General features: G+C 45.0%; 9 protein-coding genes across 38 annotated transcripts; 3 read left to right on the top strand and 6 right to left on the bottom strand.

Moving 5' to 3' along the window:
* Positions 1 to 7,045: 7,045 nt before the first annotated feature.
* Positions 7,046 to 98,787, bottom strand: ARHGEF25 (Rho guanine nucleotide exchange factor 25). Of its 8 annotated transcripts, none has more exons than XM_061614678.1 (18): positions 77,854 to 78,022; positions 77,144 to 77,298; positions 72,109 to 72,253; positions 34,105 to 34,415; positions 29,856 to 29,933; positions 26,828 to 26,955; positions 26,003 to 26,069; positions 21,442 to 21,545; positions 20,965 to 21,034; positions 19,627 to 19,716; positions 17,719 to 17,811; positions 16,041 to 16,091; positions 15,471 to 15,548; positions 14,677 to 14,871; positions 13,753 to 13,933; positions 10,839 to 11,059; positions 8,521 to 8,625; positions 7,050 to 7,748 (listed from the first exon to the last, which is right to left on the bottom strand). In XM_061614678.1, exons 1-18 carry the CDS (start codon positions 78,005 to 78,007, stop codon positions 7,638 to 7,640), a joined length of 2,337 nt encoding a protein of 778 aa, XP_061470662.1. In that variant the 5' UTR covers positions 78,008 to 78,022; the 3' UTR covers positions 7,050 to 7,637. The 8 variants fall into 8 exon arrangements, with proteins under 8 accessions (XP_061470665.1, XP_061470662.1, XP_061470664.1 ...); XM_061614680.1 differs by having other exon boundaries at positions 7,052 to 7,748; positions 77,971 to 78,022; XM_061614679.1 differs by having other exon boundaries at positions 7,659 to 7,748; positions 10,834 to 11,059.
* An 11,562-nt stretch (positions 98,788 to 110,349) lies between these two features.
* On the bottom strand, positions 110,350 to 136,578 carry DTX3 (deltex E3 ubiquitin ligase 3). 11 transcript variants are annotated; one of them, XM_061614669.1, is made up of 6 exons: positions 136,413 to 136,578; positions 127,398 to 127,472; positions 124,257 to 124,990; positions 119,324 to 119,541; positions 118,793 to 118,851; positions 110,397 to 112,830 (listed from the first exon to the last, which is right to left on the bottom strand). In XM_061614669.1, the coding sequence occupies exons 2-6, from the start codon at positions 127,408 to 127,410 to the stop codon at positions 112,646 to 112,648; spliced, it is 1,209 nt and encodes a 402-aa protein (XP_061470653.1). In that variant the 5' UTR covers positions 127,411 to 127,472; positions 136,413 to 136,578; the 3' UTR covers positions 110,397 to 112,645. The 11 variants fall into 11 exon arrangements, with proteins under 11 accessions (XP_061470650.1, XP_061470653.1, XP_061470654.1 ...); XM_061614670.1 differs by lacking the exon at positions 136,413 to 136,578 and adding an exon at positions 131,108 to 131,126; XM_061614671.1 differs by lacking the exon at positions 136,413 to 136,578 and adding an exon at positions 130,614 to 130,632.
* Positions 136,579 to 138,607: 2,029 nt separating this feature from the next.
* On the bottom strand, positions 138,608 to 177,955 carry PIP4K2C (phosphatidylinositol-5-phosphate 4-kinase type 2 gamma). 2 transcript variants are annotated; one of them, XM_061614664.1, is made up of 11 exons: positions 177,691 to 177,955; positions 173,143 to 173,226; positions 167,332 to 167,429; positions 165,160 to 165,256; positions 163,122 to 163,265; positions 161,015 to 161,161; positions 150,759 to 150,797; positions 149,533 to 149,646; positions 143,463 to 143,718; positions 141,248 to 141,351; positions 138,608 to 140,610 (listed from the first exon to the last, which is right to left on the bottom strand). In XM_061614664.1, exons 1-11 carry the CDS (start codon positions 177,817 to 177,819, stop codon positions 140,530 to 140,532), a joined length of 1,293 nt encoding a protein of 430 aa, XP_061470648.1. In that variant the 5' UTR covers positions 177,820 to 177,955; the 3' UTR covers positions 138,608 to 140,529. The 2 variants fall into 2 exon arrangements, with proteins under 2 accessions (XP_061470648.1, XP_061470649.1); XM_061614665.1 differs by lacking the exon at positions 173,143 to 173,226 and having other exon boundaries at positions 177,691 to 177,952.
* A 4,547-nt stretch (positions 177,956 to 182,502) lies between these two features.
* KIF5A (kinesin family member 5A) lies at positions 182,503 to 252,558 on the bottom strand. 5 transcript variants are annotated; one of them, XM_061614662.1, is made up of 29 exons: positions 252,164 to 252,558; positions 221,389 to 221,476; positions 221,187 to 221,260; positions 220,544 to 220,648; positions 219,521 to 219,569; positions 219,243 to 219,298; positions 218,428 to 218,515; positions 216,965 to 217,089; positions 215,737 to 215,841; positions 212,332 to 212,480; positions 211,036 to 211,184; positions 209,031 to 209,206; positions 208,751 to 208,831; positions 208,033 to 208,239; positions 206,807 to 206,953; positions 203,796 to 203,984; positions 202,744 to 202,861; positions 201,724 to 201,782; positions 201,052 to 201,161; positions 199,918 to 200,019; positions 198,020 to 198,080; positions 197,845 to 197,916; positions 196,689 to 196,793; positions 188,733 to 188,949; positions 187,748 to 187,901; positions 186,624 to 186,706; positions 185,498 to 185,525; positions 185,175 to 185,300; positions 183,827 to 183,902 (listed from the first exon to the last, which is right to left on the bottom strand). In XM_061614662.1, exons 1-28 carry the CDS (start codon positions 252,290 to 252,292, stop codon positions 185,222 to 185,224), a joined length of 3,105 nt encoding a protein of 1,034 aa, XP_061470646.1. In that variant the 5' UTR covers positions 252,293 to 252,558; the 3' UTR covers positions 183,827 to 183,902; positions 185,175 to 185,221. The 5 variants fall into 5 exon arrangements, with proteins under 5 accessions (XP_061470643.1, XP_061470645.1, XP_061470644.1 ...); XM_061614663.1 differs by having other exon boundaries at positions 208,763 to 208,831; XM_061614659.1 differs by lacking the exon at positions 185,498 to 185,525 and having other exon boundaries at positions 182,503 to 183,902.
* Positions 252,559 to 261,790: 9,232 nt separating this feature from the next.
* On the top strand, positions 261,791 to 325,907 carry DCTN2 (dynactin subunit 2). Its single transcript, XM_061614657.1, has 14 exons — positions 261,791 to 261,915; positions 266,900 to 266,968; positions 311,095 to 311,191; positions 314,209 to 314,270; positions 316,669 to 316,767; positions 317,038 to 317,198; positions 318,503 to 318,656; positions 320,824 to 320,889; positions 321,654 to 321,692; positions 322,473 to 322,550; positions 322,654 to 322,725; positions 323,771 to 323,873; positions 324,044 to 324,135; positions 325,379 to 325,907. The coding sequence occupies exons 1-14, from the start codon at positions 261,880 to 261,882 to the stop codon at positions 325,463 to 325,465; spliced, it is 1,215 nt and encodes a 404-aa protein (XP_061470641.1). The 5' UTR covers positions 261,791 to 261,879; the 3' UTR covers positions 325,466 to 325,907.
* Positions 325,908 to 328,327: 2,420 nt separating this feature from the next.
* MBD6 (methyl-CpG binding domain protein 6) lies at positions 328,328 to 363,077 on the bottom strand. The gene is made up of 13 exons (XM_061614656.1): positions 362,746 to 363,077; positions 356,842 to 356,989; positions 355,485 to 355,621; positions 355,287 to 355,389; positions 349,887 to 350,052; positions 347,452 to 348,708; positions 341,237 to 341,781; positions 337,623 to 337,764; positions 336,283 to 336,464; positions 334,690 to 335,178; positions 333,396 to 333,445; positions 333,184 to 333,259; positions 328,328 to 329,894 (listed from the first exon to the last, which is right to left on the bottom strand). The coding sequence occupies exons 3-13, from the start codon at positions 355,595 to 355,597 to the stop codon at positions 329,820 to 329,822; spliced, it is 3,198 nt and encodes a 1,065-aa protein (XP_061470640.1). The 5' UTR covers positions 355,598 to 355,621; positions 356,842 to 356,989; positions 362,746 to 363,077; the 3' UTR covers positions 328,328 to 329,819.
* Positions 363,078 to 369,136: 6,059 nt separating this feature from the next.
* DDIT3 (DNA damage inducible transcript 3) lies at positions 369,137 to 393,990 on the top strand. Of its 3 annotated transcripts, none has more exons than XM_061614654.1 (4): positions 369,137 to 369,383; positions 372,080 to 372,127; positions 375,761 to 375,926; positions 378,163 to 393,990. In XM_061614654.1, exons 3-4 carry the CDS (start codon positions 375,786 to 375,788, stop codon positions 378,592 to 378,594), a joined length of 573 nt encoding a protein of 190 aa, XP_061470638.1. In that variant the 5' UTR covers positions 369,137 to 369,383; positions 372,080 to 372,127; positions 375,761 to 375,785; the 3' UTR covers positions 378,595 to 393,990. The 3 variants fall into 3 exon arrangements, with proteins under 3 accessions (XP_061470638.1, XP_061470639.1, XP_061470637.1); XM_061614655.1 differs by lacking the exon at positions 369,137 to 369,383 and adding an exon at positions 369,482 to 369,636 and having other exon boundaries at positions 378,166 to 393,990; XM_061614653.1 differs by lacking the exon at positions 369,137 to 369,383 and adding an exon at positions 369,483 to 369,636.
* MARS1 (methionyl-tRNA synthetase 1) lies at positions 379,033 to 409,689 on the bottom strand. Of its 4 annotated transcripts, none has more exons than XM_061614651.1 (22): positions 409,507 to 409,689; positions 406,114 to 406,204; positions 402,113 to 402,212; positions 401,079 to 401,213; positions 399,667 to 399,742; positions 398,502 to 398,674; positions 397,329 to 397,441; positions 396,602 to 396,718; positions 395,593 to 395,796; positions 393,574 to 393,775; positions 391,030 to 391,104; positions 390,700 to 390,870; positions 389,677 to 389,772; positions 389,141 to 389,258; positions 388,409 to 388,622; positions 387,798 to 387,929; positions 386,970 to 387,074; positions 386,464 to 386,647; positions 383,843 to 383,914; positions 382,143 to 382,169; positions 380,445 to 380,513; positions 379,033 to 379,364 (listed from the first exon to the last, which is right to left on the bottom strand). In XM_061614651.1, the coding sequence occupies exons 1-22, from the start codon at positions 409,553 to 409,555 to the stop codon at positions 379,236 to 379,238; spliced, it is 2,652 nt and encodes an 883-aa protein (XP_061470635.1). In that variant the 5' UTR covers positions 409,556 to 409,689; the 3' UTR covers positions 379,033 to 379,235. The 4 variants fall into 4 exon arrangements, with proteins under 4 accessions (XP_061470635.1, XP_061470636.1, XP_061470632.1 ...); XM_061614652.1 differs by lacking the exon at positions 409,507 to 409,689 and adding an exon at positions 408,510 to 409,154; XM_061614648.1 differs by lacking the exon at positions 409,507 to 409,689 and adding an exon at positions 407,737 to 408,045.
* A 4,465-nt stretch (positions 409,690 to 414,154) lies between these two features.
* Positions 414,155 to 472,610, top strand: ARHGAP9 (Rho GTPase activating protein 9). 3 transcript variants are annotated; one of them, XM_061614646.1, is made up of 18 exons: positions 414,155 to 414,239; positions 423,202 to 423,628; positions 425,343 to 425,587; positions 436,619 to 436,855; positions 439,782 to 439,949; positions 440,974 to 441,087; positions 442,366 to 442,427; positions 443,499 to 443,580; positions 447,220 to 447,315; positions 448,163 to 448,261; positions 449,796 to 449,922; positions 450,087 to 450,197; positions 459,541 to 459,639; positions 459,793 to 459,870; positions 461,318 to 461,371; positions 465,848 to 465,982; positions 467,947 to 468,052; positions 470,718 to 472,610. In XM_061614646.1, the coding sequence occupies exons 2-18, from the start codon at positions 423,271 to 423,273 to the stop codon at positions 470,902 to 470,904; spliced, it is 2,358 nt and encodes a 785-aa protein (XP_061470630.1). In that variant the 5' UTR covers positions 414,155 to 414,239; positions 423,202 to 423,270; the 3' UTR covers positions 470,905 to 472,610. The 3 variants fall into 3 exon arrangements, with proteins under 3 accessions (XP_061470630.1, XP_061470629.1, XP_061470631.1); XM_061614645.1 differs by lacking the exon at positions 414,155 to 414,239 and adding an exon at positions 415,807 to 415,959; XM_061614647.1 differs by lacking the exons at positions 414,155 to 414,239; positions 423,202 to 423,628; positions 425,343 to 425,587 and adding an exon at positions 426,861 to 426,946.
* The last annotated feature ends 330 nt before the right edge of the window (positions 472,611 to 472,940 follow it).

The raw sequence follows: 472,940 nt of genomic DNA, 5'->3' as shown, positions 1-472,940 counted from the left end.
GGCTTAGATTTGTTTTTACATAGGAAGCTGCCTTATAGCGAGTTATACCACTGGTCATCTAGCCCAGTGTTGTCAACGCTGACCGGTAATGGCTTTCTAGGATTTCACACAGAAGTCTGAACCTGGGATTGATCCTGGACCTTTTGCATGCAAAAAATAAAAATAAAATAAAAGTGCTCTGTCACTGAACTACAGCCCTGTCCCATAATATACAGGGAGTATTCACAGAGTATTCCACACACATGCAGTCTAAAGTGGTACACACCAGAACTCTGGTTTGTCTTCTCATTCTGCCATACGCATAGATCCTGCTGGAGACAGTAGAGTAGAAATGGTGGGACAATCAGCCAGAAGAGGGACAATGTGAGAACTCACCCCAGACCTCTTCAGCAAGGTCCAAAAGTCTGCACAAGAAAATCATGAAGTGGTGTTCTGGAACAAATTCTTGAGGGAGCCCAGGGAATGCACGAGTGCCACACCTGCAGCATGGGGATCACAAGTGGCCCAAGGCAGCAGACATTTGTGGCATTCTGGGTCAAGCAGGAACGTCTGTAGGTCTTGGTATGCTGTAAAGCAGAGGTAGCCAACATGACACCCTCCAGATATTGTTGGACTACAACTCCCATCATTCCTGCCAACTGGCCATGTTGGCTGGGGCTGATGGAAGTTGGAGTCCAATAACATCTGGATGGTACTATGTTGACTACCTCTGCTGTAGAGAGGCTTGCAGTCCTAACTTGTGCTGTTCCTCAGTAGACTGGCTCTACTGCTCCAAGGCCTGGAGCATAGAGTTAGGTTTCATGTCTGGTCTTGCATATTTGAGTGGCAGTATCTCATGCTTGTTTGGATCTGACTTTCTGAAATTGTTAGTCCTCGTAGAATTAGGAGTATGCTGCAGCCTGGTGCTTCATCTTCATGGTACATTTCAGGAGCAGGTTGCACAAGAAAAACTACTGATCTTCTTGGAGCTTTGGATAACACAAGCCTAAGCCTAGGGTCAACAGACACACACTCAGCCAAAACACCTACTTTTCCATATAAATCTATGTATACAGCAACATTTATGGGAAAATATGCAAAGACAAGGATAGAAGAAAGGAAGATATATACACACTCACCCGACAAGAGTCTTCCATCTGCTCCTATTGCTCTGAGGATGAATGCGCCCTACCTATTTCTATTTTGATACTGAAACCTGGGGCCACGAGCATCTCTCTCTTACTGCCATGGGAACCAGCATATCACCTTTGTTTGCATGGCTACCAGAGGTGACATCACCTGTGGGACTATGACACCAACTGGCATGATTGTGTTAATGGGAAGGGTGGGGCCCCAGCTGCACTGCAGCCAGGATGGACAGACACATACATAACTCAACACTCATAACCTCAGCAGTTGCCCTGCTGTAACTTGTACGTGAGCAAATAATTAAAACAGTTCCACCAAATGTATCCATATCTTTTCATCTGTGCTATGGTGTGGGAGGGGCCACCTCACAAAGAGTGTTGCATCCAGAAATGTGCATTCTTGCTTGTAGAGTGCCCAGTCTAAACTGCCTCGTAAGGTGAGACCACTTCAATATTTGCAAAAGTTCCTATGTCTACAGTCTTGCTTGCATTGGAGGCTCTGGGGCTCAGCTGGTCTAGAGGCCCTTCCACCCTGATGCGTGAAGGCTAGCTCTAGCTAACCACTACGTAATGTGAGAAGAGCCCTGCTCGGTCAGGTCAAAAGTCCATGTAGTTTAGCATCCTGTTTTTCACAGAGGCCAACTAGATGCCTCCAGCCCACAAGCAGGATTTCTCTGCTGTTACATCACCACCACCCCAAAACTAGGATTCATTGGCATACTGCCTCTGAACAGGGAGGTTCCGTTTGCCAGTACTGAAGAGAAAAAGCACTCTGCACGTGCTTAAAGTAGCACTTCATTACAATTCCATCCTACGTTCGAGGGCTAAGCCTGGGCTCAAATTAAGTCTATACGAGAGGCCTGCACAACTTGTGGCCTACAAGTATTGTAGCCAGCTGGGTGCTTGACAATCTTGCCCCCATCCACTTTTTGAAGCCACCCATCCATCCTGCTTTGCAGTCCTAGGCAAGCAGCCAAAGGGCATCGAGTCACTAGTGAACAACCCTACTTGCCAGGTTGGCCACATTCAATAGATGAGAAAGCCCAACAACCACTGCATGCTTGTCTGCTTCAATGGCCTTGGTGGGTAATTCATGGCAGATAGTTTGAGTTCAGCTTGGTGGGCAAAAAGTTGTACAGCTGTCTAGAAATGCAGAGAGGCTAGAAGAGGCAGACAGGGCATAAGATGGATGAGATCTGTAGTGTGTTTTGGACATCAACAACCCTTACCCATAGTCTGGGGAGGGGTTGCCCTTACTACCCCAACATCATGTCCTAGCATGCATCTATTATTCCCTACAGTTCCAGGCACAAGAGAGGAATCAGAAACTTGAATTATGAAACAAGCGAGTTCCAAAGTAGACACGAGACAATCACATGTATGTTAAAATGCATGTTTCACATGTAAAGCAAGGGTGTGGGTAGGCCTGGCCCTACGTTAGGCAATGTAACGTGTCCGCCTGAGGCAGCTGATTGTGAATGTCATAAAAGGGTAGCAAATGATCCGTTATTTAATGTAACGATTATATTTTAACTCCCAGGGAGATGGGCTTGTGGGATTTTTCTGCCTCAGATGCTAAGATAACTTGGGCAGCCTTGGTAGTAAAACACTTTTAGGTTCAGGAAAGAGGGCCAGGGCAGCATTTGCTGCTTCACCTCAGACAACCAAACGTTTTTTTGAGCCAGACCCAGGTCAGGGTACGTGTGTCTGCACTTCACACAAAAAGGAAGCATGCGGGGGAGGGAAATGCAATCTTCCCCTCCCCCACTGTCTTTCCCTGCTTTTAAGCTGCTTCCCCTCCTCAGGGCAGGTGGGAAATTCATGAAAGCTCACAGAGCCCATGGAAGCAAGGTGGGGGAGGGGCGTGCTTCGCTTGCTTCCCCCGCATGCGCCTTCTGGTGTAACAAAGACATCTCCCCACTCTCTCACAATGTACGTGACCAGGGCAAGCTGCAAGCACATGTTTCACATGCACACGATTGCCCCACCTGTCTAGTTTGCTCGAGGCAAAATACAGAAGGTAAGAGAATACTGAAAGCTCAAGAGTGACTTCTTCTTTTTTTGTTCCTAGAGCAAAGGAAGAAGGAAACAGGACCCCAACGTTAATTCTTAAATGCAGGCGATCGCTGCGTTACAGAAAGAGGCAACATAAAGCTCCTCATTGTCATGAACACGTGTAGGTGGAGAAGTTTGCAGCCAGTATGCCATCTTCTGTGACATCTGATAAGGGCCGCTACCTCTTTAGATTGCAGTGTGGATGCCATTTTTAAGTACTCCTGTTTTAAAAAACAAAACTCTCTGGTTCAGTAAACAAGCCCATCAGGGCTGGTGGTTGTTATGCTAGTTCTTCCTCTCTGAAGTGCTACTGCGCACAGGCAGTACTTTACATGGGGGAGAATTCAAAAATATGTTGACTGAAACAGTACACTCCAGAACTAGCAGCTTACCCAGTCATGTAGTGGCAAATTCAGAAGTGCAGGGTCCATCCTGTTGGATGTTGTATCCGGCGCAAGCAGATGCCCAGGATGCAGAACAGTATAGTGACAGGCTAGATGCCAGTTGAAGCAATGAGCCAGACAAGTAATAAGTTTTAAGAGTCACTTTACTGACAATAGAATATATCACAAGCTCTCTCTCTGTACAAACTCCTCGACCCCCACACCGACTGGCCAGATCTGCTAAGTCTTATAGATAAGGCCAGCTGGTTGCCTTGGATACTTGTCCTTGAGATCTGCACGGACTCTGTGCTTCTTGGCCTTGTAACTCTGCTGTGGAAAAATACATTCAGGCACTCTTTCTTTGCCAACACATCCCTTCATAATAGTCACAGCCATGCCCCCTTCTAAAATTATACAACCTTCTCAGGTTATAGAATAATCTGTCCAGGCCTGAATACAGCTTTAGAAGTCTCTTCTCACTCAGTGGCCAGCACACTCCCCTTTCATGCTGATTGGCTCGTAGGACACTGGAGACATAAGGACAGTGCTGGGACTTGGCTCCCAAAAATCTAAGGGGTTTAAGACCCTGGACAACTACACCCCTGAGCTTACCCGCTCAGCCTGTGTATTGTGTAAATCAGCCCTGACCACATCTGAAGAGAAACTCTCAACATAGCATATTCTTGAGTGCTTCCTCATGTGGCACCTTTTGACCTTCTTATATGTGTGTATCAATGCCAATGTTGGGCCTGCAGAACAGAAGCAGAAAAGCCAAACAGCCATTCTATCCAAGGAAGGTTTGACTTCCTGATTGCAGGAAACCAGGGCAAAACCTGCTTAATTGAAAATGGCCTTTTGTGTGTTTCTCATAGACTTCACAGGCAGGTCTGTAACACCATCAGGATCAACACTGGAGCAGATTTTCTATTGTTAAAATAGGCTGTGCTGGCTTTGATGTGTAAAAGAGCCAAGATTCATTCATTTGCATCTCAACAGTTTTGACTCTGTTATAAAGAGGCGGATGACAGAAGAAGCCACTGTTTTCTGACCCTTTCCTCTGTCAGGTAAAGCCAAATCCTACTAACAGAAAATAGCACTGTGGGATTGCCTTGAGCTTTTTTCTTGATCTCTGTACTGATATTATTGGGAAATAACAGAGAAGTCCTTGAGCAGAGCCAGGCCAAGACATTTTGCTGCCTGAAGTAAAACAGCAACTGGTGCCCACAAGTCAAGGTGCATAGTATCACAGGCTGTTCAAGATATTTTAGCACCTAAAGCAGAAAATCCCACAAGCGCCTCTCCTTGGGATCAAAAATACAATAATAATAAACTAAGAAATAACAAAATGCACTGACCTTTCATGACCCAAAATCAGGTGCCAGCGAGGGGCAAAAATGGACTGGGAATCAAGGCAGGAGCCTGATTTTGAATGCTGAATATATTAATAGGCAGGGCTGTGTGTCTTTTGTATGCCTCCCTATCTTCCATACAAACGGCATATGATCTGGCACACAATTTGTCATCCTGTGAACTGTTTTTAAAGTGTCTAGTCCTTGTGGTTTCAAAATGTAACTTGAGCTTGTGGGCAGCTAAAGTTGAAGTAACCAAAGGGAAGCTTTTGGCTTAGACAGAGCTTCCATCCCAAGATATGGTACTACACTCTTGGACAACTCTAGTGGGAAAAGCGTTGCTTGGGTGTGTACAAGCACCAGATATGGTGCCCAGTTATCTCCACTATGGAGCATTTGTGTATGCCCAAGGACAGACATGCAGACTTTGTCTTCACTAATACACATGTATATATAAAGACACAAACAGAGTACTTGCTAATGTTTTTCCTTCCCAACACATTTGCTCAGGATTGTGCATGTTTGCACAATCACTGTCCAAATATGCATCCATCTCTTGCATTCAGTGAATTATCTACTGTAGGCACAAGTCTAATAAAGTGATAAAAATAATGCCAGTGCTGCACACAGGCAGCCACATACCTATACCCACACATCACACAATGCAGATTTATATTTTCAGAATTTGGGCCAAAGAGTATCAATGGCAAAATCCAAGTCATCAGTTGTGAACAGCAGATACATATTTAAAGTAGCTAGGTTACTCCACAGTAAACCTGAAGCAGCAATTGGGAAAGGGTGCGCTCTGCTTCTGTGTTTAATGCTGGAGAAGGCAGCTGTTTAAAATGCACATGCAACATTCACACCCTGGCAGTGCCACATGTGTATCTTGTCACTTAAACGCAGGCGCTTTTTGTAACTGAGTTCAAAAGTAAACTTTGAACTGAATTCAACTTAGGCGATCCCATTTTTAAAAAGGGGGGAGCTGTGGAAGAACTCTCTAAAATTGCTAATAAAGATGGTCGCTTCTCTCACACACAAAGCCATATGGGAGCCACTTCCATCAATGCCATGTGTGCGTACATGAGTGTGTGTGTGTGAGAGAGAGAAAATATACCACAGCCACATAGGTGGAGTCAATTACACAGTCAGGAATAACCTATGTGGTACCCTCCAGATGCTGTTGGACTGCAACTCTCATCAACCTCAAACACTGGTCATGCTGGCTGGGGCTGATAGAAGTTTGAATCCAACAGCATCTGGAAGACATCACACTAGCTACCTTGATGTAGGTCATTCACACTGGATCAGCACCCTCTCTCCCTGCAGGATGCATGCCTATCAGATTGGAAAAACCCTCTGCAAGTAGCTGCACTCATGCAACTGTGGTGTAAGTACATCGCAGCAACATAAAAGTAGCACCAATAGAGAAGTGGCTCCCAGACAGCTCAGCATATGCAGAGGGAAGTGTAAAGTCTTTATTAAATGTTGCACACATTGGGGATGGAGGAGGGAGCAAAGCAAACAACGTGTCAGAGGCTAATGGCTATGTATGTACAGCCTGTTTAAAACTTACAACCCTTTTGTTTTTAAAGCCTCAGTGCCTGGAGGGGGAGGAGTTCTGAGAAGATGTTTCAAAACACATTACTAACACAAACGAACAGCCCAATAAAGTATTAGGAGGCATTAACTTTTGCCTTATATAAACCAGAAGTGGAGTTTTAACTTGGAGAAAAGGAGAGGATTTATCACATAGTGCACAACTTCAAGCTACTCATGGAAGAAACTGAATGAAGATTGAGTGGTGTAAATACAACCTCACAGACACCTGTGCAGCCCACAGACCTTGGATGATGAGAAAGTGGATAGAGAAAAGTTCTTCTCCCTCTCTCATAATACTAGAACTCGTGGACATTCAAAGAAGCTGAATGTTGGAAGATTCAGGACAGACAAAAGGAAGTACTTCTTTACTCCGCGCATAGTTAAACTATGGAATTTGCTCCCACAAGATGCAGTAATGGCCACCAGCTTGGACGGCTTTAAAAGAAGATTAGACAAATTCATGGAGGACAGGGCTATCAATGGCTACTAGCCATGATGGCTGTGCTCTGCCACCCTAGTCAGAGGCAGCATGCTTCTGAAAACCAGTTGCCGGAAGCCTCGGGAGGGGAGAGTGTTCTTGCACTCGGGTCCTGCTTGCGGGCTTCCCCCAGGCACCTGGTTGGCCACTGTGAGAACAGGATGCTGGACTAGATGGGCCACTGGCCTGATCCAGCAGGCTCTTCTTATGTTCTTATGTTGTTATGATGATGCAGGGCCCTGGAACAATTTGCCTTTTTTGTTTTAACTAAAATCTTTATTACAACAAACAAAATAAAATTCTCATTTCACACAATCCAACTGCCCTCCTCCAAGAGCCCTGACCTGAAGCCCCTAGAGCCCCACAGCATGCATATACAGGGGTCTGGAGAAAAGGGGGGGCCTCCAGCAGTGTTCTCTGGTCCCAAAGTGGGGGTGCTGAACTCCTTTATAGGATGGGGGACATCTGGGCAAACAGCAGAACCAGAGGACAACAAGAGTTTCCACCACGATGCTGTTGCTGCTGTCTCTCTCTTTCCCTCAGAGACACCCGAAGGAGAGAGGACAGAGGAGGAGGACAGGGCCATAATATCTCCCCAGTCAAAGTCCCTGGGCCTGACAGGGGCTTTCCCACAGTCCAAGAGTCACAGCTCATCCTCATCAAGTTTGGCAAGTTGGGCACAGCCTTGAGGGAAACTGATTTCCGGGACTTCAGGATCAGGAAGCAGTGGCCTGGCATCTTCATCACTCAGGGCCTGTCAGGGACAGAGACAAAGTCAGAACTCTGGAAACGTTCCTGAGACATCTTTTCCAGCACTATCACCCCATAGCACACTACCACTGCATTGGTAAATAACCCAAGAGATGAGGACATGCTCTACATACAACTATGATTTTCAAACTGTGTTCTAGGGAACACTGGGGTTCCTTTGGAAGATTGCCTTTTAATATATTTTTAAAGCTTTTTTAAAAATGTTTTTAAAGCTTTTTTAAAAATGTTTTTAAATATGTTTTGTTTTAATATGCTTTTAATGGTTGTTGTGTGTTAATGTATTTTAAAGTCTGTTTTTATGACGTTTTAAAGAGTTTTCCGTGCTTTTGTTTGCCGCCCTGGGCTCCTACTGGGAGGAAGAGTGGGATATAAACCAAGTAAATAAATAAGATTGTCAATGGTTTCTCAATTAGAAGGCTAGTTTTAGCAGAAGGTTTGACTTCTGTAACCAGTGCCAGATTCTGCATTTCTTCCATGCTTCTGTGGAATGGCAGCATACTCACAGTTCTGGTGAAGACCTGTAAAAGGTAGCATTTGAACAAGCATTGTGGCCTCATGCATGTGTGTGTGTGTAAAAATGTCAGGTCCAATAAAAGTTAAACTGCCCTCATGGGAAGACAGAGGAGAGGGAGAAAAGCAAAGCATTGGCCTTAGTGGGCAAGGCAACAGGACCTGAATCATGAAAATGTCAAGGATAAGTTTTGAGCCCTTACTTGGATTAAAAGGACCATGCCCGCTGTTCTACTAAAACTCACCATGTGCAGGGGCTCCTGCTCGGGGGAACTGGACAGCTGCATCTCAAAGCCATCAGAAGGTATGTGAACTGGTCCAGGCCCTGGAGAGCTTTGGCTGCGAGATGGCTGTGGACAAAGAGCGGACTGGGTTTAATTTCGGGACAGATACCCGAAGCACAGAAACTAAGCTTAGCAACTTGGGGAAGGGTGCTCTCAATTTGACATTGTAGTATTATGAGAAAGGGCACATAGCTTTTCCTGAAGTTTGCCATGCAAACTTCATAGCTTCACAAGTCCCACACCTTCTCTGGTCCCATAATCAATGTAGTCATCAGTCTGACCTGGCACAATTCTTTCTCTCTCTCCACTGCCTCCAATCCTCCAACTCATACCTGAGAACAGAAACTGCCACTCTTGTCTTCACCGCTGTTCTTCTAGAACAGCGTTCGCTAACTTGGGCTCCTGCTCTTTCCCTCATGCTTATTTATTATAGTTTTAGCTATGCATGTTTTTTAAAAAAAAAAAAATCATAAGAAAAAATACAAATTAAAATTTTAGCCAAGAGAAACAACTACAACTGAGTTACTATTTATCAAAAGAATGAACCCAATTACTATCATAAAAATATGGAGGGAAATTGAAAGATGCAATCAATCTAATAACAACAAAAATTATTATAAAATTGACTGTGATCAATAAACACAAAATAAATAATATTTCATTGTAAGGGATGAGTCTGGGTTATCTATATAAGTAACAAACCTGCTCTGAATGTACACCACCTTTCCGACCCCCTCTTATTGGCGTTGCTGTCCCTTGAAAGCAATAAAAATCCTAGTGGCAGCTCACATGGAGATAGCAAACCATTGGAAGGGCAACACACACATCCAGACAGGATGGGTTGACAAGGTGTGGAATGTAGCCCTTTCACAGAAAAATTGACACAACACAGGAGAGTAGTTACAGGGACTTCTATCTTTTTGATGAAATATGGTTTCCCTTTAGTTATTTAGCGGTCAGGGAAACATCTTCAGCTACTCATAACTCTCTATGGCTGGATTATATGCACAAATCTTGAGCGATGTGATCTGTAAGTGTTCTTTTTATTCTTGATTGTACCTTGACTTTGTTTAAACCAGACAAGTTGATTGTTAATGTTTGTTATACTTACCTCAAAATAAAAGACTTAAAAAAAACCTTTGAGAACCTAGGCTCTAGACACCATTTCCCCACCCCTTACTAGTGGCAACAGAAAGTGTCTAGACTTGTGCCTAAGATCACTTAACACAGATTAAATGCTCCCTAACATCCTTTAAGCACTCACAATTGTATATTTCCAATTGCAGCAGCTGATCAGTGGGTATCTTTCTCACTTGTTTAGCACATGCTTCTGCATGGAGCTGAGGATTCTAATCCAGTACCGGTTACTGTACTACACAGCAAAGCAGTAGTAGGCACTCTGGAGTAATCAGTGCGGGGTCCAAGGAGCAATCCTCTATACACGGGATGAGGTTGGTGTCTTCAAGCTCAATAGACTACATGATTTTTGTCCAAACAAAAAAAGGCCTAATATTTTTACATTTCTGTTTATTATTAAAGATATCTATACTGACCTTGGACACAAATATTTCCAGCACAATTTACAGATTAAAATGAAATGGAAATGGAGTGCCTTCAAGTCGATTCCGATTTATGGCGACCCTATGAACAGGGTTTTCATGGTAAGCGGTATTCAGAGGTGGTTTACCATTGCCTTCGTCTGAGGCTGAGATGCAGTGACTGGCCCAAGGTCACCCAGGGAGCTTCATGGCTGTGTGGGGATTCGAACCCTGGTCTCCCAGGTCACACTCCAACACCTTAACCACTACGCCACAGTGGCTCTCATATAGATTAAAATACTAAGTAAAATTTGAGTTCCAATTTCTCAATTTTTGTTGAGCAGCTCTACATGTATTTACAAACGTAGGCTAAATACCTACATTTTTTGGAGCATCTCCTCTTGGGGCATTTAAAAAAATTCCTTACCTAATACTGATAGCAATAGTGCAAAAATATAATTTCTTTTGTATTTGTGGCAGCATGTGTATAACAGAATTTCAAGTCAGCACACACACAATGGTGACAAATAATTGTTTTCATATTTTGCTGTCTGCTCTTGCAAACTATGCATGTGTTAGGAGTTTAAACAAATGAAAGTACTGAACAGAATGTTAAGTTTCCCCTGCCAGCGTTTAGCCCTTTTCACCCCAAAAGTGGAATTGGATGTTTGGCTGTGTCAGCCCAGCCTCACAAAGCAGTTATTTCAATTGGGGTCTTCAGACATGACCTTCCTACCTCACCTCAACGTAGGGCTGATGCTCAGGCTGGGCTGGGCCAGGAAGATAAAGGGACGGCAGGGAGGCATTGTGAGGCTGGAGGCTGGATCCCTTGTTCTGGTCCATGGAGACTGAGGAGCTGGGCCGGGAGGGTCCACCAGGCAGTGAGTGATGGGAGACTCCAGTCCGGCCTAGGCTGTGGGTTTTGCTCTCCCGACGCTGGTACTCTATCGGTGATTGCAACGCTGGGGAGAAAACAGAAAGGTGCAGTGAAGCACAGGGTCACACACTGCAACACAGAACAGCTTAAATTCCATTAGAGAAACTTAAGTGAGTCTACAGCAAGAAAAAGACTCCTCAGGGCAAGGGTTGGGTATCGCTGGGCCATAGGCCAGATGCAGACATTCCCCCAAGGCCCCATCTGCGCTCAGCACATTGTACTTCCAGCAAGTTCCAATGCATCCGTTAGGTGCCACTGTCTCAAGGCACCTCAAATACCTTGAAGCAGTGGATCCTGAAAGAGCACCCTTCCCCTGCCCCTCACCCTTCCATCACAAAACAAACTTGCATGTTCACTTTAAGGGATATTTGGGGAAATATCCCATGTACCTGTTTACCATGATGTAACTTCCTAATGGGTGGGATTAGTTACCTGGCTTCCTCCTCCTTTGTCCTGGAGATTTTTGAATAATCTCCATTGCAGATCTTTTTACCTCTGGGAGAGGCCGCATGGCAGATGCTCTCTTCTGAGAGCATCACTACTAAAGACTAAGATGGACTGAGACTTCTATTTTTCTTTCATCTAAGCTAGAGCCTATGTTTCTGAACATATGAAAGGTCGTGAGTAAACATTCTTTATCTTTTACCTAAGAAGGTTGTGTGTGTTGTTATTTGTGCCTAGGGAAGGTGGGACTGGTTTATATCACTCTGCTGCTTGCATTTTTATATCTCTGCTAAGAAATAGGACCACGAAACTTAGTTCCTATTTCACCTTATATTTTTAAAATACCAAACAAAAGTATGGTGCATTGGGAGCCATGGCTTCAAAGTGCTCAAGATGCCTTGAGATAGCAACTCTTGGTGGGAGCCCTGGAAGATGCTGGACAGGGACAGGAGGAAGCACAAAATGCTAAGGAGAAGCGGGCACAGGCTGGATTAGAGGGCACTGCAGCTCTTAATATCATTACCATCACACATACACACAGATATTCTCTTTTTCTTAATATCATCACCATCCCACAGTCTTCTTTCTCTCTGGAGTCCCAGCTGGGATGGTGATTATCTTTAAGAGAGAGAGAAAAGAAAGAGTAGGGGATGGCTCTCTCCCTGCCCATTGCTGGCATGTGCCCCGCAACACATTTTTCCTGAAGGAATGTGGCCCACAATGGAATAAAGGTTGCCTAGACACAATCCATGCATTCAATTAAGAGTCATTTAGAACTCATTTACACATTTTGTAGAATGACATAGTAGAATTCTAGACTATCCGACTTCAAACTGAAAGGTGGGAATCCTATTTTTGAACACTCCCTCATGTCAGGGAAAAAATATACTTTGCAGCAAACTAGCACATCAGGGATAAAGATTCAGAACGTAGCACTTTCCCTAACCTGCACTCAAGCTTTTTATTTGGGAAAGCAATAAAAAATGTGCCTCCCTGCCCACCTGCAGCCTGAAGAAGTACAGTCCACCTCAGTTCTGACACTCTTCTATGTAATGGATAGAAGGTGCCCTATCTTGGGACTCCAGATATTCCACCCTTCAAAAGTTGTGTGTTGACTCAATCCAGAAAGGCCAAAGCACCACTTGTGCTTGAACTGAAATCTATGGCTAATTGAGACATGAGTGTATATCACGGTTTACTGCTTAGGACTGCAAATATGGTGGGAGAGAGGAGATGACATTTCTGAATGCTCCCCTATATTAACAAAACAAAAACCTTCCTAACAAGTAGAAAGGAATGAGCTGAGACAGAACTGTTTTCCTTGATATGCCAGCTCTATACGTATAGAAATTAGATTTTTTTCAATCAAGAGGAGTGTTCAGTCTGAAGTGGTACATTCCATTCTAATACATCATGCTTTTAAATGCACTGACCAAGTCAAAATTATGAGCCTTCAAGAGATAAGACATTTCACTACAAGTACACATGTATGAATCATTTCTGATTGTCTGGACATAGATTCAGGGGACTCCTCCAGAAAACCTATTTATTCAGCATTCAGCCTGATTTTGTGGGAGTGATTCAATTGCATACCAGAACTATAGGTCTGCACACTTAAAAGTGGATTTAAGTGCTGTGTCATCCTAGCACAACAAATCCACTAAAACAACAACAACAACCCGCCAACAGACTTTTTATGTTTTTGAAAGTGACAGGGAAATGCATTTAAAGGTTTGGGATGAGCAAACACCCCACAAGCAACTCAAGATGAATAAGGATAAATGCTCATTGTCATATAACCATCCCACAAACAATTCACAACGAATGCTCAATAAAGACCGGATATAATCTAACCTGCACATAAACTTTGTGCAAGCAAATGGGGATGAATGAAGGGCCCTGAATTATTCCTGCTGATAGATTAAACAAACAAATAAATACAAGGTCGTTTCTTTCACTATAGAAAGAAGCAGACCATATTTAAATCCAGTAAAAGACAATACAATTTGTTTACAAATGTTTATGCCTCTGATTCAAATTACTCTTTGAAATTTGCCTGTTGATCTTTTTTTCTCAACTCTGAGCCAAATAAAGTTTTCCATGCTTCTACAAAACATTGTGGGAATATTCTAGTTTTGATTGTCAAAAATGAAGGAAGGAATACTGAGGTATTACTCCTTGAAGAAGATTGGATGTAGTTTAAGGGGCAGTGCGTTCCCTGAGAGATAGCTCCAGTGAGACAGAGTCAAGAACTGACCATCTTCAACCTCCTACCATTGAGGAAGTCACGTTGTGTCTCCAAGATGAGGCTGATGTCAGCCACCCAGGCCTGGGCAATTTCTGACGTTGCTGCCTGCAGTACGTAACGGATGGTGCCCCGTTCTGCGCCTCGGGAGATCAGTGCAAATTTGCAGGGATCATTGTCCACACAGGGCTCCAGGCCCAAACAGCTTACCTAGCATAAAGATGGATAGTGAACAGGGAAGGAGAACAAAAGCTGAGTTTGCCCAGTGAAAGGTAATACACAGGGTCCTTTCTCAGGCAATGATGCTTGTTCAAAAGCAAGGGGAAAAAAAGAATTATCAATAAAATGGACACACAGGAATGGCCAGGACAGTCAAGCAAAAGGAGGAGGAGCATCCAACATCCATCCATCCAACATCCATCCATCCAACATCCATCCATCCAACATCCATCCATCCATAAATAAAGGGATTTCAGTGTTTCTGCACATTCATGAAGTCCCACACATTGCGTAGTTCTTTGGATATCACCAAGGCTATGTAAATTCTGTGCCTTAACATCAACATTCTGCACCAAGCCATCCTATATTCTTGTGCAAAGAAAAGCTACATTCTGCAACCTGTACAAAGAATGCAAAGCAAGCTAATTTCCATATTTTGTACTACCCCTGAGATTACACCAAGCATTGTCTTCACACTTGGAAGCCTATCTTCACAGCCTCAAGGATAAAAAAGTATATAATTTTAAGTCATATCAAATGTTATACACATACATGCATACACTGAGACTCTCAGGATGTTGAATTTAACAGACAATATTATAATATGTAGATACACAGTGCAACTGCAGAAATATGGGATACACAGCCTTGGGCATGGGAAGTATAAAATTCCCTACAAGGGGACTCCAGGTATGGAGATTCCCCTAGATTCTCTACCGTTAGCCCTGTAATACCTTGATGCTGCTCTTGAAGGCATAAGTTGGAGCGGCATATGGACCACGCCGCCGCTCCAGGGTCTCACTTAGGATGACAATCTGCTCAAAGAGAAAGACTCGGCGCTCACGACCCCGGGCCAGGATCCCACCTGCCTGCTCCGTCACCCAGAAGGTGTCCTGCTGCAACAGCTTTCCCTGTGCTGTCAGTTTCCCCTGGAGAAGAGAGGCCAACTCCTAGTTATTCAGCTGTGAAGAAGGAACAAAACTGCCCTGTTCTTAGAGCAGAACATTTACAATTACCACATGCAGATGAGAGACTGCTCATTTGAATGCTGATCCATGTCAAACACTCTCCATCTGTGGAAAGCTAACCGGTCAAGAAGAAGGCTAAGATAGAACCCTTCTTCTTAACATGGTAGATTTTTATGTGCGGAGAGTTTTTTGTTTTTTAATATGGGGCAGCATTCAAATATGCACTTACATTTCAAATGGTACAGTCCAAGAAGCTCTGTGCCATGTGATCTTTCAGAAGATATAGTTCACCTCTTAATTCTGCCCACTACATCCCCTATTCCCACTCCCCTGTTCCTATATTTTAGGCTCACAATTCCCAGGCTAACATACATGGAAGTGAAGAACCCTCATAAATAGCCAAATAAGACTCCCTTCCTTGAATAGCTCACAGGCATTCCCAACAATGCAAAAAACAAGAGGCCTTCTATGCTAGAGTTGATTGGAAAATCAGGGCAAAGAGCCTAGCCCACAAGGGATCAGCAGAATCCCTAACCCAGTCATCGAGTCCCAAAGCCTACCTCAAAACCCTGAAGACGCCCCACATTCATCATGTCATTGCAGCGCTTAGGAACAAAACACATCACCTCCACAGCTCTCTGAAAGACAAAGTGTGGGAAGGAGTTGGGAGAAGGTGGTGGACTGAACAGAGTAGTATAATGGCTGGCTGGATGTGCATGTGAGAGCACCCATAGTGAATAGCGCCAGCATTATCAAATCCAGGAGGTGCAGATGACATTAAACAACACTGGACAACCTGTGCATCATGCAGACTGATGGGATTTCAGGCCACAGCTTCAGACTGAGCAATGTTGTCCTATGTAGATACTGTTACTCCGAGAATTGAGATATGGGTTCAAGTCCCCTCTCATTTATGAGCTCACACCTAGGAAAGTTATATAGCCTCTTGTCCCTCTCTCAAGGTATAACCAGAGGACCAATTCAAAATATGCCCACACCATATTGTAGCTGTTGTGGGATAGTTCAGCAAATCATGATTCTAAAGCAACACTGTCATATCCATTTCGTACATAAGTATGGGATGGAGGAACAACAGCTACAAGACAGGTTCCCATGCCTTCCACTCCTACCTCCAGCTGTTCCGTGTCCTTGCCAGCTTTGCCATAGTACTTCAGGAAATCCTGAGAGGGAAAAGAGGAAATGACAATTGCACTCTGAAGTGGGGAGAAGAGAGGCATTAGCTACTGCTTGATGAGTGGGCCAGATTTGATTGAAGCCATAAACCCTGAGTAGTGCTTGGGACCTATTTACAAAATCAAGTTTGTGCTATTGTTAAGATCCTAAAATTGCCACTCCTGTCAACACAAACAAGGAATTTCAGGAATTTCAGCTCCATACACTTTTTGCCCTTAGTTCTAAAGATAACTACTCTACTATTGTTCATACATGATCACTTATCCTGGGAAAAACAGAGACCTGTGTCAAGAGCTCCTGATCTTGCCAGGGATATTGCAACTCCCTTTCAATTTAGTTCACCCTTGGGTCAGCCACTCTTTAAGCATGCATATCATTGCTCTGCTACAAGAATTGGGTCACAACCATTTTCATTTTTGCTTAAGCAAAGTGCCAAAATTCACATACAGAAAATCCATCTTTTGATCTCCCAATTTTTTAAAAAAGGAAATGCAGCTCTCTCTGTATGTTTGTGGTGTGTGTGTGTGTGTGTAATGAGGCCGGTTTGACTGCAGCAATGATATTGGGGGAGAGGGTGTTTAACTCTTTCCCTACAAAAATCCTCCCTTGTGGATAATTTGACAAAGGAAATGTTAAAGTTTCTTAATAACTGTGGATGGTCCCTTGAAAGGCCAAATCACTGCATGGGTGGGGGAGGTCTCAGGCCAGTGCCTGGGAGATGAATGGGGGAAAAGCAGTTCATAGCTGGAACAAGAGAGTGCGTAGCTGCAAAATTTGCTCTCTGGGAATAATGTCTGTTTCAAGGAATGCATTTGCCTTCATTGATGCTCTGCTTATATGTGTGTAAACAAAACAAATGTTATGAAGACTCTAAGGATGGAATCTAATGCTGCATAAACAGACTTCTGCTCACACATCAGGATTTCACCTTCTTCTCTTCCCCTGCTGCAGCCCTAAATCTGCTCCAGAAGGTCCTCCAACCCTCCAGAACAGATTTGGGAGGACATGAGGGGGCTGCAGGGAGGGAGGATGGAAAGGTGAAATCCTGTTGTGCAAGGAGAAGTCTTGCACTTTTGATACAATCCTAAGTATCCAGAGCTGTTTTCATCCAAAGAGAACTAAATCCAGTGCTGTCCCTCAAACCTCTCATCACTCAGGGGACTAAGTAACAATAATTCCTACTTAATTCCTAAGTATCTTAATTCTTAAAATACTTAATTCCTAAGTATCTGCAACAGAACCGTAGCAGTCAAGTGAGTCCATGTGATAGCAAGCACTTATTTGCTTGCCATGTAATGTTTGAAGCTGCCCTAACAATGGTTCCAGCTCTAGAGGCAGATGCAATCATTATCCATTAGGGGGCGATAGAGGGCCACCAGACAGAGCATCCACTCTTTTTAGGACATTTGGATGGTTTGCAGGATTTCCCCCTTTAAACAAACACCCTCTCCACTTGTCCCCACTGCTATACTTTAATACAGATATGAAACCTAGCAGAAGATATATTGTCTGCAGTCTCTTCTTGCTGTGCAAGGTCAGGAACTTGCTGTCCCCATCCTCTACCCCAATGTGCCTTAAGTTTGGAAAGCAACAGTCCACCTCCCACATCAGCACCTTGAGCAGCAGCTGGTATTTCATGATCCGCTGTACAGGTTTGATGAGCAAGTCGTTGAGCTGCAAGCGGTGCCCCAGTTCCTGCTTCAGTTCCTGGAAAGGAAAGAAAGATGCAGATCAGACTCTGTAAAACTGTGTAGGAGGTCAACCATCCTGCCTATTTAATTCCCTCCTGCTCCATTGGGACACATCCAAATCTCCCTGTTCCTTCCAAAGCATCCCATTCATTTTCCTGGGAAGCTCCTGAATACCTTCCCCCTTATCCTGTGCATCTTCAAGAGTCTCAACAGCAGAGGAGAGCGAGTGTAGCTGTAAACCAAGGGGGTCCCCATTTCAAATCTTACCTCTGTCATGAAGTCACTAGATGGCCTTAAGCAAGCCACTCACTTCTGACCTCAGCACAAACATATTCACCCACACACACCCCTGCATGCCACAGGTTTCGTCCCTGGCATCTCCTTCAAAAGGTTCTGTGGTAGTAGGTCTGAGAAAGACCTCTGTCTGAATCCTTCAGTAGACAGTCAGAGTAGCCAATATTGGACCAGTGATCTGACAGAGGAAGGCAACTTTGTATACTTACACATCTTCAGCAGCGTGGGCAGGGTGCAGTGAAGAGTTGCACACACACCATGCATTTAAAGCAGTGGTTCCCAACCTTTATGAGCATGGGACCCCCTTTATAAGCTGAAAAAAATTCATGACCCCCTCCCCCCAGGGAGGCAGGCTGGTTGCCAGGAAGGAAGGGGAAAAGCAGCCTTTCTTTGCAGCCTTGCTTCTTTTTGCTTCACACAAAGCCCTCTCCTCTCATTCTAAGTAAGGGCGCTGTCAGTAGCGGCAGTGCAAGGAGACAGGAATCAGTGATAGTCATCCCCTCTTCTTCCTGGTAGCTCCACCCTCAGCCTCCTTTGGCATCCGCCATGTATTTTATAGGCAGATGCCTGCCCTTAGTGAGCCTGAAAGAAGCTCTGGCGCTTCAGCAAAAGGCCTCCCCTCTCGTGTGGAGCAAGGGGGAGGTGTCATCTGCAGCGGCAGCAGAAAGCAGACAGTGTCGAGGGAGTGAAGACTTCTTTAAAAAATAATAATAAATAATTCATTTCTTTACTGTTCATGGCCCCCTCTGGATTACTTCGTGGCCCCCCTGGGGGGTCCCGGCCCCCAGGTTGGGAACCACTGATTTAAAGCATTCTCCCCACCCTGAATCCTGGAAGCTATAGGTTACACCTCACAGAGCTATACTTCTCAGCACCTTTAACAAACTACAGTTCACAGAATTGTTGTTTTTTTGTGGGGGGAGGGGAATGTGCTTTAAATGTATGCTGTCTATGCAGCCATCTCAGTGAAAAGAAACCACAGGGATATGTATTCCACCAGCCTTGTGAAAGACATTCCTTCCTCATTTAGCACAAGGGCAGATATTTCTAAGGAGAAGGGCAATCTTGTAGCCATTGCTCAGGCAAACAGCTGCTCCTTGTGCCAGCTCACAGAGTGAATACACGTGAATCTGTCGGGTGCATGTCTTTTAAACTGACACCAACAGCAGCTCTCACCTCAACAAAAACTATGCACAGGTAGCAGATGCCAGGAACCAAACCCCTGGGATTCATATATACCTATCCACATTTAGGCAGGTCTGTGGTGGCCATGCAAAAACAGACTGAGCAGATAGGTGGCCACTGCTGAATGCAAATGGATTCACCACAAGATGGGAGCTGGAAGGTGAGTCAGACTAAAGAGGCTGCCAGCTACCCTAGAGATCATCTGAACTGGCTGAGAAAGGGACACAAAAGTGTAAGATGGAGACAGATGGATCCCAGCAGAAGAGAGAGTCAGACAAGACAAGCCATGTAGCAGAAGTTGCAGGGGTGGGTGGGAGAGAATAAAACTGTGGCAAATCACATAGCCCCTTACCTCAAAGTAAGTGTCAATAAACTCGGACACAATATGCTCAGATTTGGGTTTGTTCTGACAGTAAACAACATACATGTGCAAACGGCGCTCCTGGAACACAAGAGGGAAAAATTCAGCAAAAACACTCAGGAAAAAATCTAGCACATAGTAAGGCACAATGGCTTGACTATAGGGGGGCAGGTACGTCAAAAAAACACATTCAGATCCCTTCTCAGCCATACAGGTCACTGAGGCGACTTTATACAAGTCACTAGCTTTGACGAGGGCTTCATCTCACAACAAGATGTTTTATATAGATACCCAAATACAAAAGGTTCACATTTTATGGCAGCTGTGAATGCTGAATGTATGTTAAAATCCCAATTTTTCTGGATAAATCCAGAAGTGGGGAAGAGGGAAACCCATTCCTCATCATTGTCTTCACATATTTTGCAAAAAAAATATTGTAATTTTCACAATTACAACTTTCAGTTGTGTTGGTCTGATGCAGCAAAACCAACAAAGAATCTTGTGGCACCTTAACAGACTAGCAAATGTAGGATGGCATCAGCTTTTAAAGACTAGAATCTACTTCAACTCAGTTTCACAAAGTAGAGCCAGAAGGCCAAGGAAATGCAAGAAATGGCAATGGATGTTCCGTTCTATTTCTAGGCAGAGCACTAAAGTATATATAAAAAAACCAGGGTGGGAATGGCTAACATGGCATCTTCCCTGGAATTTGACACTATTCACCATGTAGCCTTTAAAAATAATAGTATGAGGCTATCTGTTCTCACATAGCAATTCTCCTACATTTCAAGACTGTTTTTTAAACATTATTTTTCTTTACATAGTATGCATTCTTCCCCTTCATCACATTCAGGGACATTTAATTAAGTTTTCCCTTCAAAGTGAAATTGACTAGGCTAAAAGCTACTTGTCCCTGGCCTAGTAAATTGCACAATTCCATTGACTTGTTCTGGACTAATTAAGCAATCATCTAAATGACAATTAGGTAAACAGCTTTCCCTCTGCAATAAGCCTCCCCTTCATTACTTCTGTAGTTATTAAGCTACATTTTTTTTGAATCTGGGCTAATGTCATATGCAGTATAGGTAAAGTGGGAATTCACCTGCATTACTCTGCAGAAATGATTGCCTGCAAACAATTCTCCTAGCAAAACCATTATGTTCAAAGACATCATGCATCTGGCTATGGAATTCTTGGGATGAACAACAGGGGATAGGTATCACCATCAAATCCTCCATCTAGTATATAGCTAACCACTATCCATTTATCCACACATTATGTCCAGCTTGGCAGCTTGTCTGCTCTTATTTAGCAATGGCAGGGACTCACGTGCTTTATGAACAGTTCAGCCAGCAGATCAGGGTTCTCCAGGCACCTCTCCAGCTGCCTGAGTAAATAACTGGGGTCAGGTATGAGAGGGAAGAGGGATGGTGTGAGATTTACAGGGCATCTTATCTTACTCTCCCCCCCCCTTCTCTTGCATTGCATCTCATGGACACTACCTCAAATGTTTCCCAAGGATGGCTCAAACACACCCCAGGACTGGACAATTCTTCCAGGACTGGACAATGAGGGAGAGGGGAGCAGTCACCCACCAATTCATCATGATGATGGCCTACTGCTGCTCTCCCACATCTTGTCAATTTCATGTGTGCCACATCCACTTTGGCCAGACAATCCAAGAGGTGGCATTAACAACCCGAGCAAAAGGCTTCCTTAGCCACATCACATTTGGGCCATGTTGTAAGGTTTCCACAGCCACTGCATGCCTTGCACCCAGGAATGGGTGCTCACTCACTCACTCACTCTTTGTGCCAGTCATAGATCTGGTGGATGTTCCCAAAGATTATCTTGTCCTTGCCCTTCATTCCCTCCGGGATGCCACGGACATTCATGGTCGCCAAATAGCCCTGCAGAAGTTAGAAGAGTAGGCTAGAGAAGCCAGCCTGCTTCCTCTTTTAAGACCACAGAACTGGGTAGGTAGAGTTAAAGGAATACTGGGTGTCTGGGCTGAGTCACTGCCCAGAAGAGGAATGCAGAATATGGATAGGAATTAGGGCTGGTGGGCTGGTGATTGCACGTGTAAGGAAGTGCACATGCACATTACCCATGGCAAAGGTTTACCAACCGTGTTCTGGGAAACCCTGGAGTCCTTCAGAAGCTTATCAGGGATTTCTCAAGGAGTAATGGAATAGAACTGTAACTGCAATGGAAGATAAGCTTCCTCAAAAAACAGCTTCCCTACCACGCACTGCACAAGACCTTTTTGGTGCAGGGCTGTATTCAGTTTGCATGGAATATTGATGAGGCAGCACTCTGCATGAACTGAAAGCATATCCTAGAAGACACCTTTCCCAATTCTCTGCAACACCATAAGGTGTTCCTCCACAGAAAAGGTGGTGTGGAAATAATTTCATGAAGACAGAACAGTTGAAAAACCACTGCCTTGCAGAGGTGAAGAGAGAGCTGCTGAATTATAATAAAATCTCAATTCTACATTCAAGATGCATTATACAAATCCAATTTAAAGTTTTATCCTGAACCCCAGTATCTCAAGCCCTTAGCCTTGGATTATCAGTAAGATTATGCTCTCATATGGCCAAGTCCTAGTTCAAGGGCCCTTCCCTGAATTTTCAGCATCTTTTTTTCTTTAAAGTAAATCTCTAGCTCTTTTACTTGGGGAGATATATGGGAAAGGGGTGCAGGCAGAATTCTACCCAGTTGCTCAGAAAAAGCAAATCTGTTCCTGCTAGTTCCGGCCAAGGTTTGCAGACACAAAACAAACAAAAAACACTGGGATGATTGACAAGCAAGGGAAGAAGTGACATCCTGCTACCTTTTCCTCCATCTCCTCGTATTGACCAACAGGCAGGCAGTATTTCTTTTCAGCTAAAGCAATAATTTTGCTCCACTTGACCACAGCTGCATTTATTTCCTAAGCTGGCAGGCTGGATACTGGTTTTCCTGATGTGAGAATAAATTGCTGAGCACTGGGCACTCATTTTTCTAGCTTGTGGACATTATGGTGGGCGTTTGGCACTTATTTTTGCAATTGAATGAAAATAAAATTGAATTTTAATCTAAATCAATGTACTAGACTACTTTTATTTAAGGGTGGGTTTTCTCCCCATTTCACACTGACTTACATGCTCCCGGCCCTTTCAAAACCCAGCACCTACAACGTTTTTGGCTACAGGATGGAAAAAAGTTTTTACATAGTATGAGATGTCTTGACCAGGAGTAATACAGCAGCAAGAATGCCTGATGGCCTGATATGGGCTGAGACGTATGCTCAAAATGGAAAAATAAAGTTGACATAACAAGTCATATTCAATATGTAATAATAGAAGCTCAAATAAAATATGTACCACAGGTGAGCAAAAAAGCATAAACAATCTCAACAGCAAGCTGACACAGTTAGACAGCAGAGCCAAGCAGACTATAAAACGCAAAATGATTTTCATTAAAAGTCTTGCCCAAGTGAAAAAGGAGTGCAAAAAATGGCAAGCCAATTGTAGATGCACAATGCAGCAAAAGACAAAAAGGAACATCAAGGGCAAATTGCTGAAGATATTAATACATGTTTCTTTAAAGGTGTCAGAAGCAAGAGAGGCAGCGGGACCTTTACATGACAAAGATGTAAAAGGAGACCTTTTGGGAAGACAGGGAAATTGCAGAGAAACAGAAGGAATGGGTTGCTTCGGTCTTCAAAACATGCTGGAAGGGTACTCAAAGTTGAATCGCTCTGTCTTAGAACAGACTGGAAAAAAATTAAAAGGAACAAGGCTTTGGGGCCAGGTGGCATTCACCCAATAGTTCTTAAAAAACAGATGAGGAACTGCTGAACTATTATATTAGCCTCCTTACCAGAGGACTTGGAAGGCAGTCACTATCTTATGAGTCTTTTAAAAAGGAACTGGGGAGGAAGGGAAGATCCAGGAAATTGCAGATCTGTCTCAGGCTTGTTGTTGTTATGTGCCTGCTTTCCTTCTTTCTTTAACCATTTTAAGAGTTTCTTCAGTCATCCATTGAGGTCTTTCTCTCTTTTTAACTAGAGGTATTGTCTTTTTGCATTCTTCCCTGATAATGTCTCTGACTTCCATAGTTCGTCTGGTTCTCTGTCAACTAAGTTTAAAGCCTCAAACCTGTTCCTTATTTGAGCATTATTAAGACTAGAATGGTTATATACAGAGGGTTGTATTCAGCACTGCCATTCCACTCAAGGAACAAACTTTCGCTTGCATAGTGGAACTTCTCCCTCCCTTTCTCTCCCTTGCAGCCCTCTGCACACCCTCAAAATCTGCTCCAGGGGACTGGGCAACCCTTTGAAGCAGATTTGGGGGGCACAAAGGAAAAGAGAGGAAGGAGAAGTTTTGTTGTGCAAGCGTTGGATACAGCCCAGAAGAACAAGCCTTGCTAAGGAAGGTGGTGTTTCTCCCTTTAACCCTCAGAGCATTCTCAGCCACCTCTAACATCAGAGGTCAGTGCTTGGAGCCACCCTTGGTCCCTGCTCTTGGACCTCAAGAGCCTCAGCTCATCATAAGGCAGGCCTAAAGACAGTCTCTCTCCTCCCATTCCCTGTTACCGGCACAGTCACTGTCTCACTTTTGTAAAGAGGCGTTCTGCCTCACCGACCTTTTGGAATTCTATGAGAGCACCAGCAAACATGTCTCTGTGTGTGGGCCAGTGGACATTTGTATCCTTGGCTTCTCAAGAAGTGTTTTGGCAAAGAGCTTCACCAGGCTTCTAAGGAAATTTAGCAGTCAGTGGATAAGAGGGTGGGCCCTCCTAAGGATTGGTAACTGGTTAAAAGACAATCAACGGAGGAATAAATGAACAGTTTTCATAATGAAGCAAACAGCAGAGCCTCTCAAGGATCTGTATAAGAACCAGTGCTGTTGTCTTCTTCTAAACTTATCTGCAATCAGGGGTAAACAATGAATGGCCAAGTGGCCAAATTATTTGGGATAGTGAAATCTAAAGCAATTCTGAAAAACTCCCAAAAAATCTCAGCAACAGATGAAGTTTAACTTAAGCTTAACATAAGACCTTAAGCAGACAGAGAAACAATGTCTAAAGTGATTGAAGCCATCCAAGAAAGAAATCATAGAGTGAGTAGAACGCTGACTTCAGCTCAGTAAGTAGAGGTAATGAAAAAGCTAGTTCAATATTAGAGCTTACAAATGTACAATAAAATGTTGCACTGTAGAGTGCTCCTGCTGAGGGTTCCAGCCAGCCAACTATGCCCTCTTCCAAAATATTCCACTTCCCCACCAGTCTGCCATTTTCCCTCAACAGCCAATCAACATTCAGTGTCCACAGAGCATCTCATTGGGCTGTTTTTGACAAATCCCCCCTTGGTTTTTACCCCGCTAAAGTTCCCAACCTGTTGCTAACTGTCTCTTAGCTACATAAAGAGCTTGGCTCATGAGTTCTAATATTTTTAACTTCTTTTAAGTAGCATTAAGCACATATAGATAAGAACATAGGAACAGCCCTGCTGGATCAAACCAAAGGCCCATCTAACCCAACATTCTGTTCTCCCAGTGGCCAACCAGATGCGTCCGAGAAGCCTGCAAGCAGGACATGAGCGCAACAGCAGTATAGGTATGGAATATGGCTAGGAGCTATGAGAAAGAAGCAGGAACCTATGTAAAGCAAGGATGTTCCTTCACTTGAAAACCAGCACTTTTTGCAGCCAGAACTGCCTGTGTATTGTCAATAACTGTGAGGACTAAAGACTTATTTTCCCTTTTTTTGAGGAGGAGGAAACCTTAGATACTTAGAGGAGTCCAAATGCTTTTTTAGATTAAACTCTACTTAACATTTCATGTATGTGGAATTATTGAAGACGGACAGACCTGGTCAATTATACTGTCAGGCTGAATTCATTAGGGTAGCAGTATATGAAATAGGGAGGTTTCTGTTGCCCAAAGGCAGTGATTTTGGATCCCAGAAGGAACATGGTGGAGCAGGCATGGAAGTACAATGTGTACCCAAAGTGGCTGGGGCTCTTATTTCATCCAGACAGAGTAGGGCACAGTACTATTAATATAACAGCGTAAGGAACAGACTACTGGTGGGAAATGGCAGGTGCCAATTGCCCAGGACCCATGGATAATTGGAAAGTCAACTGAGCTGAATCCTGGGACCAAGCATGATAATTAATCCACCTTCCTTTCCTACTTTCCTCCCGGTTCCTAGGAGGAGTGGGGAGGGCAGATGAAGAAACAGAGAAGTGAGTAGCAGGCAGGGTGCTCTCACTGGAAGACAGGCAGGTTCTTGCCCAGGGTCCCACAAAACCTGGAAGGGGCCCTGCTGGTGGATGGGGTGCAATCGGTGCCTAAAATGGAGGGGATGTTGGCACCTCCACAATCTGGCCCAGGTCCTCCACGTACATCTTCTCAGTCTCAATCAACTCCCTGAGAACAAACCTGCAGACAAGAGGAAGCAGCAGTGTCTGAGGGGAAGGAACCTCACCGTGTGACCCCTACTTCCCAACCCGCATCCCCTGCTTCCCTCTGTATCCCTCCCATCTCCCTGTTCAACACACACACACTGCTAGATACAACAAAGCCTCCTCAACACCAGCTCTTGCAGGACCACAGGAAGGCCCCCGTCTGCAGGCCACGTTACATGTTACAGATAGAGCAGGTATACCACTAGGACACAATGTGCAGTCATGGTTTGCCCCAGGTGTGGACAAACTTTGATTCTCCAGATGTTGCTGAACTACAACTCACATCAGCCCCAGCAAGTGTGGCCAATGGCCAGGGATGACGCAAGCTGTAATTCATCAACATCTGGAAGACAAAAGGTTCCCCATATGTGGTTTACCCCATAACTCTGAAGACATTTTTATGCATGAACGCAGCAGACTGCCTGAGGCCAGTGGCCCCTCCACACACACAGAAGGTACACAGTGAAAAAACAAATGAGGCCTACAACCGCCTACCCGTTATGGGGTACATGTTGAGCACACCTGGCATCCATACCTCCAAACTGCTAAACTGTAACATGTGAAAAGCCCCTGAGGGGTTTTTTTGGCACTCACCAGATCCGTGTGTCTGCCCTCCCTAACTGCCCCAGGCTCCTCTTCAGCAGCAGAGGCTGAGATTCTCCCTGCCCCTCCCACCCCTGCCATTGCCTCTCATCAAGCCTGCAAGCTGGCACACCAAGGGAAATCACTTACATACTCTTTTCTAAGGCACTGCGCCTCTCCTCCTCTTCCTGTTCCTCAGAGGCTGGGGGTGGCACAGGAGGTTCCAAAAGGGGCTCGGGGCTTTGGGGGTCTCTAGGGATCAGAAAGGAGTCAGGGCCCTGCCATGAGATAAATAAAAAAATAAACTATTACACCTTACAACTAAGAACACTCCACAGTGGGTGGTAATGGGGAAAAAGGGACACTAGGGACCCATGAGACTCATCTGATTATCTGGGTTGGGGGGTAGCATGGCCTCTCACAACATGAGAGGCTCAGGCAGACCAAGGGAGGGAACACATGTTGATCACACAGATCCTGGAAATCTTCCCCAATTTGGAGCAGACATACACCTTTTGACATGGTCGCCTGATTAAGTGCCTTAAATAGAACTGAAAGCTAATTCTGGAGGAAAACATTTCAAATAAACTGAAAGTCAAATGACAGGTAATTAAATGTATTTTTCTAGTAATTTTGTTTTATATTAAATGTTCATTACAATTTAATTAAAAGGATTTCTTTAAAAAATACATTTCCTACAGAAATTGTTTTTGAAACATGAATTCCACAGACACGTAGCCATACATATTACATCTGAAGAATAAAGAAACAAACTGTTCAAATTCACTGATGGAACTGTGAAGGAATCAAGCAATATCTTCTTTATACTCCTCATATCAATTCCACAAATGTATAAACATATGCCACTTGATTACATAGTTGCTTGATAATGTCCTCTTTTCTGATTCATATAAAAGAGTCAATTTCATTAATTCCACCACATTCCACAATTATTGTTGTTGTTTTCAAAAATCAATTTCTGTTGGAAGCGCCAGCATTTTCCATCTTTTCGCTTTCTCTATTTTTGCTGCCTTTAAGACAATCTGGTGCTTTTGCACCATGCTGCCTTCCTCTCCCAATATGCAACAGCAACTCAGCCAAAGGGAGGCCAGATGAGTACTGCAGCCCCACCGCACTATCTGCTTATCGTCATTTCAACATCTTCCTCAAACACCACATCTTAAAATCTTGCTAATGAAATTTTACCGCAATAATGTATTAACAGCCCAATCCTATGCCGAAATAAGTACCTATAACTCTCTTTGTAATCAGTGGGCTTCATATGAGCACATCAAGGTACCTTAAATGGGGTCAGGTTACTGGCCCATCTGCCCTAGCACTATATACTCTGAATGGCCGTACCTCTCTAGGAAGAGGTCTTTCACAGCAGTTGCTACCTGAAATCACGTGATGCAACAGGAAGCTATAGCCTCTGCCAACTTTGCATGAGATTCAGGTGTAAACATTTAATCATCAAATTCAGTATGCTACAGACTATTTCTCTGAGCCTTACTAAACCTAACCACAGCATCTACTTGTATGTGTTGTTATATATATGCATGCCCATGGGTGCACGCCCGCACACACACACACACACACTTAACAGCACTTCAGACAAGTTCCTTTTGTATGCTGGATGTTAGATATTGTCCTCCAAGATGAGGCCATGTGGTGTTAAAGTGACATCTCTATATATCTACAGGGTTTTCTTGGCTAAGATAATTTTATTCATTTATTAAATTTCTAGCCTGCCCTTCACTAAATATCGATCCCAGGACAATGACTCATGGTACTTTATGGAAGGATGCACTCTACTAGTCAAAGCAGATGTATGGAAAAGACTCAAATTTGACGCCTCTGCATACCTCTATGTACTTGTTATAATTTTTTAAACTGAATGTTACATCTTCATTTTTACAGAAAAAATAAGCAATAACAGTTGTTCTTTTTTAAAAAAATCAATCCCAGAGGTGGGTTACATCATACCATAAAATGGCATCTCTTTATAATAATGGACAAACCAGAGAGGCTACAGCTATCTGAATTGAAGTGCTTTGCAACTGGTTGTTCCAATTTATTTTGTCAAGGCTGCAATGTTACAGTTCCTAAAATATGTGCCTAGGTCATTCGTAGGTTTTTTTTACCCTCATGCTGAATATGACATCCAGGGTGTTTGCACTCAGTGCTGTAAAATTACATTATAGGACATGTGGGCAACATTTGGGTGCTTCCAAACTTTTTTAAATTGTGGAATCAGGGTTGCTTGTGCACACATGTTTTTCCACAGCATTCACACATCCTCAGCATCAAAATGCCCCCTGTACTTTTTTACATTTAAGATTTCTTCTTAATGTGGAAAATCTGATTAAGTAAAAATAACCCATTATCTACATTTGCTGCTGGTGTGGACGCCAGTTAGCACATTTGTGGATGACTAGTTGTGTGTGTGATGGTGATGCTTTGCTGGGTGGTCTTGATCACCATACCTCCTATTTACATTTGCTCCTTGCCTGAACACAACCTAGCCATTTTGTTCTAGTGGCCCAAATAACACAAGTGCGGCTATTACTGCATGCTGAAGGCATATCCAAAACAATTTCTACACAGTACATGTGAGGAACTACCTTGCCCGCTGGGCACAATGCCACCAGCAGCTGTCCACCCATGCCAAAGCCCAGGCCTTTCAGGGTGGCCAGTTCTGCATTGCCCCCTCAAGGTTTTACATCACCAAAGAAAGAGGACACCAAATTTGCATACAATGTGCATATGTAATTTTTTTAATATAGGCACAAATTTAGAAAGAATTACTATAATTCAAGCAGAAATACAATGCATCTCACTATAGCAGGGACGACACCAAGCGACCTGTGTGCCTTGCTCAGTCTGCTGACTAGGTGCTGCAACACAGCTGATGGGCAATTCAACGTCCCTCCTGCTCTCCCTTCTTGAGATTCCATACCTTTAAACCAGACTTGGACCCTCAAATAGAGTATACCTTCAAACAATCAAATGACAGCCCTTTAAAATAGTCCTCTGTAAAGTAGGACATGTGCCCCCCCAGGCCTTTCTGGAGTGCCAGACAGCCACCTTGTCCCATGGAGCAGAGAGGGATTGTTGCCCCACTTCTCACTCATCTGGTGCAAGGCACGTCTGCTCCCACCTTCATCCTATGGCTCACCTGTGTGCGTCTTCCTGAGCCGTTCCCTTCTCGCAGGCTGGAGAGCAGGGAAAGGTCTGGGAGATGAGTGTTGCTATCCTGTAATACATGGGAAGGATGTTAGACAAAGGTTGCAGCACAGCCTAGCTTTCAGGAGGCAACACAGAACTCTTCCCCACCCACTCCCATCCAAATTGTCAATCCTCCTACAGAAAGGACAGCACCACCACCACTTAGCACCAGTTATTCCAAATTCCTGCCATTCTCAGTTACTTCCTGGCATTTGCCAGTCCATACTACTTCTAGATCCAACTGGAGTGGCCTCTTAGAATATTTTCCATTAAATGTTAATCTCAACCACCTTTTTGTTTGTTTTTAAAGCCAGTGCACAAGGATCCTAATTCTGTGTTTTCCTTGTAAAGCTAATAAAAAGGGGTGGGTAGATCTGCTGGAGAGGAGTGAATGGGAGAGAGATGCTTTTCCACACTCACCAATTAGTCCCTGAAATTCCCATCCCTGACCAGTTTTAATTTATTTTTCCCCAGCTGGGCTTGGAAGCCAGAAGTAAGCCTGGCTGAGGGGTAAATGTCCTGGGGGAGGCATGGGAGGGGTTAAACTCCCCCTCATGTAGTTTGACCCTAATACTGCTAACTTTTAAGAATAATTAGGACTATGTTTCTTCTGCCTCCTCCAGGCCCCTCTAAAAACTTTCCAACTAGGATACTCAAATCCTTCAGTCAGAATTAATTATGTAAATCAAGTGCAATTGCTTCATTATGCACCTTCTACTGTTTCCATTATTTGGGTTTTCAAGAATATTAATTTGTTTTTAAGCAAAAAGGCACAGTGGGGTGATAACAAGCAAACAGAACAGACACCAATCAGTCAAACTTATACAATTTTTGCAAAAAAAAGAAAAACGGACTAGAGTGGTTTGGGTTTGGGTATGTGTGTTCTGATAAAATAAAACCTTTTCTACCTTGTCATTGCTCAAAAAGGAAGCTAATACAATCAGTGATTATAAAAAACTTTTAAAAACCTACAAAAAATTATCAGCAGAGATTTTAAGTCACCAAAAAGGACCCAATAAAACAAAGAACGATCACAATTAAAACTCTTAGCAGAAGGCCTACAAGCAGAAGGTTTTTAGAATGTGAAGAAAGGCCAAAATAAAGGAGCCAGGCGGGCTTCCCTTAGCAGGGAGTTTCCAAAGCTTAATGCAGCTACTGAAAAGGCACTCCTTGCTTCCAATCAGATGTTTTTAGGGACACATAAGAGGACCTCTATTTAAAATCTTAATAAGCTGGCAGACTCATAGGCTTGGAGAAGGCAATCCTTTAGATTATCTTTCAATCCTTTTCCAGTTTGGGACCTGAATATCATCAGGCAGCACTTTGAGTCGGGTTCAGAAACAATTTGTGTTTTCCTTTTTCTTTTCTTTTTCATCTGGTGTCAGACTGTGTAAGATGAAACCCACATTGTTTATCACAGCATAGAGATGAACAGTTTACTATATGAGGGAGGGGAAGATAGACTGATTTTTAAATCCACAAATAGCAAAAGATCTCACAGGCACTATGGACTTCTGGCTCTCCCTCCTACCCCCCACTCCCCCATTCATTAGCTTCTATGGGCAAAACTTATAGCATAGTAGCTTCACTATTCCAAGCTCCACACATAAGTCCCACTGATTCCCCTACAACTATTAGGTACTTATGTAGTTGCCAACAGGATACAAAACAGACAGTTGCCCCTGTCTGGAGCATTTGTGATGCTGGATGTCCAGGAAAGCAGAGATGGGTGGTAGCAAGTGGTGCCACTATAGAAACAGTTCAGCAAAACTAGACTTTTTTCAACTACATTCATAACATTTTCAGTATGTGGTCTAGAATCTTTTGGTTTCAGGACACCTAGATCTGCATTTAAATGTCCTGAGATCCATGGGATTCCAGCAGCTTTGGAGGCTTTGCTGACATTGTAAACCTTGCCATAATGTCATTCATTTCATTGGCGATCACTCGTGGCCAAGTAAGATTGTCTTCCAAGATAAGGTCTTTAACAGTGGGTCCGTAAGTGACTGTGAAGCCCAATTCTGGATCCGCACAGGCTCCCACAGTGAGGACATAGGCTTCCAGATGGAAGATGGTCACGATGAGGATTTGTTTGACGTGCCTTCCGCTTAGCTCGTTTGTCCCATTCACCCTGTATTTGTGCTTCTTCAAAGTCCACAGCACCTTTGATAATAGCCGACCTCCATTTAGGACCTTCATGGGCTAAGACTTCCCAGTTGTCGATGTTCATGTTACATTGCTTTAGATGCACTTTAAGAACATCTTTAAACCTCTTTTACTGTCCACCAATGTTCCGTTTTCCATCCTTAAGTTGGGAATAAAGTAGTTGCTTTGGAAGACGGTGATTAGGCATTCGAACAACATGGCCGGTCCAGCAAAGTCGATGTTGAAGGATCATTGTTTCAACACTGGTAGTCTCTGCTTCTTCCAAACACTAGCATTAGTCCATCTGTCTTCCCAAGTAATTTGCAGAATTTTCCAGAGGCAGCATTGGTGGAATCTTTCAAGAAGTTGGGAGTGGAGTTTATGAACGGTCCATGTTTCACAGGCATACAGTAAGGTCGGTAGTACAATGGCTTTGTAAATAAGCATTTTGGTCTCCCTGAGAATATCCAAATCCTCAAACACTCTATGCTTCATTCAGGAGAATGAGGCACTCGCAGAGCTCAGACAATGTTGAGTTTCAGCATCGATGTCAGCTTTTACAGAGAGATGGCTGCTGAGATAGGGGAAGTGATCAACGTTCTCCAACGTCACACCATTAAGAACTTCAATATGCTGATGATAATGTAGTCTCTGCACATTCAAAGAAAGATCTTCAAACTATCCTAAATATCTTTGCAGAAGCATATGGAAAGCTTGGGCTCCTACTTAATATTAAAAAAACCAAAGTGCTTCATCAACAGGTGCGAACTAGTCCCTCTGTAGCACCATCAATCCAATTGCTATAATGTACAGCAGGGGTAGTCAATGTTGTGCCCTTTACATTGCCCATGCAATTGGGGGCTGATAGGAGCTGTAGTCCAAAATATCTGGAGGGCGCCATGTTGTCTACCCTTGATGTAAACATCAGAGGCCTACACAGGGGGCCCCTCTACGCCCATAGATGTTCAAACTACAGGAATGCCCATGGCCTACAGAGACCTAAAATGGTTCTGCTAGGCCCACACTGTCAAACAAACTTTCCAGAACATCCCTTCACATCCTCAGTCTGGTTCCATATAAAAAAAGAAACTCAATGGCCTCTCTAGTGGTGAACACGTAAAGATTGGGTGTACAGAGGAGAATTAGGCTGTGAACACACTAGTCACCAGATCAAAGCATTTCCATTAGCCACACCTGGAGGAAGAACAGTTGATCTGCCGATCAACTGTGAAATCTTTTTGAAGCTGAATTTTGAAAAAACACACTCAAGCCAATCCCACCAGGTTTTATAGTAAAAAGGGGCAGGGTTTGACTAGCATCATGTGCCCCCATTTTCGGAAGAAAGAGGTGGAGACCCACTGGAATTGGTTGAACAGTGAATGTGTTTCTACCCTTAGTAACCAGTAGAGATTCAGGTAGGGGAAGCTAGGATAGCTCTGGTGCTTCAGCAATTGCCTGTTGGGATGAGAAAGGAGAAACACACCCTCCTTCCCAAACCAACAAAAAAAATCTTGGAGGTATATTTTCCCAATTTTCTTGGGGACATAAGGAAAAGCCACAATGAGAGGATGCTGGATGGAGCAAATATCTGCCCTATTACATGTTCCTTGGAACAATTTGATGGGTGAGCATTGCCAATGAGTTTGGATTGCATTCAGGGTTTCACTAATGGTCACATTTGGTCCTTGCAAATCCCCCACCCCACCCACCGGAAATTGGTGCTGGTGGCCTTCTCTTACAGCATACGGCTCGGCTTGGCTCATTAGTCCAACTAATCTCTATCAATTTGCTCTGTGACAGCTTTCATCAACATGGTGCCCTCCAGATGTTTTGGACTACAACTCCCACCAATCCTAGCCAGCACGGCTATGATGGAAGCTGCCCTATAGGTATAATTGTGTACTGTGTTAGCTCCCTGCTTCTGGCATGTTGTTGTCTAGATTGCATAGGATGATTTATTGGCAGGGTGGTGGTGGTTAGCTAGTCCTGCCTTGTTGCAGGGGGATGAATAAGAAAGCCTTTAACTCTGCAGGTTTGCATTTCTCTGCTCTTACCATGCCAATTGAATCCTGGGGTACAGCAAAGGGCCGCTCTGCTTGCCCCAGCTGGCCCAAGTCGATGCTCTTGCGATCTTCCTGGCGCCCATGTCGCCGAGTCCGTCCCTCTGGTTTCCTGAGTGGGCGTTCGCCCCGAGGTAGCCCACCGGCACTTAGTTTACGCACAGGGTTGGTCAGCCACTTCTTGAGGGTGCTGACCGAGTGGCGGGAGGCGGGGGAGCTGGGAGCCGAGCTGCTGGATGCCTGCGGCTGGATTGAAGCCACTGAGGCAGAGATGCTGCCATCGCTGCCTGCAACGGAGTAAGGATCTGCAGGGAGAGGACAAGCACAATCAACGACTACACGGATTGGTTTTGTGCGGTACTCAAAGCATACACAAATCCAGAGGCACAGAGGCAATGCTGACTTTCTAAAGGAAAAGGAGGGTGGTCTCAAGGCTGCCCAGAGGAAGCAACTCCCTTTGGTCCGGAACCCTTTCCCCCTAATTTCTGAAAAGGTTACTCAGGCATAGGGATGGGGGAGAAATTCAATTCAGTTTGCATTTAATGGTGAGCCTATCAAATTCACATTCTGCAAAACAATAGAACAATCGCAACAAAATTCACTTATCCAAGTTTTGCCATGCAGTTCTCCAACCAACCAGTGTTTACAAAAATGCATATATTAGGGGAAGTGTGCGTAAAAACGAATGTATTCATGAAAATAACATACAAATATGCATTCTATTAGGGGAAACTGCTTGCAAAAATATATATACATACAAAAATGTGTTTATTAGGAGACATTTGCAATAAAATACTGAAACCCGCAAATTGCTGCAGAAATGTGGAGAACTCCGTTAAGACTGGAAAAATGAGAAACTGGGAGAATCGACATGGACAGATCCTTCCAGGTGCATGGCCAAAGGCAGGAATGGGGAACCCTTTTCAGCTGGCGGGCTGCATTTCCACATGGACAACCTTCCAAGGGCGGTACGTCAGTGATGGGAGGAACCGGAAAAGCAAAAACTGAGCAGAGCAACAGATGTAATCTTATCTTTGTACAGTAGGCTACATCCCAGGAGCCAGGCACAAACCAGAGATTTCTACAGACCCACACCCATCTCTCCATCCAGGCAAGAAAGAAGCAGTATTGCAGTTCAAAGGCACATTCCAGCTAGGCAAAAGTAACTGAAGAGGCCATGGAGAAGGGCCCGTGGCGAGGGCGGCCTGGGAGAGTCTGGAGGCAGAGAGGCCTGAAGGGCTGCATTCAACCCCTAAGCCAGAGCTTCTCCATTCTTGCTTGAAGGCATTAGAAAGATAAGTGATAAGAGCACATTCTTTGCATGCAAGTCCCAGATTCAGTCCCTTGGATTTCTAGTAAAAAAAAGGGTGGGGATTTCAGATGGCAAGCCCGGAGAAGACTTCTTGCCTGAGACCTTTGCCTTATTTCTTTATTACTTTTAGATCCTGCCTGGTGATATGTCCTGCCTGGAATTCCCAGGCAACTTCCATCAAGGCACTGATCAGACCCAGCCCCGCTTAGCAAAGTGGCTGCATAGTGTGCCTCTTCAGATCATAACCCTGACCTGAGTGACACCTGCTGTTCATTTCCAAACTGGCTCTGGAGCTAAGACCTCTGTCCAATCAAGGTGAGCACTGGACATGAGTGTGGAAGTGAACAGAACACAAGTACATCACCTGTGATGGCTCCCATTCACTGGCAAAATGAATTTCTCCTCTTTGTAGTAGAGATACATATACGTATTGGTATGTACAATATGGTTAAAGAAGCCATGATAAGTAGGTGAGTGGGTGGCTTGTACTTCTCTCAGTTCACCACTACCACTGGGCAACATCCCATGTGGCTCCTTCAGCAGTTACTCACCTCATTCAGAGCCATTATTCAGAAGCCATCACCTTGCCACCCCCATGATGTAACTGAACATCACTAAACTCCATTGTGTGGTTATGGGCCATGCCCTCGAGGTCCTTATGCATGTGATGCCCAGTCTACCTGCGAGATGTGCAAAGTGTGGTGCATCAGCTCTGCATCTAACTGCATTGGAAACAGAGTTTGGACAACATCAATGCAGTTTGGAAGTGGTCAGATGTTTTATTAGCATTACTCCAGCATAATTAAGCTGAAAATTTCGGGGTTAAGTGGATTTAAGAGCTGTGATAAAACATAATGAATGTCCTAAATAAATCTGACTTGGGAAAAGCTGCCATATGAGAAAATTCTGTTGCAAGCTGGACACACAACAAAGGCATCCAGTTCTGTGACAAAAGATCCATGCAGTTCACATCTCATGATACCTATTTACTATTTACCATCATATGTACACTCCACTCTTCTTCCAAAGGATTCAGGACTGCTTCACACTTGTATGGACATCGCTTGTTTTCTTGTATGTGTGAATGGGACCATTACAGATATAGCATCACAGGTTAAACTTTCATTTCACTTGACATCACCTCAGAATGCAAGGCTTTTCAGTGGAGTCAGTTCCCACATTCAGCTACCAGTCATCAAGTGAAAGGAAATCTAATGTTACACACAGATATGACCCCGGATTTATATCACTGATGACTGACAGTTGAATTGTTTTATTACCTTTTTATCCCAATCTTCCTTCAAGGAATTCGGAGTGATGTATACATTTCTCTTACTCCCATTTTATCCTGTCAACCACCCTCTTAAGATAGGTCAGGCTGAGAGACAACGTCACTCACTGAGCTAAATGGCCAAGTAGATATTTGAACCTGGATCTCCTTGGTTCTACTCCAACCATCTACCACTACATCATGCTCAATGTGTGAACTGACTCTCTCAAAAGTTCGATCAGAGGTGTTATGTGGCACAGAGTGGTAAGCGGTGATAACACAGCCGAAGCTCTGCTCACGGCCGGAGTTTGATTCCAACGGAAGGAGGAAGTCGAATCTCCAGTAAAAGGGGTCGAGGTCCGCTCAGCCTTCCATCCATCCGTGGTCGGTAAAATGAGTACCCGGCATACGCTGGGGGGTAAAGAAAGGCCGGGGGAGCAACTGGCAATCCCACCCCATATATACGGTCTGCCTAGTAAACGTCACAAGACGTCACCCTAAGAGTCGGAAACGACTCGCACTACAAGTACGAGGACACCTTTACCTTTTTATGATCACTCATTCACACATGCTAATCAATCACTTGATGTTGCAGTCATGAAATGATCAACATGAATATGTGAACTAACCCTCTTATCATATGTAACAGTGGCTCAGGGTTGGTTTCTTGTCAGCACCTCATCTAGGTAACTTAAGAGGGCCAGACCTGCTTGACTTCAACTAAGGAAGCTTGCCATTGATCTTCTTCAACCCATTCTCTGTTTGGCCTTGTGAAGCAGCCCAGAAAGCCTGGAAAGATGGTTATGAACGCATGGAAGTGGGCACGTGCAGAAAGATGTCCAAATAAGTGATGTTGGTCTAGTACAGGTAGCAGGCAATAGGGAGGAAAGGGCAGCCCATGTTCCCAGAAAGGAACACTACACAAACAGCCTAGCAAGCAGCCAGCAGGAGGCAATAATGCAATGCAGTGGCATGGCACCTCCTCCTGAAATAACTTTGCCTGCATCAGAAACCCAGGATGTGTCAAGCCAATGCCACAGGCACCTGACCCCACCTTGGAAACCAACGTGACAGTGTGAGGGGTGTTGCTATGGCAACTGGCCAGTGCTGCACATGTCTTTGGCCTAGTTGGGACCAAGGCTTAGAAACAACCAATTTGCACCTGCAAAGTGTAGCAAACAAGGTCTTCTCTACCGCTGCAGATTCATTTTCCCAAAGTCTTAGGTCTACTTTCCACTCAGGTGGTAAATATGCATCTGGGGTATAATACTGCTTCAGACTGCAGATGACAGCTTATATTGTTTGAATGCTCTTCCATATAAAAAGTCCCACCACACAGAAACCTAGCCTCCCACCCTCCCCAGCATCTTACATTTTGATGTGGAGAGAATTCTTTGGTATAGAATGCTTTTTCATACATGATGCGTGTCTCCCTGAAGCGGGGCAGCCCAGAAACAGGCCAACTACTTGAGTGAGAATGAGACTCGGTTTTTCCTGTTTATTATAAATAAACAACCTCTAGTTCTGGTGGCTTTGAAGAAAAGATAAAAAAGATGACCTGACATGAGACCCAAGAGTGCATGCAGTCTAGAATGACTTCTGGATAAAGTGAGGATACCAACTGGGTTTAACTACTTCTCTCCCCAAATCACAGATAAACTTAATTCCTATCTCATGTTGGTGCGCAGCACATATAGTATTTCGGAGGAAGTGAATGTTTACCTTCAACCAAAACAAAACCCCAAACTCTAAGTATGTAAGGTTCAAGCTACATGCTACACATAGGCCCAGTTTGCACAGAACACTAAGCCAATTCATGCTTCATGCAAATGTGTGAGTGAGCAGGGTCCAGGAGAGTTAATGGCTGCTTTGGTCCTCCTCTGGTCCTGCTGCGGTGCTGTGAGCCAACACATGGTTTGGCTTAGCATGTTGTCCAAACCCAGGGTTGTAGTTTATTTTGCTCCAGAACAAACCACAAGCTGTAGCCAAGGTTTGTTCTATGGCCACTTATGGGTTGTCTGAAAGAGGCAAACCACAAGCCCATGTTCAGATGACACTCTAAGCCAAACCATGGTTTAGCTAACAGCAGCACAGCAGGAGGAGGACCAGAGGAAAAAAGTGGCCACACTCTCCTCTCTGGGAGCCCACACACACTAAACCATGGATTGGGTTAGCATTACATGAGAACCAGGTCAAAATGTGCAGTGTGCAGCTACACCTGTGTTTTTCTTTATTTAATTACGGAGAGGGGGGCTGACTGGGACAACAGCTCCCTAACTGTTGTTCCTGAGCCCCTTGGCTGTATGGTTGTTGTTGTTGGGGTTTTGGAGGACAGAGCTGAGGGTGCTAAACAACCTGTCCTGCACATAATTTACTAATCTCCTGCCTTCAGGTGCAGTGGCGGACAGTATCCCATTGCCAGAATTGAAGAAAGATTCCACTGCCAGTACAGTTCACAAGGTTTTGTTCATGTCTTTTGTTTTGTTTACAGCTAGCACCTTGAGGCCATTAACTTGGGGCCTCTACATTATAGTGGCTGTAATTTAGGTCTGCACAGGGCTCCATCAAGCCAAATGCAGCCCTCCAGAGGCTCAATACACAGAATGAGCCAGAGATATTCTGGAGCCTGAGGCAGAAGATCCAAATAGCATTCTGCAGTATGATCAAAATAAATAAGACACTAATTCATCAGCAATTAGCTGGTCTTTCATGGTAGCCCACCTCAGCTGATCTGCCTTATCTTGTCTAATGCTAACTCAAACCCTGCGCAGGAGGGAAAAAAGGGTCCTGGATTTTCAGAGCTTGGAAAAGTTACTTTTTTGAACTACAACTCCCATCAGCCCAATCCAGTGGCCATGCTGGCTGGGGCTGATGGGAGTTGTAGTTCAAAAAAGTAACTTTTCCAAGCTCTGCTAGTACTACAAAAACAAAAACAGAGAAGCTGCCACATACCTGGCAGGCCACACTATGTGGTTAGTGGGGTGTGCTCATGGGTCACAACTATCTATGCAATCCTGCTATAATTACACCATCCCTCCCATCTATTTTTGCTTGCCTCTCGTGGATTTACTAAGAACTGGCCTTGCAATCCCAGAAATATCACAATATCACTCTGAAATACAGCAAATAAGGAGTAAATGCCACGTTCATACAAGCTGCAGGCCACAAAGAGAGGCCCATTCTTAGATGGGCACTAATCAAACTAATATCATTCCGCTCCCCCCACTCCTGTCCCGGTCTATGCATGATGGGGCAACAGTCTAATATTGGCGGAGGAGGAATGTGCACGGCACGTTCCTTGGCAGGGTCTGTGTAGCTCCGGCTGCGCCTTCCACCATCTGTTTTTCAGGAGTTCAATGTGCTGGTGGGCAGAGCCACGTGGGGGGAAGGAGAGGCTCAGAACTCAGAGGGAGAGGATTTTTTTTTTTTTACACATTTTTTCCTCTATTCATCACCAATTTATTTTTCAGGACTTCCTGAAGAAATGGTTTTCAGACTGTACGACCAGCCAACGAGCAAAACTTCAGCACTCTATTTTCAGTCGGTATTAAAAACTGTATCAAGGGAGTGAGATGAGAAGGGTTTAATCCAAGCCCAGAGCTGACTATGGCAAGGCTCCAGAGCCTGTTTTTCAGTGTCAACACTCAGTCCTAGAACATGTGAAACAAAAATAAAAGAACAACAACAACAACAACAACCCTAAGCATGTGGAGAGGGCCTTTTTTATCTCCTGTTTCCCTGCTCCATGAAAAGCCATGCCTGGGACTGGACAGCAGGACCTTCTTATTCATTGGGTGTGATTTCTGAGCAGGATGGAGCCTCTGCCTTGTATAATTTCTGGACCTGAGAACTCCTCCATGAATTTGGGACAAATTCATGGGTGGATTAAGCTATCAGTGGCTACTAGCAACAATGAACTACCTCTGCCAGCGTGCTGGGGGAGCAACAGCAGGAGAGGTTTATTGTGCTCATGTGCTACTTGCTTGTGGGTTTCCCAGATGCATCTGGTTGGTCTCTGTGGGAACAGGATACAGGACCCACAAAAGCTATTTGCCACATTTTATGGAGAAAAGCATCTATGCCTTTAGAGAGAATTAGACAAATTCGTGGAGGAGAAAGCTATCAGTCACGGTAGCTGTGGACTACCTCTAGTGTGAAAGGTAATATGTCTCTGAGTACCAATTGCTGGGGGATCAGAAACAAGGAGAGTGTTATTGTACTCATATTCTGCTTGCAGGCTTCCCATGACCATTTGGCTGGCCACTGTGAGAATAGAGTGCTGGACATAAGGGCAAATGGGGTGCTGCCCCACTAAACTCAGTCTGCCTTTTTATTTACAGCTAGTCAGGGTGTGGCTCCACCTGTCATTGGCTCTGGCTCACAGCACCTATTGGTCTCCCTGCCTTCCACCCCACCAGTCCCAGTGGGCACTAGCCACCACTAGCCTCAGCCATCCAAATATGATTTTCCCCCCCTTATAAATGCATTTCCATGATGGGAACTGCCTGACCTGCAGGGGTTAATGGCACCATGGAGGTGGGAAATTCCAAGGGGAAATGCAGCCCCTTTCCATAGAGCTCTTCCCTACAACAGTAAAGCAAGAGCATAAGGTGATGGTAATAGGAGGTTGTATCACTGCTCTCTGGATACACGCTATGGCACATCCATTTTGCTCTATGGGATTATAATATTCAAGAAAAAGAGATAGCAAACTAAGAGACATCTGGCAATATGAATGTAGGTGTCCAGCCAACTCTTAGATCATCAATCCCAGATTGCTGCAAACATTGTGAGTAACATCCAAAAAATACGAGGTTGTTATCTTAAATCTCTCGACTTCAAAGCCACAAATGTCAACTTCTTTTTATGGTATTTGCCTTTGGGCAACTGCAGCATTAACGGCAGGCAGAGTCATATTTTCAAAACCATACCCTCTCCCCCCTCCCCGAGCATGAAGGTTAGTGATTTAATTTAGGGCTCAGTTCACTGGTTTTGCTTTGAAAGCTCATCAAAATGCATAGGAGGCTGCACAAGAGCAAACAGAAGGACTGCCATGTGAATTGTGGCCTTACTTTTCAATAACAAAATTAAGATTCTAATTATTTTATCTATAGCTCTCCCTATATTCCCCATCCGTCTCCTTCCTACCATCTCTTGTAGGTGTTCTTTAGGGGTGCATACTCAAAAACAGATGATGCAGATTGGTACCTTCTTAAAACACTTTAATCTCCTTGCCATCATGTTTCCACTCAGATCATGAAAGAAACTTATTTAATTCTGCACACTGAAGTATCTTCTTGCCCTGATCCAAAGCTACACAACGGTTAGGGTGGGAGAGAGGGCAGTCTTGCTGCAAGGCTTCTGCTGCCCACCAAGGTAGGGGAGGAATTATCTGCAGTCTTCCCCTCTACTTTCTTTTGTTTCTGTCAATGAACATGGGAAAGAGATGTGCGCACCCAAGATCTAACAAGACAGGGGGAGAAAGGGGTTCACAAAATGGGATTGGAGGATTGCTACTGGGGTGTACGTGGGTAGGATACCTTGCTGGCTTCACAGGGTTTTTTCTCTCCACGTCTCAAAATGCTGTACAAGAACTCTGGCTGAACAGCAACAATGAGAAATCCTCAGTCTCTAAGGCTGCAATCTTATTCACACCTACTTGAGGGGAAGTCCCATTAGGAAGATCAGTTATGCATCGCCAAAAAAATTTGCATCACCCTCTCAAAAAAAAAAAAAAGGATAAAAGAGGGCAATTTGCATCTGTAGAGATACAAATTTACAAATAAATATAATTTAAATAGAAATATAATCTCCATAGTGAGGAACACACCAGGTGACTTATGAGCCTTTCTCAGTCCGCTGACCAGGTGCTGCAACACTCCTGATGGGTCACTTCAAGGCTTCTGACCTCTCTCTTAATGGTTTCTTATCTTTAAACCCAACTTTGGCTGTGCAGCCCTCAGAGAACACTGTCAAATAGAAGGCTGTCCTGTGACAACCGCAAAATAATAGACTGTTCTCTGTAAAGTAGGATACGTGGCCACCATAAGTCCCATTGAACCCAAGGGAGCCTTACTTCTGAGTAGACATGTAGATAAATGATGTAAATAAACAAAAATGGTTAAAATAACCTGAGCACAGGGACAGAGGAGGTAGGTTGCCAGCTCAGAAGCATCCCAAACCCTGAGAGTTCAGGGCAGGCCCGAGTGATGTCATTAAGCATGATACATTAAACATCAACCATAGCGGTTAGAGTGTTGGACTACGACCTGGGAGACTAGGGTTTGAATCCCCACACAGCCATGAAGCTCACTGGATAACCTTGGACCAGTCACTACCTCTCAGCCTCAGAGGAAGGCAGTGGTAAATCACGTCTGAATATCACTTACCATGAAAACCCTAGCCATAGGGTCGCCATAAGTCGGAATCGACTTTAAGGCAGTCCACTTCCAATTTTCATAGTTGCTTGGAGCATACAGTTCAAACAAAAACATTTCTCTGGTTGGAAATTAAGATAGCAATCTTAGCTAAAAGATGGAGCCTGGGTAGGGAACATTTAATCTTGCTTCTGGCAAGAAGGGCTTAAGTGCCCTCAAGCCAGGCTAGTCACCAGAAGGCCACTGTAGGAAGAAAGGAGCCTAGTGTTGTGGAGATATTAGATGGGAGCACTTAGGAATAAAGATGGATGCCCCTGAAGGCTGCAGTTTTAAACACGCTTGCTAAGGGACTAAACCCCATAGTACTCAACAGGACTTACTTCTGAGTAGATATAGTTTGGACTGTGCTGTTGGTAAAGCTTCACTAGGGATCCTCTGCAAAGATATCCATATCCAAGTAGGGTTGGCAACCCCCTGCCTAGAATGCCCTGCCCCTATCTTTTAACATGGCTGTTCCAAACTTCTTTATAGATTTGACCCTTCACTTCAGAAAGTTTGAGAAATAAGTAAGAGTAAGAAGATTCTCTACCCTTTTCTGTCTACCCTGTGGGCTGCTATAAATTCACTTTGACAGCCAACACAATTCCAGTGAGTAATAACTGACAGAAAGAAAACACACATGGTTTGGTCTACCTTCACAGGCAGTAGACTGGGAACAACAATTGCAGCCACGCTTCCAAATATGTGGATTCTCTTTCACCACGATTAGGTAAGAAACAAACCATCATGAAACCAACAAGGTGCATCATCAGTGGGTTTAAGGGGGTTGAGCTGAGTGCATGGAACCACTGTTGTTGCTTCTATGGATATAAGGGAGTGAGGTTAAAGATAAATGAAATGCAAATAGAAAAAGAAAAACAAGACAGTGATGACTTCCTAAATGCAATACTATACCAACCACAACAAGATTCCTATGAGTAAGACAGAAAACTCATCATCCCACTACCAGTCATGATTCCTAACCAAAAACCAAAACTAAAAAAATCCTGGCAGCCAGTCAGCCAAGGTCACAGAAATTCCTATGCAGCACAACCTGACCCAGGGGCTGCAGTTCATGCAGAATCCTGCAGCACGATTGCTGACATGAGTGAGACCCTATCAGCACATAATACCTCTGCTCTGAAATCTCCACTGGTTGCTGATTTGCTACCAGACCAAGTTCAAGGTGTGCTTTCTGTGTTACGGGTGCCACAAAGTACTTGTTCTGCTCTTGTAAGAAATCAGTCCTTTAGTGTGGCAGCACCTACATTTTGGAACTCCCTGCCCATTGACATTAGGCAGAAGCCATTGTACTATTTTCAGCACCTGCTAAAAACATTTTTGTTTAAGCAAGTCTACCCAGGCATGTAGAAGCTGTTACATTTGTTATCTGTTTTTAACTCATTGTTGGTTTTATTAATTTGAATGTTTTTAAATATCTGTCTTTTAACCGTTTTTGCCAATAATTTTATTGTTTTAATTCCTTCTGTAAACTGCTTTGAGAATTTTTACAATAAAGCGGTATATAAATGTTGTAAATAAAATACATAAATAAATTTTGGAGTCACTGTGGCCCTTAGGTCTCTTCCCACTTTTAGGAACAAAGGAATCTGCCTTATACTGACTCAAGTCATTTGGTACCATCTAGCTCAGTACTGATGACATGGACTAGCATTGGCTCTCCAAGATTCCAGGCAATAGTCTTTTCCAGAAAATTGAATTTTGGACCTTTGCATGCAAAGCATATGCCCTACTACTGAGCTACAGCCCTTCCCCTGTTTAAAAAATATATATTAAAATTGTTCTTTTCAATTCACTAATGAATGCACATCATACCTAGGGCAGATCCACACCATTCATTTAAAACACATTCAACACACATTTGAAGCATATGAATCCCATCACAGAATTATGGGAACTATAGTTTGTAAAGGGTGGTGAGAATTATAACTGTGAGGGGGAAACTACACTTCCCAGGATTCTTTAGGAGAAGTCATGCATTTTAAATGCGAGTTGGATGTGCTTTAAATGTATCATGTGGATCTACTTAATAAACTTTGCCTGCATGTAAATTGTTTTAATTAATTTTTCAAAATGAAAATGAGCTATAAAGTGTACTGGGTGACCACGGGCTACTCACCATCTCTCTGCCTATCTGCCCGTTAGGATGAAAAGAAGAAGGGAAGCATGACCACCTCAAGGAAGAAGGGCACACTTAAAATGTAGAAGAAATAATAATCTACAACCATAGCGTGAAATCAAATACTATACTTATTGGGACACAATATTAAGAAATATTTATATAAGCATGACTGTCAAATATATTTATTATTTACACAACCTGTAAAGATATTTATAGTGCAATCCTACATTTGTTTACTCAGAAGCAAGTCCCAATGTATTCAGTGGGGCTTACTCAAACAGGGGACCATGAAGAGAACTGCAACCTCAAATGACAGGGAACTTCATTCACCCAACCCAAAATTCAGAATGATGCCACTTTAAGCTATTTTGCAATGGGTTATTCTTGTTTTTATGGTTACTGGATTTTAAAGGGATTTATTTCTTATTGAGAGCTGCCTTGATTTCCAATCACCAACCCTACCTCACAAGGTTGTTGGAAAGACTCCCTATACACACACACACACTTCAGATGTAAAAATACATACACCCCATATAAATAGTTTATTTTCAAACCAGTTGGTCACTGCACAACATTTTTTAAAAAGTATTAGTTTCCTATATATTAAAAACTGTGATACCTAAGTAAGCCCTGCCTAATTGCTTTAAAAAATAGGATTGGACAGGAAGAGAAAGATTTACAACACAAACACAATTCTTTGCTATGTTTACTCAAAAGTTCCATTAATTTATAACATATTCCTAACCATGTCTACTCAAAAGTAAGTCCAATTGAATTCAATGGGGTTTACTCTGGGCATGTGGGATTAGCATTGCAGCTTTACTCCCAGAAAAACGAGTATTGGATTAAAGCTTCATATTGGGAAGGTTTTCAAACCACTGCCCTCTTGAACCACCCAGGAAAATTTAAACTAGTTTGACTCCTGCACACAAGAGAGAGAGAAACTTAAAGCTATATACTTACTCAATTTATGAGATTTTCAGATAAGCAGGGGGAAAAAACATTGTCTTATGTTGCAGTGGGGTCTAGGCACTTCCTGGAGGTCAACAAATCACATTCCTGACTTCACTTATAAGCTACAAACCTGAAAGGACTGGGTTAGAGCAGCCTGCTATGAGCTGGTTTAACATAAATTGCAGGGGGGGGCTGACATTTTGGTGTGTATCTTGTGAACCAGACCACCTAAAAACTTGTTTTAAAAAATTAAAGCTGAGACTCCGGAGATTAAGGTGACTCACCCAGAGTCCTGGTGAGGACCCCCAAAATCCAGAGTCTTCGGGTAAAAACCAGACACCTGGAAACCCTAAGGGGAGGTAAGGTGAACCCTACTTCAAATGTGTAACCTCTTACCATTATCTTGCCGTGAGGGAAGGGGAGAAAACCATAACTGCAGCTTCTTCAAGTCAAACAGTTGCTTGCCTTTTCGGTTTAAATGTATTTTTTTATTATTGATGCTCCTCATTGTAATAATTTTATGTACACTGTTTTGAGGTCAGCCTGAAAAGCAACCTGCTTCAGACAGAAGACTGGACTACCAATAAAATGATAACGTTTTTGTATTTACCATTGAGAGGGCCATGATTTGGATTTTCTGCCTCAGGAACTTGGATCATCTTTGAAAGAAGTGATATCATTTCTCACGGGCAACTATCAATCTATTTGCATGCCCAGAAGCTCCCATTTCTATCCAACTGACCCCATAAAAAATCCCACAGATCTCTGCCTTTCTTCCCAAAGGAAGCCCAAGACGGCTCATGTCATAAAAAAAAGAACCATAAAAGTCAAATTTCAATTAAAATTAGAGTTGCATCAGTTAAAACCTCCTGTACTAGGCCTCACTCCAAACTACAATCCAAAGGCCTTGCAATACAGCCAGAAAAAGACACCAACGTGTTTATTGCCTCAGTAGTGAAAAGCAGCTCAGGTATGGCAAGGAGATAACCAGACTCTTCTCCACCACTTCTAGGTTCTTATAACATACTGGATGGAGCAACAGGAAGTGAGGAAAGGTGGGGCTCTGACCAATCACAAGGCTGCATGCTAGAGGCAGGATAGCAGGAGGATGAAAGGGAATTCTGAGTCTGAAAATTCACGCCACAGAAAGCAACAAAGAGATTAACGCTCCTACAGCCAGCAAGACCATACCTTCACTTTCTCCAATAGGTATGTTTTTATTTTAACAAAGAGAAGGGAAAATCTTGTATTATTGCAGTGAAGGGTGTGTGTGGTAAGACATATGCAGGAACAGCGTAAGACAGTGGTTCCCAAGTTTCCCCCCCCCCCTGGACCACTTGAAAATTGCTGAGGGTTTAGGGATGACCAAATAATAATTTTTGTTCTGCCTGTTGTAGCAGTTGTAATGCACTGTGCTAGATGCTGAATGGTTGGCTTAAAAATAGTATTTTGATTGCTTCTTTTATATTTTGTTTGTTTTCTATAGAATTCAAATTGTGTTCTGTCTTCACAGACATGCCGCGGATCACCTGAATGAAGCTTATGGAGTGCTAGTGGTATGTGGAATACAGCTTGGGAACCTAAGGGGTGGCCTCTTGAGAAAGAGAGCCAGATAGAAAGCTTCCATAGACTGTGGGTGCTTTCTGTACCAGGGAGGGGGTAATATTATAAACAGGGCATTCAGTTGCTGCAAACAGGTAGCTAGTAACAGGGTTTTTTTTTTTTTAACTTACTGGAATTTCCACAGAAAGTGTCAATTGGATTAAATGGGGGTAATTGTTGTTATGTGCCTTCAAGTCAATTACAACTTGTGGCAACCCTATGAATCAGCGACCTCCAGTAGCACCTGTCATGGACCACCCTGTTCAAATCTTGTAAGTTCAGGTCTGTGGCTTCCTTTATGGAATCAATCCATCTCTTGTTTGGCCTTCCTCTTTTTCTACTTCCTTCTGTTTTCCCCAGCATTATTGTCTCTTCTAGCAAATCATGTCTTTGCATTGTGTGTCCAAAGTATGATAACCTCAGTTTCATCATTTTAGCTTCTAATGATAGTTCTGGTTTAATTTGCTCTAACACCCAATTATTTGTCTTTTTCGTGGTCCATGGTATGTGCAAAGCTCTCCTCCAACACCACATTTCAAATTAGTTGATTTTTCTCTTATAGGCTAGCATTTGATGCTAATGACATTTGCCACATTCATACCATACATTTATTCCACTTTAAACAGTCATGGCTTTCCCCAGAGAATATTGGGAAGTGTAGTTTGTGAAGGGTGCTGAGAGCTGTTAAGAGACTCCTATTTTCCACACAGTGCTAACATTTTCAGAGTGGTTTAACAGTCAGTCCCTCTTCCCAAAGAAGTCTGAGAATTGTAGACCTGTGAGGGGAATGGGGGTCTCCTAACAACTCTCAGCACCCTTCACAAACTACAGCTCTCGGGATGGGGGGGGAGAAGCCATGACTGTTTACACTGGAATAATAGTGGATGGTGTGAATGTGGTTCATGTGTGGATGCTACAAAACAAACCTTGCATGCAGGAGCAGCACCAGCCCCACAATAAAGACCCATCTAGAAGCACCCTGAGTCAGACCACTGACCCATCTAGCCCAATATGGTCTGACAAGCCACTACCAGTCAGTGTAGCAATACTAGGCTAGATGGGCAAGTGGTCTGACTCACCTTCCTGTGTTCCTGAGAGGAAAGGGATCAGGCTTGTAACTCCATGGGGTGCATCCAAACTGAGCACACTTGCTTTAGTTTGTGTTACTTTTGTCCCTCAGAACAGATTTACATAAAAAACCTATATTGGTTGTATAATGTTTTAAGTGGCATGGCTTTATCCCAAAGAATACTGAAAATTGTAGTTTAGTGATGCTACTGAGAATTCACTGATAGTTTGCTAGCCCCACTCACAGATTTACACTTCTCAGGGGAGGAAGAATTACTATTAAATCTGTCTAATTAAGTCTGTGGTGTAAGTACCAGTATCAGTTTTTTCACATTTCATACACCTGGTCTCCATTCATGCTCAAGTTGTTAATTTTTTTCTTAATAAACTCTGTGCATCTGCACATGCACATCCCCGTGCACATCCCAATAAAAGCAGTGTATTTTGCTGAAAAGATAAAGATGGGGGAGCAGGAAATGTTTGAGATGGGATCATGAATTAGGCAAATTTTTATTACGATGGAGACAGGTTTCATTTCTGCAGAAATAAATTAGCAGAGAAAATTAGCAAGGTTTCTAGATGAATGGGTGCAGGGCTGGCACCAGGGGTCATCACAGTCAAGCATTTACCAAGACTTGCACTTCAGCAGAGGCCCCCTGCTAACCCCTGGAGCCTCTTGTCCCTGCTGCTGTTCCTTGTGGTCACTGCTTGTTTCCCTGTCTTATCTGATCAAGCAAACAGTGACAGCAGTGAGAAGGAGCAGCAGACTTGGCTTCTCCCACCCTCCCCTCTCCAGGTGGTTTTGTGGACTGCTGGAGAGGAGGAAAACTAGTGAATAGGGAGTGGAAACAATTGCAAGGAGGTGGTGGGCCCGCTCTGGGAAGGGGGCTTCAGAAGAGCATCTTGCCAAAGCACCCTCCACCACCACCCAAAAACCTGGAGGTGGTACAAATGGGTCTTTTTTAAAATAGAAGAGCACACTGATAACAGAGGAGGGAGGAAAAATTACAAGGGGAGGGAGAACGATGTGACAATTCTGCCCAGTTCAATTGTGCAAAAACTTTTGTGTAAACAACAACAGGAAGTGGTATTCAAACAGTGACAGATCACAGGATATGGTGTGGATTACGCCTGCATTTCACTTTTTGTTTTTGTTAGAGATCATGCAAAAAACCCTGCTGTTTTGGACACACCTTCAGGAAGTGAAATACAAACTGTTCTATCGGTATAACATTTGTACAGCAATAGAACCAGTTGGCAAGCAGGCTCACCGCATTTAGTTCCAACATAACTATCTTTTTAATCTCTAAGGCTGAGATCAAGGGGAAGGGAAAGGGATGGGGGCTTCTGTAAATTTGCAGCAGAAGCCAGCTGTGGATGGTACTGATTGACCAGCATCTATAACAGCCTTTCCCATCCAGTGTGCCTCCGGATGTTGTTGGACCACAACTCCCATCAGCCTCAGCCAGCATTGCCAATGGTCAGGAAAGATGGGAGTTGTGGTCCAACAACATCTGGAGGCACACTGGTTGGGAAAGGCTGATCTATAAAATCACAAAACATCCCTGTTCCCAATACTGGAGAGTGAAGGTGGTTACAGTGTTTTAAACCCATTTTTTAAAATCTCAATTTAAATATTATAAAAATATTCTGTTTAAAAATTAAAGATGAACATATAAATTGAGGGGGGAGAGGTAAGAGGTAGGTGGCTGAATGTGTGACGTTTATTCTTCAGATTGCAAAGCCAGGAGGAAGCTGGGTTTGCCTCACAGCTGAAGGACTCATGTCTGTCTTCACTCTGTATGCCAAATTTCACTATAAAATGATCAGCCGTCTCTTTATCAGAATATCCCAATCTACTGCGCTACCTAGACCAGACAACCCACCCACAGATTTAGGAAGGAAGTTACTACTATCTAAGCAAGGATTTTAAAAAAAATCCTTTTAGCTCTGCCTCATCACAAAACAGTGTGTCATTTTAAATCTGCATACATTTAAAGGGATTATCCTGTGTAATGAGCTGCAGCCCTTTCTTTTTCTCATCAGAGAGGGATGACAACTCAGCACGGAATACATATCCTCGGATGCTATGGGATTCCGTAGGATGTCTTCAACTGGTGGGGTCTGTGACTGCCCAATACTGTTGCAACAGTGGTGCCACAACCATCAGCCGCAGACAAAGAGGGGAAAGAGAGAGCGAGAAAATAAGACGACAGGAGGGGAGAGATGGAAATAGAAAGCAAAGATTTAGGGCTGTATCCAACGTAGCACTAAGTAAATATCCCATCAGCAGATTATTGCACGATGGGACTTCCTCTCCTCCCCTGTGCACCCCCTAAATCTGTTCTAGGGGGTTCCTCTAACCCTCTGGAGCAGATTTGGAAAGGGCACAAGGCATGCATGGAGGGGGAAGTCCCATTGCGCAATAATCAGCTGATGGGATATTTACACTAGTGGTAACCCTTAGAATTTTAGAAAGGGCAGAGTGGAATTAAAAAGACTAAAAAGAATTCAGGAGACACCATGTACAACTGGAAATGTTGAAAGTCACTGCCATAGAGTAGCAGACAAAAACAGTGTCATCCAGTGGGTAGGGCACTGGAAGCAGAGTAAAGACATGGGCTCAAATCCATGCTCAGTCACAGGCCAGCTAAGTAGCCTTTGGCAAAGACAACATCTCTCACTATCTAAAACCTTATTCCCATCTGGGAATAATTGCAACTCACTTTGTAAGTATGTCAAAAGGACAAAACAGATGAAGACTGCAAAATTATTTGCACCTGAAAAGCACTGTGTACTTTTAGTAATAGTTAATAGTAACAACAGCATGGCCACCACAATGGATGTAACAATAGTTTCAAGCCTTTTACTATCATAGCAAGGAATAAGGAGTATTGCAGTTTAATACTTCAGAGTATTACAACTAACAATGCAAAAGCATCAGCTTCAGTGTCACACAGAGTATTCCTGCCTCTACAAAATATTACAGAATGCACATACCGAAGCTTTTAAGACATGGTGTGTACAAGACGCAATCCTCTGATTGCTCCATAAAACCTCACCAGTGTGTCCATACTGCCACACAATTCCATGGAAACTCAGAGAACAGACATCTGTCTTTAAACAGATACAGCCCAATATCATGATTAAGAGGGCTAAAAAGGCAATAATCATTGTGTTTCTCAGCAACAAACAAGCAAGAGTAAGAGCACCTACTCAGGACTGCATAATGTCAGTTACTTACTCTAACATCCTTTAATCACCCTATCATACTTACCATTAGGATTGTTAGAGTGGTAAAGAGCTAGGTTCCCCAAATCCATCCTTTCACGGAAGTAGGCTTCTAATCTGAGTTAGGGCTGTTATAACTAAAGAGCGAGACAGATATTCTGGAGAAGAAGGACCTGCAACAAAATGTTGCAGTATGGAATGCTACTGTTCAGGGTACCAGACAGCTAGTCATATCTTCCTGAATACTCCATTCCATTCCTCTTACCTGTCGTTTTCGATTTTTTTCCACTCCAAAAGTCAACTAGCATTCCATCCACTGAGCCTGCTCAGCTCACATTGGGCTGTTTTCTGGATTCTCTCCCCTTAAGATTTTTTTTCTAAATATTTAGAAACCTTGGGGGGTTTCCCAAGTTTGTAGATGGTGTTGTTTTTGCTAGATAAGGATCCACATTCAGAGAATTAATTTGCTTTTAGTGTAACAGTGGTAGGGAACCTATGGCCCTCCAGATATTGTTGAACTCCAGTTCCCATCAGCCCCAACCAGTATGGGCAATAGTTAGGGATGATGGGGGGGGACACGTACAGGTTACCCACTCATGATCTGGGCTTAATTCACACAATTGTTCTGCTTGCATGCAGTCAACTGCTTTTCTGGGTGTGGGTGTGGGTATGAGACAGAGAGAGAGAGAGAGAGATCTGCAAGAATGAAACCAAATTGCTAGCAAAAATTGTATCTGAATTGTTTGCCACAAGCAGAAGATGCAGGGTTGTTGTTTTTCCCCCAATGCCACTATTCAACGCTTTTTGAAGGTTTGAGGCAGTGTCTGCATGTTGCAGCTTCTTATCATTAGGGGTGTGGTGGTCCAAGGTCTCAGACCCTTTACTTTTTTGGAAGCAGGGTCCCTATGTCTGCAGCATACTACAAGCCAATCAGCATGAAAAGGGAGTGTGTTGAACACTGAGAAGAGTCTTCTAACATGCTTCCTTGTCCTTTCCTGCTTATTGGAGCCAATCAGAGTGAAAGGAGGTCAGTCAGCCACAGAGAAGAGTCTTCTCACTCCCCTTTTATGCTGACTCTCTCCTAGAGATGTCTGTTATGGGAGAAGTTGCATGTGGGAAGAACTGAGGAGTGTGGAGATGACAAGTGAGTGAGGGGGTGTGGCTGCAAGGGGACGCGGCATGACAATCATGAAGGGACCCCACACTTCTGAATTTGTCACTACACTACTGCTTATCATGTTCAGAAAACCCATTCACCATAAGCACAACTGGATCCAGGCAAGAAAACAAGCAGCTATCCACTGGCAGAATGGCTGTGTGAATCATCCCTTCAGGTCTTTTGGAGGGCCACATCATCTCCTGCACAGAAGACCCATCTGGGTGGGAAACAGAATGATACTCGCATGTAGAGTGCCACAAGTTACAATCTGCTGTGCATGATGAATTTCAAATAAATGTGCACAGAGTATACATATACTGGGAGGATATTTTATTATTTTATTGATTATTCCTGCCTTTCTTCCAAGGAGATCAAGGCAATGTACATGGTTCTCTCTCCTTAATTTTGGGAGCTTCCAAACAACCTGTTTATTGAGCATTCATTAGACAACATTGGCTATTGAATGGGCATTCCATTCTGATTTGTTTGTGGGGAGGTTAGATAATATGTCAAAGCAAGTGCATTTCCCCCTCACTTTCCTTCTTGCAAAAAAGCTTGATTTTGGAAGGAAGCAGATTTATTGTGTAAGAACTCCCAATCAACTATAATTGTGCATCCTGAATTTGCTGGTATGTGACTGAATTCCACCCAAAAATAGTGACAGTCTGCAAATGCCCTTTATTTAAGACAATTCCAGGGGAGAGCAACAGGCCCAGCCCGCTCACTGAAATGGTGTGACTCTGATCCTTCTTTCTTTTCCACACTGCAGGTGCCACAAAAGAGGTAAGACTTCCCTTTCCATTTGGTGCCCCCCTAATACATTGTTTGTAGTGCTGAATTCTCTCTGCTTCATGGTTAGGCCAGCTCTGTATAAGAGGCCTAAATCACTCCAGAGGTTCTCTTTCACAGTATAGTTGCCATTTACACAGAAGACAAATGAAAGGCATCTAAAAATGTGAACAAGCACCTTGGCCAATGTAGGTTTTGCATTCACATTATAAACCCCTGAGGGAAGCAAGAGCCACTTTAAGCCTCGTGTGCAGGGTGGAAAATGCCCAATGAGTAGGCTTCAATTTAACAAACACATGCAGAGGACACTCTGAAACATCCACTCAAAACTTCATCAGACTTCTTGGGTGGGGGGTGGGATATGCAGTCATGTGCATAAACCATGATCAGCAGAAAAGCAAGACACACTTAACTCAAACACAGCTGACATAATTCAGGGAGCTGTAAATCAGGGCTGGGTCTGAGATGGATCCTCAGAATTTATTATTGCATTTTTATGCCTGCCTCTTCCTCCTCCAAGTCAAATCTGTTTTGCCGCCAGACTTGACTTCTCCTCCTCTTCCCCAGCTTCAACACTGGTTTATAGTTCTTTCAATCAGCAGATGCTGCATCGGCATCAATGTAAGGGAATGTTGAGCTCAGGGAAACATGAACCATAATTCTCACTGTGCAGGTTATTGGCTGGTCCATACCACCACCACCACCTGGCAAGCCTCATGTGACCTCATCTGCCAGGTACAGAGTCATCCCTGGGCATCTGGGAAATAAACAGGGCTAGCTACATGTGGCCTGTGATGTTCCTATATTAATGTATATATGGTAAGTGGTGGTTGTTTAGAAGATATATGGTAAGTAGTGAAAGAGGAGGGGGAGTGAATGGGCAGTAGAATGCTACATGATTGGCTGAGTGTTTAAAATGGCTGAACGTATAAAAGGAAGAGTGAGAGTGGAATCGGGGGGGGGGAGAAGAGAACTGAGTGGGTTGCTTGGTGGGGTTGAGAGAGTTGTTTGACAGGAGAGAGTGGAGAAGGAGGGAGGTGGAGTTCGGATTAGTATTGAGTAAAACCATATGCTTATGTGCTTTAAGAAGAAATCTTGTTAATCTTGTTAGCTTTGTTATCTTTAATAAATACTTAGTTTAGTTTACCAAAGGCCTGATCCTTGACTGGGGTTTCACAGACCAGAAGGGAGGGTAAGGTAATGACCAAGGCTGAAGGGGAACTGTAACAAATGGTGGCAGCGGTGAAGAGAATAACAATACCAGTATTCAGAGTCTCTGGGAATACTAGTATTAGGACGTGACTGGTGGTTGCCTAGCAGGGGGATCTGTTGAGATCTGTGCTAGAGCGGGGAGAGAAACCATAAGAGAGAGCGGTCCGGACTGGTGGAGTCCCTGGTGGTGCCTAGAGACAAGCAGTAACCACGAGCAGGTAGGAACCTGACAGGGAGAGCCAGGGAAGGACGCCTCACATGACCCATTGGAGAAAGACTGATAGGATTGTCACATGATTTTAATGAAATCTAGCAGGCAAAGCTGTTCCTGCTACTTACTTATTATAATCTCAGCATTTATATTGTGCTTTCGAGTTTTCAAAACCATGCAACAACTCTTATTGCAGATTGGAGGCCTGTGGCTGAGAGAGCGTGGCTTGCCTATGGTAACCAAACTTGCTCATGACAGCAGCGAGATCTAAACTCGGGAACACAACCCACACAGCTGCTATTTAGAAGTGGGGGGGGGACTAGAGATTTTAAATGCAGCCACACATGTAACATCATGTCTAGTCTGGCCCCTTGCCACTAGCCTAAGTTGGCCAGCTTGATGCCAAGAAAAGCCCCACTTGCCCAGGTCCCAAAAAAGGGTGTTCCACAGATCTCAACCCCTATCATGTTGTTAAAGACCAGGAGTGACCCACACTGAATCACATGGTTGAGAATATAGTGCGGGTTCCTCCCTCTCCTACTAGGGCATTCTTTCTCTAGATAAGCTATCTGGAGAGGGAACAGCTTCAGGCACTCTCTACTTCAAATGGCTATAAAGAATCTGCTTTAGCAAAGACCTATTTGTTTCTCTACAGAGCCAAATATTAGACCAGCATTTCACATTACATTCAAGATGCACACAAGGAAGCAACTTATTGGAGTTTTAGAATTGGTGTATGCACCTGACAAATCTGGCTGGTGAATGCCAGAACAGATGAGATGGATCTTGGTCTCATCCAGCAAGGACATTCTCATGTATCACAAACTATCTGAAAGGGTGGTGGGCAGACACATATCTGAGTCACACCAGAGCTTGGAAAAGTTACTTTTTTGAACTACAACTCCCATCAGCCCTAGGCAACATGGCCACTGGATTAGGCTGATGGGAGCTGTAGTTCAAAAAAGTAACTTTTCCAAGCTCTGGCATCCTAGGGTTATTTACAAGTTTTAAAACCCTACTCACCTGTGTCCTTCTCCAGACACCCCTTCAGAATATAGGAAAGGAAAAAGCAATGCAAGAACTAACACCTTACCCCTACCCATCAGCTATCTTTCCATTCTACCAAAGAGCTCAGTACAACTCAAAAGCTTGCATAATCCTCTAACAAACAGTCGCAGAGCATCTGCTTTGTGTGCAGAAGATCCCTTGTTCTATCCCTGCCATTTCCAGGTAAGGCTGTGACTGTCCCCTATCTGAAACCCTGGAGATCTGTTGCCAGCCAATATAGACAATGCTGAGCTAGATGGGCCAGTGGTCTGACATGGTATAAGGCAGCATCCTACATTCCTATGTTGCTGCAGTGAAACGCATCTATCAGCCCATTTCGTTTCTTAGGATTGATGCTGTGCAAAAGCTCTGCTTGCAACAGCTACTTTCTTTCTAAAACACATGGGGGTTCCATGTTCACTGAGGCAATCCAAATGGCGGGTTCTACTCGTGGCAAGTTAATCAGACAAGCCCTTTCCCACAATCAGCAAGATGGCCCAAAGTGTGATAGGAAGCAAATGGCTGCTGTAGAACAAATGGGGTCATGTGCATCAATACTTACATAGATGCTTATGCTGGATTGTTCCATTGTACTATGAAATAAAAACAACAGCTTCCTAAATTATTTACTGTTTACTGCAATAGTTTTGGAAGGATGGGCTGTGGGAGTAATAAGCAGAGCTACTTCCATTTCCAACCAGATTGCTAAGAGCATCCAAGTCCACTCCTGTCTGGGACAGGATTTGTAGAGGCTTCTGGAGCCAGACTGACATCAGTTTGCAGGAGGGTACGCACTGGAGCACAAAGAAGGGACACAGCAAGGTTAGTCTAACATGGGAGACAGCCTGCAGGTAGTATTAAAAGCAGCTAGCCTGCCCAGTTCTGTACACCTGACAAATAGGTTCAAGGGAGAGGAGAAATACAAATGCCTGCAATGAGAGTACTTGGCTGCCCATATGTTCAAGATCACTTAATGAACCTGAGCAGTGTCATATGCGCAAGATCACTTAGGTGGCTTCCAGACAACTTGTTTATTGAACATTCATTCCGATTTGTTTGCAGGGAGGTTACATGAAGTTGCATCAAAGCAAGAATTATCCCAAACTTTCCCGTCACTTTCCTTATCACAAAGAGGCCGATCTTTTGGGGAAGTAGGTTTGCTGTGCAAGGCTTCCTAATCATCTATAATTGTGCAACCTATGATTGAATCCCACCTGAAAATAACAGCAGCTTGGCAGCACCCTTAATAAATTAGTTAACATGTTATCACCTTGCAGCCACCTTGTGTCACTCACCATCAAGGTGGTTAAAAGACTGGTGAAAGGGATAGTGGATATCCTCCCAAATTTGCATAGCGTGCTTATGGGCAAAGCAAGGATTCTAATTCACATTTATGATTGCAGGTATGGAATTTAGGGGGCGCTAGAGTGCACAGGAGTGATCTTGGCTATAAAGTGTGTGGTGCTCCTGGCAGTGCTTCCCAGCTGTTCCTAGCTAGTAAGTGGACACCCCATTCCACACCTTTGCCCAGCTGGCATTTGAATCCTGCTCAGATCTTCTGCTCCTCAGAAGCAAAAATGCACAGGGGTTTTGTGCCACCCACTGATACTACAATTCTGCTCTCCTTCCCCAGAGAGAAGTAGAACCAAGTGGTACCGGCTGAAAAGAGCAAGCAAAATTACTAAGGGGCTGGAGCAACTCCCTTATGAGGGAAGGTAATAAGATTTGGTGCTTTTTAGTTTAGGGGGGGAAAGGTTAGGAAGGAGAGACATGAGAGTGAGGTATAAAATTGTGCATGGTAAAAGCAGGTACAGAGAAGTTTCTCTCCCTCTCCAATGAAGCTGAATGTTGGGAGATTCAGGACAGACAAAAGGGAGTACTTCCTCACACAGCACATAGTTAACACTATGGAATTGGCTAACACCAACGTGGATAGCTTTAAAAGGGGATTACACAACTTCCTGGAGGATAAGTACTATCAGTGACTACTAGTCATGATGGCTAAATGACCTCCAGTATCGGAGGCACTATGCCTCTGAATACCACTTGCTAGGGATCACGAGTGGGAGGGTGCTGCTGAGATCAAGTTCTGCTTTTGGGCTTCCCACGGGTGTCTGGTTGGCGAGTGTGAGAACAGAATGCTGGACTAGATGGGTCTCCAGTCTGATCCAGCAGGGCTCTTTGTGTGTCTTGACTGAGAATCCACTCTACCACACACCCCACAGCTTAGACCACTCTGTTTGGGTGCCGAAGTTGGCAAAAAGGCAGTATGTAAATGAAAATCAATAAATGTTGTTCTCCTCCTTCCTCTATTTAGAGTTGAGACAGGATGCACAACCATGGGCACATGCACACACATACACACCGTCCCCAGAATGGAATTTCTAAAATGAAAAATGCCAGACCACAAGTCTGCGAAAAGCCATATATTGTCTGACCTGGACCTTCTATTCCAAATACAGCCAGCTCGAATGACTTGGCGTGGAGGGAAAGACTGTCTGTACAAGCTGAAAGCCACTGCCTTCTTCATGGGGCTTGTTCTCTGCCAGGGTCGAAACCAGTTCCCAAATCTACGCCCTGGTGATACCTGGCTTGGCTCATGCCCTGAAACCTTCTCACACTAGGCCTCATGGCTTTTTCCACCCGCTTTGTAACATTCACCACAGGAAATGTCTCCATGCCTTGCTTGCTGAGGCAAGGGGTGAGGGAGCAGGGAAGTGGGGAGGGGGGAGAGAGAGAGGAGGGGGCAGTGTATAGTAAGTGCCCCCCCCACGATCTGGGAGCAGCTCCAGTGCTATATGAACTGGGGGAGTTGTTGGTAACCGGAGCAGCCAGTTGCAGCATGAATGGTGAGTCACGGAGGCCTGGGCCTTAGCCAGCATTTATTCCAGGGTCAGATTCTCAAGGAATATCCTGTGGTGTGGAGCAGGCAAGAGGAGTTGGTCTTTCCCTGCTACTCAGCCTCATTTTTTCTTGATATTTAATTTCTAAAATAAGGGGTGCTGGGTCTCAGGCTTGGCTGGAACCCACACTCTTTGTGTTGCTCCTGATCCTACAACATGTTGGAATTGGTTACAATTACTCAAGTCATGAGGGAAGGCACTCTGCACATGCTTAAAGGCACTCTTTCTCAAACCTGCATTTCTTACACAGAGCTCCTCTCCCTAGTCACAAAATGGAAGGTCTACATGGGGGGGAAAGGCAGCCTAGATTAAGCTTCCCCTCTTCCGCAATGGAAGCTTAGTTTGCCTCTTGTTTGATCAGTTACCATGGTGAGGGGGCTTGGGAACGTGGAGGCAATGGACACTTCAGCACTTCCAGCTGAGTGTGGGAAAGGTGCATCGATAACCACCTTTGATCTCTGAAACAGGGAGAGGGAACGAATACCAGCTTCTATTCCCCCCCCAATTTCTGCTTCACCACAAGTCCCGTCTGCTCTCCCAGAGATGGGAACAGAAGCCAGGCAGCCTCTGTTCCAGTTTCACTAGGGACCACTGCCATCATCACCACACTGTGTATAAGACCGGAGCGGTCTGGTTCCAGTCCCATCAAATCAGAGAAACCAGCCAGCAAGGCAATTTGGGGGGTCCTCAGAGTCCTAGTCATAATGGAGCAGAGAACATGAAAAAGAAAAGCCACAGTAGATCTAGGAATGAATAGGATGATGCATACTCAGTTTAGATAATGCAGGGATATTCAGAGTCCCAGTGCAACTTACAGGTGTCAGGTGCACTATAACAGCATGCCTAAGATTCTCTTTCAAAAAAAAAAAAAACGCTCTCTGGAAGTAGTTACTTTTTAAAATAATGTGTATACTACCAATTTAAATCAGTTGCCATGCTTAACTGTCATGGGTTCTAATCAATGGACTCTAGGAACTGTAGTTCTATGAAATCAGAACATTCCATTAGAGAATTTGGACATTTTAAAAACAAATTACAGTTCCCCAATTCTTTGGGGGAAGCCCAAATCAGTTTCAAACAAGTTTAAACCTGCAGTGTAAATGTACCCTTAGCAGACTTTTCTAACTACTTCTAAACCACAAACCGTCCTACAAATAAACTCACTAAGCGGCTATCTCTTAGAACCTCAACATAATGGGTTTAAGGTGCCCTTGCCCAAGACGCCCTTGGTGCCAAAACTAGTCTGTCTCCCCCAACATATTTTTAACTTGGGAGTGATCCACCTTGAGTCAACCAGGAAGAACAACCAGACTCTACTTGAGAGCCATTGTGGTGTAGTGGTTAGAATGTCAGACTAGGACCTGGGAGATGAGGTTCAAATCCCTGCTTAGCCATGAAGCTTGCTGGGTGACCTTGGGCCAGTCACTGCCTCTCAGCCTAACCTACATCACAGAGTTGTGGTAAGGGAAAAAAATAAGGAGGGGAAGAACCATGTACACCACCTTGAGCTCCTTGGAGGAAAAGTGGGATACAAATGTAAAAAAATAAATAATAAATATTCTGAAGATTTCCTGCAAACCTTGAGGGGTGCTGGCATCCCCTTGGCAGTAAGTGGCAACCCCAGAGCTCTTCTATTCAACGATTCGTTCCAGTTGTAGGACCGAGAATCAGCAGGCATCAACTTATTTCAATGGAGGGGAAAGGGACAGGGCAGTCCCAGCCCAGAGTGAGGAACAAAGTCACCCTGGATAGAATCAGGCTGAAGGTAAACCAGGTAAAGTCCAAAAGAAAAGCACAGCCAGTTTTTTTATGGAATGGGTAGACACCTGGGCAGAAGAAGCGAGAGCCAAGTATGGGATCAAGAACCCATGTAGGCATACATTTCCAACAATCTACATTTACATGTGGGTAAGAAGCACTCATCTGTATTTTCTGCTCGACACAAATTAGCCCAATGTTCAAACTGTGTTCCGGAGAACATGGGTTTCTTGGAAGCTCATTATGGGATTGTCAATGAGACATACTTCATAGGAACATAGGAAGCTGCTTTCTACAGTGTCAAACCACTGGTCCACCTAGTTCACTGACTTACTGTCAGTGGCTCTCCAGGATTTCAGACAGAGACCTCTCCCAGACCTACCTGGATATGCCAGGGATTGTATGGTATGCAAAGCAGGTGCTCCGCCACTGAGCTATAGCCCTTCTCAGCTATGGCCCTTCCAGCTTCCCTGATAGACAGTTTGCCTGCTACTACCAGGCTTCCCTTGCAATGTGAACAACCACAGGTGGAGTGTCAGGTATGCTGTAGGGTACCCTCTCATCCAAAGGGGCCACACAGTGAGGTCTTATAGGCCTGCACACTGCCCTGCATAACACCGCCTGTGCATCTTCCCACCAGATGCCCCAGAATTCTCTGCAGCATCCTGGGGTTCCACATGGCAGGGTCACAGGGGTTCCACGGCAGAGGAGAGTCAATGAGGAAAGAGTTCCCTGAAGATTGGAAGTCCAAAGACCACAGGCATAGCTAGTTACCTACATGAAGAAGTTGTTATTTGTTTATATAGTGCCACCAGTATACATAGTATTTTCTTGAGTGATATTTTCTTAATTCACACATGAGAACCTGAGGAACTTAACAATCTTAATTTCAGGGGAGAGGGAGGCAAGAAGGGAGAGCCATAGATAATAAGAAATGAAGATAAGCAAAGGCAGCTATACATAACCTAGGCTTTGATTTAGTTGGGTATAGCAACCAGGTGTGTAAGCCAGAAAAAGTGGGTTTTGAGATGAGATTTGAGGGGGGAAAGAAAAAACAGAGAGAGGTAGTCCCATGTAGCTTATCTGGGAGGGAGTTCTAGACATAAGGGTCCGCAAGAGAGCTACACATAAGACAAAATATTGCTTATCCTCCACCCCCACTCACAAGATCATCTTTAGCCGTTAAGAGTTCCAGGGGACATGGATCCTGGCTCTATACCACCTCCACTCCCAACCATACCACTATGGCTGCTCAGTTCACAACTCTTATTTTCCCATCACCACTCCTAGTGCCTTTCAGCCCTGACCTAGACACCCGGGCAAAGAAAACCAGCTGGAAACTGAGGCAGTGGCAAACAGTGGGATAGTCACAGCAAGAAACAGCCAGCTCCTGAGGCATCCCATACCCCCCCTCCCCACAAGTGCTGCTCAGAACCCCTGGAAGGCTGGCCTGGCAACTCCAGATATCAAGCGCTTTATGATCTCTGTCACTGGTGTTTTTAAACAGGCCCATGCAGAGTGTGCTATACACACCCTCTCTCTCTCAAGCCTGTGCACAGAGCATGACATAACAACAGAGTAGGGTTACCCAGCACACAGCTACATATATTCACAGCCTGCTAAACATGCACTCACAGGCCCACAGGAGAAACACACACACTTATAGTGAGAAACAGCCACACACACATTCAAAGCTTCCTCTCGTTCTACACAGCCTCCCACACGTAATCTCTTTCTCTCTCTCCCACACACATACACACAGGCACATACATCCTTCTTGTACACAGAGCCTCCCACTAACATGCCTGAATGCAGAGACTGATCTACGTGTGGAGAGATGCACATATAACTCTTAAAGAGACGCAAGAAGAGTTCCAATTCACAAACGCATCTGCAAGACTAAATACAGTGTTTTGAAGATGCACCCATAATCACACTGAAGCTCTAATGCACTTGAGCAGGGATGCTTTCTTCTGCATGATGTATGCATAGTCATATATGCTAAAAATACATATTCCTATAAAAAACAAACAGTCACAACCCACTGAACTCCCAAATACCCTTTGCCTTCTGTCTCTCCTCTGCCTGCCCCCTCCAATTTAGCAGCTAAGATACTGGACCACCCAGTCTCCAAATGAGCCTGCAGTTTTTACAGAAACTTTTCTCAACAGCTCCCCAACACCACCATCTCACTCCATCCTCCTGTTAGTGCCCATCTACTCTGGCCACAAGGGAGTGGCATCTCTAAGACAAGCTTGGCATGCCTTCCCCCGCCCCCATCATTCTGTTGTGCCATTCCTCCCATGGAAGCAACCTTCCTGGAAGCCAAAGGTGGAAGAAATCAGGAGAGTTGCAGATCCCATCCCAAACAGCCATAACCACAAGAAGAAAGTCATGTCCGTTCCTCAGAACCTTGGCACCTGATGCCAGCCATGGGAAGCAAAGGCCCTTCAGTGCCAGAAGGCAGCAGGTGGCCCCAATGCAAGAAAAAGATGCCCAAGTAAAGGGGACATTTGTGCCCAAACAGGCAGCAATCGGCAACAATGACCAGGTGAGGCTGTGGACCAGAGAAGAGGACAACGCCCATGCCATGCTGTGAGGTGGTGGTGCCCACTTCAAGCAATGATACTGGGGATTTGGCAAATGGCATGGGCAGAGGAGCAGCGTGCACTGCAGATGAGGGGCAGAATAAGGGCCCTCCCCATGCAAGGGAGGGAGGGAGGGGAGGGAATCAGTGCTGATGCCGGGAAGGGAACACCACTCACCTCGTGCCCGGGAGGGGCAGCAGCTGCACTTGGCCAGGACTTTGCGGAACAAGTGGTGGCAGGCACAGCCCTGCTGGCTCCCACCCCTCATGGTGCCGCCCGGCCGCGCTGGGCTCCGTCACCCACTGTGCCAGCCATCGAGCAGGGGGACAGCGCGGGCCGGGCAGGGAAAGGGGCCCGCGGGAGGGGGGCGACTCCCGCCACCGCAGCCGTTTGCTCAGTGACAGAACAACAGGGCTGGGCTAGCGCTGCCCATGGGGAGGAGGAGCCTCTGCAGCTGCCCCCCCTCCCCATCTCTCCCTCCCTCCCTCTCTCTCCCTTCATCCATCTCCAGAGCTTCCCGGAGCCAGACCCCCCCTTCACTCCCCGTTCCTGCTGAGCCATTGCAGCCAGCTCTGCAGCAGTGGAGCCTGCAGCCCGCATGGGTGAGGGGGTGGGCAGATCTCCATGTCTCCCTCCAACCTGGGGGCGAGCAAAGGGTAAGGAGGGGGTGTGCAGAGATGGACAAAAAGAAATATTCATTGGACACAGTAGTCAAAAGCTGGGAGTGAGGATGCCAGGATTGGGGGGGGTTAGGGGGAACATAAGGAACACATAAGGGGGGTCCTGTGGGCACTGCACATATAAAAAGGGGTGAATATTCAGAAAGCGCAAAGTTAGGGAGCTCAGAGTAGCAGCTGATGGAATGCCTAGGAATGAGTGAGCAACTCCTGTCTTCAGGCTGCTAGGGTTCAATGCCATCCCCTTGGGTTTACACACACACACACACACACACACACACAAAGAACGAGAGAGAGAGAGAGAGAGAGAGAGAGAGAGAGAGAGAGAGAGAGAGAGAGAATATCAGTGTTCCAGAAATAGGGTGGAAGAAAACCAGTACGTATCTTCTACCACCCACCCTGTATAGCAAAGATGAGGGACCTTCATCATCCATCCCATATTGAGATTGCCTCCCATAGCTGTTTCCTGCTCCCACTGTGTGTATGTGAGCTTAAGACTGCTTCAAACTGTTATACATTTTCCACACAGAAAGCAATTCCATATAGGACAAAAAAACACCCACTACAACCATGAAATCCATATAGAAATAGTCACATGACAATGGCACACATCTATTTTTGTTGTGTGTAGAAATCAGGAGCTCCGTTTATGAGCTCCAGCTGCAAGGCAGTGAAATAGATACCTGTGGGGATTGGCCAAGTTAGGGATAATGGTTAAGACTATCAAACTAGGACTGGAAAGCCCTATCTACAAATTCTTACTCAGCCTTGAAGTTCACTGGGTGACCTTGAGCCACTCACTAACTTAAACTACCTCACAGGATTGTTGTATGATTAAAATGTATGTGTGTGGTGGACACTGTGTATGCCACCATGTACTCTAGTTTGGAACAAAAGTAGGATATAAATATAAAAAAGAAGTCACATTGACATCATAATTTGAAGCACATTTAACACACATTTAAGCGTATGGCTTCCCCCACGGAATCCATAGAACTGTAATTTGGTAAGGGTGCTGGGAACTGTAGTTCTACAAGTGGTAAACTACAATTCCCAGGAAGTCATGCATGTTAAATGTACTTCAAATGTATGGTGTAGATGCAAGGAAATTGACACACAAGTGCTTTGTGAGTTTGTGAAATGTTGGTTACATTTTAATCAGCCCCACTACTGCACTACTACTATCTGTTAATTTTTCTCTCCTTTATATGAAGACAGAGATTCCCTAACTCATTCATTTTTTGTTCCATGTTTTGGTGGGGTGGACTCATTCACTACCAAATGGAAACAGCCATCCCAACAACATGTGTGTGGAATGGAACTCTGGTTCCTTTACAGCAGGGGTGGGAACATCTGTGGCCCTCCAGATGTTACTGGACTCCACCTCCCATCAGCCCCAGCCAGCTTGGCCAACAATCAACGACGATGGGAGCTGTAGGCCAGTAACATCTGGAGGGCCACAAGTTTCCCATCCCTGCCTTAGGGCCTTCAGCTGAAGCATATAGCCCTTAGAGATGAGAGAAGGAGTTAATTCCAGCTGCCAAACACAAAGACATCACCAGCATACATCTTGCCCTAACAGCCTAGCTACAGTGAAGACACTTCCCTACCTAGGTGCATTGGGGTGTGTGTGGAGATGAGGCAAGGGAAAGGACCAGCCTCACTGGAGCCAGAATACCATTGCAAGAGGAAAACAGGTAAAAGCTTGACTGGAGGAAGGAGGTGGAAGGAGTAGAGAAAAGAAGCACAGAAGAGTAGTAGCAGCTGGAGGGAGAGTAGTGGGTGTGTGGACTCTAGGACTGTTGCCTCCTCACTAGAGATGGAGCAAGAAAAAGAATGGCCATTTTTCATGTGCACATGTTAATACTATTTTCTTCTTAAAATGCCCATTCGCTAGAATTGGTGTCTGGGGAGAACACAATGGCTCGATCAGTTTGCTGCAATGTCAGGCTGTGCATGCAGGGGACCATCAGCTGTACTAAGGACACCAAAGGGAGAAGATAAGGGTCTGAGGTCAGGTACCACATATGACACACCACACTTATATATTCCATGGTTCATTAATTGTGAAGTACCACCACCCACTCATACTATGCTCACCATCACTCAAGTGTATCAGACCATCTCTGCTTTGCACTTAGGTAACTATCCCACTTTCCACTTCACAAACACCCTCCTAAGGGGACTGAAGAACCCCCCCCCCGATAATGGGACCACTAGATAGAAGGTTCCAATCCTCATGCATAGTTGAGAAAAGCTTTGCTACCAATTGGATGGCTTTAAAAGAGGATTAGGCAACTTCAAACAAGAGAAGGCTATCAATGGCTACTAGCCACGAGGCTCTATCTCCAGTATCAAGAAGCATCATGCCTCTGAATATCAGTTGCTGGGAATCACAAGTGGAGAGAGCACTGTTGCACTCAGGTCCTGCTTCGTTGTGGGCTTCCCATAGCGGCATCTGTTTGGCCAATGTGAGAACTGTGTCAGACTAGATGGGCCTTTGGCCTGATCCAGCAGAGCTATTATATTCTTACTCAGGCCAACTTATAGTCAATTAAAGCTGCTGGCCAGTCACTGCCTCTCAGCCTCAGAGGGAGGCAATGGTAAACCCCCTCTGAATACCACTTAATGAAAACCCTGTTCATAGGGTCGCCATAAGTCGGGATCGACTTGAAGGCAGCCCATTTCCATTTTTCCTGGGTGAGAAATAGAGTCACTCATTGACTACTGGCCAAGCTCTGGATGGAATAAAGCACTTCCCTTGAGACCTGGACAATATAGGCCCTATCAGAGGTGGAGGTCACCAGTCATATTCCAGATCCAGGTTGACTGGGGGCGGGCTGGCTCCATACAACCAGTAAGCAAATTCAGAAGTGCCAGGTCCCTGCATGATAGTCACAGCCATCTGGTGAGAATGAATACTCTCCCTCTGCCCTGTTGGAAGGCAAGTTCAACAAAGTCCCATACAGTCAAAGAATTTGCCCCTGTGGCGAAGGAGAAATTGAATCCAATGTGCACGTTTTATTGAGATGCCCTTTTTATCGTGATTTAAGGCAACAGCTAATTTCCCCTATTTTAATTTCCTTCCCAGGTAGACCGGAATCCTTTTATGTTGATTATTTATTGGGAGATTACTCCCCACAAGTTACATATAAAGTCGCCAAATACATTGCGGCTTCTATTTCGTGTAGAAAAGTACAGGTCAAATCCTTGTTAAAATCTTGATTGGTTGTACTAATTTCAAATTGTAATACATTTTATCTGTTTTTTTTTTGTATTTTTTTTTTGTATCTGGTCTATGACTGAAATAAATTGATTGATTGATTGAGTCACAGCCATCCCTCCCCCTCTTTTTGCTTCTGGGTTGAGAAAGAGAACCTTGTTAATGCCATCTCCCACAACAACTGGAGCCGATCAGCATGAAAGGGGAGAGTGTTAGCTATTGAAAAGAGTCTTGTCAGTCGCTGACTCATCTCCTTTCACTCTGATTGGTTCCAATCAGCAGGAAAGGACAAGGAAGCATGTTAGGAGACTTTTCTCAGTGGCTAACACACTCCCCTTTCGTGCTGATTGGCCCGTAGCACACTGCAGACATAGGTACCCTGCTGGGACCCTGCTCCGCAAAAAGTAAGGGGTATAAGACTCCCTGAAACCCGGGACAACTACACCCCTGCATACAACAATAAATGGGTTACACCTACACATAAAGGTAGCCACTGTGGTGTCCTCCAGATTCTGTTGGACTCCAACTCCCATCGTCCCTGACCATTGTCATGCTGGCTGGGGCTGATAGTAGTTGCAGCCCAACAACAACATCTGGAGAGCACAACTTTAGCTACCACATGGGCTGCAATAACTTCTTCCCACCACCACCCCAGATTTGAAGAGAAACTCTTAATAATGGCAAGACTTGGTGTTTGCTGGAGAACTGAGGAAAGCAAAACACTCCTGATCCCAAGCAAATGGAATGGGCAGGGTGCCTGCCTCCACTTTGACCCACTTTGGGCAAAGTCTGTAGCTCAGTGGGTAGAGTACATGCTTTGCCTAAAAACAGTTCCATGTTCAGTCCCCTGCATCTTCAGGCAGGCCTGGGAGAGACCCCCGTCTGAAACCCTGGAAAGCTGCCGCCAGTCTGTGCAGACAACACTGAGCTAGATGAGCCCATAGTCTATGACTCAGTACAAGACAGCTACCTGTATGAATAGAGCATCCTTGGTGTAAATCAGGTCTCGAGTATTCCTAACTTGTTTCACCCCTGCCTGCCTGTTGTTCCTGAGAGTTATTAGCTATTCTTCGAGCAAATATTCCACAGTCAATTGAAGCTTTTGTTCCATCCTTTCTTGTACTGACTATCGCAGCACTCTCTGTGCTTGGTCTTCCTGCCCTTTCCGTCAAACCTCTCTCCTCTGTTTTGAATTATTCCACTTGCCTAATTTATTCTGCTTGTTGCTATGATCAGGTTACTCTTCCCTACATTTGGCTCCCTTTTTCTATTTGCATTCTGTCCATCTGGTGTTGACCTTCATTCCCTTGTCCCCACTTGCCTAGGTATCTTGACCTCCTCCCATCTCTCTTTTCATGCCCCTTCTCATCATAAACCCAAAACCCATTCCCTGACTGCATCCTTTCTCCTTTGCTCCTTGTCACTATTGGAACATCCCCCTCTATCCCCCCTCTCTATCCCCCCTCCCTCCCTCCCTCCCTCTCTCTCTCTCTCTCCTTCTCTCCCTCCCTCTCTCTCTCCCATATATATATATATATATATATATCTGTCTGGCTCCTTCTACTGTACAAAATCTGTTTTTTAAAAAACCTGTTTCTTTCCTTCATCTTCCTCTGATCTCACCCTTTCCTCAGCATCCCCTTACGCATCTTGTCTTACCTGGAATGTAAGCCTGAGGGCACAGCCTGCTGTGTCTTTAAATTTTGTTTTATGTGTGCCGCTTAGTTTCTATAGGTCCTCTAGAAATAACAACAGTAACAACTTATTACGGTAATGGCTCTAACATGCAAGCTGCTTTAGATTGCTTATCCCGTTCATCCATGCTATAGCCATACAATGTGGTTCACTCAGCCCTTCCATTCTAGATATGACACCATTCACACAAGGAGCAATTGGCTTTATGATGTTTTGAAAGAGTAACTAGCAGACATGAAACCCCAGTCTGGATCAGAACCCTGCCGAGGGATAAATAGATTTTAACTCTTTGCCCCCCACTGCAGTCCTGATCCAGAATCAGCTCCCACCCCTGTGATTTGCCCTAAACAAAGAAAGAAAGAAGCTTCCATGCAAATTCTAATTGCATGAATTGTGTTGGATCTAGTTTGGGTCAAAGGCTAAAAGGCAGAAGCTTGCCGCTCATGCATCTGTGGTTCACAGAGTATTAGAATGAATTCTGATTTTGTCTAATACACATCTTAAGACCCTTGCCTTGATCAACAAGTGGATTGGCCAACAGAACAATTCAGAGCTAAATACACGGGAGGGAGGGAGGGAGGGAGGGAGGGAGGGAGGGACCACCTCTCTCTCACACACTAAACTAGGGATGGGAGAACATGTGGCCTTCCAGAAGTTGTTGGACTCCAGCTTCCACCAGCCCCATCCAGCATGGTCAATGTTCAGGGATGATGACAGTTACAATCCAACAACATCTGGATGGCCACAAGCTCCCCATCCCTGTCTAAAAGATCAAGCAAGGTACATTAGGAACTTGGTACTACTTCTGGTATTTGGGTGAACATTTCAGCATTCAAAAGATTGGCAAGTGCATGGATAATAGTTTGGAAGCACTGAGTGGGTTTCCTCTCTCCCTCTCCCTCCCCCCCCCTCTCTCTCTCACACACACACAGGTTCCATCTTCCTTCCTATTTTGTGACCACAGGAGAGGAACAGAGTTTCTCAGTGCGCTTCAGATGGGCCAAAGGTCACCTTGTGGACCTGTACTCTCTCATGGACCTGTCCTACTCCATGAAGGATGACCTGGAGAATATCAAGCGACTGGGAAGTGACCTGCTAGCTGCCCTATGTGATGTTGCCACCTCAGTGAAAATTGGTAAGTGGGCCTGGAAGCAAGACTGTTGTGATGGGTGGGGTACACTTGCAGGGCAGGAATCAGTGCAAAACAGCAACAACCAACCCTCCCCCTAAATAAGTGTATTCTAATATGTTTATTAAACTAAATGTATGTAATTTTTGTTTAAAAAAAACCTAGAGCTAGTTGCCCGTCATTCTCAGTGTCTTTGAATTCATTTATCAGATCACTAGAAAGCAGGAGTGGGTAACTGTTTGTATGCAATGGCCCTACAGCAGGGATGGGAAGCCTGTGGCCCTCCTGTATGGCTAATGTTGCTGGACTGCATCATCCCTGCCCATCTGGAGGGCCACAGGTTCCCCACCTGTGTACTGGAGACTTACCCACTCCTCAGGAAGCACCACTCACTTGCGCTCCATTCTGTCCATTGCTAACAATCCCTCAGCATCCCCATTTCCTCTTCCCAGTTCCACATTGCCAGTTGTTCCTTTCCACAGTCTAAAGTGGCAGACGGCATGTAACGCACACAAAAACTCCCCTGATATACCAGTAAGTCTCAAGAAAGACTTCAGGAAAATAAAGCGGCAATAATACAATGGTATGCATGATGTACAATGAGCCTCTTGCCAATATGAAGGTGGTTGCTAACATTTACAGGAACACCTGCATTTTCAGACCACACAGCACAGCAAACGGAGGTTGCAAGACAACCAGGTTAGTTTTCAGGACAACCAGCTGTGGCCAACTTCTATTATTTATTTATTTGTCATAAACAAATAAAGCCAGTGTGGTGTTGTGGTTAGAGTGCTGGACTAGGACCTGGGAGACCAGGGTTTGAATCCCCGCTTAGCCATGAAGCTCCCTGGGTGACCTTGGGCCAGTCACTCCCTCACCCTAACCTATCTCGCAGGGTTGTTGTGGTGATTAAATGAGGAGGGGAGGGAATCATGTACACCACCTTGAGCTCCTTGGAGAAAAGGTGGGATATAAATGCAATAAATAATAAATAAATAAGTAGTTCTGTTAGGGCTGATCACATGTTACAAGCTGGCAAAGTGTATTTACACCACAGCGTGGAAACCACGTGCAAAGCAACTTTTAGACTCGTGTTTTGACTGTTGCAGGTGTATTCTGCAACATGTCATTGACGGAATAATAGTCCATGAGTGGCAGATTTATACTGGACCATCCACACATAGTTCTGCTTGATTAGTTGTCCTGCAATGCTTCCCCAATGTTAAAACATTACTGCCATCTGGAGGGGCACTCCTGTGCTATAGCACAACAAAAGTGGGACAAAAAGAACCAAAACAGAACATCTGTGGTATTAAAAGTAACAAGATTTCAGCAGGAAGTTATGGGAGATGCACCTATTGGAAATGAAGCTACATGTCTGCACAAAACGTTTGCAGGTGCAAACAGCATTGAAAGTGGGCTCGCATATAACCACCCTGATACCATCAACACCACAAATCATCATGAATGCACGATAAAAAGGATGTCTGGAGGGCTCCTTGGAGCATGACCAGAGGAAAAAATAGTAAGGCTTCTTCTCCCCTTTGCAACCGCCCTGGAAAGACCAGGCAGCAAGCTTAACATGGTGGAACCAGCCAAGATGCTGCTCACCTTCTTCTGTGGCTTGGGCCTCTGGGGCTCCATGCTGGGCTTCCACATGATGCTGTTCACTGTTGTCCTGGAAGGATCTCTCAACATTGCTGCTAGCCTGGGGTTGCATCTCAGCTCCCTCCTCCTGGGAACACAGGTCTGGCAGCTACAATTAAGCATGAGAAAAACAGATCCAGGTTTTTAGGATACGATGAAGGCAGCTTGTTTGGTAGGAGCAAGATCAGCCTAGTACATAGATGACAAGCTGGAGAACAGCCATTAATGGGCATATTTTAGATGCAGGCAATTAGCATCATTTGCAGATCGTTTTCATTAGCGGCAAGGATGCCAAAACTACAGTTGGCAGACATATTGCACTTATCACATCATATTCTTATTCAAGTAGTTGTTTCCCTCAAATGAAAAAAAATCTAAGAGCCTCGGGGATGAGGAGGGGAGAAACTTGCACAGACTTAGAAATGACAGGTAAAAAACAGAATGAAGTTGCACTTCTTTTTTACTGGCCACGCCATTTTGTGCCAACTCATTTTCACGACCTCATCTCCACCATATATTTAAAGCAATATTATACCACTTTAAGCAGTCATGGCTTGCCCCAAAGAATCCTGGGAATTGGCATTTGTTATGGGTGCTGCGATTTGTTCAGAAGCTCCCTATTCCCCTCATAAAGCTACAGTTCCCAGAGTTGTTTAACAATCAACCACTCTTCCCAAGGAATTCTGGGAACTGTAGCTCTGTGAGGGGAATAGGGGGTCTCCTAACATCTCTCAACACCCCTAACAAACTACAGTTCCCAGAATGCTTTGAGGTAAGCCATGGCTGTTTAAAGTGGTACAATCCTGCTTCAAATGTATAGTGCAGATGGGGCCCAAGTGTCTTTAACTGTGAGGACTAGACTCTTACATTTAAGGAAATCAGAACAGATAAGGAATCTGAGATTCTCGGAGCTTCTCAAAAATGCAGGGGGTGTCCATTTCATATTCTGCATAATAAGGATAAATGTAGCCCTGGGCACAGGAATTGGTGGACTAGTTGGGATGAGAAGGAAAAAGGGACTGATAAAAAGGTCCCATTCCAGAGAGATTAGAATGAAATCTCCTTTCTCGCATAATGGAATAGCTGTGGGTATTAACCTGAAAGTTAAATGGAACATCCATGTTTTGAGAAAATATACTTCTGAGTATGAAGTTTTGATGATAAACAACTGGGGAACACTTCTATCTTCAAATCTTGCTTTTGGGCTTCCTAGAGGCATCCATCTAGCCATTTTAGGAAACAGAACGCTGAAGTAGAACCAAAGAACAGCCCTAACAGACCACACCAAAGGCCCATACTGCCCAGCATTCTGATCCCACAGTGGCCAATCCATGGGAAGCCCACAAGGTGGACATGAGGACAATAACACTGTCCCACTAATGATCCCAAGCAACAGGTATTATGAGGCAAATTTCCTCTGAAACCTGGAGATAATATGTAGCCATCATGACTAGTAGCCATGAATAGCCTCATCTTCCATGACTAAATGGACTTCTGGCGTGATTGGGTAGTCTGTCATCAGAGATCTGTGACTTGCTTTATAATGCTCTTCAGAATGAGAGGGGAAAGTCAGAGCCCCAGAGCAGATTTTTGACTATGACTCTGGAAGGTGGTGTGTGGATGTTGGGAATCCCACAACAGATACCAGAGCTCTTTGCAAGTAGATCACAGAGGAGCAGAAACAAGGGGACAAAAGAAGAAATGTATTTTGGCCAAAGCACATCTATTTTTATTTATTATAAGTTTTGTCATACCACTTTTCAATCATTATTCCCAGGGGTGATTTACAAAAAAGAATAAAACAATTGAAGTGTAAATTTAAAAGAATAAAATGAGCTAAAAGCTACAGAAAGCAGCATAAACAGCGAGCAGAATTAAAACAATCTAAAAAAGCTCAGAGAAAAAGAAAGCTGAAAGGGCAATAAAGAAGGCACTAGTGCACTTCTCTGAAGAAATCATTTCACTACTGAGGTGCCATCACTAAGAAGCCCCGTCTGGTAGTCACTTGCTTCACCTCAAATGAGTAGAGAAACTTCAGTCAGAAGATACTTAGGTGGAGTGAGAGGAAAAGTATTATGGGAAAATGTAGGTCCTGGCTGGACTCTCCCCACAACAAACACCTCATTCCAACTCAGCATAAGAGCCCTGCTGGATCAGACCAATGTTCATCTACTCTAGGAGTAGTCAATGTGGTGGTACCCTCCAGACGTTGTTGGACTCCAACTCCCATCAGCCCCAGACAATATGGCCAATGGACAGGGATGATGGGTAGTCCAACAGCACCTGGAAGAAGGCACCAAGTCTTCATTCAGGTCCAGCCAGTGCGGCCAGTGGGAGTTGTAGTCCAACGACATCTGGAAGGCCATAGGTTCCCCATCCCTGATCTATAGCTAACATCCATCAACAGATGTATCATCTATGAATTTAAAGTCATCTAAGCCAGCCACCTTCATATCAGTGGCAGCAAGTTCTGACAAGTTAATTGTGCATTGTGAGAAGAAATAGTTTCTTTTGTCTGCCCTGTAATCTACTTCTAGCCACCTGACATCAAAGCACCCTCTTCCACTGTTGTGGCCCCTTTCTCAGAATTCAGCATCATCCCTTGGAAACACCTCCAAATTAGGACAGGGCTCCTGTGCCATTTAGAGGTGTAGAGAAGGTATGCCAGCAGGTACAGCTTCTCTCAGCTCTGCAGCACTGGGACATGGCAAGCTAGCTTACTTGCACACCTCTTAAGGTTATGGATGCTCTGTCTCTGACCACCCTATTTCATATAACCAGGGCTGACCCTACCATTAGGCAGAGTGATGTGACTGCCATGCTGGAGGGGTAGCAGGATTGCCACATTTGAGTAAGCCTATACTAATCGATCACGCCTTCAGAGAAGCACGCATTCCACCCCAAGCTGCATGCTGAAGGTTCGCTGTCCTATATAGCAACACAGTGTGCTGGAAGATGCCTATCTGCAGCATCCTATCTGGCTTGCAAACAGCCCCCCACATGGCTACATTAACTGAGTAAAAATCTCCTACAGGTGACTACAGGGAAAGTTGGATTCTTTTCTCTTTCTGGCCAGCAAAATGCTATATATTACTGGCACAGATGTCTTTCATGGCGACAACTTCTGGGGGATGGGGGGTGGCAAAATTCATCTGGTACAGCAGGCATTAACAAAAGAACACCTGAAAGACTCAAGATTGATTACACCATCAGCTTTTTCAGCCTGGAACCATGGGGGAGGGAGAGCTTATGCCACAATGTCTGGGCAAATTGACTAACAAGGATTTCTGTGAGCTAGTAACATACAGACTTAAAATGCAGTTAGCCTGAACAGCCCAAGAGGGCCCTTCAGTAACACAGTGGGTGATGATGATACCAAAAGTGTCTTTGATCAGGGGTCCACAACTCTTGGTTTAGCTTATTTGCCAGCTTTACTTTGTAATCGGCAGGGGTATATTGGTCTGGGGTCTTGGAAGGTCTTAGACCCCCTTACTTTTTTGTAAGCAGGGTCCCTATGTTTACAGCATCCTACAAGCCAATCAGCATGAAAGGGGAGTGTATTAGCTGCTGAGAAGAGTCTTCTAACATGCTTCCTTGTCCTTTCCTGCTGATCAGAACCAATGAGAACGAAAGGAGGTGAGTCAGCCACAGAGAAGACTCTTCCTGGTAGCTAACACTCTCCCCTTTTGCGTGGATTGGCTCCTAGGGAAGTCTGTCGTTGTGGAAGAAGGCATTAACAAGGATCTCATTCTCAAACCCACAGCAAAAAATGGGGTGTGGCTGTGACTATCATGAAAGGACCCTGCATTTCTGAATTTGCCACTACACTACTGGTAATCGGTGCCCCCTCCTCTCCCCTCCTCTCCTGTCCCCCCTCCCCAAATCTTCTGGTACATAGAGATGGGCTCTTTCTCTCCTCAGCACTGGAGTACATGGGGGAGGTAAGAACAGGAGGGATCTACCGCCTGGAAGAGAGCCCTGCAATTTCTTATTTTTCCAGTCTTCATCCCAAATGAGAACCCCATGGTGAGGGTCTGTGGAATGCAGGGCATCCAGCTCACCCTTGGCTAACCAGAGAGCACAGTTTTTAGATGACAGCCTTGGGGGCTTCTCTCTTGTGCTATTCATGTGCCATGGGTGGATGTCATTAATGTGAGTCAGAATATGAAAGAGCCAATTTTAAAGTGAGCATACATCCTAAAAAACGAAGGAACAATGTCTAAATGACAGGCATGTAGTTTTTTTTAAAGCCTTACTGATAAAAATGGAGCAAGATCCCCATGGGGGGGGGAGTGGAAACTATCTCCCTTCCCATGCAGCACAGGAGAAGCTCTCTAGCCTGTATAACACCAAGGGAATGCTACAGACAAACTGAAGCTGGGTACACACCATACATTTATTGCACATGGCTTCCCCAGAGAATCTTGGGGACTGTAGTTTACCCCTCACAGAGCCACAATTCCCAGCACCTCTAACAAACTACAGTTCCCAGGATTCTTTTTTTGGGGGGGATGTACTTTAAATATGCTTTAAATCTATGGTGTGTATTCCAGCTTCATTTCAAAAAGACCCTACAACAACCTGTTGCACTGTACAAAATCCACAAAGGCCATATAATGCTGTCCAGTAACTTACCAGCCTTGTCCAATGCAGCACATTTAGCTCTGCAAAGACTGGAGATTTCCAGACAGAATACCAATAACAAAAACTCAACCTCCAAGCTTTACTTTTCCACTAGAGCCCCACCCTTCAGCAATCAGCACTGCTCTCTCACAACCCCCCACAAGCTCACTTCTCCATCCTGGACCAGTGATATCAGCACAGGGGGTGGGGAAGAGAGAGGAACAGCCCCACCTTGGAGCAAAAGATCAAAACAGAAATCCCCAGACAGCACATTGCCACATCACTGAATCCAGTCTCACAGGACCAGTAAAAATAAATAAATAAATAAATAAACCAACACCTTAACAAGAGAGTTGGGGATCATAGGAAAACTCACCCCAAGGGCTGCGGATCTCAGCTTAGTCTGAAGCAAGGAAAACATCCCAATAGCAGCAGAGAAGGCAGAAAAACTCCAGAGGTGTCTGGGGGATAGGGAGGACCCTAGCCAGGCATGACTGAGACAGACACCTTTGATCTGGGGCCAACACAGACCTTCAAAATAAACAAACAAACTAAAGGTCTATCTACATGGCAAGGCACCCTTACAGTTAAGCCTCAGCAACCCCAACCCACAGATTAGTACAGAATATTCATCTGAAGCCATTGGTGTGCTAAGTGCTGTACAAAATCCAGAAGCAACATCATTTCTGTCCAGGATGTTCCAGTCAATACATAGTTACTGTGCGTCTCTTCTACACAGGACCACTGGGGATGGCAAGGGTCCTGATGACAGACACATATGCTTTGCTGGGAAACTGTCTGCAATCCTCCCCCCCTTCCTCAAATTCTCAGTCAACAACATAGGCATCACATAATTATTCCCTGCATGGGAGCGTAACAACCCCTTTTGGATGCTGCACTCCTTCCCAGCAGACCACAACCAGCAACAGAACGGGCCCACAAATGCCCCTCAAGGGTGCACCAATACCACCACCCTGATCTCTCCCCAAAATTCTCCACTCTGCTTAAACGCTGCAGTCAGGTCCACCTCTTTCCTAGCAATGTGTTCTTGCCCCATTGCCTTGGCAAAGTCCTCTTTCCCCTTACCCACTGTTGGCTGGGCAGGGCCAGCGATGTCAGGATATCCCCCATAGCCCCCAGCATCTGGTCGGTGCGCCCCCCTGCCCGTTGTGGGGTTTTCATGATGCAGTGGGTCCTGCTCACCTTCTCCCACCGCCCTTGGCTTCAGAGCCGGAGGCATGGGGGGGGCTGGGAGGAGACTGGGCACCCTGCCTGTGTGTTGGGTGCTGGGACAGCCAAGTAAAGACTAATTCCCAGCCAGCCAGCTCCAGCTACCATAACTTCCCTGCTACAAGCTGCTGCTTTCTAGCCTCACCCCTCCCTGCCTGGATTCTAAGCCCTTTATCTCTTTAACATCGCTCTTATTTACACTGGACAATCCAGCCTCTTAGATAGCAATGGATTAGGGAGAGGGAGGGGCAGGGAGGACACAAAGCCCGAGTATGTAACCATGACTGGAAGCTCAGCCTATATATGGGAAAAAGCAGATAGCACCCATTCTAAAGGAAGGAGCAGCTACAGCATGGACAAACCAGCTAGCTCCAAAGAACAGCAGGACTCACAGGGGTTAACACTGAGACTAGCTTAAATGAACCATTGAGGTGGGGGACCAGAACTGATGGTAAAACCAGATGTTCAATGATTTGGCTGAGGTTGCAGGAAGATCAATGCACTCTGATTCTGACAGTGTCACAGTCCTGCTGCTTCTCAGCCTTGTCATTGGATAAAAGAGACATGGGTCCCAGAGAATCGACCTCTAGAGGGCACCATGTAGCCAGTTGCCATATGCAGCTGAGTGATCACTTTTTTATAGCAGTGCTGGGGAACCTGAGGCCCTCCAGAGATTGATCATTGGCCGTGGTGGCAGAGGCTGCTGTGAGTCGGAGTCAAACAATGTCTGGAGGGAGACAGGTTCCAGAAAGAATAGTGAGCCGTTGCGTTCTGCCATTACTTTCCTCCACTGCGAAACAGCACTGCCTTTTGGCCCCAGACAGCCATTTTAATTATTCCCTGCCCAATCAACAGAGGAGTAATTTAGCAGCTGCCTAACAAATTGCTGAATACACTAACTCAACTAGATAACAGGAGTCTAGACTGCTGTCGCATGGCAACCACTCAGTGCTTCCTCTTCCCATTCTTCTTGAACAAGCCAATCAGACAGCTTCGTGGTTGCCTCCCAAAGAAGAAGAGAACATGGGGCACATTGTTGAGTTAAACGCAGATGTGGTGCAACCTCTGGGGAATGGAAAAGATCTGTGCTTCCCCACCCCCTTCCAGAATACCACTTTATCCTATCTATGCATGACATCATCCGTTGGGACAATCTAGCTGGTCCTGCTACGTTCAGGGGGCATTATTGCATCATCAGCATAGCAACAGACAAGATTAGGCCACTTTATTCTCTGTCGCTCCTTTTAATCTATGGTCCTCTGCATATTTGCTCAGGAGTAATGGGACATATTCCAAGTAAGTATGCACAGAAATTCAGCCCAATGTTACATTCAGAGAGAAGGAAGATTAAGGCACATGACTGCCCCCCCACCCCCTCCATGCTGATCCCTATCATTATTATATGGAAGTCGCGGTGCATTGTTCACTGCTATCCTTTATGGTATTTATACAAGGGCAATGATTGCCTCTTGTGGCGTCTTTGCAGTTTTTGGGAGGTCACCCCACCTTTGTCCCTGTCTGTTAAGGGCCTCCTCATCACCTTGCAAGATCACCCAAAGCTTTCTAGCAAGTCTTTAAACTAAGGGGTAGCTTCAACAATCTCTCAGACTCTTTGCATGAACATTGCAATTATGGTACCACTGTAGCCACCCCTGCTTGTTTCTTGTGTTGCCCACTGTAGTCCAGCAAATACGGTAGTGGGAGCTCCCCCCCCCCCCCAGGATGTTCATTTCCTGCAGTTTTTCATTCCCACTTTCCAGAGAGACAAAACACATTTCTGGAGCCAAAATGCTGAACGTGAGCCATGAGTGAGAGGGAGAGAGCCTGGAGCCATCGGAGCAGCCAGTACCCCTCTCCCCCCACCCTGCCTGCCACGCAACCACTAACCCCACCCCAGCAAGCCATGCAACGCTCACTGCACACAGCTTCCCTCCCCTGCATAGCTTCAGTCCCACCCAAAGGCTTCCATTCCTATCTGTAGCCCCTGAAGCCCTGGAGTCCCTTGTGCTAAATACACAGAGTCTGCTCCCCTCCTCCTGGAAGTAGCACTAAAGAGCCCCTCTCCCTTCAGTAACCTGCTCTTAGCCCTGTAACAACAGCATTTGGTGACAACAGCAACAGCAGCATCCTAGGATTAGCCCTCCACCAACGCTACTTCACAGGATCATCAAACTTGTGATGACGGCTTGAAGTTGTAGGCTCCCTGCCACTATATGTGGGGTTTATTATTGTCGGATTGTATTTATTTTCCGCTCTTACCCTAAGGCAGGGCTGGGGAATCTGCAGACCTCCAGAAGTTGCTGGACTACACATTGCTGACCATTGCCAGGATGGCGACCCCTGACTTATGGTCTGACAGCTGTATCCTATGGAAGGGGAGGCAAGGAGACAGGAGTGCTAGGAAGAATTGTAGAGACAGAATGACTAAAAAGTGGTTGAAAAGCTCTAGATAAGCCTTCACCAATCTAATATCCTTCTCTAGACTGCTCGACATCCTGACAGGAGCATCCTGCCAGTTGTGGTTTCTCTGGTCAGTGCAGCAATGCTAGGGAGGCAATAAGGGCCAAAAAGCAGCTGAGCTGGGGTGTGTGTCTGCTGAATTTTAAATACTGTTTTGCATTAACCATCTAATTTTCAGGTTGCAACTTCTGGTTCAATGGTCATTACAGCAACAGGATTTAACTTGAGTCAGGACTCACCAAGTCTGTTTCTAATGCCAGAGGTCAGCCCTGTGATCTGCACACAAATGAGATAGCAAGATTGCCCCTGAGCATATGTCAAATGCCCCTCCCTGATCATGGAGTATACAGCCAGCCAGCACATCTGGCAAAGGCTTTCATGGGAGAGGGCATGATCTCCAAGCAGGTTTGGGTCCTGCATCTCTCTGTTTTAAAAAGTAAACACTGTCCGCCAGTAAACCAGTGGTAACAACAACACAAAAACCACTGGAGATCCACAGCTCTATTAGACTGCAATTGTACGTTTGAACATAGAACGCTGTTTTATACAAAGTCAGACCATTTGTCTGTCTAGCTCAATATAGTCCTCACTGACTGGCAGCAGCTCTGCAAGGTTTCAGATGGGGGCATACATTCCTAGCTGTACCTGGAGATGCCAGGGCTGAACCTGGGACCTCCTGCATACAAAGCAGATGGTCTACCACTTACGTACGACCCTTCCCCTCTACACATTTACCTGGGAGTAAGACCCATTGAATGCGATGGGGGCTTACTTTTAGGTAAACATGTACAGGATTGCAGTGTTATGCTAAGCATGCTGCAGAATCCATTTTAGAACTGCAGCCTTTGTAAGGAAACTACAAAGACCCTGCTTCTTACAGAAGGAATCCTTTAAAATTCTTCATAGCTGAGACATGGCAGAAGCTCAAGCAATGGGTCATGTTCCAGTTGTGAGGAAATTAAAAATGTGGGTAGCGTGCCATGCATAAGGAACAGATATCTATACAGTGTCAGATTACAGGCAAAGGACTGCTGAGACAAGATCACTGCCTCTGAACAAGAGTCTGAATGAGTTGCAGGCAAAAGTGTGGGATATACACCGGATATACAGCTCCCTTGTGTCTTTTCAGCCCCACTGCAGGTCCTGTTTCTCAACAGACAACTGCCCCATTTTCTTCCTTCTAAAGCAAGGTGCACTACATCACCACACAGAACCACCTTGCACCTTCATTCTGAACACACAACCCTAAAGATTGAGAATGCCCTCTAAGCTAGCAATGGGCTGGCTTCAGTCTTACAGGGCATTTTAAATTAACAAAGTAGAAGTGCACAATCAGGATCTCTTTAACAGTTAAGGAATAAGTAACCTATATTAAAGGGATCCTGAATAGGCACTAAAGCCTTGAAAAATCAGGTCAGGGTCTGCACAGTTCAGCATTACTAGGAACATAAGATGCCTTATAGTCAGACCATTGGGTCACCTAGTTCAATAATGTCTACACACTCACTGGCAGTGGCTCTCTAGGGTTTCAGGCAGAGAGTCTTTCCCAGTCCTGCCTGAAGATGCTGGGGATTCAGTCTGGGACCTTTTGCATGCAAAACTTTGCTACAGCCCTTCCCCTTGACAGAGCTGCTTTGTCATAGCATAAACACAACAATTTTGACTGGAGAAAATTATTGTGGATCTCAAAGGGGGTGGTCCCCCAGCCACAGAGATTATAATATGGGGGTATAACAAAGCTTACTTTGGGGATCAGAGACATACAAGTTTAGTCCTTTTTTAAGTTTTCTGACTGACCTGTGTTTCGGTCTTTCATGCAAACAAAGACTGTAAACCGCCCAGAGAGCTTCAGCTATGGGGTGGTATATAAATGCAATAAATAAATAAATAAATGAGAACTAGTAACCAACTTCAGTATCATGAATCTTTCCCCAGTCTTGTCTGGAGATGCCAGGGATTGAACCTGGGATTTTTTGCGTGCAAAGTATGTGCTCAACCACTGAGCTGTGGCCCTTCCCATTCCTTTTCAAGATCTCAAATAATCAGCATGGACTAGATGGTCACCTGGAAACTGGTCAGTGGGCCACCAGTAGACTGCAGTCTACCTTCCACCCACCTTTGCTCTAGGTAAGATGTGTTCTCTTTTGCCCATACATGAGACCCCAGCCTCAAGGCCCATGAAACTCTAAGCCCAAAACGATGGCATGGTTTGCTCTTTTCATTTTGGAACCTAATCATGAATCAATAAAAATTAGAACGTCTTTGAACATGCGCAGAGTGCTTTTCCTTGGCACTGAGTAACCACTGCTAGCACTTCCAAGTCAGAGAATGGAGAAAGCTTTCATGATTGCAATTAACCCTCCAGTTTTTGTGCTTTTGTGTGGTAGAACCCTCAACCCCATATCTCCCCAAACCAGAAAAAGATTATGAATCCTGAAACATTCTGAACAAATTATTATTATTATTATTTATATTTATTGCCTGCCCTTCACTAATAGGTGCCAGGGCAAGTTGTTGTTATATGTCTTCAAGTCGATTATGACTTATGGCGACCCTATGAATCAGTAACCTCCAAGAGCATCTGTCATAAACCACCCTGTTCAGATCTTGTAAGTTCCAGTCTGTAGCTTCCTTTATGGAATCAATCCATCTCTTGTTTGGCCTTCCTCTTTTTCTACTCCCTTCTCTTTTTCCCAGCATTATTGTCTTTTCTAGTGTCTTCTCATGATGTGTCCAAAGTATGATAATCTCAGTTTCATCATTTTAGCTTCTAGTGATAGTTCTGGTTTAATTTGTTCTAACACCTAATTATTTGTCTTTTTCGCAGTCCATGGTATGCGCAAAGCTCTCCTCCAACATCACATTTCAAATGAGTTGATTTTTCTCTTATATGCTTTTTTCACTGTCCAACTTTCACATCCATACATAGAAATCGGGAATGCCATGGTCTGAATGATCCTGACTTTAGCGTTCAGTGATACATCTTTGCATTTGAGGACCTTCAAAACATATTTCAATCACAAGAATAGGGTGGGTTCTGAAAACATACATCTCAGGAGCTGAAGGCCAGGGTAAAAGGGTGTGTCTTTAGCATTCGCCAAAAACTATATAGCGAATGTGCTAGATGCACCTCTGTAAGGAGGGAGTTCCACAACTTAGGGAATGCCACAGAGAAAGCTCTACTGGGCCACCCTCTCCTGAACTTCCGAGGGTGGCAGAACTACCAAGTACCAACTACCCTCTGCTCATCTTAACACCTGAGAGGGTCTGTAGGGAAGAAGACAATCTCTGAGATCTTTGGGGCCTAAGTTGCTTAGGGCTTTAAACACAAATGTGAGCAGCTTGAATTGGGCCTGGAAATGAACTGGCAACCAATGCAACTGTTTTAGAACTGGGGTTATACAAGTTTTGAAAGGAACCCCAGCTGGTAAACTGGCTGCTGCATTTTGGACCAGTTGAAGTTTCCAAGTCGTCTTCAAGAGCAGCCCCACATAAAGCACACTGCAATAATCCAGTCTGGAAGTTACCAGAGCATGGAGTACTCTGGCCAAGTCATCTCTGTTCAAAAGGGGCTGTAGCTTGCAAACCAGGTGTAGCTAGAATCAGGCACTCCTAGCCACCAAAGCCATCTGAGCCTGCAGTAACAATGCTGGATCAAGGAATACCCCCAAACTAAAACTTGCTCCTTCCAGGGGAGTGCAACCCCATCCAGAACAGGCTGTCTCCCCATCTCCTGGACTCGAGAACTTGGAACACATTAACACTTCTGTCTTTTCAGGATTCATCTTCAGTCTGTTGGTCTCATCCAGCTCATCACTGCCTCCAGACATCTGTCTAGCACCTTAACTGCCTCTCCTGATTCAGATGGCACAGAGGGGTAGAGCTGAGTGTCTCCCGCATATTGGTGACACTTCACTCCAAACCTCCTGATGATCATTCCCAGCAGCTTCATATAGATGTTCAATAGCAAGGGGGACAAAATAGAACCTTGTGGGACACCAAAGGAAAGCTCTCATGGTGTTGAAGAGAAGCCTCCCACAAGTAAGAACATAAGAACATAAGAAGAGCCTGCTGGATCAGGCCAGTGGCCCATCTAGTCCAGCATCCTGTTCTCACAGTGGCCAACCAGGTGCCTGGGGGAAGCCCGCTAGCAGGACCCGAGTGCAAGAACACTCTCCCCTCCTGAGGCTTCCGGCAACTGGTTTTCAGAAGCATGCTGCCTCTGACTAGGGTGGCACAACACAGCCATCACAGCTAGTAGCCATTGATAGCCCTGTCCTCCATGAATTTGTCTAATCTTCTTTTAAAGCCATCCAAGCTGTTGGCCATTATTGCATCTTGTGGGAGCAAATTCCATAGTTTAACTATGCGCTGAGTAAAGAAGTACTTCCTTTTGTCTGTCCTGAATCTTCCAACATTCAGCTTCTTTGAATGTCCACGAGTTCTAGTATTATGAGAGAGGGAGAAGAACTTTTCTCTATCCACTTTCTCAATGCCATGCATAATTTTATACACTTCTATCATGTCTCCTCTGACCCGCCTTTTCTCTAAACTAAAAAGCCCCAAATGCTGCAACCTTTCCTCGTAAGGGAGTCGCTCCATCCCCTTGATCATTCTGGTTGCCCTCTTCTGAACCTTTTCCAACTCTAGAATATCCTTTTTGAGATAAGGCGACCAGAACTGTACACAGTATTCCAAATGTGGCCGCACCATAGATTTATACAACGGCATTATGATATCGGCTGTTTTATTTTCAATACCTTTCCTAATTATCGCTAGCATGGAATTTGCCTTTTTCACAGCTGCCGCACACTGGGTCGACATTTTCATCGTGCTGTCCACTACAACCCCGAGGTCTCTCTCCTGGTCGGTCACCGCCAGTTCAGACCCCATGAGCGTATATGTGAAATTAAGATTTTTTGCTCCAATATGCATAATTTTACACTTGTTTATATTGAATTGCATTTGCCATTTTTCTGCCCATTCACTCAGTTTGGAGAGGTCTTTTTGGAGCTCTTCGCAATCCCTTTTTGTTTTAACAACCCTGAACAATTTAGTGTCATCAGCAAACTTGGCCACTTCACTGCTCACTCCTAATTCTAGGTCGTTAGTGAACAAGTTGAAAAGTACAGGTCCCAATACCGATCCTTGAGGGACTCCACTTTCTACAGCCCTCCATTGGGAGAACTGTCCGTTTATTCCTACTCTCTGCTTTCTGCTTTTTAACCAATTCCTTATCCACAAGAGGACCTCTCCTCTTATTCCATGACTGCTAAGCTTCCTCAGAAGCCTTTGGTGAGGTACCTTGTCAAACGCTTTTTGAAAGTCTAAGTACACTATGTCCACTGGATCACCTCTATCTATATGCTTGTTGACACTCTCAAAGAATTCTAATAGGTTACTGAGACAGGACTTTCCCTTGCAGAAGCCATGCTGGCTCTGCTTCAGCAAGGCTTGTTCTTCTATGTGCTTAGTTAATCTAGCTTTAATAATACTTTCTACCAGTTTTCCAGGGACAGAAGTTAAGCTAACTGGCCTGTAATTTCCGGGATCCCCTCTGGATCCCTTTTTGAAGATTGGCGTTACATTTGCCACTTTCCAGTCCTCAGGCACGGAGGAGGACCCAAGGGACAAGTTACATATTTTAGTTAGCAGATCAGCAATTTCACCTTTGAGTTCTTTGAGAACTCTCGGGTGGATGCCATCCGGGCCGGTGATTTGTCAGTTTTTATATTGTCCATTAAGCTTAGAACTTCCTCTCTCGTTACCACTATTTGTCTCAGTTCCTCAGAATCCCTTCCTGCAAATGTTAGTTCAGGTTCAGGGATCTGCCCTATATCTTCCACTGTGAAGACAGATGCAAAGAATTCATTTAGCTTCTCTGCAATCTCCTTATCGTTCTTTAGTACACCTTTGACTCCCTTATCATCCAAGGGTCCAATCGTCTCCCTAGATGGTCTCCTGCTTTGAATGTATTTATAGAATTTTTTGTTGTTGGTTTTTATGTTCTTAGCAATGTGCTCCTCAAATTCTTTTTTAGCATCCCTTATTGTCTTCTTGCATTTCTTTTGCCAGAGTTTGTGTTCTTTTTTATTTTCTTCATTCGGACAAGACTTCCATTTTCTGAAGGAAGACTTTTTGCCTCTAAGAGCTTCCTTGACTTTGCTCGTTAACCATGCTGGCATCTTCTTGGCCCTGGCGGTACCTTTTCTGATCTGCGGTATGCACTCCAGTTGAGCTTCTAATATAGTGTTTTTAAACAACTTCCAAGCATTTTCGAGTGATGTGACCCTCTGGACTTTGTTTTTCAGCTTTCTTTTTACCAATCCCCTCATTTTTGTGAAGTTTCCTCTTTTGAAGTCAAATGTGACCGTGTTGGATTTTCTTGGCAATTGGCCAGTTACATGTATGTTTAATTTAATAGCACTGTGGTCACTGCTCCCAATCGGTTCAACAACACATCTCGCACCAGGTCCCGGTCCCCACTGAGGATTAAGTCCAGGGTTGCTGTCCCTCTGGTCGGTTCCATGACCAACTGGTCTAGGGAATAGTCATTTAGAATATCTAGAAACTTTGCTTCTTTGTCATGACTGGAACACATATGCAGCCAGTCTATGTCCGGGTAGTTGAAGTCACCCATTACTACCACATTTCCTAGTTTGGATGCTTCCTCAATTTCATATCTCATCTCAAGGTCTCCCTGAGCATTTTGATCAGGGGGACGATAGATCGTTCCCAGTATTAAGTCCCTCCTGGGGCATGGTATCACCACCCACAACGATTCTGTGGAGGAGTCTGCCTCTTTTGGGGTTTCGAGCTTGCTGGATTCAATGCCTTCTTTCACGTATAGAGCGACTCCGCCACCAATACGTCCTTCCCTGTCCTTCCGATATAGTTTATATCCAGGGATAACCGTATCCCACTGGTTTTCTCCATTCCACCAGGTCTCCGTTATGCTCACTATATCAATGCTCTCCTCTAAGACCAAGCACTCCAGTTCTCCCATCTTGGTTCGGAGGCTCCTAGCATTAGCGTACAGGCACTTGTAAGCAGTGTCTCTCTTCAAGTGTCTTTGGCACTTGTGGTTAGGCCTGTGGTAATTTTGCTCTTCTGAATTTATATCCTGTGCCCCTGCTCTCACAATGCCTACTTCTAGGCCTACCCCTTTTAAAATTTCATCATTTCTTTGGTTTTTATCCCAGGGGGGAGGTTTATTCCGAACCGGACCTTTCTCAGCTCCTGGATACATCCCTGGAGGTAGGAGCAGACCACTGAAGTACAGTCCCCCAACTTCCCTGAGGCTCTCTAGTAGGATGCCATGGTCACTGGTATCAAAAGCCACTGAGAGGTCCAGAACAAGCAGGGTTGCCCTCCCCTCATCTCTCTCTCTCAACAAATGTCATTGATAGGGTTGCCAGGCTCAGGGCCTGAGACTGATCCTGTGTCTTTAGAAGAGAAAGTCAGCCAAATGCTGACTTTTAAAGATACAGAAGACCTCTTGGTTGCCAGGCCCAGCCTCCAAGACAGCCTTTCCCAACCAGTGTGCCTCCAGATGTTGTTGGACCACAACTCCCATCAGCCTCAGCCAGCATTACCAATGGTCAGGAAAGATGGGAATTGTGGTCCAACAACATCTGAAGGCACACTGGTTGGGAAAGGCTGCTCCAAGAGGTCTTCTGTATCTTTAAAAATTGTGCAGGGGGAAGGGAGAATTCCACCTTGTGGTTTTTCCCATTACACTGTTGCAAGAACACCTGCACTTGGCTGACCTTCTCTTCTCCTAAAAATACAGGATCAGTCTCAGGCCCTGAACCTGGCAACCCTAAATCCAATACACGCTTACCTGTGAGTAAGTCCCATTGAACCCAGTGGAGCTACTTCTGAGTAGATATGTATTGGATTGCAGCCTTACTTGTTAGAGAGAGCGAGAGAGAGCTGCCTACAGGGCCCTGTCCACTCAAAGCCCTGGTACTTTCAGATAGGTCGAGGGCTGGGTTACTCAGAATGACACAGCTGCACACTGCACGTGCTTGAGAGCACCCTCATTTCTTTATTATCAATCTACATATCCCGGAGCTGAGTTAGAAGAGAGAAGGTTCAAAATACCTTCCTTGAAGGTAGCTTTCTCTAACTCAAAGTAAACCCTGGCCAGCTCAAACCTAAGCAGAATCTCTAAACCTCGCCCCGCTTCGCTTGCGAATCTTGCCGGGATGGCTGGAGGCGGCCATACCCTTGGAGCGGCATATTCTGAATTTAAAAGGATCGCCTTCACTGCGGCCTGGTACAAGCGGGAGTCTCTGCAGCGGTTCCTGCGAACGGGACTCCCCAAGCTGTTTGTTATCTTTGCGCAGCCTCTGTCCTGGGTCCGTAGTCTAGGTGGGAGGCCATCCCAGATCCCGGCCTGTTTGTTCCCTGCGGGCTCTGGCGGTGGCTACGGCCAAATTCAGTCGCGTCACTCTCCTCCCCCGCGCGCCGCTTGTTGCAAAGAACCAGGCGCTGTGGTTGCTGCAGAAGGAGGCGGAAGGCTGGAAAGCGAAATCCGATAGCTGAGGGAAACTAGCCAAGCCAGCTCCGCCGCCGAGTCAGTGTGCGTCTCCAGACGGGACGAGGCTGCGGCGGCGTTGAGCTGAGCTCACGGACGTCTTAAATTCAAACCCCAAACCAGGAATGAGTGGCATGAAAGCTGTGTTTATTCCTGCCGACGGAGCAAGCGGACGTCAACAACGGACTAAAGGAGGCTTCTGTTCTAAATGCTCAAACTGAGGCACATCATGTCAGCTTTGCAACAAACCCGTAAAGATAGAGCGGATGAGGCTGGGAGGGAGAGTCAAACCAAGGGCTTTCTCTTAGCCACTCCAGTACACGTCTGCTCAGAAATTAGCTCCATTGGGTTCAATGGGACTTACTCCCAGGGAAGTGTGTGTTGGATTGCAGCCTATGTTACCTTAGCATTAGCTCACGCGTGTGACCTGGTTCGCACATCACATTAAGTCAAACCATGACTTAGCATGAACAAGCAGGCTCTCCGAGAGATAGCAGCAGCACCACTCTCTCTTTGGCTGCTGTCTTCTTCAGATTAAGCTCACACTAAAAAGCAGGGCAAAATTACATACTCCCCACCCCTGGAGCTCCCTGCTCTCACCAGAGTGCATTCCACAATTATTGCTCCCACTCACAATGCCCATAGACAACAACAAGAGGTTTTCACCACTTCAATGCTAGAGCTGTGAAGCTTGGGGGTAGGATAGGGTAGGGGTTGGAAAAGAAAATATTAGGCCTGAAATGAGAAAATGTGAAATACTGGAGGGAAATGTGGAGGGGGAACTCTTATGAAATATTTATTTCAATGTGATGAGTGAAATAGTTTTACAAGCAGATGATTTCCAAGAATATTGTTCTAGCCAATGCATTCTATTTAGTAATGAGAACTTGGCAACTGCATTTGTCTTTTAAATAATCCAAGCTTGCTCTGGGTGCTAAAAGAGTACTTTTAAAATATTGCAGAAAACCGAACATCTTCAGGTTTTGCCAAACCTGCCAAGCATCTGCTCCTGTAACATAGCAAAGTTCTCTATATCAGGGGTTCCCAAACTGTGGTACATACACCATAAGTGGTCTGTGAGCTTCATTCAGGTGGTCCATGGTATATCTGTTAAAAATCATAAGCATCTAGCACAGCACATTACAACAGGCAGAAAATTCATTAAGTGGTCTGCTGTGACCTTCACCAGTATTCAAGTGGTCCATGGGGGGAAGAGTTTGGGAACCCCTACTATGGGGTACAACTCCCATCATACTTGACCATTGGTCATGCTGGCTGGGGCTGATGGGAGTTGGAGTTTAACAGCATCTGGAGGGTACTAAGTTGGCTATCTCTGCTTGTAGAACACAGTCTCTTTGACTCTTTGCTGCCTTCCACAGCCTCAGATTCCTCTGTTGCCTTCCCCAAGTGAAAGAAATCAATGAATGTTGTTAAAATGTGCACACACAGTTCAAGGAACAAACTATACTACACCAGGGAAAGAGGCTCATTTCTATTTATGCAGACATTTCGTGAAAGCTCATAGTCAATGTTTAGAATAAGAAATCATGTGTCTTTGAATGTCCCCTTAGTTCCTGTTGCAACTACACCAAACTAAGTGTAATTAAACGCATATTACCCCCCCTTCCCTGTGTCTATTTTAGATTATGAGCCCCTTGGAGTAAGGACTTATCATACCTGTTATTTGTAAAGCACCATGTACAAAGATGGCTATAAATAAATAAATCCTCTTTTGTATGCTGGCTTCTGTTAGACAAATATAATCTTGAATTATGCTAGCATATTGTGCTCATATTTGGATAAGCACTTGAAGTCTTGTTTTATTGCTGTTTTTATATTTGCTTTTTATTTCTATTTTTATTACGTAAGTCATTCTGAGACGCTTCTATGTAAAAAAGCGACATATATAATAAATAAATAATAATAGTATTGCCAAGGATATAGTGTTTATTGGGACGGGACTGGAGATATAATCCTGTCTATGGTTACCATGACGCATGCAGCGTGACCTGAAGTCATGTTTACTCAGAAAGAAGTCCCACTGATTTCCTGGGACTTACTCGGCGGTGGCTGGTGCCTCCGTGTCAGTGGGGAGGTGGAATCCACTCTCGGTTTAGTCCAAACTTTCAAGGAACTGTGCCAGGCGCTCCTTGAAAGTTCAGATTAAAACCTGGAGCGGATTCCACTGGCATGGAACCACCAGCTGCCACTGCTCTTACTCCCTGGTAAGGGTGCAAGGGGTTGCATCCTCACTCTGTACAATGATATTGAAAACTGAAGAGTACAGTGTTACTGTGAAGTTTAACTGACTATCCAAGTTCATTGCTGATAGTTAGGTTTTATTTTCTAAGCTTTATCTCTATAATTTGAGGTGCTTCTTCTGCAAGGTTATGGCTGAGGTCTACAATACTGCTTCTAATTCCAGACAATAAACCCTTCCTTTTGCTTATTTGTTCATGGTTTCTGTTTCAACTTCTGCTTATTTTATTTTCGCAGTTGACAAAAAACTAACATATATTTGGGTGCAGCAGCTTTCAGCTCCTTCTAGGTAACACTGGGTATATTTGTAAGCAATAATATTAAAACAAATAAATTTATAGCTGTCACAAACATACCATAATCAGAGCTTGGAAGATTACTTTCAAAAAGTAATAAATTACAGTTACAATTACATGGCCCAAAAAAGTAGTAATTACCGTTGCAATTACAATTGCTCTGAAAGTAACTGATTACTTTGCTTTTCCTCGAAAGTAATCACTACAATTACATTTCAGTTACTTTTAAAAAAACTCCTACAAGGTGCTGGCCTTGGCTGCTGCACATCTACGTAGCCTAAAACAACATTAAAAATAAACAAACACATACAGAGGTAGTAGAATAATTATTTGTATTCATAAGATAGCAATGGTGGTCTCTCTGCTGGTAAGGGAGGTGGGGAGGGAGGCAGAGGCCACTACTCAGATCTTTGTACATCAAACCAAGTGCAACCCCCCCACTCAGCCAGCCAGCATAATCTCTGTCTCTTAACCACCTCCCAGACCCTGCCCTGCCACCAACTAAGGGACACTCACCCAAGCAAACATTTTCCCCTGAGATGCAAAAAAGTTAAAATACTGCAAATTTGACAGTAGCCACAGAGGGTGCTGGAGACCACTTTGTGTGCCATATGCAAACACAGTATTCTCTCTCTCTCTCTCTCTCTCTCTCTCACACACACACACACACACAGACACACACACACACACACACACACGTTGTCATCTTTCATCTCCACAGTTCTTTATCTCCATTCTGCTGCTGCCTCCTTCTCCTCCTTTATCCTCCGGATCCTTTTTCCCTCCACTCCATTCTTCACCACCACTATCTGTTTTTTTAAATAATTGTTTTCTCCACTCCACCCCGTCTCACTCTCTGCCTCCTCCCTCGTCACCTCCTACCCATCCACAGAGCATGAGGAAAGAGCGACACTGCACAGAAGCTCAGTTTGAGGCACATGATTTTCATCCACAAATCAGAGGAGCAGAAGACTTCCCCTGCTCCCCCCCAAGTAATGCCCAAACGTAATTCTGGAAACGTTACAATTACTCTACAAAAGTAGTAAAATTACTCCTAGTTCTATTACAATCAAAATGTAAAGGAATTACCCACTCGTTACTCAAAAAAGTAATGAATTACAAGTAATTCGTTACTTGTAACTAGTTACTTCCAAGCTCTGACCATAATACACTGTTACAAGGGCAGCACTCCTGTGCACACTTACTTGGGAGCAAGTCCTACTGAATTCTGTTCAGAGGGACCACAACTCAGTGGCAGAGCACATCCTTTGAATGCAGGTGGTCCCAAGATCAGTCCCCAGCATCTTCACTTTAAGAAATAAAAGAAAAAGGGATAGGAATAGCAGGTGATAGGAAAGACTGCCAGATACCTTGGAGAGCCTCTGCCTGTTCAGACTAGGCAATACTGGGTGAGATGGACAAATGCTGACCTGGTATATGGCAGTGTCCTATGTGTTTACTTCTGAGTAAATTAACATAGGATTCTTGAGTAGTAAAGTACATTTGGATTTGATACAAATGTAAAGTATATTTCAATTCCCTCAAGTCTCCTGTTCTTAAATTAAAAAAAGCATAGCTATACTGTGCAATTTGCTCCCAGAAGAGGCAGTGATGGACACCAACTTGGATGGCTTTAAAGAAGGATTAGGCAAATTCATGGAGGAAAAGGCTATCAGTGGCTACTAGCCATGATGGCCATGCTCAGCTCCTACGTTTGGAGGTAATTTGCTTCCAAATACCAGTTGCTGGAAATCACAAGAAGGGAGAGTGCTCTTGCGCTCAGGTCCTGCTTGTGGGCTTCCCTTTGGGGCATCTGGTTGGCCACTGTGAGAACAGGATGCTGGACTGGATGGGCCATTGGCCTGATCCAGCAGGGTTCATCTTACGTTCATTGGATCCCCTCCATTGCTTCAAAATGCCCATTTGTTTTAGAACTCTCCTCGCGGCAGACCTGGACCTTCAGTGTGCTGCTAATCATAACATAAACAGCTGGCATCTCAGTGTGGTGCATTGCTCCAGACAAAATGGCTGACCCACATTTGCCATATCAAAGTATAAAATTTTCCCTCATAATTCGTAACTTCTCATGTCCTGCTGTCTCTCTCACCTCTTGTCTCTTCAGATTTGAAGTGAGCTTTGGGCCTTCCACCTCCAACTTTGTGATAATGGATTTGATGTTCAGTGGGAAAACAAAAAAACTCCTTTCGGTTTCTACATCTGAATGTCCTCAGGTAGCCTGGTAAAATGAAACAGACCAGGGTAGGAATCTGTGGCAGTCCAATTTACTTCTAACTTTGTTCTCTCTCTCTCCCCACCCCACCCCTTGTTCATTCAGCTCTTGACCGATCATAAGGAAGTGAGACTATCCAGGCAGGCAGCTGTGAGTTACAGCGAGCCAGGCAGTAGCAAGAGCAGGTGCTTCTCTGAACAGCTGCCTGGACGCTCCTCAAAAAGACAAGGATCCATCCCTGGCTTTCCAGAGAAAAGTGTGAGGGATGAGACGCCAAATCCAGCTTTCTGAAGAGGCTACAAAATATACAAAATCTTTACTGGAAAAGAAAAGAAAAACCTAAGAGAGGGAGTTCATCTGCTCCATCTCGAGTGCTGCAAGTTCTCTGTTATGCATTAATTTCCCTGGATCTCAGCTTATCAGCACCAATGGAGACAGGAATAGTTACTGTAGGTATAAGTATGTATGAATGAAATGCTGAAGATTGACCAGGGAGACCCATTCAAATCCCTCTTTGGCCAGGAAGCTCACTGTGTGGCCTTGAGCAACTGACCCTCTCTAGGCCTAATCTACCCCATGTGGTTATTTTGAGTATAACATTAGATACACCCATTCCCCCGCCCCCTTCCTGTTAGACTGCCTTTGCGCACACATGCCATAGTGGTCACTCCTGCCACCTTGCTATTCCCACTGAGGAAGATAGGCCCAATTGAAATGTAACAGCAAGTATATTGGGAATTTTTTTAAAAAATCATTCTCTCCATGCAAGGGGCTCTCCACACATTCTGCATCAGGCATGAATCTGTGGCACCTAAATATGCCACATCATCACCCCAGGGATCCAGGGTCTGGGAGGATATGAGGATAGCCTACTAAAGTTGGGTGCACAGGAAACCTAATTTATACCTAAGGGTGAGAATGTGAAACCCCATGTAAGTAATGCTTATTGCATACTCAGTTCCCTGCTTAAACCAGGCAAGCTTGCTAAGGGCAGAGAGCTGTTTAGTTTTGCCCCTTCATGAGACCACAGCTACTTGATTGGTATTTTTAAGTAACAGGAATGCTTGGCTTCCTTCACTCACCAGGGGAGTAGAACCTTTTTATTGTTCTGTCAAGGGTCTCATATTCTGGGGTAATTGTACATTGGGGTGCATGCTAGTAGTAAGTGGAGCTGAAAGTGGCAGGGCACCCCCTCTCTGTGCCACCCCATTCTCTTTCTTTCTAACCCCCCTTTCCCACTCCTCTCTGCTTACCCCATTCCCCAGCCTCTTCCCAGCCTTCCACATGAAGTTAGGATGAGGGATGCATAAAATTAGGCCAAGGACTACACAAGTAGCCCATCCCTGCATTAGGGGCTCAGAAAGGCAGTTCAGCCAAGGCCTCACCAACTGCTAGTCTCCCCTCAGATAACAGGGAAAGTGACAGTATCTTTCAAGATGTTGGATGGGAGGGAAAGAATCAGACATTCCTGGGGTTTGCTGCAAGGAGTTTGCTGCAACCTAGGATTTCATTCTGAAACATAAAAAGTAAAGGTAGCTGTGTTGGTCCCCAAGTGTGTGTGTGTGGGAGAACACCTCCTCCAAAATCCACAGCTGGGCAATAAAGGAAGACCCATAGCTCAAGTGGTAGAGCATCTGCTTTGTATACAGAAAGTCCCAGATTCAGTTCACGGCATCTGCAGGTGGAGCTGGGAAAGATCCCCATCTGAGTCCTGGAGTGTCACTGCCAGTCAGTGTAGGCAATGCTAAACTAGATGGACCAAAGGTTTGGTGCCGTATAAGGCAGCTTCCTATGTTCCTGCGATCAGCCATAATGTCACCAAATAGTGGCAAGTATTCAAATTCTGAAATTATGCATCTCTCTGAGAGAGGATTGGACAAGGATGCTCTAGTCTTGTGTAGTATGGCCACCATAATACATATCTGGATAGTGCAGAAATAGGATGCAGGCACTTGGGTATGAAAAAGCAAGTAGTTGCTTTTATATAGAGTCAATATTCCATCTACTACACTAATTAACTTAGGCAACAAGTACTTTATTATTTATGTATTTTTTGGCTGGTAACCTTGATACTGTTTTATTTCTTGTTTTACGTTTTTCTATATCTTTCTGTATGTTTCTTTAAATTTTAATAAAATTTTTTTTTTTTTTTAAGTTCATCTACTACCCCGACATTTTCTACTCTGACTGGCAATAGCTTTGTGGAAGAGGTCTTGGGTAAGGAGACTTGAGCCATAAACAGGATGCTTTAGTAATATAGCCCGGGCATGGGGAACGTTTGGCCCTCCGGATGTTGCTGAACTACAACTCCCATCAGCCCCAGCCAGCATGGCCAATGGCCAGGGATGATGGGAGTTGTCATTCAGCCACATCTGGAGGACCAAAGGTTCCCCCACATCTGATATAGCCCAAAATGACAAGGCTGACTCATCCACCTCAGGGTGCAAGGTTATGTGGTCCCCAGTTCCCCCCCACAATCTTTCTCTGTGACTATAACCCTGTGTGCCTACTTCGAGTTAAGCTCCACCGCATTCAGTGGAACTTCCTTCCAAACAAAAACCAACACAGAATTGGTTTACAAATCGGAGAAGAACTGACAAACTTGCCCAGGATACTGTTCTGAACACTGGCTAATAATGTGCCTCTGGAAACCAGAAGCAGGGCATTACAGTGGTGACTTCCCCCAGTTTTGGCCCCAGCACCCCAGTGCAGTGGTACACTACTTCAGAAGACGGAGTCTTTACTGAGACCAAGAATCTTGTCAAATCCAGCATGCTGTTTTTTGGCCTCACTCTCAAAGTAGGCTTCATTGATTCCTCAGCAGCTCAACTCCAATTATAGAGAAGTTTTACAGGCACAGCCAGATTAACCATTGTTTAAGTCAGTGCTCTAGGGAGTAAGGCCCAGATAATTCCCTGGAGACCCCCACTGTGAGAACTGCAGTTGTCTTCTTGCCTGCTCCAGGTATTGCTTCAAGGGCATTGCTCTTGCTCAGAAACCCATCTAATAGTCTCTCATCATAACATAGGAAAGTAGCAACCCTGTTCTAAAGCAGTCAAGAGCAGTGGTATCCTTTCCAGGATAAGAAAAATGTTTCCTATACTGAAGAAGATTCTTTTAGCAGTAGGTCAAGCTAGAATGTACAGAGGAGAGAATCTGTGTCCATGTCTGCCTGAATTGTGAGAATGTAGTACATTTTAACTGTTTCCCAAGAAGCTCCTGTTTAATCATAGCCCCTTCCCATGTCTCTCAGTCTAACTCTGTTGCTGGAAAGATCTTGACCCATGCACATAGCTTATGAGGACTGTGCCAGAGTTTTGGAGCCAACCTGGGTTGTGCTCCAGAAGAAAAATTGCCAAATATGGGGAAAGCACAAGGATCAACACCCCCCCCTCCAAAGGAGAGGGACTCAGCTGAGACTGAGCCAGCTGCAGTCTGGGGCAGCGCGGGGGGGGAGGGTTGGAGATGGAAAGGGAACTGGAACATTCCTCTTTCCAAGAAGCCCCCAATCAGGCACCCCCCTCAACACAGCAACAAAGTGGTCTGGATGCTCGTTTACATGCCCATCCTATACTGCCTTTCCAAAATGCCGTTCCAGATCAGCATTGCCCATGAGCCCCTGGCACAAAGGGAGCAGGTATAAAAATAGATGCATCCGAAGGTTAAAAATAGCCAGCCTGACTAGGCACACAGTTTGCAAAGCAATGGCAAGACACTAGAGGTGGTGGGCTGTCTGTGTGGGTGTGAGCGCAGTGGGAGACATTAGGGGTTTGCACAGATCAAGGCCTGCAGGCATCAGAAAATAGCTCTGGGGTAAGGATGATGACTAGAGTGTTTCTGCCTTCAGTGACAGCTGCTGACTTTGGGAGTCCACAGTGCTACAAAACCATTAAAAAACGGATGGGCAGCCAGGCGCCCAGCCCAGTTTTTTCTTCACACGGAAAGGATTTGTTCTCATTTTTCACCATGTGTTACAATTTCCCAATCTGTGCGACTTCAGCAAAGCTTACTGCTGTACCCCCCCCATGTTACTTCGTCCACACTTTTAGTTGTCAGGTGGGGGGAAGAGCCAGTACCCCTGTTTTGTCCTTGGGCCCCAACCACCCTGCAAGTCCTGTACACATGCACCAGTGCTGGAGATTGTTTGACTTCATGGCTCCACCTGCTGGTAGAAAAGAACCACAGCAGGTCTACAGAGAACACTCTCTTTACCTTGATTCCGGTTGGCCTCAGGCTGTGAGCATACTAGTCGCCTACAGCAAAGCGTTACCGTTGACCTCACCTGGATGGGCAACAGGTTGATCTGTCAATCAGTTGCAAAATCTGTTTGAAGCTGATGATCCCACCAGGTTTTACAGTAAAAGGGGGCGAGGTATGGCTAGTGTCGTGTGCCTCGTTTTCAGAAAAGAGAGGTGGAGACAAACTGGAACCAGCAGAATAGTAAGTCTTTCTCTACCCTCAGCGAGACTAGAGCAATAAAGGCAGAGTCCACAAATGTTGCCTTCATAGGTGAAAAATTAAGGGCCCTTCAGACTGGTGTTCTTTTGTGGGTATATTCTGCAACATGACATTGATGCAATAATCGTATATTAGTGGTGGATCTATTTTGGATTGTCTACACATCATTCTGCTGCATTAGTTTTTCTGCAATGCTTCCCCAGTGTTATTGCCATCTGGAGGGCATTCTTGCACTATAGCACAACAAAAGTGGGACATCCTTCACCCCAAATATTTGTGGTATAGAAAGCTGAAGGATGTCACTAGGAAGTTACAGGACATGCACTGATTGAAAACAAGCCTGTATCTCCATCCCAAAACTTTTGCAGACACAAATGGCATTGAACGTGAGATCGCATATCCAACCTCACACTATCATGTCAGGGGTCTGTTGACATCCGCTCCAGGAAATGGAGTTAGACTCTTCAGATGCCCACTGTGAATGGTTTGTAAGGCACTTTGAGGATAAAGTTGCTCACCTCCATAGCCATCTTGATGCCCCATCTATATCTTTGTAGTACCCGGTGAAGTGTCCAGTTCAACATCTGCTGCAACTTCTTGGGATCGGTTTCAGTTGATGCAGCCTAATGGCGTGGACAAGGTGCTTGCGACAATGCAGTCAGCAATATGTCCTCTCAACCCTTGCCCTTCTTGGCTTATTAAAGCTTGCCGAGGGGGTTTGACCGAGTGGATTCAGGGTGTGGTCAAAGTGTCATTGTGGGAAGGAGTGGTTCCAGCCATCCTGAAATAAGTGATGATCCAACCGCTCCTGAAAAAGCCCACCCTGGACCCAATGGGTTGTGACAACTACTCCCCTTTTAGGGGAGGTGATTGAGAGGGTTGTGGTGCAGCAATTTATTTATTTATTTATTTATTGCATTTGTATACCGCACCACAGCCGAAGCTCTCTGGGTGGTTTACAACAATTAAAAACATTAAAAACAAATATACAAATTTAAAAACACATTTTTTAAAAAAGCAATTTAAAACACATGCTAAAATGCCTGGGAGAAGAGGAAAGTCTTGACTTGCAAGTACTCTTGGATGAAACAAATTATCTTGACCCATTCCAGTCTGGGTTCAGGCCTGGTTATGGGACTGAATTGAGCTTGGTTGCCATAATGGATTACCTTTATCAGGAGAAGGACGGGGGGAGTGCGGCCCTGTTGTTCTTACTTGATCCCTCAGCGGCTTTTGATACCGTTGACCATGGTATCCTTCTGAGCCAACTTTGTGAGATGGGTATTAGAGGCACTGTTTTACAGTGGTTCCAACCCTATCTGCAGGGTTATTTTCAGAGAATAGCATTAGGCAATTGTCTTTTGGCCCCCTGGCAGTTGTGCTGTGGGGTGCCGCAGGGTACTGAAGTGGAAAACTCCACCTCTGGGGGTCGTTGGTATTAGCATGTAGATGAGATGGATGGGGACAGATGCTGTGACAAGACAGGATAGATAAGAGATAAGAGATGAGTACATGCATTTTTGCATCCCTATGATGGAGAATTACCTGACGAATCACGCAGGCAGGTGGAAGTGGGAAACAGGTAAAGCCCCTTACTGGCTACCTTGGGACACGTGACTATACCTTGTACAGTCCTATAAAAACTTGTGATGTAGGGAAAGAAGGCAGTCTTCCGCCATAGCACACGCTAGCAGGGACTCCTTAATAAACAGCTGTAAGCTTCAGACTGCCTCTGTGTCTTTCCTGGACAAGAACTCCATTGGGGAGAAATTCCACTACAGTACCATCTTGTCCCCTATGCTGTTTAACATCTATATGAAGCCCTTGGGAGTGGTCATCAGGAGATTTAGGGCAAGGTGTCAGCAGTACGCTGATGATGCCCAGCTCTATTTCTCGGTAACATCTGAATTGGGAGAGGCCGTGCAAGCACTGGACTCGGTGGTGGGCTGGATGAGGGCCAATAAACTGAGTCTGAATCCTAACAAGACGGAGGTGCTGTGGGTTGGTGGTTCCCAAGTTTGGATAATTGGTCAGTTGCCTGCTTTGGATGGGGTCGTACTCCCTCTGAAAGAGCAGGTTCATAGTCTGGGGGTGCTCCTGGATTCATCTTTGTTGCTAGAGGCCCAGATGACCTCAGTGGCTGAGAGTGCCTTTTACCAGCTTCAGCTGGTAAGACAGGTCTGGTTGTTTCTGGACCAGGATAGCCTGACCACTGTTGTCCATGCACTGAAAACCTCCTGGCTGGATTACTGTAATTCACTCTATGTGGGGCTGCCCTTGAGGTTGGTCCGGAAGCTGCAGCTGGTGCAAAATGTGGTGGAGCGACTGCTCTCAGGGTATTACCAACATGTCACACCCACACCTACTGAAGACCTTCCTCTTTCAACCAGCCTTTTAAGTAGAGACTTTATCTCAGTATGCATCTGTGTCAGAATTACATTTTAAGATGCTTTTAAAGCTTTTTTTTAAAAATATGTTTTTAAAGATGTTGGTTTTAACATGTTTTTTAAAATGATTTAATATATTTTAAAGTCTGTTTTTGTGATATTTTGCAGTGTTTTAGTGCTTTTGTTTGCTGCACTGGGCTCCTACTGGGAGGAAGGGCAGGATATAAATTTAATAAATAAAAAAACACATGAATAAATAAATAATAAAATCTAATACCATCATGAACGCAAATCATCATGAATGCACAATAAAAAAGGTTGTCTGGAGGGGCCCTTAGAGAAGTGGGCAACCATTTAAAGCGACCAGATAAACTGAGGGGGGGAAATCAACACTGACATCATAAACACAACATCTTATCATGTCCTGCTTTATCTTTGTAAAGCATTGCCTGGAGCCTACATTGCATGTATCACCCACTTTTTAGTGAGTACCAAAAGGTGGACCAGAAGCCAGCTCATTCCCTCCTCCCTCCCCTAAACACACACAAAGAGAGGATCCCTTTTGGATGGATGGCATTTCCCCAGGCAATCCACATGGTTTTCCAATGCAGTGATGGGAAAAGTGCCATGGAGCCAAGACTTCAGGATCTCTGTTCTGCTGTGAAAGGGATGAGTAAGATTTTATAAGCTTTTTGAAGTTCCACCCCTCCGGTTTGTTCCTGTTTGATTTTTAAACCTTATTCTCAAGATCAGGATGGCAAGGAGGAACAAAACAGCTGGGCTTGGGCACAAACTTGCTTGTTCCAAGAGAGCCTGAGGGCTTCTCCTGACAGTCTGTTTATTGATTTGCTGGCAGGTGCTTTATATGTCTTCCCATGAATAATTCATTCATCCAAAAATTTCAGTGGATTTCCCCATCATTTTCCTAACTACAACATCCTTTTAAAAAAGTGGATTTGTTGTGCTTAGGACAACAGAGTGCTGTATTCTACTTTAATTGTGCAAACTATACATACTGATTTGCGCCTGAATCCCTCTTGCAAAATAGTGACAGTCTGGAGGCCATAGTCACTTGCACTTGTAAAGGAAAACAAGAGCCCAATCTATAATGGTTTGGAAGAGCCCAGAAATGGAGCCACTACCCCTTTGTCCATGCTCAGTAAGGAGAAAGAGTGTTTTTGTACATACCCTTAACACAAAAAAGAGACTTATCCTAATATCAACACTGATTCACTAATAAACAAAGCTATTACATTTAGTTTTAACAACTTCTTTCTCCCATTTTTGTGCAGAGAATTAAATACTGCAACTATCTCGTGTTCTCTTACATATTCTTTTATATATGCAGTTCTTTTACATAAGTTTTTGTTTTGCAAATCGCTTTGCGATGCCTGATAGGAAGCTATTCATAAAGAAGATAAATGGCAAGGGAGTTCTACACATGTCACTTTTTAAAAAAAGGGTATTTACATCAAATCCCAGAAGTAGCAACATAGTTTCTGAAACACAGGAGTCCTTGGGAGGGTCAATAATAAAGTACATCCCAATCCTATCCACAGCCACAAAGAAGTAAGCCCCAATGAACTCAGTGCTGCTTATGCTTAAGTAAAAATGCATCAGATTGTGAACTAAATCTGCTTTAATGCTGAAGCCACACAGGGGATGTGGCAGCAGCACTTGCTATAATTTCAGTTAAGAACAAAAGAACACAGGAAGATAGGAAGCATCCTGCTGGATCAGGCCAGTGGTCTATCTAGTCCAGCATCTAAGTCACACAGTGGCCAACCAGATGCCCATGGGAAAGCCACGTGATCACAAGAGCACTCTCCCTCCAGTGATTTCCAGCAACTGGTATTCAGATGCATACTGCCTCCAACCACGGAGGCAAAGCATAGCCATCATGGCTAGTAGCTATTAATTCTTGGAATGAATACCATAGTTGAACTATGCGCTGTTTGAAGCAGTACCTTCTTTTGTCTATCCTGAATCTTCCAGCGTTCAGCTTCATTGGATGTCCACGAGTTCTAGTGTTATGAGAGAGGAAGAAAAACTTTTCCCACTTTCTCCATTCCATGCATAGTTTTACACACTTCTATCAGTTTCAGAAGTTCAGGGTAACCAATGCAACAGTTCCAAGAAACAACAAATAAAAGGTATTATTTCTTCATGCAAGATATAATTCACTTAGTCGATTCATTGCCTCAGGATATGGTGATGGCCCTGCATTCACGGACATTTGGTCTAGCCAGGCTATAAAGCACAATAGCCAAAATGGAACCTCCGTGAGCAGACTTTGACTACTAATCTCTGTCTTGCACTGCTTGTGAGGTTCCCTGGGGAACCTGGGTTGCACACTGCTGGAGGTAGCTCAGTAGACAGGCCTTGGTCTGAAATCTGCTGAGGCAATTTTTGAATTCTTCATTTCCCCACACATGCAAGAACACATTTCTTATTTGAGACAGATGAACCATAAGCGGGGCCAACCCACCCATGGAGGCAAGCTAGAAAACTGCCTAGGTGACAAAATTCCAAGGGCACTTGTTAAAGGCCAGGAGAGAGCATAACTTCCTGGTTCCTGTACTTTTACAGGAAGTGCACAGAGCTGCTTTAAATGTGATACCAGATGTCCCACCCCCACATCTCTCAGCTGTGTTTAAGTCAGATCAGTGCATCTGAAGTTTGGGTTTAATTTTGACCCATCTTGGACAAAACAATACCAGATAAGGTAGAATACAAGCCCTGCTAGATTACAACAAAGCTGCATTTTGTCTAGCATTGTCTTTGTAATGGCAGTAGGCAATGGCCGTAGGCTATGGCCTTCGTCTGTTGCTTTCCTCCAGCATCTACTAAGCTGACCTCTTTCCAAACACGGAGGTTCCATTTAGAGATCATGGCTAATATATCTGTTGAAACAACTCTCCTCCATGAATCTTATTCCTTTTTCTTAACAAGTCATTTAGCTAGTGGCTGTCTCCATACTTCATGGTACTAGTTTATGTAGGTAATACATTATGTACAGAACTGATTGCTATAGACTGTCTTGAATGTAAAGGAGCGCTACCTGTTGACTCTCCTGGACCCATTGTCAAGCAAATTCATTAGGGCTAACAAAAATGTGAGCATTGTGATGGAGAGGGACGAGGGGAGGGATATATATGTCTATATATATATGTCTTTACCCTGGCCTTCAACACTTGAGATGTATATTTTTAGGACCCATCCTGTTTTCTGTGATGTTGTTCAGGTTGTTTTTTACTATTTGTATTTTAAAATTGTTGTAGCCCGCCCTGGGACCTTTGGGTGAAGGGCAGGTAATGAATTCTAATAACATTAATGTTAATAATATAAGCTGGTAGTAACTTTATCAACCTTTTTCATCTCACCCCAATTAAAAAGACAATATAGAAACACTTCCAAACAATTTAGCCAGGACCCACAAGTGGGTTGTGTTCATGCCTTGATCTTTAGACGGGTCATGCCAATGGCAACACAGCCACCATTTTCTTTGGGTTCATGTTTACCTTCTTTTCTCTTTCTAACAGAACAAAAGAAAAAAATCAGAGGGCAGAGGGAGAGAAAGGCACTTGGATCTCTAATATAAGGATGGGGAATCCAGATGTTGCTGGACTACAAGTCCCATAATCTCCAACCATTGGCCATGCTGGCTGGGGCTGATGGGAACTACGAGTCCATCATTAATATGGAGCACTACAGGTTTCCCATCCATGCTCTAATTGTTATATAATAGGGGCAATTGGAGGGGAGCTTTTTTTTCTCACCCCCTGCACACCAAGGCACATCTATTGAAATTCCGTGTTCTGCGCACCTGTAAAAGCACATGTCTATTTAGCATTTGCCTTGTAATGGTTTGCTCTCACACAGGCATAGGGAACTTGTGGCCCTCTAGATGTTGTTGGATTCCAACTCCCATCAGGTCCAGCCAGCATGGCCAGTGTTTAAGGATGATGGGACTTGTAGTCCAACAATATCTGGAGGGGCATAGGTTTCCCCTACCCCTGCTCTAAAAGGAGAAAAAGAAATAAAAAATTCAGGAGGTCTCCATTGTATCAGGCCCTCCAGATGTTGTTGGGCTGCATTCCATTCATCCCTGACAGTCAGCCATGCTACCTGGGGCTAATGGGATGTGGAGACTATTATCATCTGGAGGGCAAAGGTTCCACACCCCTGCCCTAGAGAAAAGGAGAAAGTGGGACACGTGCCTTCAGAAGAGAGGCAGGAAGAGGCTTGCTCAGTTGCAGTTACTGCTGTTATGGGATTTCCTTCTGAAGGGAGCCCACCTGGCCCAGTCGCTCCCTTGTGGGCTGCCTTTCAGTGGGCAATGAAAACACTTCAGGGAAGCGTTCGTGTACAGATGCCATACTGTCTTTATTATGACACTGTTAGCTTTTTTTAAAGAAGTACTTTCCCATTTGCTTTTAAGCAACTTTATTGTTGAATTGTTTTATTATTTTCTGCTGTTTTTATTTGTAAGTCATTGGTTACCTCCAGTATGAGAACCTCTTAATGGACTGTAGCCTTGTCCTTTCCAGTGTTCATGACATTAAAAAATAAGGAAAGAAAAAGGGAACCCTGCCTCCTCAAGAGATGCCTCAGATCGACTCCTTCCTGGTTCTTGGATGCACTGACTAGTCACTAGAGGGGGGGGGGAACACCTGTGGTCCTTCTCCTGGCTGAGGCTGAGTTGGAATCCAACACCACCTGAAAAGAAACAGTTTCCCCATCCCTGCACTAGGGGAGAGAGCCAGTGTAGCATAGTGGTTAGTGTGTTGGACTATGACCTGGGAGACCAGGGTTTGAATCCCCACACAGCCATGAAGCTCACTGGATGACCTTGGGCCAGTCACTCCCTCTCAGCCTCAGAGGAAGGCAATGGTAGAACCACCTCTGAATACCGCTTACCATGAAAACCCGGTTCATAGGGTTGCCATAAGTCGGAATCAACTTGAAGGCAGTCCATTTCCATTTTTCACTAGAGGAAGGCTTGGCCTACTACCTACTTTACCGACCCCCCCAGCTTTCTTTGTGAGGCTAACCCGCTTGTTGCTAGGCACCTGTTGTTAACCTCTACTCTTTTGTTATATCACTCAACAAAATTGCTGCTTACATCACATGTCCAGACCAAGATGGTGAGAGGCTTGGGACCAAAGCCTATGGAGGACAGGCTGAAGGCGCTAGGGATGTGTAGCCTGGAGAAGAGAGGATATGACAGCCATATCGGAATGGATGGAGCAAATTTGTTTTCTCTCATTCTGAAGGTAGGACAGGAATGAATGGGTTCAAATTACAAGAAAGGGGAATCTTGAACATTACAAAGAACTTTCTGACAAGATATTTCTCAGTGGATCAGATGGCCTCAAAAGAAAGTGGGCTCTACTTCATTACAGGTCTATAAGGAAAGGCTGGGGAGGGGCTTGGGCCACATGATGCTTGAAGTCTCTTCCCACTTTACGATTAGCAAGCTGCTGGATTTTTGTGGTTTAGATTAGATTTATTTTCTGTGTCTGTGTGTATATATGTATGTATGTATGTATAAACCAGAGAATCAAGCACTTCCTGGAAATAGCTTTATTAATGGCTGCTCGCTATCTCTAACACTAAAGAATGGACCCTCCATGTAGAGGTGTATGCATGGGGGGAGAGAGAATGGGATGCCCATGTTTTTGTCCTGCCCAATTCTCTCTCTCCCCCCCACCACAAAAAATGAGTTTGACCTTCCCCAGCCCTGATAGACAGAGTTAGTATGAGGCAAAAACAAAGAACAGGAGACTGGCCTTTTCTGTCATGCCTTGTCTGCGAGTTCTGCAGGACTACCTGGCTACCCACTCTCTGCTGTATGCCCCTTGCTGACTGGTGAATGTTTGGGAATTGCTGTGCAAAGCTCTGTGCTTTAACAGGTGTCAGTCACCTGTTGTCATTATGGCATCAAATGATTGACTGGTCACCATAGCTGGCCTAAGGGAATGGGGTGGAGAGGGGAGATTATCTGGCCGCTGGATCAGAACGTTTCCCCACTCCTAACCTAGTGCAATAGGTTAAGGCTGCAATCCTGGGCACATTTACCTGGGCATAAGCTCCACTGAGTAAACAGATATAGGGTTGCACTGCAGGTAGTTCATTGATCCAGCCCCATATAGCAATATAGCACAGGTACCCTGAGCTGTATGGAATTAGAGAAGTCATCCTGAACCTGATAAACATAATGAAGACCTGCTCAAAGCAGAGCAACAGATGCAGTTAAGACAGCTCACTGCTCAACAACCTGACCTGAGCTTGGGCTATTCACCAAGACAGAAACCCTTCAGCATGGTGGCTGTCTCATCTCCTGTCCCTACGGCTCCAGTTTTCATATGTTTATTCATTTACATAAACCCATCTGTGAATGCAACGCATCAGACAAGATTAACTGGATGTATCCCACACAAAATAAGACACAAATCACATCCCTAACCTTGAAAAGGTGGTGGCAATCCAGGTTCAGGCATGTTTGGAGGAGACTGAATATCTGGATCCATTTCAGTCTGGGTTTAGGTTCAGTCATGCCACTGAAACTGCCTTGGTCACCTTGTCGATGAAATTTGTTGAGAGAGAGAGGGAGAGGACAACCCTGCTTGTTCTTCTTTCAGCAGGTTTGATACTATTCCTCGTGGTATCCTTCTGGAGTGGCTCAGGGAGGTGCAGGTTGGGGGACTGTACTTCGGCGGTCGGCTCCTACCTCCAGGGATGTTTCCAGAAACTAGTTACAGGACACTTCTGTTCAACACCATGAAAGCTTTCCTGTGGTGTCCCACAAGGTTCTATTTTGTCCCCCTTGCTATTGAACATCTATATGAAGCTGCAATAAATAATATTGTATTTAGATTTTGTAACCTGCCCCTGGCACCTACTGGTGAAGGGCAGGCAAATAATAATAATACGTAGGGCTTAGCACAGAAATAGTATCTCCTAAATTCTTGAGCCAAATGCATGTGCATTTTGAATCATCAGAACTCCCATTTTGACATTCATCTTCTGTACTGCTTACACATGGCAACTGCAAAAAAGAGAACTGCAAAAAAAGGGGGGGGAATAAAACTACTGCTGTCCTTCTTTGCTTTTTGCATGGTGCGAGAACCAATATAAAAGCAGTTATCCCATAAGCTTGCCTTCCCCAATCTGGTGCCCTCCAGATGTTTTCTACAACAACTCTTGTCAGCCCTAGCCAGCATGGCTGAGGCTGATAGTAGCCCAAAACATCTGGATTTGGGAAGGCTGCCATAAGACTTTATGCAGAAAAGGGGATGGGGAAACCTGTGGCCCTTCAGATGTTGCTGGATTCCAACTTCAGCATTTGCCATGCTGGCTACTGCTGTTGGGATTTGTGGTTCCTCCTCATCTGGAAGGCCACAGTTCCCCCTTCCCTGTACGGAGCATGTTAAATATGACTTTTGAGGGTGTGTGGAATTCCACACTGCATGGCCACCACTAGGCTGCCAGTTCAGGATGTTTGTCTCATAAGGCTAATGGAGGATGGCCACATTTAAAAGGGAGATGTTGTTGGGCAGCAGGGGACAGGTGTTTGTAACTCTTCTTCTTAGGTCTGCCAAGTCCCCAGCCTTTCCCCGCAAGCCACGTACTGAACAACACCCAGCCGCTGAGACACACCTTCCTCCCACCCATTCTTTTCCACACTGACAATACCGCAGCCTCACAGATTCTGGTCTTTGCCAAAGTAGTTCCAAACAGATCTGCACCCCAAACTACTTCTGCTCAACAATGCTCGTGCGTCGTGCATTTTACATTGTTAGCCTAAGAGCAGTTATGTAACGTTTGTAAATTGTATTGTTTTACTGATATATTTTATATTGTATTTTTATATTTGTGGGGGGGGGTTGTAAGCCGTCTTGAGGGCCTTCGGCCAGAAGGCGTTGGTATAAATAAATAAATAATAAAGTTGCACCCCACACCCTGCCCCTTTAATAAGCCAGGAGCAAAAGCACTTGACCCGATACAGCACCTTTGCAGGCATAGTCACTTTGTATCACTCCCAGCAACCCTGGTCTTCCATCCTGCCCTTTTGTGCCTTGACCCCCATGAATGGGAAATCTCAGCTTTATGTACCCCTTGTTGTGTTCTCGGCCTCAGCAAGCACCCACTAGCCCCAGCCATAGGAGGAGGAGGGTAGTAGTTAACACTCTACTCCAGAGGCACCTGCACCATGTCCTTCAACCATCTTAAGAGGACACAACAGTACGCTTACAGCAATTTAACACACCGAAATAGCATATTTAGCAGCAAATCAGCAATGGACTGGGAGCGCAGAAAATTATGTTGAAATGTGTATCAAGACCTAGAAATTAGTTTTTTGTTTTTTTGTTTTTAGGGCAATAAGCAGATAGTCGCAGGGATCCAAACTGTACCAATCATATTCCATGTGCAATAAAAGAAACAGTGTTACACCTCCTATCCAAACAGCCAGGTCTTTTAGTTTATGTTCTAGTTTTTTAAATGGGATATCAACATTTTTTAAAAAAATGCTTCTATTTTTTCCTGCTCCCTCCTTGCATAAGACATGTAGTCCAATCCTAAATCTCCCTATTTTCAATGAGGCTTTAAGTCAGGGATGGGAAATTTGTGGCCCTCTCAATGATGATGGACCCCATCTCCCACCAGCCCCAGCCAGCATTGCCAGTGAACAGGGATGCTAGGAGTCAAGCATTCCTCATCATCTGGAGGGCCACAGGTTCCCCATCCCTGCTTTAAGGGTTCACAGGATTGCCATGTTAAGACACTTTCCCCCCCTTCAAGATCTGAGAATGCTTAAGTTATCAGAGACTGAAGGAAAAATAAAATATGGGGCAAAAAATCTGTTTTAGAAATTCTTGAAAATGACATTTCCCTGTGACATCCCCCTTTCCACAATTCTGTGGCTCAGACCCTCTCTTACTCTGGACACCCAAATCTTCCATTATGTGCCTGTATGTCATCTTCTAGACACCTCTTATTGTGCAAATGAATAAACCAGAGGCATATTAAGTAACACAAATTAAAAAATTAAGTGCTCTCTCGGCCCAAGCAGCTTAGATAAAAGGGATCTGTGGGACACGCAGGAAACTGTAGACACTTTGAAATCCTACCTCAAAACTGCAGTCAGCTAAAACATAACGGCTTGTATATAGCCACTCACCTCATCATCTATGGAAAGAACCAGCTCCAGCTGACCAAGCCAGGAACCTTTTGCAAATTGGGAGAAAACCATTTCTCCTCTTTTGTGAAAAAGCTGTTGCTATACCAGGAATACGAGGGAGACATGATAGGGCAACGGCCACTCCCATTAGCTGAGCCTGGGACTAGTTTGGCTCCTCCCCTCCTAGAACTGTCTTCCTCAGTGACCATTTCAACAAAGATGTGGAATTATGTAAGAATTGGCCCCTGAATTTGCTCATTTTTCTCTTCCCTCTCCATCCTTTTTCCTGTCATGGCTATCAGATTGTATATGACACTATTTTAAATTGTAAATCAGTTTGAATGTGCTGGCTCAAGGGCAGTAATGAAAGGCAGTAACAAAATAAAATAATAAAAGGCAGTGTAGGTAGGCAGGGTAAGAAGTGCTGTGGGCTCTTGTGGACTTATTTGCAAGGCTAATCAGGGGGAAAAAATCACCAGAGGTGCTCCCATGTTACCCACTATCAAAATAAAATAACAACAACAACAACACAAGCATACCTGCCACACATATTTTCTAAAAAGACCAAGATAACAAGGTCATATTTTCAGTTAACTCTTTTTAAAACAGCAGAGAAAGCCCTGTCTGACCTGTGCATCTGAGGGGAGCTCTCATCAGTATGAAACAAACCCAGTCTTAGAATTCATCTCTGCCAAAGGCAACAGGCTTACAGAGTTAGCCGAGAGATATTCCCTCCCCTCCCCTGAACACTCAACAAAGGTAGGTACCAGAGTCCAGAGCGTACAGGTCAGCCAACATGTCAGGCCTGGCTAAGTCCCAAATGACACAAGTTGTCCCAAACAGGGCTTGATTGGAATAATTACACAATAGCTGATTTGCCAGTACAGAAGGGGTGTGTGTGTATATATACACACAAACACTGTGCGTGGTCCATGGGGTTGACAACCATCCTCTCCAGAGAGGGCAGATTGGGTACGTTGCCTATGCCCAGAGTCAAGAAGCCCGTCTTCCAAGTCGACATGAAAGGACGTTCCCAACACTTTCAGAAAGTTCCACCAAGTTGGGATTAATGCCGATCCTGGAGATTAGCAACATGAGAGTGGATGGATGGGGTGTCAGATGTCAGGGCTGCTCAGTGACCAGCAAGGAGTTGCAGAGAACAGAGTAAGAGGCTGCGTTCAAAAGGTCCCAACACAGTCATATGCTTCTCCCTCTCCCTTTTCTCCTCACCCCCATTCAATCACCGTTACCCAAACAAATCCATGCAACTGTTCCATTTTATGCTTTCCACTCACTTTAAGCCAAACCTCGGGGGCTATGTATTCTGCACCCAAATGATACAAATTCTACAATTGTACTTTGCTTAATTTTATTCCATTTCTAATATTCCCCAGTTCCCAAAATGTTTAAAATTCTGCAAAAAGGGTCGAGGGAGCTAGCTGGCAAGAAAAGTGGAATGAAGATGCAGAGGGGCCTGATTTTGGCATCCTCATGGGAAGATCATGACACACCCACACACCCGCTTGCCCATAATGAGAACATGAGATCCAGTGTGGTCTGGTGGATATAAAAATGGTCTCATACCTGGGAGACCTGGGTTCAAAATCTGACCTCTGCCAGACACTCTGAGTAAGCCACCAATTCTTCTCAGACACAGACAGGCACACATTATGCTCCCTGCCTGCTTTCCCTTACTAAACTATTCTCCATTCACACTCATGTCCGTGGGCTTGCCTTCCACAAACTCTGGCAGTTTCCCTCTTATCTGTTCCCAGACCTACCAAGGACCAACTTCATAGAAGCAGGGATGGGGAAGTCTAATTTTAATATCAAAAGGGACATCCAGGTGAGGAGTGCAGAACAAAACTCACTCTATCCTGACCTGTGGCTTACCTCCATAATGTCCCTCTTCCAGCCTGGCTCTGATTACCAGAAGCAACCTTGGCTGAAAGCAAAGTGTCTGAAACACTTTTGGTGAAAAACAAAAATAAAACACACCCAAGACAACAATAAAAAAAAACAGACCCACACCATCCTCCAGAGATCTGAATGGTCCAAACACAGGAACAAAGTGCAATATGATGGCCCCCTTCACTGCATCTGTTTTGGCCCAAGGAATGAAACTACTATTATGCAGGACGAGATGGTACAATTCTGGACTGTCACTACAGACTGCAGGCACTGGTGGTGGTGCTTATTTTTGAATGTTCTCCCATGTAAGACAAACAAACCTTCCTGCATTAAAATTAGGCAGGCAACTTCGTCGTACTGTTTTAGATGCCTGCTAAAAAGCAGCAAGCCTATCTGAACATATAATTTAGTTATGTATACTTTTTTTTTTTAATTTCTGCTGATTTTATCTGTATATTATTGAGAATTATTTTATACTGTTTTATGCACACCGCTTAGGAGAATTTTTTTTATTAAGCCATTTATAAATTCTCCTAAACAAGTAAATGTAGTGGTCTAGCACATTGGGGGAGAGGTTCAGTTTAGTTCTCTTCCTGACATGCTTGTTACTGCATGCAGGGAGGTGGGTTTTGGGGGCTTTTTTTTTGTTTTAAAACCCACACACATAGTGTTATCATTTAAAACTGTAACACCCTCCCCACAAGCCGTTTTGAAGTGGTACAGTCCAGGACACTACTAACCCATTCTGTGCAATGTGCAGATTGGCTTCAACTTTCTAACCCAACCAATTCAAATACATGTTTCTAACACACACACACACACACTTCCACATGCCTCTGTTCTGCACTCCTTCAAGCAAGCAGTTCCATTTGAAAGGTCATCTCAGTGAGGATGCCCAGGGCTTTGCATCCTTGATCAAGATCACATTGTGAGACAGTTTACTCTGAGAGATGAGGAAGCTCCCTCCACAGTTGCTGGACCCGGCAGAAACAACACACCATTCCTGGTCACATAGTAGCAGGGAGCAAGATCAGTCATTGGTGATGCCCTTGGCTCGCAGTTCCTCTTGCACCCGAGCCAGGTATGTAGGATCAGGGTAGCCAAACCTGGGAGGAAATAGAGACAAAATGTCATGAACTTATTCTAGGCCCTGACAGTTTAGCTGCATATTGGGTTTTACCACTAGGGCCAGTGGTTTTCCAGAGGTGTTCCTGGGAACCCTGGGATTTCTTGGAAGCTTATCAGGGATTCCTCAGTGAGAAGACTAGTAATAGCAGATCAAGCTTTCCTGAATGACAGCTTGCCTGCCCAGCAACCATTGTTCCTGCTCCCATGCACAATGAGCAGGGGAACTTTAGGTGTGTTGGAAGCTGTGCTCTCAGTTTTCACACATAGAATGTGAAGTTCAATAGGCCTGGATAAAAGACTTGTGTGAATTAAGGGCACATCCTAGTAAAAGACAATGGAGAAAACTTGTGTATGTTGAGTTGAGCTCCTCAAAGGAAAGGCAGAATGTGAATGATGTGGTGGTGGTATTATTATAATTTTACTGTGAAATGTAAAGTCACAGCAGTCAGACGGGTGTGTGCAATTGTGGACAATTTGTTATTCAAAAAGAATCCTCCCAAATGAAAAGGAGGGGGTGGGGAAAATAAATGTTAGGAGTTACATAATTGAAAACAAATGAGGAGACTTAAGTTTACAGTGCCCTGAACATGAACGTCTTGATGGAAGGCCTTGCAGAGCTGTTATAGAGTATCCATAGTAGCTCATTCTTAGCTAATAAGGGAGAACAAATTTTGGAGTAAATAAGATTGGAAGACCTTACGTATACTGCCCTGAATTTCTTGAAAGGAGGACAGTACAGCCACCTAAAGTGGTGCACTCCAGATGTTGTTGGACTCCCAACTTCCATCATCCCCGATCTCAGGCTATGTTGCTTGGGGTTGATGGTGTTATGGAAATATGTATATATGCAGAGATCCGAGCTACGTGGGTGCCTGTGTGTGTATTTACCTAAGTAGGAGGCTTTTACCCTGCATTTAGATCACTGAGACTTAAGACTTAGTAAAATAAGAAAAGCTGCTTCATTTATAGAAATACATAATAGATAGGAAAGGCATACCTACTTTGAACTAAGTTGGAGGCGCAATGCCCAGACGTGGGTACTGCCCTCATGGCTCAGGAGAGAGAGCAAAGACAAAGATATCTCCTCTCTCCTTGGACAGTCAAAGAAAAAAACAAAGGAAGGAGTGGCAGGTCAGCTTCCCTGAGCATATCAGTTTACAACAGAAGGTAGAGAAGAGCACAGGTAAAGGTAAGCAAGCCTAGCCAGCTAGAGGACCCTAATTCTAGCTTCCTTCTGGAATACAAACAAAAGAACCCAAACAGGAGTTGCTCTTGCCCCACTTCCAACACCCCTTCTCAGCGAGTGTTTGGTTCAGCCCATGAGGTTCATCTTGTCTTGCAGCCTGCAGTATCTGACTTTGTCCAATGCCTTCGTCAGAGTGTCTGCAGTCATGTCTTCCACTGGACAATACTCCATCTTGAGTAGTTCTCTGCAGTAGATATCTCTAACGAAACGGTGCTTCACGTCTATGTGCTTGGTTCATGAACTCACCACTTTGACTCCATGAGTCTGATGCACCCTTGGTTGTCTTCATGCATCACAACAGGCCCGGGTATAGAGATGCTTAAATCTTTGAACAGTTCAAGTAGCCATGTCAACTGTCTGCTTGCTTCAGAAGCTGACATATACTGGAAGACCGTGCTACAGTCTCTTGTTTCTTACTTGCCCAGCTGATCACAGAATTTCCATAGTATAAGATGTTTCCACTGGTGAATTTTCAATCTGTAGTGTCTTCAGCACAATCAGCATCTGCATATCCCACTAGTTTGGGATCTTGGGTAGCTGCTAACTTCAGTTTCATGGTTGCAGTGCCCTTCAGATACCTCGCCACTCTCTTGATTGCTTCCCAGTTCTTCTTGGTTGGTGAGCTGGTTTTTCTGCACAGGTATCCCACTTCTAAGACCACATCTGGCCTGGTAACAGTGCTGATATACAGAAGTTTCCCGATGGCTTGTCTTGTATCTCTCAGTTTCCTTCAGCAACTGACTTTTTCTGGAATATCCTCTTGCAGCCTACAGCTTTTCTTCCTTGAGGAAGCTTGGTCAGTGTCCAAGTTTTATTCTTGTGTAGAGCTTCCAGCTCTTCCTTGGCTGGCTGCCTCCACCTCTCAAGCTTCAGCTTTGGGTAAGGCTTCGACCTCTTTCCAGGTATCTGGCTCTGGAAGTTCATCTCTCACGAGGTAAGCAAGTCTTTCTTGTGGTACACAATTGTTGGTGCGTTCAGAGCATCTGGGCGCTGGTGCTTCAGTTGCCCCTTCGGGCTCTGATGCCTTTTCTGGTTCAAATGCCTCATCTTCCTCTGCTGATGTATTACTTTGATACCTTCTGTTGTGGAAGAATAGCTCAGTTTCCTCTCCCATTTTGCTGTCATCTGGTGTGGTGCTCCTTCTGGTTGGTGTGCACACTTTCCTTCATCAAAGTGGACAGCTCTGTATACTTCAACTTCACCAGTTTTGGGATCTATGACTCGGTATCCCTTCTGTGTTGAAGAATATCCAATGAATATTATTTCCTTGGCAGTGTTGTCAAATTTTGACCTCTTTTGTTTTGGGATGTGCACAAAGGCCTTGCAGCTGAATACACGAAGGTGAGACACACTTGGTGTCCTATCATGCCATAGCTGAAAAGGTGTCTTGTTGGTTACAGCTGCTGGAAGTCGGTTCTGCAGATAGTTGGCAGTAACCGCTGCTTCCCCCCAGTATTTCTGTGGTAACTGTGCATCTTTCAACAAGGAACGAATCATCCAAGAGTCATGTATTCTGTGACCCCATTTTGTTCCAGAGTATAAGCAACTGTAGTCTGGTGCTCTATGCCTTCCTCATGTAGAAAGTCTTGCATAACCCTGGACGCAAATTCTCTTCCATTGACAGATCTTACGATTTGTGGCTTTCTGCCAAATTTATTGGATACAATTTTGACATAGTCTTTCAATTTTTGATGTACTTTTGTCTTTCAGTAGATACACTGTAGTATAGCACAAGTAATCATCTATGAAAGTGAGCATGTATAAGTTTCCACCCTGTGATGGCGTTTTAATGGGTCCACAAAGGTCAGTGTGAATTAATTCTAGTTTTTCTTTCACTTTTCTTAGGAAATTTTGGTTTCACACTCTTTGTCTTTATACAGCATTCACATCTTTCTGTGAATTTACATTGTCCAATTTTAATGTCTCTAGCCAAATTTTCCTTCTCTAGAGCATTGATTCTGGCTAAGCTGGCATGTCCCATTCTTCAGTGCCAAACATGTAAACATCCAGAATCACAGGTTTCTTTGGCTGTATTTGCATGCATAGTTTCAAAATATTCCATATGCAAAAAGCCATTTTTCAATTTTGCAGTACAACATATTTCTCTTTCATCTAAAACTTGGCAAATTTTGTCATGTAGATAAAGTTGACCTCTAAGCTCCATTATTTTAGAGGCACTTATTAGAACAAACAGTTTTTCAGTTCAAGCTCTCTGGCGCCCTCTGGCGTTTTGCAAAGTATCTCCACCATCCCTATTCCTTGAGAACAGAAGACATCTCCTGAAGCATCATTACATTTTGTGTATGGGGTCTAAAATTCTTAAACAAATTTTTAATATTTATTAAATGTGTGGTACAGCCTGTGTCAATTTAAAATGTGGTTTTATAATCATCATTCTTTTCATCAGATACATGGTAACTGGAATGCTTCACTTTAGGGAGTAGAAAAAGTGGAAGACTGAACTAGAGATGGATCGATTCCATAAAAGAAGCCACAGCCTTGAACTTGCAAGATCTGAACAGGGTGGTTCATGACAGATGCTGTTGGAGGTTGCTAATTCATAGGGTCGCCATAAGTCATAATTGACTTGAACGCACATAACAAAGTCTGCCCATGTGTTTTTCTTTCAGCTTGCTTTTGTGTAAAATCAACTCTTTGTCCTGTCTCTCTTCTAAGACAATCTCTTTGAAGGTGATTTGCATTTGAAGCAACTCTTCCTTTGTTTATCTGTGTCCTGCTGTGGCTTCAGGGCATGACTCATCTCTCTATCCTGCCTTGGGTTGCTGTTTCTGCCCACAGGAAAATTTGCTTTTTCAGACAGAGCTTGTTCATGTCTGTCTGTTCTAGTATGCAAGCAGTTATATAATGACGTTGATTTAGAGAGGCCAGGAAGATGACCTTTTAAAAATCTTCATTGAACAATTCGCATCTTTCTAATTCTCGGAGCAGACTTGTAAATCTGTCCAGATGTTGATTCAGATCTAGACTGTTTCAGCATGTACAGTGACTTACAGAGAAACATTACATGATTTTTAGATTTTCTCCGATACACTTCTTCAAGCTTTTTCTATATTTCCTTTACATTCCTACATCCCATGCAAACATTTAGTGCCTCATCTGATAAGAGCCTTCACTTTGACATGCTTACACTTCCAGGATACAGTGGCTGCTTCATCCACTGTTGAGGGTTCAGGATCAGTCAGGACTGCATGCAGATTCTCCCCTTCCAAAAGTGCGGGTTATTCAAAAACTCCAAATCGCATAATTGTCCTTCTCCAGCCTTGGTTAAGTGTTAATTCTTCAGCCATGGTTTCCTATCTTTTCTTCTGCTTTACTTTCTCTAACCTAAAGTCTCCTTTTGATCTCTTTGTAAATTGCACACAGTACTTAGCCGTTTTAGCTTTCAGGCACAACTTGCAGTCCAATTTAGCTTACTGGGCGGCCATAACCCTTTGTTATGGAAATATATGTGCGGAGACCCTCAGCGGTCTGAGCTACGTTCGTGCCTGTGTGTGTATTTACCTAAATAGCAGGCTTTTACCCTGCGTTTAGATCACTGAGACTTGACTTAGTAAAATAAGAAAAGCTGCTTTATTTATAGAAATACATAGTAGATAGGAAAGGCATACCTAGTTCTAACCAGAGCTTGGAAAAGTTACTTTTTTTGAACTACAACTCCCATCAGCCCAAACCAGTGGCCATGCTGGCTGGGGCTGATGGGAGTTGTAGTTTAAAAAAAGTAACTTTTCCAAGCTCTGGTTCTAACTAACTAAGTTGGAGGTGCAATGCCCAGACTTGGGTATTGCTCTCATGGCTCAGGAGAGAGAGCAAAGACACAGATGTCTCCTCTCTCCTCAGACAGTTGAAGAAAAAGACAAGGGAAGGAGGGTTGGATAAGCTTCCCTGAGCATATCAGTTTACAACGGAAGGAAGTTAGGTAGAGAACAGCACAGGTAAAGGTGGGCAAGCCTAGCCACCTGGAGGGCCCTAACTCTATTTTCCTTCTGGAATACAAACAAAAGAACCCAAACAGGAGTTGCTCTTGCCCCACTTCCAACAGATGGGAGTTGGAATCTGACACACATCTGGAGGGCACCACCACATTTGCTATCCCCTGACCTAGAACATGACCCCAGAATCCTCTGCAATGCGTGTAGATTCCTCACTAGATAAGCCAATGGAGAAAATCTTCCCTGAAAGTTTTTCCTTCAAAAAAGGACACTGGCCAATGTGGCACCCTCCAGGTGTTGGTGGACTACAACTCCCATCATTCCTGACCACTGACCATACTCTCTAGGTCTGATGGGAGAGGGCAGCAGTAACACCTGGAAGGCAACACTTTGGTTACACCTACACTACAGGGAAACCTTGAGTGAATAGGAAGATTTCAGATGTTCGCTGGTCTAACAAAAAGGAAGCCCCAGCTCAAGCGAAGCCCCCCCCAAACAGTCTTAGCTAACCACACTCTTCTGCATCCTCAGGGGTAGCTTATACATTTACAAGAATCAAGTGTGAGAGCCAGAGTGGTGTAGTGATTAAACTCTAACCATTAAAAGGGCTGGCCTACAATTGAGAAGATCAATGTTCAAGTCCCCACTCAGCCATGAAGCCTATCAGGTTAATGTTATTATTTAGATGTTTGTTGAATTTATATTCCACCATCAGGCCAGTCACTATCTCTCACCATAACCTACCCCACAGGGTTGTTGTGAAGATCAAATGGAGGAGCGGAGAATCATGTATGCCACTCTCTCTGAGGAGCAAGGATGGGATAAAAATTTGATATGTATATACATACAACAGTTAAACATATCCTGACCTGTATCAATTCAGGCTGCACATGGGAAGCTGGAGGAGGGGAGGAACTTCCTGCACATAGCGAATTAGCATGTCAGTGGCAAGGATTCATCCTATCATGCAACTTTCCCTCCATGCAACTTCCCCTCCATATTATATATATATCACACACACACACTCTCAATGGTCTCAAGTAGTACAATTCAGGAACAACCCAGATAAATGTTTCTGGAGCCTGAAAGAGAGCTTGCTTACTGCTTCCCCTGGACTTTGTAGTATGTCTTAATGCCCATGCTTGCGGTTCTTATAGGATGTGCCCCAAGCAGCCTCTAAATCATTCACCTACCCTTAGTGACCCTGGTTCAAACCCCACCATGCTTATCTCTCCTCTCCCACCCTGATACCCCAACCCCATGGCAGGTTCTTACAGCTGCGGCCCGCCAGTGCAGCTGGTTTTGTGGTGGATGTCATTCCAGGTGATAACATTGGCTCGGCCAGTGGTCATGGAGGTGCCGATGGTGAAGGTGAGGCGTTGGTCAAAGGCCTTGCGGAACAACGCCAGTACCTTGTTGCCTTCGGGGCAGTCAGGTAGGTAGGCCACGCGGGTGGTGCCTGGGTATCGAACACCAGGATTGGGATGCTCCACCTGCAAAAGAGGATCCAGGAAAGGAAAGGAAAATCCATCATGAACCTAAGAAGGGAGGTGGAGCGGAAGACACGAAGGGCTGTGAAGACAAGGATCAGTGCAAAGTAAAATGTTTCCCCCAAGGCCTGGGCCTGCGGGCTACAGCTTAGATCATCCTGCTTCTACCAAGGCCTCTCAGTCCTCTGGGATTTTCAAGAATCCTGAAGGCAGGAAGAAGAAAAATGGCACACACAAGCTATCATTCTGGATTTTCTCCAGGGGGGTGGGGGGGAGAGAGAAAAACTAGGGAGATCTGAAACATCAGCTATTGCTTGCTTTCAAAACTAAATGTCCCTCTCTTCTACAATATAGCGTTCCAGGCACATGTAATTAAGATCAAGGCAGCTGAACAAACAAACCACCCACTATGAGCGCTTGTGTGATACAGCAAGACTCAGGCTCAAACCATCCCCCTTAAACATACGCTCACTTAGATGAGACTCTGGCACAGTCACAATCTTGCAGGCTCCCCTCTACCCTGTGCTTGTGAGGATACAAGAGGAGCAGGTCCCACGTACGTTCCCTATCCTAATCCCTTCCAAGGAAGGGTGGAATACAAACGTAATGAACAACTACAACTTGGCTGGCAAACAAAAGCATTGTTTCGCATGTGTACACATTTTCGTTCTGCATACTCATCTGAATAGATTAAGACAATGTAGGGAGAAACTCTCTACCTTGAACCCACTCTATAAGAAAATGACTCTATAGTGGCATCATCAGGGCAGGAGGCCAGGGGCCCACTCAGCATAACAAGCAGGAGGGCCCACAAATGCAGCAGGGCTAGCTTACCTCTTGAAGCAAATGAATAAGCACACATTGCCATCTAAAGGGCCCCCACTGTTTAGATGGCACAGCCATTAAGTCCAGAGTCTAAAATCACCGGCCCACCGCTGGGACGTTTATTACAGTACATTATCCTGTATCAAGTTAGATTAGCATTTTTATTTTAATACACAACACATTATGACAAAGCTGCCACCTACAAATTGGGAATCAGAAGACAACCATTGTGAAGGGCAAAGAAAAGATAAAATTGAAACTGTTTACAGGCATGTCCTTGGGCACACCCACAAAATTCCACCCCCTGTCCCTTTGTTTAAGTCAACACAGGGTGCAGAATATAGTACTATCTGAATCTCAGAGCTTCATCCTTTTTCTTGTCTGGTGCCTTTCCCCCCTTAGAACACATTTACCATGGGACGTGCAGACCCTCCCCCTCACTTGGCTTGCTGAAGGCCCATCTGTTCACACCAGGTTTCCCACCCGCTCTTCCTTCTCTCTCCCACCCACCCCCATCGTGCCTTTCTCTTTTTCTCCTTAGAATGCAACCCAGAAGACAAAAGAGCTACACCAAATCACAGAAGCAAACCACAGGAGACCATCCAGCAATGGAACTTATTTTTTTTACCTAATGCTTTTCCACCTGCTGCTCTTTCCCAAATATATAGCCCCCCCCCCCCAAATACACACCCCTTTCATAAGAGACAGGCTATCTTCCCTATCCTAGTTTCTAGTTTCCTTATCAAAATGAATGGGAAAATATCCTTGGGTAAAGAGCAGTATTTCTAAATGCATTGGGAAAACATCACACACTAACCTCATTTTAATGGCAGTTTTCTCGTTAGAATGCAAGTCTGGGTCCATCTCATGAGCATGATCCAGTCAAACTTCAGCATTTTTGCCATCCCCTGATTTTGGGGGTTGGGGATAATGAGAGGAGTTTCTTAGCAAATATAGGAAGCCGCCTTATACAGAGTCAGATTATTGGTCCATCTAGCTCAGTACTATCCGCACTGACTGGTAGTGGCTCTCTAGGATTTCAGGCAGGAGACATTCCCAGCCTTACCTGGAGATGCAAGGGATTGAACTTGGGATCTTCTGCGTGCAAAGCAGATGCTCTTCCCTATGCATAAGACTGTGTTGTACCCATCTGCCACTGAAGTCAAGGAGATAAGTGTTTAATTGTGATTTGCCTTAAAATTAGCCTCTGAGATCTAGGCACAGTATAACAACACGGGGCATCATCCAATTAAAAGTCAAAGTAATATAAAATACTGGGGAGAGGCCACAGCTGAATGGCAGAGTGCATGGTTCGGCATGAAGAAGGTTCCAGGTTCATTATGTGGCTTCTCTACTGAAAAGGAACATGATGGAAAAGAGCCCTCTCTGCCTAGGACCCTAGAGAACTGCTGCCACTCAAAGTAGACAATACTGAGCTCGATGGACAAATATTCTGACCTAGTGTAAGGCAGCTTCCCGTGCTTCCTACGATTAATTGCTGTCTTTTAAACATTAACTCTAACTTTGTTATGAATTGTCAACCTTAAATGAAAACTATAAATAAATATTGTCTTGGATCTCAGCCCCCACTTGTGCAAGTGCAGACATGCCATACAGTGGTGGTTGACAATATCCCCTACTCTCTCTGGAGGCTCTTGACTCTCCAGAGCTACTTTTCAGAGAGTGAGAGTAGGGCAGCATGCATACTTCTTTTCTCTTTCCCCTTTTATTCTCACAACTACCCTGTGAGGTAAGTTAGGCTGAGAGAGAGCCCCAAGGATGCTCAGTGAGCTTCACAGCTGAAGGATTTGAACCTGGGTCTCTGTAGTCAAAATCAGACGCTTTAATCACTACCCCACACTGGCTCTCTTATTTTTCAAGATGACTATTTCAGGCTTCTCTCTTTCTGATTTGTCAGTTTAAGGTATCAAGAGGGGAAGAAGAGCCAAAGGGTTTTATCCCTCTTCTCATACATTTCAAATCTTGTCTTGCCAACACATTTGCCTCTCTCCCATCATATGTAATCTGTGATCACCTGGCCAAATCAGCTTGATTGACCGGAGAGAGGTCCCAGGAGAGCTATGGCAGCACCCTTCAAACTTGCACTTTTTTAATTCCTGAAGGATAATGAATACACCATGGTCCCAACCCATTCTCATCTAACCAGCCTCCCTTCAGGAAGAAGATCCCATTCACCTTCAACCCGCATGTAACCCACTCCAGCGTTTTCCTCATAACTGAGCCCCACCTCCCAATATAGCAACAGTGGGGAACCTGCAACCCTTCAAATGCTGTTCAGCTCCCAGTTCCCATCAGTCTCAGCCAACACTCAGGCATGGTGGGAGTTATAACCCAACAACATTTGGTGGGCCTGAGGTTCTTCATGCCTGTGATATAGAAACCGAACAAAGTTTTCCCCTCCAAAGTCTCATTTCATGGCTCCTCCCAAATCCTCATGTTCTCCCTACACCCTGAATTTCCCTGTCACTCCAGCTCCCAGAACTTGTCAGCTAAGACCAAAGCCATCAGAAAGTGGGGAAGGGGCAACACAAAAACTCCTGAATCCTGTGGAACAGCTCTATTTGTGTGTTAGTAGCTCGTACAATTCCCTCTGCGTAAGGGGGAGGGCAGGGCTGTGCTTGCTAGCCATGCCCCCTCTGCCGTGTCCCTGGCACCATCTGCACTATACATTTAACACAGTATTATACCACATTAAACAGTCATGGCTTCCCCTCCAAAGAATCCTGGGATCTGTAGTTTGTTAAGGGTGCTGAGAGTTGTCAGGACACCCTTATACCCCCTCACAGAGGAGCAATTCCAGAGTACCCTGGGGAAAAGGTTGTTAAACCACTTAAGGACCTGTGAGAGGAAATAAGGCTCTCCTAACAATTCTCAGCACCCTTAACAAACTACAGATCCGATTCTTTGGGGAAGCCGTGACTGTTTAAAGTGGGATAATACTACTTTAAATGTATAGTGCAGATGGGGCCCCTGTCATAATCCATGCATCGGTCAGGAATGTCTGAAGCAAGGAGCCTTCTCTATATGCCCCTGCGTGATTTAGAACTCTGTGCAATCAGGGTTCTAAACCACGCAGGTGGCCTACACACGCAGGCTTCCCCTTCAGAGAATAGCAGGGAGGCTTGGCTGGCAGCTGGCACAATGGTGGACGAGAGAGGCAGCAAGTTCAACCCTGCTCTCCCCCTCACACAATGATAGCAGTGTGAGGGAGAAGGCGACTGGAGGAGGCTTTTGTCACATTCCAAAGTGACTAATCCTTTGCAAGTTTACTCAGAAGACAATCCCACTGAATTCAACAGGGTTAACTCCCATATGACTATGCACAGGATTGCAGCCAAAAAACATTAAGGGGGGGGCAGGCAGGGAGCACAGATAGAAGCAGGGCCAACTGTCATCAAGTTCTTTACACAAAGTAGGGCTGCAAACAATTTTTTTGTGGGGGTGAAACTGGATTCCTTCAAGGAGCTGGAAGGCAACCAGGGGCAGGTTTAGATCCCCAGCCCTATGGTGTTCCCAAGTAACCTCTTTTAATAACAACAACAACGTTGTTTTAATGTCTCCCATGCATGTAAACAGTTAAAATTCATTCTTATGGAGAAATATGTATAAATCACTGTAAGGGGGGGGCAGGTAGCACTGTGGTGGGAATAAAACATGCTCCCCACCTTGACACAAGGTTCTCTCTACTGCATGTGCCATAATAGGCATATAATGTGTCTCTGTGCAGAGAATGCAGACACACATTGCTGTCCACTGACCCCATATCCCCTGACACTTCCCTGCCTGTCATGACGATAGCCATGTTGAGAGCTTCTTATAAATTCCTGTGAAGACAGAATACACAAAACCACAGAGAGATCAACCCTACTTACTCCTTGTATGCCGGGTGGGAAGATATACTGGATGATGATGGTGCCATATTTCTCATAACTAGGGAGAAGCAGACTTGAGTCCTTGGAGACCAGCATGCGCCCATTCTCTGGTTGGTTGCCCACCAGTTGCCCATAGAAGCGCCCACACATAGGGCAGGCTTTCTTGACCTGCAAGGCCCGAGTGATGCAGTCCTCGCAGAAGGAGTGCTTGCACTTCTCCAGAGTCTTAATGTTCTGGATCTCCCCCAAACAGATGGGGCACTGACTGTCCTGTTCCTCCTCCCCTCCCCTCGAGCAGCTAGCCACCCCTCCACTGCCACCGACCACTCTTGGCCCGGAGGTCTGCTGCCCTCTGGATATCAAGGCAGCTCCTCGGCGGTGAAGCTCCACAGCCCCATGCTCCCTATTCTTCTCCATTAAGGCCATGCAGCCCATCAGCTCGCTCTGGCGCTGGGCCTTCTTCAGCTCCTTCTCAGTCTCCTTAAGCAAGGCCTTCAGGGCTTTGCGGGCCAGGTAGAGGGCATTGCTGGGCCCGTGGGCAGGCATGGTGATCTGCAGCACGTAGATCTCTGAGGTCTCGCCATCAATCAAGATGCTGACCTTATTTTCCTCCTTTAGTTTGACCAGCTTGGCTGGACTTTCCTTGGTCAAGAAGTCCCAGACGTACTTATTTACTGTGAGCCTATTTTTGGTGGTGCCTCCGCAAGCAGCCATCCTGGATAAAACAAACGATACTGAAGAGAGAAAGAGAGAGATACAAGACAAGTTGTCAAATCTGCATGAAATGGCTATGGGCAGGATTAAAAACATATTATTGTTGTTGTTTATTTCTACCCTGCCTTTTAGCCAAAAGGCCCTCAAGGCAGCTTACAAAAAGCACAAATATACCCAGATGCAGACTGACACTCACACTCCGTCATCTCATCATCAGTGCAAAGCTGGTTAGGACTTGAAGGCTTCATTATTGGCCTGTTTTGAAAAAGGGGTTTTTTGTTTTGCCAGGCATACTAGAAACCCCATTAGCAGACCTCCAGATAGTCAAAATCCCTTACACTTTGCTCAGATTCAATACATCCGGAGTACATAATCCCATGTTAATACAATCCTGTGGCAAACACCCAAAACATCTGAATAGTCAGAAGCCTGGCTAGGAAAAAAAAATATCCCAGGATTTTAACATCCCAGTTTAACTATTGTGAAGTGGTGGGGAGGGTGGGCAACTTGATGCCCTCTAGATCAGTGGTTCCCAAACCTTTTTCCCCAAGGACCACTTGAAAATTGCTAGTGGTGTTGGTGGACCATTTAATGATTTTCTACTTGTTTTAGCCATTTTAATGCACTGTGCTAGGTGCTGTATGATTTTTAATTGTCTTTTTATTGCTCCTTTTTTTTCTTATATTGCATTTTATTGTATTGCAATTTGCATTGCATAGTTTCAGTCACACTATGAGCCATCTGGCTTCACTTTGCCTGACTGACAGCAGCTCTCTAGAGTCTCAAGAAGAGGTCTCTGCTAATATATTGTGTTTTAAGTGGAGATGCCCAGAGTGGGGGATTGAACAAGATACCCTTCTGCATGCAAAGCAACTGCTCTACCACTGTGCTATGGCTCCTCCCTGAATGACATAGTCATGCATGGAGCATTTCCACCTTGCCCCAGAGGCCAGCCCTTTCCACACTGCAACCTCCTTTTAGCAAATCAGCAGGAAGGCACCTGAATGTTTCAAACATCATCAACTGCAAAACAGAAAGTATTATTTTTCCCTTGACGTTTTAGGACCAAAAAAAAGTGATTAAAGACTCTGCAAGGTTCTGAAATAAGAGACATCCATTACGATCTCACATATATCAAGTTCCGCAATAGACAACAAACCTTTAAAAAATAAATCTGCACCCAGCCGTTCTGTACTCCTAAAGTTCCCCAAGGGACAGTTGGCACATTACCAGGTAATCAGAACCCACCAGCAACCCACAGGGAAAAAAATTACTGAAAAAGCAGAATTCAAAGCCTTTGGAGAGGTACAGTCTAAGAGAAGAATCCTGATAGATTTGTAGATGGAAGTCTAAGTGGACAGAGTGGGTAGGATACACACAGCCCTAAATAATCCATGCTTATTACAGCCCCAAGCATACCTATTCAGCAATCAATCCCAAAGAGTTCAGCAAAATTTATTACAGTGTTTTCCAAACTTCTGATAGTTGGGAGACACTTTTTTTTTGTACATTAGCATTGGAGGTACACCTGAAAAGTTTGTTTTTCAAGTGGTTAAATTGCTGCTGAAAACAGTTGCTGAGATATGCAGAAGAGCAGATTGCCCTCTATCAAGAGGTAAAAAAGGTCAGGTGCCATGCCACGCAGAAGTGCCCAGTTACCGCTCCAAGGCTTAGAGGAGAAACCAGCAGTCTTGCTGTTGCCTTGTGTCATGCAGCAGCATAGTGGTAAATTCTGAAGCACAGGCATTCTTCATCACAACCCTCATGGCCACATCACTTCTAAGACTATACAACAACAAAATTTTTTGACCAATGCAGACATTGTGACTTCAAAACCAAGGCAGTTTTCCCCCCTCAAGCTACCCCACCCTACTTTGCTTTACATTCAGCCCAATGAAGAATCCCAAAAGAATCAAAAACTTGCTTGCAATTTAGTGACAATTTGATCGGTCATAATGAAAGGATTTTTGAATTTCTCAAAATAAAACTGGAATTTTGGCCCTTACTAGCCACGCATGGAAATGTAGCTTACCTTTTCTTCTGCTTGGTCTACTTGGTGAGTTTCTCTTAGAGAAAAACTTCCTTATTAGCATGCAACACCCCAGCCAGCAGCTGCTCACTCATCATCATCATCCCCCGTGACATAAGTGGCAGCGTTTAGTCCCTACTCCACTACACCACAACTACCCAGAAAGGAACGGGAAGGTGGGGGATGGTTTTGCATTAAGGCCTCCGCCAGAAGATGATCCCCGATGACAATGGCAGGATAAAGGGACTTTAAAAGCTGATTTCCATATCCATGGAAATTGAGAATTCACGTCCTTGAAGCACAAAAACACTCAAGAGCACGGGGGGTGGGGGAGTGGGAAGGGAGCGAGAGGGAGCGCTCCTCTCCGGAGAACGCGCAACGCGATCGCAGTACTTTACCTGGTGAGCCCATGGGAGAGACTGAGCGCGAGGATCTGCCGGATGTGGGAGTTCAGCTGAGCTGCGAATCAGAAACTGCAAACCGGAAAGAAGGGGCGGGTTAGGTCGCAGCAGTGCCAAGAGGGAAACCGCGTTGTATTTATAGATGCTGCGGATGAGCTTCTTGCGCCCGAGTGCCATCCAGAAGCACCGGTCCTCAGTTTCTGTCTGACCTCAAGCCGTGGAGCCTGTGTTGCGCTTCCTGGATGCTGAGCGGAGACAACCACCTTCGCCTCCTCTCACACATCCCCTTAACTTTTTTTAGTTCAATCATAAGTATGTTTACTTAAATCCTGTTGAGTTCAATAAGTCTCACTCTCTAGGAAATATGTTTACGAACGCGGATTCAGTTTTTCCTCGCATTCCCAGGCATTTTTCTTCTTCTTTTTGGATACAATCCTATGTACACTTACTTCTGAGTAGTCATCCACAGGAGTATGCTGGGAAAGAAGGGGGCGGATTAGGACAGAGAAGCATCTACTTCTGTATGCTTATATCACAATCCTGCCTTTGTCTATGCAGAAGTAAGGCCTACTGAATTCATTGGGGTATACTCCCAGGTAACTATATATAGGATTGCAGCTTTAGTGATTTTTAAAATTCGGCCTAATAAATTATTATTCTGCTGACCCTTTTGGGATGAATAAGTTTTTTGCCCCTGAACCTGTCTTCAGAGCTTGGGTCCATATCTAGAATTTTTAGAACAGTTTTATTCTTATTTCACCGCATAATTTACATTCTGACTTCCTTATGATATTAAAGGAACTAATGACATTTTAAAATACAAATAGCTTTACAATAAGTAATAAAAGTGCCTAAAAATGCATACAAAGTACTTTTCCTTACCACCACATAGTAGTCACAGCTCACCCTTATACACTTAAAAGGACAAAGCTTAACCCTATTTAGTGGTAATAATCATCTATAGCTCAGAGGGTGGTTTTTAATGCTGGGGTTTACCTGTGAGCCCCCTCTGAAGTAATACAATAACTGGATAATTGGTTGCGGAAGGGGAGTGTTTGCTTTGCTATAGCTCTGGTCTTATCACAAACAAACAAACCAGTTCATAAATATTATAAAAAGAAATAAACTAAATCAGTACATGCCCACATACATTAGCGTAATCAAGAAATGCTGCCCACACTCATTAAGGATGGAGGTGTCAACACAACTGTTAGCTGGGATATGAGCAGTTACACAGGGGCACACTGGAGCTGACTCTTACCAAGTCAAACCACTGGTCCATCTAGTCCCAGAAGGACTGTCTACTCTGACTGGCAGCCACTCTCCAAGGTATCAAGCAGGGCCTGCTCTTTGCCAGTTCTGCTACCAAAGACTCTTAAAATGTAAAACATTTTACATTTAACAGGTAACCAATAGGTTAGTGAATATAATGTTAAGACACCCCCCCTCCATTTCTCCAGTACTGCCCCATTCTGCTGCAATATTAGATGCTTCTTCCAGCATGCACAGTAGCATTAGTCGTAAGACAGCTAAGCTAAATGCACCATTCGGATGGAAATATCACATCTGTTCATAGGTCACTCTGCCAGCAACTGCTCACTCTATAATACAGGGGTGGGAAACCATTTTCAGATTGAGGACCACATTCCCTTCTAGACAACTGTCTGGGGTAGGGTTGCCAGGTTCAGGGCCTGAGACTGATCCTGTATCTTTAGAGGAGAAGAGAAAGTCAGCCAAGTGCAGGTGTTCTTGCAACACGGTGATGGGAAAAACCACAAGGTGGAATTCTCCCTTCCCCCTGCACAACTTTTAGAGATACTCTTGGAGGCTGGGCCTGGCAACCAGGAGGTCTTCTGTATCTTTAAAAGCTGTGCAGGGGGAAGGGAGAATTCCACCTTGTGGTTTTTCCCATTATAGTTTTGCAAGAACACCTGCACTTGGCTGACTTTCTCTTCTCCTAAAGATACAGGATCGGTCTCAGGCCCTGAACCTGGCAACCCTAGTCTGGAGGCCTCATACCAGTGGTGGTATAGCTAGAGGCAAAAATAGGTAGAGCAATTAATGTAAATTTTACCTTTGCACAGGATGTTTTACACATAGTCACACACACCCCTCTCTAGCTTCCACCCAGGCAAGCAAGAAGCATTATCTGAGTTCAAGGACACATTCCAGCCAGGGAAAAACACTCAAGGACGATGCAAAGCAGGGCTGGTGAGGGGTGTCGCCTGGGGAGAGTACCAAGGGCCAGAGAGAGGCGTGGGGGGGTGAGGTTCCCCATCCCTGCTACAACACAAAGAGTCCTGCAAATTCCCCTCTAAGGTAGAGCTAAACCAAGAGGCAATGACTGATTCCAACACAGGTTCATCCAACACATTTATGGCTGAATGGGAATTTGAACCCGTCTCTCCTGTACAAATCCAACACTTCAGCTACACACATTGGCTCTCATTAACAAAGCCCAGCACACACCCAGTGAGCACTTTGTATCATGCTAGCTCTACCTTTACACAGGGCTTAATTTAGTCACTGAAACATATAATGCTGTAAGAATGCCTCTGCCCATGTCTAGATTGCCTTTTGTTCAACATAGGCAAGATACAAATGCCTCACATACCAGGGACTGAAGCTTCCAGTTCAAGAGGCAAAGTTTTCAAGCTTCACACAAGATGAAAACTCCTTACAAAGGCATTATAGGTTATGGAGATAAGTCCCACATGTAGTTTCTCACATCTGCTGATATATCTATTTGACTAGGTGTACGTGCAGTGGGAAACAGCCTCCAGTCATGGCATCCTACCACATTTACACTATAAGAAAATGAGTCACAAATTATTCACATTTCCTATTAAGAAGACAGCGTGGTGCAGTGGGGAAGAGTGTCCGGCTTGGAGGTGCTCCCTGAACTCTCACAGTATAGCCTTGGACAAGTCACTCCTCCCTAACTAGGTTATCACATAGGTTTGTTGTTGGGGATCTAAAGTGCCAATGAAAAAAAAGTTACATTTCTTTTCCTTCTAATTTCAATTATCTGAGGAAACTTGTCATTCTGTAAAGTCAATCCAACCAGACAGAAGAGAGGACAGGACTCCGTCTCGGGGTCCTCTTGGGGAAACCTTTTCAGCCCAAGGGCCGCATTTCTTCTGGGCAACCTCATGGGGGCCACATGTCAGTGGCAGGCAGGTCCAGGAGTGGAGTGATGAGGCCCAATTTTACCTTTCTGTTTAACAGGTTTGTTTTTACGCTCACACACCCCTCTATCCTCCATATATCCATGCAAGCAAGGATCATTATCAGAGTTCAAGAATACATTCCAGGCAGACAAAAACACTTAAGAAGGGTGTGAAGGAAGGCCAATGAAGGCAGGGTCCTGAAGAGAGAAGGTATGGCTGGGAAGGGAGTGTGGCCTGGGGAAAGTCCTCAAGGCCACAGAGAGAGGCCTAGGGGGCTGCATTTGTTCCCCAGGACCTGAGGGTCCCATCTCTGCTCTACTCCTTTCCTTTTTTTTAGTTTTCTATTATAAACAGCTTAGAGATATTTTATATACCTTCCAGCATCTAAATAATAATACGCAGATGAATACTAATAGTTACTACTACTACTACTACTACTACTCCATCAGCGCCTTGATTAAGCCTTTTTAGCTTGCAGGCCGCAATATTTCTGCAGAATTTTGCTCCTGACCATGATGTCACAGAGGCCCTCCCCACCTTCAACTTCCTCAAAATCACCAAGGCAGGAAAGGCCAAATTCCACACTTCTTGCTTTTGTTCCTTAAAATGGAGCTGGGGGAAGAATTCATACTGGTAGTGAAATCACAGCCAATTTCTCTAAACATTCTCTATGCTTGTCGGTCTTTGAGGCTGTAATCCACCTTACTTCCAAGTAGACATGTATAGGATTGCAATGTTAATTTAAAAACACACTACACAATACCCTATATATTTACAGGTGCCTTAGTAAGGGCAACGGAAGTTCAGGCGTTCTGCCCTCACTCCATGGGTGGCCATAGCTGGTGGGGGAGGGCAATTTCCCCTCTACATGAATAATAATCCCCAGATGCCCAACTTTCTTTCTTTTTCTGAGTATGTTTTTAGCATTTGTGGAATGTGAAATGTGATGCAAAATATGCAGGCACTATTCGAAGGTAGTCTACTCTCTCCCACCTTTCTGTGTTTTTAGCAAACACATGAAGTTATAGCCAATGACTGACATTTAGGGAAGCAGATCTAGCCAATTAGACAAAGAGAATGCTAGAGTGAAACACCCATTAGCTAGACTCTTGGTTTGTTTTTTAAGGCTTTTCTGCTGATCATCCTGGTGGAGAAGTGATTGGGGAGTAGCATGTCAACTCAAAAATAAAAGGTAGCAGCAAAAACAAGGTCATGATCTTTCTAATTTGGGTCTTATTTCATACCAAAAATGCTAATTTGTTCTGAGTTTACCATCATTATTATACCCATATTGCAGAGGGCAAAACTGTGAAAGTATACATGTGTGTATGGGAGGGAGGTGGAGGAGGAAAGGTAGCATATCACTACCCTAAAGTGTAGTCCAGTGTTGTTAACCTGGTGTTTTGGGAAATGCCGTGGGGAGGGGGCTGTGAAGTTGATTGTAGCAGCAGTGCAATTAACTGAGGGCTTGAGGAAGTGAAGGGAGCCAAGAGTAAACTGAGGGTTTCAGTGGCGAATGAAAAGATGCTGTCTGCATGCCAGGTCTGGATGCTGTCTGGATGGACTGCCAGTCTACCCACTGAGAACCAACAGAGGGACAGACCTGGAACACACACGTTTCTCAGAAGCCAGGTCTACCCAGGCCTCATCACTACTGAGACACCAGATCTACCAGAAATGGTAGACCTTTTCTCTGATACTAGTTATACATGCATATTTATCTGGAGCAGTTACTTTACCACCAGTACCACAAACAATTCTGCAGATGCCCATGCCTCACTCCCACCGAGTTTCAGACCACATGCGATGATAATTCCTGCCAAACACCTATATTTTTAGCTAGTGTTGTGTAGTGGTTAGAGTGTCGGACTAGGACCTTGGGAGACCAGGGTTCGAATCCCCACTCAGCCATGAAACTCAATGGGTGTCCTTGGATCAGTCACTGTCTCTCAGCCTCACCTAACTCACAGGGTTGTTGTGGGGTTTAAATGACGAGGGGGAGAACCATGTTGGGCTCCATACAGAAAAAGTGGGATATAAATGCAATAAATAAATAAATAGTTCTGCATAATGATGAACTAGACCAGCCTTCCCCAACCTGATGCCCTCCAGATGGTTTGGACTCCCAGCTGCCATCAGCCCTAGCCAGCATACTGCATCATGAGGGATGATGGGAGATGTAGTACAAAACACCTGACACCAGATTGGGGAAGGCTGGACTAGAGATATAAAATATGAAAGAGGCCTAAGGAATAGATGTCCATGTCAAAAAGGTACATAGCCCTTTGCTTTCAAACAGAACAAATTGAGAATGGGAACGGGGGTGCAAAAAAGGGTGACTGGTCCATGCTTACATTATTACTACAAACATTAGGAGGTACAAAAGGGCTCTTAAATGACATTTTTTTGCAATTTAATTATCTTTCTCCAAGAGTAGGCTTTTATTAAATGATCTTGCCTACATCTTCTGAAATGCACAGGTGCTGCTTTGGTGCTGGAAAACAAGTTATGTCCCACAGGGAGCTGGATATTTCCCCCCCTATGGCAGGTCTCCTGCAGTCTAGCCCATGGGGAAAAATTAATTCAACAGCAAGGATGTGGAACCCGTGACCTTCCAGGTAGTTGCTGGACTATCCATCCCATTATATCTGATCACTGGTCATGCTGATGGGGGTTGGACTCCAACCACTGTTCTAGGGGGAGGAGGTCCTCTCCTAGTAGCATCCTTTCAGCATAAGGATCCTTCAACAGAGCTTACGGTTCCAACATCCTTGTCTCCTACCTATGTTTCAGAGCAGGCAGCGCCATCATGTTGACAAATAACCAACCTCAAAAGGCAGATCGCTTGTATATGGGCTTGGGGCAGCTCACATGCGTGCGCACGTACAAACCAGCAAGAAGGAGCCAAAGCATTACAGGAACAGATGAAGCTGCCTTATACTAAATCACACCATTGGGTCCATCTACCTCAGTATTATCCACATTGACTGGCAGAGGCTCTCCAGGGTTTCAGGCAGGGGTCTCTCCCAGCCCTACCTGGAGATGCCAGGAATGGAACCTGTGACCCTTTGCATGCAAAGCAGATGCTCTACCAGTGAGTTATGGCCCCTCCCTCACATAAGGCATCAACAGTGCATTCCGTTCCTGGCTGTGGGCAATGCAGGGTCTTTGTGGCACCTACATCAGCACTTCTATGCTCAGAACCAATCCCAAGGGTGATGGGGGTCATATCGCTGCATAGACTTCCTGGGAGGCATGTAGAATACCATGTGCGCATGTGGGTGTCTATGTCTGTGTCAAAAGCTTCCTTGCCTGGAAGAGAGTTTTACTTTACCATTTCCAAAGCCAGTTGTGCATGAACAGAACTTGGTTCATGGAAAAAGCCATCGGATTACCTATTTTGTGAACCCTTGAACAAACATGGCAACAACTGCCTATGTAATAAGCACAAATCATCTGGATCTTTGTTCCGTTTTGGAAGTAGGTCAAAATCTCACTTGCAGAGTTGCCTACCTAATCACGGTGGATGCTTTTAAGGATTTAATGTTGTAACCCACTCTTGGATCCCTTTGCAGGCATGAAGAGCAGGCTAGAAATGTTTTAAATAAATAGTAAGTCAAGTTTTATGGAGAAGGGCTGCAGCTCAGTGGTAAAGAGTACATGCTTTGTATGTTAAAGGTTTCAGCTTCAATCCCTGGTGTGTCCAGGTACAGCTGGGAAACACTCCTGAAACCCCAGAAAGCTGTTGCCAGTCAATGTTGACAATATTGAGCTGGATGGTACAAGGCAACTTCCTAACTACTGAGATCACAGGCACCGCATAACTTCCTTGTCCTGGAAGGCCCTTATTCTTGATGGAGATTCTGGCTGGATCATATGGGTGGGATGGGGAGCATATACACAAGAGCTTCTACTTCTGGGGGAAACCAAACCAAACACAACAAACCTGTAGGAGATTATACAAAAATCAAGCAGACCGATGAGGTCACTCATGTTTGGGAAGGATCCTGAAGAAAGAAACCCAGGTCATGATGCAGCCCTCAATCTTCCTATTTCAACTTACTCTGCACCAACCAATCACACAGTTTTTCCATCACAGCAGGTCAGGCGTCATACAGGAAACACTACAAACACAATCCTAGCTGTAGTTAATTACTGGACCTATAGGAGGGGGGGAAATAACACCCTACAGTTTGGGAATATATGCCTTGAAGGATCAGAGAGGGCCAGTTGGAGTGGGGTGGTGGTCTTCCATGCCTGTTTTCTGATACCATCAACATGGAGCCTGAGGCTCTTGCCCTACATGAGCAGCTACACTGCAGGTAGCATTTAATACTATGCATCAGCAAACATGGAACAGCCAGTGAGGGTGGTCCAATGGCAAAGGGCCTAATCTTGGAGATGCAATTTATACTTTTATTACTGGAGAGAACAGGGAATTTTTAGCAGGTACAGTTTTTCTCACCCCTTTGTCATGACGACAAGTTGTGCTTGTTAAAAAGACCCTCTTTTTTCACATAACTGTTATTAAGTGTACAGAAGCCCTGTGCCCTATTGCGTCTGGACACTTTTATCTATATGACCTTGGGCAAGGCAAGGCCTTTAAATTTCAATGGGTCTCACCTGGACAATAAAGATAAGAGGACCCAGCCCATTACCATTGTGATAGAGGAAAAAGGAAAACAAAGGTGGCAAGGGGGGGGTGGAAGCAAAAAAAATACTGTGGTGGGGGAAAATCATCATTCAGGACTACACCTTCTGATATACCCACCAGCCAGGTTGTGTGTAGGTGAGACATTTTTATATTAATCAATTCTGTTTTGCTTTTGTTTTAATTTGGGTGATAGCTGCCAGTCTCACCAGACCAGTTCACCTATTCACCAGGGGTTGTTTATCAAAGATGACACTGAATAGCCTTCACTCCCTTGAAGTAATAGGGATAAAAATGGAACAAAGGGGAAAGGGGGGGGAGTTAAGGTGAAAGACAATAGCTTGGAAAATAATGCTTCATTGAGAGCTTTCAGACCTCCATTCTTCTTCCACATAAGCTCAATCTGAGTTCATAGCAGTAGCTTCATCATCCTCTTCCCTAGCCCAAAAGCATCCACCACCACCACCAACCTGTTTTTCAAAACCCCTTCTCATCATCCTCAAGTCAAAAGACCTTAAATAAGGCTCACAACAGTGAATGGCGAAATACATATTTTTCCTACCTTCCGATGATGAGAAAAAGATGGGCAGTTAAGTTTCATCCTTGACCTAATTATACCTCAGATCATCAGCACCTCGCCTTACTGGGGGGGGGGGGAGGGAAAGAAAAAGACTTTTTCTCTGCCCGCCCTCGTTATTCTGGGAGGTTTGACAGGTAGATGAACAAGCAAGTCGGTGGGTACATCGTTACATAAAGCTTCCCCCCGTCTATTGTGTCCCCAAAAACGGAGAGATCCCATTTACTAACATTCCCCACCTATATGTATACAAGCAATCATCCCGTCCCCCACCCCTCAAACACACATACAATCCTTTAGGCAACACCCTGCTGCAAAGCCAGCTGACAAGACACAATGAAGACATTACCGCAGCTGCTTTGACTAGTGGCTGCCTGAATATGCAGATAAGGTCCGATCAATGCGCCACATTATTACTGTTATTATTTTTAAAAAAGCCAGAGCTCTCCAGACAGCCAAGCCAGACAGTGCTGGAGCAAAAGCACCGCATCCCTTGTCTCGATCACGCACAGCGCTACGATATGCAATACCCACCCACGCTTCCACTCCCTATAAAAAACAACGATCTTACAATCAGGTGTCCCCCCCCCGGTTCCTTCGACAATGGCACCCACCATAGCGGGACATCTGAGGCTGGCAGGAACCCTCCATTCATCGAAGCTGCAAAAGAAAGGGCGGGAGGAGGAGGAAGAGACGGTGATGGTGAAGAGAGAGCGGGACCGGGGACAGTGCTGATGAGGCGGCCTTTGGCGTGCCCGAGGTGGCGGCGCGAAAAAGTGTGCAGATGCTGATGGGTTGCTGTTGCCGCCGCTGCGCTCATTACCCTCACCCTCCCCGCCAAGCAGCCATCGCCGGGCGCGTCACGTGCCGCCGCTTGTTGCTGGAATGATGGTCATAGCCATAGCAACAACTCGACGTGATTGCAAAAGAGCGAGCCCTGCCTGCGCGCACGGATTATGGTGGGCGACCGCGCGGGGAAGAAAAGGAGAAACAGCTTCGGGTTTCTCTAGTCGCTGGCAGGAGGAGGAGGAACAGGAGGAGGCGGCGCTGCCCCCCCCCTTTCCTAGGGCCTGACCTGGCTCTCCGGCTGCTATTAGCGGCAGGGGCATAGGAGAGGTCAAAGTCTATCAAGACCATCGGTCAAGCTAGGACACAAACCGATCCCCAGAAGCGACTGCTAGCAGGACCCGCGTCCAGGTCAACTGTACAAAGGCGAGCGTGAATTAGCTATCGCCTCCCCTCCTTGTAACGTCTCTCTCCCCCGCCTGACTCTATTTGTCATTAGAGAGGGAGGGGGCTGTTTTAATCATAATAATTACGGCTGCAAACCCCTACGTCCTTTGAGAATAAATCTTACTGAACGCAGAAGGAAACATAAGCTGTCAGAGTTTATGTAAGGATGGCGAATCTCACTTCTCTATATTGCAAGTTCGATAAAGCTTGTGGCAATCTTGCACATATATACTGAACTCATTCAGAATTCGTCTTGCTCATGTTTGCTCAGAAGTAAACCGTACTGTGCTCAATGCAGCTTAACACAAAATGCCCCTAAAACTGCAGTCTGAGAATGTTCAGATCTTTCCTTTGGTATTCTCCATAATCTGAAAAAACGCTTCATAAAATAGGTTCCTATTATCCCTATATTGTAGTTGGACAAGAGAGACATGGTCCTATTGTAGTGGCTTACCTAAGGCCAGCTGGCAAGTATGGCCAGGACAAAATTTGAATCCAGGAACTTCTTGGCTCACGCCCTGAGCTACTACACCAATTCTGCTAACAGGCCTAATTTTCTGAATGGCTAAAGACTGGCTGCAATGAATAGTAAGGAAGCCGTAGTAAAGGGTATTTAAGCATCCTGTTTTAATTGATTTAGGCACACCAAAATCTACACAGTCACTTCTAAATGTTCCATGGAAGTGTGGCTCTTGGAAAAACAAGTTTTGGAGATGTTGCTGAGACAGCATTTTAATCTAGTAATAGGAAAGCATGGACCAACATTGCTGGTCAGTCTTTAAATCTATTACACTCAAAAAGTGTTAAGGCAGGAAAGGTGTTCTTTCTATCAAACACGGGATGCGAGCTGATTTTAATCTTCATTAGCGACAGTAGTACAGAAGGAAGAGATGGTAACCTATATGGATTCATGAACACAATGTTTATGTATGACCCTGGGAGTGAACAGGACATAATGGTACTCCATTTGGAAATGAAGGGAAACTGGTAAGAAGGGTGCAAGAGTGTCCGTTAGCTCGGACAGATAGGCGACTAACAAATAAAATTTTATTATTTTATTTAAATCAATTTTTGTAGTGTAGTGTAGTGGTTAAGGTGTTGGACTACAACCTGGGAGACCAGGGTTTGAATCCCCACACAGCCATGAAACTCGCTGGGTGACCTTGGGCCAATCACTGCCTCTCAGCCTCAGAGGAAGGCAGTGGTAAACCCCCTCTGAATACCACTTACCAAGAAAACCCTATTCATAGGGTCACCATAAGTGGGAATCAACTTGAAGGCAGTCCATTTCCATTTCACCTGTTATGGTTAATCTGGACATACAGTAATGCTCTTAGTATCTAGAACCATCACCCTGCCCAGTCCAGGCATGCAAAGCATCAAGTGGTGCAGCTTGTGTAAAACCCCACCGGCATTTTCTCCTTGCTGCAGGGATACTATTTTTAGTCCAGAGTAGCAAAGGAGCAAAGAGAGCCTTGTTCTTTTACTTGAAACACCAGGGTCCTCCTCCTGTACTGATGGAGTAGGAGAAACCAACAGCAGTTTGGATAGAGCTGGATGTTTTGTATGCAGACAGTTTCTGGTTCAATAATTTATTTCTATTGATACAAGAGTGAACTGGAAATACACAACATCTTATACAATAAGAAACACAGAGAAGGGACTGAAAGTAGTACAGTCCCAGGGCAAAAGCATGTTTCCATGGCACAAGCTTTATTGCATCGAGAGGAATGGCATCGAGTCCCAGCAGAACCACTACAGGGGCAGAGGAGAAAGGACTGGTAGAACAGCATGGAACTACCCCTGGGTTCCAGGCCTAAGGCAGCAGATGGGGTGGCTGTGCAGAGCCTGCCCTAACCCTCTCTCCTTACCAGAACGGCTACCATGGCATGCCAGGTCAGTTTACCAGGCCAGTAAGAGAAACTGGCTGATGATCCTTGCCTGTGATCCTCAATATGCTCAGCGAATGGAGATCTCCAAGGAGCCCAACTCTGCTGAGCTAACAAACACACTATTGCAGAGGGATGTTCTCTGTAATACACCTGACAGCTACTCCATCCTCAGAGAGCCCTCCACACAGCTACTGACATACAGGCAAACATCCCACAACATATCCGTTATAGATATATGTGTGCACATACGTGTATTACACACACAAAGGAAACATTATAGCCCCTTCACTGGAGTCTGCACACGCACACACCCAGAGCTGCTGAAAACACCCAGTCCTCGACATGGCATTCCCACGTCTTCCTGTCCCCCACAGCTGAGCTAGAACAGGCAGTGGATGGGGCTTTCATTTTGACATTTCTCACAGGCTTTGAACTAGACAAGCTCTCCTTGGGTGGAGCTGGGCAGCCAAGATGTACTACAGACTGCATCGTGGAGAGACAAGTGCGACTAGTGAGTAGAGCTACTCAACACAATTTGGTGCATGCTGGAGCAAGAGGAACACTTGGATACATTACACAGGGACAGAATAATCCTGTCTCTATCCTGCCCCCTCCCCGCCCACACACCCATCTCCCTTTGCCAAAGAAGGCACAGCAAGCCCCTCCCAATGTCAAATCTCAGATCCCTGTTGGCAGCTCCAGAGTAGCTCCCAATCCCTGAATCAGTTACCATCGTCTATTGGAGGGATGCAAGCGGGGGGCAAATCACAGGGCTGCTGAAAACAGCCCACCGTGGAAGAGGCGATTACCATAAGCAGAACTTTGGCAATAAGGTTAGAAGAGGCTGCAGAGCCCAGGGAGAACTGGGGTGGAGTGCTAGGCTCTTAGGATGCTCTTTTGAATGGCAGCTCTCTACTATTGACAATTGTGCTAGAAGGGACCAACACCACTCACAAGGGGTGGGCCACAGTACAACCTTCCAGCAAGGGGTGGAGAAAAGAGGTAAAGAACCAGCAGAATGTCTTTAAAATAAATAGGCACTACCACTGGATATCATGGGGTAAGTTAATATATACGATCAGTCACCCTCTGGTTGCATAAATGGTGAAGATTCCACTCAACCCCCTTCTTCCAAGGCACATGACTAAATTCTTATTGCATATTATTCTGTCTCAGAATAAAAAACCATTTAAACCTATGTGCGAGTTTAGATCCTGACCTAGCCAGAGTCACCATCTAGCTCGTGTGTCATTGGTACAGTATGTAGGATAGAAGATATCAACACTGGGATGAATATATTCGAAGCCAGCCTTCTTTCTCCTGCTCAGGCTGCCTCCAAGAAACAGCAATCAATCAGCTTCTTTGGTACTCTGGATCCCTGCTCATGCCAACAGAAGGTCAAAGATAAGGCACTTGATTCAGTAGCCATCCCCCAGACCAGCCACAATGGGGCCCTAGTCAACCCAGCTGTCCTGCTGACCCAAACACAGCAGGGGGGAAATTTCCCTCTTACTGAGAGTTGGGGGTGGGGGGAGAACTACGGGTGGGTGAGGGTGGGGAAGCCTCTGATCTTAAGCTTCAGCCAAGATGACGTACTGTACAACTGCTAAGCAAATACATTTGTGACAAAATCCAGGAAGCGCTTGGCATATTGTTCTGGATGCACCGTGGAGATCTCTGCACCAGCCTGAAATAGAAGAGACTGTGTCAACAACCACCACAAATTGTTCCCCATCTTCCTAGACATGATAGGAAAAGTAACAATTCGTGGACCATAGATATTGGAGGGGATATGGACAGAGTGCACCTGATCCTTGGTCTGCAAATCACCTCGATCAAGCATTTCTCATACATGTTGTGCTTTCCAATGCAAGTGTGTCTGATTCAAGGGGAGGGACCTCTCTGGCATCATACGACCTCTCTGTCCCTTGCCTTGCATTGTATATACTCCCCTTTATTCTCTAGAAAATGCCTCTGTGACTACAGAAAACAAAAAGGACTAACCCAATGGTGCAATAAAAATGGCTTCTGAAAAAGTCAGTCAGAGGGTATGACAATTTTATTGCACCTTTGGGCTTCTCCACCCCCCCTCCAGTTGATGCTATATCTCCACCCCACCCTTTTTGGTCTCTAGGCTTGGTTACAGTCCTCATAATGAATGCTATAAAATTCACGAGAAGTCCTGAAAATCCTTATGGAGGTGATGCCCTGAAGGAGATACCACTTTGATTTAGTAAGGGAAGACAGAAGCTAGCTGTGGGCCCTCTAATGAGAAACAGGGTCCATGCTTAGGGTCATTATGAAGAAAGGTGCAGGCCACTCACCCCATGCTTGACTGTCTTAGCCGCATGGGCAGCCTTCTTCCTGGTATCATACTGTGTGAGAATGTCAATCAGGCCCATGAAATAAACCTCCTTCTGGGGGCTATCTGGAAAAATGAAGAGAGCAAGTTAAGGACATTGGCAATACTACCTTCTGCATGCCCACCCACCCCAATCCTAGGCAGGCTATTCATATTGGGTCTCAACAGGGCAAAGCTTGTATTACAGAATCTTAGGGATGGAACAAAACATCAGCATGTCCTACTCGATAGCCTCCGGAGGCATAAACCACATGATCAAGGATATATGGGACCTTGAGTAGGAATTAATAAGATGCACCAAACCAAGGCACCCTATAAACTGGAAAAGGCAAAAATAACGAAGAAACTAGGAGGAAAGACAAAAAAAAAACCCCATAAGTAACATTAACTGATCTAAATTTGGGAAGAATTGTTTCTTGCCCTGAGTATGGGAAACATGCCATATTTGCATTATTATTTATTATTATTTTTATATTCCACCTTTCCTCCAAGGAGCTCAAGATTATGTATATGGCTCTTAACCTCCCTGCTTTATCTTCACTACAATCCTGTGCGATAGGTAGACTGAGAGACTGTGACTGGCCCAAGGTCACCCAGAGAATGGTGTGACTGAGCGGAGGTTTGAACCCTGATCTCCCAGGTCCTAGTTCAATACTCTAACCACTACACCACACTGGCTCTCATGCAAGGCAAACATGCACATTTATACCTAATGCAGCCTGCATTTTAGAGATGAACCCACCAGCAGCAGCATCCAGAAAATATTACACAGGCAGGAAGTAAACTTCAGAATCCTGGCTATCAAATCTAACTCCTCTTGTAGAAGCAGATATCCACCTCTGACTGAGCTCTAGCCAGGGCCGCGCGCATCACCCTCTCCCCAACAATCCACAATTGGAAGCAAATTCAGCAATCAAAATTAAGCAAGTTGAGCAGATGCACATATCTGCTTGTTTTGTGTAATTTAGTCAACGTTTAGATTTAAGAAAGACTCAAAGTAGAAAGGAGGGATGCCTTGAAGGTAAACAAGTCTGATTCAGAGGGCCAGATAATACTAGCAATAGCGCATCAGGGGAGCAGCTTGAGGATCTAGCTTGTAGTAGCTGGAGTCTGCTGCTAAGCTCTTGTGTGACGCTCTTCAGGGTCACAACAGGATCCACATACAGCTCTACTATGAAGGGCAAAAATGGAACCTCATTCACTGAAGACTTGTTTAAATCTGTTTGACATCTCAGATTCCACGAGACGTTAGCTGACATACCTTTTGTATGCAGCCTCAAGGGTTACGGCCTTATAAAAAAAATAAAATTACTTGGAACCCTCAGCCTGCTGAATTCTGTGCCAAAGGCTAGCTAACATACTTGCACTGCAATCTTGCTGATGCAAACACACACAGTAATCTAGCCAAGTCCTGCCACTGGTTTGAGTCCCCCCCCCCCAGTTAACTCCACAGCATCCATGGTAGAACTCTCTGTCAATGTTTGCATGTCATGGTCAAGCATGGACTGCGAAAAAGACAAATAATTGGGTGTTAGAACAAATTAAAGCAGAACTGTCACTAGAAGCTAAAATGATGAAACTGAGGTTATCATACTTTGGACACATCATGAGAAAACATGATTCACTAGAAAAGACAATAATGCTGGGAAAAACAAAAGGGAGTAGAAAAAGAGGAAGACCAAACAAGAGATGGATTGATTCCATAAAGGAAGCTACAGACTGGAACTTACAAGAACTGAGCAGGGTGGTTTATAACAGATGCTATTGGAGGTTGTTGATTCATAGGGTCGCCATAAGTCATAATAGACCTGAACGCACGTAACAACAACAAATGAATTGGAGACTGGTTTGTTTCACGGAAACAGTGATTGGGAAGCAAAGAACAAACCTTGGCTTCACATTGTGGTTTGTTTGGAATGAAACAAGCCATCATCCCCAGTTCAGACACAACACTAAGCCAGGGATTGTGGTTTACTACTCCTGCTAGGGGAGGAGCAAAGGGGAAGCCCTCTTTGTGTTAATGGCAATGTGTAAACATAGCATGTAACAGACAACAAGATGGAGTGCTGGTCTTAGATGAAATATGCAATCAAAGGGACGAAATGAGAGGACTGACTATTGTGTCTTGACTAAAGACAAAGTTCTCTTGTGGAAAGTTCCCTCTTTTCCTTACTTACTTTCAGCACTCTTGATGGCATAGACGTCAATGTAAGGGTCAAAGTCACCAGGTCCCAGAGGCTTGTGGGAGTTGAGATAGCTGCCAATGCCCTCAGGAGAAGTTCCATAAGAACCTACTGATGCCACACCCCCAGGTTCACCCTCTCCATCCTCCTCTTCCTCTTTCACATCCTCGTCTTCTTCCTGCTCTGCTCGCTGCACATCATGGATACCCAATAGCAGGCTGTAGTCCATAATCTTTAGTTGCACTAGGAACTGAGCATATGGACAGTTGTCAGTTAGCTAAGAAGTTAACAATGGGCTTGCTTCCTAGTTATTACAAGTGGAACTGCTCCAAAAAACGATTAGATTGTAGTCAATGCTGTCCCTGCATCAGCAAAACAGACTTTCATTTATGCAAGTTGCAACATTGGATTTCACTCATAGTAAGATATTCTGACAGTTCTAATTTAGTCTCCTCATCTCTCTATACCCCTTTGCACAAACAGCACATGCCCTTCTGACTCTAGACCTTTTGCACTAAACTTTACTTTAGCATTCCATGACTTCACAGCAACTCAGCTAATGTTTGCAGGAGGGAGGACTTATTTCAATAAACCAGCAGCTCTGACCATTAGTCTCCTATGAGATCGTAGCAGCTCCACCAAGAGCCAGGAAGGGCTCCAAGACTTGTTTGTATATAGCCAATCTTCATCAGGATGTGTGTGTGTATATATATATGTATGTGAACTCCCAAATTTGGAAATGGGGTTTGGCATTTATACAGAGTTTTTTATTTATAATAAGAGAGTAATTAAACACCAACAAGAATGCCTCAAAACCATGTCTCCTACTTCCGGATACATGAGAGCAACCAACTACTTTACTCATCATGCTAACTGATATTAGTACTGTTTTAGTAGGCTGGTCCTACTAAGCCCTGATGCATTTCAGTTTGTCCTGAAAATAAACTTGGGAGGTGAGTCAAGTAGTGTTAGTGACTTCCTCATGTGCTTCATGGCTAAGAAGGAATCTGAATCTGGATTGAGCCACATCCAAACCCAACACACTGCCCTTCTCCTGCCCAGCATCATAGTGAAGTCCTATACTGTCTAGCCACATTCATGCATTCCATTTATTAGTCACCCAATAGCAAAGTTCTATAGGTGACATATGTTAAAACAAATTAAAGTCACAGTTCCAATAGAACTCAAATCAACAAAACAGCACTGCAAAAGCAACCACCCCTATCAAAACAGGCAAACACCATATCTACTGTCATCACATAATACAAGCCACAAAATAATATTTCCAGAGCTAAAACAATGGACCTTTAGTGTGGCAGCACCTACCCTGTGGAATTCCCTCCCTTTGAATATTAGGCAGGCACCATCTTTGCTATCTTTTCGGCGCCTTTTGAAGACTTTCCTCTTTCAACAAGCCTTTTAAGTTGAGAGCTATCCCAGTCTGTGTCAGAATTGCTTAATATTTTTTTAATAATGTTTTTAACCCTTTCTAAAAAGTTTTTTAAAAGTGTTTTTAACGCTGTTTTGTCTTAATGTATTTTAAGATTTGTTTTATGATGTTTTAAAGTGTTTTTAGTGCCTTTTTTGCCGCCCTGGGCTCCTACTGGGAGGAAGGGCGGGATACAAATTAAATAAATAAATAAGTAATTTAAAAACCCAACCGTGCTTGATCTAGCATAATGCGGAGATCAAAGATATTAAAATAAATTGAAAGTAGAGCCTGACACTGATTTTATGCCTTCTATGTTAAATTTTACCTTTGTATTCCCTTTAGTACCACTCCCTATATATGTGTGTATATTTGTGTGTGTATATATATATATTGTATTTTATGTATTTTAATTGTATTTTATGTATTTTAATTTATTTTAATGTTTTGTGATTTTACTGTTTACAATTTTATTATGTACGTGTTTGATTTTATTTTTGTAAGCCGCCCTGAGTGCCCTATTATAGGGTAAAAGGGCAGGATAGAAATATTTTAAAATAAATAAAATTATTTTTAAAGGTCTGAGGGAGTATAGAAGTCTTTGCCTGGCATCTAAGAGATGTGAAAGAATGTACCAGGCAAGTGTCTCTGGACAGGCCATTCCACCAACAGAGAGGCCACCACTGAAAAGTCTCAGTCTGTCTCAGTCTCTCTCTCTCTCAAAGGCTTTAGCACAGCTTTCCCTCTGATGAGCGCATTTACTATGTTGGAGGATAATTTTTCATTTTAAAAAAAGGCACCTTCAAAAATATGTCACCTGTCCAAGGTGGTACAATCCAGAATTTCAGTCTCTCATTCAACACAATGTATAGAAGAGCATTTTAAAAAAGGAACACAGTTATCCTCCTTGACCTGAATTTTCTTATTACTTTGAAATGTATTAGGCTAAACACCCCCCCTTTTTTTAAGAGATAACCTCCAAAATACAAATTAACAAGAGCCAGAGATGTCTAGTTTTGAGGCCCCTCACCAAGCAGTGTACAGATTTCATGTGGACTGACTAACCAATTTACACACAATAAAAGGATTCTCTCTCTCTTTCTCCCCCGCCCCCAGCCAAGGGAGGCATTCCTAGGGCTAACTAAGGATTACATTATCTACTGCGTGGAAATCCAGCTACTGATTGTGAGGGCAAAACCAGAGGGCATTATTTACTCTGGATGCATCAGGAATAATAAAGGTAGTATTCCCATCTTTACAAGGGAGAGCAATTTTAATCCCAACGTGGCATGTGTTTGGGGGGTGGAGCGGGGAGGGAAGAGAACGACCCCTCTCTTGGCAGCCTGTTCCCATGATTAATTGCCTTGGCTGTTCAAAGCTATGTACCTCCTTTCTAACTGGAATGCATCCAGCTTTTAACTCCCAGACCTCGCTCCTTGTTCTGCCACTGCTTGACTGAAGCACCATTAGTAATCAGTATTTTCTTCATCATGCTGCAAAATCTGGCAAATCCAACTCAACCTCTATAGCATCCAAAACTGGGTACTTGTACAACAGTAGTTGTAAAAGTCACGCAAAGATGACACAATCAACATCAAGAGCAAAGAGGCAGCCACAAACCATCCCAAGCCCAAACAAATGGGGCTTATATACCTGGCTATCTTTGCTTCAGGATACACATGCTTGCATAAACATGTGCTTCAGTTTTGCAAATGCTTAAGATACATTCTCACTATGAGAGAAGTTAAAGCATGGAAGGAGAAGGGACTCTTCCCTAGCGTATTTACTTGTACTAAATAAGCAACAACAACATTTCTATAGTGCTTGAGAATGTTCAGAACACTTCATGTAAGTTATCTCAGCAATCCTTACAGCACCATAAGTTGGTCAGCACTATCCACAGATCTCAGGTATGGGGCTCAGACATGCCGCTAAGTCCACAGCTGAGATTTTGATCCACAGACTTCTTGACTACTAGTTCACACCCTTAACCAGAATGCTACAGCAGCTCTTGTTGTACAGGGGCTAGAGTGTTCAAAGTTCAAATCTTTCCTCAGCCACAAAGCTCACTGGCTGACCTTGAGCCAGTCACTATCATCTCAGCCTAACCTACCTCACAAGACTATTGTGAGGATAAAATAGAGAGGGAAAGCATTATATGCTACCCTTGGAGGAAAATGAAATGAAGTAAAATAATGCTCCTTGAATCTTTGCGCGTGTGAATATTAATAGAAGATGGCTCAGTATTTCCTCTTCCCTTCACTACATCTTTGAAAGAAAGTTATTTATTAACCAACATCATAAATATATTTAGTATTTATGCTGCACGTTTCAAGCATACAAAGGGTTGTAGAATTTTTACGCAGGGTAGACCCATTGTAATTAGTGACCATGACTAACTTAGATCCATTAATTTCTGTGGGCTTCCACTACATAAAAGTTAGTTGCATACAACCCATAAGGTTTAGCCTATGTCAGCAATCTTTATAACAACACAAAAGCAAGGTTGAGAAGCAGTGTTGTGTAGTGTTGGACTAGGACCAGGGAGATCAGGGTTCAAATCCTCACTCAGCCATGAAGTGCACTGGCTGACACCATCTCTCAGCTTAACTAACCTCACAGGAGGATAAAGGGGCAGGAGTACAGGGGGGGGGGAGAGAAAACAGGAGAACTGTGTGCACTAGTTTGAGCTCCTTGGACAAATGGCAGGATGCAAGTAAAACAAAAATTAATAAGATAAAAGGAAGTTATTATTAATACTATTATATTTTATATGGGAAGCTGAGGCCAACATATCACCTGGTATGCTTACAGCTGAGGTAAGATTTGAACGGGAGGCTCACACAGCCTCTTCTCAGGGAAGCAGAGAATTCTGGGATAAGCAACCTTGTGCTGCCTTGTGGCAATTGCTATGTATTTGAGAACCCAAAAGAGTACAGAAGTAAGGTATTCCTTCTTCTAACCAATAATACTTATAGAATAATCCAAGGCTGTCCCCCACCCCCTTTGTTCATGGGAATGCAGGCCAAGCAGATGCTTCTGCAGAGACAAAACTAGTAGAAGATCATATACGAGCCAAGGAAAAATTCAGTATTCCTAGGGGGTGCCCCCAGGAGATTCCAATTGCTGCCCTCAAAAAAGTGTCACGTTCTGGAAATCAGGAAACACTGTTTTCTATCATTTTGCTGATTTGGGTCAGCAACAATGTTGAGATTTGCACACGAACGAACGAACAAAATGTTAGGAAGAGGCTCAGCTGATGAAAGGAAAAGGACCATGTGCCATGTTAGACTTTAAAGCACCTGCAGCCACCCCCCTCCCCCACCCTCACATGCTATTAACAATCATTAAGGCTAATAGGGTGAAATCTTGCACTGCAGAAGCATTTTCAATTCTGCAGACTCAGTCCCCAAGGAAATACAATAGCTAAAGAGATAGTGGCTAGGAGCATTTCTTTTTTAGCCTTCAAAGCTAACCTCCTCTCATTACAGCAAAAAATGGGTTGGGGTGGGTGAGGAAGATCTACAATCCACAAAATATGAGTCTCTGGGCTCAGCCAGGTGTTTGAATCTCAGTTTTTTTAAATAAAAATTTAAACCCTTCAAACCTATGTAGGGGAAAAAGGTTTGGCAGCCAGGATTGCAGCCTTGACCGGAAGCTGGGGAAAAAAGCAAAATACAGGTGCATATGGACTACCTAAACTAGGTTTGGTATGGGGTTTTCTCCCATGGAGTGAGTCCAGCTTCCCTGACCCATCCCCCTCCCCAAACTTGCCCTGCAAACAAACTTACTTGCCACCAAATTTAATTCTGATTTAAGCTTCAGGCTTCAAGTGAGCCATCCATGTACCTTTTTTCTACTGTTGAAAGTCGTATTTGTATATTTATGCTGTACTCCTGAACACATCCTAATAGTAATACAGTCATTATGGGAGTTTCTTTAAAGAAACCTCCATCATGTCACCTCCAAATAGTTGGAAGATTCAGATGCTGGTGGGCAAAGTCTTCTCAAAATTCTTGAGAACTTGGTGCTCTGAATCCCCCCGAGACAAGAGTGGCACCTATCAATCATCACCTTTGGAAACAATGCCTTGTGGGCTCAGCAGATAGGGTTTACACCTGCATTTTGAGGGCCTGTGGGAAAAGCTATACACAAAACCTATCTGGGGTGCTCTGTACAAAGTGAGAAGGGTAACACTACTGGGGCAGTGGGCTCGTTGCTGGTCTTGTGGGGTAAAATCTTGACAAAATGCCTAGTCCTGCCATCTTCTGGAGCCAGCCCCCACAACCTCTGAAAAGCAGATCCCATTTCAAGTGGTCAAAATCTGACAACAGTTCAGGGGTGATTGGGGCGGGAGTGGGCGGTGGGGAACCTCCAGCCTGCGTGCCTAAATCAGGCCCATCAGCCATCCCCATTTGGTCTGTGAGGTTGTTTTACACACCCACCTGCCCTACACTGGATGTCATACATGATTGGTGACGGCTGCAAACAGCACCTGTTGCACTTTGCAAGGCTGTGTAGCTCCTGCAAAAGCCTTTGTTCTGTCAATAAATCCTTTTTTGTGTCCACTGCTCATTCCCTACTGCTACTGTCTTGCTGTGCCGTATCCGGCTTAGGCCCGCAGAACCACAGTACCTCCACATCTCGCTTTAATTTCTCCATGAAGTCTCTCTTGGCCTCTTCGCTGACGTACACTTTCTGGTTCATGTTTAGAAAGTCAATGTCCTTCAGGGTTGGCAGCTCCTTGCCCTAGAAAAGAACGGAAAACATATCTTGTATGAAAAGGAGGCATGTGAGAGCCAAGTCAAAGGCTTGCTGAATCCACACTCGGATGGCAGGGCCAGAGGCAAGCAAATAAGGAGTGGTGAGAAAGTCCCAAACCCCAACCTGGATCTCACGTGGATGGTTCCTGTATCTATTTTTAATTTGGTTTTTATACTCTCACAAGCCACTTGCAGAGCATAGGTATGGTGTATGATCTAAGTATTTTAAATAAGTTAATGAAAAGAAACTAACTCCCAGTCTGCAATAAGATCCCTTTCAAGAGCAGTAAAGGCAAAAGGATTCTCAGAAAGCCGAACTCTCTGCCCACAACCACATTCTTTTCCTGGGCTCCCAACAGAAACACATCACCCAGACGGCCTGACTATGGTGTGAAGTGCCTACCCCTTACTTGCTCCCACAGGAAGCTGCCCTAGGCCACATCAGACCATTGCTTCATCAAGCCCAGCACTGTTTTCTCTGACCGGCAACAGCTCTCCAGGGTCTTTTTCCATCACCAGCTACTGGAACCTGATTTACTGACTGACGTACATGTTGATCATCCACGCTTTCATAAAAATATGCCAAGGTGGTGTGCAACATATAGCAATAAAATCAGCATAAAGCGTTCATAAAATCATTACTAAATGTAAGTGGTTAAAAGGAGAACATTCATATGGCATATTTAAACTAGCGATATCAGGAATTGAACTTAGGACCTTCTGCAAGCACAGCATATGCTCCATGACTGAACTGTGGCCTCTCCCCTCTGGGTCTCCATTTTTGACACCCCTATAGTTTAGCATCAATGTAATTCTGCAAAACTAGAATGACACTCTGTTCATATTTGAAGCCTCCATCATCTCTGCCTCTTCCCAGGCCTATTGCTGAGCCAACATCTGGTTTATTCTGTTGCCACAAATACCAGAAGTGCAGTATAAAGGCATAGATGTCTTTGCCTTTTCTTAAAGAAAAAAAACCCTACTCTTAGACCATGGATATCTTAGGGTTTAAGCCATCAAGCCAAAAATCACTCCATATCACATCAAACCAGAGGAGAAAACACCACCTTTCCCTAGGCAGCCATAATCTCCAATTACCTTCTCTTTATCACTAGCTTCACGGGATACCAGGGAGCCCTAAAAGAAGCAGAAATACAAACATTAGGAAGCATGGTTCTAAGTTCATAAACTCAAACAGATGTCACTTTCACGGCAAGCATCAAACCAATCTGTTCACGTAAACCATCAGTAAAATTTGTTGGAAACCAAATATTATCATGATTGGAGCAGAGGGGAAAGGGGTGCATAAGCCCATAAGCTGACAAATATCTCAACTTGAAAGTGGTCCCTATAAAAGTACCATTCAGCTAAATATACGTCTCTGATTTCCTATGCTGCAACATTCCATTCTTCATATTATATAAATTTTTAAAAACCCTGATTTTAATATTTCTGTATTGTTGCCTGTGATGTTCCTGCTTATAGTGTAAATATGGTAAGTGCTGTTTATATAGAAAACATATGGTAAGTGGAGTGAAAGAGGAGGGGGGAGTACATGAGCAGTAGAATGCTGGATGATTGGCTGAGCGTTTGAATGGCTGGGAGTATAAATGGAAGAATGACAGTTGAATCTGGGTGGATGTTAGTAGGGTGGAGAAGAAGGTGTTTGGTGGTGGATGTTGGGAGTGTGGAGAAAGAGGGAGTTGGAGTTCTGATTAATAATAAGTCAAGTACAAAACAGGACTAGATGAAACCATACGCTTGCGAAACATTCTAAAACTAATCTTGTTATTTCTGATATTTAATAAATACTTATTTGGTTTACCAAAGGCCTGATCCTTGGCTGGGGGATATACATACCAGAAGGGAGGGCAAGGTAATTACCAAGGTTGAACAGAAACAGTATCTAACGGTGGCAGCGGTGAAGGGAGGAATAATAACAATTCAAGTATCCAGAGCAACCCAGAGTTGTATGCGTTATCTATAAAGATACAAGGGGGTTGGGAACAGCATAAGCACGCAGTCACAAAAGTAACCAGCTAGAGAGAGACTCAGGCAAAGTCTCTGGGAGTATTGGTTATAGGGCGTGACTGGTGGTGCTGCCTAGCAGGGGGATCTAGTGAGATCTGTGCTAGAGCGGAGTGAGAAACCATATAAAGGACGGTCCGGACTGGTGGTATCCCTGGTGGTGCCTAGTGAAAGGCAGTAGCCACAAGCAGGTGGGAACCTGACAGGGAGAACAAGGGAAGGACGTCACATGTGGTGGTAGCGGTGGGATTCGAACCCTAGAGTCCCTAAAAGTGGTGTGGCTAAAAGAAATAACAAATAAAGATTACTTGTGAGAGTGACTGGCAAAGAGTGTGTGGCAAAGTGCGAGTGAACTCCTAAAAACATGGCTGAATATATAAAGATGAAAAGAGAGGAGCTGGTGGAGAAGTGCATAACATTCAATTTACCTCACGAGGGTAAAGGGGTAGATGAGTAGCATTGATAGCATTCGCATCTGTTCAACAAAAACAACCTGTCAGAGAAGAGAACCCAGAAGGGTACTCAAGCAATCCCGCTTATATAGAGTATTTGAGAGAGAAGTTAAAGTTGGAAACTGAGAGATTGAGGATGGAAGGTGCAGAGAAGGAAAAACAGCGGGAGATGGAAATTGAGAGAATGAGAATGGATACTGAAAGGATGAGAATGGGGTTTGAGGAGAGGGAGAAGCAATGAGCATTGGATGCTGAGATACAGGTGGAAAAGTTAAAATTTGAAAGAGAGAAGTTTCATTTTGATGAAACAAGAAAGGACAGAAATGAAACCAAAATAAAGGTTACACCAAAAGATTTTGCGGTGTTTGAACCTGGACAAAACCCACAGATTTACCTCAACACCTTCGAAAAGGCAGCTCAGATGTGGGGGCTACCGGAGGATAAATATATGCAATATTTATCAAATCTGATCAAAGGGGAATTGGCAGAGGTATACCAATATTTCCCCTCAGACAGGCCCGTCACATATGCCGAGTTTAAAGAGGCAGTGTACAAAAGATTCAGACTGGGACCTGACTACTTTAGGAAGTTATTTCGAAACTGTCAGATCCAAGCAGGCAGGACTTTTGTTGAACTGGGAGCAAAATTGATGGACATATTTGGAAAGTGGATGGGAAGTGCCAAAGCTCAGTCAGTGGAAGAGGTGAAAAGCCTCATGATACTGCATCAATTATACCATCAGTTACCACCAGAAATAAGGCTCCTTGTCAAAGACCGTTCCCCTACATCTGTTCAAAAGGCTGCAGAGTTGGCAGATCGCTTTGCCTCCAATAGAACTGGCTGGGTGGGGAAAACATCAAGAGAGTTTAAACCCAGACCATATAATGGTGGCAGAAAGGATGTGGTACCACAGCGAGTGAGTCCTCCAATAAAGTCTGAAGGCCACAGGACACCCCAGAGCGGATCTGTGTACCCTAAAATGGAGGAGAAATTATGTTATAAATGTGGTACACCGGGGCACCTACGTTTTCAATGTGAGGTTGCCAACCCCATTGGTAATCCTGCTCAGGGAAGGGCAGTGAAAACAGAACCAAGGGAGTTAGAAACGAAGAAGGTTCAGTTCTGCCAGATAAACTGGACAGAGGTAAAAAACTTTGATTCGAGTCTGAGGGAAGAAGTGAGTGTGCAAGGGGCAAATTATTGGGCATTGCTTGATACTGGTGCTGCTCAGACGTTACTGAGGCCAGATTTGATAAAATCTGACGAAATATTACCTCAGGAAACTGTGACAATCCAAGGAGTGAGGGGTGAACCAGAAAGCATACCCATGGCCCTGATAAAATTAAAGTGGAGAGGAAAGGAGGAAATGTGTAAAGTAGGTATTAATGCCCAACAACAAGAACCAGTGATACTGGGAAGAGATGTTATGGGGGCACAAGGAAAAATATATGTGGTGACCAGACAACAACTTGGCAAAGCAACAGAAACCATGTTAACAGAGGCCGAAGAAAACAGGGTGGAACCTGTTATCGAGCCTAAGGTCGCCATAGCAGCCCCTGGCAGGCCTGCTAAAAGAGACAAACTATTGAATGGTCTCTAGTGAAGAGGCAGAGCAGTTCAGGGAAGAGCTGGATAAGGATGCAGGTTTGAAGCAAATGAAGGACCAAGCCCTTACACAAAAGATTCCCTTTACTGACAATCTGAGGAATCAAACTGTGTGTGAGAATGGGATTTTATATAGACTGTGGATGCCTGCTGAGAGAGAGAATGAATGTGAACCAGTGAAACAATTGATGGTACCTAGCAAATACAGAGCCAGATTGCTAGAGGTAGCCCATGATGTCCCATGTGCAGGGCATCTTGGAATAAAGAAGACCAAGAAAAGATTGGCTGCACACTATTATTGGCCAAATATTTCTAAAGACGTAAAACGATATTGTTTATCTTGTGACATATGCCAAAAGGTGGGGAAAAGTGGAGTAAAGACAAAAGCACCATTGAAGCCCCTTCCTATAATAGGACAACCCTTTTATAGAGTGGGAATAGATTTGGTGGGCCCTTTTTCCAAACCCACAAGGCATGGCAAGAAATATCTATTGGTGGTGGTGGATTTTGCCACCAGATACCCAGACGCTGAAGCACTAAGATCCGTGGAAGCCCCTGTAGTGGCAGAGGCTTTATTAAAAATCTTTATGAGACTGGGTTTCCCTCATGAAGTGTTGACGGATCAAGGCAGTGTATTCATGGGAGAAGTGATGCAATGTATGTGGAAGTGTTGTGGTCTAAAATATTTAAAGACAACTACTTACCATCCAGCAACTAATGGGTTAACTGAAAGATTCAATGGGGTTCTGAAGGGCATGATAAGAAGTTATGTTCAAGATCACCCACAAGACTGGGATGAACGTTTGGGGTGCTTCTTATTTGCATACAGAGAAGTCCCTCAGGAGTCAACAGGCTTCTCACCCTTTGAACTGATGTTTGCTAGAAAAGTGAGGGGACCTTTGGAACTGTTAAAAAATTCATGGGAAGGGACCCTGGGAGAGTACAAAACATCTGTAGTCGATTTTGTATTAGACTTCTGCAACAAATTAGCATCAATGATGGAAGTTGTGCAAAAGAATTTAAGTCAAGCTCAGCAGAAGCAAAGTTACTGGTATGATAGAACAGACAGAGAACGTGTGTATGATGTGGGAGATATGGTTATGGCATTCATACCCAGGAAACATGATAAATTACAGGCCAACTGGGAGGGACCATATACCATAAGGGAAAAGCTTGACACAGTGACGTATGTGATAACCACAGACCAATTAAAAAAACATAAAGAGGTTCATGTAAATATGTTGAAACCTTATCACACCAGGGATGCAAAGGTGTTGCAAGTTACCTTATTCCCTGAGGGAAGTGGGCCTGAACTTCCAGATTTGGTACAGGAAAGCAAAGCAAAAGGAGGGGTAGATCAATTGGAATGGTCGGAGGAGGTGAAGGAAGAAGTCAAGAAAGAGATTCTAAGAGTTTAAAAAAATTATGGGGATCTCTTCAGCAATAAACCTGGCCGAACCAGTATAGCCAGACATTCAATTGATACTGGAAATCATGCCCCAATCAGATCTGTTCCGTACCGTGTGAATGGGAAAGTTTTGAATGAAATTAGAAAGGAGGTTGAAGACATGTTGGAACTAGGAGTGATCAGGGAATCCATCAGTCCCTGGGCCTCAAGTATTGTACTGGTTCCGAAAAAAGATGGAACCACAAGGTTTTGTATTGATTATCGTTTAATCAATAAAATTACTGTCCCAGATGCGTATCCTATGCCTAGGGTGGGCGCAATGTTAGAGCTATTGGGAGCAGCAACCATTATCTCTACCATAGATCTGTGTAAAGGATTTTGGCAGATGGAATTAGACGAGCAATCCAGAGCCAAAACTGCCTTCAGTACACCAGATGGGTTATATGAGTTTGTGATTTTACCCATGGGACTAAGGAACTCACCAAGTTCTTTTCAGAGACTAATTAATACTGTGTTGCGAGGCATGTCAGATTTTGCAGTGGCCTATATAGATGATGTGGCCATTTTCCGTAAATTTGTAAAAGATTTTGGGGAAATCGCAACCCCCTTGCATGAGCTAACAAGGAAAAAGTTTGCTGAGTGTGTGGTGTGGTATGAATGTCAAAAGGCTTGAATCTGGGTGGATGTTGGGAGTGTGGAGAAAGAGGGAGTTGGAGTTCTGATTAATAATAAGTCAAGTACAAAACAGGAATGGTTTCATTGCAACACAGTATTAATTATGGAGCAAAGTTGAGGCAATACAATCGTGGCCCATCCCCTTAACTAAGAAACAAGTTAGGGCATTTTTAGGTTTCCTTGTTAGCTCATGCAAGGGGGTTGCGATTTCCCCAAAATCTTTTACAAATTTACGGTAAAAACCAGCCACACCTAAAAATGCCCTAACTTGTTTCTGAGTTAAGGGGATGGGCCACGATTGTATTGCCTCAACTTTGCTCCATAAGGGGGTAGAAATCCAAATAGGGATCCAGTTATCTCAAAGAGTGCCTTGCCCAGTATCAACCATCCTGGACCCTACAATCAGCAGGTGAGGCCTTGCTGGTGATGCTGCCACCAGGGGTTACCCAGCTGGCGATGACCCAAGACAAGGCCTTTTCAGTGGTGGCTCCCCATTTGTGGAATGCCTTCCCCAGTGAGGTGCATCTGTCTCTGTCACTATTAACTTTTAGGAGGAATCTGAAAACATTCCTGTTTACCCAGGCATTTGATGGTTGAAGGGGACTGTTCCTGGCAACCCAGAGATCACTGGATTAATATTTTTAATTGTTTTCAGAATGATTTTCTTGTTGTTGATGTTAAATTGTTTCATTGATATGTTTGGTGCCCTGGGCTCCTTTGGGAGGAAGGACCGGATATAAATTCCTTTTTTAATAATAACAACAACAATAACAGTAGTTGTAGTAACAGTAAAAACAGTCTTTTTATACATTATGAAGTTGTGTTGTCATGATCAGATAAAAGATAACAATTTTGTCAAAATTGTTTCTATCAGCAAGCCTAACAGGGATTCCAGCCATAATTCTGTTCCTAGGGGCCATTACAACGGGCAGGGTAAGGCCAATATTCTAATTTACACCATCTGCAGACCAGAAAGGCACTGGTCCAGAGGCAAGAAATGTCTGCTTCTCCTCCATCCAGACAGGCTGAGGGCACAATCTGAAATCAAAATGCTGCAATGTAAACATCGGTGATGGCACTCTGCATAACCCTTTTTACTGTGCAAATTAATTACAGACTTTATTCATTTCAACCATCTAAGGCAAGCAATTATATTCCCTCCCACTTCACAGGAGGGGGACAGGAGGCTGAAAAAGCGTGAGTTGCTAAGGCTAGCCACAGCATTCTTGACGTAGCCAAAATATGAACCCAGGTCTCACCCATTAAGTTCAAAAAGCTTTGCTTGGTCAGTATTATTTATTATTTATTTATTCGATTTATTAGTCGCCCATCTGGCTGGTTACCCAGTACCCAGTAGGCACTTGTCTGTTTGTTAAGACTTTAGATGTCAGGATGGAAACCTTTCTCAGCATTTTTAAAATGCAAGAATTATACCACAGTTTTATTGGCTTACATCAGTTCTGTGCCTTCACGCATTGTAAGAAAACACAAAACATTCTTGATGCAGCAATGCCTAAGTGTGGAGGGAGCCTGTCAACACCAGCTCAGAGGCCCCCAAGCCCATCTGCTCTTGGCCCCCTTGCTTCTTCTGTTCTCTCACTCCAGCCTTCTGCCAAGATGCTCCCCAAAGCCTCCCCTTCCTTCTCTGTCATCAATGTCTTTGTTCAATCCCACTTGCAGAGCCTTTCTTGGATCATACCGTCCCACTTTTTCTGTGCTGTCATTCACCAGCTTAGCCTACCTTGTTATCATTACTTCTATTTCCAGTGTTCAGGCTGAGAGTGCCATTGCATTATTATTGTTGTTATTACAAATGAGAAAAAGAAAAATGGGGGGGGGAGAAGTGAAGGAAAAAGAAAGCCCATCAGCTCACATTAAGGATGCGAGTGCCATTGCTGATGTAGCCAGAATGGCACCACCCACACACAAGATGGAGGTCTCAGCAGGAGGCCTAGGGGAATCCCAAGGCTTGCAGAAGGACCAAACAGATTTTTAGAAAACACATCTAAGGAGAAAACAACAACCCCAAAACGACACAATGAGGACTGAGCATGTTCAATGGCCACAGATTGCTGACCAATTGCTTGGGGGGGGGGTTAAACAGAAAACCATGCAGGGGAGGGGAAATGGCAGCACTTAGCTCTTTCCTGACCCTCAAGAGGTGCTGAGTAACAGTATAGCCTTGAAATGCAGCCTCTTGCCCCCATAGAAGACATCCTATCTCTAAAGCATCACAGGAAGATGCCTGTGCACCTCTCTTGAAAAGGTTATCATAACAGAAGTGAAAATTTCTTCACACATTTCCATAGGATCACTTTGATGCCCATATCTCAAACAGGGATTGACAACATCTGGAAAGCCTTGCAGGGTTTTTGTCAGAGGAACCCAAGTTCTACTTAATAAAAAGGAGAGAGACTCTAGTCCTCATGACTGCAGATGTAATTTAAAAAAATGTGACAGGAAAAGTGCTCAAGGATAAGAAACAAGCAGTCAGTGCAAAGCAGCCCAAAACTCTTGTATTCAACTCAACCGCATAGCATGTTCTTTCTTTCCCTGCCGTCCCCCTCCCAGATGGCTTGAACGAGTTTTTATATTTAACGGTAATAACTTCAGAGTAAGTAATATGAATATCACCATCAGTCAGGTCAATTAACATATCGAAGTAACACTAACTGCATCCCTTTATAATTCGCCCATCAGCTATGATCCTAGTTAACTCCATTATAAAAGATCTATATAACCTTGCTGCAGGAAAATTTGCTCTGGGTCAGATTTAATGATGTATGACCAGGCTGAAGGCAGAGCGGAGCGGGCATGATCTGTCTCATTTTCCTAGCTTAGTTTTCTGGGACATACACATACAGTAGTACTGACCTTGCATTGGATACAGGTCATGTACTGAATTAATTCCCTGAGGAAAGAGGGGGGACCACTTCATGGCAATATCGAAAGAGGGAGGGGACATTTAATCAGCAGTGGAAGCTACATGTTGCCTAAGAGAGAATAAAGCACAGGCCTATCAGAGAAGGTCTCTACCACAACCTTCAACTCAGTTTAACTGCTCGGCAATGTTTCTGCAGGGCAAGTACTCAAGGAGGGCTTTGGCAAGAGAGTGCAGTGACTGTTCAGCAGCCTCCAGAATGCCAAGGAAGGAGGAGTTGCGTGCCATCTTCAAATCAGAAGAGGATGCCCTTCTTTGGATATACAACTCAGCCAAATACATTTTAATTGGCTTACTGGCTGGAAGAAGACCAAAAGGGAACTTTCTGCCCAGCATAGACCCAAAGAGGCATCTCTGAACTTAGAAGCGACACATAACCTAAGGGGAAAACGATGGGCTCCTGGCCTTGGAGACAGCTATTTTTTTTAACAGAAAGGGCCATCAGTGCACATGGTACTTTGGAGACCAACATAAGCAAAAGACAGTCCTTTGCTCCAAGGAGTTTATTATCTAAATTTAGACACCATTGTTGGGTTTGGAGGAAGGGAAAAGGCAGCATATGGAACAAATCCATATGCAAATCCAGTTACTCACACACAGGTTTCGTTTCAGGTGGGAAGGAGAACTAAGGGGTGAAGCCAAAGGATTTATAGAAGAGGAGAGTTTGGAACTGGGGTTTGAAGGATGAGAGAGGGAAGTTCTGGGCTTAAGGGGCAGCAAGGTATTGTGGGCAAGTAGGAAAGCCTCAGGTAGCTCAAGATGGGAGAGCTGGAGGAACAAGCTCTTCATTCATTCATTTTTTTTTTATCATACTGCTTTTTACTCTACCTGTTTCTCCACAACCTCTGTAGTTATCCACGGTCATTGGAGTATAGCCCAGAAGAACCACAGCCTCTCTCTGCATTTGCATCAACAGCTGCTGAAACAGTGACCCCTCCAAGTGAAGATGTTTCACTTCCCGGAGGCAGAGCTAGTCACCCAGATGAAGCTGCAGTTCTATGTAAGACTCAGTCTGGGTTGGCTGGTCACTGAAGCAACATTCAAGCCTGCGCATGCATTTAAGCTTCAAATGCAGCTTTTCAGGATGCTACCCAGTTTACTTGACTTTGCCTTACTAAAACTTGACCTCTGCTTTGCTTCAACTTTGCCTTACCAGAATTGTATCTGAATGTATTTGCTTTATTTGCCTGGCACAGAACAGCACCTCAAGCTTAATAAGCAGATATATGATCACCAGAACAGGGCCAATGCCTCATGTCTTTTAAGCAGATGCCTTTCCCATTCCTGCTTCCAGAGATAATTCAGAGATGGATAAACTGAATCAGGGAGCTCATACGTGCAAATCATGTGCTTTGCCACTGAACAATGCCCCCTGTAGTATCAGTTATACAGCAGGTGTGAATGGTGCTTGGTTACTCATTTATGAAACAGAGAAGCACTTTGTGAGTTACAGTAATTATCAGTACCCAATCTTTTTATAAACAGTCCTACACATTATTTTTGTCTTTACAACTGTTCTGTGACAATTATGCCCATTTTACAGATGAAGAACACAGAGACAGAATTCCTTGCAGACAAGGCTTCTCAGGAGAAAACCCAGGTGTTGCGACTCATCATCACTGTTTGCAGCTTTCTGCCGGATTCCTCTTTCTCTTATATCCCCTGCCCTGGCTCTGTACTCTCATGGAAGAGTGAGGATGATCTGAAAATAGGCACTGACAGGGATGACTTAGGACACATGAGTGTCAGAAAACCAGACCAGAACTTTATAGCGTTTTTTAAACAAGAACAGGACACAGGAAATTGCTGACTCTATCAAGATATAACTACATCCAGTGCCACCTAGTGACTAAACTGTATAATGACACCATTACTTAAGCATCTTCTGAACGCTAGTCATGCCAAAGGGACAGGACTGCAAACTTTTGAACCCAAAAGTAAACATGGGCAAAGTAAGAAAATTTAATAGGAACTCTGTGACATAATCCCATGACAACTTTGTCTTCTGGTGTAAAAATCCAGCACTCTAGCTAGACTGGTCTGTCCGATATATTGGCATTTTACACACAGCACAACATTAAGAGCCAGACATTAAGTACTGCACCCTCCACAACAAGCGGGCCAAGATAACAAGCAGCTGGGAATTTCCAGAGCAAATACAACCTACATACATGGACAAGTTGGGAGCAAGAGATGAACAAAGGGTGCACAGACTTAGCACACACTTTCCACCTGTCCTCATTACCTTCAGATCGTACTTCCTGTGCACGGTGAGCCTGTGGCTGAACATGTTCCTCATGACCAGCATGTAGCTCTCCTCACTATCCACGCTGAGCCGGTACATACCCAGGAACTGGGGCAGGAGGGTGCTCCCATGACACTTCACAATGTACTGGAAGAAGACAAAAATAGGTTCAAGTTTTGCCGCATCTCAGTGACTCCAGAACAGAGAAAGCCAAAGGCTTGAACAGGATTGATGCATAGTAGTGGGGTAACTAAAGCAGGAAAGTGGTGGCGGATCTGGAAATGGAATCCTGAAGTCTATCTGTTGGGAGTCCCAGTTCCCAGACCACAACTCTCCTGCCTTTTGGTAGATGAGAGGGTGCTGAAGGCAGGACCTGTTAAGTATTCCATGAGATTGTCAAATGGTACCTTTGAAATATATGGAAATGAATATCTGTATAGGCACTCAAGCGGAATGGGGCTAGTTGGGGCTTTCATTGGTCCAGGTGCGAGAGACTTTGGTACCCTACTCAGCTAGCTATCCCTTGCCACTAGTCCCTGTTATCCAGACCTTTGGATTCCACTGTTCCTTCATTCACCTGCATCTTCTCTCTTGATTACAAAATGGGTGTCTTTCTTGAGCAGCAAGTATACCTAACCCTGGTTAAAAAGACAATCTAGGATCTACCACAATGGCTCAAGAAAGACTAACATTCACCCAACCATCCACATAGTGGAAGGCAACAAATCTCCAGTCACTATTTGTTTGTTTTTACTGGTCACCATCTATAATTAATATCTGGCTTTGCTAATACAAGCATTGCCATGTTTTCCTTTACTTCTCCACTCTGCCTTATGAGGACTGCCTTATGTGACGACTAGTGCTGGAGACAGATCCAAATAACTGCTGACATTTATATATATATTTTAAAAAGAATAGCCATTCTTATTTCAAACACAAATAATGCAGCCTGAAATTTATTTTGCACCCAGCATGGTCTAACCTAATTAAAGTTGGTGTAAGACCCCCTACGTTTCATTCTATGGCAATTATGAAGTGCAAACTAGGGCTTTTCATCATGGCCAGCAATATCCTCCCACTGCCTTTTTTTTTTTTTGGCTTAACATGTAACCTGAAGAAAAGCAGTGGTGGACTCAAAAGCTTGCTCACTACTTTGTGAATTTTAGTTGGCTCTAATAAAAATATTCTCCCAGTGTTGCTATTTGGATTTTCCCCCCCCCCATCGACCAACATGTCTGCCTACATTGTTTGCTTCAAAATCAATCTCGATAGACATGTCTGAGTGTATTTCTGCTACCTACTATCACATGGCCCAAGTGAAGAATTTGATAGCCTGAAGACCAGAGCTTGGAAAAGTTACTTTTTTGAACTACAACTCCCATCAGCCCAATCCAGTGGCCATGCTGGCTGGGGCTGATGGAAGTTGTAGTTCAAAAAAGTAACTTTTCCAAGCTCTGCAAGACAGGGCCTATGCTATGCTTTGAACTTTTGTACAGTGCCGAGATCCGTAAGGTGCTTTCCTTGAAGATTGGCTTTCACTGTTTTTCTGCTGAAAAACAAGTTGCCTGCTCCTAAGGCTGTGAAGAGGAGCTTGAAAACATGCAGCAGTGCCTGCTCAGATTTCAGCAGCGGGTGAGGAACTGAGGACGTCTCCCAGTGGGCAGGAGGAAGGAGTCACATAGAACACTGAAGACCTTTTCATGGCTAGCAGAAATTGAACTGTGCAAACTTGCTTAAATTAAGCCCAACTCTTCAGGGCACAATGATTTGATATTTACTTTTTGTTTGTTTATGTGTTTTTGTTTTTTATGCAGAGGCTTGGCTCCTAAGGTAAGTTAATTTAAAGGAAGTTCACAGAAAGATAATTTCTTCTCCTCTCCTCCCGCTGTACGGTCACCTGCACTCTGAGAAGCCTCTCTGGAGGATCACGGAGTCCTACTGAACAATTGCGGGATGGGGCACAGGTGGCTGCATTGGAGAAGGAGGAGATGGCAGGCTTTTCTTCCATGAAATTCCTTCAGTAAACTTACTTTAGGATCCAGGTCAGAATAAACATCACATACCTATAATCCCACAGAAAAAAAGCATGTTTGAGAACTTGCCTTACCTGGTGGTAGTGGGACAGAAGGCTATGCACATCAGCCACATCTTCACTGGAGATCTCCTTTATCACCAACGTTCTGTCATAGGACAGGAGGAAGCGCCCCGCACCCTCAGTTTCATAGGTCGGTGGACAACGTGTCAGAGAAACCTGAAGAAGTCAGAGAATGAAGCAATGATGACAGAACTCTGTGCCTACGGCCCAAACATGGCTGATGTGTGTTTTTGATTAAACCCATGCCTAACAGAGGGCGGGCAAGAAGAGAATGAGGGGATTTAGTGAAATAAAAGTCTTCCCTGGCTACAGATCAGCAGACAGTTGACTCCTGTAAGCAGCTGAGCAAAATTTCTGAGCTCTAGATCCTCCCTCAAAAGGTCACTTCCTTGTGGTGGTACTCCTTTGGCTGTCACCTTAAAGGTAGCAGTTCCTTTATAAAGGCTCTTAGGGCAATGGGGTGGTGCAGGAAACGCTGAAGCCATGATAGAACTCCTCCTGTTTGTTTCAGCCTCTAATACAGGGTGCCCTCCATATGTTTTTGGACTGCAATTCCCATCATAACTGACCATCGGCTGTACTAGCTGGGACTGTTGAGAATTGTAGTCCAAAATATCTCAAAGGCACCAAAATGGCTACTCCTTGCTCCAGTGTGAGAAACCAGACCAAGAGGTAGAATATACTTTACCGTGGTCCCATGGAAAGCAGCCCAACCCTGCTTAGTTAGAATCCTGAGAATTCCCTCCCTCCGGCTCTCCTTAAAGAAAAGGTAACCCAGAGGAATTCGAAGCACAGAGGGAGATTGCCAGCCAAGTCCTGTTCACAGGGTTTGAGGGACCTGTAGGGTGGGCTTCTCCCTTCTATTGCTATCTCTCATATGCTAATCTTTTCCTCTTCTTTCCCTCCCAAATACTACAAAAGATAAGCCACTCGAGGACAATAAAAGGAAAAGATCCGATAAGTACTTATTCCCTTTAAGTATGACTGAAGCTTCTAGGAGATATCAAGATGGAAGCATTTACCATATTTTTGTGTAGATGTACCAATGCCATCTAGACATAAATGGCCTCATGCCATGACATGCCATTTTTTGGCATTAAATGAAGCACCCCGGAGGTTATACCTTAATTAAAAAATCTAGTTTTATTTCGGTGACTTAGAGAAAGCAAGGAGCTTCACAAACACTGATTTGTTGCAATCCTTACAACACCTTGTACATGTTAGGTCAGCACTGCTACCTTCATACTGCAGATGGGAATGGGGATGAAACAGAGTCGCTTGGAAAGGCCAGCTAGTGAGAAGTTCATGTCAGATGTAAGGTTCAAAGTGGGGACATTGCAATTAATAGCTCTTTCTCTTAACCCTTCCAACTACCGTTGGGTGCGAAGTACCAGACTGGCTATTTGCAACAGCTGTCCTAACTACTGTGGTGCCTAGGCAAGCACATTCAGGAGCAAAGATAATAATATATTGCTGCTGGCAATAGTCCACTGGCTTTATCCTACCTCTGATGCCTCTAGTGATCTTATATGTAGCCCAGTAACTTTACATAGCAACCTTACTTGAGCATGTCTAGTTGAGCAATTTATAAATCCCCCCATTACTTCACACTAGAAGTATACTCTGTAATTTATTAACTGAATTCTAAACCTGCTTTCAAACCAGCATTCTCAGTGTTTTAAAAACAAATGACTGAAGTTGTTCATGATTTTAAATTTAAAGCTAGCAAATACAGATTTAAAACTATAAAACCTGAATAAACCCAGTTACAAAACACCTGTCCATTAGCCTTCGACAGCAAAGGCCATTTCTCTAAAAGCAGGGAGAGAAAAGACCTGGAGGGCATTTCCAGGAAAGAAATTCCACAGCGAGGGTGCCACGATCGAGAAGGCCTTCAAAGTTGTACTTTATCCTCTGAAGTTCATTCAGTATATGAGACCAGCAAGGGGATGGGAGAGGATGGAGGAATACTACATGCCTACTTCTGTTGAGTCGCTAAAGTTTTATGCAAGCTTGTAGGATTTTGAAAAGTAAGAGGAGGTCTGCGCACCTGATAATCCTGGTCATCGATGTTGAAACGTTCACGGAGATTGCGGAAGACCTGTGGGCAGTATTCCTTGAATTTGAAATGGCTGGGCAGGTTTTCTCTGCAAGAGTAGAGCAACAAAGTTAGCTGCTACTCCAAAGCTTGGACTGCACATGTAGCAGAGTGAGATGGAAAAGTGGATTGGACTGTACCACTTTAGACTTCAGGGTGGGATAAATCACATTTTGGAATGCTCCTCTGTTAAAAAAAAAATCTCCCTGTAAGTTTCAGGAAGAATCTAGCACATTGGTGAATTCCCTGTTGTGCTAGTTTCTACTTGCAGGGCAGAGTTTTGTTTTTACACATAAAGCACCATTACAGAGTTTGATTCTTGCACCCTGAAGCAGTACAGTCCATCCCATTACCTTAGGACTCTGCTACATTTATAGTGCAGGCCTGATTGCTCTTCTGCTGCTGTGGAAGGAACAGGTTCTCTGTCGGAAGCACCAAATTATAACTCATACATAACCAAGTCCTTTCCATTTCCTTATCAGAAAGCAAGTTTTTCTGACAAGTGAGCAAAGGCTTTAGCAAGTAAGAGCTACCAAGTCAATCTGGGCATTATCTGAGTAATCTGTGACCCGTGACCCATAATTCCCTCCCTATTAGTCTCCTCTATCACATTGGTGTAATCCTCCATCATTATGCCAATGGTCACATTACCAGACAGGCAGAACAATCTTCCTTTAACACCAAGCATTAGATATCAGGCACAGGAAGGGAAGGAGAATGGGGAATGGAAAAAAGGAAGATTTTTTTTGTCTAGCTTTGCACACGCTGGCAGATTTTTATGTACTTTTACACGGAGAAAGATTCAAAACATGCAATTGCTGAGTTTTCTGAAGTGACACAACTAAGTGGGCAACTTATGGCTTATGCACCCCATGCAGCTCCCAGCACCTACTGAAGATGCCCAATCCTTCCATCCCATCAGAGGTCCGTCCTTCCTCATTCTTTCTTCCTTATTTTTCCTAGCTTTTAAAGGTGTTCCCCACTCCCTTTCTTTGTTGATTTGGAACAGTTAGAAAGGGCACTATTTTATCTGATAAAAATATAAGGATCTTTTAAACAATCTTTTTCCTAATCACATGGTTTGGGGAAAAGGTTTTCCCCTGGCTTCTGCTGTGTGTGTAGCATGCTAAAGTCAGAAAAGAATTACTTTCACTTGCTTTCCAGAGCAGCAACTGTATTGGTTTGTTGAATGCAACCAAGCATTTGAGGCTTACTACTCTTCCCAGAAGTAGAGCTGCATGGGATTGGGAACCCTAAGCCATGGTGAAAACTGGAGCAGGGCAGCCTTCATTTTGTGGATTAGTTAACCCAGAACACCTTTGTTTATGGCTCTGCCCATTGCTGACACGCAGTCCCCAACAGATCACCCTGAAGCAATGAGGGCCTCAACATAAAAAAAGCTTGCCCTTCCCTGTGGTACAGTAATAGAACTGCTGGATCGTGGAGAATTAGACCATGTGACTCCCAGAGCTGTGGAGTCGGTACGCCAGACCTTCGACTCCGACTCCTCTATTTTTCTACTGTCCAACTGACTCCTTCATAAATGGTAAATGTATATTAACTAGTAATAACAAATTTACTGTAGTAAAATGGTAGCACAAGGCATTTCATCATCACCACGTGAATCCAGAGCTTGGAAAAGTTAATTTTTTGAACTACAACTCCCATCAGCCCTAGGGATTGGGCTCGTGGAAGTTCAAAAAAGCAACTTTTCCAAGCTCTGGATTCACGTGGTGGTGATGAAATGCTTTGCGCTACCATTTTACTACAGTAAATTTGTTATTACTAGCTAATATACATTTGCCATTTATGAAGGAGTCGGAGTCAGTACATTTCTACCGACTCCACCCAATATTGCTCCCGACTCTGACTCCACCTCCACAGCCCTGGTGATTCCTCCCCCGCTCAGGACAACATGTAGACTACACTCTTAAAATCAAATTGTTACTAATAGTTGTCTTTAAGCTGAAAAGATGGGGTATGATGAGAGTTCAACAACTTCTGGAGGGCACCACTTTTGTCTTCTGCCTGAGATACTGGTGGGGAAGCACTAATCAGTGCAAAAGTTAGACTAAGACGACCATGAGCCTTATGTTCTTATACATATACACCCCTTTTCCTCACCTGTTGAAGAGATGATTGTTCACCTTTATTTTGGAATTGGCTTTGAAGTCATCAGGAAGCAGCATCACTGGCTGAGGAACTTGACTCAGTTCATTTATCTAAAGAGTGAAAGCAAAGGTAAAGCCATTGGCTTCTCTAAGACGAGGCAGGACAAGTCAGTCCATCGCAGAGCCACCAAGGTCTGGTGGGCAAAGCCTTGAGAAGAGAGTCAGGATGAGAGGAGATGACACGTAGCCCAATGACATATAATTCCAACTTGGGCAATTCATGAGATTAGGAGAGGCAATGAAGCTATGCTGTTAGTCTTCCCAAGGGTATCAGCAGGGTGGGCCTTTGGGAAAGGGCAATGGCTCAGTGGTAGAGCATCTGCTTCACATGTATAAGGTCTCAGGTTCCAATTTCTGGCACCTCCAGGTAGGGTTGGGAAATGATCCTGCTCTGAAATCCTGGACAGCTGCGGTGAGCCATCATAGCAATACTGACCTGGATGGACCAGTGGCCTGACTTGGTATAAGGCCGCTTCCACTGCTTCTAGAGTAGTGCTTCTAGAAATAACAAGCAATAGCATATCCTAAAAGAGTCCCATGCTCAGTTTCAAAGCTGCATCAAGACAGCCTATGAAAATGTATTGATATATACATATTTACAAGAACAGACCTCCAGAAGGCTTGGAGGGTCAACACATAAATCCAGCAGTTTAGACAGTATTAGCCTATGAAGTCTAAGCTAGAGGCACATAACTGGGAACTGCCAGCCAAGACGGGCTTCTGATAAAGACAACCAAAGAGGAAGGTTATACCAGAGGATTAAGAGCTCCAAGGAAAAAGTTGTTTTAGTCCAGGGGTCCAAAATTTGGGGGCATGTAGAATTCTGAGAAAGTGCTGACAATGTCAGTCACAAAATAGATTGCCACAGGGCACGGAAAGGAAAAAATGTGAAGGTTGGATGAAAAAATGTATCCTCTTGTATTCACATTATTTTTACACAGGATTCCCCCCAAGCCATATCAAATCAAAGTCTCCTGTAAAAATCACAGATCCAGCACTTGTCTCTGCCACTATGGCACAAACACAGATCCTTGGCATGAATCCACATGCCACAGTAGCACTAGCAAGCACTGGATATGTGGTTTTTTATGGTGCCATCCACAGAAACCAATATTAGCTTTAATTTGGTGGTGGCCTGGGGGGCATGCCTTGTAAAAAATCATAAGGATCCATGCCTTGGATCCACGTTTTTGTGCCATGGTGGTACTGCCCCCCCCATATTGCTACTTCCCTTTTACACACCTTCTACCTTTATGTTCCTCATAAGCACATCCATCACAGCTCACTATCTCCTTCCTTCTGAACAAAATTTAGAAGGGACGGGAGGGTGTACAAACGAAGGGGAAGCGGTTGTTTTAAATGAAGGATGGGGAAAAGGATCCGGACTGCAGGCCAGATCCTTTTCATTCCCAAACCCTGTAGCCTATGTTTGACAGGCAGGCAAGCCACCCGCCTGACAACCATCTGACATCACAATGTCATCAGGTGACCAATTTTTGCATAGCACCATCCACATCAATTGCTTTAAACTTTGTGCAGGTGACAGAGCATGAGGAACTGCTCTGAGCAGGGAGAGCAGAAAAAAGCCTCCAGATATCTAATTTGTGTTGCAGCAGGGTCAAGTCCTCTCACAAACACCACATTGGGGACCCTAATTTTAGTAAAACAGCCACATATCTGCTCTCAAATTCCAGCAGCATCAGAACTTTTATGCTTTTGACCAGGGCTCAACTACGACAGTGAACTCATTTGGGGGCTGTGCTCAGTTGTACCATCTAAAAGTTTCTTACACTCGGGAACATCTTGCTTATGGAGAAAGGCTTAAAAATCCGAAGGGAGGTACAGAATTTGGGGGTGGGGGAGGGAGTATGAATGATGCAGTGAGACAGAAAGGCTGTTCTTTTTCAACTGGCTGAAATTAGTCTTGTTCTCAGTGAAGTCCTAGACCTGTGTCTGGCAATATCACTTCAGATAGCAGGTGGAGGCTCACATAATTGGATATTCCTCCAATCCCTGCACACAGAAGACTAGCATATTAGAGAGCAGGCTAGCTTGAAACCATTCGCCAACATGAATGCGAATCCAAAGGAGGTCTCTCAGCAGTCTTTGCTTACAAGGGAGGCATAAGCTAGAGACCCTGTTCAGAAAAGGGGGCCACTAGCCTGCATGCAGACCTGGAAAAAAAATCACACCAGCTGACTTTGGAGTATATTTGGACCCCAATGAGATTTCCAATGGAAGGATGGGGTCACTTTGTGCACCAGAGACCTTTTGTTGTTGTTCACCACAAGTGTGCCTGACACTATCAAAGCACCTTGAGCCAAAAAACACTTATTCAGAGGAGGTAGAATTTTTCTGGCTCCTTCTACATGCATGTTGAGTACACTAGGTATATGGGGGGTGCCGTGGGGTTTCTTTGCTTGTTTCTGTGCAGAAGGAAGACGGTACACGGTAACTGGCTGAAATCTGGGGATGTTGTAAGGGTGACAGTTTGTGGCAATGTCTTAGAAGAACAGCCATGTAGGTCTACTAATGTGTAAATTACACAATAAAAGGCATAAATTTGCCCCCAGGGCTTCTAAGGTATATTTGGCCACAGTGATTGTTTGTTTCCAAAAGGAAAACACTAAGTGGTAATTGGCTGAAATTTGGGGAATGTTGTACATGTTAAAATGTGCGACAATGCCCTAGAATGACCTCCCTGTAGGTTTACTTATGTGTGAATTGCACAATGAAAAGTGCACCTGGGGTCCAAAAGTATCCCACAAGTCTGCATGAATGCTAGCACAGATGTAGTCAAGGCCTATCTGTGGTTATTAGGTACCATAACTAAACATGGAAACTCATGATCAGAGAAAATGGGTGTCTCACTTTCAGGTGCTGGGGACAAACATCAGAGAAAGGTATGGAAGCAGAGAGGTATGAAGTACTGAGGCGGGAGGGAAGGGATGAGCTCTGGCAAAATCTTTCACTCACATTCATCAATAAAACACAGAATGCATTTCCAGGTCTCAGGATACTTCCCCTCCCCCCAGTGTGCTTCTCCTGTGAGATTTCCCAGGGGCATCTAGCTAGCCACTGCAGAAGGTAGAATACTAGGCTAAGATGACCTTTTGGCTGACCCAGTAAGTTCTTAAGGCTCTATTGGAAGCAGCAGCCAGCTGCAAATCCAGAGCTTGGAAAAGTTACTTTTTTGAACTACAACTCCCCTCAGCCCAATCCAGTGGCCATGCTGGCTGGGGCTGATGGGAGTTGTAGTTCAAAAAAGTAACTTTTCCAAGCTCTGTGCAAATCCATAAATAACCCACGATAACTAGCAACACAGGGGCTATGGCCCAACTGGTTCGTCCTTGTTCATGTAGATATGACTTATCCTAGGATCAAATCTCTGAGATAATAGCTCTGAGTTAATCCCCTCTGAAACGTGATTGTGTGAACAAGTCCAAAGCAGAACTATCAAAATGGAGCTTTGCTGTGGCTTCCTTATTGGGGAGAGCAAACCTTCCGCTAGACATATTTTTTAAACATCCTCCACCAGTTTGCAATCCAGGAAAAACATGGAATAAAAACCAACAGCCTGGCTGCCACAAGAGATCCGGATAGGATCTGTACTTATACAAAACACAAAGAGGATTGAAGGTGACTAGTCAACATGCATGTTTGGGCCTGGCTTTTCTGCAAGTGAATGATCACTGGCAAAGTTTAGGGGTCAGAAAAAAGTGGGGGGGGGCGGCCCACAACATGGTATTCCACATAGCCATGATGAATTTCAGAATGGTCTGGCCTCTTCTGCTCTGCACAGCCCGTATCTGTACTGCCACAGCCCTTTCTCCTGCAGAGAAAGTAAACCAGCCCAATGCTGAGGTAAGTGTGAGCTAACAGCAGCCAGCATGATCTGGTTGGGGGGGGGGAGAAATGTGAAAGCATTTGTGTATTAATAGACAATTGTGTGTTATTCGATGAAGTGCTCAGTTCTGCAACATGTATACATTACGCAAATTAAACAAACTTGCTCTCTCTTACTTTGCATAATTTAAGCTGCAAAAAACAATAGTTAAGAACAGAATGTTCTGTCTTTGCCAGGGAGAAAAAGAAAGGCAAAGATCTGTTGGAAGACATGGGAGTCCTGCACCCAGTCATAGGAAGAATTGTTCAGCTACGTCTCTCTGGCTTCTGAAATTTCCACGGATATTATCTACAGACTTTCAAGAATATAATTGCAAACATTAGGGCTAAGAACTTACCTTCTAAAAAAAATTAAAATGCTAGGTCTTCAGGAAGCTGAATCTCGGGCTCAAAACCACATTCTGTGGGCTTCTGGTGTGCCCCAGAATCACAGCATGCATACAGGCCTACTTATAAGCAAGTTAGGATTGTAATACATGTCATATTCATGACTGTGTAGAGAGAAAAGAGTAATAGGTATTCTATACTGACTGATGCTGAATATGGTACAATGATCTTGCATACATAACACCAAGAACAGGGAACTCATGCTCCTCTAGATGCTGTTGTTGGGGTCCAGTTCCCATCAGCTCCAGGCAGCATGGCCAACAGTCAGAGATGATGGGAGTTGAGTCCATCTGGAGGACTGCTAGTTCCCTATCCTATTACACTGTTATTAATTTATTCCACGTTTACATCACTCTCCCCACAAAGAGTTCGTCATAGTTTACATACAGTTCCCACATAGTCTCCCATCAAAGCAGCATAGAGAGCCAAGACCAGCTTAGCTGCAAAACAGGAGAACTGCATCAGGCACCTTTGGATTTTTCCCTAACAGAATACCCCAGTTCCTGTCAAGAGGATCAATGGGTTTTAGTAGCTTTTCCATAGTTCAGACTTCTTGGAAAGATCAACATTACTGTTTGAGCCTACAGGGATGATCCAGTCTGTCATATCTCCTTTGCAGTAAAAAATCTGCATGACTCAATATGCTGCAGAGAAAACAGTAACCAGAGCAAATTGACCTGGCAAATAATTTGCAGAGAGATGTGGTTGCAAGCTTTCTTGGCTGATATTCCAGAGATCAGTAGTCTTCTGGCATGGGATAATTTGACCTATCACTGGTAGACACGGTGACCTGGTTCAGCCATCACATTAAACCATGGTTTAAAATAAACAATGGGCTGTACTCAACTAAATCATTAGGCCTGTAGAATGACTTCCACAAGTACAATGGAACTTCCCCTCCTTCTCCATTCCCCATACATCTTCTACACCACCCCCAAATCTGCTCCAGAGGGCTAGAGGAAAACCCAGAGCAGATGGGGGGGGGTGCAAGGGGAAGGAGAAATTCCACTGTGCTCACGAAAGTCATTCCATGCATGCAGTGATTCAGTTTGAGACCAGAGATGGTGAATTGAGGCCAAGAGACAATGCCTTGTCAATGCTAGAGAACTCAGTGTGATCCAAGGATAAAGTCTGCTCCAGCTCCCTTTCTCTAACACAAAGAAAAATCACCACTGCTTGGTAAAGCTGTTAAGAGGGAGAAAGAGAGAGAGATAAGGACCGTACAGTGCTATGCATATTAAAAGCGCTCCATACATAATTATCAAGTCTCTTTGGTATCATTCCCAGCACAGAAAAAGGGTCAGAACAGAGTCGATGCTGCTAAATGAGTCAATACAGCTTGCTGTTTAATAAGCCAGTACTAAAATGGGAGCTATCTACCACCAACATTAATAGCCATACAGAGGAAGACTGCACACACGGGGTTAAGAGGTTAAAATGATCTGGGAACACCAAAGCCAGGATATATTACCAGAAAGTTTCCATCCAGGCCAAGTGAAAGGACCCAAGACAAGCAAGGCAGTCTTAGCTTCATCAATTCTATTTTATCCAGTTTCTTGGGAGAGAGAGAGAGAGAAAAACACGAGCCACACACCACATTATTTTTAGGCACAAAAGCAAGCATAGCAATCACACTTTGGAAACACTGAAGGGCAAAACGGAAGGAATCAAACTGGCTTTTCGTACATCAAGAGACTTCCGCCTGCAGCAATCAAGACTGTTTGCAAGGCAGAAGGGCAGGCTACGAGGCCCACGTACCAGCCGCCTCCTTCCTTCTGGAATCTGAATTATCCTGGTGCTGTGCCACGGAGCTCATATGCTCCCCCAGCCCCCAACACTTGGGGGTTGTAAAACTGCTGGAATCATAGGGAAAGGGTCAGTCAAGCTTAGAGAGGGCATAGAAAGGAATGTGGTTGGCCTGCTTAAGATCTGTGCACACATCCAGCAAAGAGATGCAATTACTGTTCTACAGAAAACACACGTTATGCATCCAGGTGTAGGCTAATTCTCTTCCTAGCTGAGGCCTGAGAGGCCAACCTTCTTTCAGAGCTTAAAAACGAAGCCAGGCTCATCACAGAGGACACAGCAGGGAGCACTTCAGGGACTGCAGCTTCTGCCCAGATGCTTTAATAAATTTATCAGAGCACTGCATTCTTAATGCTTTTGCAGTGCCCCAAATAAGGCCATTGCTGTCCTTCTGAACAATGGAAAGGAGTATATATCAACAAGCAGTCCACGGTGTCAAGGGCATTCATGGCCCAGTTCTGTTGGTCATACCATAGGTCAGCCTTTCGCAACCTTTGGATCCCCAGATGTTGCTGGACTACAACTCCCATCAGCCCCAGCCAGCATGGCCAATGGTCAGGAATTATGGGAACTGTAGTCCAGCAACATCTAGGGACCCAAAGGTTGTGAAAGGCTGCCATAGGAGCATTCTGACTGAGAAATCCAAAGCCAAGACCACCAAGAATCTATACCAAGAGCTCTTGGCTCAAAACCCCATGTTCTATGAAGGGCAAAACCTAAACATCCTCTCCTTACAGAGAAAAAAGATTCAATTTTGACCAAGCCACACTTATACACTTCAAGTTAGTCTTATACCTTTCCCATTACCTCAGGGGGGGGGAGAATCTACGCACAGGTTCATGGGGGACTTCATAAAGGACAGGAAACACACTCCATGGGATTACACGAAATATGTCTCCCAATGGGACCAAACCAAGACTAAAAAGTGTCATAAAGAAAATAAAAATGATGCATGCTGGAGAGCAAGATTCCATCATCCATCCTGAATCTTAGACTCTATGAAGTCATCTGAGAAGTATTCCTGTAACACTAATATAATGGCACGGCACTCTGGAATGCCTTCCCTGTTGACATCAAGAAGCTCACCACACTTCAACCATTTTGGAAACTTGTGTTGTGCTTCAGGCGACTTTTAGACAGGCAGTGTCACAAAACTGTGGAAATCTTTTACTGCTGATTTTATGATGTTATATAACATACAGCAGTATGTTGTATAGAACGTGTTATTTGAGTTGTCCTTTTGGGACTTTTAGGGAGGCTGTTTTGTTCTGTTACAGCTGATGTACTCTTAATATGTAAGCTGCCTTGAAGGAATTTTTATTGAGAAAGGCAGCATATAGAAGTTCTAAAATAAAAAATAAAATAAATTTTAAAACACGTCAAAGTGACAAAAAAGGACAACAGAAAAATCAGTAACAGCATAATCCTGTTTTCCCAAAAGCAACTCCCACTGTGTTGAGTGGAGCTTATTCCCAACTACATGTGCGTCCTAAGACATCTTTGCCATTCCAGCTACCAGCTACAGATAACCTTTGCCAGGAGCTTCTGATGCAGGAGAGAGAAGTCAACTAGCCAATCATAATCTTCAGCCAGTCTGAGCCCTGTAATGCAGCCTGTTCAGATGAGAGGGCTTATATAATCTCTAGTGGTTGATCCCAGCAATAGGTTTTATGGGGTTGAGACAGACACACCAGTCATTACTGAAGGGGATTGGTATAATATTGGTACCCACTGGAGAGCCATCAGAAAGGTTGAAGCAACTGATCCACCAATAGCTACAGATCACCCACAGGATAAGGTGGTTTGCAGGAGAGAAGCATTGCTTTTATCTTACAAATCAATAAATGCCACCATTTGGGGGTTGACATGCAACACCCAATAATGGATGTGGGCTATTTCTTCGCTTAGTATTGAAAAATAGCATATGGCCAATAACACCCTTTACCCTGAGCAAGGATTGGACATGAGCACAAGACTGACAATCCTCCAGCAGCAAATCCCATAGAATACTGGTAGTGGGTCAACAGCAAAAAACAACATAAACAGGCAAGAATTGGGGGTGTAAAGAGGATTTCCTGAGACAACAGTTTAGCTATTACATAGTTATTCGTCCCCAATTGAGACACTTGTCCACGCCTCTTGCTTCCCAGTCTAATGGAAGGTAGAAAGTAAATGTTAAGTGAATAGGTGGCTAACCCTAGAATTGGATTCAGTGATGATCATGGACAATGATGGAACTGTAAAGGCAATCTTCAGGTACCCTTCAGTACAATACCTAATAATGACAGCAAAGACTTATGCAGGTCCCAGGGAGAGAAGCATATCTGCTCAGTATCTGGTAATAATGGGGGGAGATGCCAACCTACCATCCCATTGAATGAGTCTGATAGATGAGAGCATCGTTTGGTAAGAGATTAAAATGAAGAAGTGCTGAAGGGTAGCCAATCTGGTGCCCTCCAAATATTGTAGACTACAACTCCCATAAACCCCAACTAGCACAACCAACAGTCAAGGACAATGGGAGCTGCAGTCCACAATATCTGGAAGGTACTATCCTGTCTATCCCTCTCCAGACCCAAATCAAGTGAAGAGGATAGGCATTTTCAGAATGAAAGGCAGCATTTGGAAAAGAAATACACTTGAAAATCTTTATTCATTTTTGTAAACTGGTGAGAATTCTTCAATGCAAAATTCCAAGATTATGATCTCAAATGGAGAGAAAGATTGTTTGATGTCAGATTCACACTGACAGGTATGCAAGACACAATCTGCAGATAGGTGACTCAAAGAGCCATCTCATGCATGTTTACTTAGAAGTAAGACCTACTATGTTCAATAGGACATACTCCCTGGTTAAGTGTGTTTAGGATTGCAGCCTGACTCCTTTCCAAACCTCCACCTTTTCCTGTGACTATGTGGTATACTGGAGATTACCCTTCTGTCCCAGAACCCCAATATACTAGTCCCAGGTACAAGGGAAATATCACTGATTATTGGGTGAGCATGGACTGGTATCAGTTCCAGATGCAGTTACCACCTGTAAGCCTGCTACTTGTCACTACACCCTTCTAACTAAAGAATTGTTCTTCTCTTCTCCCACCGAATGGCTAAAATAGTCAGAGCACCTCTCTCTCCTTCATGTATGGATGCTGGATGGGGCCTATTCATGGACACAACAGAAGAAACACAAGTATTCCAATTGCTACAGCCTTATGACATATAAGGAAACAATCTCATCCCAACTGTGGCAAACTTAGGGGATAACTGTGGATTCATAATTGGAATTCTCGATTAGCTGCCCTAGTATCAAATGGACAATCCAGAATTGGAAGCAAGGGACAAGATATGAGAGAGCAAGGGACAAGGAGTGAGACAGAGTGTGTGTACACATACATATACACAGACATTTCCCCCCAATATTCACATATATACAACATTTGATAATGATTGCTTCAGCCTAGCCCCAAATACTAATCCCCACAGAGCAGGAAGATATCATTTGACATTACTATCAAGATACAACCAATTTACTTATTGTTGCTATTTACTTTTAGAATATTTCATTTTCAAATAACTATTACGGTTCCTTAGCATGCATTCAAAAAAGATTGCAACACCTACATTAATATAAAGTCAATATAAACAGCAATAATAAAAGTATAACCAAGTAGAAAATATTATTAGCCAAGGTGTGCACAGCACAAGGTGAACAATTCCTAGCCCCAGGTATTTGGGTGGAGGGTCAAATAAGAGGGACAGAAACTATAAGCTATTACGTCTCAAATAGTAGATGATGAAGTGATTTATAACAAGGGAGGGAGAAAGATAGAAACAAAGAAAGGTTGTGGGAAAGAAGAGGTTTGATACCAACGAGATTGTGTGTATAAACATCAGGATAACACTTAGTGCATCTGATGAAGCAGATTCGGAGCCATACAAGCATATACCATAGTAAAGTTTGTCAGTCTTTAAGGAGGGGTTACAGTCTTTAAGGAGTTGTGTTTGCTACAAGAGACACGTCCACCCCTCTGGCAATTATTACTATTCCGAGCGGGATTGGGTGTGAGGGGTGTGTGCGTGTGTGCTTTGTGAATGGATTCAAAATAAGGACAAGACTTCCGCCCATCCACCCAGCCCATGTATCCGCCACGAGGGAGACCCTACCAACCCACTCTCCCCCATATATTATCAAGGGTGAGATCGAGAAGGTTACCTGATGGTTAATCCCCCAACCCAACACACCCAGCAGAGGGTCGGCCGATCGCAGCACCTTCACACGCTGCGGCACAAAGTGTTTCTTCTTGGTCTTCGTGCGCGTTCCCGGCCCCACCGAGGCTGCCATCCTCGGTACCACCGTGAACCCTGCCTGCTCTGCCCTGCCTTGCCCGCCGGTCTCTCAGTCTTGCCGCCGGCAACGGAAGCAAGGATCAGCTGACCCTGTTGGCATGTGACCTAAAGAAAGGGTGGGAGACTATGACATAGAGGACAAGGTAAAGTGACGCACGGATACGCAGAGAGAGACTGCACTTCCGGCAACAATTGAAAGCCGCCATTGTGTGCCTAATAATGGGAGCTGAGCGACGTCCGTTCTAGCTGTTTGCGAATCACCATGGTGAAAAACTACTCTATGCTGTGCACGGGAAGTTAGAGGGGCAATTTTAGACCGGAAGTGCTAATAGGGACTGAGATAGTATGATGTTCTAAGTTTCCTCCTTCCACTCTATCTCTATGGGGAAGCTAAGAATCACGCTGCATAGGCGGGCGAAGAAGCCGAAAGGAAGGACCAGAGGGGGAAATAGTTTTAAGAAGGCACGTCAAAATATGAGGATGCCGGTTCGCTGAGCCCTTGATAAATGATTAAGTAGCGGCTTTCGGAGAACGGCTGCGTAGTTTATTTTTTTGCTGCAGTAGTAATTGCCACGAGTTACGAGGGTGTTTGCCAGACACGTGTCCTTAAAGGCTGTGTGGACGCTGGTGCGGAAAACTCCGATGTACCCCCGGCAAAGAGAAATGCCGCATAATGTTCGGAGCTGTTTCAAAGCGGCCACATTGTTTCCCTTGACGGGATCTACTCCATCTTATAACAACTACACAGGAGCTACAAATTCAGCAGCGTCTCCCCCCCCCTCCCCGCATCTCCGTGTTGGAGAATGCTGTAGCAACAGCATCGGTTGAACGTCTGCTTCCCATGCAGCTGTTAAAAACACAATGCAATGGGTGGGGAGAAAGTGTGCTTAGCTGGTGAGTACTTGTGAGGATTTCTGCTTCTCAGGTGGTAACTAGTCTTTATAGCGGCTTGGTGCAGATTTTAGCAATTGGTAATTTTTATTTTATCAGGATTTTCTGCGCATCAATCTGCTGTTAAAGGCATACTAGGCTATGTTTTGTCGTTCCTTCCTGGCTAGGTGGCAATAGTACGAGTTGCCATTGTGATGTCCCTGTATTTTAATATCTGTAAATATGGTAAGTGCAGGTTTATTAAGTGATATATGGTAAGTGACTGAGTGAGAGGGGGGAGTACATGGGCTGGAATGCTGGAGAATGCTGTATGATGATAGGCTGAGCGTTTGAGTGGCGGAAAGTATAAATGAGAGGATGACAGTTGGTTCAGGGTTCTGTTTTGTGGGGCAGTTGTTGGCGATTGGTTGTGGAGTGTGGATTGGAGTTGGTTGTGGGTTGGATTATATTTGGCTGGTATTTAGGCAGAATATATATGACTGGAAACATAAAGAGTGACACTATATGAAACCATACACTTGTTGAACATCCCTAAAGTAATCTTGTTATTTCCTGGTGTTATCAAATAAATACTTTTATTGGTTTACCAAAAGCCTGATCCTTGGCTGGGGATTTACAGACCAGAAGGGAGGGCAGGGTAATTACCAAGGCTGGAGGGAAACAGTATCAATGGTGGCAGCGGTGAAGGAAGAAATTGTAACATCGTCAAGTATCCAGAGCAACCCAGGATTGTATGCTTTATAGACAAAGATACAAGGGGTTTGTGGACAGCAAGGGCACCCAGACACAAAGTAACAAGCCATAGGGAGACTAAGACGAAGTCTCTAGCAGTATTATTTACAGGGAGTGACTGGTGGTGCTGCCTAGCAGTGGGATCTTGTGAGATCTGTGCTAGGGTGAGCTAAAGAAAAAAAAGTGTGATTCTGACTGCTGGTAGCCATGGGTGGGAGTATCACAGGTGGTGCCAGTGGGAGGAACATTACAGCCATCTTAAAATTTAGTATGTTATGTCCTGTGATTAGTAAAATACCCATGCATCAATCATTGCAGTAGTTTATATGGAAGCAAAGTATTGGGACTAAAGTTTGGCACCTGAAATACTCCCATGTGTGGAAGTACATTTTAGTGAAAGCAGTGGATTTAGAACAGGGATATAGCTGCACTTGCATTAATGCCAGTGTTAGGTTTATTTGTATCAGAGCAAAAGGGTGAGTGGTATGATACCAACACCCCAATCCTCAAAAGAAAGATTGATCTCTTTTTTTAAAAAAGAAATGAAATGTATTAGAGGCAGGAAGATTGCACTCTCATCTGGAATCTGTTTCCTGAAGTGACTGCTTCACATTGTTGAATGGTTAGGTGTTTACAAATCCTGCCCACAGTTATTTGCTTTTGCAAAATAACTCTATAAAAGTTATTGCTCACAGAATTTTTAAATAGCTCATCTGCTAATGCATTCTCATGTTTGTTGTTTGTGGCAATTTGACTGATCTTGTTGCCCAGTTCAAACTGCAAATTGGAGTGTCAACTCAAAATAAAAATTACTCAAAGGAATGTGTGCCCAAGTGCTACTTGAAATGGAAGCCAGAGCACCTACTTAACAATTTAATAATAATACTTAGTGTTTACAGAGCAAGTGTTTAAAGTGCATCACTTACATTTTTATATTAACACTGTAAGGTAGGTCAGTATTATTGTCTGCCTTTTGCAGACTGAGGCTAAATGACAGTGGCTTGTAAGGCCACAGTGAGTTCATAATTGAGGTGAGATTTTTACTGGAGACTTCCTGGGGCACACGCTTGGCTTCTACATGTCATCCAACCTTGTTTACTCGATATAGGAACATAAATTTGGTGTTTCGAGTGAAAAGTTTAAGGGGGATACAACCTTCCTTCTGATGTAGTATATCGTACGAGGCTTCCTTATGCCACTATCTGTATAGCCCAGTATTGCTCACTCTGACTAGCAGCAGCTTAGGTAGGGTGTCTTTTACATATCCTACTATGTGACCCATCTAAGTGGATATGGGATCTTCTGCATGCAACACTTTATGGCCCCCGTCAATGTCTAGACATCACTAGGAAAACGTTACTGCAACTTCAATGGGGCACTGACGTTCCTGAAACAAAACCTACAAATGGATCCTTTGTCACCAAGCATAAGGTGCAGACTATGACTACTCACAACTGTGACATTATTTGATGTAATAATGCAGGAAACAACTGGTGCATACATCTTCTGCATGTCAGGTGCCATCAAGATCTTGCACAACTATGAAAGGTGAGAGTTTGTCCTTGAAAAAGCAGATCACCAAATCCTATGCCTGTTGGGTAATAAGTACCTTCAAATAAAACTATGGTACAGACATGGAGTGGGGGAGAAGTATATTTTGTTGCCCAATCCAGTTTGCATTTAGCATTGACACTGATTATCAGCAGGACTTCCACAGGTATGGAGCACATGAATTTGTTCTTGGAGGAGACATCATATACAAAGCCTAAAGAGAGATGTAACATTAAAGAGTGGACTTCTATCACACATACCATTTGAAAGCAATTTTCCGTATGAGTACAACTGTGGGCAACAGTGTTTTAACTGGTAGGATTGCCAAGAATCAGATAAAATTGTTTTTTGGGACAAATAGGCCCCAGACCACCATTTGGCCATTTGTTCTCTAAATCAGAACAGTGGGTGATATTCAGTTAAGTCATAATTAGAATAGACTTATTGGGCTTTATCTAATGCTGCACAAGCACAGTTCTACTTTTGCAATGGGACTTTTCCTTCCTTTCTTCCCCTGTACACCCAAAAACGTGCTCCAGGTAGTCTCCCAACCGTTGAGTAGATTTTGGGGCTGCAGGGGGGAGGAGAGGAAGTGAAAGAGTGTTGCACAAGCAGAACGGCAGTGTTGGATTCAACCCATTGAAATGAATTTTAGCATGTGTCCTATATTGTTTAAAAAATTTAAATTGTTTTAAATTGTTTTTTAAAAGATGTATTTTAAATTGTATTTGTTTTTAGTTGTTGTAAACTGGCCAGAGAGCTTCGGCTATGGGGCGGTATACAAGTTTAATAAATAAATAATAAATAAATAAATTAGTACCATATTTGCAAACATGGGGTGTTCTATAAGATGTCCACTATCAGCAATGTAAATCCCTTCAGCCATTATATTTTATTTCTTTACATTTATATCTCACCTTTCTCCCATCATGAAATCCAAGGTGGCACACATGTGGTTCTCAGGAGGTCACCCACCCAGGCCATGACCAGACCCAGATTTCCTTAAATGCAGCTTAGGTTCCAGTCTTGCATGTCTTCAGACCATACAATGGAACAGTATCATTTGTAACCTAGATGTGCAAATTGCCCATTACCAACAATGCAAATTTTCTAAATGCGTATGTTCTTCAGGGCCATGTTTCTCATTCTTTGAGTAGCTGAAAATTTGTTCTGTCCGTCATGCATGTTGAAGGGTTCTGTGAAGTTCAAAAGTCTGAATATTCATGCAGCAACCTAAGTTGGTCCAGCCAAATATGGCATTTTACCTACCGTACATCTTCAGTCTTTGAATATCAACAATGCAGTCATACCATTTACTGAATTGATATTTTTAGTCTCTCAGAAGGACACACCTCAAATAATTTCTTGTTCCTCTTGCAGTTTTCCATTTAAACTATACTTTTACCTGATATACAATGAGACAGAGTTCAAAATGTTTTTAACATATTTGTTCATTTATTTTTTTAAATAAACTTCTGAATATTCTGACATGCAACATTTGGTGTGGTTTGAGCAGACAGGAATAAAATGACAGGGTGTCAGCAGCTCCAACAAGGAGGCCAAACAAGGCTACTGCCATTAAGGATTTTGACAGCAAGCAGACCTGTAAATCCCCCCCCCCCAAATAAGAGCTGTCATCTCTCCTCCTTATCCCACATCCCTGTCTACTCTTACGTGACTCAAAAGTGGTGATATGAAGATGTGCAGTGGACTCACTGTTCCCCTTAGGGACATAAATAGAAACACAGACTAAAGGCCACTGACCCAGCTATCAAGAGACACAAAAAAGGAGCAACCAAAAATGTGCTGATAGCAGCCTCGTTTTGTCCCACTTTGCAGAATCGTTAGACCCTAGCCTGCCTTTTTGAATGTACAGTGTTTGTAGTTGAACAGGACATGTTAGAGAACCAACAACCAAATCCCTTCTGTCTGCTCTGCAAACTGTATTCCTCTCCCCCCCAAAAAAAAACAACTCTGCTTCTCCCTTTATAGAATGAAATGGAGCCCCTGTGTTCTTTATGCCCAATTGCAGGTCTAGCAGGAGCTACCCATCTCCACCACCTTATTCTTATGCTTCCTCCTTTGTTCCTGTTGATGAAACATCAGCTTATCACCCCTCTCTGTTAGCAAGAGATCAGCTCATTAACAAAGGATAGGCAGCATTCCTAATGCTGTTGTGCCTACTGAAGGAGATGAGCTGCACAGCTTTGAAAGCAAGGAGTAAGTAGCTCTCTTCTGCAGAAAACAGTAGCTGTTCCTGAATAGAAGTACCTCAATGATCCCCAGTCTATCGTCAAGTCCATCAATCGAGGCTCAAGCACCATGGTGGACTCTAAAAGGTGAAGCTGGTTGCCCCTGTTTTATGCTTTTTCAGGAACATCCAGTAGGGTGTTGAACCAGGACATTATTTTATTTTTTTGCAGAGTCAGCTAACACCTCAGGCAGTTATTTCACCCCACCTAGCTAATAACCTGCAGATGCTCAACTTCCATAGGGCACAGTAAGACCTGGTTGACATCAGGGTTCTGCATTACCAGGCTAGGATCAATAAAGTCTGAGGGAGATGATTTTTGCCCTTTCTCGTAGGCAAGAACCTGTTCCCACAGAAAGATACTTCTACATTGGGATTCTTCAGTGGCAGCCAGTCCCTTAAGGCAACTGAGGCAGGAAAAAAGGAGGAGCCCCAGGCTCCCGGACTAAGGAGCAGGGGACCAATGAAAGTAGTGAGTATATCATTGTCTAGTTAAGTAAGTAGAACAGAGAAACAGTGAGAGTGAAGCAGCAGCTGGATATATATACAGGACGCGGAGAGAGCAGGATACACAAACAGGGCCCATTTGTAGCTGAGATCATGGAAAGCCAGGCTGCAGCATGCAGAGTTGAGGCTTCCGTCCCAATTAGAAACTAAAAGAGAAGAGAAGAAGAAGAAGGAAGGAAGGAAGAGTAGGTAGGGATGGTCTCAAGAAACCAGGCTCCTGTTCTCCAGCTGCAGATAGAGGAACAGAAGAAGCTGCTTCAACGGATGGATACGAACCCACCAGTACACTACGTTCAAGATCAAAGGCCCTCCTCCGGGTGCCTACTCCGAGGGAAGCTCGGAGAATGGCAACAAGGGAGAGGGCCTTCTCAGTGGTGGCCCCCAAATTATGGAATGATTTTTCTGACAAGGTGCGCCTGGCGCCAACACTTATCTTTTTGGCACCAGGTCAAGACTTTCCTCTTCTCCCAGGCATGTTAGCATGTGTTTTATATTGTTTTAAATTTTTAAATTGTGTTTTAAATTGTTTTTTAAAAGATGTATCTTAAATCGTATTTGTTTTTAGTTACTGTAAACCGCCCAGAGAGCTTCGGCTATGTGGCGGTATACAAGTATAATAAATAAATAAACTGACAAGACCACTGATTCCCCAGCTTTGTTCCCCATGGACCATTTGAAAACTGCTGTGGCTCTTGGAGAGCCGCTTAATGATTTTTCTGCCAGTTGCAGCAATTGTACTGCATTGTGCTAAATGCCATGTGGTTTTTAATTGTATTTTTATGGCTTCGTTTATTTCTTACATGTTGCATTTTATTGTATTACAGTTTGCATTCCATAGAATTCAAATTGTAATACAATAGATGCGAATTAAAATCAATATGAATAGTTAATGTGGTGGATGTGCAGTGTCCTGTCTTCAACCACAAATCCACAGACATGCCACGGACCACCTGAATGAAGCTTGCAGGCCACAAGCTTGGGACCACCTGCACTAGACTATTTGTCCATTTTGCTGAGTATTGTCTACTCTGACTGGCAGCAGTTCTGCAGAGCCTCAGGCAGAGAAGACTCCTACCTGAGCCTTTTCAGGAGAACATAAAGGAGAGGGCAAATATATATCCCTATTGGATCACTGAGGTGCTTTGGAGGTGTCACTGTTAGTGGTAGCCCATGCCTCAGACACACAGCTCAAAACCACCTTGTTTATGATCCTATGCAGCTTTGATAGGTATGTGTTCCCTGAAACTTGTGGTGACTTTTTGGAAAAAGAAAGGAAAAGTCTCGTAAATCTTGGGAGAAAGAAATAGCACCGCTGGAGGGAGTTGAAATATAGGCCTGTGAGACTTCTGGGAAGACATGTTGTTAGAGTCCCACCAAAGATGGTTTAGTTGTGGTGGAGAGCAGAGGAGAGGCTGTACCTGATGGTGTGCTGAGGCCCCCTGGACAATTCGTGGCGCTGTTGCTATTAGCTGGCTGCAGTCTCCTGGTGAAGGGGGAAGAGCTTGGCTTGTTCATCGGCCTCAACCCCACAGGGCAAGTCACTTCTACAGGAGAAGGGAAGTTAAATGTATGACAATTCAGACCTCCCCCACCTCCTGTGCTTAATGTGTTTCCCTACCTCTGCAAACACAAAGTGATGGCCCTTTTTAAAAAATCCAGCCACCCTCAGAGGCCGAGGGAACTATTTTATTCAATGTATAGGAAACCTCTCTCTGTAAAGGCCCTCCCTGAAGCTTCTCACCTGTTATCATTGATGTCTGTGGCATTTCCTGTGCAACAGTCCGAGTGAATAACACAGAAAGATAAAAACAGCAGTATTAGGGGTCGGAGAGAACCCCATTCCCAAGAAGATAAGCAGTCTCAACAATATACCCCACTTAGGTACCAGCACACTGCCCACAGTATGAGTATCATCACAGAAGAAGGGTGGGGAAGCTGTGGCCCTCCAGATGTTGTTGGACTCTCAACTGCCATCAGCCCCAGCCGGCATGGCCAATGGTCAGGGATTATGGGAGTTGTAGTCCAGCAACATCTGGAAGGCCACAGGTTCCCCAGCCCTGCCACACAGCCTTATTCTGATGTGCCTTCCACCATATACCTGAGATTGCAGCGATGCAGGCTGTTCCTCAGTCTTTTCCTTTGTTTGGTTCCCATCTCTCCCACTCTTGGCTTTCTTGTGAGATGGAGGCATACCACTCTCCCCAATTTCTTAAACTAGGGGTGGAGAACCTCTGGCCTACAAGCCAAAGTTGGCCCGCCAGAGGTGCCAGTTTGGCACGTGAGGCAGTTTTCCCCAAACCACACCAACTTGCTCCATGCCTAATGTGATGTGTGGATACTGACGTGACTACAAAGGAACAATTCCAGGAGCTTAAAGTAAGCTCATTTTTCCTTTGATGGAGCAAGGTGCACTCCCACTGCCCATCAGCTGATGGGCTGTGAGGGTGTGTCTTGCTCTAGGAGGGGGGTAGTGGTTTCCATTAAAACCAATGCTAAAAACAGTTTTTTTTTCTTGATTTTAATGGAAACTTCATGGAAAGCTTTCAAATAGTCCTGCACTGTTCTTTGACAGTCTGAAAACTGGAGATTCAAAGAGCAGTGTGGACCTGTTTGAAAGTCCTGTTGCAAACAGCCCCGTGCTGCTCTTTACAACCTGAAAACCTGTCTTAAAATGAGAGATAAACATGAGCTAAAATGAAACATCACACTTATTAGGAAGAGGAAAAAAGGCCCCTTAATTCTTGGTTTGGTGGGCACCAGAAAGGACCTATGTAACCATGAGATGCGACTGCAGGCAAATCTAAGGACATGAGGTGAGTACATGCATCTTCCTGAGGCACCCTTCTCCCTCTTCATTGCTCCCTTACCGTTATCCACATTGAGCTTCTGATAGGAGGTCAGAGGGGCACTGGAGGAGCTGCTTCCGTTGCTGGAAGAGGCATTGGTAAAGCTGGGTGGGTGGAAAGGAGAGAAAGTGATATATGAGGGCTAAATGGAAATCTGTTGGGCTCCTGGGTGTGCTTAAGAGGTCTACATAGACTCAGATATCCCAGTTCTGGCCCACTTTGTTCAAATCTGGAACCTACAGCTGGGTGGGGTGGAGAGAGAGGACTACCTGTACTGGCCACTAGAACTGGTTACAAGACTCCAAAGCCAAGTGCTTCATAATGGGCTTAGGGAGAAAAGACTTGGCTCCCACAGGTGTGTGTGCCCTTATTGCACTGTGAGATCTTGAAGGATTTGAGTAGTGAATATAATGAGACCATATGTCCTACGGGTGATTAACTGCTAGATTCCTGTAGGTAGTATGTACTCTGGAAGTGGGCGAAGGTGGGGGACATTCAAACACACACATCTCATAAAATCTTCAGTGAAGGTAAGACTCCATTTCATGATTCTCCTTCCTGAATCATACACCCCTAACTTTTTTTTATCTTGAAGTCAATGCACCCAGTTTATTTTCTCTCCAGTGGATTTGTGCATGTTGCAATAATCTTTTGAATAGTTCATATTTCCAGATCATGATTTCTTAGGATTTTTAAAGATTTCTTAAGCATATTTTTTAAAACAAAGCAAGTTGGACTGGTATAAGCCAAGTCACTATCCTTTGATGCATCTGCTACTGAAATCCACTGCATAAGCCACACTTGAAGTTGATTTAAAATGACCCTCACACTTATTAATATTCTTTTAAAGCTCCAGAGTCTGGATCCAGAGAAAGCAGCACTGCTTGGTCTAACCTTGGCATGCAGCTACTAGCGGTGAGATGGAAAGGAGAGTCCCCCTCAGAATTCTGTATAGAATTAAGGAAGGGATAGTACATTTGGGGGACAAAAAAGTTTTGCCTTTCCCTTAAAAAAATGACCTGGGAATAGAACTAAGCAGGCCTAGAAAGTAAACCTTGCTTTAAGTCATAGGGTGGGATTTTGATGAGCCAGAAATAGTTTGCATGTTACCCTTCAGAATGTAAGCATAGGCAAAGGATACTCACTAGCTGTCAGGCACAGTGCTGCCAGGATTCTGCAGGTAGACATTCTGATAGTTCTGGAAGAGGCTGTTGGTGTAGCTGATGCATTCAGGGTTGCGGACACCGTAAGGGTTGGTGGGGGATGAAGCTGGGTAGTGCCCTGGCCGAACTGGCTTGGCTGCAAAGGGACACAAACAACTCAAACATACTCATTCATTTCTTCAAGTTAATGAGGCCTCCACGTAGCTTAGCCAAGGGCTCTTCTGGCAGCCAGCAACTACCTACCAGTAGATGGACTACCTACCAGTCTCTACAGCACCATCAACATATGCGGCATTTTACAGAGTTTCATAGACAGAACATCTGAGGACAGGGTGATGGTGGAGGAGAGGTTTCTAACACTTGTGCTCTCCCTGAGTCATCAGAGCCAGAAGTTGTGAGAGACAACAGGAGCAACTCCCTGGCCTGTGAGGGACTTAGCCTCTGATTGCTTTGGCAGCCATTTTCAAGCCAGGAGACTCAACTGGAACATCAGGGAAGTAGGGGGAAACTTTACATTCCATTGCCACGCTCTTGTAACAATTATCTGTTTTGCTGTATTTTAAATATATTGTGAGCTACCTCAAAAACTTTATTTAGTAGGTTGGGAATAAATACTCTGATTAAATAAAAAACTTTTTTTAAATGACATTGGTTTCTTAAAAAAATGCGGAGAACACAGCCTTGTATATAAATGGTCACTTATACCAATACAAAAAGAGGTTACTTCCAAACTCGCACAGACAGAAAGGACATCTGAGCATACTTACACCTTAGAGATTCATACATATGACTACATGCGCACACAACATGGGCTGCAACTCCAAACATACGCATTAGGGAATCGTCCCCACTGAACATAGTGGGACTTAACATCTGAGTGAGCATGAATAGGATTGCATTGATAGTCTCCATGCTACCAGTAATATCCACATCCAATCCCCCCGCCCCCAACTTGCTGCTTGCTCACCAATTTGCGCAGAGTGGTTGCGCTTCATGCTGTTCTTGTAGCGCACTGCCTCCTTGATGCGGTCTACCTCCTGCTGGTAGCGACGCTTGTCTTTCATAGCACCCTCCTTAGCCTCCTTCAGTGCACCCTCCAGGGCCTTAACTCTCTCAGCCGTAGCCCGAAGACGTTTCTCCAGTTTAGGAAGCTCACAACGCAAATCTGCATTGTCACGAACCAGCTGAGCCCCATGTTCACAGGACAGGGAGAGAAGAGAAACAGGGAGTATGGATAAAGAGGATGAGGTTGACGGGACTCTGCCTGAAGACCCAGAACACTTGTCCTTACCCTCACTCTGCTGCTTTTCTACTCTGCTCATCCTCCAGGTTTATGGCATTCAGTTCTCTTTCCAGAAAATTTCTGCCCCTATCATGGAAGACTCACACCAGAGACAGACCCACTTTTTCTTAAAGGGAAAAAGTTTCTGTCCTCTCACACCATATTTGTCCTGCAAGAATGTCAGAACGTGCCCCTAACCTTTGAGTAGGCATCAGTAGCTCCGAACAACCTGGATTCTTACTCTTGTCCAGCTTCTAAACACCCAGTTAGTGAATCCACATCTGCGTGATACTGCTTGTGACTACCAGTCTGAAGAGACAGCAAAGCTTTTATAGTTGCATAGAAGAACATTTTTACTAAACGTAGTTTCTGCCATCATAGCAGAGCTATGGTAACATGGTGAAAAAAACCAAGATTGTTCCTGTTGTGTATCTATTAAAACAGAGGTGGCTGACCTGTGTGGCCCTCCAGATGTTGTTGGACTCCAACTCCCATCAGTTCCCACCACAGGGCCAGTGGTGAGGGATGATGGCAGTTCAACAACATGAGCCACAGGTTTGCCACCCCTGAATTAAAAGGGACATGGAAGAATCTATGGCCCTCCAGATATTGTTGGACTCCAGCTCCTATAATCTCTGGCCATTGACGCTGCTAGCTAGGGCAGATGGGAGTTGGAGTCTAACAACATCTGGAGGGCCACAGGTATCTCATCCCTGATTAAAGGCATAGGAAAGTATATTTAGCCTAGATGCTGCTGGCAATCTCCTGTCTATTCTAAGTGGCATCCATCCCTTGCCTTGCACCATGCTAGGGGTGGGGGTGGGAGAATACCAGGGGATGAAGGGTGAGAACCTCTGTTCTCCAGGTTATACAATTCTCTAGTTCTCATCAAACGCAAACTAATCTACATGCAGGTGGTGAGCAGCATGCAAGGGCAACAGCACAATGGCACAAGGTGAATAAGCAACATAGGGGACAGTCACCAGCATGATAAAAATTAGCAGGGGAGCCACTGGGCAGCGCAGCCCCCAAGGGAGAGGGAGAAAATGTTTGAGATTATAACATTTGGCTCCCACATCCAGATACTGACATCCGGTTTGGAGAGGGGAGGAGTGTCACCTGATACATACAGTGGACTTAGGGCTTTTGAATCATGCCTCACCAGATAACTAGGGCCTTGATCTGTGAGAATACCCAGAGTCCAAGGCTAGCTATTTCCAATCTTTACAACACCCACCTAGTCCTGGAGTGGAGGAGATAATCACTGTTGGGAATTCAGCTAGGAGCAGCTCACTTTTATTTAACAATTTCTTTCCCTTGTGGCAGCTGCTGCTGGACAGGCAGAAACTGGGCAGAGTTGCCATAGCAGCAGAATTGCCAGATGCAGTTAAGAAGCCACACGCATGAAATTGCCGAAAATGGGGTCTTGGTGTCAGCCATGCAGGCCACAGTGACTGGGGTTGCCATGGTAGCAGAGCGTGACCTCGTACCAGATGATGCCACAGTCATCAACATGAATAGGGATGCCATGGCAGTGGAATGGTGAGGAGGAGGAAACAGACACCTGACTCCACTTCCCCCCCCCAAATATACATGTGCTCCCAATTTGGTCACCAAGTACAAACATTTCCTGCCCAGTCCAACAGGCAAGGGAATATGGGGGGAGGCCGTACGGTACCTTGGAGACCCAGCGATCCAACTAGGGTGCAGCAGTAAGGGGAAAAGGGGGACACAGACAGTGACTGAGCACACCAACAGAGTCCCCAGCCAAACCCTGCTCTGAAGATCCAGAGATGGATACGTTACACACCCCAGCAACTTAGTGTCCCTATGGCTGACTGTATGAGGACAGTGCCCTTCCTTCCTTCCTTCCAAGAGCTGAAAGCAAGGAAACTCTCCTCTTTGGGGCTGAGCTGTGGGGTAGGACATACATACCCCACACCTGCTAAGTAGAGAGAATTCTAGGGAGAAAGGGATAACAGCAGGGATAATGAAAGGACATGAAAGGATGGACACACAAGCAATCCCAGGGAAGTCTGGGCTGGGAAGCAAGACAGGAAATGGATACAGCAAATGTTGACATTGCATCCATTCTGAGCTTCATTGTTCCCCTATCCCCATACAGTCCCTTCCAGCTTTGCCACCTTGCATGGACTGGGCCAACCGATTCCACCAATCAAGACACAATTCTCCAATGGGAGAGGTAACTGCAAAAGACCCATTCACCTCAAACACCTCTCAGCCCCTCCTGATCAATACCCACTTCCTCTTCTCCCTGCCAGCATTTGATTCAGTATCTGGAGCCTGTTGGCTCCTTCCCACCCAGCTGCCAGAAAACCCTCCTGACTGCATATGCAAACTTAATTTGGCATTCTCATCCAAAGCTGCCAAGATCTCAGAGCAGGGGGAAAAAACAGAAGGAGTCATGCACTGGGGTGATACTGTGCCTGGAAACAGACCTAGAAAGGTGTTCAGCCAGGCTGGGAGGGATGAGTGGCCAAGCTAGATAGTGAGCGGCACCATATGGGAGCTGTCTTGCATATCATGCAGTGTAAGGCAGGGATTCCCCATTGGGAACAAAGTTGGGATTTACCATTGAGCAAAACTAAGCAAGGAGCAGGTGGTATTTAATTTCTTCCCTGGTGGGAGGTCACAGCTCTTCGGCAGAACCCATGCTTTGCATGCAGAAGGTCCCAGGTTCAATTCCTGGCATCTTCACATAAGAGGATCTGGTAATGAGAAAGATCCTTCTTCGCCTGAGACCCTAGATAGCAGCCAACTATCAGAGTAAACCACTGTTCTTTAACCTTGGGTCCTCAGATGTTGTTGGACTACAACTCCCATCATCCTTGGCCATTGGCCAAGCTGGCTGGGGATGATGGAAGTTGTCATCTGACAACATCTGGGTACCCAAGGTTGAAGAACAGTGGAGTATATAGTACTAGGCTAGATGGACTCGCTAGGAAGGTTCAGATGACCTGCCCCATGCACTGAAAACACATGAGGGGCATACTAGAGCCATGTGGACTAGCCCTGCTCCCTCAACATGCACAGCAGCACACATGCATTCAGCCAGGATGTGAAGGGGCTCTCCGTGTATACTGACGTATGTCGGCAAAGCTCCTCCATGCGAGGAAGAACCCGGCCCAATCAATACATGGAGAGATTCATCTGAACCTCCCTACGACAAGGCAGCTTCATACATTCAAGTTCATGCTTCATATTCCTTAGCTTCCCTGTCTGAAGCCAAGCAACGAATTCTAGTGTCGTGTGCCCCGCAACCTTTCACAGATGAAAACAGGAACACTCTTGAGTACTCGTGACACCCTGGTTCTCACTGCAAAGATCACCTGCCTGAGTCCTCTTTTCTGCTTCTGGTTGACCACTGCGAGAAGATGCTGGACTAGATAGACCATTGGCCTGATTCAGCAGGGCTCTTCTTGTGTTCTTATGCTATTACAGATGGCTGGATAAGGTTCTTCTCACCCTGCTTGTCATTCACTTCTCAAGAGCCTGTCCTACATTGGCTTTTGAAGCAAGTTGTGCCAATAAATCAAATTTAACTTAAAAAAAACCCCACACAATGTGCAATAGAATATCCATCTCACAGTACAGGCCGTTTTGGGGAGGGAATAGAAGGGAGGCTACTCGTTGGGCATTTTGAGTCCTATGTGCATGCATTTTCACATGCCCATGTGCAGCCATAATGCATGCAGTCCCCACTCGGACTGAGGGGTGGGCAGACTTCAGGCTTGTTTTTTACTTGAACTGTGAGATCCACCAACCAGACCCTGATGCAAAACAATAGTTCAGAGAGGCTAATGTACTCTTAGAATTAAGGAACATGGTGCCTCTGAATGCTCAGCCCAGGAATTTGTTTTCAATACCAGAACTGAGCTCACATGTCCTTTCACCCAAAATGCCATTCCTGGTTTCCCTCCAACCATTCTTTTTCAGCAACCCGGTTTTGGTGGGCAGAAGCTTTTTAGTTACTTCTTTTGAACGATTCAGTGTCAGGAACCCTCACCAATCTGTGCAATTCATCCAGAGATCTGCCAGAAGATTGTGATCTGCCTTTTGTTCTAGAGACCAAGAATAGCATCTGGCATCAAGAAGTTTTTAAAAAGGCATCCACAAAAGCCCTGGTCAGGCATTTTACTCATGGAATGCGTGAGAGGGGAGCGGTGTGCTGTGCCAAACAGTCAGGTCCCCAACATCACACATGCCGATTAACCCCTTCCTCTGCCATCTGTGTGTAGAGCATCAATGCCTGCAGGGCAGGGGGGAGCCATTGTGTATACTGCTGTACATGTGAAGGACCCACCCTGAAGACATTTGCATTGTAAACACTGAGGCCACAGGAGGGGTAACTGCAATGCACAACATCAGGGGAATGGCTGCTCGGCACAGCACCATCCCCCACTTATGCACTGGATGAACTTGTGAGTAAAATGCCTGAATAGGTCTAAACTCTCTTCAAAACATACCATGGGACACACACCAGAAAACAGGGAAATGGGGACAGTTGGATAAAAAGGGATTGTATCCATCAATGCACAAGTAGAACTGCTTCTACTCATTCAATGAAACTTCCCCTCCCTCTGCTCCCTCCCCCACAAGCTCCCTACACCTCCCCACCAAATCTGCTCTAGGGATTCCCCAACCCTATGGACCAGATTTGGGGGGGTTGCACAGTGGAAGGAAGCTCTGTTGCATGAGCAGAAGTCATTTTGCTCGTATAGTGGCTTCATTTGATTCAACCCATGGCGTCCTTGATCTGTACTTACATTTTCAAGCTATTACTCTGGCCCGTGGTATCCTATCAATTACTATTTTTCCACCACATTTCTCTGTAGTCTCTCTGTATAAAGACTGATAGATACCACTACGTCACCCACAAAGCAGCCAGCCAAACACCTTGAAGCACTCCAGGTTTTACCCATTTATTCTAGGGACTGTCAAAAAGTTAGGATATTGACATATCTTAGAAAACAGGGCCATCTGTTACATAGACACCAATGTTAAGAAACTTCCCATTTCCTAGGTGGATAAACAAGAGCTTTAATTAAAGCAATCTGGGGATTTGCAGGAGGCTTGTTTGTTTTAAAGAAAAAAGGCCAACTTCTAAAAGGGAGTCTGATGCAGAGGCAGGTGGCCTGGCTCACATTAGGAAAGGAGTCACAATTAGTGATATTGCCACCTGGTTGCTACTGATCCCATGGTAACTAGGAGACAAATGGAAAACCCTGAGATGCTTCCAGACTGTTGCTGTTTTCAGGTGAAATTCAATCACATACTGAGAAATTCAGGTTGCGCTGACTTGGTGCTTTTGTGCAATATACCCACTTTCCCTAAAAAACAGACATTTTGTGAGAAGGAAAGTGATGGGGAAATGCACTGGAAAGTATGGGATAACACTTGATGCAATGTCATATAACCTCACCGCAAACAAATCAGAATTTATGCTCAATAAATAGCCAATGATGTCTAGCCTCTCCACAAACTTTGTGCAAACAAATCAGAGTGAATGCTCAATAAACAGGTCATCTGGAAGTGACTCTATTTCCCCACACACACACACACACACACACCAAAACCGATTATTGCCATGATCATCTTTGGGAGGTAAAGGGGGTGGGATGACATGTGGATTTGGCTCAGAATCCACTTTTGCAACAGATCAGCACTGAGTTAGTGTTTAGTGTATCAGACTGCACAGTTTCCCCCTATTTCCCCTGCTATCAGCAGGCTCTCCTGGGCCAAGCATGAAATTTGGACTCATTCCCCCTATAGGCTTGACCCCATGCTTATTACTCTGAAGCCTTGGAGGAAGAATGGAATAAAAATGTAACAAGCCATGAAAGGTATGACAGGTGAGAAGAACCAAGACCACAAACACATGCATGCAACCAGGTCAGACCTTCACCTGGTTCTGAGCCCATTCCCCCCCATTCCCCTCCTCATAGGTACACAGAAAGTTGCCTTACACCGAGTCGGACCACGGGTCCATCTTGCTGAGGATTGTCTGCACTGTCTGGAGAGATTCTCAAGGATTTCTGGCAAGGGAGGCTGATCCATAAGGGCAAATGGGGTGCTGCCCCACCAAACTTCTAGGAACATAGGACGCTGCCTTATACCAAGTCAGACTATTGGTCCATCTAGTCTGGTATGTCTACATTGACTGGCAGCTGTTTTCCAGGGTTTCAGGCAGGAAACTCAGTCTGCCTTCTTCCTTACAACCGATCAGTGAATAGCTCTGCCTGTCCCTGGCTGTGCTGTTGGTCTCCCTGCTTTCTGCCCCACTAGTCCCAATGGGCACCAGCCACCGCTGGTTTCAGTCAGGGGTCTTTTCCCAGCCCTAACTGGAAATTGCTGTCCTGGGCTCCTACTGGAAGGGCGGGATATAAATTAAATAATAAATAAATGGTAGGAATGGAAAAATCTAGGACCTTCTCCATGCAAAATACTTACTCTGCCACTGGACTGAAGCCATTCCCCTACTAAGCTGCCTAAGGATTTTCTCTGTTGATGCTGTGTTACTAAACCAGGAGTTGCCCACCAGTGGGCACATCTGAAGTTTTTTTAGTGAATGATGTGGGCACCACCTCCTGTGTTCACTTCTCCCCCTCCCCAGACAGAAAGGTAGAAAGTGCATATACACATACTTCACTTTTCCAAAGGTCTGGGTATAAGACAAACTCCAGAGAATTAATTTGAGACTTGAAAAGCATAGAGCTGAAAAAGGAAGTGGGAAAGAGTGCCATCCTCCCAACTTCCTCCTTCAGTTCTATGTACCTTTAAAGGGAGAAAGGGGTAACCACTCTCACCCACCCCATGACCAAGGGGGTAGTGGCTGGACTGCTCATGTCACTCGTACACTTCATGGGTGCCACAATAAAACCACAAGGACACCATTATGCCCACAGAGGACATGTTGGCAATGCCCATATTACACCAACCAACACTTGTCGGCATAGTAAGATGGGCAGAACATTGCAGGTGGGCAGAAAATGGCAGACAGGTCAGCACAAACTAGGAGTTTGTGACTATTTTAGGAGCAGCACAGGATTAAACTCTGGCTGTTGCATTGGCAGGAGTGGCTCCAGTTTTATGGAAGGGGAAGAGAATCTAAGCCTATAGCCCTCCAGGTGTTAATGGACTACCAACTCCCATTATCCCTGACCATTAGCCATGCTGGTTGGGGCTGATGGCAGTTGGGAGTCCAACAACACCTAGAGGGGCCACAGGTTCCCTACCTCTGATCAAAGCAAACATGAAACTAAATGGTGGAAGCAAAGATTGATTCAGGAAGGGGATGGCCACAGGGGCAATATATCCAGCAAGGATGTGGATGTGAGCCACCTTGGCAAACTACATGGCATGCCCATGCAGTGTTTCATGCCACGCTGGTCTTTTGGGGGAGGGGTGGAATTGGGAGAACATCCAGGCAGTGTTTCCAGCAAAGAAGAGGATGTCATGAACCAACATTCAAAGCTGCTCAATAGACGGAGACAATGCAAAATGAGGAAGAGGCAGCGGGGGGGAGGCTTTCCACTAAGAGGACTGAGTGTAGAGAGTGCTCATATAGTCCCCATCCGCCGCCCCTCATAGTGATTCTCTGGGTCCCATCCACCCACTCACCTGCTTGTGAACTTTTGTAAGCTGCTCCAGGTTGTTCTCAAGAAAGGAAATCTTCTGCTTCTGGGAATGAGCCCCCCCGCTATCCTCGGGTTCCAGCTCCGCGCTCTGGAAGGGAAGTATAGGGTGAGCTTGCCAAACCCAACATCCTAATTTGATTGGTCAGCACCAAAATAGGGCTGCTTCTGAGGCTTCCTTGGTTGACCTGCTCCAGAATAATAATGAGGATATTAATAATAATGAGGCTAGTACAGGAATAAGGATGGGGCTGGGGCATATTGGGGTACCTTGGAATGGGAGGTGCTGCTGGCCAAGGAGGGAGGCTAGTAGTGGGTCAGAGCATTTGGAGTGACTTGTGGGTTGGCTAGTAAGAACTAGGTGCTCAGAGGGACCAGTCTCAGCCCTGATTTGAGCATTAAGTCAAAGGGGCATATATGGCTGAAGTCTCAGCCTGTACTAAGCTTTGTGGGACTGCATTTCCTTTAGCACTGAGGGGCCACACAACTGACCCACACAAGTCTTGAGCGAAAGGCAAGGGGCTTCCTCAGGATGAGGCCTACAGGCAGGTATGAAGGTCCAAAGCTGTCTCATTGGGTTGTAGCCAACTAATTTTTTCCTCAGAGCAGACCCATTGAAAATAATGGACAGGACATTAATTTCTGTGGGTCTTCTCTGAGTAAAACGTAGTTGGATGGAACCTTTTAAAAACGAAGCACTGGCCTGTTTTATAGCCGGCAATGGAGCCGAGAATTTTAGAAGCAAGTAGGTGATTGGAGGGTAGAGATGTGAAGTTGGAAGTCCTTGGATCAAATGTTGCCTCTGCAATGAATTCACTTGGTAGCCATAGTCAAGCCACTGTCTTCCAGGCTTAGCCCCCCCCCCCAATCTGCAACACGGGGCTAATATGGCTAACCTGCTTTAAAAGAGCTGATGTAAGGTTTCCTGAGTGTATGTGAAGGGTTATCAATACTCTGAAGTGTTGGTGGGGAGTCTGCGGCCCTACAGACATTAACAGACAACAACTCCCATCATCTCTGACCATTGGCCATGCTGGCAGGGGCTGATGGGAGTTGGAGTCCAGCAACAACATCTAGAGGGCCACAGGTTCTGGACCCCTGACCTAAAGCTCCATATCAATGCTCAAAGAACAACTACATACTTTCTTAACTCGAGTCGTGACGTCTTGAACGAACAGCTTGCGAAGGTTGTGGAGGGTCTGGAGTTCACGGGCCTGGAGGGTAGGAAAAGAAAGGCAAGGGTTGACATGAGATGAAATTGGGGCTTCAGCCTGGCTCCCCTCCCTCCCTCCCTCCCTATCACCTTCAGGTACTTACAACAGTCTCCTCCAGCCCTTTGAGATCCTGCTTGGACTGCTCGTGTCGCTCGTACAGAAATCTGTGAAGCAGAAAGAAGATGATGGTCAAGGGGACTATGTGGGGTGAGGGGTCATTTCATGGCAGAAAGGGTCTGGTTGCACTCCCTGAACTGGCAGCGCAAGGAAATGCTATGTCACACATGTCGAGCGCTTGACCCCCACATCTTGCAAGGGAGAGAGGCAGTCATAAACCTCAGTGATAAAGCACAGCTGCTTGTTTGGGGCCTGACCTCCTTGATCCAGGGTGGCCAACCTTTTGGGGCCTGTGGGCACATTTGCAGACCAGAGAAACTGCTGTGGGCACCACACACCCGCTGCAACTCTCCCCTTCCCTGCTGTGAACCTGTCCTGAAATCATCCCCATGCTGCAATTATGCTTGAAAAAAAGACTTCTATTGGCTAAAGAAGGCTTCTTTCAAGTCTAATATCAGCAGGGGGAGGGGACTATGTGGGCACCAGTGAAGGCATCTGCAGACACATGTGCACCCCCGACCCATACCTTAATCCAATATGTATTAGAAGGCCTTAAGATGGGGAGGGAAGGACATGGCTCTAATCTGGCGGGGGGGGGTTGGTGATGGAGGAAAAGTGAAGAACTGAGCAGGAAGATGCTTACCCCTCTGCTCAAGACATGAGCAGATGGCTATAACTCTCTCAAGAGAGGGGATTTGAGTGCCACTTCTCTAGCAAGAGCTCTGGAATGTTCCAGAACTGTTCAGGACAGGCGCAGAACCTGTATGTGGGGCTGCACGGAGGCCACAAAGGAGAAGATGGCACATTCTGTGCTTGTTTCTAATGAGAGATGATTGAAGACAAGGAAGGGAAGATTCGTGGAACAGTCTGGGAATGTGGGATCTTGGGTACTTACACCAACTCCTAAAAATTGAGATTGCTTCTCCGTACTGCTTGGGGGAAGAGAAAGGTCAGCTGGACAATTCTCACCATTTCTCCTGCACATTTTGCAACCCCTTTGTGATTGGTTCAGTGGTGGGACAGGAAAGGTGCACAGTATTGTGGGTGAGGAATGAGAAGAGCACTCCGACATTTAGTACATCTGAAAGCAATTTCTCTGCTTTGTGCTGATATCCTTTTTACCAAGAAAATGCCTGTCAATTTCGCCTCCATTTCTATTCTTCGCTTTAAAGTGACATAGCCGTGCATCTCGATAGAGGACCATTCCACACACAAGGCAGCACTCCTGGGTTTGCTACCAACTGTACATGCAAACGGGATTTGCAGACAATTCTGGCTCTGTGTTGAGTGTTCCTGTATAATAGACACATTTTTCCAAACATGTAGTTTGTCTCAGTCACACACTACCCTTTTAGGCATAAGCCATGGGAAAGCAGCCTTCATAGTAGTATGTCTCAGCAGAAAGAACCTAGGAAGCTGCCTTATACCAGGTCAGACTGGCTAGGCTAGTAGTGTCTACTCTGACTGGCAGCAGCTCTCCAGGGTCAGCTCTCTAGGGTCTCAGGCAGAGGATCTTTCCCATCACTTGCTCCTTTTTAAAGTGAAAATGCCAGGATTGAACTCGGATGCTTCTGCATCCAAAGCACATGCTCTGTGACTGAACTGTGGTCCCTCCCTCCTCCAAATACAGTTGGCCAACATCTGCCTCTTCCAACATGGCGCCCTCCAGATGCGTTGGACTATAGTTCCTATCAGCCTCAAGCAATCTGACTGTACTGGCTGGGCCTGATGAGAATTGTAGTGCAAAACATCTTGGAGGGCACTACGTTGGGGAAGGCTGTTCTCAGACCCTGACTCCTGCCTCACTTGTTATTATTCCACAGCTGGGATGTTGAGAGGCAGCTGAAAGTGGCTGGGGGGGGGAAGGGAAAGATGGTATCTCACGTCAGCTCTTGCAGCTTTTGTGCTTTCTCCTGTTCCTCGCTCTTGAGCTTCTCATAATCGGCACGGAGCTTCTCCAGTTCAAGCTCCAGCTTCTGGTTCAAGCTGGTCAGGGATAGAATAGGGAGAGAATCAGAGATGCTAACACAGGGACGACAAACATGGCAACTGGCTACCGTGCTTCCTCAAAAGCCTTACAACAGCTCAACACAGGAAGCAAATGTTCAGTGCTTGAGGCAGGGAGATGGAAGAGCCATGGCCTCTAGTCCTTGGGAGCCCCCATACTGGGACAATCCATACAAGGTGCACTACAGTGTATCTTTTTAAAACTACTGATTTTATTTTGAAAAATGCAAGGCTTGTTCTTAATATCTGATTTTACTGGCAATTTTAATGTTTGACGTTTTTATGATTAAGCAGTATATAAATTACTGTATGTTAAATAAGATGTTGATTGATACCACCACAGATTAAGCCTTTTCATTGCTACCAGCCTTGGACGCAGTTCCCCTCACCTAGCCCTGATGTAACCTGATCTTTCACTACATTAAACCATCCTGGTTCCTCCAAGGAACTCTGGATAGTGGTTCTCAGTTTCCTTGACAGAACCCCAATTCCCAGAAGGGGGAACCACCAAAATTAAAATTCGTTTAGGTTTGTAGTGTACATGTACCCAAAACTGTGGGAGTACAAGCTCTGAACTCACAGTCTAGAACTCCTGATTGGATGTACACCACCCAAACATCACCAATCAGCTACCTTTATATATTACACAAGGGGCATGGACTTCCAGCCCACATAATTGCAGCAGCTTTGAGCCCAAGGTCCATTGCCATCAGCCCAGGCATGGCTCTTGCATCACTTCTAATTCTGTCTTTGCTCCTGATTTCCGCTCCACATAAACTCCATGCTGTTGCTAGCTTTTCTCCTCTTCTTCTCCCAAGAGCCTTGACCCTCCAAGCCTTGCTTCAACTCCAGCCCACAACAGCATCCCACCACTGGATTGAGTCAGGTCCTGCCAGTATGCTGAGCCTCCCAACCCCTGCGCAGCCCATCCCATCACAAGACTCATCCACCCACATGGTGAATCACACCCCACCCATGGAAGCAACATGGCCCATCCTCGGGATGACTCACTCCTTGAGCTCATCGATGATCTTCTGCTTCTGGTTGATCTCATCACGCAGCCGTGCCAGCTGCTTGTGGTGGGCCTCACGGTGACTCTCCAGTTGCACTTCCAGGGCCTTCTGCACAATAGGGACGAAGCAGTTCAGAAATGCAGAAGGCAACCCCAGAATCAGGGCAGTGCACATCTTGGGTCTTCTCCACCAGTACATAGGAAGCTGCCTTATAGTGAGTCAGACCCTTGGTCCATCTAGCTCAATATTGTCTACACTGACCAGCAGTGGCTCTCCATGGCTTCAGGCAGCAGTCTCTCCCAGTTCTACCTTGAGATGCCAGAGATTGAACCTGGGACCTTCTGCATGCAAAGCTGATGCTCTACCACTGAGCTATGGCCCTATGTAGCTGCCACCCTTGCCTTGTGAGGTCAAGGTCAAAGTTGAGGGATCTGGAGTGTGGCCTCTGATGATGTTCGAAGCACACAGTGTGTGGGGAGGGGAAATGTATGGAAGAAAGGGATGCACACATCGAGGCCTCCCACTCCTTCTCTTCCCCACCCCACTCCCAAATACCCTTTCTGCTGAGACCCGCCAAGGGGCAAACGCATTACTGAAAAGGGAGATACTATCTTCCTCTAAGGGAGAGTTCATTTGACAAGGAAAAACAGGCTATTGCTCTGATACTAACTTTGACTTCATCTGTATCCTGGATCAAGTCCTGCTCCTTGGCCACTTCATGAACAGTCTCTGTGGGAGAGCAGAAGAAAGAAAAATAATCCTTGGGGTGGGGCCAGAGTTAGACCAGTAAGGCTGAAGGTCAATGTTAGTTCAATTAGTAGATATTTGATCCTGGATCTGTGAGGCCTAGGTTGAAGCCTCACTTCCTCCTTTGTATGGTGGCCAGTTATGCACTGCCAAAAAAGAGGATTTGCTTCACCAAAAAAAGAAGACAAGAGGACAGGACATCAATTTGCATAAAATTTGCATCTGGTAATTCATAGATGCAAATTTAGAAATAATCACTATAATTTAAAGAAAAATGCAAAGCATCTCACCATAGTGAGGAAGACACCAGTCTGCTGACCAGGGGCTGCAGCACTGCTGATGGGCAACTTCAAGGCCCCTCCTGCTCTCCCTTCTTAGGATTCCTTCAAACCAGACTTGGGCTGGACAGCCCTCAGATAAGGGACACCTTCAAAGAGAGGACTGTCCCATGACAACCCTTCAAAATAGAGGGCTATCTTCTGTAAAGCAGGGCACATGGCCACACAATCCCTTGGACTTTTATCATGTGACCGCTTGAGCGAGTGAGTCATTGCCACAGCTTAAACCCTCAACCTCCATGAAGCCATGAGCTGAAGTATGTATTTTTTTAAAAAAAAACTAATAAATGAGCTCACTGGTAAAATGGAAATTGGAGTGACTGCCTCGCAAGGTTTTGTGAGGGCAAACAATGTAGATGACAAAGCATTCTGAAAATGAAAAAAGCACTCAAATATGATGACAGTTACTTGTCAGCAAACAAGATTGTAGACCCCCAGCCTAATCAGAGGTTTGAGTATTCTCTTGTAAAAAGCAACCACACTCTGCAGCTGTCTCTCTCTCTCTCACACATGCAAACAGACCAATTTCCGGCATTCAGGTTGAAATTGTTCACATGTTGTGCATCAAACATAAACCATAGCATAGCCCAGCCTTTGGCACCCACCTTGGGCCTGCAGTTTAGCCAGCTCTTCACTAAGAGCGTCATAGGATTCCTCCAAGTTCCGTTTCTTCAGCTCCACACTCTGCATGTACTCGGTGAGCGAGCGGATCTTTGCCTCATGCTGGGGGATTGGAGGAAAAGAGCAAGCAAGTAAGAGATCCCTTTTCCAAAGACACATTTACCCGGTTTGACCTTGAGCCGCCCTCACGCACCATGGGCTTCTACTCATGGTCCAGACAGCAAACAGATATTCTCATACACATGCATTTATCAGGGAGCCAGGATTGGTATACGGCTCCCATCGAGGGTGCACCCCACAACAAAGTTTGGTGGGAAGCTGTGCAATGCACAAAAATGGCCCTCAGAATCCTTGCAGTGGGGAGACAGGCCTGCCAGCCTCCCTGAAGATGAGTTGTGTGGAATGCAGACAAATTGAGAGGCAAGCTGATGGGTCCAGCCCTGCTGGAATTCCTTCTCTGCACTGGAAAGGGTCTCTAAGACCACGGCAGCTGCTAGAAACAGGTAGTAATGTCACAGTCATCTGAGGAGATGGGATGGAGCTACCACCTATCTTAAAAATGATCTCTTCCCTGCCTCAGGTTGGAGGAAAGAGGAAGCCTGTTAAGTCAGACCTCTTACTGATCAGATTTACTTTCCTTGTATACCTCCTAGCCCTGGCTTACTAGGGCAGGAATGAGGAACCTGTGGCCCTCCAGATGTTACTGAACTACAACTCCCATTATCCATGACCATTAGTCATGATGGGAGTTGGAGTCTAACAACATCTGGAGGGCCACAGGTGCCTCATGTCTGCTCTAGAGAGTGAGAATGATGTGCTACACTAGCTGTCCTCACCTTCTCCAGATCGAAGCAAAGCCCAGACTGTCTCTCTGGATCAAGATAGGGGCAATTAGCCCCTATGCCCCTCATGTTTTTATTTGTTTATTAGTATAGGGAATCACTTAGGTCCGCCATCTTTCTACCCCGTAGTCCATTCTCAAAGCCACCCTTCTCTGTGGCTACTGTTCTTCCATCCCTGCTCCCATGGGTCTGACCTGAGAGATGAGGAGCTGGCAGGAAGACAGTTCTCGCCCGGTCACCTCCATCTTGCGGTGACACTCAACTTGCAGCCCCTCCAGCTGCCGGCAACGCTTCACAACCGACTTCACTTCCGATTTGATCTTGCTAATGTAGAGTCGGGCAACGGTGAATTCCTCCTCAATGGCACCACTAATCTCAACTGGCTAGGAAAGAAAGAAAAATGGGGTATGGGCATACTGGATTCTTCCAGACAATCTGCTTGTTGAGCATTCATGCTGATTCATTTTCAGAAAGTTTGTGCGGCAATTGTTATCCCACACTTTCCAGTGCATTTTACTATCACTTTCCTTACCCTTACCACAAAAAGTCTTTTTTTTTTAGTGTGTGTTACCCGAGAGTGCCAAATCCACTTTAATTGCACACCCTATATTTGCTGGCATAGGTCTGAATCCCACCTGCAACATAGCAATAGTCTGGAAGCAGCCACTGTGTAGAACACGCAGATCAACCACATGACATTTGCAAGTAGAACCATTCACACATTGGATGCTTCCACACAAGCTATTTAGTCAGGAATTTCCACCTTTCATTGACTCACTTTTTACAGAGGTTGTCTTCAGATTAAAGCATTCTGTCACCCTGGTGCAACGAATCTTTTTTTAAAATGGACTTTTTGTAGTCATGCAGTCAGGAATATGACGACGAAATGGATTAAAAATTATGGATAAATGATATATTACATCAGATCCTTTGGCCTTATGTTACTAAACTACAACTCCCATCATCCCTATCCATTAGCCATGCTCGCTGGGGCTGATGGGAGTTGTAGTTCATCAACATTAGGAAGGCCAAAGATTCCCCATTCCTGGATTACAGAAAGATATATAACCAATGCCCAGGCAAATCAGGATGAAATCAGAATGAAAGCTTATTGTTTGTTTATTATTTGATTTATATCCCGCCCTTCCTCCCAGCAGGAGCCCAGGGCGGCAGGTTATTGTTGTATAACATCCCCACAAACATATCAGAACAATTGCTCAATAAAGACTGGACATTGTCTAACTTCCACCTCAGCTTTGTGCAAGCAAATCAGGATGAATGCTCAATAAACTGGTCATCTGAAAGCCCAGAGAATCGAGATGATATGGTTGCCAGGGGTTTGCTTAAGTAGATTTTCCAGCTGCACAAATTCCCCATCAGACACCTCACACACACACACACAACCCCCCCCCAGCAAGCCAAAATAAGACAAAGCATGCTTTGCTTCTTGCTTACACCTTATATCACTGGCACTTTCTCCATAGGAGTTAGCAATTCTTATATACTTATACAGCAACAATTCATTTATGAATATACTTTAGTTCACTAACAGGACAATCCAATGGCTCTTGCACCAGTGTAAATCCCAACTCAGTGATACTTACACCAGTGCAAAGGCCATTGGATCACCCTAAAAGTTATCTATTCCTGCTGCCTCATCAAACTTGTCCTGCCAAAATTGGTACCTCTCAAACACTTTCTCCTGTTTTCACCAAAGTTGCCTGATAAACACAACTCAGCTGGTGGCAGTAAAACTAGTCCATTTTACACTGCAATCAATAGAGCCTGCAGTACAGATTTTCAGTACAGTAGGGCCCCGCTTTTCGGCATTCCGCTAATATGGCAGTTTTCAATTAGAGTAAGGCCCCACTCATTTGGCACTTGTTCCATTTTTATGGTATTTTGGGGGCATTAGGCGCCATTTTATTGACGGAGTTCCGCTTTTCAGCAGGTTTCACTTTTAGGTGGGGGTCTGGAACGTAACCCACCATATGAGTGGGGCCCTACTGTACTGACTTCTGTTAGTTCACAGAAGAAACAGGGCAACTCCTGACATCATAAGATATTATTGTTTGGGTATTTGTGGGTTCAGGGTTGAAGGGTACACATATGGGTTAAAAAAAACCAACCACAACAAAGCAGGATAACAACTCCGCCCACTCCATTCTCGACTAAGAACATTTCTGTACAGTCAGACACAGACTTTGGCTTGTGCTTGTCATAGCCAGCAAGAAGCTCCAAAAACTGTCTCCAGCAGCTTCTGTTACAGTTCCCTTCAGCCCTTGAAGGTCTTCTTTGTCAGCCTTTCAGCTGTGAAATATGTTCCCCAGTGAAGTCCGCCTGGCACCTTCATTGACATCTTTTTGGCACCAGGTAAAGATGTACCTTTTCTCCCAGGCATTTGATAGATTGAGACGTTTTGTTTTAATATGCTGCCAAACCTTCCTGTGACAGTGTGGGGGTGCTATTGCTATTGATTTGTTGTTGTTTATTGTTATGTTTTTATACTGTGGTTTTTTTGTTTTTGTTTTTACATTGTTTTAGTCACTTGGGGACCTTCAGGTATAAAGCAACTAATAAATCTAAATAATAATAATAATAATAATAATAATAAATAGTCCTGGTTCTGCTAAGTTCTTACAGCAATGAGTCACTGTTTGTTCTGTCAGTTTAGAAAAATATCACAGAACAGGCCCCAAGCTTTTCTTCAGGGCCTGCAGGCAGGGCCAGTTCTAAAGGGCAGCCAGGTGGGGCACTGGCCCAAGGGCCCCTGGAGCTACAGGGGCCCCTCCACTTGCCGGACAGGAGCTTCTGAGCCACCCGCCATCCCCCCGTTCACCTACCTTTCTCTCCGCTGTTTTTTGCGGTTTGCGTGCTACACGTGCACATTGCTGCCATCAACCAAGATGGCAGCAGAGGCTTCAGCCCCTTAGGGAAAACTTGGCCACCATCTTGATTGATAGTAAACCTGTGTTTTCCAAGTTGTCCAGCCTTTTTCAGCCCTGAAAAAAGATTGTCAACTCAAGTTAACTTTTGTGTTGCCATTTTCTGTGGTAGAAGCAAAACTGGGAAGGGCTGGACTTAGCATGGCTGGTGTTACCAATGCAGGAGCTGGGAATCTCTTGCAGATGTATAGTATATACCAATTTAGTAGCTATGCATCAGACGTTGCCTTTTCTTTTCAAGTATTCCCCCTCTTTCTTACCAGCTTGATCTCACCATTGCCCACGATGACACTGAACTCGCTCAGATCCTTCATAAGGCCATTGAGTACCTCAGCAATGCGTTTGCGCTGATGTGCACTGAACTCCTGCAGCCGCTGCAACTCTGATTCCAAGGACAGCATAGTGGCCTGCCAGGCAAGAGGACGGTTCAGCCAACACAAAAAAGACATCTTCTGACTTGCAAAGACAGAATTCTAAATTTTGGCTGGATAAAGAGTTAGACCACAACTCCCATCTGCCCTAGCCAGCACAGTCTGATAGGAAGGTTGGGGCTGATGTGAGTTGTAGTCCACAATATTTGGAGGGCACCAGGCTGGGTTAGAGCTTCCTTCCCAACTCCGTTATTTAGAGAGGATTAGATTCTGCAGGCACAAGTCTCAGAGGGAAACAAATGCTGTATCACAATGTTAGTACAATCCATCCCTTTAGGTCAACATTTTCTACTGAATTCTTAATTCATATTTCCAGGGCTAAGCCTCAGCATGCAGAAACAGGCTCTTTGGTTGTACTTGGCTCAAAGTAATGCCCACATACAAGAGACCTGAAAATAGGATCTAAACTCTGAACTGGAGGGCCACAGCAATCATTAGGCTCGGAGTGAGCGGGAGCTTTCTCTGCTCTAGAGCAGCCTGACAGACAGACTGTTGCGAGTTAAATTTTGCTCACAAGCAGCAGGACTGTGTACTCCACACTAAAAACAAAACAAAACATTCTGCAAAAAAAACCCCCTGAATTCTTCAACCTGTATAATTGATGCAAATTAATCCCCAGTTTCTCATACTCTGAATAATTTATTCTATTTTTTTCTTTTTTACTATTTTGCATCATTTATGCTAGCAGTATTAGCTATGGTGAGGAGTAAGGAGCTACATGGAGTATTGAAGCTCTGCCCCAACCCTAACCCTTCTGACTCCAAAGATTTCAGCCAGCGTTAGTCAGATGCTTTCAAGCAAATCTTTGCAGCTGTAAGGGTTAGAAACTTGCTCCTGAAAAAGAAAATAAAAGAAAGAGGCTTACATCCTCAGGAAGCTGAATTCTGCACACAATACCATACTGTGCAATTTTTCTGTGGTTCTGCAGAATTGCGACACGTATACAGCCTTGCTCTTATGGACGATGCTAAGATTCAGTCTGTTCCTGACTCAGACTACCAATTGATCTGAAGACTTACTAATCCCAAAGAATGACCTGGCATCCCAGCACTTACCACCTTCTGGGACAGCTCATCCACCAACAGCTGATTCTGTTGGTTTCTCTCTTCCACCTCCTGGGATTTCTGGTCATAGTTGACCGCCAGCTCCTCCAGAGCTTGCAGCACCTCCTTCACCTCCTCCTTGGCCGAGTCATTCTCCGACTGCAGGTGGCTTAGCTCCCGTTGCACCTTTTCATTATCCCCACGAGTTGACATTAGCAGCTGGTGGGGAAGAGGCAGAGAAGGGGGCAGGTAAGGACCCAAGCAGGCCAGATGTCAAGAGTGGTCAAGCAAGAAGCAGGAAGGATGAACAGGAGGCCCAACTAGTGATGATGTGGAAAGAGCCAGCAGTCAGAATGGTGTTAAGCAGAGGTGTGCTGAGAGAGAGACTGTATATAAGCAAACCAGAAATATGTAGTGGTTAGAGTGTTGGACTAGGACCTAGGAGACCAGGGGTCAAATCCCCACTCAGTCATGAGGCTCACTGAGTAACCTTGGACCAGTCACCATCTCTCAGCCTAACCTACCTCACGGGGTTGTTATGAGGATAAAAAGGGAGGGGGTTCCATAAAGCTTCTTGGAGAAAAAGTTGGATATGAACTTAATATGTAATAAATAGAATAAATAAAAAGTAATAAATAGAAAGAACGTGGCAAGAGAGAGAGAGACACAGCACACAAGCAGTATGCGTGTACATGTGAACATGTAAACAAATTCTCATAAGCTCACATACAGCACTGCTCACCTCCTCTTGATCCAGCATCTGCTGCTTGAGCTTTTCCATCAATTGGCTCTGCTGGTTGATTTCATCATCCTGGATGGAAAGGAAACACTTCAGTGTGAGTAGCCACTTTGTGCCCTGCTGCTGAGGCGAGGCATCAGGCACAGAACGAACAGAGGAAAGGACTGGACTGGGATGAGGATAGGACTGTAAGCATCAGAGCATCCCGGGGGGAGGGGCAGATAGGAGGGTGAAGCTCAGCACAAGGAGGGAGGAAGAGGAGGTCCCAGACCTTGTCATCAAGCTGCTTGTAGAGTTTGCGGATCTCCTCCTCGTACTTGTACCGTTCCTCATCCGAGATCCGGATGACGATGGAGGAGTTGTTATCATTAATGGGTGTTTCATCACAAGTATCGGGCACCACTTTCTCCTCATCACTCAGCTGCTCAGTTTCTGGGACATTCTCGCCTGGAAGTGTTTTTTAAAACAGCAGGAGAGAGAGAGGATCAGCTTGGCCTCCTTTGCACACCCACCCCACTGCAATCCTCAGGCTGAGTCGCTGTTACCCTCTTCAAAGGTGCCCTGTTGCCTTTCCGGTGACACTGATCCATGTACTGACCACATGGCAAATCACACTACCTTTCCCTTGGGGCTGTTCCAGAGGGATCGGTTTTTAGAAAATGTGTTCACTTTTTCAGCGCTACCTATTTGAGCAGTTTGAGCCCATATCGCTACACATCACTGAGAGGGACCAGTGCCAACTAGTGCCAGGCTTCACATGGCTGTGCAGCTGGGGATGATGGCAGTTGTATTATAAAACATCTGGAAGGAACCAGATTGGGGAAGGCTGGATAATGTAACCCACATGCAGCTGGCTTTCACAGTAAACACAAGTTATCCTTGGTGGTAGTGGTGATGGTGGTGCGAGCAGAATTTACTGCCACTTACTTGTGCAGGGCATGTGTGAGGTTGTGGTTCTGTGGGCACACTGGTAAGAGTGCAGGATTGGCTCTGGTAGTGTGCTTGCCCACACAGCCCTGATTGTGCCACTGCCCTGCCACACTCCCACACCATCCAAATATGCAGCAGCAACACCACTGTCAGGAGCGTAGGTCTGTGGGACCAAAGCACCACGTAGATAGCTTCTGCTCTAAGAATGATTTGCTCTTTTCTGCACTTGGCACTTTCGAGGAATTGGCTGGAGAGTTCTTGTTTTTTTTTTAATGAATATCTTAAATGCCCAGGAAGCTTGATTTATGTTAGCACAAGCAATATCAATTGACAGGTGTTTTAATGATTGGTTATCACCTATTCTGTAGTGAATTGAAAATGTTATAATGTTAGTATGTCCAAATGAATTGTTTATTTGGATTGTCATATTAGGTTATGAAATGAACTGATATTAGGCTATTTATTGTACTGATGGATTGATATGTATTATTGCTGTTATGTTGTGACACTTTGGGAACACTTATGTGAAAAAGCAGCATGCAAATTGAAAATAATAATAATAATAATAATAATAATAATAATAATAATAATAATAATAATAAACAACTCCATTCATCCCTAACTATTGGCAATACTACTGGGGATGGTAGGGTTTGTAGTCCAACAACTGGGGACCTAAGGTTGAGGAAGGCTGCATTAGAATATCTAGCCAGGAACATAAAAGGCTACCATCTGGGACTTTCCCTTGGATTCTATCCTTCTTGGATTCCTTAGGCATATTTGCCCTTGTTGTAATCCATGTCAGTTGTAACATTGAACCTGAGGGGTCTGCACTGCAACCTACACCTACCCAGCATCTGCCTGGCATTGTCTACACTCAGACCTAGATTTATCAGTATCAGTACCATATTATTCCTGGTGACATTGCATTGGTTTAAGAGGGGACATTTCCCCATTCAGTTCTGCATGGCAAAAATTGGATATGACTGTCCCCAGATGCAGGCACAGTCAGAATTCTTGCCATAAGGCCAGTAGGTTTCCCCACATCACCACCACTATTTTGGTCTGCGCAATGGCTGCTATAATGAAAAATGGGAGGATGTACAATTCTCATTGAATAACTTTTTTTAAAACCAGAGGGAGTGAGGGAGTTTCCCAAACTGGAAATTTTAGTCAAGGACAAACCCACTTGTCCCGGAGGACACCTCCTACTCCAGCTGCATGTGGCAGATACAGATGTGTCCACTGCACATCCCTCCTCCTCTTGGAAAAAGATCAAACAGGAGTAGATTGAACCACAATCCAAACACGGCCTCTCTTCCCTGCTGACCACATGGCTAACTCACCATTGCGCCAGCGCCCGAGCTCAGCCTCCAGCTTGGCAATTGTCTCCTTCAGGACCTTGTTCTTCTCCTTCTCCTTCTCAAACTTCTTCTTCCATTGCTCAGCTGTCAATTCCAGATTCACTGATGCTGTATTCTTGATTGTCTTGGCCCTGCGGTGGGAGAGAATTAAGTGAAGGATCCTTTACACAGAGTACTTGGTGCTGCCTTGGACTGAAGACCTCAATCCCACATCAGTGGACATGTATGACCATTTCAGTCTATTCATTATTTCTTGCCTATTAGCTGTCACCTTTCTGGAGCTGAAACAGAGTGAAACCAGGTCCTAGGAACATGGACAGCGGCTTTTTATAGAGTTAGACCATCTACCTCAATATTTTCTAAACTGACTGGCAGCAGCTCACCAGGGTTGCAGGCATGAGTCTTTCCCCAGTCCTACCTGGAGATGCCAGGACCTTCTGCATGCTTTGCCACTGAGCTGCAGCCCTTTCTCTAAATACACCCTCGGTTACAATTATGTGCTGATAGCAGAATCAACTAGTACAGCAGATCCTGTAGTAACTGAAGCCTTTTGGCTGAATAAAGGAAGACAGGTTGTAAGGGGGAAAGTATTCAAGGTGGTCTTGCGTATTTGTCCACAAAACATATTTTATGCTAAAACAACATCTTGTGGCACCTTACAGATATACAGATTTATTATGGCATAAGCTTTTGTTGACTGGAGTCCACTTCATGCTATTATTTTAACTATTCTTTTCACCACTGGTTTTAAAAGACTTGCATTTGGAACCCACAGTTGTCTTAATGGGCAGTACCAAATAGAATGTGAACATCAAAGCTAAGGTTGCCCAGCCCTTCTCCTTTGGTTCCAGGTTATTCGTGGTCCTATCTATCCCAGAAACATATATTGGTTTTATACCAGTTTAACTGTCATGGCTTCCCCTCAAAGAATTCTGGGAATTACATTTTGATCACTGTCCCGAGAATTCCATTAGAGATGCCAAATGCCCCTCACAGAGTTACAACTCTCAGTGTGACCTGTGGAGAAGGAATTAATGTTAAATCAGTTTCTATCTGTAGTGTACATATGTACCATCATGTTTTGCCATGTAAGAAACTCTCTCTCTCTCCCCCTCCCATACCTTTGCCTGAAGGTACTCCCCTTATTAATTTGTTTTACCAGTTCTTTAACTTTCCTCTTGTGCAAGCACTGCAACAGAACAGAGCAGATGTGGGGAACTGTTGGCCCTCCAGATGTTGCTGAACTACATCTCCCATAGTCCCTAGCAGGGTGGTTACCTCTGTCCAAACATGAGTGTAGATTTGGTTTCAGCATCGTTGTAGCTAGAAGGTGAGCAGCAGATGAACATTGTTGTGCGACAGTTTCCACCGAGGGAGTCCTGCAGGATGCGGGTCATCTTGCTGTCCCGGTAGGGCACATAGCTCTTCTGCATAAGGCAATATGAGGCAGGCATATTTGACTCATTTGATTCATACACTGGCAAATCTGACTACCAGAAATGCAAATACACTGTGCAGTTCCTGCTTGGAAAGGAAAATGAAAACGCTTTTTATCCAAGTCACCTCAGACTCTATCTTCCAAGTGGAGGGGCAGAAGCCTACACCAGCGGGGAGAAAATGATTAACAAGTAGCAGCACGTTCTAGATCAGATGTGGGGAACCTTTGGCTCTCCAAATGTTGTTGAACTACAGCTCCCATCAGCCTCAGCAAGTATGGCCAATGGCCAGGGATAATGGGAGTTGTAGTTCAGCAACTTCTGGAGGGCCAAAGGTTCCCCACATCTGATCTAGAGTGTGGCAGACAACTTGTTATACAATACTACTCACATCAGATGCTTTCACCACACCCTCAGCCAGAGAGCCAAATCACTATGGTGTAGTGGTTGGAGAATGTCATATAAAGGCCAGGATCAAATCCCTTCTCAGCCATAAAGCTCACTGGGTGATCTTAGGCCAGTCACTCTCTTCATGCCTAACTAACCTCACAGGATTGTTGTGAGGATAAAATGGGGGCAGGAAGAACCATATAAGCCACCTTGAACTTTTTAGAGGAAAGGCAGAATATAAATGTAATAAATAAATTTTACATTTTTGCCAGAGGCATTAATGACTCTGCAAATCATCTTTGCAAACATGGAGATGCTGCACTGGCAATTGGTGGATATGTTACAACATGTCCTATGATGTTTCTTAGTCTTAGCAATGTTATGAATTAGTAGATCCTAAAAGCAACGAATCTGGGTTTCTTTTATGAATCTATTTTTTTTCTGCATTGTAGTTATATGCATATAAGGGAAAACAACATGTACTATCTTTCCAAACAGCATAACAATAAATAACATTCCATCCACTCAAAAATACATTGTTAATCTATTATAGTCATTGACCAATAATATCTGTCCCACATTCTCTCTCTCTCCACTAATAGTGATCTCTGTTCTCAAAGTGCCAGTCCTTATAGGCAAAATGGCACCATCCATACACAAGAGGGAGGGATAAACAGGTTTAGGAGAACCTCAAGGTTTGCAGGCATTAAAAAAAAAAACCTAAGGTGGGGGAGAACTCCCCCCCCACTCAATGAGTGTGCTCAGTGGCCATAGGATTCTCACTGACTGTTAGGAGTGGAGTGGAAAAATGGGTGGGAGGGGGAATGGCATGGACTATTCTGATGGAGGACAATGGCTGACTGGAACAATGAACAGGAGCACTCCATACTACAACGTTTTGTTGCAGGTCTTACTGTAGAATTTTCATTTCCTAAATCTTGCCCTTGTCACGAGTCCAGCAAGAAGATCATCTCCTCTCGGAATCTTGTGTAATCAGTTAGTTTTCACATTCTTGTTGTTTACTACTTAGTATATGCTCTCTTGCAATATCATAGCATAAATATTTTTGATGCTGAGAGACAATTGAAGATAACATGCTCTTGTGTATTAGTATACTTTTGTTTCCAATTACCTTAGGATAATAATACTGAGAACTAAAGACGAGAATGCCTTGCTGCTTCTGAATCTTAACGTGCTTGCTGTGTTATCTGTAGAACATTGACTACTAAATTCAGGCTTCATACAGATGCTTGTGACTTAATTGATTGATTTACTAGCTTATATACACCTCTCTGACAGAGCTCCAAACCCAAGCCTGCAGCAGGGTTTATTGAGGTGAGGCAGGGTCTGGAGGCTGGGCTGTACTTAAGGAGACAATCCACTGTTATTTCACTGTGCCTGAATACAACACATTTGCCTGGAAGAATTCTATCTGTTCAAACATTACATGTAATTTTATTCTGTTTGAAAGGGCTATCAATCACAAGACATAATTAAAATTTTCCATATGCATCAGTACAATACAATTCCTCGTGCTAGGTCTTTCTAATATAAGTTTAATATACATAAAATGACTAGCATTCATAAAAGAACGTATAAAACAATTATGTGTAAAACATAAAATGTCTTTGTGCTGAACATATCCCAAACGCATTTCAACCTATACTGTACAGGGCTTCTTCAGTGGGAACTGTAGACTTTTATCAGCTAAATGCTGTGGTGCTCCTTTGATCCTATAAACAGTAAGTGTGACCTACAGAACAAATGTAGCCAACTATAGCTCAACATTATACATATAAAAAGTATAAAAGGTACTGCTACATTTGTTCTCTACTTTATAATTGATAGCCATTCAAACAGAATAAACTTACATGTAGTGTTTGAATAGATAAGGGCTAGATTTTTTTGTTTTGGGACTCTCAGAGCTCTAGTAACAGGCTGCATAATATACATGTCTCTTGCAGATTGCAGGTCACTCAGTGGATGTATGCAGCAGAGGGGCAGAGGGGCTTACCTGATCTGCCGTTATCCACATTGCTACAATGTATTGAGAGGGAGAGGGGGAGACGAGATCAGCACACTGCAAACACAGCAGTGTAGCCAATCCAGCCCTCCCACCAGGCCCGGATTAAGCTGAGGAGGGCCCCTAGGCTGATTCTGAGTCGCACGCCGTCCCATCCCATCCCATCCCATCCCCCCCGCTTCAACTACCTTTCTCCTTTTTTTGCAGCTGCACGCACTGCATGCACAGGTTTGCCATCAATCAAGATGGTGGCCGAGGTTTCCCTAAGGGGCTGAAGCCTCTGCCACCATCTTGGTTGATGGCAGCAATGCGCGCGTGTATCACGCATGCGTGCCATCAACCAAGCTGGCGGCAGAGGCTTCAGCCCCTTAGAGAAACCTCAGCCACCATCTTGATTGATGGCAAACCGCAAAAAACAGTGGAGAAAAAGGTAAGTGAAGCGGGGGGATGGTGGGTGGTTCGGAAGCTCTTTTCCCATGATCTGTGGCTCCTGTCCTGCTTCCGCGGATCGCGGGCCCCCAAGAGCTCCGGGCCCTTAGGCTTCAGCCTACTAAACCTAATGGATAATCTGACCCTGCCTCCCACTGGTATGTTTGCACCACCCTGACCTCACTACCACCTCCCCCCCATCTCTCCCAGTGCCACAATGACATGAGTAATTAGAGGTCAGATAAGCACTGCTGCCCTGCCCCACCAATTGCTGCTGGCTGTATGTTGCTCTACTTTATTCTACTGAAGGCTAGGTTGAACTTTCTCAGACACAGCAGATTCACATATCTGGTGTTTACGCCTTCATCACGCAAAGCTATTTTCTCCCAAGGAGGTGATGCTCACCGTGCCCTCAGCTAGAGCTGAGATGACATTGCCGAGTGCTGACAGGGACTTGTTGATATTCTTGGCCTCATCCAGAACAGCTCCCTCAGCTCCTGTCTTGCTGACCTGCCAGGAGAAGGGGGAGCTTGATTACAATGGCGAACATAATCCTGGAGGCAATAAGGGCTGAATCCCAAAAGGGGCCACGAGATTTCTTCTCCCAGTGGACAAACTGCCTTAGGTGTAGGGGGAAAACAAGACAGAGATACCCAGAAGGCCAAAAAGAACAGCGACCAACACGTCTACAAATGGAAAACAGCTGCCCCCCCAAACATCAGGGACCTAAACAAATCCCAGAGCGTCTCAAACTCCTTATCGGTTGGCAAAAAAACCCACAAAAAAACAAAACAAAACAACAGTTGTCTCAGGGTAAAAATTCCAGGACCTTCAGGCCTGGATTTGCCCATGCAGCTCTCACAAGGGCTGGTTGCATAGACAAATCCAGGCCTGGAGAGGCCTGACGGTCTCTAAAGTTAGCAGCCTTAGCAAGAAGCAGAACACATTCTTCTACAGACCAGGCAAAGGCAGAAGGGCAGGCTTCTAGTCTCATGCCCCCACTGGAGGAATCCTCTTCAGAGGAGGACCTGGAGCTCCTCAAGGCAAACATTTTGGAAAAGCAGACCATGTCAATAGAAAGTGAGGCACAGCAGGGGATTCTAGGGCCTTCAAGGGTCATGCCCCCACCTCCTCCTCAAGACAGAAGGATTAGAGGAGGAGGCTGACCAGCAGCTACTGAGTCCAGGGGAGCGTAGGTACCTAAAGGTGCAGGCTCAGTCAGCTGCCAGACACCGGGGTGCCTGCCTGAGGAACAAGGACTCCTAAGGTGTAAGGAGCTACTCTTAAGATACTCCGCAACAGTAGACGAACTCTACTGAGCTGTAAACTCAGGGTTAAAACCCTTCAGTTTCTGGCATAGAGTGCTGGAACAATATTCTTCCACTAGCATCTTGGCTTGAGGGGTCTTGTGGCCTAGCTGTTTAGCAAACCCCCTGTGTTTTGCCTGGACAAGTAGGATAGGTTAGCATGTTATTGCAGTGAGCCCTAGTTAGGAACTGCTGGAATATGTGTGGATTTCCAACACTGGACAGTTTCACTTTTTGTTAATGTGAGAAATCAGACCTTGCCTGCCTCCATAACTGGGACAGGGACTCCCAGCCCCTTCATCCTCCCCTCCTTAAGCTCCCAGCACCTTCTCACTGCCAGCCAGATCCACCAGGTAAAGCTTCCCACTCAGTTTCTGCTCCGTCTCCATGTTCTCCTGCTTAATGTTGATGAGGAAGATGCTATGGCTGCGGGAACTGTGCTCATTCATGTCTGCAGGGGTAAAATAGAGAGATAACATAGGAGGGGGGCAAGAACCAAGCCTGGGAAATTCTGGGGAGGGATCTCCTGCACTAAAAGAAATAGTGCCTATCTAGGCCAGGAGACAGACAATATGACTGACGAGAATTCTAGATTGTATGATAGAACTGTTAGTACCTAATGATTTGTACACAACTTCATTTTCTTTTTGACACTGCGTTTTTCACTATGGTCTCTGAACAGACAGGTTTCAAAACACTACCACCACCACCCCTGTAGAGCTCTTTGATCAGAGACAAGAGAGGAGTGAACGTAAGAAGGAGTCCTGGTGGATCAGACCAAACGCCCATCTCGTTCAGGAGCATGTTCTCACAATGGTCAATGGAATGCCCATGGGAAGCCCGCAAGCAGGACCCGAGTGCAACAACGTTCTCCCCACTTGTGATTCCCAACAACTGGCTTTCAGAGACATGCTTGCCTCTGACAGGGAATGAGCATGTGCACAGTACAAGCAACAATAGTCCTATTGCATTAAGTTCAACCCTGTGGGGTGGGAAGGAAGGGGGATTTTTTGTGGCCTGGGAACCACCAAAAATGCAATAAAAGTTTTTCTCAAATATTTCTTGCTTCTCAAAGGGGGAAAAAGTTATTTTACCTAGAAAAATAGAATGCGAGGAAGGCTATGTTAGAACTCTTCTCTTAGTTGTCTAGTTTTCTATGAAAAAGGAAGGGTTTATTTGATATTTGGGGGAGCATTCAGCCATGCAAACCAGCAACTATAGAATAGCGCAGGAAGAGAGTTATCACCTCGTCTACTGTTTGTATACATATAGGACACCCATGTTTTGCGACTTAGACATGGTTGATAGCAAGCAGCTGCAGCACCACACTTTGTCTCTAGGGGGCAGCAAGACTGCTGTCTATGACTTTGCAGATGAATTCGAGACTCATTGAACATGTTAAGAATTGGCTGTGACTCACAGAAGCCAGAACACACCTTCCCAAAGCACTGATGTTACACAGGGGCCCTTGTACCCGTCAGATCTCATCCACGTGTTCCCTGCCCATCACAGTCTTCGACACTGGCCCTCTTTATCTCAAATCCCATGGGTGGAATCTCCATCCCTTGCACCACTGAAAGATTTGATAAGCCTCCCATTTTTGCTGCTTGCCTGGGCCTTCAGAAAAAGGGTGGGGCTGGCACACACCTAGCAAACCACAGCATATGGCCAGTTGGCTGTGTTTGTCCCAGTACGTCAGAAGTTGTACTGGGCTAGTACAGAACTCCCCTTCCACCCTAGACTATCATCATCCCTTTTGCCCATTCATTTGCCTGTCCTCAGAACTCACTGGTGACAGCCACATGACGGTTGGATTTCCCTTCATCGATGACATCCAGGATTTCTTCAGGGCTGGAGACGAAGCGCTCAGTGCAACCCTGAGGGGGGAGAAAAAAAATGGGTTTTTTTTTACATCATAGTATATGGTGGGGTTGACCTCATCTTTCCTGTTAAGTTCATGCTGCTACCACCACCCTGCCCCACAAAGCTCAGACTCCCATCTGGGCAACTTCCCCTGACTCCTCATCACAGGCAGATGCCCTAGGATAGCCTTCCCTAACCCTGGGGTCCTCCAGATTTTTTTTATGACTACAAGTCCCATCAGACCCATCCAGCATAGCTAATAGCAATGGATTATGGAAGTTGGGATTCCATCGCTATCTGGAAAGCACCAGCTGGGGCAGGATGCCCTAGGATGTACACCAGGGATGACATTTAGGGAGGGTATTGCAAGGACACACTGGTTTAGGTCATAGTAATTATACAGAAATATCTGCACTTCTGGGTTTTTATGAGATATTTTTGAAAATGACCAGCACAATAACTGCTTTTAAAATTGTGTGTGTGTGAGTGTGTGTGTGTGTGTGTGTGTGTGAGAGAGAGAGATTTAAACTCTCTTTGTTCCCAATTTTAACATAGATATATCCAAGAGTAGGCCTTTGAATCTTGCTTAAATCTTACCTCCTTATCCAAAGCTTGAAATTCAGATAGACCACTGGCCAGACCTCATGCTACTCTCTCTCTCTTTCTCTCTCCCTGTCTTTCCCCCTCCCATTCTGGCCAGAAGTCTCCCCTGTGCTCCCACACTTTCCCAAGGAATCCTACCTTCACAAACGGCACACGGTTCTTATCCTCATGAACCGAAAGATTGGTCTTGGTCACTGTCGGCAAGGAATGAGAGGAGATAATTCAAAGAGTGCCCAGTTAATCCAGGGAGACACATTTCAATTCAGTTCCCCACTAACACCACCCCTGACAGAATCCAACCCCTCATGTCACTATTTCTCATTAACCCCCTTCTCCTTTACACCTGGCTTGCAATACTCTAGACTGCAACTCATTTCACGTACCATTGTCACTTGACATCCCTGGGGATCACTCACCATCTAGCAGATCACGGATTTTGTCCAAGTAGATTTCAAAGTAGGAAACCTGCAGGGCAGGGAGAGGGGGGGGAGGAGAGGAAGTAAATAGTTCAGTGGGGTTCCTCAGTTTCCCCTGAGCCAGTTTCCCCTTGTGGACACATACATTTCTAAGAACCACAGTCCTCAAACTGAGAGTAAGCAGTACAACTCAGTCCAATCGTTGCATGAGAAAATAGAGGGACAGCCTCAGACCTATTAATGGGGACTGCCCATTTTCTTCATTCCCTGCCTTTTATAGCATTACATAAATGCTTAGTAGTAAGAGGGTGCAAAAACTTTATAGCATCTTCAGACACAACAGTGCCTGTGGGACTCAGACCTTGGAGTCCTCTGGGTCAGGGTGAAGGGAGTGGAGGTTAACATTTTTGCTGGTTGAAGAAGGGAATTGCAGGCAGTTTGAGCTAGGACACCATAAGACCCAAATCCTCCCAGTCTTGGGAATCAAGGGATGCCACAGAACCACTTCCATGCCACCATGGGAACACAGGAAGTTGCCTTATACCAGGTCAGTCTTTTTTCCCATCTAGCCCAGTGTTCTCTGCTCTGACTGGCAGTGGCTACTTTCATGGTCTTGGGCTGATAATCTTTCCCATTACCTGCTATCTGAGCTTTTTTTTTTAACTGGAAATGCCAGGTCTTGAACCTGGGACCTTCTGCAGTCAAAGCATGCGCTCTTCGACTGAGCGACAGTCTCTGTGAAGCGCCTAGATCCTCTTCACTCCCTTTGTCTGGGTAGCTAATTCTCAAGAAAGGCTATCAAGCTATCCCTCTGCATTGACTGACTGCCAACTACCTGGGGTGCTTGCCAGCTCTTGGACCAGACAGCATCCAACTCCCTGATGAGGATGTCTCTTCCTAGCCATCTCGTTTGAGCTTCCTACCTACTTCACCACCATTTACAAGCATCATTCATTTGTTCCTAGTACCTGGGCCATTGTTGCCCATATCCCTGTTCCCAGCACCATTCCATATGCCTCTAACCTTAATGTGGAATTCCAGGTTCTCATCCATGGAGTAGATGTGGTTGAAGATGTCCTGGGCAATGCGTGGGATGATACCCATGAGCTGGGGGTCATGCAGCTTACCCTGGAGGAAAAGAAGTGTCAGCAGTGAGCCTAAGAAGGACCCCTTAAATGTTTCCCAGCTAAGATTTCGTTTTTGGGAAGAAACACTCCCATCTCCAGGTGCAACAACCAGGCCTTGGCCTAGAAAGGATCGGATCCTGGCAAGGAGGTAAGGCTCCCCTACCTCCAGATGTTGTTTCTGGACTACAACTCCTTTGATTCCATGCTGGCTGGGATTGATGGGATTTGAAGTCCAATACCATTTGAAAAGCCACAGGTTCCCCATCCCTACTCTACCAGGATCCCCCCACCCCATTCCACTTTTGCTTCCCAAATGTTATGATAGGACCATCTTGATAGTGGCTTCTCCACTGTGACCCAGTTTTCCTCACCCCTTATATCAGGGCTGGAGAACCTGCAGCCCTCCAGATGTTTTTGGACTACAACTCTCATGAGCCCTGACTATGCTGTCCTGACTGGGTCTGATGGGAGATGGAGTCCAACAACATTTGGAGGCCCACAGGTTCCCCAGCCTTGTCTTATATTATATACCCCCTCACCTCCATGGTGTGAGTCTTCCCCGATGATGTCTGCCCATAGGCAAAGATGGTGCCATTGTACCCAGCCAGCACATCTGCAAGAGCAAAGCAGGTGAGTGAGAAAAGAGGGCTCATCTATTTCCACAGAGGGCTTACTGCCTCACCCTCCCGCCCCTTTATACAACCCAGTTGTACTTTACATTTTACCAATAGCCAGACTGACCTTTGACAATCTGCATGGCACAGGCATGATACACCTGCTCCTGGGTAGTATTAGGTGGGAAGACACGATCAAAGGCATAAGGCTTGCCCTGGGAAGGAGGAACAAGAAAAGAGAGGTCAAGAGCTAGGTAGGAACAATCAGAGGTTTATGTAATTGCCTACTACAATTATCCCACACAGTACCAAACTCATTTTCCACATCTTCCGTTCCCAGAACCAACCAACCAACCCAACAACAACCCAATCCTATGCATTCTTACTTGGAGACTCCAGTGGGCCTTACTCCCAAGTGAATCTGCACAGAACTGAAGCCAAAAGGGTGTAACGATCCCCTACCTTAATCTCCCACTGCATCCTATTTTTGCTTCCTAAATGTCACAACAAGGTCTTTTCGTCAGTGGCACCCAGACTGTGGAACTCTCTGCCCCATGAGAGCTGGCAGGTTTCATCTTTAAGCGCATTTACACATCATCTTTACATGAACCTGTTTCAATGTGCCTTTTATGATAATGTCAATTAAGATTAATTATGGCTGTTTATTATGACGATGCTCAGCTGATTTGTCGTTCTATGATTTACTGTTTTATGATTATATTGCTTGTTAAGACATCCATATGGGATGGAAAGTATAGGGGATCAATAATCACATACATACAAACATCTCACCCCTTATATACCCAATTGATTACTGCACTTTGTTGAGGGCCTCCTGCAGATAGCATCTTATCAGGAGGTCTGTTCCATACAACATAGGACTCATGTCTTTAGTGTTGTGAAACCTACTCTTTGGAATTCCCTCCCCTTAAATGTTAGACAGGTGCTGTCTCTGTTGTCTTTTTGCTGCATACTGAAAACCTTCCTCTTTTAACAAGCCTTTTAAGTAGAGATCTTTCTAGTTTGCATCTGTATTGGAATTGCTTTTGGATGTTTTCATTGTTTTATTGCTTGTGTGCTGCCCTGGGCTCCTATGGGAGAAAGGGTGGGATATACATTTAATCAATCAGTCAATCAATCAATTAATATTTTTCCCACTTCTCCTGGATGGTTCTCACTTTTGGGTTTTCCAAAGCAGAACACCCCAGTTGCCCTCTGGGAGATCTATTTGCTTCACAGAGTGTGGGTCTCATTAGTGGATTAGAAAATCCCCCATTCCCCCGGCCCTTGGAGAACTACCACTGCTTTGTTCTATCGTTATCCCAGATGCTATGCTAGACTACTAGGTCTTGCAAAAGGCAAGCAGTATTATGTGCTTTAAGGATATGCTTCCATTTTTTTCCAATAATGTTTTATTTCATTTTCAGTACATTATAAAACATTATAAAACATCACACATGACAAACAAAAAAGAGCATTGGTCATATTGTAATAAGTCAATATATAAGAGCATGCTTCAGTTTTTGTATTGCCCACACAATCTTTTATGTGCAAGCTCATCTTTCCCAGATGAAGGTTAAAGCCTAGTGAAATCATGCAAAGATGTCTCAGGGTTATCGAACTGCCAGACAGGGGTCGTTCAATCTAGACTCTATGGTTCTGTCAACTGGCAAGGTCTTAGTATAAAATGGTCCTCTGGGCCTGCAGCTCTTCCCAGAAAGGGTTGAGAAATCCAGCAGAGACAGCACCACACTATGAGTCATGTGTCAAGCAGCCCACATGGGACGTACTGGCTGAGTTTCTGCATTTGCTGCACAGACTGCACTGCGAACAGGGAGCTGTCCAACTGCTGGATTCATTTAGTGATTCGGTGGCTGAGCCTCTTCGCTGTGCCTCTGATCTCTCTGTCTGCTGTAACTCTGTAAAGCCGTCCCCAAATGCCGAAAAGCTGACCATTAAAATCAGTCATGATGCAGTGTAAACAACACAGCTCCTCCACACTGTGTAGGTTCCAGCACAGCCACAGCAGCAGCAGTTTTACTAGCCCTTGGGTAACCACCATGGGGCGCTCAGTCCACTTCAGCCTGCTGACCTGCAGCAGGATGAACTGCACCAGAAGTGTTCCTATCTGGCAATTCCTTAACAGTCTCATGCCTTCCACTGTAATGACTTCCAGGGGAGTAGCCATGTTACTCTTTTACATCAAAAACAGCAGAGTCTTGTTGCACCTTAAAGACTTTATTATGGCATAAGCTTTCATGGATTAGTCCACTCCATCAGATGCATGAAGAGTTGTCCTAAGCTACAGGTGCATATATATTTACAGGGTTGGGTGGGGCATTATCACTGTTAAGTGTGTGATTATCACTGTCTGTACTTTTCTGCATTTCATCTCCCTCTAATTTATTTTTTACAGTCTCTTCCACTCCGTGTGTGTGTGTATGTACACACACCTACAACTCAGGATACCACTTCATGTATTTGATTGATGAAGTGGATTGTGGTCCATGAAAGCTTGTGATATAATAAATGGGTTAGTCATTAAGATGGCACATGACTCTTTGCAGTTTAAACTCTTGAGTGCTTGAACTGGAACCTGACCAGAATAATTAGGAAACTGAATGATAGCTGCCCATATTTTTTATGGTTTGGCTTCCTGTTTGTTGCCAGTTCATTGGACACTTATTTTTTCTGTCCAGGCAGATGTTTTCCCATCAGCATAGATGTACTTGTGGACAAAATGATCCTCTGAGCAGTCTGTGAAGAGGCTCCGAGGAGCACCTCTGGTAAAACAGCTTTTTGCTGTCACTTTCCCTTTAAGGCAGTCCCAATCTGCCTCTCAAGGCGCCAAGACTGCTGCTACTCAGCCAGTACAGGCAGACGCAGGGTGGGGCAGGGAGAAGCTACTACCACCTTGAAGCTCAGGAGCATAGATAACCCAGAGGAAACAATTGTAGGCAGGTGGAAAGTAGCCTCTTAGAAATGGAGAGGGGTGACCAGAGACTAACTCTCTTGGCTCCGCTACAGTTCCTTCTCCCATTTGAGGATAGCAAAGGCAGCCCTGAGAGAAGACTTCTCCAGGTTCCCCACATCCTGTTAGTCTAGGATTTGGGAGGACCTGGCCATTGGGGGTGGCCACAGGGTATCTTAAGAAGGGGTCAGCAGCAGAGCCCCTGGACCTGTCACTCCCCAAATACTGAAACTTTGGGAAAGGGGCTATGGGGTTGCCTTGGGATGCATTGAATGGAAAGCTGTGACTATACTGATTGGGAAGCGCAGGCGGAGTTGTGGGCCTGATCCCATATCTAACGAAAAACCTCAAGATATTGTGAGTAGCTGTACTTTACTTGTCTGGTCCTCATTGGGGTTTGATTTTGAACTTATTTCCCCATGCAGACCATAGACCTTGAAGCATTTAATGTGCCCCTTCCACAGGATGGGCCCACATACAGTCCACCCCTTGAGCACAAACCCATGAAAACACACCATCTCCTGCATATTTAGTATTATAGTTTCTAGTGTTCTCCTGCACCTGCCTTTGTTTCCTCATTACATTTTGTGGACTCAGGACCTTTGGTTAATTAAACCTTTGCCGTCCTATTTCTGGAGAAAATGTTCTTTAAATAAATATGAGAAAAGAGATTGTTGGGGAGTGGTCGAGGAATGGGAAGTGATGCTCTTGTGATTTTTCTTTGATGCACCATACCATCATCTTGAGATAGCCCTGTATTGTAGCTTGAAACCAAGAGAACTGCCAAGCTAGAGACAAGGCTGGATAACAATCTGTCCCCCTCCAACAGACTAGTCTGAGAAAGGCTCTTCATTATTTACAGCCTGAGAAGAGAGTTGCAAGTTTCATTTCAACATCCTTGTTAAGGCAATAAGGACAGGGAGAAGGAGAAAAAACAGATACTCTAACATGCAGTGCATGAATACTCTCCCCTATTTTAGTTTCCCTCAGGTGAAAATATTCCTACCCACCCACCCATAAAGATTGATGTTTCTTCTCCATTAGGGCCTAGGGCCAACACCACAAGCAGACTTACTTGGAAGTAAGCTTGCTTGAAGCCAACAGGACTTGAGACCAGTTCACACAACCTAGTTGTTGACACTGAGAATATAGACTGTGTGGATTATTTTCGTCATGCAAACGGTGGCCCCATCTGCACTAAACATTTATCCCACTAATATTCTACTTTAAACAGTCATAGCTCCCCCCAAAGAATCCTGGGAAGTGTAGTTTGTGAAGGGTGATGAGAGTTGTTAAGAGACATCTATCCTCCTCCCCAGAGCTTGGAAAAGTTACTTTTTTGAACTACAACTCCGATCAGCCCAATCCAGTGGCCATGTTGTCTGGGGCTGATGGGAGTTGTAGTTCAAAAAAGTAACTTTTCCAAGCTCTGCTCCTCCCTAAGCTACAGTTCCCAATGTTCCCTGGAAAGAGGAATTGACTGTTAAACTACTCTGGGAATTGCAGCTCCTTCAGTGCTCCTGCACAGTGGAGGCTGGTCCATTGGAGCAAAGGGGGCACTGCCCCACCAAACTCAGTCTACCCTCAGCCAGCCCTCACCTGCCTGTCTTCCTGGTTAACAATGAATCTGTTGTAACCTTTATTAGCCCAAGAACAAAAATAAGCCTCACTGGGGTTGGGGTTGGGGTAGGGAATGGCTGGGAAGCTATGCAGGAGGAGGGCAGAATTGGTGGGCACAGGAAGGATTAAGCACCACCAACACCCATCAATTCTCCCTTACAAATACCTCACCCAACTTTTGTGCTCTCTTAGCAAACAGGCTTGCTGAAGTAACCCATTTTCCTAGGCAACATTCAGGTTTGTTCTCAATGTTTGCAAAAGTAACTGTCCTTAAATTGAAGAAGTAAATGGCTGAGTTTCCTCAACTGTATTTAAAGGCCCTTGCTATAATCTGGCACAAGTTTTGTTGATGCTTAGCTCAATTTCAGTAGGCTAAAGTAGTGCTGGATTGCAGTCCACATCAGGATTATAGCCTAATGAAGCAGGCAAACTCTGTACTGGATTGTAGTCCCTGTCTATATTCCTGCTACACTGAAAGTGCCACTCAAAATAAAGTTTAACTAGTGTTAATTAAAACCCTCATTTACCAGTACTCAAAATCAGGGAGACTTCTGGCTCCTAAAGTACAAGTTAGCCACCCCTGCCCTGAAGATACAACAGAATAATTATTATTGTTGTTGTTCTTGTTGTTGTTAAAAATTTACATCCCGCCCTTCCTGCCGAAAGGATGAATTAATGAATGAAGCCATGTAATAGTAGAACAGTTTGTGTTCCATATTAGTTACATATTTTATATGCTTAAACAAATCAAAATGGCAATGGGGGGAGTGGTATAAGAGGTTTGTAGCCTGCATGGCAAAGTGGGCAAATATGTTGTTGTTGTTATGTGCCTTTAAGTTGATCACGACTTATGGCGACCCTATGAATCAGTGACCTCCAAGAGCATCTGTCATGAACCACCCTGTTCAGATCTTGTAAGCAGGTCTCTGACTTCCTTTATGGAATCAATCAATTTGTTGTTTGGCTTTTCTCTTTTTCTACTTCCTTCTGTTTTTCCCAGCATTATTGTCTTTTCTAGTGTACTTTGAAGCAGGCAATCAAATCATAGCAGTGCTACTGCTATAGTCCAAACTGTGGTTTCTTGTTGCTGATGTTTTAATTTAAATTTAAAACAATTGATTTTCTTTTCAGGAATAATAGCTTGGAATGGTGATTATAACCATTTTGCATTGCTTTTTCTGTATTTGGTTTTCAGTCTGTGTTGTGAATGTCTGTGAGTTTTCTAAATAAATCATATATAAATGAATAGATAATAGTAGAGCATTTGTGCTGCTGAAGCAAAATGTATAGGCTGCGAACAGCACACTGCAATGAGCCTGGACAGTTTTAACTGTTATGAGTGAACTTACCACATGACAGCTGATGGGCAATTTGGGGCTTAACAAAACAGAATAATGTTCCTTAATAGTTGGACGTATCTCTCTAGCCTTTTGGAATGCCTCAGCCTCTAGCTAGTGGGAGAGCCAGAGAAAGAATTAAATTTAGCTAATATGGAGAACTGTGTGTTTAGCTATACCGGAAGATGCTTTGGAAACCACAGGAAGCATCCACACTTGCTCTCTTAGGAATCTGAACCAGAATTACAATTTCTACTGCATGCTTTTAGGAGTTTCCCTTTGCTTCCAATGTACATCCTGATACTTTGGGCAGTAGAATTCACCTTCCCTCCTAAAACACACACCAGATTCTATAACAAAACATGCTAAGTTCTGTGAGTGAAAATGGAAAGAATCCATGCATATTATTTTGCACAATTTCTTTCTGCATCGACATAGCAATAGGGAGGGATAAGAAGGTGTTCTGTCTAGTCCTTGCTCTGGCTTCTGAGATTTCAACAAGGCATCACCCACACATTTTCAAATCTATCTATCTATCTTCACAGCCATAACAGCTTGACTAGAAGATGCTGGAGAGGAGGGGAGTATGCTGAGATGATCAGAATACTGCATTCTGCACCCAGTATTGAATTCTGCATTAGTGTGTTGAATCCTTGAAGTATGGGATACACACAGCCTTGACTTATAACAATTTATTTATCTTTTTTTTAAAAAAATCCTGGATTGCCATGGAGATATCACAGTAACCTGTATTATGACACACAATGAAATGATTAAGGTTTGAACTTGCTTTTTAGAAATATGCTCCCATACTACTCTCTTGTCTGAGAGAGACAACCCTGCCACCATCAGGGCAGAGCCCAGATGCTATGTTTCTCTAAAGTACTAAAACTAGCATTTGGGAACTAGCAATGCACACAGCTGAGACAATGCTTAGAGAACAACAACAACAAAAAAGTTATGTCCTTATTCATATTAAATAGACATACTTTAGAACAGGGCTGGGGAATCTGTGGCCTTCCAAATGTTGACCAAAACTCTCATCACCCTTGGCCACTGGCCATGCTGGTTGGGGATGATGGGAGCTGGAGTCCAGCAACATCAGGAGGACCACAGGTTGCCCATCCCTGCTTTAATATAAAAAAACCCTGTGAGTTAGGACCCAAAATGCTCTGTTCAGTTCAGAAGTGTTCATCAGTTCAGAAGCAGGCCACTGGATGGTGGGTTGCTGATCCTTACTAGGAGGGACAGAGGTGAGGAGGTGGGCACAGTGTGAATGCACTAGCAGGAGCTCCAGGTTGTCTGCCACACTCCAACTTTCCTGCTCCTCCCAGGAAGAAACAGCAACCCACCAGTTGGGAAACTAGCATAGAGACTCCACCTCACCCACTGAGACACTTCTGCATCAGTTGTAAAAGGATTGTATGCCAGGAAATCAACTGACTCTGTACTATGCAGCTTCCAACTACCCAACATTTACTTTCAGGAAAGCTGGATGCACCATTTCTTATGAGCTTGGTGCTGCCCTTTGCATGCAGCACAGCTACACTTTGGGCAGGCCTCAGAATCCTTGTATTCAGCCCTAGTGCAATACAGTCCTCAGCTAAAAGAGAGAGAGAAAGGGACCAAAATGTGTTTAAAATGCACTTACGAGTATGTACTTTAAGATCAAAATACATACTGTATTTAAATGTGTTTTGTGATAAAATACGTATTTACATTTTTTTAAAGTACACTTTAGAAACAACAACAGGTTAATGCAGATATGTGATGAAACAGATTTGAGAATGAACACACATGCACCTAATGTGGACCTGAAATAGACTTCCCTCCCATGGCCATATGAGATCCTGCCCCAGTCTAGGCCTGGAAGCAAGAGGAGATAGAAGCAGCATGATGCAGCAGGCAATTGTAGGGCAACTGGCACTGCTGTTGAAAGTGAGGACGGAGTTCCCAGTATTTCTAGAATGCCTGATCAATCCGGAGGCTTCATACTACCCAGAGCTTGGAAGATTACTTTTTAAAAGTAATAAATTACAGTTACAATTGCATGGCCCAAAAAAGTAGTAATTACCGTTGCGATTACAATTGCTCTGAAAGTAACTGATTACTTTACTTTTCCTCAAAAGTAATCACTACAATTACATTTCAGTTACTTTTTAAAAAAACACCTACAAGGTGCTGGCCTTGGCTGCTGCACATCTAAGTAACCTAAAACAACATTAAAAATAAACACACACATACAGTGGTAGTAGAATAATTCTTTGTATCCATAAGATATCAATGGTGATCTCTCCGCTGGTAAGGGAGGTGGGGAGGGAGGCAGAGGCCACTACTCAGATCTTTGCATGTCAAACCAAGTGCAACCCCCACCCTCCACTCAGCTAGCCAGCATAATCTCTCTCACTTAACCACCTCCCGGACCCTGCCCTGCCACCAACTAAGGGACACTCACCCAAGCAAACATTTTCCCCTGAGATGCAAAAAAGTTAAAATACTGCAAATGCAGCACAGTAGCCAGAGAAGGTGGTGGAGGCCACTTTGTGTGCCAAGTGCAAGCACAGTATTCACACACACAGACACACACAGACACACACACACGTTGTCATCTTTCACCTCCACAGTTCCTTATCTCCATTCTGCTGCTGCCTCCTTCTCCTCCTTTATCCATGTTCTTGCCCTCCGGCTCCTTTCTCCCTCCACTCCATTGTTCGCCACCACTGTCCATTTTTTTAAACAATTGTTTTCTCCACTCCACCCTGTCTCACTCTCCACCTCCTCCCTCGTCACCTCCTACCCACCCACAGAGCATGAGGGAAGAGTGACACTGCACAGAAGCCCAGTTTGAGGCACATGATTTTCATCCACAAATCAGAGGAGCAGAAGACTTCCCCTGCTCCCCCCCAAGTAATGCCCCAAAGCAATGCTGGAAACATTACAATTATGCCTCAAAAGTAATAAAATTACTCCTAGTTCTATTACAATCAAAATGTAAAGGAATTACCCACTCGTTCCTCAAAAAAGTCTGATACTACCTGCTAATCACAAGGACTGATGTTGCACACCATTCCCCACCCCACTCTTCTGTGCCTGAATTGGGCTTGAAGACATACAATGCCCAGATACCTCTCCATGCTGGATAGGTACCAACCTCAGACCACTGAGATTTCCAATACAATGTGCTCAACCCTCCCACAGGCACTTTACTGTTCTGTATGGCCATTTTTTTAAAAAAATTTCAAAGCAGTATACTAACAGTCAGCAGTACTTACGGCATTTTTTTTGTTGAGATCAATGGGGAAAATCAAGAGGAGGATAGCAGCTGGGGAATCAACATGCCCTGCCCTTCTGGGCTTTTGACTTACTCACATTTCCAGGTGAGGAGCCATGGGGAGGTGGACACAAAAGAATCATCTGGTTTGTAATCGCTAAAATTTGAGTAAGTCCTTAGATCATTGGCATCAATCCGATCCTTCCTGGGATGTTTGAAAGTGATGAGATAATACAATGCTTGACTAATTCTCTCTTCCTTGCAGGAAGCAACTATATTCACGCACTCTTGTCTTCTCAACATCTGAACAGGCATTGCTGGATGGGATAACCAGCAGCTGTTACAGAGAAGGGACACAGCCAGGCCATTGTGATCACAGCTGCCTGCAGCAACCCCCTAAGAGCAGACACACGCTGCCTCCTTATTGTGATGCTGCTCCCTGTGTCACAATAGCCCAGCTAGAAGAGCAGCTGCTTCAGCTGCTGTTGAGTCTAGCAGTATTTGGGCCCAGCCATCCACTGGGCAGGGGCTAGCAAAGGAATGGAGAACAGGTAGATCTTCCTAGGGCTTTCAGCTTTTGAAAGACTGGCTCCTTTGCACAGCCAGGTCCAAACAACTGGAGAATTAGCCTCGGGCTGTAGCTTAGGTTCTTATAAAAGCAATGCCATCAGCTCTACTGCAGCATTAAGGTGAGCAGAACTGCAACTAGAGGAAGACAGCACCTGCAAGAAGGTAAGGGAGAGGATAGAGCAGGGGTTGGGAACCCGAGGCCCGGGGGCCAAATGTGGCCCTCCAGGACTCTCTATGTGGCCCTTCGGACTCTCCCTAGGCCACACCACCTCCTAAGCCACAGCCTCCTCAAAGGCCACACCACTCACCACTACTATATACCCTCCTTGACTGTTTTTGTCTGGCTGGAATGCGTCTTTGAACTTTGACAATGCCTCTTGGTTGCACAGATAGACAATAGCGCGAGTGTATGTAGAAACTAGCCTAGTGTACAAAGGAAAGATGTACATGCATTGCTCCACCCGATTTTGCCTTTGACCCCACCCACCACTGGCATGTGACCTCCAGAAGGTTGCCCAGATGGCAGTGTGGCCTTCACGCTGAAAACGTTTTGTCACCCCGGCTGAGAGAAAGGAGCAGTAAGATTCCAAATGTGCAGGATGGGCCTTCTATTAAGATCACCACGTATCTAAAGCCCTTCCCCGTCACACAAAATGGCACCCAGTCTCCCTCTCTGTAGCTGTTATTGCTGCAATACATTGAAGCTGATAAACTGAGGAGGCATTTGCTGACCTGACATCAGGGCCAGCCCAGCATCAAGGGCTGGCATGGTTTGACATCTGCCAAATGCCCACACCCCAGCAGGGGACCCACTGACAAAATTTGCTGCATCAAGGATGCTGACTCACTGCATCAGGGTATGTAGAGAGGGAAAGCCATGGAGAGTGTCTTGGGCAAGGGCCCTCCAGAGCCTGCCACTGCCTGACATCCTAGCGATGGGATCATAATCACAGGGCACACCCTTGGACCTCTTTGCTGAGCATATGCAAATCTCTGCGAATTGGAAAGGGATTCAAATGGTGGATGAGGGTGCTGGTGGGTCAGATATGATGATTTACTTTACTTGTATAATTCTGTTTGCTGTACATGTTGCTGTACAGAATAATATTGGAGGGGAGGACAGGTCCCTGCTCCAAGGAGATACGATCTAACATTTGGCAGTGAGCGGAGACAACATGGGAAGTGAAGGGGTGTGTGGATAGCCACAGAGAGAGTGGAGGGTTGACAGACACAAAGGGTAGCAATGGTGAATGCAATCACATGAACTTCAGCTTTGCTTCAGTGAGGAAGAGACTAAGGGGTTTGTTTATTTAAAGGTGGGCTTTTTCATCCCACCCCTCTAAAAATATTCCCACCACCCAGGGCAGCTTTACTTGCCAACACATAAAAAACAAGATATAATCATTAACCAGAGAACAGCAAAGGGGAACTTGATGGCCTCCAGTTGTTGCTGGACCCAACTCCCATCATCCCATACCATTGGCCATGCCAGTTGAGGTGGATGGGAATTGGAGTCCAACAGCATCTGGAGGGCTACAAGTTCCCTCACCCCTCACATAAAAAGTAACACAATCAATAAAAAGGAATCAGCAATATCAAAAGTGGTTCAGTAAAAACAGCTGATGAAAGCAGCATTAAAAAGCCAATTCCATCAAAGGTTAAGAACCAGTTTAAATGGCTGAGAAACTATAAAAAGTTTTACCTGGCACCAAAAAAGATACCATAGGGGCTGAGCAAACCCCTTGGGAAAATAAATTCTGCAACTGAGGGTCAACCACCATGAAATTGCTGCCATATCTCGGGTGCTGGGAGTACCCAGGTGACTAAGAAATTAAGAAACCCATCTTAATTAGGGCTGCCAGATCAGAAGCATCCCAAACCCAGAGATTTCAGAGGCAGACCCTAATGATGTCAGGAGATGGGCCCTAATGATGTCACAGTGGGCTGCCCTAGTGATGTCAGAGGGGGCAGTCCTTGTGATGTCATTAAGCATGATACATTACGCATCAAACACAGCTGCTTGGAGTATACCACTCAAACAAAAACATTTCTCTGACTGGAAATTAACATAGAAATCTCAGCTAAATGAGGGTGTTTCTAGGTCCAGCTGAAGTGATGGGATAATTCTTTCTCACTTGCTTAGAGAGCTTGGATAAGGAACATTTAATCTAGCCTATGTGCCTTCAGGCCAGGCCAGTAACCAGAAAGCCATTGTAGGAAGAAAGGAGCCTAATGTTGTGGAGATGTTATGGGAGCACTCATGAGTAAAGATGGATGCCCTGAAGGCTGCAATTCTAAACACACTTCTAAGGGATTAGGCCCCATAGAAATCAACAGGACTTACTTCTGAGTAGATATTGTTAGGATTGTGGTGTTGGTAAGGCTTGACTAGGGATCCTCTGCAACAATATCCATATCAAAGCAGGGTTGGCAACCCCCTGCCTGGAATGGCCTGCCTGCCTTTTAACATGGCTGCTCCAAACTTCTTTATAGAGTTGACCCTTCAATTGTGAGAGCGTTTTGAGAAATTAGTAAAAGTTAAGAAGATTCTCTACTCTCTCCTGTCTGCTCTGTGGGCTACTATAAACTCACTTTGACAGCCAACCTAATTCCAGTGAGTAATAATTGACAGAGAAAAAACTCACATGGGTTGGTCTATCTTCACAGGCAGTAGGTTGGGAACAACAATTGAAGCCACACTTCCCAGTATGTGAATTCTCTTTTACCGTTATTGGGCAAGAAACAAAAAATCATGCACATAACAAGGTGCATTATCAGTGGGTTTAAGAGGGTTGAGCTGACCGCATGGACCCACTGTTGTTGCTTCTATGGATGTAAGGGACTAAGGTCAGAGGTAACTGAAATGCAAATAGAAAAAGAAAAGAGTGATGATTTCCTAAATGCAATACCATACCAATCACAACAATATTCCTATGAAAACTCAGCATCCCACATCTAGTCAGGGTTCCTAACCAAAATTAAAAAATCCCTGGCAGCCAATCAGCCAAGGTCACAGAAATCCTCATGCAGCACAACCTGACCTGGGGGCTGCAGTTAGTGCAGAATGCTGCAGCACAATTGCTGAAATGAGTGAGACCCTATCAGCACATAATACCTCTGCTTCGAAATCTGTACTGGTTGCTGATTTGCTGCCAGGCCAAGTTCAAGGTGTGCTTTCCATGTTACAGGTGCCACATAGTACTGCTCTTGTAAGAAATCAGTCCTTTAGTGTGGCAGCACCTATGCTTTGGAACTCCCTGCCTAATTATATTAGGCAGGCGCTTTCATTGTACCCATTTTGGCACCTGCTAAAAATATTTTTGTTTAGGCAAGCCTACCCAGGCATGTAGAAGCATTATGTTTTATATCTGTGTTTAACTCATTGTTGGTTTGATTATTTTGAATGTTTTAAAATACCTGTCTTTAACTGTTCTTGCCAATAATTGTATTGTGTTAAATCCTTCAATAAACCATTTTGAGGGTTTTTTTTACAATAAAGCAGTATATAAATGTTGTAAATAAAATAAATAAATTTTGGAGTCACTGTGGCCCTTGGGTCTCTTTCCTGCTTTTTTACCAAATTTGGTACCATCTAGCTCAGTACTGATGGCCTGGACTAGCATTGGCTGTCCAGGATTCCAGGCAATAATCTCTTCCAGATATTTAATTTTGGACCTTTGCATGCAAAGCATGTGCCCTACCATTGAGCTACAGCCCTGTTTAAAAACATATATTTTAACATTATTCTTTTCAATTCACTAATGAATGCACAGCATACTAGGGCAGATCCACACAATGCATTTAAAGCACATTCAACATACATTTCAAGCACATGCATCCCATTGTAGAATCCTGGGAACTGTAGTTTGTTAAGGGTGGTGGGAACTATAACTATGAAGGGGAAACTACACTTCCCAGGATTCTTTAGGGGAAGTCATGTGTTTTAAATGCGAGTTGGATGTGCTTTAAATGTATTATGTGGATCTGCATTACTTCATAAGCTTTGCCAGCATATATATCATTTTTATTAATTTTTAAAATGGAAATAAGCTACAAAGTGTACTGGGTAACCATGGGCTACACACCATCCCTCAACCTAATCTGCCCCTCAGGGTGAAAACAACAGAGGGGGACCATGACCATCCCAACAAAGAAGGGCACACTTAAAATGTACAGGAAATAATCATTTATAAATAATAATTTACAACCATAGTGTGAAATCAGATACATATCAAGACATAGTATGAAGAAATATTTATACAAGCATGAATGTCAAAGATGTTTATTATTTACACAACCTGTAAAGTTATTTATAGTGCAATTCTATGCATGTTTACTCAGAAGCAAGTCCCAGTGTATTCAATGGGGCTTACTCAGACAGGGAGCATGCACAGGACTGTAATTCAATGATAAGGAACTTCATTCACTCAATCCAAAATTCAGAATCATGCCATGTTAAGCTGTATTGCAACTGTTTCATATTTATTTTATGGTTATTGGATTTTAAATGGCTTTATTTCTTGTTCTGAGCTGCCTTGGCTTCCAACCCTACCTCACGGGGTTGTTGGAAATATTCCATATGCGCACACACTGGAGATGTAAAAATACATCTCATATAATAGTTTATTGTCAAAACCAGTTGGCCACTGAAGAACATTTTTTTTAAAAAAAACATAAGCGTTAGTTCCCTGCCAGATAAAAGCAGAGACAACTAAGTAAGCCCTGCTTAACTGTGTTGTTTTTTTTAAAAAAAAGGATTGGAGGGGGAGAGAAAGATTTACAACACAATCCTTTTCTATGTTCACTGAAAAGTCCCATTGATTTTCAGCACAATCCTAACCATGTCTACTCAAAAGTAAGTCCTACTGAATTCATAACTCCCAGGTATGTAGAATTAGCATTGCAGCTTTACTCCCAGAAAAAAATTATATTGGGAAGATTTTAAAAACAGGTTATGAATCAGACAAATAAGCTGCCCTCTTCAACAGTCCAGTAAAATTTAAACTTGTTTGACTCCTTAATTAGAAAAGTATAACACTGCAGCATGTACACTTTTTAAACCTTCTGTTCAAAAAATATTTGAAAGATAAAAAGTATAATATACTATTTTTGCAAGGAATTAAAAAACTCTGCATGTACACTTTTATGCCTACCAAAATCTTGCTGTGATCTTCTGTTGTAGTGCAATCCTATGCATGTTTACTTAGAAACAATTCTGTACAGACTCTCAATCCTGTACAGAGAAAGTACTGTTTATGCTGCTGAAAAAGCTATATATTTACTGAATTCCTGATGTGAGACAAGCAGGAAAAGGAAACTGGTCTCAGAACCTGAAGTGAGGTTTAGCTATTGCTATTGTCAATCACAACCCTGACTTCACTTATTGGCTAAAAAACTGAAAGAGGTGGGATTAGAGCAGCTGGTACAAACAGAAGTTGGGTGTGTGTGACGTTTTGGTTTATATCTTTTGAACCAGACCACCCAGAAACTTTTTTTAAAATGAAAGCTAAGAGATTAAGGTCAGTGACCCAGAGAGGACCCTAAAAAACAGAGTCTCCGGGCAAAAAACAGACACCTGGCAACTCTAACAATACATGAGGAAGGTAATGTGGAGACAGGCAATCTTTTAGGTGCACTGCTCCTAAGCTATGCAGAGTTTTAAAAGCAAGTACTGGCAGCCAGAGCAGCTGTTTAAGCACAAATGAGATAACAATCCTAAAGCCTGGTCCCAGTTGGTAGCCTAGCAACGGTATTTTGATGTTTCCAGACAGTCTTCAAAGCAAGCCCATAGACAATGTATTACAGTAATCTAATCTGGTTGTCATGGAAGGCTTAGAGGACACACCACTCATGAAGTTAGATAAGAACTTTATTGTCTCTGTTAGAGCAGAACCCAGTAACAGGAACCTTCTTACTCCATCCAGATACAACTAAATCTGGTGCCACCTATTGACTAAGCCATATAATGATACTATCCACAGTCTCCTCATCACCCCATCTTTATTTTGAAAAACACAAATAAGTCAGCACTGTTGAAACATTTGGTAGTTCAGGTTCGCTTTTGTTATTAGGCCTTCTAATTCACTCAGTTGTCCATGGTCTGCAAAGTACTTTCTACCTGTGAACTATTGCTAAGCTATTTAGGCCATCCTGACCTGCCATAGTATTAAGATTTTGACGTTTTGCATCTCCATAAGCAGCCATCTGAATGTGACGAAGTCTGTTTTAAGAAGCTGTTCTAAGCCATCTGTACCAGGTACCTACAGGAGGAAGGCAGTCTTCTGGCTGCAACCCCACGAACAGCTACTAGCAGGGGTGTAGTTGTCCAGGGTTGCAGGGGGTTGTACACCCCTTACTTTTTTGGGAGCAGAGTCCCAACCAGGTCCCTGTGTATGAGCCAATCAGCATGAAAGGGGAGTGTATTGGCCACTGAGAAAAGTCCTTGTCCTTTCGTTTTGATTGGAGCCAATCAGAGTGAAAGGAGGTGAGTCAGCCACTGAAAAGAGTCTTCTTCAGTAGCTAACACACACAGCCTCCCCTTTCATGCTGATTGGCTCCTAGAGACATCTGTTGTAGTGGAGTGTGAACTTGCGAGACAACAGGGAAATGAGGGAAAGTGGGAAAGGTGGCAGCACTGTGAAGGGGCATGATGTTACCATCATGAAGAGACTCTGCACTTCTGAATTTACTATTACGCTACCGGCTACTAGTGGCCAGAGATGAACTGAGGCCTCATGAAGCTCTTCCTCCAGTTCACCATTCCCAAACTCCACCCACTTGGCTTAAAGACTGTGGCTTTTAAAGGGCCAGTCCCATAGGCTTTAAGCAAGCACCTTCACCTTTCTGTGCCCTCCTGCCTAGCATGCTCCCTGTGCTATTAGACAGTTGTGGAAAGCACTTTGATTTTTCTGATGGGTCAGGCTCAAGAAATGGCACCTGTGAAGGTCCCAACCCAGCCTTTTTGTGCTGCCAGGCAAGAACGAAGCTTCAACAATAGTTCTGTTGTGAATTAGTGGATGACCAGAGAGGGTACTTACACACAGCTCGAGAAACTTTGCTCCAGATCTTTTCCTTTTATAACGGTTGCCAAGGAATTATGGTCTGTGAGGATTGTGAAAGAAGGCAGACCACATAGGTATCTGTAAAAAGGTTTTCCATGCCTAAACACTAGCAATAATTTCTTTTCTTTTTAATTTGTGCATGGCTGCTTAGGTAAGAGTTCTGGAGCAATATGCATATGGAATCCATTCCGATCTATGTAGTTGTGACAGCATTCTACCTAGCCCATAGCTACTTGCACTGGCACTAACCATTGTGAGCTTACTGGTATAATAAAATTGTACAACTGGGACATTGGAGAGCATGTAAAAGTAGCTCCTTCCTGATCTGGTCCCCTGAACCAAGACAGCTCTCTGATGGCATTTTCCTTCTTTAGTGTTCCATGTTGTGTGATTACTTGTCCCAGCACCTCTGTTTTAGATTAGTGAAAGATATATTTGTCCTTGTTTAGCTTGAGTCAATATTCAAGACAATAGCCAGCATTTTGCCATGATCTTCCTTAAGTGTACCATATGTTAGAATGTCATCCATGACAATAATGACTCCGTTCATATCTCTAAGTAGCTATATAATATCTTTTTGAAAAATTTGGGGTGTCCATGTGATTCTAAATGGCCACAGCTTAAAACAGAATCTCCCAAAAGATGCAGCTGCCAATTTGTACTCTGATTTGTCAAAGGTATTTGCCAGAAACCAGTTGAGGCTTTTGTTTAACAGTTTGATGGATATATCTAGTTAAAGCATTTTAACTCATACTTGGCTGAGTTAAAACTGTTAAATATTGAGCTTTGCGCTTCGCAAACTGTTCCACACAGGTACTTTAAAAGTCCCATTTAACATAATCCTTCTATTTATTTTTTTATCATACTTTATTTCTCAGCAGCAGCAAAAAATATGAATTGCCATATACTGGAAACAAATGCCCCCTAAAGATTTGCAGACTAGTAAAAATAGGGGTAATGATAATCAATTTGGAATATTATATCATTAGATTTTGGAGAGATGTTTTGAGGAATATGGAAGAAATAAGAGTCTAAAAGTTTTTCCCAGAGTCTTAGATTTGCTGGCAATATTGAATACCATCTAATTTGATGATTTTCTAGTTTAATAAAGTTGTTCATTTCAATATGTTTGTATGTAATAGAAATTCTAATAAAAATATAGAGAATTTTAAAAAGGGAGAGTTGTTTGGGGTTGGCCAAAATTCCTTTCTGCTGGGCCCCAGACCTGTCAGCCCTCCTTCCTTTTTAAAAAAAGTTTGTTTACAGCAGGGGCAGGGAACCTGTGGCCTTCCAGGGGTTGTTGGATTACAGCTCCCAGCACATCCTTGATGGGTGGCCATGCTGGCTGGGGCTCCCTGGCTTACAAAGCGGCTGGGCATGCTGCAAAAAAATGCACTGCTGGTGAGATTCCAGCCACCTAACACCTTAATTTGCTCAGAGGCACTCTATACACTTATACGAATTTGCACTATGGGCCTGTGCCTCAAATCCTTTAGCACCCAAGGGGAGAGCACCTCATATAGGAATTCTGGAAATAGCTGCAGGTCTAAAGAACAGAAAATGAGAATAGTATTCCTTTTGGACACAAAGATGAGGCCAATTATTCTGTGTCCTGTTTCTCCCATAACCTGCAGAGGCCAAACTCCCCTGGCTCCTTCTCCAGTTACAGTTGCCGCTACCACCTTCCTTGTAGTACCTGCCACTGTATCTGCTAAGCTTAGAATCAATTTCCTCTTAGCCTGCTCCTCCCAGGGATGGAGGAAGCAGCAGAAATCCTGTAATCCGCTTAGCCAGCGGATTACCCAGGTGCCTGGTGCTGAGTTGCCTATTCAGAGATCACCCTTGTCAGGATGCATAGACATCATGGAAGGAATGTGAAAGAGAGAAGAATTGCCCTATGAGCAGTGCTAGAACAGCCATGTGCTCAGCGGCAACACTTTATTTCTAAAATGAAAAGTGCTGAGGATCAAGTCTGCTCTCACTGCAGATGTACTGGAACTCATCTGTGTCATTTCCTTGGAAGGGGAAATGTACTCTGCATGTGCTCAAAGTGGCAGGCAACCTGTAGCTATGAGGCAGAAATAGAACTGCGACTGAAACTAGAAACTGGTTTGTTTGTTTTCCTCCACCACATCCCTTATCCCCACAGAGCTAACACTCCCTCACTGCTTTCGGTTGACAGTGTCTTGTTCTGTGCCTGTAAAATTCTGTATTCATAATCCTTTTGAGAGCAAAAAATGAGTGACAGAACATGATCCAATCCTCTCTGGTCATCAAAGGCTCTGCTTGGAATGGCGGCCAGCCAGATGCTTCTGAGACTGTTGTCTCAGAAAGACAAAGACAATAGCCCTTCCCCTGTTGTTTGCCCCCAGCATCTGGTACTCACAGGCAAATTGCCTCTAAATATGGAGAATCTATTTAGCTATTGTGGCTAATAATCACAGATAAATCTATCTTCTATGAAATTGTATGAGCCATTTAATCTAGTGCACTTGGTCACCACCACATCTTTTGGCAGCTAATTCCATAAAACCAACTGTAAGTTGAAGATGTAATTGTTCAAAGTAATACAATTTAAAACAATGTCTTCCTTTCTCATAATCCTACTCGGGGTACATGCTTTATTCTGAACACAATATATGAAAAAATGGGAGGATCTGTTTTTTATTTTTATGAATGTTGGGGTATTGGAAGGAGCAGCAAGAAGCAGTAGGAACATGACCTGGAGACCATGAAGGAAGTTTTGATGCCCATTGATAGCCCACCACTGAACACTGCAAGCTTTGGCAAACTTTGGCTGTACTTTTTCAAAGGCATCTCCATAACAATGACGGCTAGAAACTTGCTTTTAAAATAAGGCAGGAAGGAAGAATTTACCAACAGGCCAAATTCGGTGGCAAGGAATGCGTTCTACCACCTTTGGTTGGTAGCCCAGCTACGCCCCTATCTGGACAGGGATGACCTCGCCTCAGTTGTTCATGCTCTGGTAACTTCTAGGCTGGATTACTGTAATGCGCTCTACGTAGGGCTGCCCTTGAAGACAGTTCGGAAGCTTCAGCTAGTGCAAAACGCAGCAGCCAGACTGCTGACGAGGACCAGCCGGTCAGCACATATAACACCTGTTCTGGCCCGTTTGCACTGGCTACCTATTTGTTTCCGAGCCAGATTCAAGGTGCTGGTTTTGACCTATAAAGTCTTACATGGCGTGGGACCGCAATATCTTGTGGAACGCCTCTCCCGCTATGAACCTACCCAGTCACTTCGCTCAGCATCTAAGGCCCTCCTCCGGGTACCAACCCATCGAGAAGCCCAGAGGACAGTTACTCGATCTAGGGCCTTTTCTGTAGTGGCCCCCGAACTGTGGAACAGCCTCCCTGAAGAAGTACACCTGGCGCCTACGCTTCCATCTTTTCGGCGCCAGGTTAAGACCTGGCTATGCTCCCAGGCATTTTAAGCGTTTATGTTATAATTTAAATTTTTTATTTTTTATTTTTTTCTTTAGTTGCTGCTTGTGTTTATTGTTTGTTGTCTGATTTTATTGTTGATATTTTGTATTTTAACCTTTTTGTACACCGCCCAGAGAGCCACTCGCTATGGGCGGTCTATAAATGAAACAAACAAATAAATAAATAAATAAATAAATAAATAAATGACAAGACACCAGATTCCAAACTACAGAATATTAACAGCCTAGCTTTCTGCATACCACTCATGGTTTCCCAGGCTTCCATATGTTCATACTAATCTTTTTAGGGCTGATTCACACAGTTCCACCCCAAGATAGAGGGATAAGCTGGGCCCTGATCATGGATTGATTATAATAACAGTGGGGTGTGTGGTGTGTGTGTGTATATATATATTTGTATGTGTATGTAATGTGTATGTAATTTTTTTTTAATTGTGTTTTTAAATTGTTTTTTTGTATTTTAAAATTTGCATATTTGTTTTTATTGTTTTTAATTGCTGTAAACAGCCCAGAGAGCTTCGGCTATGGTGCTGTATATAAATGTAATAAATAAATAAATAAATAAATAATATGTATGTTAAACAATGTAGAGGGCCATGCATCTGATTCAAAGGCACACTCTCTCATCTACAGTGAGTAGACATAGACATATGCAGCCATACAGCCTTTCCTTCTTCCCTTTCACATGACTGCCGTTTTCTGCAGCATAGAGAGTATTCTCCTCCTTGTGGTTGCCAGGCTACAAATATTCTCTCTCCCCCACCCCTGCCCTACCAGGTGGGTGCTGTTCTGCCTTAGAGCAGTTTCCATATTCTGTTTGCAGGGAATATTGAAGAAATCCAGTGCAGTGAAAGTGGGCACTAATTTCACATACTACAGTCATTAACTACTGCAAGGAACATTACTTTGCTTGTAGCCCTGATCGGAAGAGTATTTAATGTGACAGCTAATCCATCCCGAAGAGCCACCTGCCCTCTCTCCTTCTGTATTAGTCCCTATAGGTGGCCCATAAGATATTCTCAGGTATCCTATGCAAGTCTTCCTTAATAGATGAAAACCCAACGCTGCAATCCTATACATACTGGGAGAAAGTATCATTGAACTCAGTAGGTCTTACTTCTGAGTAGTGATGGAGGAGAAATTTGATTCAGTTTGTATTTAAAGCCAAATCTATCAAATCCACACTTTACGAAACAATATGAGAACCTAAACACTGCCAACCTTCAAAATTCCCACTTATCTGAATTTTGTGATGCAGTTCTCCAGCCAAACAATGTTTACAAAAATGCATATATTAGGGGAAGTTGTGCATCAAAAGGAATATATGAGTGAAAATGCATAATATTAGGAGAAATAGCTTGCAAAAATGTGTACATTTGTCAAAACCTGCATACAAAAATGTATTAGGAGAAATTTGCACTAAAATGCTGAAGAATTTTCACGAGGATTTTTTTTAAAAATTGCAGATTGCTGCAGAAATGTGAAGAACTGAATTAAGGTTGGAAAAATGAGAATCTAAGAGAACCGTAATTGACAGATCTTTCCATCCCTACCTCTGAGTAGACATGCATAGGACTGTGGTCTGTCAATTTCAGTATATGATATTATATGACAGAGAACAAGCTCAAAGTGATGCCACTTTATCTTAAAGCAGGTAGGATTAAATTTGAGATGGATTATAAAAGTGTATTCCTGGAACCAGCTCTTAAGAGGTCTCCAGGCCCTGGATATCTGATGGGCAAATCTTGGGTGAAACAAAGGGCTCATTCACATGGGAGCTGAACTTCATATTAAAGATGAGCGTTTGCCTTTTAACAAATCTCTTTTACTGCAACAATTTAAGCCAAATGATGATAGAAAGAAGAATGCTTGCCTGTTAAAATCTGTTTTTCTTTGAAGAAAAGAAAAACGTCTCGCTTAATCAGTTTGAGCTTGCTTGAAATTCCTTGGCTCCGTCGTTGCTGGCTGGTCCTTCGTTCATAGGCAATCCTAATGAATTCAAGTCCCCCAATAAACACAATGAAGCTTGTGGATGATCTCTTCGTTTCTCCCTTGCCTGGGAGAAAGTTTTTACCAGTCAAAAAAAACCTTTTGACTGGTTTTAAAACTGAAAAAGCTTCCTCTGAGACGAGAGCTCGTCTCAGAGGCAGGCACAAGCGAAGCAATCCTTCCCGGAAGTCTGCTGTTTTCCATCACACTAGTCGGCATTCCTCTGGGAAAGATGCTTACTCCCTTGGAGTATTGCTATTGCTAATGGAGAAGGGGATGGGTTTTTTTGGTCAGTTTCATTGTTTCTTGTCAATTGACACGGAACTGATTAGAGGGGAGAGTGAGTAGAGTAGGCAAACAACTCTGATGTGGGAGGACAGAGCGAGGTGGAAGTGACTGGTTCAGCCACTTTTCACATTATCAGCGAATTGGATTGATACGGATTTAAAGGGGAAAACTTCACTATAGTTTCTCCTTGCCTGCAACATCATGTGAACCATGCAAATTAAACGGGGATGCAAGTAGCACCAGTCTCACAGTAAGTCGCCGTGTGAACAAACACTTACTTTCCCCCTAATCTCTTGCATTATTGGCATGTTTGTAGCTGGCTAAAGCTGAGAAAGTCCCAGGGTCTCCTGTAAAGATATTTTTTAAACAATGCTGCTTCTCCCACAACTGTAGCATCCCACAACTGATTGCAGAGCCCTTCTCCTGCAGATGCATAGGTGTGTGTGTTTATGTGTACAAATAAAAGTCTTGGTTTCTGTAAACACCATCAAGTTCTCCCAACTAATTGGGCCAGGTTCCCTGGTAGTCAGGGCCAATCACCTAGGCCCATGTGGTCAGAGACAATGCCATCTTTTCTGTAATTAGGGGTGCTTCCACATTAGGCATTTACTAGAGAATTGCCATGCTCTATTTGCTGACTTTCGGGGGGCATCTACATGAGCGTAAGAAGAGCTCTCCAGGATCAGACCAAATGCCCATCTCATCCAGCTTCCTGTTCTCACAGTGGCCAGCCAGATGCCCATGGGAAGGAGGACATGAGAATAGCCCTCCCCACTTGCGATTCCCAGCAGCTGGTATTCAGATACACTCTGCCTCCAATAGCAGAGGTTGTGCTCAGCCATTGTGGTCTTATCCTCCATGAGTTTGTCTCATCCCCTGTTAAAACTATCCAAGTAGGTGGCCATTGCCACATCTTGTTGAAGTGAATTCCAAAGTTTTAATTATGCTGCGCGTGAAGAAGTTCTTCCTTTTGTCTGTCCTGCATCTTCCAATATTCACCTTTATTTGGTTGACCTGGATTCCGGTATTATGAGATAAGAAAACCTCTCTTGATTTCCTTTTCCCATGCCATTAAAAAAAAGCTTCATATACCTCTGTATGATATCATCTGCCCCCTTGATGATGCTGTCATCGAGTCATTGTCCTCCAGTGTTTTTCCCGTGCTTCTGCCATCATTTTTCCGGCCTCAGGAAATCTGACATCATCATCGATATCATAATTATTACAAGAACAGTGTAGCACAGTTGCCACAGATGTAGATTGCCTTAAGCACCACCTTCCCCAACCTTGTGTTCTCCAGATGTTGTTGAACTACAACTACTATTAGCCCCAGCACGGCCAATGGTCAGGGATGATGGGAACTGTAGCATAAAACGTCTGCAGGGCACCACTTTGGGGAGACGGCCTTAGTGCTACTCTGCTGCCTTTTTAAGGGCCAAACTAGATGTGATGGTAAGTACCCAACCGGCCCTTGCATGTTTTATTTTTCTTTCCATAATAGCCGCTGGGGGGGGGGATCCAGGTCAGTGCTGCAGTGTGCATGAGAGGCAATGTAACCCTTTGGGCCTCCTCTAGCTGCTATTTGTTCCAGGAGGAAAATTCCTGTGAGCAAATAGCAGCTGCAGTTGTGAGGGGAGGGAATCTGAATCAGGATCGCAGTATGACAAAGAGATAAATCCCCTCTGCCATGACACCACAGTCCCAGTCTGTAGTCTCCTCCCCCTTAGTGGGTCTTTAGTAAACAAAACCCAAACATACAATGGCCAATCACAGGGGTGATGCCACATCTAGTTTGGCCCTAAGAGGAGTGGTTTTGACATGTGCGGCATGTATCAAGCAGGGGATCAGGGGTATATACTTGGGCACACATTTTGCTATTACCATTCCAGCTGAAGCCATGTTAATAGCAGCTTTTAAAAAAATGATCTTTTAATTTTAAAGATTGGGTTTTTTTAAAAAAGATCTGTTAATTTTAACTTGTAAAATTATTACATATTTGTGCAACAGTGCTTAAATTAAAAGGCATTTTAATGCAAAGCAATATATATATTGCTTGTACTGTATATACATACAGTAGTGTAATAGTGTAGTGGCAAATTCAGAAATGCAGGGTCCCTTCATGATAGTCACAGCCACCACCCCCTTTTTTGCTGTGGGGTTGAGAATGAGATCCTTGTTAATGTCTTCTTCCACAACAACAGACATCCTTAGGAGCCAATAAGCATCCCCATTTAAACAGCAGGAAAGGACAAGGAAGCATGTTAGAAGACTCTTCTCAGTGACTAACACACTCCCTTTTCATGCTGATTGGCTCATGGGATGCTGGAGACTTAGGGACCCTATTGGGACCCTGCTCCCAAAAAAGTAAAGGGTCTAAGATCCCCTGAGACCCTGGACCATATATATATTAAATACTGGTTTTTAGGGGGTCTTGGGGGGGTCTCCCTTCCTTTTTTGAGACCAGGGTCCCAGCAGGATCCCAATCTCCCCAGCATCCTATGAGCCAATCAGCATGAAAGGGGAGTATGTTAGCCACTGAGAAAACTCTTCTAGCATGCTTCGTCCTGACAAGACTCTTTTCAGTAGTTAACACTCTCCACTTTCATGCCAATTGGCTCCTAGAGATGTCTGTTGTTGTAGGAGGAGGCGTTAACAAGGATCATATTCTCAATCCAGGGACCCTGCACTTCTGAATTTGCCACTACACTACCTAGTGGCATACTCAGATGAACTGTCCCTGCAACTCTTACAACACTGCTATGTCACTGTCCAGTTCAGAGCGAGAACCACCAGTCGGAGACAAGGGTGCAATCAATTCTTGTTTTATTGAAGTAATGGATACATCAAAGGCTGTGCGCCTCATAGAAACCCCTATGCTAACTCACTACAATCCCTAACTGCACTCTAAACATGCTCTGCAACTTGTGAGGAAAGTTGACTCAGCGCCCACTTCCAGGCGTGGTAGCCTCAAATAGGAGAGGTCTTGGGGCATAACCTCTCACTCCGTCGCACACATGCCTCCTTCTGCCCTGTCCGCTTCTCCCAACGTTGTGAGCACGGTGAGCGGGGGCGAGCCTCTGAGGGCTCATCGGAAAGCACAGGTTCTTGATCGGCAGGTGGGAGAGCGGAAGGCGGGAAGTGTCGGGCATTTCTAAGATACTGCTTGGTGAAGGAGGAGTGTCTGCTCTCTCAGGAGCATCCCCCAACAGTCCCCTGGGAGTGCAGGGGGGCTGAGCGCTGTCCCATTGAGGGGCAGGAACAGCCATGGGAACTGGCAGGGCGGGCGACTCGCTCTCTTCCCCAAGGTCGGGGTTAGACTCAACAACAGCTGGATCATCCATGCTCCCCAACGGCTGAGGCTTCTGAAACTCATGCCTTCCCCCTCCTTCGTCGGGAAGGAGGCTGGGTCCGTCACCCCTGGGCTCAACAGTCACCTTGACTAGCATATACCAAACACAGAAAGATGTATATGCCAAAGAAGCGTACCCCTAGCAGAGTGGATAGTTCAATTGCAATTCCACATGCAGTTTATGGTCCAAGAGCAATAACTGAACACCTTACAGCAGAGTTGGGATTTTTTAAAAAGGGTTTCCAATGTGTACTCCTCATAACATGGTCAATAATACTACTTTAGACTGCACATGGGAACTCCCATGACTGAATGCTCCTCCATACAAATACACACAAGACCCCTGCATGTAGAAAACAAGCATATCAGGCAGGGCTGAAGCCAGAGGGTGGCCAGGTCGGGCCCTGGCTGAGGGTCTCTGAAGGGCCCCTCCTTACAGTGGGTGAGTAATGCTCCCTTCCGTGATCTGTGGTGCAGATTGTGGAAGGAAGCTCCCAGGCACCCCCCAATGCCACGCAGGCCCGTGACGCCCGCCTGCAACATGCTCCACCTACCTCTCCCCTGATGTAAATATTGGTGGCACTGCAGGCGCAAGCCTGCCATCAACCAAGATGGCGACAGAGGCATCAGGCCCTTAGGGAAACCTTGTCCACCATGTTAGTTGATGGCAGGCTTGCGCCAGCAGCGGCACAGATCACGGAAGGAAGCGCTACCCACCCACCCTAAGGAGGGGCCCTTCAGGGAGAGGTAGGTGGAGCATGCGTCTGTGCACCAGGGCCCGGGGCAGGCTGGTGCCAAAGGGCCCCGGCATGCCTGGCATCGGCCCTGATGTCAGGGAGAGGTTAGACTAGAACCCTTCTAGTTTGCAATGTGAAGGGATCTATATGTTGGCGCAGGAGCATTCAAGCTTGTGGCCACATCTGCACTATACATTTATAGCAGTATTATTCTACTGTAAACAGTCATAGCTTCCCCCAAAGAACCCTGGGAACTGTGGTTTGTGAAGGGTGCTGAGAGTTGTTAGGAGACTCCTATTCCTCTCACAGAGCTACAATTCTCAGAGTGGTTTAACAATCAGTCCCTCTTCGTAGGAAACTGGACACCCAGAGAGGTAGACCATAACTTGTACTGAAATCTTGTGAGTACATCAGCATTGTCACAGTCCTGGCTTAAAGCTAGGGTCAAAAAGGACCACAGGCTAGCCAAGCCATGCCTCTGATTTCTGAGGTGTTCTTCCTTGGCTAACTGTACACCACAGGAGGTGTCTCTGTAACAGAAAGCAAGCTGAAGTGTGGGCCTTAGATGAAATATGGCAATGAGTGCAAAAACAATGCCATCTAAGGGACAAACTGGGAGAACTGGCATCTGTGTTAAAAGAGGATTATCAGGTGGTCCCGTTAAAGACAAATGTTTGGTGAGGTAATTTCCAGTCTATGCATTAGTCCAAGAGGGTTGGCTCAGGACATTTTGTGTAGGAATTTGCAAAGGCTGAGTTCCTCGAGTATCCCTAGGCTGAACTATGTGTATGTATAGTTCCACCCTCAGGCCTGGTATCTGCTGTGGCTGCTTAGGCACATTCACACTAGCAACTCACCCTCAGTTCACCCTCACTTGCCTAGCTGTAAAATGGGAATATTAAGCAGCCTATCTAAAAGGGCTGCTCTGAGGATGAATAAAATAAGGATTAATTAACAGTTTGGGGCTGGACAGACTATTTCTTATTTTCTTTCCAACCTCACAAGATTGTGGTAAAGATGAACAAGATTAGAATTGTAAAAGTGTTTTAGATATCCGAAAGGTCTACATAGAATTGAGTTAGATGCTGAAAGTACCATAGCAAAGCAAACCAGAATCCCTCTGCTCACCACACACCTTCGATCTCAACTCATGATTCCCACACCATAACTGTATCATACTGGATGGATGCTGGATGGCTCAGCTAGGCCTTCTAGAAACAGAGCTGCCCTTTCAAGGCAAACAGCAGCAGGCCCCATTCAATTTTAGCTGTTCTGGGTGATAAATGGCTGTGACAGCTATGGTGATATTCTAGATCAGGAGTGGGGCAGGGACTTGTGACCTTCCAGATGTTGATGAATTCCCTTCCCAACAGCCCCAGCCAGCATGGCCAATGATAACAGATGATGGGGTCTGTCATCCAGCAACATCTGGAGTGCCACAGGCTCCCTGTCACAATCTAGATCCTGATACCCTCCAGCTGTTTTGAACTATAACTCCCATCACTCCTAACGATTGTCCATGCTGACTGTGGCTGCCTAATACTATACAGGGAGTAATACCAATTGGCAGGGGGGGTAGGGAGGGAAGGCATGTAGATGGTCCATTAAAAAATATCCAGAAGCAACAGCAGTATTGGGTTTTTTTAAAACGGGGGCAGCTGAAATTTCATGTCACAAAGTAGCAAGCAAGATTTCAAGTACCCCAGAACTCTTCTTTAGTAAAACAACCATTAGTTAGTCAGTTTTCCCTCATGTGTAGCTGATGTGGTTACCTGTAAAAGCCTGGAGATTATCAGCACCAGATTTGGGGGAGGGGGAATCAGCCAAAAAACAAAAAAAAGGAAAAGAAGGCAACACCCACCCACTATTAACATACATTAGCAACAATGGCATGTTCCTCCCTTTCTAGCCCATCCATTCCAAGAACCCCAAGTAAGAAGCAGGTGATGGGGTCTGAAGCCCCACAATAGCTTGAAAAACACCAAAGTAGCAGCATCTGCTGTCACAGCCAAAGGTTACCAATTATACAAAATCGCTTGTGTAATCTGGACTGGAAAGATGTCACGTCATGCAAGCCAGAAGATATAGATTCCAAAGGCATCCAAGGAAGGATCCTCAAGAAAACGGGTAGTCCAGTGATGGACCAGAGCTCAGCACAAAGGAGGGGAGTGGTCCCTGGGATGGAACTGACTGTTCCCTGTCACAGCTCTGAGGGATGACGAAGCAGCTGAGACCAGGCAGCCAAGCAAGACGGCACTGCATTGTGCTGCCTGCTTTCTGCAGAGATGTTTGTGCTTTTCTGGTGTTTTGCTCCCTGGACCTAAGAGAAGACAGTTGCTGCTTTCCCAGGGAAGGGGGGGAAGCCCCAGCTACAGCTTATTTGTATAACTGAATTCCTCTTAAAATATGCAAATGTCAAGCCATCTGGCGTTGAGGCTGACCTTAAACAAAGCTGGCCGGGGGAGAGGGTGCATCAAAAATGGCTTGCGCCAGGTTGAAATTGCCAGATACAAAGTGGAGTTTTATTTATTATTTATTTATTAAATTGATATCCCGCTGTGCCTCCCAGAAGGAGCCCAGGGAAGAGTTCAGGAATGGCAAGAGAAAGAAAATAAACAACACTAATTGGGAAAACGCCCCCCCCCCCCGAATTAGGATGTTCCATGGAAAATCTTTGTTCAAACCACCTACAAGAATGACTTTGCAGCACGGCTTACCAACTAAAGAGGCTTCTCTAAAATATCATCTTGTTCCAAACCCGGACAAGAGAGAATAACTTGGTACCAAGTGGAAAATAAACTTGACATCACAGGGCTCAATGTGCTTGTGGTGCGAGAAAGGAGGTAGGCCCCATTAGCACACAGAGTAATAACTTTCTTTGCAGCAGAGGGATAGGAAGGCATCCAGAAACCACAGAGAGATGTGCAACAGACTAGATGGAGAGATGGGCCAAGATGTAATCCCCGCATATTCCTTAAGTAGGTGGGGTCACCTTGAGTAGGTCCTGTGCCTACCCCTTTCACTTTATGAGCAAGATTCAATGGGGTCAGTGGCTCATGACTGCACAAGTGGATCCACCTCTTCTTACAGGTGCTGCTGAGGTAGAGTATGCATCTCTTGGGCACCCTACAAAATGGACACCCTCTGCCCATCTTTTGGCCACAAACCCCAGATTGTATAGTCCCCTGATGATACCCATCCACTAATAAAACAATAGAAGCTCTGGCACATCATGAGAAGGAGGTGTGAGCATCATTCTTGGGCACAGGACCAGCAAAGCGAATACTAGCAGCATAACCACCATCAACCCCTGGAGAACCACCCCCAACCCTCCGCACAGAGGGTGTATTAAGCAAGTGAAAGATGCAAACATCTAAAAGGTCAAAAGCCCAGAATTGTACCAAGTGACAAACACAGAGGCCATGGGGATAAGCGTCAGGGGCGTTGCCAGCTCTGAGTAAACAACCTGCACACTGCTTCGTAAGCCACCTGCATCCCTTTAAACCCTCACTCTTATGCCATACTGATGCAAGTTAAAATGGAGTAATTCACCACGGTAGTGGGGGGGGTGTATTTGGGGAGAGGGGCAGAATTGCCTGAAATCCACAATAGTTTATGGTGGAGGATCAAGCTAGATATCACAATCATGCAACTTTCACCCCTTCAAGAGCATAACCTCAGGGGCAGCAGCATAATTTGGGCAGACCAGGAGGATGAAATCTGAAGGTTTGGAAAGAGAAGATAAATACATGGTTCACAAAGACTTGCTGGGGAGGGGAAAATTGAAATTACTGCTATTGTTCGTTTGCTGCCCAACTCCAAGGGATTCCTCATTTCTTCCTGAGTAGCCAAACCAAGAGCTCAGCTAGCCACACCCAGTGACTTCAAGGCTGCAGAGCTAAGAATGGAGTCAGACAAATGAAACAAATTCAAAAGCATCTCTCCCACCATCAATTTTAGGATAGATGTGCTCTTGTCTGTTGGGGGGGGCACTTTCCTGCTAGCAGGGAGATGTTTAAGGGGTTCCAGTTGGACGATTATTAGGAAACAATGGGGGTAAACTAAATCTTCCAAACTGACTGGCTGGTTTTTAGCACCGAGCTCTTTGCTTCCCCTGCCACATGGGCCAGGCCCGGCTCAGAGCGACGATGGCGATGTCCGTTCTTCCCAGGAGCCTCCCTCCTGCGGCAGCCCCTCTGCCCCCAACCTTCCCATGCCTCTCCACCCGCCAGCATTTGCTTACCCCAATGATGACGGTGTCATCCCCCTGGAAAACTGGGATGAATTTATCTCCCCGTATGATCTCCGACTGATTCAAAGGCCGGAACCTACAGAGCACCTTGATGCTACATTCGTTGACTTCCGTCGTCATGCTGCCTGGGCAGTTGGGCTCTGTCTGTCCTGGCGGCGGGCAGCTTTTGTGGCGAAGAGGTGGAAGAGCTGCGGTTCCCAATTAGAGGCGAGAGACAGAGAAAGGCAAAGGCAGCGATCAGCCAGGAGCGAGCCGATTGCCGACAAGAGAGAGAGGAAGAACCCCGATTGTCCCCCCACAGCAGCAGAGCAAATGGGCTCTCTCAGCTGGGCTGGTGGGCTCTCCGTAGCTGTGTTACCTCGGGATGCTGCTTGCAGTGCCTGCGTCCCCCCACCCCCTTCCTGCTGCAGGCATAGGCAGCATCAGCATCAGGCAAAGGGATGGGCTGTAGCCTAACGTTACAGCTTTTAAGGTGGAGCAACCTCCGATGACTTAAGGTGGAAGTACATGTGCTCATCCTAGCCCAGCGGTGGAGGACCTTTTTCAGTCCAAGGGCCACATTCCTTTCTCGGCAACCTTCTGAGGGCCACATGCCAATGGCAGGCGGTGCCAGAGGTAAAAGCCGGTCGAGCAACAAACGTGCACTTTACCTTTGGCACTGCTGGCCGGTTTCTGCACACGCTCATGCCTCCCTCTCTATCCTCCATCCAAACAAGCAAGCAGCATTGTCAGAGTTCAATGACACATTCCAGCCACGCAAAAGCACTAGGGGTGTAAAGCCGGGACAGGGATGGGTGGGGCCTGGGGAGGTCAGATGGAGAGGGCTGGAGGGCTGCATTGTGCTGCTTTGCCCCTTAGCCAGTCCCCCCCAAGCTGGCACCATTCACTTGGATCTTTCCTTTGACTGTTGACCTGATGCAAAGGAGGATTGGACTCCTGGAGACAACAGGGATGTATATTAAGAAATGTTGATAAGTGTAGTTTGTCTTGCTGAGGTTAGACAAACCACACCTGCCAAAATTCCCTTTCAGACACAACTATGAACAATCAGGAGCCCTACACTTTTCCTAGGCACTTTCAGGCTCCACGTTGCACAAGCCTTCTGCATTGCACTAATGCGGGTATGTGGGCACTGACTATGATTATTTAATGCTGAGGAGGGAAAGACATTTACCATGTGCTTGGATGCACTTTCCTGTTTATTATCATGCTGCAGGAATCTCGGAAGCTGCCTAATACCAGATCAGACTATTTGTTCATTTAGACCAGTGTGTCTGCTCTGCTGCCAGCAGCTTTCCAGAAACTCAGAAAGATAAATCTTCCCAACACCTACTAGATCCTTTTTCAAACTAGAGATGCCAGGGATTGAACCTACATGCAAAGCGGAGGTTCTGCCACTGAGCTATGGTCCCTCTTCACATTACCTCAGGCTGAGTGCAGAGTTGCTTCTAGAGCATTCATCCTGACCATTCACCCATTGAGCATCCATTCTCATTTGTTTGTGGGGAGGTTAGACAACATTGTGTCAAACAAATGTTATCATTCATTTTCTCATCACATTTCTTTATTGCAAAAAAGTCTGATGGGGGGGATGCTTTTGTTGTGCAATAGCTCTAAATCAACTTTAATTGTGCATCTTGAATTTGCTGGTATGTGATTGAATCCCTCTTGACAACAGCAACAGTCTGAAAGCACCCCAGGTTAAAGTGAATGTCTGAGTGAGGATGTCACCTACCTTCATACTAGGTTTTGTTGTTATGTGCCTTCAAGTCGACTACGACTAATGGCGACCCTATGAATCAGCGACCTCCAACAGCATCTGTCGTGAACCACAATGTTCAGATCTTGTAAATTCATGTCTGTGGCGACTCCCTTCCGTCAAAACCCCCTCTAGGATGCACACCTTAACGTGGTGAGGGGGTTTGAGAGTGTCGAAGAAGTTGAGAGCAATGCCGTCAGGAGTCTAGACCAAGAGGCTAAACTCCTAGCAGGGTCACCCAAGGTGGAATGGTCAAAGCCGAGACACCAGACTAAGATGCATCCAAACTCAGAGGAAGGCAATGGTAAACCACCTCTGAATACCTCTTACCACAAAAACCCTGTGAACAGAGTATCCAAAATGCATACTAGGTAACAAGCATTATACTTGCTCATATGATTTCTGTTTCTTCCCAAACACCCACACAACCCAACCCAACTCACCTTCACAAATATCGTGCGAGAGACCTTTCTCTCTTATCATTTTAGGCTCTTGCTGCTTTAAAAAAAATTACTGAAGTTTTTTCACACTAGGACTTGCGAAACCAGGGTTTGAATCTGCACTCAGTCAGAAACCTCACTGAGTTACCTTGGGGCAGTCACTGCCTCTCAGTCTAATCTACCTCACAGGGTTATTGTGGCGATTAAATGAGGAGGGGGAGAACCATGTATGCTACCTTGAGCTCCTTGGAGGAAAGGTGGAATATAAATGCAGTAAGTAAACAAACAAGTTAAACATTAACAAAAGTCTTGCTGCTTTAAGGCCAAGATGACAGCTGGTGAAAAAATAAATATTAGGGTGGGAGAGGGGAAGAAACTAGAACCTTGTTGTGTAGACTGCCCCACCATGCTCAGTTTGCCTTCATCCAGTTCCCACTGCCCTACTTCCTTACTTACAACCAGTCCAGGTGGTGGTGGCGGCGGCGGCAGCGGCGGCTCAGTCTCGGGGCTGCCTTTGTAGCACTGAGCAGGAAGAAGGATGGGGACAAAACCAGAACCAGCTGGCTCTGATTCCTCCTGTGGCTAGGCTCCTTGATTTCTGCCCCGCCAGTCCCAATGGGCACCAGCCACCACTGGTATACAGTTTTGGTCGCCCCGTTCCAAAATGCATATCATGCAACCGAAAAAGTTACAGAAAAGGGCAATGAAACATTCAGAAGGCTGGAACATCTTTCCTACACGGAAAGGCTACAATGTTTGGAGCCTTTTATCTTAGACAAAATGTGACTAAGGGAGTGGGGGTGATAACGTTAAAAGAGCTGGATCATTTGGCCTAGCATCCTGTTAGCCACAGTGGCCTACCAGATGCCAAGTCCACCAGCAGGACATGAGGACAACAGCATTCTTCCGGTTTGTGGTGATAGGCATGCTCAGATGGGACTGACCTATGAGACTACAATTCGAGTGGTTCTGCAGGAGTCCTTTTCTTAGGGCAACTCATGGGTGGGTGTCTGCAGGTATTGGGGGGATCAGGAAAACATTGAAAGGGGGAAACAGGCTAGCTTCTCAGAAAAAAACCCTGAGAACAGTACCTGTACATATTGCTTCATGTCTCAGGTCCTGCAAATGCTAGAAAGCTGAGGATCTGGGGATTATGGTTCATAAGGGGGGGTGGGGAGCCATGGGCCTACCTCTGTCTATGTAATGATTGCCTATATCCTACCTAAATTTTGGGAGCTCCATTTTCTGGGGCATCTTCAGGCAAGATACCCTATGCAGGTCCCCTAAAATGGCAAAAAGTGGGTTTATGGATGCTGGTTCCCATCTGTGGCAGCAGAAGCAGCTCCCCTCCTTCTCCTCCTCTTTGATGACTGGAGGAAGAAGGCAGAAGGCAAGTGAGGAGGATGGTGAAAGGAGTGGCAGAACCTGCTGCCACTTGCCTCTCCTCCTTGCTGCCACTGCCATTTGCTTTCTAGAGGAACAGAAGGAGGAAGAGCAGCAGCTGCTGCCGCTGTCACCAGTGAGCCTATTGTTCTGCCACCCATCTAGCAGTGATGTCACCAACCCACTGGAGAGGACACCAGTGTAGTATAGCTTTTAGTGTGTCAGTATAGGATCTGGGAGCCCAGGGTTCAAATCCCCACTTAGTCACGTAGTTCACTGGGTGCGCTTGAGCCTGTCACTGGGTGCTTCCAGGCAGCCTTCCTTATTGAACATTCGTTTCGATTTGTGTGAGAGGTTAGATGATGTTGCGTCAAACCAAGGAAAAACCAAATACACTTTCCAGTGCATTTTCCTGTCCTTATTGCAAAAAGCCTGATAATGTCCACAGAAACTGCAGGCCAGCACAATGTTTGCTTGACCTTCAGCCATCCCATGATTCTAACGCATGTAGACTCTTTCATGACCATCAGATACGCAACTGTATAGAGTTCAGGCCTCTATCAGGTGCTGCAGTGGGAACATAGGAGACTGCCTTATACCCAGTCTGAGTCAGATCATTGGTCCATCTAGTTCGGTATTGTAAACGCTGGCAGTGGCTCTCCAGGATTTCAGACAGGGTTCTCTCCCATCCTACCTGGAGATGCTGGGGACTGAACCTGGGACCTTCTGCACGCAAAGCAGATGCTCTGCTACTGAGCTATGGCCCTTCCCCATGTATAACCTGAGGTATCTTTTCCTCAGTCTCTTCCTTCTCTAAGGCTGCAATCCAGTACATGTCTACTCAGAAGTAAGCTCTAATGGGTTCAATGGGACTTATTCTGACATAAATGTGTATTCGATTGCAGCCTAAGTCTCTGAGTAATGCCCTCCCTAACCCAGGAGATATACATACAGTAAACCTTTTAAAACATCAGCATTGCTTCCTCTTCCAGGAAACTGGGGGCGCTACAGAAATCAGACTGAGGCTGACATGCAAAGGGATACCTATACCACAAGTGCAGTTGCTTGTGGTGTCATGCCCCGATCAAGGCAAGAGCACAGCAGCTGCAATGATTTGCAAAGCAGGCTCCATTTCTTCCAGATGAGCTGAGCTGAATGAAGTTGAAAAAAGGAGTGGCTGGGATAAGGGAGGATAGGTCCATGCCCTGCTTGTGAGCTTCCTAGAGGTATCTGACTGGCTGCTGCTGGGAAACTGGATGCTGGATGAAATGGTCCTTAGCCTGAAGAACCAGTAAGACCATTCTTATGGTATGTTCTGTATGCCATACAGCAGCCATCAGCCATACAGCAGCCATCACAGTAGCCATGATTTATTTATTTATTTTATTACATTTATTAATCGCGATGTACAAAGCAAAATGATACAGAAATGACACACAAATATTTAGAGGAAAGGACATGCATTGAGACTCTTTTGAGACAGTGAGAACTAGTGTGGTGATGGACTGGGGAGAACCAGATTCAAATCCCCACTCAGATATTAAGTTCACCTTGAGCTAATCACTGTCTCTTAGGCTAACCTACCTCACAGGTTGTTGCGAGAAAAATGGAAGGGGTGCAGAAGAAACCACATATGCTTTCTTGAGCTCCTTGTGGGAAAGGTAGCATGTATCTAATAAATAAAATAAGTATACTGTGCATGAACACTGCAATCTTACGCACATTTATTCACAAGTACGCGCACTATGTTTCTGGAGTGTGCCTTCTAGTAAGTGTGTTTACCCACTTATCTGGGGAAAAGCCTATTTAAATTCATTGGGACTTAATTCTGGAGGGGGGGAGTATAGCAGGGATGGGGAAGCTGTGGCCCTCCAGATGTTGCCAGACTACAACTCCCATCAAATCTAACCACAGGCTATGCTGGCTGGGGCTGATGGGAGTTGGAGTCCAGCAACATCTGGAGGGCCATAGCTTCCCTATCCCTGATGTACAGGAACATATAAGAACATAAGAAGAGCCCTGCTGGATCAATCCAAAGGCCCATCTAGTCCAGCATTCTGTTCTCACTGTGGTCAACCAGATGCCCCTATGGCAGCTTTTCCCAACTAGTGGGCCACCAGATGTTGTTGGACCACAATTCCCATCTTTCCTGACCATTGGCAATGCTGGCTGAGAATGATGGGAGTTGTGGTCCAACAACATCTGGTGGCCCACTAGTTGGGAAAGGCTGCCCTATGGGAAGCCCACAGGCAGGACCTTTTTACAACAACAGTCTCCCTAGTTGTGATTCCCAGCAACTGGTATGGATTGCACTGTAAGTGAATCAAAAGGTTCATAATGTGCTAATACCAATTCATATTACATGTAGTAAACCAAATGACACTTTTATGGAATCTGGTGGCAAGAAACATTAACTTCAGCTACATTTAACCACAGAGCGTAGAAAACACAATTTAAAATGCAGGTGTGAATTTACACATTTTTATCAACAGACATTGTGATCTCCAAATATCCAGAATTGCAAAAACCAGCAAATGTTTAACTAGCAAAGATCCAGTTACCACAGAAGACAGACAGTACCATCCAGAAGAGATACAGATAGTAGGGAAACTCCAGTAGAAATCCCAAAGACTGCAGCTGGGCAATAACTTTATTTGGATTAACCAAAATATCACAAAATAATGAGCAAGCTTTCAAGTCCTCCAAGGGTAGGGGAAAAAAGAGAGTAGGAAGAACAACAACAAAGAAGGGGAAAATGGCTCCATGTCTAATATTAGAGAAACAAATCAGTAAATAACAACAGCAACTTGTACATGTAAAGCAGATGGTTAAGCTCTTAATAAGTACATAGTATGTAATGCACACCTTCTTTCCTTATTGGCCTAAATAGCACTATCTCTTAGACAAACAGAATACATTACTGAAAACTGCATTTTTGTTTTTAAAAGTTTCTAGTCCTCAACACTGTAGAAATACAGTTAAAGGAATTGTACAAAATTAGAGGGAATTTAAGGTCAGAAACACAGAGGCAAGTAAATAAGAGACCAAATTCATGATGTTTTTTCATGTCTCATTGTTTCTAAACTCATTTATTTGATACTCGAAAGGTTGCCACACAGAGGAGGGCCAGGATTTCTTCTCAATCATCCCAGAATGCGGGACACGGAATAATGGGCTCAAGTTGCAGGAAGCCAGATTTCAGCTGAACATCAGAAAAAACATCCTGTTAGAGGGGTATGACAATGGAACCAATTACCTAGGAAGGTGGTGGGCTCTCCATCACTGGAGGCATTCAAGAGGCAGCTGGATAGCCACATTTGGGCATGCTTTAATTTGGATTCCTGCATCAGGCAAGGGGTTTTGACTCGATGGCCTTATAGTCCCCTTCCAACTCTATGATACCAGATTATCAAATCTGTGACCAACCTCCCAAAATACTTATTGAGAATACTAATCTTGCTTTGTTTTAAATTTAAGACTTTAAATAAAATAATTAGAAACTTGTAAGCTCACAAAGAGAGAATGTTTTTGTTTACAGTGATCCTATGCATGTTAACTCAGAAGTGAGTCCCACTGAGTTCAATGGGACTTATTTCTAGGTAAGCGTATATATGATTGCAGTCTCAAGTCTTTTATGTGTCCTGTTGTGAAATAAATTTCAGGCTTTGTTTATCTGGCATGCTTAATTCATTTGATTTAATTTTAATTTATTTTCTTCTGTGCAATTTAGATTTACAAAAAAAAGATGCTCGAAAGCATTATGTGCATGGATCTAATAAAAAGACATAATAAATAATTAACAGTGCACATACATCAAACAAAAAAGATGCAACTACTGCAAACTGCCATAAGTCATCTTAAAAGGATAGGTCTTGCTTTGTTTCTTGAATATCAGCAAACCAGGATTCTGAAGGAGATGAACAAGAAAAACATTTAAAATGAAGGGCAGATCACTTCCCAGCTTGTCCTTCAGTCCTACTAGGAGGAATGAGTGGTGGTATGCCATTATCCCTTCTTGTGTATCTTAGCCACTTTCTAAGACCACCTTTGTTTGCCTCTCTGAGGGAGCAGTTGAAGGTACTATTGAGGCAGTGGTGGGTATTTTGCTATTGTTGGTGGCGGCTATATTCTGTAAGGGACAATCTCTCTCTCTCTCTCTGTGTGTGTGTATGGGGGGTGCTACATGCTGATTGCGGGTGGGGAATGAGATGAAGACGGGGGCGCACCCTCCTTTTTCCTTTTTCTTTCTGACATTCCCTTCTCTCTTCCTCCCCAACCAGCAGGCTGCCAGGAAAGGGCAGTTTACTATTACTAGTGGCCTCAACTGATTGCTTGTAGAGGAGTTTGGAGTTTAAGCTGAAGGCCACATGCTCACCCCTGTCAGGGCCCTACTAAAGCCTGCAGAAGAAAAGATTAATTTCCCTTGTCTTTTGCTTTTGTGTGAGCGATCTGTGAGTGGAGCCAGTGTTTCTGGCTCTTCAAGATTTGTTAAAAATTAGTTTCCAAACCTAGGGGTTTTAAGCACTCTTAGGTGAAAATGAAATCCACTAAAATCAATAGAACTCTTGCTTTTAAAGAGATGCACTTCGGACTGGGCTTAAATTATATATTAATTTTTGTTAGTTGCCCACCCTCTATTATGAACACAGAGTGGACAACAAGCATGGGCATAATCTGGAGAAATTTTGGCATGCTTAAGTCCCATTGATATAAATGCCGTTTATAGGCAGAAGTAGTTAAATCCCATTATTCTGATATCGCTTTTTGCTTAGCTTTTTTTCAGATTGTGCCTGCCAGCATCAGTAAAAGAAAAAAAAATCATATTCCTGAATGTGATGTGCCCATTATTGGGACTAAAAAGGCATGTCATGTCCCAACATTTGAAAATGGAAATGGACTGCTTTCAAGTCAATTCCAACTTATGGCGACCTTATGAATAGGGTGTTCATGGTAAGCGGTATTCAGAGGTGGTTTACCATTGCCTTCCTCTGAGGCTGAGAGGCAGTGACTGGCCCAAGGTCAGCCAGTGAGCTTCATGGCTGTGTGGGGATTCGAAACCTGGTCTCCCAGGTCGTAGTCCAACACTCTAACCACTATGCCACACTGGCTCTTGTCCCAACATTTACTCCTGTTGAAATACCTTGTGCCTAACTACACATCTGGAGAACTGAGACTCCTTTATACACTAAAAGCCAAACTCATTCTACAAGTGTGGATCCTTATGTAGCTAAAATAGCTTAATCTATGCATAAGAGGAAGGTACCAGTAAGATCAGGGGAACCCCAACATTTGTATAAGTACAAATAAATTGGGGGGACTGAAAAGGGGGAGATGACCCCCAAAATGCAACTGAATGAGGACTGAGCATGCTTAGTGATTACAGAGAATGCTGTCTGTTGAAAGGAAGAAGGAAAAAAAACCCAGAAGAACAGAGGGGAAATATAATGGTGTATCCTGGAAAAGAATACCATGAACAGGAGCACTCCCACATTGCAACATTTTGTTGCAGGCTCCACTCTTAATAGAATATTACTGACCTATTTCAAAAGATTGTTGTGAAGATGTCCAACCCAATCCTAAACATACTTACTAGGAAGTAAATCCTATTGAATTCACTGATTTACTTCCAAGTAAACAGACTGACGCTTAGGATGCTAACTGATAAAGTCAGTACAGTCACACCACAATGCACAGAAAACTACTATTATTTCTAAAATTATATTATTAATAAAAACATATATTCCTTTCTATGTTTTTGCCCAAATGCAAAAAAAAAAAAAGCTGTTTTGGTTCGGACATGTCACCTTATTGGGAAGTTCTCTGATGACTGAAATGAAAACAAAAGCATCAGTGTGGTTAAAGAAATTTATACTCATTTTATCTGATCAGTTACCAGCGTATGCTGAGAATAACAGTAACAAGATTTATTTTCCTTCATCCAGCAGCACACAACTAAACGCCCTCTCCAGACCTACCTCAGCGACTACAACTCCCAGAAGGCGTCGCGCGGCCAAACAATACATCTCATTCTTCCCTCATCTTCTCTCTTGCCTGCTCTCGCGATATCTGGTTTTTCTTCCTCTCAGCCGGCCTAGGAGCCTTCAGCCCATCATCCGTACCTGGCTATGGCCGATCCCAAGTATGCGGACCTGCCCGGCATTGTAAGTGAGAGAGGAAGGGATAGAGGGGATGACGAGAAGGAAGGCTCGGGCATAGGATAGAGGAGGAAAGCTAGGGAGTGACGGGGTGGCTAACAGGGATGATGGGACTGGGTGGGGCTGGCTTGCTTTGCTTTATGGGATTGCTGGAGGGATGATTGTTTGGAGACGAGGGTGACGGGTAGGAAGGTCTACATTGGAGGGAGCAAGAGAAGAAACTGAAAGGGGAAGGGTATCGGAACGGGATAGTAGGCTGGGGTAGTAGATCTTAAGGGGCCAAGGCTCGTCCCTCAGGGCGTCATGGTGTTCTGACACTGACTGCCTAAAAAAATGTGATTTAGTAAAGAAACAAGTGTCCGTGAGGATTTGCAGAGGCGCCTTTCTCCTCAGTCGTGAGGGACTGCAACAGATCTCATAGGAATGTGGAAAGTTGCCTTATACTGAGTCAGACCGTTGCTCCATTTAGCTCAGTATTGTCTAAACTGACTGGCAGTGGTTCTCCATCGTTATGTTGGACATTCCTAGCCCTATTTGGAGACACTAGAGATTGAACCTGGGGCCTTTTGCATGCAAAGCATGTGCTGTACCATTGAGCCACGGGAAATGCACAACCCAAGTGATGCATCACCCCTCCATGAGGTAACTCAATATCGCTCCCCCCACTTCCTTAGGGATATGAATTTCCTTGTATGTTTTAGCTGCTGATAGCTGTGCAAGATGAATACATATGTGGATACAAAGGAATGGGTGGTGGTGGGAACTGAGGTGAGAAAAAAGTTTGAGTTGGCTGGGAGATTGTTTGCATGGAAAAGGAAGCTGTATGTTGTCTTACTGGGTGGAAGGGCTAGTTGGATGGACATCCTGACAGAGATCCCCATAAAGAATTTTCAGGGCCAGACTATCTAGCTGACAACAGTGCAAATTCTAAGGAGGGCTTTCTCCAAAGACAGATCTGGCAACCACAAAGTCAAGTTTGAACTTAGGACAATGAAAGGACAATGTGCAAAGGCTAAGGTGTGGTTTTGGCTCCAGTGGCTTAAATGAGAGCAAGTGAGAAAAGGAGCCAGACTTGATTGCTAACCAGGTTGCCTAGCAAAACAATAACCAATGAATTGTGCTTGGTTTCAGTTAGAAAGACGAAGGGGTGAGCCACTCTTGAAGCCATCTGCCAGTTGTTCAGAAATAGGCAGTGGTGTACATAAAGGACACAGGTCCCAATTGCAGATAATTTCTGGACGAACATGATAGTTGATTAGATTTATTAGTTGTTTATTACCCAAAGGTCTCCAAGTGATTTACATTTATTTATTTATTATGTTTATATCCTGCCATTCCTCCAAGGAGCTCAAGGTGGCATACATGGTTCTACCCTCCTCATTTGATCCTCACAATAATCCTGTGAGGTAGGTTAGGCTGAGAGGCAGTGACTTGCCCAAGGTCATCCATTTAACTTTGTGGCTGAGTGGGGATTTGAACTCTGGTCTCCCAGGTCATAGTCTAATACCTTGACCATTATACCACACTGGCTGATTGTTAAAAACAAAAGTAAATATACCATACCATAAAAACAAAATAATAAAACAACAACCAGCCCCGTACAGCCAGAGAAAGCTTTGGCAGCACACTAATACAAACAACATAATCTCAGTCTATCAAGTGTCTGTGAAAAAAGCATGAGGCTTTTCTTGGCACTGAAAAATGTTAATGAAGGTGCCAGGTGGATGTCACTGGGGAGCGCATTCCACAGACAGATAACATTCTTGGGTTGGACAGATACTTTGCATGCATGGGAAACCTGTGACCCTCCAGATGTTTTTGGACTACAATTCCCATCTTCTTTTACTATTGGTCATGCTTGCTGGGGTTGATGGGAGTTGGATTCTGGAGGGCCACAGATTCTCCATCTCTAGGAGATCTGACTTTCTTGTGCGCTTTGACAATGCTTGTAGAACTTGTCCACCCATTGCAGTTTTAGCATTTGGAGGGACTGTAACTCAGCAGAAGAGAACATCTTTTGCATGTAAAAGGTCCCAAGTTTAATCCCTGTTAAAAAGATCATGTAGCAGATGATGGGAAAACCTCTTTCTCCCTGAGATTCTGGAGAGCCAATACCAACCAGAGTGAACAAATAGTTTGATGTGGTATAAGGCAGCTTCATAAGGAAAGGGCTGTAGCTTAGTGGTAGAGTATCTGCTTTGCATGTAGAAGGTCCTCAGTTCAATCCCTGGATCTTCAGGTAGGGCTGGGAGACTGCAGCTGCCCAGAACCCTGGAGAGCAGCTGCTAGTGAGCAGACAATACTGAGCTAGATGGAGCAATCCTCTGACTCGTTATAACAGTTTCCTGTGTTCCAGTCACTGAAAAATGTTAACGGATGAGGTATGGCAGAGGTGCAGGGGCCCCTGCTCTGAAGCTTTATGTTCACAGAGAATATACTGGCATGCAATGGCGGCTGGTGGCTCCATGGGGCAGTGGAATCTGCTCCGGGTTTTAGTCTGAACGGTCAAGGAGCTCTCCAAGGTGCTGAAGCATTGGGTGTCTTTACAGTGTATTCTTTTTTAATCCTCAACATTGCAGTTCTTTTCTTTTCAGAAATCTATTCACAATTGCACTGTCTCTTATCCTAACTGCAGAAGTACAGTGGTGGGGTGGACAGAACTCCACCTGTCCTCAAGTATGTTGTTCTCCACAATGTCCTTTGAGGGGATGCTTGTTTTGCTGTCATTTCTGTAGGTTTGTAACCTGCTTGTTAGTATTTCGGCATCTTGCCTTCCAGTGCAACTGTTGTTGAGCACTGGTGGCATGAAAAGTAGGGGTCGTAGACTGCAGGCCTCTGCCTGACTGCGGCGCTGGTTTTTGCTGATGCCTGCATACCTATACTTTTATTCATTTAGGGATTCTGTCCAGGCAGAATGTAAGATCATGTTACATACGATGGGCTTGTTATTAACCGAGTGGCAAAGGGGACTGTGCTGTTATGTCCCATCATAAAGATGTGTTTTGGTTTCTGGGGGATTTCCAAGTGATCGGTTCTTTCTCCAAACCTCCTCTGCAGTTTGTGTTGAACCTCATCTGGCTTGTTGAGGAAGGACAGTGCCAGGTCATGCGGTCCCTGTAAAGAGCAGCATGCCCCTTCTAGATCTATTACAGGTGTGGGGATCTTTTTCAGCCTGAACACTGCTATTCCTTGTGGGGGTCCCCCAGGGGCTGTGTGCCAGTTGTGGGTGGAGCCAGAGGCAAACGTGGGCGAAGCAATGAATACCTTGTACAGTAAGGCTGTTTCCAGGCACAGGCGTCTGAGATTTATATGCACACACCCCTGACACGCATCTCGCCATCCTCCATCCAGGCAAGCAAGAGGCATTATCACAATTCAAGGAGATGTTCCAGCCAGGGAAATCATCCATGTAGGGTGTAGAGCAGGGCTAGGGAGATTCCCGAGGGCCGGATAGAGAGACCCAGAGGGCTGCACTTGGGCCTGAGATTCCCCACTGCTGACATATAGTGATTTTTTTTTGCTGTTGAGGGTTTTTCACTATTCCCTATAAATAACTACTTGTTATTTCACTATTCCCTATAAGTAACTACTTGTTATTTCACTATTCCCTATAAGTAACTACTTGTTATTTCACTATTCCCTATAAGTAACTACTTGTTATTTCACTATTCCCTATAAGTAACTACTTGTTATTTCACTATTCCCTATAAATAACTACTTGTTATTTCACTATTCCCTATAAATAACTACTTGTTATTTCACTATTCCCTATAAATAACTACTTGTCTGGTTGCCTGTAACGAGTTGGAATTGCCTTCATGAAGTTAGGCATAAAGGATTGAATCTATTGTGCAAGTGGAACAATTTCTGCCCCTTCCTCTCGTCCCCGCCATGGAACCCACTGAGCAGATTTGGGAAGGGGCACGTAGGAGGGCAGGAGAGGGGGAAAGGTTCCTTGCATGAGCAGAAGTTGTTCCCCACATGGAGTGAGTTAGGCCACATCTGCACCATACATTTACAGTATTACCACACTACGTTAAACAGTCACAGCTTCCTCCAAAGAATCCTGGGAATGGTTGTTTGTTAAGAGTGCTGAGAATTGTTGGGAGACCCCTATTCCCCTCACAGAGCTATAGTTTCCAGAGTGGTTTATCCCTGTCCTAGGAAACTCTGGGAATTGTAGCTCTGTGAGGGGAATAGGGGTCTTCTAGCAGCTTTCAGCACCATTAACGAACTACATTCCCCAGGATTATTGGTGGGGGAAACCAAGATTGTTTGAACTGGTATACTAGTGCTTTAAATGTATGGTGTGGATGTGGGCTCAGTCAGATAAAACTCCATAGCGGTAGAAGAGTCCAGTAGCTTTCAGACTCCTTCTGGGAAACCTTGCAGTTTAATGTGATCGCATCAGGTTCTGTCATACAATCAGTAATGGTAGACAAGCTTCCTATAACAGGAAATTGAGCACCCCTACCATTCTTTCCTAGCAAGAAGCAAACCGAGGAAGTGTTTAATGCACTTTCAGGTCCTCCTCCAAGTTCAGGCAGGCCTGCCCAGTTCTGCACATTAGCTGAATGTTCATCCTAACATGTTTCCCCAGAAATCCTCAAAGTATGAGTTAATATGGAAACAATTCCCTTAAGGCAGAAGGTTGGAAATCCTGTTTTAGGCCATAAATACTTTTACAAGTACATAAGGGCAGGTGGGCTAGTTCAAACGTTTGTCGGTTTGTTTATAATGCTGTTATAAAGTAAGTGGCTTGATGTGTTTATTCAAGCTGTTCAAACGAATCCTTACTTCTAGCATCTTGTTTACTTCTGTTCTCAGTTTGTTGCATACTGCCTGTATGATGAGAGTTTATTCATGTGGAGATTAAATTTATGGAGGTTCCTGCTTGAGGTTGTATCATTCCTGTAGAAAACCTATGGGTTTGTTCTGACCTTCTGATTCTGTGTCTCTGGCTTCACTGGAATACCTTTGTGTTCTCCAGGCCAGGAATGAACCTGATGTCTATGAAACAAGTGATCTCCCAGAAGATGATCAAGCAGAATTTGATGCGGTAAGTTCATGTGAAACTCATTTGATTTTTCAGTGGTGCTCTGGTTATGTTAAGTGGGTGTGCCAAGCCTTCAAACCATTTCCAAATGTTTCTTTTCACAGAAGTGACTTGTGTTACTTAATGCTGTTGTGGATTTGAGTAGGTGAAAGGGGGCAAGGTGTGGGGATATAAAAGAATTTGGTAGCTTAAATCTTTGTTAAATGGGTCTGGTTTTCTAAATCATTCTTAAGGTTAAAAAAGTGGGAAAATACTGAACTTTGTGCCCACCCCAGTAACTATAATTTCTTCCTAATCTGACCTACAAAATAATTCTAAACTACAGAAGTTCTAAGGAGGGCCCATGCTGTACCTTAATAACGTTCCTCTAAATTGAGATAAGATGTTAAAAGAATTACTGAAAAAATAGAAGATTTGAAAGCTTTGGAGCTTATCTTTATTCCTACTTGCCAGGAGAGAGCTGTGTTTGTCTATGTGAAGAGGCCCAAAGCTTATATTTGTGTGATTTCTTTCAAAGTGGCTTTTTAAAAATCAGTTCTTCCTGAAATTGTATCATTTTATCTTCTTGATTACAAGACCCTCCTAGAGTAACCTTGAAGTTTTGGTAACGAAAATAAATGCTGGAGACATTTGTTTATTTTAAACTGTAACTCCTGTTGTAGAACCCTTGTTGAAATGAACAGTTAATATATGCATGAGCAATTAGAGGCAATGACTGACAGCTCTGGTCCAGGAGAATGGGCTTCAGGAGATGCTAGAAGATTAGATTAATTGGTTGGGAGAGAATGACAGATGGATTGTGCCACATTAGCCTATATATTAACATCAGCTTGGTATCTGAAATTATGAATGTGACCAATTAATCTTAAATCATGACAATCTAGTTCTAATGTACCCCACAACATAATCAGGAGTATAGTTAGGTTTTGCAAGTAGATTAAGCTAAGCTGTTTTGATACATATATCATAAAAAAATAATTCTGTTACCATGTTCATGGCTGGAAAACATTTCATATTGTGGTTGCAAGCATCACACCTTTAGGAAACCAGGGCTCTGCTGAGAGCAGAGAAAATATATATATTCATAGGAGAAAGTATACCATTCCAAAAAGTGTGGAGAACCCACCCTACCCAAATTCCTGTCTGTGTTATATTCAGTAAACTGATTCACCTCTGTAGGAGCTGTAGAAGTCTACACTTAACTCTGTAGTAGTAGTAGTAGTAGTAGTAGTAGTAGTAATAATAATAATAATAAATTTATTTCCCACCCTTATGCCTGAAGGAGCCAAGTTGCTGGGCATGCAGAATCCCAAGTTGCCCGAATGCCTAAAAATCTGATACTTCACTTAGAAATGTGAAGAATCTCTGCAACACTGTAGTACTGAGATATGATTTAAAATATTAGAGGCTGGCTACAACCTAAAACTACAACCTTTTCCTCGCCAGCTGTGCTCTGCGTTGAATAGATCCCTTATCAAATTTGATGAGATCTTTATAGGTCAGTTATATGGGCCTTTTCCATAGTGGCCACTTTGCTTCTAGGCAAGGAGCTTCTTCAGCATTCCAAGCAATGCAAAAATGGTGATTGTTTCTGTGTTCTCCTGTCCTGTGCTAGTGGTGTAGTTCCACCTGTAAGGCAATGTAGGACGGTGGCAGCCTAGCCAGGAGGAAGACGTAAATATCCTCCCTATTGTAAGGAAAGTAATAGGGGCAGCATAGCATGGGATGGATGAGTGTGAGGGAGGCACCTTTATTGAGGGATGGAAATGTCCTTAAGGCCCCACCTGTACTATACATTTAAAGCAGTATCATACCCAGTAGTGTAGTGGCATTCAGAAGTGCAGGGTCCCTTCATGTTAGTCACAGCCACTCCCCCCGTTTTGCTGCTGGTTTTGAGAATGAGATCCTTGTTCATGCCTTTTCCCACAACAACAGATGTCCCTAGGAGCCAGTGAGCATGAAAGGGTTTCAGTTAGTTACTGAGAAGAGCCTTCTCAGTGGCTGACTTGCCTCCTTTCAATCTGACTGGCTCCAATCAGCAGGAAATATTAGAAGACTCTTCCTTTCATGCTTATTGGCTCGCAGGATGCTGGAGACATAGGAAGTCTGCTGGACCCCGCTCCCAAAAAAGTAAAGGGACTAAGACTCCCTGAGACCCTGGATGACTTCACCCCTGATCATACCACTTTAAACAGTCATGGCTTCCCCCAAAGAATCCTTTGTGAGTACCGAGAGTTGTTAGGAGACCCCTATTCCTTTCACAGATCTACACTTTCCAGAGTTCCCTGGAAAGAGGGATTGACTGTTAAACCATCTGTACGCACAGGCCTCTTACAGCTTGTCCACAACTTGGACAATATTTCACGTTGAAGAATAATGTGGATAACCCTTTTCAACACCTTCTGGAGGGCTCTACATTGGTTACCCCTGCATTAATGTAGAAGACCAGAACGCTGCTGGGACACTGTTTCTGCTGGCTGGAAAGAGCAGCTCAGGCCTGTCAGTTGCCTGTCCTGGTTTGAGAATAGGGCACAAAGTCAGGTGAGCACTATGTTGCTGTTTCCAGCAAGTGTTGCATTGGCTGAATGGGTAGGAGAATACTTCCATTTGTTTTCTCACCTGGGGCAATCATCGCTCATCCCAGGAGAGTAGATGAGGAGCGAAGGGAGCTCTGTTGTATTGTGGACTTTAGAAGAGTTTCTGCTGAGTTCTGAATTGGTCATAGTTTGGCTACCATATTTGCATGAGGATGGGCAAAAAGTGTAGTTTTGTGGGTGGGGCTGCTTTCCCCAGTTTTCAACACAAACAGTTTGTTGCTGCTGTGGTTATGTGGAATGGTTTGTTTGGCTACAGATAATATGAAGCAACATGAGATATGAATCTCAACTTTCATTTTTCAAAAAGTGTGTGTGTGTATGGGAAAGCCTCTGAATTTTGAGTTAAGGAGAAGGCAGTATCTGGGTAGTGCCTTTTGAAACCTATGGCCTGCCCTTGCAGTAGCTTTGGAGTAGTGGTGCAGCATCAAATGGAGAACACACAGGGAACGGCAGAATTACGCATTTAGCAGGGAACGTGGGATTCACAATCCTGTGTTTGCCATTGGAGTACAAAGTGGCATGCGCGTGTGAATTTGCAGTGGAGGAAAAGTGGATGACATGCTTAATCTTTCCCCGCCTGTCACTTTCCCTCTGCAACAAGTAGTTCTGCTCTTAAGGTTTCCTTAGTAAAGAAAATGCTTCATCCTACTCTCCTAATGGGACGTATGTCATAACAGGCTGAGTGGCGAGGATACCTAGCTGCCCGATCGCCATTATTTGGTCTGAACTTGCCAAGAACAGACTCTATGTGCCATGTCTTTTGTTTCTTTGGCATAGGACAGAATAAAAATCCAAAGTCTTGTGATGGATTACCACTCTTAAGAGAAGATAACAAAAATGAATTTGAGAAATATGGCCTATGAAGTATCAAAATTGCCACCATCCTGATAAAATGGGAATGACAACTACCCATACTATGTAGCTATATCATTTTAAAATTATTTTTCCTAGAGACATTGGTATATGTTTATAGTTTTGGTATAAAAAAAGCAAATCAAGGAAAGAGTTGCAAATGGATTATATTATCATTGTACTTTTTGTTCCGTAAATAAAACATTACTGTGTTTTCTTCAACAGAATTATCTTTAATATGTCTTTCTTCCCATACTCAAGTGTTTGTCAGTTTCATCAATATGCTGTGTCCCACATTTTCATCTACTGTTCATGGAATAATGGTACACTTTTCTTGGTCTGTTTTTTATTTAGAAAATCATCATTTCTGCCACTTTTATAATGATTATCATCACTTGGAAGTCCCAGTGTTCCACTACCCCTTTTCAATTTTCAAGCTGTTCGGTTACAGTCATAAACAACATCATAGCCTACTACTTGGTAATAGTATAAGATAGCAGTTATTCGACTAGAGCTAGGGAGACCTGAGTTCCAATCTCCGCTTGACCAGAAAGCTGAGTGTGATCCTTTGGGCCAGTTATTCTCTTTTAGTTTAATCTATCTCACAGGATGATGGTGAGGATAAAATGAGATAATTCCTTGTGTAGCCGCTCCTGAGTTCCTTGGAGGAGACATTGGATAGAAATGTGATTACTACAGCTGTTACTACTACTGCTGCTGCTGCTAGCTGCATAATCATTCTTAGGTTAGGATCCAAAGGAAATATATGCATGAGGAGAGAGCCAATTGCTGGTTTTGATGTAGCAGTTCCCAATGCTGCAAAGGCAAGCTGCTTTTTAAACTGAAGTGTAGCTTGCCTCTTCACCAGTTAGAAATGCTGCATGGAAGCAGCAATCTGGAAATGTGATTTTCTCCTGAGTATCCATTTTCTTTTTTTGAATTGTGGCCTTTGGTATTTTTTTCCGCTATAATAATTTTCAGCCATTTCAATAGCTTTCAAGCTTTTTGAGATCTGAGACTATTTACATAAAAGCAGTATAAACCAGGACTCAGTAATATTACTTTCCTTGGATATGCACCAAAATGGGGAAGAACACTTATCCAGTATTAATTCTTACTTGAAATCTAATATTATACTTATAGCATCCTGGTCCTTGGCCCTGACCATGTGAACTCTGGAAATCAGCTCCGTTGATTTCAGTGTCACATCCACGGAAGTATATTCAGGACTAATGTCCACTGCCAGCTAATGATGGATGCCCATACTTTGGCTTAAGTTGGAATTAATCGTTATGGCAAAACAGCCACCGTGCAGCTGTGGCTATGTGTAAAGGGCACCTTCGTCTCAGGGACCAGCAAGTAGCCCAAGTGCTGGAATGTAGCCTAGGGCTAGGGACGTGCTAGAATTCCACCCAATTTGGATTTGATACCAAATTTTCCATGAATTTGCTTGTTCTCTATAGTTGCAGATCCAATTTTTATGTAGTGATTTTCCGTGGCTATTTTTGACAACAGATTTTTCTTTTTAAAAGATCGCCTCTAAACTATCGATAATAAGAATGGTAATTTTATCCATCTTTCCTTTCATTTGTCAATATGTCCTTTCAAAATATTGATATTAATATCATTATTTTAGTGAGGGGGAAAAAAGATTGGTAAAAGCAGCGGCTAGTGGTCGAAGAATGAACTCGAATCGACACCGGCCTGCTAGGTTGGCGGAATGCTTTCAAACTGACACCAGCCAATGGACCCCATCCCTCCCTAGTGTTTAATAAACTATTACCCAGAGTCCTGGGAAGGCCCTTAAAGTGGCTGTTTAGAATTAAGGGGCTTGTTCTGTCTGTTCCTTGTTTTTGTGCAAGCCTATTCAGGTAACTATCTGGATATGGTGGTTTCTTGCAATGCATATGCATGTTGTCTCTCAGATTGCAGCAATCCAGTCATGTGCATCCACTGGTGACTTCTGACACACCACACTGCAAATGCAACCCCCCTCCAAAAAATCACGTTTACAATAATGTGCCAAAGCAGACTCCTGGGTATAGCAGTGGATGCACATGATTGGCTTGCCATAGCCTTGGTGTCAACATGTGCAGGTTTTTATGTCTCCCAGTGCAGCTACATCCCCAGTGGTTGTGGATTTAGACCCAGACAGTGTGCAACTATTTATCTAGGAACATAGGAAGCCGCTTTCTACTGTGTCAGACCACTGGTCCATCTAGCTCAGTAATGCCTAGACTGACTGGCAGTGGTTCTCCGGGGTTTCAGGCAGGACTCATTCCCAGCCCTACCTGGAAATTCTAGGGACTGAACTTGGGGCCTTCTGCTTGCAAAGCAGATGATCTACCACTGAGCTAAGGCCCTTTCCTGAGTAAGTAAGGTGGAGGAACTCAATGCTGAAAGTTTAATTGTGCCATATTTGAACCTATGTTGTTAAGAACACAAATCATCCTGGATACAGTGGAATACTCTTAATTCTACCATCCTAACCTTCTTAGAGGAAGGGTGAGAACATGACATAAGATGGGCAACCAGATGCTCCTATGAGAAGCTCACAAGCAGGACATGAATGTAATAGCACTCTCTCCACTTGTGATTTCCAGCAACCGGCATTCAGAGGCAAACTCTGTCTAACAGAGGCATGCTGCATTCTCTGACAGAGGCCTAACCATCATTAAGAAGCAAACTGTCCCCAAAGTTGCATTAATCTCTAGAGAAATGCTGCTGATGCAGGCCAAAGTATTACATATCCCTAGAATTTTTCTCCTCTAGCCTTTGGGTTCCACATGGTATGTCCAGAGAGGGCCCATAGCTCAGTGGTAGTACTATAGCACAGTTCCAGATTCTGTTCCTAGGAACTCTAGTTAAACGATCTGTCATAGTAGTGCTAGATAAGACCCTTCTTTGCCTGAGACTCTGGAGAGCCATTGTCAGTTAGACTAGACCAGTCTTCCCTAGAGGGTGCACTTCAGATGTTTTGGACTACAACTCCCATTATCCCTGACCGTCGGCCATGCTTGCTAGGGCTGATGGGACTTATAGTCCAAAGCATTTGGAAGGCTAAATGTTTCCCACCACTGAACAAGTCCATCATGCTGTTTCCAACAATGGCTGGCCATATGCTCATGGGAAGCTTAAAAGCGGGGCATGATTCAAGATGCCGCATGAAGGCATCAGCCTGATCCTGGCGTTTGTTCTAGCGTCTAGTATTCAGAAGCATGCTGTCTCTGAACATGGAGAGGTTCTTGAGTTATTATGCCTAACCTTTCTTAATATATACCTTAATCTTTAAAAAAGCCATCTTGAGGCTATTGCCATTACCATATCTTGTGGTCGTGAATTCCATCAGTCAGTTATGTACTGTGTGGGTGCTGTTTAACAGCAGAGAATTATAAATGCTCACAGAAATAATATTAAAAAGTGTGTGAAGTACACCCTTTTGTCTGTCATGATCTTGCTGCTGATGAGTTTCAGTGGGTAACCCTGAATTCTAGTATTGTGTGAGAGAGAGAGAAATATATTTTTCGCCATATCTCTGCCATGCCAACCCTTACTGTTTCGCACTTTGTGAACATTCTGATCCGTGAACGTTAATGTTCCGATATTTGAGTCTTGGCTGTAGTTTGGCTCCTGTATTTCCTGCTAAATGTTTGTTTCATAGGTTTGTGTTGTACCTCATAATCTATTGAGAGAATTGATTAATAGTAATTAGATGTTGAACTCCCAGTGATCATGGTTTGTATTTTGAAATGCTGCCCTATCTCCCTGTGGAAACTGACCCTGCAACCTGGTATGTTTTATGTGTTGTATGCCCTTAAATGCCTGGCTGTGGGTTGCACAGAGGCTGTGTTTCCTTCTGTGCAGGCAGCAGTCCTGAGGGGAATTGTGTGAGGTACATTTAGCCTCATAGTAACTAGCTGTGGGGAGGATTGCTTGCTGAGTGCGCACTGAAGGGAACATTTGAGACACCAGTTCCCTTATGAAGTCTTGGGAAAAATCCCTACCACCTGGGTGCCTAAACATTTGATGCTTGTGGCTACCTATCTCAGATATATAACATTTTGGCCCTGCCCTTATGGTTGGAACATCTCACTTTCTGCATCAAATTCAGAAACCTCTGCAAATATTGCACCACGTGAAATTAAAATTCTATAATCAGTGTGAATAATTAACATAGCTATTTAAGGAAACTCTATATCAGGGGTGGCCAAACTGGCTTAACACAAGAGCCACATACAATAAACTTCAGATGTTTGAGAGCCGCAAAACATGAATAATAATACACACACGTTTTTATTGTTACATGCACATTTTGTTACAAAAATTTTATATAAATATTAAGAAATATATGTATGTAATAATATTCATTTATGTATGCGGTTTTTAAACTGTTAATTTGTATTAGTTTCAATAATCACACAGTACATGTGTCAATACCAAATGTTTTCAAAAACCTGAATGATTATTGTTTTAACTATGTTGAGGATATTTAATACGGTAATGAACTACAGAAATCTAAGAAAAATATGCAAATAAAAGGGGTAAAAACAGATATTTTAATGATATTTATTTGTCTTAGTAAATATCTGGTCAAAACATGGAGGAAAATATGTAAACCAATAAAATTAGAGATATTTCAATCAGATACCACCTTGCAAAATTACACATATATGTCAAAGAGCCGCATGTGGCTTGCGAGCCACGGTTTGGCCACCCCTGCTCTATATCTATATGCATATCATCACATGCTTTGCACTAACTAAAATCACACTCAGTTTTTAAATTCAATATTGGGCTGGAATTTACAAAATATGTTTGACCAAGGAGGGGTATGGTGGTGGGATGAAAGGTCACTGAGGGGTGACAAGATGTCTCTGAGAAGGGACCCATTGACCAGTCACTGTTCCTATTCTCTATGAGTTGGAGGATGACCATGAGTTGGAGGATGACCATGAGTTGGAGGATGACCATGAGTTGGAGGATGACCATGAGTTGGAGGATGACCATGAGTTGGAGGATGGCCGTCTGAAGCAGGGAGTCTCCTGTACAGGGATTCTAAAAGGCACGGCGAGCCTCCTTGAGCGGGTTCCCCTCCAGAAGCTGGAGGGTGATCAGAATGGTGACCAGGGAGGAGGGCAGAGCTAGTACACTTGTCCCCACACTGCCTCTTTGTGTGTTTACTTCACTTGCACAGAGAAAGAGGGCTATTGTCAGTAGACCCCTTTTCCTTTTCCTTCATCACTGTGTTGGCATATCTGCAGCCTCTATAGAAACCCCTCTTGCACATGGGTAAGAGGTCTGCAAGATGGCCCCTATGTGGCATCTTAAGAGCCATGGCAACAGCTCTGGCTGTCTAGTGCCGATGCACATCATTTCCCTTGTGATTTTATAGCATCATCATCATCATCCTTTTGAGAACACCTACATTAACTAGGCAGTTCATGGCAATCCAAATAAAGGCAAAGGCCTTGCCCTCAGGCTTGCAGTCTAAGGTGGGAGTGGGGAGCCTATGGGCCTTCCAAATGTTGTTGGACTCCAGCTCCCAGTGTTCTTATTGGCCATTTTGGCTGAGGCTAATGGGAATTGGAGTTCAGCAATATATGAAGGGTCACTGATTCTCCATTGTTGCACTAGCTGAAGCTTCTGGACTACCTTCATGGGCAGCTCCCCCCCTCATGAACCCCCCTTCATGAATACATAACATTGAGCCATCTGGGCATAGATGACCTGGATGTTATTAGACTCTCACCTTCCATCATCCCTGACCATTGGCCATGCTGGCTGGTGCTGGTGGGAGTTGGAGTCCAGTAACATCTGGAGGCCCAGGGGTTCTTTGAGGCTGCCACTTATCTCTCCGTAACCTCTCCCTCTCCAAGAACTTCTTTCCCAGCTGGGCTCACCCATTATCGAGCTCAGCTGAGAAGAAAGGTGTCCCGGAGTGGAGAAATTGTGAGGAAGCGGGCAGAGGGATGGTTTAGCTGTCCCGAACCACATGTCCCTTTTGCTCTGAAAATTAGACCTGGCCTCCCTACCCCCATTTTAAATGTGATTGGGAAGACCTGACTATAAGCAAATATCTTTGCCAACAGCTGATGAAGCAGGAAACCTGCTTCTGGACTGTACTTCTTTAGGCTACAGGTGTGAGCTTAAGTGTTCATGTATGCCCCTCCCCTCTAAATGCTCAGCGTTACATAGTGGGGCAAAGGATTCTGGTCTAGCCTTCAGGTAAAGGGGATTCCTTTGTTTGGAAGAGCATTCAGTCATGTCAGCACCCCCCTGTATACTAGTACAGTCAGACACTGGTTTTCTACCTCATCTGCTGTTTGTCAGAATTGGGCCTTAGATCCGGAAATGAAGGGGAGCCTGGAGGGAAAAGGTAGACAGGGCTACCCAATGTGATGCCCTCCAGATGTTGGTCTGCAGCTTCCACAAGCCCCAGCAGCATAGCCAATGGTCAAGAATTATAGGAGTTGTAGTTTGGCCACATCTGGAGGGCATGATGTTGGCCTTGGGATAGAGGAAGGAGATCAGCTTGAGAATGCCAGAGTGCAGGGTTGAGTTTCAGGCCAGGCCGGGCCAGGCTGAGCTTTCCATTTTCTAGTATTCTTAATGGAGAGGAGGGGTGCAGACTCTCCACCACCTTTTTATTCTGAGGCTAGTAACATCAGGGGGATTTATTTATTTACAGGTGCTTTTGAAAAATCCCACACTTCAGCCAAAAAAAGACAAAGACCCCCAGAGTAGTTTACATTAATCATTGATCACTGCCCTCAAGCTTACAATCTAAAATGACACAGCACAAAAAGAAAAGGGATTGAGAGGGAGGAGGAAATAAGCAAACTCAAGGGTTTTCATAAGGGTCAACCAGCCCTGCCACACTTGCCTAGCATAGAATGATACAACTATGACAGGGGTTAGCCCATGTGGTACCCTCCAGATGTTGTTCGACTATAACTCCCATAATTCCTGACCACTGGCCATGCTGGCTGATGGGTGTTACAGTCCAGCGATATCTGGAGCCCACCATATTGACCACCCAAGCTCAAGGCTTGCTTGTTTCTTGGTGACTGAAGTAGCGCTTGTAGATAGGCAACCCGATCTGATTGCAGCTGATAACATTACATTTTTAAAAGTTGTCATTACCTACCATGAAAATAAGCGAGGGGGATGGCAGCTCTCTTCCTTCTTGCTTAAATGGTTTCTAAATGCTCAAAAATATCAGATACCTGAGTTAAGGAGAGCTAGAAGACTGCTGTTGAGGCGGAAAGAGAGACGCAGTGCTCTCGTCTTGTTGCTATGGATTTTCAGAGAGCTGCCATCAAAGATGTCCAGATAAAAAGCTGGGAGTGCACGACCTCCTCTGACTGGAGTTGGCATGAAGGTTTCGTCCTATAAATGATTCACTCGCTCCTTGAAAGTAGGTCAGTGCTGGGGGGGGGGAAGCGTATAAAGTCTTTCATTTTTTGCAGGATTCACTGCTGAACAACCATACAGGGAAGGACAGACTGGTAGAGCATCTGCTTCTTTCCAGTGAGGATCCAGGTGGTTGAGTTGAGCACAGAAGGCTTTTTGGCATGTACTTGACAATACTTGGCAAGCCCTTCCATTATTTGCTGAAGCAAATACTTCAGCGTTATACATTTCTGGAACATCTAGAAAGAAAGGAGTAAGCTTTGTAAATAGATACCAAAGGTCCACCAGTTAGTTTAAGCCCCTCACTGGAATATTTCTCCGCCCCCCCCAATACCGCTTTTCTCAGGATTTTACCTTGTATCTCAGTTCCCAGCCTCCATACTCTGTTATTCTCCTCAGCTTCTATATTTAATGTGTTTTCATTGGAAATATATATTCCTGTTGTCACCAGCGGACATGGCATTTTACAGTATAAGCATACAAAGAGATTTCTGCCCCAAGAAGCTTACAATCTACATTTCAGCAGTTGGGAGGCCATAGGGGGAGGGAAATAAGGGAGGGAGGGACGTGCTGAAGAGATGAATATTGAAATATGAGTACGTGTGTGTGAGAGAACCAACCATGTATGTATTTATTATTCCGTGTCAGTCACTGGGCTTTGAAGTTGAATTTCTCAGTTAAATGTTTGGTAGATTTCTTCAAGTTCTTTGAAAGCTTATGAATACTTTGTTCTGCTTACAAAGTTTAGAAGGCTGACTGAGGGCTAGAAACATGAATATGGTAATTGTAACTGTACAGAGAATGATGCACAGCCCATAGGTTTTCACTCGTTCCACAGCTAAAATTCTGATTTCCTAGAACCTAAAAATATATATGAGGCATTTTAAAAAATGCCTGGTAATAATGACAATCTATTAGCTTTACTAGACTCTCTGCTTTAAGAAATTTTGTAGCTTAGTGGTATAGCATCTGCTTGGCATGCAGAAGGTCCAACCCCAGCATCTCCAGGTAGGGCTGGGAGAGACCCCTGCCTGAAACTCTGGAGAGCTGCTGCCAGTCAGTGCAGATGATACTGAGCTAGAGGGACCCAATGGCCTGGCTCAGTGTAAGGCATTTTACTCTGTTCCTGTGAGGTAGAAGCTGCCGTTTTCTGGACCATATAGGAGTTGTGGAGATCTAGAAGGCTACAAATGCACCTCGAGTATTTTTCTTGTCCGCTTTCAAGAGTGGAAAATCACAGATATTTCTTGAGGTTGGCTGCACGCCACTATGCCATAATGTCTAATCTGCCGTTCTCTTAGGGTTATGCCTTCAAAATGTGTGGTTCTGTATCTGAATTCTTCTGAAAATTAGGCAAAAATATACATTTTTAAAATAAGTAAGTAAAGAAATAAAATCATGTGGGGTTTTTCCTCGATTGTAATATTTTTTCCTCCACAGAACAGTATCCGTGGAGGAATCTTGGGAGGGGAATATTAAGTCAGAATACACAGTGTTTGTGTTCTGGCAAAACTTATTCCGCATGTAATCAAAATTCATATGCCTGTCATCTTGTAAGAAACAATATCTGTGGAAGGATCAGTATGAAAATGCATAATTCTGATACACGTTCTTCCGTTGGTGTTCTTCCATGGGGAAAAAATATGAGATTCAGATTGGCCCTTTGTGTGGAATGAATAACGTACACGGTCTGATAGAACTGATCTGGCATAGGGGCTTGGTACACCCACTCGCTTGGCTATTTCCCACTGGTGCTTGCAAGACTTTAGCAGCGAGAAGGTGATGATGTGGCTTGCATCTTAGCCCCACACTAATAAAAGTGCTGTTAGCAGGAAATGTACTATTGTTTTTTCACTGCACTGTGGAGATCAAAATATATGAAGTTGTTCTGTAATTTAACGTTTATGAGAAATGAGACTTTGCAGGTGAAATGATCACTGGGTCCAGATGCCGTCCTGTTTGTACTGGAAGTGTTCATGAGAGGGGAAATGTTGAGCAATCCTTAATCATCCTAGGGCTCCTCTCCAAGATGGTGACGCTGGAATTCTTCCCTTCCCCTTTGCTGAATTCGCCTATGCTTTGGAGGATGAGGATCCTGGATGGTGGCCTATGGTACAGAGTTATAGCCCATGAAATTGCTAGGAGCCTGAGCAGTTGGAGGGAGCTTGCTTCTCTCCTCCCTGCCGGAAAGGAGAACAGCTCTGTTCCAAGTGCCAGTTGCCCTGCCTGGGACTGCAGAGCTGTAGGGAAGCATGCTGTGGCCCCATCCATTGACGTAAGGGCTTCTGCGTTGTGTTGGTTTGGAGTTTGTCTGACTGTCTCTAATACGTTTGTCACTGCTGTCTGTTGTAGGCCACCTTGAGGATAATCTGATCAAAAGGCAGGATGTATATCTTCTAATTAATCATTCAGCCGGGGGTATTATGGCTACACACATCTCCTGTTCCAATTTGGATAGAATAGAATAGTAGAGTTGGAAGGGGCCTACAAGGCCATCAAGTCCAACCCCCTGCGCAATGCAGGAATCCAAATCAAAGCATTCCCGACAGATGGCTGCCCAGCTGCCTCTTGAATGCCTCCAGTGCCGGAGAGCCCGCTACCTCTCTAGGTAATTGGTTCCATTGTCTTATGGCTCTAATAGTTAGGAAGTTTTTCCTCATGTCCATTCGAAATCTGGCTTCCTGCAACTTGAGCCCATTATTCCGTGTCCTACACTCTGGGACGATCGAGAAGAGATCCCGGCCCTCCTCTATGTCACAACCTTTCATGTACTTGAAGAGTGCTATCATATCTCCCCTCAGTCTTCTCTTCTCCAGGCTAAACATGCCCAGTTCTTTCAGTCTCTCGTCATAGGGCTTTGTTTCCAGTCCCCTGATCATCCTTGTTGCCCTCCTCTGAACCCGTTCCAGTTTGTCTGCATCCTTCTTGAAGTGTGGACACCAGAACTGGACACAGTACTCAAGATGAGGCCTAACCAGTGCTGAATAGAGGGGAATTAATACTTCACACGATTTGGAAACTATACTTCTGTTAATGCAGCCTAATATAGCATTTGCCTTTTTTGCAACCACATCACACTGTTGGCTCATATTCAGCTTGTGATCAGCAACAATTCCAAGATCCTTCTCACATGTCGTATTGCTGAGCCAAGTATCCCCCATCTTATAACTGTGCATTTGGTTTCTTTTTCCTAAGTGTAGAACTTTGCATTTATCCCTGTTGAATTTCATTCTGTTGTTTTCAGCCCAATGCTCCAGCCTATCAAGGTCCCTTTGAATTTTGTTTCTGTCTTCCATGGTATTAGCTATGCCCCCCAATTTTGTATCATCTGCAGATTTGATAAGCATGCTCTGTACCTCCTCATCCAAGTCATTAATAAAAATGTTAAAGAGCACTGGGCCCAGGACAGAGCCCTGTGGTACCCCACTTGTTACTTCTGCCCAGTTTGAGAAGGAACCATTGATAAGCACTCTTTGAGTACAATTCTGGAGCCAACTGTGGATCTACCTGATAGTTGTTCCATCCAGCCCACATTTAGCTAGCTTGCTAATCAGAATATCATGGGGCACTTTGTCAAAAACTTTACTGAAGTTGAGGTATATTATGTCCACAGCATTCCCACAGTCTACAAGGGAGGTTACTGTCGGGTCCAGGATGAGACTGAGGGACCAGACCAGTGGGTGAAAGCAATTCAGTTTTTATTAGAGTGACATCCACACAAACGCTGCGCCTTCTCATAAGGCGCCACTGACTTACAGATCCTGCGACATGGAAAGATAGTTGACAGAGCGAAGTGTACTTTCCCGCCCAACTCTTAAGTAGGACCCAAACGGGCGCGAAGCCTTTCACTCCGCCTCAATCCACCCTCCGGGGCCACCTGTCTCCCCCTCCCCCTTTCTTGTCTCTTCATTCGTCGTTGAGTACGCGTTGAGGGGGGAAGCGCCGGCCCCTCCCCTTCTGAAGATTCCGACTCCAGTATGGGCGTAAGGGGAGGTCCTGGCGGAGGGGGAGGCATGTGAACTTTCAAGGTTGGCTCTGAGACTCTGGTGCTCCCAGGATCTCCGTTGCTGGGGAACCCTATCTCTGGACATTCCTCTCCTTCTCCTTCGCTCAAGTCTGACAGGGGGCTCCCCTCCCCCTCGTCTTCTGACTCTAAATCCACGGGACCCCAATTCCGCATCCCGACAGTTACCCTATCAAAAAATGAGATAAGATTCGTTTGGCAGGATTTGTTCTTCATAAATCCATGTTGGCTCCTAGTAATCACTACATTGTTCTCAAGGTGCTTACAGATTGACTGCTTTATAATCTGCTCCAGAATTTTTCCAGGGATTGATGTTAGGCTGACTGGTCTGTAGTTCTCTGGTTCCTCCTTTTTGCCATTTTTGAAGATAGGGACAACATTAGCTCTCCTCCAGTCATCCGGCACTTCACCAGTCCTCCATGTTTTTGCAAAGATAATAGACAGCGGTTCTGAGAGTTCTTCAGCCAGTTCCTTTAATACTCTAGGATGCAGTTTATCGGGCCCTGCCGATTTGAACTCGTTCAAAGTGATTAGGTATTCCTTGACCATTTGTCTTTAAATCTCAAGCTCCAATCCTGCCCCTTCTACTTCCATGTTTCCCGGGAGGGTTACAGATCCTTTTTTGGGAGAAGACTGAGCCAAAGTAGGAATTGAGGACTTCTGCCTTTTCTTTGTCATCTGTTATCATTTTGCCATCCTCATTGAGTAGCTGTGCCACCATTTCTTTTCTCTGTCTTTTACTATGGACATACCTGAAGAAAGCTTTTTTGTTGCTTTTAGCATCCCTTGCTAACCTCAGCTCTTTCTCAGCTTTAGCCTTCCTGACACCATCCCGACAATTCCGTGATACCTGCCTGTACTCTTCGTTTGTGGCCTGGCCTTCCTTCCACTTCGTGTATGTGTCCTTTTTTGTTTTCATGTCATCTCTAAGCTTTTTGTGAAGCCACATTGGCTTCAGGACACCCTGCGAGTTAAGCCAGCATTGTTCCTATTTTATAGAGTGGAACTGAGGTTGGAAAGAGAGAGTACTTTCCACACAGTAGTTGCTTCCACATTAGAACCCATTAGTGCCTTTCCACAAGTGGCTGAAAGCGAAATTAAAAAGGAGGTTCCTCCCAGCACTTAATAAAATGCTGTATTATCCTTTCCTCAATGCACTTCCCCATGGCCAAAATCTTTCTTCCTTGTGTTTACTGACAAGTATCTCCTATTCAGCAAAGGTCCTTTCGAACGGTTTTAATATATATATGTTTATACGTTTTATTAAATGGTTGATAGAACAGGCAATTACAACCTAGAGTTGGAAGGTGGGAGACCTTCCTAGGTACTGATTGTGTGGGTAGATACAATACATTGTAGGAGAGGGTAGCAGTTTTCTATCTTTCTGTCTTCCAGGTAGATAAGGTAGAATACATCCAGGACATAAACTTCTGAAAGGGGGAATGGCAGAAAAGCTGGAGGGGGGCAGTATCAATTCTGACCTCCACATTTCCATACCAGATGTTGGGCCAGCTCTTTCAATAACTCAATAATTTGCTTCCCTTTAGCTGGAATCCTTTGTAATTCCTGGAATCCTTTATAGTTCCGGGCTCCTACTGGGAGGAAGGGCAGGATATAAACTTAATAAATAAGTACAGAAGGCAACTCATTCTAGAAAAAAGATCATCATGCAAAATCAGCTTCTCAATTAAAAGTTAATATCCCCCTTTGACTCTACAGAAGCAGAGATTCATTCAATTGCATCGCACTGCCAAGAAAATTAATTGTATATGCCAGTTAAAAAAGAGACAGAGAAAGTTGATAGAAATTAGTCACCCTGAGACTTATGGTATCATTCTGAGGACAAATGATACCCAATTAATGGCAGGTGAAAAATCAACTGTTCTTTAATATTTCCATATCACACTTCCATTCTGGAGTGTTAGCTATTAGGAGCTCAGGTCAGTTCTTTTTCAGAGTGGATTAGAATTGCTGATTTAAATAGGCCCTTTTTCTTGGCCATTAAAACCACATCTTAAATCAGTGATTTACATTGCCTTGATTTAAATCAGTCCACTCTTTTCTTTGTGTGTCGCTAAGACACTTATTGCTGACTTGTTACTTACCTCATTCCAACCTCCTGAGGGTGGGCATTTCAGTTGCTGTCAAAACTTGCAAGTCACCAACCCCAAGACCAATCTTGCTTTGTGATTATCGGAACCAAAGCATCTGAGTTGTCTTTTTTGGTTTTGAAGCCATTGGTGTTCCATTATTATTTTTTGATCTCCAGATGTGTCATTAAAGAAATAGTGGAAACTGCTTAATAGCGGTGCAGCATCAAGTGGCTGTTCCCTCTTGCTTGTAAATGATGCCCTCTGTGACCCCAGTACAGATCTTGACGTAGAGCCTGCCTGCTAGTAGGCGGCCAGCCTAAATTAGGCCTGAATGCAGTGTGTTGTACTAAATGTGCTGCCAATGTAATTTTCTGGCACCCCTTAGAGGAACTATATTTCTACAGTCAGTAGAAGCAGCACAGGGGTGGATAGCTTGTTCACCGTCCAGGGATTTGTGAGAAAAAGGGCCAGAGGGTTGCAGCCATTTTGCCTACAAAAATTGCATATATGTGATGCACTTTCATATCCTCTCTTTTCAAGACATTGATATGCAAACTGCAAAAATGCAGAGCTCACATGATGCTGATTCACACACTGAAAGCCTCTTCTTAAGGAGGGGATGTGTAAATTTGAACCCCCGCTCTGCTGATTCTGGTTTATGTGTCTATCCTAATTGGTAGTTGTTCTTTAAAAACTAAGAGCATTTTTTGTTGAAAGTGCCAGGCAGTGAACCTGGGACTCTGTGCAGGCAAAGCATGTGCTCTCCCACTGAGGGGTGTCCCTTCTCCTGTTGATAGGCATGTTGCATTTATTCTGAAATAGTTACCCTCTAGTCTTTCTAGAAAAATCTGCCATGTGGACTGAGGACCAGTTTACACATGCAACAGAAACTAGTTGTGGTGAAGCTTTTTTTGGACTACACCATTTGTGGGCCAGGCTAGAAAACTAGCTTGTTGGGGATGGAAAGGAAGAGTTCATTCTAGCCTGTTCTCTGATACCTTAGTTTTGCACAAGTAGGGAGGGTGTTGGTGGAGCAGCTTTTAAACAAATTAATTTTTCCTGAAGCCAGAGGTGGTACAGTGCCAATGAACCTGCTGAATATATAAATAAGTCCTTAGAACCCATGAACATTCAAAACATTTGAGCTGCCAGTTACTTGGGTTGTTTTACTCATTCAGGTTGCGCCGTTACAATGTCAGGAATATCCTTGGAACTATGAGGACTAGGAACATTTTCAAAAGTGAAAACTACCATTTCATAGGATTCTGCCAAGAGTCCTGGAGCTGGGAGGGGGTAGTGCCTTATATGTTGCCCACTCTAGCTTCAAAGTCTGACAGATGTCATTCTAAGGCTGTAGAAAATGGAGCAAAAAATGAGAACCACCTCCTTCCACATAGACCTTTCTGAACCTTGAGATCTCCTGGGACCCTCCTCTTAGTGCCCCTTGCTGAGTAAGGGGCAGGAGGTAGCGTTGGCAGAGAGAGCATTTCCACTGGCAGAGAGGCTTCAGTGGTGTCATTTTGGTGCCAGGCAAAGACCTGATTCCTGGTCTTTTTAACTTTAAGCTGCTTGTATGCTTTAAAAAAATATTTTATGCTGTATTTATGCTTTAATTGATTTTTTTTATAGTTATTTGATTTTTAAATTGTTTCATTTCTTCTTGTGAACTGTCCTGATAATTTTGTTATGGGGCAGCCTGGAAAGAAAATAAATGATGATGATGATGATGGTTAGAATAATAAACTACTTTTCACCATATGAAATTGAAAGGCTTAGCTCAAAGACATCCAATTAATAGGAAGCACTCCAAGGCTGCTGTTGTGTTCTATTGATGAGTTCTATGCTTTCCCAAGTGGGTTTAAAATGTCCAAAGTTCATTCTTATGAACTGTTAAAAGCTGTGTGCATTTTCTGAGATGGATGACTGGGGTTTTGATTGCTGCTTAGGATAGCAGAAAGTTGCTTTAGATCGTGTCAGACCATTGGTCCACGTAATTCAGTACTAACTACATCAGTTTTTGATTGATGACGAAATTGAATGAAGACCTGCCATATTTTAAGCCCTCGGAGCAGGCCATCCATTCTCTCTGCCCAGAATGCCAGCTTTCATATAGCTAGAAAACAATCGGGCAGTTCTGACTGCCTGGGAGCAGACTGAGCTGCAGCTTTAGCTGCTGCCGGCACCTTCAGATGGCAGCTTGAATTAATGATGCTGAAACACTTGCGTTCCTCTCTGCTTTGCTTTGGGCATTGCCGTCAGGAGCTGCAGGCTGCAGAATTGGCAATGCATGCTGGATCAGATGTAAGTGAGCTAGAAAAATAGGGACTTCTCTGTATGGGAGCTTCCTGTACTCTTTATTCTCTGCTTGGATGATAAATCCACACTGTTACATCGTTCATCACTCGATGATCACAACAGTGAGTCATAACTTGCTTGTGTGAGAACACTCAAGAGATTGACCAGCACAGAAAGACAATGCTTTTCAATGAAACTCACACAGTTGATGGGAGAGTCACCAAATGAAAGAGAGATCAAGTGATCTTCATGCATGTATAAATTGGCCCTTTGTGCCCAACAGGAAGTGTGGAAAGCTGTTACCTCTGTGTGGGGGGGGGGGTTGGAATGGGTACAATGGGATGTGGACTTATGTACTATAACACCACTTGCTCCTTTTACTGCATACAACCCGTTATTTCCGCGGTCTGCCATGTGGACAGGCAGAGATCCACTTACTCTGAATGGGTTCTGTGCGGCTTGCGTGAAATGAGATGTCTTTAATGTAAAACCTATTTTTTTTCTTTTTAAAAAAAGCACTATCATAATGCCATAGCAAATTGGAGTGGGCCTACTGTAAAGCTGGGTTATCTAGGTGCATGCTTATCAGGCTGTCTGTGCAGAGCTCCTCTCATGAGGAAAATTGCGGCCATGTGACAAAGAGCAAGAGTTGTGTTTCCACTTGTGACAAAATTTTAAAACTGCAATAGCTCCAGAACATGAACACACATCTGTGTATGCTATGGCAGATTTTGGATGTGGGCACAATGTAAGAGTATAAGCATTTTGAGGCCTATTTGAAAAAGAATGGGTTATGGCAAGGGTAACGGATATGGTGCCCTCCAGACGTTGTTGGACTACAGCTCCCAACATCCCTGGCCATTAGCCATGCTAACTGGAGCTGATGGGGATTGTAGTTCAACATCATCTGGAGGGCATCACGTTGGATACTCCTGAGTTATGGGCATGGCTATATGTATACTGCCAAGGCAATCTGAATTCTGCAGCCTGTATTAATTGTGCAAATTAGCATGTTCTACCCAGTGTGTCTCTTGCCCTCAAAGTATTATTGACAGACTTTCAAGCTTTTCTTTGTATATATAAGGACAAAGAGCCTCCCCTTAAAAAGAAAGAAAAACTGAGATTCTCAGGAAGTAGAATTCCGCACACAATTAAAAAATCTGTGATGGTGAAGGATTGCAGAATACATGCAGCCTTCATTTATGAGTGTGGGTTCCTGGTCTATGGGAAACGCATGAATGCAAGAGTAGAGCTCAGAAAAGCTGATAGGGTGAGGGGGGACCCTTGCCACTCAAAATTAGGCTTGCCCTACAAATGCAGGAGAATGAAGTGGTAAAATGGGCTGTACTACTTCAGATGGTAGGTAGAGAGTACCAATTCTGAATTTTGATCTGGCAACTCCTGGTTTCCAAATTAAGCCCTGGCCATGTTCCACTATGACACAAAGTAAGGAGTAAATGTTGCTATAGTGAGAGTGCCACTAGCACCTCCAAGACATTTGTGTGTGTGTTTTAATGTTGTTGTTTTGAAGGTTGTGCCATCACTAAGGTTCTTGGGATCTTTGATCCAGTTCTGTTAACAAAAGCATTTTTTTCAAACCTACGCTACTAGTTCCATAGGCTTTTTCCTTTGCAGCTACCACAGAGGATGCACTGTGATTTTGGGGATTTGCCTAGTAAATGTTTTAACTGTGTTTGTATTGAACTGTTGCATACTTGAACTTATCTGAGTTTTCCTAATGCTGTTCCCCTTCACCCTTCATACCACCTTGCCTGGACGCTAGTTTGCACAAGTAAGACCATTAAAATGCTTCTTCTTTTTTCTTTTCTCTGCATGCTTCTAGAATTTTTGTGTTTTGCATGTGGGTAAATCTGCACTCTTCTTTAATGACTTTAAAAATCCCTGTTTATGTTACTTATGGCAATGGGGAACAATGCGTATTAATCAAAGGTTGTTGGGAGAGAGAGCGAGAGCGAGAGAGCAATACATTCAGGTTTGTCAGCTTTACCAAGAAAGAGAAAAAAGTAGGGAGCCTCATTTTACTTAAGGGTGTTAACTCAGGAAGAAAGAAATTACCCTCCAAAAGCTGCATTAATATGCTTTATTTTTTCACACACAATGGTAAAATGGTCACTGTGGTAGATTCTGGGGAATAAACATAACTTGCATTAAGTGACATAAATTACAAAAGAAATAGGCAAGTTCCAGGAGGGAAAAAATGCATCAGACATCGCATGATGGAAGCTTGTCTGAGAACCTGCATTTGACTGCAGGTTCTCACTTCTGGAACATGGAAAGTGTCAGATGTGTCTCTGAGCTTGTGTGTAGAGTTGTTCCCCCTCCCTGCTGTATAAGCAGCAGCCAACTTCCTTTCCCAAACCTGATGCTTAAGACTTAAGGGCTTCCAAGTTGGAAAAGGTGGTTTGGGACTTGGCCTGAACCCTGGTGTGCTCTATTTTAAACCATGTGGATTTCACAAATGTTCCTCCTTTTACAAAACTCATTCTTGACAGATCAGTTTAGATGTGTGACAAAATGAGAGCAAAAATCCTGGGTCTGCAACATGTAATGTAGGAAGCACCCTTGATATTAAGCCTTGTAATCTGTACTTTATAGTACAATCCTCTATGAATCTACTGAGAAGTAAGCCCTGTTGAGTTCAATGGGACTTACTTCCTGGCAAGTGAGAATAGCATTGCAGCCTTAGATACTCATGTTCCTACCTTATGCTTTTCTTTGGTTTGAAATCTGTCTGTGTGTATATACATCCATTTTATATTTACAATTATATTTTGATATTCATAAACATCACCACTGATATTTCAGGTAAATCCTGAAGTAAATTTGTGTGTAAATACAGATTATCACCATCGTAAGAACAACTCCAGGCTGCTTTTAAAAATGCTTCTAAATAGGATTTATCCTAATGTCTTGGATCAGGGTTTTAGCTTCCCAAGGTGAGGGCCAGGCATTGCTGACAGTGTGAATCTGCTCAGGCCTTCTCTTCCTATTTTTACAGGACAATGCCTGCCTTTCCCTCCTACCTGTGGCAGGGGTGCATGTGCCATAAACACCCTGACTTTATGATCACATGCTTTTCCTGTCAAATAATGTACAGATGACATGCCAATAAAATAAGACCAAAAGTCCAGTGCAGCCATAATACTGGCTTCCTGGAAACCGTGGTTTGCCCAGTGGGAGCCAGCCTTAGGAACGCAGCCCTTCTCCACTCACCAGTGTGAATTTCTCCTCTCTCTCCTGTTAATTTTAAACATGATTTATCATTACATCTCTAATGATGCTATGCATTCCCATTTTACCTAGAGTTTGAAACCATGGTCTGATATGAATTTGCAAGCTCTCTTTAGCACTGGTGCTGATACAATGATATATCATAGTTCAAGCTGACAAGGGAAGAGATGGGGAAATTTGTGCTTGTAAGAAGAGGGAGAGAGTGCAGGCTTTCATGAAGCTAGCTCACCAATTGTAAACCATGGTTTGCAGGGAAGCATCATTACACTCATTACATCTGCTGCAGATCAGATGTAATGAGTGTAATGGGCTCCTTCTGGGAGGAAGGGCAGGACAGAAATTTAATAAATAATCATAATCATAAAGTTACAGTTCTTTAAGACTTCTTAATTCTGTTAGCTACAGTAACATCCTTGAATATTTAAGCCGTTAGCATTTGTTTATTACATTTTCCCCCACCTTTCCTCTAAAGGAACTCAGGGGAGTGTTCTGCCCCTCCCCATTTTATCCTCACAACAACCCTGTAAGGTAGGTTAAGCTGAGAGGCAGTGACAGGCCCAAGGTCACCCAGTGAGCTTCATGGCTGAGTGGGGATCTGTGATGGTTGGGCTCCTGCCACTCTTTTCAGTTGTATTAGGTTAAAAACACACACACAGAAATCACACCTCTTCTTTGCACAACACAGGTACATTGTATATCTGCAATAGCCTAAGTCTGTGCAAATAATGGATAACGAACCAGGAAGTAAAAGAGAATTGTGGTAGCAAATGAGCTCTGTTTTTTAGCCTGAGAACTGAGCAGCTTCAGGTGCTGAGCCTGTTGAAAGTGTAAAAGCCTGCCCCAGTATGTAGGACTGAATCCCAGGGGGAAGGGAGACCAAGTTCTGACTGAAACATTGATCTTCCTGGCAATTGTCCCCAAGCAGCTGATCTGTAAGCTGCCTTTATGGCCCTGGTTGCCCCTCTGTCAAGTCAGGGCTGGAAAAATCCTAAATACTTGATTTACAAGGGTATCTGATAATTTGGTGCTGGTGTTGAGAAATCTGAAAAAACAATATTTTCATGCCCTGTGCAGGGCTAATTCTTAAACCTCTGGTACTGGTGCTTTGAAATTTTAAAATTCTTTTTTTCTTAGTTCTGCTTTTCTGTAGGATCACTGCATGCAAAATGCATTGTGGGAGATTTGTGTATGCCTGGAGATGCAGGGGGCCGGGAAGAAGTGGAAGGTAGAAGGGAAGTTCTGAAGGTGAAAGACACAAGCCATCCTTTCTTAGAACGCTTAACTTGCCATTCCCATGTCTTTTTTGGGGGGGGGGGGGATGTCTTCTTTTTTTTTTTGCCCTCCAGCTTCGGGAACTTTCATTTGGTGGAAGCAAAAAATGGGGGCTATCAATATCTTTATCACCCTGTTACTGCTTTCGTTAAGGCTTTTAAAGAGAAAAAGAAAACTGGCCATGATTCTGCCATAGTTAAGCCTTTTTCTAAACTCCATATTGATTTAAATATGGAAAGTTAAGTGCAGGCTTAAAATCTCTCTTTCTCTCATTGAAATCCGTCCTTATGCTTGGCAGAGGTTGTGCCTGTGGTGATTGCCAGCTTAGTGTCCCGCCGAGAAAAATGGCTCCTTTCAAGTCCCCTTCACAGCACAGGAAGTGGATGCCGGCGTCTTCTTTGTTTCCTTTGCATGTAAATCTCTGCTAGAGACAACTCCTTGCTCGGTCACGTGGCCACTGTTTAGCTGCCTCTTGGCTTTCCATAGATGAGGAAGCTTTACGCAGGCTCTGAGTGGAGCTGCGCTGAATGATTTCCTGAGAGCTGACCTATATTGGAAGGACAGAGCCGAAGCAATGTTTAGACACCGGGCACCGTGGATGCCTGTGTGGATATTGTCTAGGAAGCACAAGGATGCTGCAATCTTCTTCGTGTTATGTACTGGGATTGATGATGCCAAGGGGATATTCTGCTAAAGAAAAAAACCCTTGGTGTCAATGAAAGCACAGAAGAGAAAACCTCATTACTTCTACAGATGGGGGAGAAAATTAAGTTCACATTTAATTCACACTTTCAAAGACAATACGCAAACCAAAACACAGCTATCCTTCGAAATGTGCACTTCTCTAAAATGTTCAGTGCTTTCTCCAGCCAAGCAATGTGTATAAAAATCCATATATTGGTGGAAATAACATACAAAAACATATTGCATTAGGCAAAATTACTTTGTGAATATATATATATAATATTAGTTTGCAATTTTTAAAAAAGCCTCATCAAAATTCATTCACATTTTAGTGACAATTTCTGCTAATATATGTGTGTGTATATATACAGGCTGAAACGTTTTGTTAATATAATATCTATCTGCTTATATATATATATATATATATATATATATATATGTTAACAAAGCGTTTCAGCTTCTGCCTTCATCAGCTGCTAACATACAAATGCTGTCACCAAGGTGGCAGTTATAGAGCTTTGAGGATGGAATGCTCAGAGGGGCTTCTTTTGCAGAAGCGAAGTAGTGGTGGTCCTCCAGGTTCAGGCCATGTGGTGCCAATGTGTCCAAAAGTTCTCCCTTTTAGTCAGTACTGCTGGATCTGCTGGCATCTCTGTCGCTGTAATGGAGAAGTCCAACAGGCTGTGACCCTCGATGTTAAAATGCTTTCACACACACACACACACACATATTAATGAGGCTTTTTTAAAAATGGCAAACTAATTTGGAAATGGGGAGAATGGAGCTGAGTGAGTGAGGGCACTTTCTCCCCCCCCCCCGTTGCTCTGCTGCTTGAAAAGGAAGTGCACTAGAGCGAATGCTTGAGATGGAAGAGGCACAACTGCCTTCCTGTTTTCTGGCAATCGTCTGCGGGGCACTTTCTTCCTCCAAGATACAGTGAGGGAGGGTGAGATGGCAGTTGGGACAATCAGCCAGCGGGGAAGAGTAAGATAAATACACCAGTGTTCAATTCGCTAGTATGCTACAGCAATGCATTTATACAAGAAAGAGACTCACATTGCTGTAAAACGTGCTTTGCCTTTCTCTCTCTCTCTCTCTCTTTCCATATTTCATCTGCATGCACCTGAGGATCTCTTCCGGTCCCCTGGGTATTCATGGACAAGCAGTACTCCTTTAAGTTTTTCAGATCTGCTATTTGGAGAGGATGCAGCATGAGGCTATCTCGATTTCCTAAACAACAAGCTGGCATTCTCTACCCACTGCTAGTAATTTCCATCCTACCCTGTTGGTTGAGTACCTCATGAGATTAACGTTTCAAAAGGAGAACTGCGTCCTTTTGCAGGCAGCGGTGCCATCAGGGCAGGACTTTGGGGCAGAAATCCAGGACCCCCAAATGCAGCAGGGTCACTTTACCACATTTTGAATTGTGAAATAATGCACATTACCCCCTAGAATGCCTTCCCAATACCATTTAGGCCTCATCGGCATGATACATTTAAAGCACTAATATACCACTTTAAACTGTCATAGCTTCCCCTCAAGGAATCCTGGGAACTCTAGTTTGTTATGGGTGCTAAGAGTTGTTAAAAGGTAAAGGTAAAGGTGTCCCTGCACTTGTAGTGCGAGTCGTTTCTGAGTTGTTAGGAGACCCCTATTCCCCTTACAGAGCTAAGTCACAGAGTTTGTCACTCCCTCTTCCCAGGGAACTCTGGGAATTGTAGCTCTGTGAGGGGATAGCAGCTCTCCTAACAACTCTTAGCATCTATACTACAGTTCCCAGGATTCTTTGGGGAAAGCCATGATGGTTTAAAGTGGTGCTTTAAATTTATAGTGTAGGTGGGGCCAAAGTCCAGAGTCTAAAATGACCTATTTGCGCCATTGCTTGGAGGGAGTTAGGACAATGGTTCTGGCATCTGTGGCTAATCATCCAGGCCAAAAAGCCAAGATGCAATTAAAGCCACCCTGGGAGTATCTTGCAGCTTCTAGACCTGTTTAAACAGGGCCGGTTCTAAAGGGCGGCCAGGTGGGGCACTGGCCCGAGGGCCCTTGGAGGTACAGAGGCCCCTCCATTCCCCTTCTGCGATCCGCAGCAACAGCCGCGGATTGCAGTGGAGGAGCTTCCGCCTGCCCACCATTCCTTCGCCCCGTCTACCTGTCTCCTGCCTTTTAGCATTGCCCTTAATGAAGATGGCGGCCGAGGTTTCCCTAAGGTGCTGAAGCCCCTGCCGCCATCTTGGTTGATGGCAGAGATGTGCATGTGTAGCACGCATGCCATCAACCAAGATGGTGGCGGAGGCTTCATCCCCTTAGGGAAACCGTGTCCGCCATCTTGGTTAATGGTAGGTGGGGGCATGGGGGGGGGCCGTGCACACGCACACACATGTGCACATGCCGGGGCCCAGGACAAGCTGATGCCCAAGAGCCCAGGCATGCCTGGAGCCGGCCCTAAACCTCAGTAGGGATTGAGCAGCGTCATTTCCTCACCAGTTCTTCTCAGCCTCAAGAGTACCTGCGAGCAGAGAGAGTGAGCAATTAAAAGCAGGACACCCCTGCAGTTTCTTTATCTCCCTGGAGCCCTAGATTCTTTCCAGCTTAAAAGCTGGTGGCTCATTTCCCCAAGCTGGAGAGAAAAGAGGAATTTCTTCTTTTGAATCTCTTCCTCCCACTCCTGCTGTTCATCTTCACCTTCAGATGCCTCCTTTTAGAAGTCTTGGGCCTTTGCGCTTGATCTAGCGGGGCGCCATCTCAAACTGTCACAGAAACACCCTTTGCCTATTCGTTATTAAAGGCCTTCCATCCACCCTTTGCATGGCAGTCTCAAAATGAAAAGCGTTTAAGGAAAGCCTTGAGAAGGCTGTCACACCAATCTGAAGAGGAGGATACAGCACTCACTTGGAAGCTCTCTGCCATCACTAACATGCCGGCAACTTGCTCCAACTCATTTCCCTCTCTGTTACTGCAAGCATAGTGGCTTAACCGTAAGCTCGCTACAGACATTTTTTAACCAATTCACCATTTGGCAGCCTTGCACAGCATATGGGAATGCATTAACTTCATTACCTCCCTTCTCAAGAAATCCCCTTTGCTGCGACCTTGCTATAGGTCCCACCAAAGGTACGGGGGGCAATAGAAGGGGGTGCGTATGTGTGGTGGTGGGTCAAGCTTGGCAGAGATGGGTTTTCTTGTGCAGCAAATATGTTTGAATTTTTGGTGTGTGGTGCATGTGACAACCTTCTAATACAATTTTTGTCTTTTCTTCCCCTCCTCTCCCCCATCTCTCTCCCCCCCCTTCTTAACTTTCCCCCCCCCCCCGCCTTTTTCCATCTCTGGTGGAAACGCAAGGAGCTGGTAAGAAGCCTCGCCTTCCGTCTGCTTTAGTGTTTGTGCTGATAATAGTACCTGCTAACCATTTTGTCTCTGCCAAATCTTGCCACTCTGGAGGGCTGGAAAGGGTTTTCAATGTGTTAATGTAAACTTAATGTAAACTTCTTCTCATGGCCCGGTCAAAAACGTTGTGGCCTGTGGCACAACATCCAAACGGCTCCCTCCTCCCCACCCCAGCAAAATAAAGATCCAAAGCCAATGACTGGTTGCTTTGCCACTTTTTGGTAGGTTCTGAAATCTGCCCTTATACTCTGCCTAATGGTAGGCCAGCTCTGGTAGAGTTTTGATAATGGCACATTGTTTCTCCTTGCCGCAGGGAGCATGCAGGATGCAATCTTGCATTGGCTGATGGCAGAAAACTAGAATGCAGTAGTGCCATTTCATCTTCTCAACGTTTCACAGCAAAGGTCCCTTTCAGCAAACCTCTTCAGAACCGAAGATAAGCGCCGCAGGCTCAAATTGAAGGTCCATCTAGTCCAGCATCCTACAATTGCTATCTAGATCAGTGGTTCCAAACCTGGGGGCCGGGACCCCCAGGGGGGCCACAAAGTAATCCTGAGGGGGCCGTGAACAGTAAAGAAATGGATTATTTATTAATTTTTTAAAGAAGTCTTCACTCCCTGGACACTGTCTGCTTCCCACTGGCGCTGCAGATGACACCTTCCCCTTGCTCCACACGAGAGGGGAGGCCTTTTGCTGAAGCGCCAGAGCGTCTTTCAAGCGCTCTAAGGGCAGGCATCTGCCTATAAAATACAAAGGAGGCTGAGGGTGGAGCTACCAGGAAGAAGAGGGGATGACTATCACTGATTCTTGTCTCCTTGCACTGCCGCTACTGGCAACGCCCTTGCTTAGAATGAGAGGAGAGGGCTTCTTGTGAAGCAAAAAGAAGCAAGCCTGCAAAGAAAGGCTGCTTTCCCCCTTCCTTCCTGGCAGCCAGCCTGCCTCCCTGGGGGGAGGGGGTCACAAAAAATTTTCAGCTTATAAAGGGGGTCCCGTGTTCATAAAGGTTGGGAACCACTGATCTAGATGCCTCTGGGAAGTCCACAAGGAAAACATGAGCACAATACCGCCCCCTGCTGTTGAGCCCTTGCAATTGTTATTTGAGAGCATACTGCCTTTGAACTTGGGAGGCTCCATTTGGCTAAATATTTTCATGATTTTTTTCTCCTTTTCTTCCTCTAAAGCCATCTAATCACCACATCTTCTGGCAAACATTGTCTGCACATTTCCCAGCTTGCTGACATTGTTTTTGTTTTGTGAGATGTGCAATATTCCAAGTAACTGGAGTAGCGTCTTCCATATAGACCTAGCCAGGAGCTGACCTCGGCAGGGGAGGCCTTGTTGGCAGTTCTTCTGCTTCCATGTGACATTTGTGGGGCAGCAGGGCATGAGAGGGCCTTTTCTCTGGTGGCCCCCAGATTGTAGAATGCCCTCCCCATCAAAGTGCATGTGGCCTTCTCACTGTATACAGTTTGACACCTGGACAAGACACACTTTTTTGCATAGGGCTTTGGGGATGGAAGATGTTACATTTTTTAATTGTGTTAAGCTGCATGTAACCTACCCTGGGACTGCATGGTGAAAGGTGGGCTATAAATGCCTATAGGTAAATAAATGTGGCATGGTGAGGAAAATCACAAGACTGGAAAAAGACTACCAAGTCATAAAATACACTCCTCTGCTCCCAAGGTAGGATCGCTGCACAGAACCGGCCCTTGTGCGGATTACAATCCAGATCAGTGTGCTCCCAGAAGGGAGCAGAAGCTAGCAAGATGGCCTCATTGCAGGTTATCTTCAGAACAAAGAGCTTCAGATTACTTGGCCAAGAGACCCAAGCCATGTACTTTAAGAGAAGAAAGATATATATGAATAATCAAGGCTGGTAGCTAGTCTGATCTGGGTTGACATTCCATTCTGATCCTCACCCCCCCACAATATGGAGATGAGTCAGACCAATTAATCTATGAAAAAAATTCAACTCGTCATTGCAGGAGGGAGTGGTTCCAGCTGCCCTGAAAGAGGCAGTGATCTGACCGCTCCTGAAAAAGTCCAACCTAGACCCATTGGTTTGCGACAACTACCAACCGGTCGCAAATACCCTCTTCTTGGGGAAGGTGATTGGGAGGGTTGTGGTGCAGCAATTGCAAGTACTCTTGGATGAAACCAATTATTTTGACCCATTCCAATCTGGGTTCAGGCCTGGTTATGGCACTGAATCGGCCTTGGATGCCCTGATGGATGACCTTTATCAGGAGAAGGACAAGGGGAGTGTGACCTTGTTATTCTTACTTGATCTCTTGGCGGCTTTTGATACCACTGACCATGGTATCCTTCTGGGCTGACTTGGTGAGATAGGTATTGGAGGCACTGTTTTACAGTGGTTCCGATCCTATCTCCAGGATCATTTTCAGAGAATAGCATTGGGTGATTGTCTTTCAGCCTCCTGGCAGTTGTGTTGTGGGGTACTACAGGGTACCATCTTGTCCCTCATGCTGTGTAACATCTGAATGAGGAGAGGCTGTGGAAGCCCTTGACCGCTGCCTGGACTTGGTGGTGGGCTGGATGAGGGGCAATAAACTGACTCTGAATCCTAGCAAGATGGAGACGCTGTGGGTTGGTGGTTCCTGAGTTCAGCTAATTGGTCAATTGCCTGCTTTGGATGGGGCCATACTCCCTCTGAAAGAGCAGGTGTGTAGTCTGAGGGTGTTCCTGGATTCATCTTTGTCGCTAGAGACCCAGGTGACCTCAGTGTCTAAGAGTGCCTTTTACCAGCTTTGGCTGGTAAGACAGCTGTGGCCATTTCTGGACTGGGATAGCCCGACCCCTGTTGTGCACGCACTAGTAAGCTCCAGGCTGGATTACCATAATGCCCTCTGTGTGAGGCTGCCCTTGGGATTGGGCCAGAAGCTGCAGCTGGTGCAAAATGCAGTGCAAAATGCAGTGGCGAGACTGCTCACTGGGGCAGGGTATCACCAATATGTCACCCCACTGCTAAAAGAATTGCACTGGCTACCTATTAGCTACCGGGCTAAGTTCAAGGTTCTAGTTTTGGTGTACAAAGCCCTATACAGCTTGGGACCAGGATACCTGAAAGATCATCTTACCCTTTTTATACCTAGTCGATCACTGCACTCTGTAGGTGAGGGCCTCCTGCAGGTAACTTATCAGAAGGGCCATTCTTCACAACATAGTAAGTGGACTTTTAGTGCAGTGGCACCTACCCTTTGGAATTTCCTCTCCTTAAATATTAGACAGGCGCCATCTCTGTTATCTTTTTGGCGCTTACTGAAGACTTTCCTCTTTCAACAAGCTTTCCTCTTTCAACAAGCCTTTTAAGTTGAGACCTTATCCCAGTCTGCGTCTGTGTTGGAATTGCTTTTAAAGAAGTTTTTCAACCTTTTCTTTTTTTAATGATGTTTTTAAAGCTTTTAAAAAAAGTTTTTAAAGATGTTTTGTTTTAATATATTCTAAAGTCTGTTTTTATGATGTTTTAAAGGGGTTTTAGTGCTTTTGTTTGCTGCCCTGAGCTCCTTCTGGGAGGAAGGGTGGGATATAAAGCAAATAAATCAAATAATAAATAAAACAATTCATCAGTCAAGTCAACCCAAAGGAAATGTTTTTGGGACATCAATGCTTTCCATCCAGCTTGCAATGTCTGAGTTTGGCAGTTGCTGATGCCCCAGAGCAGAACATTATGTTTGTCTCCCTAAGGGTAGCCCAGGAGTTGGAAGCAGTCTTCAAGATGGGAGTAGACTTGTTCATCATTGTGTCAGTGGCCAGGACTAGAAGCAGCAGGTGGAGATGACAGGGAAACAGATTTCAACTAAATATTAGGACAGAGGTCCTCAGACTGTGGTCTGCAGACCATTGATGGTCCACGAGCATGCAGGTGGACAGCAAAAAAAAAAGTTGTGAAGTAGTTCAGAATATCTGTACTTGCTTCTGTGCTTGATTGGTTTTTTCTGACAACAGAGATCTAGGTCATTTTGTCCATGTCCAGCATGATCAAACAGGCTAACGAGACTCTGATTTAAGGTCTGTGATTTTCATAATGGCACTGAAGGGGGGGGAGTTATTAAAGCATGAGTTATGTGTGTACTTTAATTTGTGGAGCAAAAGAAAGTTTATTAAGTGTTCCACTGAGACACTCAGCAATTTTCAAGTGGTCCTTGGGGAGGAAAGTTTGAGAACCACTTCGTTAGGATAAACTTCCATAATGATAAAAGTGGTTTGACAATGCAGCAGCCTGCCTTGGAAGGTGGTGCTCTCTCCTTTGCTGGAGATATTTAAGCAAGGGTTGGATGGCCTTCTGTTGGGGATGCTGTAGTTGCCCCCTGCATTGAGCAGGGAGTTGGAGTAGATGACCTCCAGGGTGTCCTAACAACGTTATGATATTATGGAATGGTATTTTGCCACACAAAGGGGAATGGCCATAGCTGAGTGATAGAGCATCTGCTTTGCATGCAGAAGGTCCCACATTCAAACTTTAGGTAGGGCTGGGAGAGACTCCTTGTCTGAAACCCTGGAGAGCTGCTGCCAGTCAGTGTAGGGAATACTAGATGAACCAATAGTCTCTCTAGGTATAACACAGCTTTCTATGTTCCTAAAATGCGGTGGGGTGGATCAAGATCTGGTTGGATCCATTTAGGCATTGGGACTCGCATAATATTGGCTTTCATGCAGAATCCAGCAGCTGCAAACAGAACCTACAGTGTCATGAAAAAGAAATAGTTTCTGGCTTTCAGGGTTGTATAGCAAAGCTGGGTAGCCAGCTTCTGCTGAATGTTAGAGTGGGGCTTTCCATCCTTTTACATTAGGCTATGGTGGTGTTCTTAGTGATGTTTAGTGATGCCCAATCAAAATTAATGGGGGAATTATTTCCATGTTCTCATAGAGGAATTGCCAAGTTCTCCTTCTGGCTCCTCCTCCTGAAACTGGGGAGATCTTCTGGGGTGCTGCATCAAACACCACTCCAGAAGATCTCCCCAATTTTAGGAGCAGCTGTTGGGGTTGTGATGGGTAAAGCCTTGGTGGGCATACAGAATGCGGTCTGTTGCCCTCTGTGTCCTTTTCCTATATCCATACTAATGCAAGTGAAACCTGCAACAAAATGTTGCAGTGTGCAGCGCTCCTTTTCAGGGTTCCACCCAACCAGTCCAGAAAAAAAGTATTCTATTCCCCCTCTTCTCAGGTGTCCTTACCTGCTCTCCCAAACAGCCAGCGTTCCATGCCCACTCCAACTGGGCATGCTCAGTTCTCACTGAAATGTTTTGGGGTTCCTGCCCTTTGGGGTAATTTTTCTAAAACATTTTTTGTGATATTAATAAAATTTAAAAGGGTGGGGGTTTTGTACTTCTGCGAACCTCACCCCCCCCCCCAAAGGCTGCTGTTTCCTCCCTGTTGTGCAGGAATGATGACGCCTTGAGCATCCATACTCAGAGACAGAGTTCACAATTAGTATATAGGATGCAATTTGCATAATTTATTCTGATTCCAGAGTTAGGATTTTCTGATAGCAAAAGTAGAATGGGGTTAGCACAGGGTTCCTGATAGTTATTAAGGCCTTTCAATGCTACCAGAGGCTCCCCAACAAATCCTCCCCATGTTAAATATTGAGACGTCTGCTGCCAATTTGTGTGTGTGTGTGTGGCCACTTTGGTGTAAGTTCATGGAAGCTTTTCTATCATGTAGAACTTGTCATTATTACAGAATGGGGAAAGTGGGCTTTTCTTAGTCAGAGAATGATGTTGACTTCAGATGCAGATGTTCTGGCCCCCAGCCGAGGATTTTTTTTCCTGCTGCATTTTCATCAAGACAGAGGATGCTGCAGTATAGCTGCACTTCATTGGGCCATTTCACACATTTTACAGAGGCAAAGCTGAATTTGCCAGAGTTCTGTGCGTAACAGAGAGCTACAACTGATCACAGTTTCTGAATGAGTGTAAATTTATGACAGAGCACACATCAGTAGCATGAAATGATACTTAGCTGCTCATAGGATTCTGCATGTATGTTTCAAAATCAGCATGCAGCTCACTTCTCCTGACTGCTGCATTAATCCTAACGCCGTTATGATTGCTTGGCACAGATGCAGCCTGTGGCCTCTAGGTGGAATTCATGCTGAGGCATTTTGAGATTAGCATGTAATTGCTGCTTGACTTGACACTGTAGTCATGCATCAAAACCTGTACATCCCCGGACCACTAACAGTAACTGGGTTTTCTAAATAGCCCTTTAAGTTATTTGTAGTGGGTGAGGGTGGGGAGGATATTTTTCAAGTATAATTAACTGCTATTAAAATCCAGCAGTTTTCAAGGCCTGCTGGATTTTCTGCTGCCTGCAGTTGAAAAATTGCTTACCTTATCTTATAAAACCTTGGCTAAGTGCAAGTCATCTTGCAGCTTAGTTTTATGTTTTAAAAAGGGGAACTAGTAAAAAAGCAGACCTGTTTAAAAAAGGGAGGGGAAGAGAATTGTGATACTATGGAGAGGTGCCTTTCAAGTTCTTGCCAGATTGGCTTTTCTTCCAAGGAACGATTTCTGCCACCAAACACATGTGCATTGCATCCAGAAATACATGGCTTAGATTCTGGGCAATAGTCTAACATTCAGTCATTCTTTTACCCCCCTTTTGATCAGTGGCATCACTAGGGTTAGTGTCACCTGGTGCGGTAACTCATGGTGTCACCCCCATGGACCTCCTCCAGTACCAGACCATACAGAATCCTTAGTAATGTTTTTTGTACTAATGTTACTTGTAAATCGTAATTCCCGTATATCACTGAATGTAATGGCAATAGTAGTGACATAAACAACTAGCAAAATTAAAATTACACCTTTAAATTACAATGTGGTTAAAGTGCAAATTTGGTAAGAAAACAATAGAATTCGAAGTAAAAACGTTTAAGAACTACATCAAAATTACACCATTCATCCACCTAGCTCAGCAATGCCTACTCTGACTGGCAGCAGCTCCCTGAGATTTCAGACAGGAGACATTCCCAGTCCAGCCTGGAGATGTGGGGGTTGAAGCTGGGACCTTCTGTATGCCAAACAGAGGCTCTACTACAGACCTTCAGCCCCTCCCCCTTGTGTCTTTCTCCCATTCAGAATTCTGCTCCCACCAGCAGCCTGGGTGGGGGTGTTCTCAGCAGTGTGGGAGCAGCTGTGATGGCCCACTTGAAAGGTCAGTTTCATACCGTCCATGTAGATGTTTTAGTTTAAATGCTGGGGGGAGCTTGTGGCCAACCAGATGTTGCTGGACTCCAATTCCCACTAACCCAGCCTTTCCCAACCAGTGTGCCTCCAGATGTTGTTGGACCATCTTTCCTGACCATTGGCAGTGCTGGCTGAGGCTGATGGGAGTTGTGGTCCAACAACATATGGAGGCACACTGGTTGGGAAAGGCTGCGACTAACCACAGCCAGCATAGCCAGTAGTCAGGAATGATGGGAGTTGGAGTCCAGCAATACCTGGAGGCCACAGGTTCTCTATTTATGGGTTAAATGTCTTAAAGAAGCTCCTCTCTATGCCCGCAATTGGTGGTCACTTAGCAAACCGAAACTGCATTAAGAGATTCCCCCTCCCTAGGTAACAATAGTTGGGGGACCACTATCCTGGGGTAGGAGGTACTAGGGGGAAATGTGTGTATGGAGAGGAGAGGAGAGAAGGCACCAGGAGACCAAACTGTGCACTCCAGAGACTCTTATAGCTGAGATTACAGTTGTGCTTTAGGGCATCGGGGATGTTGGGTGGTAGGTCTCGTGTATACCCCCGGAGGGCAGGCATGTGTTAGTTGAGCGAATCAATCAGCCGGAGTGGGTTGCACCCCTGGGTGAAGCTGCTTCGGCCACTATCCTCCCTCCCTTCTCTGCCCGCTTGCAGCAGGTGCCCGGAGTCCTCCGACTCTGTTGCAAAGCGCGCCCGTTGTCTGGAATCATAGCTCCTCTCTGCATCCCCCCCATAGCTGCCCCCGCAGCCCAGCACAACAGGCAAAGGGAAACAGACAAAAGGGACCGTGTGCCTTTAAGGCGTCCTGCTTGGCGATCCCAGTCAGGAGCACAGGGAGCGGGGCGAGCCTTGTGGATCCGGGCTAGAGGGCGTTTACTCTGGACAACGCAGGGAGGAGGGGACAGGCCCAGAGCGAGCAGGCAGGAATGGAGAGGAGGCGAAGATGGGGGGGGGGCGCTGTAAACATACAGCAAAGGGTTGGAGAAGGATCCACTTGGCAGAGAGAGAGAGAGAGAGAGAGATCGTTGCTTGCTACCCCCTCCCCTGCCCCACCCACGGGAGAGGAGGGCCCTGCCATGCCCAGAGATGGCCCAGCCGCAAGGAGGTGAATGGAGGGAAAGAAGGATGTGGAGTGCGCTTCCCAGCGGCAGTGCCTAGGGCGGGCGGGGGGCGGCTCGTGGTATCACCCCATCTCTTGGTGTCACCTGGTGCGGCCCGCACCTGCCGCACCGTCCTAGTGACGCCCCTGCTTTTGATGTGAGTGGACACCCTGGAACCAATGAAGCTACTCTCCTGTGGCTCTGCAATGCAGGGGAAGATCAGTAGAAGAGGGCAGGGTATCCTTTTAGGCAGGAGTGGGGAACCTTTGACCTTCCAGATGTTCCTGAACTACAACTCCCATTAGTCTTAGCAAGCATGGCTAAGGCCAGTGATTATGGGAGTTGCAGCACCATCTGGAGGACCCATTCCTGCTGTCAAGGAAGATTTTCTTTGTATGGTCTTCTCTCTGAAAATCTCCTGATAAGCATCTGAGGAACACCATGGTTCCCCAGAACCGCAGTTTGAAGGCCACTGCCCTAGAGATCATCTGAATTATTGTGGTGTGAGCTTTCATAGGTGACCACGTACTTCATCAAATGCACAAAGTGCAGGGTCTATGGCAGTTTCTGCAAAAGCCTCCTAGAATATTGTCCTACAATATTCTTCAATAGATACATGAATATCTCATGCACTTCACAGAGCATCGCCTTTTGCCAACCTGGTGCCCCTGTATCATTGCTTCTGTTGGATGTTCCTAGAGTAAGGAAATTCTGATTCTTGTCCTCCCCAACCCCCGACCCCGCTGCTGCATGGGTGGGAGTAATATTTTACATTGTGTAAAAAGAATTCCTTGGAGCCTTAGACCAGATGGGATATAAATTGAATGGAACAAACAAAGATAGAGGCTTCATTCTTGAGAGTGTGGCTCTGAGGATAACAGGATAATGTGGGTAGCACAAGCCATTCTTGTTTGTTATGCTAGTATGTCCCTGGAATTTGGCCTTGAGTTACACAGGACCCCCATGCAAGAGATGATGCTTCTAGCAACTCAATGGAGGGATTTGGGTGTCAAGGGCCAATCCAGAGGAAGGGGAGGGGATAGGTCCATTCCTATGTTTCCTTGTACATGCTCAGGGCAGTGTTTTCCAAATTTCTGATTGCAAAGAACAGAGGGGCTTTTTTCTGAGTTAGAATGGGAGAATTAACTTGCTTTTGGAGGAGGAGCCTGGATGGACAGAGTCAAGGTCAGAGCAGTAAATCAGGTAGATGAGCAGCACTACTTATTTAATCTATACACAGAACATATCATACAGAAAGCAGGATTGGACCAAGATGGAGGTGTGAAAATTGGAGAGAGAAATATCAATAATTTAAGATATGCAGACGATACCATACTACTAGCAGAAACCAGCAATGATCAGAAATGAATGCTGATGAAAGTTAAAGAGGAAAGCACAAAAGCAGGACTACAGCTGAACATCAAAAAGACTAAAGTAATGACAACAGAAGATTTATGTAGCTTTACAGCTGACAATGAGGACATTGAACTTGTCAAGGATTATCAATACCTTGGCGCAGTCATTAACCAAAATGGAGATAATAGTCAAGAAATCAGAAGAAGGCTAGGACTGGGGAGAGCAGCTGTGAGAGAACTAGAAAAGGTCCTCAAATGCAAAGATGTATCACTGAACACTAAAGTCAGGATCATTCAGTCCATGGTATTTCCGATCTCTATGTATGGATGTGAAAGTTGGACAGTGAAAAAAGCTGATAAGAGAAAAATCAACTCATTCGAAATGTGGTGTTGGAGGAGAGCTTTGCAGATACCATGGACCGCAAAAAAGACAAATGATTGGGTGTTAGAACAAATTAAACCAGAACTATCACTAGAAGCTAAAATGATGAAACTGAGGTTATTATACTTTGGACACATAATGAGAAGTCATGATTCATTAGAAAAGATAATAATGCTTAGAAAAACAGAAGGGAGTAGAAAAAGAGGAAGGCCAAAGAAGAGATGGATTGATTCCATAAAGGAAGCCACAGACCTAAACTTAGAAGATCTGAACAGGGTGGTTCATGACAGATGCTCTTGGAGGTCGCTGATTCATAGGGTCGCCATAAGTCGTAGTTGACTTGGAGGCACATAACAACAACAACCAGTGTGCCCAGCCACACAGAGTTACTAGCTTAGGGCGTTAGCAAACAGACATAGCTCTGTGCTTTAACAACTTGACCACAAACCCTCCCATGCAGATCAAGCCTTTGTGGGGCCTTAGTTATGAATACACTCCTTTCCCTCCCCATCCCAAACATCACAGCCTTGAATTCATCACTGAGTTCACAGTCACCCAAACCAATTCTGTGTATTCATATTATTAAAATATACTGTTTGTCATAGCTTCCCAAATGACAAAGGGTTTTAATTAATACAAACATTCTGATTCCTACCAAGTAATTATCCCATGATGTAAGTGAAACTGTGGCTATAGTCTGCACATGTGCGCTTAACTTGGGACACACAGGGGAGTTGCTTGCTAATTAAAAGCAACTCCAATCTGACAGTCCAGAAGCTTCACATCACCATTTTGCTTTTCTTGACAAGCCAGAAGCCTAGCTTCTTAGTCTGGTGTACCTTGCCAAAAATGTTGTGGGAGTGCAGAACTTCACTTGCTGAGTATGAGTGAGAATGTCCATTGTTTAATGAGCAGGTGCTTGAAAGAGATTCATAATGCCCCTTCCTTTTTAGCACCTTGATTCTTGATGTGCAAATCGTGCCCCCCTAAGGAGACATGGACGTTACTGCTTTTGCCCACTAAATGTGTTCCGTCCTAGCTCTGAAGCTGCAGTGATGAGAGCCAGTGGTACAGGCCCCTATTTATTGGGAGGGGGAATATTTTACGTCTCTATTATATCTTCATTGGAGACATTAAACAGGGCTGTTTCCCCCATCTTTTTACTTCTCTGATCCATTCGGCTTGCAAGCCAAGAGTGAGAGCGCCAGCCCAAGCCATTATCTTTAAGGCTCACGTGGATTGCTTGTAACTGAGTATAATAGATGCAAGAGTCATGTGCATTTCTGTATAACTGGTTCAGCATTCAAACTGCCGACATTCTTCAGTATTCTTTTTAATAAAGAGAGCAAGAAGAAAAATAACAAATTGGCATACATGAAAGACCAGAACCAAAATAATGTGGCTTGTATGTTTCAGCATAAACAATACAGCAAAATATACGTAGGGCAGAAGTAGGATGTCCTCCAGATGTTGTTGGAGTGCAAATCCCATCATCATTGACTGTTGGCCACACTGGCCGGGGCTGATAGGAGTTGGGCGTCCAACAACATTTGGAGGATGCCACATTGGCGACCCCTGATTTTGTGTATAATAAGTAATTAACCTATTGATTTAATATTAATTTGAACCCTTGTACAAATCCCTCATCCTTCTGATATTTTAGTGCAGGGATAACCAGTGTGGTGCCCACCAGATGATGTTAGACGCCAGCTCTCATGAGCCCTGGTCAGCATCATAGTTTTAGTCTTGCAACATCTGTGAGGGCACCACACCAGCTACACCTGTTTTAGAGTGTATATAACAAATCACTGGACTCTGTAGCTCATTTGCAGCCCATAATTTAACTGGTGACCTTTTAATTAATGTTGTATTGTTCAGTAGGTACATTAAGGGATTTTTAGGTAACCTGTAGGTAGGTAGCAGTTCATTGTAATGGATAGCTGTATTCCAATATATTTGTACCTTCACGCATCATCACCGCAAGAGGACAGTTACCTCTAGCATCCTTGGCCAATAATTGCCATTAAATATTTAATGTAATTTATTGATTTTTCCATTGGGTTGACATTTCAAAACAGTTTTCTGTAAGATTTAAATATAAACTAAAAATGGTAACTTCCTGAGAGGAGAAATTTCCAAACTTCATCTGCCAATACAGATGGTAGTTAATTAATTTGCATGGGGTAAGGTGGGGTGATGTGTGAGTGCCAAACGGTCTGATAAAAGTCCTAGTGTTTTATCTTGGCCTTGCTTTTAATGAAGATTTTCAACATTGTAAATCTGGAGAGTGAGGAGTCTGGATGTAATGATCTCAGAACATCCTCTTTTTTTTAACCTTCAGAGGTCTACCATGTCTTTAGAGATAGCACCTGCCTTGTGCAGTTCACATTTTTATTTTTTACTTGTAATCATCACCTCCCTGTACTGTGATTTCATAGCCACTTTAATCTGATGCAGCTATTTTTTGCCATTGTTTTGAGAACAGTCTATTCCACTGTCTTTAATGTGAAGAACCAAAGGGAGCAGGAATTTGAGGCTCTTGTAATAGCCCTTCAAAAATAATCTGGCCTTGATGCAGCCATAGATTTCCCATCAGAGCCCATTACAGCCACTGTGCTGTTTCCAAGAGTGCTGGCAGAGTGCCCACATCTCTCTAGCACTTAGTGAGAGGAGAAGGCTAATTGTGGTAAACGGCAAAGCACTCTCTCCCCCCCACGCCAGATGCAGAGCAACACTGCCCTAGAGTGAGAAAGGCCCTACTTCTCCAGGGAGATGGCTGGGGGGCAAGGAGCAGTGTCTATACTTCTTTCATTGCCCAAATGAGGAGCAGGCAGGACTGAGGGTGTCCGTCTGTGCTAATCACTGCCTCAGCCATTGCGGGAGGCTGCCGGTGAGGCCTTGTGTGAGATATGGCACAAGGATGCAGCTGATGATCAGCAGCTTGATGTTTCTGGGTTAATGAATGCGCCCAGCCACAGCAATTGAGAGACACCTCATTGATCCATGGCAGCATGCCACCTCTTAGCACGGCAGGGACCTGTCCTGTTCGCTGTCAGGCTTCGCGGCCTTTGTTCCTTTTGCTGTCCCCTCTTGGAGCAAGATGTCAGGTATTTGGGAGCTAGTATCTGACAGGTTCTGCTCCTTTCAGGCCACCTACTCCCAGGGTTTTATTCTCAAGCTACTTGTAGTTTGGGTTTGTCCAGGCTCTACGTTAGAATCCCTGTGCCTTTGGCATAAACCCTCTCAGATTCCATCGCAGTCTTTAGCCTAAATAATGCATGCACTGCAAGAGAACCATTGCCTGTATTGATTGGTAGATCTGTGGTAGCAAAACCATCACCGTGTAAACCTAGCCCCACCTTGTGTTTCTGCTATGTATGGCCACATCCACACCAGACGTTTGTTCCGCTATTATTCCACTTTAAACAGTCATGGCTTCCCTTAAAGAATCCCAGGAAATGCAGTTTGTTAAGGGTGCTGAGAATTGTTAGGGGATCCCTATTCCCCTCATAGAGGTACAGTTCCTTAGAGTTTCCTGGGAAGAGGGATTTATTGTTAAACCACCCTGAGAATTGTAGTCCTTTGAGGGAAATGGGGGTCTCCTAACAACTCTCAGCACCCTTCACAAACTACACTTCCCAGGATTCTTTGGGGGAAGCCATGACTGTTTAAAATGGAATCATAGTGGAATAAATGATGGTGTGAATGTGGCCCTAATCTCGCCTACCCTTTTTCACCTGAAACAATTATATCTAATGCAAATCCTGTGGGTAATTAATCAATCGTTGTCATGGCTCCCCCTCCATTATCATTACTTCCCATTTGAACCAGTTTTCTATGTTCACAAATGTTGAATGCTGGAATCGACTCTCCCGTATCACTTCAACAGGAAGAGAAGGGGAGTGCTACTTTTGGTAGCATTTGATAGCCAGGTTGCTGATACTAGGTTGCTGTGAGACCTATTGTTAGAAATTGAAAGATACTTTAATACTATCTGAATTCCATCCCCCTCTTTGATTTTTTCCTACTTAGAAAAGGGTTGTAATATAATCCCTCCAGGAAGGTGAGATGATTTGTTAGTCTTATTAACATAATCCTTGTTTTTAACCCTTCCCACTCCTTTGTTTTAAAAGAACACTTAACTTTCCCAGGTTAATATCTGCCTGGCCATGTAACAGCAGTTTTAATTTTTTTTTTAAACATAACAGATTCTTTTCGTTAGTGCAATGATCATTTCCATCATTTGGAGCATTACTCAGTCCAATAAAGGTATATCATGGTGAACTCTGGTTTTATAAGGATGTTTTCACTCATGGAGAAGTGCTGGTGGGCTGTGATTATTTGCACCCACATCTCAGTACTAGATTTAGCATACCCCAGTTGTCCTTGACTATTAAGGGTGAAGCCAGATGTAGTGTTCTGTGGGTGATCCCAGCAGGTTTTCACCCACAGGGTGAACTCCTAGGCATAGGAAACTCAACAGTGCAGCATTAAGATTCTGTGCGTGTATGTCTGTAACCCGCAGTGCAAAGCTGCTGAGTTCACTGGGATCACCCACAGAGTGAACTCAGCAGCTTTGCACTGCGGGTTACAGACATACACACAGAATCTGAATGCTGCACTGTTGAGTTTCCTATGCCTAGAAGGTGTGTCAGCCCTTAGACTTGCCCCACCCCCTGCAGATCAGGCAGGCTATCCACGCCTTTTCTTTTTTAAATGGTGTATGTGCATTCTCACATATGTATATAATCCTTTGCTTTACCCTAAGAAGAAGAGCAAGCCCTAATCATATATAATGTGCATATTTAATTGATTTATTAGTGAGCATAATTCTAAACTGTTAATGCATTAAAAATCAGTGTACAATAAAATCATTAAACATAAAATGATCAAATCATAAAATACAGAACACATAACCAACCAAATTTATTCTCTGAAAATGCTTGGTGTTTTGTATTAAACAAACAGTTCAGCCACAGAAGTATTGCTTCCCCTGCCCCCACTCACCAGGAGTATGTTCCTTTCCTCTATGCCAGGGATAGGGAACCTAGCAAGCATGGCCAATGGCCAGGGATGATGAGAGCTATAGTTCAGCAACCTCTGGTGGGCCAAAGGTTCCCCACACCTCCTCTATGCTTTAACAACTCTTTCAGAAAAACTTGAGAGTATAAACAGATTTTTTTAAAAAAATCTGTGTGGACATGGCCAAAGTTAACAAGAAGTAAGCTTCTTGCATTGAATTGCATTGATTCCTGCAGTGAACAGGGGGCTGGACTCGATGGCCTTATAGGCCTCTTCCAACTCTACTATTCTAGGATTCAGTATTTATCTTAGCTTTCTTAGAGCATACTGATGGGAGTTGGAGTCCTAGATGGATGAGAGTTCTAGTCCCACACATCTGACTTGCTTCCCTGGAGTGTTCTGGCCCACGTTTGGAAGTCAAGGCATGTGCCATTTACCAATATTTGAAAGTTTTTAGCTTCTTAATGAAAATACAACTTGGCGTCTCTTCCATACTTGTGCACAAGAGCCCTTGTTGGATCAGGCCAAAGGCCCATTTAGTCCAGCATCCAGTTCTCCCAGCGGCCTGTCAGATGTCTATGGGATCTGGTCACTCATGCTCTTTGCTGAAGGCTTCCCATGTGACCATCCCTGTCCAGACTCGTGACTGTAGGGACTGAAGGGACTAGAAAGCCATCCAACCCAATCCCACCCATGAATACCAGAATCTGCATGTATAAAGCTTCACAAGATTTGCCTGAGTAACAGTGGCACAGGAGCAGCACACCAAAATTGACTGCAGAGCGGCTTGTATCAAGGGACTCAAGCAAGTGAGCCAAGCCTTGTGCTAGAAGGGCAGACAACCCATCCCCTGTTCTTAGCCGATTGGTTCAAATCTGACCTGAGGGCGAAAAGTTCCTGTTTGACCCCAGTTATTCCTTTCTACCCAGCATCTCCATAGCTCTCCTTGCTTATTGATACCATTTATAGTTTCCATGGAGAAAACAGTGCAAGGGTCCTGCGACATGATGCCAGGCAGGGGTACCAAGAGTGTCAGGGTTGCTGGTAGAGCATCTCCTCTGTTCTGCCGAGCCCTCATGAAAGTTGCTTGGAAACTGCTGGGTGAGGTTGGGAGCCTAGTTTGGGGAGGAGAAAAATAATGCTTGGTGCTCTGATATTTGTCTCTCTCTGCACAGGAAGAGCTAACTAGCACCAGTGTGGAACATATCATAGTCAACCCCAATGCAGCCTATGACAAATTTAAGGACAAGAGAGTGGGAACTAAAGGACTAGGTAAGTGTCTCTGTCTCTGCAGGGCCTCACTTGAGAGTATGTCCTGGGCAGTGGGGGAGCAATACATTCTGCTCTGAATTAGAAAATGCACCATTGCAAAACAAACTGAAGCTCATTAAAAGCTCATACATTACAACAATAGTATTATTGTCCAGTGAAATTATAGGTGGTTATACACACACTGAATATTTATTTATTTATTTATTGCACTTGTATACCGCCACATAGCCGAAGCTCTCTGGGCGGTTTACAGCAATCAAAAACATTAAAACAAATATACAATTTAAAACACATATTTTAAAAACAATTTAAAATACAATTTTAAAATTTAAAACAATATAAAAGCAATTTAAAAACACATGCTAAAATGCCTGGGAGAAGAGGAAAGTCTTGACCTGGCGCCGAACAGATAACAGTGTTGATGCCAGGCGCACCTCGTCAGGGAGATCATTCCATAATTTGGGGGCCACCACTGAGAAGGCCCTCTCCCTTGTTGCCACCCTCCGAGCTTCCCTCGGAGTAGGCACTCGGAGGAGGGCCTTTGATCTTGAATGTAGTGTATGGGTGGGTTTGTGTCGGGAGAGGCGTTCCATCAGGTATTGTGGTACCAAGCCGTGTAAAGCTTTATAGGTCAAAACCAGCACCTTGAATCAAGCTTGGAAACATACAGGCAGCCAATGCAAGTGGGCCAGAATTGGTTTTATATGTTTGGACCGTCTGGTCCCTGTTACCAATCTGGCCGCTGCATTTTGCACAAGCTGCAGTTTCTGAACCGTCTTCAAAGGCAGCCCCACGTAGAGTGCATTACAGGAATCTAATTTGGAGGTTACCAAAGCATGGACAACTGAAGCCAGGTTATCCCTGTCCAGATAGGGACATAGCTGGGCCACCAACTGGAGTTAGTAGAAGGCACTCCGTGCCACCGAGGCTACCTGAGCCTCAAGTGACAGAGATGGTTCTAGGAGAACCCCCAAGCTACGAACCTGCTCCTTCAGGGTGAGTGCAACCCCATCCAGGACAGGTTGGACATCCACCATCCGGTCAGAAGAACCACCCACTAACAGCATCTCAGTCTTGTCTGGACTGAGCCTCAGCTCATTAGCCCTCATCCAGTCCATTGTCGCAGCCAGACACCGGTTCAGCGCATTGACAGCCCCACCTGAAGAAGATGAAAAGGAGAAATCGAGCTGCGTGTCATCAGCATACTGATGGCAATGCACTCCAAAGCTTCGGATGACCACACCCAACAGTTTCATGTAGATGTTGAACAGCATGGGGGACAGAACTGACCCATGCGAAACCCCATACTGGAGAGTCCAGGGTGCCGAGCAATGTTCCCCAAGCACCACCTTCTGGAGGCGACCTGCCAAGAAGGAGTGGAACCACTGTAATGCAGTACCTCCCACTCCCAACTCGGCTAGTCTCCCCAGAAGGATACCGTGGTCGATTGTATCTAAAGCTGCTGAGAGATCAAGGAGAATCAACACAGTCACACTCCCCCTGTCTCTCTCCCGACAAAGGTTGTCATACAGGGCGACCAAGGCTGTTTCCATGCCAAAACCAGGCCTGAAACCCGACTGAAATGGATCCAGATAATCGGTCTCATCCAAGAGTGTCTGGAACTGGCCCGCAACCACTCATTCAATGACCTTGCCCAGGAACGGAGCATTTGCTACCGGCCTATAGTTATTAAGATTTTCTGGGTCCAGGGAGGGTTTCTTCAGGAGTGGTCTCACTACTGCCTCTTTCAGGCAGCCAGGGACCACTCCCTCTCACAGAGAGGCGTTAATCACTTCCCTGGCCCAGCCGGCTGTTCCATCCCTACTAGCTTTTATTAGCCAAGAAGGGCAAGGATCCAGCACAGAAGTGGTTGCACGAACCTGTCCAAGCACCTTGTCAACGTCCTCAAGCTGCACCAACTGAAACTCATCCAAGAAATTGGGACAAGGCTGTGCTCTGGATACCTCGCTTGATTCACCTGCTATAACACTGGAGTCTAAGTCCTGGCAGATGGTAAAGATTTTATCCTGGAAGTGCCTAGCAAATTCATTACAGCGGGCCTCAGATGGTTCTACCATGTCCCTGGGGCCAGCGTGTAATAGCCCCCGGACAATTCTGAAGATCTCTGCTGGGCGGCAAAGTGATGATTTGATAGTGGCAGCAAAATATTGTTTTTTTGCTGCCCTCACTGCCCCTAAATACAGCCATAGGCACTTACCAGTGTATAATTGCATCCACTAAGAGTTCGTCTCCATCTGCACTCAAGCCGTCTCCGATATTGTTTTATCACTCTCAGCTCTGGGGTATACCATGGAGCCATATGAGCTCTACACAGGAGAGGGCGCTCAGGAGCAATCATGTCAACCGCCTGGGTCATTTCTGTATTCCACAGTTCAACCAAGGTTTTGACAGGAGCGCCAGCCCTATCAGCCGGAAAACTCCCCAGAGCCCTTTGGAAACCATCCGGATCCATTAGTCTCTGGGGGTGGACCAACTTAATAGGTCCCCCACCCTTGCAGAGGGGAAAAGCCGCTGTAAGTCTAAACTTCAGCAAGCAGTGATCTGTCCATGACAGAGGGACTGATGTAAGATATATATTTTGTATATCTTATTCTTAGCTGATGTCTGCCAGTCATTTCTGCCGTTGCCTGCAGATGTGAGTTGTAGTACAATACATACACAACGATTTTCAGTGCTACAGGCATGTTAGGGTGCCCTTTAATGGTGATCTTTGAGTTCTTTCTGAACTGGAGGAAGCAACATAGTTTGTTTTTGAAATTTTGAACACCAGTCCTTAAAGCTGATGGGCACCAGCATTAAGAGGTTAGGTTGCCTGTCCCAGCCCTGGTATATGAGAAGTTTATAGAAAGGTCTATTCTACAAATATGAGCTTGAGATAAAAGAACCACCCTCTCCAAATGCAGATGCTGTAACTCTACCCAGTGGAAAATAACCGAAACTAGAGGCCATTCAGTCCAAAAGTGCAAAACTTACCTTTTTCCTGTTTTGTTTTCCAGACTTCTCTGATCGTATTGGCAAAGCCAAACGAACCGGCTACGAATCTGGAGACTATGAAATTGTAAGTTGCTTCGACTTATTAGATTGAAAGGGGCAGCCTTTGTTCTGTCCTGGGCAGTGATTTCAGCTGGAGGAGATTGTTCTAGCCCAGCCTTTCCCAACTAGTGGGCCACCAGATGATGTTGGACCACAACTCCCATCAGCCTCCGCCACCATTGCCAATAGTCAGGAAAGATGGGAATTGTGGTCCAACAACATCTGGTGGCCCACTAGTTGGGAAAGGCTGTTCTAGCCTGAGTAGGGGCATGTGCTAAGCACGGTCTGGGGACAGCAGGTCACATACCACCAGTACCAGATCAGAATCCAAGAAGCAAAGTCATTGTCAAGCTCATTGGGTCCCAAAATGCTGAGAACCAGCTCTTGTAAGTGAACAGCAGTTGCCAACTTACCAGGGTGTAAAATGAACCCTGCAAGGTAGTACACTGCTACCACTCCTTCAGTCCTCCAGTCTGGGCTAGGAGACTAGAAGACCTTAAAATCCAGATGTCCCTGAGATTCCAAAGAAAGAAAGCACTTTAAAAATCAGGCGTTCTGCTTCCTAGTGCCCTAAGTAAACAAGGTTCTCTGTAGCAATTAACCAAGATCCTGCTGGGAGGAAGTGCGGGATATAAATCAAATAATAAATAAAGATGGTTAAGGGGCTAGATTGAGTACCAAAGCTTAATCTAAAAGAACATACACCAGTAATTATGAGGTAGCTTTATTAAAAATAATTAAGTATAGCCGCATAAAAAGAACCAGAGCACCAATAAGAAATATAGTTAGAAACCTCTATTAAGAATAATTTTGGAATTATAAAACAGAATGAAAACAATTAAGCTTACTGATCCTAGATCTAATATAGACCACTGAGCCTTAAATAAGGCTGCAGCTTCCTTTGAGCAGCTAGCCCTGTCCTTGATGGGTGAAGCCTCTTAAAGGGGCCCAGCCTGTTTTAGAAGCCATTGACTCCAGTGCCGTGGCAGAGGCTGGGGTTCTACTGTGGTCCCCAAGCTGGAGTCTGAGGAAAGCAATGCCACCCCTTCAGCCTGGAGGAGTGCTAGCATCACATGCTTCTGAGGAGACAGGGGCATCAAAGGTTGGTTCTGAGGGAAGATCCTTCTCCCAGTCTGAGATTTTTCTGAATTCCTGGATTGGGTGGCGTCGTCATCAGAGCCTTGGGCCATGATAACCTTATGGTCTAACTCTGCCTGGAGGCAAGACCACCCATCCACCAGCTTTCTACAGGTAGCCTTTGCCAGGGATGGCCAGCCTGTGGCATGGACTCCACAAGTGGCACAGGGAGCAGGAATCTGTGGCATTCTTGCACTATCATTATACTTCTCCCTGTCTCTCCTTTGCTGTCTTACTCATTGTTCCCTGTCTCAGTAAGTTAAAGGCAAAGCCGTCCGTAGACACAGTGGTGGAATGCTGCAAATGGATATGTATTGATAGTATTTTGTAAACTGCTCAGTGTGTGCTGGAGTGATACACCTCTCACCTGATTTAAATGTAACATGTGACACACTTGACAACAGGTTGGCCACCAGTGGCTTCGGCAGTCCAGGCCACAGTGTGCCTCAAGCAGAGAGTGGCCTATGCGTGGCAAGGGAACTTTAAAAACTAACAGATGGGGGCTCACTGGCCAGTCTCATCTAGGTGGAAATACGTCCATGATTGCCAGTGCCAACCCTTTTTGTTTTTCTCTTGGTCCTTCAGGAAAAAAACAACAGACACACACACACACACACACACACACACACACACACAGAGAGAGAGAGAGAGAGAGAGAGAGAGAGAGAGAGTTAATGCAGGGATCTAGACCAGGGTTGGGGAACTTCAGGCTGGAGGGCTAAACGTGGTACTCCAGGCCTCTCTTGCTGGCTCTTGGGTCTCTCCCCAGCCCACAGCCCCTCTCCCCCGGCCACACCCTTCACCAGCCTTGCTTTACACCCTCCTTTGGTGTTTTTGCCTGGCTGGAATGTGTCCAAGTGTGTGCCGAAGCCAAATTGTCAAAGGCAAATTTTACACTAATTGCTCTGCCCACTTTTGCCTCTGGCCCCGTCAACCACTGGCATGTGGCCTCCAGCAAGTTGCCCAGATGGGAATGTGGCCCTCGGTCTGAGAAAGCTTCCCCGCTGCTAATCTAGACCCTCTGCATATTCAGAGAAGGGTTATCTCCCAGAAAAAATCCAGAGTGGTCCATCTGTAATGAAAACTCTTGGAGCCATCTTCCTCGAGTCAGCCTTGCTGCAGGAGTTGAGGTGAAGTGGTATTCTGCTAACTGCTCTGGGATCTCTCCAAATCCCGATGTTGCTGTTGACTGGAGAATCTGTTGAAGAGACTAATAAAGAGACGCGCGCTCACTGGCCAGTCTCATAAAAAAAAGAAGAGAATCTGACTTTTTTCTTCTTCTTAAGCTAGGGGAAGGCCTTGGCGTGAAGGAGTCTCCCCAGCAGAAATATCAACGTCTGCTGCATGAAGTTCAGGAGCTGACTGCCGAAGTTGAGAAGATCAAGGTGAGAGGTTTTAGAACAGACAAAAGCGGCCTCTGGTCTTGTTTCCTTCTTGCCTCCTTAGTTCCTCTGCCCTATTGATTTGGACCCACTTATCTTCTTGGTCTAGTCCTAGAGACCGAATGCAAAATGAAATGCTTCATCGTCTGAAGAAGTGCCCTTGGCTTGAGACGAACTACTTTATAGCTGTGGTTAATACCAGTGCAAGGATGAGCTGCTGAGGATCAGCTGCTGAGGCCAAGGCTTTTAATGGTTCCGTTCCTCCTTTCACAGAGCACCGTGAAGGAATCAGCGGCCGAGGAGAAACTGACACCAGTCGCTCTTGCTAAGCAGGTGGCTGGTCTGAAACAGCAACTGGTCTCCACCCACCTGGAGAAACTGCTGGGGCCAGATGCAGCCATCAACTTAACAGATCCTGATGGTGCTCTAGCCAAGTAAGTCATGGAGGAGTCAGCACTTAAGATGAAACGGAAGGTGCTTCTTATGCTAAGGCCTAGCCCTAGGAAACATGTCTTCGTAAGAGTGCATCTGAGCCTGCCCCTCGCCCTAGCTATTGTAGCCAGGCCCTTTGCACCTCAGATTAGGTCATGCAAAGGTGAGAGTAACCTTCTGTGCAAGCTTGAGACTGGTTACAAATCTCTCTGGGGTGCGGGGGGGGGGCATTGTCTCCATTTAGCGGGAGTATCTAGATTCTGATTGGTTCAAAGGACTGGATGGAGCTATGAAGTCATCAATTCCAGTCTGTCCCCTTAAGGCAGGGGTAGAGAACTGCAGCACTCCAGATGTTGCTAGGCTACAACTCCCATCATCCATCAACCAAAGGCCATGCTGACACAGGCTGATGGGAGTTGGAGTCCAGCAACATCTGGAGGGTTTCCCATCCCTGTCTTAAGAGGATATTATCCCCGCTGATATGCTAGCATAAAGCAGACCATCGTATGCTACAAAGAGCGATTTGGGTTTTCAGTAAGAAGTTGAATTGGGGAAATCGTCTGAGAAAGTTTTCACTGGTCCAGAATTGATGGATATTAGATGTAGCATGCTTTTTTTGACTTTCATTTAGTCAACAAAGCTTTTAAAAAATGTCTTGTTAGTTTTACACACTGTATAAATTTCCCGTAGCCAAAAGGAGTGGGAACTGAAATATTTGATTAGGAAGGCAAATCAATGGTGTGCACTTAGCGTGGTTTAAATGTAATATTCAAAGATTCACTTGGAAATTATTTTTATTGGAATACTTGTAAATATTTAAAGATACAGCAACTCAGTAGAATACACTTCTGTTACATTCTTTAGATTTTAAGAAAACAATGAAGGGAGAACTGTTAACATACTAATTTTAGCATGCCTTCAGAGCTATCTGCAGAAATATAGAAATGCTTTCTAGGGATGGTCATCTGAAACAAGCTAATTACAATCTTGTTTTTATATTTGAATAGTATTGTATCTGTTCTGGTTGCCCATTTGTGATGTATTGTGTTCAAATTAATTTCTAAACATGGACAGTTTCCCACCTGACACCACTGGCTACAAACATAATATTGTATCACCCCTATTTCTGATGAGGAGGAGAGAGGTTTCCCCATCCTTTCTAATGATGTCCATGCTCATGCCCCACATTATTCCAATCTCCCATCTGAAATCCATAACATCAGGTGGTAGCTATTGCAACCAGTGCAGTCAGTGGGAACCTAAGCCCTGTGCCCCGTAAGCATTTGTGGCTTCTTCAACTTGTCAGGCGTTTGCTCATTCAACTGGAAGCAGCCAAGAGTGCTAAAGCACCCCCTGCAAGCGGGAAGAGCCCTGCGAAAGCTCCAGCTGCCCCAGGAAACATAGTGACTTACGAACTGCACTCCCGGCCTGAGCAGGACAAATTCTGTCAAGCTGCCAAGGTAAAAACTGCCAAGGTATTTGCTGTCTGAGACCTCTCTCTAAGGAAATAGCTTAGAACGGTGGGATGATGTTACGTTTGTAGAGCAGTGGGAGTAGTTTAGTAATGTCATCGTATTTAATCCAAAGGTCTTTTTTATCTCTCCCAGGTTCAGCTCTTGCAGGGGAGAAACCCATTATGAAGCTTTATGGGGTGTTTGAATTTGAGTGGCCTGCTGGGCACAGCACTGGTTGGCTAGCGTTAGTGTCATCATAAAGGCCTACTATGCACAGCACTAGTTGACTACTGTGTGTGACATCACAATCTCCAGAGCAATTTTGTAAGTGTCCTTACTCTAAGGGAGCGCTGATGCTCTGGATTGGAAACTCCTAGGCCTCCGTAATGTCCAGGAGTAGTTCAGTCCTGGGACTTGGGATGTACATCACCTTGGCTTTTGCGTCTGTGGTCGGATACATGAAGCTAGTGCACTTGATACTGAAGGAAGGATTGTTAATCTCTGGAAGACTCTGCCTTTTTTCCAGTTGGAGTGATACTGCTTCCTTTGCATACACACAGTATACACGTGTGGGGCTAGTGGAGTTCTTGGAGTAGTAAATAATTTTTGTAAATCCATCCCACTCACCACCTACCCTGCATACCCACACATGGTTTGCTGAGCCTTTCTCACCCCATTGCAGGTTACAGAACCCTAGGAACAAACCGTTTTTTGACTCCTTTTGCTTTCCCCACACTTTCTCAGTCATCATCTAATATCTCACATTCAGACTATGGCTTCATTCAGTGCTTTAGAGTTAATGGGGCTGTTGGACGTAACGTAATTCTTTAGTAAGGAAAGCTTGGGAAGGCAGGGATAGGAAATGGCGTCAATGCCTTACTAGTAGTAATCTGTACAGAGCAGCCTCAGAGTTCCCAGAGTGTGGATTGCAACACAGAGGGACTGCTGAAGGAAGGAAGCTGGCTATGGGTTCCAACCTGCTCCAGGGTCCAATTACCTCCTGATGGGGCTGTGAGAAAAGAGCGGCATTAATCGCACTTGCAGCCCCCCCTTTGTTGACCCTCTAAGATCTCTCAAGACAACACAAAAACACAGTTGTTAAAACAGTCAGGAAGGAGCTCAAAAGGGGGGTTGATGGGCAAGAAGTTGTACGAGATGGGCGGATGAGGAAGAACATGGGGATGGGAAAGTATGGTAGATACGCTGGATGAGATTTTTCATTTTGGTGGAGGACAGTAGAAGACTCTCCCTCTCCTACATGGAACACTCCCCCTTAAGCATGCCCACATTTCATTGGATGCCAGGATTGGACACTCGCCCTTCTCTTCTGTTCCTTTATAGACGAGAGGGACAAGAGCTTCTCTGTCTGAGCTTCTCTGTCTGAGCGAGTGTGGCTGTAGCTGATGAAGATGCCTTTTTCCCCACTGAAGGAGCAGTTGATACACCATTTTGTGGTCTTGACTCTTTTTCTGCTCTTTCTGATGTGGCAGACATTTCGTGTTATGCCACGTCCCTATGGCAGTCATTTCGTGACTGGTGCCCACAGCACATTCTCAAAATTCCAGTTGTGCCCAGTAGCCTAAGAAAGTTGGTGACCCATTGGTGAAAAGAATGGCAAAGGAGCAGTGGTGAACATGATATTCCTGATAGGGAACTTTCAGGGAGGGAGGAACCTTTCTGGTTGACTTGAAATGCTCCATGCTTCCTGCTGCTGTGGTCATATAGGTAATAAAACTCATATAAAACTTTTTTAATCTTCCCAACTGCAGGATTTTTCATTTGGCTTTAGATTTCTTGGGCCATCCCCCAGCACTGATCATTTTTTTTGTACCTGAGGTAGAAAATCTAAATAGGTGTACCACCCCACCCGCTCCCCTCACACTAATTACTATGAAGCCAAGTCCTCCCATGGAAGTGAAACTGTATATAATTAAGATACCATGTTTTTGTTCAGGCCCTGTTCTGTTCAGTGAGGCTCATGCAAAAGAATGTCCTGGCAGGTTGTGTCCGATTAGTCAGATGGCCCTTAACGGCACCCAGAAAGGTCCACTTCTGGGTCAATGCGGTATTTTAAAACTGCTTTCCCGGAGCTTTACTCTGCAGTTCAAGGCAGTTTTCTGAGTAGGAAGGAGCGATGTGAAGCATCTTCATTTGCTTGCTTTGGTCTGTCTAGATTGCGGAACTGGAGAAGCGGCTGGCTGAGCTGGAAGCAACAGTTCGCTGTGAGCAAGATGTCCAGGTGAGATGTGGAGGCAGTGGAAACATTGTGTGCATGATGAAGATGATGGGGACAAGGGAGACGAGCCGTAGCTCCGAGGTAAAGCATCTGCTTTGCATGCAGGACATCCTGGATTCAGTCCCTGACATCTCCAGGTAGAGGTGGTAGATATCCCAGTCCGAAGTCCTGGAGAGCTGCTGCAATTCAGTGTAGACAAAACTGACCTAGATGGACCAGTGGTCTGACTTGTATAAGAGGAATTCCTCTGTTCCTGTGGGGTCAGTGGAATAGCAGGCAATTGACTCCGTGGCCTCATTTGTTAGCCACTCCTGAGATGTTTTCCCATTATGCATTTAGCATCACATCTAATTTGGTCCAAAGAGGGTGCTGTGAAACTGTCCAGAAGGTGTAATGCCTGGATCTGGCTACAGGGGGAGAGTGTTGTAGATTCCTGGCTTCCAATTTTAATATATTAAATTGTACCTGGCCAATCTGTGGCACGAATTCCACAGCTGGCCCAGGCAGTTCTTAGCATTCCTGGGCAAGAGCAGAATGGCCTGAGTACTTCACTGTGTCATGGAGACAAGCCCTCATGCTCCCTCTTTTCTCCCCACCTTGGTGGACCAGAAGCCGCAGCGCCCCAAGGTGCTGATGCTGCATGTGTCTTGTAGTGTGCGTTACCATGGCCTTACTTCACACTGTGGACTTGCCTTGTGCCATGCTTGCCAAAGGCTGGCCAGCGCTATACTAAATTAAATATATTTGTATTTTCTTCCTCTTTCTAGAATCCTTTGTCTGTTGGACTGCAGGGAGCTAGTCTTATGGCAAGTTGTTTGTTGAATCTTATAAGTGGGCTGTACTTCTGGGGGACTGGAAAGAAATTAAAAGGGACGTCTGCTTTTAATAATTTGGGCATGAGGGTTGTGTTTCTTCTGTGGGTGCTGGGAGACCATGTTGGTCTTAATGGATGCTGTGCCAAGTGTGACTGCATGTGCGTGCCTGTGGAAAGCACATTCGGTCTCTGGTAGGAGGAGGAAGGGAAGGAGGTACTTCATTGAAACTCCTGGGAGAACAGGTTCTAGGCCAAGATTTTGCTATGACAATGGTTTCTTTCCCACAATTGAGTAAAATACGTTGGAGCCTTCTCGCGGTGTTGTAGACCAGGGCTCTGCCTGTGTGGATTCTGTGCTCTTTTTTTTTTTTTTTGGAATTCTGAGCTGAGATAATCCAAGTCCTGTGCCACATAAAGCTCAAATTTTGCAACCTAAATAATTATTCAAATTATGCATATTTCTCTTATTTTGCATAATTCTGACTTTTTCACTATTTAACATCATTTATTCTGATTTTGCTAGTCACTGAGAGGGATACGGAGCCACAGACATATCCCCATGTATAAGAAAGAGCTGGTAATACTCCCTGTGGATTGGGCTGGGGCAAAATTCACATGGGGCCTAGGGACAGGGAGCCAAACATAGGAGAGGCCAAGATGAGGGCATGGACTAAATTCCACATCATGATTGAGTTAGTCAACTAATGTTTTGCCTACAGGCATTTGGTGTTTTTCTCTCATATGTTTTTTCCATGCCACATCCTGCCCATAGGAAACTGTGGAGATCCTGCAGGCCAAAGTCAGCTCGTTAGACATGGCATCCCTGGACCAGGTGGAGGCAAGGCTACAGGTGGGTCTCCGCACTTTTGTCAGCCACAGCGTATGGCCTATGTGGACAGGGCTGTGGGATTTTGGAAGGTCTGTCTCTCTTGACAACAGTTTTTCATTCCTAGAGCGTCCTGGGAAAAGTGAATGAGATTGCCAAGCACAAGTCCACGGTGGAGGACGCAGACACCCAAAGCAAGGTCAGACTCCTTTGCTGTCTGTAACTGCGTGCATGAGCCCACAATACCACTTTGTATATTTACTTGCATGTGTGTGCGTGTGGAGTCAGTAAGGGCAGCACTGGCCTGCTGTTACTAATTTAGCTGTATAGGACTTCCCCTGTTCCTTAATGTCACTGCAGCAGCTAAACTAAGGCCAGTGTCTGCCTATAGCATCTTAGAATAGCAATATTTTGTTGTGATGGGATGCCTAAAGCAGGTTGGGTCAATGTGATTCCTGCTCCTGGTGGCAAAGGCCTTTGCTTTCCTTATGGATTCATAAAGGTTTCGCCGACTCTGGGAGAGGCAGCAGGGCTGAGTTCTGAGCAAGAGAATACGATAGATTCCTTGCTCAGACTGTGCCCTGGGGGTCTCAGTGATATTTCCCTCACATACATGCACATGCACACACCTCCCATGGTGAACTGGAGACTGTATCTCTTCTGTGTCTCCTAGAATCCTGAGTAAGAAGAATAGGGTGACGCTTGAGAATGGCTTGCCACAATCTTAGGGCTCGCTTGCGTGCACATCATTTGATGAATGAACATTTGATGATTGGAAGCGTCGGTGTGTAAATTGAACTGTATGGTTGAACATAAGAACATAGCATAAGAAGAGCCCTGCTGGATCAGGCCAAAGGCCCATCAAGTCCAGCATCCTGTTCTCACAAGCATCCTGAGTACAACAGCGTTGCCTTTGAGGCAACATAGGGTGATGTGGACATTCTGTCTGTAGTGTTAGATCTGTGCTGGTTCATTCACCCAAGCAAGTTCCTCCTTGATGCTACAGTCATCAACGGATGAACACGTTTGATTTGTGCACTGGCCCTTTGTTGACTGACTTCTATTATCACCAGCTAAGCAATGAGATTCTGAGCCAAACTACATTACATTTTGTGTTTGTGTGTGTGTGTGTGTATGTTTTTAGTGGGGATGAGGAGAAGATCATTGACCTAAACTTTAAGGCCAGGTTTGCACTAGTTCCTTCTCCTTGCTCAGAACTTTCCTCCTCTCTCTCCCCTTTACAGGTGCATCAACTCTATGAGGTTGTGCAGCGCTGGAGCCCTCTGGCCAGCACCCTCCCTGAGGTGGTGCAGCGCCTGGTTGCTGTGCGGCAGTTGCATGAACAAGGTGAGACCCTGGCCCTGTCTGGATCACAACAAGGCTCGCCTATGAACCAGGCAGTGGGATTCTCAAACTCAGAGAGGCAGAAGAGTAGCCCAACCTTGGGGCCTCTCATTGCCCCAGTAAATTATCCACCTCTGCCCCAAAGCTGATTCTTTGGTTCTTATTTGTTACAGCCATGCAGTTTGGGCAGCTTCTGACTCATTTAGACACTACCCAACAGATGATCGCTAATTCTCTGAAGGACAACACATCTTTGCTAACTCAGGTGAGATTCTGGCCTTTGGGAATTAGCTGTGGTACTACCACAGGGCTAGCATGAACAGTAAAGGTGTGGCTAGTTGTGGCTAGAGCACACAGTTTGGTATTCTGCAGAGCCTGGGAATAACCTGTAGCTATCTCACTCTCCAAAGATGTCACGTAATTCCCCCTCCTCAGTATGCACACGTGTGTGGACACACACACACAAACCCATGAGGTCTAGACACTGGAAAATAAATTGGAATCTTACTTTACTCATTTATTTATTTGGACTACCTTTAGTCTAACCTTCATCCTGAAAGTTCCCAGGATGGGATGCAGAACTTTGCATAAAACATCATATAAATATAAATGATGTTTATATAATAACATAACATACAAACTCATTAAAGCACATTCAGACAATAGCAACTAAGACTGTTTTGTGGTATTAACAATGACTCCACTCTTGACCCCTTAAAAATGCCTGGGCAAACAGAGATGTCTTTATTTGGCATTGAAATGATGGGAGTGTCAGCACCAAGCATACCTGAAAGGGGAGGGTATTCCATAACATTTGCTCAAGATTATGTACCCTTGTGCCAGAAGGAAGGCAGGGCTGGGTTTTGGCATGCTTGAGATACTGAGGCAGCTCAGTTTGCATTTTTTGCAGGTTGAGTTGCACACCTGTGTTTATTTCATCCTTGATAGTACAGACTTAAGGTGGTTTTGTGTGGTTTGGCCGCAAAACAAGGCCACCCAAATACAAGGTAGTGATTTCTGCTATGAAGAAGTATAGTACTTTGTAAGTTAAAACAAAAAAAAGGCACTCCCCACTTGCAAATCCCCCCCCCCAAATTTTGCAGTGAAGTTAACTAGGAGGGACATGCGTAGGAAAGTACAACTTTGCCGTGAAAGCTATGGCCCTCTGGATGTTGGAATACAACTCTCATTATCACTGACTGCCTAGCCATACTGGCTGGGGATGGTGGGAGTTGGAGTCCAACAACATCTGGAGGGCCACAGCTTCCCTATCCCTGAACAAAGTGAATCACAGCCCTGATAGGCAGCAGATTGAAAACAAAGGTGTATGTGAACTGTTTTGAGAACCATCCTGAAGCATTTGTGTGGCCTAAGCTTACCATTTGGTTCGTTGGTCTGACTCAGGATGGTGGTAGGTAGCCCTGGTGGAAAATGTTCCCTTCAGCTGCTCAGGTGAGTTTACTGTGTTCCTCCATGTGGCTGACTACTGTCCACACTCTCTCTTCTAGGTTCAGAAGACCATGAAGGAGAACCTTGCTGCTGTTGAGGACAATTTTGCCACCATTGATGCACGGGTGCAGAAGCTTGCCAAGTGAATCCCCTTCACTCATTCGACTAAGGCAGGGCACTGAGGTTTGCCTGCTGTCTAAACAAGCACTAACTGCTCTGTTCCTTCCCTACCTCTGTACCTTTTCTTGTGTGCTCTTAGTGGGAGTTCAGCCTTCATGAGGGCTAGTGGACTGAGTGCTTATTTCTGTTGTGGGCAGGCCCGTGCCTCCCTCCCTCCACCTTTTGCCATGTTTTGCGGCCCCTGTGGTGATTGATGCTGACTGCAGAGGGCAGTGCTGTACTCCTGACCGGAGGGAGGGAATGCTAGAGAGGGAACCACCCTTTGCATATCTCCCTGGGAAGCTGCACTCGCTACTGCTTAGCCCAGAAGGAGCCTTCTACTTGGAAAGGTATCTTACCCCTTAGCCTGGCATGGAGGCGGATCGTATTGTTGTTTAATTATTTACTGTCATTAAACACTTATGCTTACTGCTCTGTACTGAGTCTTTTGATGAGGAGCAGGCTGTGTGCTTGCCTTGCCTTTCCGTAGCCTCCAGATCCCCCTCTTCTGTCCTTGTCTGCTTTCGTGCAAGACAAGGTTATCAGCGGCTACTAGCTAGGACAGCTTTATGCTACTCCAGGATCCGTTTTAATACCAGATGCTGGGAGTGGAGAACGGGCAGGGGCTGTTGCTGTCTTGATCTTTTTCTCAACGTCCCAGAAGCATCTGCTCAGCCACTGTGAGGAACAGGACCAGATAGGCAGCAGGGCTTTTCATATATTCTTGTCCCATTTCACCATAGGGAAGTCTACACAATTTCTTCCATATTCCCTTTTAAAGGGTAACAGTGCACGGCCTGCATTGAACTCCTCCTAGGATTAAACTGACACACACAGCCACGTACATAGTGCATACTTGGTGGAGGAATTTCTTTGCTGTTGCTTGCCTGGGATCAGCAGCTCCATGTTATGCTGCAATCATGGTGGATACAGGGACACTACTAACACTGTTGCCACAGAAAATACGTGAAGAGCAAAGGCCAAGTGTAAAGCTTTAAAAACTCATTTACTGGAAGCTCTGATAGGATGATCAACTTGTTTATTTTTGAGTTTCTGACCCTGTCGCTCACTTCTAAAGAGGCATTTGGGGCAACTTTCAACGTATCAAGAGTGAGGCCATCTATGTTACAAGACGAAATCGAAATCCTGAAACTGCTTCCAATGTATGCATTTGTCTGCATTTTATCTGCTAGCTAGAAGTGGCGTATGTCCATCAAATGCCTGTATTATGGAGTGTATGTTTCAATGCTGAGCTGCAGTTGGAGCCAATGAGGCTCAGATGCTCCCCTCAGAGTAGCTTATACAAATCTGCACACTACCATTTTTTTGTACATCTAATCCTTTTTTCAAAATTCAAGTAATCAAAAGCATTTAGACGATTTTGATAACAATTGGCAGAGGAAAGAGGAAGATAGGTGATCAGTAGAATTGATCCAGGGCATTAAAGTCGCCTCATATCACCAAAAAACCTGGCCTAGCTACACTCAAATTGAGTCTTCAGTGAACATTGATCATGATTTTCTAGCCAGGTTTAAGGACTAGAAACTTGGGTTTAAAAATAAATAGAACCTAGAAATCCAATGTGTACATGTTGCTCAGTTCAGAAGGGCAGGCCGACTCACCTCTCATGGGAATGGGCTGTTGCTCAGTGGTAGAGCACGTTTTGCATACAGAAGATCCCGTCTTCAGTCCCTGGTATCTCCAGACAGGGCTGGGAAATACCTGCCTGAAACTCTTGAGAGCTTAGACATACTGCTGAAGCCATAGCCCAGCCTGTATTCTTGCTGCTTCCAGTTCTGTTGGTGCATGATGTTTCCATATGTTGGACATGGATACAGGCAGTAACAAATGCAGTATTGTGAGGGAACCTAGTGTTCAAGACAGGGTTTGCAAAGAGAATGGGAGAGGACAGAGGCAGAGGTTTGGGGAGCCATTTGTAGAGGATCAGTGAGCAAGAAGCTATTTCTTAAGGAACAGGCCGATATAGTTATTTTAAGCTTCAAGCACTCCTTTTAAACTGGCTCTGTGCACATTTGCTGTTGTCTCTTCCATTCTTCTATCGCAAACCGATTAGTACCTGATGCATGAAGTCTCCACTTCAAATCTCCCTTCAACCAGTATCCCACTAGGTGTCCTGAAGCAATCCACAATATATGGAAATCAGTACTGGCCTACCTTTCAGGCCTGTTGTAAGAATGATTGAGATACATGTGAAGCACTGTCAACAGTGAGGAAAAGCATACTTATACCGTGCTTACTACTGTAAGCCTAGCCTGGATCCAGAAACTGAATGCATTTGTTCTATGCCAGGGGTGGGACACTTGAACTTGTGGGGCTCCAAGTCCCATCAGTCCAGCCCATGGCCAACAGTTATGGAGGATGGGAATTGGAAGACCAGCAACAAGTGGAGGACTACAGCTACCCCTTTCCTGCTGTAGGCAAAGATTGCCAGCTGGATGTGTGTGTCTGCATGTGCTGAAACCATCTGCATACACGAGGCCATCTAAGGTAGGTTTGTAGACACAGGAAGACCCACTTCCTGTGGAAAGGCCATAGCTCAGTGGTAGAGCACCTACTTTGTATGCAGAAACTCCCAGGTTCAATCCCCAGCATCTTCAGGTAGGGCAGAGAGACTTCTGCCTGACAACTTGGGGAACTGCTGCCAGTCAGTTCACACAGGGCTGAGCTAAATGGACCAGTGGTCTGATTCAGTACAAAGCAGGGCGTTTTCAACCTCTCCCACATTCCAATCGTAACCCCTTAAAAATAGAGGCTGTACGCTGCCTTGCTCCCAGAGCCATGGTAAAGAACAATCCCATCAGGCTTTGTTTTTAAATACATATTTTAATACTTGATACAAAACACACACCCCCAAAAAATAAACAATAAAGAAACAGTAACTTCAATCTAGGCTTCAAAATATTTTCATCTGTTAAATTAAAAGTCGCTCCCATAGAAAAGCTACAATTCACAATTGTGTAATTGTTTTTTTTTTTACAAAACAAAATTTAAGCTCAAAAAAGGAAAATAGTTTTTCCCCCCATTCCTTTTTTTTTTCTTTATACAAAACAAAGGCCGAAGTTGGTTGGTTGGTTTGAAGTGCACGGGGGGAGGGGAAACAGCGCAACCTGTACAGTATCTACACAGTGCTTTTGCATAATGTGTCAAGAATCGCAACCAGACACTTGGAGGGGGGAGAGGAGCATGTGGAGCATTTTGGTCATTCAGAGACGAGGGTTGTAGTGTGTATGTTTGGGGGAGGGACATGAAAGGGGCTTGCTCTGGCAAAGTTGGGTCAATTATACTTTGAGTACAAACTCTTCCTCTCCTGTAACCTTTTCCACAGCCCACCCACCCCCTCCCCAGGCAATGACCTGTGTGGTCTTTTGAGGATTTCTATAAAAGAGAAGAAAGAGTATGTAGTTATAGGGTGTTTTGTGTAGGGGGAGGGAATTAAAGCCCTACCAGTCCCAGGACCCCGACTAGAACCAAGAAGAAGAACTGGCCCAACCAACCCCCACCACATAGGCTTGGCCTCATTGCCACTCTCTTTCAGCAGCGTATCAACAGAGGCACGGGGCGGGGTGGGGCTGCGTTGGAAAGGAGTGAACCCTCCCTTAACAAATGTGGCTTATTTTTCCTTATTGCTTTGTACCTTTAGCACTGGGTCCAGGAGCTTGTGTGTATGTGCGCATGTACGTGTTTTTGGCGAGGCAGAGAAAGAAAGAGACTGATTCTCGTACTAAAACCCTGAGCCGGTTTCTCACCCGGGTGCCATGGTGCATGCAGGTCTGAGGTAAGGTGGGGAGGCGAAAGGGCAGCGGTGTTCCCTTCTTGGAGTACCCAGCCCTTGCTGTTCCTGCTGAGGTTGAGACCCAACCAAAAGGGGGGGAAGTATGACATCTCACTGGTGGGGGCGGGGGGACACAAGAGCAGGGGCAGGTATGACACTGTGGCAAGGGACTCCCCTTCAGCAAATTGCGGGGAAAAGGCTTCCAAGAAGTGCTCCTTTTGCTCTCCTGCAAAGCCTCTTCCCCCACCCCACATCCCAAAACAAATGCTGAGACCAGAGCTGCACCTTGTGCTTTCAGGGGCCCCCTCTTGGGAGATTCAGAAGCCAGGCAACTGGTGAAGCTACAACACATTCATGGCCAAGGTGTCAAGAGTCCAGCAGCAGCAGCAACCAATCCTCTTGCTGGTGTTTTCCTCCCCTCCCCTCCCCCAGGGGCTGGGCCCCAGAGATGAAAAGTGGTTGCGGGGGTTGGGGAGAGACAGAAGCTGGAGACATCCTAAGATCTGTTTGCTTAGGAGTGGAGAGAGGCCCCCTCAGTTCAGGCGGTGCTATGTGGGCAGTTTCCTCCTCCTGTTTTTCACAGGTCGGCCAGGCCGGGGCCGCCGAGCAACAGTGTAGTCAACCTACCAGACAAAGAGAGAGAGAGCTCATGGGTGGACAATGCTCAGAGAGAGGAGCTGCATCTATACACTGATGCAGGTGGATACTCTTGTTATAAATAAGGCCCAATGATGTACAGAGTAAAAAATGGGGTGGGGAAGGAAGGGACAGCAGTTTCAAAGGTACACCTTCCCTCTTACATCTCTTATAACCCATTCCTTCCCTTGAAGCACTGTTTACTGCAGATGCGTCTGCTCGAGTGCAAGGGAGGATGGCAGAGAGAGACCAAGCGCAGGGTGGTGGCAGAGAGGACAACTATGCTCAAAGCTTTAGATTGCTATAGCAAGATGCTACATGATAAAAGGAAAAAAGGCAAGGCAGATGTCCCTGGATGCAGTTTGGAAGAAGCCATCAAGTGGTCTGTATGCAAGGCTTACCTGACCTGGTTGTTTCATATCAGATATGTGTAATGTTAGTTTTGAATAAAACATTTGCTGAACTCGTTGCTCTTCTTTTTTGTGGTGTAGGAACCTATCCCTGTTCTTTCCATATTATTGCCACCTTTGGTACCAAAGCTTCTGTTAAAGAAATAATGTCCCAGGAACACATCTACTTCATTAACTAAGTGTTAATCTTATTCAGGGATGGGGAGCCGGTGGCCCTCTAGATGTTATTGGACTCCAGTTCCCGCAGCCCCAGCCAGCAGGGCCAATGGCCAAGGATGACGGAAGCTGTACTCCTAACCATATCTGGGGAGGGTCTCCATCCCCAATTTACTTAGACAGGTAGAAAGCTCCCCCAATATGTCATGCAGAGGCTTTTCCCAGTCTGCTTCCTTTTAACTGGAGATTAAATCTGAGCTGTGAGCCCTCCCCATAAAAGAAGTGTGCTGACGATGCATTTCCCCGGGAAACTCTATCTATAGCTTTGGGGCTGTAAAAGAAAAGACCTGGCCAATTCTTCTTGCAAATTGCTAAAACAAAACAAAACAGTGACCTATTTCACAGGGCGCTGATGTGAGGCCAGCTAAACTGGAAACTGGAAAGCCCTTTACGCACTGCAGTTGCTGCATAATGAATCCCAAATACTCTGCCCTACTAGTACAACGGAAAAGAAGCAGGAAGGGTTTGGATGGATTTTGGCAAGGGGTGGGGGAAGGGGCACCATTGTGGATGGCAGAGACAGATCTCACCCATGTGGCACAATCTAGTTCTCCAGCACAAGCCCCAATGAAATGAGTAAGACTTTCCCAGCAGATTATGGAAATCCAGACACATGGGGGATGGGTGGGCACAAGTAAGCGAGACTGCATCCAGCCTGAGCTGCACAAATTGCACTGGCTTTGTGCTTCTGTGCTCAGATCATGCTGGTTCTGAACGTTTAGTATTCTCCAGGGTCTAGAGTCATCATGCCCATCTCCTTGTTCCCTCAGTTTGGGAGGAGATCTACTGCGAGGAATAAGGCCTGTAAAACATTATGCTCCCTCTTACTCGGGCTAGGGGCACCAGCAAGCCACTCTGGCTCCTGGGCACTGGCACCAGAGCAATGAGGTCAGCCACTGCCCCACACTAATTCTTGGCAAAGAGAGGCCGTTTTCCTTGGCCTTCTTCAGAGCAAGTTTCCAATGTTCCCCCACTGCTTTCATTGTTTCCTCAGTGCCCTGAATTCACCCTTGGGAATTTCCCCCAGTGACTTCATCAGCTTCAGTCAGCCTCCTGCCCGCTTCTCTTGAGTCCTGCTGCCCCTCTGCTTCAGAGCAGGATGCCCAGCAAACCAGAGCAATCTCAGTGCCTGCCCTTCCAGAGTGCTGCTGAGATTGCCATGTCCCCACAGGGCCTTCGCTAGGTTCACCCTGCTGCTATGCAGTGGTGTGTGTGTTGTTCCCCCAGCCTATATAAGACCTATTTGTTTGAAAAGGCCTTATGATAAGGGGATGTAAATTATGTGAAGGACTGGCAGGGAGAGGCATAATGGCTTGTGCCGCTGTACGTACTGCTGTCTAGCCTGTTTTTGTGTAGAGAAAGCGTCGATGTAAAAGACGTAAAAGCCTATCATGGTGTCAGCTGCTTTAAGCACTTTGAAAAGGTGTCACCGAACTATTTTAAACCAAGTCAATAAGATCGGCCAGGGCACGGGGGTCAGGACATGACACTGCAAAAGGGTAAGGCCACCTTCTGAGCCTTCACCTTTGGCAGAATCTGCATTGCCCTTGTTCCTTTTTTTTTTGCTCATCTCAAAAATGGAGAGACCTTCCTTGATTTGATTGTGTTTTGTTTTTAACGAAAACAAAGAAAAGCTGATGAACTTAATGGAAAACAAAAGCTCTTCAGTTCATGGCATGATCAGATCCATACAGCACACTGATGTCTCTGCTTTAAAGGAAATGATTGGCTGAAGATGTAACTTATGGGAATGAGGCAGGTAGCCACTTGCACATCATCATCAAAAAAAGGCTCAAATGTATCAACCTCCCAGGGATATTTGCATAAAAATTGCACATGCTAATTTATATGCATATACGCAAATTTAGAAACAGCTTTTGTAATTGAAATAGAAACACAATCCATGTCACCAGAGTGGGGAAGACTGTGATCAGGAGACCTGTGTGTGCCTGCTCAGTCTCCTGTCCAGACGCTAACTGGTCATGGGCAACTTCAATAGAATTATCTTCTAGAAAATCCCCAGTAGAGAAATTTCTTATGGTTTTTCATATTGAAACTGGCTTCGGACTGGACAGCCCTCTGTAAAGCAGGACACATGGCCGCTCTACAATGAAGCAGCAGGCATAACAGCTAAAGGAAGGCAAGTCTGACCGAATACAGGCCAGAGCGTCTGGAAAGGCCCTGCTGTGTTGCATTGATGGTGGCTAAGAAAGCAGGTAGCTTCTCTTCTACCACTACATCTGCTCAGCACCATCCAATGGTGTTTTTCTCTGTGTTGAAAGGCCTAGTAAGCTCTAGGACTCAGAGTAATTTGGACAAACCCTTGCTGGCCTCCTATGACCAGTCTGAGAAGCATTTTGCAGATAGTTTGCCTCCACTCTGACTTGAGTGCCACTTTGGGTGCAGTTCCGAGTTGTGGTTGCTCCCCTGCTTTCCTTTCATCACAAGCAGCTGGATGAGTCCTGCTCTCTGCAGCCCATGAATGTGGACAGGATGCTTGGAGTGCATGGTTAGCCCTTGCCCACTGTGTGTGTGTGTGTGTGCATGTGGCGTCCAGGCACACTGCGGAGGTAACTGAACAATCTTGTTACAAGAGGGGTTGGTCCCCACCACCCTGAAGGAGGTGGCAGTGGAAGTGGGTGGCACTTACCAATGGGCTGGGCCCTGGATCAGCACTGGGACCCCGGATCCGTGTAGTCTCAGGTCGGGCGCTGGGCCGGGCACCGCTGCAAAAACCAAGGATGGATTAAAGAGAATGAAGCTCTCACTGGTAAGCAACGTCTGCTAGGTACCCAACCCTGCTTTAGGTTATGCCCTCTCTGCTCCATGAGCCCCCCATCCCTTCTGGGGCAGTGTCCTCACCTGCTTTTCCTCCTCCGGCCTCGTCGGGCTGGTGGCCTTCCAGGAGGGCCCTGCAAGGAGGATGGTTAGAAGGTCAGCATCTCCGTCTCCTCCTCCTTACAGAGTCAGCTGACTTGAGGTCCTGTGGAACCATCCATTTGTCCCCTCGCCTCCATCTAGTCTGACTGCCTTCCAGTCCCTGGACTCTTCAGGGCTGTTCTACAAAGGCCAGTTCACACATTCAGCAGAACTGAGTTGTACAGCTTTCCTTGACTGTATCACTTCAGCTCGCACCAGTGTGCACAAGACCCTATTTCAGGGTTCTCCCATGTAAAAAAACCTGTGTTTTAATAAAATAGTACATCAGGAAGAAGGCTATGCAAAATGTTTCTCCCCAATATGCTGATTTTCTACATGAAGAATTTTAAGTTTTTTTTTTTGTTTAAATGGAGAAACACTTAAAAACAGCAAAAATCCCTCCACAGGCAGTTTGGAGAGTCCAGTCTTCTATCACTTCATTCTGGCCCTTTACTTTAAAACCAAAGTCCTCTGACGTAGGGACAATCAGGGAAATAAATTAAGCAATGTGCAGTGGGGTTCTGTGGCCCTTTGTCCAAGGTGACGGGCATCTCTAGAAAAACCATGCGGCTGTGGTCAAGCGCTACATGGAAAAGCTCATGTGCTCTTGCACTCGTCCTACCGAGTGGCCATGAGGAACAGCTGTGTCAACTTTAGTTTCATTTTTAAAGCATCTCAGCTTAGCCTTACATTTGAAACGAGGATCAAGTTCTGAAACAAACTTGGGTAAATTTAAACCAAGCTAACTTCAAACCACAGGTCATGATTTATTAAACGGGCCAGAGTCTTTTTTGTTTTTAAATCAGGATCCCAAGTTTGAATGGAATACTAAGCCGAGATGCTTTGAAAGTGAAATGAGACCTGACAGAAGTCTTATTTCTGACTGTGGGGAGGGAGTCCAATGCTTCACTCCGGCTTGTTCACCCCTGTGCATGATGCTCTCTAGTAGCCACATGAAACACTGTGGCAGGTACTTCACAGCCAGTGCAGAACCAAGAGCTCAAGCCAGAGTCATCCCTCACACTGAAAAACATAGCAACATGACAACTGCCTTGGTGCACAAGACCAATGGTTCATCTGTCCAGCACACGTCCAACTGAGATGCCAAGAGATATGCCCAGGTAGCTTTCAATCAGGACATAATGGTGGAGTCATCCCATTTGTCCACAGCAACAGGCCAGTCAATGAAGAGGAACTTGCTTTCCAGCCACCCCCCTGGTCCCAGCACCTGACATACCTTTATCTCCTGAACAGCAAAAGGGCCCGCTAGGCTTTCTGCACTGCTTGCCACCATCTCCCCGTTGCAGCGCCAGACAGGATGGGATGGGTGCCCTGCACACAAGTCGGGAAGCTGGCCGTTGAAGTGCCGCCTGCCCCTGCCCCGCCAACCCCCTCGCCGTCCAGACTTGCCGCCCCGTCCTGGCCCCCGTGGGAGGCTGCCGCCAGAGTCCCCATTCAGCTCTTCTGTGCCGCGCCGGGGCCGCTTGAGCGGGGAGCGGGAGCTGCTGGCCTCCTGCCCAAGTGGGGCCTCCTGCCGTCCTTGCCTGGCTGACTCGAGGGCTCTGGGCGGCTCTAAGGCACTTGTAGGGGCAGTGTCCGTGCAAGGAAGCAACACAGTGTTGTGGCCTGGCTCCATCTCTGGTCCTGGGGGCACGTTAGCCAAGGCTGGGGCTGGAGCTTCGCTTGGGAGCACTGGCTTCTCTGGGATACCAAAGCCAGAGCTCAGCTAGCAAAGAAAGGGGGAGGGGGAGAGATCCATAAGCTAGACGTGCAAAGGCTGCATCTCCAAAATATTCTTTAACTTCACCTCTGCTGAGACCATAAAAGCTGGCCTAAGTATTCAAAATATTTATCTTCCCAGTAACTACCTGCATTACCCATCTCCTTCCCCAATTCGAGGGGTGGGGAACCTGCAGCCCTCCAAAAGATGGTGGACTACAATCCCCACTATCCCTGACCACTGGCCATGCTGTCTGGGGCTGATGGGAACTGGAGTCCAGTATCATCTCAAGAGGGCTATCTGTTCCCTATCCCTGCCAGAGAAATACAATGGATCTTTAACCGGTTTTCCCTGCTCCAGTTGCCCCTCACCTTGCCCCTTTTTATCCTTGACCAATACAGTGAGCCAGTCTACTGGAGAGAATGCCGGGCTCAAATTAAGGAGGTTCAGGTTCCAATCCCCACTCTGGCCAAAACTACATGTTACATGTAACACATGTTAATGGCAGCCTGGGAAAACCTTCTCCCCATGTGAGGTGATCAGGATTAGCATTTCTGACAGTCCTCCTAAAATAGCTCTTGGGCTACTGTTGGTAACATTTACCCTGGCCTCGCCCTTGGAGACACACTCTCCAGCCTCACAGAGTTGTCAGCATGCTACTGGAAAGCGAGATGGGGTGGGGGTAGGGATGGGAAGGACAGTATGTGAGCAGCTGTGTGGAAAGATGAGATCACAAAAAGGGAAGGGCCATAGCTCAGTGGTAGGGCAGAAGGTCCCAGGATCAATCCTTGGCATCCCCTGGTAGGGATGGGAATGTCCCGTCTGAAACCCTGGAGAGGCACTGCTAGTCAGCGTAGACACTACTGAGCGAGATGGACCAATAGTCTGCCTTGGTATAAGGCAGCTTCCCATGTTCCTAAAATACTCACAATCATATCCCTGTGAAAGTATCCCCTGTTCTCAAATAGCTGAAATATTGCAAAGCAAACTATGTTAATATAGCATATTTATGTTTGTGAGTGGCTTTTTTTTTTTTAAAAAGCAAGCACAGTTTTCCCAAGTACTGAGTCTGATGTGTGTGTATTTGTGAATACCCAGCTCCCCACTCACTTGCAAGCTCTGGAGGAAGCAGGCCAGCGGGTTGGAGCCTGCTAGCAGGGGAAGCTGCCCTTGGAAAAGCTGGAGTCCCAAAGGCCCTTGCAGGCTGGGTGGCAGAAGTGGCTGCTGGGCCTGGAGCAAGGGGCTTCCAATCAGCGAGGGGCCAGAGCCTGCGTTCAGCCCCGACAGGTCACCTGGATGGGGGGAAAAGGTCAGAGCATTAGCACTGGTGCTCACAGACAACCATCACCAGTGGTATTCCAAGGCACCTCACCACAAGGGCAGGAACACCAGCTGTTTCCATATGTTCTCCCCCCCACCCCCTCCACAGAGAGAGAGAGAAATATACAGGCATACTTCGCTTAACGTTGCTTCACTTAACGTTGCCTCGCTATAACGTACACGCTCCATACGTCCCCATACCCCGCTTAACGTTCGCGTGCTTTGCAGTAACATACATTTTATTGGCATGACGCCGCTGCCATCTAGTGGTGATTGCGTGCAGTACAAGTGAAGACAGTTGCTTCACTTAAAGTAGATTTCATTTAAAGTATACTCTCCGGTCCCATTGCGAACATTAAAGTGGGGGTATGCCTGTACTGATTAAAGGAGCAGGATCGTTCCTGTTGGCCTCACATTCAACAAAAGAGTGAAAGGGGCTTCTACATGTACAGCTGTTACACAATGCAGTGGAAGAATTTAGGCATGTACAGCTACTTTTGCATACAGCCCTTTCACACTTCCACTGAACACCCAGAGTTTGGGGCAACAGGGCCTTCAAGTACCTTTTAGAATCCAAAGGCTGAAGCATAATTTCCTTCAGTTATAAGGAACCTGTGGCCTTTCGCATCTTGCGGGACTACAACTCCCATCATCCCTGACCATAGGCCATGCTGGATGGTGCTGAAGTCCAAATATCTGGCGGGCCACAGCTTCCCCACCCCTGCTTTAGATCAAGAGGGAGGATGCAAGTAAACAGACATCAGAGGGGTGTTTCCCTCACGCTCCCACCTCAGTCAGCAAACTGGGTGGCCTTGGATCGTCATACATTGTTTTCTGTTGTCATGTGAGCATAAGCGAACACATCGCATCAGAGTGGATATGACTCATTTTCAACTAGAGGCCGGAGTAATAAATGACAATGGAGAGATGGACTGATAGCACAAACTGCTTAAAGGCAGGGTACTTCCTTTCTGTCGTAAGGCTACCACTCCTAGGCCCCGTTCAATCCCAGTTCTGCCAAATCCAACATGCTTGAACGCAGAGGTGGCTCCCACTAGAAGCCCCAACTGCCCCTTAACCGCTTCACCTGTCCAGGTGCTGGCTGCCATGAGCGAAGCGATTTAACTCACCCAGAAGTGTGGTACTCAGCAGTGGGTTTACAAGCTGGGGCATCAGGGGATTCAGCCGCCCTGAGGTGCTGGGGGTGCCCTCAGTAGTCGTTGATGTCGTGCTAGTGGAGGTAGGTGCCACAGGAGTGCTAACCAGGCCAGGCTGAGGCAGAAGAAGAAGAGATGGGTGAAGAGAGAGTGGACAGAGCAGGGCAGGGCAGGTCCAATGCTGCCACCTTCTACCCTGAACAAGGTTTCTGCCCTTTAGGCAGCGGTGGTTTCTCTTTTCGGTGCAACATGGCAGGTCATCTGAGCCATCAAACATTGACCTACTTATCCAAAGCCTACAAGCTAGTCCCCAACATTCCGTCACACTCCAGTGTGACCAAGAAATGAGACCCAGAGTAGGATTGTGCAGACAAGCACAGGGTTGATTCTTAGTGGGTGAGGGTACCAGGAAAAAGGGATGTATTTAGCCCCCAATCCCAATCATGCCTCTAAGAGCATCCCTCTTTGCTTTCTCAGGTGTAAGTCAATGGCTTCCTTTGGCTCCTATAAGGGAATGCAAACGTGCCACACTTTTGGGACACTGTTTTGGTGAGAACAGAGCCTGCCTCCTATCCCCTGACACTGAATGGCCTGGCCCTGACTAGCAGCGAGGATTCTGTAAGTAGAGATGCATCATGCCCCTCCACAGTCCTTGTGTTAGAGAATCACTCAACCCCACCATCACCACCACCATGACAACAGATATTTTGCTAGCTGTCAAATAATGGTCAATATTTAAGTCATCAAGGTTGTCCCAGGGGCTGCAGGATACTGTGGACCTCCCCCTCTGCAGGAGGCAGAGATCTACCCACAGAGGTCTCTGTGGGAACCTGCATGGCCATCCCTCCTCCGCCAGCTGTGATCTGACAAAAGTAGAGAGAAAAATGGGGCATGGTGGGGTAGACAGAGGGAAGATCGACATTCACAGGATCCAAAGCTCTCTCTTTGCCTTGACAAGGGAAGGAAAATGTGCCAGAGTTGGCCTCCTTATTTTTCCTCCAACTGCCGCCGCCACCACCACATTACACCCTAGCTGGAAGAAGATCAAGAGTGCTCTGGACTGGAGGTTCTTCTGCCATAGATCTCTCTCCCACGCCTGCCATCCCCATTGGGTTGCTTTGCCGTAAGGAAAAAAGGAAAAAGTCGGGCCAAGGAGCTCATGCCATAATCTTGAGACAACTATTGAAGCGGCCTCTCCCTGAATTCCCAGGGGCTACTGGAAGACATGTGCGCCCTGAAGGGAAAGCAGAAATAGAGAATCCCAGTAGGGAGCCCATGTGACCACCTCCTGAGAGATAACTGTTTTTAAAACGTTTGTAAAAATAAAAAATGCTTTGTTTCAGTATTGAAAGCAGTGAACTATCTCAGGAACTTTGACAAAGGCCTGGTTCGCACATAACACTAAGCTAAACTATGGCTTACTGTGACCACATTTGCTTGTTCTGGTACACAGTGGGGAAACTGTGGCTGCTTCACTCCTCTGCCAATCCTGTTGCTGCCACAATACCCACAGCTAAACTATGATTACATCTGAGCCCAGGCTCATGATTTGTTTTGCTCCAGACAAACCACGAGCTGTAGCCAAGGTTTGTTCTTGGCTTACTGGTCCTGGTTTGTTTGACGGAGACAAACCACGAACCCAAGTTCACACATAACGCTAGTACAGCAGTAGCAAGACTAGGAGAGGAGCAAAGCAACTACAGTTTTCTCTCTGCGCGCCAGCACACTTGCTTGTTTGTGATAAGACATAAGACAGGAGTACAAGGCCAGTAAGATGGGTAACCTCCCTTGTAGACTGTGGGAATGCTGTGGACATAATATACCTCAACTTCAGCAAAGCTTTTGACAAAGTGCCCCATGATATTCTGATTAGCAAGCCAGCTAGATGTGGGCTGGATGAAACAACTCTCAGCTGGATCCACAGTTGGCTACAGAATTGAACTCAAAGAGTTCCTTCTCAAACTGGGGGGAAGTAACAAGCAGGGTACCACAGGGCTCAGTCCTGGGCCCAGGGCTCTTCAACATAATGACTTGGATGAGGAGGTGCAGGGAAGGCTTATCAAATGTGGAGATGAAACAAAATTGGGATAGCTGATACGCTGGAGGACAGAAAGAAAATTCAAAGTGATCTTGATAGGCTGGAGATTGGGCTGAAAACACCAGGATGAAATTTAACAGGGATAAATGCAAAGTTCTGCACCTAGGAACAAGAAACCAAATGCACAGTTATGAGATGGGGGATACTTGGCTCAGGAATATTACATGCAAGAATAATCTTGGAATTCTTGTTGATTGCAAGCTGAATGTGAGCCAACAGTGTGATGTGACTGCAAAGAAGGCAAATGCTATTTTAGGCTGCATTAACAAAGTATAGTTTCCAAACTGCGTGAAGTACTAGTTCCCCTCTAGTCGACACTGTAAGGCCTCATCTTACTGCGTCCAGTTCGGGACACCACACTTTAAGAAGGATGCAGACAAACTGGAATGGGTTCAGAGAAGGGCAACGAGGATGATCAGGGGACTGGAAACAAAACCCTATAAGGAGAGACTGAAAGAACTGGGCATGTTTAGCCTTGGGAAGAGAAGACTGAGGGGAGATATGATAGCACTGTTAGAGTACTTGAAAGGTTGCCACACAGAGGAGAGCCAGGATCTCTTCTGGATCATTCCAGAGTGCAGGAGACGGAATAATGGGCTCAAGTTACAGGAAGTCAGATTTCTATTGAACATCAGGAAAAACTTCCTAACTGTTAGAGCCATATGACAATGGAACCTATGACCTAGGGTGGCAGTGGGCTCTCTAACACTGGAGACCTTCAAGAGGCAGCTGGACACCCAACTGTTGGGTATTCTGTAAGTTGGATTCCTGTATTGAACAAGGGGTTGGACTCAATGGCCTTATAGGTCCCTTCCAACTCCAGTATTCTATGATTGCAATAAATAACAGATTTTTTAGAAAAAATTAACTGCAGTTACAAACGAAATACATTCAATTAATAATACTAATAACCAAAATTTGTAACATTTACATAGTGCATTTCAATTAGTTCAAAAGTGCTTATCTCAACAATCCTTACAACAGTCCTGCAAGGGAGGCCAGTATTATTATCTTGCACTTTGCAGAGAGGGGTAGGCTGCTGAAATTACAGGACAGCAGCTTGCCTAAGGCCTCCTTCCTAAGTTCATGTCTCTGATGGGATTTGAACCAGGGGCTTTTCACCTAAACCAGTTACCAATTAAGGAAACTCCTTGGGGCACTGATGTTATCATCCCCTGTAAAGTGGTACTGTATAAAATAATGTGCTCATTAATTAATTACACAAAGCAAGCACTCCTTTCCTAGTAAGCCCAGGCAGCCTATGACTGTCATCTTTCCCCTCCACTGCTTTCCTAAAAACAGGCTTCGATCTGTGACAATATTGCAAAAGACCCCTTTAAGAGTTTTGGGACAGAATGGCATTCCCTAAATACAGCTCGTTCCCTTCCCCCACCCCACAATGTCTTGAGGGAGAAGCTGCACCTGGGCAACATCTACCTTCCTCTTGGTGTTATTAAAAGGAACAAGCAGCCATATACGGCCTTCGTACCTGTGTGGGGCCTGGCCCAGTGTCAGAAGGGCCCAGGCTGGTCGCCAACAGTGCTGAGTTTAAAGCTAGGACAGCTGGAGGGGTGGAAAGTGCTGGGAAGAGCAGAGGCTGCAGAGTTTCGTGGAGGCCTGCAAATGGCTCCAGCAGGGGCTCGGTGGTGGCTGCTTCCCTCTCCCCCTCGCACGTCGCCTCTGGCAGCCCCAACAGCGATGCCAGGAGTCCACTCGGCTGTTGCAGCAAATCCAGGCTGGGCAGCACCAGAGGCAACAAGGGCTGCCCCTCGGGGTCCCCTTGCAGGTTCAGAGGGGGCAGCGGTGTCTCTGGGCCCAGGGTCAGCGAGAAAGGGAAGGAGCCCAGTGGGAGGAGTCCAGGAGGTAGAGCGTTCCCAAATGACAGCGCCTGCTCCTGTGCCAGGAAGGGGAAAGGCTCAGTGCCCGAGGACAGCGGGCAGCCCAGGCCCCCGCCTTCCATTGCACTGGTGGGGACAGCTACGGGGCTGGGTTCTGGAGGGGCTTTGGGAGTCAGAGGTGAAGTGGAACTGGCACCTGGAAAGAAACAAGAAGGGCACAGGCAAGACGGTGAGGAAGGACAATATAACCGCTTCAAGGGCACTTTTCCAGAATGCACTCCTTCATACTCGCCCTTTCCCAGGAATTGAACAGAACTGGCCTACTGGAGGGCCTGAACTGGGCCATTTGCAGCCTGAACCCCATGTATACTCAGAAGAAGTTGATCCTACTGAGTTCTACAGGGCATGTTCCCTTGTAAGTGAGCACAGGGTTACAGCCTTAAGAAGCATATATGTCACAACCTTCTTTGGTGGTAAGTTTTACAGGTGTGTGGCAGGCAAAATTCAACAGGGGCAATTTCTCTCTGCGTGGAGATGACTGCACCTGTACATTTTCGATCATGCAGTCGTCACAGGCTCAAGAAACTCATGTTCCCCCCCCCCATCATCATCATACATGGAATGTTAACAATGCTGTTTGTGAGGCATCAGGAATACCACTTAAAAATCAGTGGCCAGTGAAGTCTTCTACAACACTGTAGAGAAGCTACTAAGACATCCAGTTGTATTTGGCTCCCCAACCTTTAGACTTGCCCCTGTGGCTGTACCTTTAACAATAGTTTGACAACTACTTCGGGGCCCAGAAAATGTCACCTGCTAATTAGGGTCACTGTGCAGGGATAGCCAGAGCTTGGAAAAGTTACTTTTTTGAACTACAACTCCCATCAGCCCAATCCAGTGGCCATGCTGGCTGGGGCTGATGGGAGTTGTAGTTCAAAAAAACTAACTTTTCCAAGCTCTGGGGATAGCAAACCTATGGCTGGGGGTGCGGGAGAAATTTGATTCAGTTCACATTCAAAGCCAATTCTATCAAATGAGCACTTTCCAAAACAATATGAGAATTGAAACAGCCATTCTTCAAAATTCCGTTTTCTGAATTTTGTGAAGTAGTTCTCCAACCAAACAACTTTTACAAAAATGCATATATTAGTGGGAAGTATGCATAAAAATGAATATATTGATGAAAATAATGTACAAAAATGGAATATATTAGGGAAAACGGCTTGCAAAAATGTGTACATTAGTCAAAACTGATTACAAAAATGTGTGTATTAGGAAACATTTGCATAAACCAGTTGAAGAATGTTCATGAGAACTTAAGACTGGAAAAAATGAGAAAGGAGAAAACTGAAACTGACAGATCCTGCCATCCCTCTGTGGCCCTCTAGATGTTGTTGGACTCCAATTCCCATCAGCCTCAGCCAGCATGGCTAATAGGCAGGAATGCTGACAGTTGTAGTCCAGCAACATCGGTGTAGTTGATAGGCTGACTAAGGCTGTAATCCAATACACACCCACTGAACAAAATGGAGCTTACTTCTGAGTAGACACCTGTTAGGTTGCAGCCTAGATCACTAAGATCTTCAGGAGCTGAGCTTAGAAATCACGTAATTCTCTACTCAGAAGAGACCACTCAGCACAGTAGCCCTTGCATTATGGAGCACCCTCCCAGTGGAGGTGGGCAGACACCCGCACTGTATGAATTTTGGCTTACTGTGGAACACTGTTAATTTAGCAAGTGCTTTTATCTACTGATTTTTTTTTTACAATATATGCTATTTTGTATTTTATTATGATGTAAATTGCTTAGAGATCTAGGATTACAGGCGATTCATATAAATGAATAATGGTGTGTTGGACTTTGCTTTCAGCTCATCACCATCTCTTCAGCCTCACCTACCTTGCAAGGTTATTGTGACCAAAACAAAATGGCATGGTAGGGGCCACTGAGGAAGGCCAAACAAGAGATGGATTGATTCCATCAAGGAAGCCACAGACCTGAACTTACAAGATCTGAACAGGGTGGTTTACAACAGATGCTATTGGATGTTGCTGATTCATAGGGTTGCCATAAGTTGTAGTCGACTTGGAGGCACATAACAACAACAACAAGGGGCCACCAGGTACCCCCTACTGTGCTCTAAGGTAGGAAGGGATAAAACTGTAACAAATAATTTTCTGCATCTCCCAGGGAAGGCTATTATTTTCCTGGTTAGCTGGCAACCATAGACTCTCCTTCTCTTAGGCTCTTTTATTAACACTTCCTTTACGCTCCACCTGCAAAAAGGTGGAAGATCAAATAATTCCCAGCATTCAGCACAGCGGCTGGCGGGGCAGAAGGCAGGGAGCCCACACACTAGGTGGAGCCAGAGTGAAGGACAGGCAGAACCAATTAATCTAGTTTTGTCCCCATCCTCCTCCTCCCTGCTGGGTTCTACAAGGAGCAACACTGAGACTGAAGGAGAGGAAGCTGGCAGTCAGGGCCATGCCCTGGACTGGCTGTAAGTAAGATGGCAGGTGGGCTTGGAGAAATCAAGAATGAGGTTGGTGAGGCAGTGGCCTATTTCCCCTAATGGACCAACCTCCACTGCCGTGAATATTTTCTTTCTTCCTTTTTGACCCTAAAGAGCAGGTACAAAGTAGCCCCAATCAGAGCTGGCATGCAGAGTGGGGAAGGGGCGGGGTTAATTGCTTTCTCCTGCATTGCAGTCAGTCCGGGTGAAAGTTTCCCCCCTCCCTTCCAAAGTTACTAATAGCTTCAGGAGGGAAGTTCCCATTGGCACTTATGGCAGAAAGGGTTAAGCTCACTTGCTCTTACACACAGCGATCCTGATTGGGAGAGCCGCTACCCCATCTCACCCACGATTAGGGTTGCCAGGTTCAATCCCTGAGACTGATCCTGTATCTTTAGGAGAAGAGAAAGTCAGCCAAGTGCAGGTGTTCTTGCAACCCTGTAATGGGAAAAACCACAAGGTGGAATTCTTCCTTCCCCCTGCACAGCTTTTAAAGATATAAAAGACCTCTAGGTTGCCAGGCCTAGCCTCCAAGAGGTCTTTTGTATCTTTAAAACTTGTGCAGGTGGGAGGGAGAATTCCACCCTGTGGTTTTTCCCATTACAGGGTTGCAAGAACACCTGCACTTGGCTGACTTTCGTTTCTCCTAAAGATACAGGATCAGTCTCAGGGATTGAACCTGGCAACCCTACCCACGATTTATCTAAAAGATAAAGGCACAGAGCTTGCACTGACGGCTGACACAGTGTTGTGTAGTTCAGTCAGAGGCTTGAGATCCGGATGCAGAATGGAAATGTCCTAGCTCAGTGGCAGAGCATCTGGTTTGCACACAGAAGGTCCCAGGCTAATCCTCTGGCCTCTCAAGGCAAGGAGAGAACCCTGCCTGAAACCTCAGAGAACTGCTGCCAGGCTCAGGGTGTATACGGCACTTAGCCAGATGGACCAATGGTCTGTCTCGACATAAGGCAGATTCCTGTGCTCCTAGCAGGAGTGGTGAAAGGGCGGAGGTACACAGTACTTATGCAGAGATGGGGAACCTGTGACCCTCTGGATGTTGGGGGCTCCCAGCTTCCAGCAGCCCCCAAGCCAGCATGCCCAACGATGAGGAATGATGGGAGCTGGAGTCCAGTTACACCTGGAGAGTCACAGGCGTCCAACCCCTGTAATAATATATGGTATGGGAAGGGTGTGAGATGGGGGGCAGGGAAACCACCAATTTTGACTATGTTTCCAGAATATTAATAGGGGTGTAGCTTTTTCTTTTAGAGAGGTGTGGGGTTCAGGCCTGTGTTTTCTGCCATGAAAGGAATCTGTGATCCTTTATTATGATGTAAACAGTACCACCAATGTATGTGGTGCTTCACAAAGTATTAAAGGGCCAGTCTCTGCCCCAAGCAGTTTACAGTTGAAAATTCATCACAGGAGAGATAGCAGAAGGGAGGGATCTAGGAGGCAGGGGCAACATTCCAACTCTAATCCTTAATTCTAAGGATCTGGGAGCAGGCTGCAGTACTTTGGGTACTGAGGAAAAGACACTCTGTCCATCCTCATGGGTTCCTTATGTCATTCTCTCATTATTACTTCATAGCGGTTCTGTGCAGAAGGGCAGTGGGGCTCTGAAACTCAGTGTGTAAAACACAAAATGAAACAAAAGCCAAGTTACATCTTGGTGTTTGTAACATGTTCTTTAAAACACCAATGGTGGGAGTAGGGTTGCCAGGCTCAGGGCTTGAGACTGATCCTGTATCTTTAGGAGAAGAGAAAGTCAGCCAAGTGCCGGTGTTCTTGCAACATTGTAATGGGAAAAACCACAAGGTGGAATTCTCCCTTCCCCCTGCACACCTTTTAAAGATACAGAAGACCTCTTGGAGGCCGGGCCTGGCAATGAAGAGATCTTCTGTATCTTTAAAAGTTGTGCAGGGGGAAGGGAGAATTCCACCTTGTGTTTTTTCCCATTATAGTGTTGCAAGAACACCTGCACTTGACTGACTTTCTCTTCTCCGAAAGATACAGGATCAGTCTCAGGCCCTGAACCTGGCAACCCTAGGTGGGAGGGATGGGCAGTGCCAAATGGCCATGACTAATGGGGGAGGAAGAAAGGGGACATATACTGGACCAGACTAACAACATCTGCAAGAGATACCTCTGCTTATACCAGCAGGAGATGACTGTCCCAGAGATACATGAATTTCTGCTTCAGGCTTCTTTCTCCACAACATCTGAAATTGCCCTGCTTACAGCATTTTCTGTTGTATTCAAAATCCTTCACATGCATTTCCCCAGCAATACTTACAACTGGAAGGGGAGGAGGAGAGAAGCAGGGCTACTCCATCGGCTCTGCTGAGAAGCCAGCTAAACCTGGCTCTTCTCTCCGAATAGTTCCAGCTGGTCATTATTAGGCAGGTGAGGGAATCCGAGGCCCAGGGCCAAATGCAGTCCTCCAGAGTCCTACCTGGCCCTCGGAGCTTTCCCCAGGCCACACCCCTCGCTGGCCCTGCTTTGCACCCCCAGTGCTTTTGCCTGGCTGGAATGCGTCCTTGAACTCTGACAGACACCTCTTGCTCCTCTGGATGGAGGACACAGAGCAGTGTGTATAGGAACTAGCCTGCCGTATTTACATTCGTTGCTCCGCCCACTTTTGTCTCTGGCCCATCCATGGCAGGCATGCAGCTGCTGGAAGCTCACCCAGAAGACAGTGTGGCCCTCAGGCTGAGAAGCAGCTCCCCCTCTCCATTATAAGAACTACTCTTCAAGAGTCGACGCCTGGGTTGCTTGGTGTCCCATCCCCTCTTCCTAACCAATTCCTTTTCCCTTTTCTGTCAGGCCTTTCACACTGTAAGCCTGCCAGCAGGGACTATCTCCTTTTCATCGTTTTTACATAAACTGCTCTGGGAGCCTTTTTGACTGAAGCATGGGGTAAAGATGCTTTAAATAAATAAACTATACCAGATCAGACTGTGTGCCCATCTAGCCCAGTGTTGTTGATTCTGGCTTGCAGTAGCTCTTCAACGGCACCTCCTACCTGATCTTTTTTTTTTTTAAGGGAGATTCCTGGAATTGAACCTGCGAAACGTTCTGCATGAAAGGTGTACGCTCTGTCCCCGAGCGATGGCCCTTCCCTAACTAAACAGCCAGCAAAATTGTGGCTATGGCCGCACTCTACTGCAGCATGGCCACAGACCGCCGAGCCTGCCACACCTGGGGCCAGGTAACAATGTTCTCCTGCATGGGACACACCAACAAGGGGTCTTCCCACATTACACTACATGCACGTTGGTCTTCCCAGCCCTTAGGGGTGAGGGGAAGGCGCTTGCTTCTATGAAGGGCATCCCCCTACAGATGCACAGACCTACCTGGGGTGCCATGTGATCCGAGTGGGGAGGAGGGAGGTTTTGGCTGCGGGGGGCTCCCTGAGATCTGTTCGGAAGATGCCGAGGCCAGCTGCCCAAAGAGGCTGAGGAGCTGGCTGTTGAAGTCCTGGAAGGAGGGCAAAGGGTTGGGGCTGTCACCAGCAGGGGTGGAGGGCAGTGGGGGGAGGCCGGGGGAGGCCAGGGAGCTCACAGGAGGGCCAAGCAGGTTGAGCAAGGATGAAAATGGCTGGACTGGAGCTACTGAGCTTGGGGGTCCATTCTTGGCCTCCCCTGCTGGTGGCTGGTCTCGAGGCCGAACGTGCCATATAGGTGTCTCCTCTGGATGGGTGACCCCGGCCTGCCCTGACTGGGAGTCCTTGAGCAGGCGCAGGACAGTGGGAGAGCGGCGCTGGCGCCGAGGTGCCCGTCCACCCACCACGGACAGCAGCAAGCGGCTGGGTAAAGTGCTGGCAGCCAGCTCATCTGGACGCCCCCTGCTGGCCAGCTGGGCCTTGGCGGCTGCGCTCAACAAACTGCTGGCTGGGAAAGAGCCTGGGCCCTGCGGATGAAGGAGCAGCAGGCTGGGTGGTCCTTTGCCTTCTGGGGCAACTCCTAAGGGCACTGAGGGCAGGTTATTGCTGCTTTGGTTGGTTAAGGCGTTGACCGGGGCTGCTGCATCCAACCCGGGGGGCTTGGGAGCCGGGCGGTGTCCAGAGAGGCCCTGCTCCGAGGAAGCTGAGGAGTGCCGAGAGCGCTGTGGAGAGGGTTCAGCACTGCCTGCCGGCGATGAAATAGAAGAGAGGGTGGTGGGGGCAGGTGACCCCGTAGTGCTAGTCTGTGACCCCAGGGGCATGGGGCGGATGCTCCAGGGACCGCCCTCCTGACTGGATGCTACCTCATCTGGTGGGGGGAAGAGAAGGCCGCTGGAAGGGTAGGGCCGGGACGATGCATCTGGGAGGCCCTTGCTGGGCAGAAAGGAACCTCCAGCAGCACTCAGTTCAGCCGCGAAGGATGGACGGGTGTTGCCGTTGGTGGTGGCCGGCAGGCGGCCTGGGAAGACGTCCCCAAAGAGAGCATTGTGGTGGCGGGGAAAGGAGGAGCTCTGGCTGGACCAGGCGTTGCCATAGCGATCAGAGGGGCACTGCAGATAGACTTCTGGGCCCTTGGACAAGGTGGCAGATGCTTTGCTGGGAAGAGCCTGCTGCGGGCGACTGCTGGGCCCTGGTGTGGTTGGGTGAGATGGCTGGATCAGCCCAGGCCCTGAATATAGAGGGGTACAGAGTTAGAAACAAAGGCAATCAATGCAGAAAGAGGAACAATACATGACACAGGTCTAAAGCTCTTTTAATGTTTGTGTAACTGGAGTTTTTTTATAATTTGTAAATGGCTTTGAAGCCTATTTTGGCAGGAATAATAATAATAATAATAATAATGATGATGATGATGATGATGATGATGATGATGATGATGATGTCTGGTAATATTTTTGTGAGGGGAGGGGACAGGTACAGAAGATAAAAGCCACTTGGTGCAAAACAGTAGTTAACACCAAGCTGATCTCCAAAAACATTTGAGACGTTAAAGTTTCTCTTCTGGGGAAGTTGTTCAACAATTATATTGGTGTTGCCCACATCTCTGATATCTGTACTTTTTCTCATGGCTGATGTACACTTGACTTCACTATTATAGCTGACAATATGACTTTCAGACCGTGCAAGAATAAGGGTACATACTACCTGAGGAGCATCTCCCTGCCCCCATCTTTCTATGGGCTTGTGCACACATTAGACTGAACACTGGTGCAGAGGGCAGTATTCAACTAACATATCTAGTCAGCACAAGAATTATTGGTAGTGCAATAGGCTTTCCCTCTTCCTTCCGTGTGTGCCCTGCACCCCCATAAATCTTCTCCAGAGAGTTGAGGGAACCCTTAAAACAGATTTGGGGTGGAGCGCAGGGTGCATAGGGGGAGAGTCCTATTGCATTCATGGTAAACCTTGCACTGACAGGACCCTGACTTAGCACTACATTGGATACAATTCAGGGTGTCAGTATAAATGTACAAGTATCTATGTGAAAGAGTGTACACGTTGATTTGTACATGTTGATTTGTACAGCTCGACTATTGTTTATACAGGTACACAAAGTGTACATTCATTGAACGTTACACAAGACTAGCTTTATGCAAGTACACAGACTGACTGTATACTCATCTGAATGCAACGTGTGAAGATCCCTCATGTGTGTGATCTAAGCAAGTCTCCTGAATAGAAGGGAAGGAAGCCCAGAGCAAACTGAACAGGCTGGCTGACTGACTGGCTAAGCCAAGCCAAGCTAAGGCCTAGGACCTAGCATTAGGCCAGGCTCACTGTGCTACTGAAGAGAACAGATGGATAGCAGGAAGCAATGGAATATGGCCCCACACAGAACATAGTTACCTGGTCCCAGGTGTGGCAGGCTCAGCGGTCCGTGGCTCTCCATGCTGCGGTAGAGCGTGGCCATGGCCACAATTTTCCGTCGGTGGTTGCACAGCTTGGTCATGTCCTCTTCGCCCTTGGTGCCTTCGCTCCCTGTCACCATCGCTGCTGGGTCGAAGTTGAACACCTAACCGTAATGGGGAGAAAAATGTTTAAAAACAAGAGGGCTCGATCTTCCCAGGCCTGGGGGATGGGGCAATAAAAGGAGATTACAGTGGAAGATAGGCTTTCCTTGTCCCTCATTAAAACCAGGGACATAGCTGAGCATCTGACGTGAAGGGCAGTTCCTTCATCCCACACGCTAAGCTTCATTTGCATCGATGACCAGACTGGTATGAGGTGCATTTTTTCTGAAGGAGTCCCACTGATTCTAATGGGGTTTAACTCCGTGCCTGAAACCCTGGAGAGCTGCTGCCAGTCGGTGTAGACAATACTGAGCTAGATGGACCAATGGCCGGACTCTCAGTATAAGGCAGGTTCCTGTGTCCTTCGCACAGGGGACTGCAGCCTGAGATGAGAGCCCACCTTGAGGCTTCTTGGACTGCCACTCTCTGTCAAGAACAACAATTTATTGTACGGTCACAGACGCAATAAAAACAAATCATCAGATAAAAGAAAACAGTCCATAAAGCATTTAAGATACACTATAAAATATAAATATAAGTATGACTTTAAAATGGAACATTACAGTTTGAAAGAGAGGACCATCTTGTGTATTCTTTGAACTGAAAAAAGGAACTTAGCTACTAGCTCTGTGGTCAGCTTGCTGGTATCAGCCAAAAGATGTCTCAAATACCAGTCCAAAGACCTACCAGGAAAATTTTCCATAATAGGACCAAGGAATCTAGTACGTTCTTCCCCATAAAAGTTACAAGCAAAAAGACATGGGCCAGGGATTCAACATCTGCATCACTATAGGAGCATGACCAGTCTTCATAAGGTACACCTTGATAATGTCCTTCTAATATTGCTGAAGGGAGACAAATCTGGCTCTGGAAAAGGCATGTCGGTATTTTGGGATGGTCAAATTATCTAGATATGTAGCGTGTTCAAAGAATTCAAAGCTCAGATCTAAACATAAAGGTGAACAGGTTTTACGAGCATTTGATATAGAGTATTGGAAATCAATGTCCTTAATCCGTTTTTCTATAACCAATTTTACCGTCCTAAACTCTTGTGTGTAAAGAAACTCCATAGAGAAACCTAACAAATGCAGATGAGCAAGAAAGGTTTTAGACAATGAGCTAACAAAAACATCCTTTGGAAGAAGGTTTAAGTAACCTAGGGAAGGGCCAGCATAAACCACTTTAAGCCAGTATCTAAAGACTAGGGACCAAGCAGTACATTCAGTCAATGTGAGACCAGCCTCAAGTTGGAGGCCTACAGCAGAAACACATCTTGGCATTCCGAAAATAGATCTTAAAAAGTTTGAAAGGACATTTTCCACATTTGAATGAAATCCTTGAATCCAAATTGGAACTCCATACAACAACTGAGACAGGATCTTAGACTTAAATACCCGGATAGCCGCGGGTATCTGTCTTGTTTGTCTGTTTATAGATTGATAGCCTGCCCCATCCCAAAGGCTCAGGGTGGACAGTAAAAGCGAAACAAAAATCAAACCAGCGAAACAGAGTAAGATCTTCTTTAAATCAGTGGCATCTCCCCACATTTTCTCAACTCTAGTGCTCAGCCAGAAAGGTGCTGGCCTCTTAACATTATCTCTCCAAGGTGCCTCGGCTTGCACTTGAGGGACGGCTGAGGGAGTCAGTGCAAATGTGTCTGCAATTTGGGAACAGCCCCTGCTGATCTCAGGCATATCACAAGGGAAGGAGGCATTCACCTATACATTTATTATATTCTGAGGCCATCCTTCAGGATCCCAAGGCAGTGTAAAGAATAACCAAATCAAAACACAAACACAAAAGTTTGTTAAAAGAAGATTAAAAACAGACTTAAAACCACAACAGTCAACTATAAATCACTGCTGCAGCAGACGTGAAAATACCAGGCACCTAGGCTTATACTCTCCCCCTCTGCTGCTCCCCTCAAAAAAAAAAAAAAGCCTGGGTAAAAAGATAATGTGTTAAGCTGATGCTTGAAAGGTCATCAGCCAAAGGGACAGCCATACCACCAAAGGGGGGGGGGAGTTCTATAGAGAGGGGGCCACTACAGAGAAGGTCCTATCCCACATCACCACACAATGGGCCATACCCTTTGGCAGAATCACAAAAAGGAGCCTCCCCTGCACACCTGGTTGACAGATATGGGAAGAGGCATTCACAAGTCATTCAGGGCTTTATATATTAAAGTCAGCACCTTGAATCGGGCCTGGTAGCAAATAGGCAGCCAGTGCAGTTCTCTTCTGAGATAGGTTGTTGGGCCTAAGCCATTTAGGTCTTGTATTCTTATTTACTTATTACATTTTAAAGAAGAGATGGGGACCCTCTGGCCCTCCAGACATTGTTGGGACTCCAAATTCCATCAGTCCCACCTACTGCGGCCAACGGTCAGGGATGATGGGAATTATAGACTAGCAGGTTCCCCATTCCTGTTTTAAACCCACAGTCCTCCAAGGAGCTCATAAAGAAACAAACATGGCTCCTTCCTCTCAACAACAACCCTCTGAAGGAGGTTAGGCTGAGATTGTGAGCTTCATGGTTCAGCGGGGATCTGCAGCCAGGTTTCTCAAGGCCAAGTCCAGCACACTTACTGTTAAATTGCACTAACGAGGATGGTTGTCTTAATGGCCCCATAAAGCAAATGCCCACTAATTCTTCTCCACATATAGTCATCATCAGAGCTAGGAATTACAATGGAGGATCTTCCCTGTGGATTCTTGAAACAACAGACCAATTGAATGGGAATCCAATGATGCTAACAAAGGGAGAGCAGCTGACCTTCAGAGCTAAGTATACTCTGCACAAAGCTCCAACTACACCAACCAAAATTCTGCACTGGCAGAGATTGAATAAACAGCGCAAATCAAACAAATTTGCATACAGTTTGCATAGTTTATCCTGTTTGCTAGCCAGGGGGGATGGGGTAGGGGATGGGGGGGAGACAGACAAACAGCCATGGAGCATACTTAAAATGCCCCCCTCCTGACCATTTGAAGTTCAAACCACCTCCCCACTGCCTTCCTTCTCTGAACACTGTTCTCACATTTTCAAGTGTATCTTTGCATCAATAAGGACTAGCGGCTTGCTCTTTTTTAAAAAAATGAAAGCTGAGATTCTCAGGATGCTGAAGCCAGAAATTGAATTCCATGTTTGCGTGGCATGTTTGCTGAAGCATGGAATACAAACAGCTTTGGTTATAACTGTACCCTGTGCAGTAGGTGGCTCTCCTCAACCACAGAAGAGAAGAAGAATTGCTGAAAGAAGCTCCTCCGATGGAGAGAAGGGAACAGTATCACTCAGGATGTATGAGGAACCGGTCTAAAGGGCATTTCCTCTGAATCAGACCATTGCCTCTCTATGCCGACAGGGTTTTGAACTGTCTCCCAGGGAACCCCTGAAGTTCCACAATCAGCATTAATAGCAGATCAATATCCTGGAAAGGCAGCTTCCCTTGCAATGCCCAGCTGCGAGGGAGTGTGCCAGGTGCACTCTAGGATGCACTCTCTGTGGTCACACTGTGAGGCCCAGGCCTGACTAGGCCTTTGTGTGAAGTGAGTCTGCACCCTGGAACATCCCTCCATTCCCCCAGAATCCTCTGCAACATGCCAAGGTTCCTTGGCAAATAACAGCTGACTTGGAACAGGGGTCCCTAATGTAGAAGTCCTTGGAAGCTACTGTTCCATGAAGAGCTAGGAATGTGCTGCTGGCAGGAAGGAGTTCTGGATGCACTGCCAGCTTCCACTGCTGCTGAATGATGAGATCTGACCCCATCCAAGCCAAACACACACACACTCTCACACTCCGTTCCTTTCCAAAATAGCTACTGGTGGCCAGTGCAATTAACAACCCCCAATCACGGATCTAACATGCTGTTCTTTGAGTAAGGGCAAAATTTGGCAGAACTATAGAGGGCCTGATCTTTTTCTAGCCTGAGGATCACAATGCTAGAATGCCCCTTCCAAATGGTACAGAGTCCACCCCTCTACCCTGTGGCAGAAAACCCTACATTGCACGTATTCTCTGCAAGCTGAGTTCTGCAGCCTTGGGATACTGTGCAAATTAAGCCAACTTGCTTAACTTCTTTTAATTTGCATAATTTATTCTTCCAACTTTTGTGTTTTATTTCATTCTAGTTTTCCTAATCACAGGGCACAGCAAGAAGTTATATACTGAAGCCCCAACACTCAGACCACTAGAAATCTTATTCCACAGCTCGCCCGCCACCAGTTTCTGATAATTAACCAGGCATTGCCCTCATACTTTTAAGCGTATCATATCATGGTTGCAAGAGGACTTGAAACTTGTTTTAAAAAGAAGGCTGAAATTATTAGGAAGTTGGATGCCATATCTAGCAATTTTTTACCACTTGTGCAAAATTGCAGCATCCACTCAACCCTTCCCAAATGTAATCCACCACGTTCTATTTCCACTGTCAGAGGCAGTATACCTCTGAATAACAACTGCTGGGAATTGCAAGTGGAGAGAGTGGTCCTGTTGCGGGCTTTCCCACAGGCATCTCATTGGCCACTGTGAGAACAGAATGCTAGACTAGATGGGCCAGTTTTCTGCAATTGGTTTTCAGGGCTAATATACAAAAGCTACAGAATGAGCCCCCCACAAAGAGGTGCCTCCTCACTGTACGTCTCTGGCCTTCATGGGTTTTCCGTGGAAAGTGAGAATGGTGAGGGTGGTAGTGATGGGATGGTGGCCCTTTGCAAATCTAGGAATCCCTACACATTACCAACTTTGCCAGTTTTTGGAATGGGGCCTGGCCCCGGGAGAAGAGCCATGGCTCAGTGGTAGAGCATTTGTTTTGCATGCAAAAGGTCCCATATTCAATCCTTGGCATTTCCAGGTAAGGCTGGGAATGTTCCTTCTTGATAAATATCTGGAGAGCCATGGCCAATCAATGTGGGGAAACTGTGATCCTCCAGATGTTGCTGAATGACAACTCCCATCAGCCCTGGCCATTGGACATGCATGCTGGGGCTGATGGGAGTTGTAGTTCAGCAATATCTGAAAGACCAAAGGTTCCGCACACTCGGGCTAGACAATCCTGAGCTAGAGCGGACCAATGGCCTGACTCAGAATAAGGCACTTTCCACAATATTCCTACTGTCAACCATTGTTCTCCTTTAGTTATTAGGATTCACACTACTTGGGCAAAGTCTGACAATCTCCAGCCTAGAGTCCACTGATGATAGCAAACACAGACTAGGTTCTCTTGTAAGACCTGTACCTTATGCACATTGAGGGGACACTCCAGGCCACACTTGCAAGTGCCGTCCGCCAGCAGGTATGCACGCGTCTGCTCCAGCGAAGCCAGGCTTGTGCCGCTAGGACTAAGAGAGACAGAGAGAGAGAGAGGAAAGGAGTGTTAAGACTAGCAGCCCAGGAGGAGGAGGAAACGGCTTTCCTGAAATATCGCATGGCTTACCTGATATAGCGCACTCTGCCCTCCTCCACCCTGCGCTGCCAGCCCACGGGCACAGGTGTGACTGCTGGGCGCCCACCTTGATCCACACCAGAGCAATCATCGCCGCCATTCATTGTGCTCCCTCAGCACTTGGGCACCTGAAAGAGCCAGAGGGTCACTGAGATGGCTGGTGCAACAACCTCACCTGGAGCCCCAGGGGAGGGGGTTGTCCAGCTGACATCAGTGGTAAGAGAGGGGAGGAGGGAGCGCATGTAACCCCCAGTTACAAAAATCTCAGGCCAAATCTAAGATGGGAATGATGCAGTCTAGTTGTACAGGCCCAATATGGCAAGATCTGAGAGTATTAAGGAACTATGGAGTCTAGAGGCATCATCTGCTGAGATGAACAAGGTGCACCATTACACATCCCCAAAAATGTGCTGCCAAATATTGCACCCCTACCTCTGAACCACCTAAGCCCTGCCCCATACAACCTGGTGTACACTTTGGAAAAACAAACAGCTAGGCACTGATTCTTTGCTAGCCTGAAAAGGTGAGATCAGCACTAGGAAGAGAGAGATGCTTAGAACCAAGTAAAGTCCCACAAGGATTCTGCGGTATGACTCTGCTGATCATGTAGCTTGGTTCTCACATGATCAGCAGAATCACATTGCAGAATCCTTGTGGGACTGTACCACTTCAGACTGCAGGTGTGGGAGTCACAGTTGTTTTTGCACAAGGATTTTTGGTGTGTTGCTTGGTTTTTTACATAGGAGAACATTAGGAAATGCATGATTTTTTTTATGTAGTCTGAATATTTTAGGATGTTTTAATTCTTGTTTTTGTATCTGTTTTTAATGGTGTAAGTCGCTTCAAGGTTTCAATTTGGGGGGAAAGTGACTAATAAATATTAACAACAACAACAGTTCTCCTACTACCACCTGCAATTTGAAGTGGTATAGCCCCGCAAGGACTCTGGTATGTGATTGTTTTCAACATGCTGATTAGCCTTTAGACTCAGGAAAGAAAGCAGGTTGCAGGCTAGGGTGATTAAACAGCAACAGGACAGAGGGGGCAGCCAAGGCAGAGGGACGTGGGAGGGAAGCAGGAAGAAAGGAGGTGAGGGAAGAAACAAATGGTGGCCTAACAAGGTGGCTTCAGGTTAGAAGGGAGGCACCAGCATGACATGGGCAGCTCAGGACTGCAAGAAGGAGTCCGACTCTGCACTCGCCAGATGCCCACTGCCTGTTTCCCCTGCCCCCCTCCCCACACTCACTGGGTGGCTCTGACCTACTAAACTCTATCAGGAGGGAGCCACGAAACGGCAAACAGCTGGCTGATCCTTTAATCCCGGCTCTGCTCGGCCGATGGCTCCTACCTGCTCATGGCTGCAAACCTCGCGGCAGGTGGCGTTAAGGGTGGGCAAGCTCCCTTTGGGCACTCATAGTCCAGCAGTCTCTTCTGGGGTCCAGGGGGTGCCTAGTCCATCGAGCTCACGCCCACTCTCCAGCCACACTAGCCTACACCTGGAACGGAAGGAGGACATTGTTATGCCATGGCTAAAGCGCACACAGAGAGAGAGAGAGAGAGATTCCCCACAGCTTTCCCTATCAAGAACCATCTGGGCCAAAGATTTCTGCTGGTAGCTAGGACAAGACTCCAGGGTTGCCTCTTTGCTGGGGCCTTCATCAGGACAGCAAACCCCCACATTATTTACAGAAGGAAGTCAAGCAAAGACTTGACCTGTAAAACATAAGCAAAAGATCCCAGCCTGGTACTCCTCGCTAATCACCCTGGAATAAAAAAAAACACCAACAACCGCTAACCCATCTGTTTTTGGACTCCAGTCGCTAAGGTGGGTTAGAATGCCCACTCCACCCACACTGAAGAGAGTGGAAGAATGCACACGCCCTTTTGCCACTCTGGCTGCGAGTACAGGAGACTGGTTAAAAGGGTTCAAAGGGAGAAGCGAAGCCACGTGAAACCATGGAGAACCCAGGCTGGAGATACTGAGAAACATATCGCTCCACCTCACCTCATCAGGTCAGGATGGGGAACCTTTGGCTCCAGTCATTTCTAGAAACTCCCCTCGGCAAACAAGGCCAATGGCTAGGGGTGATGGGAGCTGTAGTTCAGCAATGTCTGGAGAGCCAACGGTTCCCCACACCTTCTCTAGGCAAAGACTCTTGTCTACACATTCAGCAGAATGAGATTATAGAAAAGGATATACCAGTGCAGATAGGGGATACTGTATTACAACATTCTCTAATATAAACCTCTCCATGCAAGTACAACACTTGTATGTCAGGGAGAAAAGTTTTAGCCCAGCTGTTCTGTTAGCTTTCTACTTGCAGGGAGCTGTTTATGTAAGGGAGCATGCATAAATGGGATCTGCCCCTTGCAGTATGAGGTAGTACAAATCCATTTGACCACCTCAGAGGTCTTCCCACCTTAATCTGCTGAATCAGGCCAACGTTTCCAGAATGTGGGAGCCAAAACACAGGAGTTCTATCTACTGATCTGGAAGACCCCACCCTTTACGGCATAGCTGAGGAAACTTTTTCAGCCCAAGGGCCACATTCCCGCATAGACAACCTTCCAGAGGCCGCATGCCAGTGATGGGCAGGGGCAGAAGTAAAAGGTGGGTGCAGCCAGAAACCAAAATGGGAAGAGCAATCAATGCAATTCTTTATTTTGTACAGCAGACTATATTCCAGCCACACACAAGTCAGAGGTTTATATACACCAGGGATAGGAAAACTGTGGCCCTCCGTGAATTGTTAAGACTCCAGCTCCCATCAGCCCCAGCCAACATGGCCACTGGCCAGGAATTATGGGAAATAGAGTGCAGCAATATCTGGAGGACCAGAGGTTCTCCACTCCTGCTAAAACACACTCTCTTACACACATCTCCATCTTCCCTCCAGGCAAGCATGATCACAGTTCAGGGACACAGTCCAGCCAGACAAAAACACCTGAGGAAAATGTAGAGCTGGGGCCCTGAAAGATGTGGCTTGGGGAGGGGATGTATGGCTTGGGAGAATCCTGAGGACCGGTCAGAGAGGCCTGGAGGTCCACAGTCGGCTCCTGGGTCTGAGGTTTCCTATGCTCAGTGAAACTATGTGCATAGTTAAAACCACGGGATTCACTCCCACAAGATGTTGTGATGGCCACTAACCTGAATGGGTTTAAAAGAGTAGACAAGATCATGGAGGACAAGGCTGTCCATGGCTACTAGGCCTGATAGGTATGCTCTATCTCCACTGTTGGAGGCAGTATGCCTCCATGCCACAGTTTCTGGGAATCACATGTAAGGCAGAGAGTGCTCTTGCCCTCAGGTCCTACTTGTGTGTTTCTCATAGTCATCTGGTTGGCCACTGTGAGAAAAGGATGCTGGGCCAGATGGGCCTTGGCCTGATCCAGCAGGGGTCTTCTTATACTTATGTACTTACTCCTGCTTTCCTCCATGATATTCTACAATGTAGCAGAAAATTAACAGATGAAGCTTCTGCCCTTGCATCCTCACATCTAGAAGTTTCACCTGATGATTTTACAGCTCTCATTGAAGGCCCAGGAAAGCCTTGGCTCTGAAATGAATGGCAACCCTAGGCAAGCATGGTACAGTAGGGCCCCGCTTATACGGTGGGTTAGGGACTAGGCCCCCGCCATAAAGTGGAAATCGCCGTAAAGCGGAACCCATAGACTATAATGGGGCCGTCGCGCAAAAATGATGCGAAAATGTCGCAAAATCGGCTTTAAAAAGGGGAATTTCCCGCCGCTGCATTAGTGGAACGCCAGAATGCGAAGCGCCAGTAAGCGGGGCCCTACTGTACAAAGTTTTCCTGTGCCACAATGTTGCCTCCTTTTTGGAGAGTGTACGTGATTTGTCCCATATTTCTGTAGAGGTGCTAAAGCCCACAATAGGAGACGTTTCTCTGTACAGCAGCAGTGGGAAATCTTCCCTTCCCCCAATGTTGTTAGACACCAGCTCTCATCATCCCTGGCCATCAGCCATGCTCGCTGGGGCTGATGGAAGTTATAATTCAGCAACATCTGGAGGGCTAAAGGTTCCCCATTCCTACTATACAGACATCCAAGTGTCATTCAGCTGGTGCTCAGGTGCAAAAGCTCAGAGAGAACAAGAAGACAGCAGCCTTACAAATCAGTTCACAAAACATATTAGCTAACAAAAAGCCTGCAGGCTACTAGTGCATCTGCTCACACAAGCTGTTAACCTATATAGCATGTGTGGGAAACTGGTGGCCCTCCAGATGTTGCTGAACTACAGCTCCCATCAGCCCCAGCAAGTATGGTCAATAGACAAGGATGACAGGAGTTGTAGTTCATCAAGATCTGAAGGGCCACAGGTTCCCCACACCTGCAAAGTTTAAAAAGGCTTTGAAAGCCCACAACTGCTATATAGGCTACTATCTTCACCTGCTTTTGCAAAGCTTCCCTGGCAATTCTTACGCCAGACAGGTCAGGAGTAGGGTTGCCAGGTTCAGGGCCTGAGACTGATCCTGTACCTTTAGGAGAAAAGAAAGTCAGCCACGTGCAGGTGTTCTTGCAACACTGCAATGGGAAAAACCACAAGGTGGAATTCTCCCTTCCTTCTGCACAACTTTTAAAGATACAGAAGACCTCTTGGTCGCAGCCTCCAAGAGGTCTTCTGTATCTTTAAAAGTTGTGCAAGGGGAAGGAAGAATTCCACCTTGTGGTTTTTCCCATTACAGTGTTGCAAGAACACCTGCACTTGGCTGACTTTCTCTTCTCCTAAAGATACAGGATCAGGATCAGGCCCTGAACCTGGCAACCCTAGTCAGGAGAATGGCTACTTTAAAACCACAGCACTGGCTGAGAAATCTATGCCCATATGAGGTGGTCATATGACACCTCACTGCAATCATAAAAACCTGATAGCAAATGCCAATCACAATTAGGGTTGCCAACTGACCCCTAATGAAAGAAAACAACACCAACATTGCCTGTTTGGGCACCTTTAAAAGCTATGTAAAAATCAGCAGGGGATGTTTTTTATAACATGGAGATAAGCATTATCACCCCTTATTTAACAGATCAAGTGGCTATTAAGAGCAAAGCAACAGGGGTCAGTTAAAAAGTTGGCAACCCCAGCCACAATATACAACTCCATCACAGCTTCATGTGTGAAACTCAGAAATCCAGGGGGAAAAACATACTGTGAAGGGTTAATAATAGAGGCAGTACCAAAAATTGGACCCACCCCCTCTATTCACTTATTGGTGGAGCCAGATGTAGGTGGGGCTAAGGTGCTATAAAAAGTAGGCCTTCTACCTCAAGCCAGGTGGTTGTGGAGCATCGGTGCTAGTAGGGAAATCATTATACTGGAAAGCTGAAGAGGTGAAGCATTTCTCCTTCCTTTCAAGCTATACTATGATGTTTACCTTTAATCTCCTGAGAAACTAGAGACTCAATTTTTATCTCAAAAACAGTGAGAAGAGGGGAAAACTAGAATGATTAAAAAAAAAAACCTCCTTCTTTAATTAGTAGGATTATGGTAGCACCCTTTGAAACTAGGCCCTGTTGTGTTAGGTGCTGCATAAAGGGAAGCCTGCATTCTGCACCCAAGGGAGCTTGCTGTTGAAGGAACTGTTAGGAAAAACTGCTGGGAAAAGACAACCAGATACCCAAATGGCAGTGAACAGGATAATACTTACACTGTCCTGGTTCTGCTCCCTGGGGATCCAGAATTTACAATTCTACCAGAGGTAGATTGCATAAAATTCATGTAGGTCTACACTGATAAATGGAAACCAGATACTGTGCTACTAGCATAGGGTAACCCTAGCTCTTCGATATGCTTCACTCTATAATGACAGTTAGGTATGTGATCTGGATCTTCTAAAATGGCAAGTATTTTCAATTACTGTGATCTAATGCACGTGCAGAAAAGGTTAGGCCTCTCATGCACTGTATGACTGTACTCTGATGACCTTTAAACACAAGGCCAGCTCCTTTTCTATTCTGCAAGGTGTTTTTACTGTTTTCAACAAACTGCACAAGTTTGGGGATTTGCCCAAAGCCATGACACAGACTAGCAGCAGAGGACACTCAGCCTCAGCTCTTTTGTGGCACTAGTGTACACATCTGGGTACTCTGAGAAACCAGACAGGACAAACTAGATGCTTGCTATGCTATGCTCTTCATTGTCACTGCTTGGATCCATGCAAGGCAGTCACCTTTGGCTGGAGCCAACTGCTATTCAAATATCCCACTTGGGCATTTTACCAGCCCAGGCTGCCCAGAGGTTTCCCTGTCTGATAAGAAACAAGCAGGGCAAAAATATTTAAGAACTTATAAAAATATGGGCAACAGTTCATCCTGAAGTGGGGAACAGCCAGGGCAGGTGTGTGATTTGGAGCAAAGAACTCTTCGCTCAGAGAGGTACTCTTCTACTGTGCCTCAGACTTGCAATAGTGACCACAAGAAAGTTCCTTCACTGTCACCTCTTAGTTTAGTCTGGATTATTAAGGAAGTTGTAGGCTCCTAAGCAGTCCCCTTTTTGTGGCCTTAATACCTCTGAATCCCATTTCTACTCAGCACAGTGAAGGGGGGGGTTGGATGGTATGGGAAGCTCTTTCATCACCATCACACTCCCATTCAACCAGGTCTGAAACATGTCACCACCAGAATGGGAAAGCCACACAGACTAAGCTCCTGTTGATGTGTGACCCCTTTTGAGGGAATTGCAGGGAATTATAGTTCTGACATGCCACTCTCCTATCCAAAAGAACTTACCACCTGCTGTGTGGGTGGGGAGGGCAGATCAAAGTACAGAGTAGTGCTTCTAATACCACCACCCTACTTCACTTGGGCTCTGGACCCTCTTAGTCCTTGCAGAGCTGGCCCCTACTCTTTCCTAGCACAACAGCAGCTGAATTTGGGGGAGTGAGGCCTGGCACCCCCTCCCTCATCAAGCGAGAACACGGCAATCAGTTCCCCTTAGTAGTTCGTGCATCAGGAATTTTTTGGAGGGGGGGGGAGTGTCTGTTGGAATCGCCGTCAACAGTTTATTCCAGGCTTCTTCCCCCTTCACTGCAAGGAGCACTGCTCAAGGGGTGGCCGCCAAATCGTCCCCCCTCCGATTTTGAAAGCTTCCATAACTCCGGCAGAAGTTTGAACTGTCAGAGAAGCTGAAGGCGGGGATCGGCTCGAGTCTTGGCACTAGCAGTTCCCTTGCCCGTGCCAAATGCACTACCCAGTCCGGCTTCAGAGAGTGCCCAGGGCCCCCTTTGGCACTTACCTTGGTTCATGATGCCCCCTCCCCAGCAGCTGCTGCAGGCTCCAACTTGTTCTCCCGCCCCTGCCGGGGGCCGAGGGTAGCGTTCCCCCCCCGCGGTGGGTACTGGGTGGGTGCGTGGGTGGGGGGTCAGGGTGCAGGGGATCGCTAGCGCTCTCCACCCCACCCCCCCAGTGCCTGTCTCACTCACTCCCTCCCCCCTGGACTCGGTGCCAGGAAGAGGAGGGGGTTGAGCAAGGGAGCTTCCTCCCTGGCATGCGCACTGGGGGCCGTGGTGAGGGTGGAGGTTGGAGGGGGAACAGCCCTGGGAATTCCGTTCCTGTCTTTCTCCACTGTGCGCTCAGAGCGCAGGAGCTGCGCTTTGCGCACAGAGCTCAGGGTAAAACCTGGCCCGGGACTTTTAGGCTGTTTCAAAGTCCCGGCGCGGCAATTGGAGCGGCACTGCAGGAATCCTTATTGCCTGTTGTATACGTGCGGCCTGCTTTGCCTTGTCTTGCCCTCTTTGCTCTTAGGGTGCTGGGAAATAAATTGCCCTCCTTGATCTACTAAGTCACGGAGGGACTTGCTGATGGCTGCCAAGAAGGGTGTGTGTATTTTGTTAGGGCATAAACCTCCGGATCGCCTTCTTCCTGGCGTTGTACCGAAGGAGGGGCACAGTTTCCGTCTCACATACCCACACGCGCATTCCTTCTTTCACTCGCGCGCTCTCTCTCACTCACCCCCCCTCCCTCACTCTCACATATATAAGGGGAGATCACAGAGTGTTGGAAGCTGTACAGACCGAGTGATCTTTAGGGCTTACAAATCACCTACAATCTATATGGTTGGTCAATAGACAGTTGGTCAAGGGATTTCCCCAGACAGGGTAGAGAACCCAAGGTTGTCTCTATCACAATGAAAGAACTGGCAGAAACTCCGAAGTAACAATTTAATACTTAAGGCTGGAATATTATTTATTTATTTATTATTTGATTTATATCCCGTCCTTCCAGCAGGAGCCCAGGCAGCAAACAAAAGCTCTAAAAACACTTTAAAACATCATAAAAAGAAACTTTAAGATACATTAAAACAAAACATCTTCAAAAACATTTTTAAAAGCTTTCAAAACATCTTTTTAAAAAAGAAATATTAAAAAAAAAATAAAAAGATTTAAAATCATATTAAAAAGCAATTCCAACACAGCTGCAGATTGGGATAAGGTCTCAACTTAAAAGGCTTTTTGAAAGAGGAAGGTCTTCAATAGGCGCCGAAAAGATAACAGAGATGGCGCCTGTCTAATATTTAAAGGGAGGGAATTCAACAGGGTAGGTGCCACCACAATAAAAGTCCGTTTCCTATGTTGTGCAGAATGGACCTCCTGATAAGATGGTATCTGCCGGAGGCCCTCACCTGCAGAGCACAGTGATCAACTGGATATATAAGGGATAAGGCAGTCTTTCATGTATCTTGGTCCCAAGCTGTACAGGGCTTTGTACACCAAAACTAGAACCTTGAACTTAGCCCAGTAGCAAATGGGCAGCCAGTGCAATTCTTTCAGCAGTGGGATGACATGTTGGTGATAGCCTGCCCCAGTGAGCAGTCTCGCCGCTGCATTTTGCACCAGCTGCAGCTTCTGGACCAACCTCAAGGGCAGCCCCACATAGAGCGCATTACAGTAATCCAGCCTGGAGGTTACCAGTGCATGGACAACAGTGGTCAGGAGGCTATCCTGGTCCAGAAACCGCCGCAGCTGTCTTGCCAGTTGAAGCTGGTAAAAGGCACTACTAGCCACCGAGATCACTTGATAATCTCCATCCTAGCTGGATCTCTGGTGGATGAAAAGCCCAGGGTGACTTTCTCATTGCTACAAAAGCCATGCAATTTTATTCTATATAAAACAGGAAGTATTGGGGGGGGGAAAGGGTTTTTCCTCAATAGTTCATAACCAGCTTCAAAATAGTTAGTGTGCCCAGGTAAAAGGCACTCCTAGCCATTGAGGTCACCTGGGCCTCTAGCGACAAAGATGGATCCAGGAGCACCCCCAGACTATAGACCTGCTCTTTCAGAGGGAGTACGACCCCATCCAAAGCAGGCAACTGACCAATTATCTGAACTCGGGAAACACCAACCCACAGCGCCTCCGTCTTGCTAGGATTCAGACTCAGTTTATTGGCCCTCATCCAGCCCACCACTGAGTCCAGGCAGCAGTCCAGGGCTTGCACGGCCTCTCCCGATTCAGATGTTACAGAGAAATAGAGCTGGGTATTGTCAGCGTACTGCTGACACCTCTCCCCAAGTCTCTTGATTTAGGAGTACTTGTTTGGACAACTGTGGGACAACAGGGGGAGGCTGTTGCCTCTGTCCAGATTCCTGGCTGTCCACTGCTGCAAAAACTGAACTTTACATATCAGCCTTCTGGTTTGGTCCAGCATAGCAGTTATTTTTAAGAAACATCAGAATGGCATTGCTGGCTCAAAGCAGATTCATCCTGTCCAGCATCCCGGTTCCAACAGCAAGAAGCCCCAGATTTCTGGGATGCTCACAAAGAGGCTACCACCCTCCCGTCACTTGTCCCCAGCATCAGTATTCAGAGATGCCCTGCGTCTGAATGGGGCAAGTTCCATTTAGCTGTTGCGGTTACTAATAGTTTATAGGCCTATCCACCAGGAATAATTACAGTTCCTTTACACCACGCTTCCCCGACCTGGTGCCCTCCAGATGTTCTGGGACAGCCTTTCCCAACATTTGAGTCCCCAGATGTTGCTGGACTACAGTCCCCATAATTCCTGCCCATTGGCCATACTGGCTGGGGCTAATGGGAGTTGTAGTCTAGTGACATCTGGGAGGTCAAAGGTTGGTAAAGGCTGTTCTGGGCTACATCCTGTCATCCCTGACTATTGGCCAGGCTGGCTTGAGCTGTAGTCTAGAGGGCAGCAGGTTGGGGAAGGTTGTGCGAAACCAGGGATGAGGAAAGTGTGGCCCTTTCGATGTTGTTGGGCTTCCTCCCATCAGCCCCAGCCAGCATGGCTAATGTTCAGGGATTATGGAAATTGTAGTACAGCAACATTTGGAAGGCGATGGACTCCCTGTCCCTGTGAACTGTCATTGCCATGCCTTGTGTCAGTGAATTCAGTGGGATCCTTGTGTGTGGTAGTACTTATGATTGTATAAACATGACTATGACTGGATTTTTGGAAATGTAAGGAACAAGTTGGCAATCTAAGAATCTGGGTTGCATAAGCAGGGGTGATGAAAGGCTGGTACACAGTTGACTATGGTGGGCAAGATCAGAATATTAAGTACTGAAGAGACATTAAATACAAAAGTGCTGAAGAGGAGATCTAAGTAGTGCAGATGCAGCTTATGAAAGACACAACAGATCATTAGGAAGGAATGTGAAGGGTGCAGGAGGCAGACACGGGTTACGATCACAAAAATTGGCAGGGTTGGATAAACAGGGAGTAGTGTGAGCAGTGGTATAACGGTAAGCATGTTAAGCAGAGGAAAACTTGAAGTTATGGTTGATGGGATAGACGCTGGTAATATCTTAGGCACATTTATATTGGGTGGCACAGCAAGAAATAACTTATGTGAGGCCCAATAACTCATGTTCCATGAATCTCACTTACCTCCAGTTCCCTGTTCCGCCACAAACTCAAAGTATGATCCTAATCAGGATTAAGTCTCATATTGGGGTTGGCTGCACGAGAGGCTCCCATGCAGAGACCAAAAGCATCTACTCATTATAAAATGCCCATTTGTGGGAAGATTGTAGATGGATCACGCCAGACCCAGCTTGTCTGAGTAGGCCAGAGAACAGCCATGATAAAGACACACATGGAGGAATGTCATTTCATTGGACTTACTCCCAATGGAATCCTAGGTACTAGGAACCAAGGTGGGGATGCAGCCCTAAAGCATCCCAAGATGCTTAGACACTTACTGGCTGTCTGTAATAAAGCAGGCTGCTTGTTATTAAACAATTTGTATTATTATTTAGGGTGCACAAGATTTCCTAGTCTGTTGCAGGGCTCCCTTTGGAAGGGCAGGATTAAATTTTAAAATAAATAAATAAACAATTAAGGATTCGTATTGTATACACTTGTAACTGTGGCTGAGAAATAGCAGCATATCCAAGGCCATCCATGAATTGCTGTTTGGATTTGAATTACAGATTCTTGGGTGTAAATCTGTGTAACTTTTCATTTACATAGAACAGTGGTCGTCAAACTATGTTCCACAAAACAATGTTTATGCAGCTTATGTAGAGTCCCCGATGAGATCAGTCATGGCAGCCAAGGTTACTTCAAAGGCAGTTTTGCCTGCCTGTTTACCCATGATCAGTTGTCCTGTGCAATCAAAGCTGCAGGGCAATATTGGGCATAGTCTACAGAGTACTCTTAGTTTGCATGAGGCCCACTTGGCTAGCACTCCGCACACACTGAAGTCACATCAACATACCACTACACATGCAAAGCACTCTTATACCACTTTAGCAGTCATGGAGAATCCTGGGAACTGTTATTTTTAAAGGGTGGTGGAAACTGCAGTTCTGTGAAGCCACCAACAAACTACAGCTCCCAGAATTCTTTGGTGGATGCCATAACTGTTAAAGTGGTATAAGAGTGCTTTCAACATATGGTGTGGATGTGACCAGAGTATGTGAATGTTCCCAAGAATCTTCCACACTATACAGCAGTTTCAGAGGAGAGAGGTGTCCCCTGGCTGGCAGACAAGTAGATGAACAAAGGATCTGCTGAAGGTGCAAGAACAGGGCTTGCATGAAATGCAACTTGTAGATCTACAGTATCAATAGGCATGTTGAGTTAAAGATGGCTTCCCAAATTCAAAGATAATACTGTAACAGCTCTAATTTAAATGTTAAATCCCTTGTAACAATCCTTATAGCATTCCTGTTCTAATAATTTACTTTAAAATTGCTCTCATTTCAATGAAACCCTTATAAAAGATTTAGGATTGGAATGCAAGATATTGTTTTAGCCAATTTTGACTAAAGTCTTAAGCATATATACTGAAAGCACCGAGGCATTACTTTTTAACTTAAAATAGCAAGTCATTTTATCTGTATTATAGCTGCCTGTGTTAAGGTTGGGATAGCTGCTGAATGTACCTATTCATATATTTATTTCTATTCAGACCATTACCACACCAGTAAAGAGGAATGCTCTTTAATTTTGCATGCATCCTTGAGTAATCTGGAAATTTGTCACTTGAAATCCAAAACTCATTACCATGGAAGCAAGTCCTATTGAAATCCTGAGTAAACATTGTTAGGATCGGGCTGCCCTCTACCAGCTCCTCTCTTTGCCAGGCATGAAAATCTCCTTTCTCATTTCTCCTTGTGGGACATTTTGCATTTTATTTATGAGGACTGCAGCACTAAGTCAATTATTTAACTAGATTAATTAGTCAAAAATCTTTTGAACAATTACAAAGTTACCTCCCAATTAACTGGGCAATTAAAATGTTTATCATTTTTAACAAAAGGAGGTACAAATCCATGGGTGGCAGGCATCTCCTTAAAAGGTATTCCTCCTCCTTTCTCACGCAGGAGGGGATGCCCCTTCTGAGATGGCCACCTGCTGTGACCATATAAAAACAAAGAAAGTATTTTGTTCATAACTATCGTTTTATTGATATACACATTTATGCAGGTTTAGTCACATAAAACTCGTACGATTAATCAACTATTTAATTGAGTAAAAATCCTATTATTTATGAAGCTGTTGTTTTGTTACTCGTCTCGTGCAGAAGTCTCTAGACGCCGTAAAAGGTGAAGGTGTTCCCGCACTTATAATGCGAGTCATTTCCAACTCTTAGGGTGACATCTTGTGACGTTTACTAGGCAGACCGTATATATGGGGTGGGATTGCCAGTTCCTTCCCCGGCCTTTCTTTACCCCCCAGCATGGGCACTCATTTTACCGACCACGGATGGATGGAAGGCTGAGTGGACCTTGACCCCTTTTACCGGAGATTTGACTTCCTCCTTCCGTTGGAATCGAACTCCGGCCGTGAGCAGAGCTTCGGCTGCGTTACCGCCGCTTACCACTCTGCGCTACAGAGGATCCTCTAGATGCCGTACATATTAAAAAAAAACACAATCGCAAGCCCGCCTCCCTTTCCAAAAGGGTACACGGCGCGTATCCCATTGGGCGAGGCGTTCTGTACACTAGCAGTGCCTAGGCGAGGGCTCCCTCCCTACTTCCCTAGGGAGGCCTGGCCCTTTAACACAGCAGGTGGGCGGACCGTGACGTCATAAAGGCTCTAGGACGGGGCCCATGGCTTCTCAACGTACTCCGGCCTAGTCCCTACAGAAGACGCTCTGGGCACTGGCTCGTTGTGACAGATGGTGGGGGGGAGGAGGGGGAAACAAGGTGCGTCCTGTGTAAAAGGAGACCTAAAAGGGCCAAGGTCAGGGCTCGACCGCCAGCGCCGCCGCCTCCAATGGTTGCCAGGACATTGCATCATCCTCCAAGCATGACTCACCTACTTAAAGACTCGTGACCCTGAAAGGAGGGGGAAATTTTGGGAGGAGTCACTTCCGGGTGCGACGCGGCAGTATCCACCACCACCGAGGGGCTGCGTCATCCACCCTTGGAAAGGCGGGGCATGGTGGAGAGCGGCGGCAGCGATTGGACGGTGACTGCTCTTTCCGTCCCCCCCAATGGAAGGGCCCGGCGCCGCCGATTGGCTAGAGATGGCGCAAGGGTTGCGTCATGCGAGGAGGGGGCGCGCTCGAAGGACTACCCTGGGCTTAGGAGCGGGAGGAGGGAGTTGGCAGTTGGAAGCCGGCAGCAGCCTTGTGAAGAAGAGGATGAGCTGCGAGGGGAGAATGAGCCGAAGCCAGCAATTGGGGGACAGGATCGCGGGCGAGAAGGGGCCGCGTAGGAAGGTGCGAGGCTGGGAAAGGGAAGGGAGCGGGGCCGCTGGCGCAAGAAGAACGCCTGGCAGCTCGGACACCTGAGTCCTTAATAAAAGATGGGGGAGGGCTCGGACGCCTGGGTCCCCTGGAGGGGATTTGCCAGTGGGGGAGTTAATGGACGGCTAGATTTACAGAAAAAGAGGGGGGGAAGAGATGGAGAGGGAATAGAGAGGGATCTTCTGTACCATTCATTGAATTCAGGGGAAGGAAATTGTTTGTCTTCCTCCTTCCTGTCCCTCCATCCTTGGCTGCGTTAGTGAACTTGGAAATAAAGTCGTATTCCCGTTTCAGGTTGGGTCTGTCAGAATTTCTAGCCCGCTTCTAATGTTCCTTTGCTTTGAAATAAAACTTCCCTGACTGCGCCCCCAGTTAACTTCTACTGTAACCTTAATTGTTGGTATAAGACGGTCGGCTTTAACGATCCCCTTAGAGTTGATCGACCACGACCCTTACGCCGACTGCTGAGCAGTACCGTTTTTTGTCCTCCCCCCCCCCTTTTTTTTTTGAGACTGCTTTCCACGCAAAAAGAGCAAAGATGGGCCTGCTTGCCTACCGGCAAAAATAATTACTAAAAAAATGAGAGGGGTTGTCGGGTGTAGGTTTGTGCTTCCGTTATTAGCGGTTTTGATGGTGCATAAAGACTAATTAAACAACAGTCAAAATACAGCTGAGGAAATTCGAAGTTCAGGAATGAATTCGGTGAACATGGGCACACATCTTCAAAATAAATATGTGCTGAGGACCCACACAACATGGTCCTTTTCTTTTAATTTTTCTTTTTTTGTTGGCAATGAATTTTGACAGTAATCTACTGAGATGATGTAAGGGAGATGGCTGCTGTCCTCTGTGGTGGGCAAACCCCTCAGATTTTCCTACTTAGCTTGGCTTCCAGCACTGGAGAGGGCAGCTCTTACTGATCTTGTTTTGTGTGCTAAAATAGCTTGGAACTGTGGGCACCCTGCCAGCTCTTGAGGCTGCATCCTTTTGGACAGCTGTATGTACTGTTGGTTTCTGGCAAGAGACGTTAGAGCGCAGCCTTCCTCACAGTGAACAATTTTTGTGGGCTTAAAAACAAAATCTTGACCAGCCTTTATGAGAATTTAGGGGTTCCTCAGAGGAGAAACAAGCAAGATGCTCCATTTTCTTATTTTTCTGTGTGAGCAGTGGCATCACATCTTCCTGTAAAGACTGCAATGCCTCTTGTTGGGGCATTCGGATGACTTGGAATGCCTGTTCACATGGCTCCTTAGGGAGGCCTTTCTACTCACTCTTGCCCACAACAGGCTGCATAACAGCTTCAGGATCCCCAACTCTGCTAGTTTGTTGCATCACTTGGGGCTGATGAAAACCAATGGTGCGTCCCCAGCGCCTGTTGCATTCCTTTGGGGTTCATGCCCGTGTTGCTGCCTTGCTCTTCAACTTGGGGCACTGCAGGGTGTCCAGTGATCTGTTTGAGGGACCCTTGCAGGACAGTGAAGAGGGCTGAGAGAAATAGGCCACTGCAAATTTTCCTAAAAGATTCTTTCAGGCAGCTTAGCTTCAGATCCTTTGCATTTTGTCGAAAGGCAGTCTCTATCCACATCATAATTTTTTAAAACTATGGGTTCAACTCCTGGATCCGACAAGGTCTTGAGCAGTGTGGTATAGTGGGTACAGGTGGACCTGGGTCCACGCTTCTGCTCACCTGTGAAGCTTGTGGAGTGGCCTTTGGCCAGTTGCTGTTTCAGTCTCACCTACCGTACAAAGTTCCTCCGAGGATAGTATTGAAAGAATTATTTGCATGCTGTGCCAAGCTCTTTCATAGAAGGCTGGGCTATAAATAAAATAAATACATTTCCCCATCTCAGTTCTCTTACCTGTAAAACAGAAACAGCTTTCTTACCGCACATGGAATGATAAACCTAAAATGATTAAAAATAATGGATCCTGGGTTTTGTGTGTGTTGAAAAGGGCCTGAGCATAGTACTTCATAGCATCAGCTGCAGCCAAGAATGACTATGTCATAAAAGCACTGTGATATCTGCACTTGCCATATCTCTTATTCTGCCAGTTGCTGGTGTTCCAGAGCACCCAAACTTCACAGAGACCCTTAAGCATGCTACTTAATTGAAAGGGATCAATGCAGGACATTTGCCTTTAGAATTTATTTTGTCTGTAAGGTTGGAAGATGGGGATTATTTTCTGAGCAGGGAGCGCTCCCTTCCAAAACTAGAAGGCGTTATTAAGGCTTGATGGAAACTGAAAGAAGGCTGTGCTGCAGTGTCATTTCATCCTGGTGCATTGCTTACAATGACAGGTGTTGTTTAGATATATTTTCCTCTGCTACCCCTGGAGTGGGTAGTGAACAAGATCAGATCATTGTACGGTGTCATCAGCATGCAAATAATAATAGTCTCTCCTCTTGTTCCTGTAGCTTCGAATGAAAAATCGCATCCTTATACACCATCACACTTGAAAACAGGTAAAAATAATTTGTCATTTCTTAAATATTTTATTTTTAAAATCAAATAAGAACCCGAGGAGGCAGCTTAGGTTACATAAAGTGAAGCTTAGGGCATTCTTACAGGCAAAATACTTAGTTGTACGTATATTCAGACATATTTGACTAGTGATGCTAAGGGCTGCAATCATGTGCTTGCTTGGGAATAAGACCTATTGAACTCACTGGAACTTAACTCTTGAGTTAATGTGCATGCACATCTTACCAGTTTCCATGACGGGCACAGTGTCTTACTGCAGCTGTGTTGATGCAAACAAGTACTGCTGATTAGCCAAGCAGTGGAATGCTCTGAGATATCTTATCTGACTTTGCTGTTCCTGATTGGGCATGCTGGCTGGGGCTGTTGGGTGTTGGATTCTAACAATATCTGGAGGGCATCAGGTTCCTCATCCCTGCTATAAAGCATTTGTTGCATTATGGAAAGAGGTGAATGCGGCGGTACCATGGTGCCTCACACTAACCAACAGGGCATTGGCAAATGTTTTAAAGCCTCTCGCGTTGTGTGTTTAAGATGGTACCAGATCAGCAGACCAATTAACCCAAATTGGCAAGCATTAATGTAGTTGATGACCACAAGGTTCACACAGTGGACTACTTCTCCATGAAGATTAATAGAGAGCTTTTCAATGTGCCTTCCAAATTCATAGACTGAAATTCTGATCCTACCCAAGATCTCAATTCTGAAGACAGGTAGTTGTTGCATAACCTAATATCTTTTAAATGACATATCTGCACTTTTGCAGTTTGTTGTGGGTTTTATTTCCTTCACTTCATTTGTTAAGGGCTTTATCCAATGGTGTCCTCATGAGAGAAATACAGACTGTTCATCCATACAGTGGAACTTCCCTTTCCTCTGGGGGACTCTCCAGAGCAGATTTGGGGGATATGTGGCTGGAGGCGAGGAAGGGGAAGTTCTGTGAGCAGACATCTGCTTACTTGATGTTGGTTACAACCTTACATGTGTACATTGTGCCCTTTCTCCCATAATGGAACTCAAGGTTACATCCATAGGGTTCCTGAGAATTTCCTATCAGGGCATTAATTAGGTTCCACCTTGCTTGGCTTCAGTGAGGTTGCTGCAGTGTGCAGGCTATAGCCCTGGGACCTGCTTCTGGATTGCTACTTTAAAAATGCAGCATCCCTTGCAACATCTGCCCAAGGCCTTGTGGGAAAGTGAGCACCCCCTTGAAAAAAAAGCCATTAACTCCCCTGGGACAAATCTGTAAAGTGGAACCCTAATCGGGGTTTATCTCAAAACTAGAAAAGAACTGTTACTGCTCTCTTCTGCTATGTTTCAGAACATATCCTGGAGAAAAGCAGCTGGTGGAGACATGCATTTGGAAAATACACAACTGTGTATCATGCAACTCAACTATGCAAAACATAGTTGTATTACATCTAGAAGTTTGTTTGGTTTCCACTGCTCAGCAGGTTACCAATGCCTGGTTCTGCAGCAGGTATTGGGGAACCTGTGGTTCCTTCCCCACCCACCCCAATGTCGTTGCACTCCAGCTCCTATCAGCCCCAGCAAGCGTGGCCAATAGTCAAGAGATTATGGGAATTCTAGTCCAGCAGCAACTGGAGAGCCACAGGTTCCACAGCCCTGCTCTAGAGGGTCTTGTGTTGTAACCACACCTAATCACCAAGCCAGAGTGTAATAATGATGCTTTCTCTTCTAGGCGTGTTCTAGCCTGTCACAAGGCCACAGAGAAAGGGAATGTCAAATGTTTGAGCCTGCAAGAATGCTTGGCTGGCACTCCCAGGCTGTCTTGTGACGATGACTCACCTCTTATTTCTAGTATGAGAGATTTGCAGTGTAGAGAGTTCTGAGTTAATGTCTGCGCTTATGCCCCTATGGAAGGTACCCTGTGCTCCTAGAAAATGTTTTGGATATGAGGTGAGCCCACTTTAGCCAGCCATGCAGAAAAATACAATTTTGCTGGCCTACATTGTTTTTACAAGCCTCTTGATTCAGGAAAATAACTAAATCTATAAGGTACATGTGATAGTGGAAGTCTTCAGGTGCACATTACGGATGGTGTACTTGTGAAGTCCAATCCTTGTGCATGTTTGCTCAGGAGCAAGTCCCACTGTTCAGTGAGGTTTCTTAATATAGCAGGGGCGGGCAGCCTGTTGACAGCAGGACTCCCCTTAGCCCCAGCTAGCATTGCATGGCTAATAGTCAGGATTAATGGGAGCAACATCCGAAGGACTATAGGTTCCCCATCCCTGACTTTTAGGAGAATGGCCTTAGCATAATTGCATACCAGAGCTTGCTACAAATTACATTGGTGCACACATACCTAGGGTGTATTTCCTGATTCAATAAAATTTCTTGGCTGAGATGGGTTATGAAGGAGCCATTTGTCAAGATAATCAATAAGCTGTGCTCTAAGACGGCTGAGCTTATATTGTTACCTTTGAACCCATACAAAAGAACTTCTAGAACTGATGCCTAATAACCACCTCAGTTCTATGTTGCCAATCCCTTAGCTGATCTTTCATATCCCTAACTAAATGCTTTGAACTGCCTGAACCAAAAGTAGCCAACCTATGTCAGCATCATCCATGCATCTTGAATTTTGGGTGGTCGCAAACTTGTTTTCTGCCCTCATCTCTGAGGCAATGGGAAAGTGACTGCAAAGTGGCCTGTAACCCATTCGCTGTGCCATATTGGCTTCCCCAAAGAGGAGTAAGATTTTTCTTAGACTTATCCCCAGTGTGGTTTGGCCACAGAATAGTGCTAAGCCACCCTTCTGGTCAGCACAGGATAAGAGATTCTCTTTTCAATAGAATGAGACATACCTTTTGCTTCTTTTTCCTATGTGAGAGATTGCTGTTTAAATTCTTATTAATTCAATTTATTACCCACCCTTCACCCTAAGGTCACATGGTGGGTTACAACACTTTAAAATACATCCTAAAAACAAATTAAACCCACTTAAAATCACAAACATCACAGAAATAGGGTGGGTCCTAAAAATATGTCTCAGGTGTCAAAGGTTAAGATTAAAGTGGCGAGTCTTCAGCATTCACCGAAAACTATATAGTAAAGTTGCCAGATACCCCTCTGGGGGGAGGAAGTTCCACAGGGCTACCACCAAGAATATGGCAGAAACATGATGTGACTGAGATGCTTTACCCTGGCATTTGCATGGGGCAGCTCCTGTTTATCTGGCATTAGTTATTAAGAACCAGAGCGCCACATGTTCAGATCCAGACTCAGCCGTGGCTTAATTCAGAGTTGTGTGGCTAAAATGGGAGTTGGGGAAGAACCTTGTAAGCCACCTGAGGCTCATTTGAGGAATGGTGGGATAAGAAAGTAATAAATAATGAAATAATAATTTCCATTGGTGCAATTACAAGTGGATTGGCAGAGCTTGCTCTTTTTGCAACAAATGGAAGAGGGCTCCTTGTCATGAAATTAAAGACTCTTCCTTGTGTTTTGCCTTTGGACTGGGTTGGCTCGGTGGAACATCAGGCTCTGCACACTCTTCCCATCCTCACTGTGCACTGTTGGGTTAGCTTTGCAGAGATAGGGGGTGACATGCCTGGTGTTACCTAGTTCTCTGATACACCCCATCTTTCTTCCAGACACAGCGTAGGCGTTACCTGAACCATGATGGCAGAATCACTGCCCTTCTCTGTGGGCACCCCAGTGCCCACCTGGGAGCTAGAAGCCTGGTACGAGGACTTGCAGGAGGTGCTCTCCTTGGATGTAACCAGCAGGACAGACCCCCCTGTAGGGGGACAGGAACAGGTGAGAAAGCAACCGTTTTGTAATTCTTCCATGGGTTGGCTCAGCTTCACCTGTCTTCCCAATCCAGCACTGGAGGATTGCTATAACAGGGTGCTCTTGCTTCCTTCAGTCTTCTGTTCCTCTCCATTTGCGTGATTTCATACACATACACCATACATAAGCCATGTACACAAGGGACATTGCATATAAAAATCCTAGGCAATTATTTTCAGGCTTCTTCCCTCAGTTATATGATGGTATACAAAATTGTTTAGGAATTCTAAAAACTGTATGGAAAACTTCCAGTGCTTTAATTCACTGTCCCTGTCTCCCTCCATGTTTAAGCAATATAAGTGAACTAAGCAATTGAGTAGTTATGTATGTTACAAGTATTCTAGTATTTAACATCCAAGTAAAGTTTTGAATATGTTTAAATGATATTAAGTGTGCTTTGATTCTTAAAATGCAATCCCATGCATGTATATTCAGAAATCACATCAAATGTAATTGATATTGCTCTCAGGTAAGAGTATGCAAGATTGTCACTTTAGGCTGCTTACATCTGTGTAGACATTTATAGCATTTCACTGGGCCCTGGGAACCTGTGGCTCTCTAGATGTTGATGACCTACAGCTCCCTTCATTCCTGGCCATAGTTCAGCAACATCTGGAGGGCCACAGGTTTCCCACACCTAGATTATGCTGTTAAGCCAAGTCTTTGGATTCAGCTATTTCTAGGTTTTTTTTTTGGGGGGGGGATAGAGATTTGAAGTACACTATGTAAAATTAAATTGATGTACTTTTCAAAATCTTCCCCACACCTCCAATCCCTGACTTTTCCCAGCATGCAATCTTTGCACAACAGTATTAATATTCCTAGCTAATGGAAAGGTCCTGACTTTTAGTATGGATCCTAACATTTCCTATTCGTTTAAAGTTTCTTTCTCTCTCCTCCTCCTCTTCCCCCCCTCATCCTCCAAAACATATGTGTGTGCATCCTTCCACTTTGGAGAATCAGAGTAGCTTCATTGATCCTGGTATCCTTGCAAAGCCAGACCAGCTTGCTAGAGTGCTAGTCTACTAAAAACATAAGTAAAACATTTCAACAATGCTGCCAGGCCAGCAAAGGCCAAAGACAAATTTGCCATTACTTGGATGCCCTTTATCCTGCACATTGGTCAAAGATTGCCTTTGGAATAATCTGTGTTCACATGTTGATACTAATGGCCAGCTTGTGCAAAACGCAAGGTTATCAAATGAGTATGTCGGTGTTATGCTACTGCAGGGTTTGCTGCGGTTTTGTCATACACTGTAATTCATATATCTTGGAAATACTAATAAATACTTCCCAACTTTTTTAAACACGTGGTTGCATTTGAGTAAGTCCTACACAGAGTAGACCCATTGGAATTAATGAACCAGTTAGTCATGTCTAACTTCAGTGGGGCTACTCTAAGTAGGGCTACCATTCACCATCATCCTTAATTGCGTAAATATCTAATCCCATATGTATCTCATATACTCTTTCTCCAAGGAAATTGAGTGGCCTTCCCCCATTTTGTTTTTAATCCTAACAACCTTGTGAAGGAAGGGAGGCTGTAAGGTAGCAATAAGCCCAAGGCCACCCCAGTGGGCATGGATTTTGAAGCCTGGTCCTTGTAGGCCAAATTCCACACTGACTCTAGGAGGTACAGGCAGGTAGCCTGCAGGGCTGGTGCCAAAGGGCAGCCAGTTTGGGCCCTGGCTGAGGCCCCCTGAAGGGCCCCTTGTGCGGGTGGCAGAGTAGCATTCTCCTGCTGCAATGAGCAGCAGAGTCCCTGCCACGGATCGCAGGGAAGGAGCTTCCAGGCTGTCTGCCCGTTTGCTCGCTTCACCTACCTCTCTTCTGTTTTCTGCTGCTGCGCATGTGCAGGGCTGCCATCAACCAAGATGGTGGTGGAGGCTACTTTAAAGGGCTGATGCCCCTACCGCCATCTTGGTTGATGGCAGGCATGCACGCATCTGTAGCGTACCATGCATGCATGCCACCAACCAAGATGGTGGGGGTATCAGCCCCTTAGAAAAGCTTCCACTGCTATCCTGGTTGATGGCAGCCCTGCACATGCAGCAGTAGGAAACTGGAAAGAGGTAGGCGGAACAGACAGGATCCGCTCCTCCAGGCAGGCTGGTGCCCAAGGGCCCAGTAATGCCTGGCGCCGGCCCTGGTACTCTATAACATCTCTACCAGGCCCTCACCCCCTTTTTCATTTTTCTTATAGAAGGAGTTTGATGGCATTGACAATACTGCTGTACTGTGGAACTTGGAAGTTTCTGATCCCTTGGAAGCCAGTGGGAGTGAGGTAGCTGGAAACTGTGAGCTGGACCTTGACCTCACAGCTGAACTGCTGGGACTGCTAGAGGAGGAGCCTGCAGGACCCCCTGAATCAGACTCTAGCCACAGTTCCCCAGCCCAGACTGGGACAGATGAGGAGGAAGGGGTGTCTACCAGCCAGAAGAGGAAGCAGAGCGGACAGCCCCACCACGGAGGCAAGAGGCAGCGAGGCAGAGAGCGGGAGCAGGAGAATGAGCGCAGGGTGGCGGAGCTGATGGCCCACAACGAGTATCTCCAGCAGGAAATCAAGCGGTTGAGTGCTGAGGTAGAAGCAACAAGAGCAGCGCTCATCCAGCGTATGGTCAGCCTAAAGACTTAATGGAGCGGCATAACTTCCTGTCTGTACTGAACTGATGACTGACTTGCTGCAGACCAAATATTCACTGTTCTCAACCTGAGCATCTATGACTTGTAAGCAACATGCTAAAAAGGAAAGGGCCAAGCACTTTCTTGCAACAAGGGGTATGAGTCACCCTGGCCTGGTAGACTGGTGCCGTTCCATAGACTAACTTCCTTTGGACTTGAGTTGCTTATTTCTATTCTGGTTTAGTGAGCCTGCCTTTCCAAAAAACTGAGCTACAAAAGGTGACCATGCAACTTGACTATGCCAGAGAAACTCTGTCTTTGATGGGCTACTGTTTTTTCCAGCTGGTCTTGCTCTTAACCTAACCACCTCCCTCTTGCCAAAAAAGGTAGGAGGAGTAGAAAAAGCATGCATGTCAGAATGCAATAATAGCTTTTGTACTTATAGATGTATATTTAACCAATGAAATATTTATTTCTCACTATATTTAAAATACTTCAAAGGATTCTTAATTGTTCATCAATGCATTACAAAACAGGAAAGGACTACATAACTTAATGGTGTGAAAATGTGAGAAACTGAACTCCATCACTGATGTGCAGATAGCAAAACAAGCCTGCTGATCCAAGCCAGGGGATGCTGCAGGACCCACCGACTCACTTTCTCTTTTTCCCTTTTCCCTCAGCTAGGCTGAGCCGCTTCTGTAGTTCCGCTAACTTTGAGATTGCAGCATCAACCTGCTTCTTCTCAGCTTTCTGGGCCTTCAGCTGCTGAATGTGGTTATCCTAGACAGAGAGAGCCTGGAGTTAAAATACTGTAGCTTTGTAGGGGCAGCAGGTTGAATCCTGCAAGGCAAGATTGCGTGTTTTTCTTGAAAAAGGCAAACTACACAAGTTACAGCAGCCGAAACTTGCAGCAGACATTTTGCCTAGTAGAGTTCAATGTCCTTTCAGCCTACCCCACCCCAAGCAGCACAGGGTGTCTCCTTAACCCTTCCATCTTTTAAAGGTGGCTCTCCCCTTACTCTTGCCTGCATGCCACCTCTGCCCTCTTGCTTATCATCACCACACCAGCCTTGTTCAGACCTTGGCTGCTCTTCATGCATGCACATGAACACACAACCTATACCCCCCTTTTCCAAGCCTCGTGTGAGGTATTTTCCCCAGTCAAACTTGATCAAGTACTCTGAAAACTTACAGGTTGTAAACATTCTATTGCTGGCAGTTATAATCATGACAAGTTCATTACCACTGCAGGACTTATTTAAGAAAAACCGAAACCAGATTAGATTTGCATTAAAAATAAGATAAGGCTTAAACAGCAGTTAATATGCAGAAGCGTGGTTTTCAGCTAGTGCAACCTATGCTTACTCTAGGTGTTTGTTTTTAATGTCACTGTAGAACAGACTTGACAGAGGGGAACCTCGCAGAGATGTGACCTTTCTATCTGATGCTTGCCCTTTGTTAAGTTTATACTATAAGGCTGGATCCATTCTAGACTAAGGAAACCTTGTTCCATTTTATGCTGTCCTGTTTTGGTGAAAGTTAGAAACAAACATTTCTTTTAAAACATTTCATTCTCCAAGTGCTGAGGAAGTGAACTGGCAGGCAGCCATGCAGCATGACGACTCCTGGCAAAATTTATAAATCTATCCAACTTCTTAAAAAGTTTACAATGCAGCCTTACCCAACCTGGTGCACTCCAAATATTTCAGACTACAGGTCCCATCATCCTTTGCAAGCCTTAGTATGGGCTGATGGGAATTAAGAGGGCATCAGGTTCGGGAAGAATGGTCCAATACAGTGGTTATTCTATACAGGCTGATGGTCCATTAAAAAAAACCTATTTAGACTGTGCAGTCTCACCTGTTTGGCTACTTCTTCCTGAAGTTCCTTTGCTCCCACGACCTGTTCACCCTTTGAAGCTGCTTTTTGCTTGAAGATTTGGAGGGTGGGGGAAAGAGAGAGAGAAGGGAATGTAAATGAGTCAGCTACTTAGCATCCAGGGAACAAGCATAACCAGAACTGCTTTAGTATTGTCTTCAGAAGGAACCAAACTACTGCCAGGTACAGAAGAAGGGTCACAACAGTTTCATAATCCTAACTACATGGCAGTCGGGATTACACACCGCTGTAGGACACACTCTTGTTCATAAACTACCACTGAAGTAAACCTCCATCCACCACCATAGAAGGTTGGCCACTGGTCCAGGCAGTTATTCCCACAATAATCAGTAAAGGGCTACAACAGGACAAGAGTCATGGCAATACATACGAAGCCACGTAATGTATCCAAGCAGGCAGGGCTAGAAGCCATGCATTCTACCTCTGGGATTAGATAAGGATGGCTCTCACCCCCATCTCCAAAAAAAAAGGGGGGGCTCTGTGTTTTTAAATGCCTTGTTAAGCAACAGGCAGAGAGAGGTAGAAATTCTGTAGGTGAAGCCTGTCCAATGTATTTACACCATTCCTGTCATGCATATGGAAGAGTCTTGATGAGTATGATACATAAGGGCTGCGTTGTCTTTTTGATGGCTGTTTGAAAAGAATTCTGGGACATTTGACTGAACTTCTTAAGGTGGGGGAAGTGAGGGATGTACTGGAGAACAGAGAGGGCATGAAAGGCAGAGAAAAGCCCTCCCCAACCTGGCACTCTCCAGTTGTTTTGGACTACAGCTCCCATCAGCTGAGTGTGCTGGAGAGTCATCTATGTGTGAAGGGCAAGCAAGGTAGCTAACCTATGACGAGGGGATGAGAGAAAAACAGATAAAGTGGAAAAATAAGAATGAACTCAGTGAGGAGAGAGATCACGAACAGGATGTACTCCGAGCTGAGACAGGAAACAAACTGAGCCCCAACTGGAGGGGGGGGGCAAAAGTATTTGTTGAAGTGTTGCCCATCTTTGAGCTGCAGGGGGAGCTACACTCCCCGCTGGGAGACCTCTGTCATCCATGAGAAGCAGGAGGTGCCTGTGAACCTGTTTAGTGTGTTTTCTGAACCCACCTTGGCAATGAAGTAGAATACAAATTAAATAATAAAAACAAGCACAGAGTCAGACCTGCCCCTCAGCCATTTCTCCAGCACATTTGCCTGCCCCATTACTCAGTTGGCCAGAGATACAAACCACACTGTCAAGGCACCAGGCAGGGCACAGGGACTGTCCTGTTGCTTGACACTTTTCTGTAGTACGGATTTACTCGTGGCCAAAGGAAGAAAAAGATGGCCATCACTGTTAATAAACTATTGATCTAACTTTGTGAAGGAAAGCTTTTTGGTTAGTTTATACTGCAGCTTGAGCAAGGTAAGGACCACCAGTGTGTCTGTACCTCATGCAAGTGTTAGATCAGGTGTGGGGAACCTTTGGCCCTCCACAGGCTGCTGAACTACAACTTCCATCAGCCCCAGCGAGCATGGCTAATGGCCAGGGATGATGGGAGCTGTCGTTCAGAAACATCTGAAGGGCCAAAGATTCCCTGCACCTATGTTAGATCCACAAGGAGCCTCCTCGGCACCCCAAAGTTACTCATAGTGAGCAGGAAGTGTCCCAGGGAGAGAAACGTTTACCTTTAGATTCAGCGGGAAGTCTTCAAACTGGAAAAAGGAAACAAGACAAGAGCAGTGGAGAGGCAGGAGAGAGACAAGCAATTAGGTGCTATAGCAGAGAGATAAGAACTTTACAAGCAGCCTAGAGCAGTATTACCCAAGCCCCCCCTCCAAAAAAGAGTGTGAAGGAGGATACAAGAGATGCTGGGAGTGTAGGATCCTTCCACATCCAGCTAGCAGACACACTGCCCTTTAACCCCAGCCAAGAAGTGCTAACTAGTGTGGCTGCTGTGGAAGTTGGGTAGATGACTAGCCTGGGAATTAAACTGTAAGTGCATAGGTACTATGGGGAAAAAGGAAGCAGAGAGTGAAAAGCATTGAAACACACACACCCCGAATCACTACATCTGAATTAAATGGGAGGGAGGTATTAGAAAGGGTCTCCCCCAAAGAGTGTGAAAGGAGAGAAAGAGTTGCCCGTCTGCAGAGAAACCCATCCATCTGTTTCCGTACAAGTTGCTATTCAGAGTGTGCCTCTTGACTGGAAACAGGCAAGCCCTGAGCAGCAACTCATGCAGAGATATGACAGGCAGATTTCCCAGAGGGCAGGCAATTCTGCTATGTGAATGATCCAATCACACCTCATGCAGGGCAAGATGACCTGCCTCCTGTAGAGGCTGACTGGAAGATGTGGCCAGAGCAAGCAAATCAGGTAGAGATCCAGTGGGTAGCTGGAGTCTTTCATAGAATCATAGAATAGTAGAGTTGGAAGGGGCCTACAAGGCCATCGAGTCCAACCCCCTGCTCAATGCAGGAATCCAAATCAAAGCATTCCCGACAGATGGCTGTCCAGCTGCCTCTTGAACGCCTCCAGTGTCGGAGAGCCCACTGCCTCTCTAGGTAATTGGTTCCATTGTCGTATGGCTCTAAAGACTCATTCCTTTCTTGTCTCACACGAACAGTTATCTCATTCCACCACTCTGATACACAGTTTGGGAATTACTGTGTTAAGAGAGTGCAATGGTGAAGTGTTCGGAATGGAGAGGTACAGCATACCAGCCAAAACACATGATGCATTTTCATCACTGACTTGCAAAATAGAGCTTCAGTAGCTTTGCAATAACTATTCTAGCATGCTGCCACTCTCAGACATGGGGGGGGGGAGAAGAGTCACGACAGAGCCTTCTTTGTGATCGCCCAAGAATGCGGAACTCCCTCCCCACAGATTTGCGTTTGGCACCATCTCTTTACAGCTTCTGTTGGTTGCTGTATTCTGGCCTTTGACAATGGAAGAATTTATTTTGATGTCCTCCCTGTAATGTATAGGTGGGGTTGTTGCTTATCATTTTCAGTGAATTGTGTTTTTATATGCTATAACCCATCCTAGGATGGTGGGCAAAGAAACAATCATTATCGATCAGGTTGGTAGAACTGGAGGGTATACAGTATAGTGCTGAGGGAAGAGACTTGTGCAGTGGCAACACAAAGTCAACTTTGTGGAGTTGCTTGCCTGCTGGTTCTTGAGCACTGCAGCTCTAAGTGGCCTCTGCTTATCGACAGAGTGAACCCCACCCCAGAGCAGAGGCTCTTCCAGAGTCTCATTCAGTGTGCTCTCCTACAACTCTTTTCTTTGTATCTGATTAAACACTGACTCCACCCACTTACTGCACAAGGTTCTCCCAAAGAGGTCCTGTGTGATCGTCTCAGCTGCCTCTCCTTACCTGGCCACCACCAAAGCGCTTTCTCAGGTTTTCAACTTGTTCAGTCTCCAGCTTCTGGAACAGAGGGGTCACCTGATGGAAAATGAAGGAGTCATGTGAACAAATCCATGGGATCCATTGTAAATTTGTTGCATGTATTCCGAATGCTTACCATGTGTGCTCTAGGTATCCTAAAGAAATTTAAATTTCTAGTCCTCACGGCTGTAGAGAAAAGTTTGTAACTGTATGAACCTATCTGTTAGGAGTGGGAAGCTAGCAAGGGTAAGTGAATGACAGGACAGAACGTAAGTTTCCATCTTTGACTGGAGCTATCATCCTTGTCTCCTTGACAATCAATCTTCTGCCAACACAATTCCAGGTACACAAAATTCTGCTTCAGCATCAGGCTGGCATCAAGACCTGCCACAATTAGAAATGACAGAGTATTGGGCACTACTTGACACTCCTTTTGGAAGGACCTAAATGGATAGACAAGATATCATGCTCCAGGGTCTGATGATCATATTTAAGGCCAGGAAGTAATTCAGTCAATTTAGCTAGCGACAACTGGATATGTTTTGGTCTTCCTTTGCAGCACCTGGCTTAGCTAACTGGAGTAAGGTGGAATCATTTTCTCAGTTTCTTTCCCAAGATAATGCTGGACTATGGTTCCCATCATCCCTGACCATTAGCCATAGTGGCTGGAGCCGATGGGAGTTGTAGTCCAATGACATCTGGAGGGCTACAGGTTCCGCATCCCAGGTCTAGAATGTCTGTTGTTCAGGGATGGGGATAATATATGGATGATCCTGCTTTGCAATATACAGTGCCTTGCAAAAGTAATCAGACCCCTGACCAATGGTCTCATATTACTGAATTAAAAATGGTACATTGTAATTTTGTTCCATATGATATTTTATTTTGAAACACAAACTCAAAAATTATTATAAGGTGGCACTGGTTTTATGTTGGGAGATGTTTGTAAGAAACATAAAAAACTGAAACATGTTGCTTGCATAAATATTCAACCCCTGTGCTCTGGAAGCTCTCAGTTTACACAGATGAAAGCAACTGCCCTGTTGAGGACACAGTTACCTTACCATTGGCCTCCACCTGTGAACCATTAACGTTGCAGTCCCACTGTCAGGATAAAACCCCCACTGTTGAAGGATCATTGTTCAGGCTGTGGATCTGAAGGAAAATGAAGACCAAAGAGTGTTCTACAGAAGTGAGAGATAATGCATAAATTAGGAAAAGGTACGAAATAATACCCAAGTGTTTGGATATCCCAGTGAGCACAGTTGGATCAATAACCAGGAAGTGGAAGTGCATCACACCACCCAGGCACTGCCAAAAAAAGGCCATCCCTCAAAACTCAGCACTCAAACAAGGAGACTTGTGAGAGAAGCCACAGAGAGGCCAACAATCTCCTTAAAGGAGCTACAGAGTTCAGTGGCTGGGAGTGGAGTAATGATGCACCAGTCAACCACATCAACAGCTCTGCATAACACTGGCCTGTATAGGAGGGTGGCAAGACAGAAGCTATTACTCAAAAAATATCATCTGAAAACACATCGGGAGTTTGCCAGAAAGCATGGGATGCCCCAGCTGTGATGTGGGAAAAGGCTTTGTGGCCAGATGAGACCAAGATGGAGCTTTTTGGCCAAAACTAACACTGCCCGTGCCTCGAGACACACCATCCCTACAGTGAAGTATGGTGGTGGCAGCATCATACTCTGGGGATGCTTCTCATCAGCAGGGACTGAGCATCTTGTTAAAAGTGAAGGAAGAATGGATGGAACAAAATAAAGGGAAATACTGCAAGAGAATCTGCTTCACTAAAAAACTGAAGCTTGGGAGGAAATTCACTTTTCAGCAGGACAATGATCCCAAGCACAAGGCCAAAGCAACATTGGAGTGGCTCAAGATCAGAAAGGTGAATGCCCTACAGTGGCCCAGTCAAAGTCCTGATCTCAATCCCATTGAGAATCTGTGGTGCTCTTTGAAAATGGTGGTCCCTAAGTGACGTCCAACCAACCTGAACGACCTGGAGCAAATGTGCCAAGAAGAATGGGCCAAAATCCCTCTGACACTGTGTGCAAAGCTGGTGCATACCTACCCCAAAAGACTTAAAACTGTTATTGCAGTGAAAGGTGGCTCTACCAAATATTAATGTGTGGGGGCTAAATACTTATGCAAGCAATATGTTTGTTTTTTATGTTTCTTACCAACATTTCCCAACATAAAACAAATGTCACCTTACAATAATTGATTTTTGAGTTTCAGCGTTTCAAAATAAAATATCATACAGAATGAAATTACCATTTGTAATTCAGTAATATGAGACCATTGGTCAGGGGTCTATTATTTTTGCAAGGCACTGTAATTATATTCTTTTTAGCTCCCAGCTCAGTGAGATCAGGGTCCTTCTCCAAGGCACGCTAGTCATCTATGTGCTGGGATTTTATTTTATTTTTTAGTTGAGGAACATTCTGTTATACAAGCCTGAAATTGTACAAGTCGAGAAATACGTTTTACCATCTTATCTGCCATTCATGAAAACTGGCCCTCCATCTTAGCTCAGGGAAGATTTTGCCACAGTGCCGGCACAAGCTGTACAGCCTCCCCTCCACAGCACTTACTGTCCCAATCTGGTGTCCAGCAGGCAAGGTGCAGACAAAGTCATTGGTCACTACATTGTAGTCAGCAGGAATGCACAACTGCCCTTGGATAGCAGCACTCACACCAGGCATGTACGGCTGCAGGATGATGGACAGCAGGGATGCAATGTTGACAGCCACTCCTATCACTGTGCCTGCTCGCTTCCTAGGAAGATAAAATAACGCTGATAAGCAATACAAGAGGCCTCTCTGGGGAAGGAAAGACAGAAATCAAGAAAAGGAGATGGCGGCCTATATGCCAGAGCCAAACCAGGCCTCCCAAAAGAAAGAAAGCAAGGCCCGCTAGCTCACAGCAAAGAGAAAGAAGCTATGGACCTAGGAACAAAGAGAGAAACAGTTTTTCTAACAGCAGGATCTAACACAAGTTGGGCATATCCCATAATGGCAAGACAGAATTTGGCTTAGCTGGCCACTTCACCTACAGTACGCCATCGCAAACCAGCATTTTCCTCACAGCCAAGACTCACTTGTCTGCATCACTGCCCTTGATGCGTTTCCAGGGCTCATTGACCTGAAGATACTGGTTGCCATGACGAGCAATGTTTAGGATACTGCGCAGGGCATCACGGATCCTGCAAGAGAAAAACAGAAAAGTGGTAGGAGGAGCCAAACCAGGGCAAACAAAAATGTAGCCATCTCTTCTTAACCCTAGTTGCTAGGAAGCGACAGGGCCCGGGGCTTATACATATCCGCTTGCCTGATCACCTGGGGCAAGTTAGGAACCATCTCCAGGCAACCATACAGGAAAGTTTTTGCAAATCAGCTGTTGGGTTTTTTCCTTCTCAAACCACCACAAAATACTAACAAAGATGAATGCAGGCAGGCAAAGTAGTAAAGTTCTTGTGGACTAGTAAATTTTGTTATTTGGAAGGGTGACAGAGCCTGCATTTGTTGTAGCTCAACCTCTACACCTTCATCTTTAACACTAATCAGGTTTTGCCTCTCAAAAAGCCCCATTATAAACAGCACACCCAAGTACATAACCAGAAATTAAGTTTCTTAACACAATGCAAGGCGGACTCTGGAAGAGGTTTCTTCCACATGTTTACTCAGGGGTAATGGAAAGGATCTCTGCACAAGCTCAGATGCTCTCTTTTACTAATTCACATGTTCAGGGCCAATCTAATGAAGAGGAAAGGAACGACAGAACAGGTGGGGGAATCGCCATTTCTCCTTAGCCTACATGCTGCTGCCGCCCATGCTTGGGAAGAGCCACTCCTGTACGGATTTTGACTAAACCAGAGACAGCACAAAGTCCTTGGGCTAATGGCAGGTGATAGGTTCCAAGGACGTACTTGACCTTCTCCAGCAACTGGTTGTACTGACGCAGCTCCAGGGTGATGTTAGCCAGCAGGCGCTTGTCATCGTGACTCAGCTCCATGGAGGGGACGTTTCCCCCAAAGAATTTGCACACAAAGGACCCAGCTCTGAGAGAGAGGAAGGGGGGGATGAGTATGAGTGATGTATTATATGCCATTAAACTCTACAGTTTTGCCAGTCATTTTATTTTACAGGAAACCAGACTAATTATCATTTGATGGTTGTATTGCTTTGACATTGTTGTGATCCAATGGTTAGTGTGCAGTAAACTGATGGCTGACTACTGAACAGGCAGGTCATTTAAAACCTCTAACTGGATACAGAAATTTAAAAAAAAGTAGTTTGCAGAGAAGTATAGGGACATGTATCCCAACCAAGGGCAGTAACAAATCTGTATCTGTTAACAAATTCACTGAACAAACAGTCTGTTGCAGATTGCCTGCTTTGCATTGCATGGAACTGTCAGATATACATTTATTATCTTGCTTCTCTCCCCCCCCCAAAAAAACAAATGTGTCACCAGGTTGTAATGTTCTACTCACACTGTGGATTTGATGCATGATTTCCCTCCTTGCCACCCGATTACCTGTTGATGAAGTTGCCAAGGGTGTTGAGCAGCTCTGAATTGTTTTTAAGCATGAGATCATTCCAAGAGAAGGCGCTGTCCTGGCTTTCCGGCCGCAAGTAGAGCAGGTAGAAGCGCCAGATGTCTGCAGGAATGCCTGTGTCCATGGCCATATCCCCAAAGACCCCCACGCCACGACTCTTAGAGAATTTGCCATCCTCATAGTTCAAGTATTCTGTAGAGAGAAAGATGCAGCGATGGCTTTAACAGAGAATTAGACCAATTCATAGCGGATAAGGTTATCAGTGGCTACTAGCCACAATGGCTATGTTCTCCCTCAAGTGCTGGAGGCACTGTGCCTCTGAATACCAGTTGGTGGGAACTGCTGGAGGGGAGTGTGCTCTTGTGCTCGAGTCCTGCCTGTCAGCTTCCTGTAGGGGCATCTGAGAGAACACAATGCTGGACCTGATGGGCCTCCAGCCGGATTCAGCAGAGCTTAAATGGTTAGGAGTTTAAAGATTTGCTCCAATCCCATATCGCAAAAAAGGGAACCTTTTTGTGACACGGGAGCTCTGACATGATTTTAATCAAGATACCCAACCGGCCTGAAGTCTAGCTTCAAACCAGTGGCTTTTTGAGGGCCGGAAATGAAAGAGTGGCAGGTGGGCAATCTTGCAAAACACCCACGACACCCCACCCACGACACCCCACCCACGACACCCCACCCACGACACCCCACCCACCCAGCAGTACCTGTTGCAATAAGATGGTTGACTAGGGTGTAACTGTCACCAGTACCCAGCAACGAGCAAGGAAACACAACGCTGTGGAAGGGGACGTTGTCCTTGGCCATGAAGTTATAAAGCTGCACCTGAAGAGAAACAGGAGGTGGGCTGCATGGTTATCAAGGCACACTTCTCCTCACAATCACTCTACCCTGTTCTGCCCCAAATGGCAGATTATTATTTGTTGTGAATTATTATTATTACTACTACCCATAATAACCAGAAGCATAGATGTCCCTGAGGATGGGATAACCATATGTAATCTAACACATGGAAGAAGGGAGACACTCTGGGTCCTAAATGCACCCCTCACCCCCCTCAGTGCTCAGATGCACCATCTAACAGAATGTCTGCCTGGATTCCAGACTACACACACACACACACGAACTACTGCACATCCTTTACACAAAAGGAGTTTATCTGGAAGGGCTCTCCCAGTCTTATGTCTTCTGCAAAGGAGATCCCCCTTCAGTCAGAAGTGTACAGAATCAACAATCTCGTCACCTGCTCTGGGTTCTTCCACCATTTCTCCCATTGGTCGGTGTAACTGGCTGCAATGGATAGGTAGCCAATGGGAGCATCAAACCAGACGTAGAACACCTACAAAAATGACAAGACCAAAAAAAGCGGGGATGACTCATAGAAGGCAGGCCAGGAAGCACTTGCAGAGAGAGGAGCGGCTAGCCTTCAAGTCATACAGCCATCCTCTGCACATTCCCTTCACAACATCCCAGTTGAAAATTTGGCATCTCTGCCCACACACGTACATTGTTGATCCTTATTTTACAGATGGAAAGTCACACCACTGGCACTTAATTTCTAAAATGAGATGGGACACAGCTCAAGCTTTTAACCAATGCCAAGTGTGTAGCGACAGATTACTGATTCTTCAGTGGTGGACTACAGGTGTTCTGCATATACAAAATTTAATCAACAACACTTAGGAACATGGGAAGCTGCCTTATACTGAGTCGGACCACTGGTCCATCTACTCAGTAGTGTCTACACTGACTGGCAGCAGCTCTCCAGCTTTCAAGCAAGGATTGAAAGGATTGATTCTGCATGCACAGCAGACCTTTCTATGTTAAGTATGGCAATTAGATCATCATTCTGAGGGATGAATAAAGCATTAAGCCACGTGCATAAATCCTGAGCATCACTTTGTAAAAGTCAAAGTATGAATAAATGAGACGGAAATAATAAAGCATTTTGTTCACTGAAAAACGCTATATAAAGTTACTAGTGAATAATGCCACCAAGATGGTTAGGGATTTCAGAAGAGGAGGAGACACAACACAAACAACATTCCGGGCTCCTTGTACAATGCCCTCCTTTCTTCCAGCCATCATGCCTCTAGACTAGAACTCTAGTTCTGCTAGAACTCCCATGCCCTGATCCATCTGGGGGCCCCCTCAAAAGGAATAGCCTTGACCCGCCAAGGAAGAACGAACACTCAGTATTGCTCTGGAAGGATTCAGCGATAAACCTTAGACCCCAAGAGCCTTGGGTCTCTGCCCCATCGCTCACCTTTTCACGGAAGCCATCCAAAGGGACTGGGGTGCCCCATTTCAGGTCACGAGTAATGCAACGTGGCTTGAGCCCATCCCGGATCCAGGAGCGGGTGATGTATCTTGCATTGGGAGTCCAGTCCCCAGCGGACTGAGATACGGCCAGCCACTTCTCCAGGCTGTCTTCTAGCTAACCGTGGGAAGATTGAAGTCAGTGAATGGGGATTCCAGTTGTAATGTCGTATGTTCTAGCACTCACTACTACCGTTAATAGCACTAAGCAAAGAGTACGTCGTACATACATTGTAACATCCTTCACAAGAACCAACCCCAAACAAGAGGGACTCACCTTGGGCAAGTCGAGGAAGAGATGCTGCGAGGATTTTACCACAGGGGTCCCCTGGCAGACTTTGCACATTGGTTTCTGCAAGAAGCAAAAGAAGACAGAGTCACAATGTGTTTGGCCCAAGTCCAACAAGTAAATGCCATGAAGGAAGTGGCACAAATCATGTACGTAGAACCACAACGTGTGCAAAAAGGTGTGTGCTGGAAAGTAATTACTGGCCGCAACTTGCCATTATGTGCTCACTATGTGAGTGTAAAGAAATTTACATGTGTGTAAGACTGTTGCATGCAGTGATCTACAAATGGGACGGATGCAATTTCCTATACAGAATCTTGAAATGTTCTGATGCAGTCCCTGCACAATCAATCAAGTCTTTGAGTACATAAGGAATCTGAGTGGGACTTGCAAAGGTTTCCACCCTCTTGGCTTCTATAATTCCCTATTCTTCTGCACTGACCTTAATTACTTATACCCGTCACTATCTTCTACTTGCCAGTCTTACAAATCTAAGTTGCCCCTTTTACTCGTCATATTAGGGAAATAGAAGCATCATAATCAAGGGGTGAACATCAGCTCTACGTACTTCTCAAATTATGAGGCTTATAGGGGCAATCTGGGGAAGGTTTCCACATGCCCAAATTAGATTGAGACAGTAACAAAGTGTCTGAGTCGGATCAGGGACTCTCTACAGTCCTGAGTCACACTGTGGACACAGGTGACAAAGAGATGTGGCTTTTTTCTTTTTTTAAACAAAAGCAAAACCAAGTTGACCAGGGAAACGCCTTGAGCCTGAGTGGAAAGGAGCCTTTGTTTTGATTGATAGGTCTATGTTTCAATCAGTGAATTATTTTCCCAGGGCATTCCAATCACAGTGATTTAGGGGAGGGATGTTGCAGTAAATATTAAAAACCGTGTTTCTTTTTCACATGGATCTATGCTATTTTTCCCATCACCAACCCTTTCCCTAAGCAGAAGAGACTATATCCCCAAAAATGCATGTAACAGGTGAAGTTCATTGCCTACCAAGATGCTTAGAGTACATTTTCCCATCCCAATCTTTTCTGGGGATCCATACTCTTTTTACCCCACCCTGCCATCTTTTATTTTTATTGTACACTATGATGTTCCTGTATGTGAATGTAAATATGGTAAGTGGAGTGAGTGAGAAGGGGGAGTACATGGGCTGTAGAATGCTGGATGATGATTGGCTGTGTGTTTGAATGGCTGAAGGTATAAATGAGAGGATGACAGTTGAGTCGGGGGGGTTGGACAGGGTGGTTGTGGACAGGGAGGTTGATGTGGAGAGTAAGAGGTGGCTGTTGAGATATTGGATTGGGAGTTCTGAGGCAAATAGTAGGAATTAGGAACATAAGAGAAACATATATGAAACCATATGCTTGTCAATGAAATCTATAAGTAATCTTGTTATTCTTAGTGTTATCAATAAATATTTTCTTGGTTTACTTAAAGCCTGATTCCTCAGCTGGGGGGCACAGACCAGGGGGGAGGCAGAGTAACCAAGGCTGAAGAAGAAATAGTAATGAATGGTGGCAGCGGTGAAGGAAGAGATATTGTATCAACATCCAGTACCACAGAGCAACCCAGAGCTGTGAGCTTCATAGGCAAGAGGCTTCAGGGGGGTTGGGAATTACCTATACACACAGACACAAGGTATCAAAATAACCAGGAAGAGACTAAGGCACAGTCTAGAGGTTATATTGGATACACAGAGTGTTGGGTAGTGTGGCCTAGCAGGTGGATCTTTTGAGATCTGTGCTAGAGCGGAGAGAGGTAAAAATAAACACAACGATCTTGACTGCTGGTAGCCACGAGTGAGAGCGACACAGGTGGTGCCAGGGAAGGACGTCACATACAAACCCCAAAACGGTAACGTCTGCCCTTGTGTGAGAACCAGTGCAGCTATCATTCTGAAATATGGCAGACTTCATCCTCTCAGAAAGGGTGACCATGCCTGTAAATTGCATCCAATTCTAATAGAAAGTAAGAGACTTTTTAAGAAAAATACCCTGCACAAAAACTCCTGAATCTATTTGCCTACAATGTGGTAGGCTTAATCTACTTTGAAGGGGCTCCTATGCCTGCAAATTTCATCCACTTCTGTGAAAAGAGAAACACTGAGAAGGGATCGTGAGCTAGCACTGCAGGAATCTCTGTTTCCATCTGTGGGGAGAAGAGGGGGAATCTGTCCTAGCCTAGCGTGGTGCAGAGAAAAAGGCTGTTGCTCAGTGGTAGAGCATCTGCTCTGCATGCAGAAGGTCCCAAATTCAATCCCCAGCATCTCCAAGTCAGTCTAGGACAGAACCCAGCCTGAAATCCTGGAAAGCCTCTTCTAGTCAGCATAGACAGTACTGACTAGATGGACCAATGGTCTAACTCAGTATAAGACAGCTTTCTATGTTCCTAGGTGGGACCCATTCCATCATTTCTTCTGGATTCCATCATTGTTTCGGTGGAACAAAACGTGACCCGAGGCTAAAAAAGAAATGCTAAGAACGGAGGTTTCCATGGCCATATGGGTAGCAGTACCTTGAGTTCAGTGGCATTGATGAGCTTGCCACATTTATCGCACTGGTCCCCACGAGCCTCTTCATAGTTGCAGAAGGGGCAGATGCCTTCCACAAAGCGGTCAGCCAGGAACCGCTCACAGTTCTCACACTTCAACTGATCCACCGTCTCTGTCAGAAGGTAATTGCGCTCCAGTAGTCTCTGGAAAATGTCCTGAGCTATCCTGAGGTGGGGAGAAGAAAAGATGTATGAGGAAGGACCACAGTTCTCCTTCCAGCAGACAGGCCCTCTGTGTTCTTCTTAGGCTTACCTGCAAGGTCAATCGACACGATTTCAAGTTATAACATGTTGTAACCCCTCCCTGAGCTATGTATCCTTACTTTTAATAAGCTTTGTTTTTGTTTTGTTAATTATCATGCGCTGTCTTTAGTATTTAGGAGAAGTCGTAATGTTTTGTTGTTGTTTTAAAAATAAAAAATTGAAGAAAAAAGAGATGTACGAGGAAGGGGGCATCCTTAACCTTCACAAGCACCCTGTAAAAGTAAAAAAAATCGCATCAAGGAGGATTTGGCAGGCAGACCACAAATAAACAATGAGCAGACCAGGGCTTGTTGGGGGCTCGGCTCTGCTTACAAAGAAACCTGACTTGTCAACTGCACCTACACCTTCTGCTGGTGTTTTCCTAATACATCGTGAAGGCTTGCAAACCACATCATACCTGTTGAACAACAAGCAGCAAAATAAATAAATAAACAAACTAGAGGCCCATCCATAATGGTCTGTAATGTGAATCCCATTGCCCAGTTGTCAAGTGGCCATAAATCAGTAAAGAAGCTCTCAACAGGAGTTTCCAGACTGTTGAACGGCTTGTCTCACTTGCTCGAGCTATCAGAATCTGACCAAGAGCAAGCATCTGTGTCTCCTAATGGCATACTGGTGACTGGTGATTGCAAGTAGACTTTATGGGGACTTTTAGTTATTCAGCTTTATTTATTTCATGACTCTTATAAATGACTTCATCTTAAAAAAAAGTGGTGTACAAAAGATAAAATCACATCTTTATCCAAGTGTCTAACCTTGCTTTACAGCAGGGCGCTAGACTAAATTCGTTTTCATACACGTAAATATGATCACTGTTTGGATTTCTAAATGTTCTGATTAATATCCTCAGACAGACACTGCACTTCAGAGGTGGGGATGAAAGTCCTAGCAAAAATCTCTGAATCAGTTCATTACTGAATGGGATGTGCCTGAAACCAGTGAAACCAAGTTCTTAATCAGTCAGGATTGCATTTTGAGATTATCAACCAGACCTCATAGATTAAATTGAGCACTGATGACCTGTGTAACATTCAACGGCATCATTGGTGGCATACCAAAGGCAGCTATACAGGATTATTCAGAAAAAGAGAACCCACAGCCTAACCCAGCATGGGTGCCTTGCAAAGCACTGTTGCGCATCTACTACCTCTCAGCAATACATATTAACCCAATCTGGCAAAATACTAGCCCACAAGAAATTACACCTCACCCATATATACGTCTTTTTGTAATTTGTAGCCCAAGGGGGTGAGGGGGAAAGCAGCCAACAAAATCAAATTTTGAAAAGCTTCCCTTTTCCTGGAGATGGTAACTTGCTACAGGTGAGCCTGTAGCAATGATGAACTGTCACTTACAAGCATTCACTAGCCCTGTCCTTGACACCAATGCCTCACCCCGAGTGGTCAAGTTTGAGTGACGAGGCAACATAAGTGTTTTAAATAACTTAAATAAAAACAGTTGTGCGCTCTCAGATTTTAGGAACCGGTGCATTTTGTCTGATGGCAGTTGGAACTCTGTAGTCACAGAAACTGTGGACAAGTCAGTCATTTTTTGTCCATCTCTGAAATGGGAGTCGCAAACAGCCAACCTTGCAGCTGTTACCAGACTAAGACAATATGATCTTTATAAAAGAGAGAGAGAGAGAAAAGTGGTGGTGCCACCTAAGCCACTCCTGCTCCTCTTCCCCAGGAGTCTATGCTTTCTTCTGGCAGTACTTACTTGGTCTGATGGGATGTGGTGGTGCGGCCAAAGTAGTCAAAGGAGATTTTGAACCACTGGTAGATCTGGGCATGGACAGCATAGTACTTATCACAGATCTGCTGTGGCGTCAGCCCCTCCTCCATGGCCTTCGTCTCTGTGGCAGTCCCGTACTCATCAGTACCACACAAGTACAACGTGTTCCAGTTGCGCAGGCGACAGTATCTGGATGGGAAAGAGACACCAAACTGCAGGTTGTCAAGCAGGAGGCTTATGGCTCCCCATTAGGGCCAAAGCTTCCCGTGATCCCTCGGTTACATCAGATGCACATGCTTTGGACACAGATGGTCCCAGGTTAGATTTCTGACATCTTCACTTGAAAGAAAGAAAAAAGATGCTCAGGTAGCAAGGCTGAGAACTGCCTCAGATTTTTGAGAGCCATTGATGCTCAGAACAGAGTGGAAAATGAGGCTACACAGACCAGTGGTCCAACTTGGTGTAAGGCAGCTTTATACACTCTCCTAATTGGATTAACCGTGGAACCCTGTCTATATTTACTTGGAAATAAGTCCCACTGAGCTCAACGGATCTTTCTACCCAGTAGCTGTTTAGAATTGTAGTCTAAGACTTGTCTAAAATCCAAGTTTTGAAATGCAAAAAAAAAAGTTGATTCTTTTATGTAGTCATGACAAGCACAGATATATCCGAATATTCACATTGTGGGATTTTGCAAATGCATTTTAAAATCAAATTCATTTAAAAAATTAGATAAGAAATCAAACAATCGACTAATTTCCCCAACCACTCTGATATTACTAGGCAGAAGGGCAGCTCTGGTGGAGCAGACACACCTTGAAAATTAAATCCCAAAAGAGCAGAGTAAGTCCTCATCCTCACATTAAACCAACTCTCCTTTTTCAAGTGATCAACATACTCCAGTAATGAGAGCAGTGAGCAGAAAGAGGCAGATTCAAGCCATGTTGTGCTTTATGGTCCTGTTCCTGGTTAAGGAAAGACATCATCATCTTACCGTGCAAAGGTATCAGCACTGAGGACACAGCCAATGATGTTCCCAAGGTGAGGCACATTATTGACATAGGGCAGGGCACTCGTGATCAGCACATTCTTCATGCCTTTCACAGGAACTCTGGGAAGAGGAGAAATAAGAAATGAACCCAGATTTCAGAGAGGAAAATTGTGCTTTGGGAGAATGGCACAGAGACAAGGAGGAAAAAGGCTGCCCTGTGGCCCAGGGGAATGCAAGGCCATGGTGTGAGCACCTGGAGGAAACAAGGGGACTCTGCAACTTAGGCAGGCCAACTCTTTATAGACAATATGTTAGTCGTCTGCAGTGTCATGTTCAGATGGAACTTGCGTACAGACAGATCCTGATACTATGATGAATTTGAGAACTGGCATTTGACTTCTCACCTTCCTGTGTGTGGGGAAACTCCAAAAAAAATGATCAGACAATAGGGCCTATACAGAGGAAGGAGTTGCTGTGCCCCATATTGCATTGCTAGGTTACCCCTACCCCAAACATTGACTTCAGTGTTGACAATTTTAATAATCGATACACACACAAATATATCTACATAAAAAAATTACACACAAATATAGGCATATAATCCCGCTGTTTGGAATTTTAAGACACAGAACAGAAACAAAGTTCTGCTCTTTGTTTTGAAGTCTTTGGCAAAACAGCCCTATATTATTCCCACAAGGGCTAGGGCATTTCAGCCCAGCCAGGTACTTACATAGGGTGTTGTGGCTTCCAAAGTTTGGGGAGGCCAGCTGGCCCTTTGGCCCAGACTTCTGCAATTGCTGCGATCTCCTCTTCAGACAGAGATTGCTGGGCAGATTCCTCTTCCTAGGCAGAGGAATAAAAATGCATCTCTAAACCTTTGTTTGGCACCCAACACCCACAAGCCACAGGGCAATCGCCAGGCCTACGCACAAGGAGGCACAATCCAAAATAGCAAGTCTGGCACAAGCATACCAGGGCAGTTGGCACCTCTCTCCTGGGGTGTCTTCCCTCCTCCTATGGTGGTTTAGTACTACAAGGTTAAACCAATGAACTATACAAACCCTAAACAGGAGATGCAATCTGTAGCCAAAATTGCCCAGTGTAACATAGGAAGCTGCCTTATACAGGGTCAGACCATTGGTCCACCTAGCTCAGTATTGTCTACACTCCCTGGCACAGTTTCAGACAGGGTTCTCTAGACCTACCAGAAGATGCTGGGGATTGAACCTGGGACCTTTTGCATGCAAAGAAGATGCTCTGCCACTGAGCCACAGCCCTTCCCAGAATCTAGCCACTGGCTCAAACCTCATTTTCACAAACAGAAGGCAAGATAATAAAACTGCTTCTCAACTACACCGTTTCAGACTGCAGGTGGGGGCTGCACTTGGCTGAAGGCTCCTTCGTGCAAGAGTTGTTGAATACTAAAAATACAGGGGGAAAGGTCCTGGTCTGGCCTTCTTCCCAAAACACTAGCCCTCCTCAGGCATCACAAATGTGGGCAAGAAACATGTGAGCGAGGCTGCGCTACTGCGCCCCCCCCCCGTCACCATTTTTGTCACTTTCCAAGTCAGGGAAGGCAACTGCATGAAGTGGCATTTGTGGAGGCCCCCCCAACAGTAAACAAGGCAGCATCACTTTGCACAATCTGTACATCAAACTGCAGGAGGGGGTAAATGGCATGACTGAATGCTCCTCTATTAAAAAAAATCCCTGCATTTGAATTAATTATTGGAAAGAAGAGTTCTAGCCTAGGCTTCTCCTTGATGCGCTAGTGTTATATGTGCAGGGAACTTTTTATAAATGGGGAAGAATTCAGTCATGCTTTTCTCCACCTGCAGTCCAACAAGCTATAATCCAACAGTTTTAGCCACCTGAGAGTCTGATTCACACCGGAGGAGGATACCTTCGGCAAATTCATGACCGGCTTCTCAAAGGCCAGGTTGGGAGCAGGATGTTTCTGCAGATAAGCCTTAAGCTCCAGCAATCCTTTGGGTGTCCATATAGATTCAACTGCCTTCTTGCAGTGCTCCTTCAGGCTCATGTTCTGGAACCATCTCCTCAAGGCTTTCAACTCATCTGTAAAATAAAAAGTTCACAGAGAAAACTTAGCTTGGTAGCTGCTGGATAGCTCAATCCCAAACAGAAATTAATGTCTCATTTGTTAATGCTCACCTCCCTCCAATCAGGCCTGTGGACAAGAACCAATGAGCCCATTCCCCAGGGAGGAATATGTCAGCTGGGAGGAGACCTCCTCCAGGCAAGGCAGGTATGGCTGGAATCACCTGAATAGTAACTATGCCAGTGGTTTTTAAAGCCACCCAAGAATCAAAAAAGCCTAACCCCCCCCCACAACTATCTAGTGTACTGTATCTCAGGGGGGTCCAAACAGTGTTTTGGGGCACCCTAGGATCCCTTGATCACTTATCAGAGGTTCCTCAATAAGAGGATCAGTAATGGCAGACAATCCTTCCCCTGAAAGAGTTTGCCACTACTCACCTTCTCTTGCAACATGCAGAGACAAGCACATATTGGGCTTGTCCTAGGGTGCACTCAGGGGCAACACTGAGGCTGAACAGGCCTGATCAGTGCTGTGTGGGAACTGGTTGTGTCCCAGAATCCTCTACAACAGGCTGACAGAGAAAAGGTTCGCTGAAGGCAGAATGTCAGATGCTGGTGGGAACGTATTTTTCTAATTTAGGCAATGATCCACATGCTTCCATTATGAGGGAGGGAGAATATGAGAATGGGAAACTTCTCCCTCATTGATTTGTTACATTTATATCCCGCCTGTCCTCCAAGGAGCTCAAGGGGGCATACATGCTTCTCCCCCCCCCCGCATTTATCCTCACAACAACCCCGTGAGGTAGATTAGGCTGAGACACTGTGACTAGCCCAAGTCACCCAGTCAGCTTTATGACTGAATTGGAGTGGAGGTTGGGGAGGGGAGCCAAAATCACAGTAGAGGTTGATCCAAGCCAGTAGTCAACTAGCAAATCAAAGTGCCATCTGCTGTCTTAAAAGGTAGCCACAAAATTGTGCATACTAAGGTCTTTGGCAGCAGCTCTCACCTGGTAAGAAGGATTCCTCCCTTAATAGCGGGAACAGGGATCCCCACAAGACAACATCAACAGCTGACTCAGCTTCCTAGATAAAAGGGGATATTAGCTCAGCAAGTGTGAATATGGGGCAGCTAAAACACTAGAATAGAATAAAGTCTAGAACAGAGTTGCAAAGACTGCCCTAAAGGAAGAAACTCTTTCAATGATACACTTGTAATATTAAATACAAACTCTTCAGGATTAACACTGCAGAGACTTCAGAGCCTCTGCTGGTCATTTTATTGAAGAGCTCTTTCTTTTTTTAATTACAGAGCAAGCTGCAAAATTCCTAAATGTACCAATTTCACTTAGACAATAAGAATATAAGAACATAAGAGCCCTGGTGGATCAGGCCAGCAGCCCATCCAGTCCAGCATCCTGTTCTCATAGTAGCCAACCAGATGCCCCTATGGGAAGCCCAGAAGCAGGACCTGAGCACAAGAGCCACCTCTGACTGCTTTTTGATCCCCCCCCCCTCGGTCTTTTAACAATCTTATATTCTGTAGCTTTATTTGCACTCAAAAAATGAAATGGACTGCCTTCAAGTCGATCCCGCCTTATGGGCGACCCTATGAATAGGGTTTTCATGGTAAGCGGTATTCAGAGGGGGTTTACCATTGCCTTCCTCTGAGGCTGAGAGGCAGCGACTGGCCCAAGGTCACCCAGAGAGCTTCATGGCTGTGTGGGGATTCGAACCCTGGTCTCCCAGGTCCAACACCTTAACCACTACACTGCACTCAGTAGGCCATAAATAAATTATATATTTTGATACATATATCATCAGCAAAAGCTAGCATAGCACTGACAATGTCTCTTTATTATATTACATACATCACATTACAAAATACGTGTGAAATTTAAATTTGGGTTGACAACTGTCACTGGGAAACACCATTATAGTGACAGAAAGAACACTCTGGTCCAATCCCTTACCCAAGGCACAATAGCCTATGCCTGTCTGGGGCTGCATGCATTCTCTGACTCGACTGTTCAAGCACAAGACTAGTGCTGGGTGCATAATGCAGCATCCAGAGAATTTCAGTTTTCTTTTTTAAAAAGTTATTAGCCCTTACAATTATGATGACGAGCCTGTACATGAGCACAGAGCGCTTGCTCAAGTCTCAAAAGCCAGAGGCAATGCCTCGGTGGAACTTCAAGCACTTACAGTTCTCTCCCCCACTTTTCTTTCCCCTCTCCTCTGTTATCCTGGGACAAGATATACATAGAACAATACGTAAATAGCAAGACCTTGGTTTGGAACCAGTCCTGCCAAAGACAAAGGGTCCACAATTATTGGATGCCTCCCCCCGCCAACTCTACCAATCCTTCGCTAGGATGGCAGCTGGTACGGCTCAGTTTGCTGTGCAGAGATCCTTACTTACCCCGGTAAGGTAAGGAGCACCCTTTTTGGCAAGGGTCTGGTCAATATAGTTCAGTGGCTTCCGGATGATCTCCAAAACCTCCTCTCCCTTTTTTCCTTGCACCACGTGAAGATACAAGGCTGCAGACAAGGCAGGCTAAGAGGAAAGTCACAGAACAAAGGCATGCTAAGTTTATTTTGAGACTCGCATTGTTGTCTTTCACTCCTAAGATTAGGAGTGATAGCCTATTTTATGGTGAATAGCACATGTTGGTAGCCCTGGATACCAGTACCCATAAAAGCAACATACTATCACACTTCAGAATGACCAAGGAACAGAGTGCTGAATGGATCTATGCAGAGAAGGAAGCAACAGTGTGCAAAGGGAAGCAGACTCGATTCTCACCTGGTTTGGTCCCTAACCCTAGTGGTATTTCAGGGGGCAGCCTTTTACTTTCAGGTATGCAGAACTTATCTTGAACACACTGAGCCCTCCAATGACCCTCACAATGTACAAGCACATCCTACCCACCTACCCACACACACAAAATCCATCTTAATCAACACCATGTCGCTAACCAGATTCTACATATTTACAGTTCCTGTGTTCCACACTCACATAATGCCACTCCCTGGCACGTTTTAACCTCCAACCCAACGGCATCCTCAAGCAAACCCCTTCATCATATTTCCTGTTAGGTAAAATATTATTGTTCAGTCCTATGTGCTGCACTGGGGAAGCCACTTTGGTTGATGGGAGTGGGGGAAGAACTAGATGGCCCACCCTTCACCAAGAAGAATAAAAAACCATATTGCACCCTCACAGGGGTTCCTGCAAAATAGATAACCCCTCTCTCTATGCACCCCACCTCACCAAACTGGACATTTCGGAAGCAGAATAAACTGAGTCAGAGCCTCTGAGAATGTAATCACACAGGGTAACACAGCAGATATACCCTCCCTTCTCCACCCCCCGGAACAATGCCATCTCCCCTCCATGAACTATAGACACAAGCAAATGCCCCCCACTCCAAAACAAAGAGAAAGTTTACCCACCTCCAGCTCAGTTGCATCCCACTCAAACAACTGATTGGTAAAATCGCTCCGCTCCTGGCCAAAATCGCCCATTTCTGTTCCAGAAAAACGGAAGAAGTACCTAGAAGCCAAACAGTGGAAGAAGCTGAGCATTAAGAACATAAGAACATAAGAAGAGCCTGCTGGATCAGGCCAGTGGCCCATCTAGTCCAGCATCCTGTTCTCACAGTGGCCAACCAGGTGCCTGGGGGAAGCCCGCAAGCAGGACCCGAGTGCAAGAACACTCTCCCCTCCTGAGGCTTCCGGCAACTGGTTTTCAGAAGCATGCTGCCTCTGACTAGGGTGGCACAGCACAGCCATCATGGCTAGTAGCCATTGATAGCCCTGTCCTCCATGAATTTGTCTAATCTTCTTTTAAAGCCGTCCAAGCTGGTGGCCATTACTGCATCTTGTGGGAGCAAATTCCATAGTTTAACTATGTGCTGAGTAAAGAAGTACTTCCTTTTGTCTGTCCTGAATCTTCCAACATTCAGCTTCTTTGAATGTCCACGAGTTCTAGTATTATGAGAGAGGGAGAAGAACTTTTCTCTATCCACTTTCTCAATGCCATGCATAATTTTATACACTTCTATCATGTCTCCTCTGACCCGCCTTTTCTCTAAACTAAAAAGCCCCAAATTCTGCAACCTTTCCTCGTAAGGGAGTCGCTCCATCCCCTTGATCATTCTGGTTGCCCTCTTCTGAACCTTTTCCAACTCTATAATATCCTTTTTGAGATGAGGCGACCAGAACTGTACACAGTATTCCAAATGCGGCCGCACCATAGATTTATACAACCGCATTATGATATCGGCTGTTTTATTTTCAATACCTTTCCTAATTATCGCTAGCATGGAATTTGCCTTTTTCACAGCTGCCGCACACTGGGTCGACATTTTCATCGTGCTGTCCACTACAACCCCGAGGTCTCTCTCCTGGTCGGTCACCGCCAGTTCAGACCCCATGAGTGTATATGTGAAATTCAGATTTTTTGCTCCAATATGCATAATTTTACACTTGTTTATATTGAATTGCATTTGCCATTTTTCCGCCCATTCATTCAGTTTGGAGAGGTCTTTTTGGAGCTCTTCGCAATCCCTTTTTGTTTTAACAACCCTGCACAATTTAGTGTCGTCAGCAAACTTGGCCACTTGGAATTTCTTCACAGGGGATATGTGCACACTTCCACATGAGTCTAAAAGGCAGGCTAGAAGACAGAACAAAGTGCTTCTATCATTTTAGCACAGGGAGACCTCTTGGAGTTTTGAAAAGTACCACCGTTGGCATCTGCAGTTCATGGTCTCTCACTTCTAGTGCAGGTTGCGTTGTGTGGCTTGTACTTTGTGGTCTTCTGCTTCTTCTCCAGTGTTAGGTAGCTATCTCGTTTTCGTGATTTATGCTCGCATATTCCAAGACCGCTAGAGAGCCAGTGTGGTACAGCACTTAAGAGACTAGAGACCCGTCTCCAAATCCCTTATTCAACAGTCAATACTCATGGGGGCCCATCACTATCTCTGCCTTAACGTTGCAAGCAGGAGTATTGTTAGACTAAAATGGGATAACCTCATATACACTCCTTGGAGAAAGAGCCAGACAGATAATGTGGTTAATGCTAGCCTGTTCCCACTGGAAACGTGTATGAAATTTGATTCCCATGTCCTAGACTTGCTCTCTTGTCACCTTTAAAAAAAAAACATTCTGTTGAAAATGAAAATTGTACATGCCAGTGTCACAATTACAGCCACGGCTGGTTCCAGAGAGTGGCGAGGCTGGGCATTTGCCAGGACCCAATGACCAATCGGGAGCTATTGTTCCACCAATGCTGTTATTCTCACTTTACACAGGGCTCCCCAGAAGGTTGAAGGCAGCGAGCGAGCGAGCGAGCAAGCAAGCAAGAGAGAGAGAGTTCTTACCCCACTTCTTTTAACTTAAGGGCTACTGAAGGCTGCTCTTGAAATTGGTTGTTCATGGGATGGAGAAAGAAATGGTGCTACTTGGGAGATGAAGAGAGAGCATCTTGACTTCTTTATGCTGTGCGGTGCAATGACATGCACAGACCCCCTTAAGCAAGGCTATGACTCAGCTTACTATACTGCTAAAAACTCTCATCATGATGCATTATTTATTAGATTTATATCCTGCCCTTCCTCCCAGTAGGAGGGGGTGCACAGAGCGAGGGCCTGTATTTCAAGTGGATAGCGAGACTTCAGATTCTTAGAATTCAAGCTTGGCAACCTTATACTAAGCCCTACCTAAAATACAAGAATCAGCGCCCTCACCTTCTGCTTCAAAGAAGCTCACCCCACCTCTCTGCATTTGAGGGGAGAGCAACACAGCAAGACCCACTCCATTGGTTTGGCAGGGGCTAACAGCCACCCCACCTCCTGCTATTCTGCCATGCTTTAAGACCTCGGGATGAGGTTGGAGGAGCCGCTGAGGCTGCTTGCCTTCCCACCCACACCAGAGGTTGGAAATGAAGCCCAGGTGTACTGAAGGAGGGCGGGCTTGGAAGAACAGAAGGAGAAGAGGGGTTGTTGATAAGCCAATGAGAAAGAGGAAGAGGGGAGAAGCAGAAACCTCACCTCAAAAAAGATATTGTAGAGTTGGAGAAGGCTCAGAAGAGGGCAACTACAATGATCAAGGGGTTGGAGCAACTCCCCTCTGAGGAAAGGTTGCAGCATTTGGGGCTTTTTAGTTGAGGGAAAAGGTGAGTCAGAGGTGACATGATAGAAGTGTATCAAATTTTGCATGGCATGGAGAAAGTGGATACAGAAAAGCTTGTCTCCCTTTCTCACAACACTAGAACTCGTGGACATTCAATGAAGCTGAATGTTGGAAGATGGACAGGCAGAAAAAAGGTACTTCTACACACAGTGCATAATTAAAGTATGGAATTTGCTCACACAGGAGGCAGTGATGGCCACCAGCTTGGACAGCTTTAAGAGAAGATTAGATAAATTCATGGAGGTTAAGGCTAACAATGGCTACCAGCCATGATGGCTATGCTCTACCTCCATAATTGGAGGCAGTGTGCTCCTGATACCAGTTGCTGGAAACCAGAGGAGAGGAGAGTACTCTTACGCTCAGGTCCTGCTTGCGGGCTTCCCATAGGCATCTGCTGGGCCACTGTGAGAACAGGTTGCTGGACTAGATAGATCCAGCAGGTTCTTATGTTCTTAAACACATTAGAGAAGATTAGGCACACTGTTAATGAAGGGAGAAGTTGACCTTCATCCTACCCTATGATGAACAGGGATCAAGAGCTGTTCTAAGCCCTATAGCGTAAGAGGGGGCTGGGAATGTTTTGAAGATTGGGTGAGCCTACCACAGATCTATTCAGAATCTTAGTTAAACAAACATGCAAGGGTGGAAGAGTGGGAATGAGTTTACCAGCTCTCCCTCCATCCCCCTCATCTCCATTGACCTCTATGAGTTCAGGAGAATCTGTCTGCAGTGGGGAAAGCAACCAGTGAGGTTTCCAAATGATGTAGAACCCTTGGAAATATCTAGCCTATTTGGTACCACTGTTTAATATCTAGTCTGTGAAAGCTGAAAGCTAGCTAGCTACTTTATAACTTTTAGTTGATCCCAACAAAGTTAATCTGCTACTGCTGCCGTTTTGATTAAAATGCAACTCATATATTTTAGGTCAGAAGAACAAACTTACATTTAAGATCCTCAAGCAGAAAGCAAAAGTCCTAAAGCTGGCTGTTACCTGATTAACACATCATTTTGTATGGTTTTGGGTAAAGGGTAACAACCTACAGAAAGTGAAAGTTATCCAGATTTCCAGAATCAGCAAGTTTTTTGCTTTTTGTGACTCAGTGCTCCAAGACAACTGTTCCTGCTATCAATGCTACTGGTGGTTATCTAGTATCACCAGTATTTTAGGCGTTGGACACAACACAGACACACAAAGTTCAAGTTATGGGAACAGCAGCTTGACCTGAAAGCACACAGAGCACACAGGGCTTTGTACTTACTGGCAAATTGTATTTGTAGAGAAAAGGAAGGCTTCTTTTCCCAAGTGGAGAGCTGGCAGCTGCGAATGGGTGAGGTATGGGACAACATGAGCTGTCAAGGAGAAATACATAGAAATTAAACCTACACACACACACCAAAAAAGATAACTAACTATGCCATTCAACACAGCAGAACCTTTGAACACTTCTCCAACTAGGGAGCCAGAGTGATAGAGAGCAGTCCGTGGAGTGGGTACATTTTGGTGTGCTGGGGTAATGGGAGATCACACAGCATTCTGTGAGTTTTCAGTCAGCCTTTTTCACCTGAAAACCTTGCTCTCTTCATTGCAAAGATTGCTAGATTTCTCTGGGAGGTTCCCGAGTTTTTCAATTTTGTCTTGCCATACAGCTTTGAGCAGGTGACATTTTCCCTGTCACTAGGCCAGGAACAGCAAGTGGTGTCCTCCAGATATTGTTGGACGACAACTCCCATTAATCCTGATCATTGGTTATGCTAATGGAATATGATGTGAGCTGTAATCCAACAACAACTAAAAGGTGAAGCATCAGCTATCCCTGCAATAGACAATGGGGAAAACCTCTGCTTGCCATGTAACTGTTCAAGCACAGAAGACTTGCCAAAAAAGTTGACAATCCTTCACTGGGAAGAAAAAAACAAAAGTTCTTGGCAAAGAGGGGTGCTTTGATATACTTTGATATGGTGGAGCTGTCATATGCAGGATCATACCTTTTAATATCAGATGTAGTTAGGTCAAAAGGGCTCAGTGATAAAAACACATACTTTGTGCGCACAAGATTCCAGGTTCAGTCCCCAGCATCTTCAGGTACAGATCGGAACGATTCTCCCCTTGGAGAGCCACTCTAGTCAGCATAGACTAGAGTACTTCAACCTTGTGTTCCCAGATGTTGCTGGACTACTACAGCCACCATCATCCCGGACCACTGGCTAAGCTGGCCAGCCTAATGGGAGTTGCAGTCTAACATCTGGGGACCAAAGTTTGAAGTAGGTTGGTGTACTGAGCTCTCTTACAGAGCAGGCATTCCCAAAGTACAGTCCATGAGCTTCATTCAGGTGATCCACAGTGGCAACTTAGCATCTAGTACAGTGCATAACAATTGCTAAACCGGAAAAAAAAACCATGAAGTGGTCTGCAAAGACCCTCAACAATTTCAAGTGGTTGGAGAGGGAGTTTGGAAACCACTAACAATCACTAATGTGGGTTAGGATTCTTTCATCTCCCCACATATGGAAAAGTAGCAGTTAACAAAAGTCCATTGCTAATCCAGTTTAAGCGATGCTGGAACTACAAGACAGCAGAGGATAGGGGGCATCCTTAAAATTAGAATTCAAAGTGGCACAGGTGCACACACAAAGATGGGATAGCGAGGGAGATCCTAAGGTGGAAAATCAGTTTGATGCTCCTGCTGTGGGAATAGCGTTTTGCTTTGATTTTTTTTTTCATTTCTACTTTTATGTAAGAACAGTATTATTTTTTTCAAAGCCACCTGACAGGCGAATTGGATAGAAAAAGTGGGGGCAGGAACAGTTTAAAAAATAAAACTGGGGTACTTCCTTGAATAAGGTGGCAGCCCCTGACACTTTACTAACCATCAGATACTCACCATCTTGCGGAACCCACTGCAGCTCCACGAGGGTGCCGGTGGCTTTGGCAGCCGCCAGCACCTTCAGCCCCCCGGGGCTGCCTTCGCTGAGGAACAGTTTCATGCTTTTACCGCCCTCTTCCCTCACTTCGGACCACGTTTGGCTTCTCAGCTGATGCAACAAAGCTGCTACCCGCTCACTAATATTAGCCGCGGTCCGCACTTCCGCCTGCCCACGTCTACTGTGAAGCCGGTCCGCTGATCCCTCCCTCTCTCTCTTTGCCTACAGGCCCGCCTACACACACCCACTTTGGGGCCTGTACACACACGCGCGGCAACAGTCCCCAGCCCCCTCCCATTCACCTTAGACTACAAAGCCCGACGTGCATCGCGCACGAAACAGGAAGTTGTCGTGAACGACGAGGAGGGAGGGGGAGAAAGAGAGGAAGAGGAGCGCGAGTGTATTAATTTAATTTAATATGTGTATGTACGTATATGTACACACACAGTGAAGAATTAAATGTGATTTAGTTTTGTGTGTATTATATGTATATATATATGTACATGTACACACACAGTGATGAATCTAATGTGATATATATATTTATATGTTTAATTATGTAAATAGATTTTATTAAGTTCTAATTAATATTACTATTACAGATTATAATATCTATTTACCGTATCCAATTAGCACTTTCTCTTCTTGTTCTATTGAATTAGTGTACTGAATAAATGTTAATATTTTTTAAAATAATGTTTTAGTATTCATGAGAATCTTCAAAGTGACTTACATGATTTCAACATTAAGATTATAAGGAGAGCTCTACTGGAAAAGGCCAAAGGCCCATCTGGTCCAACGTCCTGTTCTCACAGCGGCCAAACAGGTTGTCCCTATGGGAAGCCTGCAAGCAAGCAAGCAGGACCTGAGCGTAACAGCATTCTCCCCTCTTGCGATTCCCAGGACTCTGGTATTCAGGAGCATACTCCCTCCGACAGTGGAGGCAGGAGATTTAAAACAACGAACAGCAATACCTAAATAATCAATAAAAGAACCAAACAAGCAGCAAATAAATCCGCAGCCGATAAAACCCGAACGTCCAAAAACAGGCTGCAGAAGCAATTCGGTTTAAAGCGGCGGTGAATTAAAAGGGAGTCAGCGCCCAACCGATAACAACAACACAGGACCCTTGCGCGGTAGGGCAGCTTATTGTCGTTTCTCAAACTGCGGTCAGCGCGAACCACGAGCCTCATCCAGGTGGTCCACAGCGTGTATGTAGAAATACAGTTAAAGTCATACAGCATCTAGCACAGTGTGCATTACAAGTGCAGAACATTACAGGCAGAACAATCATTGAGTGGTCCGCTAAGACCCTCAGCAATTTTCCTGGTAATCCGTGGAGGGAAACGGTTTGGGAACCGCTGCTCTAGAGGCACTCAAAAGGCAGTTCTTCTAGGTAGCCATCCGCCTAGCCTCGGGAGCGTGGAGGAAGACCCCGAGAAAAGTTTCAGTGAGAAGCAAAAGGTACACAGGACTTTCACCACAGGGAGACGCTGCTTTTCCCACCCACCCACATCGTTCCGTAATATGTACAAAGAGAGAAAAAATAGAGCGAAACTTGCAACATAAACGTCCGGTAAACATTTTAAAACTGTCATGCATTGGACCTCAGCAAGTAAGACTCTTGCGGCATCTTAAAGACCAAGGCTACATCTTACCGAGGGGAGTTGGTGGGGCTGCAATCCTATGCACACATGGGGGGGGAGGCTATTGAATACAGCAGCACTTACTTCTAAGTAAACATGCATAGAGCTGCTCTGCAAGTCCCACGGAACTCATTGGGGCTTATTTCTGAGTAGATAGGCAAGTATTTCACCGTAACACATTCATTTTATGGCATATGCTCCCCTGAACCCACTTGTCCGGATGCACTGGGCGCAATTCTCATCTAGGGCAACAGAGTGGCCTCGCTCTGCCCCTTGGCATCTCTGTAGACTAGTAATACCCTCTCTACGCTTTACACACTGGAAGTTAGGCTAGGAAACTAGGTCGGTTTTAGGCAGGAAGGACTGCGGTGGGTGACTCTGACGGAGGCCGGAAGACGATCGTAACACCCGTCTCTTCTACCGGCTTCCTGTTTGATTCGGGATCTCTGTTTTTACGCTCTTGGAAAGATCAAAGCACAGGGTGTTTGCATGAAAGCGATTGGAGAGCAAAGCGTTTACATTCCGTTGAGCGCAGGCTTTGGCTTGGCTTGGCTGATAAAGGCTAACAGCTTTATTTATGTATTTATAAATATATTTGTATACTGCTATTTCGTTAAAAACCAACAATAACAACATTAAAAATACAAGTTGGCAAATATATATACACACACAGGTCTAGAGGGAAATTGTGGTGGTATGAAAGCAGTGAGGTCCGAAAGAAATGAAATGGGCCTTCACAAAGCAGCGTTGAACTGGAATTGGAACACAGGAAGCTTCTTCTACTGAGTCAGACCATTGATTCATCTAGCTCAGTGTTGTCTGTGTTGACTGGCAGCGACTCTTGAGGGTTTCAGACTGGGGTCTCTCCCAGTCCTACCTGGAGATGCCAGCCTGGACCTCCTACATGCAAATGAGATATTCTGCCACTGAGCTGCAGCCCTTTGCTGTAGCATGTTCTGTATTGGATTTTTATTTTATTTTTTTATGGAAAAGGGTGGATATATAATGTATTAGATGTTCCTAAATACTAACAATACCTGAGAATAATACTGGACTCCAATGCACACTACTCCCTAGTAGTTCCCCCTGAACCTGCAGTACAGGGACAGTATCAGTAGACTACAGGGTTGCTGTGAGCCACCACCTTTCAACATATCTCTATCATTGGAAATGGACTGCCTTCAAGTCGATTCCAACTTATTATTATTATTATTGTCTTTATTCATACCCCGCCATTTTCCCAAAACTGGAACTCATGGCAGCTTCCAGATAAAAAATACATATAATTAAAAACATACAAAGTCTACATTAAAATAATAAGATTAAACTATTTCCAATATTAAAACCATACACACATATAGCTAAAAGAGCTCAAACTAGTTTAAAAATAATATAATAGACATTAGCAATGCAGCACCCTTCACACCCTATCCTTAGCCTTCAATTCCAAAGGCTTGTTGGAATAGGAAGGTCTTTGCTTGTCGGCAGAAGGACTGCAAGGAGGGGGTCATTCTTACCTTCCTAGGAAGGGAATTCCAAAGCCTAGGGGCCCTCTCACGTGTCCCCACTAGTCGTACTTGAGAAGATGTGGGTATTGAGAGAAAAGCCTCTTCTGAGGATCTCGGGGCCTGGGCAGGTTCATATAGGGAGATACGGTCTGATAAATAGCCTGGACCTAAGCCGTTATAGGGCTTTATAGGTCATCACCAGCACTTTGAACTGTGTCCGGAAACATACTGGCAACTAGTGGAGCTTTTTTTAACAGGGGGGTAGTATGGTCCCTGTAACTTATGGCGACCCTATGAACCAGGTTTTCAGGGTAAGTGGTATTCAGAGGAGGTTTACCATTGCCTTCCTCTGAGGCTGAGAAGCAGTGACTGGCCCAAGGTCAACCAAGGTTGCTTCATGGCTATGTGGGGATTCGAACCCTGGTCTCCCAGGTCGTAGTCCAACACCTTTAACCATTACACCACACTGGCTCTCAACCCCAAATTATGGAGATAATAAATATAGATTGTATTTGCATCTGGAATTGGCAGGGCAGATTTTTAAATGTTAAAAATCCTTTTAGAAACCCAGTTTTTTATATACACACAAAATTAATTAGAAAGAACACAAATCTCTATCTTTGCTCCTGTCTTTTTTTTGGGGGGGGGCTTGTTGCTTCTTCTCCATTATAGCTATACTAAAATCCTAGATTTCTCCATTCTTATTCTACAAGCAGGCTGCCTAACAGGCAGAAATTCAACAGATGCAGACCAAGTGTGCATTTTATTTGCCTTTTATGCAGACATCTGAAGACACAAGACTTCTGCAGCTGAAGCTTTAGACTATATCTTTTGCACCCTATTGCTCCAGTTCTAACACATTATAGGTAACCGAAACTGCCTTTACAAATCATTAGGCTATTTGTCCATAAGCCCAGTATTATCTGTCCTAACTTGCAGTGGCTCTCCAGGATCTCAAGGCAGGGCTTTTTCATATTATCTGCTACCAGAGATCCTTTTTAAAACAAAAACTAAACTAAACAAAATGGCAGGGATTGAACCTGAGAGCTTCAGCATGTAAAGCATAATGTGCTCCTCCACTGAGCCATGTTCCCTACCATGAGAGATAGGCCTTACTCCAGGTCTCTTAAAGATCTGTTCAACAGCCCTCTTTCCGCTTTCTGGCAAAGCGTGCAGTCTTCTTTCTCTGTCCTATTGTTCTCCAATAGCAATACTTCATTTCACATGATCTGAAGTGAAGGGAAATAATGACTGCAAACTGCAAGACTAACTATTTTGGAGCTGTCAATGGAAAATCCTATTATTTTTATAAAACATGACAAAATCCAGCTTTGGATTGAGACAAGAGCACCTAGTTTCCAAAATGCTTATACTTCACAACTCTTTTACTTATAAACAAAACAGATTAAACTCACATGCTGAATGTCAGCTTTTCTGCCTTCCTCCTTGCCAAACTCACTAACTGCCCAACTATGTTTTCCTTGTTTGTTTTTAAAAACCCTGAAGTTCTATCCCAACAGCCAATGAGGGAGCAGGTTCATCCAACTGAGCAGAGGAACCTGTTGGGACAGAGGGCACTGCTGCAATAAGAAATAATGCTGCAATAAGAAAGCGCTTCTACCCGTACCCTGATTATTAAAATGTTTACAAGGATTCCTAGGTACAAGGTACTCCATCCCTGTTGCATCATATATGGAGGATTCTAGATGGAAGTGAAAGTTGTGTGGCATTCCTGGTTTTGGATCAATGTTTCCAGGGCAAAGAATTTCCAGGGTGCAGGATCAGGACTCCTTCTGACTTCTTACAAACAGACTTTTTTGTTTGTTTGGCAGTTTATATATGATAAATTCTTCTTACGACTCAGTAGGATGAGTCAGATAACCAAGCACTTCAGTTGTTCATAGAGGCCTCTCTCTTTCTATCTCTTTCTCTAATTTGCCATTTTGCATTTTCAAAAATTCTAGTATCTTGCCCTGATTTCATCTGAGCATGTGCAAATTGCTGCTCCCTGGTGATAAAGTGCATTGTGTCTTACAGCATGTATGGAGTACCTTTTATTTGTGAAGATGAACCCCATTTGCAGTCTCCTCTGATATTCCATCCCTTCTCTTTTCTATTATGTGTTGTTATTATTGTAAGATTGTAAGTATTCATTCAGGACCAAGCCACTTTAGGCCCTTTATTAATTACAGCTATGATTATGAAACCAGCTTCTATTTTAACAAATGAACAAGGACACAACATATTCCTGAGCCTATGCAGCATGTATTTTCTATTATACAGGGAATCATTTTTTCAAATAAATCAGTGTAAGCACTGAGTGTCTCTGAACCTGTATAAAGTTCCCACCTTTGGAAGGTAACAGTGTTGTCTTCCTTTCTTTTTTAAGGTGCCTTATTTAAAGAAGCAAAATAACAATAGATGATTATACTTAATTCTGCATCCAGTCCAGATTTCTCGAGAATGGAGTTAGAAGGAGGGGCAAAAGGATGCAAGAGAATAAAGACTGCTATAGATAAAATCCAAATTCTCCGTTAATGAAACAGACAAGTTGCATGGTTTACAAACACTTAAAAGGGGTTTAGCACAGTGGCAGAGCATGCGCTCTGCATAGAAGATCCCTGGTTTAATTCCATCTCCAGGTAGGGCTGGGGAAAGCTCCTGCCTGACACCCTGGAGAGCCACGGCCAGTTAGTATAGACAATACTGAGCTAGATGGACCAATGGTCTGACACAGTATAAGACAGCTTCCTATGTTCCTAGATTTTAGTCTACAATCAGCCTGAATCTACGCATGTTCACTCATGCTTAGTCATGTCGGAGATAAGTCTGACTTCAATGGGGTGTTATTCCAAGTAAGTGTGCATAGGACTGCAATCAAGCTACATAAGCATGTGTAGGATTGCAGCCCTTGTCTCACTGATTTCAGTGGGCCTTCTTCCTTCAGGGATATTCATTTTATATATACACAAAAGGCTACAATAAATTTTTAAAATGATTTGGAAAACTCCATGTACGTGTGCTTTGCCAAGCTGTGGGTCAGAGAGACTGCATCTACTTCCTGCCTTGTGGGGCATGTGAACAAAGCAGCTTGCTGCAGCCCACAGGAAACCGTTAACCCCTGTGAAAGCGGATGTGGCATACCTGTGCTTTGTGCTCCATGCACCAAATTCTTTTAAAACAAGTGAAATGCTTCACCTTTTGCACCCTACTTGCATGAGAGAGAGAAAGGAGAACAGAGGAGATCCAGATCCAGAATAGCCAACTACCCCTGGGAATATCATCTCTCTCACCGTGATGTGGGTTCAGGTAAACATAACTCTTCTAAAGGCAGACATATACTCAGCTGGGCCCTTTCTGTGTTGATCATGACATGAGTCAGCATGATCCGGTGCTTCTATTCTTGTCGATGGGTGGGAGAGATTTCCATATTCAGATTCTGTCCTCATCTCTTGAAGATGGAAAGGAATTTCATGAGTGGGATGGAAGGGTGGCTGAAAACCAGGGGCCATGAAACTGATACTAAAACCTAGGAAGAAATGGAGCAGTGGTAAGGTGGGATTCTGTAAGACTTTGTGGTCTCTCTTAGCCTCTGTTGAATATTCTTTCACATTCCGCACTTCCATAAGCAGCAAGGACATTTTAGTAGGCAGCTTTTATAGGCTTAATTTCCTTGCAAGGATGGAGACTTGTTGGAGGGGGAGAGGGGTTCAGGGGAGGGGTTCTATTAGCCTGTGGCTTACTAACAGGCCCAGCATTAGTGCCTTTCCCCCCCTCCCCATGCTGGGTAGCTGGATCTGTGAACTGCCATTTTAAATTTCCGCCAATGCCCTTGACGCAATATCATGCTGGGCCTGGTACATGGTGGAAAATGTAAAAGGGTGGCTCGCAACAGCTTGCCATTTTTGTCAGATAAGTCTGCTGCCAGGGACCCACCGTGGTTACCTTGCCAAGGCCCCATCAAACCTGGACCTGGCCTTCCTGGAGATGTCAAGGACTGAACCTGGATCCTTCTGCATGCAAAGCAGATGCTCTCCTACTGAGCTTTGGCCCTTCTTCCTTGACAGAGGGCGCTCTCTGCTCAAAGTGTGACCCATCCCAAGTGGAAATAATCAAAGCAATGTCTGGAGCTGAATTGGGCCCCTCCCTATCTATACTTCTGAAATTCAAGGCTTTTGCAAACTGTACAGTAACCCATATTCAACTGAATCTATCAGCAGCACATGATGATTATGACTCAGATAAAAATGCAACAGTAAACAAGGCCTTGTGCTCTGCTTGCAATTGAAAGTAAGCATTGTGTACTTTGGTAAAAGAAAAGGAACACAAAATTTTAAAAAATCAAAACTCCATTGTAAAATTAAAAAAAGTATTTTAAGCTATGCCTTAAGAACATAGAAGCCATACTGGATCAGACCAAACGCCTATCTAGCCAAGCACCTTGTTTCCTATGATGGCCCGCCAAAGGCTTCTGGAAGCCCACCAGCTGAATGTGCTGACAATAGCCTTCTCCTACTGTTGTCTCCCAGCTTAACTCCAACATTTTTAGTTTCTTTCTGTCCCACAAGAGTGGGATATTTTTACTACCTCTCTAGTTAGGGGGACACCCTGCCTTGTCCAGAGTGGTGCTATATAATGATCTGAAGTCACTATCTGTAATTCAGATTCCCAAAAACAAATAACCCATTTCCTATTCCTGCAGGGTGTGCTATGACACCAAGCGTAAGAGCCCTCCAGATGGTTTGGACTACAACTCCCATCAGTCCCAGCAGGCATGGGCAGAGCTTGGAAAAGTTACTTTTTTGAACTACAACTCCCATCAGCCCTAGGCAACATGGCCACTGGATTAGGCTGATGGGAGCTGTAGTTCAAAAAAGTAACTTTTCCAAGCTCTGGTTCCTCCTAGTTAGTAGCCACTGAACATCAAATGCTTGAATGGCCTCTTTTACGGATCCTTAATATGAGGGTAGCATTGTGTGCCCCGGTTTTCAGAAGAGAGAGACAGAGATGCACTGGAAGCAGCAGAACAGTGAGTGGTGGAACTGTTTAATTATTTCTTCTCATTTATTTTCATTTTTATTTAGCAAAATTGTGTTCTTTCACCATACTAAAATGAAAAATGTGAGAGGAAATCAGCAGTTAACACATACACACACAAATAAAACAGGACTGGCATTAAGGAGCAATTTGGGGAAACTATTCAAAATAAGCTATTCATCAGTCAGGCCACTGCCATGTTCAACAGGAATTAATGAACCAACCTGCAAGCAGGAAGCTTTATTTAAAGGCTCAGCAGGCCTGAAATCTTGCTTTGCCTGTCTGCTCTTGGCAGGGTGGCCCTACAAATGTGTTTTGTTTTCACTTTTAAAATTGCTGCAAATCAGGTTGGAGGATGGCAGGAGGATAAAATACTGGAAATTAACTGTTTGATAACACGGTTTGGATTCTTTTTGGATTCTTTCTCATAACTGACTGAATAAAGGATGGCAGTTCCAGCTTAAAGTGATAGTGTGGAATCAGCCTAAACCTGTATGCCACCACCCAAAGGAGAGATTAGAAAATAAGGCTCACCAACTAAGGAAGTCTTGTTGCCCCAATAGGCCAGAGAGGATCAACTGATGAACCCTGGCCCAGAGCTTGGAAAAGTTACTTTTTTTGAACTACAACTCCCATCAGCCCAATCTAGTGGCCATGCTGGCTGGGGCTGATGGGAGTTGTAGTTTAAAAAAGTAACTTTTCCAAGCTCTGCCCTGGCCCCTCTAAGAGCTTTTAGGTCATGTCTGTTCACCAACCTGAGAATGAACAGACATATTATCGCTGTCTATAGATTTGTTCCCCTGCCTGGTCTGCACAGGAGCCAACTCTGACACCAGTGTAGCCTCTCCTCCCCCTCCACACCACCTCTGATCTCAGTGTACCTCTGTTTTGCTCAGCACATGATTACATCCCCAGCAGATTCATTCGTCTAATGTGAGCTTTGCATTAAAATATCCAGCCGCCTGTTCTGACCTGGGTCCTTGTGCATGGCACAGTTCCTGCTTCTAAAACATGTTGCAAGTCATCCTCAGCACAACAGGCATCCACCAAACACTGTGGTGTCATGGGGCAGCAAGAGTTGTTTCATATATGAGATGCCACTTCCCACCACCTTGATCCACTCATCCACAGTGTAAGATTGCAGCCTTGGACTTTACACAGGAACTATACTGAGTCAGACCATTGGTCCACCTAGCTCAGATATTGCCTATACTGACTGGCAGTGGCTCTTCTGGGTTTCGGACGGGAGTCTCTCCCAGCCCTACCTGGGGCCTTCTGCGTGCAAGGCAGATGCTCCATCGCTGAGCTACAGCCCTTCCCCAACCAGAGCGATAAGATGCACTGCCATTCAGTTCTCATTACAAGCAGTGAAGGAGCCCTGCATACTGTCTGTGGTTGTTGAACTACAATCCTTAGTGATTGGGCCACTATCTCGTTCTCTGTTTACGCCATGGCTCAGTTTTATACTTGAGTTTCATTGTTATATGTTGCAAATGCAATATATCATGTATTGTGCACTGGAATTAGAGGGGTTTTAGAGTCCCGTAGCACTGGTTACTTGGCTACATTTTTGTAACGATTCCTTCTTCATATATACCAGTAGCCTTGAGAATTGCATTTTTGTGTTTCTTTCCATTTTTGGAGGTTTCTGCTTTTCCTCACTGCCTCCAATACCACACGCACCAATTTTAGGGCAAGAGGTGGAAAAAAGGAGGAGGTAGAATCTGGGGCTCAGCAGTGGTTGATAGACAATGAAGGCTGTTCCATATTTGAGAGCTGTTTTTTTACCTGTCCCCTGAAATGAGAATTGTGATGGGGAGATAGAAATCTGGCTCACATGCTCGAATTGGCTTGAGGTTATTTGCTCAACAGCAGCGGTGGTTAAGGGACCTGCTCTGCCCTCTGCAAATGTTTGCAGTCCCCTGAGACTTCACTGATCTTGGCAGCAGCACAGCAAGATGAAAACAAATTTAAACTAGACATAGCACTCGGGAAAGGAGGTGGAGGAACCCATTACTCTGATAGGGATACAAATTGCCCACCTCCCCAGTCATCAGATCAACAATTAGATGAGCAGAGAGAGGCAGTAAGCCATCTCCCCAGCTGATCTGACAAGAGGGTGTGTCTTGTGTGTCTGGCTGTATTATTAGTATTAGTATTATTATCCTGCCCTTCCTCCCAGAAGGAATCTGGGATTCCTTCTGCCATCCTGGGCTCCTGCTGGGAGGAAGGGTGGGATATAAATCAAATAATACATAAATAAATAAGGACTCCAGTGTGGCAAACAAAACATTAAAAGCATTTTAAACCATCTTAAAAACAAAAGACTTTAAAACATATTTATTTATTTATTTTTAAAACTTATATACCGCCCGACTAGCAATAGCTCTCTGGGCGGTGAACATAGATACAATAAAATACAATATAATACAAAAACATCAGTCTAAAATCAAATTTCACAATCTAAAAACAGCAAAGGCTAAAATCCAATTACAAACATTACAATCATTAACAAAAAATTAAAATGCCTCGGAATAGAGAAAGGTTTTAACCTGGCGCCGAAAGGATGATAGTGTCGGCGCCAGGCGAACCTCCTCGGGGAGACTATTCCATAGTTCGGGGGCCACCACTGAGAAGGCCCTTGATCTTGTCACTGCCCTCCGGGCCTCCCTATGAGTCGGGACCCGGAGGAGGGCCTTCATAGCAGACCGTAGTGTACGAGCCGGTTCATAACGGGAGAGGCGTTCCGACAGATATCGAGGTCACGCGCCGTATAAGGCTTTATAGGTTAATACCAACACTTTGAATTTGGCCCGGAAGCATATTGGAAGCCAGTGCAAGAGGGCCAAAACAGGTGTTATATGGTCAGACCGCTTCGTTCTTGTTAGCAGTCTGGCCGCCGCATTTTGCACCAGCTGTAGCTTCCGAACTGTCTTCAGAGGTAGCCCTACGTAGAGCGCATTACAGTAATCCAAACGTGAGGTTACCAGAGCATGTACTAAAACAAAACATCTTGAAAAACATATTGAAAAGCAACATTTAAAAACATCTTAAAAAGCAATTCCAGCACAGACGCAGACTGGGATAAGGCTTCTACTTAAAAGGCTTGTTGAAAGAGGAAGGTCTTCAGTAGGCGCCAAAAGGATTACAGAGATGGCGCCTCTCTAATATTTAAGGGGAGGGAATTCTCTAAGTGTCAGCACCACAACACTAAAGGTCCACTTCCTATGTTGTGAGGAGTGGATCCCCATAAGATGGTATTTGCAGAGGCTCTCACCTGCAGAGTGCAGTGATAGACTGGGCCTATAAGGGGTAAGACGATCTTTCAGGTACATTTGAGAGTGTGTAGTGGACACACCCACTGTCTTGGCCACATCTGCTTCTGGCTTGTGGCCCTCAAAGGGTGGTCCAAGGGTGAATGTGTGGACCTTTGGCCCCAAAACTGCTGTTTGGATTTGACATATTCTGTCTAGAAGATCTGGAAGCCTTTATCCAACCCCACCTAGGCTTTATCAGTTTTTAACAAAGGTATGGCTTAAGAAAATGCTCACAGCAAAAATGCTCAAAATAACACAGAAGTAGCTAATGTGGTGTTCTCCAAAGCTCCCATCACCCACGACAATTGGCCATGCTGGCTGGGAATGATAGGAGTTGGAGTCCAACAACATCTGGAGGGCAACATGTTGGCTATGCCTGTCCTAACATATATAAGAAACTAAGGATAGAAACATACTCACTGTTCTGCAGATTCCAGTGCATCTCCACCTCTCTCTTCTGAAAACGGGGGCACATGGCACCCCTTTTTTACTGTAAAACGTGGGGGAAAGCAGCGTTTGTTTTTTTAAATCAGCTTCACAACTCATCAGCAGATCAACCTGTTCCCCCCTCCAGGTGTGGCTAATGGGGTAGGCTACTAGTGTGTTCATAGCCTGAAGCAACAAGGATCCATGGGCTTTTCTTATTCATTTTATAGTATTCCTACCGTGCATATTCAGGAAAGGCAAGACTCACTATTAAGCAACGCATAGCCACCTCTGGGCATGAGGGACCCCTCTGGTGGCCCCCATGCTCTGTTGCTAGGTCTTGGAAGACTTACCTGTTAGCGATGGCAGGCAGCAGCTGTGCCCTAAAGAGCCTGGGGGGGTCAGAATCACTGTTAACATTTTCCACAAAGCCCCAGAGTGAAGCTACATAGGGTGGGGATGGTGGTGGGGATATAAAAGAGTAATTAGATCAACCTGCCAGGTGCTGCTCAGATCACCAGCACCCTCCCCCATGTGTCAGCCTGCCATGAGTTCTGCCAGGGTGTTGGGTCCCCAACAGCTGCCTATAGATGCCAGCAGCCCTGGAAACCAACCAACCAAAAAACCCACTGTTGCAATCTGTCTCTTGAAGAAATCTTTCAGGAAACACATTTATTCCTTGGCTTCTCTAATCCTGCTGACACCCCCCCATACCTACCATCGCAGCACATATCCATCACAAGTGTGAAACCTACTAGGGGGACTTTTGGCCCTCCAGATTTTGCCAAACTACAACTTCCATTTTCCCTGGCTATTGGCCATGCTGGCTGGGGCCGAAGGGAGTTGCAGTTCAGCAACATCTGAAGGGCCATAGGTCCCCCACTCCTGTGCTAGGTGATGCCAACTTTACCATAAAACCTGGGCAGGGAGTAGGGAAGAGAGAGTTCTGGCCACTGGAACAGAGACGCTGGAGATGAGAATGATTTTCCCAAAAACAGAAGTTGGCTACTCTTGATCCAGATGGAATATGCATAGGTTCATCATTGGAGAGGAATTGCTTATTAAAGGATCTTGCCTTGAAAGGTGGACTGCGTTGGATGGGATTACATTTCTTCTAACACTGGGAGATGCTGACCCAAGAATGATGTTGGGAAGTCCAGGGAGACTGAGTGAACAAAAGCAGGTCGGCTTTGTTTGTTTGAGAGTTTCTAGAAGCTGCCTCTCTGAGCCAGTTCTGTTTGAACGGAGCAAATTCCACTGGGAACACATTCCACTTCATACAGCTGTGTGTTCACTCCCTGCAATGAGCTGCAAGAGCAGTATTGCTTCCTCTTGCAACAGCTTCTTGAATGCTTCTTGTGACTTTTGCTTTTCCAGAGTCAGGAAGTTGGAGAGTGCAACGGCTACACTTCGGGGGAGGGGGGGCAACACCATCTGATCGCTGCTTCTTCTCCAGTCTGAGAGGCATTCTGAAAGCCATATGTACTCTGGCCGGTCCCTAATGGAACCACAGAATCCGAGCTATTTGGGACAGACAGTGACATGTCTGAGCGGGCATCTGATTTCTGGAGACTGTTTGCAGCAGTGGAAGAAGATGAGATACCTCCTAAGCTACAGCACTCCTATCTTTCCCCTACCTCAATTTTTTCTCAGAGCAGAATTTGTGCTATGGTTGAGGGGTGGTGTGTGTGTGTGTATACCCCACAGGTGAAAAGATTTTGAAAGCCGGTAATCTGACCACTGAAATAAGGTACTATTGAAAAGTGCGAGATGAACTACTAGGAAGACATGTAAACCCTTTGCGAGCAAATCAGAATGAATCCCGGGTGAATGTTCATTGACATAAAACTGCCCTGTAAATAAGACAGAACACATGCGCAGTTAAGACTGGGCATTGTCTAGGTAGCTAAAGTGGAAGCTTTGTGCAAGCAAATAATGCTGAATGCTGAATAAAAAGGTAATCTGGAGGAGTCGCTGGAAGGCAACAGGTTCCCCATCCATGGTCTAGGGGAAATCTGAATTCAAATCCTCACCCAGCCATGAAGTTCACCGGGAGATGTTGGACCAATCACGGTATCTCTGCCTGACCTACTTCACAGGGTTATTGGGCGGAGTGGGGAGCCCCAACCTCCTTAGAGGAAGTGTGGGAGATGGATAGATAGATAGATAGATAGATAGATAGATAGATAGATAGATAGATAGATAGATAGATAGATAGATAGATAGATAGATAGATAGATAGATAGATAGATAGATAAGAGGGCTAGCAGGAACTAACATTCCAAGAGGGGAAGGCATCCTATTCAAAGGATATTTGAATTATCCTATGGAATTCATTGCCAGTGGTTATGCTGCTTTTATAGCAATAGGAAAACTAGCCTGAGTTTAAAATCAGCTAGAAGTCCCAACGGTTGCTTGGAATTTCCTGTGATTTCCAGTAAAACTAAATCACAACTGCCAACTACTCTCTGAATGACTGCCGAAGGGCACGGTAACTATTTTGAAGCTGGTTATGAACTATTGAGGAAAAATCCTATTTTTTTTTCACACTTCCTGTTTTATATAGAATAAAATTGCATGGCTTTTGTAGCAATGAGAAAGTCACCCTGGGCTTTTCATCCACCAGAGATCCAGCTAGGATGGAGATTATCAAGTGACCTCAGTGGCTAGGAGTGCCTTTTACCAGCTTCGACTGGTAAGACAGCTGCGGCCTTTTCTGGACTGGGATAGCCTGACCACTGTTGTCCACGCATTGGTAACCTCCAGGCTGGATTACTGTAATGCACTCTATGTGGGGCTACCCTTGAGGTTGGTCCAGAAGCTGCAGCTGGTGCAAAATGCAGCGGTGAGACTGCTCACTGGGGCAGGGTATTGTCAACATGTCACCCCACTGCTGAAAGAACTTCACTGGTTGCCCATTTGCTACCGGACCAAGTTCAAGGTTCTGGTTTTCGTGTACAAAGCCCTATACAGCTTGGGACCAGGATACCTGAAGTCTTATCCCTTATATACCCAGTCGATCACTGTGCTCTGCAGGTGAGGGCTTCCTGCAGATGCCATCTTATCAGGAGGTCCGTTCTGTACAACATAGGAAACAGACCTTTAGTGTGGTGGCCCCTACCCTGTGGAACTCCCTACCCTTAAATATTAGACAGGCGCCATCTCTGTTATCTTTTCGGCACCTATTGAAGATACACTCATATTCCATCATGTATATTTTATAATATAAATAATACCCTTGGGCTCAACCTGTTGATTAGAGTAAGATGGGTTGTATTCAGTGAAGTCCTACTTGGAGCAGACCCACTGAAATGAATAAACTTATCAGTCATGCCCATTAACTTCAGTAGGTCTACTCTTGAGTAGCACTAGCGTTGACTACTGCCTGATGTGTCTGTAAGAGGACTGCCTTCTTCTCTGCCAGAAGGGATATATTTAGATTGGCGTGTTCAACATCTCAATGTTGTGCCCCATTTGTGTCCTTTTCACAGGTGACAACTTGGAGCTCTCTCTGGCATTGGAGTCCTTAACTCTTTGGAGAACCATCCTGTCCTGATGAGATGCTTTCAGGACGGCAGTTACTGGAAGGGCTCAGCCGCCACCGGAGCACGTCTACCCTGGATGCAGGGTTGAACCCAGGCACTGTGATGCTGCAGGCCCTCTACAACTACCAGTATAAATCTGAGGATGGGAGGTGGGTGACCATTCAAGAAGGCGAGGTCTTCCAGCTTATGCACAAGGCCAATGAGGACTGGTGGCAGGTACGGCGGCATGGCCAGCCCAAGCAGAAGCGACCCATCTTTGTGCCTGCCACCTATGTGGTTGAAGTGCCCCTTGGCACAAGAACAGCCCCCCAGGAAAATACTGCACTACATCCTGGCATCAGTACAAATACAGAGCAAGACGTCAGTGGGTCCGGTGAGTTTTTGGGGACCAGTCAGCATAGGGCTAGCCAGGCTGGTGTGCCAGTTTGTATGTATAGATGCAAACTTAGAAATAATTGCTAGGCGTTTAATAGAAGCATGGTATGAAAGCAGGGAAGACTGTGATCAGGTGATCTGTGTGCCCACTCAGTCTGCTGTCCAGGTGCTGCGGATGGGAAATGTCAGGCCCCTGCTTGCCCTTCTTATGGGTATTTATCTTTAAACCAGACTTGGACTGGTCATTTGTTCAAAAAGAAGACTCTCACCCAATCTGAAATGGATTGCATGCAGACCTTCAGTCAGAGAACTATAAAGCAAAACATGTGGCCACTCATGGCATTGCATGCCAGAGAATCCCATGCTGGCTGGGGCTGATGGGAGTTGGAGCCCAGCTACATCTGGAGGACACCTGTGTCTTTCTATCTGGGCAGGTTCACGTGAGAGGAGGCAGGCGGGAGCGAGCAGAAGGGCAGGCAAATGGACGGGGAAGCCAGCAGACTGTACTTTGTGTGCAAAAAGTCCAGGGTTCAATTGGCCGCATCTTCAGGTAGGGCTGGGGGAGACCCCTATCTGAAACCGAAGCCACTGCCAGTCACTGTAGACAAGAGATCTTCAGCTGTGGGTCCTTAGATGCTGCTGGAGTGTAGCCCCCACCATTCCATGCCAGCTTAGTCAATGTCCGGGGGTGATGGGAGCTGCAGTCCAACAACATCTGGAAACTCAAGGCTGAAGAAGGTTGGAGCAGGGGTCTGCCTCAGTATGAAGCCTACACTCCTTTGTTCACATAGGCTGCAGTACTATGGAGACAGGGAAGGGACAAGACTAGGAGGAAGACTAGGGAGACATATAAGCAAGAATCTGACTATTGCCCCAGCAGAGACCCAGGCCTGACTGGGAAGCATTTATAGCCCAGTTTAGGTCACATGGATCCAACTGGCTACCTGGAGAGGAGTGGCGTCACACCGGAAACCAAGAGGACAACACTGCTCTTTTTTCTTCCTCTCTGCAATCTCAGGTGGAGCACCGCAAAGAGCAACAGCCCAAGAGACTCCTGGTTTGAGTTCTGGCTGAAAGAATGTTGACCCCTCTATGGCTATGGGGTCTTGTCCTTCTCTGTGTGACTGACGAGACACGTTGAGCCTGCACAGTCTCTTCCCTTTCCCTTGCTTTTCTGTGGCTCCGCTTGGACACCAGCGCCCCAGCCCTGACAATCCACGCACCCCTGAGAGATTATGTATGCATGTACAATATCAAAAGGAAACTTTGTGGCTAGGACTGGGAGGATCAGGTAGCCACTGAGAGGAGCAAATGCCCCTGGTTAGAGCGTCAGTTGGTTGCTATGCCTACCTGTAATTAGATAACTGTGTTTTAGGCGGGGATATGCCTGAGGGATCTCAGTGGGGTGTTCAGGAGGTGGTACAATTCCTTGGCTTTTTGCAGACCTGCTGGATCCAGCCAAAGGTGCATCTAGTCCAGCATCCCAGTTCATGACAGTAGCCAGTGAGATGCCTATGGGAAGCCCACAAGCAACACTTGAGCTCAACAGCACTCTCCCCACTTGTGATCCCAGCAACTGGTATTCAGAGGTAGAAAAACCCTAGTTGCAGGCTTCTAAGGGGCAGCTTCAGGCCCCCCGCCTCCGCTAATCCCTTTTCAGAGGAATCCCTTTTCATTTTGGTTGCTGACCATGCTATTTCCTCCCCTTCTAGCTTGCTTGGAAGAGCTGTCTTGTTCTCTGGAGGACTTGTACACGCCATCACATCCTCTGTCTTTCCATACGGGCTTCATGTCCTGCCACAGACTCCCTCTACGAACGATGAGATCCTGCCCCCCCCCTCTTCTTGGCAGGAGACACAGCGCAAGCAGCTTGACTGAAAGTGACAGCACAAGTGCAAGGCAGGAGCAGAGTTTAGAAGAGGAAATGCTGACAATGAAAGGGAACTGCAACCAAGAGGTAAGGTAGCTTTTTAGTCATTAAGGCAGCCTTTCCCAACCAGTGTGCCTCCAGATGTTGTTGGACCACAACTCCCATCAGCCTCAGCCAGCATTGCCAATCGTCAGGAAGATGGGAGTTGTAGTCCAACAACATCCGGAGGCACACTGGTTGGGAAAGGCTGCATTAAGGTATTGTGGAGTGTGAGATGTAGGGAATAACATTTGCCTTTGGGATTCTGTGAACTCTGAAGCAGGACCTTCGGCCTTCACATCACCTGAATGTTTACAGCCCTTTCCCTTCCCTCCTTAGGTTTCTCTGTCTTTAATCTGGACTTGGACTGGACAGTCCTTCAAACAGTGTACTGCCCTCTGGGGAACCTCGGGGCTGGGGGACAAATCAGACTCTCCCGAGGCCACACCCCCTCTCCTCAAGCCACACCCATCCCCAGCCCTGCTTGGCACTCTCCTTCAGTGTTTTTGCCTGACTAGAAGGTGCCCTTGGAGCCTTGCTTGCCTGGAGGGAGGACAGAGAGGGTTGTGTGAGTTTGTGTAGAAACAAGCCTACTGCAAAAGGCAGCATTTATTATTGTTCCTCCCACTTTTGCTTCTGGATCCACCCACCACTGGCATGTGGCCCCTGGAAGGTTGCCCCAAAGGGAATGTGGCCCTTGGGCTGAAAAAGATTTCCCACCCCGGTCTATAAAGTACGACAGATGGCCATCCTGTTCCTCAACTGCAATCCGGATGAAAAAAATCCCTCACCCTGCTGTAATTAGGAAAAAGCTCCAGGTGGTGGCAATAGGAGTTTTCCCCCATCACTAATTGCAGTGCGGGGTGGGGAGATATTAATTGGGATCACGGCTGGGGTAGAGTGACTCTCTCTCTCTCTCTCTCTGCCAGTAAGACCTAAGTTAGGCCCTAGTCTGAAGTTTGTACTTTCTGTATGCCATCCACCCCCATATAACCTTAGGGTATGTCCCCACATTACTGATTTCTAACGAAGGGTTGGCTATTGTCCCAAATCAGAGAATATCTCTGAAAGGTAACATACCACTATACTAGGGTTGAGGTAGACTTATTTTATTTATTTATTTATTTATCAAAATGTTGATAGACGTATATCATGTTCTCTTCCTTGTGGGGCTGAAAACAAAGGCCTCTCTCTGTGTGACGATCACACTAGATTAGCAGTACAGATCTGAACCTCTCTGCCTCCTTTTCCTCACACCACTTCCCCTTTTTCACCCGCCTCCTAATTGAGAGGGGGTGGGAGGCTGCTGCACTTGCCCACACAGGATGTGGGGGAAGCCAGTGGGAGGGCCAGCAGTGCCTTAGGGTGTGCCTCTGAACTGCATAGCTGACCCAGGCACTGACAGCAGTAAGTACTGGATTGTGAGGGGGGTGCTGGGTCTGCTGGGTGAGGAAACTCCCCTAAGAGGAGGCGGGCATGTGCAAAGGCCTCCGGGCTACGTAGGAAAGGAGCAAATTACGGAGAGCAGATAGGGTTGGGAGACATGCTCAGAGCTAAGCGAGGAAGGTTGGGGATGGAGAGAGGCTCTCTAAACTGCTAAAGAAATCATTAGAAACCCCAGCAATGAAGCAAGAGTTTTCTACTTCCTCTGAAACTTGAGCAATGGACAGGATGCCTACTGATGGAGGAAAGGCCGTGTGGGTTGGATTGAGAGGCCCGCCCCTCTGGCAAAGCTGAGAGGAAGAAAATGCAGAGGCTGAGGCTTAGGAAAACAGCGCCAGCAGAGGGCCTAGGTGGAACTGGGCAGAGCTTGAGATGGTCTATGGATGGGGGTTCGGGTGGATTCTGTTGTGGATTGGTGGGACTGGCGTGGATGAGCCCAGCTTAGAACCAGTTTGTGTGATTCCAACCCACAGCTCTGGTGGTCTTTACATATTTTCCACCTTGATTTGCATTTTGTCAGTAAAACGGGATGATTTCGGTGATTAGGTGGGGTATAAATATTTCAGCTAGTGGATATATATGCATGTTTGAATAAATAAAGAGCTCCATGTTATAGATTGGGGACAAAAGTAGGTCCCAGGTTGGAGACATTTGAAGACTACTATCCTAGATAGCACAGATTATTATATGGCCGGTCTGTTCCTTTGATCTGGACGAGATGGCCATCCTTCCATTAGAACTACATTATCGTAACGTGTTAGCCACATTGCCACAACACAGTATCCCGCTGAACCAAGGAGGCTTCGGAATGGTCATATCCTATGTCTAGCCTGGTGTTACTGAAAAGCAGAGTCATTTATTTATTTTGAAAATGTCTAAACTGCACCTTTCATTCAACACATGGATTCCAGGGCGGTGCACATAAACATGAAACAAAAATGCAATATTAAAACAAACAGTTAAAAAAAAGATGAAAACAAAATAAGAAAATTTGGGAAATAATTAACCAGAAAATATGCAACCAGCTAAGTCAATGTAGTACATTAAAAAAGCCTGGGCAATTTAAAAAGAAAATCTTAAGTTGCTGCTGAAAATAATAGTGTCAGCATCAGTTTTACTTCTTTTGGGAATGTATTCCAAAGCTGGGGGAGAGGGCACCACCAAGAAGGCCCTCTTCTGTTTAGATACATAAGGTACCACTCTTGCATTGCACTGGAAAGAGCATTACCACAACCTCCTTAATCGTAACTCTGTTGTGACTGATGAGGTCCTCTTGCAAATTCTACAACAACAAACTAGAGACGAGCTTGCAGTATCCCCTAATTTGGATGAAGTCAGTAAAGCCATCAATCAAATGAAGAACATCAAAGCTAGTGGACCTGATGGGATTCCTGCTAAGTCTTTAAAGAAGATGGGCCTGAACTTACCCAACAACTTCATAAGCTCATCGAAAAAATCTGGATAAGGGAGGAGATCCCAGAAGACTTTAGGGACGCCATAATTATCACCCTTTTTAAGAAGGGTGATAGAACAGATTGCGGGAACTATTGAGGTATCTCTCTTCTTGCTACCTCAGGTAAAATTCTTGCAAGGATCTCAGAGGATGTCCGCCCTGAATCTCAAAATGGTTTCCGTCCTTCCAGGGAGACAGTGGACATGATCTTCACTGCATGACAGCTTCAAGAAAAATGCCGGGAGCAGAATCGACCTTTATATATGGTGTTTATTGATCTGACTAAGGCCTTTGACACTGTGAATTGAACCGCTCTCTGGACCATCCTTCTGAAAACTGGATGCCCTGATAAATTTGTGAATATTTTGCGACTCCTTCATGACAACATGACAGCAACAATTTTCGACAAGAATGGCTTTCAAAGAGATCCATTCAGAGTCGGATCAGGCATAAAACAAGGATGCGTCATTGCTCCTTCCTTATTTGCTATTTTCATTGCTATGATTCTATACCTTATTGAGGATAAACTTGCTGCTGGTGTGGAAATCATATATCGGACAGATGGAAAGCTTTTTAATCTCAGTAGGCTGAAAGCAAAAAGTATGGTAATGTCATCCTCTGTCGCAGAACTTCAATATGCCGATGATAGTGTAGTCTCTGCACATTCAGAGAAAGATCTTCAAACTATCCTAAATGTCTTTGCAGAAGTGCTTCATCAACAGGTGCGAACTAGTCCCTCTGTAGCACCATCAATCCAGCTTAGTGGTGTGATGCTGGAGAACGTTGATCACTTCCCCTATCTTGGCAGCCATCTCTCTGTAAAAGCTGTCATTGATGCCATCAATCAATCAATCAATCAATCAATCAATCTTTATTGCGGCCAAAGGCCCATATAACAGGATTAATTACGAAAAGAAGGGTTATAAAATACATATTTGGAATTCCGACATACTAGGACCTTAAAAATCTTCAAGATTAAAATGCATAACAAACGTGAAGTTATGTCTCGCATAGTACTTTTCCCGCTGGCTATATTTCATAATCATATGGAGAAAGGGGGTCCTTCATCATGATAAATGTGGGATTAGGGCTAAACCCAGGGCTGGGTTAAATAATAAGCTGTTTGTTTTAGTGGTTACATCTAAGAGGAATCATAACGCGGAGTGATGATATGAATTATTGGAGTTAATGTACTAACATTGGAGGATACTCTAGTAGCTTGTATTGAACCTGGGGAAGGATTTAATTTTATCGTTTGGCTTTTAGTTGGGGAACCCAATTCTTCAGGATATAGATAACGCATCGCGAGCCAAGAGGCACTGGTTGTTTGCTTAGCTGTACCCGGAATCGGGTCGTAATTTTGGAGTCTAAGTAGCTTGCTTTCCTTAGCATCAGTTATAGACCTGTTTTTATTACATGGGAGGGGGTCAGCTCTGTTTGGATCAGAACAGCGCTTTGTTAGGAGGGGGAGGGGGAGGTCTTCGTAGTCTGGAGCCTCCGACCCACAAGACTGAAATTGGGCTTGGGCTAGGGGGTTAGTAGGGGTGGAGTATTTCTGGTTACTCTTTCTACAGGTGTATGACTGAGATCGAAATCTATCTTTCTTTGAATGTGTAGAGGGATGATTAAGGGATGAATTAGAAGAGGCCTTATTTACTTGAGTACTCTGTCTAGCGGGGGATAGCTGAGACCGGGATGTTTCTTTCCTTAATTGTGAAAAGGAATGGTTAAAAAGTGAATTAGGGGAAGCCTTATTTACAAAATAGCGTTCTATCCAGATACCATGAGTGTGAAAGTCTTCCCTGATTTTGTAAATCCACTCAGCAATGTGTGTCGATTGAAAGGTAATGATGGTGCGTCTTTCTGGAAAATGCGAATAGAAGTGAGACACATGCTGGACGCAGTTGTTAGATGAGATGTTCGGGAGATAAAGTTTAAGGTAAGATTCAAAAAGTTGTTTTATCGATGTAGTTGACCTCTGCTCCAACGACGAAGTTAGAAAGGTTACTGCTAGTTTGTCTCTTATGAGTTGTAAATTCCAATTTGAAACGTTACAGTGGTTGTCCGAAAGTCTGTGAGCGCCTAGGGGTTTGTTAATATCCGGGCTCCTGATTCCATATTTGGACTTTTCAGAACAAGGCTCTCTTAGAAAATTTGCATTCCCCAGTAAGGGGCTAGACTTATTTAAATGGAGAGAAGTATTTTTTTGTAACTGTTTTTGTTTTACAATCTTGCGGAAGGGAATGCTGAGATTTAGTTGAAGCGTCTAGTAGCTTATATAAGGGATTAAAATTCTTTTTCTTTGTTAGGGCAGGCTTTAAGTTCTTTATGTTCTTTGTTTTCTTCATTTTGTTAACTCTCCGAGCAGTCTGGTGTGATGAGTTAATGTTTTTAACTTTCGATTTTGGTTTCCTTATATAATAATTTTTTTTATTATTCAAATTTTTATAAAAACAAATACAAATACAACAAAAACAATACAACAGAAAAAAAATAAAAGAAAAAGATTTTGGTTTCCTTATCAAGGAGTTTCGAGAATCTTGGGTGACTGAGGTGGAGTTGGGGGAGATTTGTTTCTCCGTCAGGAATAGTCCCATAGATTTAGTCAGAGTGGTAAGTAGACTGTTCGTTTCGGTTATGTAAGCTTTTATCAAATTAAGTTCTTCTGTTACAGCTATTCCCCATCCTAACGACAGCAAGTTCAAGCCTTCCAGGCTCTGCTGTGTTGAAGGATTAATTTTGGGGTAGTTCTCTGAAGAGGCAGTCCTGGAATCTTGTGGCACATTAGTGTCATCTATAGTTAAAATTTCAGAGGGAAGCTCTTCGTCCTTCTGTGTTGGGATGCAGCCAAAGCCTGCATCCTGAAGTTCTTCAGCGAGGCTTTTAGTGCCGATATCCTCCTTAAGTGGGTTGATGGTTAATTGGTGTTCTAATGACCAGTCATGAAGGTTAGTCGGCTGTGGATGGTCATTTATTGATATATCCGGAGGGTAAGGGGAAGTAGAATTTGGTAGGCAAGGTTGGATTATTTTGGGTTGAGCTGGTTCAGGGGGGATTTTCCCTTCCCCCAAGGAGATGCCTAACTCCTGGCAAAGATCATTGTGTAATCATCAGCATAAGCCTTAAAATGGACGGCAGTAACACAGTTCGGTCCGTTTGGATGGCTGCGTTAATCACAAGGTAAGTAAATAAACTTTCCACTCTGCTAGTAAAGGGGTTTATGAATTAGTCCTAAGTATATAGCATTTATTTAGATGTTCTAAGGCATGGACATAGATATTTCACTTCAGTGTCCCATTTTTCTTGCTCCTTAGTTATACGTTCTGCTTAAGGAAATCAGTTTGATATCTTAAATACAGCTATGTTTAGGCTTTGAAGTGAAGATTATAGTGCTGGGAAAATCGCCAAGTCTTTAAACTTCATGCCGTCTCTATTTCCATGAAGCTACTAGAGTTAAAGGGTTTAAAAATTATGAGCTAAGGGAGGAAAGATATCGAGCTGGAAAAAAAGCGTCTTACCGGGACCGGGATCGGATACCCCCCCCCTGTCATTGATGCTGAAATTCAACATCGTCTGAGCTCTGCGAGTGCCGCATTCTCCCAAATGAAGCGTAGAGTGTTCGAGGATCGGGATATTCACAGGGAGACCAAAATGCTTATTTACAAAGCCATTGTACTACCGACCTTACTGTATGCCTGTGAAACATGGACCATTTATAAACGCCACTCCCAACTTCTTGAAAGATTCCACCAACGCTGCCTCTGGAAAATTCTGCAAATTACTTGGGAAGACAGGTGGACTAATGTTAGCGTTTTGGAAGAAGCAAAGACTACCAGTGTTGAAACAATGATCCTTCAACATCAACTTTCTGGACCGGCCATGTTGTTCAAATGCCTGATCACCGTCTTCCAAAGCAGCTACTTTACTCCCAACTTAAGGATAGAAAACGGAACATCGGTGGACAGCAAAAGAGGTTTAAAGATGTTCTTAAAGCGAATCTAAAAAATGTAACATGAACATCGAGAACTGGGGAGTCTTAGCCCATGAAGGTCCAAAATGGAGGTCGGCTGTTATCAAAGGTGCTCTGGACTTTGAAGATGCACGAATACAGGGCAAACGGGACAAACGAGCTAAGAGGAAGGCATGTCAAACAAATCCTCATCGCGGCCATCTTCCATCTGGAAACCTTTGTCCTCACTGTGGGAGGCTGTGTGGATCCACAATTGGCCTCCACAGTCACTTACAGACCCACAGTTAAAGACCTTATCTTGGAAGACAATCTTACGCGGCCACGAGTGATCGCCAATGAATGAATGATCCCATTTTATCTTCACAAGGATCCTGTGAGGTAGACTTGGCTGAGAGAGTTATGCCTTGCTCATAGCCAAGCTTCATGGAAGGTTTGAAGTCAGATCTTTGCAATACATCCAAAACTCTATATTGCCAACCCATTCCACTGTTATTCACATTGTTTATCTTGTCACTGTGGGGAAGGATTCTTCTATAGCTCTCTGGAGACAGACACTCACCTAACAGTTCCTACAGTCTCATCTTCTCCAACTGTTCCCACTGAATGTTGGCACCGTTTCTTTCCCCCCCGCTATGTGTAGCAGGTGCTATTGGATGTCTGTATTTAATTAAAACATCTCTCCAGTCTGTACATCTCTTACCGGTACAATGCCAGTATTTTGCCTTTGGTACCTACTGATACATCGCATGGTCTCTGTGTTATTTTCCAGGCACAATCCAAGGTGCTGGTTGTTACCATCTATAAAGCCAATGTTGGCTTTAGCCCAGCATATCATAGAGGCCTCCTCCTTCTCCTCGGTACTCCATTATGGTATTTGTAGTCCAGTGAGAGTTGTAATGATACCAGGATCCAGTACAAAACAAGCTACTCTTAGTAGTTGCCCCTCACTATGGGACTCCCTCTGACTGGAGTTTTGCTAACCTTAAACATCTTTGGGCCCCTGCCCAGACAACCTATTTATTGGGCATGCGTCCTGATTTGCTTGCACAAAACTTACGTGGAGGTTGGGAGGTTGGATTATATCTAGCCTTTACTGAACATTTATTCTGATTTGTTTGCAGGGAGGTTATACAGCAATGAATATTTGCCCTGTATTTGTCCTGATTTCCTTGCCAGGTGTTTCCATGTCTTTCCCATTAGACATTTGTTCATCCCACTCAATGCATTGCCTGTCACTTTCCAAACCTCAAAAATTTATTCCACTTTAAATGCACAAACCTAAAGTACTGGTATGGGCTTGAATCCCTCCTGCAAAATAGTGATGGTACCCGTGAAGTACCTACCTACCTACCTGTTTCAGTTGTTTCTTAGGGCTCAGAGTGAAATTGGGAAAAGGTGAGGATATTTCAGGGAATGTGTGCTGGGTACACACATTTTTTCTACATGGTCCGCTCCACGCACAATCTAGATTTACTGTGTACTTTTTTGCCCCTGAAGAGTGCTTCTTGAGAAACTAGTTTCATTCCAAAAATAAAAGCTCATTGCAGATTGATTCTGCATTATCCTGCAGCGTGTCCATTTGAAAACAGATGAAGGCAGATGTAGGTTGTCCCAGCAATGGGGCTTATATTCACACCTATCTAATGATGTTGTGGGTGGGCGTGTACCAAGATCACAATCATCACTTCCTTCTTTATTCACTTGGGCCATGTGTAAGGAAGGCAAGGCAAGGATAACCTATTCAAGAGGAGGGTTCTCAAATAAGTATCAATTTACCACACCCACCCTTGTGGATGGAGGATCTGGAATCAGATCAGTAGTTCTTAACCTTTTTTGGGTCACAGACCCCTTTAGTCTATAGAAAGCGATGGACCCAATAAATCAATAAATTTTATTTTTGTTGTTGTGTGCCTTCAAGTCGATTACGACTTATGGCAACCCTATAAATCAGCTACCTCCAATAGCATCTGTCATGTTCAGATCTTGTAAGTTCAGGTCTGTGGCCTCCTTTATGGAATCAATCCATCTCTTGTTTGGCCTTCCTTACTGCACTGGAAATATGGATGGATGAAGACCATCCATGGACCATAGATTAAGGCCCCCTGATCTAAATTGAAAGCAGCATGTTGAGGACAAGCACAGATTGAGAAAAACCATATTTTTGTGCTACAAATGGGTTAACGTGCACGCAGCCGTTATTCTGTTCTGCTCTCTATGTGTTTATTGCCTTGGTTACCCGCCCCAGGCCTTCAGGATATGGTGGGTTACACATCTAAAACCAGTGAGTCAGCTGAGACAACTTTGCTAGTGCTGTGTGTATTGATTTCAGGAATAATGCAAGAAATAAAAGTTGGGAGCTAAATCCTACTCTTCTTCAGTAACGCCAGCTGGTCATAGGGCATGGCCATTCCAAAACCCCTGGGGTACCGTGAAACGCTGTGTTTGTCGTGTGACAGTGCAGCTAATTCCTTGACTATTGTAACTACAGTGGAAGGGCGGCCATCTCGCCTAGACCATAGGAGCAGCAAACTGGCCATGTAATAATCTGTGAAATCTATGTCAGCACTGTCTTCAAACTTTTCCAACTTTTATCCCCAACCTGCAACATGGAGTTCTTTATTTATTTATTTTTTTAAAAAAATATTTCTTTATTTAGCATAGTTTTCAGGGTGACTTACAAAAATCATTAAAACAAATCAGTACATTTAATCAAGACCAGCAGCATAATTAAACTAGCTTTTAATTGTTTAACTTCTAAGTCCTCCTTCCTCTGCTTCTCAGTGTTTATTGACAAGTTGCTGCTGCTGTTGACTCTAACTTTTTCATGTGTCTGAAGTAGAATTACTACCTGAACCTCTTGAGGGTTTCTTTACAAAAAGAAGAGAAAGAAAAAGAAAAGGTGTGACCCACCTAAGGTCAGTCAGGAGGACACGTCTGGTGTCCTGAAGTCGGGGTGGACAGACTTCAGGCTTGTGGGATCTGCTTTGTTTTTAAACTAAAACACCTACCTCCCAAAGCATCTTTTACCAACTGTAGTTAGTGCCTTGGTTCTTTCCCGTCTGGACTATTGTAATGCTCTATATGCTGGTCTCCCTTTGAGAACTTTGCGTAAGCTTCAACTTGTCCAGAATGCGGTGGCACGACTTATTAAGGGCTGCCATAGGAGAGAACACATCACCCCAATCCTTCGGGAACTTCATTGGCTTCCGATAGTGCTGCGGGTGAAGTTTAAAATAATAGCTTTAACTTATAAGTCCTTTTTTGATGCTGGGCCGATCTATCTGAAGAACAAACTTTCTCTTCTTGGAGTAGATGGGCGTACGAGGTCCTCAGCCGCTAGACTTTTTGTGGTTCCATCTATCAGAGTGGCCAAACTGAGTGGTACTAGGTCTAAAGCCTTCTCCATTGTAGCTCCCACTCTATGGAACACTTTACCAATTGATACTCGCCTAGCCCCTTCACTTTTGTGTTTTCGGAGGCAGTTGAAGACATGGCTTTTTGTACAGTCAGATGAATGAACGTGCTACAGTTAGGTGCCTTAGGGGGTGGTCTGATTTTTATGGTTTTATTGTGAACAGTATTTTATTATGTATCTGTTGATCTATATTTTGTTATGTCGTTCGTATTTCTATTCCTTTGTATGTCGCCTAGAGTGACAGGGTGTCCTGCCAGATAGGCGTCGAATAAATTTTAGATGATAATGATGATAATGATGATAATGATGATAATAATAATAATAATAAAAAAAACAAAACAAAACAAAAACTTTGAACTCTGCTATCCAGAGCCTGCTGCAGAAAGTCATACTCTTAGAACTGAACCCAGGGGTTTGTTTTGAGTACCGGTACTGAGTGGAGCCCACAGCCCTTCTATACAAAAATCCACTCCTGGTTATCCCAAAGCTTTCTTCAATTGGACAACATAATTTAGGGCAGGATTTTTGCTGCTGCTGTTAAATAATTTTTTTTGGCGGGGGGGTAGAAATCCTTCTTGATCTACTTGATCTCTGGGTAAATCATCCAGAAATCTACCAGTAGATCCAGATTTAACTTCTGCCCACTCCTGATCTAGGGGAATTGAAAATGTTTATTTTGAAGTTAAAAGTTCTTTATTGGGTCCACCATGAAAATCTCATGCCATGGAGGCACTGCTCACTTGTTCTGCATCCCATGATGAAGAGAGGCTGCCTCTTGTGTTTTCTTTCTTCTGACAGATGTTAGATGATACTCACTTGCCTCCCCCTGGTCCTGATGGGGGAAAAAACCCAATTTACTGCAATCTGGAGGAGATGAAACAACTAGCAACATTGCCCCCCAGCCCTCGCAGCCCCCCACTGCAGGTGCTTGAAACTTGGGAACACCATATAGATTCAGCTTCCCTGCGCAGTTACTTCTACAAGCCAGCAACGGGTGAGAAGTCATGGAAGCCACCACGGAGGAACCAAGAGATGGTGAGGCTGGCGGTGTTCTTACCATTGTTTACACCAGTGTTATACCATCCTCTACCAATGTTGAGAGGATGACTGGCAAACAGTGAGATGATAAGCCTATAAGTGTCTGGCAATTGTTCATTTAATCCAGATGTGCAAGGAGGGAGTTAATGATTAAAAATTTGACCGGTAGGACCTGCAACAAAATGTTCCAGCATGGAGTGCTCCTGTTGAGGATCCCAGCCAGTCAGCCATGCCTTTTTCCAGGATACTCCATTCCATTTCCACCCTAACCCCCCCCATTCCATCTTTCCTCTCCCAAAATCGGTCAACATTCCATGGTCATGGAACAACATAGTTAGTCATCATTGGGTGGTTTCCACCCTCCCCACTCCCTGGGGCTGCCCCCCCTTTTAGTACTTCCACAGACTTCCCCTGAACCTACCAACACCACTCTCTTCTGCATGGATGGTGTAATTTTGCCTACATAAGGATCCACATCTGGAAGATGGGTGCACTGTTGGTATATAGCAGAAATGGGGAACCTGTGGCGCTCTAGTGTTGCTGAGCCACGACTTCCTTCATACCTCATTATTGGCTATGCAGGCTGACGGGAACTGGACTCTAACAATATGTGAAGAGCGCCAGGTTCCCCATCACTGGTATCTTGCACAGTATGGTAGACCAGCTTTTTCATTGCCCAGTGAGGCAGAACACTTTCACTTTTTTATCCCTAATGTGGCAGTGTATGGGTGCACGCGACGGGTTGGGGAATAGGGTGGGTGTAGTATGTAACGTGGGAAATGGCCATTTTATTAATTTATTTGTATACTGCTATTTCATTAAAACCATCAAAGCGGTTTGCAACACGTTAAAAACAACCAGCATAGAATAAAAAACATTAAAAAGGCAATAAAAACAAAGGCCAACTGTTGCGAGAGTTCCTGGCAATGTGGAGGTTTCAGCTGAAGCCATTCAGTGAATCCCTATCTCCCCACTTGCTCTTGGGAGCAGACGCTTCCTTAAAGATGCACATTGTCACTTTTGCTTGGCTTCCTTGTTTGACACAGAGCAGCTGCCAGCAGTGGTGCACACAGCAATGTGCACTGGCTGATGTACACCTCTGAGCAGGCCCAGCACCTTCACTATGCGACGTTGGCATGTCCCTCCTTCTTGGGTGCCGGCAGCTGCTGGTTGACAATAGTTGGGAGCTGGAAGCTGGACCTTAGGCCTGATCCAGAAGGGTCTGCCTTCCTCCCCCCTCGGCAGCTGCAGTGACACTGACAGCCAAGTATTACAATGTGCAGAGGACACTGCTGGCAACTGAGCTCTGTTCTTGAAGGCATCAAAGGTGACCTGAGGGTGGCCTTTTTAAGACAGCAAGAGCAAGAACAGTGGCAGAGCCAGGGTGGTGTAGCGGCTGGAGTGTTGGATGGGATCCAGGGAGATCTGGATTCAAATCCCTGCTCAGCCACAAAACTCACTAAAAATACTTCTAGGTGGGAACGCTTACCTGTTCATCACTTTCCTGGGGTTTTTTTGCTTGCTGCATGCAGAATTGCAGCACACCTTCCATGCTGGAGCAGGGATTGTGGTCCTTGGGCTAGTCACTCAGCATCTCTCAGCCTAACGTATATCAACCACAGGCTTGTTATTGTGAGAATAAAAGGAATGGCAGGGGGTGGGGGTGGCAGAAGAGGAAGCTACGTACACCATCTGATGTGTGCATGCATGTGTACATGTAGGCACGTGGCTGTGCCTGTGTGTAACTGCAGGCGTGCACACAGGCAGTAATATGTGAGGTGTTTCCAGAGTATGCAAGGTAGCTCATGGGCTTTCTTGGGTTCTTGCGACTTCATTTATTACATTTATATCCTGCCTTTCTTCCAGTGAGCTCAAGGCAGCATGCATGGTTCTCCCCCTTCCTGCCTTATATCCTCACCACAACCCTGCGAAGTAGGCTAGCTGGAGAAATAGGTGGCTTCCAGATGACCTGTTTCTGGAGCCTTCATCCTCATTCGTTTGCACAGTTTGCAGGGAGGTTTGACAGCATCAGCTATTTATTAAACATTCATTCTGATACATTTGACAGGAGGTTGGACGACGCTGTGTCGACCAATCCGACGCCAAAGGCGTCGACTTTCCGTTGCATTTGCCCATCGCTTTCCTTTTTGCAAAAATTCTGCCAAATCAACTTGCCTTGTGCAACCTGAACTTGCTACTATGTGACTGAATCTGAAAAGAGTGACAGTCTGGAAGTGCCCATAGCAGCATGGCTAAGATCATTCAAAGAAATATATGGCCAAGCGGAGATGTGAACCTGGGTCTCCCAAGTCTTGGTCCAATACTCTTAACTGCTATACCACACTGGCTCTCCGAATCCATTATTGGGATGGTTGCTGAGCTCCTGGAGAACTTTACAGACAGGTGCCTGCTGCCACCTCCCTGCCCCTAAATCCCATTGCTCCCTGGCACCCTCCCTTCTGCCAAGCTGATTGTTTTGGGATGCCGGCCAGGTGCCGGGAAATCCTGCAATAATTACTTCTAATGAACTGAATCCTGGCCAAGGAGTGAGCCTGCCGGTGCCAGCTAATCTCAGAGCCTGTTCTCCCCCTTCTCCACACCCTGTTGCCACGTGCGTCCATCCATCCCCCCCCAAAACAGGAGAATCTGGGCCTGAAGGTCTTGTTATTACCATCAGCAGTGGAGGGTCAGGGCAAGGGGGCGGGATAGGAAAGCTGTGGGTCGGGAGAGCTGAGGGCTATTGCTTGTGGGAGAGTGGAAGGTTGAAAGAAATAGCCCTGTGTGGATTAAGACTCTGGGATGGTTGAGCTGGGGTTGGGAGGGGGAGGGGGAAGGGCAGCTTCTTTTACTGTTTTCTAGAGACAAGCTTCCCTTCTCAGCCCCCCCTTTTATCACCTCCCTTCTGTGTTTCTGTTTTTTTAAGAGCTCAGTACATCCGGAGAGACACGGCCCCTCAGTCCCAGGAGACTCTGCTCCAGGTGCAATGCTGGACAAAGACGAAGATGGAGCAAGGGGTGAGGGTCTCAGGGCCAGACCCAGGGAGCTGAACTACACCAAGTCCATGGTGCTGCCAGAGACGCGGGTGCCCAAGGTAAGGCACAGGTCCAGGGAAATCCCCAGGGGTGGGGGCTTTGGGGGGATCTGGGTGCCCAGGAGGGGAGGAAGGAGATGCATTTGGTGGTGGACGTTGTTGCAGAGAGGATGGGCGGCACTGTGTGTGTGTGTGTCTGGACCAGGAGGAGAGGGGAAGGGACAGGATGACGGTGGACCAGGGATGGCCCAAGACATTTGGCTGCCAGCAAATGGTACCACACGTGTGCCAAGTCAAGGTATAATGGTACCCAAGGTCAGCCATGTTATTTTGGCACCTGAGTCGGACCCTCTCCCTCTTCCTGGCAGTGAAAAATACAAGAAAACATCGTGTGATCTCCCAGCGAGGGATTCAGTTTCAGTTTCTCTCTGTTTCTCTTTTTTCTAATCTTAAATCCAGTTTTCCACATTTCTGCAGCAATTTGTGTGTGTTTTCAAAAAATCCTCATGAAAATTCTTCAACATTAGTGCAAATTTCTCCTAATAAATATATTTTTGTATGCAGTTTTGACTAATGTACACATTTTTGCAAGGTATTTATAAGGCATTTTTGTATGTTATTTCCACCAATATATTAATTTTCCGCACACCTTCTTCCCCTTATACATCTTTGTAAACGTTGGTTGGGGGGCTGCACTGCAAAATTTGGATAAGTTCGAATTTTGAGGATGGCTGTGTTTCCGTTCTCATATTGTTTTGGAAAGTATGAATTTGATAAATTCGGCTTTAAATACAAACTGAATCGAATTCTCCCTCATGCCTAATCCCAACTACATCATACTTAGAGTAGACCAATTGAAATCAATAGATTTAACTCCATTGAATGGAGTAGGTCTGTCTTAGACTGACTAACAATAGATATCACCCATAATAAATTAAATAACTAGCCATTTGCTGCCCTTTCATTATACCCCACTAGGCCTCGGACAGTCATCTCAATCTGCCTAATGATAGGGCCGGCTCTAGATTAGACACACAAAAGTGGTTGGGGAATCCTCTTCCTTTGTCTCTGTCTCTCCTTACAGGGAAGTCATCGGCGGAATCTTTCCCAACATAGCTGTGAGGCCTGGCTAGGAGAATACCCTGCATCATCAGCCCCTGCCAACGGTTCTCCCTCAGACAACCCTGACCTGCTGCATGTAAGTTACAGCCTGTTGCTGAGAGCCAGGTAGTGTGGTGTGATGGGTTAGAGTGTCTGACTAGGATCAGGGAAATCCCCTACTCAGTCCTGAAGCTCACTGGCTGACCATGGGCCAGTCAGCCTAACCTACCTCACAGGGTTGTTGTGAGGATGAATGGGAGGGGACCACCTACCTTGAGCTCCCTGGAGGAAATGCTGGATATAAATATAGTTGATTTAAACAAATACTCTCCATCCCATGATGGGGCCCTCCCTGTCACCACTCCCTGAAAGGAGCTGGTGCAGGGAGCTCTTGTTCCCTGCATAGCGCCCAAAGTTTGGGATGGCCCATGCCAAGCGGGCAACTTTTTTAGTTTTGAGGAGGGAATTTGCCACTCCTCCTTTTCCTCATCTGATCTGGCTAAAGTCAAAAGTACTGCCCAATCAGAGGAGGGCTACCAAAAAGACAACAACGAAACAGGACAATGAAGAAGGAGAGCACAGCGTGCTACCGATTATGGGGCTTGGAGGGTGAATAAAGCAAAGGGGCTATAAGGACCAGAATCCTTTGCGAAGAAAAGTGTTGCAGAGTGGGTGTCAGCTGGGGAGAGATCCCTAAGCCAGAGGTAGCCAACGTGATGGCCTCTGAATGTTGCCGGACTCCAGTTCTCACCAGCCCCAATGGCCAAAGATGAATGGAAGGTGTAATCCAACAACGCCTGAAGGGCACCACGTTGGCTGCCTTTGCCCCTGGTGTGTGAGTGCCTGGGACAGGAAGAGGAGTTTGTAGTTCTTCTTTCAAAGATGTTCATCTCAAGACCTGTTCCTAGTAGCTGCCACTTCCACCTGCCCCTCCGGGTATACACTTCCTCTGTTTCTTCCCCATCTCTGCTGAGAACCGATATACCAGCCAGCTCCCCAGGCCCCTAGCTGCTTGTCTTCCTGCGCCCCCTCTTTTCAGTGGGCGAGTCCCATTTGCTTTCCGCAAAACATTCCAAAGGGGTTTAACAGTTAGAAAAACAACAACCCATCGGCAACAAAAGCATATATACGAACAATTTTAAATCCAGCACAGGTACAGAATGGGATAAAAATGGCCTCTTAAAAGGGCTTGTTGAAAAAGGAAGGCACTGAAAAGGCAGCCGAGACGGCGCCGGTTCTGATATGTAATGGGAGAGATAAAGATTAAGGTCTGCAGAGAGCAGAGGCTGTGGGGAGTGTCCTGCAGACCAGAAAAGAAGTGTGTGGGGGGGAAATGCTCAAGGTGCTTGCTGTTGGTGATCCTTCTTTGCTGCAGATGGTGGAGAAAACGGGACGGCTGAACAAAACTAAGATTGCAGAAGGAGGCCGAAAACTCAGGTGCGCACAGTGTGGTGGGGAGGTATTTGAAGGGGGGTGCTTGGCTCCCCCATCCCTTCTGGTGGAATCGAGGAAGCCCTTGGTTCTCTAGCCCTTGTGCTAACCTGGCTGTCTCCTCAGTTCCGGCTGGATAGCACTTCACAGCTGAAGGGATTTTGACAAGCAATGTCCTGGCCATGAATGGACAAGGGGGCTGGGAGGGGCCGTCAGTGGATAACAGCCTTTTCTCAGTGACTGTCACAGATCAGGAAGGGGCCTGGCAACACTAGAAGGAAATAATGCAGAACGGAGCCTGGGTTCTTTCCATAAGGGAGAGAAACTTGACGGGGCAGGGGAAGCGAGCTGGGGGGGCAAGGATGGGATGTGGCGTTTGGAGTTTCTGAAGAAGACTGGCATGTGAGACAGTGGATATACTCTCATGGTGATGATTGCATGTGTTGTGTATGTGATTAGTTCACGATGTGTCTCAGCTGCAGCTCAATGTCTCCAGAAAGTGGGTTGTGCAATAAGAGTACACTTCTTAAGGCAGGGGTGGGGACCCTGTGGCCTTCCAGATGTTGCTGGAGTGCAGCTCCCATCACCCCGACGATTGGCTATGCTGGCTGGGGCTGACGGGGTCTAGGTTCTTCAGCCCTGATCTAGGGGGAATTATTTCTCCTTCCCTCAGGCTCAGACTTGGCTGTTTTCATTGCCACCAGCCTATAATTTCAAAGCCAGGAAGGGAAGAACAGTCTGAATGAATAAAGTGGGTTCTGGGGATGACTCCATCAGACCAAGACAAAATGATGTCTCTTGCACGCAGTCTGACAATGCAGAAAATCCACTTATTGAACATGTGCCATTCCAGCAGAGATTGCTCACCAGTGGCACTGCTGGTGCTTCTGTCAACGTAATTTCGAGGTGGGGTAATTTACGTAACTACAGTGCTTATTCCAAGCAAAAAATGCTACCCATGTAGCATGCCTGAATGTGGGAGCATTTATTTTGAAATGACTGTATGTGCATGGAATATATGTGGTGGCAGCTTTATCCTCAGAGATTCTCACCCTGCTTCTCTCATTACCCCACCAGAAAGTGCTGGGCATCCTCGTGGCTGGTGTTGGCTGGGAACAGCCTCATGTTCTATAAGGACCCCAAGGTGGCAGCTGCTTGGGTGAGTGGAGCCCATAGAGGTTGATGTGGAAAATGAATGAGGAAGGAAGCACAGATTGCGCATGACACCAGAAACCGCCTGTGTCCATTTCTCAGCTTGTCACAGTGTACACTGAAGTTATGGAGAACCACCTAACTCAGTGGTTCCCAAGCTTTCTTCCCCATGGACCACTTGAAAATTGCTTAGGGTCTTGTCGGATGATTTTAAAGATTTTTCTGCTTGTCATAGCAATTGCAATGCACTCTGCTAAATGCTGTATGATTTTTAATTGTATTTTTATTGCTTTTTTGTTTCTTAGATATTGTATTTTATTTTATTAGTTTGAGTTCCATAGAATTCAAATTATAATACAATAAAATACACTAGAAGAAATAAAAGAAGCAATAAAACATAATTAAAAATAAATGCAAAGAGTTATATTTATTATTTATTTATTTATTAGGTTTATATACCGCCCGACTAGCGATAGCTCTCTGGGCGGTGAACATAAAAATAGCATAACAATACAATAAATAACAGAATAATACTAGTAATACAGTCAAAAATCAAATACAATAACAATTTTTAAAGTAAATCAATTTAGCTTAAAATGCTTCAGAGAATAGGAAGGTTTTGACCTGGCGCCGAAAAGAAAGCAAAGTCGGCGCCAGGCGTACTTCCTCAGGGAGACTGTTCCATAGTTCGGGGGCCACCACTGAGAAGGCCCTAGATCTTGTCACCACCCTCTGGGCCTCCCTATGAGTTGGAACCCAGAGGAGGGCCTTCGTAGCAGAACGTAGTGTACGGGCCGGTTCATATCGGAAGAGGCGTTCCGCCAGGTATCGTGGTCCCACACCGTATAAGGCTTTATAGGTCAATACCAACACTTTGAATCTGGCCCGGAAACATATTGGCAACCAGTGCAAGCGGGCCAGAACAGGTTAACAGTTAATGCAATGCTGTCTCCTGCCTTCAACCACCAATCCGCAGACATATCATGGACCACCCGAATGAAGCTTGTGGACCACAGTCTGGGAACCCCTGACATAAGAACATAAGAAGAGCCTGCTGGATCAGGCCAGTGGCCCATCTAGTCCAGCATCCTGTTCTCACAGTGGCCAACCAGGTGCCTGGGGGAAGCCCGCAAGCAGGACCCGAGTGCAAGAACACTCTCCCCTCCTGAGGCTTCCGGCAACTGGTTTTCAGAAGCATGCTGCCTCTGACTAGGGTGGCACAGCACAGCCATCACGGCTAGTAGCCATTGATAGCCCTGTCCTCCATGAATTGGTCTAATCTTCTTTTAAAGCCATCCAAGCTGGTGGCCATTACTGCATCTTGTGGGAGCAAATTCCATAGTTTAACTATGCGCTAAGTAAAGAAGTACTTCCTTTTGTCTGTCCTGAATCTTCCAACATTCAGCTTCTTTGAATGTCCACGAGTTCTAGTATTATGAGAGAGGGAGAAGAACTTTTCTCTATCCACTTTCTCAATGCCATGCATAATTTTATACACTTCTATCATGTCTCCTCTGACCCGCCTTTTCTCTAAACTAAAAAGCCCCAAATGCTGCAACCTTTCCTCGTAAGGGAGTCGCTCCATCCCCTTGATCATTCTGGTTGCCCTCTTCTGAACCTTTTCCAACTCTATAATATCCTTTTTGAGATGAGGCGACCAGAACTGTACACAGTATTCCAAATGCGGCCGCACCATAGATTTATACAACGGCATTATGATATCGGCTTTTTTATTTTCAATACCTTTCCTAATTATCCCTAGCATGGAATTTGCCTTTTTCACAGCTGCTGCACACTGGGTCGACATTTTCATCGTGCTGTCCACTACAACCCCGAGGTCTCTCTCCTGGTCGGTCATTGCCAGTTCAGACCCCATGAGCGTATATGTGAAATTCAGATTTTTTGCTCCAATATGCATAATTTTACACTTGTTTATATTGAATTGCATTTGCCATTTTTCCTCCCATTCACTCAGTTTGGAGAGGTCTTTTTGGAGCTCTTCACAATCCCTTTTTGTTTTAACAACCCTGAACAATTTAGTGTCGTCAGCAAACTTGGCCACTTCACTGCTCACTCCTAATTCTAGGTCATTAATGAACAAGTTGAAAAGTACAGGTCCCAATACCGATCCTTGAGGGACTCCACTTTCTACAGCCCTCCATTGGGAGAACTGTCCGTTTATTCCTACTCTCTGCTTTCTGCTTCTTAACCAATTCCTTATCCACAAGAGGACCTCTCCTCTTATTCCATGACTGCTAAGCTTCCTCAGAAGTCTTTGGTGAGGTACCTTGTCAAACGCTTTTTGAAAGTCTAAGTACACTATGTCCACTGGATCACCTCTATCTATATGCTTGTTGACACTCTCAAAGAATTCTAGTAGGTTACTGAGACAGGACTTTCCCTTGCAGAAGCCATGCTGGCTCTGCTTCAGCAAGGCTTGTTCTTCTATGTGCTTAGTTAATCTAGCTTTAATCATACTTTCTACCAGTTTTCCAGGGACAGAAGTTAAGCTAACTGGCCTGTAATTTCCGGGATCCCCTCTGGATCCCTTTTTGAAGATTGGTGTTACATTTGCCACTTTCCAGTCCTTAGGCACGGAGGAGGACCCGAGGGACAAGTTACATATTTTAGTTAGCAGATCAGCAATTTCACATTTGAGTTCTTTGAGAACTCTCGGGTGGATGCCATCCGGGCCCGGTGATTTGTCAGTTTTTATATTGTCCATTAAGCCTAGAACTTCCTCTCTCGTTACCACTATTTGTCTCAGTTCCTCAGAATCCCTTCCTGCAAATGTTAGTTCAGGTTCAGGGATCTGCCCTATATCTTCCACTGTGAAGACAGATGCAAAGAATTCATTTAGCTTCTCTGCAATCTCCTTAACGTTCTTTAGTACGCCTTTGACTCCCTTATCATCCAAGGGTCCAATCGCCTCCCTAGATGGTCTCCTGCTTTGAATGTATTTATAGAATTTTTTGTTGTTGGTTTTTATGTTCTTAGCAATGTGCTCCTCAAATTCTTTTTTAGCATCCCTTATTGTCTTCTTGCATTTCTTTTGCCAGAGTTTGTGTTCTTTTTTATTTTCTTCATTCGGACAAGACTTCCATTTTCTGAAGGAAGACTTTTTGCCTCTAAGAGCTTCCTTGACTTTGCTCGTTAACCATGCTGGCATCTTCTTGGCCCTGGCGGTACCTTTTCTGATCTGCGGTATGCACTCCAGTTGAGCTTCTAATATAGTGTTTTTAAACAACTTCCAAGCATTTTCGAGTGATGTGACCCTCTGGACTTTGTTTTTCAGCTTTCTTTTTACCAATCCCCTCATTTTTGTGAAGTTTCCTCTTTTGAAGTCAAATGTGACCGTGTTGGATTTTCTTGGCAATTGGCCATTTACATGTATGTTTAATTTAATAGCACTGTGGTCACTGCTCCCAATCGGTTCGACAACACTGACATCTCGCACCAGGTCCCGGTCCCCACTGAGGATTAAGTTCAGGGTTGCCGTCCCTCTGGTCGGTTCCATGACCAACTGGTCTAGGGAATAGTCATTTAGAATATCTAGAAACTTTGCTTCTTTGTCATGACTGGAACACATGTGCAGCCAGTCTATGTCCGGGTAGTTGACCTAACTCCTTCTCCTTTCTTCCTGCAGACTCCAGCCGGTAGCCGGCCTGAAAGCAGCGTGGATTTGCGTGGTGCCCGCATTGACTGGGCCAGGGACTTGTCCAGCAAACGGAATGTCATCCATGTAAGCATGTGAATGATTAGGGAATGGATCTAGCCCACCTTGACCTGGGGGATACATGGGGTCAGATGTCATTGAAACGGTTTCACTTCTACTGTGGGTTTGTTTGCTGTTCTTAGACAACAACACAGACTTGAACCTTAGTGGTCCTGTGTTGGGCTTAGGATGGGGAGAGACCTAAAGTAGGGGTTACTGGCAGTGAAGAAAGGAGGGGGAAATTTCCAGACTGGTGGATTGGATCTCCTGAAAGTGGATGCTGAGAATCTCTCCTCCACCCCACCCCAGCCCTCAAGACCCTGCTCAAAGGTAGCCACAGGCATGAGGTGCCACATTCTCAAGAGCTAGTCAGTTCTTCACGAATGACTGAATTCTCCCTTCAGGATTAGAGGCAGTGGGAGAGTACTCTTGCTACTTGTGGACTTCCCAAATGGCATCTGGTTGGCCAATGTAAGAAAGAGGATTTCATAAATCATGAAGGATCAGGCTATCAGTAGCTACTAGCCATGATGGCTGTGTTCCAGTGCAGGAGGCAATATGCCTTTGAATGCCAGTTGCTGGAAATTTAAAGTGGGGAAAGTGCTGTTGTACTCAAATTCTAGTTGTGGGCTTTCCATAAGGATCTGGATGGCCACTGTGAGAACAGGATGCTAGACTAGACAGGGCCTGATCCAGCAGGGCTTTTCTTATGTTAGGGTGCTGGACAAGGTGGTCCTCTGATGTGATCTAGCAGGGCTCTCCTTGTGTCCTGCAGTTTTCCCTTGAAATTAATGTCTTCTAGAAAAACACAGGGTTACATGGCACCTTTGCCTAATCCAACCTGGCCTCATCTCTTTTCTTTTGTCCTTCTTAGTTCCGCACTGTGACTGGCAATGAGTATCTCCTGCAATCAGACAGTGAGGCTGTCAGCCAAGATTGGTACCAGGCTATCAAAGGGGTCATCCGTAGGCTGGTGAGTGAGGCATTCCCAAAGGCTTAAGCTGCCCCCAATTCCTCCTCCTCCTCAAAACTAGGCATGCCTGAGGTTTTGTTCAGTCCACTCTTTTTAGCAAACCAACCTTGTTTGCACTTCCTTCCTGGACTAAAACATGGATCGGAATGCAGTTATTTGGATTTATTTTTCTTGCACTTCTCTGAATTTTGCAATATAGTTCTCAGCTCACAAAATGTACTGAAATGTGTATTCTATGTTCAAATGTGTACAAAAATGCACATGGTGGGTAAAATGCATATAAAAATACATATTTTGTGGAAAAAACACATTAAAATGTGAATTTTTGTGTGATTTTTTAAAAGAAAATGCAGGTTGGTGTGGAAATAGGACTTATGAATAGACACATGTGAAACTGACATAGACCAGGATTACACTGATACATCCCTGCTTGAAACATTGGAGGTGACCAACAGGAGTTGCTCAGATGGCAGGTTCTACAGCACAGGTGGCTAACCTGTGGCTCTTCAGATGTTGCAGTACTACAGTTCCCATAGTCCTTAACCATTGGCCAAGCTGGTTGGGGCTGATGGTAGTTGGAGTCCAACGTCTAGAGGGTCACATGTACTCTTGCAGGCTTCCCATGGGCATCTGGATGGCCACTGTGAGAACAGGATGCTGGACTAGATGGGCCACTGGCCTGATCCACCAGGCTGTTCTTGATGTTCTTATGTACTCTTGCTCTACAAGACTTTAAAAATGTTCCAAGAGAATGCATAGGTTGGTCTCACAAGGTGCAGAGCCAAGCTAAGCTCTTAAGTAGCGGTGCTGGCCTGTTGACTGTTCATGTCCCACCCCTTATCTTCTTATCCAAGCACCTGGCTTGGAGCCATGCTCTTCAACATAGCTGAGTGGCCTCAGCCAGGAAACTACAAAAGAATGAGGTGAGTGGTTATTGAGATGGTTCATCTGCAGGTTTTCATTATTTGCTGGAGGGGTCTGAACTCCCAGTCTCAAGGGTGGCATCAGATGGCAAGTCGTGTTCCTCAAAAGGAGGGTGATTATCTTGGGCAGACCTGGGGAATGAGGAAGGCCAGCAGGAGCAATTGATATATCTTCTCTCCTTTAGAGAGATGACCCAAGGTATCTGAGAACTGATACATGACAGAAGGTGAAAACCAGGGAAGGCCAATGGCATCTCAGACCCTCTTAATGGGCCAAAGCTCTTTCTGCTTTCCAGACCCAGGACATAAAGGGGTTAGTTGCAAAGCTAAAATGTGATTGAGCAAGGCTGGAATTAAAGGAGAGGGTCAAAGCTCACTCTCTATATTGCTGAACATTCTGAAATAGCAACAGAAAGGTTGTGTGGGTCAAGGTTGCATCACCGTGGCAAGTCACTGGCCAGTCCAACCTATGGCTCTGTCCCAAAGAAACATCACATTTTGCAAGTGGAACAAATTATGGAAAAATTAAGCATGTTTGCCTACGTTGTTCCATCTCTACCCATCCACTCCTCTCCTCACTGGCTTAAATCTGCTTCCTTTCCACACTGCAGGATCAAGAGAATCCTCTGGATGAGCCACTTCTGTATCCACTCTGCCGGTCAAACAGTGCTGAACTTGTAGACCTCAGTGCTGATGAGGAGGAGGAGCTGGGCACCCTGAAGAGTGAGGCGCAGGCAGGTATGCATATGGGCAGAGCAGATCTGGGACTGGGAGTGGGGAATGTTAGAGAGTTGCTCAAAAGCAAAGCCGCTTTGCCTCGGTAGGAGAGGGGGAACTGAACTTCACATACTGCAGCAGCTACCTTAACTGCTTCTTCCTCTTCTCCCTGCCCCTCATTCTAGCACCCTCCAGTCCCAACAGAGCCTACAAGAAACGGGTCAAGAGCAAGCTGAGACGGTTCATTGCCAAACGGCCGCCACTGCAGAGTTTACAGGAAAAAGGACTGATCCGAGGTGATTTTCCTAATCCCTGTAATACTATCATAGGTGGGCAGATGATGGGTTTTTAGAGGTATTGCAGAGTTGACATCATGGCACACTTGTTCATAATTTTCAAATGGGACCTTGGAAAAGTCAAAACAAGTCCGCAGAATTGTAACCAGCAGTGCTGCAACAGTGTACATTGTGGTGCGGTTGTTGTGAACATGTACTGTAGCCAATGTGGTGCCCCCCAGATGTTGCTGGAATATTACTCCCATCATCCTTGATCATTGGGGCCATGCTGACTGCGGTTGATGGGAGCTGAAGTTCACAATCTCTGGAGGACACTGTATCAGCTCCCCTTGATATAATGGGTTGTTCCCATAACAAATAATATATTCTTCTCTCCAGTCCTCAGAGGTATTTGAGAACCAGTTTTAAAGTATGTGTATCTGTATCTGTATCTGTGTAGCAGTGTGTGAGGGTATGAGCACATATTCATCCATGTAGGTGGGCCTCCTCTAGTGTGTACACCTTAACGTGGTGAGGGGGTTTGAGAGTGTCGAAGAAGCTGAGAGCAATGCCATCAGGGGTCTAGACCAAGAGGCTAGACTCCTAGCAGGGTCACCCAAGGCAGAATGGTCAAAGCTGAGACACCAGACTAAAATGCATCCAAACACAGAGGAAGGCAATGGTAAACCACCTCTGAATATCTTTTACCATGAAAACCCTATGAACATGCAACATGCAACATGAGATAGTGCTGGAAGATGAGACCTCCAGGTCAGATGGCAGTGAGCTACTGCAGAAGAACAATGGACAAGTACGAGTAGTGCTGTGACTAATGACACCACTGGTTCAAAGCTGAATGGAAGCCCAGAGGCTGATACGCACAGATGCGAAAGGAGAGTCTGGAGTTGTATGATGTACACAATAGGAACATGGAATGTGAGAAGCATGAACCAGGGAAAGTTAGACATTGTCAAGCAAGAAATGGAACGCATCAACATTACAATACTTGGCGTGAGCGAATTACAATGGACGGGAATGGGACATTTTCAATCAGGCAACTACAAAACATTTTGTGCAGGAAATGAGAAATTAAGAAGAAATGGGGTTGCTTTATTAGTGATGTAGCAAACATGATGTAGCAAAAGCAAGAGCTATAACGCAAGGTCTGAAAGAGTGATATTAATGAGATTTAACGGGAAACCTATTAGCATAACCATCATACAAGTCTATGCTCCAATGGCAAACACAGCAGAAGGGGAATTGGAGAGATTTTATGCAGAAGCACAGGAAGAAATTGATCACACACCAAAACAAGATGTGCTGATAATCATGGGGGACTGGAATGCAAAAGTAGGGAACAGAGAAGAACTAGGAATTGTGGGGAAATGGGGCTTAGGAGATAGAAATGAAGCAGGAGAAAGACACTGAATTCTGTGAAGCCAATAATTTGTTTCTTGCAAATACATTTTTTGGGCAACTGAAAAGATGACTGTACATGTGGACATCTCCAAATGGTCAATATAGGAATCAAATTGGTTATATAATTGGTAGCAGAAGATGGAGAAGCTCCATACTTTCTGTGAAAACAAGACCAGAAACTGACTGCGGTACAGATCATGAACTGGTGGTATCGAAAATCAGAGTAAAGCTAAAGAAGAATGAAAAAACAATCATAATGCCAAAATACAATTTAAATAACATCCCAGAAGAATATAAAGATCAAATAAGGAACAGGTTTGAGGCTTTAAACTTAGTTGACAGAGAACCAGAAGAACTATGGATTGAAGTCAGAGACATGATCAGGGAAGAATGCAAAAAGACAATACCTCTAGTTAAAAAGAGAGAAAGACCTCAATGGATGACTGACGAAACTCTTAAAATGGTTAAGGAGAGAAGGAAAGCAAAAGCAAAAGGAGACAGAAACACGGTCAGAACCCTAAATGCAATAATACAGCGGCTAATATGTAGGGACAAAGAGAGTGATTACAGTAGTTATTATACAGAAACAGAAGAGGACAACAAAAAAGGTAGAACAAGAGACCCATTCCAAAAGATTAGAGAAATTAAAGGGACATTTAAAACAAGAGTAGGGAATACATTGACTGACCTAGATGAAATAAAAGGAAGATGGAAGCAATACACTGAAAAACTATTTTAAATAAAAGCAAAGATGACAGATTCATTCATGGAGGAACTGTATGATGAAGAACCAGAAATTTTCGAATGTGAGGTGAAAGCTGCTCTTAAAATACTTGGAAAAAACAAATCACCAGGAACAGATGGCATACCTATAGAGTTGCTACAAGCTACTGAGACTGAAGCTGTCCAAATTTTGACAAACAATTGTCAACAAATATGGAAAACTAAACAATGGCCCACAGACTGGAAGCGTTCAATATGTATCCCAATTCCAAAGAAAGGGAATCCCAGGGAATGCAATAATTATCAAACTATTGCCTTCATATCCCACTGTTGTTATGTGCCTTCAAGTCGATTTCATCTTATGGCGACCCTGTGAATCAGCGACCTCCAATAACATGTTATGTACTGCCTTCAAGTCGATTCCGACTTATGGCGACCCTATGAATAGGGTTTTCATGAGGCTGAGAGGCAATGACTGGCCCAAGGTCACCCAGTGAGCTTCATGGCTATGTGGGGATTTGAACCCTGGTCTCCCAGGTCATAGTCCAACACCTTAACCACTACACCACCCTGTTGAGATCTTGTAAGTACAGGTGTGTGGCTTCCTTTATGGAATCTATCCATCTCTTGTTTAGCCTTCCTCTTTTTCTACTCCCTTCTGTTTTTCCCAGCATTATTGTCTTTTCCAGTGAATCATGTTGAATTATGTGACATTATCTAGTGAATTATGTGTCCACAGTATGATAACCTCAGTTTTATCCTTTTAGCTTCTAGTGATAGTTCTGGTTTAATTTGTTCTAACACTCAATTATTTGTCTTTTTCGCCGTCCATGGTATCCACAAAGCTCTCCTCCAATGCTACATTTCAAATGAGTTGATTTTAAATCCAGCTTGGACATCTGGAATTTTTTGCTCCGTATATGGTAAGAGCCTTCATTGTAGAATCTTGAGCATTACTCATGCAAGTAAAGGAATGCTCAAGATTCTAATACAAAGGCTCTTACCATATGTGGAGGGAGAAATGCCAGATGTCCAAGCTGGATTTAGAAAAGGAAGAGGTACCACAGATCATATCACAAACATACGTTGGATAATGGAACGGACCAAGGAATTTCAGAAGAAAATCACCCTGTACTTTATACATTACGGCAAAGCCTTTGATTGTGTAGATCATGAAAAACTATGGAATGCTTTAAAAGAAATGGGGGTGCCACAGCATCTGATTGTCCTGATGCGCAACCTATATTCTGGACAAGAGGCTACTGTAAGGACAGAATATGAAGAAACTGATTGGTTCCCAGCCAGAAAGGGTGTGAGACAGGGGTGTATTTTATCACCCTACTTGTTTAATCTATATTCACTAATAGGCAAAAAACCTTGCGGTTTAAGAACATACCTATAGCCCACAGATATTTCTATCAAAATTTAAAAAGCAGGGAAATTGGGTAGTGAATGCACCAGGGGAGCAGGAGACCTGACCTCCTCTCTGAGATATTGTACTACCCTACAAATTTGTCAAAATGCAAACACAATTTGGATTGGTCTTTCACAGTCCAATCCATTTGCTGTGTAGCCTGGAAGAATTTGGTAACATGTGCCTCTGAGCATATGGTGAGTGGTGGCAACACCTGCCATCTCCAAAGATGGAGAATTATATTTTTGCATGTTTGTTGGTGTTCTTCTTACTTTGCTTCTTTTCTGTGTTACTAAAGTTTCTACAGAGAATCTAACCTAGAAAATTTTATTTCTCTCATTATTCATCCTAGAAATCTGTGTCAAATTTATTTTTATTAATTTCAAAGCCTTTTTATTGGTCAATGTCATATGATGGTGAAGACAGCCTTTTGTGTTTCAAACTGGAGGTTAAGCTCTATTTCTATTTTGGGTGCATTAACAGTGGAATCTGAAACTGCAGTTTGATGTAAAATCAGACTGATTACAATATGTTGCTACTTCAGCAATGACTCTAGCTGTTGGAAAAAAGACGATGCATGTTTTCAGCCTGCTATGTTTAAACCACTTCATTTAAGCCAAGGTGGCAGGGTCAATTAAAAACATAGAGCACACCTAGAATTTTGCTAGAATATATTTCACCTCCTACTGTTTTATCTTGTGCAAACTGAGACACTCCCAATGTCCTCTGAAGTCTATTCTGCAGAATAGTCAGTGCCATTATTCCACAATTATTTTTGAAGTTTTTTAGTGTAAATTTTGTAAAGTGTTGCTGTACTTCACATATTCATAGAAATAGGAAAAAAAGGAAATTATTTCCTATAGGAAGCTTTACTAAAATTGCAAAGTAAATCAGACATATTTAAAGTGACTATCTGAACTATATCAACTGTCTTAATAACGTTGCTTCCTCCCTGCTAAAACAAGATCAGCACAGCACATGTCTTCTTTCTATTATTTGGGCTGATTGCAGGTGTTGCCACCACTCAGTATATGCTCAGAAGCACATGTTACCAAATTCTTCCAAGCCACACAGGAAGTGGATTGGACTGTGAAAGACCAACCTGAATTGTGTTTGCATTTTGACAAATTTGTAGGGCAGTCCATTATCTCAGAGAGGAGGTCAGGTCTCCTGCTCCCCTGGTGCATTCACTATAGCTGCCCAATTTCCCTGCTTTTTAAAGTTTGATAGAATAGCTGTGGGCTATAGGTATGTTCTTAAACTGCAAGGTTTTTTGCCTATTAGTGAATTTCTCTGCTTTTTAATCTGGGAGGTAAGAAATGGGATCCTGTGCAAGTTTGCTGAGAATAGATTCATCATTTGCATGTTTATTGAGTTCAGTGGGATTTACTCCCCTGCAATCATGCTTAGGATAGGTGAAACTGAGCACAGGGGATTGGGAGGGGAAGAGGAGGAGGAAGAGGAGGAGGAAGAGGGAGGGGAGGAAGGGCACAGGGCAGGAGGAGGATGGGAGCAGGCAGGAGGGGAGGGGAGGAGAAGGACAGTTTTGATCATTTGCATGTTTATTGAGTTCAGTGGGATTTACTCCCATGCAATCATGCTTAGGATAGGTAAAACTGACTGGGGGAGGGAGGGAGGGCTGGAGTGGGCAGGGGAGGAGGAAGAAAGAAGAGGAGAGGGGAGGAGGAAGGGAGAGGAGAAGGAATGGAAAGGCAGGTTTGATCATTTGCATGCTTATAGAGTTCACTGGTATTTACTCCTGTGCAATCATGCTTAAGATAGGTAAAGCTGACCATGGGGAGGAGGGGGAGGAAGGGGAAGAGGAAGGGGAAGAAGCAGATTGGCAGGGGACAGGGATGGGGAGGGAGGGGCAAAGGAATGGGAAGGGAAGGGGCAAGAGGGAGGGGATAGGAGGGAGGAGAAGGGAGGGTGGGTTTGATCATTTGCATACTTTTTGAGTTCAGTGGGATTTATTTCTGTGCAATCATGTTTGAAAATGGACATGGACTGTCTTCAAGTCGATCCCGACTTATGGCAACCCTATGAATAGGGTTTTCATGATAAATGGTATTCAGAAGTGGTTTTACCATTGCCTTTTTCTGAGGCTGAGGGGCAGTGACTGGCCCAAGGTCTCCCAGTGAGCTTCATGGCTCTGTGGGGATTTGAACCCTGGTCTCCCAGGTTGTAGTCCAACACTGACCCGGGGGAGGGGCAGGGAGGGTAGGAGGAGGGGGAGGGGAGGAGATTGGGTGGGTGGGCACTGGGCAGAGTGGAAGCCCCTTTCCTTTCCAAAAGGAAAACATTGTGAACAGTATCATTGCTTTTCACTGTTTCTCCCACCTTTTTATTCTACAGCAGGCACATGTAGCCTCCCGCCCAAATTTAAACCAAAGGTGTCCCTGGCCACATCCACCCCATACTTTTATTTCACTTTGGACAGTCGTGGCTTCTCTCAAAGAATCCTGGGAAGTGCAGTTAGTGAAGGGTGCTGAGAGCTGCTAGGAGAAGCCCTGTTCCACTCACAGACCTTCAGTCAGAGTGGCTGCCTGTTAACCAGTCTGGCCACTGGAACTCTGTCAGTGGAACAGGAGTCTCCTCTCAGCACCCTTCACAAACTACACTTCCCAGGATTCTTTGGGGAAAGCCATGACTATCTCACTTGAAATCAAAGTCTGGTGTGGATGTGGCCCCCTGATTAGCCAAGCCAAGCAGCTGTGAGTCTGACTTTTAGAACACTGACAGTTGGTTCTTACTGAGCATGCCCAACACTATCATTCAGTTCAATGCAAAATTTCTTAAATTAAAAATCAGTGAGGCATTTTTTAAACTTTTAAACTGCAGAAGATGAAGGTCAGTATGGGGCAAGGTCAGTAATAGGATTACAGGTACTCTGTGAACATGACTGATTTTTAATGAATTTCAACAGATTATGAGAACTGACAGAAAAAAGTCCAAAAGGGATCTGGGTTTTTTTCTCTCTTTTTAGACATGAATTCTCTATTCTTTCTGTCTGTTTTGTGTAGCGCCATGAAAATTTAGCGGGTTGTTAAGGGAGCGTTTTCAGGACTATAAGTTTTGTAAGGTTTTGATTTGAAATGAGCTTATGGGAAGCATCAGAATGGCATGGGGGGTATTTTCAATTTAACATTGTGGAATGTGAAAAATCCATGCTGGCTATAGTATACAGCCATATCATACGGAAAGCAGGATTGGACCAAGATTAAGGAGGTGTGAAAATTGGAGGGAGACATATCAGTAATTTTAAGATATGCAGACGATACCATACTACTAGCGGAAACCAGTAATGATTTGAAACGAATGCTGATGAAAGTTAAAGAGGAAACCACAAAAGCAGGACTACAGCTGAACATCAAGAAGACTAAAGTAATGACAGCAGAAGATTTATGTAACTTTAAAGCTGAGAATGAGGACATTGAACTTGTCAAGGATTATCAATATATTGGCACAGTCATTAACCAAAATGGAGACAATAGTCAAGAAATTAGAAGGCTAGGACTGGGGAGGGGAGTTATGAGAGAACTAGAAAAGATCCTCAAATGCAAAGATGTATCACTGAACACTAAAGTCAGGATCATTCAGACCATGGTATTCCCAATCTTTGTGTATGGATATGAAAATTGGACAATGAAAAAAGTTCATAAGAGAAAAATCAACTCATTTGAAATGTAGTGTTGGAGGAGAGCTTTGAGCATACAATGGACTGCGAAAAAGACAAATAATTGGGTGTTAGAATAAATTAAACCAGAACTATCACTAGAAGCTACAGATGCTGTTAGAGGTCACTGATTCATATGGTTGCCATAAGTCGAAATTGACTTGAAGGCACATAACAACAACAAAGGGTGGGATTCAACTAACTTTTTGTGCTTGTGCTAGAGTTAGTGCTAGCAAAACAGAGTTTCCCGCTCTTCTCCCCCTGCACACACCCAGAACTGCTCTGGAGTCTTGGGGATACCTGTTATGATACCTGTGTATAAATGTTATTGCTGTTTATGGTTAGTAGCCTCTGATGGGAGGAGGAGTGAGTGAGATGGAATGCTGTTGAGTGCTAAGTGTGATTGGATGAGAGAATGTGAGGTGGCTGTTCATATTTGAGCACTTGGCAGTTTGTCAGTTAGATAGGGAACAGACTTATGAGAAGATAGGGGTTTACTTCTGAGCAGACAGTGTGGGTTTATGAGTGGCAGGATTTGAGAGGGATATATAGAATAGTGTTTAGTGTTAGAGATAGAGAGGGATGGATGGATGGATGGATGGATGGATGGATGGATGGATGGATGGATGGATGGGTGGGTGGGTGGGTGGGTGGGTGGGTGGGTGGGTGGAAGGAAGGAAGGGAGGAAGGAAGGAATAGTGTAGAGGTTAAGAACTTCTTATGTTATTATGTATATCCACTGTATTAATAGACAACTGTTTGTTTTCATCATCCCATGCCTGATGCTTGGTTACCCTACAGAGGAACTGTCATGCAATATAGCAGTAAAGTTCACACACACAGCCTCACATTCCTATGGTGTATTTGGACCTAACATAAAGGTCCTGGTGGCAGTGAAACTAGTGGTGGTTAGAAGGTGTTGCCTGTTGGGATAAAGGTCTGGAAAATCAGGGTATTGAAGGAACACCACAGTACCTCTAGAACAGATTTAGGGGGAGGGGGCAGAGAGGGGAAGGTTGTTCAGTCAGGTAAGGACCAGCCCTTGCGCTGACTGAAAAATTGCCTTAGCATTGGAAACTTTGCCTTAGGAGTGAAATTGACTAGGTCAGAAACAACTGTGATCTGATCAACTCAATTTCACCAGTCCCTTTATTGGTAGGCAACAGAGGGAAATGTCTCCAGTTAAGAAAAAGGAGCATAAAGGTTTTTCTTTGCGATGAGGCTTCTTCTCCTCCTCTGTTATATTTGTTCAGTTATCAAGTGGTTGATGCTACCATAGCAGGAAGGGGGAAGTTGCTGCAGAAATGTGTGGCATATAAAAACAATGTACTTTTACATCTTTTTGTCTGGAATGCATGACCATTTTGAATCAGAGGACAGAAGAGAGACATTTTTAAACCTAAAGTATGTTCTGGTCAATGTTGCTCTGTCATTTTGTTTTACAGATGCAGGAAATTCAAGCGGGGTACAATCCTCTTGACCTCCTAAGTGCAATGCTCCCCAGAGCCCATTAAAACCCTCCTTCTCCCTTTCAGGCTACTCACACCAAGAGACTGGGAGTGGAGCTGCATCAAACCATTTATGCAGCGTAGAGGTTCTCCTGCACCACACCTTGTTACTTCACTTTGTCACCCTCCTCCACACTGGACCTTTGGTGCAGTAGTAGACAGTGTCATGGGGCATTAGCAGCAGTCACCTAACCTCCCAACAGCTGAATCGCTGCTGTTTATTGGGGAGGAGAGGGGGAGGGGCAAGGCAACAGGGAGATTGGCAGGAGTATCAGATTGGGTCCACTGGTGCATTTTCATCGCATCAACCTCCTCACTGCCTTGCCCCTCACCATCTTCCTCCTGGTAAGCAATAATGACTCAGATGTCAGGAGGTCAAGTGAGCGCTGCCACTCCAGCACCCTATGCTATCCGCTGCTGCCTTGGTGTATTAAGTTACTTGCACTAAACTCACCTTTGCTATCTCTGTCCTCACTGATGCTGCATCTTCTTTGCAGCTGATTATTTTCAGTTTTTTCCTTATTCTCTCAGACTTACATGCCCATATATTTACCTCTTGTTGTTAATGTAAGTTGGCCAAACCCAGGTCTGCATGCTGAACTACTTCCCTCTTTTTCCCCCCAGACCAGGTCTTTGGTTGCCGGCTAGAAGCCTTGTGCCAACGGGAAGGGGGCACAGTACCACATTTTGTCCAGCAATGCGTGGAAGCTGTGGAACAGAGAGGTAGGCATGTCTAGTGCTCACAATTCCTTCTACCTAAAGCATAATTTGGGGCTGGGAATGGGTCTTTCCTCTGGTACTATCCTTTTGGACCCGCTTGGGCCAATTCCATGGGATACCTGAGATTCACCACAGGATCTCTCCACTCCCTTTCAGGGCTGGATGTGGATGGGATCTACAGGGTCAATGGAAACTTGGCCGTTATTCAGAAGCTGAGATTCATTGTTGATCGTGGTGAGTATTACTGTGATACGTGGCTGGGGGAGGGGCTGGCTTGCCGAGAAAGGAGATGCTGAGCCTCAAAGTCATCTCATCCCGTCACCGTGGTTTTGTTTTGTTTTGTTTTGTTTTCGTGAGTGGGAAGATAAAGCATTTGAAGAACAGCGGGGCCAGTTTGGAAGTTCTTTCATTGCATTCATTATCCATGTATATTTTTTTCTGCCCTGGGTGAACTCTGGAGGGGACGGCAGGTCTCTATCTCCCCTCCCCAGTATGGTTCAGTTTGAACTGAGGAGCAGCCAGAGGTAGAAGTCACCTATTGGCTAGCATCCATGACATTACTAATAGTCGCTGGATTCCCCCGCTCCCAGTCACCATAATGATTTTGCAACTCGTTTTGCAATTATTTTTAAGGTGAAAGATGACCATATATACCTATAAAATGTATACATGCTGCTTTAATATATGTAGAAATCATAGACCTAAGACATAAAGAAAAGGACAGGCTGATAAGAACATAAGAAGAGTCTGCTGAGTCAGGCCAGTGGCCCATTTAGTCCAGCATCCTGTTCTCACAGTGGCCAACCAGATGCCCCTGTGGGAATCCCACAAGCAGGACATGAATGCAACAACACTCTACCCTCCTGCAGTTTCCAGCAGCTGGTATTCTGAAGCATACTGCCTCTGACCATGGAGTTAGAGCAGTGGTTCCCAACCTGCGGGCCGGGACCCCCCAGGGGGGCCGTGAAGTAATCCAGAGGGGGCCGTGAACAGTAAAGAAATGAATTATTTATTAATTTTTTAAAGAAGTCTTCACTCCCTTGACACTGTCTGCTTCCCACTGGCGCTGCAGATGACACCTCCCTCTTGCTCCAAACGAGAGGGGAGGCCTTTTGCTGAAGCGCCAGAGCTTCTTTCAGGCGCACTGAGGGCAGGCATCTGCCTATAAAATACATGGCGGATGCCAAAGGAGGCTGAGGGTGGAGCTACCAGGAAGAAGAGGGGATTACTATCACTGATTCCCATCTCCTTGCACTGCCGCTACTGGCAACGCCCTTTCTTAGAATGAGAGGAGAGGGCTTCTTGTGAAGCAAAAAGAAGCAAGGCTGCAAAGAAAGGCTGCTTTCCCCCTTCCTTCCTGGCAGCCAGCCTGCCTCCCTGGGGGAAGGGGGTCATGAATTTTTTTCAGCTTATAAAGGGGGTCCCGTGCTCATAAAGGTTGGGAACCACTGAGTTAGAGCATAACCGTCATGGCTAGTAGCCATTGATAGCCTCATCCTCCATGCATTGGATGTCTGAACCAGCATTTGATTGATGTAGCTGTGTCAGGCAAGTTGGGAAACCAGGATGACACTGTGGGTGGACCCACTCTGCCCACTGTCAAAATGCTACATCTGCCTTCACCTTTGACAGGCCCTGTTCTTTTCCTGGTGTCCTTGATAACAATTATGTTGTCTTGCAGAGCGGGCAGTGACATCGGATGGGCGCTATGTCTTCCCAGAGCAACGTTGTCAAGGTAATGTCAGTTGCCTGCTTCTTTGTGTGCCTTTGTCTCTGTGAGATCAAGGTCACATAGAACTAGAAACACAAAAGTGAGCAAGATGGAGGTGAAAGCCTCTAATTGGGTCAACTTGTTTTGAATACAGGATGCTGTCTCTTGAGTCATAGAATCATGGAGCTGAAAAGGACCTTGGAGGTCCTCTAGTCCAATCCCCTGTTCAATGCAGGATCTGTAATGCAGGAAGCAACTACAACATTCCTCACAGATGGCCACCCAGCCTCTGCTTAAACACATTCAGTGAAGGAGAGTCCACCACCTCCCAAGGCAATCTAATTCACGGTCAAACAGCTCTTTTCAGTGGACTTAGAAAGTTTATCCTAATATTTAGCTGAAATCTACTTCCCTGCAATGTCCATGCATTGATTCTAGTCCTGCGCCCTGAAGCAACAGAGAAAAGGTCTCTTCCATCTTCTGTGTGACAGCATTTTGACATTTGAAGACAGCTGGGTTTGCCTCCCCTTAACCTTCTCTTCTCCAGACTAAACATACCTCTTTCAACCATTCCCTACAGTAGGTTTCCAGCTTCTTGCCATCCTTGTCCAGTTATTTAGTGTCCTTAAAATGTGATGTCCAGAACTGGACACAGAACTCCCAATGTAATCTGATCAGTGCAGAATAGAGTGGAACGCTTACTTCTTGTGGTTTGGACACAATGCTCCTTTTAATGCAGCCTAAGACTACATTAGCCTTTTTTTAGCACCAACATCACACTGCTGGCTCATTACCCCTAGATCCTTTTGCTATGTGTTACTGCCAAGCCAGGTCTCCCCATCCCTAAACTTGTGTCTTTGGGATTTTTTATGTGTGTGTGCCTAAACACAGGACTTTATGTTTATCTCTGTTTAATTTAATCTTGTTTGTTTCAGCTGGTGTGCAGCCTGTCAATATTATTTTGAATAATTTACAGTAGGAATGGGAAACCTTTGGTTCTCTAGATGTTGTCGAACTACAACTCCCATCAGCCCTAGCAAGCATAAGAAATGGCCAGGGATGTTGGGAGTTGTAGTTCAGCAACATCTGGAGGGCCAAAGGTTTCCTACCTCTGTTTTACAGTGTAAGCTGCCCCTCCCAGCTTCAGTCATCTGCAGATTTAATAATCATCCTCTCTACACCCTCATTCAAGTAATTTATTTTAAAAAGTTGAATGGCATAGGGTATAAGGCAGAGCTTGGAGGTTGTGCACTTGAGACCTTTGTCCAGGTTGATGTAGAGCCATTAATGAGGACTTGTTGGGTATGGTTGTTCTACTAGCTGTAGATCCACCTAATAGTATAGTATTATCCAGCTCACATTTTACTGTCTTGTCAACAAAGATATGGGAAACTTTGTCAAATGGGTTGCTGAAATCAAGATACATACATGCATTACATCCACAGCAACCCCACCTGTGTTTCAGATCACATTTGGTCGTTCTGCAGGAACCCCTATATTTCTGGCCAGTTCATTGGGTGGCTGTTGTTAAAACATCTTAATGGGCCTGTGTGCTAGATATGCCCACCAAAGATGCAAATCCCTTTACTTAAAGAAACAGAGGTTTGTTGGTAACACTTCTTTAATTACTATGGGGCCCTTACTGTCGCTGTGGAGCATGTAGGTCACCTTGGTATTCCAGTGATCTGTGTGTGATGAAATAGGAGGGTTGGTGGCTAGAGCGCAGATGGCACAAATCTTGATCCGAACCTGACCAAACACAGGTAAGGCTGCCAGAGCTTGGAAAAGTTGCTTTTTTGAACTACAACTCCCATCAGCCCCAGCCAGCATGGCCACTGGATTGGGCTGATGGGAGTTGTAGTTCAAAAAAAGGTCTCAAGCTGCACTATTGTGCCTATCACGGGGCAGTAGTGGTGGCAAAGAAAGCCTGCTTCCCTGCCACCACTGCATCTGCAAGTAGCCAGCTGGTAGAAGTTTTCCGAGTGGTGAATGGGCTTTTGTCATCTGGTCAAGAGACTGTTGCTCTGACACCCTTGGAGGCCTTCTGTAACAACTTTGTAAGGCACTTTAGGGACAAAATTGGCTTCAGACAGAGTTTGATGCCAAAGTTAGAGCAAGTCCAATGGACGCATCCAGAGCACCGTCTGTTCCACCTCTATTGGATCAGTTTCAATTATTGTGGCCTAAGGATGTGGACATGCTGCTTGAAGAAGTGCGTCCCACCACCTGCCCCCTTGACCCTTGCCCATCCTGGCTGCTGATAATTAGCTGTAGGGGACTGACTGGGTGGGTCCAGAGTGATTAATGCTTCGCTGAAGGAGAGGGAGGTACCATCTGCCTTGAAGTAAGCAGTGGTGCATCCCCTCCTTAAGAAGACCTCCCTGGACCCAGAAGGGTTAAACAACTATTGCCCAGTGGCAAATAACCCCTTTTGGGGCAAGGTGCTTGACAAGATGGTGGCTGTCCAGCTTCAAGCATGCTTGGAGGAAATTAATTACTTGGATCTGTTCCATTGGATCCCTTCAGGCCTGGCCATGGCACTGAAACTGCTTTGGTCACCCTGGTTGATGGCATCTGTAGGGAGAGAGATAAGGGGAATGTGACCCTGCTCATTCTCCTTGATTTCTCCATGGCTTTTGATACGGTTGACCATGGTGGAGTGAGGTGCCATCAGTATGCAGATGACACCCAACTCTGCCTCTCTATTCCATCTGAATCAGGAGAGGCAGTTGAAGTGTTGAACCAGTGCATGGAGGCAGTGATCGACTGGATGTGGGCCAATAAATTGAGGCTGAATCCTAAAAAGACAGATGTGTCTGGAGTTCTCATATCCAGGAGGTGGGGAGATGGCCTATTCTGGATGGGGTTGCTCTTTCATTGAAGGAGCAGGTCTGCAGCCTGGGAGTACTCCTTGGTCTAACACTGTCGCTGGAGGCTCAGGTGGCCTCAATGGCTAGGAGTGCCTTTTTCCAGCTCCAGCTGGTTTGCCAGCTTTGGCCCCTTTTGGACAGAGAAGACTTCGCCACAGTGCCCCATGCTCTCGTAGCTTCCAGACTGGATTATTGCAATGTGCTCTACATGGGGCTGCCCTTGAAGACGACTCGGAAATGCAGCAGCCAGATTGCTGGCATGAGTTCCCTTTATAACTCATATAACCCTATTTTAAAACTGCTGGATTGGTTGCCAGTACATTTCCGGGCCCAGTTCAAGGTACTCACGTTAGTGTTAAAAGCCCTAAGTGACTTAGGCCCCAAATATCTGAAAGAGCGCCTCCTTCCCTACAGACCCTCTCAGGTGTTGAGATCAGCAGAAGGGGCCCTTTTGGTAGTTCCGCCATCGTTGGATGCTTGGGGGTGGGGTGGCTCAGGAGAGGGCCTTTGTGGCAGCCCCTAAGCTGTGGACCTCCCTCCCCACCGAGGTGCCTCTGGCAACTTCATTGTACAACTTTTGTGGAAAGCTGAAGACGCACCTCTTTACGCTGGTCTTCGACACCTGAGATATGTATTGTTAGGACCCACCCTATTTCCTGTGATGTTGTTTCGGTTGTTTTTATGTTTTTAATTATATGGTTTTAAATTGTTAGAACCTGCCCTGGGACCTTTGGGTGAAGGGTGGGTAATTAATAATAAGAAGTAACCACAAGAAATGGCCTTCAGTACAGTGGTTTTTTTAAAAAAGCAAAAAAACACAGTTTGATCTTGCATATATCCAGGAGTTGGCCTCCTCTGAGAATCTTGTCCCTACCCTCTGTACATTGCTTTGAAACAGCATCCACTGCCAACCATTAGGATGGTACAAGTTTTCTCACCCCACCCCCATCTAACTCTTTCAATGCATGTTTATGGGTAACTGAAGATTCCATTCTGAAAGAAGGAGCTGATGGCTATTTTGCTGCTCTTACAAATTTTACTGTTTCTCTTATATATATATTTATGTGGTTGTTTTCAATGTATTTCAGAGTGATGGGAATTTTTACAATTTGATTGAGGGGAAGGGTATACCTGGATACCAAGAGCAAACTCATTCTCCAAGTGCAAATTCTTATTTAGCCAAAAGAGAACCATCCATGCACAACAGGGTGGTATCAGCAAGCTCAGGGGAACGACCACACTTTAGAGGGAAAAACTCCCTCAACAAGGATGGACTGTGATCATTGGGAACAGCATGCTGACTGACTTGGGGAGGGTCTGGCTTATTTCCTGTTCTATGCAACTCTCGGATTCCATCCTTGTATGATCTATACACGCACACACGCAACAAAAAATGGAGAGGGGTGAGAAGGAATGGACTGGAGTGGCTGGAATCCTGGACAGCAACACTCTGCTCTGCAACCTTTTCTTGCAGGTCCCACTTGTTACATAAATATTACCCAGTTCAGTAATCCATCGTCTCAGAGCGTGATCTGTTCAATGTGGCATACATTCCAAGCTCAGGAGGCTTCTCTGACTTCTCACTTCCCCCTGTTGTCATTGACTCTGCTGTCTGTTCTTTGCTTGCTAGAGGAGAAGCTGCGCCTGAGTGACCCTCAATGGGATGACGTGCACGTGATCACAGGCGCCCTCAAGCTTTTCTTCCGGGAGCTACCTGAACCGCTGGTGCCGCACAGCCTTTTTGATGAATTTATAGCTTGTGTCAGTAAGTGTGTTGTTTCCTGCTCCTTGCCTTCTAGCTTTGGCACTGATACTGTGGGTAGGAATGAGGTTTGGTAGCTGGTTCCTATCTGTTTGAATTCCAACAGTCTGGCTTTTAGTACCGATCCACAATTTTTATGTTTCCAATTGTTTGCACAATTGCCGATTCACAGTTTTTTCCCAGCGAAAAAAAATAATGTAATTGCTAACGAAAATGCTAATGAAAATGCTTATGCTGTAGATGCGTGTCCTCCTGAGTCAAGTTAAGAATGCATCAGCTTAGATGAAAGCTGATTATGAAGACAGTAACATAACATTCAGAGCAAAAATGTTTTTTAAAAAACTGTGCCAATGATAGCTGCGACCCGCTGCAAGAAATCAATGCCAGTTCAAAAACAATGCAGATTGTCAGATTATGTCAAAATCTGGTAATAAATCCAGTCTGGCAAATATTCTCCTCTATTCATAACTGTGGGCAACGCAGAATTTAATTCTGAGCCAGAATTAAAGCCCCATAACTTTTCTTTAATGAAAACATTTAATGGGAAATGAATTAAGTTGCTTTGCTTATCCCCTGCAGCCAAATAATACGTCCTAGACTCTCCTAGTATCTTTGGAAACACTGTCACCCCAAACAAGTGTAAAGGATAATTATCTGTCTTGCATAGATCATTCACTGCTCCAAAGAAAACATAACAGATCCTCTAGCAAAGTTTGTTTGATTGAGACATTGGCAGCTCTTGAATGCAAAGGATCTGAAACAACTAATTTTAAGGCAAAACAGATACAATATTTGGAGTATTTGAAAGCACCATCACAGTGATCAGTACCTAAAATGTACCTTTTTCTCATCCTGAGGAATCTCTGTCTGAAAACCTGCTTCAGTCTGAACCATGGAAAAGCTGGTTGTAAAGGAACTGTTACTGGCTAATGCCAGGGACATCACCAATACACACATACACCCCAATCCTCAAAACTCTTTTGCAAGTGTTTTTTAAATTATTGCAATTTTACAATGGCATCCAGGCCATACCTAAATAACTAGGCAGGCAGTCAACCGAACGCCTGTGGGGAGAAGTCAGTTCACATCCACACCATACAGTTAAAACACATGTCTTCCCCCAAGGAATTCTGAGAATTGTAGTTTGTTAAAGGTTCTGGGAATTGTAGCTCTGAGAGATAAACTACAGTTCCCAGGATTCTTTGGGGGAAGCCATGCTTTCAAGGTGTGGTGTAGATGTGACCCATGACTGGTGGCTGAACTGGTGCTCACCTTACCACATCTCCCTCTGCATCCTTTGTGTAGCTGGAAAATGTATGATGTGATGTCATTGCATTGTTTCCTGCCCCTGCAAGCTGCAGCCAGTGCTGGGGAGTAAGGAAAGCCTAAAGCAGTGGCATATCGTATTTTTTCCAGTTACACATTACTAGAGAAGCATGGGTTGGTGGCACCCATGCATCTCTCCATAACATATACTGTAGCTTGGATGAAAGGCAAGTATAGAGAAGCCAAGATCACATGGTGTGTGAAGTACTTGCTGGGAGCACTATTAAACACATCCGTTAGCTGCAGACTGTTTGATCTGGACCTGGGACAGGGGGAAATGAAAAATCACTCAGAACAAGTACATGTTGCCCTTTCCTACACCAATGTAACTTCCTAATTATCTTGAGTTACTTAGCCCCAAAACCTTGGGTTTTGCAAACTAAGCCCCGGGGTTGTGAGATTACTTTAATCAACAGCTGTGTCACCCCAGAGGACATTCTACTAGGATTAGAATACCAATTTGTTCCGCAATTTGAGCTCTGAGCTGCAAATTGAAACAAGATCTATACACCAATTCCTGGTTTCTTGTGGCTGCCAAGTTCCAGTGATTCCCCTTGGAAGCTGAAATTGTCCCTATGAGAATGCCAACACTCTCACCGTGTCCCCAGTTAAGGAGTGGGCTGTTGCTTTTCTCTACACAGAATTGTCTGACCCTAAGGAAAAAGTATCCAAGCTGTCAGAGCTGATCCAAAGCCTCCCACAACCGCACCGGGATACACTGCATTATTTACTGGAACACCTTCGCAAGTAAGTGAATAAGATTAATGTTCCATGCAACTCTACCCATTTTCTTATTCCATTACCTGTTGTTGGCATTATAACATTTGTTACTAATATTAGGGTTATCTGTCCATGGCACTTAACCAGCCAAGGTTGCTTCCAGTAATAGAGCTCTTTGATGCTGCTGAGGCATTGCTTTTCTGTAGTCAACTAGAAGCTCAATTAACACTGAGGTTCTAAACAGTATATAAATCAGTGCTGTATTATCTAGCTACTAGCAGAAACTAGTAATTTATTTATTAAATTTATTAGTCGCCCATCTGACTGGTTGTCCAGCCACTCTGGGCGGCATACAAGATAAAAAACAATACTTTAAAACGTTAAAATTTTAAACCATAACAGTAAAAACCTAACCCACCCCAAAAGCCTGCCTGAAGAGCCAGGTCTTCAAGGCCCGGCGGAAGCTCATCATACAAGGGGCATGGCAGAGATTATTTGGGAGAGAGTTCCACAGGGTGGGGGCCACTATTGAAAAAGCCCTCTCTCTAGTCCTCACCAGTCTAGCTGTTTTAACCGGTGGGATCGAGAGATTTGAAATGAATGCTGATGAAAGTTAAAGAGGTAAGCACAAAAGCAGGACTACAGCTAAACATCAAGAAGACTAAAGTAATGACAACAGAAGATTTATGTAACTCTAAAGCTGACAACGAGAACATTAAACTTGTCAAGGAGTATCAATACCTTGGCACAGTCATTAATCAAAATGGAGACAATAGTCAAGAAATCAGAAGAAGGCTAGGACTGGGCAGGGCAGCTACTAGAGAATTAGAAAAGGTCCTCAAATGCAAAGATGTATCACTGAACACTAAAGTCAGGATCATTCAGACCATGGTATTCCTGATCTCTATGTATGGATGTGAAAATTGGACAGTGAAAAAGTGGGTAAGAGAAAAATCAACTCATTTGAAATGTGGTGTTGGAGGAGAGCTTTACGCATACCATGGACTGTGAAAAAGACAAATAATTGGGTGTTAGAACAAATTAAACCAGAACTATCACTAGAAGCTAAAATGATGAAACTGAGGTTATCATACTTTGGACACATCATGAGAAGACATGATTCACTAGAAAAGACAACAATGCTGGGGAAAACAGAAGGGAGTAGAAAAAGAGGAAGGCCAAACAAGAGATTGATTGATTCCATAAAGGAAGCCACAGACCTGAACTTACAAGATCTGAACAGGGTAGTAGTAGTACAGTTTAATACGGTCACTGACCAAAAAGTCTGAACAGGGTGGTTCATGGCAGATGCTGTTGGAGGTCACTGATTCATAGAGTCGCCATAAGTTGTAATCGACTTGAAGGCATATAACAACAACATTATCTAGCAAAGCCCTTCCCGATGGCTGAGGGTGTACCTTAATATTTCTCACAAATAGGTTCCCTTCAGCAAAGTTCCCCAACAGCATTAATTAATTGTTTCCTCCTCCTTGGTACTGTCTATTTTATTGCTTCCTGTTTGGCATAGCTGGAGATTAGTGATGAATTGTCTCTTATCTGCTCCATTAAAACAATCAACTTCTGTTTCTGGTGGAGTAGGGAGAGCGTGTATTACTGGTTTCTTTTTATTGTTCTCTCTTTCTTTCGTAATGAAATAGTGCTATTTTGCTAGAAAATAAATAAAAGAATGAAAAGAAACTGGTAATTAAAGCTCACACACACATACACTGGGCTGAACAGTGCTGACTAAAGAAAAAAATCATTATTAATCCCCTTAGTTGCATTGAACAAGAAGTAATTATATGGGTGGAAACTGCATGGAGGAAGCTCTTAATTAAAGGTACAATAACCCTAAAAGGTCTCAATAGTGTTTTGCCTATCAATACCAGACTTGCAATAACATTTCATTGCAAAAAAAAATAAATCACCAGAAATTGGACTTGAAGAAACACTGAAGGAGACCACTGAAAACACTTGGCTGTAGTATCTGGCAATAACATCATTTGGACTGTCTGTGAAACTTGGGCGAAGAAAGGATAGCACTATAGTGTGAAAGCAATCTAGTAGAATTCCAGCTTTTCTCTTTTTTTGCTATTAAACCTAGTTTCCATGTCTATACTGAACTTTAGTATTTGGGAGCTAGAATTGCATGACACAATGGGGAGGGGGATACAGAATGTAAAAATATGTCTTTTGCAGCAAGAAGGAATGGTGGCCTTCAGATTTTAAATATTCTTTAGTGTGATGTGTAAAGAGGAAGAGGAGGAAGAGCGGGACACAAATCAAATAAATAAATAAGCATGTGTAGAATCTTTCATCTCACCTGGGTTACTTACCACAAAAAGCCCACATATGGACTAGGGTAGTGTTTCCCAACTAGTGGGCCACCAGATGTTGTTGGACCACAATTCCCATCTTTCCTGACCATTGGCAATGCTGGCTGAGGCTGATGGGAGTTGTGGTCCAACAACATCTGGTGGCTCACTAGTTGGGAAATACTGGACTAGGGAAAGGATGTTCCAGGTCAGCAGATGTAACTTTCAGTTTGGCTTGAGCACCATTTTTTCTTTTGAGAAATCAAACCTAAAGCATATCCTATTGTCTGCTTTAGCTATGGATGTGTTAGATGGAGGCCAGTGTATTCTGATGGTTCTCCTCACTCCCTTTTGTCTCTTTTTCTCTCTCCCTTCAGGGTGATGGACCACTCAGATGCCAACCGGATGACAACACAGAATATTGGCATTGTCTTTGGGCCAACACTTCTGCGACACGAGCGAGATGTGGCTAGCCTGGTGGAGGACATGGTGTACCAGAACCAGGTGGTGGAGCTGCTCCTCACTAAATTTCCTAGCATCTTTGGAGGCCCAGGTGCTGAATGACCTGACTGGTACCTAAATCTCAGGTGCTAGTGGTTTATCTTAAATGGACATTGGACCATGGAAAATCTAGTTCTGGAACAAGCATGGACTCGATGTAGCTCTGAACACCGCTGACGTGGCTGTTGCTGTTGGATCACTCTTGCTTGGCATCAGCTTCTTGCACTGTGGGTCTATAGTTGGTTTGGACCTCTGCAGGGTCATCATCCAGGATCTTTACGCCGAGTCAAATTTTGAAGTTGGTGCAACCCAGAGAAGGGTGTTCCCCCTGCAAATTTGTCACACACCTCCAAGTGAAGCAAAGCCTATTTGAGCTTTCTGAAATGTAGCTGAGGCAAATCAAAGAAAGATGAAATGACTTCTTAGGTATGGATTCTGGTGAAGAATAAGAAAAATAGGAGCTACCCATTTACCCTATTCCTCTAACATCATCAATCAGTCATCAATGAAGTTCTGCATCCCATTTCTCATTCTGTTTAGCCAGCCATTGTGTTCTTTCCACATGATGTGGTACCTTTGATGTGCTGGGCTCCTTACAGCAAAGGGTGTTTTTGCACCCTTCTACACCTGTGTAACAGCTCATCACTGTGGCCTTGAAGCCATGCAGTAAAGCAGACTTCCTCTGGGACCGGAATGGGGAACTGCGTCTCTCTAGATGTTGCTGGACTACAATTCCTATCATGCCTGACCATTGGCCACACTGGCTGGGGCTGGTGGAGTCCAACAACATCTGGAGGGTAACAGGTTCTCTAGGTGTTGTAGGAGGCATCCTTTGTAACTCATTCTGTTAGGGCACATCTTTACTTAGAAAGAAGAAAGTAAAACCATTTGAAACTGCTATGGTTTCCTGCAAACAACCCTGTGAACTATAGTTTAATGAAACTGTTGCATTTTCTGTATTTGTGATCCTGTGTCCCTCCACACATCTACACTTCTCAAGAGTCTTTTTTTGGTCTACAACTATGACGTTTAGAACTGGTCTGGGGGGGAAATACCTGGTTGAAACAAGGCACATCTTGATTGCTGTGGCTCTCTGAAACCAATGTGTCAGCTCATGGCAGCCATCTCCAATCTCACGGCTTCCAGATATTTTCGACTACAACTCCCATTGGCCTCAATCGTTGTACCCAAAGGCTAGGAATGATGGAAGGTTTAGCCCCACAATCTCTGAAGGGTATCAGTTTGGAGAAGGCTGCCTTATGGCATAGAAGCCTTGCATTGAACAACTCACCATGTAGCCATAGGTGACCAGGAAGTCCACGTGGGCAAGTGAGCAGGCTGGCAGAAAAGGAATGCACCACTCCATTCCTCCTCTGCCAGCCTTCTTGGCTTCCATGCTAATGATGGAGGAAGGACAGTGTTTCTCCAAAACCAGCACGAAAATACAGTAGGCTAGTAGAATCAGGGCAAAGTGCTCCCTCCTGTTCCAGCCCACTTGGTAGAAGAGTTTTAAAAAAACAACAAAAAACTAGCCTTAGAAGTTAGTAGCCAGCATTTCTATGCTAACCATGGAGGAAGTGGCTACTAGCCTCTTAGCAAGGTGTGTTATTTTTTTTGACAGGCTAGTAATTTTTGTGAACCTATTTACAAGGCTGGCATACAGTTGGTTCCTCTTGCAACATTTTATCTCGTCTTTCTCAGTGGCTTGTAATAGTTGATGAAAAGGAAGCATACAATAAAATGTGTTTCTGGGTGCTTCATCCCCTCTCTACTGTCTGGGGCAGAACTGACCATTTTGAGAATCTCACTTTGGCAGGGGAGAAAACTGTGCTCATGGTTGCAGGAACCAGCTTGGCATTAAGTGGTCAACCTGTTAAGGAGCTTCAAAACCGCAAAAGATCCAAGTAGGATTCCTGGACAGGGCTTCCGTGTCTTCAACAAGTGCATGGGAGGCAAAATGTTAATAGATGCAGCTATTCCTCATCCATGTGCAAAACTTTCACCTGTTGAATTTCTCCTGGCCGTATAGTGGTTAACGGTGTGGGTGGCCCTGACAGAAAAAAAGACTGCACCCCTGTGATCAGAAAATGGGACCATAA

This window comes from Rhineura floridana, chromosome 3 (assembly GCF_030035675.1).
Source record: "Rhineura floridana isolate rRhiFlo1 chromosome 3, rRhiFlo1.hap2, whole genome shotgun sequence".
In the NCBI taxonomy this organism is placed as follows: Eukaryota; Metazoa; Chordata; class Lepidosauria; order Squamata; family Rhineuridae; genus Rhineura; species Rhineura floridana.
The sequence above is the reverse complement of the archived record's forward strand: the minus strand, read 5'-3'. Positions and strand labels throughout refer to the sequence as shown.

What these genes read in the sequence shown, in the direction of transcription:
- ARHGEF25 (XM_061614678.1), bottom strand. Translation starts at nt 78,007, where the DNA reads ATGCCTCCGGCTCTGAAGCCAAGGGCGGTGGGAGAAGGTGAGCAGGAC. An exon ending in ACCTGGGCCAGATTGTGGAG is followed by an intron (nt 21,546 to 26,002) that starts GTGCCAACATCC and finishes TAACTTCTGCAG; the next exon opens with GGCTATTTGGCGACCATGAA. An exon ending in CCTTCAAGAGCAGCATCAAG is followed by an intron (nt 13,934 to 14,676) that starts GTATTACAGGGC and finishes TCTTTATGCTAG; the next exon opens with GTAAGCTGTTTGGGCCTGGA.
- DTX3 (XM_061614666.1), bottom strand. Translation starts at nt 127,063, where the DNA reads ATGCTAATAAGGAAGTTTTTCTCTAAGAGAAACTCACCAAGTAGACCA. An exon ending in TCCCACCCGGCATACAAGGA is followed by an intron (nt 119,542 to 124,256) that starts GTAAGTAGGGTT and finishes CCTCTTTTGCAG; the next exon opens with GTGGAGCATCCCAATCCTGG. An exon ending in CTTCACAACAACCCTGTGGG is followed by an intron (nt 112,831 to 118,792) that starts GTAGGTTATGGT and finishes ATTTCCTCCCAG; the next exon opens with GTTTGGCTACCCTGATCCTA.
- PIP4K2C (XM_061614664.1), bottom strand. Translation starts at nt 177,819, where the DNA reads ATGGCAGCCTCGGTGGGGCCGGGAACGCGCACGAAGACCAAGAAGAAA. An exon ending in TTCTGTCCCACTACCACCAG is followed by an intron (nt 161,162 to 163,121) that starts GTAAGGCAAGTT and finishes GTCTTCTTCCAG; the next exon opens with TACATTGTGAAGTGTCATGG. An exon ending in AATTAAAGCGAGATGTGGAG is followed by an intron (nt 143,719 to 149,532) that starts GTACTGTGGTTC and finishes CCATATGCTCAG; the next exon opens with TTCCTAGTGCAACTAAAGAT.
- KIF5A (XM_061614659.1), bottom strand. Translation starts at nt 252,292, where the DNA reads ATGACGACGGAAGTCAACGAATGTAGCATCAAGGTGCTCTGTAGGTTC. An exon ending in CCGTCATGTGGCTGTCACCA is followed by an intron (nt 217,090 to 218,427) that starts GTGAGTTCTGAG and finishes TTACCCCTGCAG; the next exon opens with ACATGAATGAGCACAGTTCC. An exon ending in GGCTAAACTGCAGGCCCAAG is followed by an intron (nt 201,783 to 202,743) that starts GTGGGTGCCAAA and finishes GCTCTCCCACAG; the next exon opens with AGACTGTTCATGAAGTGGCC.
- DCTN2 (XM_061614657.1), top strand. Translation starts at nt 261,880, where the DNA reads ATGGCCGATCCCAAGTATGCGGACCTGCCCGGCATT. An exon ending in CCGAAGTTGAGAAGATCAAG is followed by an intron (nt 316,768 to 317,037) that starts GTGAGAGGTTTT and finishes CTCCTTTCACAG; the next exon opens with AGCACCGTGAAGGAATCAGC. An exon ending in GCTGTGAGCAAGATGTCCAG is followed by an intron (nt 320,890 to 321,653) that starts GTGAGATGTGGA and finishes TCCTCTTTCTAG; the next exon opens with AATCCTTTGTCTGTTGGACT.
- MBD6 (XM_061614656.1), bottom strand. Translation starts at nt 355,597, where the DNA reads ATGAATGGCGGCGATGATTGCTCTGGTGTGGATCAAGGTGGGCGCCCA. An exon ending in CGGATCACATGGCACCCCAG is followed by an intron (nt 341,782 to 347,451) that starts GTAGGTCTGTGC and finishes GTTTCTTTCCAG; the next exon opens with GTGCCAGTTCCACTTCACCT. An exon ending in CTGGGCCAGGCCCCACACAG is followed by an intron (nt 337,765 to 341,236) that starts GTACGAAGGCCG and finishes CTTCTGCCTCAG; the next exon opens with CCTGGCCTGGTTAGCACTCC.
- DDIT3 (XM_061614654.1), top strand. Translation starts at nt 375,786, where the DNA reads ATGATGGCAGAATCACTGCCCTTCTCTGTGGGCACCCCAGTGCCCACC. An exon ending in CTGTAGGGGGACAGGAACAG is followed by an intron (nt 375,927 to 378,162) that starts GTGAGAAAGCAA and finishes TTTTTCTTATAG; the next exon opens with AAGGAGTTTGATGGCATTGA.
- MARS1 (XM_061614648.1), bottom strand. Translation starts at nt 407,839, where the DNA reads ATGAAACTGTTCCTCAGCGAAGGCAGCCCCGGGGGGCTGAAGGTGCTG. An exon ending in TCTACAAATACAATTTGCCA is followed by an intron (nt 402,213 to 406,113) that starts GTAAGTACAAAG and finishes TTTGGCTTCTAG; the next exon opens with GTACTTCTTCCGTTTTTCTG. An exon ending in TCAATGCCACTGAACTCAAG is followed by an intron (nt 391,105 to 393,573) that starts GTACTGCTACCC and finishes TGCTTCTTGCAG; the next exon opens with AAACCAATGTGCAAAGTCTG.
- ARHGAP9 (XM_061614646.1), top strand. Translation starts at nt 423,271, where the DNA reads ATGCTTTCAGGACGGCAGTTACTGGAAGGGCTCAGCCGCCACCGGAGC. An exon ending in CAGAGACGCGGGTGCCCAAG is followed by an intron (nt 439,950 to 440,973) that starts GTAAGGCACAGG and finishes CTCTCCTTACAG; the next exon opens with GGAAGTCATCGGCGGAATCT. An exon ending in GGAAGCTGTGGAACAGAGAG is followed by an intron (nt 459,640 to 459,792) that starts GTAGGCATGTCT and finishes ACTCCCTTTCAG; the next exon opens with GGCTGGATGTGGATGGGATC.